At 49.1% G+C, this 576,716-nt stretch overlaps 2 protein-coding genes, 3 long non-coding RNA genes and 1 pseudogene across 16 annotated transcripts; 2 read left to right on the plus strand and 4 right to left on the minus strand.

The window, feature by feature from the left end:
• Positions 1-26,816: 26,816 nt before the first annotated feature.
• LOC117976793 (uncharacterized) lies at positions 26,817-105,659 on the minus strand. Its single transcript, XR_004667560.3, has 4 exons — positions 105,613-105,659; positions 82,593-82,654; positions 48,117-48,223; positions 26,817-27,925 (listed from the first exon to the last, which is right to left on the minus strand). It is a non-coding gene; the product is annotated as an uncharacterized LOC117976793 (long non-coding RNA).
• LOC100981709 (DNA-directed RNA polymerase III subunit RPC7-like) lies at positions 43,575-44,577 on the plus strand (annotated as a pseudogene).
• Positions 105,660-105,808: 149 nt separating the features above from the next.
• Positions 105,809-434,399, plus strand: CTIF (cap binding complex dependent translation initiation factor). Of its 9 annotated transcripts, none has more exons than XM_008952543.6 (14): positions 105,809-105,970; positions 106,416-106,489; positions 186,201-186,408; positions 191,825-191,872; positions 203,233-203,304; positions 230,226-230,299; positions 230,919-231,023; positions 236,776-236,851; positions 281,762-281,838; positions 329,206-329,698; positions 332,673-332,972; positions 388,552-388,707; positions 428,770-428,823; positions 430,540-434,399. In XM_008952543.6, exons 3-14 carry the CDS (start codon positions 186,229-186,231, stop codon positions 430,753-430,755), a joined length of 1,851 nt encoding a protein of 616 aa, XP_008950791.3. In that variant the 5' UTR covers positions 105,809-105,970; positions 106,416-106,489; positions 186,201-186,228; the 3' UTR covers positions 430,756-434,399. The 9 variants fall into 9 exon arrangements, with proteins under 9 accessions (XP_008950791.3, XP_034799537.2, XP_034799539.2 ...); XM_034943646.3 differs by having other exon boundaries at positions 329,206-329,692; XM_003827202.5 differs by lacking the exon at positions 191,825-191,872 and having other exon boundaries at positions 105,812-105,970.
• Positions 434,400-486,670: 52,271 nt separating this feature from the next.
• On the minus strand, positions 486,671-488,581 carry LOC134729234 (uncharacterized). Its single transcript, XR_010110121.1, has 2 exons — positions 487,009-488,581; positions 486,671-486,862 (listed from the first exon to the last, which is right to left on the minus strand). It is a non-coding gene; the product is annotated as an uncharacterized LOC134729234 (long non-coding RNA).
• Positions 488,582-489,389: 808 nt separating this feature from the next.
• SMAD7 (SMAD family member 7) lies at positions 489,390-520,603 on the minus strand. Of its 2 annotated transcripts, none has more exons than XM_008952552.4 (4): positions 519,405-520,603; positions 517,973-518,026; positions 512,078-512,149; positions 489,390-491,447 (listed from the first exon to the last, which is right to left on the minus strand). In XM_008952552.4, the coding sequence occupies exons 1-4, from the start codon at positions 520,015-520,017 to the stop codon at positions 490,909-490,911; spliced, it is 1,278 nt and encodes a 425-aa protein (XP_008950800.2). In that variant the 5' UTR covers positions 520,018-520,603; the 3' UTR covers positions 489,390-490,908. The 2 variants fall into 2 exon arrangements, with proteins under 2 accessions (XP_008950800.2, XP_008950799.2); XM_008952551.4 differs by having other exon boundaries at positions 512,078-512,152.
• A 9,947-nt stretch (positions 520,604-530,550) lies between these two features.
• On the minus strand, positions 530,551-548,609 carry LOC117976794 (uncharacterized). Of its 3 annotated transcripts, XR_008621948.2 has the most exons (6): positions 546,037-548,609; positions 538,281-538,417; positions 533,425-535,124; positions 532,621-532,785; positions 531,823-531,931; positions 530,551-531,635 (listed from the first exon to the last, which is right to left on the minus strand). It is a non-coding gene; the product is annotated as an uncharacterized LOC117976794 (long non-coding RNA). The 3 variants fall into 3 exon arrangements; XR_008621946.2 differs by having other exon boundaries at positions 530,551-531,931; XR_008621947.2 differs by lacking the exon at positions 538,281-538,417 and having other exon boundaries at positions 530,551-531,931.
• Positions 548,610-576,716: the final 28,107 nt, after the last annotated feature.

A 576,716-nucleotide genomic window follows, 5' to 3' on the forward strand; every position in this document is an offset into this window, starting at 1 on the left:
TTGAACAATGAGAACACATGGACACAGGGAGGCGAACATCACACACGGGGGCCTGTTAGGGGGTGGGGGGCTAGGGGAGGGACAGCATTAGGAGAAGTACCTAATGTAGATGATGGGTTGATGAGTACAGCAAACCATCATGGCATGTGTACACCTACGTAACAAACCTGCACGTTCTGCACATGTATCCAAGAACTTAAAGTATAAAAAACAAAGCAAACAAAAAAACTTCCCAGACCTGCACAGCCAAATGACTTCCCATTATGAAAGAAGACTGCAATTTTCTTCTCTGGAGAGGATGAAACAGGAGGTTTCATGATTGGAGACTACCAGGAAGAGTTGGGGGCAGGGTCTCCCACTGAAAACCAGAGCATTAGTGAGTGTGTGTGCACTGGAAGCTGAAACCTTCAGCTCTCCAGAACCCAGGAGGATGGGAAGGAAACAATTTGATCAGCCCAAGAAGGAAAAACCTAAAGGTGCCGATATTGAAAATGTCCAAGATGACCTAGCCAGATCATCTCAGGACAGTCGCCACTCACATACTCAGATCTTCCAATCAGCTACTTAGGCCCCTTTAAGGACACAAATCAAAGATGTTCAGACAGGGAAGGAAAGCCACCAATATGAAAAATAGAGGCCCAGTTGAACTTAGAGAAAACTGAGATGATTCAGGAAGAAGAAAACTCTAAAAGTGCTACAATTAATATCCTCAGAGACATAAGAGAAGATGTTGCAACGATAGGGTGAGGAGAGGTTATTACGAAAAAGAACATCCAGAGAAAAAACAAGGACTCTTGAGAATTGAAAATAATCATAATAGAAATGATTTAGTAGAATCGAAGACAAAGTTGATAAAAGACAGCAAAGAAAAAGAAATGGAAAATAGAAAAGGCAAGATAAGAAAATTAGAGGACTAGCTCAGGAGTTGCAATATACAAACTAGAGGAGTTCCAGGAAGAAACAGAAGTGAAAATAGAGGAGAAGAATTGCAGGAAGGAAGGAAGAAAAGAAGGAAAGAAGACAAGGAAGCCCTCCAAAATGGAAGGAGTTGAGTTAACAGGTTTAAGGACCTATCAACTGCCCAGCACAATGGATGAAATAACATGATAAAGTTTTAGAATATTTAAATTTAAAAACATTGTTTTTAGAATGCTTTTACAATTTTAAGTGTTTTGCAAAGAAAAAAATAATCTACAAGCTTTCAAAGTTCAGAAAGGCCTTGGACTTTTCAATCACACTATTGGAAGCTTGAAGATGTTGGTCAAAACCTTCAAAATTCTGAAGCTTAAATCCTTCCAGTCTGGGACTCCACAATCCTCTAAAGTTGCAATCAATCAAGAAAAGGGAAGAAAGATATTTTTAGACATAGAAGGTCTCAAAATATTTCCCTCCCATGCACCCCTTTCCTGGAAGCTCCTTGAGGACAAGTGTCCCCAAAACCGGAAGGTAACACGATCATGACACAGAGATCCAACATGAAAGAGCTTTGCTGGTGGAAGAAAGGCCCAGGGTGACAGCTGTGCACCCAGCACAGAGACTTCCAGTCCATGTTGGAGTACATCAGAAATCTCCAGGGGAGATATCCTAGAAGAAGAAATTGTCACCAGATAATTGCAAAGGGAAGAATTAGACAATTGATGAAGGCTTCGAGATTGAATTAGATATGTGTAAGCTAAACAGGAACCAAGCAAACAAAAAAAGCAAGGTAATCATTACTTCCAGGAGAAACAAAAAATTGTGTGGAAAAAAAAGTCATTGTGGTTCACTACATGGTTTGGCTGTAAACAGGGCTTTTATGCAGTCATGTTCATGTTAACCCCAAAGCTTGATCTAACCAAAATTATGACATAACCAGATTGCCAGGATGGAGAAAGGGAAGGGTGCACATGAGACGGAGGGGCAGAGAAATCCACAGTAGACTAATATTTAAAGCTCAAAGCTAGCCAGGCTGGGTGGCTCACACCTGTAATCCCAGCATTTTGGAAGGCCAAGGCGGGTGGATCACTTGAGGTCAGGAGTTCGAGACCAGCCTAGCCAACATGGTAAGCCCTATCTCAACTAAAAATACAAAAATTAGTTGGATGTGGTGGTACGCATCTGTAGTCCCAGCTACTCAGGAGGCTGAGGCATGAGAATCGCTTGAGCCTGGGAGGTGGAGGTTGCAGTGAACCAAGTTCGCACCACTGCACTCCAGCCTGGGTGACAGAGAGAGATTCCATAAAAAAAAATTAATTAAGAAAAATAAAGCTTAAAGCTTACAATTGAAAAATTAACAGGCAGCAAGGCAAGTTTCAACATATTATTCAGAGACATGGAAATACTGTCAAGGGTTGCTTAACAATAGGAATACATTCTGAGAAATGCGTGGTTAGATGATTTTGTTACTTGTGAATATTATAGAGTGTACTTACACAAACCTAGGTGGCACAGCCTACTACACTGAGGCTACGTGTTGCAGCCTATTGCTCCCAGGCTACAAACCTGTACAGCAAGTCACTGTACTGAATACTGTGGGCAAATGTAATACAATGGTAAGTCTTCGTGTATCTAAACATAGAAAAGGCACAACAAAATATAGTTTTATAATCTTATGGGACCACCATCACATATGTGGCTTGTCGTTGACCAAAAAAACATCATTACATGGTGTGTGACTGTAATTACCAAAATAATCAGAGCTGAAATGGTTGCCCCTGGGAAGGAAGAAATGGAGGGAAAGGTAGGGGGCTGCTGTTTTTCATATCAAAGCTTGTAAACGGATCGGACTTTTTAATCTGTGCTTTGATTAAAATATAAAACTTTTAACATAAAATTAAGAAATAATTAAATGGTGGCAATAATGCTGCCTCTTACCACTCTACTGGGTCTGAGAAATTATAAATTGCCACATAAGTAAAAGGTATTTTTTGGCTAATGAAGCACAGCAGCAATGTGCAGGTCAGAATTTATCATCTGGTTGATATTTTGAAATGTCACCGCTCTGTCATGTACGCTCCATCTTCCAAGTTGTGCATAACTTGCTCCAAAATTGAGGAAACATTCACGCTCCACACTCATACACACACACACACACTCTCTCACACACACACAGAGACAAGAATAGCCAAGGCAGTTGTATAATAAAATAGCAGAGGGCTTGCTTCACCAGATATTAAGACTTTGTAGAAAACAAAATGTTAATGAAGTATGGTGTTGGCACAGAAGAAAGCAGCACACCAATAAAATCAAATAGAGGGGCCAAACATACCCCAACACACAAATGGAGCCCCGAAAGTTCGCAAACACCGGGGAAAGCACACGCTGTAAACAAATGGGATTGGGGTGACTGGTTATCTAAATGGAAAAATTAATGTTATCTCTAATGTTCTATTTTGTTTTTTAAGGGAGAAGTGAAAACAAATAGTAAATACTAAGATTTCAGATTTTAGAAGCTGAGTAAGAGTTAGGTTGCAATGGTCTGAATATTTGTGTCTTCCTCCAAATTCCTGTGTTGAAGTCTTCACCCCCCAAGTGATGGTATTAGGAGGTGTGGCCTTTGGGAGGTGATTAGACCACAAGGGGTCATGATTGGGATCAGTGCCCTTACAACAGAGGCCCCCAAGAGCTGGTTACTCCCTTCCACCATGTAAGGACACAGCAAGAAGGCAAGGAGCCAGGAAGTGGGACTTCACCAGACACCAAATCTGCTAGTGTCTTGATCTTAGACCGCCCGTCCTCCAAAACTGAGAAATAAATCCAATAATGCTTCTACCTGTTAATATTGGCACATCCTCTCTGCTGTTTATGAGCCACCTGGTTTATAGTATTTTGGTATAGCAGCCTGGACAGACTAAGACATAAGTAAAAACAGAAAAGCAAAATTTGATATTGTGATATAATAAGAAATATACATTTATTCTCTGCCCCTGATTCCTGGCACACAGCTCCTAAAACCCTTGTAGATGGGGCACTAGAAAAATATTTGTTCTAATAATTGGTCTTTGACCATGATTTCTGACATAGAACTCCTAAGACCTTTGTAATTTCCTGAGTGACAGGAGTATCGACATAGAGCTCCTAAATCCTTTGAAATTTCTTGGGTGATAGGAGCATCTTTTGTTCTAATGAGGCAACTCTTGAAGGGCTCTTGGATGGCCTCAGGATGGGGGCTGGTTGCCAGGGGAAACAACCATGTGATTGGAGGGTTGGAACCTTCAGTCCCACCCCCTAAACCTCCAGAGAGGGTAGTGGGGCTGAAGGTTGAGTTGATCACTAACTAATGGGCAATGATTTAATCAACCATGCCTGTGTAATGAAGCCTCCATAAAAACACAAAAGAACAGGGTTCAGAGAGCTCTGGGTAGCTGAGCACGTGGAGGTGTCTGGAGGGTGGCACCCCCGGAAAGGGCATGGAAGCTCGGTGCCCCTTCCCACATATCTTGCTCCATACATCTTTTCCATCTGGCTGTTCTTCTGTATCCTTTGTAAAATCATTTATAATAAATGGGTTAATGTAAGTAAAGTGTTTCCTTGAGTTCTGTGAGTCATCCTAGCAAATTAATTGAACCCAAGGAGGGGGTAGTGAGATTTATAACCAGTCGGCCAGAAGCACAGATCACAATCTGGGGCTTGTGTCTGGCCCCTTAAGGTAAGGGGCAGTCTTGTGGGACCAAGCCCTAACCTGTGGGATCTGACACTGTCTCCAGGAATGTCAGAGTTGAGTTAAATTATAGGACACCTAGCTGGTGTGGCTACAGAATTGATTAGTTGATGGGAAAAACCCCACACACATTTTGGTGACTGCAGGGGAAGCATCCTGTGTTCTGAGAGTATATAGTAAGAGGAAAAAGAGTTTGTTTCTTTTTTTTCCCCCAGAAAAATTAAGCTTCACTGCGGGTGCTGTGTTGTTGATAGACTGAGAAGTGGGAGGTGAGAATCCAGCTAAGGGGAACAACTGGAGACTATTGCAACACCAAGGAGAAGAGACAACGTGTGTTTGAACCAGAAATGGTGGTGGGGATGTAGGGGAAGACTGGGTCCTGCAGACATCACTGAGGGCAACTTGACAAGACCTAACAACTCATTGGATTTCGATGATCAGAGAAAAGAGATGTCAATGGACTCCCAGGTATCCAGTCTTGGATCCTGGAAGGATGTGCCAATGTTAATAGCTGTAAGTAATACAGGCTTAACAGCTCTAGGTGGGTAACAATTGTTTCCATTGTGGATATTTTAGATCTAACACTGCTGCAGAACTGGTAGATGGAGATGTCCAATAAGTACAGTGACAAATGCAGGTCAAAAGAGAATTGGAGCTGGAAACATACTTGGGGAGTCCTTGGTGGATGGAATTAAGTTCCCTGATATGTGCTCTCGAGACCCTCTCCCCACTTCCCATCATGGAGCTTGTCATGATGGATTGAAACCACCTGTTTTCTCTTTAGGCTGTGAATCCTATGACGATGGAGGCAGTCTTGTTCTCCACTGTATTCTTTGTGTCTGGACTGAGGACCTGGATTATTGAGGACCTAATAAAGCAAAGATGATTAAGAACAGGATCTTAGGGAACATCAAAACTAAAGGGCTAGATAGCAAGAAAAGACCATCAAAGGAGCTGTCAAAGTAATCACCAGAGAAAGAGAAGCGTTATGGGATATGGAGTCCCTGGACCCAAAGAGAGAGAGAATTTCTAGAGTAGAGGGTGGTGCGGTGGTCAAGATGTTCTTGTCCTAGATAGCTTTTGCACCTGCCCCTTCCCAGCCCAGCCCTCTCTAGAGAAACCGCCCAGTGCACAGGTACCACACCTCTCCCCTTCTCCACAGAGGCTGATTAGACCAAGGATGGACACCTGACCCAAGGCTGTGTTCACTAGTGGTGAGGTTTTAAGGGAAAGTAGAGGGAGGGAGAAGTCAGCATCATGACAAGCCAAAGCCTTGTGACATTTACGAGTGACAGGGACTCTGGATAAACAAAGGAAACTCATAATGGACAGAAAGAGAGAATGAAGCAGACAGGCCATCTCCATTCCAGATAACTTTCCAGCTTCCAGCTTCAGCCCCTGCAAGACCCAGCCTCATCTTAGGTTTCATAGGATCCTATAAACTCCCTTTTTCTTAAGCTCATTTGAATGAATTTCAGTTCTTCCTACCCACCTGACTCCAACTAGAACTGTCTTTACATCTGCTATTTACATAATAATTTAAGGAAAATCAAAAGTCTATGGATTTAGAAAACTCTTTCCTTTAACTGGAGATCATCAGGAACCCTCCACTCATATTAAAAATATAATCTTCGCTTATAGTTGGAACACCCCCATTTCGAATTTTCAAGCTGGAGGAATCTCAGAATCGGACAGCGAGGAGGTTGACTGCCTGCAGTCATGTGCTAGTTAGTATCCTAGGAAGGACTCAATTACAGAATGCCTGACTCCAGTCCAGGAACCTTGCCACAACCTTACCCCATCCCGCCACCCCTGGGCTCAGGGAAACAAATCCCAATTCATTGCTTAATCGGGCTGAGGACTCAGCCCCACCAGTCCTCCACCGAATCTAACTACAGGAGGAAATGCTCCAAGTCCTTGGCTGAGTTCTCCGCAGTCAGACCCCTCTGTCAGGAAGGTGGCTTAAATGAATTTAAACCCACCCAGGTTGGCCTGTGAGGGCTGTTCCATTAAAGCTGAAGGCCAGGCAGGATTCCGTTTGTTGAAATCTGTGTTCCTTTTGTACACTTTTAAAGTCACATCTGGTGCTGACCTTAGAAACAGCACTTGTGTGCTGAATGAATGCAGTGTGACTGTGTGTGCTCAGGGTTTTGGGACTTCTCTGAAAGGCGCTCCCAACCCTCCCAAACTGGCACAGGATGTCCGGCCGTGGTCGGCTTCCTCCACCGCGGCAGAGGATGCCAACTGAAACACGACCTCCTGCCAAGACTCTGGGACCACGCTCAGATCCAGGTCCCTGGGGGCAAAAGGCAGCTCTGTGCCAAGTTCTCCAAAGCCTGGCTCCTCCCGGGCTCTCATCCTGAAAGTGCTCTGGCCTCCTCTTTGGAAAAGGCCCATCAATCTTCTGAGGATTTCTGACACCGGTCGGAGCGCTGGAAACTGCAAGCCCTTCTCGGTCTGTCAGCTGCCTCACACTCTCCAGCCCGGCAAAGCTGTTTGCAGCGTCTGGAAAAGCAGTTACTGGTTTGGTTGTGGTCTGCCTTTGTAGCTGAGCTGATTCCAAGTGCCACGTCCTCCACCGGCTGCTCTGGCCCAGGACACTCAGGAAAGGTGACAAGGCGGCCCCCTTGCACACTTGCCTGGAGCTATGCTCCCTCCATTTCTTGGAATCCAAGTATATTTTCTTTTGTGGAATGAATGAATACAAAGGGTGCCACCCCTTTGCCCAGCCCCCCATCTGAAATTCTTCCTCCAGCTGTCTTGATAGCGATGCTTGACAGACTGGAGGAGAATAGTTTGAATGAAGCTTCCCAGTGCAATATTTCCCTGGGCTTGAGTTGAATTGATCTAGCCTGTGATGCCATTTATCTTCACAACCTTCTTAGAGAGGAGCAGGAGAACAAATCTCTTTCGTTCGCATGTGGGGAAACTGAGACTAAGGGAAGCTACAGAGACAACTGTAGGGAAAAAGCCAGCAGAGCAGGGCCAATCTGAGAAAATGCATGCTGATGAGATAGTCTTTTCCTGAGGGATTTACACAATCACTGGGCATAGAGGACAACATGGGAGGGGACTTAGGAAGAACTGGAGATGGGCCCCCTTACAAAATTCGTTTGGGTGAACTCAAATTTAAACGTGCACCCCCACCTCCAAGTCTGGTACTCTTGTGCTGGTGCCCCAAAACCTAGGACAGGAGATGGCAGCTCCAGCGAGGTTTCCCTGATCACTCCTGTCCCCATCCAGCCCTCCCCTCTAAGCTATTCTCTCAATCACAGCCTGAACCACCCTTCCTTCTTTATGGTTTTTTACTGTTTTCAAATTCATGTTGGTCTTCTCTCACTCAGCTAGATTACTTGCTGCTTCTCAAGGGATGGACTGTGCCCTAGATTTTAGAAACCCCAACCCTTCTGGGTTTTCTCTTTGTTTTCTCACTGTTTGCCAAATGATGGTGTCACACACACAGCCCCAGGGGCAGGATCAAAGAAGGCAGTCACTTGGGACTTGGGGGAAAGCGGTCTTGTTTTCCATGAGAAACAACCAGGGGGAGAAAAAAATCAATGTCTGAAATAACTGTTGAGAAAGAAGTGTGGCTTTCTCTTGGAGTCATAGAAAGTGGTTCTGATGTCAGCTTCACACGTAAGAGAATGGATCCAGGGTGAATCCCTAGTAGCTGGCCGAGGCTGGCTCAACCCACAGGGAGCTGCCCAGCACATCAAGTATGTGGATTCTCCAGCAGCTACTCCTGCCAGAAACTTCTACCTGTGCCTATGCCCACGGCCCCATGATCTCCTGGAACAGCAACCCGAGGGGCCTACCTACCATGTTTCAGCCTCACAGCCTGCCAATTTCACCTCCCTGGCACTACCCATAGTAAATGCCGTGAAGGAGACTCAGACTCAGGGGACCACAAATCTGCCCCATCTTGAGCAAATGATTTCCATTCTCTGGCTCTTGGTGTTAGTATCTTTGTAAAACAAAAAAATCAGACTAGCTGATCTGTGAGGGACCCTCTACCTCCAAAACTGCATTGTCTAGACTGGCAGGGAGTGTGTGGGTTTGGTTCTCATTTGGTTGGTTATCTTGTGTATGTCTTGGCCCATGCATGGCCACTTTGGCCCAGGGTGGAGAGCATCATTATCTACATCAAGTACTCTGTAACTAGAGAGTGACTATGTTGCTCCCCTCCAGGGAGGCCAGGGGTGGGCCTAAGGCATCCCAAAAGATGTGTGAAATGTCTTTGAAGTCAATAATTTCCCTTAGAAATTCATGTATATTTTGCATTCTTTTCTATATTATTACTGAGTTGCTTAATATAGGAATTTTTGTCCCCAAATCTTAGGATAAAGTGACCCTCCAGGAGGATGCTTCTTGCTAAAAGAAGCTTGTTTGAGCTTCCTGTAATGAACTGCTACATACTCCTGAAACTGGTTTAAGAAGCACTAATCTGGCCAGGCATGGTGGCTCATGCCTGTAATCCCAGCACTTCGGGAGGCCGAGGCAGGCAGATCATGAAGTCAGGAGATTGAGACCATCCTGGCTAACACGATGAAACCCTATCTCTACTAAAAACACAAAAAAATTAGCCAGGCGTGGTGGTGGGCACCTGTAGTCCCAGCTACTTGGGATGCTGAGGCAGGAGAATGGCATGAACCCAGGAGGTGGAGGTTGCAGTGAGCCAAGGTCACGCCACTGCACTCCAGCCTGGGTGACAGAGCAAGACTCCGTCTCAAAACAAAAACAAAAACAAAAACAAAAACAAAAAACAAAAAAGAAGCACTAATAAGCACTAATCTGTGGGTGTTTGCAGGAACACCCAGGGCTGAAAATTCATCTTTTGATCCATCCAGGAATCCCTTCTCAGATATTCATCCTTTTCTGTTAAAATGCAAATTCCCTTGGGAAGGGGCTAAAAGTTAGAAAAAAACTGAGACAAATATAAAATTCTTTACTTGTGTCTGAGAGTCAATTACAGCAGGACAGTCCGTGGCTCTTTGGATCAGCAGTAGCTGGTGGCTGAGGATTTTGGTAAACTTCAGTTGAGTCAACACTGTGATTTGACTGTGCCCTTCAGAGCAAGAAGGACTTAGTCTCAGCACTAAGCAGGCCTCCTGGAGAACTGCATTCAGAGCTGGAACCATATGTCAGAGGGATTTGGACTAAACAGCAATGATCTGGACAGAGATCACGGACGTATGTCACAGGGGGAATGAATGGAGAGATCAGGATGGGAGTGGGCTGGGAGATGCTCCCAATAGTCATCATGGGAATGGGTTTTTGATCTGTGTAGCTCCAAAGGGCAGAACCTAGACTAGCACTCCTGCATTTTAGGAGTGCAGATTTTAGCTCAGCAGAGGGAAGCCCAGCACCTTGTGAAATGGGGATGGGCTGACTCTGTAGAAAGAGGGTGCCCTGGTCCTGGGAGAGTCCTCCTATCAGTGGGGGGCTGGAGGGTCACTGGGTTATGGGATCCTTTAAAAGGGTGAGGTGCACATGGAAACACAGCTTCTAGATCCCCTTCAGGGAAGTGCTCGCAATCCAGCTGTGGGGAGTGTGGTCCGCAGAAAGCCTCCAGGGTCAGCTCTTCAGGGTTGGCCTCCCCTGCAGGGAGCCTCCTCTCCTGGGGCACTTGCATTTGGTGACTGAGAGAGGTCTGGACAAGCACAGAAGCCTGGACATCTAGGCAAGAGCTAGGCTGGCTAAGGCTTTGTTTGGTCTGCCTCCCTGTTTGATGTCTTCTTCTGTACCCCAAACTCCATCCCAGTGTGTACTTAGGAAAAACTCTACCTGAGACAAAAGCATACAACATGGGATGGGTCATCCTGAGATTCTAGGGATCCTACTATTATTTGTCACTTACACCTGATTGTGAATAAATTCACTGAAATCTTTGCAGGGAACAAGTTTATACAGATGTAGCTTAAGGAAATGAAAGGGAAAAGAGTCACAAGACAAGTAGGTTAAGAGATAAGGGACTGAAGTTTACGCTTTAAATGTGTGGATTATATCTCAATAAAGTGTTCTTTTTTTAATGTTTAAAGAGAGAGAGAGAGAGAATGAAGCTGATCTAAGATGTCCAGACCCTCCCAGGCTGTGCTAGGGTACAGGTACTCTAGCACTGCAGCTGGGTATCAAGAACTGGAAGGACTTGTGCAGGACCCTTGGCTTCTCAGCAAGGCTGTCCCCACGAAGCAGATTTCACATACCCATAGCACACCCAAGGCATGGCTAGCAGCCCTTGGAGGCCCTGCTGGCCCCACCATCACTACAGTGAAGCAGGGAGGAGCTCTCCTGCCAGCCACATCCCAAGGCTGCTATTGTGTTCTCCTCCAGCAGGGGTCAGCAGACTGTTTCTGTAAAGGGCCAGAGAGCAAACATTCAGTGTAGGTGGGCAATATGGTCTCTGTTGCAACTGCTTAACCCTGCTGCTGTAGCACAAAAGCAGACATAGATAGTAAGTAAATGAATGTGCATAGCTGTGTTCCAATAAAACTTTACTTACAAAAACAGGCAACGGACCAGATTTGGCTTAGGTATATAGTTTGCTGACCGCCGTCCTAAAATCATGGACCTGCCTAGTTGGAAATAATCCCAGGCCACAGAACAGGAAGGTTTTCTCTACTTGGAATCCACAAAGGCATCATGTTTCTTGTCTTCCAGGCTTTGCTGGAGAAATGGAACCAAATGTTCTATATATATTTGACATACATTAAAGTTCAACTGGGAACAGAGATTCACAGGATATGGTTCCTGCTCTTCAGGTCCCCATGTAAATAAGGAGGTAATTCTCATTCAGTGTGATAAACACATGGGAGATGTGGGTACATATGTGTATGTTTGGGCTAAAACCACCACTAGCCAATGTCGCCAGGGTTTGGATAATTAACTTTGGGGGCCTGGGTCAGTTGACTCTCATGGTGGTTAATAAAGTAGTATCTGTAGTCACTTCTAGCTGTGGTCTTTACACATCTACAGAGGACTTGCCTTTTTCTTTTTTCTTTTTAAATTATTTTTTCAAAATTAAAAAAAAAAACTTTAAATAGAGACAGGATCTCCCTATGTTGCCCAGGCTGGTCTTGAACTCCTGGGCTCAAGGGATCCTCCTGCCTCAGCCTCCCAAAGTGCTAGCATTACAGGCATGAGCCACCATGCCCAGTCACCTTTTTCAAATTAATCTTGGAAACAAAAACATAATCCCAGTTTGACACTGAGACAGAGCCCACAGGTATTGTTTTGGTGCATAGGCCACAGAACCGGAGAGTTGTCACAGCCATTGCATGGGAAGGCCACGGGCTGGGTGTGGCTCCAGATCCACGTTCTCGCGTCCTGGGCCTGCTCAGTGTGTTTCGGCTCCTGTGTATGCTTTTCTCTCTGCAGTGCCACGACATCCGACCCCGGCCTTCTCAGAGGACGCTAACCCGCCTGCCCGCCCGAGACTGCCAGCCCTGTCTGTGGGTGCCCTCTGGTGGCCTGTCGGCTGGAGAGCCTCGGCGCCTGTTAAGGCAATCAGTCAGGGAGAAGGAGGAAGCGTGAGACTGAGTTGCAGACATTTCCACCAGCTCCTCCTTTGCCAACACAAACCCAAGCCTCCCCCTAGGGATTTTGGAGTGCATTCAGAGCTTGGGGAAAGAATCATTTTCATTCCTAATTCGATACCCTTCATTTTTTCAACGGGATGGTTCACATGATCAAACCGCACAAGAGGCCGTCGCTCTGTGTTCTGCTTATGGCCGAGAGGGCACGGCGGCTCCCCAGGGCACTCAAGATCTGAGGGATATGGGGGCCCAACAAGTTAAGCAGCAGCTTTGAATCTCTTCCTGGGGAGGCAATTCTTGCGTCTAATTTTCCGCTGCTCTTCTTGTTCCTTCAATGTCTACTGCAGTGGGGGTCTCAGTGGGAATGGACTAAGGATGCAGGAAAAGTATGGGTGTCTGAGTACAGGCAGGTACAGAGCTGACTCGGCTCCGCAAACACCGTAGAAACTAGTCCCGGTTCTCCCACCCATCTACTCACATGGCTGGAGGACTTAGCAAGGCCCTGGAGCACACTGGTTGACTCCACGGACTCCTGATCCAGGCTGCCTGGGTTCCAATCCCGGCTCTACCACTTTCTAGCCATGTAACCTCAGACAAGTTCCTTAACCCCTTTGTGCCTTGGGGTCCTTGTCTGTAAGATGAGAGTCATAATATTGCCTACCTCCAGGGTTGTTTTGAAAGATAAGTGGGTTGGTACCTGAGAAAATGCTCAGTAAATGTTTCCTGTTGTTATTCAGGAGAAAGCTCATAGTAATGAGGATAGGAATCTGAAGACCTCAGTTTCCATCCCAGAGCCACCTTATCCAGTTATGTGTGTTCCGGGAAGGGTGACCTCACTTCTCCGTGCTTAGAGCCTTCTATTCCAAGATAAGGATGAGGACTAACTCCTTCCTCTAAACTCCTCCATGGCTCTCCATTGACCTCATGATGAAGGCCCAGCTCCCTCACCTGGCCTCTAACGCTCTTCATGCTCCAGCCCCTGACCTTCTCTCAAGTCTCATTTCATGCAACACCCAAGGTGATGATGGCTGATGAGTGATATTGTAAAGCACCCATCAGATCATGTCTCTCCTCTGCTCAGAGCCTTCCAATGGCTTCCCATGCCACTGAGAGTAAAATCCAAGGTGTTTTGCACAGGTTGCCAGGTCCTACAGCCTGACCTCAGCTCCCACCACCCCCACCCCCCACGCCACACCACCCACCCCCACACACACACCTCTGTGGCTGCTCCCAGCTCCCTCTTCCAGGATGCCAGCCCTCTCTTGCCTTGGGGCCTGATATGGTTTGGCTCTGTGTCCCCACCCAAACCTCACCTCGAACTGTAATCCCCACATGTCAGGGGAGGGGCCTGGTGAGAGGTGATTGGATTATAGAGGCCGACTTCCCCCTTGCCAATCTGGTGATAGTGAGGGAGTTCTCAGAAGAAGTGGTTGTTTGAAAGTGTGGCACTTCCCTCTTCGCTCTCTCTCCTGCATTGCCATCGTAAGACATACTTGCTTCCCCTCCTCCTTCCACCATGACTGTAAGTTTCCTGAGGCCTCCCAGTCATGCTTCCTGTACAGCCTGTAGAACTATGTGTCAATTAAACCTCTTCCTAAACTACCTAGTCTCAGGTGGTTCTTTACAGCAGTGTGAGAACGGACTAATATAGGGCCTTTGCCTTTGCTGTTCCCTTGGCCGGGAGCACTTCCCTCAGAGCTGCCTGGTCAGCCTTGCCTCCTTCAGGCTTCTGCCCAAGGGTCTCATAATGAGAGGGGCCTTCCCTGACTTCCCCGCAGGTGACAGAACACTGCCCCATCACTCTCTATCCCCTGGTCTGCTTTATGTTTCTCAGTGGCCTTGCCATCACTAACCCGTACGTGCAGATTTGACTTGGCTAACTGTCTGCCTCCCTGACGTGCGGTGTGAACAGGTGTTTTGTTTTGCTCCCTGCTGTGTCTCCAGCTCCTAGAACTCTGTTGGTCACGAAATAGGTGCTCAAAATCAGTGTGGATCTGTGAAGGATGCTGGCTTGCCTAACAGAGGAAATAGCTTCGGCAAGGAACATCCAGGAAAGACGTCTCTTAACCTAAAAACTGGAGGCACCATCTAAAAGACCTCCAGTAAGGGAGACAGCACTCCAGGCTCCCTACACCACCACTGCCCACCTTTCTACCTCCAGGCACCTGGGAATTGGCCCCAGGCAGGATGAAGTCACAACAGGCTGGGTGGCCAGCCTGAGTTCTCTCCCGCTGCAGGCAGGAGCACCTCTTTTCACTTTTTATTTCTACACCGCATTACTTGAACACTTGGTGGCTTCCAAAATGAAGCCATATGGTTTGATGGCAGCTTTCTGGAGGGAAATGCCGCCCTTTAATTGTCCTGAGGACTATTCTGAAAATAGAGTCCTTTTTATTCAAAGCTTAATTCCGTTAATGTTCCCAATATAAATGAATAATAGAAAGCGTAAGCGAATTCTCTCCTGACAGTGTTCCTCTGCTCTATTTAAAGATCCTTCTGGGGCAGAGCCTGGACTCTGCTTTTACCAAACCCACTTAAAAATCCCTCCCCCAAGAAACTGCACTGATTTTCCTTGGGCACAGTGTGTCCTGGAGAGGGACATAAAAGGGTGTTGAGGAATATCTGCTCGTGGACCCAACCTCCCAGGCTGTGCACTTTGTCCACTCCCCACCACCAAGCTGATCCAAGGGGATACAGGAAGCCTCAGTCCCCAGAGGCTTCAAGAGGGTTATGATGCTAAGGGGCACAAGGGACACAGGCAACAGTACAGAGCAGAATGGAGCACAATGATGTAGTCACAGCATAAACAACTGAGTTAACTTGATGAGACTGCTGGGAGTGCCTTTTCAGTTCCAGACATGGGTAGATTACAGTCATTCAGGAAGCTTGAATGCTCAACTCAGTGCCTACTTCTTCCAGGAAGCCTTCTGCGCAGCTGGAGAGGATCTCCCCTTCGCAGTTCCTATTGCACTAATCGCACCCCTGGGTGGTACTGAGCTGTCGCCACCTTTGAGTGTATATTTGGGCACAGATGGAATCACTCCCTCGGGGACACCTGCTCTGGCCAGGGTGTGGAAGCTTTTCTGTGTGCTCTATCACCCCCTGCACTCCATCCCTCCATGATGCCACAATGGTCACAACCAGTGGGGCTAGCTGCAACATGTTTGTGTCCCTCACCAGGTCTAACGCACCGAGAGGGAGGACCCCTGTTGGTCTGGGTCATTGCCATATGCCCTGTGTCTAGCACAATGCCTAGACCACGGTGGGCCCTCAATCAATCTGTGGAGAATAAAGGAATCTCCCCTACTAGAAAGCAATATCCTAGATGTACACAGCCGTGTTCCACACTCCTTTGTCCTTTTACCAATACCTATCAGTTTTAGCATTCTCTAACTACTTGCTGGCTAAAGGAATGAATGGGAGGAAGGTGTTACAGCAAAGATGGTATTTGAGTTGGGTTCTCAAAATTGAACCAATTCAGAAAGTCTCAGAAGGAGTGACTGATTAAGATCCCACTAGCCCTTTACTGTGCTCTAGCACCCTGGTGGAGTTCTCATGGTTAATCCTCTCATTGTTAATTACAGGAAAGGCCACCCAGGGGCATAACAGAGAGGGTATGCTTGCCGCCTGGCTTCTGGGTCTGCCCCAGCCATATTTCTATGCAGGGACCACCTTTGCATCCTCAGATCCCAGTACAGTGGCAGACTCCTCATAAATATATGTTGGATAGAAATGAATATCTCACATCCACTAGTTAGTATTCCGTAGCCCGCAAGACTGGGACATCCAAGACCCTAAGTGTAGAGGAAATGTATGCAGAAGGGGCCCTAAGCAAAAATGGCCCCATCTGCTCAGCTAGATTCTGCAGCCTAAGATTCTGCATAAGTGAAAGGATTCTAAGTCTCAGACAGCCACCAAGCCCTGTCAAGTTCATTCTGAAGGCCTGTCACACCCAAGATGTATAGTGAGAGTCACCTCCATGCAGCAGAGCTGGGAGGAGTCCAGCACAGCCCCTCATGGCTGACACATGACTCATGTGAGGATGGATGGGTAGAGTGGCATCTGGGAAGGAGGCAGGGTCTTCAGGAAAGGAGGCGCCTAATTCAGAGCATGGGCTGGGCTGTGTGGAGGCCCCACAAGGCTCATCTATCTTGGTGGGCAGTGGGTTCCCAGAGTTGTAAAATTTCATTTCTCCTGGAGCTTCTGATCCATAGGTAGTTTGAACTGGTGAAACAGGAAAAGTTCCCTTGTTCCCCTCTCAGGGCGTGCGATGGAGGTGTGGCTCGCTTCTTCAGTGCCCCACTGCTCACACCTCTAGGGGTAGCATGCAGACAGGAAGGCTGTGGGGCTCCAACCTCATGGCAGCGTCTAGGGGTAAATGTTTGCTGCTGAAGCCCAGTGGGCATGTGTTACAGGGTGCTCTTTCAGTTTAGCCATCTGTAGGCAGCTTGTGTTAATCCGCTCAATTAGACCCCCTGCCTTATCTCAAGGACAGAGGACTTTCTGCATCCTGGGGCTTCTTGCCTTGGTGTATCGGAAGAATCAGATCACATGTGGGCTTGGAGAATGAGTGCAAGGTTTTATTGAGTGGCAGTAGCTCTCAGCAGATGGGGGAGCCAGAAGGGAGATGGGGTGGGCAGGTGGTTTTCCCCTGGAGTCAGGCTGCTCGGTGGCCAGGCTCTCTTCCAACTACCCTTGGGCTAACTGTGCCTTGTTCCGCTGGTCGTTGGCCTGCTGGTGTCTGCTGGTGCTTGTCAGTGTGTTCTTCCACTCCTCTCGAAGTCCAGCTGCTTGTGTCTCTACCGGCTAGGGTCTCTGGGATTTTTTTTTTTTCTTTTTTTTGAGACGGAGTCTCGCTCTGTTGCCCAGGCTGGAGTGCAGTGGCGCGATCTTGGCTCACTGCAAGCTCCGCCTCCCAGGTTCACGCCATTCTCCTGCCTCAGCCTCCCAAAATAGCTGAGACTACAGGCGCCCGCCACCACGCCTGGCTAATTTTTTTTGTATATTTAGTAGAGACAGGGTTTCACTATGTTACAGGATGGTCTCGATCTCCTGACCTCGTGATCCACCTGCCTCGGCCTCCCAAAGTGCTAGGATTACAGGTGTGAGCCACCGCACCCAGCCAGGTCTCTGGGTTTTATAGGCACAGGATGGGGGCATGGCGGGCCAGGGTGGTCTTGGGAAATACAACATTTGGGCATGAAAACAGAAATGCCTGTCCTCACCTAGGTCCGTTGGCACAGGCCTGGGGGTGGAGCCCTTGCCAGGGACCATGTCCTTCCCTTCCCAGCATTTCCCTGGCCCCGTCCTGTATCACTGGGAATATTCCAAATGCAGGGCTGCAACAGCAGAGAGAAGCATAACAGTACCCCTTCATCCTGTCTATACCTCTCCTACCCCTTTCTTCTGGCCACACCCCTCCCCCCAACAAAATGAGAAAAGAGACACAGAACAGGAAAGTCAAGGCAGCAGCTCAGATGTCTGTCTTCAGTCTGCACTCTACAGGAATGTGCCTTTAGGTTTACTAGATGATATAGGTGCTGCTGGCAAGAGACCCCTCTAGGAACTGGCTGCCAAGCTCATCCAGCCCAGACAGCAGCTGTGAGCTGGTCTGGGGCAGAGCTGGGGGAGCCATTTACCTCCCATGCCTCGTACGTAATAGGGGGTCCCTGGGTAGGATCTGGGGCAGGTGATCAGGCAGGGATACCTTCATCCCAGCCCTGTAGCTTTTGTCCCTGCCACCCCTTCCTCTTCCAGGAGTGCTCTGGTGCCTGCCAAGATAGGCTGCAAAGCCCCACACTGCCAGCCTGGGGACAAGACACTCCTAGCTCTCAGCACAGGCAAGCTCTCCCCACCCCAAGGTCCCTGTCTCTGGTGGATGCTCCAGGCTGTCTCTGTGCCTCTGTCTTTACCTAGTTTAAGCCTCAGCTCCTTTGGGCGTACAATGAGAACAATAATAATAACCTTCATTTTCTATTTGGGACTGTTAGCATAATCCAGGGAGACCTTGGGTGTGAGGTCCAGGAGGACCCATCAGGGGCTCCAGGTTAATTATTGTTATTACCTCTGCTTGACTGACAAAGAAAGGGGAAGAAGAGAGGTCACATGCTCGGACAGGCCTGCTGTGATCAGGCTGAGGACTGGCTGGACTCTGTTCATTCTATTTCAGCAGGTCTGTAAGCAGGAATGCAGGAAGCAGTATCAGGCCCATAGCACAGAAGAGTGGGTGGCACTGGCTGAGAGAGGGCAGATAGGGGGATGGCCAGTGGCCAGGATCATGCCCAAGGGGCTGTCTGGGGCCTCAGCTCCTTAGGGCCCAGGGAGGTGGAACGCGCCGGAGGCTGTGGAACCATGAGGCAATTTGGGAGCCTCCCTGCCTGTTCCTAGATCTTCTCAGGGAGTGGAACAGCCCTAGAGAGGGCAGCTTCCAGTGTTGCCCAGGCTAGAACAGAACAGCCTGAGCTCCCCTGGAGACCTCTGGGGTTGTCTGAGGCCTGTCAGCCTCTTCCTTGGAGGGCCTCAGTGCCTTCTTCTGGGACAAATAATATATCAAATAACTGAAATACCCAGAGAGCCCCCTGGGGGCTGGCACCGAGCCTGGCACTGCTGGGAATGCAAAGGGGACTTAGACCCGTTGCTCACTCTCCAGGCAATTCCAATCCAGTGTGAGCAGTTGGGGAGAAAGGGCGGCAGAAGGGTGAGGCAGCAAACACCCAGGTGGCTGCCCCCAGGGCAGAACGTCAGGTCCGAGAAGACCAGGAGAGCACCAGAAACCAGAGAGACGGGACATTCCTGTCTGTCTAGGAGAGGTGGGGAAGGTCAGGAAGACTTTTTTGGAGTTAGGGTTTCCTTAGAGACATTTCTGAGCATTGGTTTGGCCCTGAGGCTGGGTTTTGGGTCTTGACTCTGCTATTCCTATGAACAAGTAGTTTTGAATTCTCCAAGCCTGTATTTTCTCATCTATAAAAGAAGGAAAATAATATATCTGGCCATGCCGTGGCCGTGGTGATGGAATGAGATCATGTTCACAGCACTGAACAGGGTGTCTGTAAAGCAAGTCTCAACAATACTCACTGTGCTTGAGGGTGGATGGGATTGAATTTAGAGAGGTGGTGGGGAAAGGAAGGAGCCAGCGACAGGACAGGGCAATTCAGCCCATCAGCTTAGGTTTGAGCTACTCAAAAATTCATTTTGGGTAATTAAGGAAGTTTCTACTTAAGGGCTTCAGTGAGGAAACGTTTTATAAAATGAACATTTCTTTTTAAAAAGTGAAAATTCTGTCCCTGTTTTTCTGCTTTCAAGTCTAGATTTCATAGAATGATTCCAGCATGCATTAAGCACATTGTTTATCCAAGGTGCTGTGCTCAGAGCTGTGGCGATCCAGAGAGACCAGGTCGCTTCCACCTTCAAGGAGTTTGCAAGTTCATGTGCACAGCCCTGTGGGAGAAGGCGATTTCAGGAAGCCTAGCCCAACCCCTCTCTCAAACGCCTCCAAGGCACTGCCACGGATGGGTTCCCCACCCCCAGACGCCATGATGTTGGGCAGATCTGCTTCTTTTGCTAAGATCAAGGGCAAATGGGCCACTGCTAACTAAGGTGGGCAAAGTGGGAGCAGCTGGAAGTGAACACTAGAGATCTGGTGAGAAATTCCAAGACTCCAGGGCAAAACTTCCCCAATGAGCCCTCCTTGCTGAATTTAAAATGAACAGCCCAGCTGCAAAGAGAGTATTTGTTCTGTGTTCACAGGGAAATGGCCTGTGAAGGTCTGACCTTGGCTCTGACTTCCACACCCCCTCTTGCCACAGACCAGAGCCACAGAAGCATTAACCCTCAGTCCACTGAACCATTGCTATTCAGCAAAAGGCATCCAGCTCCTTGTGTGGGGTTAGGGGAAGTGGGTGCAGCACATCACAGCGGTCATTTATTAAGCTTCACCTACTATGTGAGGTGCCTCATTATGCTAAAAGATAGACTCCCCATTTTACAGAGGAGGAAACTGAAACTTAGCAAGGTTTAATAATGTGTTCAATACTCATACAGCTAAAATGAAGCCAATGAGAAATGCTTATCAGAGCTGGACATCAAAGGCTGTGTTTTTAACCACAGCTCTACCAGCACCCAAGCCAGTGCTGTGTTTTAAGCCCTTAAGGGACTCTGACAGTTTTCTTTATGAACCTTTATTCTACAGTTCTAAATAGCAGAACTGTGGATTGTAGGGAAGAGGGCTGGAAACTCACAGCCATGAGGCTGCATCTGATCAAAAATACATTTTATTTAGCTAAAAGAATGTTTTGTGTGTGTGTGTGTGTGTGTGTGTGTGTGTGTGTGTGTGTGTTTTGTAGAGGTGGGGTCTTGCTATGCTGCCCAGGCTGGTCACGAACTACTGGCCTCCAGTCATCTTCCCACCTCGGCCTCCCGAAGTGCTGTGCCCAGCCCTAAAATAATGTTTTTAAATTAAAACATTTTAATTTAAGTGTCTCTCTTAACATGTACTGCATAACCTGTTTGGCCTTTTCCATGTTGAATTACCTGCCTGGCCTGGAAAGCATCGGAATCTGTGACCCTGTAAGAGCCCATCTCTCATCCTCACTGTGATGGCAGGGCTGGTGCCTTGGGACACTTGTGTTTTGAAGGTGCTTCATCTCCTTTCTCTTGGAAGGTACTTTGGGGCTGCCTCATCTGCACTGAGAAATCAGACCGAGGGCCCAGAAAAACTGATAGAACCCTCACCCTTCCCTCACTTCACCAACTTTGCCTTCCCCTTCCCACTCTGCCAAGGACTCCATAGTCCCAGACAGGGGAGCTTGTGTTCCCAGGGCCAGAAGTCCACTGTGTGTGGGCAGCTCAAAGGGGCCAGGCTGCCAGCATTGACCTCATGATCTTCAGTGGACCCAGAAGTCCACAAGGCCTGGCATTGACCGAGACCACTGGGCTCAAGGCTGGGCTACTGCCACCTGGTCCAGAGAGCCTACAAACGCAAGGCAGCTCCCGTCCCAGGTCTGCTGCGCTTCAAGACAGCACCAACAGCAGCTGAGGTGAGGGCTCCAGGCCCAAGAGAGGGGGCTGGCTGGTCCCCTGAGTGTCGTAAGGGCTATGGGTACGCCTGTGTTCACACGTTCCCAAAACAAGTCCTGGACAGCCTGTCTCATGACACCAGGAAACAGTTGCTTGATGGGAAAACTGCTGTGTGTGTGTGTCTGTGTGTGTGGGCGCGTGTGTGTGTGTGTGCTGGAGGGAAGAAGAAAGGAAGGGAAAAAAAACAAGAGAGCACTGAGCAATTCCAAAGGCGTGTGGTTTTCTTCTTGTGGTTTGATGCAAGGGCTTGGTGGTTTAAGTAAAGCCCTGAGCCCAGATTGTGGGACAGTTAAAGACTAGGTGGAGCAGGGGTGAGTCCTGAGAACAAAGAGCCTATTGAGGGTGCCCTGCCCAGGGGGAAGAGGCAGGCAACAGAGGGTGGGGCAGCCCCACTCACCTGTGGGAGCCCTCCTTGGGCACAGGCTTCTGGTCTACCCAAAAGCTGTCACAAGTATGACTCACCTAGGAGCTCTTCTAGCAACTGTCGGGGGCAGTGCTGTGTGAGGGGAGCCTCAGACAGAATGCAGTCCCCTATGTGAGCCATACTTGGGGTTCAGTAGATGAAGTCACCACAGAGAAAGACCAGAGATGATAGTTTGGATTTTCATGCTGGAACAGTTGCTAACACAGCACCAGGCCTCAGAGCTTGGACAGGGTCACCTGCAGCTCTGACTTTCTAAGATTCTAGAGCTCTTTTTAGGGGGTGTGGCTTTTCTTTCTACTTAGTCTCAGCACCCTGAAGGAGCCTAAGGTATGGCATAATAATAGCTAAATGTATACAGCCCTGCTCACTTGACAGACACTAAATATTCTAAATCTTCTCTGCTAGCTCAGCTCATTTAATCCTCACCATTCTAAGAAGTCGGTCCTGTGGCGATTTCTGTTTTACAGATAAGGAAACTGAGGCACAGAGAAGCTGAGTGAGTTACTGGTTTGTGAGTCCAGGGAGTGGGCTCTGCATCTATATTACTGATGATACGCTGGCTCATTAGGGGAAAGGGAGAATGTCCAGGACAAGGGCAAATATCAGATCCCACGGCACAGGCCCCTGCAGCCCAGACCCTTCCTTCAGCCTCCTCCCCACAATAAACACAAACCAACGCAGAAGATCATGGTCACCCCCCAGGGAGGCTGACGCCCTGGCTCCTGACCCAGAGGAAAGCGAAAGGAGTTGGGCCCACCTGGCCCCTGCGCTGTCTGATAGGCAAGGACGGGCACTGGTTAGCGGGGCGAGCTTGATGAGTCAGACGCCCACTGCGCTGAGTAGCCTTTGAATACACCTCTACTGTGAAGAATATGCCCAGGGATTGGGATTTTCTGGTAAATTGTAATTTCTGGGTGTTACACACCCTGTTAGCTTTGAGTACTGTTGCTGGAAACCTCCTTAAAATGACTGTGTAGGGATAATCCCAGCAGGGCAGCTCCCTGTCACCCCAAAACAGAGTCCCTGGGCTGAACACTGACACATATTTTGTGGGTTTCCTTTCGGCTGACCCCCAGGCTGTGGGAACTGAGTTGCAGGCAATCTCCACACCTGGCCCATCACCCCGGTGCCCCTCCAGTAGCGTCTCACCTCCCCTCTTCTCAGATCACAGGGCATGCTAAAGCCGACAGTGAGTCGGGAGACCCTCTAAGATCCAACAAAGCAGCGCAGTGGGTGGAAAGAGAACATTGGAATCCCAGAGACCAGACTTAGAGCCTGTTACTCGCGCTCTCTGATAGATAAATAAAAATGCTCAGCTCGTGGTTACTATGAGGATTCAAAGGGGCTTAACTCCTATAGCACTGAGCACGGTGCCTGGCACAGAGGAAGTGCTTAGTGGGTGTTAGCTGTTACTACCTGGACCAGCACCTGAGTCTACTGAGAGTGAAACTGATGCTGGAGAAGTGATATTGAATAATAATCTGTACCAGGACCAAGCATGGTAGTGCAGGCCTGTAATTCCAGCTACTCAAAAGGCAGAGGCGGGAGGATTGCTTGAGCCCAGGAGTTCTAGACCAGGCTGGGCAACACAGCAAGACCATCGTCTCCAAAAAAAAAAAAAAAAAAAAAGGAAACAAAATGCGGGGTGTGGTGGCTCATGCCTGTAATCCCAACGACTTGGGAGGCTGAGGAGGGAACTTTCACTGGAGTCCAGGAGTGAAGGTTGCAGTGAGTTATGATCGTGCCTCTGCACTCCAGCCTGAGTGACAGAGCAAGACTCTATCTCAATAACGACAAAATAATAATATGTACCTGGCATTTTTGATTAGAATTTTCCATATATTTCCTTATTTGTTCCATGAAATAAAATGAAGAGTCACTTGGGAGCCAGAGAGGTTAAGAAACTTGCTGTTGCTTTCCTGGCCTGAGGATCTCCACAAAACCCGGTCTAGAGCTGCAAGCCAGGAATCATCTCGTGCGAAAAGTCCATGCCCGTCAACTTTGCTTGAGAATGTGCTATATCTGGAAGCCATTAGCTTTATCCCTAGTGAGTAACAATTTAATCTGGCCAAGGCAAATAATAAATTAGACTATTTATTTATTTATTTATTTGATTTATTTATTGATTTATTTATTTTGAGATGGAGTCTCCCTCTGTCATCCAGGCTGGAGTGCAGTGGCGCGATCTCAGCTCACTGCAACCTCCGCCTCCCGGGTTCAAGTGATTCTCCTGCCTCAGCCTCCTGAGTAGCTGGGATTACAGGTGTCCAACACCATTCCCAGCTAATTTTTGTATTTTTAGTAGAGATGGGGTTTCACCATGTTGGCCAGGCTGGTCTCGAACTCCTGATCTCAAGTGATCCACCTGCCTCAGCCTCCCAAAGTGCTGGGATTACAGGCATGAGCTACCGTGCCTGGCTAAAATTAGACTTTTTAGAACAGTATACAACATTGGGTTGTGTGAAACTTCAAATTTATTGTGTTGAAACTAAACTCCTCTTATTGCCAAATTAGAACATTATTGTTCACATTGGCAAAGAAATCCACACTTTCACAAAACGGTTTTCTACCAGGCTTCTTGAAACATGAGCTCCTCCATATTTTTCAGGACCAGAGCTATTACATAAAACTGGGCACACATGAGTGCTTGCATGGACAATGTTAGCACACTTAAGTTCCAATTTATAATGTGTAAAGCCCCAAATTGGAGCTGGCTAGATAGTCTGTGAGGCAAGTCTTAATGGGTAACATGAACCTGCTTTTTCCATGTTATCCTGTGTCTGACACAGCATCATGTGTCTGACACAGACTTTGGCTTTCTGGGGTCACCATCCCTGGCTTCCTTCCCACATTTCTGCCTGAACCATGCTGCTGCCACTGCTTGTAACAACTTCCCCATGCTGGCAAGAATCTAGATTAGGCACAAGCCTACATGACCAACACATACCATTTGCCACACCAAGTTGTCCTCTGTTCCTAGACTTGGCTAAATTGCTACACCTAGATCATGGCCTCTAGCTTTCTGAGTACCTGCTATGGAGCAAAATAATGTAAGATAAGAGTGTTAGCACCCGCTAAGAAGTGGAAGACAAAATAGAGCTACAAAATAAATGTCTCTTCATTTCTCCCTTCTGTGGATAACTCTGAGAACTGGCTTCTCCTTGAAATTCTAGAGAAAATCCACCATGCAGCATGAACACACATGCCAATTGAATCACATGCCTCCTCATGGTTAATCATGAAGCAGTGGCCAGCACAGTAACACATTGCATTGTTTTACATGTATCTTTGCCTCACTTCCCTTTTTTTTCCACCCTTATTTCCCTGTTCTTATGCCTTGCAAATACAGTGTCAGCACTTTAATCCTTGCTTAAAGCTCTGCATCCAAGAGTGATTCTAGAAAACAATTATCAGGATGGAATTATGAGTTGAATGTCTCATTTGTCTTAAAGTAATAGGTATTCCATTGCTGGTAGTACATGGCCAGTAACAACTCCTTGGCATTTGGTAGACTTGTGATTTTTTCAATTTTCACTGTAGTTAATTGGGTAAAGTGCAGGTCAGGCATAAGACAAGGCATTGGAAGATTAAGTGGCCACGGCCTTCAACCAGTATAGAAGCTGACATGGTTTGGGTGTGTCCCCACCCAAATCTCATCTTGAATTCCAACATGTTGTAGGAGGGGCCTGGTGGGAGGAATTGAATCATAGGGGCAGGTCTTTCCCATGCTGTTCTCATGATAGTGAACAACTGTCACAAGATCTGATGGTTTTAAAAAGTGGGGTTTCTCTGCGCAAGCCCTCTTCGCTTGTCTGCCACCATGTGAGATATGCCTTTCACCTTCCGCCATGATTGTGAGGCTTCACCAGGCACCTGGAACTGTAAGTTGATTAAACTTCTTTTTTTTGTAAACTGCCCAATCTCGGGTATGTCTTTATCAGCAGTATGAAAATGGACTAATACAGAAGCAATGTCACCTATGAGGCTTTTGGACTAGGATGGCTACTAATGGCAGCACTAAAGACATTTAAATAAATGATAGGGTCAGGGAAGTTGATTAATGGCTCTAAAAGCCAGGTGACTTCTATGGCAATATTAAAGGAGGTCTTTGTTTCCTGCAACATCAGGGAAAACTGTGTGAAAATCAGGTCAGAATCTGATTCTAAGGGTTTTGGAGCTGCCATGAAGATGAAATGCATAGCCTTGGCAAGTATGCTATGTCAAGTTAGGGTCCTGATAGGGAAAATGTAGAAATCTCAGACTTGGGATGGAGACAATTAGGTGGATGAAGCTGAGCATCTAGAAACTCCAAATTCCTGTAAGCCCTCCTTCCCCAAAGATGTGACACCTTCACCTTTGCCAGAGAAGACTAGACTCTACTTGCTGGATGTACAGTATAATAATCTCACCTGAAGCAGTGGCTTCCCAAGGTGATGCCCGTCCTCCTCAAGAAAAGCTAACCTTCACCACCTCTCATTCTCTCCAGACTGAGAGCCAGAGGCAGGTCTCAGCAAGCTCAAGTGCAGATGTAAAATCCTGTTTCAGGGTGAAATTGTCTAGATAAGAAAAGAGTTACAAACCCTAGCAAGAACTGCTGAACATAAAGTGAATATTGAGGGTAGTAGCCCAAAGAGGGGGGCGAATACAGAGCTGGATAGTAGGGTATTTGTTGACATGGGATAACTCATTTATGACTCATAATTTAGTTTTGTATCAAGAACACATGGATAGTTTGCCAGGATGGATATCTGAGGCCTTGACTCCACAAGGAACTACAGAAAAAAAAGTGGAGACCACAGAAATACTTTGGCATAGTGTTGAGGAAGAGAATAGAAGGCTCAGGGAACTGGGAATATTATACAGGGACTTCTTATGTTTAGACCAAGAACCTACCACCCAGAGGGCATACTTTTCACTCAGACAGTAGAAAGCGCATTGGTGAGCAAGATACCAGCATCTTGGAGAAGCTCAGTGGTGGCTTTCAAAGGCACACACTGCAAACATAATTACTTGATAGGCAGCAAGCCAGAGTGGTAGGTTCAGTCAGAGTGCTTTGGTTCACAGGGCTATGACAGTAATTAATAGATTACAGAGTCCAAGGAGTGAGTTGCGTAGACAACCAATTAGGGTGCTACTGGGTTTATACAAACAAGAAAATATCTCAATCTGGCAAATGAAGACTGACATTAACCACTGCAAAGGAAAATTGTGGCCTATGCCTCAAAGTCAGTTCACAGACCCAGAGCCCATTATGAATGGAATTCTAGAACCCTAAGTGCTGACAAAAGTCATTCTCACAGAAGATCCAGTGCATCTGCAAACCCACCCTGTGGTTATTTCCCCAGTGCCCAAATATATAGTTAGGATAGATATAATTAGCATATACTTACCAGCTGGTAGATCCCTTACAGTAGTGGCCTGATTTGTGGAGTGAGAACCATTATGAGAAGAAATGGAAGCCCTTGAAAGGCCAAATGGAAGCTCTTGACATTTTCCTATCCCCAATACTAGCCTCCAAGAAAAATTAGAAGCAATGCCACATTTCTGGAGGAATTTTAGAGATTAGCATTACCATTCAAGATATGAGAGATGAAGGTATTTGTCCCTATTGTATTCCCAATCAGCTCACCTCTGGCAGTGGATACTGCAAGCTTAATACTCCATTTCAGCTGCTGGTCAAAATATAAATTTTTTATTTCTTTTTTTTTTTTAGAGATAAGGTCTAACTGTTACCTGGGCTGAACCCTTGGACTTCTAGGCTCAAGTGATTCTCTCACTTTCCAAGTAGCTGGGACTACAGGCACATGCCACTGGATATGGAGCTTTACTGGGGCAGATCAACACGGCCTCAGGCAATCCATCAGTAGAGTGAGACCAAAGAAGTTTACCTTTACTTATCATATCTATATAGCAAACCTGCACATGTATCCCTGAACCCAGAATAAAAATTAAAAAATAAAATAAAATAAATGTAAAAGAGAGATCATATTCTTTTATTTGAGAAATACTAATCCATAATACTATCTTATATATTATCTGAACAATAAAACTATCATATAAATGTTTTTTTAAAGAGAGACATCATGCTGCAGTTTCTTTAGATTTTGAAGACAACATAGTATAAACTTCTCTCCCAGTTCCCTGATGCCTCAGAAAGCCACCAGTGTTGAGTGTGGGCAGCAAATCCAAGCTGTGGTTCCAGGTATTCTGTTTCTCGGGCCATGTGACCAACAGATCCAGTGGTGCTAGGGGCATCTGCAATGGATAAGGATGTGGCAGCCTTAAATAGAAGAGTCACAGCACAGAGCCCTCAGATTCTGGAATAAGGCCATGCACTACTGGAGAGAACCATCTTGTTTGGCAAGTAGCTCCTGGCATACTACTGGACCCTAGTGGAGACAGAGCAGCTGACTATGCGGCACCCTGTTACTATGCAGTCTGGTTTCCATTATGAGTTGGTGTTATCTAACCTATAGAGTCCTACTTTTGGACACATGTAACAGTAATTTATCATGCAACAGAAGTGATACATTTGGATCTAACCTGTAGCTGGTCCAGAAAGATTAAGTAAATTATTTAAACAGATGGTCCAGACTCCCATTTCACCCCTCTCTGCTGCACTGCTGACTCCCAATCGATCCACACTTATAGCCTCCTGGGAGTACCCGACATCTCACTGAACTCAGTGTTGATTTAATGGGATTGTTGCTGCATTGTTGCCCCAAACAAAAGTGACCCTGAAGGATAATGGTAAGAGGTGGTTCTTCCAATGGGACAAGCTGGAACCAGTATACTTGATCATATGCTGTACGTGGAGGAAGGATGTGGCCTGAGGCATAGATGTGTACTCCTTCATGGTAGGATTAGATGGCTCAGCCAGCTGGCTAATGGCCTGGAAGGAACAGACTGGAAGATGAGAGTTGAGGAAATCTGGGAAAGCAGAATGCAGATAGACCTATGGAACTGGGCACCAAGTGCATGTATAGATCTTTGGGTCACACATTAATGATGACTGAAGGCCATATACACATTTGAGGTTCTCAGTCACCATCTAGACAGGGTGGCCCATGCTGTGTGTTTGTCATCCAATCTCTCCCCTCAGATATCTCAGTATTTGTTCAATGTGTCTTTGAAGAGAGTGGTCAAGGTAAAAAGGACACAGTTTACACAAAAGTCCTAAAACAGGGATTCTGATTTATTTACTGTGATTGCTGAGTACCCAACCTACTAGCAAAAAAGACCATTGCTGAGTCCTTGAAATGGCATCCTTCATCATGTACACCAGCTAGCAAACTGGTGACAAGTCAATGACATTGGAATGCTTCTGTGTTAGAGCAGACAGCAATGCATCTTTCCTAGAATTGACACCAGCTCCAGAGGGAGATTTTCTTTAGCGTGAGGCATTACCCACACACATACACACATACACACACACCAGCACATGGCATAATGCCCAGGATATTGTAACAATTTGTTGGAGAATAAATGAGTGAATAAATGAATGAATACTAGAAATAAGAGTGTGAGCCAAAGAGTGAAAGGCTTACATAAATTTGGGGAGATGAGTGACGCTTCTCTAGTCTCTTTTTCCTTATTCCTCAACCCAGGACATAGAACAAGCTCTTTACTGGGCCATGATAATCGCTGTTCATGTATATCCCCATCTGCAATCTCTCTCTGACAGCTCCTTCCCTCCAGGCTTAAACTACCACACCTCTCTTGTTGGTAAAGTACTCTGACAGATACTATTTTATTTTATCTTTACCACAATCTCATGAGATAGGGATGTGGAGAGGGATAGGTTCATCGATATCCATTTTCTCTTCTTCTTCCTGGACACAGGGCTCAACGTTATTTCCCAATCTATTTGCCATTAGGTTAGGACTGGATTACCTAGTTCAGACAAATGGAAAGTGATGTGTGCCACTTCCAGGCCTGGCACATACAAATCTCTCATATGACTCTCCTTTCTGATCCATGGAGACCCTGAAAGCCACATTCTGAAGACGGCAGCTCCAAAAGATGGAAGGAAACTGGGTGCCTGAATGACTGTTTGGAGCAAAGGCCCCTGTCTGACTTGCATTGGACTTATGCATAAACAAGAAAGGTTTTTATCTTATTCAACCCCTGAGAGTTTGAGATTGTGACAACAGTTAGCCAAGCCTGAATAAGCAGAAAGACAGGAGTGAATTTTATTACAAAGAATGTACAGAAACTGAAACATCAAAAAGTGGAAAAAGTGTAAGTAATGAAAAATCACCTGGTTTATGGCCAAACACACCTAGAAATGGTTTCATGGTTCCATCACTTGCTGGCTGTGTGTCTTTAAGCACATCATTTAATATTTCTGAGCATCAGTTTTTGTATTTGTTAAATAAAGGGGAAAATATCTGTCTCGCAGTTTTATCATAAGAATGGTGATAATATTTATAAGGTGCCCGGCTGGCACACAGTAGGTGGCATACAGTAGGTTCTCAATGAACATCCACTCTCACTGTTGTTACATCATAGATTCACAGGGTTAATCACATCAGAGCTGGAGTCAGAGTCCCATTTTCTGAAGGCCAACCCAGAACAGCCTCTACTGTACACCTTATTTTTCCCCAGCCCTGCTTTATAGTTGAAACTCTTAATTATAAAGGAGTCCTCCTTAGCATTCATGTTTGTGAGAACAAGGCTGGAAACTTCTTGTGAACACTCTGCCTGCACATCTATGAAAGGCTGGGATTAGGTCCCCAGGGCACAACTGCAGTGGTGTGGCATGAGTCTAATTATAAGAGAATTCTACTGAATTTGGAATAAAGGCAATGAAGAAGTCACGAATAATGACCAAAGCTACAGTATTTCACTCTGCAGTTTTTAGATTCAAACTTTGCCTGTTTCTAAGACTATGTGAACCAGCTATGAACAGAAAAATAAATAAATAAATAAATAAATAAATAAATAAATAAATAAATAAATAAATGTATTTCAAGAGTAAGTTTTTGCAGTCTCTATTCAACATCCTTTACTCCTGCATGAGTCTCACTGTGCCCTCTGGTGGTGGCTGTGAATTTAATTGGGTTTGTTTATTCCTAGACTCTAAAGGAGTGTTGGAAATTCTCATGCTGGAGCGTTGGAACTTCATCCTTGCAAAAGATTCTGGTAATCACATTTACATACACCAACTGTCCAGGGAAGATAAGGGTGACGGACCTTAGAGTGCTCTGCCTGGAGGTCACTGGAGAACGATGAGAGCCTCAGAAAGGTGTTGGCAGGAATGGAGAGGAGCAAGCATTTGAAGGGAGGATTTGGAAGTAGGCATGCATTAGAGAAAGGAGGCAAAACAATGAAAGAATAGGCTAGGAAATCTCTCCCAGACCACTGGCCACATCCAGGCTCTTGAAGGCTACTCTTCTCCCAAAAGGTACAAGAAGTACAAAACTCCAAGGGGCAATTTAAAGACAGCACCATTCATTTCTACCACACTGCAATTCCTCGCTCATCTGCCTCCATCCTTGCACCTGCCAGAGATGCTGGCCAGCAATTCCCAGGCAAAGGAAATGGTGCAGGTCATGATACCTGAAATCTCACAGCCACTGTTAGCATGACTGAGTTGCTCCCTGTAGAGATTCACTCCTTAAGAGAAGACTCTTCTGGGCTCCAAAGCAGAGTGCAAGCAGTCCTAGGAAAATGTAACACCTTTTTGTTTTTGTTTTTTAAGACTTTTGGAAAAACTGGAATAAGCAAAGATAAGTGGCTTTCTATGCTGCAGGACATCTTTGAGCCTTAAGTACACTAATATGCTATGAGAGTTAGCTATGGAGAATTATAGAACAGCTTTTCCAGAATTTATTTGGGAATCATACTTACTTACAAGATGCTGTCCAGAACTCACTTGAGAAATACTTTCTTTTTTTTTTTTTTGAGATGGAGTCTCGCTCTGTCGCCCAGGCTGGAGTGCAGTGGCACCATCTCAGCTCACTGCAAGCTCCGCCTCCCGGGTTCACGCCATTCTCCTGCCTCAGCCTCCTGAGTAGCTGGGACTACAGGCGCCCGCCACTGCACCTGGCTAATTTTTTGTATTTTTAGTAGAGACAGGGTTTCACCATGTTAGCCAGGATGGTCTAGATCTCCTGACCTCATGATCCGCCCGCCTTGGCCTCCCAAAGTGCTGGGATTACAGGCATGAGCCACCGCGCCTGGCCGAGAAATACTTTCTAAAACAATGGTAAACTCATTCTTTTTAAGGTCCTGACTGCCAGAGGCAGGCCCTTGTGATAGTACTAGTCTAGGTTTCAAGATACCAGAGTTCCCCATTGGATCTTCCACTCTATAGTGCTTTTGGCTCGTTCTTTTCATTTCTTTGGGTTCCATTTCCTTTCCTGCAAACCAAGGAGTTTGGAGAGATCTGCAGTTTTCTCTGAGACAGAGAAACTCGGGGCTCCATGGAAGTACTCCATTGGTTCCACAACAGTCATGCAACATCCACAAATTACAAAAATGGGAACTCCTAGTCCATTCATTTCTTTTTACCTGTTTTACATTGAGGATTTACCAAATAGTTCATTTGAATAAAAGAGATTATTTGAACTGGGCATGGTGGCTCATGCCTATAATCCCAAAATTTTGGGAGGCCAAAGCAGGATAATCACTTGAGGCCAGGAGTTCAAGACCAGACTAAGCAGCATAGCAAGATCCTGCCTCTCCAAAAAATAAAGAAAATTAGCCAGGCATGGTGGTGTGCATCTGAAGTCTCAGCTGTCTCAGCTATCCCAGCTACTCAGGAGGCCGAGGTGGGAGGATTGCTTGAGACCAGGAGTTCAAAGCTGCAGTGAGCCATGATGGCATCACTGCACTACAGCCTGGGAGAGAGACTGAGACCCTGTCTCTAAAAACAGTGTATTTGTGAAAACTGGTTGAACACCTCTAGGATATTTAGTCTCTAAGGGCAATTCCAGGTATACATAGTCATACAAGTGTATGAACTAGGATTCAGATAAAACAGTCTGGAATGACAAATTTCCCCAGGGTGGGCGGGTGCTGCCGTTGCTGGCTGTGTTGCGTGACCAGGTCACAAGACTTCAGGGGAATTTTTGGACCACCCAGGTCACTCAGCTATTGGGCATAACAAAAAAAAGAATGATGTGACTACACTGGAAATGGTTACAGGACACATTTTGGCAGCATAAGAGAGGAGAAAGCATCAACTGAGAGCTGCTTGTGGAGAGCAGAAAGTCAATCAGGAAGACCCAGTCAGAACTCCTAGGGAGGGAACGCAGCCATTTTGTGTTGGTGATTTGTAGGTACTAACAAAGAAATAAAGAGACCTGGCTTTGTCAACTCTTATGAGTTAAACTCTGTCCTGCTCAAATTCATATGTTGAATTCTGAACTCCCACTACCTCAGAATGTGACTTATTTGGAGACATGATTTTTACAAAAGGAATCAAGTTAAAATAAAGTCATTAGGATGGGCCCTAATCCAATAGGACTGGTGTCCCTATAAAAAGGGGAAATCTGGGCCAGGCACGGTGGCTCAAGCCTGTAATCCAGCACTTTGGGAGGCCAGGGCAGGCAGATCACTTGAGGTCAGGAGTTCAAGGCCAGCCTGGCCAACATGGTGAAACCCCCTCTCTGCCAAAAAATACAAAAATTAGGTGAGCGTGGTGGTGTGTGTCTCTAATCCCAGCTACATGGGAGGCTGAGGCAGGAGAATCGCTTGAACCTGGGAGGCGGAGGTTGTAGTGAGCTGAGATCATGCCATTGCTCTGCAGCCTGGGCGACAGAGCAAGACTCCATATCAAAAAAAAAGATTGTAAAAAAAGTGTGTGTGTGGGAGTATCTGGAAAAAAACATGCAGAAAGGAAAATGATGTGAAGAGACCCAGAGAAGATGGCCCCTGACAAACCAAAGGGAGAGGCCTGGAACAGAGCCTTCCCTCACAGCCCTCAGGAGGAACCCAAATCCAGCCGACACAGTGATTTCAGACTTCTAGCTCTAGAGCTGTGAGACAATACATTACTATGTTGACGCCACCCAGTTTGTGGTGCTTTGTTACAACAGCCCCAGCCACTGCTATCCCAGCCCTGAGAATAGCATGAAGGGGAGCCACTCTAGGTTGCAGAAGGGGAGAAAATCTAACCCAGGGGGCCTGTGGCTGAAGCTGCCTCTCCCTGGGCTACTGCAGCAAGCTTCTTCCTGTCCCATCTGCTACTCAGCGCTCCTGCCCAGCCCACAGTGTTATCAAACAATCTTTGCCAAGTAGCCTCCTTTCCTGCCACTTGGTTTCCCATGTACCTACAGGAATGCATTGCCACTTTTTCGGATGCTCCATGGGTAGGGCGCAGTGCTGTACCAGGCAGCTGCCATCTCCACCGCTAGATCTTTGAAAAAAACTGCAAAATGGATACACTTAAGTCTAAGCTGTTCTACTTTCTTCCGTCCTCTGAATTATTAGTGCCCAGGCCCCACCTGAAATCAATTAAATTACAATCTCTTAGGTGTATTTTAGAAACCACCACTCCCCTCCAAAGAATTCTAAGATGTAGTCAGGATTAGGAAACATTTCTAGATACTCCTGCTCCTCAAGTCAGCCCTCTCCAGCTTTGAACCACGCTTCAAAAATATTTCTTCTTCATCAGCATCCAAACTCTCATTCCCTCAGTGATGTTACATTCAGCTATAAGGAAGGCAATTTGATTAATAAATGCTGATCCTTCAAAGATGTATTGTCCCTGCCGGGCTGGCTGGCTCTAATCCCAGCACTTCGGGAGGCTGAGTTGGGCAGATTTGAGTCAGGAGTTCGAGACCAGCCCAGCCAACATGATGAAAGCCTGTCTCTACCAAAAAAAATATAAAAATTAGCTGGGTGTGGTGGTGGGCACCTGTAATCCCAGCTACATGGGAGGCTGAGGCAGGAGAATTGCCTGAACCCGGGAGGCAGAGGTTGCAGTGAGCTGAGATGGCACCACTGCACTCCAGCCTGGGTGACAGAGTGAAACCCTGTGTTAAAAAAGAAAGAAAGAAAGAGAGAGAAAGAAGAAAGAAAGACAGAAAGAAAGACAAGAAAAGAAAAGAAAAGGAAAGAAAGGAAAGAAAGGAAGGAAAGAAAGAGACGTATTATTCCAATCAATATTCCTGGGGGAGAGTTACCACCACAAAAAGATAATACTTAGGCAAATTAACCCTAAATTGGAAGTATCACAACATATTTTGATCCAAGAACCCCAGATGTACTATGTTAAATACTCCTTCTTTCCTGCTGTGTCTCGTTTGTATGCTGGACCAGATAGAGAACAGGAATGTGTAACACTATTTTCATTCCATTCCAACAACAAAAAATATCAAGCATTTCCTACAGCTCTGACACTAAATAATTACAAAAGACACAACCATGTACAGAGATGTCGTCTCTACCTCCAAGGAAAACACAATCTAGAAAATAGGTATCATGGGTCTAAAAGGAAACCAAAACCGAAATGAACCAATCTTTCAAAATAAAGCAACATAAGAGCCTTATCTACCAAAATCTGTGGACTTCAGCCAAAACGGAATTTAAAGATAAATTCACAGCCTTAAAATCTATATATTAGGGCCTTAGAAAGAAAATCAACTAAGAATCCAACTCAAGGGCAATGTGGTCATGGTGGCAGTAGGTTCCCCAATCTCCCTATAACCTCTCCTGACAACCAAGTAGAGCAGATAGGATGCAGCCCCCCAAAAACCCACCACCTCAGCCAACAACAACAAAAATCCCACCTCTAACCTCTAACCTCTTCAACCAAATTAGGTGACAGGAGACCTATCAAACCTGAGGACATGGACAAATATGCCAAACCAGCAACAACAGGACTTGGTCACAAAAATTAAAAAGTCACCCACAAATTCTCACCCCCAAAAGATGAAGACAACACCCTGATCAGAGCTGAGCGCATCCTGAGCAGGGAAGAGGAGTCCCAGGGGCTCACAGTGAAGATAACTGGGCCTGGCTCTGGGTGGAGCAGAGAGGGTGGAACACTTTAAATTCCTGAGAGTCTCAGAAATATCCGGCAAACAATTCATTCCAGAAGGAAAGAGCTGCAGTCTGAGGGAAAATTACTGGAAACAGAAACCACATTGAGCGGGGCTCAATTTGAGTAAGTGAAAGAGGAAGCATAGATCATAGGGGAGGAGGGTCCTGGGGAAGAAGGTCTCTGTGAATACTGCAGCATCAATATTCACCATGTGAAGCAGCATGGCGCGGAAGGCCAAACCTAGGGTGCCCAAGGGCCGGGGCTGGGGCTGGAGGCAGGAAATCCCGAACCCGGCTCATGTCAAAGAGACAAAGAAATGGCTACAGAGACAGGCCTAATTTTGAGTCATTCACGGTGTCAACAGAGTAGGTGGCATCAAGTCATGAGCTAAGGATGCTGCCCTTGCCCATCCCTCCCCAAACTCTCCTGTTCCCCAGAGAATCTTCTCAGTTCCAGATATAACTCTCCTTGCCCCATTGTGTAGCTGCAAACCAGTTTCCCCCGGTAACTGGAATTAATCGCTCCTGTCAGTAGAAAAAAACGAAAGCTAAAATCCTTGTTCTTCTAATTGGTACCACAGTATAAATAGCCCAAAATAGCTGGAGGGCATTCTCATCTTCCAATCAATGATCCTACCGATGTGTCCCCTGATATAAGCATTCTCCCATTCAGACCTAAGACTTCCAAACCAACAAAGCTCCAAGTTGCCAGGATGGGAAGCAAAAATTCTGTAAGTGGGTGACTAGGTGTAAGGGAGAGAGGAACCACTTCTACTTCTACCCTTTGATTTCCAGACTCGTGAGTTCTTGCCACGGAGAAGGCAATGCCATGTAATGATTTCTGATTCAAAGGACATACTGCACCTTGTGACACAGAACCCCATGGTTTCAGGACACTGCCTTCCAACTGGTGCTGCAACTGGGTCTTCAAGAAGCTATTCCACCTTTCAATAAGACCATTTATTTCCAGGCGATAGGGTATGTGGAAGTACCAATGAATCCCAAGAGCATTAACCCACTGCTGTACTTCCTTGGCTGAGAAACACATTCCTTAATCAGAATGCCCTTGAGAATGCTCTGAACATGGATGGGGCATTCTTCCGTGAGCCTACTGGTGGTGAAGGGCAAGCATGGGCATCACAGGCAGGGAAACCAGATCCTTGTCCAGAATGTGTGCCTATCCCAGCAAGAACAATTGCTGTCCGATTCCAGGAGAGAAGAGGTCCAGTGTAATCAACCTGCCACGGGGTGGTTGACAGGTCCCCTCAGGGAGTGGTATATTGGGGGTTGGTGCTTATCTCTGCAGTTGGCAAGTTAAGCATTCACTTAGCTATAGCCAGGTCAGCCTTGGTAAGGGAACATCCACATTGTTGGGCTTATGCACAGCTCCATCTCCACTGCCATGACCAGTTTATCCCTGAGTCCATTGAGCAAGCCCTGGGGTGGCTGGGAAAAGATGTTGACTGACATTGATAGAGTGTATCATTTGGTCCTCCTGACTATTGAAAGTCTCCTCTGATCCGCAAAGGATGTCTTTTGATGAGCAATCCCATGGGACAGAAAGATCTTCACAGTCTGCCCATGCTGAGTTCCATCCACATAACTTTCCCAGACTTCCTTGTCTCTAATCCTCCAGTCGTGTTCTTTCCAAGTACCTGACCATCCGATCAAACCATTTGCAATTACTCTTGAATCAGTATAAATCCATGTTATAATGTGAATATCTGTGTTTCCTCAAATTCATATGTTGAAGACCTAACCTTCAGTGTGGCTGCATTTGGAGACAGGGCCTCTAAGGAAGTAATTAAGGTTAAATGAAGTCAAAAGGGTGGGGCCCTGATCTGATAGGATTAGTGTCCTTATAAGAGGAGACACTAGACGTTTTCTCTCTGTCTGTCTGTCTCTCTCTCCACACACACGCACGCGTGCACACACACACACACGCACGCGTGCACACGCACACACACACACACACACACACACAGAGCAAGGAAAGTCCATGTGAGGACATAGTGAGAAGGTGGCCATCTGTAGGGCAGGAAGAGGCCCCTGACCAGAAACTGAATCATCTGGAACTCGAAATTTCAGCTTCTAGAACTGTGAGAAAATTAATTTCTGTTGCTTAAGCCACTTCATCTATGGTATTTCATTATGACATCCCAAGATGACTAAGACAGATTTTTGTGTTGAGAAGCAGGGAGTTGCCATAACAAATGCTAAAACTGTAGAAGTGGCTTTGGAACTGGCTCATGTGTAGAGGTTGGAGGAGTTTTGAGGTGCATGCTAGGAAAAGCCTAGATTGCCTTAAAAGGACTGTCGGTAGAAATACAGCTGCCAAAGGTAATACTGGTGAGGTTTCAGCTGAAAATGAGAAAGAGTTTATTGGAAATTGGAGGAAAGGTGATTCTTGTTACAAAGTGGCAAAGAACCTGGCTGAATTTTGTTCTAGTGTTTTGTTGAAGGTAGAACTTACAAGCAATGAAACTGGATGTTTAGCTGAGGGCATTGCTAAGCAAAATGTTAAAGGAGTCGTTTGGTTTCTCTTTATTGCTTATAGTAAAATGAGAGAGAAGAGAGAAATTGAAAAAAATTGTTAATCAAAAAGGACCCAGAGCTTGGGCCCGGCGCAGTGGCTCATGCCTGTAATCCCAGCACTTTGGGAGGCCGAGGCAGGCGGATCACGAGGTCAGGAGATTGAGACCATTCTGGTTAACACGGTGAAACCCTGTCTTTACTAAAAATACAAAAAAAAAAAAAAATTAGCCACGCGTGGTGGCAGGCGCCTGTAGTCCCAGCTACTCGGGAGGCTGAGGCAGGAGAATGGTGTGAACCCAGGAGGCGGAGCTTGCAGTGAGCCAAGATTGCACCACTGCACTCCAGCCTGGGTGACAGAGCAAGACTCTGTCTCAAAAGACTAAAAAACAAAAAAAAAAAAAACAAAAAAAAAAGGACCCAGAGCTTGAAGATTTGGAAAATTCTCAGCCTATGCATATTGGAAAAACAAAAAATGAAGAAGCATTTTCACCTCTAAAGAGCACACTAAGGTTGTGGCTGGCCAAACATTTGATAAAGAGATCATGGGTGCAACACATGGATTTTGCTAGCCAGCTCATAAGAGCCAGGGATAGAAGTTAGGCACTGCCAGTTTGAACTAAAGGGGACAGAGAAAGTGAGACAGGTTGAAAAAAGGCTGTTGGATATTGCGATTCTACAGAGCAGGATGGTAGAACTATTCAGTTGAGAAATATGCTTTGTCCTTCAAGAAAAGGCAACAATGACCCTGAAGGCAGTTCAGAGATTGTCAGGGCTCCTATCACAGAACCAAGGGGTAAGGTTGGTTTCTTCTCAGTTTCAGTAGACCAGATGGCCACCACAGAGAGCTGTGCAGGTGAGGTTGCCACAGAGAGTGGTGAGGTGATGCTGCCACTCCAGTGGGCTGGGATGGGGGGTGGACAGAGCACTGAACCAAAGAGGATTATTCTCAACCCCTAAGATCTAATGGAATTTGCCTTGCTAGGTATTGAACTTGCTTGGGACCTGTCACCCCTTTCTTCTGATTTCTCCCTTCTGGAATGGGAATGTTCATCCTATGCCTTTCCACCGTTATATTTTGGAAACACATAATAGTCGGGTTTCACAGGTTCATAGCTGGTGAGTAGTTTTGCTCACAATGAATTGTAGCTCGATTTTCATCCATACCTGATTTTGATGATATTTAGTTGAGATTTTGGTCTTTAGAACTAGAGTTGATGCTGGAATGAATTAAGACTTTTGGGACTGTTGGAATGGAATGAATGCATCTGCATGTAAGAAGGGCATGAACTTTGTGGGAGGCAGAAGTGGAATGAAATGAGCAGAATATCTGTATCCCCCCAAAATTAACATATTGAAACTCTACCCCAAATGTGATCGTATTTGGAGATGGGGTCTTTAGGAGATCATTAGCGTTAGTTGGGGTCCTGAGGATGGGGCTGTCATGAGGAAACATCAAAGAGCTTGCTGTCTCTCTTTCTCTCCCTGTACAAGCACAAGGAAGAGGTCACATGAGCACCCAGAGAAACAGTAGCTACCTGCAAGACTAGAGAACAGTCTGCAGAATGAAACCTCCCTGGCTGGCACCTTGAGCTTGGACTTCCTGGCCTCTAGAACTTCAAGAAAATACATTTCTGTGGTTTAAGCCACCAAATCTATGGTATTTTGTTATGCAGCCCAAACAGACAAATACAGACACATACTCTATGACATATTTATAAAAAGGTTTAAAACATGCAATTCTACCATATGTTGTTTAGGAACACACACATATGTAATAATAACATAAATGCATCCATGGGAAGTATAAACACCAAATTTAGGAGAGTGGTTCTCTTTGCAGGGTAGGGGAAGGGGAAATGCAATTGAAGGAGGGCCAGGAAGCCTCAACTATATTTGCTATTTTATTTCCTAAGGTGAATGCTATGTCATTTTCTAAATCTTTTTGTGTGTTTTTTATGTCACAAGAATATTTTTAAAAGAAAAGATTGGGTCCTCGTGACATCATCAAGGCACTGGATCAAATCTTACCAAGTTATATGAGCCAACACACCCCATAATTGTTTCAGCCAGTAGGAGTATAATTTGTTTGTTGTTGCAGTCAGAGGCTCATCAGAGATCTGGTCTCCTCCATGAGGCCTCACCTAACTACTGCAGATCTGGAATAGCCCAGTCTCTCACCTGCTATAAACTACGATGGCTTTCACTTGGTTCAATATTGTGTGGATTTATTCCCTATTTATTTCATGTGCAGTTATCCACCATAAAATCATAACAATAACAACAATAGCTACCATTTATTGGGTGCTTCCTGTGTGTCAACAACACAGTGCTTAACTTTGTCACATCCAAGTACTAACCAGGCCTGACCCTGTTTAGCTTCTGAGATCAGACAAGTTCGGGTGCATTCAAGGGGGTATGGGCATAGACTCAGCGCTTTGCTTTCTACATCCATCATTTTAAACCATCCTCACTATTACTAACTCTGTTTTTGCACACAAGGAAACTGGAGCTCAGAGATGCTAAATGATTCATCCAAGGTCACACAGCAAAAAAAGTGCCAAGTCCAATCGTTTTCTGCCAGCTCCTCAAAGCAGGAACCTGTCTGCTTTCCTACATCCCCCACCACGACCTGAGGCTAGGTCCACCAGTGTGAGCTGATACAGCAACAGACTCTTTGTCCCCAGAGGTTGTTCAGAACAGAGACTTGGTGACAAGGACCAGCTGCAGGGTGGATGAGCAGGGCTTCCCATTGGTGAAGGCTGCACTGGCATGGCTCGAGAGAGCCTGTTGGCCTCATTGTGCACTCATGGGCCACAGTGGTACCATCCTCCGGGTCTCCACCTGATCCCAGACACAGGCACTCAGACTTGCTGGAGCACTTGCTACCAGCTCCCACTAGGTGTCTCTGTTACTTTATTTTTTGTGTGCCAGAAGGCAAATCAAAGCCACTTACTTAAAACTATTCAAATCCAGATAAACGGGCTGCCTGGAACTCTGGTGGCCTCAGAGAAACCAGACTTCTATAGCCAGAACCTGTGGGCTTGAGAAGGAGAAGATAAAATAGCTTACATTTACTGGAGGCCTTTTGCACATCAGCAAGTTTACATACCTTAATATTAACAGTAGTTAACACTAAGTAATGTTTTGTATGCATAAGGCACTCTCATGTGCTTTTTGCAAATATTAATGCACTCATACCTCATAACAACCCATAAGTACAGAGGTATGAAGGGTTAAGTAACTTGCCTAAGGTCACACAGCTAGTACACGGCATGGTCATTTGGATCATTCAGGTCTCATAACTACCCTGCAAAATACATGTTGTCATCCCTATTTTACATATGTGGAAACCAGGCTCAGAAAAAGTAAGAGGCACAACGTTATACAGCTAGACAGTGGCTGAAGCAGAATTCAAACTTAGATCTATTTGACTCAGGTCAAAATATGAGTTGGCCCCATTCCCTGAGAAGGAATGAAGACCAGATCATAGGTAGGATCCTGTGTCCTTAACCCCATGTGGGTCACACACACAGCCCTGCAGACTCCACAAAGGACTGTGCAGACCCACTTCTCTGTAGACAGGGCTGAGATGTTCTGAATTCTACCAGGAATTGCTTTGAAAGTAAGGGAGGGGCGACAAAATGTCATCTTTGCATGTAAAACGGATGTGTAGAGAGAAGCAACTCCCCTCTCCAATTCAGGAGGATGAGGGAGAATTGCCTTAGAGGGGGTAGGTTTTGGTTAAAGCCAGCAGAGGTTGCCATAGGTGGGATCTGAAGGTATCTGTGGAAGGCCTCAAAATTGCTCCCTTTAGACTGGTTGGCTTCACTGCTGAATTCTACGACTTTTAAAGAACTAATACTATTTTTTCTGCAACTATTCCAGAAAATTGAAGGCAAAGGAATTCTTCCAAACTCATTCTACAAGACCAGCATTACCCTGATGCCAAAAGCAGACCAGGACACAACTAAAAAAGAAAACTATAGGCCAAAATTCCTGATGAACATAGTTGCAAAATTTCTCAGCAAAATACTAGCAAACTGAATCTAACAGCATATCAAAAAGATTACATACCATGATCAAGTTGCAAGGATATTTCAGCATATGAAGATCACTAAATGTGATACATCATCAGAATGAAGGACAAAACCATAAGATCATTCTAATAGATGGAGAAAAAGTGCTTGATAAAATACAACATTAGTTCATGATAAAAACTCTCAACAAACTAGGTATAAAATGAACATACCTCAAAACAATAAAGGTCACATATGACAAACCCACAGCTAACATATTAGTACTAATTTTATACCGAATGGGGAAATGTTGAAAGCCTTTCCTCTAAGATCTGGAACAAGATAAGGATGCTCATTTTCACCACTGTTATTCAACATAGTACTTCAAGTCCTAGCGAGAGCAATTAAGCAAGAGAAGGAAATAAAAGGCATCCAAATTGGAAAGAAGGAATTCAAACTGTCCCCGTTTACAGGCAATATGATTTAGAAAAACCTAAAAACTCCACCAAAAAACTGTTAGAACTAATAAAGAAATTCAATAAAGTTGCAGGATACTAACTCATCATACAAAAAGCAGCAGCATTTCTATTTGCCCATAATGAACAATCTGAAAAAGAAACCAAGAAAGCAATCCCATTTACAATAGCTAGGAAAAAAAATACCCAGGAGTAAATTTAACCAGAGGTGAAAAATCTCCATAATGAAAACTATAAGATACTGATGAAAGAAAATTGAAGAGGATACAAAAAATGAAAAGATATTACATGTTCATAGATTAGAAGAATTAATATTGTTAAAATGTCCATACTGCCAAAAGTGATATACAGATTCAATGCAATCCCTATCAAAATACCAATAACATTCTTCCCAGAAACAGAAAGAACAACCCTAAAATTTATATAGAACCACAGAAGACCCTGAATAGTCAAAGCAATCCTGAGCCAAAAGAACAAAGCTGGGGATATCACACTACCTGACTTCAAAATATACTACAAAGCTATGGTAACCAAAACAGCATGGTGCTGGCTTAAATACAGACACATAGACCAATGGAAAAGAATAAATTAAGAACCCAGAAATAACTCTTTGGCCCTGAGGTCCTACAAGAGGCCAGAGGAGTACAGGTACTCAGGGAGGCTGTGCAGCCCCAGGCCTGTATCAATCACCACGTCCTGCTTGGAACCATGCACCAGCCAAATGTTGGCATGGTTGCCCGACTCATAGAAGTGTTCTTGAATCCAAAAGATACTACCACCTGGAGACTTGTGGGTGTACCACTTGAGCGCCAACATGCTGGGCATGGGTGCAGCCAGGCAGATGCCTTTCAGAATTTGCCCACATGTCTAGTATAACTAGATCTGATGGCTGGGAATAAAGGAAGAGGAGGATGTGCTGCTCATACCTTTAATACTGAGGCTGTTGGATTTAGCAAAGGTGAAAAGTTACCTTATGTAGTGTTGAAACCACCCCCACTATTTCCTGATGCAGATTATAAATCAGTGCCACTGAAAACAGAAGATGAAGAATACATGCTGGCTTTGAAACAGGAGTTGAGAGAAACAATGAAAAGAATGCCTTATTTTATTGAAACACCTGAAGAAAGACAAGATATTGAAAGGTATAGTAAAAGATACATGAAGGTATATAAAGGAGAATGGATACCAGATTGGAGAAGACTTCCAAGAGAGATGACGCCAAGAAATAAATGTAAAAACACAGGCCCAAAACCCGAAAAGGCAAAAGACACAGGCAAAGTCACCTCACTAATACTTCAGATGTGTTGAAAAAAATTGGGGAATTGGGAAAGAAAGGTGATGGTGAAAATTCAGAAGAGGAAAATGAAAAGGAAGAAGGAAGCAAAGAGGAAAGTAAAGAAGGTGATGATGACGATGACGATGATGCTGCAGAACAGGAGGGATATGATGAAGAAGAGCAAGAAGAGGAAAATGACTACATTAATTCATAATTCGAAGATGGAAATGATTTTGGCCCAGACAGTGATGACAACATGGATGAAGCAACCTATTAGGCATGAAATTTTTCAAAAAGTATTTTTATGATGCAGCTTCTGAACATTTGGACAGATTTGTTTTGTATTTTTTTCTGATAAGGAATAAGTATTTTTGTTTGTTTGTTTGTTTTTTTGGACAGATATTTGTTACCAAAATATTCAAAACCACTTTGAGTTTACATACTAATTACCTTACAAATTAGTCCCTGACACTCTGACCTTCCTTCTAAACACCTCTGCCATCTCTCTTATGTACTCTTGTGGGTTTTCTTGTATTATTTGAATCGGAATGTGCCTAAAGAATTTTTGCTCTCTTAATCTCTGTATACATACTTGAAGAAATCATGCTTGCTTAACTGCTGATTTTTTGTAAAACTATTACCAGTCATAGTGGATTTCTATAACCTGAAAGTTGATATAATACAGCACATGGAGCACTTTAAAAACAAACTTGAAAATAATTTTATTTCTTACTTTTACATGGTATGTTCTAGACTACTGCATTATGACTACATAAACCAACCTGGGCTTTTATAAGTACAGAATTGTGAAATAGAGGTTTTGTGATGGAAAACATACACACAAGGAAAAATACCAAACTGAGCAATATAAATTTCACGGCTCACATCTTAGCCAGTACAAAGAAATTTTCACATGGGGTGAATATTATAAATACTTGAACTGGGGACTAACTTAATACTGTATGATATATGAATTAATTATTCCACTGTAATAACTGTGACATCTTCAAATAGTTGGGCTTATGAAAAATTTGACTAAGACATTTTAATTTTAAACTTTATGTAAATGTGAAATAAGTTCTGGTCATATAAATATCACTGTAGAATGCATGTGTGTGAACTCTATGAAGTGTGGTGGCCTTTTATGTTTCAGAGTACTCAAGCTGTACAACTGATTTATATAAAAATGCAAAATGAACTCAGGTCATTTTGAAATTAAGATTAATTTTTTTGTTGTTTAAAGCTAGCTCCCCTAACTTTATATATTTTTTGGGAAAAAAAATACCTAAAAACCTCAACCTAAAAAGACTCACAAATGCCAAACATTTTCAAGGAATTTTATATTATATATTTCAAAAATGATTTATCAGTGTTATCTACCAAAATAAATAATTTTATTTTTCCCCTTTGGGAAGATATCATTATCCTCTAATGTGAGAATCAGATCCCTAGATTCTATTTCTACCTGTACTATTAAACTCAACCTTGAGCCTGGAAAAAAAAAAGAACCCAGAAATAAATTAATGTATTTACAGCTAATGGATTTTTGACAAAGACACCAAAAACATACATTGGGGAAAAGACAGTCTCTACAATACGTGTTGCTAAGAAAGTTAGATATTTGTATGCAGGAGAATGAAACTAGAACCCTATCTCTCACTGTATACAAACATCAACTGAAAATGGATTAAAGACTTAAATCTGAAGACATGAAACTACGAAACTACTAGAAAGAAACATGGGGAAATGCTTCCTGACGTTAGTCTGGCCAAAAATTTTTTTTTAACAAGATCTCAAAAACACAAGCAACAAAAGCAAAATAGATAAATGGGATTCTATCAAACTAAAAAGCTTCTGCACAGCAAAGGAAACAATCAATAGAGTAAAGTGACAACCTGTAGAAGAGTAGAAAATATTTGAAACTGTGCATCCAACAAGGGATTAATAAGCAGGACACATGGAACTCAAACAACTCAACAGCAAAAAAGCAAATAACCAGATTTTAAAATGAGCACCTGAGCTGGTGATTGTGTGCCTGCAGTCCCAGCTACTTGGGAGGCTGAGGTAGACAGTTGTTCGAGCCCAGGAGTTCAAGTCCAGCCTGGGCAACAAAGCAAGACTCTCATATTCAAAAAAAATAAAAGGGCAAATGATCTAATAGACATTTCTCAAAAGAAGAAAACCAAATGGCCAACAGGTATATGAAAAATGCTCAACATTGCTAATCATTAGGAAAATGCAAATCAAAACCACAATGAGATATCCTGATCAAAAAGACAAAAAAATAACAAACGTTGGCAAGCATGCAGAGAAAGGGGAACTCTTATACACTGTCAGTGGGAAATTACATTAATATGGCCATTATGGAAAACAGTGTGGAGGTTCCTCAAAAAACTAAAAACAGAAATACCGCAGGATCCACTAATCCCCCCACAAGTGAAAGAAAACCAGTATATGAAAGAGATGTCTGCATTTCATGTGTATTTCTGCACTCTTCCCAATAGCTAAGACACAGAATCAAGCTAAGTGACCATCAACAAATGAACAGATAAAGAAAATGTGTGTGTGTGTGTACATATACGTACATACATATATATATGTATTCCATCGTGTATATATATGTGTGTGTATATATATATGTATGTATGTGTATGTATATATACGATGGAATACTTTTGGCAAGAAAAAGAATGAAATCCTGTCATTTGTAACAGCATGGATGAGCCTGGAAGACATTATATTAAGTAAAATAAGCCAAACACAGAAAGACTAATATTGCATGTTCTCACTCATACGAAGAAGCTAAAAGAGCTGATCTTACCGATCTTATGGAAGTGCAGAGTAGAGTAGTGGTTTCTAGAGGCTGGGAAGGGCAGAGAGAGAGGTCTGCTAATGGATACAAGATTGCAACTAGATATGAGGAATACATGTTAGTGTTCTATAACAGCGGCCCCCAACGTTTTTGGCGCCAGAGACCAGTTACGCGGAAGACAATTTTTTCACAGACAGAAGGTGGGGGTTGGGTGCGATGGTTTCAGGATGGTTCAAGCGCATTACATTTACTGTGCACTTTATTTATACTATTATTACATTGTAATATATAATTAAGTAATTATACAACTCACCATGATGTAGAATCAGTGGGACCCCTGAGCTTGTTTTCCTGCAACTAGGTAGTCCCATCTAGGGATGATGGGAGACAGTGACAGATCATCAGGCATTGGATTCTCATAGGGAGTGCACAACCTAGATACCTCACACACAGTTCACAATAGGGTTTGCACTCCTATGAGAATCTAATGTCACTGCTGATCTGACAAGAGGTGGAGCTCAGGTGGTAATGTGAGCGATGGAAAGTGGCTGTAAATACGAATGAAGCTTTGCTGGCTTGCCCTGCCACTCGCCTCCTGCTGTGCAGTCACAGACTGCTACCAGTCCATGGCCCAGGGGTTGGGGACTGTTTTATAACACAGTAGGGTGACATCCTTAAGAATAATTTATTGTATATTTCAAAATACTTACATGAGAGGATTTTGAACGTTCCTCAAACAAGAAGTGATAAAAATTTGAGTTGATGAATATGCCAATTACCCGAATTTGATTATAACAAATTATATACATATATCAAAAAATCACATATACACCATAAGTATGTACAATTACACCAATTAAAAATACACTTTTTTAAAAAAAGGCTTAGAAACAAGGACCAACTCAATAGTACTCAATAGTAATAAGCACTCCTAGTGTTCAGATTCTAAATACCAATTTCCATTGAAAGGAACCAGGATTGCTTGAAGAAACAACTGATTCTAGGTCAGGGAGACAGAAAAATGTACAAGATGAGGTTGGGCTAACTTCAAAAGGCTCCCACTAGACAATGGGACAATTTGAGGTTGTATTAGAGTAATAACTGCAATGGATTTAAATACATAAAATGTGTTTAAATTTATTGGACTATAATAATATTATAAAACATTAAACTTTGGAAGATATCAGGAAATCAACTCATTCATATGAAAATTGGTAAGTAACGGAAAATAAGTTTAAAAAAAGTTGCTCCCTTTACCCAATTTACAGCTGGTGACTGAAATGCCACCTTTTATGAATATTTATTTAGTTTTAGCATTAGCAGCTATTCAGGTACCCACCTGTGGTAGTCTCAGTGCTGCTCACCACATCTTTCTAGTTGGCCATCCAGGCCATGGTAGGTTGGCACATCCCATCCCCATGGTTAGGTGTGGCCACGTGGCTCTCTCTGGATAATGAAACATGAGTGGGAGTGATGAGAGTCATGTCCAGCTGAAACATTGAGAGCCAGTCCACAATTCTTCAAACTCTTACCCTCCTTCTGCCACAGGGGCCAGCAATGTTCCAGATTGGGTCAGATTTATCAGCCTGGGAGCCAAGGTAAACATGTCAAAGCCCCATGATCATGTAGTGTGAGTGAGAAATAATTGTGGTATTTAGCCCCCAAGATTTTGGTGTTGTTTGTAATGATCATATAATCTAGTCCATCCTGACTGATACACCACCAAGGAACATCAATCTAGTAATTAGCCAATAACATCATAGTGTGAATTTTCATAAAGCCAAGACTAGAGAAACCGGAGCTTTACTGGTGGAAAAAAAGAAAAAAAAATCTGTTATGGTTAACCTCCAAAGTTGGTCTAAGCCCTTCTACTCCTTCTGTATGTACACATTGTTCCTCACATCAAAAGGTGGAGTCTAATTTCCTCTACCTTGAATCTGATTATAGTAATTTGTTTGGCAAATAGAGTGAGATGGAAATGACACTCTGGGACTTCCAAGACCAGGTCCTATGAAGCCTGGGTCTCTTGGAACAATCCTCTGGGGACGTTCCCTCTCAGAAAACAGCATCAGGTATAAGAAGCGCAGCCCATCAGAGGCCATGTGTGGACAGGCTCTGGTGGACAGCCCCAGCTGAGCTCCCAACCATGTGAGGGCACCATCTTTAACATCTGGTACAGTCAAGCCTTCAGCCCCAGGCACCATTTGAACACAACCACGTGAAAACTGCCCAGCCAAGACAGTCAACACAGAAAGTCACGTGAGATAATATTAAATTGTTGTTTCAACCACTAAATTTTAGGATGGTTTGCTATTCAGCAATACATAAGCTGAACAGAAATTGGCACCTGGAAGTGGGTTGCTATTGTAGTATTTTAATCGAAAATACGTGGCATTGGCTTTGGGACCAGGCAACAGGCAGAAGCTGGAAGGTTCAGAGGCTGCTGTTAGTGAAGATTTGAAGACAAAAACCAAAGAAAATATGACTGCTCCTACATAGTGGTGGAAGTTCAGTGACATGAAATAAAAAATATTTATTTTTATTCAGTCATCCTGACTGAATGTTTTAAGTGCTAACATGTTTCTTTCAGTTATTTATGACAAGATATCCAGTCATAAAGATGAACTAAAAAGGCAATTTTCTAATTTTAGGCAAAATTTAGAGAAAGTATGGAAGACTCATGACAGTCTTTTCAGCTAATTAAAGGTTCTCAAAGTAAGAATGGACTAAGGTAACAACCCTTTGTTGAAATTTCAGAAAGATTTAAGGATATCCCATTACATGCTAACCATGCTACCCTCTTAGACAGACAATCAGGTTCCTATGAATCTTAATAGGGTGCATCTTAGACCCTCTTCTAGATAAAAAGACTTCCGAGAGTATTAAGGGTATTGTCTCGTCTCACAGAACCCTGACTCTCAATGCAAGGTAGAGAAGGGTTTGCCTGAAAGATATTTATGGGTATGGCATTTATATATTGGCACAAACGCCAATAAGATTAATGAGAAACCCGCAAAGTTTTTAAGAGAATTGTCTAAAGAAAGCAGCACCACCTTGGAATGAAAAAGACAGAAGCAATCCAAAATAAAAAGAGCCCCTGGGGCCTTTTTCCTACCACAGTGATGGTGGACCACTTCCTAGGAGCAGAATTAAACTCTTATTTTTAAAAACTGGTAATGTGTGTGGCTGTATTTCAGCATCGCTATGAACAAGACACTGCTTTGTTCTGCCCATTCTTTGCCTCTCTGAAGAGAAGGGTTCATTGCAGTTATCCTATCCCTGTATTGCCATCATATGTTGGGTGTGTGGGGTGAAAATAACTCATGTTTATTTCACCGGTCTTTAGATTGAAAAAAATGATACCCAAGGAGCTACACCAAAAAAGAAAACCCCAAACTCCCACACATTTAAGGAGCTTCAGTCACACTTGGATTTGATTTAATGAAGATATGGAGCAAGTGCTGAAATGGAAGAAGACTTTTGGTGATTATGGGAGGGTAAGTGTATTACGCATATGGAAGTTCATAAATTGTCAGAGCCAAAGGTCAGACTTCCATGGTGGCCTCAAACAATTCTGGACTCCCTGTACTACAGTAGTATGTCTTACATTAAGAAGTAGAGGTCAGGCGTGGTGGCTCACACCTGTAATCCCAGCACTTTGGGAAGCTGAGGTGGGTGGATCACAGGGTCAAGAGATCGAGACCATCCTGGGTGACATGGTGAAACCCCATTTCTACTAAAAATACAAAAATTAGCTGGGTGTGGTGGCATGTGCCTGTAGTCCCAGCTACTCGGGAGGCTGAGGCAGGAGAAACACTTGAACCTGGGAAGTGGAGATTGCAGTGAGCCGAGACTGCGCCACTGCACTCCAGCCTGGAGACAGAGCAAGAGTCTGTCTAAAAAAAAAAAGAAGAAGAAGAAGAAGAAGAAGAAGAGTCTTGCTCCTCTCCACATGAATATGGGCCATCTTCCTTGACACTTGAATGCAGCAGAAATAATGTGCTTAAGCTTCTGAGCTAAGTCATGAGGCCTTGCTGCTTCTTCCTTGGACTCTTAGAATCCTTGCTTTTGGGACACTTTCCCTAGGAAGCCCATTACCATGCTGTGAGAAGTCCAAGTCACATGGAGAGCCACACGCAGGCTTTCCAGTCAACAGCTCCATCTCCCAGCCAACGGCATCATCTGCCATGTAAGTGAGCCATTTCAGGTGTCAGCTCATTCAAGCCTTCAGATGACTCTAGGACCAGCTGCCATTTGACTGAAAATACGTATGAGATCCTAAGTAAGAATCACCCAGCTGAGCCCAACCAGCCAACAAAATCATAAGTGATAATACTGTCTGTTTTAAGTCACTAAGTCTGGGAGTGGTGTGTTACACCAGTAGATAACAAGACAACTTCTCAGGTATGAGTCCTGGACCAGAGATCCAGATAATGGGTGTTACCAGCTTTGAGACATCAAAGGAATGCATCAGGGTACCATGGGCTAAAGAGGGTTGACAGGGGCCTCTCACAATAGATATTCAGTAAATATTTGTTGAATGAACAAGCAAATGAATGAATGAAAGTGAGGATGGCAAGAACAGATTTCTCATCCTTCCTAGCCTCAGGAAGGCCTGGCTCTCTTCAGCTACCAGCACACTGTTGTTTCCAAAGCTGTGTCCCCAGCCAGCCCTGGCCATGATGGAGGGGTGTGTCTGGGGACCTTCCTTAGCCTCTCACCCTGGGAAACTAAAAGGGCTTCCTTCTCAGGGTTCAGGCAGCTTCCCTTCTCATCCTGCTCTTCCTCTAATCCATAGCTCTCCAATACTTTTTAGTTCACAAGAGTTTTCCTTTCCAAGACAACCACATGTTTCTACCCTATTATAATGGCCACTTCTAGAAGCCAGCCCCAAAGAGGCTGACTGTCTCCATTTTTTTAATCTCTAGCAGCTCTCCACACCCCTACAATGACTCCAGTAACCCCATAATAATGGTCATGAGAGTACAAGTCTGTTTTCTACTGGCATAGTGGATGTGCCAGGATCCACAAAAAGGAAGCTCAGAGCAGGAAAAGCTTTTGCTCTTCTCTGAGTCTTGAAGTCTGGATTTATTCCTTCCTCAATCACTTATTGTAAAACTTTAAGCAAATACTTAGATGTAGAGCCTTATTGTCCCCCACATCACAAGGTTATTATGAGGAGTAAGTGGGAGGGTGTTTATGTAACCTAGCACAGATCTGGGACCCGTGAGACATTCTGTAAATATCCATTTGACCATTTATTTTTTTCCACCATTGCAGGAGATAAGGTTGCAACATTCCTACCCAAGGAGCTCTGACTTTGGAGTTTCTCTCTAGTTTATAAGTACCACACCAAACGGTCTCCTAAAAGAGTACTAAAACGGTGTCTTTTCTTACATTATAAGACATCATTAGTAAGGAAATGATTTAAACGGGGTTTCCACTCTCCTTGTTGTCTCTCCTTGTCTCTCTCCTCTTTTAGGAAAACTGTGCCCCAGCTAAATCAGAGATCACAGAGGGGATTCTTCCCTGTCACCCTAAAGTCTTCCCCTCTGAGTTTTTCTGGCCTCTCTCCCCTGAGAAGTAGGCAGCTATCTTTCATGCCTCTATCCCTTGGGGTTCCTCAAAAGAACTGAGCATCAGCCTGGTAGAATGGAGAGAATACTGGAAAAAGATGCAGGAGTTTTGGTGTCCAGTTCCAGCTCTTTAACTCACTTTTTAAATAACCAAAGTTGTCTGAATATGTGATGAGCAGGTAGTAAGATCTCTGCCACTGGAGGTTTTCAAGCACGATTGAGAAAACTACGTGGCCAGGACACTGTGAAAAGGACTCAAGCATTGGATAAATTATTATTATTATTATTATTATTTTTTGAGATGGAGTCTCGCTCTTGTTGCCCAAGTCTGGAGTGCAATGGCGCCATCTTGGCTCACTGCAACTTCTGCCTCCCAGGTTCAAGCGATTTTCCTACCTCAGCCTCCCAAGTAGCTGGGATTACAAGCACCTACCATCATGACTGGCCAATGTTTGTATTTTTAATAGAGAAGGGGTTTCACCATGTTGACGAGGCTGGTCTCAAACTCCTAATCTCAGGTAATCTGCCTGCCTCGGCCTCCCAAAATGCTGGGATTATAAGCATGAGCCATCATGCTCAGCCGAGCATTGGATGAATTGTTGAATGACATGACTTCCTCCCAAGAATTTTAAGTGTCTAACTCTTGAGATTAAATGAATTTATATTGTGACTCGTGGAAATTAATTAAAACTGAGCACTAGTTTCCTCATCTGTAAGACAAGAGGGTTGAACTAAATGTTATCTAAGGCCTCTTACATCACCATCACCCACCACCTCCTCCACAACAATTCAGCTTACCCAGGTTGGCCTACCCTGCTTGACTCTATTCTACTCTAACCAGGTTGCTCCCCTGGGTCAGGGAAAACATTTCCCCAGATAGGACCAAGGCAAGAACGCAGGGGTACTGGGGGCATGTGGTCACCGAGAAGCCAGCCAGTTTGTATTGCCCGTGTCCTGTGAAATCAAAGACTTAGATCTATGACAAAGAACTACATACTGAGAAGGTTAAGAGGTACTCAATGAAGACATAAAAAGTCGACAGTCAGGAAGGAGCTGGGGACTTCAGCAGCAACTCAGAGTCCACTGCCAGGTCAGGACCACCTGTGCCGGCTGCTGCCTAATCTGATATATATACAACAGCATGGTCTACATTCATTGTCAGCCATCCTCACACAAACGTCATCCACAGGAAAGGGTCTTGGCCAGAGCAGAAATCAACAAGACTATGACTTGGAAATTCTAGGGGGAGGGGAGGCCTCTAGCCTCAGGAATTTTGTCACCCAGGTCGGGGTCTGTATAATAGCCTTCTTAAGAGACATAAAGGGCACTCACAGAGATTTGGACCAGGGCTGGCCTCCATCCAGCTTCCTACATTATCTTGAGCTCACTTGGTGAGATAACATAGCTAGCAGCTTCTGCATTCCTTCCTGGAATGCCTGTGATGTTTGGAGCCCTGCCACATGGCTCAGGCATTAATCATCAACCAGCGGATAAATGTTGACTGAGCATACTCTGTTAGGTCCCTGGTGTGCCTAAGAAGAGGGGTACCCTTTCCCTTTGGAAGGTTGCAGAAGATATATACCCATTAAAAGACTATTTAAAATCTTGACTAGTTAGTGATAACTTCCTTAAGAGTATAGGTGCTAATGAATTTCAGAAGAGAATGATATCCCTGTGGGGTGGAATGGTTCAGGGAGACCTCTTGAGAAATACAATATGGGCATTAAGGGGTCAGTGGGATTGTAAATGTCCTAGGGGAAGATGTGTTAAGACTGGGAGGTCACTAAGGACCTGAATGAGCAAGCTGTGCTGGGGACAGAACTAAGACCTGCTGGCTGAAGAGGGTCCTGAGCAAGGGGGAAAAAGAGACAGAAACTTAACTAATAACTATTTATGCATGTTTACACTTTTCACCCCAAGCAGAGAGCTGGCTCCTGAAGGTCAGCTTTGTACCAGGAAGTACTCCTTTCTTGCACAGAATTTTGAAATTGCTAGTTATCTTTTTTTTCCCTTGCATTGTTCATCTTAATTCCATTGTTAAGATGTCTTAATTACCACAAATAATATCAGATATCTTTCTCAGACATCTCTTTCTTGGAGCCTTCCACTCCTGCTCTATTCTGACCCACTGAGTTCTGGATGTGTTGCCTGAGGTTTGCTTTCTTGACTCTCCTAGGTTGGATATGCAACAATGCAATACACACTTTTCTCCAGGCAAGCTCCGTTGGACAACTTCCCCAGAAAAGAGGCTTGGCCAAAGCCAAAATCAGCCAGATTGTGACATGGAAATTCCAGGAGAGGGCAGGAGGCTAACCTGGGGGATTTTATTGCCCAGGGAAGAATGATATGACACTAAGTGGTGAAATGGCATGGCTTCTCTCTCTGTTGGTTTATCCCTGATTTGGGTGGAGCCTGTCTTGGAATGGCCTTCTCAGAAAAGAAATGCTCACTTCCAGCATTATCTCTCACAAGCAGGCTTTGTCTGCTGCATGCTGCATATACCCTTATATGCATATACCCTTATAATGTTATACTCCTTTTTTCCATATGTTTCTAGATCAGTGGCTGTCTATCTCTACATTGGGCACTCAATAATAAAAGAAGGTATTTGATTGTGTGTCCTCACAGCCCCCAGGCTGAGAATTTCTGCCCAAGGCTTAGTGGTGATCTTTCCTCAGGAGACCTTCAGTTCAGTGAATAAATGAATGACATAATAAACTTTATCCTATGTACCAATAAATAGATACACCTGCTATGGACCCATAAAAATTAGAAATTAAAAATCTAAGAAATACATATTGCTTATTAAAACAAAAAATAAAAATAAATAAACTTTGTCCTGAGGGCACTGGAGAGCCATGAAGGAATGTTAAAGTACTTTAGACCTGGGCATGACACAAGCAAATTTTCAGTTTAGAAAGATTACAGTGGCAGTCAAGTGGAGAATGGATTAGTTTGGAAGAGTGCTAGAGGGCAGGAGACAATTGGGAAAATATTGTGGGTCACCCAAGGAGACGTTAAGAAACCTAATGGAGGCACTGCCCCCTTTTGGTACTTAGCATATTCATTCATTCATTCAACAAATATTTATCAAGTCCCTAACATGGGTCGGGCAATATTGTAAGCATTAGGAATTATTACTGAGAACAAGAGGGGTATGTACCAGATTGTTTTGTTATTTAACTGTTCCAATTAACTTATACCTTGGCCAAATTAGAGTTTTCCTTTACATTTTGCTCAATAAACAGGAATTGAATTGAATGGAAACAATACAACAATTCTGATAAAACCCACAGCTTGAAAGATAGATGATTAAACCTTGGATGGAAGAGATGAGATGTTACAAGGGCAACATGAAAAATTCCCATATCTGGGTTTCTAAATTACCCACAAGTGCCAGCATACCATGACTGGGGGAAACACTGTAACTTGGTCTATGTGTTCTCTTTTGAAAGTTCTCAGGCACATACCCAGTCTGGCTGAGGACTGAGTCAGTGGAATCTTCTGGTTCCCCACACTTTCAGACCATCACTCTGCACTCCCTGCTGAAGCTCCCATATGCATTTGGGTGGAGATTGAAACTAACACTTTCCAGAGAATGTGAAGGAGGGAAAAGGGGGAGAGAGGAAGGCTAGTTTAACAACAAACTGGGAAAAAGGAGGGGAAAGCATTCTTATTATTGTTTCTAAAAACAGCTCCAGTCAAGACACTTCATTCAAAGTTGTTCAAATATGAAAATGGAATAGTAAGCTTGTGCTGTCACTGTTCCAAGAGCCTCCTGGAAGGCAGAACACATCACCCTGATTTGTATAGTAGCACACCCAGGATATGATCTCTTCCTAAGTGTGCACAAAAAAAAAAAAAAAAAAAAAAAAAAAAAAAAAGCTGTTCAGGACAGCAAGGCCTATCTTTGGTGTGTGGGCAAGTCAGTTTAGGGATTGGTGTTGATCTACAAGAGGGGACAAAAACGATCAATAAAATGAAAATGGCAGTACATTTCTCAACTGCTTTTCATCAATAAGCTCTGGCTCTTCACCTCCACTTCAGCGGAACATGGGAGCTAGTCTCAGCTTTCCATTGACAGGTTCTAGGACCTTGGACACTCAGCCTGTCTGGGTCTTGATGCTATAAAAACACATGATATTTTGATTCTCCACTTATCATCCATTCCTCCCCACCCCACCCTGACACATACACACATATGATTCATTCATTCACTCACTCAATTCAACAAAGATTTATTTAGTACCCACTATGTGCTAGGCACTGTTCTAGGCATTGGGGCTACATCAGAAACAAAATATCCCTCCTGGATATTCTGTTTATATTTTAGTTGAAGAAGACAAATAAATAGGAAATATAACGGGCAGTGATAAATAATATTGCAAAAAATTAAGTATACAATGAAAACCCAAAGTCTAAATACTACTGTGGTAAGATAAATAGTGTGTGCAAGTGTGTGTGTGTGTTTGTGTGTATGCATAAGTGTGTGTGTGTAGACATAGAGCACGCAGAGGGAGAAACAGTGGGAGGGAGGGGGAGCAGGGAACTGGGGGTGAGTGTACCACAAATGTATATGTGTGCAATTTTGGTAGTAAGAAAGTGGATGGGATTGTTCTGACTTTTGGAAGAACATGGAGTCCAAGACCAAGTTATCCTATGATTCATTATTCTGGCTTTGTCTGGACTGGGGTGGGAGAGAGTCTAGACAACATGCCCTGTGGGGCTCAGTAGCAGATGACCCAACTGTGGGAAGCAGAATGAGAAAGTGACTAGGGAATTGCACCTGTCAGACCCCCTTCCCTCTCGGCTTTTGGTAAAAGCTGAAATGAGGAGGAAGTAGCACCTTCCTATGGCATTCCTTACTCTCCTGCTCTCAGGCTCAGCTCCTCTCTGAGAGAACACTGATCTGGAAAGTCTGCAGGTCCAGTCATCACTGTTCTCCCCAAGAGGTGAGGGAGTGGGCTCTTCTCCCCACCCGGGCCCTAGCCTGGTCTCAGCTCACCTGGGCTCACCTAGGTTGTGCTGCACCTTCAGGTCCTATGGCCCCAGTACTGGAAGATGCAGCTTATTACAATTTCAGGATATCGTGGGCCCTCTGTGTATGGCAGCTATCATCAACAAGTCAGCCTTCTGACTTTCACTCTCCTCTCCTATAAAACAGGTGTAACAGCTGCAACTTTGTAAGATGGACCATGAGTATTGTTCGTGGTAATAATAATGCACTCCGTACAGGAAGACTTATTGTATGCCAGGCACTGTGCTAGTTACTTTGCATGTATAATCTCATTTATCTTAGCGAAATTCCATAAGTACTACTATTGTATCCATTTTATAGATGAGAAATCTGAACAGAGACAGTTTTTAAAAACTGTCCCAGGTCACACAGTTAGTAAGTTGTGGAGCTAGGACTCAAAATCAGATCTATCTTCAAAGCTAGTATGCTTAGTATTTATAAAGTACTTCAGTCATAATAGGAGTATCAGTTATCTAACTGCTAGGAAACAGATCATCCCAAAACTTAGTGGCTTAAGACAACCACCATTTATTTAGTCCACAATTCTGTAGGCTAACAACTTAAGCTAGGCTCAGTTGGGTGGCTCTTCCAGTCTTTGCTGGGGTCCTTCATGATTCTGTGGTCAGCGGCAGGTTGACTAGGTGGCTCTGCTTGTGTGAGTTAGTGGGATGTGGTCTAGGGTGCCTCGCCTCTCCTCCACATGGTGTCTCTCATCCTCCAGCAGGCCAGCCCAGGCTTTTTCCCCATGGCAGTGACCTAGGCTTAGAACTGGCACACTGTCACATTCTTTTGTTCAAAGTAAGTCATAAGCCAGCCCTGATTCAAGAAGTGGGGAAACAGGATCCACCTCTTGTTAGGAGGTGCTGCAAAGACATGCTCAGAGGATGAGATACTGGGAGGTTAGTAATGGAGCTGTCACTGCGATCAGTCTATGACAATAGGCATTCAATAAATAAAGGATAGGGTTACTCTTAGATATTTTTGGACAATATCCATCAGACAAGCCCACTGTCACTAAGTTACCTAGAGAATTCCTTGTAGTAATCAGGACTCTTTCAGCTACAGGGAATAGAAACATAACTCATCAGAAGTCTTCCTCCATCTTTGGCTCTCATTTGTCTGTTCTTTTCCCACATCCCAGGAGGGGGCAAAGATGACCACCAGCAGCTCCAGGCTTCCATTTTCCCCATCAGTCTCCCCTGGCTGAAAGAGAATATCTCTATGCCAACATATCAAGGGAAGCCCTGGAACATCTCACCAGTTCAGGCGATGTCACCAGACCCATCCCATAAGTCCTCACAGTCACTGATTGGCCAGGTCCAACAAAGCAGGGAGCTTTTCCCCAGAGGAAGCTCACCATGCTGTTGTCAAGAGAAAGAGAAGAGGGCACTGAGAGAGCTGCTCAATGTCTATGCAGCTGCATGCCTTTCCTCACTGCCCAAGAGGAACCCCTCCCTATTTCCCTAAAGCCCCTGTATTGATTTGAAGTTTCTAGGCTAAAATGCACTTCTCAGATCTTAAGTATCTTTTGTATGTGATAAGGTCTAGTTGTACTTCTTTGAACTGAAGCAATACTGCCTTTAAAAGCTAATCATGAAATCCTCCATGAGGATATTGTGAAAGGATTAAAATGAGAACTATTCGGATTAGAAGGTGAAAGGAATAAAAAACAAACAAAACAAAACAGGACAGACAGGAAGTTGATAAGAAGAGAAGGAGTCCTTCTGCATACAGAACATACTGGATCCTTTATTCCTGGTCTGGAGAGCATCCTGGAATGAAGCCTGTACAGAGGGCTAAACAGAAGAGAGAATCCTTGGCTTCTGCCAAGAGGTTGCTCTTACTTTTAACTTTGTGTTTTCCATAGTTCTGACTCAGAGTGACCTGTATTCAAAGCCGTGTTGCACCAACTTACTAACTGTGATCTTGTCAAGGTGATATATGAGGACACTTCTGAAAATGAAAGGGGATGCTATTAGCTATTTCAACTGGGGAACAGACAATGAGATTCTAGAATCTCATTACTTTATGGTCATTGTTTTCATAAGAAAAATGAAAAATACTTGTATTTTTAGTGGTACTTAACAACGATAGTGGCATTGAACAGTGTTCAGTACTTATTGTAAGACTGTGTTCAGTTCTTTATATGTTCACTGTAATTCTATGGTGCAGGGACTATTATTATCCTCATTTTTACAGATGAGGAAACTGAGACTTGGAGAAGTTAATTAATTTTATCAACATCTAGGGGATGATATGTTTTTATTTTCCTGTAACGATATAGTAATGAACCTATAAAGAACCATTAGAAACTGAACATGCAGATGAGTATCCTTGTGGGGGCATACATCTTGAGAACCTATATCAAGGGTTGAGCTCCACCTGAGCCCTGCCTTTTGTCAGATCAGTGGAGGCATAAGATTCTCATAGGAGTGTGAACCCTTTGGTGAATCTGCACATGCGAGGGATCTAGCTTGCACACTCCTTATGAGAATCTAATGCTTGATGACCTGTCATTGTCTCCCATCACCCCCAGACAGGACCACCTAGTTGCAGGAAAACAAGCTCAGGGCTCTTGCTGATTCTACATTATGGTGAGTTGTATAATTATTTCATTATCTATTATAATCTAATAATAATGTAAGTAAAGTACAAATAAATGTAATGCGCTTGAATCCTCCCGAAACCATTCCCTCCCAGGTCCATGAAAAAAATTGTCTTCCACGAAACTGGTCCCTGGTGCCAAAAGGTTAGGGACCGCTGCCCTAGAGCAAAATTTGATATCAAATTATCAAATGACGCTCATTACTAAAAACTTTTTTGGAATTGTGCTTTTGGAATGTCCCATGAATCTTGAGGCACATATTCCTCAGAATCATTTTTATGGTAGAAAGTTTTTAATCCATTCAGGATAAACATGATTTTTGAAAAGAGCCCAAAGTGATTCAGGATAAAAGTGAATCATCTAAAAATATATTTTTACTTCTGGCTTCCAGCTACAATGTAGAAAGCTGAAGAGTGTCACTCCTGACTTAACAATAAGAAAAAGCCAGAAAACCTACAAAGCATAACTTTTCTCGAGCCCACAAAAAACTGATGTCACAGGGTGTATGACGTCACCAACTAGCATGAAATCTAAGGAAAGACAGCCTCTCCCAAAGATAGACAGGGTGTGAGCACTGGTTCACCTGTAACAGAGCAAAGGAGGAAGACAGGGCCAACATACAACCCAGTAAGCAGCATCCAGCTAAAATGCCTGAAGAATCGCAAAGGCTGACTGGGCTAGTGTGAGACCACAAAACACTTGCAGACACAAGGTTGCTGAGACACCTCAGCAGTTCTTCCACATAAGCCTCCATCAGGAACTCATGAAACAGGTTTGGAGCAGGGTAAGGACAGAGAGACAGAGAGAGGCTTTCCTTATGGTTCGGAGGTGAAGAAGGGAGAGGATATAGCTGTGGGAAAAGCATGAAACCCCACACATATCCTTCCACCCCAGAAAAGACATTAAGCCACTGGGGGAAGGGCAACAAATCGACAGCCCCTAGAGCAGGGGACCCCAACCCCTGGGCCACAGACTGGTACCAGTCTGTGGCCTGTTAAAAACCAGGCTGCGCAGCAGGAGGTGAGCTGTGGGCAAGCGAGCAAAGCTCCATCTGTATTTACAGCCACTCCCCATCACTCACATTATCACCTGAGTTCTGCTTCCTGTCAGATCAGTGGAGGCACTAGATTCTCAAAGGAGTGCAAACCCTATTGTGAACTGCACACGTGAGGGATCTAAGTTGCACACTCCTTATGAGAATCTAATGCCTGATGATCTGTCACTGGTCCCAGACAGGACCACCTAGTTGCAGGAAAACAAGCTCAGGGCTCCCACTGATTCAACATGGTGAGTTATATGATTATTTCATTATATATTACAATATAATAATAGAAATTAAGTGCACAATAAATGTAATGTGCTTGAACCATCCCGAAACATTCCTCTCCCCTAGTTCGTGGAACTAGTTTGTCTTTCCATGAAACGAGTCCCTGGTGCCAAAAAGGTTGTCAACTGCTGCCTTAGAGCCTAAGTGAAGATTCAGTACAACTGGAGGAAGGGAAAAGAAAAAAGTCACCACTCCTATAGAAGGGGCAGGACCCTATCCTGGGCCCACATGGTTAGGTTTCTTATGACTGAAGAAAGGTCAGGATCATTGAGAAAACCCCACTCCCAACACACAGACACCCAGTGCCTACCTAAGGCAGAGGCTGAATCAGAACAACAGACAACGCCACTTCCATCCCTCCACCAGCCTAGCAAACACCAAGTAACAAAGAACAGCCTGCTGTCACTGGGGGAGGAACCAGAGCATGGGAAGAGTTGCTGTTGTGAGCAGGCACCCAGGGAAGGCTTCTCTAGAGCTGAGGGAGGAGAAGAAACATTAAGAAAAACCTTTCTGTGATTCCAGCCCCATCCTAGACACATGGCGATGCTAAAGGAATTTAAAGATGGTGTTGCACAGCAGGTAATCATAGCGACAACAAAACCCAAGACCAACTCAACTCTTCATTAGATTGATTTAATGCCCCACACTAAACGTCTGGAAGAAGAGCATTGTTCATTTTCAAGCATAAATACTATTAACTTCAATCTCTATTGTACCAGACAGTTTGTCCCCAATTTATTACAAGATACACAGAAAGGCAAGAAAAAACAAGCCACTGTAAAGAAACAAAGCAATCAACAGAACCATATTCAGAGAGGACCCAGATACTGGAACTATCAGGGAATTTAAAATAACTGGGATTAATAATTTAAAGTTTCAGTAGAAAATTAATAGGGCATATTATCAGGAGATATGGAAATGAAAAGAATCACATGGAAATGCTAGAAATAAAAAACGTGGGTTTAGACCAGCCTGGCCAACATGGTGAAATCGCGTCTCTACTAAAAATACAAAAATTAGCCAGGCGTGGTAGTGCATGCCTGTAATCTCAGCTACTTCAGAGGCTGAGGCAGGAGAATCGCTTGAACCTAGGAGGCAGAGGTTGCAGTGAGCTGAGATCACACCACTGCACTCCAGCCTGGGTGACAGAGTGAGACTCTGTCTCAAAAAAAAAAAAAAAAAAAAAAAAAAACCAACATAGGTTTGCTGAAGAGGTAGAAAGTTGGAAAGAGATCATTGTCACCCTAACAATAAAAAAAGACTGGATAATCTACAAAATCATAACTTTTTGTGAACACTTCAGAGATCTGATGTTACAAGAGAATCAACTAGCATGAAATCTAAGGAAAGACAATCTAAGAAGAGATAAGATGTGAGTACTAAATTACCTGGGCAGAGCATGGGAGAAAGGTATGGCTTTCATAAAATTGGGTTTAAAAAAATCAGCTCCATTTTTAAAAAAATTTCTAAAGGCCAAATGTGGGATAGCACAAAATAGAAAACCCCTGAGAATCACAGACATGGGTAATTTGCACACAAAGAAGAAAGAAATAACACTCTATTGCATAGAGACAAAACAATCAACAGAACCAAACTTATTGATGGCCTAGGTGTTGGAACTATCATATAGAAAACGTAAAATAACTAGAATTAGTATGTTAAAGGATCTAGTGGAAAAATTAGAAAACATGTGTGAATAGATGAGCAATTTCAGTAGAGGGCTGGAAAATATGAGAAAGGATACTGTGAAAATGCTAGAAATGAAAAGCATACTAAAGGAGAATAAGAATACCTTTGATGGGCTTACCAATACATTAAACACAGCTGAGGAGGAAATTAGTGGATGTAAAGATAGGTCAAAAGAAATTACCCAAACTGAAAGCAAAAGAGAAGAAAGAGTAAAAAGGTGTTTTTTTTTCAACAACAACAACAACAACAACAAAACAGTATATCCAAGACCTATTGACTTTACATATGTAATGGTATGGTACATATGTAATGGTACATTACCCATTAGTCCAACATAATGGCTGAAAACTTTTCAAAAACAATAAGACACCAAGCCACAGATCCAAGAAACTCAGAGATAAATACCACCAACTCTGCTCCCCAAAGAAGCCTAGACACATAATATTCAAATTTTTGAAAATCCACTTAAAGAGAAAATCTTGAAGGCAGTAAAAAAAAAAAAAAAAAAAAAAAAAGACACATATAGAGAGAGGAAGATAAGAAAAATGCAAACTTCTCATCAGAAACTATCAAACCATACAATATCTTTAATAGGCCAAAGCAGTGGGGGGAGAAGTCAAACAATAAACTTATATCCAGCAAAAATGTCATGCAAAAATGAAGGAAAGATAAATATTTTTCAGACAAAAACTGAAAGGATTCATTACTAGCAGATCATTAAAAATGTAAAAAGAAGTTCTACAGAAAGTAGGAATACAATAGCAAATTAGAAATGTGAGTCTACACAAAAAAGATATATAGAAAGGCTTAAACTAAAGACAATGTAATATTCACAGTTTTCTATTTTAAAAGTCACTCTAAAAGGTAGAGAACAGTTTAAAGCAAATATAGTAGCAATGCATTGTATGTTTATAACATATGTAAATGTAACATATGACAATAAAAGTACAAAAAATAGGAGAGAGGAATTGAGATTATATTTCTGTAAGCTTCTTATACTACATATGAAGTGATATAATGTATCTGAAGGCAGACTGATGATCCAAAGGTATATAGATAAATTAAATTGCTTAATTAAAGATGTGTATTTTAAACCCTAGGCCAACCACTAAAACAAGAGGATTTTTAGAAGATGAATAAATAATAAGCTAATGAAGATAAATTGAATAATAAAAAATAATTCTTAAAAAGACAAAGATGGAGTAAAATGACAACAAGGAACAGATGGAATAAATAGAAAACAAGTAGCAGAATGTTAGATTCTAATTCAATCACATATATAATTAAATATAACCCATCTAACCTCATCATTAACGGAAACATTATCTTAATATGATATAGTAAGAAGAGTATATTACAGTTGTGGTATTCTTGCCCAAAATACATGTCCACAATCTAATCATAAGAAAATATCAGGTAAACTCAAATTACGGAACAGTCTACAAAATAACTGACCATCACTCTCCAAAAGTGTCAAGGTTATGAGAGCCAAGGAAGAACTTAGGAACTGTCAAAGACTGGAAGAGACTATGGCACAAGACAGGGATGCCCTCTCTCACCACTCCTATTCAACATAGTGTTGGAAGTTCTGGCCAGGGCAATTAGGCAGGAGAAGGAAATAAAGGGTATTCAATTAGGAAAAGAGGAAGTCAAATTGTCCCTGTTTGCAGATGACATGATTGTATATCTAGAAAACCCCATTGTCTCAGCCCAAAATCTCCTTAAGCTGATAAGCAACTTCAGCAAAGTCTCAGGATACAAAATCAATGTACAAAAATCACAAGCATTCTTATACACCAACAACAGACAAACAGAGAGCCAAATCATGAGTGAACTCCCATTCACAATTGCTTCAAAGAGAATAAAATACCTAGGAATCCAACTTACAAGGGATGTGAAGGACCTCTTCAAGGAGAACTACAAACCACTGCTCAAGGAAATAAAAGAGGATACAAACAAATGGAAGAACATTCCATGCTCATGGGTAGGAAGAATCAATATCGTGAAAATGGCCATACTGCCCAAGGTAATTTACAGATTCAATGCCATCCCCATCAAGCTACCAATGACTTTCTTCACAGAATTAGAAAAAACTACTTTAAAGTTCATATGGAACCAAAAAAGAGCCCGGATTGCCAAGTCAATCCTAAGCCAAAAGAACAAAGCAGGAGGCATCACACTACCTGACTTCAAACTATACTACAAGGCTACAGTAACCAAAACAGCATGGTACTGGTACCAAAACAGAGATATAGATCAATGGAACAGAACAGAGCCCTCAGAAATAATGCCGCATACCTACAACTGTCTGATCTTTGACAAACCTGAGAAAAACAAGCAATGGGGAAAGGATTCCCTATTTAATAAATGGTGCTGGGAAAACTGGCTAGCCATATGTAGGAAGCTGAAACTGGATCCCTTCCTTACACCTTATACAAAAATCAATTCAAGATGGATTAAAGATTTAAACGTTAGACCTAAAACCATAAAAACCCTAGAAGAAAATCTAGGCATTACCATTCAGGACATAGGCATGGGCAAGGACTTCATGTCCAAAACACCAAAAGCAATGGCAACAAAAGACAAAATTGACAAATGGGATCTAATTAAACTAAAGAGCTTCTGCACAGCAAAAGAAACTACCATCAGAGTGAACAGGCAACCTACAAAATGGGAGAAAATTTTCACAACCTACTCATCTGACAAAGGGCTAATATCCAGAATCTACAATGAACTCAAACAAATTTACAAGAAAAAAACAAACAACCCCATCAAAAAGTGGGCAAAGGACATGAACAGACACTTCTCAAAAGAAGACATTTATGCAGCCAAAAAACACATGAAAAAATGCTCATCATCACTGGCCATCAGAGAAATGCAAATCAAAACCACTATGAGATACCATCTCACACCAGTTAGAATGGCAATCATTAAAAAGTCAGGAAACAACAGGTGCTAGAGAGGATGTGGAGAAATAGGAACACTTTTACACTGTTGGTGGGACTGTAAACTAGTTCAACCGTTGTGGAAGTCAGTGTGGCGATTCCTCAGGGATCTAGAACTAGAAATACCATTTGACCCAGCCATCCCATTACTGGGTATATACCCAAATGACTATAAATCATGCTGCTATAAAGACACATGCACACGTATGTTTATTGCGGCTCTATTCACAATAGCAAAGACTTGGAACCAACCCAAATGTCCAACAATGATAGACTGGATTAAGAAAATGTGGCACATATACACCATGGAATACTATGCAGCCATAAAAAATGATGAGTTCATGTCCTTTGTAGGGACATGGATGAAATTGGAAATCATCATTCTCAGTAAACTATCGCAAGAACAAAATACCAAACACCGCATATTCTCACTCATAGGTGGGAATTGAACAATGAGATCACATGGACACAGGAAGGGGAATATCACACTCTGGGGACTGTGGTGGGGTGGGGGGAGGGGGGAGGGATAGCATTGGGAGATATACCTAATGCTAGATGATGAGTTAGTGGGTACAGCGCACCAGCATGGCACATGTATACATATGTAACTAACCTGCACAATGTGTACATGTACCCTAAAACTTAAAAAAAAAAAAAAAAAAAGAAACAATAATAAATTTGGACAATGGTGATGAAGGATACACTTCAAAAAATTTAACACTTCACAATATTTTATGTGAAGTAATTATGAGAAATGGACTATGGCATTTTTATAATGACCAATCATGTGTTGACCTAATTTTATTCAAAGTATGTAATTTTTTTCTTTTTTGTGACACTTACACTAAAGTGACCTTTTATTTATTTATTTATTTTTTTTTTTTACAGAGTCTTGCTCTGTTGCCCAGGCTAGAGTGCAGTGGTGCAATCTTGGCTCACTGCAACCTCCGCTTCCCAGGTTCCAGCAATTCTCCTGCCTCAGCCTCCCAAGTAGCTGGGACCACAGGCGTGCGCCACCACACCCAGCTAATTTTTGTATTTTTTAGTAGAGACAGGGTTTCACTATATTGCCAGGCTGGTCTCGAACTCTTGACCTCGTGATCCACCCGCCTCAGCCTCCCCTACTGGGATTACAGGCATGAGCCACCATGCCCAACCCAAAGTTACTTCATTTCTTTGAGAAATTGAATGTGACTATTTTATGTCTGTAGAGGACTCAAACTATGTGACACTTAAATACATTTGCTATTTAAAATACGTATTGACTTGATTATAAAATCACAGAACTTCATAAGGCTCTAAAAAACATGCAATAGCTTAACTTTCAAAATATGTACAGCAGCTTCATAACAAAAAGGGAAAGAAATTCATAGATGAGGAATTAAGTTTGAATGTTGATTTTCTTATGAAATACTGAAACCTTCCTAGCCAGAAATGCTGTTGTTTTGCAAATGCTGACAGTTAATAGAAATTCATGGGGATGGTTTTGATGTGTAAACATTTTGAAACTGTAGTACAACCACTGTGATTCATTGTGCTGTATATAAAACATTTGGATTTTTCAATCTCATAGGGAAGTAAAAAGATTTATAAAGGCCTATAAAATGTTTTGAATGTTCTATAGGCACAAAGTAGTATTATTCAACTTCACCAGAAATAGTACAGAGTGGACATTGAATTGAAACTGAAATTTTGAAGAAATCATATTCCCTGGTTGCTTCCTTTGTTTAGGAAAATTGTTTAACATGTTTTGTGCTTACCTTTCTGATCAATAAAATAAGAATAGAAAAAAAAAAGACTGGAAGAGACTAAGCAGACATTGCAACTAAATGCAATGTGAAATCCTGGACTGGATTCTGGAACAGAAAAGGAATATTAGTGAAAAAAATTGGTGAAATCTGAATAAAGTCTGTAGTTGAGTTCATCTCTTGGTTTTGATCGTTGAACTATCAACTGTGCAAGATGTTAATATGAGAGGAATCTAGGTGAAAGATACATGGGAACTTTCTGCACTATTTTTGCAATTGTTCTGTAAATCTAAATGTGTTTCAAAATGAAAATATTTAAAAAGAAGACTGTCAAATTAGATTTAAAAAGTAGATCTGACTATATTAAAAACTCACTTTAATAGAAAGACATGGATAAGTGAAAAGGATAGAAAATATATACCATGCAGACATTTATTAAACAAAAGATGGAGTATCTATGATAATATCTGACAAAATAGACTCCAGAACAAAGAATATTACTGAAAATAAAGAGAAACATTACATAGTGATAAAGATGTTAATTCAACATTCCTAAATGTGTATGTCCCTAACAATAGCTTCAAAATACTGAAACAAAAACTGACCAAACTGAAGGGAAAAATAGATAAAGCCACAACATGGAGAGAAGTTTCAAAACTCCTCTCTCTCTAAACAACAGAACAAATAGAAAGAAAATGAGTAAAAATGTATTAGACCTGAGCAACATTATCAAACAGCTTCACCTGATTGAATTTATGAAATCTTCCACACAACAACCTAATACACATTCTTTACGAGTACACATGGAAGGCCGGCATGGTGGCTCACACCTGTAATCCCAGCACTTTCGGAGTCTGAAGCAGGTGGATCACTTGAGGCCAGGAGTTCAAGACCAGTCTGGCCAACATAGCAAAACCCCATCTCTACTAAAAATACCAAAAAAAAAAAAAAAAAAAGCCAGGAGTGATGGTGCACACCTGTAGTCCCAGCTACTTGAGAGGCAGAGGCAGGAGAATCCCTTGAACCCAAGAGGTAGAGGTTGCAGTGAGCTGAGATTGTGCTACTACACTTCCACCTGGGCAACAGAGGGAGACTCTGTCTCAAACAAGACAAAATACACAAAAAAAACCATACATGGAACTTACATAAAACAAACTTCCAACTATTTTAAAGTAAGTGAAATTATAGAAAGAATGATCTGAGACCACATTAGAATTGTACTAGAAATAGATAACAGAAAAAATATCTGAACAATTTCATATATCTGAAAATAATGTACCATACTTCCAATTAACCTGTAAGTCAAAGAGGAAGTCACATGAGAATTACACAATATTTTGAATGGAATGAAAATTAAAACAAAGCAACTCAAATTTGTGGAATGCAGCAAAAGTAGCACTTGGAAATTATAGAATTAAATGATTATAATAGAAAATAAAGTCTCAAATAAATGATCTAAGATTCCATGTTGGTAAACTAAAAAGTGAGAGAGAAAATTAAATCCAAAGGGAACAGAAGGAAGAAAATAAAATCAAAGCAGAAATCAATGAAATTTAAAACACAAGACAATAGAGAAAATAAATGAAATTAATGGTGGAGCTTTTTGACAAGACCACTGATCTTGATAAATTTTTAGCCAGCCTGACCAAGAAAGAAAGAGAGAAAACACAAACTACCAGTATCTGGAATAAGAGACATCATTACTGAATCTACAGATATTAAAAGGATCATGGCTATATGTCAATAAGTGTAACAACTTAGATGACAGGGGCAAAGTCCTTAAAGAACATAAACTATCAAAGTTCACTAAAAGAAAAAAAAATGATGATGTAGATAGTTCTATATCTATTAAAGAAGTTGAATTCATAGTTAAAAAATTTTAAGCCAAAAACTCTTTAGCCAAATGGCTTCTTACAGTGAATTCCACCAAACATTAAAGAAAAAATAATGCCAATTCTACACAAACTTTTCAAGAATATAGAATAGAATAGAATACTCCCCAATTTATTTTATGAATTTAGCATTACTCTGATATCAAAATCAGAAAAAAACTACAAGAAAAGACCAATATCCTTTATGAACATGGATGCAAAATCCTCAACAAAATAGTAGCGAATCAAACCCAACAATATATAAAAAGGGTAATGCATCCTAAAAACGCACAGTTAATTCAATGTTCAAAGTGAATCAACGTAATTCCCCATAACAGCAGATTAAGGAAGAAAATCCATGTGATCATCTCAATAGGTGCAGAAAAAGCCTCTTACAAAATTCAATATCCATTGAATACTTTAAAAAAACAAAAGACCACTTAGCAAACTAGGAATAGAAGGGAATTTCCTTATCTGATGAAGTATGTCTACAAAAAAAGACCCCACAGCTCACATTATACTTAATGGAGAAAGACTTAATGTCCCCTTAATATTAGCAGCAAGGCAAGGATGTCCACTCTCACACTCTCCACTCCTATTCAACATCATAAGGAAGGTACAGCTGGTACAGTAAGTCAAGAAAAAGAAATAAAAGGTCTACAGCTTGGAAAGGAAGAAATAACACTTTATTCTCAGATGATTTGGACTATACAGAAAAGGTGAATGTATTTAAAAAGCTACTAGAACTAATAAGTGAGTTTAGCAAGGTTTCACAATATGTGATCAATATACAAAAATCAATTGTATTTGTATACACTAGCAATGAACAACTGAATTTTTTACTTAAAGAAAAATTTTCCCTTTAGAGACAGGGTCTTGCTGTGTTGCCTAGGCTGGTCTCAAACTCCTGGCCTCAAGTGATCCTTCCACTTTGGCCCCCCAAAATGCTGGGATTACTGGCATGAGCCACTGTGCCTGACCTTCAAAAATATTTTTATGCCATTTAAAATAGCACCAAAATTTAAAAAAGTATTTAAGTATACAGCTCACAAAACCTATGCAGGATTCATATGCTGGAAACTACAAAACACTGATAAAGAAACTAAAGAAGTCCCAATAAATGGAGAAATATGCCATATTTGCACACTCAATATTGTTAAAATGTAATTTTCTCTAAACTGATCTCTATATTAAATGCAACTCCAATCAAAATTTCACCATAGTTTATTGTAGATGCAGACAAAATCATTCTAAAATGTATCTGGAAAGGCAATCTATAATAGTAATAACAATTATGAAAAAGAACAAAGGTAGAAGACTTACATTACCTGATTTCAAGACTTATTATAAGGCTCTTATAATTGAGATAATGTGGTGTTTAGAAACTATAGACATATAAATCAGTGGAACAGAATAAAGAGTTCAGTAAAAAACCCACACGTATGTGGTGAGTTGAGTATAAACAAAGATGAAGAGACAACTCAGTGAAGAAAGAACAGTCTTTTAACAAATGGTCTGAAACATTTGGATATACATATGTTAAAACAAAACAAAAAACAACTAATCTTGATTCATAGCTTGTACTGTATACAAAAAGTAACTCAAAACGGATAATAGACTTAAACATAAGACCTATGATTATATGTCCAGAAGAAAACAGGAAAAAATATTCGTGACAGTTCTTGTATATGACATAAAAAGTATGATTCATAAAAGAAAAAAATGACAAATTAGACTTCAGCAAAACTGGGAACTGTTCTTAAAAAGATAATGGTAAGAAAATGTAAAGACAAGCCACAAACTAGGAGAAAGTACAGTCACGTGTTGCTTAACAATAGGGATACATTCTGAGAAATGTGTCAGGCAATGTCATCATTGTACACAAACCTAGATAATGGCTAATGAGGTGGCTGATTGCTTCCAGACTATTAACCTGTATAGCATGTTACTGTACTGAATACCGTAGACTATTTTAACACAATGATAAATATTTGTATAACTAAACATATCTAAACATAGCCAGAATATTAAAATATTATGGGATTATCATCATATATGTGGTCCATAATTGACCAAAACATCATTATGTTCTACATAACTATATTTGCAAACCATATATCACAAACCCAGTTTTGGCTATTATGAATAAAGTTGCTATGAACATTTGATTACAGATATTGGTGTGGACATATACCTTCATTTCTTTTGAACACTACTTGAATGGGTAGGTCATAGGGTAGTGTATTAGTCAGGATTCTCCAGAGAAACAGAACCAATAAACAGATATAGATGTATACATGAGGAGATTTACTATAGGAATTTGTTCACACAATTATCACACAGAAGTCTTACAATCTGCCATCTGCAAGCTGGAGAGCCAGGAAAGGTGGTGGTGTAATTCAGTCCAAGTCTGAAGGCCTGAGAACCAGGAGCTTCAGTGTCTGAGGAAAATATGAACAGCACAGCTCAAACAGAAAACGAATTTACCCTTCCTCTGCCTTTTTGTTTTATTCTGGCCTTCAACAGATTGGATGATAACAACCAACATTGGTGAGGGCAATCTTTACTCAGTCTACTGAGTGAGCTGTTAATCTCTTCAGGAAATTCCCTCATAGGCACTCCCAGAAATAATGTTTTTCCAGCTCTCTGGACATTCTTTAGCCCACTCAAATTGACCCCTAAAATTAACTACCACAGGCTGGCATATGTTTAACTTTTGATAAACTTCCAAACTGTTTTTCGAATGGTTTTACCATTTCACCCTCCTATCAGCAATGTATGGGAGTTCTATTTACTCCATATCTTCACCAAAAAAAATGTTAAGTCTTTTAAATTTTAGCCATTCTAGTGGATGAGTACATAATTGTACTCATTATAATTTTATTTTGCATTTCTCTGAAGTCTAATGAACACTTTTCATGTGCATATTGACCATTCATATATTTTCTTTTGTGAAATATCTGTTAAAGCCATTATGTCTTCTTAATTTGGTTGTTTGCATTTTTATTATTGAGTTATAGTAGTTCTTTAAATCTTCTGAATACAAATCCTTTGTTCTTTGTTTTGAGATATATCCTCCCTTTTTGTGGCTTGTCCATCAATTTTCTTAATGGTATCTTTTTCTTTTGATGGGTGCTGGTTTTCAATTTTGATAAAGTCTAATATAACAATATTTTAATGTCTTTCTGTATCCCACTTAAGAAATCCTTGTCTACAAATAGTAAAAATATTCTCCCATGTTTTCTTATAGAAGCTTTATGGATTTAGCTATTATGTTTAGGTCTGTGATCCACCTTGAGTCAATTATTGTATATGGTGTGAGGTAGGGGTTAAAGTTCAATTTTTTTTCATATGAATATCCTGTTGTCCCATCACCATTTATTGAAAAGATTTTCCTTTTTCCCACTGAATTGCCTGGTGACTTAGTTGAGAATCAATGGACCATATAGGCGTAGGTACATTTTTGGAATCTATGTTCCATTCCATTGATCTTATTTGACTATCTTTATGCCAACATCACACTGTCCTTCAGTATTGCAGCTTTATAAGTAACCCTTGAAATCAGGTGGTTTAAGTTTTCTAACATAATTCTTTTTCAAGATTATTTAGGTTATTCTAGGTCCCTTTTGTGCTTCCATATAATTTTGGAATAAACTTGTCAATTTCTACCAAAAATTCCATTGGGATTTTGATAGTGGTGGTGTTGAATGTACAAATAAATTTGGGAAAATTACTATCTTAACAATATTGAGCAACTTAATATATTTAGTTAGGTCTTCTTTACTATGTCTTAGCAATGTTTTGTAATATTTAGAATAGAGGTCTTGCATATCTTTCACCATAAAGTTTTGATTTTTAAAAAATGACATTTGACCATATAATATGGCTTTTATACTTACTGGGGGTAGATTCCAAATCAAATAAAGAAATAAAGCTTCACTCATCCATTTTACCAATAAATATTCAAATAACCACTAAAAGAAAGGCAATAATAATTATTACTTATCCAATAGGCAGATCAAACTATTAGCTTCATGAAGGTAAGAGTGTCTTATTGGCTGGATTTGAACAACCCTTAACAGATTTTCATACCCACATAGGACTCTCATAGCAGCATTTTAAAAGACTCATTATGAGAGGACCCACAGATCCTCTGAAGGAAGTGGACTGCTCCTGTAGGACCCGGGAGACACCCCAAATACTGTGAGTGTCCCAACTTTGGAAGTGGGAAAGGGAGACCCTCATTTCCCAAACACACACCCCCACTGGAGAAGCTGAAGCCACAGCAAGACCTGCTCAAGGAGAGTCTGAGCTCAGACACACCTAGCCCTGCCCCCACCGGATGGTCTTTCCCTATCCACCCTGGTAGCTGAAGACAAAGAGCATATAATCTTGGAAGTTCTAGGGCCCTGCCCACCACCTGTCCCTCTCCATAATACTACAGCTGATGCTTTCTGGAAAGTGCCACTTCCTGGCAGGAGGCCAATTGGCACAAAAATAGAGCATTAAACCACCAAAGCTAAGGACTCTCATGGAGTCCATTCCAACCCCCTTCCCCACCCTCCCACCACCTCCACTGGAACAGGTGCTGGTATCCACAGCTGAGATGGTTCACATCACAGGACTCTGTGCAGACTACCTCCCAGTACCAGCCCAGAGCTGGGTAGACTCACTAGGTGGCTAGACCCAGAAGACAGACAACAATCACTGAAGTTTGGCTCACAGGAAGCCACATCCATAGGAAAAAGGGGAGAGTACTATATCAAGGGAACACCCCATGGACCAAAAGATTCTAAACAACAGCCTTCAGCTCTAGACCTTCCCTCTGACAGAGCCTACCCAAATCACAAGGAAACAGAAAACCAACCCTGGTAATATGACAAAACAAGGCTCTTCAACACCCCCCAAAAATCACATAAGTTTACCAGCAATGGATCCAAACCAAGAAGAAATTCCTGATTTACCTGAAAAAGAATTCAGGTTAGTTATTAAGTTAATCAGGGAGGGACCAGAGAAAGGCAAAGCCCAATGCAAGGAAATCCAAAAAATTATACGAGAAGTGAAGGGAGAAATATTCAAGGAAATGGATAGCTTAGAGAAAAAACAGTAAAACATTCAGGGAACTTTGAACACACTTTTAGAAATGCAAAATGCTCTGGAAAGTCTCAGCAATAGAATTGAACAAGTAGAAGAAAGAAATTCAGAGCTCAAAGACAAGGTTTCAAATTAACCCAATCCAACAGAGACAAAGAAAAAAGAATAAGAAAATGTGAACAAAGCCTTCAAGAAGTCTGGGATTATCTGAAACAACCAAACCTAAGAATAATTGGTGTTCCTGAGGAAGAAGGGAATTCTAAAAGCTTAGAAAACATATTTGGGGGAATAATCAAGGAAAACTTCCCTAGCCTTGCTAGAGACCTAGACATCCAAATACAAGAAGCATAAAGAACACCTGGGAAATTAATTGCAAAAAAGATCTTTGCCTAGGCACATTGTCATTGGGTTATCCAAAGTTAAGATGAAGGAAAGAATCTTAAAAGCTGTGAGACAGAAGCACCAGGTAACCTATAAAGGAAAGTCTATCAGATTAACAGCAGATTTCTCAGCAGTGAAACTAAGCATCATACATGAAGGAAAGATACAGTCATTTTCAGACAAACAAATGCTAAGAGAATTTGTCATTACCAAGCCACCACTACAAGAACTGCTAAAAGGAGCTCTAAATCTTGAAACAAATCCTGGAAACACATCAAAACAGAACTTCTTTAAAGCATACATCACACAAGACCTATAAAACAAAAATATGAGTTAAAAAGCAAAAACAAAAACAAAAACAAAACAAAAAACCAAAGTACACAGGCAACAAATAGCATGATGAATGCAACAGTGCCTCACATTTCAATACTAACAATAAATGTAAATGGCCTAAATTCTCCACTTAAAAGATACAGAACTGCAGAATGGATAAGAACTCACCAACCAAATATCTGCTGCCTTCGGGAGACTCACCTAACACATAAAGACTCACATAAACTTAAACTAAAGGGGTGGAAAAAGGCATTTCATGCAAATGGACACCAAAAGTGATCAGGGATAGCTATTCTTATATCAGACAAAACAAGCTTTAAAGCAACAGTAGTTAAAACAGACAAAGAAGGACGTTATACAATGGTAAAAGGCCTTGTTCAACAGGAAAATATCACAATCCTAAACATATATGCACCTCAAACTGGAACTCCCAAACTTACAAAACAATTACTAATAGACCTAAGAAATGAGATAGACAGCAACACAATAATAGTGGCGGACTCCAGTACTCCACACAGCACTAGACAGGTCATCAAGACAGAAAGTCAACAAAGAAACAATGGATTTAAACTATACCTTGGAACAAATGGACTTAACAGATATATACAGAACATTTCATCCACCAACCGCAGAATATACATGCTATTTAATAGCACATGGAACTTTCTCGTAGATAGACCATATGATAGGCCATAAAATGAGCCTCAATAAATTTAAGAGAATTGAAATTATATCAACCACTCTCTCAGACCAGAGTGGAATAAAACTGGAAATTAACTCTAAAAGGAACTTCAAAACCATGCAAATACATGGAAATTAAATAACTTGCTCCTGACTGAGCACTGAGTCAAAAACAAAATCAAGATGGAAGTTTAAAAATTCTTCTAACTGAACGACGATAATGACACAACCTATCAAAACCTCTGGGATACAGCAAAGGCAGTGCTAAGAGGAAAGTTCATAGCCCCAAATGCCTACATCAAAAAGACTGAAGGAGCACAAACTGACATTCTAAGGTCACACTTCAAGGAACTAGAGAAACAGGAACAAACCAAACCCAAACCCAGCAGAAGAAAGGAAATAACAAAGTTCAGAGCAGAACTAAATGAAATTGAAACAAATAAAAAATACAAAAGATAAATGGAACAAAAAGCTGGTTCTTTGAAAAGATAAATACAATTGATAGACCATTAGCAAGATTAACCAAGAAAAAAGAGAGAAAATCCAAATAACATCACTAAGAAATGAAACAGGAGATATTACAACTGACACCACTGAAATACAAAAGATCATTCAAGGCTACTATGAACCCCTCTATGCACATAAACTAGACCTAGAAGTGGTGGATAAATTCCTGGAAAAATACAACCCTCCTAGCTTAAATCAGGAAGAATTAGATACCCTGAACACACCAATAACAAGCAGTGAGATTTAAACAGTAATTTAAGAATTACCAACAAAAAAAGTCCAGGACCAGACGGATTCACAGCAGAATTCTACCAGACGTTCAAAGAATTGGTGCCAATCCTTTTGACACTATTCCACAAGGTAGTGAAAGAAGGAACCCTCCCTAATTCATTCCATGAAGCCAGCATCACCTAATGCCAAAATCAGGAAAGGACATAACTTAAAAAGAAAACTACAGGCTGGTATACTTGATGAACATAGATGCTAAAATCCTTAACAAAATACTAGCTAATTGAATCCAACAACATATCAGAAGATAATCCACAATGGTCAAGTGGGTTTCATACCAGGGATGCAGGGCTGGTTTAACATACACATGTCAATAAATGTGATACACCACATAAACAGAATTTAAAACAAAATCGCATGGTCATCTCAATAGATGCAGAAAAAGCATTCGACAAAAATCCAGCATCCCTTTATGATTAAAACTCTCAGCAAAATCGGCATAGAAGGGACATACCTTAATGTAATAAAAGCCATTTATGACAAACCCACAGCCAGCATAATACTGAATGGGAAAAAGTTGAAAGCATTCCCTCTGAGAACTGGAACAAGACAAGGATGCCCACTCTTACCACTCCTCTTCAACACAGTACTGGAAGTCCTAGCCAGGGCAATCAGACAGGAGAAAGAAATAAAGGGCATCCAAATCAGTAAAGAGGAAGTCAAACTGTCACTATTTGCTGACAATATGATCATTTACCTTGAAAACACTAAGTACTCCTCCAGGAAGCTCCTAGAACTGATAAAAGAATTCAGCAAAGTTTCTGATACAAGATTAATGTACACAAATCAGTAGCTCTTCTATACACCAATAGCGACCAAGCAGAGAATCAAATCAAAAACTCAGGAACTCAACCCCTTTTACAAAAGCTGCAAAAAATAAAATAAAATAAATAAATAAATAAATAAATAAAATAAAATACTTAGGAATACACCTAACTAAGGAGTCAAAAGACCTCTCCAAGGAAAACTACAAAACACTGCTGAAAGAAATCATAGATGACACAAACAAATGGAAACACATCCCATGCTCATAGATGGGTAGAATAAATATTGCAAAAATGACTATACTGCCAAAAGCAATCTACAAATTCAATGCAATCCCCATCAAAATACCACCATCATTCTTCACAGAATTAGAAAAAAAAATTCTAAAATTCATATGGAACCAAAAAAGAGCCCGCATAGCCAAAGCAAGACTAAGCAAAAAGAATAAATCTGGAGGCATCATACTACTTGATTTCAAACTAAACTATAAGGCCATAGTCACCAAAACAGCATGGTACTGGTATAAAAATAGGCTCATAGACCAATGGAACGGAGTAGAGAACCCAGAAATAAACCCAAATGCTTACAGCCAACAGATCTTCAACAAAGCAAACGAAAACATACAGTGGGGAAATGACACCCTTTTCTACAAATGGTGCTGGGATAATTGGCTAGCTACATGGAGGAGACTGAAACCAGATCCTCATCTCTCACCTTATATAAAAATCAACTCAAGATGGATTAAAGACTTAAGGCTAAGACCTGAAACTATACAAATTCTAGAAGATAACATTGTAAAACCCCTTCTAGACTTTGGCTTAGGCAAGGATTTCATGACCAAGAACCCGAAAGCAAATGCCGTAAAAGCAAAGATAAATAGCTGGGACCTAAGTAAGCCAAAGAGCTTTTGCACAGCAAAAGGAACAATCAGCAGAGTGAACAGGCAACCCACGGAGTGATATATATATCACAGAATATGATATATATGATATATATATATCATATATATCAGAATATATATATCTCATATATATCACAGAATATATATATCATATGTATATCACAGAATATGATATATATATATATATAATGGACATAGAAACCCCATGCTGTCAACAGACATTATAGAGTCCAATTCCCTTTGGTCTGCAACACTTCCATAATAAAATTTTCTCATCTGTCCTCCTTTTTAAAAGAAATATGAGGCTGGGTGTGGTTGCTCATGACTGTAATCCCAACACTTTGGGAAGCCAAGGCAGGAGGATCCCTTGAACCCAGTAGTTCAAGACCAGCCTGGGCAACATAACATAGCAAGACTCTCTGTATAAAAAATTAAAAATAGCCAGGCATGGTGATGCACACCTGTAGTCCCAGCTCCTCGAGAGGCTGAGGTGGGAGGATTGCTTGAGCCCAGGAGGTCCGGGCTGCAGTGAGCTGTGATCACAGAATATGATTGACATATATATATATATCACAGAATTAGAGAAAACAATTCTGAAATTCACATGGAACCAAAAAAGAGCCTGCATAGCCAAAGCAAGACTAAGCAAAAATCACATGGTCATCTCAATAGATACAGAAAAAGCATATATATATATATGATGGAATACTACCAGCCATAAAAAGGAATGAATTAACAGCATTTGCAGTGACCTGAATGAGATTGGAGACTATTATTCTAAGTGAAGTAACTCAGGAATGGAAAACCAAACATCGCATGTTCTCACTGATATGTCAGAGCTAAGCTATGAGTACACAAAGGCATAAGAACAATACAATGGACTTTGGGGACTTGGAGGGAAGAGTGGGAGGGAATGAGAAATAAAAGACTACAAATAGGGTGCAGTGTAGGCTGCTTGGGTGATGGGTGCACCAAAATCTCACAAATCACCACTAAAGAACTTACTCATGTAACCAAATACCACCTGTACTCCAATAACTTATGGGAAAAAAAAAAAAGACTCATTATGGCCGGATGTGGTGGCTCATGCCTGTAATCCCAGCACTTTGGTAGGCTGAGGTGGGTGGATCACTTGAGGTCAGGAGTTCAAGAACAGCCTGGCCAACATGGTGAAACCCCTTCTCTACCAAAAATATACAAATTAGCTGGGCGTGGTGGCACGTGCCTGTAGTCCCAGCTACTCAGGAGGCAAAGGCACAAGAATTGCTTGAACCCAGAGGCAGAGGTTGCAGTGAGCTGAGATCACACCACTATGCTCCAGCCTGGGCAACAGAGTGAGACTCTGTCTCAAAAAAAATTGACTCATTATATCTCTTAGCTAAATTTTACTTGTCCTTCAAGACTCAGCTCAAGTGGCACCTTGTCTAAGAAATTGTTTTGATGATAACCTGTTGCCCACTCAGAGCTGGTGCCTTACTATGTCTCTCATGGAACCCTACCCTGTGTTTACCTTTATCTTAACGTGTGATTACTTACACTGTGAGTAATAGAACGCTGAAGCATAGTGACTTCAATGCACACAAGTATACTCATTCATATAAAAAACTGTCTGGAAGGAGACAGACTGAAGCTGCCATGGCAGTTCCACAAGGTCATTAGGGACTCATCCTCTTCTCTTTCTTCTCCAGCATCTTTGCTGCATGATTTTCATCCTCAAGGTCACCTTTTGATTCAAAATGTCAGCTGGAAATGCTGCACTCTGGTCCACATTTCAGACACCAGAAGGGGCAAAAGGTAACAAAGGTGGCCTTCATTTTAAGCAGCCTTCCCTGATGTCCTTCGGAGCACTTCCACTCACATCTTATTGGCCAGGAACTAATCAAGGGACCACACCTTGGTAAAGAAGCTTGGGAGATGTCATTTTTATCCTGGGTAGCAACATTCCCAGCTAAATGCCATGCTTCTGCTACTACCGAAGGAGAAAATGGAGACAGACTAGCAACCAGCAGTTCCTGTTGACCTGCCCTTAATATGCCATACTATACTTGCCTGGTTTTCTGTCTTTGCTAAAAGAATGTGTGCTCCAAGTGCCTAGTGCAGTGCCCAGCACACAGTAGGGAGTCCAAAAACTTTAAAATTTACATGGAAGTTTATCACACATACATGAGTGCACTCAACTGTATATCTTGATAAATTTCCACATATGACTACACATATATAACCGCCACCCAGATCAAGCTGTAGACAATTTCCAGAAGGTTCCTTCATGCCCCTTCCCAGTCAACTCTCTTATTGATAGCACACTTTTCTGACCTCTCTCACCCCAAGTACTTTTGTCTGTTCATGAACTCCACATGAAGAAAAGCATATGGCACCTGGCATTTTAGCCAAACCAATGAATGATTTCTGGAAAAAGTGACCATCCATTCCAGATGTTCTGGGTTAGTCTTCACTTCAAATAAGTTGTTGTTATAAAAACTTACTTTTATAGTATTGGGTTTCTAATGGACATAGAAACCCAATGCTGTCAACAGATATTATAGAGTCCAATTCCTTTTGGTCTGCAACACTTCCATAATAAAATTTTCTCATCTGTCCTCCTTTTTAAAAGAAATATGAGGCTGGGTGTGGTTGCTCATGACTGTAATCCCAACACTTTGGGAAGCCAAGGCAGGAGGATCCCTTGAACCCAGTAGTTCAAGACCAGCCTGGGCAACATAACATAGCGAGACTCTCTGTATAAAAAATTAAAAATAGCCAGGCATGGTGATGCACACCTGTAGTCCCAGCTCCTTGGGAGGCTGAGGTGGGAGGATTGCTTGAGCCCAGGAGGTCCAGGCTGCAGTGAGCTGTGATCATACCACTGCACTCCAGGCTGGGTGACAGAGTGAGACCCTGTCTCAAAAAATAAATAAGTAAACAAATAAATAATAAATAAAAGAAATATGCCTTGAAATATCAGCTCCATCAAGAAGCCTTCTGCTGTAGTTCTAGGTGTGGCAGGGCAATCGATGTGCATTTGATGGGGATGGTGAGGACAGTAGGCCATAAACAAAGGCTGGCTGTGGAGCTGAGCAGGCTCCAGGCTGGCCATCTGGAACACCTGCAGCTGGCCCAGCGTGGGGCCGTGCGCCAGTCCAAATGGCCCAGCTGGAGAATTCTCTGCCTCTGACACCGCCGCCATTGGCAAGAAAGCATCAACGTCCTCGCTGGCTGTCAGCGCTTTCTCTATTGGTCAGAAACCGAAAAGTGGGCCCCAGGTTTGTTAATCAGGCTCAGCAGGATGTGGGGAAAGCTTGGCAGAAATGAAAGCAGCAGACAAAAGGCTGTCAGAGCTGGGTCTGATGGGAAGGCAGCGCTGCTTGGTAGCAGAAGCAGAGCATCTCCCTGACGTATGAAAATGACCCCATTCTTCCAGGAAGCCTCCCCAGAAAGTTTGACCTGTTGCAAGTCAGACTTTGGCTACAACCAGGAAGTTGATGGGGTGACACTGGGGAGGGAGGAGAGGGTATTGGGAAGGGAGGAGGGAGTTCACCAGGATGAGGAAGCAATGGTTCCATTCATGGGGGAGAAATGTGGACATGTGGGAATTAGGGGTGCTGTCTTCCCTCTTCCCTTCAGGACCGTGTGCATCAGCATGCCCCGATAGGTCCCCAGAGAACAGAGCTCAAGCCTCGTCCTCTAACACCAGAGGTGCCAGATGATCATTATGGGGCAGCTCAACCTATGACCCATAGTGGAGTGGTCAGTGCTGGGCTGGATCTTCTGTTCCAGGTGCTTCTCTTGACCTAGTCCTGAGACCTCTTCCCATTCTTCTTTCCTCCTTTTACCAAGTTAGCACCACAGGACCACCATTCAATTCAGCCTTGTAGGGTCAGGGTGGGATGACTCCCCTGAAGCCACTGCTCCCCAAAGGACCTGGCTGGGTTGTCTTCTGGGGGCCGCGCTACTCACCTGGCACCTTCTCCTTTGGACTCTTAAGCACAACAGCCTAGTTAATCCACACTGGAGGAACAGCGTGTAATGCCCCAAAGGGGACCCAGAGGGTCACAGCTCAGGGATATAGTTGGGGATAATGGGCACTTACCTTGTCTCAGAGGGGATTAGTACTCCTGTGGTCAACCACGGTGATTCTCTGCCCTTTTCTCACTGAAAAAGAGAAAAAACAATATTGAATCTCCATAAGAGCAACTGAATACACCACAGTGAGGATGCTGGAGGGAAAGGCTCCTTTGCCCTTTGTCTTTTGCCCTGCCCCAATGTATCTGGTGTCTCAAGGCCCCTCAAGCCCTGTTGTCGGCTGAAATATATCCTCCCAAATTCATACGTTGAAGTTCTAACCCCCAGCACCTCTCAATGTGACTGTATTTGGAGAAAGGACCTCTAAAGAGGTAACTTGGTTAAAATCAAGTCCTGTGGGAAGGCCCTTACCCAGTAGGACTGGTGTCCATGTAAACAGAGCTTGAAGAGACACTAGGGATGCACATGTGCAGAGAAAGGCCATGTAAGGATGCAGCGAGAAGGCAGCCGTCTGCAAGCCAAGGAGGGAGGCCTCAGAAGGACCCAGTCCTGCCAACTTCCAGCCCCCAGAACAGTGGGGAAATAAAGTTCTGTTGTCTAAGACACCCAATCCCGATAGTTTGTTATGGCAGCCCTAGCAAACTAATACAAACGCTATTTCCTCTATGAAAGTTTTCTTTATATCTTAATGAATTTGGTTACTATTATGACAGATCTCTAATGTTTTCTTAAAAAAAATCAAACAAATCCTTATAGCAGCAGTCCCTGGAAACCCACACAGAAAATTCTGTCCCACATTATCCCATTCAAATAGCAGTTCCTGATAAGAAATGATTCCCAACTGTGAGGAATCAGATCTAGGAGGAAGGACAAGTATGCTTTGACAAAACTCCCTACCCAACTTTGATTTACTACCTCCAAGTTGAAAGTCACAGCTACACAGTTTAACACAAACAGTGAAGCACTTGTGACATACTTCTTTATCTTCTGGTTTATTTATTTAGTTCTATCTGTTCAATTTGTCTCCCTGCTTTAGCCTGGGTTCCCAGAAAGCAGAACCTGCAAGAAGGGTTTGGGTGTGAGAATCTTATTGGAGAAAGTGATCCCTTACAGGGAGTAAAAGTGAAAGACGGGAGAAAAGCTGAGCTAGAGGGAGAGCCAATACAAGGATGCAGGGTGGACGTGGTCCTTTTTATGGGTGATTGCTTGCCTGTCCCCACAGGTCCATTTGGGAACTCATATGAAACACATTCAGGATCTTCCCCTGGGGAAAAAGGAGAAAAGCACTTATTTACTGGCTCCTAGCCACCATTGGTCAGTTTTGCTCTGTGGGGTGGGTGTTCACTTGTCTGCACTTCCTGACTGTGTATGCAGGGGCACTGAATGTGTTCCCATGAGTCCCACATGGCAGTGCCAGAACAACCTCTGGGCAGGAAGTGAGCAGTACAAGCGGGGCTGTCCTCAGGGAATACAGGGCCTTGGGCAAATATTCTTTATATATAAACAATCTGATTTAAAAATATATTACAAATTTCGGCTGGGTGTGGTGGCTCACGCCTGTAATCCCAGCCCTTTGGGAGGCCGAGGCGGGCAGATCACCTGAGGTCAGGAGTTCGAGACCAGCCTGGCCAACATGGTGAAACCTTGTCTCTACTAAAAATACAAAAATTAGACAGGCATGGTGGCGGGCACCTGTAATCCCAGCTACTCAGGAGGCTGAGGCAGGAGAATCACTTGAACCCAGGAGGCGGAGGTTGCAGTGAGCCGAGATGGCACCATTGCACTCCAGCCAGGGCAACAAGAGTAAGACTCCATCTCAAAACAAACAAACAAATATATATATAACAAATTCCATAGGCCTACATGAGATAGAGTGATTTGTCAATGAAGTTTTAGAGTCATGGGTAGGCAATAGATACTGACTTTGTTGTCCCATCAATACACATGAAGAGTTTTTGTAGTGTCCAGGCACCATCTCTTCCTATCCAGGACCATGAAGTATTCCCTTCCTGCTCATTACTGTTAAATGCACCATTCCTGACTAATCAGATCTTCCACTGAGAAAAAGGTAGCAATGACTGTCATTACTCACAATGCTGTGGTTCTTTAGAACCTATTTGTATTGAAATAATATGGCTCTTGCCTCTGCAGGTCCCTAATACCATAGATTTAATGATGTTTACATCATTACCCATAATGCTGCATCATCTTTTAAGCCACCTGTGGATAGGATACTGGTTTCCAATGGTTCTCTCAAAGGTTGTTAATGTGCTTCACTGATGATGACTATAAATGCAAGTCTTACTCAGAGTATGCAGGGGAATGTGAATAAGAATTCTTTTCTGAACATACATGGTAAATTTTCCCTTCTGAATTTTGTAATGTAAATATTGAACAGCATGTCTTCCAACCATGTCTTCCCTTCAACATGTCTTCCCTTTGACAGTAATCACTGCATCCTAGAATGTGATCTATTTCAATGCTGATTTCACTCCAGCTTTCCACACACCACCATCAAAATGGAGGACAGGTGAAAGGCCTGTCGGGGAGAGCTAGAAGAGCAGAACAGCTTCCACAGGGAACATTTGTCCTTCACTCAGCAGGGCTGCAGACTGACCAGGAGAGCATGAAATCACCACATCAATCAGAAGGGCCCACTGGCTAGGGGAACCAGAGTTCTAAAAGCCTTTAGAGGAGACAGAAAGGGCCATTCCTAGATAATTGCCTTCTTGGAACCAGCCACAATTGGGCTCCATATGTCCAAGTCCTGGAGCTCTTTGGGATGTCTGATTGACTTCTTGTATGGTGCATGAACCTGTGTGTGTGTGTGTGTGTGTGTGTGTGTGCACGCACACACATACCATGGGAGAAATTGGAACCTAGGTCCACGCAGGTCTCAGTCCATGTTCAATAGTACTTAGAAAATTTTAAGGAAGGAGTTGGGAGGGGTAGGCAGGTCCTGAGGCTCAGGTCGATGCCTGGGTCCTGCTTGCCTGGATCTAAGGGTGGTACCAGGTATAGGGCATGAGTTGGAGGCACCACAGTTAGGTTGGTCCCATAGGAAGCTGGCTGAGGCCCTTTAGAACAGCTCACTATAGCAATGGCTATAATAAGAGGCAGCGAGGCGTAGAGGATTTACAGTGATGCATAAGAAGGTCTGACAAACTCCCCCATGTGATTTTAAACTCCTTAAGGACTTCCATGTCTATTCTTTTTTTTATATGCCTCACAGCATATAGCATAGGCTGTGAGGATTTAATAAGTGCTAAATAAACGCATTTATTCTGTCAGTCATTTAAAAACTTTTACTGAGGTTCTGCCTCATATATGCAAAGAAACACTAGGCTTTGTGAAGAATACAAGGAAATACACAATCCAATCCCTGACTATGAGAACATTCAGTTGAAGAAAGGGGTTGTCAAACCTGAAATTATGACAAGAATCCATCCCTTCCCTAAGTGTTATATAGTGTCTAGTCCCTGGGACTCAATAAATATTTGTTGAATGAATTAATGTTCATATTAGGAGCTTTGGATTATCATGTCCAGAATATAGGCTCCCATTTGGGGGCTACAACGAAGTAAATAAATAAGCATTTATCAAACATCCTGGGCTGGGCACTGATTAGCACCTGAGAAGCAATAGAGAAGATTCGTGCCTGCTCAAAGCTGATAATCCCACTGGGGAAAGGAGGAAATCTACAGAAAACAATCAAAGAACCAGCAAAGGTATTATGGATCTGAGTCAAAGCAGGTGACTCAGACCTTAGGGTACACACCTGTGTGCCCCTCATAGCTCATCACACAAGTTGCATAAACACAAGTTTAGTTAATCAGGAAACAAAGATATAAAATCATAGATTACCTTATAGGAGCTTACACCCAGAGCCAGACCTTAGGGAAACAAATAGAATGTCTCTTTGGTGCTATCCTAACATCCCTCTAGGACCCTCTGAATTTTGCTATTCTAAGGTACTAAGACCCTCTTTCCAGCTGCTCAGAGCCTCTATACCAGTGTATCCCTTGGCTAACTCGGCCTGGGCAATGAATCATATCCTGAACCTATTTCCTACTTCTCCACACTCACCATCACATCTACCCACTAGAGCAAATATTCAGGGCATAAATCTATGTCCCCAGGTTGATGTCCTCAAACTTGGCCCAAATAAACTCTCCATATATATATTTAAAATTACCTACTTCCAACTCTTTCTTGTCGATCGGTGTGAGAATCTCTTGCTGATTAGTATCAAGTGACTGATGATACTTGCGTGAGTGCCTCTATTGCCTGCAGGTAAGACCTCCTCTTTCCATGCCTAGAGAATGCTGGGGAATATGCTGAATGCCTTTCACCTTACCCCGCAAGGCAACTGGGAGTTTTGAAACTAATGAGGCTGATTGTAGTCAGAGCCACTCTGAAAGGGCCACTCTGTGAATGTCACAGTTCTTAGATGTCTAGAAAGACGCTTCACAAAAATGATACCACCTTTTGCTTACAAAAGAAATCAGTACAGTTAACCCTTGAACAACATGGGTTTCAACTATGCAGGTCCACTTATGCACAGATTTTCTTCCACCTCTGCCACCCGAGACAGCAAGACCAACCCCTTCTCTTTTTCCCTGTCTTTAGCCACTCAATGTGAAAACGATGAGGATAAAGACCTCTTTGATGATCCACTTTCACTTAACGAATAGTGAATATATTTTCTCTCTTCCTTATGATTTTCTTAATAACATTTTCTTTTCTCTAGCTTACTTTATTGTAAGAATACAGTATATAATACCTATAACATACAAAATATGTGTTAATTGCTAGTTTATGTTATCAGTAGGTTTCTACTCACCAGTAGGCTATTAGTACTTAGGTGTTTGAGGAGCCAAAAGTTACTAGCCAGGCATGGTGGCACGCACCTGTGGTCCCAGCTACTTGGGAGGCTGAGGTGGAAGAATCACTTAAGCTCAGTGGTTGAAGCTGCAGTGAACGCTGATTGTGCCACTGTACTACAGCTTAATGACAGAGCAAGACTCCGTCTCAAAAAAACAAAAAGCCCCCCAAAACACAAAAGTTATATGCAGATTTTCAACTGCATAAGGCTGTTGGCACGCCGAACCCCACATGGTTAAAGAGTCAATTGTACTTAAATTCCACCATTAGAAATAATATATAAAGTGCTGATATCATTGGTAAGGCTAATCCAGGGATTTGTAATCTAAAAGTCATCTATAATCACGATCCTAGAAATCATCACATCTGGGGTTCTCAAGCCTGGCTTCACATCAGAACCTCCTGGGAGACTTTTAAAATACATTGATGCCTTAGCTCTGCCCCCAGATATTCTTATTTAACTGGCTGTTATGGATCCTGGATATTGGTAGTTTTAAAGCTTCCCATATTGTTCCAGTGTACAACCAAGACTGAGAATCACTGACCTAATCCCTCCTTGCCCCCACTCCTTGACATTATTCACGAGGAAATGAGAATTAGAGAAGAGTGACAGGAACATGCTCAAGTTTATAAAGCCAGGTAGTGCCAAAGCCAGCACTAGACCCTCAGCCCCTTGGTTCCTGCTCAGAATACCACCTTCTACTGCACAGCTGTAATGATGGATGAGAACGCTCTTCCTGAGTGCAGCTTCTCATAGAGAAGGGATGGGGAGAAGGTCCAAGGGTGCTGACACCTGGGAAAAGGAGAGGAGGAAGAAGGTACCCAAGGTGGAGAAACCACGGTCAGGTGTGCCCCACTTTACAAGAGCAGAGTGCAATGCTGGCAGGCAAGCATGTTCACATTCATTTGCACAGCCTCTACTGGGGGAAGAAGAAATTAGTTTAGTCCTAAGATTACACTCTGTGGTCATTGTTGCAGCCTCCACTGTTACCAGCTTTGTATCACTGTCAATGTTACCGCAGTCCCCAAGCCCAGGTACAATTCCCAGCTCTGAAAAGGCCGCACAGGGCCTGATCTGCTCCCTTCCCTTGTCCAGGGAAAATTGCAGTCGACACAAATACAGCCAATCCCAGGAGACAGTCATGCTGAAAGGGCCCTGTGTCCTAGAGGCTGCATATAATCCCCAATTATCCCCCAGTTTCCCCAGGGAGAGAATGGAGAGGTGAGGGCTTTCAAAAGCCAGCATCCCTTCAGTCTCCATTATGGGGAGATTCACACAGCCTCCTTTCTCCAAACAGCACAGAAGGTCACAGGGACACGGGGCAACAGAGGCAGCTCTTTCAGGCTGGGAAAACAGCCTTCCTCCCTGTCTCAACCCAACCAGAGAACCCCAGCTTTCTTTTTTAGCCATAGAAATGAAGATGGGAGCACTGCTGCAGAAATCCAGCATCACACGAGTTGCCTTCCAGCCAACTCCGTGGAGCATTGGTTAAGACCTACAGAGAAGTCCAAGCCAGGAGGTCTTGGTGTCATCAAAGACCGTTCTATGCTCTGTGCTCTGTGAACTCCTTTCTGACCACCACCCCTCACCCAGAGCCACTCAAGTCCTCTCTCAGCAGCACTGACTGTCCTCCCTGGTCATCAGACTCCACCTCAAGCTGTTCTCTGTCCTTGCCCTTGTGTCACTGCATGTGTCCGCCACACTGGCAAGTCCTCAAGGCAGGAAACACACCATCTTCTTGTCTAGCTTTGCTTCCCCACGTGGATTAACACAGTACTGAGCTCACAGGAAACCCAAGGCTGTAAATATTCATAGAATTCACTAATATATTGGGAGATAAGCTATTTCCTGGCCTCCAAATGTGAATCTCTGGGCTTTATTTCACCCTCTTTTTCACCCCTAGAAACACTTAAGTTTTAGCAATGCACATACAGCTCACGAAAAGCACTTATCCCTACATTCTACACGTATTTAGAGGAGGGTGTATCCTGCAGTATTTAAGAGTATGGTGTCCTAATGCTTGGATTTTGAATCCTAACTACCTGAGTTACTTTGGGCAAGTAATTTAATCTTTTCAAGTCTTGGGTTTCTCATCTGTAAAATGAAGATAATATTGGTGCCTAGCTCCTTGCGTTGCAGTGAAGATTAAAATAGGTACCGCAGGCCAGGTGGGGTGGCTGACACCCGTAATCCCAGAACTGTGGGAGGCTGAGGCAGGAGCATTACTCGAGCTCAGGAGTTCAAGACCAGCCTGGGCAAGACTCTGTCTCTACAAAAAATTAAAAAATTAGCTGGGCATAGTGGCAACGACCTGTGGTCCCAGCTACTTGGAAAGCTGAGGTGGGAAGATCACTTGAGCCCAGGAGATTGAGGCTGCTGTTAGCCATTATCGTATCAACGCTCTCCAGCTGGGCAACAGAGCGATCCACTGTCTCAGAACAAACAACAACAACAAAAAGACATACTGCAGGTAATATTCTTAGCATGCTCCCTGGTACATGGTAATTGCTAGATAAAAGTGAGGCACAGTCATTAGAGAAATGCAAATCAAAACCACAATGAGATACCATCTCACGCCAGTTAGAATGGCCATCATAAAAAGTCAGGAAATAACAGATACTGGAGAGGATGTGGAGAAATAGGAATGCTTTCACACTGTTGCTGGGAGTGTAAATTAGTTCAACCATTGTGGAAGACAGTGTGGCGATTCCTCAAGGATCTAGAACCAGAAAAACCATTTGACCCAGCAACGCCATTACTGGGTATATACCCAAAGGATTATAAATCATTCTACTATAAAGACACATGCACATGTATGTTTATTGCAGCACTATTCACAATAGCAAAGACTTGGAACCAACCCAAATGCCCATCAATGACAGAGTGGATAAAGAAAATGTGGCACATATACACCATGGAATACTATGCAGCCATAAAAAAGGATGAGTTCACGTCCTTTGCAGGACATGGTTGAAGCTGGAAACCATCATTCTCAGCAAACTAACACAGGAATAGAAAACCAAACACTGCATGTTCTCACTCATAAGTGGGAATTGAACAATGAGAACACATGGACACAGGGAGGGGAACATCACACATCGGGTCCTGTTGGGGGTTGGGGGGCAAGGGGAGGGAGAGCATTAGGACAAATACCGAATGCATGTGGGGCTTAAAATCTAGATGACGGGTTGATAAGTGCAGCAAACCACGATGGCACATGTATACCTATGTAACAAACCTGCACGTTCTGCACATGTATCCCAGAACTTAAAGTATAATAAATAATAAAAAATAAAAATTAAAAAGTGAGGCATAATTATTGATATTTATTGAATACCTACATATCTTTTGGCTGGCATGGCGCTGTGCATATGAAGGGCGAAAAAGCAAATGTGTGGTGTTAAGATTCATAATCTATTGGGAGGAAGACCTTTAAAAAACCCCTACATAGTATTCTTACCACTGCAATGTAGAGATACAGACAGGGTATTTTGGGGAGTACAGAGCAAGAAACCCAAGAAGACTTCCTGAAGGAAGTGACAACTGAGTGTGAGATGAACAGAGGGCTAGAGATGGGGTGGGGATCGCATTTTAGCCAAAGGAAACTAGGTGAACCAGGGTTTACGACAACCAGGGGCAAGAACCATCCCATTAAGTGTGTGTAAGGCAGTAGGAGAACTGATTTTTTGATATTGCTGGAACATTAAACTGAAGACAGGACGTAGTAAGACCATGAGATCCTGCAGCTACCTCTTCCTTTCCCCCATCACCAGTGTTGGTCAACAGAGGCGCCTCAGAGTGAGAGAAGCGGAAGAGAGTACCTCCTTGGTGTCTGCCATCCATTTCCTTTAGGAAGCATGTGCCAGAGGATGACAAGGACCTGACGATAGAATCTGCCTTACATCTGAGCCCTGCACTGAAGCACTGCCATCCATGTGAGCCCTGCACCAGGGCGAACTTGCAGGATTGAATGGCAAAACCCACGGCTCAGAGAGCCCCTCATCTGGGATCACCACCTCCAACCAGGAGGCAAGCTGGGCAAAGGTGTGGAAGAGAGTCTGTGCCCCATGTGAGCCTCCTGCCTCCTTGCCTCCTCACAGGCCTGTCCCTGGAGTGCAGTGGTCACTGATCCTGGTCGCCACAGACCTCGCCACGCACCACACGGAGGGATGAATTCAACAAGTGGAAGGACCTGCTTGGTGTGGCAGGAATTGCCCTTTTATGCTCTTACTCAGGGGGCGGGGCCACATCTGCATGCCAGGATCTGCTCCCATGACCATCTAAGGAAATTCTCCCTCACCAAGGTCATATACTTCCTGGGTCTATTGTGCTGCCTTATGGGGCCTGCTGCTGCCAAGGGGAGTGATGGGTACTTGCGGTTGGTGCAGGAAGGAGGTTGGAATCCACGACACACCTCTTACAAAACCCACACATTAATGATCTCTCCGAGCCTTGGTTTTCTCTTTTGTGAAATGGAAATGATAATACACATCACACAGGGGTTTCCTGAGGATCCAATAAAATAATGCATGCATGAAACTTGGCACATATTAAATGTGAGGAAAGGCTAGTGACTATTGATGTTGATGTTGTTCTTCCAAGGATAAGTGCTGTAATCCAGTTCATGAGTTTCACTTTGTGCTGTGTCTCAGGTACTCTGACAGGTATGGGGTGTTCTGAGGCACAGATGACCTAGCACTTGTCCTCAGGGATTTTTAGTTTGGTGGTGGAAGGAAATAAGTAAAAGGATGTCACACTTTGAGGTATAAGTACTGTTGCAGGGGCAAACACAGGAGATGTGGGAGCCCAGGAGGGAGTTTAACACCATGTGGGGCTGGGGAGGAGGCAGGCAGTTTTTGGAGGATGCAGCTTGTGAGTGGAGTCCTAAAAAAACAGGGGGTGTAAAGCCCAGTGAAGGAGTGGGAGAGAGGGAAGAAATGCATCCTGGCTCAGGGGGAACATTCCAGGTAGTAGGAATGAGGGCAGGATTAAGTATTCTGGCAAGCCATAGGCTGTCCTGGCAATAATGAGGAAAATATGGTTTGGTGAGCAGGGTCCATCTGATATGAAGGCTATGTCAGAACAGCAGTTTTTGATGGCTTATCTTTAGTGAGTGTGGCAGGCATGCTGGCTGCCTGCTAAATATCCATGCTCCTTCTTCCTCACCAACAGGACTCCACATTCTTGAATATGACAAATGCCCAGGTAAAAATCCATTTCCCAGCCTCTCCCCAGCAAACAGGGATGGACAGTGAAGCGTGTGTAGATTTTTTTAAAAACTTTTTTGGTTTTGAGACAGGATCTCACTCTGCTGCCCAGGCTGAAATGCAGTGAAGTGATCACGGCTCACTGCAGTCTCAACCTCCCAGGCTCAAGTGATCCTCCCGCCTCAGCCTCCAGAGAAGCTAGGACCACAGGCATGTATAACTATGCCTGGCTAATTGTTTATTTTTATTTTTGTAGAGATGAGGTCTCACTATGTTGCCCGGGCGGGTCTCAAACTCCTAGCCTCAAGCAATCCTCCCACCTCAGCCTCCCAAAGCACTAGGATTGCAGGCGTGAACCATTACACCTAATCTTTTTTTTTTTTTTTTTACTTTTTATAATAAAAAAAGCCCAAACATATACAAAAGTACAGAAAATAGTGCAAGAACCTCTATGTATTCTTCACATAGTTTTATAGCTATCAACTGTCAACTTGGTGTGGCAGGAATCAACATTTGCCATTCTTGTTTCATCGGTCCTTCCACTTGTCTTTTTTTTTTCTAGATTATTTTAAAGCACAGACCAGACATTATATTATCTCCACCCATATATATTTCAGTGTGTCTCTCTAAGAGATACTTTCTTTTTTAACGTAACCACAATGCTAATATCATACCTAACAAAATTAACAATAATTCCTTAATATCATCTAATATGCAGTCTGTATTCAATTGAGAAATCTCTTTAAGGGGACTGACTTGGTAGAAAACTAGGTGGCCCTTTGACCTTCTCCCTCTCCTTCTGCTGTTACAGGATATTCAGATGGCCCAAGCCCAAGTCCCCACTTTCACAAACTCACCACTTTGTGACCATGAGTAAACTTTGACAGCGGAAACCACACACTGGGGAAGGTGAAATGGAAAGATGGGAGGAGCTGGGACCCTGATGGCCATGCAGCCATCACACCAACAAGAGACTGCCTAACTCTGGTCATTTTTCTTCCTCAGTCTTGCTTTTTGTATTTTTTAATTAATAGATTTTTTAAAACTTATGAGCAGTTTCAGGTTTACAAAAAAATTGAGCAGAGAGTACAGACTTCCCAAATCCCCGACACCACCCCCACCGTTTCCCCTAGTATTGACATCATGAATGAGTGTGGTGCATTTATTACAGTTGATGAGCAAATATTGTTATGTTATTGTGAACTAAAATCCACAGTTTCCCTTAGGGTTCACTCTTGCGTAGATTCTATGGGTTTTGATGAAGGCATGATGACTTTTATCCACGATTATAGTATTGTACAGAGTAGTGTCACTGCCTAACAATCCTCTGCCTATTCATCCCTCTCTCCCTGCTAATCCCTGGCAACCACTGATCTTTTTACTGTCCCTGCCTTTTCCATAGTGTAATATAGTTGGAATCGTACAGTATGTAGCCTTTTCAGACTAGCTTCTTTTGCTTAGCAACATGCATTTCAGATTCTTCCATGTCTTTTTGTAGCTTGATAACTCATTTCTTTTCATCGCTAAATAATTTTCCATTGTCTGAATGTCCCACAGTTTGTTTATCCACTCACCTATTGAAAGACATCTTGGTTGTTTCCAAGCTTTGGCAATTATGAATAAAGCTGCTATAAACATTTATGTGTAGGTTTTTGTGTGGACATAAGTTTTCAACTCATTTGGGTGAGTACCAAGGAGAGCTACTGCTAGATTGTATGATAAGAGTGTGTTTAGTTCTGTAAGAAGCTGCCAAACTGTCTTCCGAAGTGGCCGTACCATTTTTCTTAATGTGGAGAGAAATCTTCCTTAAGCCGCTGTAATTTGGATCTCTGTTATTAGCAGCTGAATGCAATTCCTAATTGATAGGGTGGGAATGTGTTACTGAGTGCTGATTCGCTGGACAGAAATCTTCCACCAACACACTAAAAAGTCAGAAGTAACTGCTGGTCTAGTCATGCGTTCTTACCCATCAGCATTACTTTTTTTCATGAGGTCAGACAAGATTGTCAGATATATAACAAAGATATGACTGTGTTCTAATTTTCTATTAACATTACGATGATAAGAAAAGATTGGCTTGTCTTTTTATTTAGGTCCTGTTAAGGAGTCTCCACATGATTACTTCTTCGTAAGTGCTTGCAAACTTTTTGTTTAATGATCTGTTCCCGCTGTCTTTTGGCATTTTTCTGGTCTTCATAATTCCACCAAGATTAAGGATAGTGGTTTGACAGTTGGGTCTACAAATCCTGTCCTAGTTGGAATCCTCAAATGCTGAAGTGAGCAAATATTCCCCATTATCATTATCCAGTAATCAAAATCATTTTAGCGACTTGATTTGGCTTCATGCTGAGCAGTAGATGTGTTCTGGGGGAAAACTATATATACATCACATTGTTATAAATTAATTCCTATTTTAAATGAACTGGGAAAGCTTGTCACAGCAGAGGATAATGCAGTGAATCCTTCTATAAGGCAAATAATTCCATTATATGAATAATCACCCTCTAATTTAGTTCTCTGTGAATATGTAATATTCAAATAATGGGGATTTCAGGGTTTTTTTTACATATGGAGATTAGAGCTGAATGTTTGCTTATATTCAATTCCTTTTTTTTTTTTTTAACATCATCATCATCATTGTCTTCAATGTTGTTTGTTGTCATCACCAGGAAAGGCACCAAATTTTAGAAATACATGAAAAGAGCTGCCTTACTAGAGGTTGTCTTATCCACCAATAAGCAGGTCTTGTTCTGTGCTGAGGAATCCTATAGCTTCCTCAGTGTCTACATTCAATGGTACAGAATGATTACCTGGTTATGTGACCTTGGACAAATCACAAATTATATAAACTCTCTGGGTCTCAGTTTATTCATCTGTAAAATGAGAATGATGATGGCACATTACTCATGGGGTTGACTTGAGGATCAAATGTGGCAACATAGAGTGTCTATGTTATGTGTTCAATTAATGTCAGCTATTATAATTGCTTTTCGAAGTCGTATTATCATTAAACGTTCAGGTTAGACAAGCCCTCCCCTTAAAAAAATAACTATGACTGCATCACACCCATTAGAATGGCCACCATCCAAAACAAGCAAACAAATAAATGGAAAATAACAAGTATTGGCAAGGAAGCAGAGCAATTGGAACACTCGTGCACTGTTGTGGGAATGTAAGATGGTGTAGCCACTATGGAAAACAGTATGGTAGTTCCTCAAAAAACTAAAAGTAGAATTACCATATAATCCAGCAATTTCCCTTTTGGGTATATATTCAAAAGAAATGAAAGCGAGGACTCAAAGGGGTATTTGTACACCCACGTTTGTAACAGCATGATTCACAACAGTCAAAAAGTGGAAGTGACCCAAGTGTCCATCCATGCACAAGTGGGTAATCAAAACGTGGTATATACATGCAATGGAATATTATTCAGCCTTAAAAAGAAATGAAATTCTGACACGTGCTACAACAGGGAATAACCTTGAGGGCATTATGCTAAGTGATGTAAGCCAGTCACAAAAGGACCAATACTGTATGATTCCACTTACATGAGGCACTTAGATTAGCCAAATTCATATTAACAAAATGTAGACTAGTGGTTTCTAGGAGCTGGCGACAGAAGAGGATGGAGAATTGTGTTTTAGTGAGCACATAGTTTTAGTTTTGCAAGATGAAGAGTTTTGTTGATTAATGCTAGTGATGGAAGCATAACAGTGTGAATTTACTAATGCCAATTTTAAGTGTGCAGTAAGCATACAATTAAATGTTTAAGATGGTACATTTTATGTCACGTGTATTTTACCATTTTTTTTAAATAAAAAGATTTTTACTATTTTAAAATTATAAAATAACCACCATGATTAGGAGTTTTCTATACCTAGGAAATGGGAACACATCCAGTGGTAGAAGATTGTAGGGAATGGAGAAGTGACAGTGTGGCCAACCCAGAATACTCTTTAGCAGAACTGAATGCCTGTCATAGCTGACAGATGAGCCACTCAGAACATGCTTGCATTTGTCAATGATCCCTCCAGCTGACTCCACAGTCGACTGGTTTCACAAAGCATAACACTGGTTGTGATTTGTGTCTGGGTAACCACAGCTTCCAGAGATGGGCCCTGTCCAAGAAGCTGGTATTCAAAAATTACAACTCAATTGATAGGAGAAGAGTTCACTGGTACTGGCTTAGTAATTAAATTGCGAGGTGATTATTAGTCTGCTCAGGCAAAAAGATCACATGTGAGTACTTTAAGTAGCCTAAGACTAAAAAACTCCTCCCAGAAAAAAAAAAAAACCTGTAACTAAATTCATACCATTTTCTGCCAATTATAGATGCCCTCCAGTGACTTTAAGGTTGCCACAGCAACATGCCCACTGAAAGGTTGTCTTAGTCCATTTTGTGCTTCTATAACAGAATACCTGAGACTGGGTAATTTATAAAGAAGAGAAGATATGTATTTCTTACCTTTCTGGAGGCTGAAAGTCTAAGGTATAGGGGCCCACATCTTGCAAGGACCTTCTTGCTGTGTCTTCCCATAGTGGAAGATGGAAGGACAAGACAGCACACATGAGCCAGAGATCAAACTCACAGACTTAAGCCTTTTCATAATCAGCATTAATCCATTACGGGGTGGAGCCATCATGACCTAAACACCTCCTAGTAGGCCCTACCCCCCAACGCTGTTGCATTAGGGATTAAGTTCCCAACACATGCTTTTTGTTAAAAAAAAATGTGTTAAATAATACATTGGGACATATTCACTATAGCATAGGGCATGATTGCTAAGTCCTGAAATATATGGATATAGCAAAGAGAGAATGTTTCACATCTTATCTCTGTGTCAAGCCAAAATTGTCTTCTAGGGGTAGGACAGGTGAACTGTCACCAGGCAGCTCTCCTCTCTTCTGTGGCGCAATCTGAGGTCCCAAGCTGGCTTGCCACCTCTGCCACTGCCCCACAGGGAGCACAGCAGCCCGGCATTTCCCCTACACTGCTCCCTTCCCCTGGGTGGTCTCCCAGTCCACATCAGCTAATAGGCATCCTCCCTTGTTTTTCTGAAAACCTCCTCTGCCACCTCTCCCAAGCAGGGTTCCCTGACCGAGTGGCAGCTTGGTGCTTTCTAGAGCAGATCCCATTCAATCACCTAGCTCTGCACAAAATAAATTCAAAGGCTTCACACACCCTTTGCCTTTGTTCAAGTCCCAGACTTGATGAAAATCAGCTGACTCCTGTGAAGGTGATAATGGGGAGTAATACTGTGAACCACACTGATACTGAAGACACATTCCAGAAAGCTGCTGATGAGGCAAAATTTGGTCTATCAGGTCTGACAATGCATGTACCAGACGTGCTGCTACTTAAAGAAATGATGGCTACTTCTTTTGTAAAAGGGATAACCATCTTACAAAGTGTCTTTTGTGTAAATTTCTATTTTTATATATTAGTAGGTACATTTTAGAATTTAAAAAGCTGTCTTGAGTCATTTCTGGAAAGAGTGGAGTATAAACAAATCTGATAATTTTGCCAAAACGGAAAAAGAGGTGGGGTGAGGGTAGTGGATCTGCATGTGAGAAAGGGACAGAATGACAGCTCATGAAGAACCATGAGAACAGATCCTGATTCTGCAAGCTCTACTGAACCCTCAGAGGCCCTGCTGAAGATGAGGATGAGGATTACTGGGATTAGGGCACAAGCCAGTGTTGGATCTCACAGTCTGGGTCAGGCTGGGAGTGGCTCCCACAGTCTGGGCCATACTCTACTGTCTACCCGAATTATAACTGAAAAACAAAATCTAATCTCACCCTCTTGAGTCATAGAATAAAGTCCTAATTGGTCAAAACTTTTGTTCCTGGTCCCACACAGCCTATCACTTGGGTAACAGCAAAAATAACAACAATAATAACCAAAAAATAAAACCTGGCGTTACTATAAGCCCTTACTATGTGTGAAATGCCTTGTATACATCATCTCCTTTAAGCCTTATAACGACTTACTGAGATATGTTCTATTATTTCTCTCTTTTGTAGAGGAAATGGAAGCTTAGAGTTGCCCAAGGTCAAGTGGTGATAAAAGGGGAAGGCAGGATGCAAATCCTGGTGTCTGCCTCCTGAGTCCAGTCTTGAACCAATGACACACAACTAACTTTCTGGACTTCGTGCCTCCTCCTCCCCATTGCTCAGCCCCTCCCCGATGTGAGTTCCCACTTCTAAGCTCCTGCCTGCCTATCACCGAGAAAGCCCCCTTTCCAGCCCTGGTCCCATCCTATCACACTCAGGCCTGGCTCGGGTCCACTTCTCCCTTGAATGTCTCTCTGCTGCTCTAGCTTACAAGGGTTGCCTTTTCCCTGAACAATCACTCTGTCTATATTACACATATGGCACACCTTGGATTTTAATCTTTTACTGCCATTTCTGTTTAAAATGTGTATGTCATCTGAACTAAACTGTGAGGTTCTGTAAGCCTAAATTAATGCCCACTTTTGTGTGTGCTGGTCATTCATATTCAACTTTGAACAAATGCGCTATATATAATAAATACTAGGGTATAAAGGATCATTTAAATAATTTTTTAATGTTATCTATAAAGAGTTTTTAATAACACAGAAAATATGTGTTTAATTTTATTACATGAGAAAAGCAACATGCAAACATGCATAAGCAATGCCATCTCAGCTATTATAATTCCACATGATAAATCACATGTAGAAAATTTAAAACATAAAATATACAGGGTAATAAATAGGGCAAGAAAGGCATGGAACCTCATTCAGATTTAGTGATGCATCTTCATTATTTCCTGCAATCATTTTCTTATTAACAAATTAGAGAATGTGACAAACACTCAAAATCCAGAATGTAGTATGTGGACCCCCTACTATGTATGTCTCAAAATGAGCCACCAGCATGTCTGAAGAAAATATTGTGATATTTACTGAAATTTATTTTTATGTCAAAAATAGGCAAAAAGAGTAAACTTCCCTAAGCGCAAAGGATCTTTTGAATCATTAACATAAATGAACACATACACATCTCTGAAGTCTCAATTTAAAAGAAAAAACACTTTATTATAAATGCACCATTGAGGAAGAATGATGTTTCCAAAATTTCCTGCAGCTGGAGTACAGGTGCTCACCAGGGACTCAGAGAAGGTAGATCCTAATGTCTTGAGATGAGGGGCGTAGTTAACTCACTGGCTCTGAGGCCCACAGCTCTGGGTAGACCACCACCTACCCACTGGCTGCGTGCCCCTTGGTAAGCTACTTCACCCCTTCCGGTCTCAGTTTGTTCCACTGTAAAAGTTGCTTTGCCAACTAAGTGAGACAAAGCACACAAAAAAAGTTTCGCTTGTTGCTCTGTAAATAGTAATAGCTCAATTAATACAGTAGCTATTGTTCTTTGAAAGGGGACTTAGAGATCCTGGAAGGCTCAAGGGCAATTATTTTGCAGATATTTCAGAATAAGACTTGAGCAGACAGGATTTATAAACTGACTGAAGAGGGAGACACCTGGGATAGAAAACGGAAGGGCATCTTCAGCAGGGGGACCGTCCCAGCTAGAGGGATCATATTGGCCTAACTCCTCTCTCTGCACTTCCTGTCTTTCAGGCTGTTCTAGATGTGGCTCTTCAAACTACAAAGATCGGAAGTCACTCAACCTAGCGCAAATTAAAGGGGATTACTACAAGAATATGGAGTGTATTAGGCTGTTCTTGCATTGCTATAAAGAAATATCTAAGGCTAAGTGATTTATAAGAAAAGAGGTTTAATTGGCTTATGATTCTGCAGGATGTACAGGAAGCATAACACTGACATCTGCTTCTGGGGAGGCCTCAGGAAGTTTTACTCATGGTGCAAGGTGAAATGAGAGCTTTCAAGTAACATGGTGAAAGGAGAAGCGAGAGAGAGAGAGAGAGACAGAGGTGGGGAGGTGCCACATACTTTTAAATGACCAGATCTCACATGAACTCACTCACTATTGTGAAGATAGCACCAACGGAATGGTGCTAAACCATTCATGAGAAATCCACCTCCATGATCCAACCACGTCCCACCAGGCCCCACCTCCAACATTGAGGATTACCATTCCACATGAGATTCAGAGGGAACACAGATCCAAATGATATCACAGAGGTATCGGGAGTCCAAGAGAGGCATAGTAGAGCACCCAGTGAGGGAGAACTGAAAAGGTAAGGAACTGAGGCTACTCTAAACATGTCTCTTTCCCTCTCCCTCCTCTTTCCCCCCTCTACTCACTTCTTCTGCTTACTTATCTTGCACTCGACCCACCTAAAACACAAGCCTTGACCTGAGCAGCCATCACCAATGAGCAGAGAGAGGTTTCTCAGCCTCTTACTTCAGATTCTTACAAGAGGAATTCTGATTGGCTCAGTTCCTCTGATGGAGCCACATCCACTCAAGTCCAGCCTAGCCCAAGATCCCATAGATCGGGTGTATACCTCTGGTGTGATTAGCACTGCCTGCCCCTCCCATTTTTTTAGAGTGTAGACTGGCAAACAAGGAAACTTGTCTCTTGCAGAGATGTGGGGTGTATCTTTGTCCAGGCCTTCACCATGAACAAGGCTGTGGTGCTCACGCCACTAACTTAGGAGGTCTGACCTTGAACTCTGGGAGACTTGAGGAATGTCTGATGACTCACAGGCTGACATTGAATCAGTCCATGTCCTTAAATCTTGCAAAAGGAAATCTGCTTATTTTATATTCCCTCATGGACTTCAGGGCTTTGTTTAACAAATATTACAAACCTTTCCTGCTCTGCTGGAATTAAACAGCTTAAAATTCTTCCTTTTGGCTACTTAATTTTCTTGCTTCTTTTGCCAGTGAGATTATAACATTCTTGAAGGGAGAATTTCAGGTGTGGTGAAGATCTTAGAGATCATTGAGGCCAACCTTCTCATTTTACAGGTGTGGAAACTGAGGCCCAGAGACAGGAAACGTCACACAGCAGGAGAGGGGCAGGTGGGACCCGGGATCCCGTTTCACACACTGTGTTCCCCAGAGTACCTTGCCATGTCTTAGGCACAGCATTGTCCCAACAAATATTCAATTGCTTTATTTCATATTCTGCTTTTGCTTTTCTCAAGCTCATTGTTCTCTATTCACATCCCTTCTCCACCACCGACTTCAATCTTAGGGGATCACTTTGCATGTGCCTTTCAGGTGTTGGTCTTTGGGGTTGTGTAGTGGAAGGTGAGATGAGGCATGGGTGAAATTTCACCTGGTTCTATCAAGCTGTTATCTCTCCAGGCCAACACCACGGTAACAGAGCGTAGACACTAGACTACCAACTTCCTTCCTTCTGCACTGTCAGTGGCCTCCAAACTGCATGATGAAGCCACTCTAGCTCCCACAGTAAGTCACTAGTTCTGCAATGCCTCCTGGGCCAACACCGCATAACAGGAATTTTGGCCACTGCTGACCTTCTCCCAGTGGGAAGTAACAAGTGGATGTAGCCCCACCTTCCTCCCAGAAGCCTTCTCTGATCCTTGTAGCCGACTGGGAACTCTTAGTTCATTTGACATCACTCTCACACAGTGGAGCGCTTCATTCATTTTCCTGTTATCTGCTGGGCATCAGCCTGGTCTCAGCTCCTGAAGGTAGGTAGCTTCTCTCCCCCAGCACCTACCTAGGCTCCCACCAGGCCTTCAGTCAATGTGTGGACTGACCAGTAACTTTTCCCTGGAACAGCTATGGCTACGGAGGTGGGTGGAGAGAAGTCATGGCAAGAAAGGAGAACTAGTACTTTTTGCTATTAGGCAAGTGTGAATGAGGAGAAGCAACTCCTTAAAACAAACAGAAACATTCTGACTTTTCATTTCTAGGCAGACAGGGCAACTCCTGGCCACTCAAAATCGGTCACAATTAAACCAATGCTAGCGTCATTTGCTTCAGGAATCTCCAGTTCCTTCACTCTGCACCCAGCAGCTCTTCCGACCCAAGCCTGCAGGTTGGGCATGAAATCAATCCCAGAGCAGAGAAAGAACAACAGACGACGGGCCACATAAGCCCCAGGCCTCCCACCTGGGGGAACTCTGGTCTGAGGCATCTACAAGGCCTTCCCCTCAAAGATCCCCATTCCAGCCTGAAATGCCCATCATCAGAGGCCACTGAAGAGAGCGCTCAATAAGAAGACAAAAGTGTCAGAGTTAGAGGAGAGAATCAGAAGAATATCTTATATGTTAACGACAGTTTATTAGACTGGAGGTAGAGCAGAGAGCCAGGCACTGAGGATGTGGAAAACAGGAGGGAAGTTTGGGTGGGCAGGCAGCAGCAGTGCAAAGCCCCAGGCACTGCCCAGAGGAGGCAGCATTAGGTGGGGCAGCAGGGTAGGGAGCAGAGGAGCATGAAGAACTTTGGCTGATGTGGGTTAAGAGAGCTAGGCCAGGAGCAGGGGAAGGTTAGAATTGGGTCCAGGTTCCTTGAAGACAAACCTAACTGATTTCACATATTAAGATGTGTCACCCTCAGGAATCCTTCCTGCACTACTAGCTCTGCTGGTGTGAGTCTGCAGAAAGAAAAATTCAGGGATCATTTTTGAGGGCCAGAAAGACTCAGGACAAGAAAGGGCATCAGCCATCTTTGAGCACTTTCCATGTGACACAGTCAGCATAAACCCATGATCACCACTGGTTCTCACAAGGCCAAGAAAAGTTGTTGAGTAAGTGGCCCAAGGTCATCCCTTATGAATGTTAAGTAAGCTGCCCAAGGTCACAGAGCCAGGATGTATCATGCCTGGGATTCAAACCCAGGGGTCACACTGACACCAGAGCCTGTGGTTCCCACTGCCCCCTCACCCTAGGTGCATACCCCAAACGGAGGTGTGTGCTCTCCGTGGAAGCTTCACGTTCCACATGTTGCTCAACCTCTAGCCTCTCCTCACCTCTGAGGGTGCGATTTAAGCAAAAGCAAAGCCAAAACCCCGACAATTTTATTCTTATTTCCTTTGCAGGTGGCATGCCTGTCACACAATATGTAAAAACCAACAATGACAACAGGGTAAGTAAATGGGAATTTGCTGAATGTGTATATTCCAGTATTATTACATAATATTTTGTAAACCCAGGAAATTGTCCAGATGTTAAAGCATACAAATAACTCACTGCTGAGCCAATGAGGCATAAATGCTAAGAAGGACAAACCAACGGGAAGAGTCAGGTGTGCTTAAACCTGTTCCTTTGGAGTGGACGACGGTTGCCTGCCGCCCAGACAACTGGCCTCTAGTACCCACTCTGTACCAAATCATGGCTGGGCATGAGTTGCTTAACTCTCTGGGCCTGTTGCCTCCCTCCTGAAGGGAGGGAATGACAGCCACCATGGCCTTTGGTACAAGAATCAAATGAGTTGTTCTATAGGATGTGAATGTCTATGCTGTTTTGTGTCTCAAGCCCGGGAGACAAGTTCTCCACACAAAACAAAATCCCACCCATCCTTCAAGGCCCATGCCACTCTCCATGGCTAATTTTTTAAATTTTTTGTAGAGAAGGAATCATGCTATGTTGCCCAGGCTGGTCTTGAGCTCCTCAGGCTCCAAAACTGCTGGGATTGTAGGCCTGGGACCTTTCGAATTAGCTCTCTTCTCTCACCTGAAGCCTTTGTACCCTTTAACCTTAATCAGGTGCTTATCCTTTCCTCTCTCTTTGTTAAAAATCTTAGAAATTCTTGCCGGGCACGGTGGCTCAATTACAGCAATTAAAGTGTAATCACAGCACTTTAGGAAGCTCAGGTGGTGGATCACGAGGTCAGGAAATGGAGACCATCCTGGCTAACACAGTGAAACCCCATCTCTACTAAAAATACAAAAAAAAAAAAAAAAAAAATTGGCCAGGTGTGGTGGCGGGCACCTGAAGTCCCAGCTACTTGGGAGGCTGAGGCAGGAGAATGGCATGAACCAGGGAGGCAGAGCTTGCAGTGAGCCAAGATCACGCCACTGCACTCCAGCCAGGGCAACAAAGAGAGACTCAGTCTCGAAAAAAAAAAAAAAGAAAAAAAAAACTTAGAAATTCTTTGCTCAAGTATCACTTCCTCCAGGAAGTCTTCCTGACCCTCTCCCAGACCCCACCCACCCTCCATCCAGTTGGCTGCTCCAGGTTGTGTAGTGGGGGGAATTTCACAGCACTTTGTGTTAAGCGCTGACTTATCCCTTGTATAATACTTTCAATGACTGTAGTCCCTAATACTGGACTGAGCTCCTTGAGCGCAGAGACTGTGAGTCTTACCTGTCTTGGCATTCCTAGACACACCTGGTCTGTGGAAAGTGCTCACTAAATGTGAATATAAACTAATGAATAAATGGGTTTCTACAGCAGTTTATACTGCATCACACAGTTCCTCTAATGAATTTCTAGCCCCCTTCCCTGTTGGGGCATACAGTATTTTATTCAGTATTTCTCCTGAAGGCCTCTCTGTGCCAAGCTCAGTTTTAACCAAAACATTGGTGATCTGGTTAAGTCATTACTGAATTATCCACTACGTTGAATTCTCCCAACTACCCCGTCCCAGCCCTTAGCTTGGCCGAAGGAAAATTAATTGGTTGCAAAGTGCGTATCTAATTACAACAGCCAGCCCCTGACACAGAGATGCTCAAATGTTAATTATAACATATGCATCTCAATAACCGACGGTGGCATTTAGTGCAGCATTAATCACGCCACTTGGGCCCCCCAGTGCATACACAAAGCTCCTTTTTATCTGCCATTAGCACAGACTTTGCACTTTCGGCACGGACGTTCTCATCCTTAAAGCCTTTCGGACTCTAAAACCAACGTTTCCCTGTAAGCCTGGACTGCGCCTAAGCCCCCAGTTCTCCCACCGCAGGGGCCCCCACCCAGGGCTGCGCCAGCGCCGTGGGGTCGCTGGGCGGCGGGTTTTGGCGTCGCTAGACTGGGCTGTCTTGGCAGCTAAGGCGACATCCTGAGCGTCCCGGGGCCACCCCGCTCTCCAGGGCCCGCCATCCTGGAAAAGAAAGGCGAACTACATTACCCAGCAGGCCTCCAGCCGCCCTCTTTCCTTTCAAGTCTTTGCACGTGGCCTGAGGGGAGGGCGGGGCCTGAACGTCACTCTCCTACATTCTCTTTCCCTGTGTCAGATCAGGGATCATTTTTTTTCCTTCCTCTACTCCCTCCCCCCTACCCGCCCCTCCCTCCCTGTTTCCCTTCCCTCCCTCCCTCCCCTCTCTGCTGGGTCTGTGCGCTGGGGCGCCCGATCCCCTCCGCAGCTGAGACGCTCCGAACTCGAGGCAGGAGTCGGCTCTCCGGAGCCTCGTCCCTCCCTTCCCCTTCCCTGCCCCCTTCCCCCACCCCCGACTCGGGCTTGGCGCGGCGGCCAGAGGAACCCCGAGGTGAGCATCTCCTCGCCCGTCCTCCTCTTATAGTCATCTCAGCTTGCTGATCGATTCGGGGACCCGGGAGGAGGGCTGCGTGACGTGGGCGTGCTTATAGATAAATCCGGGAAAACCGCCCCAAACAATCAGCCCCCTTCCCCCCCTCCCTGCTCCTGGGCCAGCGGGGTGTCCGCACCCATCTACCATCCCCTCCTCCCCCTCGGTGGGGAACTGCACTCCACAGTGTCGCCCCCTCCCTGGGTTTGTCCCATTCCCTGCCGGGTTCCCCGCCCCGCGGGGTGTCATGGCCCTGGAGCTCCGGCGCCAAGGGGGGCTCTTGGGGGACGCACGGCTGGAGCCCGGCTCGCTTTGGAGCTGCGCGGTGTAGCCGCTGTCATGTGCCGGGTTCCGACCTGGGAGGAGGAAAAGAGCGAGCGCGATTCCTCTTCCTTTTGTTTTGAAGCCCGCATTTGCTGCATCGAGCAGTTGGTTTAGTATCAGCCAAACTTGCAGCTGTTCAGACCGCGCTCCGCCGAGGTAGGGAGCCCGTCTCGGGGTGGCGTTTGGGGGCCGGGGGCTGCGGCACTCGGGGCTGCGGGAGGGACCCCGAGAGTGTGTCGCCACGCCGCCCCTCCCTTCCCCGGTGACTGATTGTGTCTGTGGCAGCGGGCGTGTGTGAGTGTGCGCGCCCGTCCCCGCGGGCTCGGGGATGTCTGTGGATGGCTGTCGTCTAGACAGGGCGCAGCCCCCTCCCTGCGTCCCCGGTGAGCCCGCGGGCCGCGGGGAGAGCGGGGGATGGGAGCAGAGGAAGAAACCAAATCGGTGGACCCGTTGCGGTCTCCCCTTTGCTTATTCCCAACGGTTGTGGTTCTGTTGGCTTTTTTTATTATTCCTGTCGCTGCGGTGCAATCGGGCCTGGGGAATAGATACGCCCGGCGGAGAGAGGTTCACTTGACAGGCTCTGAAAAGCCACCTCTGGGTGGCGAGTGACCCGAGAGGCCGTGGGGTGGGCTCCGGCTCGGGTTCATCAGGACGACGAGCAGGTAACTGTCCCGGGCGCCGGTCATGGGGGAGGGCGGGCGGGGGGGCGATGGCTTGGGCTGCGGCGAAGGTCTGGGGCCTCGGAGGGCCGCGTGCCGGTGCCTGGATGTGGCCGGAGGGGGCGTCCGGGACACCGCGCGCCTGAGCCGAGTGTTTCTCTATTGATGGTAAAAGACAATCGGGAGGGGGGTGGTCCGAGCCCGTTATCTGGGCGGCGTTGGCTCTGTTTGGTTCCGCGGAGTTTTCAGGGTTGGGGCTGGGGGGTGTGAGCACCGCGGGCTGTGCGGCGTGTAGAGGGGAGGGCTGACTGGCGGCGCCGCGTGCGTCTCCACCCCGAGGAGTGAGGCGTCGCCTCCCCCGCCCGGCTGTTTGTGTGTACACACGGCTCCGGTGTGTGTGGGGGGCGGGGACCGCAGACCGCGGCGTAGTGGGGACAAGCGTGGGCCCCGATCCTCCGCGCGACCGGTCCCGCCAGCCCCCTCCTTGTCTAAGTCGGGGTCGTGTGTCCCCGCGCGCGCGCGCCCGAGTTACTTGGAGAGGGGACCGTGCGGCTGTGGGCCGGGGAAGACCGTAGGGTCGCGTGTGCTGGTCTTCGGTGCAGGAGTCCCAGGTCCGCTGTGCGGCCGGAGTCACACAGCCCCTCCCTCCGCGTCCGCGACGCCCCGTGACCCGGCAGACTGGGGGTCCACCCGGCGGCGCGGGGGGTTGGTTTGGCTGCGCCGCCCCCAGTCCACGCTGGGGTGACCCCGCACCGAGGCGTTCTATGGGTGTGCGTGCCCGCGCTCGCCGCCGCTGCCTTCGCAGACCGGGGAGAGAGTCAGCGACTGCCAACCGCAGCCCCGGCTCTTCAGTCTGGGGACAGTGGGAGCCCAAGCCCAGCGCGCCCCAGCCCGGCCCAGGCCGCCGCCCGCCCGGCGCTGTGTCTCTGCGGCCCGAGGATTATCCCCCAGTCCAGGGGCCCGCGCGACCAAGGAGGAAGCCGCTGGAGCCGCCGGCTCGGCCGCGGCTAGAGCCTCCGTAGGGCGAAAGTGACACAGCGCGAGCGAGCGCCGCCGCTGCTGGAGCCGGGGCCGAGAGGAAGGAGCCGCCCAGAGCGCAGGGAGGGGCCGCCGGCTGTCCGTTCCCAGTTCCTCCTGCCCAGGGCCCGGTCTGGGCTGAAAACCTCAGGAATCCAGGCTCCTAGCAGGCTCGGGCTGCGCGAGGAAATGGCCTGGCTTTCAAGAAAACCCAATTATACGTGAACAGAATGCACCGAACAGACGCTAGAAGATGGCCAGGACACGCTCAGGTTGTCTGGGGAAACTCCTTCTGAGTGTTTGACACAGGATTCGATTTACACACAGATCACCTCATCTGTGTCAAGTATCTGTCCTGGATAATGGATGCTCAGAGGCAGCAATTTTGTAACACATTCTAGGGCACAGTGTCATCAGTGATTAACAGGTTGCTAGAATAATAATATATTTGTATGACCTTACAGGGCAGGTTTTCTTCCCCCAGAACCTCCCCCCGCCCCCGCCAGATATCATAGCGTTAAGAGGGTCCTGTGAGGTAGGAGAGTATTAGCCCCATTTTACGGATGAACACACTGAGGCTCAAAAATGTGGCTTGCATAAGGCCTCTGGGTGGGGGAAGGGCCACATTCCCCCTTTTCTCAGCTTATGGCATTTAATTAATAGTGGCCACTTTTTTTCTGAGTATGGATTCTTGACACCTCAGGAAATACTGAAGCTAAAAAATAGAGTATATTATGCTGACACATATTCTTTCTCAAAACACTCTTGATTTGTTAACCATTCCTAATGAGAGCAGCCACTAAAGAACGGAAGTCTGCATTGCTGTTATTACCACGCATTTAATAATTTGCTGTTGGTGAATGGATAGCAGCTGTGATACATCCAGTTTCTACCAGAATCATATGTGCATATAATAAATGTATATGGTATGCCTGTTCATGTAACACTTATCTATGTTTGTATGGCTGTGTTCATTGAGTCTTTATTGAATTCAAGGAGCAAAGAACTTATACATGTCTGCATGGATTTCTCAGAATTCATGCATGTGAAGGCTGTCAGACAGCCTGGAGGGTTATTAAGTTTAGCCAACTAATCAATTAATTAACCATTCACTCAATATGTACTGGGCACCTACATGTTTGTGTATCTAGAAGTGCGTACAAAGAAAACTTCACAAATGTTAATTAAGTCCAGCAAATGTTTATGAAGCACCAGCCTCACTTAGGCCAGATACTCTGCTTCTCTACAAAGATAGTAGAGCAGAGATAGTTAAGTTGCAATGCAATAACACAGCCTACAGGAGGGAACAAATCATAAATATTTTAGAGCAGTCACCCTGGAACTTAGTTTCACATATGTTGGTTTCAAGGGGCCCAAAATGCCAGTTCTTATTCTAGAGCAAATGCAGAAGGAAGCGATGGGGAAAAAACACCTTGATAGCCTTGTTACCCTGAACTTCAGGCTGTTTGCAACCTCCCGGGAGGGCCCAGAGGTATGTTCTTCTGTGGAAGTTAGGCAGCTGATGGAAATTACCCTGAAGCCAACCAACAGGTTTCTGGCGACACGGAGCTAAGGAGATGTTCTCCGTGGTCCCGCCCCAGCTCAGATGTGCTGTGACTCAGGGACAGGCTGTGGCTTTGGTCAAGGTCTCGCTCAGGCCCTGCCTGGGTGTAGGAGTTTCTGCCTCACAGGTCTGTGTAGGTGTGTTAATACAAGTCTGCTTTTTATCTAATCCCAAACTCACCGTCTGGTCCCAGATATTGTCCTCTAATTTCATTTCTGTTTTGGGCTCCATTGCCCTTGTTTTAAGGTTATGTTGTTTGCAGCTCAGGTCATGAAGGAGGAGGCAGGAGATGGGTGGTTAGGTTGGAGAGAGAATCCTGAGCCCAGATAGAGAACAGGAGGTACAAACATGCAGGCAAATTGCAGTTTCTGAGAATTCTCCACACGTGGTGGCATTTCTGCATAACTTACCTGATAACACAGCCCCATTTGATGTCCTTGGCTTGGCAGGGGGAGGGGGCGTCTACCTCTGGGCCTCACTGCTGACTCACCGGCACCCTGAGCTCAGCTGCTTCCTTTCAGGTTTGGGTTTTCTTTTGCCCCTGCCTCCCGCTGTGTGCGGTTTAATTTAGAACCTTGCTATAATGGTGGCCTTCTCCCTGTGTTAGCACCGTGCTCTCAGCATGCCTCTGACTTTGGAATTAAGGCCAGAGCTGTGGTTCACAACGGGGTGAGAACAGACACATCCTTGGATCTCCGGCACCCAGAGCTGGGGAGGACTTTGAAGATGATCTGATCTTCACGTGAAGACCTGAAGCCTAGGGAAGTGGAATGACTTGCCTAAGGTCATGGTGAGCCCTTAGCAGAGTGGGTAAAAAATCCTGGAATTTGAGATTTCATCCAATCTTCTCTCTATATACCGTAATGCTTTCTGGAAAAAAGTTAGGTTCTTACTTCCCAAAGAGTGAGAACTCTTTATCTTCTCTCCTGTCTTCTGGTTCTGGGAAGAGCTCTGAAATTCATTTGACTTCTCTTTCCTTCACAACTGGCCCTTCCTGCCTTATCTTCATCTTTGGCATTCATGAGCAAATGAAGGTCTGTATTTGGGAAATATAGGGTGTCTTGGTGTCCTACAGTGCTCTTAAGCTTGGTCTGTGGCTTTCTGGCCCTGAGGCAGGGTCCTCAGGAACCTTTTGGAAGTGTTTGCAAAGCTGGGATGTGTGTGTACTTTTCTAGGAAGAGAATCTACAGATTTCATTTGATTCTCAACTGACTCAAGTAAGGACAAAACTACTGGTAGGGAGAAGGACAGAAAGGTTGAATAGTGGTTGGTTGACACTGGGGCTACTTTAATACGCTGCACTTGATTTGGCTTTACAGTTTGCAAACTATTTCACACAAATTATCCCATCTGCCTTTTATAATAGGTGGTTATCGTTATCAGCCTGTGAGGCAGTTGTTGTTATACCCATTTTGCAGAGCAGGAAGCTGAGCCTTCATGGTTAGTGGCATGCCCAAGTCACGAGTAAGCAGTAGAGCAGGGATATGAACCCTGACTTCAGACTTCAGGTCCAGTGCTCAGGGCTGAGGTGGCTTGCTATCTGACATCATTATGATGAACAGAAAGCCTTGAACTTCTCAGAGCTTCTTAATGCCTACTGTTCACTCATATTCGGCCACAGAGCCAGACCCAAATGCTCACTTACCCAAGGGGTAGGGGAGATAAAGTATGGGAGGCAGTTACCATAGCAACGATCTGTAGAGTGGAGCCAGTTTGGGATGGTTTCATGGATGAGGTGAATTTGGGAGTAGGCCTGGGTAATGGTGGAGGAGGTTTTAGGCTGGGGCAATGGCCCAGAAATGGTTAGGGGGCAACTAGGTGCTTGGGGTGGGTAGAACAGACCTAAGAGGTTTACTTGATCATCCTGCAGTCGGTGCGAGCTTCACAGTAGTTGTCGGGCTGCTTTTCTATGCCTGTCTTTGTGCTAGGCCCTGGGGCTATGACAGTGAACAGGTACAGCCCCCTGCCTTCAAGCAGCCAGCTTTCTAGTGGGAGAGACAGATGCATAAACAGTTCCATTCAATGTCATGTGGGAAGTCTAGGTAGAGAGAAGCCCAAGGCCCTTACAGCGGCACAGACAAGGGGCAGCCACCTGCTCCGGCCTCAGATGTCAGGGAGGGTTTCCTAAAGGAGACGGCTCAGGAGCTGAATCTTAATGGATGAAAAGGAACTGGCCAGGAGAGGAGATGGGAGAAGGGCATTCAGGGAGAAGGCATGGCATGCGCAGGGTGTGGAGGCATGAGGCTGCCTGGGTGTAGGAAGGAATCGCAAGCAGTGAGGTCAAATGCAAAGGCAGAGATGCAGACAGCGCTCAGAGTGGAGGAGCTTTGTAAGCCTGGTTTCAGACCTTGGCTTTTAGCCTGCAGGTAAGGCATAGAGGAAGGACTTTAATCAGAGAGGTGTACAGCCTTGCTTGGATCGGAAGGGAACAGGACTGGGAGCCAGGCGGCCATGGGACTGGTGAGGCAGTAACAGGCTCTCCACGGCATCCAGGTCATAGGGGGTGAGACCTGGAACAAGGGCCATGCATCTAAGGATGGACCAAAGGTCATACATTAAAATTAGTTGGGAGTAAAGTCCGCAGTGATTACTTAGACTTGGGGGATAAGGGAATCATCTCAGTGGCTCCCAGGTTTGTGGCCTCACTGACTAGATGGACGGCAGCTCTTAACTCAGGTGCGAACTTCTGGTTGCTGGAGCAGGGTCTGCTGGGGTTGAGATGGGAGGGAAGATCATGGTGAGTTCAGTGCTCCGGTATTGAATTGGAATTGCTGGTAGGATAGTGGGGTGGTGCTGCCTTACAGACAATGCACTGTGCAAGCTAGAGGCCGCAGAAGTGTGTGCCCAAGCTGAGCCCTGGGAGCGGGGAAGCATTGGCCACTGAGCGTAACCACGGTGAGGGCTGCCGTAGACAATGAGAGCAGACCTCTTCCTCCCATTGTCAGAGAATCCTTTGTCATGCCGGCCGCTGTCGTCAGGGAAGCCAGGCGGGGATGCTGTGTCATGCTGGAGGCCCAGCTGGCAGAATCCGGCGACAGCCAAGAGCGTTTTTCAGCTGGAAGCATTAGAGTGAGTTAGGGGAGAGGCATTTCGCTTTTTAACATCCACAGTGAGCAGAGCCCTGTCCCAGCCCCTTGGAGTGTACAGAGTGGGGAAGCCCTGGAACCTGCTTCCAGGAGCAGGTAGTTTTGTTGGGGAGAGAAGATATGAACATATGAAGCCACTAAAAAGCTGTAACAACCCCAGGGAAGAGTGGAATGCAAATTAAATAGAGTGTTGCAGATCCCTCTGTTCCTGCCATACTTCATTTTTATAGAGCTGATGTGTTTTAGGCAAACGTCCAGTCTTTGCATGTTTAAATTCTCAGAACTGACAATAGTGCCTGGCACATTGTAAGTGTGTGTTCAGTCTATGTTTGTGGATCTGCAGGGATGTACCCAGAGTTAGTCGTCTGGGGTGGGAGGTCAGTCAGGGAAGGTTTCCATAAGCACGTCCAAAAGGGGCATCCCAAGACTGATTTAGAATACTTTTAGTACCACAGTGGAGTAAAAATCTTGAAAACCTTCCAATGACAGAGCACCTAGAAAGGCTGTGTAAGCTGTAGCTAGCGTCCTTTCAAAGAAGAGCTAAGCTCATGGAATGTAAGGGAAATCCCCAGGGATCTCAGGCAGTGGGGAGGGTGAGCTCCAGCTGAGGCTCGTCTAGGCCTGGGGGTTGGGAGGGGTGTTGAGGGGTGGTTCCTGGCCTCAAAGCCCAAGGGGTTGAGTCGTGACTGCATCTCCTCTGAGACTAGAGATGATACCAGGAATCAAGAGCCCTGCCTAAAACAGGACCTGGTAAAAGTTTGCATGCTGGGAGAAAGGATGGACTAGACAGCAGCCCGTCCGCATGGGGCATGGAAAGTGGGTGTGCTGCTTTTTGTCTTGACCTGGATGTGAGGTGGAGAAAAATCTTCCCTAGAAATGTGAGACCTCAGGCCTGTTAGAGCTTTGAATGTCCACTACACATGTGGTCCAGGAGGCCCTCAAGAGAGAAATTAGCATGTAAAGACTTGGGGGCCAGTGTCTTCCTGACTGTGAGCTCTAGGGCATCAGGGGCCTGGGGAGAGTCTGGGGCTCTTTGCCCTTTGCTGACTTAAATCTCCACCTTGGGAGATGCTTTGCGATCAGGGCAGGGTAAGTGAGGGAGGAGTGAGAAAAGAAAGGGCAGAGGTGCCCCTTGGTAGGAACCTTTTAAAAGGGCCTTGGAGACAGCTGCACAACTCGGGGAGGCATGTGCAGGATGGCAGAGAAGGACAGTTCCATCCAAGGCTTCATCTCTTAGGAAAAAACTTCAGATGAGCCCCGTCTAGGAAGCCCAGAATATTCTCCCTACTGCATACTCAGGTCAGGTTCTTACAGATAAGGTTTCTTTCCAGGGTCCCCTTAAGGGTGCCCTGTGCAGATTGCGGTTGCTACTGGTCCTCTAGACTGGGCACTACATTGTCTTCCCATGCTCAGAGTCTTTAGTTCCTACAGTTTCAAACTCAGGAGACATCTTAGAGGTCATCTGGTCAACCCTCCACCTGGTGTGGGAATCCTGACTGCAGCAGCGCTTGGTTCCAATGTGCTGCTTGTGGCCGGGAGTTTATTGCCTTGGAGGCAGCGCCTTCCCTTATGTTATAGCTGGAAAGGCCTTGTACTGAGCTCTGGCCACCCTCCTGGCTGGCCATTTTCACCCATGGCCCCTGCAGCTGTTGTGAGAGATGGTTTCTAGACCTTTCACCATCCTGCTTGCTTCTGCTGGAAGGGCCTCCATTTGTCAAGCTGAGATTCTGTGAGAATCCAGCCAACTTCTGTCCTAACTTACTTCACACAGAGGCAGCTTTTGAAGATAGATGTGAGGGTAGCTGAGCCGGCTGCATAGGCGCAGTCTGTGATGGGGGAGTTCTGAGAAGCTTTGGCTCGGTGCTTTTCGGATGATCATGAGAGAGGCAGCAGCACCTGCTGCAAGTTCCTTCCTCCAACGCCCAGAATACATTTCAGCTTATAAGTAAGTAACTTGGGAATCCCATGCAGGGAGCTGTGTGGAATTTATTGAGTGCAGGGAGTTTATTGAGTGCCTGTTAAATGCCAGGCACAATGCTGGGCGCTCTCTGTGTGCCTCGCTAAATGAAAGTAACCTCTCTGAGGGAGACAGAGAGGCAGAGATACGGTAATGCCTAACTGTAGTTATGACAATTGAGCCCTGAAGGGATTCAGAAAGAATGTGTGTGGTTCCATCCAGAGTGGGTGGAGCTGACACATTCCCCATGCTGTTCCCTTATAGGGCCTTCCCCTGGGGTAGGCAGTATCATGATCTCACCAGTAGCTGGGAACCCACAGGCCTGTCCCACACTCTTGGGGCATTTGCTGAGATACTTAGACGTTTGAACCATGAGATCAAGAAAGTGACCTGCTAGAGAATTCACATCTTGGTATGTCACCAAACAGGCTGGTGTTTACAAGCAAAGTATTTTTTACAGCATGCGGTTTATCTGTCTCCGGTATCTACCTACAGTACCCTGGGCACTCTCAGGAAGCAAAATGTCTTTCTGTTCCTCCATCTCCTTGGTGCTTGGCATCTGTGTGGGTCACATATTCAGCAGATTGGGTAATAAAGAGCATGTGTTGCCTTTGCAGCAAGGTTGCATCAGATGGCTGGACGTGCCTGGATGTGCTCTGCCACTGGCATGAAGGACCCTGTGCAGACAAGGCCAATAGTGAGGGTCAGGGATTCCGAGAAAGCACCCAGTTTCTCCTCTTCTCCCTCTAAAAATGGTTTCTTCTGCCCACATTCTATTGATTTGCCTTAATCCTTTTAGCTGTTAACCTTTGCCTCAGTTTAGTGGACACACATGGTATCTGCAGTGGGTCTGGCTCTAGGAGTGAGGTGAGATGAATTGAGGTAAGCCTGGCAGGGTCCCTGCTGCCCATCTGCCCATCTTGCTGGGGAAGACAGAATAGCCTTGCGCTAGTGTAAGGTGGTAAGTATGGGGTCAGGAGAATGAAAAGGGTGCCAAGGCAGCCAGAAGTCAGATGACTGTGAATTTTTTTTTTTCCAATGGATAATCATGCTGGGACACAGATATAAACTGAGGTTGTCCTGGGTAGGTAAGGGCTTATGGACACATGGGCCAGGGAGGGCGTATGCATGTGGGTCATACCTGACACTATTATCAGACACTGTTATCAGTCATTTATACTGCAGGGTGCACATAGGGGTGATGGGGGAGGTGCTCGTGCATAAGAGGAATTGGCAGCTGTTTCCTTCCTTTGCTTAGAGGATGTAGGGGAAAGCATTATCTGTGGGGACTGGACTCAGAATTCAGATGGGGCTCAGTTTACAGCCACAGGGTTCTATCTTATATCTCACCATGATCACAGTTTGGGGATTGGGGTGGAAATATGGACAGATGAAAACCATCGGGCTTGTGGGATGTTATTGGCTACAGGTAAAAGAACAGTGTACTAAGGATGGCTTTAAAAACAAGGTGTTTCAACTCAGCCAGAAGTCTAAAGGTAGGAGCTCTAAGGTTGGTTCATTCAGGGAGTCAGCGATCATTTCAAGGACTCTGTCTAACCTAGGCTGCCATCTTCAGCACATTGGCCTTTGTTCTCAGGCCAGTCCCCTTATGGTCATAGCATGGCTGCCACTGCTCCGGGCATCATGTTCTCACATAACTGCGCCCAAAGGCAGGCAGGAAGGTTAGATTCTCCTCGTCTGTCTTAATTTGTCAGGGAGGGAAGCCTTTCCCAGAATTCCCCTGCTGGAGATTCTATCAAGTCTCCTTGAAGAGAAACGAGTCTGTACCCATGCCTCCGCTCCAGTGGAGGAGGAGAAAGCAAGTCCCTGGTGCTTTCGCCTCATCTAGAGCAAGAGGCAAGCTGTGTTTGCAAGGAAGTGGGGAAGGGAGCAATGGTTGGCTAAGCAAAGAGGAACATTTACTTCACCAAGTTTCAAGATGTTTTTATTTATTGGGGGGGAGTTAGTGAATTAGCTTTACTTTTTTTTATATCTCAATATTGTTGAGGTTTTTGTTTGTTTGTTTGTTTTTTTAAAATCTCACCCCCTAGTTCTGGCAACCACCAACCTGGTTTATATCACTATAGGTTTGCCATTTCTGGTAATTATTACTTCTTAAGCCACAGGTAATGCTGGTGCATAGGATCCCAGGTGTTCCATGGATGCCTTTTGTGTGGTCCCAGGACATGGGTTCTGTGGTCTGTTCTCCCAGCAGCTCCTCCACTTTCCCGACACTGGGGCCAGGTGGAGAACCCCAGTAGGCAGAATTGTCCAGAGGGAGGGAGCATATGTCACTGGTGGCCTAGGCAGCAGGACTGGAAAGGCCTGAGGGCCTGAGGCTCCAGTGGGTTGGTAGAGGATGGCAGTCACCTTTGCAGGCAGCTGTGGGTTGGGGAGAGGAATTGGTGCTCAGCTGTGGCCTGCACATTCTGCAGAATGAGTTATGTTGTCCCTGCTGATTGGGAAGCCTGGCCCCAGGGAATGCAGGGTGTGAGAAGATGGTGGCGGATGCCACCTTCCCCTCCCCAAACCACTATCCCCTCTATACATACACATGCAAACAGCCCAGGCCGTGGGGCTGACCATGCAAGCTAAGAGACAAATCTGTCCCCTCTGGGCTCCTCTCCACTCTGCTCAGGGTGTCACTGTGTCCTCCTCCCCCTCTTCCCACAGCACAGTCTGTGGGTTGCTAGAGCACTTAGCACTTCCCATCACTCCCTGCCTCCTTATCATTCCTTGGATACTTGCCTATCTGTCCCCTGGGATCATGAGCACCTTGCTACTGTCCTGGGAGTCATCAGGGCATTTCCTATAGGGCTAGGGTGGTGCCGGCCACAGGGTCCATGCTTCATGGAAAAAAAAGTATTTTTAAGGCAAGATACATATTTCTAGAAAGGGACTTGTTCATTTGGTTATCTGTCCAGATTCCAAACCAGTTCCGTGTGGCACTGCACAGTGCCCTGGACGAGAACTTTCGGATCTCTCCATGTTTTCCTCCCTAAGAGGAAGAAAGGTAATCAACTATCCTGTTCTGGGCTGAATTGTGTCCTCTCAAAATTCATATGCTGAAGTCCTAACTCCAGCGCCTCAGAACTGGATTGGTGGCCGGGCCTTTAAAGAGGTAATTAAGGTAAAATAAGATCATGAGAGTGGGCCCTAATCTAGTATGACTGGTGTCCTTAAAAGAAGAAGAGGACACAGATAAGACACAGATGGGGTCAACAGTGTGAGGATGCAACGAGAAGGCAGCCATCTGCAAGTCAAGACGGAGGCCTTGGAAGAAGCCAGCCCTGCCAACACCTTGATCTTGGACTTCCAGTCTCCAGAATAAATACATTTCTGCTGATGAAGCCACCCAGTCTATGGTGGCCTGCTATGGCAGCCCTAGCAAATGAATATGGAAGGATTCTCCCCTGCAGCTTGTGGAGGGAGTGTGGCCCTGCTCACACCTTGGTTTTGGACTTCTAGCCTACAGAATTATGAGATCATACATTTCTGTTGCTTTCAGCCACCTGATTTGTGGTCCTCTGTTACGGCAGCCATGGATACTAATACACATGCATTGTGTGTTATGCTTGTGTTTAGGACTTCACCCCCTAAGTGTATTTCATCTTTCAGCTCTGAGTGTAGTTGTTGTTATTCTCTTTTGCAGATACACCTGAAAAGTTAGCATTCCTCCTGAGGTCACACAGGGAAGCCAGGCTAGAAACCCAGGCCTGTGTGGACTCTGGCCTGCAAGCTGTTGCATTTGGGCAGCGGGGAGATGTCTGTAAATGCAGGGATTGAACAGGTGGTCTTTCTCCTGAAACCTGGGTGATCCAATAATAACTTTCTTTTTCTTTTTCTTTTTTTTTTTGGAGACGGAGTCTTACTCTGTCACCCAGGCTGGAGTGCAGTGGTGCGATCTCGGCTCACTGCAAGCTCCGCCTCCTGGGTTCATGCCATTCTCCTGCCTCAGCCTCCCGAGTAGCTGGGACTACAGGCGCCCGCCACCACGCCCGGCTAATTATTTTTTTTGTATTTTTAGTAGAGACGGGGTTTCACTGTGTCAGCCAGGATGGTCTCTATCTCCTGACCCCGTGATCCGCCCGCCTAGGCCTCCCAAAGTGCTGGGATTACAGGCGTGAGCCACCGTGCCCGGCCTAATAATAACTTTCAAAGCCTAACAGTTGCTAAGTATTGTGGTGTCATAGTAAGCACTTTGCATGTGCTGTCTTCATTAGCCATTACAGCTTCTGTTTCATAGATGAGAAAATGAGGGCACTTCTTCCAACGGGGACATTTAAGCAAGAAAAGCCAGTGACTTGGCCAAAGTTGCATACCAGGCTTGCCAGTGAGAAGACAAACTGAGGACTGGTTCTCTGAACTGTGCCCTCTTGGCTCTCTAGAAAGAACTGTGTGGAAATTTCTGGATTCCTATGTCTTAGTCCATTTGGGCTGCTATAGCAAAATACCATAGACTGAGTAGCTTATGAACAGGAGAAACTTATTTCTTGGGCTAGGAAGTTCAAGATCAAGGTGCCAGCAGATTCAGTGTCTGGTGAAGGCTCAATTTTTCATAGATTGCACCTTCTCACTGCTTCTTTTCATGACGGAATGGGTGAGGACGTTCTCTGGGGTGTCCTTTATGAGGGCACTAACCTCATTCATGAGGCTCCGCCCTCATGACCTAATTGCCTCCTGAAGGCCCCACCTCCTAATACCATCAAGTCAGTGGTTAGACTTCTAACTTGTGAATTTTGCGGGGATACATTCAGACAGTAGCGGAGGTTGAGTGTTTTACCCCAGGCCACACAGCTAAGAAGTGGCATAACCAGTTTTACTCAAGCTTTGCCTGTCACACACAGGGATTGGCAGGTTCCCCTGTAGTCCCCTGATGTTCTGAAAAGGTCACTGGTCTTAGATTGGCCACCTGTGATCTGGCTGCTCTCAGGGAAGTCACTTCACATCTGGGTGCTTTGTCCTCGGTGACCTCAGGGCTTGGACGATATAATACTAAAGTTTCTGATCCTCTCATTCTGAGGTTCCCAGTGCCCATCCTTCTATAATACAGGGATTAGGAGGGAGAATCCCTGAGATGTTTTTGACATTTGCCTACACCTGAGGGAATAGTCGCACATCTTCCTGATACGGCCAGTTGGAAGTGTGGTTTGGCCATTCATTCCTTCCCTACAAAATTAACTCTTTGCACACGGTAGAAATGATCCCCACCTTGTGCCAGGTTTGTTCTAGGCTTTTGATGGTGTGGGCTTTGAGTGACGTCCACAAAAGCGTGTGGGGAGAGGGTTGCTGGTGAAGTGATGTCACTGTGATTTCCTCCTCTAGGTGAAACAAAAACGTGGTTGCCTGCAGCCTCATTCGCACCAGAGAGAAGCCAGCCACGGGCGTGGCAAGCCTTGGAGGCCCAAGTTGAGCCAAAGACCTCTGTGTCTTTCCCTCCAACCTGTTTCCGTTTGCCTTTAGGCCCAGGTGGCTGGCAGATGACGGTGAGGAGCGGGTGATGGGGTAATTCCCGGAATGCAGACTGTAACCAGGGCAGTCAGAACAAGGATTGTAAACCTGCAGCCGCCCAGCTCCTGGCTCATCCCACGAGGCGTTCGTGATTTTACTCACCTCATTAGAAAAGTTTACTTAATGTATCTGTCGTAGATTTTAGAACTGGAAAAGAGGTTGAGTGACTTTCTTTTTCTTTTTCCTTTTTTTTTTTGAGACAAGTCTCGCTCTGCCGCCCAGGCTGGAGTGCAGTGGCGTGATCTCAGCTCACTGCAAGCTCCGCCTCCCGGGTTCATGCTATTCTTCTGCCTCAGCCTCCCGAGTAGCTGGGGCTACAGGTGCCCGCCACCACGCCCGGCTAATTTTTTGTATTTTTTTTTTTAGTAGAGTCGGGGTTTCCCTGTGTTAGCCAGGACGGTCTTAATCTCCTGACCTCGTGATCTGCCTGCCTCGGCCTCCCAAAGTGCTGGGATTACAGGCATGAGCCACAAAGTTCCTGGTTCTCCGCGGCCTACTCATGACCTCAGAGCTCCAGACTCCCAAGCTCCCTGACACCAGTATTTGGGTGGATGGGAAGAGGCCTGCAGATTGCAGTGGGTGAAGAGGCTGTGCACGCTCAGCTGCTGTGGTGGAGTGGCTGTCCGCCAGTGTGACCAGCTAAGTTGTCTTCTCATTTCTTGCTGTTGTTGGTGCCACCAGGGGTCCTTACCCCTGGCATTGTTGTGAGGTCCCTAGGGAGCTGGCAGGGCTAGTGCACTTCTTCCAACGGGAACATTTAAGCAAGAGAAACCAGTGACTTGGCCAAGTTCGCATACCAGGCTTGCCAGTGAGAAGACAAACTGAGGACTGGTTCTCTGAACTGTGCCCTCTTGCCTCTCTAGAATGAACTGTGTGGAAATTTCTGGGTTCCTCTGTCTCCCTCAGGAACTGGCTCCAGGCTGCCATTGTACCCAGCGGCCCTTGTCTGTCTCCTCCCAGGCCGAGGCAGGCACTGTGATGGAGGCACCCTCTTCACTGTGTTTGCCAGTGCACTGCAGTGGAGAGGTTATGCCTTTGTAGGGTTGTGGGGATAGGGCTGAAAGCCCCCTGAAGGCAGGATCCACGATGGAGGAGCATTATCGTACTCTGGTGGGCTGGGAACATGGCCCCTTTCCCAGGTTCTCCTCTCTGTCAGCCTAACACCAGCCTTTCGGAGAGAAAGAATCTTCCAGGTTTCCTGAGATTTGCCTGAGGTCCCTGGGGCTCTCCTTCCCACTTCAATCTAGAAGATGGGAGAGGCTCTAAATGACTTAATCACAGATCTGAAAGCCCAGAAGGACCTGAGAGAGGCTTGGCCTCCTGCAGGCATCTGCCTTGTAGCCTCCCGGGAATTGGAAGCTTACAGCTTTGCAGCCCAGGCCATTACTTGGCAGCCCGGGCCTAAAGACATTATCTTAGACCAAGGTGTGCCTCCCAGTAGCCCTGGCTGTGATCTCAGAGCCACACAGAATGCATATCCCATTCTCCTTCCAGGGTGACCAAGTATTCAGAGTGCCAAATCTTCTTTTGGAAGTAAGCTCTCTTCCCTTAAGATTTCTCTGGATAAGGTGTCCAAACCTCTCCTGGCTTCCCTTCTCTGTGCATCTCTTTTATCAATGCTTCTCCTAAAATGGGGACACGGAATGGAATACAGTGTTCGAGGTGTGACCTGAGTGGTGCAGGAATCATGCTGCTGTCACCTCCCTCCATCTGGACACTATATTTCTGTTAATGTAGCCCATGACTGTGTAATTTTTCTTCATGGGCAGCTTCTAGATATGGGGATTCCCATTCCTTCACAGCTCCTGCCAAAATAATCTGTGGCAAAGATCGGTTTCCCCAGCCTGGACTCTTCACAACCCTGATGAGTAGCCCAGGCCACCTCATCTGAGTCTCCTTTGAGTGGCCCAGGGAGCTAAGGTCAAGGGTGTTCAGAAGCTGGTGAGATTATTGAGGCCTGACCCACTTTGCAGAGGAAGGCTGGAGCTTTCTGCCCAAAGTGACTGTGATGGGGATTGGGGTGGATGGGCTTCCAGGCCTGGAGAAGGTGGGGATGTTTCATGCAGGCTCCTACCCCTGAAAATCTGGCCACCCACTCACCACTGGGAACCAGCTCCTGTGTCTTAGCACCGCCACCTCCCCCTGGGCCTGCCAGCCTCTGGCTTCATTTCTTTTTTGCTCAGGAAGCAGAGATAAGGTTTGGTGCTCACCTTTGCCCAGTTGCATAGAGACCCTGTGACATGGACGTATTGGATGACTTCCCTGGCTGAGCCATGGAGGAAACTGTGTTTCAACTGAAGACATTCTTGTGGTGTCTGCCCCCAGGGAAGTCTCTTGGTATGTGTGTGTGACACAGGGCTCAGTTTGGGGCACTGGGCATGGGGAATAGGGGGCAAAGGAAAGGAAGACTCAACTGTGCTTTCAGGGAGCCTTCAGCCAGCAGGAGAGAGAAACCCTGAGCATGCCAGCTGATGGGAAATGTGTATCAAAAGTTTCCTTTTGCCAGGAGGAGGCAGGCAGGACTTTCAGCTCCCCAAGTCTGGGACCTTTCTGGAAGCATGAGGGTTTGGAGCTTGTCTTTTTATTCTAAACATTGAGCCTGCAGTTTTAACTCCTGGGCTGCCCGTTGGTCTTGTCTGTCCTGAGCTGCCTGCACATCCATCTGATCGTGAAGGGTGGGTGGTGAGTGCTCTGGATTGTTTCAGCAGCATCTCTGCCTTAGATGGATTCTCAGCTGCCCATCTGGAAGGTCAGGATGCCAATAGGTGGGGGCATCACTGTGGAGTGGTAGCGAAGAATTCCAGTTTTGAGGCTCACGAGCTTCCAGGCTCCCAGGCTTCCAGGCTTGGCTCTGCATAAAGCTCACTACAGAATCTTAAACTCTTTGTGCCTTGGTTTCCTCACCTTGCCTTTGATAGTGGAGTTGGAAAGCCCCAATGCAAGGGGAGGTGATGGTCTGCTCAGGCACCCCGCCTCAAGAATAGAGATGTCAGTGATTCACAGGTGCACAGAGAACAAGCTGGGACATCCTCAAAGTACACACTCTGGAGTGCTGAGAACTGGCTTGTTACCCACTCAGCTGCTCACTGGCATTGTGTTTGTTTGTTTTTTTGAGATGGAGTCTCACCCTGTTGCCCAGGCTGGAGTGCAGTGGCGCAGTCTCAGCTCACTGCAACCTCTTCGTCCCAGGTTCAAGCAATTCTTGTGCTTCAGCCTCCTGAGTAGCTGAGATTACAGGCACGCACCACCACACCTGGCTAATTTTTGTATTTTTGGTAGAGATGGGGTTTCACCATGTTGGCCAGGCTGGTCTCGAAGTCTTGACCTCAGGTGATCCACCTGCCTTGGCCTCCCAAAGTGCTGAGATTACAGGCATGAACCACCACGTCCAGCCTGCTCACTGGCATTGTGACCTTAGGAGAGTTAATTTTCTAAAGCTCTGCTTCTCCAGCTATGAGATTGGCATAACAGTGTCTACTTCATAAGGCTGCTGTTAGAATGAGAACTAATATATGTTTTACACTTAGCCCAGTGCTTGGCATGGAGCTGAGTCTCTGGAAAGGATGGCTGTTCTTATGATCATAGGCAAATACAGTGTGGTCAAAAGAGTCCAGCAGGGACTGAAGGAGGGGCGGGGCTGTAAAAGCAGGTGGGATTGCAGAGGAGGGGAGAGTGTGGCCTGGGGGTAGGGACAGGAGGATGGTGGGGAAGAGATAGAGAACTGGAGAAACAGTACCTTGAAGGCCCCCTGCAAAACTTGTTTGGAGACCTGGAAATTCACAGGTGTCAGTCACCCTTGGGCTACAGAGGGGGCTGGAACTCAGGCTGGTCATGAACCATTTTGTGCCCCCATTGTCCCAGCCAGAGCTTTTGGATGAGAGATAGGCACGTGACCAGAGCCAGGCCAACCAGGAACCTTCCCTGGAGTTTTCTGAATGGAAGCTGGGAGAGAAAGTCCTTTTCTTGTTGAGGGCATGGCATGAAAGAAGCCTGGCAGCTTTGGCCACATCCACTGCTGTGGAGAGACCCATCCTGGGGAGACAGCACAGCGCTAGCAGCTGAAGAGAAGCAGAGCTGGAAACTTAAGAGAACCAATACCTCTGCTCGATTTGTCTTCCTCTGGCTTGGTGCTGAATTTGTTAGTTTCTATAGTCTCTGTATTAGTCCGTACAGGCTGCCATAATGAAACTCCACAGACTGGGTGGCTTAAACAACAGACATTTTATTTCTTCACAGTTCTGGAGGCTGGAAGTCCAAGATCACAGTGCTGGTAAATTCAGTTTCTGGTGAGGGCTCTCTTCCTGCCTTGCAGACAGCTGCCCTCTTGCTGGGTCCCACACAGTTTCTCCTCTGTGTTTGTGCACATGGGAAGAGACAGCTGTCTGGTGTCTGTTCTTATAAGGACACCACTTCTATCCTAATCAGACCCCACCCTTAGGACCACACTTACCCTTTATGACCTCCTTAAAGGCCCTGTCTCCAAACATAATTACGCTGGGGATTAGGGATTCAATATGTAAATTTTGAGAGGACATAATTCAGTCTGTAACACTTCTCTATTCAGTAGATTCCCTTTCTTTTTCTTTTCTTTTCTTTTCTTCTCTTTTCTTTTCTTTTGAGATGGAGTTTCACTCTTGTTGCCCAGGCTGGAGTATATTCCCTTTCTGTGCCTTAAGGAATGGCATTCATACCACTGGTAGAACACACAATGATTTTCAGTTAGATACTTATGGACTGGTACAAAATATAAGCCATGTATTCATCTATGTGTGCATCAAAGAATGACAAACACAACTAGTACATAGAATTTGTGATGTTCACAAGTGAAGGGAGTATTCAGTATTGCTCTGCAGGAGGCTGAGTTTAATAAAAAGTCAGTACAAGGTCAATAGTAATGTTACAGTTGGTACACGGGTATGACAGAAAACTCCAAGGTAGTGAATTCTGTGTAATGTTGCATGAACTAGTTTGGGTTGGGTTTGTGTCACTTGGCACTGGTAGAGTTTTGAATAATACATGTTCAATTTCAGCCTAAGGCTACCTCTTTTCATGTAACAAATGTGGGTTCCTAAATGTTTATTTACATAAAACCTTTATACATATAATTGTAATTTTGAGTCAAAAAAAGTGGTCAGCACCTAAAGACAACTGTAGTAAATATTTTTGTAAAGAATCCTTTTTTATAGTATCTGGTTTGTTTCAAATGTATCCATTCTGCAAATTTAGATTCTTAAACAGCAACTTGTTATCTAGGATTTTGGTCATCAGAAACTTCTCAGTTGGCACCTGGAAAACATCAGCACAGTGACAGTTGATATATTTAATTGTTCAAATGATCATCTTAGCATCAAACATGCTGCAATAAAAAGTGTTCTCTTTGACATCCATTCTCCAACCAATAATAAATACACTTATTCAAAAGTTAAGTAAGGGGTGTATTTGAGAGCTAACCCATCCTGGTAAACTCATACTGGAAAACCTGATCAGCGTTTGCAGATCTTTTTCAGAATCTGTAAGAGTTATGTTGTAGGAGAGATAATCACCTGTAGCACTGGACTCAGCATTTTTAGACTAGAATATCCTCTCCCGTCTTGTTGAGTGATGGTGATCATATTTTCTGAATCAAAAATCAGGATGAGTATTTGGATATTTGAAATCAGAACTTCTCCTAACTATCATCTTTTATCTAGATGGGGACTCTGGAGTCTCATTGTCAAATTTGTTTATGTGCTCATACAAATTTTAAAAAAGTTTGTTGTTTTTTTTTTTTTTTACTTAAAAAATTGGCCCTACCTTCAGACCATCCTGAGACTTATTTCCTCATCCTAGTTTTCCTCGAATATCTTAGCTCGTTTATTAATATGATAGAATGTTAAATGAGGTCTGTAATCCTACCACCCCTCCCAATCCTAACAAACAAAAGAATATTTTCTAATGTTACCTGTGGAAGCAGATAGCTTGGTGGGCTGAATAAATGATTAGAATTTAAGAGCCTAGTTATAGGTATTCTAGTTACTGTAGGCTGTGTGAAAAACCACCCCAAAACTTAGTGGCTTAAACAGCAATAATCCTTTGTCCTGCTCATGAGTCTGTAATTTGGGCAGGGCTCAAGAGCTACAGTTTGCATCTATTCCACATGGCATCAGCTGGGCTGCAATCAGAGCTGGAAGATCCACTTCCAAGATGGCACATTCTCATGGCTGGCAAGTTGTGCCGGCTATTGGTTCTTCTCCATGCAGGTTTCTCCACAAGGCTGCTTGGGCTTCCTCAAAGCATGGTGGCTGGGTTTGAAAAGTTAATCCCAATGTAGAGTGGAGTAATAAACATTGGAGACTGTGAAAAGTGGGAAGGTGAGAGGCGGGTGAAGATCAAAAAAAGACCTGTTGGGTACAGTGTTCACTATTCAGGCATGAGTACACTAAAAGCCCAGACTTAACCACTATGCAATATATGCATGTAGGAAACCTGCACATGTACCCCCTAAATAAATACAAATAAACCAAACAAAATAATTATATATTATGACCAAGTGGAGTTTATCCCAAGAATATGAAAAAAACCAAACCACAAAAGTGAATGGCCCAAGAAACAGGAAGGAGAGACGGCTAATTTCTTAAGGGCTGGCATAGAAATGCCAGTTATCTAACAGTCTCTGGAGTGTCACCTCCATATACTACTGGTCAAGCAGTCACAGAGTCCAGATTCAAGACGATGGGGACACAGACCCTACTTCTTGTTAGGAGGAATTTCATAGAATTTGGAGGCTATTTTTTTTTTTTTTTTTTTTTTTTTGAGACAGTCTCGCTCTGTTGCCCAGGCCGGAGTGAAGTGGTGTGATCTTGGCTCACTGCAAGCTCCGCCTCCCAGGTTCACGCCATTCTCCTGCCTCAGCCTCTGGAGTAGCTGGGACTACAGGCACCCACCACCACACCCAGCTAATTTTTTGTATTTTTAGTAGAGATGGGGTTTCACCGTGTTAGCCAGGATGGTCTCGATCTCCTGACCTTGTGATCTGCCCACCTCAGCCTCCCAAAGTGCTAGGATTACAGGTGTGAGCCACCACGCCCGGCTTGGAGGCTGTTTTAACCATAACAACTGGTCTCATAAAAAGGAATAGCCTTCCTTCTTTTTCTTTGAGACAGAATCTTGCTCTGATGCCCAGGCTGGAGTACAGTGGTGTGACCTCAGCTCACTGCAACCTCCGCCTCTTGGCCTCAAGCCATCCTCCCTCCTCAGCCTCCTGAGGAGCTGGGTCTTCAGGCTCACACCACTGTACCCCACAAAATTTGTTGTATTTTTTGTAGAGACAGGGTTCCACCACGTTGCCCAGGCTGGTCACGATCTCCTAGGCTCCAGTGATCCTCCCGCCTTGGCCTCCCAAAGTGCTGGGATTCTAGGGATGAACCACTGCCCGGCCTATCCTTCCTTATTACAGACCTTCCCTGAGGTTTAGATTCATCTTCTACTTGCAGTCTTTTGTGGAGGAGTGAAAAAGAAATGTTTGGCTGGGTGCAGTGGCTCATGCCTGTAATCCTAGCACTTTGGGAAGCTAAGGCAGGCAGATCACTTGAGGTCAGGAGTTCGAGACCAGCCTGGCCAACATGGCCAAACCCCATCTCTACTAAAAATACAAAAATTAGCCGGGTGTGGTAGCGCATGCTAGTAATCCCAGCTACATGGGAGGCTGAGGCAGGAAATCACTTGAACCTGGCGTGTGGAGGTTGCAGTGAGCCAAGATTGTGCCACTGCATTTCAGCTTGGGCGACAGTGAGACTCTGTCTCAAAAAAAAAAAAAAAAAAGTGTTTATAAAAACTTACTTGTATCATTTGAGCTCAGTTATAGTTAGTAAATGTTTTGCTTGAAGCCCCTTTTATATGCTAATTCTTTAAAAGTGGCTAATAATTTAAAAGTGGCTCCCCCTTGTCCTGGGCATATAGTGGAGCTTTATTTCTTCAGCCATTCCCAGAAATTGCTGAGACTGGGAACTGCAGGCTCTTGGCTTTGCAGCAACGGAGTCTTTCGCAGCAAGACCATCCACAGTTAAGACCCTTCTCAGAGAAACTCCACTGTGGCAAGACCCTGTGCTGGCTGCTGGGGGCTGCAGAGATGGATCAGGGGACACTCCATCCCTGTGCCCCACTTTCAGGAAGCCCAAAGTATCACTGATGGAAAGCAATGGCCTCAGTGTCACTTTTTCTCAGGGTGTCCTTGTCCCCTGGCAGAACACAGTGGAAGTGTGTCTATATTCTGAGTGAACTGTTGACTACTTCTCTTTTCCTTCCTGGGGCACTTGATTTTAGAAAGTGCCCTGGTCTAGGAGGGCCAAGACCTGGCTTCCAGCTGTGTCAGATAATTACCCCACTCTATTTTTCTCATCTGTAAAATAGGGAATTTGGTCTAGGCTGGGGGTTGGCAAACTACAACTTGCAGACTAACTCCAGCCCAATGCCTGTTTTTCTAAATGAAAGTTTTACTGGAACACAGTCATGCCTGTTTCTTCACGTACATCTACGGTTGCTTTTGGCTGGTTACAAAAAAAAGAACATATGGCTCACAAGGCCTAACATATTTACTGTCTGGCCATTTACAGAAAACACTTGCTCACCCCTGATCTAAAACAATGGTTTTCAACTTCATTTTAGCCATACTGTTTTTTTTCTGGAAACAACTCTTCTTTATTTTTAACAATAAAAGCAATTCTCACAGCACTTGGCATGTGCCTGGCACTGTACCAAGTGCTTTAAAACTGTTAACTTACTACTTAATCCTTATGAAAACATTATGAGATGAGCAGTAGTATCATCACCCACATTTTAGAGAGGAGAAAACTGAGGCAGAGTTAACAGAGAGGTTAAGTAACTTGCCTCAGGCACACAGCTACTAAGTGGCAAAGGCAAAATTTGAATTCAGGAGTCCTGCTCTAGAGTTTGCCTTCTTATCCACTGGGCCATGCTGCCTCTCACTGGTGGCCTTATATAAAAACTGGGTGGAGCAGGCCCCACTAACTAGAACTGATGTGGCATGGTCAGCATCTCCCCCTTGCCCGTTGACTCTTCTCTCTGCAGCCCCCCGGCATCTCAGGGCCATCTCTGGCAACCTCTGGAGGCTATAACATCTGGCAAGTTAGGCTTCTAAGCTTGGAGAGGGGACATCAGTTTGTTTTGGTTGCTACAAGAGGAATTGATCCTGGTTATTGGGAACTTATGCAGGCCAAGAACTGTAGAAAGCACTGTTCTCTGGGACTGAGGACTCCAGACAAATAGACTCATTTTTATCGAGCATGATCATAATTATGCCTGATAAAAATGAGTGCTAGAGACTTAGGTCCACATTTCAAAACAGTAACTGAAAGGGAGACATATTTCAATAGTTGCCATGCCCCAAACAAATATGAAAACCAGTAATCTATTGGAACCAGTTCCCTGGGCCAGAGTGATTTGCCTTAGACTCTTGTCATAAAAATCAGCAAAGGAGACTGCACACTGAAATGACACTTCACACTGAAAAGATATTGACGTTGAAAGGAGATTCACGCTGAATGTCACCTTCCCTGCTTCCTCCTACAAATGACCCCACATAACCTGGGGGGCATTTAGGAGCTTTAGCTTAGCACCCGCCTCTTGGGCAGGTGGGAGCCTGGGGCTGTAGACCGGCCCTTTCTTAGGATGCTCCCTGTTTGCAGATTAGTGACTTGATTGGCCCCTCCTCCACCCCCACCATTCCCATAAGGGACTGGTTAGTCTGCAGGGATGAAACCCAGCCTCCTCCACCCTTGGGGATGTAAACTGTACTAGGAGCAGGAAAGGCTGGGGTGACTCACTTTCCTGCCAGTGAAAAGCTGACCTCAATCTTGGTAGTGGTTTGAAGGTGACTTTTGTATTCATCTCTCTGGGATCTTGGGAGACAGTTTCAACTATGGTATCTACTCAGTTTCCCTATGGGACCCCACTCTGGCCTGCAGCTCCTCTGCCCTGTACAGAAGGGTCTCCTGTTCTAAGGTTTTTTTTGTTTGTTTTTGTTTTTTTTTGTTTGTTTGTTTTTTGGACAGATTCTTACTCTGTCACCCAGGCTGGAGTGCAGTGGTGCGATCTCGACTCACTGCAACCTCCGCCTCCCGGGTTCAAGCGATTCGCCTGCCTCAGTCTCCTGAATAGCTGGGATTATAGGTGCACACCACCACACCTGGCTAATTTTTGTATTTTCAGTAGAGACAGGGTTTGGCCATGTTGGCCAGGCTGGTCTTGAACTCCTAACTTCAGGTGATCTGCCTGCCTCAGCCTTCCAAAGTGCTGGGATTACAGGTGTGAGCCACCGTGCCTGGCCCTGTTCTAAGGTTTTTGCTGTCTCTGTTTTCTCCTTGGTTGGCCTGTGCCTGACACAGTAAGATTTGGGACCCCTGAGATTGAGTGGGGTGGGGTCTTCCCAGGTGCTTCCCTCTTGCTTGGGGTCTCTGGCCCTGTTCCCCGCCCCAGCCATCAGCACCAGTCCCCTACCCCCTCAAAAGGCTCAAAGACTTCCTGAGAACCCGGAATCTCAGTTTCATCTCTGCTGGAGATTTTTGATCTGGGGGAAAGGCTTTCTATATGAAAGCCTTTGGGGGAAAGGCTGCTCTCTATATGGCTGCTTTCAGACCACACTTGGCTCTCCCTTGGTTTAGCCAAATTGGGGTTTTCCTCATTTTCAGGAGCCAGCTTTTCTGAAGTGTTCCTTCTTGGCAGCTGCATTCCCCATGGTCCTGTCTATCTTAGGGGCAAGGACTTAGGCATCGGGAGTCCTAGAGGCTAGAAGATTGTTCTACAGAGAAAAGTGGTTTTGTGGCCGTAGGTGGTACCCAGACGTGTTGCCTGCCACCTGGGTGCAAGCAGGACCTCTGTGGGTGGTGGAGGGAGCTTCCCATGTGTGGATGGAGGCCTTGCTGGGGAAGGGTAGATGAGTACAGCTCCGTGTCACAGCCCGGGGACAGCCCCACCTGCTGCAGGCGGCCTTCGCTAGGCCTCTGTGAAGGTCCCCAAAGCCTGGCTCTCCTGTGGCTTATCCTGGGAGAATATTTGCCCTCTTTCATCTAATAGTTAACTATTGACAGAACATTAGGTACTTGAATAAAATGAAGCTGTTTGGTTTGGGGAGATATTTTAGAAAACAGAAGCTTAGTTCTCATTGAGGTTACCTTCTTGGTGTAGGTGGTTGTGTAGGTTTTTGTTTTGTTTTGTTTTGAGACAGGGTCTTGTTCTGTCACCCAGGCAGGAGTGCAGTGGTGCGAACACAGCTTACTGCAGCCTCGACTTCCGGGGGTCAAGTAATACTTCCACCTCAGCCTCCCGAGGAGCTGGGACCACAGGCGCACACCACCATACCCAGCTAATTTTATTTTTTTGTAGAGATGGGGGGGTCTCACCTTGTTCCCTAGGCTGGTCTTGAACCCCTGGGCCCAAGCAATCCTCCTGCCTCAGCCTCCCAAAGTGGTGGGATTACAGATGTGAGCCACCAAGCCTGGTCGGCTTGTTTTAAACAACTTAATGTTATTGAAAATATGATGCCACCCTGATATTGAGATAAATTTTAAGGGAAGAATCACCTCTTTCTCATTACTTGAATACTGTGTTAATTTTTGCATATTACGTCAATTTCCTCCTTTAATGGCAATTGGTTGATCCATGGTCATGTTAAATAATTTTGCATATTTAATTAACTCGGGTCTTGATTTGTCTCCGGTCCTGTTTATTACTGATGTCACCGTCTGTGTGTGTCTTGTGATGTGGAGACTTTGCAAGCTGTTTTCCACGGAGTCCAAGCCCCACAGCCCTGCTGTGGCACTGCCTTCATCAGTGACGCGTTCTTGGCGGAGAGGATCTAGTTGTAGTTTGTGCTTCCTGGCTGTCAAGGGCCTTGCCTTCCCTTCTGCAGGAAACAGCTGAGAAATCGCTGGTGTGCTGTAGCCTTAAATAACACCACCTGCCACTCAGTTGTGTTGTCTTTCATGAGTTTTCCAAGTGCTCTCCTGCCTTGGGGCATGTGGGAAGGAAGGTATTATCATTTCCGTTTTACAAAGATCCCCCGAGAGACTGCAAGTCTCTTGGATTTTGCTGCTGACACCAGGACAGGAGGTCACATCCTCTGACCCTCCATCTTATGTTCTTTCCAGCAGCCCCAGAACCAGCCATGGAAACCAGGGGCAGGGCCTCTGTGCTTTAGTTCCCTTATCTGTAAAATAAGGGATCATAATAGTACCTATTTTGTAGGGTCACTATGAAGTTTAGATGAGCTGCCACATGCCTGGGACAGTGCCTGGCACACAACCATGCAAGCTCTCAGGAGGGTAGTGCCCCGTACCTCCAATCTTGTTATGTGGGGGACAGACAGATCATCTGGCTTGGGCGCCCCACCCTGCCATGCAGATAAATCCATGCCCAGATAACGGTCATGTGGGATGGGAAGGTGGGGCTCCAGCATGTGCCTTCTTGCTGTCCTGTGCTAGGCATCTTGGGGTCCGGCCTCCTGAACTTGTGCCCTTTCCTTTGCCGGAGTGAGTTGCCCAAGAGGCTGAGGGTGGGCATGAGGCTGCTTACAAAGCTGAGCTAATGATAGTTTGCAGGGCACAGCGCCCTTCACTCAGGGATGCTGGCATACTCTGTGGGCTTTTTAACAGGCAACAAGTTCTGCCAGCCCATTGTACAGTACCCGGCTGGCTGCAGTGTCTGGGCATTCTGCTTCTCAGCCTTGCCCCACTCACTACTTTCTCAGTGAGTGTCAGTGAGTAAACACTCACACAAAAGAATAAAACCATCAACAAGAGAAAGTGTGGTGTGTAAGGGAAAGGGAGTCATTCATTCATTCATTCATTCAGCCAGTGTTGACTACAGTGTGCCAAGTCCTGTTCTAGCTGCTGGGGTGCAGTGGCGATCAGGGCAGGCCCTGCCCTCATGGAGCTTACAGACAAGACCATGACACAGGTGCATGCTATGAAGATGAGTGAGTGGGACATACGGGGCCTCCCCAAAGTTGGTGGGGAAGAGAGAGAAGGTAAAACCCAAAATAGGTTCTGTGACTGGCCAGCACCTCAGGGGAGGCCTTTCGAGGGGCAAGGGTGGAGATTTTCATGGCTAAGGCTTGTTGTCTAGGGGGGATTGCCCTTACAGGGGGTCTGCATGATGTTAGTCATGAATCCAAGGTCCTGTGGTGGCATCAGGGCTGGCACCAACCACAGCTTGGTGCCGATGTCCCTCCCATGCTCTGGGTAGCTGTCATATTTGACACCTCTGTTGCAGAGGTGACAGCTAGGAAAGCATCCACTGCCTTTGGGGTGGGGGTTCCCATTTGTTGTCTCATGGGAAGGAAGGGATAGCTTTGGAAAGGCTGTGGAAACCCCTTTGGGCTCTGGGTGGATAACATGAGTGGGGCCATTGGAAGTGGTAAAGAATGCTGAGTCATGTCTAAATGACAGTACTTCCCGGGCACTCCTACATGACTTGCAATACCCCACAGGCAGGGCCCTTCATCTCAGCCTGTCTAACAGACTATGGATTTGGATTTTCATTCAACCATTAAATTTTAAAAAAATTCTGTGAAGCTAATAGTCAAAGGGTTAATAGTCTCATTTATTCACCAGATATTTTTCAGCAACAACTTATGTACCTGGCTTTTTTCTAGGAGTTGGGGATATAGCAGGTGAACAGAAGAGACAATAAATCTTGCCCTCATAGTCTAGCCTTATGATAGCAGAAGTCTTTCTTTAAAGAAAGATCCCTGGAATCTTTAAATATTAACTCCTGGAGTTCACGTAGGCATCGTGACAGAGGCGCAGGGACAGTGGGGTTAGCTGGGATGTCCAGGGACAGAAGGAAACAGAAGCAGTGTCACTGGTGACCAGTCAGATGGGTGGACGTCCAGCACCCTCATGATGTGGCAGAAGTCAGGGAAGAACGATATTCTGTTTAAAAAGTTGAGCTTATAAATAGCCATATTGGAACATGTTTATTATGTTGAGGAGGTAACTTATACTTGACTGGTCTTCTAATAGAGCAGCAAATGTCATTGAGTATTTTCTTTGTGCCTGGGTACATGGTGCCCATGGAAAGATGTGTTCTTTGCTCCAGGGACTACGATAGTTGAGTAATTAGCAAATAAAACAAGGGCAAGTCTATTGAGAGCCACTTTCTATGGCAGGGCCTGAGATCACTATGGAAATAACTCAGTAAGAGCAGTCAGAGAAGGCTTCCTGGAGGAGGTGTCTCCATGCTAGTCAGAAAGAAGTGGGGAATGTGTTCTCAGGGAGTTAGTAACAGGGGAGCATGGCTTGTGCTCATGGGACAGAGTGACTGCTCTGTCACAGTGGGGTTGGCAATGAGGGGCTAGAGGTTAGAGGGCAGGGGACAGTGGAGACCAGTGGGGGCTTGACACACTCTGCAGCTGTGAGCCATTGAAGGTTTTGCAGCAGAGCAGTACCCTGGTGCTGGTTGTACTTAGGGTGTCAGTGAGGTGGAGCGAGCTGGGAGGGCAGGTGTAGCAAGTGATGCTGGAGAGAACAGCTGAATGTGGCTCTAGAGAAACAGGCTCCTGCCTGGCAAGCCACAGGGTTGTGAATAAATCACTCATGCTTTCTGAGCCTCAGTTCACCTCATCTACAAAATGAAAATAAGATTTCAAATCCTATTTCATAGATTCTTTGTGAGTCTTAACTTTAAGAATATATGTGACAATGCTTTAGGAAAAAAAAAAAGTAAAGTGTAAATTCAAGAAAAATCTCAGCTGTTGGTGTCAGGATCCCCTTCTCACATTGGCTTCCTGTACCTATGAGACAGCAAGAAGTAGGGGAGAAATCTCGTGTTCCTGTGAGTACGTGACATTATCGAAACACCAGAGGACCAGGGAGGATGGTCAGTGAGCTCATAAGCATTGATGTCTGCCATTTGCATTTAATCCTCCCAGCAGCCCCATGAGGTGGGGAAACATTGGGAATCGGAGATGAACAGCTGTGGCCCCCACCCAAGGTCACTTAGCTAGTTGGTGAGACAGGGCCCTGACAGGCACTCCTTCTGTAGTAGTGTGCCTGGGCTGCCATGACAAAATCCCACAAACTGGGTGGCTTAAACAATGAACATTTATTTTCTCATAATTCTGGAAGTTGGATGTCCAAGATCAAGGTGTCAGCAGGGTTGGTGTAATAGTCCATTTTTATATTGCTATAAAGAAATACCTGAGACTGGGTAATTTGTAAAAAAAAAAAAAAAAAAAAGAGGTTTAATGGACTCACAGTTCCACATGTCTGGGGAGGCCTCACAATCGTGGCAGAAGGCAAAGGACGAGCAAAGGCACATCTTACATGGCGGCAGGCAAAAGAGTGTGTGCAGAGGAACTGCCCTTTATAAAACCATCAGATCTCGTGAGACTTATTCACTGTCACAAGAACAGCACAGGAAAAACCCACCCCCACGATTCAATTATCTCCCACCAGGAGGGTCCCTCCCATGACAAGTGGGGATTGTGGGAGCTTCAATTGAAGATGAGATTTGGGTGGGGACATAGCCAACCCAGATCAGTTGCTCTCTTCCGAGGCCTCTCTCCTTGGCCTGCTGATGGTCACCTTCTTGCAGTGCCCTCATGTGATTTTTCCTCTGGCTGTGTCTGTGTCCCAGCCTCCTCCTCTCATAAGGACACCATTCAAACTGGATTAGGGTCCACTGACATGACCTCATTTTACCTTAATTACCACTCTAAAGTCTTTTCTTCAGATGCAGTCATGTTCTGAAGTACTGAGGGTTAGGGCTTCAACTTATGAATTTGGTGAGTTCACAGTTCAGCCTGTAACACATTTCTTCAGGATTTCCAGAGTGTGCACAGTTTTGAGCAGAAAAACGCACTGCTGGAGGAAAAGGAGAGAACTGGAAAATTCCAGCAAGCTGTCATAGACTTGATCTGGGGGAGGTGGGGCCCCACTGAGAAAAATGACAAGGTGAATGAAGATCAGTGAGTGATTCGGTGCACCCAGCAAACTTAGAATAGATTTACTTCAAGAAATTCATAAATGAAAAAAACCCAAAAAAACAAAAAAAACTTGGGTTTCAAAAAATTTCTATTAACTTGCTTTATAAAAAGATTTCATAACAGGGTTCCTTTAAATACCCAGCTGCACCAGTATACTTAACAAGTGATTTGATTTAATACCATCTGATTAAAGTACTACGTTTGCAGAGCCTAGCCATTAAAAGCAGGACAGACAACCTGTAATTAAAATTTTGCTGAACGCTCCTCCTCCAAAGACCAGTTCAGTTCCCAGAGGTTGATGGTGAAAGCAGCCGAGGCACCTCAACTTTGCTCCCCAGTGTCTTTGCTCTAGGTGAGTGTGCACAGGGATGAGACCAGTCTTGGGGGTATCAGCACCAGCCCCTGGCCCCCTGCCTGGGGCTGGCACACCCCTCCTGCTGTCCTGGGACACAGCATTGGCTTCGATCTATTCCAGCAGCAATCTTACCTTGTCCTTCTTTATCTCTGTTTCTAGGGCCAGTGACATTGGTCTCCTCAGTTAGGGGCAGGCAGACATAGACAAATGAATAGTGACTTTTGTCCGAACTTCATGTTAGCAATTTCAACCTACAAACATTTTACCTCCCTCACCAGAGCTGCAAACACGTGGCCACGTTGATTGGTTTACTTCCAGTCCTCCCTGTGAGTGGAAGAGCAGAGATCCAAACCCCTTGCAAAACGAGGTAGACAATAACCACTCCCAGAGCTGTGGAGAGGCTGAATGGGGAGAATGTGTATAATCAGAAAAGCACACATGAGGCTGGTTCATTTGCAGAGAAGCAGGTCATGATTCTCAGCGGGTAAAAGCCAACAGTGATTAGGAGGAAGAACTCTTGTCATCTGGGACCGAGGAAATGGGGCTTTAATAAAGCCAGTTGCTGTTTGGGTGTCAGAGTCTGAGTCCTGTCCTTCCATCATCAGTACTTATTAAGAACCTACTGCATGCCAGGAACTGTGCTATATATTGAGGGCACTAACAGTCCCTCTGGTCAGAGAGAGCCTTCTAGCGTGGAAGCCTTAGTCCCTGCCCTGGCGTGGTGCACAGGCTAACGGAGGAGACAGACATCCATGCACACACTGGGGCTGCCAGAAAAAGAGAATCACAGGGCACTGGGGAGTCCCTGGGGGGTGGGGGGAGCAGTGGTGCCTGGGGAATCAGGAAAGGTTTCTTAGGGAAGTGATGATTGAGTAAGTTGAGAACAAAATCAAAAGTCGAAGGGGAGTTACTGTGGCCAAGAGGTGGGAGAGGTGTGCTTAAGGCAGACGGAACTTTATATGCAGAGGCCTGGAGGTGAGAGAGTGAGTGCAGGGGGTAGGGGTGACTCAGGTTATAGGGACCCAGAGTTTGAGGAGGGTGGAGGGAGGTGAGGGACAGGGCTGGAGAGTGGAGCGGGGACCAGAGTGAGAAGGCCACATGTGTGGAGATGAGGGATCCAGACCTTGTCCCAGGATTTTCTTTTGGTGTGTTGAAAATGTTCTGGAGCTAGATAGAGGTGCTGGCTGCACAACAGTGTGAACGTACTAAATGCCAGTGGATTGTATACTTTAAGATGCCTAAAGTAGTTAAGTTCATGTTACATGAATTTCACTTTAATAATTAAAAAGAAAGATATGATCTGCAAAGTATGGAAGTATTGTTTTCACCCTGTCCCCACCTACCCCCTTCCGTCTTGCCTTATGCCCTCCTGGATGTAACAGTTTGGGTTTGTTTTTGTTTGTTTGTTTGTTTGCCCAGGCTGGAGTGCAGTGGTACGATATTGGCTCACTGCAACCTCTGCCTCCCAGGTTCAAGCAATTCTCCTGCCTCAGCCTCCTGAGTAGCTGGGATTACAGGCAGGCGCCACCACGCCCAGCTAATTTTTGTATTTTTGGTAGAGATGGGGGTTTCACCGTGTTGGTCAGGCTGGTCTCAAACCCCTGACCTCGTGATCCACCTGCCTCGGCCTCCCAAAATGTTGGGATTACAGGCGTGAGCCACCGCACTCGGCCAGGTAGCACTTTTAAAAATATTTTGTTTCCCCTTTCAGTGTTTCTTCATGCATGACAAGGAATATATTCTTATTCTTTCTTACATCAAAGGTGCCATTCTGAAAATGCTATTTTGTACCTTGCTTTTTTCATCTAAGGGAATATTCCACCAGTGTCTTCCATGCCAGCACACAGTGATCCTCCTTATTTTTTTTCCTGGGTATATAATATTCTATAGTATGGCTATACCATGCTTTATTCATCCATCCCCTATTTCTGGATGTTTGGGTGGTTCCCAGTCTTTTGCTTGGACACCGTATACTGTGTAGTCAAAGGCAAATCACTCTTGGCTCCTGGCCTCAGGGAGCCTGGATTAGTCAGGGTCTCCAGAGAAACAGAACCATGAGAGAGAGAGAGAAAGAGATTTGGAGAAATTGGCTCATGTGATTGTGAGAGCTGGCAAGTCTGAGATCTGTAGGGCAGGCTGGCAGCCTGGGAATTCAAGTAAAAGTTGATATTGCAGTCTTAAATCCAAAATCTGCAAGGCAGCAGACTGGAAACTCAGGCAGAATTTTTATGTTGTAGTCTTAAGCCAGAATTATTTCTTTCTTCTCCTTCTCCTTCCCCTTCACCATTCCTCCTCCTCCTCCTCCTTCTCCTCCTTCCCCTCCCTCCTTTCTCCTTCCTCTTTCTTCCTTCCTCCTTCCTTCCTTTCTTCTTGAAACCTCAGTCTTTGCTCGTGGGGCCTTCAACTGATTGGAGGAGGCCCACCAACATTACAGATGGTACTCTGTTTTCCTCAAAATCAATTGATTATAAATGTTAATCACATCTGAAAAATACCTTCAAAGCAACATCTAGATGAGTGTTTGAGCAAGCAGCTGGGCACCATAGCCTCCCCAAGTCAATACGTAGAATTAACCATCACAGATCCAAGAAGGATGAGGGTAAAAAGACCCTGGGAATGCAGAGGAGAGGAGCCTGGGTTGCCTGTGTGGCTATCAGAGGTAAAGACGAGTCCTCTCGTTTTATAACTGAGGAAACTCCGGCTCAGAGAGGTAAATTAAATTGCCCAAGATTACACAGCTAGTAGGAGCTAGAAGCAGAATCTGGCCTGGGCTAGTCCAGTACAAAACTCACATCCTAACCCCATGGGAGTTACTGCTGCTTCATACGTGGGGTGTGTGTCATCCTGGAGGAGAAATTTGATCTGGCCCCAGAAAAAGAAGGTGTTGATGAGGTAGATAAAGAAGAGTGATTGGAAGCTGGATGCAGTGGCTCACACCTGTAATCCCAGCACTTTGGGAGGGTGAGGCGGGTGGATTGCTTGACCCCAGGAGTTCGAGACCAGCTTGGGCAACATGAAGAAACCCCAACTCTTCAAAAAATACAAAACCTAGCCAGGCCACTACCATTAGTGTGTGCCTGTAGTCCTAGCTACTCAGGAGGCTGAGGTGGGAGGATTAATTGAGCCCAGGAGGTTGAGGCTGCAGTGAGCCACGATCATACCACTGTACTCCAGCCTGGGCAAAAGAGCAAGACCCTGTCTTAAAAAAACAAACAAAAAGAAGGGCAATTGGCATTTTCAGCTCGGAGAACTGGCTGTGCAAAGGCCAGTGCGGGAAGTGAGCCATCTCGGAGGTAGCCAGCATGTGGCTGAAGCAGTCTTTAAGGACAACAGCCCTTGCGTCTGGATCAGGAAGGCTGCCCTGGACTGCACTAAGAGGCATTTGGGCTTCATTTCAGGGCCTAAAGTCACAAAATGGCAGCCTCCAGCCAGGTCTGGCTCAGCCCACAGAGCTGCTGGGGTCAGAGCAGCTTTAAAACATTGCGTGCAGGGCTTGGAAGGCCAGCAGAGCACAGGACATCCCTGTGTTTCATGACCTCCCCCTCCCCATTTATTCCAGTCACCTGCCTGGCCCTGTGTCCTCCATGTGACCCAGGCCAGGGGTCTCCAAAATGGCTTACTTTGCAGGAAAAGACAAATGTGTACACTTGGCTCATTGTCTGTTTATTTTTGTACATGTGTAATGTTGCACTGATGTACAGTGTGTACATTTTAAAAACATACCAACAAAGAAATTTAACAAGATAAGTTTCAAAAAGTAAGCATTCTAATATTTTCTTTCTATGACCCAGTGATCACTCAGGCACCCCACTTTTGAATCCCTCTAATTAGATGATGGGGAGTTAATGAAGGCAGGTTTCTGTGACAAAAGCTCCAGGTTGACACATGGTGACAGGGCGGAGCTTGAGAGGGGTGTGGTTAGGTCAGGTCAGCGGACAAGGGCCATATCCAGCCACCCACGCTGGCCATTCGCAGTGTGCCATCACTGTGTGGGGACGGGAAGGCAGCACACTGCACTGTGAATGTGCAAGTATATCTGAGGACATCCTGCTCACCATGCCTCTGGCCGCCTCTGTATCAGGTGCTGTCCTGGGCCCTCTGACACCCCTGGTGGCTGGTGTCATTACCCAGGGGGAAGGCAGTTGCATCCCCAGCAGTGCTTGGCCATACAGGTCACCTTCCACGGAGTGGAGTGTGGTGTCACCGGGCACCCTCAGGTCTGATTTGCAGTCATCTCACCAGGTCTCACCTCCTCTCAGCAAGACCTCCCCTCACCTCTTCTTTCCCGAAACTGTCTTCCAGCTCCTCCTTCCTGCCAGGGCGCCTTCCTGCTGTCACTCTGAAGAGGGAGGGTCTGTTCCTGCCACACTTCAGTTCAGACAGATGCCAGCTGCCCAGAGTTGCACCCGTTTGGGGATAAATTTATTTTTCTTTCCAAGTGGCTTTGGGGCGAATGGGCTTAAATAATTCCCTGACTACCCTGTTTAAATTTGCTCCCTCTCCCCCAGTTCTTTGCCTCCTCTGTTTTATTTTTCTCCATAGCCTGCATTATCTTGTGCATAAAAACTAGTGCATAATATTGCATTAAAAAAGGAAACAAAATTAATGTCTTAAAACAACCATCCTTTTATTATTTGCTCAGAGTTCTGCACTTTGGGCAGGAGTTTTAGGGGGTAGAGAGTGGGCTGGGAAAAGGTCAGGGCATCTCTGTTCCTTGTGGTTCAGCCCAGGGCCGCTTGGGACCCTCCATTCTTCTCTGCGTGGTGTCTGTGTGTGGTTAGCTTGGGCCTCCCTTCAGCATGGTGTTGTTGGCTTTATTGAAAGGTGACTGGCTTCCCTCAGAACAGAAAAGCAAAAGCTGCTAGACCCGGAGTCACTTGCGCTATGTTTCCGAGCATCCAGCCACACACTGGGAAGTGTGGCGACTATCTCGTCCCCTAGGAGTGTGGTGTGAAATGCTGGGATACTCGATCAATGTTAGCTCTTTCATTAGACACAGCCCTGGACTGTCAGAGACCCAGCTCTTGAGGTAGGTGACTTCCTGTGTGACCTGGCCCAAGACTCACTCCCTCTCTGAATCTTTAAAATGGGGAGAATAGAAATATGGGCTAGCCACATGTCTACCTCAAGGGGCTGCTTGGAGGGCCAAATGAGATAAAGAGTAATAGTGATGACAGGTGTTGGGAACTGGGTATGACCAGGTTTTCAGAACTTCGCTCCTTGGAGCTCCCAGTTCCAGACACAGGGAGCCCCGCCTCTGCCAGGACTCCTGGGGGCAGGGTCCAGGGTGCAGGGGAAAGGTCCCAGCTTCCCCTTTTGAGGTGGCCAAGCAGGCCACCGTCAGGTCAGCACATAGGCCTTGAGTCCAGCCACTTTTGTTGAGTGTTTAAAATTTACCAGGGACTTTACATCTTTTACATCTTTTCTCATGTACCCTCAAAACAGTTCTGTAATGCAGGTGATGCTTTGCCCCCCGACAGCTGTTCTATGGCAACACAGCCGAGTAACAGAACCAGAACTCCATCTTCAACCCACTGGGATCCAGACCCCGTGCCTTTTTCCCACAAAGCTGGCCAGTGACGAGACTCTTGGCGAAATACCAGAATTTTCCTTACTGTGAACACTGCCGACTTTAATTAGATTAATTTTCGATTTTCTTTTGCCTTCAGGGGTTTAAAGCTGACCCAGCTGGATTACAGCAGTGCACTGTGAGTGGAACAGAGTTGCGGTGTCAGGACCTCCAAGCCCTTCAACCCCCAGCACAGGCTTTATTTATCCATGCACCCCCATTGAGAGGCTCCCTCACCCTCTGAGGGGATGGAAGGTCCGTGGAGATGCAGCTTTGCTCTCCCGGGAGGGTCTCTGCCCTCAGACTCAGACCGGGGCCGTCCTAAAGCCTCCCTGCCCCGGATGCCTTTTGATGAAGGCTGCTTTGTGCACACACATGTGCTGGGCTGTGGCCGCAACCCCAAGCCCTAGTTATCCACAGTAAACACAGAACAGCAACCACCCCGTGCAGCCTTCTCTCTCCAAGGTAAACTGTTGGAGTAAGGGCTTTTGCCTGGACGAAGGCCTAGTCAATGAGAGTGCTTTGCTGACTCTAACTCTTGCTTTTCACCCTGGGGAGCCAACCACAAACATTTGTGGAGACCCACACATGCCAGGCAGGGCCTGTGCTGCAGAAACGTGCACTGTGGAACAATCGGCCTCAGAGAGCCGCCGAAGAACAATGCAGGCTTGTGGATTGTCCCTCCCGGTCCTCGGGCAGCGGCGCCTGTGTACAGAGCACCCAGGTGTGCCCCCTTGCCCTGGCCCGAGAGGCGCCGAGGATGGGGCCTGTGTTTTGGGGGTGTATGGTCACTTGCACTGAGGCTGCCCGGGGCAGGGTTGACCTTTGGAAGATCAAATATGTGGCCTTCTGGGCTTTGCCCAGGCCAGCTGCTGACCCAAGGGAGGAATGCTCAGTGTCGCGTGATGTGTTCCCCTGTCCTCTGTCCTGGCCATTGTCATTGCAAAGCTGAAGAGATAGAAGCATTTGCGGTAGCTGGGGAAGGGAGGCGGGGCACTGGTGCCAGTGAAGTCCCTTCTTGAGATGGCCTTTTAGTTCATCTGCGGACCTTGCTGTCTGCCCATTTAGGCGCTGCCCTCACCCTGGGTCCCACTTGCCACTCTGCTCACGTTGAGAGTCCTCTTTCTATGCGGTTCTCTGCTTCAGCCAACACAAACAGCAGAAATAAGCCGGGAGAAGCCACCTCTGAATGGAGGTTCTTTTTCCAGATTCGCTGTGCCAGCCGGGGCGTAACCGTTTAATTGCTGACACTAAGTCTCTCCGTAATACCAAATGAAACAAGGTTCCATGGTGCCCCGAGTACAGGATTTGAGTATGACACTAAGAAAGCAGAGAATAAAAGGACGCAGGGAGGATTCGGTCTGCTCAAATGCACTTATAAAATTCTCCTATTTACACCGTAATTCCCTATTCTCCTCCATTAACTTGTTTTGGTGCTTTAGGGCTTGTCTTTTGTGTGGTTTTGGTTTTCTGGGCTTTGCCACTGAGGAGAGAACATTCTAGAAGGGTGAAATTGTTAATTATTCTTAAAACTTTGAGAGCTGCTTATGTGGAATATGTCCTACGAGAGCACTTTGATATTGCAAGTCGTGGCCTCCATTCCCCTGGGATGATCTGCGGGGACAGGGTCTGCCCAGAGCCCTGGTGTCAGGGTGTGATACTGACTGAGTTTCACAGGCTGGCCTGGGGGAGCCAGGACTTGAGGTTGGAGACGTGAGGAGAAAATCACAAACAGAAATTGTGGCTCTAGACAAATGCTGCCTCATCCACCTGAGGCGGGGAGTTTGGGTAGATTGGAATCTGACCTGTGTTTCCGCCTCAGGACCAGGTGGTAGCAACGGTATTTAGGTTTTTAAGGTGGGTGATGTCAAAAGCCATGTCCAGAAGAAAATAGTCTTGTTGGCCCTATTCTTTCACCCTAAGAGATTTAATCCAGAGATGGTGTGTAGGATCCTGCTGCTGAGATGCGCCGTTCCTTCCCCGGCTTCTCTCACACCTGGACTTCCCTTCTGCCATATTTTGTTTGTCTTTGGCCAGGACACTGAAGGATAGTGCCATAGCCCCTGCGTGGCCCTCATCTTCAGCTCTTTCTCTAGTACCTATTTTAGATAAAAGCTTTTTTGGATAAAAAATTCATATAACATAACATTCACCCTTTTGAAGTGGATTTTTTTTTGTTTTCTTGTTTCTTTTGTTTGTTTGTTTGTTTAAGATAGTCTCGCTTTGTCACCCAGGCTGGAGTGCAGTAGTGCAATCATGGCTTACTGCAGCCTCTATCTCCCGGGATGAAGCAATCCTCCTGCCTCAGCCTCCCAAGTAGCTGGGACCACAGGTACACACCACCATGCCTGGCTAATTTTTTTGTAGTTTTTGTAGAGAAGGCATTTCACCATGTTGCCCAGTCTGGCCTCAAACTCCTGGGCTCAAGTGATCCGCCCATCTGGGCCTCCCAGAGTGCTGGGATTACAGGTATGAGCCACTATGTCCAGCCTAAAGTGGATGGTTTTTAATATATTGACGATGTTGTGCAACCCTCAACACTATCTAACCCCAGGACATTTCCTCACCTTTTACGCCCATTACCATAACTCTCATTTTTCCCCAGCTTCCTCAGCCCTAGGCAACCACTTATGTGCTTTCTCTATAGATTTGTCTATTCTGGACATTTTATATACATGGAGTTATACAATATGTTCTCTTTTGTAACTGGCTTCTTTCACTTAGTGTAATAGTTTCAAGGTTCATCCATGTTGTGGCATATCTCAGCTCTTCATTTTTTTTTTTATCGCTGAGTAATGTTCCATTAGGTGGTTACTCTACATTTTATTTATTCCTTTGTCAATGGATGGAGCTTTGCGGGTTGTTTCCATATTTTGGCTATTATGAATAATGCTGCTCTGAACGTTCAAGTACAGGTCTTTGTGTGGATGTATGTTTCTAATTCTCTTGGGTATATACCTAGGATTGGAATTGCTGGGTGGTATAGTGACTCTATATTAACCTTTTGAAGAACGCCAGGTTGTATTTCAAAATGGCTGCACCACTTTACAATCTCTTTAGCAATGCTTGAGGGTTCCAGTTTCTCTACATCCTCACCAACACTTGTTATTATGTCTTTTTGATTATAGTCATCCTAGTGGGTGTAAAGTGGTATCTCATTGTGGTTTTGATTTGCATTACCCTGATGACTAATGACGTTGAACATCTTTTCATGTGCTTTTTAGTGTTAAAAGCTCAGGTTTAGATGTTTATCCAAGTGTATATCTTTGGGAAAATATCTATCAATTGTTTGCCCAACTTTTAGTTTGGTTATTTGTCTTTTTATTGTTGAATTGTAAGAGTTCTTCATATACTCTAAATACTAGAACCTTACCAGAATTTGCAAATATTTTCTCCCATTCCGTGCATTGTCTTTTTACTTGATGATTTGCTTTGAAGCATACATATTTTTAATTTTGGTGAAGTGCAATTTGTCTCTTTTACTTACTGTTTCATTGGTGTGCTTTTGGTGTCATATCCAAGAAATTGTTGGCTATTCCAAGGTCACAACAATTTACTTTTGTTTTCTTCTAAGAGGTTCATGGTTGTACAACGCTCTGACAGTTAGGTCTGTGGTGCAGTTTGAGTTAATTTTTGTATATGTTGTGAGCTAGAGGTTCAGCTTCATTGTTTTGTTTCATTTTGTTAGAGACAGTGTCTCACTCTGTCACCCAGGCAGGAGTGCAGTGGTATACTCATAGCTTATTATTATTATTATTATTTTGAGATGGGGTCTTGCTCTCTTGCCCAGGCTGGAGTGCAGTGGTGCAGCCTTGGCTCACTGCAACCTCCGCCTCCCAGGTTCAAGTGATTCTCCCAAATTCAAGTGATTCTCCTGCCTGAGCCTCCTGAGTAGCTGGGACTACAGTGCATGCTACCATGCCTGGCTAATTTTTGTATTTTTAGTAGAGAAGGGGTTTCTCCATGTTGGCCAGGCTGGTCTCGTACTCCTGACCTCAAGTGACCTGCCTGCCTCGGCTTCCCAAAGTGCTGGGATGACAGGTGTGAGCCACTGTGCCTGGCCATCTTTACTGTTTTACATGTAGATACCCAGTTGTCTCAGCAATATTTGTTGAAAATGTTTTTTCCATTGAATTGTCTTTTGTTTTTCTTATATGCCTCTTTCCTACTAAAAAGTAACTTAGTTCTCTCCTTTTCTTCCCCCCAAGCCCACACACACACATCTGCTAGCCTGCCTCAAAGTACCAGGCATCCCTGCTGCTCTAGGAAGGCCTGCATTGCCAGCCCAGAACCTTGACCCTAACTCCCAGGTCCCTTTCTCAGATGGATCTTGGTGTACTCAGGTCTCTTTGTGTCTTTATTAGTCTCTCTGGATGCTAGCATTCATCTGCTTCAGGGAAAGGGAATGAAGGAGGAGCTGCATGGGATCAAAAAACCCCACATTAGTGTGTGTGTATATTTTTTCATGCCTATATTTCTGACTCCCAAATCAGGTGTAAACTTTCCTAGTCATGACCCTCTTGGAGACCCTCATCCATTCGTACAAAAAATGTTCACAAGTTAGATAATTAAATGAAGGAACTACGATGTCTCTGATGGATAAGTGATTCACTCAAGTGGTACTCCATCCATCCATCCGTCCGTTCATCTGTCCATCAATCAGTCTGTCCACCCATTCATCTACTGAGAAATAAAAGAGCTGGTTGCTTGGTCCCTGTCTGCCGGCTGGGTCAGAGTTCTGCTACAGGTTTGTATGTTGTTAGAGGCTCAGGTTAGCTGCCCATCCAAGTGGAAGCCAATTTACCAGAAAGCCAGAGTCTGTGGTTACTGTGGCTGTCGTCACGGGTAGAGTGCTTGGTGTGGGTCACTGGCACTGGGGCCTTTTTAGTGAGTGGGTCTCCTCAGGAGGTCAATGACACATCTCCAATCAGCAAACAAGAGTTAGAGCAGAGGGATAGTGTAGCCTCAGGGCCCCTTCCTCCATTCCAAGATCTCTCTGTCTAGATACTGCTCATTAGAATTTAGTACTGAAGAATGAAGGTGGAGGCTGGGGAGACATTCTAACTCTCAGGGGCCCTGTGCCAACCACCCGCCTTCAGTGGTAACATCCTTGTCACCTTTGTTTCCATCACACCTCACCTGTGTTGCTTTCTACACATCCTGAAGTTTAACTTAACCTGGACACCTTTGGGCCCCATGACCCATTGGTGGGAGCATCACACTACTACTTAGAAAGTGGGGTTTTTGACTGTGGACCACTGTTCGGGACCCTCTCTGACTGGGACTGTCATTCCCCTGTTTACCGGACCGTCGTCTTTCTGGGTACTCTGTCCTGCCTGTCCCAGTGTGCAGGGCTCCTCCTCCCATCCTGAGGAGTTCCTTCTTGGAATTTTGGCTCCCCCGCCCTGCAGCCTGGTTTCCACTCCCACCTCAAGGATTAGAGTTCTGACCTGAACCTCAGAGGAGGACAAGTCCCCTGCCTGGCAGGATGTGGATTCACCAGGGCAGGGGGCACGGGATTGGATATCAACTATTCCACTAGCTGCAGGCATCGCGGCCCCGCCCAGCTGACACCGCTTTCGCATGTATTGCTTTCCAGAGATGAGAGCATTCTGCAGTACTGCCCGGGGGCTGTCTTCTCTCCATTTAGCAATGCGATGCCACAATTTTGCTGTGCCATTACACATTTTTCCTTCAGCGTCATTCCAGCATCAGCTCTCTAATATCCCTTTTTATAGATTTTCCATTTCACAGTGAGAGAAGGTGAGACAGCAAATACTGTTTTCGCAAATGCAGGGGCTGATGACTGAGTTTGATGTTTTTTTTTGTTTTTGTTTTTTTTGGGTTTTTTGTTGTTGTTGTTAGATTCCTGAGACGTACCACGTCCCAGCATGAATTGTGTAACTTATCTGCCCTGTGTCGAAAATTAGACTTTGCTCCTGTATTTTCAGAAATAATTCTTGACACCCTCTTAGGTTTTCAGGCTGTGTTTTGGCTCTGCCCTCATCTTATCTCTGGGTTCCAAGAGCTTTTTTCCCATTTCTCTTTTTTTCCATGGCCCATGCCTGAGTTGGGTTGGCAGGTTCTCCTCTTCTTGCTGTGTCCCTGCAGAGTCTCTTTCTGGCACTGCCTTAACCACTGCACTTCATCTGAGGGGAAAGAGAGGAAGAGCCACTTGGCTAGGGAAGCGAGTGCTTTCTCTGCTGGTAAAGATGTCCGGGAGAAGGGTCCTCCCACCCCTGTCCAGTGTGCCCCAGGGGTCGGGCAGCCAGTGACCCCTTCCACCTCATTTCTTTCTTTTTGTTGCCTGCACAGGACTGGAGAGCTAGCATGAGTATCTGTCCTGCAAGAGCTTATTAAGCCCTGCTTATACACGTGGCACCAGGGAGGTGTTATTATCGGTCATAGCAAGGCAGGGAGGGACAACAGACGGGAAGGAGTTAAAGGTCTCCACAAGGAAAAGTGTGATTAAGTGGCAAAGGGAATGGTTTGGAAATAAGTGCTGGGGGCTTTCAGGGGAAGGGGAGGTCATATGGGCCAAAGCGGGGCAGACCTTCTGTCTGAGGAGAGTGAGTAGACCCAGAAGGATGATGGGTTTGGAGTTGGGTGGAGAGGGACCCTTATTGGACAGGGAGGATGTCACTGTATTCTCCCTGAGGGACCTCCTGTGCTATTTGGTGTCTGAGGGGCCGTGAGTTTCAAGAAGTGGGAGGCGGGGTGGGGTGCGGGGGCTGGGTACCCTGAGAGTGTGGTGCTGTAATCACCCTCTGGCCAGCAAGGAAGCATGGCAAGACTTGGCCGAGACAGCTGGCAGTGTCAGAGGAAGGGTCCTGGGCCGGAGAGTAGAGGCTTGGCAAGGCGGCAGGGGGCAGGAGGCATGAGAAGCTGGCTTCCATGGGGCAGGGCAGGGAGGTCATGGACCACGCATGGTGTGGACACACCCGTGGGAACAGAGAAGAAGGGGAGAGGGAGACATTTTCATAAAAGGTCCCTCAGGGCCTAAAGACGGGCTTCTGGGGATAAAGGAGGTGCCTGGGAATGGGGTTGATTCTGTCTGGCTTTCTGGGGGCCTCATGCACATGAGGGCATCTTTGTTGCCTGCATAGGACCACGTCATGCCCTCCTGCCTCAGGGTCCCCTCTGTGTTTCACGTGGGCTCCTGAGGCACATTGCGCTGCACTGACCTTCCCCCTATGTGCTGTGGTGCCTGGGCCCAGGGACGGCTGTGACCTTCCTGGCTTCCCTGCTAGCATAGGTTAGTGGTGGTGCAGAGGTGGTGGTGGGAGTGCTTGCGGTAGTAGTAGTGGTGGTGGTAGTAACGGGGTTAGAGCTGCTGCTCTGTGCTAATAAACGTTTTATTACCTCTAGTTCGTTTAGTCCTTAGAACAACCCTGTGGGGTTAGCCGGTCGTACAGATAAGGAAACTGAGGCATAGAGACTTCAGCAATTGCCTGAAGTGCCACATCTAGTGAGGGGCAGAGCCTGGACTGAACCCCCAGCTCATGGCTCCAGACTCCATGCTCCTGGGCACTCTTCCTCTTCAGCAGAGCAGGCCAGCGCTGCAGAATCGCTTTCATCATGCCATTTAGAAATGGGCAGCTGAGGGTCAGCACCTCTGGTATGCCCAGGGTGTGCCCCACCTCTCTGCCCCATGTCTGCTGCGGTGGAGGGGAGGGAGGAGGATGATGGGGGAGTGCCCAGATGGGAACTGCTGGCCTTTAGGGGGCCAGCTGGGCCATTGGACTGGACAAAGCCTGAGCACAGCCCCAGTTGCACCTGGTGTGACCCCCACACATGACCTGGCCATGGGGAAATCTGGCCCTGTCTGGGTGGGGCCAACAGTGCTTTGGCCCGAAGAGTCTTAGGCTTCCCAAAGAGTGAGGAAGGACAAGGAGGCAGAGCAGGGGAAAGGAATTCACAGTTCGTGAAATTAGATGCTGCAGAAAATGTTAATGAATGCCCTGTTATCTTAATTTTCTCAGAGTGTGAAGTGTTTAGGCATCATGAGGATGAGAGTGTTACCAAACCCAGGAGAGCTTTGAGTTCAGGTCGCATTATTCTTAGATTTGTTGTTTGGTGGGGAAAGGAGTCGGACTATTTTTAGAGGGCGCCGATCTCGGTTTGTAATTAACAGACAGTGTGCCCTCCTGCTATGCACTCTCCTCACTCACGCTTTGCTGTAATTAGTGTTTTAATCATCTTCTACAAGATCCTCAGGTCCGCAAGGGCCTGCAACATGCCTGTCTTCTTCACTACCCCGTCCTCCATGCTGGGCATATGAGCAGGGAGGGAGGATCGATTCCACCATGAGGGCTTGTAGGAGGTGCCAACAACTGGGCAGTCGACCAGTGGGAAGTTGAGCAGGTGGCAGGGGCAGCCTGAACTGAGCATGGATGGACAGAAGGTATGTCATGTCTGGGGAAAGCAAGTGCCAAGGATCCTGGGATGAAGTTGGGGAATGATGGGAAGAAGCAGGACAGGAAGTGCCTTGAATATTAAGTCACTCACTTCTCTTGTGTTTAGGGAGACAGGGCTGAAAACACATGCTTTGTAGAAAGAACAGGAATGGTTTCATGATTCTTGTCTTTTTTCAGACAGGGCCTCTATAACCCTTACAGCACCTTTGTGAGAATCGGAAATAGACATCTCTTATCTTGGTGGATGAATTTTGAAGAAAGCGGCCCCTGCCTCCCCTCTTCCCACCCAGCTGGCTGCAGCCTTGTACCAGGGCACAAGGCTTAACAAATAGGGTTTGAGCTGGCTCTTGGCCCTCACTTGCTCTCTAGGATGGATATTTTTGAGCAGTACACAAGCTGCGCGACTGTATATGATCACCCTTTGAGATTTATGGTCTAGATTTAGGCTTCTGATTGGAGATAGTATAAGATGGGAAGCCTTTCTGTGTCACCCAACTCTGATTGTCTTATTTACTTACACAATTCTGTTAGCCATATGTTGCTGTTCTTTGCACAAGAAACCAGGGACTGTTACTACTGGAGGTCAGGACCTTTATAAGCACATTGTCCACAGTTCCCAAATGTCCTGGGCCCTGAACATTGCCATCACCCAGGAGCTTATCAAAACGCTGATTTCTGTACCCCAAACTCCCATTGTGTGTGATGTAGGAGCTAGGACAGAGTCCAAGAACCTGCATTTTCATAAGCTCTCCAGTTGCACACCACAGATCTAACCCACTTCTAGACAAGGAAACAGAAGCCCAGAGAGGTTTGGTGACTTGCCCAGGCCATCCCAAACTGGAGAGGAGACCTGAGTTTGGCGATGTTCAGTGCAGGCCTCCTCTGACTGTCTGCCTACCATGTTGAACCCAGTCCTCTCCAAGCTCTCCCATCTCTGACGATCTCCAAGGCCAGGAACCTGGCTCTGTGCCATTTTGTTTACAAACTGTGCTTCCTTTAGCCATCAATGTTTTGTCCCCTCTTAGTGTATTATCAGTACTTTACTGAAGCATAATTCCCATACAGTAAAATGCATTAATCTTAAGTGCACAGCCTGAGGGATTTTGACAAATGTTTATACCCCTATAATCATTGCCCCAGATCCAAGTAAAGGTGGTTTCCATTGCCCCAGAAGGCCATCAGTTGTTCTGAAAGGACAGAGGCACCTATTGGGGGACAGAGATCACTTCTGTTTGTTCCATGCGTGTGTCTTTGGGTTTTCTGTAATCTTCCTTGGAAGGGTGAGGCCTGCGGATGGGGCAGAGGTGGAGGAGCAGTGGGAACAATGTGTAGCCACATTTCTCAAACCCAGAGCATTGTCATGTGCCAGGGCAGACCAAGCTGCCGGGTAAAAGTGCTGCATCTTCTTGGGGTGTTAACACCATTTGAAGATCGTGCAAGAAAATCTATCTTTATGTTGAAATATAGGGATGGATAGAGAGCAGAATGTAAAACTCATTTGGATCTTGATGACAAAACATTCACCTTTTAGAAAGTGGGGAAAGTGGGTTTCTCTTAACCCTACCTCTGGATCCCCAAGGGTAGCAGTCTTGCTCCTGCCCTGTCCTAGCCTTAAGGAGAGTTTGAGAAGTGCCAGTGTGTGGCATTCATTGCTGAAGCCATTCAGAGGATCCCATGGCGTTCTGTGTGATTGAGATAGGGTCTGGGAATACAGCCTGGACACCCACACCATCCACAGACTGGGGGTGACCTGCTGGGAAGGATGACAGTACTGTTTCCCCTGGAGACTTGGCAGGTGGCCCATCCTCCAAAACTCTTTGAAGAATCTACATTTTTAAGACATGAAGCTGTGGACAGGGACGCTTGGCATTTTCATCCCATCGCTAGGAGGGGCTAGAGCATCCAAGCACTGCAATCTACTCCAGCCTGAAGAGGCTCTCTGGGACTTTGTTAAGGGGCATTGACCACTGTTCCCACCTCCCAGGGACAGAATCGGCTCAGAGCGTTTCAGCCGTCGACCCAGCCACTGAGCACGCCTGCTACTCACAGATGTGCCTCCCATTCTGTTTCATATAGATTCTTTTCTAATGCTTTGTTTTCCTGCCTCAATTTCATAAATCTTTATAGTTGAGTTTTAAAAAATAACTTGCAAATGTTTTCCCTTTGGGTGAACTCTTGCTTCTGTGTGTTGTGATGGTGGCGATGCTGATTCCAAGAGCTAAATATGCGATGAGGATGCCTGTCGCAGGGGTGGTGGCCTCTGCTCTCACTTTTGCTAGAGACATATTTGTAAGTGAAATGTCAAAGGCATCTTTGGTTATTTCTAGGTTCTACATATATTTAACGAGTTTTAAAATACTCGTGCCAAATTGCCCAGCAGAAGATAGGTTGCACATGTTTTCACTACCGTTAGCGGACAGAGAGCACTTGTTTCCCCAACAATGGCGATCAGCATTCCTTTCCACACTTTTACTTTTTTTTTTTTTTTTTGAGACAGAGACTCGCTCTGTTGCCCAGGCTGGAGTGCAGTGGCTCGATCTTAGCTCACCACAACCTCCTTGATTCAAGCGATTCTCCTGTCTCAGCCTCCCAAGTAACTGGGATTACAGGCGTATGCCACCATACCCAGCTAATTTTTATATCTTTAGTAGAGACAGGATTTCACCATGTTGGCCAGGCTGGTCTCAAACTCCTGACCTCAAGTGATCTGCCCACCTCGGCCTCCCAAAGTGCTGGGATTATAGGCGTGAGCCACCACGCCCGGCCTTAAATTTGATAGATGTAAAATTGTACCAAAGTTTCCTTTGCATTTCTTTGGTTAGTCACTGCGAAGATTTTTCAGGAATTTATAACCTGTTTCTGTTGCTTCCTTTATAAATTTGCTTTTTATGCTCTGCTCATTTTGCTATTTTTGATGTATTTATGTCTTTCTTTTATTTTAGTTAGAGTCTTAATTTATAGGGTACCTCCTTAGTTTCCAGTTTTCAAAAAATATTATCTCTACCCAGACTCAGAGGCTTGGAACAGATTCACTCCAAAGCGGTATCAGGCCACCACTCCTACACAGTGTCTTTGGGAACATTAGAAAAACTGCTTCTTCCCTGTCTGATACAGCACCATCCTAAGTTTAGGGCTTAGTGAGTGGCACCCAGGTAAGTTCGACCTGTCCTGGGTCCCTTAGCCAGGCTCCCCTGTTCAGAACACAGCTGTACAACCTACACAGCCCACTGTGGCCACACTAGTGTTGTAAAAAGTGAACTAAGCCACATCCTTTTTTTTTTTTTTTTTTTTTTTTTTTTAATTGAGACGGAGTCTCGCTGTGTTGCTCAGACTGGAATGCCATGGCATGATCTCAGCTCACCACAACCTCCGCCTCTCAGGTTCAGGCGATTCTCCTGCCTCAGCCTCCTGAGTAGCTGGAACTACAGGTGCGCACCACCATGCCCGGCTAATTTTTGTATTTTTAGTAGAGATGGGGTTTCACTATGTTGGCCAGGCTGGTCTCGAACTCCTGACCTCATGATCCATCCACCTCGGCCTCCCAGAGTGCTGGGATTACAGGCATGAGCCACCGCGCCTGGCTGCCACTTTAAAAAATAATAACGAAAACTCCAAGCCATTGAGGGTACAATTTTTAATACAATTAAACCTCCCAGCTACCAATGTGGGCATCATGGTGTTCTGCATGGAATCTGATTTTGCTTGGCATTGGTCTGGTCTGTGCTGTGGCATGCCGGATAGCAGAGGCCTGGGAGGGAGTTCAGAGGCCTGGGTTCTAGTCCTGGCTGTGTTACTAATGCATGGCATGACGGTGGGCAAGCCAGCTTTTTGGGGCCTCACTTTTCTCATCTGTAAAAGGAGAGGCTGTGACTAAGTAAACTTCCAGGTCATTCTCAGCTCTAAATATCTGCAAGTTCGAGTTTTAGCTGTATTTTTCTTTTTTCCCCCAAAAGATTATGACACCTGTAAGACAGGTTAGTTTTAGATTTTTTCTTTAGCGTCTGGGTTATGAAAAACAAAATCCATTTAGACGTTTTTGCATTCCATCAAGTTTCTACCTGATTTATGCTGTTTCACGTGTGTCTGAAAAGAGGGTTACTTCCACACAGCCAGTCGCCTCTCTCCATTTTACCAAAGGCATCTTGGGGTCTGTGGAGTCACTGAGAGAAGGCACGGATGTGCTTGACAGTGGGAAAATGTGGTTAAATTACTCTCTTGGCTCATCCCACCTCTTCCTTCTCTCCTTTCTCAGTAACTGTTTATGGGGCATTTCCCCGGGGAGGCTCAGAACTGAGCAACCCTTCGAGGACCTCTGTGCCTTGTGGGGAGCCGGGAACTACTGGGACCCTCCTAAGTGGCAGCTCCATGGGCATTCTTCCTTGCTCGCATCCTCATGGCCTCTCCCACAGAGGACACCCCCCAGCCCACTCTCCCTGATTCCACTTCCTCTACCACCCCAGGCCTTTCATGCTTTCCAGCCTTCCCCAGAACCCATTCTCTGTGGCCTGTCAAAGGTGGGGTTTCATCCCAGCCACTTCTCCACTTGCTCTCTTCCTAGACCCTCTGGCCCTCTCAGGTGGCCCTGCCTGGCACCTGTGTGCTCCACACCAGGCCTGTCTTCTGAGCCCAATCCAGCTCCCACTTGGCTGCCTTAGGGACCTCTGGACCTCAGATGTCTCAGACCATGTGGTCCCAAATCTAGCTCGCGATCCTCATCCACAGTCCCTGTCTGGCTTTCCTGTCACCTAGCTGGTCCCCCAAACACATGGCATCCTGCCTCTCCTGACCCCTGCCCCCACCCTCCCTGACCTGTCTGTCCTGTCCCTGCCCGGCTCGCTCCACATCCATCCTTCCTTCTCCCGGCTGCATCTTCTGAGGTCTGGCCTCCTACAGGATTCTCTCCACCACTGATGCTTCTGCCTCCAGTCTCTCCCGCTCCCAGTCTTCCTTTATTGCTTTGATCCAAATTTAAAACAAAGAACACCGCTGTCCTGTGGCGGGCTCCCTGCGGGAGTCACTGCTGTCTCTTTACCCTTCCCCATCTCAGGAGGGGCCCAATGCAGGCTTGCACAGCTGAACTGGACTTATCCTTGATCAAGGTCAGACTTTTCCCTCTGATTGTTCTGTCACCTCCTCAGCCACACAGTGGCTGAGGGCACCGGCCTTTTCCCTCTCCCCTCCCTCTTTGCATGTACCTGGCACCCCGGTCTCCCATAATCCTCCAGAGGTTAAGTAGATCCAAGACCCTTGGGCTGCATGTCAGAGCAAATCCAGCCCAACTTTTTAAGAAAACCAGGGCTCCGGGAAGGGGCAAATGCTGGGTCACGTCGTTGGAGGTTTGTGGCAGGGACTCTCATGCCTGCGTGTATGAGTTTCCCAGGACTATTGTCACGAATTATCACAACCTGGGGGGCTTAAGACAGCAGAAACTCATTCTTTTAGTCCCGGAGGCTGGAAGTCCAGAATGAAGGTATCTGTAGGGCTGTTTCCTTCTGAGGGCCGTCAGGGGGAGACTGTTCCAGCTTTTCTCCTGGCTCGAGGCAGCTCCCAACAGTCCTTGGCATGTTAGGGCTGGCAGATCCAGGGCTACGCCGGTCCCCGGCCTGCCTCCATCTTCACATGTACTCTCCTCTTGTGTGTCTGTGTCCAAATTTCCCTCTTCTTATAAGGACCCCAGTCCCTGGATTAGGGTTCTAGTATGACCCCATCCTAACTTGTTTACATCTATAAAGACCCTATTTCCAAATAAGGCCACATTCACAGGTCCTAGGGATTAGGGGTCCAACATGCCTTTTAGGAGGGAGGACACAGCTGAGCTAATGCCGTGTGGTCCATGTCACTTGTTTTTGTGGTGCTAGAGAGGGACCGTGAGGTGTGGGTCACACTGGTTCACCTTGGGGGTGGATTTAGCTGGCCTTTGAGGTTGAAAGGTCTCAGCATTGTATTTGTAAGACCTGTATCATTAATAAACATTTTGCTAGTCTTGGATGCTTCTTTGTGTTGGGGGGAGCTGGGAGATGGAGGACAGAGGTCACCTGGGCCATCTTTCCAGGTGAGATTATACATTTCAGCCTAGGGTGGGGCAGAGCCACCTCATGGAAGCATCACTTTTATTCTTTCACTTTTTGTCATTTTCCCCTTTGGAAACTAAGCTTGTTCGTGCTCTGGGACGTGCGGTCATGCGTCCCTCACTGCTGGGTTGAGCTGGTAGGCCTGCCCCTGCTTTCCTTTACAGGCGAGTGCCTTGTGCTGCTGTTTTTCTGATTGCTCTGGAAGTTCATTGTTGCTCTGGCCCTCCTGACCTGTGTCTGGCCTTTGCCCATGTGCAGAGTTTGTGGATCAGCATTTCAGGGGTGCGGGGGCGTGGTGGTATGCGAGTCCATAGCCGTGGAAGTTTGAGACCCAAGCCTCATGAGGCAGAAGCCTGGCTCTGGGGCTCCATATTTAGTCTGGAATCCAGCCTCAGCTGCTGCTCTGAGGCCACACTGGATGCCAGAAAGGGCAGAACACTGGCCCAGAGCCAGAGCCAGGACAGCAGGGCCTGCTGTGCAGCGCAGCTGGTGCCCAAGGGGCATGGACCTTGCTGGGCCTGCCCGGAACTGGCCTGCCCCTGCCTTTGTGTCAACCAGGAGGCCTGTGGGAAAGGGGGCAGGGAAGAAAGTGAACAAACACCTCAGAATTGGAAGGATCAGAACTGGACAGGGCCTCGGAGTGACATAGTCCAATGCACCCTTTCTGCAGTGAAGGAAGACTGGGGTGGCCCAGGGCGGTGACTTGCCGAAGGTCACACAGTTAATGGCAGAGCCACTAGATTTGGGCTTCTGGACATCAAATCCTTTGCCCTTCCCTGGAACCATGCTGCCCAGGAGGCCAGGCCGTTATCAGGGTGGGACTCCCTCCAGGCACCACCTTCGCCAGAGACCAGAAGAGGATGGCCACACCCTCGGGAGCGCGCAAATTGGGAAAAGGCAGACATCCATTTCGGATGACTTCCTGCCCCTCTTTCTGTGCTACTTCCCAGGCTCCACTGGCTTCTGCCACTCCTCACCCTCCACCACTGAGACCTGCTTATTATGTTAGTCATTTACCCCATAGTTGAATATCAGTCCTCTCCCAGAGGAACTTGGACAACAGCCATGGAGTGAGAGTTGGAGTCAGCCAGACACAGCCAGGCACAGCATTACGGGACATGTTGTAAGGTGCATATGGACTGAAACAGGCAGATCTCAGAAATGGAGGAAGCCCCTGGGACCCTCTCTCTCAGGAAGGGAAGGCCAGGGAGAGCTATTTCCAAACCAACCTGGGAAGTGTGGGAAGATGCTCCTAGCATGTCTCAGCTCCTGTCTAGTGACTGATCCATCTCCCTTGTCCATGGAGACTGGCTGACCCATCTCATGTTCTATAGCTCAGATCTACTCAGGAGGCAGTCCAATGGCCTCACTCATTATAATTACCCTGACTCTTCTAAGGCAGTCTTCCCATCACCCCACCTTGTGGGTCCCAGGCTGGCTGTGGATGGGCCACCCTCTGATGTGGTACCCCACCGCTCCAGGCAATGGCTGCCCACAAGGACAGAACAGGCTGGCCTGGAGCTCTGAGCAGGACACATGGGAGAAGACAGACTCAGCATCAAGAAAAGGTCAACATCAGCCTGGCAGGTCCCTGGTGCCATGTCCAGTATGTGCCCTTACCTGCTGTGTGACCTTGGTGTCTGAACCTTTCTGGGCCTCAGTTTCCTCATTTCTAGGGATCCATTCTTCAGATTAGAGGCAGAACTGAAGAGAGTGCAGCTAAAGGCTTAGCTCCCAGTAGCCACTCACATAGCTATCATTGTGGTGCCCATTTCCTCATTTAACCCTCGCTGCAACCCTGGCAGGTAGGCAGGGCCAGTACTTGTAACGCCATTTTACAGACTTGAAAATTGATAGAGTAAGTAATGGACCTACCCAGCCCTTTGCATTTCTGGTGCTGCACTTTTTCTTTTCTTTTCTTTTTTCTTAGAGACAGGGTCTCGCTCTGTGGCCCAGGCTGGGGTGCAGTAGCACAATCATAGCTCATTGTAGCCTCCAACTCCTGGGCTCAAGCAATCCTCCCACCTCAGCCTCCTAAGCAGCTGGTACTGCAGGCATGCACCACCATGCCCAGCTAGTTTAAAAAAATTTTTTTTGTAGAGATGGGATCTCACTTTGCTGCCCCAGCTGGTCTCAAGTTCCTGGCTGCAAGTGATCCTCCTGCCTCTGCTTCCAAAAGCACTGGGATTACAGGTGTGAGCCACTATGCCTGGTCAGTGCTGTGCTTTTTCTACTGAAACACCCTGGTATTATCTGTGGGTTTTAGGAGCAGTTCTCACCCTTGACCCAATTAACCTAGATACCAGTGAATACATTATTGTAAAGCTCTCTAGCTGCCAAGAGACCCCAGCTTCCCGGGTTGGTTTGAAAATAGCTCTTCTGGCTGGGTGCAGTGGCTCACACCTGTAATCCCAGCACTTTGGGAGGCTAAGGTGGGCGGATCAACTGAGGTTGGGAGTTTGAGACCAGCCTGACCAACATGGAGAAACCTACTAAAAAATACAAAATTAGCTGGGTGTGGTGGCGCATGCCTGTAATCCCAGCTACTCGGGAGGCTGAGGCAAGAGAATCGCTTGAACCCAGGAGGCAGAGGTTGTGGTGAGCCGAGATTGTGCCATTGCACTCCAGCTTGGGGAACAAGAGTGAAACCCTGTCTCAAAAAAAAAAAAAAAAAAGAAAAGAAAAGAAAAAGAAAACAGCTCTCCCTGGCCTTCCATTCCCATGTGAGCAAGGAGTGGATGCTGGGGCTTGGCCTCATGGGAGAAGCTGTGCGTGGGCAACCACTCAAGTGCAGTGAGTGGATTAATAACCAGCGCGAGCCTGCCCAGGCCACTGTCATTCCCATGACACGCAACTTTTGTCATTGTTAACAGTTGGAGACTGTGTGCAGGCCTCTGCCTGGCAGTGCTGAGGATAGCGATTAGCAGGGAGTGTCGGGGACTAATCGCTCTCATCAGCCGGGAAGAATCCAAGCCTGCCTGCCATTCACAGGTGGCCTTTAGCTCCTTGGGCCCCAGGGAAAGAGGAACAAAGGGAATCGCTGCAAAACATCTGGGGGCTTCCTCTTGTTCCGGAGGGGCAGGCTGCCGCGGATCAGGGAATGGAGGCAGCGGGGATCTGGAAGGCCCAGAAGCAGGGGAACCACAGCTGGGCTGGTGTCTATACAGCCCATGTCCTGCCTTCAGATGAGCAGGAACATTTTTAGAGGATGCCTATGAAGTTTTCTCCTGTTCCTCTCACCCTGGGCATCCTCAGGGGGCTCTGTATCTGGTGGGAGCATGGCAGCATTCAAGGTGCAGGAGGAAGCTCAGGCGGAGATTCCCTCTGGTCAGTGTACAGTTGGCAGAAATGCCCGGGAGACCCTCAGCTGGGGAATGCACCCAAGATGGAGAGCAGGGGCGTCAGCACCTCCGCTGGGATTCTTAAGACTTCGCAGAAAAGGGCAAGTTTGTAGTGCATTTGAAGGACTTGGTTGAATTAAAGCAAAATTGTCCTCATTATTGTCATCATTATTGATATTAATAATATGTAACTAGAAATCTTTTTTTTTTTTTTTTTTTTTTGAGACGGAGTCTCGCTCTGTCACCCAGGCTGGTGTGCAGTGGCGCGATCTCAGCTCACTGCAAGCTCCGCCTCCCGGGTTCATGCCATTCTCCTGCCTCAGCCTCCCGAGTAGCTGGGACTACAGGCGCCTGCCACAATGCCTGGCTAATTTTTTTGTATTTTTAGTAGAGACGGGGTTTCACCATGTTAGCCAGGATGGTCTCGATCTCCTGACCTTGTGATCCGCCCGCCTCGGCCTCCCAAAGTGCTGGGATTACAGGTGTGAGGCACCACGCCCGGCCAGTTCGAATTCTTTTGTATTTTAAAGCTGACTTTTATGTTCTTAAACTCTGGGAGGTTTTTTTTTTTTTTTAAGATATTATTCTTATGTATAGATATAGGAATGAGGCCTATAGATGAAGGTGACTGGCTCAGGTGAGCAGGCCAAGGTGAGGATATACCTTTGCCTCAGGTGGGGTTAGGGCCAGGCCCAGTGATACTGGGAACCCATTCAGATCCTTTTCTTTCAGAATATCTGGCATTTAGTTATGCACTGTGTGATAGAGGCTCCTGAACAATTTCTTAGAGGACTGTTTCCTATCAACCAGATGACATGGACCAAAGAGGTGAATTTTTTACCTCTCCTGTGCCACAGGTCCCTCCTATGAACACAAGCCCCCCCCCATCTGCCCCCTTCCCCCACTCCTGCAATGTGCAGCGGACAGTTTCTTTGGTGTCGTGAACTGTGGCTGCAGTCTGGCCTACCCTCTTCCGGCGGGTCCTGGGGGATGCCTTGCTCACCGGCTGGCTTCCTGGGCCTGCACCCCATGCGGATGCACGGGGTCCCACACTCAGAAGGGTTCATGTTTGGTTAATACTCCATAGTCACTGTTTTGAAATTTTTATTTTGAGCAAGAAGCCCTTCATTCTTCCCCGCCCCCACCCCACCCCACCCCAACTGGGCCTCGAAAATTATATAGCCAGTCCTGCTTGCTCCGGGCCCCACAGTTGTTGAAGCATGGATCTGTGCTCCCGACTGCCACGTGGCAGGTCTGTGAGCTGGCCTAATGGCTATGGAGTAGCCGGCAGAGGCCCAGGGGCTGAGGCCTGAGCTGTTTGTGGGGCCTGGCATTTAGGGCAGCTTGGGGATTTCTGGAATGAGTCCTCACACATTCTCCAGCTACCACTTTCCTACCCTCCCTCCATCCCAGCCTCTGCCCCTTCCCTCCTCACTTGGAAACACCAGGTGCACGCTGTGACCTTGTTGGCAAAAAGCAAGGTGCCGGAAATCCATGCACCCACAGCAGATAACTGTCCCCCTCCTGTGCCCATCCTGAAGCTGGCCCAATCTGAGCTCCCCACAGGAGTTTATTTTTGATAGATCGAGAAGACTAGAACTATCCAAGGAATGAGGACTGCCCTGCTTGGGCCTCCTCCTCACCTGGTGCGCTCAGTCAGGCTGCAGCATGCCCTGAGGATGTGCTGCAAGTCCCTGGGGCCAGGCTGAGAGAGCTGAGGCCCTTGTCTTGATGAACTGCAAGAGTTGCTGTCAGGGCTTGCTGGGCCCTGAAGGCCTCCAGTCTGCCAAGAGGGAGGTGGCCGTGGGCTGAGTGGTGCCGAGTCTCCGGTGCCAGGCATTGGAAAGGTCATCTTGACATCCCTCTTCCCTTCCCTGTCTCGAAGCATCAAGTCACAATGAACAAAAGAATCAGCACTAAGCAGGCATGAGGAAATGGACCCCCGAGCCTGGCCACCCAAGGGAGGGGGTCAGGGGACCTGGCACCTGGGCTTCTTGTGGCCTGTCCTTGGGTAAGTCATAGGATTCTAGGATTTTAAAGGTGGCAGGCACCTTAGAGCTCACCCAGCCCAGCCTCTTATCCAGACGAGGGGACTGAGAGCAAAGGGGAGAGTGGGAGCGGCTCCCTTCCAGGTCTCGGTTAGGATTAGGACTGTTGGTTGTGCTGTCTATTGCTGTGTAATAAATTACCCCTCAAATTACCCCAAAACTTAGCTGAAACTACATACATTTATTTTTTAATTAATTAATTTTTTTTAGAGAGACAGGGTCTCAGTCTGTCACCCAGGCTGGAGTGCTGTGGTGTGATCACAGCTCACTGCAGCTTCAACCTCCCAGTCTCAAGTAATCCTCCTGCCTCAGCCTCCCAAATGGCTGGGACCAGCGGTGCACACCACCACACTAGGCTAATATTTTATTTTTTTGTAGGGTTGGGGTCTCTGTATGTTGCCCATGCTGGTCTCGAACTCCTGGACTCAAGCGATCCTCCCACATTGGTCTCCCAAAGTGCTGTGCCCAGCCTTAAACTACATACATTTGTTATTTCATGGTTTATGCTGGTAAAGAATTGGAGCTCTGCTTAGCTGAATCCCTTGCTCTGGGATCTCTCCGAGGCTGCGATCAAGGTTTCAGCTGAGGCAATATTCAACTGTGGGAAGAGCCACTTCCAAGCTCATGTGTGTGGGTGGTGACAGGATTCAGTTCCTTGCAGCCTGTTGGACTGAGTTGTCCACAGTTCCTCTCCAGCATGGCAGCTGGTTCATCAAATCGTGCAAGCTGAGGAGGCAATAGAGTCAACAAGGTGGCAGTCATGGTCTTTTGTAACTGAATCACAGAAGTGACATCCTATCACCTTTGTCATATTCTATTTGTTAGAAGCAAGTCACCAGGTTCAGCCTACAGTCAAGGGAGGAGATTACACAGATCATGAATGGGAGGAGGCAAGGATTATTCAACACCATCTTAGAAAGCTGCTTACCACGGTGACATAGAACAGAAAATCCAAAGAACAGAGGTTTAAACAACATACTCCTTTATTTCTTTCTTACGTCTACAGGCAGGCAGCTCAGGCCTCGTGTGAGGGCTCTGTGATCATAGGGGCCCAAGCTCTTTCTATCTTTCTGCTTTGCCCTGTGTAATAGTTGACTGCTATCTTCAAAGTTGTCTCATGGCCCAAGAGAGTTGCTGGAACTCCATTCATCACATCCACAATCCAGACAAGAAAGAGAAAGTGGGAAGAGCAAAAGGCATGTGCCAATGGAATCAGTCCCTTTTCCTTTTCTTTTCTTTTCTTTCTTTTTTTTTTTTCTTTTTGGGAGACAGAGTCTTGCTCTGTCACCCAGGCTGGAATGCAGTGGCGGGACCTTGGCTCACTACCTCTGCCTCCCGGGTTCAAACGATTCTCCTGCCTCAGCCTCCCGAGTAGCTGGGACAACAGGTGTGTGCTAACACACCTGGCTAATTTTTTGTATTTTAGTAGAGATTGGGTTTCACTGTGTTAGCCAGGATGGTCTCCATCTTCTGATCTTGTGATCCGCCCACCTCGGCCTCCCAAAGTGCTGGGATTACAGGCGTGAGCCACCGCACCCGTCTGGAATCAGTTCCTTTAAAGGGTTCAGTAACTTCCCTTTACACCTCGTTGCTCACTCCTATCTGTGAGGGAGGCTGCAAAATGTAGTTTTTCTCTAGGTACATTTTCTCCCCCAGTGTTATAAGGATTCTGTTAATAAGGAAGGAGAGAATGGATTGTCCAGATTCAACTAGCAGTGACCACTGTTTTTAATGGCTCCTCAACCTGAAGGTGTAAAGCCATATCTTCCACCTCCACTGCATCATGTGGGCCCTGCCCCAAATTCCTGGTCTCCTGGGGATGCTGAGTGGGTGGAATAAGGGGCAAATGTTGGAGGATAAAGTTCTAGTGCAACATAGGATAGAACAGTGAACGAAGAAGTGTAACATCAACTGGCCTCTTCGTTCACTGCCTCATTCATTTATCATCGATTTGCTGACTGCCTACCTTGCATGAGGCAGCAGGAAAAGGAGGAAGACATAGAGTTAAGGGAACCACAGCCTCCAGTGGGAGACAGACCTGTGACTGGATAGATGACCAGTCAGCTGACAGTCACCAGAAAGCCAGCCCTGGGAAGGAAGGCATGCAGGCTGGGACTTGAAGGGTAGTGATATGTGTTGAATATGTGTCCCCTCTCAATCTCATGTTGAAATATGATCTCCAGTGTTGGAGGTGGGGCCCGGTGGGAGGTGTTTGGATCGTGGAGATGGATCCTTCATGAATGGCTTGGTCCCATCCCCTTGGTGATAAGCGAACTCTCTCCCTGAGTTCACGTGAGACCTGGTTTAAAAGTGTGTGGTACCCTCCCCCCGCCCCACCCCTGCCTTGCTCCTGCCCTGGCCATGTGACGGGCCTGCTTTCACTTTGCCTTCTGCCATGAGTGAAAGCTCCCTGAAGCCTCCCCAGCAGCCAAGCAGATGCTGGTGCAATGCTTGTACAGCCTGCAGAACCATGAACCAATGAAGCCTTTTTTCTTTATAAATTACCCAGCCTCAGGTATTCCTTTATAGCAATGTGAGAATGGCCTAACACAGGTGGATAGCAGTTGTCTGGGCAGAATGGGCTGAGGAAGCAGCCTGTGTGCTGGCATACAGCTCCAGCCCTCTTGTCTGGAGGAGGGCCAACGCTGGGTGTTCTCTTTTCCAGCCTGAGAACTTGGCTGTTTCAGATGAGGAGACCCAGTGGCCAGTGCAGGGGATGGATCTCTGCCTGCAGCAGGGCCTAGGATGGAGCCTCTATCGCCCTCTATTCCAATGCCCTTTCAGCCTTTCCAGCTCATCTTCTGGCTGCGGCACCCTGAAGCCAAACCCTTAGACTTCCAGTGTGCCTGCAGTAAGCTCCAGACTCTGAAACAGTGGGTAGGTGGCCTGGGTGGGCAGAGAAACCCCAGCTGAGGGTATTGGGGAGTGGGCGGAGGCTCTGATGGTCTTACCAGGGCTCCAGATTTTTCCTACTTGGCAACCTAGGGAACATCACAGGCATCCCCTGAACCATAGTTGCTTTATAAGTCACAAGCGAACAATCAAAACCACCTAACTTAGCCTGTGAACTTCTGCTCATTCATATTTAAGTTTTCAGAGGCTCAGCCTGAAGGAAGTTGGAAGTGTGCTGTCATTAGCAAGGAGAGAAGGTGTGGCAGGCACCTCTCCACTCTGAGGCCAAGGTAGCACCTTCCAAGGATGCTCAGGAGTGCATGAAGCCTGTCCTGCCTCCAGCAATACACAGACTCAGAATATATGCAGCAGGGCCTACTGAGGTTGAAGGGAGCCAGCAATAAGCTCATGGCAGGTGTCATCTCTGTGCATTTAAAATTTAAGGTCAGAACTTGGGAACCCTTTGGTATTTGCCAGCCAGAAGGATCTGCTGCTCAGAGGGCCATGAAATGGTGAAACGGCATGGTGGTGTGGGAGGGCAGGCTCCTGTACTTACCATTGTGGTCAACAGAGAGGGTTCTATAACAACACGCAGGGCAAGAATGAGCATGATAGCACCGATAAGGACATCAGCATTTCTTGAATGTAGTGAAGTGTTCAGTATGAGCCAAAAGTACTTTATGGGGACTATCTTCCTTGCAAGAGCCCCAGAACGGAGACACTGTGATTAGTCTCCACCTCCAACCCCAGCGTTTTTCCTGGGGAAAGGGCAGGGGACAATCCCAGCAAGACTCTTTCTCACCCCTGCCCCTATACGAGTGGAGCAGATTCCAGATTCAATAGTGGTGCATGGAGTGATCAATGGACAGGATGCCGCCACCTCTGACCTGAAGACTTTAAGCCTCTCTGCATGGGAAGACTGCCCACCCCACGGGGGCCTGAGAGCTTTAACAGAGCAGAAAATCTCCTCTCTGCCGATCAGCTCATGGTTGTTGGAAAGGCCTGGCGAACTGTAAAGCAGTGTTGCTGGAGGAGTCTGAGCAGATGGTTCTATTGGCCCAGGGTGTGGCCGGGGCCTCACACTGATAGGCATGCCCTCCGTATGTCCAGCATGTGACCGGATCTGAAAGGACACAGACTCCTCAGAACCAGTGTTCTAGCCAGGGGGGTCAACAGCCAACCTTTACATTTTTCCTCTTAAAGGTTTTTTTTTTCTTGTTCATAAAAATGCCAAAATCTCATTTTGGGGAGATAAAAAGAAAATACAGAAACAGCAAAAGGAGAAAAGTTAGTCCTAATACCACCTCTGAAAGATGTCTTTGGATATTTGTAATTTACAGTCCTATTTCTATGTATTTTCATGTAGTTGAGATTTCAGGGTCTATTAAAAATTGTGTTTTCTTTCCTACATATCATGGTGCCATGAGCAATCCCGGGTTATTACAGCCCTTCGTAAACAATTCCTGAGGGCTGAATAAGCTGGCAAGCCATGTCTGTAGCTGAGTGTGGGCACGTCTTAGTGCCCACCAGACTGTCCCCCTCATGCCAGCACCTTCCTGCTCAGCTGGCGTCTGCACTGCCCATGTCCACAGGCACCTGGCTGTGCTCACAGGATCCAGAGGATTAGAAGGAGATCTCCTCTAGCGACAGGGTGGGTACCATGTGCTGGAGTTAGGAGGCGAAAGGGTGACCCCTGTGTCTTGCGTAGATGGACAAGGCCCCCAGTGTGATGTGATGAGCCCTAACAGAGGGTGCCGTGACCCAGCCTTACTTGGCCTGTCACGGGGCTTCCCTGAGCCAGCCCAGTGACCTCAAAGCTTTCCTACCTGTGACACCCTCCAAGTGGCCAATCCACTTTGAGGGTGTGAGGTGAGAAGGGACAACTCACCTAGCTGCCAACCAATGTGTCTAATAATCTCCATGCCTCTGATTCCTCACTGTCAATTGGAGAGACTAATAGCATGCACCCCATGGGGTTGAGAGCACTAAAAGCAATCAAACCTGAGTGTGTGCAGAGTCTGCCCCCAACCCCCGAGGCATGCAATAGATGTGCCCCATCATTGCTTGCTTCTAGGGAGCTCCCAGGGTGGGGAGCTGGGGCTGACACAGGAAGTAACAAGAGTGACTTGGCGCTGGGGAGACTGAGGCCTCAAGAGTTCAGGAACTTCCTGAAGGTCATGTGGCGGTGGTGATGAGCTCCGAAGCCTGTGTCTGTATGTGCTTCATTTGTGTGTCACTCCCCATGGGCACCTTTGTAACTGTTGTGTTTTTAATTTTCTGTCAGTTGGAGCAAGCAATGTGGCTCTGGGCAGGATTTCCTATGCTGTCCTTGTCACTTCATACTCTGTCTTCTCCTTGCCACTCTGGGGATGTCCTTGAGCAGAGCCCATCTCTCATTCGCCTTGGTATCCCAAGGTCTAGCACAGTGCCTGGCAGACACTGAGGAAGTGACAGGTGTTTGTTGCGCTTTGAGTCAAGGACAGAGCCAGAGCAAAGGCTACTGGGTTAGCTGAAGGGATATTTCTTCTGAGCTCTGATATCTCGGTGTCCCCAGCTCTGTTCTTGGCTTGTCACTATAAATCAGACTGGAATGCTGGGGTTTTTCCTGGCAGTCTCTCCATCCCCTCTCCTGAATAGTGCTGGATGAGATAGACAAATTCTTCATTATCTTTTGCAGCCAAACCAGTTCTTCCCTTTCCCTGCAATATTCCCAGCCAGCCCTGAGTAGCCTCCTGCTACATCAATCCCAGTGCAGCCTGTCTCATACTGGTGACATTTTACATTGGCATGTCCCTGGTGAGAATGTTAAGCTCTTTGAAATCTGAGGGGCGCCTCCTTGCTCTCTCAGCCACGTAGACACTGTGTTTCCTTAGGCCACTGCTCTCCTACGTGTTGGGTAGACACATTTCCAATTTGGATGATGGTCCTTTCAGGCTTTGGTCTGGCCTACGGAGAAGGGTATCTCAGCTCAGCTGAACTGAGATCTGCCCTCACCACTAAGGTGTTAGGCCCGTTCTTTATCCAGCTATAGGAAAAGTAGAAAGAGCTTTTGTAGAAGCAAAGAGGACCTGATCATGTTAATCTGTGTTAATTTCAAGGGTCCAGCCCAGCGATTCCAGGCTCCCAAAAGAAAAATGTGTTTTCCCCCACCTTGATCTACTGCTCTGTGAGGTAGATGTACTGACTGCATGTTTAGACACTGAGAATCAATTTAGAAGCCTTCTGATCTCTATATATTCTGTGCGTGCACAACAGGAATAATGATTTTTAACACTGGGTTTGGCAAGGGCGTTGCCAGACTTTCTCATAGGCGATCTGATGGGAAAGCTGTCTCCCCGAGGGTCCTTCCTGTAGGGAGAGTTATATGAGTCTGAGAAAACATCTGGCCAGCCTCATCTGTAAACATGGCACAATATTATTGAATGACAGCCTGGGGACCAGCCTGTGGGGAGTGGAAATGCAGTCTCAGGACAGCTATAAACTAATGGTCTTTCTTTGCTTACTCACACATTGAAGCAGGGTTCTGAGATGGCATTGAGACAAGGGCCCCCATCACCCACCCTCACTGGCTTCTTGGACCAAGACTGCATATACTGATATGTTCAACTCACTGTCTTGTATGCTCTAAAACACTTTTGTTTTGAAGCAAGAAAATGGAAGACAAGCTTAGGGATGGCAGTCTCCTGGAGGCAGCCTGAGGGATGAGAAATAAAAGACATTGGCACAAATCTCAGGAAGCAAGAATTTTAGTCCAGGCTCTGGGATTTAGGGTGTGTCATATCATAGCTCTGTGGGTGTGTTTCCTCACCTATAATATGAAGAATTGGCTTGCTCGTTTCATTGATGCTAGGAGGCATGTTCATTTCACATCTTAATGTTTCTTAAATCAGGGTGCATCTTACTATCGCTGGCATAGCAAGCACCCTTGCTGTTGCCAGATGACAGGCAGGACATAGTCGTCATGGCCTGAGCCTGTGTGAACATGGGCCTACTGTTCATAGTGTCACATCCTCCATTAAAAGAGGTTTGTTGTTGATTAGCCATGTATTGAGTATGAATGTCATTAAAGGTGTCTACAAAAGGGTCTCATCATGATTTATTAGCAGAAGGGCCAGAAGACAGAGCAGTGGGGCACCAATTTAATATTAGAGAAGCAAATATTGTTGGAGGAAAGACTGCAATCTCATAAAACAGTAAGAATTGTCAGTCTCATGCATGATAAACAATGCCACCAAAGGTGGAAGAAATTGCCAGAAGTTGACTCAGAAGAGATGAAACAGTCTCAGAGCCAGGTGAGGCCTGCGTGAGCAATTTGTCTACATGTAAGACTATCATGAAGGCATTATGGCATAGCTTAATTGACAGCATATTTTCTCTGTGGTTCATAAAATAATGGTGAGCCTTACAGTTGATGACTTTGCTTTCTAAGGTCTCTTCTAGTTCTAATGTCTAATAGTTGTGTTTTCATTTTTCTGTCAAGTGGAGCAAGCAGATCAAAAATAACATTTTTGGTGTTTCTCTCCTATGTTGGTGCTGCTTCTCTGGGCCCCTGTAGCACTTGACCCTTGATGTCATAACTGTGTGATCGCTTCTCTGCCCTTCGTATTGTGTCCGTAACATTCAATACCAAGCTTGAGTTAGTGTTTTTTAAATGGACATATGGGTGGATGGATGGGTGGATGAATGGGTGGATGGGTGGGTGAACGAATGGATGAATGGGTGGATGGGTGGGTGAACGAATGGATGAATGGGTGGATGAATAGATGGATGGATGGATGGATGGATGGATGGATAAGAATGGGTGGACGGATGGGTGGATGGCTAGACAGGTAGGTGGGTGAATGGACAGATGAGTGGATGGATGGATGGATGAATGGGTAGATGAATGGATGGGTGGATGAATGAATGGGTAGATGAATAGATGGGTGGATGGATGGATAGATGGATGTATGGATGGATAAGAATGGGTGGATGGATGGATGGATGGATGGCTAGATGGGTGGGTGGGTGAATGGATGGATGAATGGATGGCTAGATAAGTGGATGGATGGATGGATGGTTGGATGGATAGATGGGTGGGTGGATAGGTGGGTGGATGGACAGATGGATGAATGGGTGGGTGGGTAGATTGATGGATGGATGAATGGATGGATGGATGCAGGGCAGGTGGGTGGACCGATGGGTGGGTGGATGGACGGGTAGATGGATGGTTGGATGGATACGTGAATGGGTGGATTGGGATGGACGGCTAGATAGGTGGGTAGATGGATGGATGGATGGATGGATGGATGGATGGATGGATATGTGAATGAGTGGATTGATGGATGGATGGCTAGATGGGTGGATGAATGGATGGATAGGTGAGTGAATGGATGGCTAGATGGGTGGGTGGGTGGGTGGATGGATGGATGGGTGGATGGATGGATAGATGGATGAATGTGTGGATGGATGGATGGATAAATGGGGGGGTGGATGGCTGGCTGGGTAGATAGATGGATGAATGGGTGGGTGGGTGGATGGATGGAAGGATGGATGGATGGATGGATGGATGGATGGATGGATGGATGAATGGTGGGTAGGTGGGTGGATTACTGGGTGGATGGGTGGATGAATAGATACAGATGGGTGGCTGGCTTGCTGGCTGGCTGGAGCTGCACCATGAGATGCATCCTCATCTTTGGTGAGGCAACAGATACCCTTCCAGGAAGCTTCAAACAAGTTCTCCAGATTCAGTGGGAGCCTAGACTCAGTGAAATTTTTTTTTTTTTTTTTTTTTTGAGATGGAGTCTCACTGTTGCCCAGGCTGGAGAGCAGAGGCACAATCTTGGCTCACTGCAACCTCCGCCTCCCAGATTCAAGCAATTCTCCTGCCTCAGCCTCTCGAGTAGCTGGGACTACAGGCACATGCCGCCATGCCTGGCTAATTTTTGTATTTTAGTAGAGATGGGGTTTCACCATGTTGCCCATGAGCTGAACTCCTGAGCTCAGGCAATCTGCCCACCTCGGCCTCCCAAAGTGCTGGGATTACAGGTGTGAACCACCACACCCCGCTGACTCAGTGATTTTTTTTTTTTAAGGGTTTTTTTTTTTTTTTGAGACGAGTCTCGCTCTGTTCCCCAGGGCTGGAGTGCAGTGGTGTGATCTTGGCTCACTGCAAGCTCCGCCTTCTGGATTCAGGCCATTCTCCTGCCTCAGCCTCCCAATTAACTGGGACTACAGGCGCCTGCCACCATGCCTGCCTAATTTTTTGTATATTTTTAGTAGAGACTGGGTTTCACAGTGTTAGCCAGGATGGTCTCGATCTCCTGACCTTGTGATCTGCCCACCTCAGCCTCCCAAAGTGCTGGGATTACAGGCGTGAGCCACTGCGCCCGGCCTTTTAAGGCTTGTCATTGATGTTCTTTTATTCATTTGGTCCTAGATGATTCTAACAACTATGGTTTTTTTGGAGAGGCCTCCAAGCTACTAAGCCAGAGATTCCAACCCAAGTCAATAATCATGGGGCCAATCCATGTACATTACTTTTTTAACAGCTTTATTCAGATTCGATTTATATATTTTATAATTTACACATTTAAAATATACAATTAAATGGTTTTCAGTCTAATTATAGATATGTGTGACCTTTACCACCTTCATCACCTCTAAAAGAAACCCTTTAGCTATCACCCCCTTGTCTCCCTGCCTCCTTCCTGCCTCAGTTGTAAGCAAACACCATTCTACTTTTTGTCTCTCTAGATGTGTCTATTCTGGACATTTCATATTAATGAAATCTTATAATATGTGATCTTCTGTGACTGGCTTCTTTCATTTAGCTTTGTATTTTCAAGGTTCATCCATGTGGTAGCGTGGATCAGTACTTTATTCCTTCTAATGGCTGAGTAATATTCCATTGCATGCATAGTTCATATTTTGTTATCCAGTCATCAGTTGATGGATGTTTGTATAGATTTTACCTTTTGGCTATTATTAATAATGGTACTAAAAACATTTGTGTGCAAGTTTTTATGTAGACATGTGTTTTCATTTTTCTCAGGTATATACCTGGAGTGGAATTGTTGGGTCATAAGGTTTATGTTTAATGGTTCAAGAAATTGCAAACCATTCCATATGGTTTTCCACAGCAGCTGCACCATCTGACATTCCCATGAGCAGTGTTTGAGGGCTCCAGTTGCTCCACGTCCTCTCCAACACTTGACTCGATACTTTGTAAGGTCTTTTTACTTCTAAGCTTCTAGGATTCTGGGTGAAATCCAGTGACAGTTGAGGCTATGGGAGGCTCCTTTCTGGCCTTATATCCCCTCCTTCTCCATGTCTCAGTGGAGTTTGCAGATGGCTGTGGGGGATTTCTCAGTTAATTATCTGCCAGTTAATCACTCAGCCTGCTCCCTGCGGTTGTATCTGGCTACAGACTTCTCCTGCTGTGTGTGTGAAGAGGTTATCTGCTGCTACCATGCTCTAGTGGGTGAAATTAACCACAGAAATAATGGGAAGTAGAGACCAAGGACTCTGATGGACTAATTAGAACAGCCATCAGGAGCTGCCCCCTGTGGGCTCTCTGCTGCAAGGCATCTGGCTGCACCTGGGAGTCCTTCCTCACTGCAGCTGTCCCAGACTAGCCTGTGGGAGGAGCTCTTAGGTCACAGAGGCCCACCATGGGCCTCTCGGAGGGAGCCCACAGTCCTCCCTTCCGGCTTCTGTTGATTGCCCACTTCATACCAGGTCCTGGAAATACAATGATGGGAAAAACGAAAAGGTCCCTGTTCTCAAGCACGCACACTAGAGTGGGTTCCTGATGGAATTAACTGGAACTTAGATTTTTCTGGCTGCCTGTTTTCCCAATTACTTAATCATGTTCCAGAGAGAAGTAACTGGGGAAACCAACCCTAGGAAACCATACCTGAACCTTCTATGTGGCCTTGGCCAAGAGCTCTTGTCTCTGGCTTGGCAATCTGTTGTGGGAGGCCTCTGTAATCGGGCTTTATGTTCTACAAGGTAGTGGATATGGCTTGCAAATATGTGTGGCCTGCAGAGCTTGGCTTTCTCATACCCTCTAACCAGAAGAAGCCTTTGCAGCTCAAAAGGACTGCACCTGTCTCATCCGTCCCTTTCCCCCTTCCTCAGAGCTCCTACCCTATCTCAGCTCAACCTGGGGGCAACGTTCAGTGACTCATTGGTTCATGCCACAAGGAGTGGGAATCTGAGATATTGCTAGTCCAGGGCAAATGCTCAGGATTGGAGTCAGATGCCTGGGTCATCATCCTGCCCTGTCACTGGGCCACTGGCATACTGTTCCAGGGTCCCCATATGGGAGGGTAACGGGGTGGTGATGCATGCTCTGCCTAACTGCAGCCGCAGGGTTATTAAGAGCTGACTGGCAGGAAGGACAATGCTGAGCTGTGCAGACTCCAGGGGCATGAGGCCCAGTGCCACCCTCCAGACCTCCCTAAATGACTTCGGACTCCCTGGAGAGTACATAACTGCTGGCACCCTGGACAGGACACAAAGGCTTGATCTGGAGCAGTTTCCAATGCCCACTCCAGGAGGGACGACAGGGTCTAGCAGCTTCTGGGGGATGTTGGGCAAGGGCTGGCACATTGAGGGAGTGGAGCTCTGGGACCCTCACTCTCTTTGGTCAGAGTATCCATGTCTTGGAGCCATTCTGTCCAGGTTTCAGTTCTGAGCCAGCCTCTTCCTAGCCAGGTGACCTTGAGCAACCCTTCGTGTCCTCAGTTTCCTAATTTGTACAAGGGGGACAAAAATAGTGCCTACATTATAGGATGATCTTGAGGATTAAATTAATATATGACAAGCATTTAGCACAGGGGCCGGCACATACTAAATTCTCAATAAACACAAGTATTTATTTTCTTTTATATATTTGGGGGGAGTCGTTTATAATTTCATTTGAAAAACAAGTATGGTATTAGAGGAAAATAGTTTGGAAACCAACAATCTGTGGGGAATACAATATTGATGATTTGCTTTCCTGCTTTATGAAAGGTCAAAGGGCAGCTGCCTTTGAGCAGGAGTTTCCCTCCCTCGGGTCCTCCAAGCAAAGGCAGAGGCAGCTGTGCTGTGTTGTCTCTGGGCCTGGAGGCCACTCCAGGAATCAGGGGCCCTGGGCTTTTGCTGCCGATTTCTTTGCCTCCCTGTGGTTCGCAGAGAATTCAGGGAGAGCTGTAAGAGCGCTGGGCACCGGATCAAGTCTGAGATTCCTGTGGTTGCTGTCCAGCATGCTTCAGGCATTGTGTGGGATACATGAGGGCTCCCTGGCAGAAGAGGAGCCTGCCCTCTGACACCCTAGCTGTGTCTGCTGGGTCCACTTGTAATGTGCCACCCATCTCTGCCCATCAGCAGCCAGCCGCTGTCCGTCTGCTAATACCAAGGTGGGCAGAGCATTTGTTACCTGCTGCTGACCATTTTTCTACTTTCTGGGAATCCATCATGAAACTGTCAGAAAGAGGAACTGAATGTCTATGGTGAGGTCAGCTCAGGCTCCCAGGGTCCAAGGAAAGGAGCAGACAGGTCTTCAGCCTCCAGGAGCTCATAGTTTAGCTGGGGAAGGAGGCAGCCACTCAGCTCACATTAAGGCTGAGCTGGAGGGTGGTGGGGGCATTACAGGAGCAGTGGGACATCCCTGGGCTGTCCTTTCCTCCCTTGAGACACTGAGCAGGGGCACCCTGTCCCTAGGAGGAGCTTGGGTATGCACAGCCCAGTTTCTGCTGAGTGACACCATCTTCCTATAATAGCTGTGGCTATCTTCAGCCAGGTTATGGTTGAGTACTGCTGGTCTGGAGCCTTTTTTTCTTTCTCCTTGCAATGACCTTGCATATTTCTGTTTTGGACCTGGACTATCGTGTATTATTTCACAGTGTAACTCCCAAGGGCAATCCTTCGTCCTGATTTATTTCCAAGTTCTCAGGGGGAGCCCTCATTTTTGTAGGCATAGACCACTTCCAGTTAGTTGCTCTTTCGCAGGGGACTTTCAAACTCGGATGCCTTACAGGGGCCAGGCAGGTAACATGTGTGAGTGAGGGAGCCAGGTGAGAGTGAGGCTGTGAGCAGCGGGGAGGCATTAGAGAGTGTAGGGGTCTGCAGAGAACTGGGGTTGATTGCCTGGTCTGAAGGGGACAGCACTTCTTAGCTCTAGCTGATGGTTACAGCGCAAGAAGGTGGGCCAGTGTTGCTTGATCATCCAGTTTTTTCAAGAAAAGTCAGAAATTGTGGCTTTTTATGTGAAATATTTTGATTTATAAATGTTAGCTCAAATATTTTTAAAATATCTAACTGGCTAACCAGAACACACCATGGTCCAGACGTGGCCCCAGCACAGGCGGTAGCAATCTCTGCTTTGTGGCTGTGCTCCTTGCAGGACAAGGCGGTCATCGAAAGTGGTGGGGGAGTGGGGGCAGGCAGAAGCCCAAGGGCCCAGTGAGTGGCTGCTATGAGCATTCTGAGGGGTCTCTGTGACCTGGGCCGGTCAAGGTGGCATCTAAGAGGTGGGCTTGAGCTGTTCTTGAGGATGAGTAGAGAGAAAGGGTTGCTGTTCTCGAACGTGAGCCAGTTCTGCCTTGCAGCCATACCACAAGACCACCTGGACAGGCCTGCAAGGCCACAGCCTGCTGAGATCTAGCCTGTGCACAGCCTGTTCTGGGCTGTGGACACTCCCACCAGGCTCTGGAAACAGCTGGGTACTCTCTCTGCTCCAGCTGGGCTATAGTTCAGGGAGCTGTTGCCAAGAGGGAGAAAGCTGACTGGGGACCCTGGAAACCCCAAGACAGATGCCAGAGAGAACGTTGCCTGAGAAGGAAGGCCTGGAGCGCTGCTGCCACCACGCTTGGATGCCCTTTCTAGCCTTAACCCCAGGTGCTTGTGGACACATTGCTGGGTTCAGAGCAGGGCACTATTGGTCTCCCTTCCTAGCATGCTCCAAGTTACTTTTCACTCTTGGCCAATAAACCCAGAAGCTTTTGACAGCTGGTGGTGGGGCTCACCCATCTACCTTCAGAGTCCACAGAAGAGAGAATGGATCTCTGTGAGTTCCTGCAGGTTGGCAAAACAGGTCAACCCAGGGATTGGAATACAGGAGAGAGCCAGACTGAGGCCTAAGGAGGACTCAGGGTGTTCAGAGTTGGGAGGCATTAGGGAGTGGTGAGATCTGCAGAGATCTGGGGTTCAGAGATAGCAGTGGTCATTGATATCCAGAGTAGTCAAGGAGGGCTTCTGGGAGGAGGTGTGCCCAGAGGTGGGCCTTGAGGGAAAAGGGGAGATTGGAGAGGCAGAGGTAGGAGAGAATGCAGAAGACAGAGTGAGGTATAGCAGTTGTGAAGTCGAGTGACAATTGCAACTGATAATTGAGTGCTTGATGTATGCCTAGCGGTGTTGAGCACTTTTCTCATTCATTCTTTCACATGATTCTCACAGCACCTCATGAGGTGGCACTTTCACCATCAGCCTACTTTAAACATGAGGAAGCAGGCCCCGAGTCCGCCCAACAGCACGCAGAGAAAAGGTGATTTAGCCAGCACTGGAACCCAGACTCGGGACCCATAAGCATGATGTCACCCTATTTTACGAGTGGGGGCAGTGAGGAAGCCACCTGACTCCAGCCAGGGATATGGCTGTCCTGCTGTCCGGTGGCCCTGCACAGTTTTGGTTTGTTTCAGCTATGACTTCCCTGTCCCTGGTGCCTCTAGGGTGTATACAGCAGATGCTCAGTATGTCTTAGTTGGGAAGAGTTGTCTCGAGGAGGCTCTTGAATGTCATGGGAAGAGGTTTGGAGTCTTGGTTCTGGGACTGGGTGACCTTGAGGGTGTGAGGGGCTGGAGCAAGTCAACTCCCAGCATCCATTGGCTTTAACATTCTAGGAGCTGGGAGTGGGGCTGGAGGAAAGCCCGGGCCCATTGGCAGTGGGCGGAAGAGCTGAGGAGGCCCACTCTGAGGGAAGGACGGTGCTGGAGAGGGCATGGGAGGGCTCGGGGAGCCACAGGCCCGTCTACCCATTCTGGGCCTGCAATGGAAGCAGGTGTAGGATGGAGCAGGGCCCTCAAGGATTACGCAGTCTTATCAATACCAGGCAAAAACCTATAAAAAAATTCAAGAGCAGGGCAAGAGTTGGGTAGCAGTGCAGAGGCGGAGGAGAAGGTGTCACCAGGCAGCCTGGGTTTGGTGCCAAGGGAGCAGGTGGGTGGTCCGTGCTGGAGCCCAGTGGAGGCTTCTGTGGGCTTTGGGGGCAGACCTGGAAACAGGGGCACCCAGGGATAAAGCAGGACCTGCACCTCACAGAGCCCACCTGGATGCCCTCCTGCCTATTGGGCTGGGCCTACCTGCCCAGGTGGGTTGCTGTTTCAGTGTTCTTCCTCCGAGAGGAAGTGCTCATCAGGAGCCAGGAATCTAATGAGGCAGCCCCCGGGGACTGAGGCCTTTACCTCCCACACTCCTGCGGGCTGCTCTCTCTTCCTCCCTCCCCAGGGCCTCCGATCTCAGCCCCCATTCTGGGTGCCAGCCCTGCAGGCCTGCTGAGCAGGAAAGAATCCATGGCATCTCCCTTGCCTTCCGGCCAGCCATGCCCTGCCCGCCCCATGAAAACTGGTCCAGCTCCTCAGTGACTCATGGAGGCTACTCTTGGGGACAGAGGAGTAAGTGCCAAGCCCCAGCTCTGTTTCCATGAAGTTCTGATGAGACCACAGGGCTTGGTCCAGGGCTTTGCACAGGGTGGGGGCTCAGGAGGGTATGAGGACAATGGGATGATTTTGGTGTCATCTGTTATTTAGGAATATCTGTCATGTCACTAACTGCCTGATGTTGATGATTGTAACCCAGAACTGCGCTTGGGGTCCACAGAGCTTAGGAGTCACTAAGGGAAGGAAGGTGACTCTCAGCAGGGGTCCCTGGAGAAGGCAGGCTGTTGAGGGATGTAAGGGCTTGGATCCTGCATTGCAGCCTGGCTCTACCCATAGATACCTGAGTGGCTCCCAGTACGTCATTCCCCCTTCAGCCCCCAAGGTCCCAGTGTCCTCACCTGCATGGCAGCAGCTGAAGAGCTGTTGAGGGCAGGCAGCATAGATATCAGGAACTACCTCCAACTTGTTCAGACCTGGCAGATGTGCCTGAGCTCCATGCTGGGTGTTGCAGGACTGTAAGCAGGTGCTGTCATGTCATGCGCCTGGCCCTGAGAGTCCAGTGTGCAGGTGGTGGCCCCAATGTCCACTGATCATAATAACCTGTGGAGGTCATGCCTGGTTCTGAGCTCTGCCCTGGGCCCTGCATGGGCCATAAGAGGAGCCGCCCCTTCACCAGATAGCTGACCAGCTGGCCAGAAGTTTGGCCTGGGGAGTCCACCCATTTCTAGCCCTCTGGCCAGAGCAAGAGTATCTGAATAATGGATAAAGGAGACGTGCAAGATTTTCTAGATCTTGTCTATTTCAAGTGTAGTTGTCTGACTGGCAGCAGCAGCCTCACCTGGGAACGTGTTAGGAATGCTGAGTCTCAGGCCCCAACTCCCATCCTTGAACCAGAATCTGCATTGTAACAAGGTGCCCTGTGACTGTCGTACTCATTAAAGTTTGGGAAGCAGTGCTCCCGGCCAATACGTTTTTCATGGGTAGGTGAAACAAAAGTCCCACAAATTGATAGTTACAATGTGTGCTACGTGCTGATATTTTCAATTTAGTTATACATTTTTTAATGCTGAGATCGTGACCCAGGAAATTTGTTTTGCAGCTCATGAAATTGCTGAGACCTGCAGTTTGAACAACACCATGCTAGCTAACAGCCTGTTGGATGTTTGAGTGACAAAAGGGTTAATTTGGTGGGGTGACAGGGGATCAGATGTTTAGAGGACGTCAGATGTCCTTGACTCCTGTGACAGAAAATGTTGCCAATTTCCAAGGTCACCTGCCTTCGACTTCATGCATTTCTGAACTTTCCCATTTCCCAGGGGTTGGGGACCTGGGGCTCCTGCACATGGAGGCCTCTGCTTCCTCCTGCTTTTCTTTGGCAAACACCAACATGGTTGAATTATCAGGCCAGAGTTTGAGGGCTGCAGACTGTCGGGGAAGTACATTCTCGCTGGAGTCTTGAAGGGGAGTGTGGGCTGGACTGGGGCTGGAGGGGCACGGTTGGCAGTGAGCAGGCTCCCATGGCTTCCTCGGGGAGAGCCTGGGCAGCCTGGCCTCTCTCCTCCCCACTCCAGCAGGCAGCATGGCCTCTGGACTGGCCCTGCCCTGGGGGCCACCTGACAGCCTACAAGGGAGAATTCTAGCCCCAATTGTGCATTCTGGGTGAAGGTGTTGCTCCCACTCTGTGGGGATGGGAAGGAGAGAGGGGATGGAGGGGACCAGGGCCCGAAAGACAGCAGCCAGCTCTGCCTATAATGGTCACCAGGAGCTGCTTGCTGGAGAGCAACCTGGGAGCACAGTGCTTTGCAGCACCAGGTGACATGGGAAGCGGCCACAGGAAGGTGGGGTGAAGACGCCAGTGGCTGTGATGGGTGGATTTAGCAGCAGGAGAGCAGGGACAACACTCTGGGCCCCATTGCCCACCACAGCTCCGATGCCACCTCCACCGCAGACTTGCTGTTCTGCTGGGACAAGTGGACAGACCTGTGAGCCCTAAGGCTGCTGATCTTACGGTCACCAAGCAAGCCCCCTGCAGCCCCACCTGGGCGCCCTGCAGCGGGCCTGGGATCCACAGGAGGCTGGACCCCTTGCTGCAGCCACAAGCCAAAAGATGAGCCAGGAAGCAGAAATTGGGGTCTTCCTGGGTTTCCTCAGTGGGGTGTCAGAAGAGTGTGCTGCTGGAGTGAGTTGGGTGCTGGGGGTGGAGAGGAAAGAGCCTGAAGAAGTGTGGGGTGCAGTGCTGCCTCTGTGCGGGCCTCGAATGGTGGATTCCCTGAGAAGTGCTGGTAGGCCCTGGAGCAGATGCATCTCATCTGGTTTGCAGGTCACTGAACTCATCCCTGAGGATTGGAGGAGGAGGTAATGCCCCTAATGCCTGGCTGTTCTTAAAAGGATTGGCTAAATTGATAGCTCCTAATGCCATTTGTCACTGGGTGGGCAGGAAAGGATACTGAGAAGGCTGGGATGGCTCCGCTGATTGTCTCTAGCCTGTGGGTGCTCTCCAATGTCAGCCTTACCTTTTCCTCCAGACCTCCTGCCTCTGAAGGTCAGACTCAAAGTCAGACTTGGCCAGGGGTTAGAGGGAGAGACTGGCAACCGACCATCTCAGGCTGCCCCACGGTGTTCACAGAAACCCCTTCCAGAACACTAGTTTCCTAAGGAAGCTACAGAGTGCTGGGCTGAGAGCAGCAAGGGATGGGGAGGAAGGGGAGGAAGGCGAAGGGGAGTTTGTTTGGGTCTAGGGTGGGGAGGGGACGCTAGTGTGGAGAGAGGCACCTTTTTGTCAAAGAACATGGGTGATTTTCATTTTTGTCCTTAAAAGTAGCCAGGCTAACTGGGCCGTCGTGACAAGCACGGACTGTGATTGGCTGCAGCAGGAGGTGGGGAGTCCCTGGGCTGGCGGCCGAGTCTGGATGAGGTTGTTTAACAGAGATGCAGACCCAGGAAGAGAGCCTGCATGCATCCCTTTCCCCAGACAGACACAGATGTGGCCAAGCTTGGCAGCCCTGTGTCCTCTCTGGGAAGCACAGGCGAAGGAGCTCTGGGGCAGGTCCTGCTGCAGCCCGGGCCCTCTGTGTCCTCCAGAAAGCCGTGCCCACACCGGCCCTCCCCGCCAGCTGTAGGCTCAGGGCTGCCCGCCCCTGTGGTGCCCTTTACAGCAAAGTGCAACCTCAGCATTTTTCCTACTCCTGCTGCTTGCCTTTTAGTTCCTCCTCATCCATCACCTGGCAGGGAATCGGAGCAGAGCCAGGAGAGGAGGGGAGAGGCGTGTCTTTTGTGTTCTTCTACCTTCCCTCTTTTCCTTTTCCTTCTGCCTCTGGTTCCATCCTTTCTTGACTTTCACTGATCATTAAAACATAAATTCCTGGCTGGCTCTCTCAGCTTAGCCAGCAGCCCAGCTGTTTGGGGACTTCCCATCAGGATCCTACTGGGAATGAGACACTGAGCCAGGCTGAAACCCCCAAAGCTCAGGCAGGAAGGCAGCAAAACAAGCCTGGAGGAGACCCTCCCTTGCCCTGTGTCTCCACCAGCCAGAGAAAGCTCTACCCTTTTCCTCCACACTCTTCTTGCCTTAAAAATGTGTTGGAACTTTTCTAGGTGGATACCCCAAAGAATAAACAGGGACTCAGAGGGATCGTTGTACACTCATATTCAAAGCAGCATTATTCACAACAGCAAAAGGTGCAAACAACCCAAATGCCCATCAGTGGATGAATGGATAAATAAAATATGGTCTAGATATGCAGTGTACTATTGTGATATGATGTCTTATTCAGCCATAAAGAGGCATGAAATTCTGATACATGTTACAATGTAGATAAACCTTGAAAGCATTATGCTAAGTGAAATAAATCGGTCATAAAAGGACAAATATTGCATGATTCCTCTTATAGGAGGTACCTGGAATAGGCAAATTCATAGAGAGAAGGGTGAGGAAGAGTTCATTGTTTAGTGGGCACAGCGTTTCTGTTTGGGTTGATTAAAAAGTTCTGGAAATAGATAGTGATGATGGCTCAAAACACTATGAATGTACTTAAAGCCACTGAATTATGTACTCAAAAATGGTTAAGATTATAAGGTTTTGATTTGTTTGTTTTGTTTGGTTTGGTTGGTTGGTTGGTTTTTTTGTTGTTGTTGTTTTGTTTTGTTTTGTTTTTGCTTTCAGACAGAAACTCACTGTCACCCAGACTGGAGTGCAGCAACACGATCATAGCTCACTGTAACCTCAAACTCCTGGGCTCAAGCAATCCTCCCGCCTCAGCCTCCTGAGTAGCTGGGCATGTGCGACCATGCTCAGCTAATTTTTAAAAAATTTTTTGGAAAGACGAGGTCTTGCTATGTTGCCTAGGCTGGTATCAAATTCCTGGCTTCAAGTGATCCTCCTGCCTCAGCCTCCCAAAGGGCTGGGATTACAGGCATGAGCCACTGCACCCAGCTGAATGCTGTTTTATGTTGTGTATATTTGACCATAATAAAAAACTGGGGGCCTAAGTGCCGGGCTGTACTTCCAGGCTGAGAGCTGTGGAGGTGGACAGGCAGAGGAGGGCCATGCTCTCTCCCTCTCTCTGCTCCTTCTTCTCTTGTGACTGAGGTGAAGCTTGGGGCTTTTCTGCTTTGCATGTTCCCCGCTTTTCTGAAGCTGGGGCCTCCCCACTCCCTCTCTGGGCCCCAGTGCGGAACAGGGAAGTGATGTATTCTCCTGTTCCCCCTGGAAAACGAGAGTTCCTGAAGGAGCTGAAATCCCTGGGAGAGAGTGAAAAGGATGGGAGGACCGACAAGTGAGGGGGGCTAGGGATCTGGCGGCCACTGTGGGCCACGGGGCTCACCCCACTCAGAGTTGCTGAGGGACCACGTGGAGCATGCCTGGAATTGTCTGAGACACTGAAAAGGGGAGTATTTGTCCCATTGAGGGCAGCCGCATGGGGCGCTAGCTCCTCATACTCCGGGTTGCTGGTGCCAGGGGCCGGGGGCTTCCTGCAGGCATCTCCTGACTGCAGAGGAAGCCTGGACAGGAGACCCCGGGGCAGCTGAGGTGAGGCACCGCTGGTCTACCCCATGTGAATCTGGCTGGGCAGCAAACACTAGAGTAGAAGGAATGGCCGAGAGGACGTGAGGACACAAGAGGCACCCACAGAGCGAGTCCTCTTCCTTCCTCGGGGCACCAAAAGGCTGTAGGTTTGGGATGGGTCTCAATCTTGTCCCCTTTCTCAGCAACTATTATGGGTTTGGGGTGATGACCATGCCCAGGCTCCCTCATGGGACCCTGACACAGCCCTGAGACACTCAGGCATGTTTGGGAGAGCCCCGCAGAGCCGGCCAGAGGCTGCTGCTGCAGGCAGAGCCTGGCACTCAATCCTCCTGGAAACGGCTCCGTGTAGAGTTCCTGCAAAACCCGGTTCTCCGACTGCACCTGTTAGGTGTGCCAGGGAGCCCTTGATAAGATCTGACGTCTTCCAGGAATAATGGGCGTGGCCTTGTGTATTGACTTCTCCTGCAGGCGGCTCCTTTTCAGCCCTCTCTGGACATCGGCGGTTTTATTCCCATCCAGCGGAGGCCAGCTGCCCGGGGCCAGGCACGGAGCCTGCATGGGGCCAGCTCTCCAGAACCTGTGCCCAGCTGGGGAATAAGCACATGCTCAGCACTTGAAGAATTCACTGCTCACTGGCGAGTCAGTATGGAATTGGGGAACTTGGTGGCCTGAGGGACTGAGCAGGCCACCAGGAGGGGGGATGGAGAGAAGGCAGTTGGGGTATAGGCATAGTCGTGCAGACCTGGAACTCTCCTGTGTGAACTTGGGCAAGTTACTTAAACTCTCTGAACCTCCGTTTTCTCTTCTAAGTAGCATAATTATGCCGATTCCATAGGGTTGCTGCGAAGGTGAAGTGAGTGGAGGCAGATCAAGTGCTGACGTGTCTGGGACATGACAAAGGCACAGCAGACACTCATCATTCCTACTATTAGCAGAAATTGCAGTATTCATACCCATAGCCAACCCTGGGTGAATCTTTTGCTTAGTAGCCTGCCATGAAACCAAGGCAATGCTCTGGCCTTCTGTGCATATAAGGACCTCTAGATTTGGCAGGTGGAGGGAAGGAGAAAATGCTTCCAGGTGACAGGTTCAGTGTGAGCAAAAGCACAGAGGCGGGAAAGAGCATCCTGTGTTCATTTTCTATTGCTTCCTAAAAGTTTACTACAAACAGCAGCATAAAACAATACCATTCATTATCTCACAGTTCTGTAAGTCAGAAGTCTGGCACAGCGTCTCATGAGACTGAAGTCAAGTTGTTAGCCAAGTTGAATTCTTGGCTGGAGGCTCTGGGGGAAAAGTCTGCTTCCAAGCTCATTGGTTCTCGGATGAATTTACTTCATTGCAGATGTAGGATGAGGTGCCCACTTTCTTGCCAGTTGTTGACCAGGGATTGCTCTCAACTACTAGAGGCTGCCCACATGCCTTACCATGTGTCTCTTTTCCTTCAAGCCAGCAACAGTGCATTGAGTCTTTCTCATGCTTTGGATCTCTGGCTTCTTCTGCTGTGCTGAGCTCTAGTCCCAGATTTAATGGGCTCAAGTGCTTGGGCCAGGCCCTCCTGAATAGTCTCTCTATCTTAAAGTCGACTAATTTGGGATTTAATTTTGTCTGCAAAATCCCTTCCCAAGGGTATCTAGACTCCTGGAGAGTAACTGGGAGAGGGTGTATACCCAAGACTGTCTTAGAATTCTGTCTACCACACCTAGCATGTGCCCAGGATGAGGAGCAGAGTAGCCAGGGGCTGGAGCAGGGGATGACTTAGGTGTGGGCAGCTGTGGAGCAGGAGGAGTAAGGTGGGTGCTGGTGTTGTGGGGAGGTATAAGGTCCTGTAGGCTTTGAGTGGCAGGTGCAGGAAGAGGCAATGGACAGTACCTCCCATGCCCCTGCCTGTGGCCCTTGCCACCAGATGTGCATAGCCCAATCCCAGCTGACTCCCTGAGGACCTGCTGCCACCCCTGCCTCCACATCTGGTTCCCTCATTCTGAAAAGGGCACTGCCTTGGCCTGAAACCTCCAGTCCTCTGATTCCTCCCTCTAGGATGGGTGAACAGACCCACAGCTCCAAGGTTGCTGAGCTCAGGGGCCCAGAGCGAGGCCCTGCAGCACCTCAGAGCTCCCTGCAGCAGGCCTGGGGTCCGAGGGAGGCTGGGCCCCTTGCAGCGGCCAAAAGCCTAAAAATGAGCTGGGAAAGCAGCGGAAGATGTGTGCGCAGCGGGGCAGTTCTCCTTTCCCCGGGCAGTTCTTCCTCTCCGTTCCCTCACCCTCGGAGAAGGCAGTGAGGGTGTGGGAGAGTCAACATTCATGCTCTCAGCAGCATTTCTGGAACCCAGCACACTATTCCTTGCCCTACTTTGGACTCGCTGCAGTGAAAACACTCAACAAACCCTAGATTATTGGCAAATAACTGTGTTCCAAAGAAGTTCTCAGGGTTAAGGTTCTGAGGTTCAAAGTTTTGAAATTCAAATGCTCCATTAAACCTGCTAGGACCTCGCCTTTATTACTGGCAGCAGCATTCACGCTGCTCTATATGGCTTCAGAGCCCTGTGTGTGCAGGATTCATGTCTTCTCTGCGCTTTCTTGTGGTAGTGGTTTGGTAGAAGTCTTTTCTACTAGTTGTGATACTAAAAGCATGTGCAGACTCTGTTTTCTCTGGCAGATCAGGATCTTTCATGGAAATCACAGGTCTCCAGATAATAAAAGAGGCACAAGGCAAGCTTTAAAGCCCCTTCCCATCGAGCCTGGAGCCCATCAGAGGAAGGGGAGGGTCCCTGGCCTGGAGGTGAGAAAGGTTCTAGCTTTCCTCACTCCCGGGTGGGTCAGGTGGGAGCTTTGGGGGATAAGCAAGGGAGGGGGGAGCAGAGAGGGCGGTGGCGGTGAGTTTCCAGCAGACCTGGGCCCCTGCAGGGCTGGGTTGAGCACGTCAGCTCCAGAGATTGCAGTTCTGTTGGTGGACTTTAGCTAGTGTTCCAGCCATAGCTGGTCATCTATGCCGCACTGCCCCAGAGAGAGGGCGCGAGGGCTAATGGGTTAGTCATGCCCCTGTAAAGGTGACCAGGCAGTGTCTGTGGCTAGGCCATATCAGCATAGACAATGCAGCAAGGCTTTCTCGTTCTGCCAGTGAAATCCAGTCACGTTCCTGCAGACTCATCATAGGTGTGTTCCAGTAGCTGCACCAGAGCAAGGCTGCAAAATCCTGCTTATAAGTTACGGCCCATAGGCTTCAACTAATTTAGGGGACAGTCTGGTGACCGAAAAGAAAAAGTCTCCTCTTAAGTAGTCATTTTCTTGGAGGACCTGAGCCCCTCAGAGTTTTGCGTCTCGGGCCCCATTGTGCACCCTCAATCTTGGTTCTGTGGTTTATTTCATCCTGCTTTGTGGTAGATTCTGTTAAATCTGAGTCAGGAAGTGAGGCTTGGCCTGTAGGCTGAGCTCATCTTCTGCCTTTCCCAGGGATTAAGGCCTAGGTAGACACTAACTCTGACACTGCACAGTGCCTGTGCTGGCCAATCAGACAAGTGGCCTGCATTCCCTGGGCCTCAGTCTCCTGCCCTACACAGTGGGAATTACAGCACATAGTTTATGCTGAGGGCAAGCCAGCCCCTCACTGACTTCTCAGGGTTGTTGGAAGAACAGAACGCCATGATGGATAAGAAGATGCTTCCAGGAACAGAGGGTGTTTCCCAGGTGTGGGCATCGTCGTCTCCTCCAGCAGCGTCTCACGGAGTTCTCTGTCCTCTTTCCCACCAGTCCCGGCCCAGGCCCCTGAGCTGGAGGGATGGAAAACTCCTCTGCAGCATCAGCCTCCTCGGAGGCAGGGAGCAGCCGCTCCCAGGAGATCGAGGAGCTGGAGCGCTTCATCGACAGCTACGTGCTGGAGTACCAGGTGCAGGGGCTGCTGGCTGACAAGACGGAGGGTGATGGCGAGAGCGAGAGGACCCAGTCCCACATCTCCCAGGTGAGCGCTGGCCCGGGGTTGGGGGAGCTTGGGAAATTCAGAGGGGGTGATGCAGGGGCTCCTAATTCTGGGCAGCATCCAGTTGCCTGACACTAGACTGCCAAGGCATGAATGGTCCCACCCAGCAGAGCACCCAGAATCTGGCAGGTGGGCTTTGGGATCCAGGCAGGAAGTGCCCTGGCTGTGCACCCAGTCCCTCTAACCCACCTCCACTCCTCCCTATCCAATGAGGCTTTGAGGCCCAGCCAGGCCCACAAGTCTTTGAACATACGTCTCTTGAGTACTGACTATGTGCTGAACGCTGTTCCCTGTCCTCAATAAGCTTATGTTCTAGGAGAGATCTGGAGGTTTCGCTTCTCCATAATGCATACCATCAAAGAACTATAACTTGTGAATATTTTCTGTGATTTCAAATACAAGTAGTTGTTGGTAGCCAAAGGAATGATTGTTAGTAGCCAAAGTCTCGTGGGATTCTCACCCAGGGCTGTGTATGTCAGACATACTTAGACATATGAGGCAGTCCAACCAGCGTCGTGGTTGGTCCTGCCCCCTCCTGCCTCAGTCTGTGGCATCCCTGACCTTGGAGGGAAGATGGACTCATCTGAAAGATTGTGAACTGAGATTTGAAAGTCTTGGCTTCTCCCTAATAAAGTATGAATGCATTAAGGATAGGGACCCTATCAAGCATATCTTTGCCTAACACCACAAATCCTCAGCAGATTTTTGTTCAAGAGCTGCTTCCAGATTGGCTTCTAGCTGCCAGTGTGACCTTGGGCAGAACCTTCAATGTCTGTGGGGCTGTGTTTTCTTATCTGGCAAATGGGAATTATGCTGTTGCCTCGGGAATGTTGGAAGGTCAAAGACAGTAAGAAGTACAAAAGCTGCAGAGAATCAGTGCTGCCTGCACAAGCATGTACAGGAGAGTCCCCTGTCTTATCTGGAGTCAGGGTTCTGGGGATCCACCTCTCGTGCGTGTTATCCCATCTCCAAGCCTGGGACTCCTGGGACAATCAGAAGGTGAGCTACCTGGGTGCACCCTGCTTTGGGAAAAGGCTGAGTCCAACCACCTGGCTCACTTTTTGGGTGGGACCCCTAGCTTTTTAGAAGCCAGAACAAACTTTTGGCTTTGCTGGAACTCAGACCAGGAGTCACTCTGGGAAATGCTGAAGCCACAGTAATCCCATGCCCTGTCCCCACTGGGAAGCAGGGGACAGAAAATAGCCCTGAGGGAGAAAAAAAAAATAGATGTGATGCTTTCTTTAGTGTCCTTGAGGTTCTAAAATCACAAGTAATGCAAGCTTATAATTTGTTTGTTATTCAATCCATGAGTGTTTAACAAGCTTCTATTCTGTGCCAGGCACTATTCTGGGACTCGTATCTAGGATTAAGCAAAAAAGCCCTGCCCTCATGAACTGTGTATTCTACAATGGATGATCATTGTGATGGAGAAAAGTAAAGTGGAAAATGGAATGGGGAGTGAGGAGGAGCAGGAGGGGCTTGCAGTTTTAAGTAGCGTAGTCAGGGAAGCTGGCATGGAGGGGAGGGAGGGGTGGGTAGTGGAGATATCCGGATAGGAACATCTGGGCAGAAGGACCAGCCTGTGCCAGGGCTGGGCTGGAAGAAGAGTCCGGGCCCAGCCAGGAGGCCAGGGTGCTGGAGCAGAGGATGAGGGAGGGAGAGCTGCGGAGATGAGTCAGAGGGATGATGAGGACTGTGTCGTCAGGAGGTACAAGTCCTGAGCCCTGGAGTGGCCCCACATGAGGAAGAAAGAATGTGAGGAGAAGTGAGCCTAGAGACCAGTGAGGCAGGAGGGAACCAGGCTGCGCGGAGGGCTGGAGCCCAGGAGGGGAGTCGAGGGAGTGGGATGGGGAGACTGCCTTGCGGGCCACTGCCAGGCCAGGTAAGAGGGGCTGAGAATGGCTGGCTGACCGGGAAGTTTCCACTGAGCGGTGAAGGCAGAAGCCTGCCTGTGGCCAGCTCAAGGAACAGAAGGAGATGGCCTGGAGACTAGGAGAATAGTACAACTGTTTTGATGAGTTTAGCTGTAAAGGGGAGAGACATGTGGTGGTATTTGGGGGAAATAAGGTCAAAATAGGAGCATTGACCTGTGTGTTCAATCCAGGGGCAAGTCAGGGGTTGCTGGAGCCCTGGCCTATCCCCAGCCCCCAGCGGTTCATCCACAGTGACAGGAGGGAGTGGCAGGTGTGGGGCCGAGCATCTAGAATGGCTCCTGCAGCACAGCTGTGGTTTCTCTCCAGCTACTTGCGGCCACGAAGGTGCAGAGGCAGAGTTACAAAGATGACTTTAACCAGGATGGAGGTTTCTCCAGGGAATACAGTGGAGGAGAGAGGGGTGAGGGAGGCACAGGAGTGATGGTGAGTCACCTGGATGCTGAGCCAGGCCAGGACGGGAGTGGGTACCTGAGGTGGTTGTAGAGGCTGACAGGTGGTAGGGTCGGTGGATTGGAGGCCACCCAAAGAATTGTAATCCTGGTAGCAAAGAGACTGAGCTAGAAAGATGGTGGGGGTGTGGCGTGTGTCCAGGAGTGGGGTGTTTGAAATCAGAGGTGGAGGAATGCAGTCATGGGTCAGGAGAGTGCTGGGTGTGAGCATGGGAGTGTGTGGGGGAGAGGGAGAGGCCAGGAGGACAGCGGGTCGTGAAACTCAGATCCGTCTTCTTGGATCTTGAAATCACCAAGAAAGGACAAAAGGATGTGGGAAAGGGTGGCTGTGATACAGGAGAAAAGTCCTTGAGGAATGTGGGAGCAAGGTGGTGGCTGGGTGGCCTGGCGGTCTACAGCTGATTGCATGGAGGGTCTTGTCTGGTGGTGCATTAACTTATTTGCATAATCCTTTTTTTAATATACAAACTATGCTTATTGCACAGCTAATAGTACCATGATCTGAAGTGGAAGGAGGAGGAGGATTAGGATAGATTGGAAAATTGTAAGGGAAATTAACCTCTTCAGATTGTCTAGGGCAAGAACTAAGTGAACCAACTTTTGCAGTCCCCTGCAAGCCCCTAGAGCTGACTTCCCCAGGAGCAGCGCCTGTGGATGGGCATATGGGCTGGCTGGGTACCCCCTGTTGTGGGCTGCCTGCCTTTTCAGCTGTGTGGCATCCAGGCCTGCAGCAGGGCATCCTCCAAAGGTTCCTCCAGCTGAAATTTGCTCTACCTGGAGGAGCCAAGGAAGCCTCAAAGCTTCACCCCAGAGGTATGCGTGGCTGATGGTAGAATTTCTGTGCCCGGAGCAGCCAGCGGGGACATAGTTTTGAAAGGAGGTGCCCTCCCAGCGCTTTCAGTCTGGGCCCTGTGCTTCTGGCACCAGCTCCAGGGATCAGTGGGGCCTGACTCACGCTTGGATGCCCCCATCTGTGTGGCGGGCAAGGCAAGGCTGTGGAGGGGCTTTCAGACTGACGTCTGCTGCGAAGTGTGGTGTGGAGAACACCTGTGTGGTGTGACATTTGGATGCATTCTCTAAACTTTCTTCATGCTCTGGAATTCCCTCGAAGAATGCAGACACCTGGCAGGATGCTGGGGCCTGCAGGCCTGCCTGCTGCTGCCGGAAAGGGAGGATGTTTCAATCCTGCCCCCACCGCACCCCTGCCTCCCTGATCCCCACAGTCACACACACACCTGGGGTACCGACTCTGGAAGAGGGACGGCTGTGGCCCACTCTCAGGAAGGCCAGGGTTAGCTGTGTCTACATAAGATACTTTTTAAAAAAATTCTCTATTAACACAGCTTTATGGGAAATATTTCTGCTAAAGCACTTTGGCTTGTTTTTTTTTTTTAATCTGATGACTAGTTTAAATGGAAGCCAAAAAGAAAAAAAAAACAGCAAACACTCAGGGAATGTTCCTGTCTGCCTGTGTGGTATTTTGATGTTTCTGGGGAGGAAATTTGTTAAGAAGCTTGGAAACCTTGAGAAGACCTGAGGGAGTGGAGAGGAATGTTGCTCTTCAGCTGGTGAGGTCATTTTTTAGGATCTGAGAAGTGACAGTTGACACTCAGAGAGAAAATATCTCATGATGTTTGTACACTTGTGTTCCTCTCGTCCTTCCCAGTAACAACTAGAAAGAAATGAAGGATGGATGGATGGATGGATGGATGGATGGATGGATGGATAGACAGACAGATAGATGATACATAGATAATAGATAGATAACATAGACAGATAGATCAGTTTTCCAGTCTCTTAGATGAATAACCAAGACAATGTGTGTTTTAAGTTTGCCAACATTTTCTGGATGCCATGTTTAACACCACACCCCTCCCCATGTTTGACATCACACCCCTCCCCATGCTTGACACCACACCCCTCCCCATGCTTGACACACACCCCTCCCCCATATTTTATATCACACCTCTCCTCATGTTTACATCATACCCCTCCCCCGTATTTTACATCGTACCCCTCCCCCATGTTTCAGGAGCACCTGCTGTCCAATAGATTGGAAGTCCCCACAGTCACTCTATCCTTGGGAGGAGGAGGGATTTAGCCCTATTCTAAAGGAGGGAAACTGAGGCACAGAGATGGAGCATGGCCAAACCCCACTGCTGGGTGGTGGCTGAGCTGGGCCCTGGAGCCCCATCCCCACCCCACCTACTTCTGGTTTCCTGCTCCGTACAGGCCATGACTGATTGGGTGTTGGGTGGTTAATATAGATTTCTTTCCTGTAGAAAGAAAATTAGGTCTCCAAATCTCATTGACCACTAATCTTTTGGGGAAGAGATTAGGATGTTGTAAGTGGGGAAAATTTTGGCACATGTGATGTTCGTGGCTGATCTAGTGGATCACCAGAAAGCTTGGAAGCCGTATGTAACTCTGAGCGAGCATGAACTCACTTAGGGAGCTGTGAGAAATATTGATGTACAGGCCCCACTGCTAGAGATGCAGGCAAAGGTGAGGGGCCTGGGCCTGAAGTATTCATAAGCCTGTGCATGACTCTGATTGCCACAGTGGGAGCAGGGCTGTCTCCTTTCTCCCCCTCCATGGCCTGCTGCCCCGATCCAGTCTCTTGGAAAGATAACATGTAGGAACCCTATGAAGATACATTTAATGACGGCATAGTTTCCAGTAAATTCTTGTTAAGGGGTCAAATTAAGAGCCAGTGAGAGTGAAGATCACTTCCTATAGCCCTATTTTGATGCTTTCCGGCACTTGGAAATCCTGGGTTTCATCTAAAATGCAGTGATCTTTACAAAGGGGTGCAGCAGTGGCAATGAATAGGATAGGGTGAGAGTGTTCAGATCAGCTCAATGGCTTTTCCTAACAAGTTTCTCCTCTTTCTCTTTACGTCTCTCCTTTCATTCTGCCTTCCCTGTTCACTGTTCCCTCGCCCTTTTTCTAAAATCCCATCTCTTCATTTCCTTCTGCCCTTAAATTCATTTTTCCTGATGTCTTTGCTCACAGGAGGAAGTACTCAATGGTGGACCACCCATGAAAGGCTTAACAGAAGAAGTGAGTTTATAGGAGGACTGCGGGGTGGTTCAGCATGGGGGATTTATTATATATTTTCCCCTTACTTAAAAAATGTATTCTAAATTATACAAGTACTTTATGCATACATTCCCGTAGTGCACAAGAATTCAGATATTAATAATTAAATTCTCCCGAGCTAAAATTATTTTAAATTATACAAGTCCTTTATGCATACATTATCATGGTACATAAGAATTCAAATATTAACAATAAAATCTTCTGTGCTACCACCTTATTCTGCTCCCTTACTCCTACCTCCCATCAGATGAGTGAGTTCATTTCCTTGCCTTTTTTAATGCCTTTCCTGACATATGTATGACTTGAAGAAATACAATATTGTCAAATCATATATCATAGCCAGTGGATATATTGTTCAGTAACTTGCATTTTTCACCTGCCCACATGCCCCAGAGATTCTTCTGGGCTTGCACATCTGCTGTGTTCTGTTTAGTGGCTGCCCAGTTGTCCATAGCATGGATTTATTTAACCATTTGCTTAATTGTAGGCACTCAGGTTACTTCTAAATTTTCCCCTGGAAATATGTGATACTTCAACACATACTGTTGAACATGCCTCCTTCTGTACAAATAATGGTGTTTCTTTAGTTAGATGCTGAGAAGTAAAATTAATTTTAATAGCTGTTGTTAAATTGCTCTCCAAAGATCTTCCATTATACATACTGCCACCAGTGTATTGGGACATCTTGTCATTTTAATTCACATTGTCTTATTTCTTTTTCTTTCTTTTTTCTTTTTTCTTTTTTTGAGATGGAGTCGCACTCTGTCACCAAGGCTGTAGTGTAGTGGCGCGATCTCAGCTCACTGCAACCTCCCCCCGCCGGGTTCAAGCAACTCTCCTGTCTCAGCCTCCCGAGTAGCTAGGACTACAGGCACATGTCACCACACCTGTCTAATTTTTGTATTTTTAGTAAAGACGGGGTTTCACCATATTGATCAGGTTGGTCTTGAACTCCTGACCCAGGTGATCCACCTGCCTCGGGCTCTTAAAGTGCTGGGATTACAGGCGTGATCCACCGCGCCTGGCCACATTGTCTTTATTTCTAATGAAATTGAATTACCAATCTTTTTTTTTTCTTTTTTCTTTTTTTTTGAGATAAGTCTCGCACTATCGCCCGGGCTAGATTGCCATGGCGTGCTCTCGGCTCACTGCAACCTCTGCCTCCCAGGTTCAAGCGATTCTCCTGCCTCAGCCTCCCAAATAGCTGGGATTACAGGCGTGTGCCACCATGCCTGGCTAATTTTTTGTATTTTTAGTAGAGACGGAGTTTCACTATGTTGGCCAGGCTGGTGTCGAATGCCTGACTTGTGATCCACTCGCCTTGGCCTCCCAAAGTGCTGGGATTACAGTCATGAGCCACCGCACCTGGCCGTTTTTTTTTTTTTTTTTTTTTTTTTGAGACAAAGTTTTGCTCTTGTTGCCGAGGCTGGAGTGCAATGGTGTGATCTTAACTCACTGCAACCTCTGCCTCCTGGGTTCAAGCGATTCTCCTGCCTCAGCCTCCCGAGTAGCTGTGATTACAGGTGCCCGCCACCATGCCTGGCTAATTTTTTGTATTTTTAGTAAAGACAGGGTTTCACCATTTTGGCCAGACTTGTCTTGAACTCCTGACCTCAGGTGATCCACCCTGCTCGGCCTCCCAAAGTGTTGGGATTACAGGCGTGAGCCACTGTGCCTGGCCACCAATTATTTTTTAATAGGATAAAATTTTATTTTCTCAAAGTAACAATTGGAAAAACAGAGGCAAGTGAAAAATGGAAAAAAAAAATCATTTTATGGCAACTAATATAATTTTTGTGCATCATTTTTTTAAACATCTTTTACAAAGTTGTACTTCTAGCATACATGTAAGTTTCATGATCTGTAGGTTTTAATGATCTCCTAGACATTGTTTGGTGGTGGTTTTTAGCATAAAGTGTAACTATTTAAATTTGCTCTTTTTCTGCTAGGTGGTAAAATATAATAGAATGAAAGCTAACATTTATTCATTCAGGTTCTCTTGTAGGCTCAGGGGGCAAAGTCAAGAACAGAACAACCATGATCTCTGTCTCAGTTTCTCACAGGGAAAGACAGACAATAGAGGGAGAAGGAAATGGGATGTTAGAAGGTGATGAATGCATGAGGGAGGCAGGAAGTGAGTGGGGAAGGCTCACTTAGGAGTAAGGATTTGGGCACGGTGGCTCATGCCTGTAATCCCAGCACTTTAGAAATCTGAGACAGGTGGATCACTTGAGCCCAGGAGTTCGAGGCCAGCCTGGGCAACATGGTGAAACTCAGTCTCTACTATAAATACAAAAATTAGCTGGGCATGATGGTGCATGCCTGTGGTCCCAGCTACTGGGGAGGCTGAGGTGGGAGGATCACCTGAGCCCGGGACCCAGAGGTTGCAGTGAGCTGAGATCACACCACTTCACTCCAGCCTGGGCAAGAGAGTGAGACCCTGTCTCAAAACAAACAAACAAACAAACAAAAAACAGAAAGAAAGAAAAAGAAAGAAGACAGGGTGAGGGGGAGGGTGGGGAGGAAGGAAGGGAGGGAGGGAGGGAGGGAGTGAGGATTTGAAGGAGGTGAGAGTGAGGCCACCTGGGAAAGGGTATCCAGGCAGAGGGAATGGCCAGGGCAAAGCTCTGGTGTGGGGCATACCACACAGTCAAATGGGATCCCTCTGAATGCTATGTAGAGAATAGGCTATGGTAGGGGGTCAGCAAGAGAGGAAGCAGAGACCAGGAAGCCGTCTCCTTGCTGCAGGGGAGAGGCAATGGAGACTGGGGCCATGTGGTCACTGGAGGTGATGAGATGCCTTCAGAGTCTAGGTATGCTTGGAAAGTGCTGACACTGTGATTGACCCTGAAGATTTTAGCCTGAGCAAATAGGATAGACTTTGCAGAAATGAGCTATGCAAGACCCTGGAAGAGCAGCTCTGGGGGGCAAAGGTCAAGAGTCCCGTTTGGGCATGAAAGGTTTAAGATAGTATTAGTCACCTTACAGGAGATGTTGGTCCACCAGTTCGACGCACATTGGTGGTGTTCAGAGGAGGATAATGAGCTGGGTGCTGCTTTAAGCGCAGGGGGTGAGGAAGTTTACAGGAGAGGATCAAAGATTGAGCCTTGACTTAAGAAGTTGGGGAGATGAGGAGGAAGTAACAAAGGAGACTGTTTGCATTGTTTCTCACATGTTAACTCATTTAGTCTTGAAGATGTTGTTATTATTACCATCTTACAAGGGAGGAAATTGAAGCACAGAGAGGTTGACTTAAGCTTCCCGAGGCCACACAGCAAGTACATGGCAAGACTGGGGTTTGAAACAGGCAGCCTGTCTCCACGTGCCATCCACTTACCCTCTCTGCTATTGGTAGACCTATTATTATTACAGATGGGGGAAACTTCGTCCTGGGGATGAAGCGATTTGCCCAAGGTCATATAGAGTAAGTGGCAGAGCTGAGATCTGAACTCAGGACTCTCTGCTTCAAGAACTCAAGCTCCTAATCACGCAAGCATTCTCTACAACAGGAAAGTTGTTTGTTCCTGAAAAGATGGGAGCAAAAGCCTCTCTCTCTCTCTCTCTCTCAAATCTCAGCCATCAGCAGCATCCTGTCCCTCTTAGCACAGGTCTTTTCTAGAATATCACTGGATAGAGAATGAGCTGCCAGCCAGCCTTGGGTCCCACATCAGGGTCTTGGTTCTCCTCCGCATGTCAGTAAGCCCGTGTGCCCAGGATAAAGGAAGATGTCGTACACACTCCTGTCTTTGAGAAGTTGGGTCTTCAGGCAGGCAGGATTCTGACTGGGGTCTGTGAGACTGGGAGGAAGCCATTTCCCTTCAGCCTCAAGTCCCCTTTCAGGGAAATGAAGGCATTGGTGAGAGCCCTGGTTGCATTGTGCAGCCCCCACCTGGTGCAGGTTTTACACACAGAGGTCACATTCCACCACCACCTATGCATTCAGACACTGGGGAAGACCTGGCCTGTGGACCCCCAAAATCCCCCCTGGGTGTCTGACGCCACCCTCAGTTAAGAAGCCCTGGGTAAGATGACCTTTAAAATAACCATGCATTTTGAAATAATTTCAAATATACATAGAAATTACAATAATAGTGCAAACAATTCTTGCATATCCGATTAACATCTTACTACATTTGTACCCACACTCTCTCTCTAAATATATCTTATGATATATATAATTTATACATATAATTGTATGTAAAACTTCTTTCTAAATCATTTGAGAGTTAGTTCCAGACATGATGCCCCTGTATCCCTTGACACTTCAGTGTGTATTTCCTCAGAACAAGGACATGATACAGTATAGGAAATGAACATTGATAGAATGCTGTGATTAAACCTACAGCTCTTTCAGCAATTTTCCCAGTAATATTGTTTAGAGCAAAAAAAAAAAAAAAAAATTGGCTGTGATCTTTGTCTAATCCAAGATGACATATTGTGTTTAATATCAGTCATTTTTCCTGGCTCTTTGAATGATCCCTATTTCTGTCCTTTGCTCATTCTGCCACTTTTTGGCTGTGTATTCCTGGGTGAGTTACTTAACCACACTGTGCTTCAGTCTCCATGTTTGCTAATTAGAGAAGGTAAGAGTGCCTCAGTAGCCATGAAGAGTAAATGTTAGTAAGTGCAATGGACTTAGAACAGTGCCTAGATTTAAGAGAAGTCTTCATATAGTCTGGTGATTAATTCTTTGCTACACAGCAGGCTCCCCTTATCCACTGTTTTGCTTTCCATGGTTTTAGTTACCCACGGTCAACTGCAGTCCAAAAATGTCAAATGAAAAATTCCAGAAATAAACAATTTATACATTTTAAATTGTATGGCATTCCAAGCAGTATGATGAAATCTCATGCTGTCTCTCCCGGGACATGAATCATCCCTTTGTCCAGCGTTTCCAGGCTGTATCCTCTACCTGCGCGTCACTGCCCAGCCCAGAGTCACTGAGCAGACATCTCTGTTACAGGATCACAAACAGATGTAGGGCTTTTTACCACCCACGGTTTCAGGCATCCACTAGGGAATCTTGGAATGGATCCCTCAAGGGGGGGGGGGGGGGGGGGGTGGGCGACTGTGCATGTTGCAAGTAGCTTCTCACTTGTCTTTATTTGTTCATGATTTCTTTTGTCGCTTAGAAGTTTGAAATTTTGACGTAGTTTAAAATTTGCATCTCAGATTTTAATCACCTTGGAATGTGTTTTCCAAGAATAGTGCAAGGCAGATATCTAAGGTCAATTTTTCAATGGCTGGGTGGTTGTCTCAATACCATGTATTTATTGATGAGTCTCTCCCTCAATTCAAAACACAATCCTTACCTATACGAGGTTCCCATTTGTACATTAATTTGCTTGTGGGTGCAGTTTTATCAGTTGATCTGCTCTTTTATTCCTGTACTGGTTCAACAGCTTGTTTGTCTCTAGCTTTTTTTTTTTTTTTAATTTATTTATTTATTTTGAGTCGGAGTCTTGCTCTGTTGCCCAGGCTGGAGTGCAGTGGCATGATCTCTGCTTACTGCAAGCTCTGCCTCACGGGTTCATGCCATTCTCCTGCCTCAGCCTCCCGAGTAGCTGGGACTACAGGTGCCTGCAACCACGCCCGGCTAATTTTTTTGTATTTTTTAGTAGAGATGGGGTTTCACCATGTTAGCCAGGATGGTCTCGATCTCCTGACCTCGTGATCCACCCTCCTCAGCCTCCCAAAGTGCTGGGATTACAGGCATGAGCCACCGCACCCAGCCCTGGCTCTAGCTTTATGAGATACTTTGATATCTGGTAGGGCTGGTCTCTTGGAGGAGTTTTAGGCACCACTGAAATGGGGGCCTGGTCTAGCTTTAGCACCTCCAGCCTCCCACACTCTGAGCTTCTTGCTTCTCTCTCCTCCTCCTCCAATGCTCAGTACCCTGGGGTCTCCCCAATCTTTCCCAATCTCTGCTCATAAAACACTGGCCGGGTGTGGTGGCTCCCACCTGTAATCCTAGCACTTGGGAGGCCAAGGCAGGTGGATCACCTGAGCTCAGGAGTTTGAGACCATCCAGGGCAACATGGTGAAACCCTGTCTCTACTAAAAATACAAAAAAATTAACCGGGTGTGGTGGTGAACGCCTGTAGTCTCAGCTACTTGGGAGGCTGAGGCAGGAGAATTGCTTGAGCCCCAGAGGCAAAGGTTGCAGTGAGCCAAGATTGTGCCACTGCACTCCAGCTTGGGCCAGAGTGAGACTCCGTCTCAAAAACAAGACAAACAAACAATAAAACACTCTTCATCCTGGGATGTAAAGACAAATAGCTTATTTTCATTGTTTTTTATTGTGAAATACTTAAGATGGACTGATAACAGAGAATAATAAAATACACATCTATTTTGAGTGGAGAACAAACATCTGTACTCTCATGTTTATTAAGTCTTAACCCTGTGTCATGTTTGTTCCAGGTTTTTAAATTAAGACACAAATTTTAATAGCTGTGGTTGAGGCCTTTAAACCACTCTTGTGAATTTGATGCTCATCGTTCCCATATCTAACAAACTTCCCACGTTTCCCGCCTTTCTGTTTGATGACCTTTTCAAGTAAGACACCACCTTTACCCCCAAGAGAACTTAAAGGTTCAGGAGGCTCAAAGCTGTAAGCCTGTTTGCCTTGAAAGGGAAATGTGTGGGATTTCAAGCCCTGGCCCGGACTGAGGAGCGGGTCTGGAGAGGTGGACCCTTCTTCATTCTTGACTCATCTCTTATAGATCAGGACAGGTTCTGGGGAGGTCCATTTCTGGAGATTTTCTAGGCGGTGTCTCAGAGAAGGCAAACGGGAGGTAGGAGGTGGTGGTGCCTGTGCCACAAGAAGCCGGTGTTGAGAGCAGAATCCCAGCAGGGATGGGGAGGAACTTTGGAATAGGGAAGGGAGGGCTACCAGAGGGCCTTTAGGGCCAGGGAAGAAGCGTGTCTCTGATGGAGGGGATTCAGGCAGTAGCCCTGGACAGGTTGCCCCTGGGGCTACTGCTGGGCTGGGGTTTGAGATGGAGCCCCACAAGCCCAGTGGGTAGAGCTTTCTGTGCTAAGTGTGATCATTCACACATCACTCCTCCCCATTTACACAGTCACACGCGGGGCCACAGTCCCTCCTCCTGCTGGGGGTTGTGCCCGCCTCTGGCTTTGCTGGGTCTCTGGAATGAGGCTCTGTGGACTCCACCATCTTGCTGGCTTTCTTGTGCACAGATCATCCACTTTGCTTGCTGCTCATCTGTTCCACACTCTGAGATCCACTGCTTCATTTCCATCTCTACCACCACTGCTAATGAACCCCAATGTGGGACCCTCCTTCCCCACTTCCCCCCTGGGCCAGTTCAGCCTCCCCTAACAGAAGCCTTCAACCCCTGCATATGGAGGAAGTGTCTCTGAGTTCTTTAGCCTGACAGCCGCCATCTGCCCTAGGCTGGCCACGTTCTACTGAGCCTGTTGCCCCTCTTGGGCACCTCACTCTTCTCTGGGAACCCTGGGTTGCCTGCTTTTCCTCCCTTACAGCCCCTGCCGAGAGCACACTCTTCTTCATCTCAGCCGTGCCGTCCCCACCCCCTTCTCATTGCTGTTATTTGACATGTCATCTGACCTCTCCTGTGTGGGGACACTCTTTGTTGAGGGCCCCACACAGAAGGCACTCAGGAAGTGACTTTTGGTTTGCAAATGTACAGTTATGGATGGCCTTGGACAAGGCAGAGCAGTCTCGTTGGAGCTTGGAAAGCTCACCAAGGAGGGTGGGGTTGCATACGGATGTGCACGAAGCCTCAGGGTCTGCTCTGTGCGTGCCCATCAGGAGGCCCCATCCTGCCAAGGCCCGTGCTGACCCTGGAGAAGGTGTGTCCCCCGTGAGTCACCGTGCTGTGGAATATCACACCAGCACTACGCAGCTGGGGTTAAAATGTTCAGGATGCCTGGAAGGGGGGAAGGCTTTTTCTGAGAGGTCACCTAGGATGGGATGAGGAGTGCAAGCATGGCCTCATGTTCCCTCCAGCCAGTGGGCACTGTGTGCCTTGGATGTCTCCCACCTGTCAGCCGGGCTCCAACCAGGGAAGCAGAAACTACTCCAATATATAAAGCAGAGGGATTATAGTTACAGTACTTTAAACATTATACATACATATGTATATACATATACATATGTTTATGTGTATCTGTATACATTATTCTAAAAATGTGGACTGGACATGGTGGCTCATGCCTGTAATCCCAGCACTGTGGGAGGCCAAGGTGGGTGGATCACCTGAGGTCAGGAGTTTGAAACCAGCCTGGCCAACATGGTGAAACCCCATCTCTACTAAAAATACAATTAGTTAGGCGTGGTGGCGGGCACCTGTAATCCCAGCTACTCAGGAGGCTGAGGCAAGAGAATCGCTTGAACCTGGGAGGTGGAGGTTGCAGGGAACCAAGATTGCGCCACTGCACTCCAGCCTGGGTGACAGAATGAGCCTCCATCTCAATAAATAAATAAATAAATGTACATATATACTTATAGTTATGTATGCATGTATTTTACGTATGTATGAATACATACATATTAGTTTTTGTTTTGGAATTATTTTAGACTTATAGCCAAGGTGCAGAATGGAACAGGGTGTTCCCAAACACTTGTCACTCACCTTGCCGTAATATGAACACCTTACGTAACTATAGAACCATTATCAGAAGCAGGAAATTAACATTGGTACAATGCTCTTAACTAGAGGCTTTATTCAGATTTCACCAGTTGTTCCACGAACGTCCTTTTCGTGTTCCAGGATCCAAATTTGCATGTAATTGCCACATCTCCTCTTTCCCTTCCAATCTGATATTTTGTCTTCTCTTTTCTTTTACAACCTTGACACTTTTGAAGAGTTCTGGTCAATGCTTCTGTAGAAAGCTCATTAATTTGGGTGGTGTGATGTTTTCTCATGATTATGTCGAGTGGGTGCATTTTGTCAAGAATACCCCAGAAGTGATGTGCCCATCTCGATGCACCACACTGGGGAGTCCATGATGCAGATATGTTTTGTTACTGGTGATATTAACCTTGATCACTTGGCTAAAGTGGCATCTGATGGTTTCTCATTTTTCTCTCCCCACTGCCAGCCATAATTAATAAATATCTTGGGGGAAATATTTTGAGACTGCAATGATCCAAGCAGAGGGAATTTAATACAAAGAATTGATTACTCCTACCTGAGAAGCTCCACAGCCCAGAAAATGGCAACCTCAGGTAGCTAGTACCAACTCTTGACCTGAGGCTCAAAGAAAGAAGGTGTTGCCAGAGTCCAGGGTTCCCGGTCATGCATAGAAGCCTGTCTGGTGAGGTTGGAGCCAAGAAGGAGACCTAGGCACTGCTGGTAATGCTGCCTGAGGCATAGAGAGATGGGAGAAATGCCCTCTTCCTGTCTCCCATTGGCCAAGCCCAGCCAGAAGCCAGCTGACGTGGGAGCCTGGGAATTGTGGTCCGCAGGGGTCAGCCCCTCTGCAGTATAGTGGGGATGGGCAAGGAGCGCCTCTGACACCGTTGCCACTTCTCTAGGGCTGCACTGACCCTTATGGTAGCCACAGGCCACGCGTGGCTCTTGAAATGTGACTCATCCAAACTGAGGTGTGCTCTAAGTGGATTTCTAACACGGAATGGAAAGAAGAATGTAAAATATCTCATTAACAACTTTTCTATTGATTACCTGTTAAAGTGATAATATTTTGATGTATTAGATTAAATACAATATATTATTTCATTTAATTTTACCTGTTTCTTTTAAAAATTTGGCTACTACAAAATTTAAAATTCCGCCTGTGGTTTCTACATGTGGCTCTCATTTTGTTTCAGTTGGATAGTGCTGCTCTAGGGTACACTTCTACCCAGCCTATGTCAACAACATTGTAAGAATAACATCCATCCTGGACAAAGGTCATACCCTTGAGCCATGCTCAGGAGGGCATGTCCAGCCAAGGTTTTAGAATGCTAGGACTGCACTGGCACACACTCACAGCTCTGACCATGTCATCAAACATACAGAGACTGGGCTTCCCTCTGCTCTTTTTTTTTTTCTTTTTCTTTTTTTTTGAGGCTCACTCTGTCACCCAAGAGCATTGTGCATTGGCATGATCACAGCTCACTGCAACCTTAAATTCCTGGGCTTAAGCAATCCTCCAGCCTCAGCCTCCCAAGTAGCTAGGACAGCAGGTGCATGCCACCATAGCTGGCTAGTTTTTGTTTTTGTTTTAGTAGGGACAAGGTGTCTCTATGTTGCCCAGGCTGGTCTCAAACTCCTGGGTTCAAGTGATCTCCTGTCTTGGCCTCCCAAAGTGCTGGATTACAGGCGTGAGCTGCCTGGCCCTCCTCTGCTCTTTATGTATCATGCAGGGTGTAGGTTAAAGTCAATATTCAACAACTTCAGCTCCAGAGGCTACCTAATGTTTAATACAATAGTAAAAACACTATCATATACCTGGATAGCATTTGACAGAAAGGGCTATATGACTGCTACTGCATTGTATCTATACAGTGTTTTTATAGCTCACAAAGGTCTTTCATCCCAGCCTCCCAGCCAGTCACCCAGCATGGCTCTCCTCATTTTATAGATGACAGAATGAAGCCTGAGAGATCACATGGATTTCTGTGGCTCCCAGACTCCCAATGCATCCCTTGGGGAGCTCGTCAAAATGCTGATCCTCTGGCCCTGGCCTTACAGAGTCTAATTCAGTGGGTAAAGGCTGGGGCCCAGGGACCTCCATGTTGCAGACTCTGGGGACTCTCATGCAGATGGTTGTCAGACCACACTTTGGGACACAGCAGCCCTCTGAGTTCTCAGGGGATGTGAGTGGCAGGGCTTGTCTGAGCCATGCTTCTAATAGCCAGGTTGGGCTCTTTCCTGGTGCCAAACCCATCATCTTTTGGAGCTAGGCTTCTAGGAAGACCAATACATACCTGCCTCACTGCCATCTCCGGCCACACCCTTGATGTAATAGAGGGTTAGTGTGGCTGAAGCCAGGTCAGGCAGTCAAACATGGTGCTGGTTGTACCAAACTCAGAATAAGTTTTGTCATATCTGGCTGACTTTGGGATATAGCCAGTCTTTGTCACTGTGCTGGGCTCAGGTGAAGGGAAGTGAGTTTGCCTCCCCCAAGCAGACACCAAAGCTTCATCTTGATGTGGAGCTTGATGATGCCAAATTGGGTCTGGTGGTTGAGAAAGATTTGCATTGAAATGGCCAAATAGGATTCCACAGTCATGCTAATGGGGAAGGCCAGGGCACAACTCCTGCAGCCTGGCAGAGTGAGCATGGGCCTGGCTGTCCTGCCGTCACTGATCGCTCCTTTCTGCTCTGCAGTGGACAGCGGACTGCAGCGAACCGCTGGACAGCAGCTGTTCCTTCTCCCGAGGGCGAGCTCCCCCACAGCAGGTAGGGAACCAGCTCTGCGCTCTGTCTGGGGGTGTCCTATGTCTTGTCTGCCTGGGTTCCTGGGCCGGCCCACAGTGGCTCCTGAGGGGTGGTGACATGGAGAGTGCAGAGAGGTGGGAGAGGGGAGGGGGCATCTGTCCCCTGGAAAGCCCTCCCCAACTCCCTGCCCACAGGGAAGCTCCCACTCCCCCAAACTCATCGATTGATGAGATTTCTTTTTAGTGGCTGCGTTCTATATATTAACACATAACTGGAAGCAGCCCAGATGTTCACTGAGGGGAATGGAGAGGTGCCTTGGGATCCATCCTTACAGTGGAATATTACACGGCTCTCAAATGACTGCACTGAGGGTTCAGCTACCGACATTGTAGCCCCACAAACAATGGGACTCGGCATTTTGATGCTGGTGGGTGCTTTGGATATCACTTCTGCTCCAGATCTGCAGAAGGCCTGGGAGGGGCAGCCTGTGGGGGAGCTGTCAGAGACCTGTCCATCCCCCCAGCCAACCAACAGTCCTGGGACCCCGCCAGAGCCTGCCACCTTTCTCCCTGCTGCTTGCCGTGAGGTCCTGAGAGGCCTGTGGGTGGGTTGCATGGCTGGGAGGGAAGGGAGGCAGCTGCTGCTCTTTGAGAGCTGCCCTGGTGACCCCCTGGCCCTCCACCACACCCTATGGTGGTCCAGCTGTTCTCACTGATACCTCATCCCTGCCTGCAGGAGCCTGAGGGATTAGAGGCTGAAAAAAACATGTGTCCCCATCCCGAGTCCAGCCTCAGACTATGCCTGTCTGGAAAGCGGAGGGAGCCCCTGCAGGCTCCTGGAGGGGCCATGCCTGGTTTCAGAGCCGCTGCAGTCATGGGTTGCCCTGGGCCTACTTGCTCATGTTCAGCTTCAGTCCACTTAATCATGTTCAGCTTCGGTCTCCTGGCAGATTCACCCAGCTCCTCTATTCTGTCCCGAGAGAAGCTGGTCAGTGGCCTTGGTTCTAGATCTTTCTTAGGCTGTAGGGCGTGGCTGCCCCATGGTGTGGAGGGACGGCTGCCCAGGATGGTTCTTTCACGTGACAAGATGTGCTTGTACGTCCAATTGTTTCTTAAGAAGGAAGCCATAATAAGAGCCCCGGGGGTGGGGGGTGATGGGAGACCTGGAGTCTCGTTTTTGTTCTGCCGCAAACTTGGTGGCAAACTCTTCCTTCTCGGGTCTCAGCTTCCTCCCATAAAACCCAGAAGGAGCCTCGACGGCCTCTGAGGGTCCTTGTAACATCTCCGTGCCATTTGCAGATGAGGAAACTGAGTCCCACGGAGGTGCCACTTGTCTGCCCTCCTTCCCATACGGCACTGCTACCTTGCCCAACTGCAGGAGGTGGCCTTCTAGGGGGTGCCTCTGTCTCTTCTGCCTCCCTGCCTGGGACCCCATGTTATGCTCCCTGACCCCCTAGCCTTTGGTCTAGGCCCTGCTCCTCAGGGGCACTGTCTCTAGCTCCTGCCAGTTATTCTGGGGTCTCCTAAAAGGAGATTCCCCTCACTCTTCAGCAGCAATGGTGAACTTGGATTTGGGGACTCAAGCACCAGAGACAGGCTTTCAGGAAGTGCTTGAAGCTCTTGGATGGGAAATAAGAGGTTTGTCACTGAGAGCTCTCTGCTATTTGGTCAGCAGGTGTCTGGTTCTGGAATGTTCCAGTGAAGAGTCCTTTTTCCTCTCCCCTTTACCATCTTTTTGGGTGCTTGTCTGCTGCCTTTCCCCAATGGTCCCCTTCACCACATCACTCCTGATAGGGTCTCCAGGGGGCCAGGAAGTGTTCTGCCCCCTTTCTCCCCTCATCTGCCTCACCTCCCACACCCAGCTGTCCTCTCGGGTCTGCCTTCCCCACCTGCAGGAGGTCATGTAGGGGTTCGCCAGATAATATGGGCCCATGGAGCAGGGCTGGGGGCTTGTGGAGTGGGGTTAGGTATGGGCTTGTCCCTGCTCCAGGCACCCTGACACCGCAAGGAGCAGCTCACCCCAATCCCACCTTCAAGAAGCAGCTGAGCAGTTGACTTGGGGTACGCAGTGTTTGACAAAATGAAATATAACTCAACTTGAAAGTGAAGTTGTGAAAAGCTCATATTAAATCCTTTCTTGACAGGTGGAACTGAGACATAGGTTCATTATGGGGGAGGAACCCAAGGAGGGTGGAGGACAGGGTCTCTGCATAGAACCCCACTAATCACCTGACATGCCCAGAGGCAAGATTTTGTGGGAGGGACCTCCTACAGGCCTTAGGGGCACTGGCATTCCCATCACCCCTGACCTGCGGTGGCCGACTGACCATCTCAGAGGGAAGAGGGAGAGACGTCTACTTCCGAGAAGTGGAAGGGGGGCTGGGCCACTGAGGGACACCCCCTGCCACAGCCATGTGTGCCTGGTGCTGTGTTGGTCTTGGGTGCAGAGTCTGCGATGTCCATGCCTGGAGAGCCGGCTGGGACAGAAGGGAAGGCTCAGTCAGAATGCTGGGTTTGCCTGAGTCTGGCGTGGGATGCACCACCTGTGCTGTGTGAAGTTGCTTACAGCCACGGAAACCTCTGAAGGTTGGAGAGGGTCTTTCAGGAGCGATTTCTTAGAGATTTGTCAACCAGGAGTGTTTGCAGGGGCCTGGTGCTAAGCTCCCAGTGGGCTTGAAGCCAGGGACCTGCCTTCAAGGGCATCACTGCTAAGTGGGAAGGACAAGACACAGGTGTAAAAAAATGCACCTGCATGGCATGAGATGGGGCCCAGGGGGCAGCCTTGAGTTCAGAAACCTGGGCAGGTGCACAGAGGAGGTGAGGGGGAGTTGCACCTCCTGGATGGATGGCCAAGGTTCAGACCTGGGTGCTGCAGGGGGAGGCAGGAGCATCTGTGGGCCTGAATTTACACAAGGTCTCCTGTGGTTGGCAGCACCTTGGTTCAGTGATGACAGGCTTTATTTTTAGACATCAGGGACTGAATTTATTAGGTACAAACAACAGGGTGGCATAAACAAGAGGAACCTTTATTTTTCTCTTGCCACCATCCTGGATGGGCGTTTGGGGCTGGTGTGGTAGCCCAACAGTGTGGGGGCCGGCTCCTTGCTTCTCACTGCTCTACCCTCTCTAGAGTGTTGCCCTTGGCCACGTGGCCCATGGTGGCTCATACCCACGTCCATGCATCTGCCCGTGGGGACACCCACCTGGGTTTCCTTCCCGGGAACCTCTGATTTCTGACCACGAGGCAGCCATCTCCTGTTGCCCCCTACTGGAGGGATCAAAGCTGGGCGGCTTCCTTTGAGTGACGGCACCCCAAGGAAAGCCCCATGTAGCTGGCCTGTGGCAGTGTCCTTGTCACCCCTGTCATGCAGGGGCTCTCTGATGGAGGAGGACCCAGGCAGCTGCCCACTGAAGGGTACCTTTGCTGAGTGCCACTCTGATGGGATGCTGCTGTTCCCTTCATCCTTCAAGGCTCCCTTCAGCCTGGCCCACCAGAGGCAAGAGCACAGGACCAGCTCTCGGGGACACCACCCATGAGCACCCCGGCTGGCTCCTTGCTGCACCCACGCACCCAGGCAGACACCCTCACACCGACTCATGCTGTTGCCAAGCTGTTCCACGCACACCTGCCTGTGTCTCAGCCAGCTGGTCAACCCTAAGACGGGAGTCAGGGCGGGCTCTACTTCCTCAACCACTTCTGGCCTAGGGCCTTGTACTCAGTAGGCACTCAATAGTGATGCCTGAGACTGCACTGAGTTGGCCCAGGCTCAGTCCGTGCAGTCATTCCCTAATGGGCCCTTTTCCTCCTGCCACACCGACTTTGATGAGCTTTCTGGGGCCATGAGGATGATGGGAGAACACTGCTAACCCATTTTTACCCGTGGGGACAATTAGTTTCAGGGAGAAACTGAGGCGACATGGAGATGCGGTGGCTGGCTGCTCTGGTGCTCCTCTTGACTGCCCACGTTGGCTGCACATGTCCAGGAAAGTAGAGTTGGCAGGAAGATGCAGAGGTCCTGCATTCTGCCAAGCAACCTCTGGGTGGTGGGTCACGGAACATGCCCTGCACCAGGGCCCAGGGCCCAGATGTGGCCCCATTTGCAGATTAGTCATACACTGGGATGATTGATTCATCCCCAGCAGGCTTCCAGCGTCATCCTGTTTGTTATTTTAGCTAATGTCAAAAAGAAAACCTTGCTTTTTCTGAACCCTTTCAGAGGCAGAAAGTGGGGGCAACCTAGAAGAGATTGGGTCCCACGAGAGAGGAGGAAGAGAGCCCAGAGAGTGTAGAGCATAAAAAGGGCTACAGATAGTTCAGAAGAGGCCGACCAGCTGCCGGCAACTGGGATACAGCTGTATTTGGGATTGCCTGACATCCTGGCATCCTCTTCCCAAAAGACTCACCCATCACCTAGTCATTTAGTTAGGACGTCAGACGTTTCCAGCTTTTCATTGTAATGGGGGAAATGTATAGGGATTGTTGAAATTAGAGACTGCAGTAGCAGTACATTCAGAAAGCTTTTCAAGGTGTTGGCATGGGATTTAGAATTCAGGAAAGAAACCAAATGCATGGGAAATGTTGTATGGGGTCAGGAGTGAGCAGCTGTTTTCCATCTGCACAGGTGTGCCAAGAACAGGAAATTAATATGCACCACAACAGCACAGCCTCTGATTAGACTTGGGAAGGACTTCCCTTGACGGAAGGACTTGTTGGCCCACTGTGTTGGCTGTTAAGCAAGGTGATGAAATCTTTGCTAGGAACCTGATGAGCACGACTGCCTATCAGGCAGGTTCACATGAAGCCCTGGGAAAGATGGGGGTGTGTCACAAATGATGACTTTGAGTTTTGACTGAGGGCCTATGATCCCAACATTCCCTGGAATAAGTGAAGGGCACTCTCTTGTTTCATCCTGATGCCCTGTAGCAAACAGAAGCATAAAGAGAGTCAAAGAGCCTTGTCCCAAGGGCCAGGAGAACCAGATGTTGACCCAGGAGTGACACTGGCTCCAAGCACCTATTCAGAAAAACAACTACACAGACTCCTTAGAGTCTCTCCAGAAATCTCTGTTTGCATTCTGTAACTCCATGAAACACCCAACTGGATCCAAATCACTGCCACAGCAGGTCTGGGTCTTCCTAATTTCTCTACTGTTCCCCATCCCCTGATACCTTTGCCAACCTTCAGGCCAGCTATATGGGCACCAACATTGACTCCGACCCAGGGGATAACAGATGGTAGGTGGAGGAGACCCTCAAATACACTAATTACCTCTGGCCCCAGAAAAAGATGGAAGGAGTTTTCTGCAAGTCAACTTGCTACCCTTCAGTAATTATAGGATTTGGTTCTGTGCTAATTTAAAAAATAATTAGTGCAAATGATATCTTAGTAAAAGTGCCTACATTTTTTAGCACTTCCTTGGATACGTAAGAAATACCAGGTATATGTTCATAGTGCTGCTCTCTGTTTAGTTCGTATTTATTGAGCCCCTGCTGTGAGCCCAGCAGATGCGTCTGAGTGGGAGCTTCTGGATCACTGCCAGTTTGTAGGGTAAAAACTAGTTTACAGAGAACAAGATGACAACATACACGTAAGATCCCCAAAGAGATGTCATCCTGGCCACAAGAACTGTGGTGATTCCAAAGAGTGGTTCAGTTGGTCTCTGTGGGTAGGGAGGTGTCTTGCAGGACATGAGGCCTGACCTATGCCTTTGGGAATGGGTAGGATGTTTGACTAGATGGAAGGGAAGAGAGAAGAAGATGAAGAGAGAAGACATGATGTTAGTAAAGGTTGAGTAGGGCACAGTGTTGGGATGTTAGAGTAATAGTTAGGAGGCAGCACAGCTAGAGGAGATGGATCATATTGGGTGTTACTCAAGTGGGGGGCTGAGAATGGTGAATGCAGAGGGGTCTGTGTGTGGGCTCAGATGTTGGAACCTCTGTCCAACCCAGCCCCTGTTGTGTGCCTTGAACTTTTTTCTTGTATCTTTCTCTGGTGTTCCATACAGGCAAAGTCTGTTCCCCTGTATCAGTCAGGATAGCCTAGGTAATGCTGCAGTAACAAACAACCCCAAATCTCAGTAACATTAACATTAAACAACCAACAACCAAACAATCCAAATCTTAGTAACGTTAAACAACCAGGGCACAGCTTGGTAGAGCAGTTCCATTTTAACCAGTTGACATGACAGAGTAAAAGGAGCTCTGGAGGATCATGCATTGGCAGTTCAGTGCTCCAGCCTAGATACAACACTTGTCACTTCCACTCTGAGCTTGTTACCCAGAACGGGTCATGTGGCCTCATCCAACCATAAGCACATTAAGAAGTACAACACTACTCTGTGCCTGGAATGAGGGGAACCAGAACTATTTGGTGACTGGCTAGAATGACTGTCACATGCCCTATCTCTAGTAGAAGCTTCCCGGAGGCTGGGGCTGAACTTTTCTTTCCCTCTTCTTCTTCACCACCTCAAATCCTTGATGGAACTCAAGGATTAAACTTGTGGGGGCCTAGGGTAACCCTTAGCTCTCTGAAGATTTGCTGAAAAATCAACTTGTAAAAGGCAGATTAATAAGAGAAAAGGCATACACATTTATTTAACATGTATACATGGGAGGCTGCAGAATGAAGACCCAAAGATACAGGGAAAATTATCTATTTTTATGGTTAAGTTCAACAAAGTATGGACAGTTGTAGAAATGGGATTGGACCAAAAGGGCATGATCTAATAATGCTAATAGACAAAATGGGGAAACACAGCAAGGCCTGTCTGTCTAGACTCTCCCTGGCCTCTCTGTGCAGCATTCCTTCCTTCTGAGTTGGGGCAGGACCCTTTCTGGAATGGGGGTGTCATGACCTATAATCAAACAAAGCAGATCAGATAATTTATTTATGGCCAGTTTTTAAAAAGAAAGGCAGAGGGAGAATTAGAGCTCTATCTTTAGGTTTCATGGCTGGCTTTGGGAGAAAGAGGCTGTGGTTTCTCGTGGTGGGGAAGAGGGAGTCTAACTTCTATGGCTAGCTTCAGGGGAGAGAGAGACTGACAGGCAGGGGGGCAGAAAGTCAGAGAAAGACTTTTGCTTCTGAGGCTGCTGCTGAGGCCTTCATTTTGGGATATTGTTTTCTGAGCCCCAACAAACTCCCATGCACTGGAGTTTAAGGCCTCCAGTGAATTCTGAAACATCATGGGCTCTCAGATGGCAGGAAGCTCAGAGGTCACCTGATCCAACTCCCCACCATGTTAGCAAAGGTTGATTTCCAGTAGCAGGGAGCATTTCCAGCAACAGGGAGCTCACTGCTTCAGAAGGCATCTCAGCATATTGTTAGGCAGCTCCATTAATAAAAAAGTTCTTCCTTTGATTCAGCCGCAAGCCCCCTTCTCATTGCTCCAGCTGACGGTTTTTATTTAACTCTTTTGGTTGTGTCTTTTGCCTACTTACTTTCCTCAGCAGCCGAGCATGGCAAGTCTTTTTAAGCTAAATATCCTCTTTCCTGCATGAGGAATTGCCTTTGCTGTGGTTGGGTCATTCCTTTGTTTATTTATTTGTTCTTTCACCTATTGATCGGCTCCAATCAGCCAGTCATCACTGAGGGCTGCTGTTCTCCAGGTTGGGCACTGGGCACTGGGATGGTGAGGAACATAGCCATGGTGGCTGTTTGCATGGAGGGTAGAGTGGAGAGAACAGATGCTCAAGCTGCAGTGAGAAGATGTCTGGGACATGACACAGTGGTCCTTCGGGCCTGGATCACATGCCCAGGAGCACTAGAAGTGTGCGCTGTGATTCCCCTTAACATTCCTCCCAGAAACAAACATGGCACAACCTCTGTGCTCACCAGCGTGTATGTCTATCTTTCAGAAAATGCCATCTGTCCTTATCCTCAAAGTGCCTTCTGGCTCCAGCTCACTTGGAGGAACAGGATGCCACACTTACTAAACAATGCTGACAACTAGCTCCTATAGGGAGAACCATCAGCAGCCATGCATTGGGTGCTTGCTGTATACATTCTGAGCCACATGGCCTGGTCTCTGCACTCAGGGAAGCTGGAATCTGCTTAGGGAAATAAGCTATTCTGGAGGAGATGGCAGCATGTGAATATGGGGAGGAGTAGGCTGGTGTCTGCATAGGGCCTTGCATTGTAGCAGGAGAGGTGAGACATACAGGCAAAGTGGGAGCCGCCATGATGCTGTGGAAGCAGCATTGCACCTGGGTTTAGGAGATGTGCTTTCAGCCTGGGCTGTGCTTCCAACTTACTATTGGATCCAAACTTACTATTGGATCGTGGATAAGATACATTATCTCACTGCAGCCTCAGTTTCTGCTCTATAAAATGAGGACGTGAACTAGATGTAAGGCCATCAAAATGTCTTGTTGAAAATATAGACCTAAACTTCTGCTTCTGGAAAATGCAATAGATGTTCTTATCTATATTTCTCCTGCTAAATACAACTAAAACCCCAAGACATTCTGTATAAAATGAACATAAGAAGACTCGGAGAGGTGGAGGGAAGAAGGCAGACCTGCTAGGGTGCCCAGGACCTGAGGAATGACACAGTGAGGAGCTTGTTTTCTTTTTGCCTCATGTGTCCCATACTTGGCACTAGGAAATGCTAATGGACACAGGCAAAAAAAAAAAAAAAAATCCCAATAAAAAGCTGCTCTCTACAGGAAACGGACTAAGAAAAGAGAAAAAGATAAGATAGAGAAGAAGGAAAATGATAGGAAAAGATCTAGCAAGACAAAAAACTTTTCAACAGTCACTGCTGTACCCCAGCCAAACACCACAGAACACATCCCCACCCCCATCCATCCCAGCCAAGACCGAGTGGGAGCTCAGATCCCACCCCTGCTGGGCTATCAGAGGGGCTCCAACCCCCTACCAGAGTAGTGTCAGAGAAGGCCAGTGGGGAGCTGCGACTTTCGTCCCCGCCAACTGGTGAGAAGGCTCCTACCCACGCCCCATGGTGTCACTGGAGACAGCAGGAACCTGACTTGCACCCCCACTGGGCAGTATCGAGGTGTCCCTCTCCTTCCTGCTGGGTTGGTGTTAGAAATAGTGAGTCAGACTTCATAGACTCCCAGGGATGATGAGGCCAGCCCCACTGCATGTCAGAGGGGACCACATGGGGATCCGGAACTCCCACCTCCACCCAGCAGTGACAGCAAGCACCCCTGGGGCGTCAGAGGAGGTTGAGTGGGCAACCTGGACTTCCACTTCCACCTGGCAATAATGAGGCTGTCCCCTGCCCTTTTCCCCTGCCAGAGTGGTACCACGAAACACGAGTTAAAGCAGGAGGTTTAAATATGACTCTCTCATGAGCTAACATGAAAATGTCCTGGTTTCAATTAAAAATTGTTTGTCATACCACAAACAGACTGACTGAAATAATCAGTGGATGTTAACACTGAGATGCTAAATTGGACTTTATCATCATTAAATTTTTGCTCTGGGAAGGACCCTATTAAGAGGATGAAGAGACAGTTTACAGAGAGGGAGAAAATATTTGCAAAACATATCTGACAAAGGGCTTGTATTTAGAATATATAAAGAACTCTCAAAACTCATCATTAAAAAACAATCCAATTAGATAATGGACAAAATAAAGTGACATTTTTCACTGAAGACGTTTTTCCCTGAAGGTGATGTACAGATGGCAGATAAGCACACAAAAAATATGCAACATCATTAGCCATGACGGAGACACAAATTAAAACCCCAACAAGACATCTACACTCCAATCAGAATGGTTAAAATAATTTTTTTTAAAGTGACAATGTCCACTTCAACTTGGCAGCATAAAAAAAAAAAAAGTGACGGCCAAGAGCAGTGGCTCATGCCTGTAATCTCAACACTCTGGGAGGCCGAGGCGGGTGGATTGCCTAAGGCCAGGAGTTCGAGACCAGCCTGGGCAACATGGTGAAACACCGTCTCAACAAAAAATACAAGCATTAGCTGGGCATAGTGGCACACACCTGTGGTTCCAGCTGCTCGGAAGGCTGAGGTAGGAGGATCACTTCAGCCTGGGAGGTGGAGGTTGCGGTGAGCTGTGATCAAACCACTGTACTCCAGCCTGGGTAACAGCGAGACCCTGTCTCAAAAAAAGAAAAGAAAAGAAAAGAAAAACAAAAAGAAAAGAAAAACCAAATGACAGCGTCCAATGCGGGTGAGAATGCAGAGAAACTGGATCACTCCTACAGTAGTAGTGGGGATGTAGAATGGTATAGCCATTCTGGAAAACAGTTTGGCAGTTTCAAAAAAAAAAAAAAAAAACCAAAACCTGCAAGTACCATATGATTTGATTGAGCAATTGCACTCCTGGGTGTTTATCCCAGAGAAATGAAAACTTATGTTCACACAAAAATTTGTACTCAACTGTTTGTAGCAGCTTTGTTCACAATACACAGAAACCTGGAAGCAGCTCAGGTGATCTTCAGCAGATGAATGGTTAAACACTCAGCAATGAGAAGGAATGAATGCCTGATGATGCAGCAGCCTGGAGGAGTCTCTGGAAATCATGCTGAGTGATTTTCAAAAAGCCAGTCCTCCAAAGTCGCATACTCTGCAGTTCCATTTATGTAACATTCTTGAGAGGGCAAAGTAATAGAAACGGGGAAGAGGTTTGTGGTTGCCAGGATGAGGGAAGGGGTAGGGGCAGGAGGAAAGTGGATGTGGCTATAAGGGGCGGCCTTGTGATGGTGGGAGTGTTCTGTGTCTCCACTGTATCAATGTTGATACCGGGAGATGCTAAGTTGGACTTCATCATAATTAAACTTTTGCTCTGGGAAGGATCGTATTAAGAGGATGAAGAGACAAGTTACACTGTGACGTTGAACTATACTTTCCCCATGGAGGGAAACTGCATATAGGGCACAAGGGGTCTCTTTGTATTATTTTTTACAAGTATGTATGAATCTACAACCATCTAAAAATAAAAAGTGTAATTTGTAAAAAGTATAAGAAGTGTAATTTACAAAATACAAAAAGTAATTTGTAAAAAGCATTTCTATTTCCTCAGAACCTTACATGGAGATTCCACATAGAAACAGGAAAGGGATAGAACTGTTTTTAGGGGGCAAGGGGAGGAGCCCTGCCTGCTTTCTCCCCCACCCGCCCAACTCATGGCTCTTAGAACATCTCTGCAGGACTCCTAGGTCACCACCCAGACCAGATGAGCTCTCAGCTTCTCCTGTCATGACCTTCTGTAGTTCTGAGTCTGGTACTGGCAGAAAGGGACAGAACTTTGGGGCCTGGGGAGTTCAAAGAAGGCCTCCCTGTGAGGCAACCTTGGAGGATGGGATGGTGTTGGAAGGGGGAGTGTTGATTTTCCCCATCTCCTGGAAGCCTTTCCCTGGCAGGAGCTGGGGACAGTTGAGGAGGATCCCATTATTTCAGCAGGTTTTGGATAGGCAGCCAGACAGAAATGGCCTCTGGTGTGGCCCTGTCCAGGACAGGCTCAAATAGCATGGTCCATTTAAAACCTAAATCACAACCTTAATTAGCTGAGAGTGGGCAGAGGGTTGGCCTAGGAGAAATATACTTGGCCACAGGCATTATCATTGTCTCCTATCTCTCTATGGCCTTTGGGTCTTAATTCAAAGACAAAGGGAGCATGGGGGAAAAGACAGGATGGACAGACAGACACAGATGTCCCAGCATGAAAGGAATGGCCTTTCCCTCTCCCAGACTCAGCTTTAGTGCCACCCAGAAAGCTGTCTCTGCTGGGCTCTGCCCTGCTGTTCTCCTGCCTCAAAGGCCCCTTGGGGGGTCTATTTCCCCCTTTCCCAGCTGCGTCTGGGGTGCTGTCCTTCGTTCTGAACACACACACACACACACACACACACACACACACACACAAACACACACATGGTGTTGCCATGATAGGCCTGTTTCTCTTTGGGTTCTGCCCCCTGCCACCTCCCCCTGTGCTTTCCCCCTTAGTTGCTCTCTGAGAAGATCCAACCATTCTCAAAGTCTGCTTTAGTTTGGGCCTGAGAGGAGTTTCAGATCTGGCCCATAGGAAGCCTCTGTTTTGGCCCAGGAGATGAGTTTGGGGTCCTCTGGTCCAGAACATTTCATGTAATGTAAAAGCCCTCATGGTATCTCTCATATATTCCAATATAGAGTCACCAATGTAGTCCATGTAGTCGTGGGACCAGTGAGGAAACACAGGTCCAAAAAACCAGAGTGAGGCTGGGCGTGATGGCTCACGCCTGTGATCCCAGCACTTTGGGAGGCTGAGGCGGGTGGATCACCTGAGGTCAGGAGTTCAAGACCAGCCTGGCCAACATGGTGAAACCCTGTCTCTACTAAAAATACAAAAATTGCTCATGGACCCATTCCAAGATGGCCAAATAGGAACAGCTCTGGTCTGCAGCTCCCAGCATGATTGATGCAGAAGACAGGTGACTTCTGCATTTCCAACTGAGGTACCTGGTTCATCTCACTGGGACTGGTTGGACAGTGGATGCAGCCCACAGAAAGCAAGCTGAAGCTGGGCGGGGCATTGCGTCACCTGAGAAGCACAAGGGGTCAGGGGATTTCCCTTTCCTAGCCAAGGGAAGCCATGACAGATGGTACCTGGAAAAATGGGACACTCCCACCCAAATACTGCACTTTTCCAACAGTCTTAGCAAATGGCACACCAGATTATATCCTGCAGCTGGCTCAGCGGGTCCCATGCCCATAGAGCCTTACTCACCGCTAGCGCAGCAGTCTAACATTGACCTGTGAGGCAGCAGCCTGGAGAGGGAGGGGCGTCTGCCATTGCTGAGGCTTGAGTAGGTAAACAGAGCAGCTGGGGAAGCTCGAACTGGGCAGAGCCAACCATAGCTCAGCAAGGCCTGTTGCCTCTGTAGACTCCACCTCTGGGGGCAGGACATAGCTGAACAAAAGGCAGCAGAAACTTCTGCAGACTTAAACATCCCTGTCTGACAGCTCTGAAGAGAGCAGTGGTTCTCCCAGCATGGTGTTTGAGCTCGGAGAATGGACAGACTGCCTCCTCAAGTGGGTCCCTGACCCTTGTGTAGCCTAACTGGGAGACATCTCCCAGTAGGGGCCGACTGACACCTCATACAGGCAGGTACACCTCTGGGACGAAGCTTCCAGAGGAATGATCAGGCAGCAGTATTTGCTGTTCTGCAATATTTGCTGTTCTGCAGTGTCCACTAGTGATACCCAGGCAAACAGGGTCTGGAGTGGACGTCCAGCAAACTCCAACAGACCTGCACCTGAGGGACCTGACTGTTAGAAGGAAAACTAACACACAGAAAGGAATAGCATCAACATCAACAAAAAGGACATCCACACCAAAACCCCATCTGTAGGTCACCAACGTCAAAGACCAAAGTTAGATAAAACCACAAAGATAGGGAGAAACCAGAGCAGAAAAGCTGAAAATTCTAAAAACAAGAGCGCCTCTTCTCCTCCAAAGGATTGCAGCTCCTCGCCAGCAATGGAACGAAGCTGGATGGAGAATGACTTTGATGAGCTGACAGAAGTAGGCTTCAGAAGGTCGGTAATAACAAACTTCTCCTAGCTAAAGGAGGATGTTTGAACCCATCATAAGGAAGCTAAAACCCTTGAAAAAAGATTAGACAAATGGCTAACTAGAATAAAGAGTGTGGAGAAGACCTTAAATGACCTGATGGATCTGAAAACCATGGCATGAGAACTCGTGACGCATGCACAAGCTTTAATAGTCAATTTGATCAAGTGTAAGAAAGGATATCAGTGATTGAAGATCAAATCAATGAAATAAAGTGAGAAGAGAAGTTTAGAGAAAAAAGAATAAAAAGAAACAAACAAAGCCTCCAAGAAATATAGGACTATGTGAAAAGACCAAATCTACGTTTGATTGGTGTACCTGAAAGCAAAAGGGAGAACCAAGTTCGAAAACACTCTTCAGGATATTATCCAGGAGAACTTCCCCAACCTAGCAAGGCAGGCCAACATTCAAATTCAGGAAATACAGAGAACACCATAAAGATACTCCTTGAGAAGAGCAACCCTAAGACACAAAATTGTCAGATTCACCAAGGTTGAAACGAAGGAAAAAATGTTAAGGGCAGCCATGGAGAAAGGTCGGGTTACCCACAAAAGAAAGCCCATCAGACTAACAGCAGATCTCTTGGCAGAAACTCTACAAGCCAGAAGAGAGTGGAGGCCAATATTCAACATTCTTAAAGAAAAGAATTTTCAAAAAAAAAAAAAAGAATTTTCGACCAAGAATTTCATATCCAGCCAAACTAAGCTTCACAAGAGAAGGAGAAATAAAACCCTTTACAGACAAGCAAATGCTGAGAGATTTTGTCACCACCAGGCCTGCCTTACAGGAGGAGCTCCTGAAGGAAGCACTAAACATGGAAAGGAACACCCGGTACCAGCCACTGCAAAAACATGCCAAATTCTAAAGACCATCGAGGCTAGGAAGAAACTGCATCAATTAACGGGCAAAATAACCAGCTAACATCATAATGACAGGATCAAATTCACACATAACAATATTAACCTTGAATGTAAATGAGCTAAATGCCCCAATTAAAAGACACAGACTGGCAAATTGGATAAAGAGTCAAGACCCATCAGTGTGCTGTATTCAGGAGACCCATCTCACGTGCAGAGACACACATATGCTCAAAATAAAGGGATGGAGGAAGATCTATCAAGCAAATTGAAAACAAAAAAAAAGCAAGGGTTGCAATTCTAGTCTCTGAAAAAACAGACTTTAAACCAACAAAGATCAAAAGAGACAAAGAAGGCCATTACATAATGGTAAAGAGATCAATTCAAGAAGAGCTAACTATCCTAAATATGTATGGCCCTAATACAGGAGCACACAGTAGACTCCCACTTAGACTCCCACACAATAATAACGGGAGACTTTAACACCGCACTGTCAATATTAGACAGATCAATGAGACAGAAGGTTAACAAGGATATCCAGGACTTGAGCTTAGCTCTGCACCAAGCAGACCTAATAGACATCTACAGAACCCGCCACCCCAAATCAACAGAATATACATTCTTCTCAGCACCACATCACACTTATTCCAAAATTGACCACTTAGTTGGAAGTAAAGCACTCCTCAGCAAATGTAAAAGAACAGAAATCACAACAAACTGCCTCTCAGACCACAGTGCAATCAAATTAGCACTCAGGATTAAGAAACTCACTCAAAACCACACAACTACACGGAAACTGAACAACCTGCTCCTGAATGACTACTGGGTAAATAACAAAATGAAGGCAGAAATAAAGATGTTCTTTGAAACCAACGAGAACAAAGACACAACATACCAGAATCCCTCGGACACATTTAAAGCAGTGTGTAGAGGGAAATTTATAGCACTAAATGCCCACAAGAGAAAGCAGGAAAGATCTAAAATCGACACCCTAACATCACAATTCAAAGAACTAGAGAAGCAAGAGAAAACACATTCAAAAGCTAGCAGAAGGCAAGAAATAACTAAGATCAGAGCAGAACTGAAGGAAATAGAGACACAAAAAACCCTTCAAAAAATCAATGAATCCAGGAGCTGGTTTTTTGAAAAGATCAGCAAAATTGATAGACTGCTAGCAAGACTAACAAAGAAGAAAAGAGAGAAGAATCAAATAGACACAATAAAAAATGATAAAGGGGATATCACCACTGATCCCACAGAAATACAAACTACCATCAGAGAATACTATAAACACCTCTACACAAATAAACTAGAAAATCTAGAAGAAATGGATAAATTCCTGGACACATACACCCTCCCAAGACTAAACCAGGAAGAAGCTGAATCTCTGAATAGACCAATAACAGGCTCTCAAATTGAGGCAATAATTAATAGCCTACCAACCAAAAAAAGTCCAGGGCCAGACAGATTCACAGCTGAATTCTACCAGAGGTACAAAGAGGAGCTGGTACCATTCCTTCTGAAACTATTCCAATCAATTGAAAAACAGGGAATCCTCTCTAACTCATTTTATAAGGCCAGCATTATCCTGATACCAAAGCCTGGCAGAGACACAACAAAAAAGAATTTTAGACCAACATCCCTGATGAACATCGATGTGAAAATCCTCAATAAAATACTGGCAAACCGAATCCAGCAACATATCAAAAAGCTTATCCACCATGATCAAGTGGGCTTCATCCCTGGGATGCAAGGCTGGTTCAACATATGCAAATCAATAAATGTAATCCATCACATAAACAAAACCAATGACAAAAACCACATGATTATCTCAATAGATGCAGAAAAGGCCTTCGACAAAATTCAACAGCCCTTCATGCTAAAAATTCTCAATAAACTAGGTATTGATGGGACGTATCTCAAAATAATAAGAGCTATCTATGACAAACCCACAGCCAATATCATACTGAATGGGCAAAAACTGGAAGCATTCCCTTTGAAAACTGGCACAAGACAGGGATGCCCTCTCTCACCACTCCTATTCAACATAGTGTTGGAAGTTCTGGCCAGGGCAATCAGGCAAGAGAAAGAAATAAAGGGTATTCAATGAGGAAAAAAGGAAATCAAATTATCCCTGTTTGCAGATGACATGATTGTATATTTAGAAAACCCCATTGTCTCAGCCCAAAATCTCCTTAAGCTGATAAGGAACTTCAGCAAAGTCTCAGGATACAAAATCAATGTGCAAAAATCACAAGCATTCCTATACACCAATAACAAACAGAGAGCCAAATCGTGAGTGAACTCCCATTCACAATTGCTACAAAGAAAATAAAATACCTAGGAATCCAACTTATAAGGAATGTGAAGGACCTCTTCAAGGAGAACTACAAACCACTACTCAATGAAATAAAAGAGGACACAAACAAATGGAAGAACATTCCATGCTCATGGATAGGAAGAATCAATATCATGAAAATGACCATACTGCCCAAGGTAATTTATAGATTCAATGCCATCCCCATCAAGCTACGAATGACTTTCTTCACAGAATTGGAAAAAACTACTTTAAAGTTCATATGGAACCAAAAAAGAGCCCGCATTGCCAAGACAATCCTAAGCAAAAAGAACAAAGCTGGAGGCATCACACTACCTGATTTCAAACTATACCTCAAGGCTACAGTAACCAAAACAGCATGGTACTGGTACCAAAACAGAGAGCTAGACCAATGGAACATAACAGAGGCCTCAGAAATAACTCCACACATCCACAACCATCTGATCTTTCACAAACCTGACAAAAACAGGAAATGGGGAAAGGATTCCCTATTTAATAAATGGTGCTGGGAAAACTGGCTAGCCATATGGAGAAAGCTGAAACTGGATCCCTTCCTTACACCTTATACAAAAATTAATTCAAGATGGATTAAAGACTTAAATGTTAGACCTAAAACCATAAAAACCCTAGAAGAAAACCTAGGCAATACCATTCAGGACATAGGCATGGGCAAGGACTTCATGACTAAAACACAAAAAGTGATGGCAACAAAAGCCAAAATAGACAAATGGGATCTAACTAAACTAAAGAGCTGCTGCACAGCAAAAGAAACTACCATAAGAGTGAATAGGCAACCTACAGAATGGGAGAAAATTTTTACAATCTACCCATCTGACAAAGGGCTAATATTCAGAATCTACAAAGAACTTAAACAAATTTACAAGAAAAAAAACAACCCCATCAAAAAATGGGCAAAGGATATGAATAGACACGTCTCAAAAGAAGATACTTATGCAGCCAAAAGACACATGAAAAAATGCTCATCATCACTGGTCATCAGAGAAATGCAGATCAAAACCACAATGAGATACCATCTCATACCAGTTAGAATGACAATCATTAAAAAGTCAGGAAACAACAGATGCTGGAGAGGATGTGGAGAAATAGGAACGCTTTTACACTGTTGGTGGGAGCGTAAACTAGTTCAACCATTGTGGAAGACAGTGTGGTGATTCCTCAAGGATCTAGAACTAGAAATACCATTTGACCCAGCCATCCCATTACTGGGTATATACCCAGAGGATTATAAATCATGCTACTACAAAGACACATGCACACGTATGCTTATTGCGGCACTATTCACAATAGCAAAGACTTGGAACCAACCCAAATGTCCATCAGTGATAGACTGGATTAAGAAAATGTGGCACATATACACCATGGAATACTATGCAACCATAAAAAAGGAAGAGTTCATGTCCTTTGCAGGGACATGGATTCAGCTGGAAACCATCATTCTGAGCAAACTATCACAAGGACAGAAAACCAAACACCACATGTTCTCACTCATAGGTGGGAACTGAACAATGAGAACACTTGGACACAGGGCGGGGAACATCACACCCAGGGCCTGTTGTGGGGTGGGGGGCAGGAGGAGAGATAGCATTAGGATAAACACCTAACGTAAATGACGAGTTAATGGGTACAGCAAACCAACATGGCACATGTATACCTATATAACAAACCTGCGCATTGTGCACATGTACCCTAGAACTTAAAGTATAATATAAAAATAATAATAAAAATACAAAAATTTGCTGGGTATGGTGGCTTGCACCTGTAGTCCCAGCAACCCGGGAGGTTGAGGCAAGAGAATCGCTTGAACCTGGGAGGCCAAGGTTGCAGTAAGCTGAGATCACACCACTGCACTCCAACCTGGGCCATAGAGCAAGACTAAAAAAAAAAAAAAAAAAAGAAAAAAAAAAGCCAGAGTGAGTGAATGAGGCCGCAGGAACCAGAAAGCAGGTTGCAGGCCGAGAATCCTGTTTTCTCTACTCTCAGCTCAAACCAGACCCCCTGTCCCACAGCTAGCTCCCCGGGGAACCCCGTGTCCGTGAAGTGAGAGAACTGTATTAGGGTCTGGCTTGCCTCTTGCCCTCATGGAATCTGGAAGGACATCCTGCACTGAGAAGGGTGTGGACTGGGACTGGGAGTCCTTTGGGGAGCGGAGACTGCACCACCTTTATCTCTCTCATGCCCAGAGCTGGGTCCTGCACAGCCCAGCTACTCAGTGACTGAGGGTGCACTGTATCTGGGGGTTTCCATTCAGGAGGCCAGGGCTGAGGGCTGGCCACCTCTACCCCAGTGTCACCTGATGTAGCAGGCCTGCTAGGGAAATCCACACCAGCCTGCCCTAGAATTCTCTAGGGGAAACTTCCCCCATGACTGTCCCAACAATAGAGAGCATCCTCCCGCTGTCCTATCCCATTCAGCCTAGTTTCTAAACACTCACAGCCTGGAATTGTCATTACACACATGCCCCCACATATGCACTTGCACAGCAAAAATCACTGCACAGTTGTGTATTCATAAAGAAAAGCCAGCAGCTAGAAGATTTGTTGTTTTCACTGCATCTGACTTTGTATGTTTTTCTACCATACAGCAACTCACTCTCACCTTGTTGCATTCATGCATGCATGGAGACCGCAGCCTCATCGCATACCCACTCACATTCCACAATCTCTCTCTCTTCACTGCAGATGATGCACTTCCTCCACCAGCACTGCCTTCCCAATCATTAACAAAGATAGGTGTGGAGAATACAGATGCTTGCAGGGGAGGGATACGTTCCTGCTTTATGGAAATCTCTGCAGTGGGTTCAGTTTACCTGACTGAATAGAATAACTGCATGCATAGTGTACAGTGGTTAGAGCATGGCCTTTGGGCCACACTGTCTGTGCTCCCATCCTGGTAACTGGCTCCATGAACATGGGCAGGTGCTCTGTGCCTCAGTCTCCCCATCAGTAAAATGGGGATGGTGATCATACCATCTGCTTCTTAGGGTTGTAGTAACAGTGCCACGCTTGGGCAGTGCTGGCACATACTGCATGCTGGGTCAATATCTCCTATTGTCATCATCTTTATTCTTGGCCCTTTCAGGAGTCTGACCTCCCCTGAGCTGGGGATGTCTCTGAGGCCTTCCCAGAGACAACTTCAGTTTCCCTTCCCACAAGCAAGCTGTTTCCATTTTATTTTCCACATGGCTTAAAGTGCTCATTATCCCTCTGTGATCTGTTCTGCCAGCAGTATGGTGCACCCTGGTATGGGGCCCCCTAATTGCCAGTAAAAGGGGCTGTCGCGAAGGATTCAGCAGTGTTTAAGTGCTAAGAACAACCCACTGAAAAGGATGATTGTTTTTGATAAGGCTTCTGATGAACCTTGGCATTTCAGCAACCGGGGGGGCAGGGCCTGGCTGCTCTCAGGGCTGGAGAGGATGCTTTGCTCAGAGGGAAGCTGTGGTTACCAGGGCCAACCATGGAATTGCCAACTGGAGAATGTTCTTTAAGAGGCCACTGAGGTTTTGATGGATAGCTGACAGTGCCTGGCCACTGAGTCTGTGCGAAGAAATATTTGATGAATGACTCTGGGTCCCAAGGCTAGGACGAGGGGTGAATGGGCAGGAAGATACAACAAGGAAGTGGAGCCATGGTTCCCACCATCGAAAGGGGAGAGAGTTAACAAAAAGTGTGTTAGCTGAGTATTTCCCAAAGGGGGTTCCATGGAACCCTAGTCCTGCAAAATTCTCTGTGGAATGAAAAGGAAGAGTGAGGTAGATTTCTAGCCAAAAACCTTGGGAAAGAAATATTGCATACTCCACTTCCACATATGTGAAGAGTTAACATCCACTGAAGAAGTTCTGCAATAAAAATTTCAACATCGTAACAATTTTCTACATTTTAATAATGTATTAGCAGTCTTATCATTCAGTATATACCAAACATTTGACTATATAATCTTTTTGAATTTTTTCCCTGTTAAAACTTGAACATTTTGAGGAATGAGGACCATTTAGAGGAATGAGGCTTTCTGAAAGCATCGTCTGTGAACCATCCCAGCTACACTAAATTTAAACCACCAACCCTCCCTTCTCTCAGTGATTCTGATGCACACTGACATTTAGAGCCAGGGGATTGGTGCTTCCAGAGCACCCCGGGGAGCTCTGCAGTACAACAATGACGGGAGGAATCAGCTCTGCACGGGAGTGTGCAGGGTACGTGCTGTGAATGGCATGTGCTATGAGGTTCACAGGGTGTGGGCTGCTGAGGAGGCTGCAGAGCTGCAGAGAGGAAGAGTCCTCAACTAGATCCTAGCAGGAAGGAAGACTCATGGGAGTGGGAGGGTGTGGAGAGAACATTCTTTTGTTTTCACTGAGTCCAGGAAGAGTATAGTAGCCTAAAGTGAAATATAACTCCATACATGCTGCAGCTTCGTGTGCCCTTGAGAGGCAAGTCCAACGCTTGCCTGGGATGAGCCGAGCTTGGGTCCCCTTCCTCTCTGTCCTCAGCTTGACAGCCACCTCTCTGTATGGGTCCTCAGTGTGAGCCAGAGGTGAGGGTGGTGGGAGAGAGAGGTGGGTCTGTTTCCTGGTGAGAAGTTCCAGAACTCAGGTACAGTCTGCCTGTGAGGGGTCTGCCTGCAGGCACCTGCCTTCCTGCTTCTCTGACTTCTCTGGCTTCTTTGGTTGGACATTCGAGGGTTTGTAGAACAGGTGACACATGTATGTGTGTGTGGTACCTGTATGTTTGTGTGTGATGTGTGTGTATGTGTGAGGTGTATATGTGTGTGCATGTGTGCATGGTGTGTATGTGGGTGTGGATATGTGTGTGTGTGTGTATATGCCTGTGTGCATGGTGTGTATATGTGTCTTGTAGTATGTATATGTGTGTGGTCTACATGCATGTTGTGTGTGGCATGTGCCTGTATGTGTGGTGTATATAATATGCATGTAGGATGTGATGTGCACATATAGTTGTAGTATACATGTATACCACATGTATATATGTGGTGTGTGCACGTATGTGTGTTTGGTGTGTGGTGTGTATATGGGTGTGGTGTGGATGTGTGTGGATGGATGTGTATATTGTATAAGTGTGGTATATATATGCATGTATGCGTGTAGTATATACATGTATGTGTGTGGTGTGTACGTGTGTATATGTACGTGTGGCACACATTGTGTGGATGTGTGTATGCATACCATGCATGTGTGTGTATGTATGTGTGTCTGGTATGTATATGCATGTATGGTGTGTATTATGTGGATGTGTGTATGCATACCATGCATGTGTGTGTATGTATGTGTGTCTGGTATGTATATGCATGTATGGTGTGTATTATGTGGATGTGTGTGGATGTGTCTGTCTAGTATATGCATGTGTGTAGTATTGTGTATATATGTGTCTGTGGCATATGTACATGTATGCATATGCGGCCCTGTGGCATGTGTACATGTATGCATATGTGGCACTTGTATGGCTGTAAGCATTTGTCTGGCTCCGGAGCCACGTGGCAGGGCTGGGTGACAGAGTGGCCACTTGGGTGCTCAGCCCAGGGCAAGTGGGCCCTGGGGATGGACATGTGAAACCGTTGGGCTCCTGGTTGTCCAGTTTAGCTTGGCAGTTAATAACTCTGTTGCATGAGGCCTGGCCCCCTGGGCACTGCCTGGGCCACCACCTCAGCATCAAGGGACAGCAAAGGAAAGCTCTGCAGGTGAGACTCTTCCTGCTCTGGGCTAAGGCTGGAAGGAGATGGATGTCTTCTCCACGTGCTAGGCTATTTCTCCAGCCCCTGTTGATGAAAGTTTGCCTTTAGTGGTTATATGCCTGTCTTGTGCCATTGAAACAAACCCCAAGGAGGTGTCCAGATTCTTGATATGCACTGCAGTTCTTATATCAAGTAGAGTGGCAATAAGGAGTGCGGCCCCTGTGTCCAAGGTGTTAGTTACCCTATACCTACTTCTCCAGAGACTCAGCTTCTCGTCTGCCAGGCCCCAAGTCTTCATGGTGATCTCCTTCCTGATATTCAGACAGAGAGGCCCGATGCCTTGCCCACTGCTCTCCTCCATGTGTCCAGCTCAGCGGCTGGGGTCCTCATTCTTCTCAGTGCTGTCACCTCCACCTGCTGCCTCCTCCAGGGCTGCTGAGCTTCACAGCTCCGGGGGTGCTGTCCATATGATATTCGTTCCTGGAGCTGCACCCCCAGGACTCCCTGGAGCTGTGCAAAGATGGGGTCCGGCTCCTTGGTTTGTAAAGGGCTCACCTTGCTGGCACTTTTGTTCCTCAGCTCTGAGAATCAGAGTTGCAGTCATCACGGGGGAGGAGGCAGGAGGAGGCAGGAGGCCGGTCAGTGTGAGAGTTAACAAGACTCAAGCCTTGTGGCAAAGGAGAGGTGAGACCCGGCCCAAAGGCCCAAGGTGGGCTGTGGGGCAGAGACCTGTGGGGCAGAGCGAGAGAGGAAGGAGAAGCAGCCTGGTGCCGAGTTTTCCAGCCTGGGGAGGGAGACACAGGAGTCAGGAGGCTGAGCCACAGGGCGGGGGTGGCTCAAGAAATACGGTGTGTACTGGGAATGGCAGGGATATCGCTGGGTTTCTTGTCATTTAAATATGGATGTAGGCTCTTGATGTCGTTCAGGGATATGTTCCCTGAGTTGTTGTAAGGAGTTGTGGGGATTCAATGAGGAAAATGTGTGAGTCTGTCACCTGTGATGTGTGTTGGTTGCGTGACTGCCATGGCTCTTGGAGGAGCACTGGTTGCCACTGTGACTCCACCACCTGCTCCCCAGCTGGGCCATGGCCCCTCTCCCCAGGCTCCTGTTTTTCACCCCCAACATGGAGATGGCAGCAGCTGATCACAGGGCTGTTCTGCAGATGCACGGAAGGGTGGGCTTCCTCTGTAAAGAATAAACACACACATGCAGGCACAGCTTCTGCCCTGGCTCTTTCCCTCCCATCAGCTGGGAGCACATTTCCCTGACCCCAAGAATCTGGAAGTCCAGAGATTGGTGGGTCCCCCGCCAGGGATACTGCTTTGGAAATGCCCAAGTTTGCCCTGCCCAGTCACCTCCCTTAGCCCAAGGGTAGTGCCCCCTCCTCCAGGCAGAGAGGTTCCACCAGCTCTCTGCACAGGGGCACTGGCCCCCTCACAGCTGCTGCCAGTGACTGTTACTGTGACCTGTCCTCCCTCCCTGCCAGTTGAGGAGTAATAGCCAAGATGCCAACCTGCAGGCCAGGAGGGAGATTTACGTGCCCATCTGCACTGCCCTTCAACTGCCTTCAAGGTGAATCACCATTTTCCTGGAAGATGCTTTGCACTTCTAGGTTTGGCCATGACCTTCTCTACATAGTTGCTCTCTCTCTCTATCTCTCCATCCATGTTTCTTACTCTCTAAGGGCCTTATGGGCCTCGGATCCTAGGACGGTAAATCATTCTTGACATCCTAATCTCGATTCAGTCTTTCAGCCACAGAGGCAGTAGGGTCGTGCTTCCTCCTGTTACAAAGTGGCATCTCCTCAATCAGTTGGCAGGAATCCAAGCTGGCCCTCCTGTGTGCCTGGCTTGGCCACTGTGGGGGCACAAAGAGAAAGAGGCAGTCCAGTGGAGAAGATTACAGTCTACTTGGGGAAGGTCTAACATTCATGTAAAAGAGCACTGACCAAGAGGTGATCCACTGAAGCTGAATTTATAGGCGCCAGAGAACATTGGGTATTTAACAGATCAGGGATTAGGGAAGACACGTGTGGAGAAGGAGAGGCTTCAGGTCACTGGGCTGAAGGAGGAAAATGAACTGCATGCTGAGTGAGGTCTGCAATAGGTGCTTTGGAAGCAAGAGTTTTGTTTGCATGTATGATTTTTTTTTATCTTTGCTTTCGATATTATTTTTGGCTGCTATCCCCAATGATAATTACATTCGAGGCCCAGGAGTGGGTGGTGAACAAGCCGGTCAACATCTCGGGAGGCAGAGGCTGTCCCCTTGGGGGTTGTATGATAGAAGGTGAGTCTCTCTAGCTGACCTGGAGTTTCAGAGTTGCACTTGGAGCAAGCAGGGCCCCAGGAGTTGGAATGGGGAGGATGTGAGGCAACTCGAAGAAAAGGGAGAGAGGATGATCCTAGAACATTAGGGGCCACCTGCTTGGAGGACTGGCAACCATGCTGTAATTGATTAGTGATATCTACCACTGGCAGGAGAGGGGATGGTAGCAGCACGCATGACAGTCAGAAGGAGCCCATCTACAGGGCATGGTATTTCATTCTGGGATCTCTTTATTTAAATATGAAGAATCTGAAGTCCAGACTGGTGAAGTGACTTTGCCGAGGTCACACAGTTTATTGAGGCAAAAAGAAAACGCATGTTTAAAGAAGATGGTGAAAATCTCTTGCAGTATGTGTCAGGAGCACTGAGCTTCCAGCTCTGGGGGACCCAGGGGGTCCCTGCCATCAAGGGCCCGCTATCTTCTGTGGGAGAGAGGTCACTACAGGAAATAGAAGTGAGAACTGCAAGAGGCCGGCTCTGCTACTGTAAGTCACCCACACAGATAGCAAGTTCAGGGCAGAGCGAGGTGACTGCAGTTTGGGAGGCCAGAGGTGCTTCCTGGCTGAGCCAATCTTTGACAGATGGGGCACATTTGGAGAGGGCAAGAGGGGAGCAAGGTCCAGTTGACAGGCCATGGTCAGGAGCAAAGGGGATTACGGGGATGGGACAGGAAAGGCATGGGGAGAAGCACCCAGGGCCATGACGGCCCTGAATAAATGTGGCTGATCTGCTAGGAAGGATTGTGCAAGCTCTCAGGGCATCCTGGAATGAGGAAGTTTCAAGTTACTTAGACCTGCAGGCTGCAGGCTGTTGGTGCCCAGAGAGAGGGACCAGTCTTCATGTTATCAATGAGACCCAGGAAGGCTGAGGGACTTGCCCAGAGTCAGACAGCCCAGGTGGTTCTCCCCAGACAGTCCTCTTGTCCCTTCGACTCCATAAGCCCTCCACCTGTCCTCCAGGCTCTCATTACCTCCTGCCTCCTGTCTGTGGTGGCTGGAGTGCCTGGCCCCTTCTGCTTGGAGGCTGGACTGTCCAGCCTTTCCGGTTTTTGTGCCCTCTCCTTCTAGTTAATCAAAGCTGCTCGGTCTCTGTCTGTCTCTCTCTGGAAAGTAGATTGGTTTCCTCTTTCAGTTACTATCTGAGTTCTTTCACTATACATTCGTTAGTTTGCCTGTTCCTGAACATAATTGGTTCTCTTTTGCATCTGGGTTCTTTTGTTCCCTGTATGCTTGTGATATTTATTCATATTGTTGCATGTTATTTTACTTTGTGCTCACTGCGGTGTGATACTCCAATATGTGAACATACCACGGTTTATTTATCGAATCAGCTGATGACAGGCATGTGGGTGGTCTCCAGTTTGGAGCTGTAATGGCGGATGCTGCTGTATACGCTTTCTGTACATGTCTTTTGGTGAGCATCGGGCACAGTTCTGTGTGTTTATACCCGGGAGTGAATTTCTGGGTCATACGGCGTGCACACGTTCAGCTCAGGTGGATGTGGAAGTATTGTTTTAAAGAGTGTGACGATGGAAACCAGATTGCAGGGGTAAGAAGGGCTGGAGGGCATCAGGTGCGGTCAGGGGTTGGAGAATTTGCCAGGGAGCTCACCGGCCAGAGAGCAGAGAAACCAAATCATAGAAGCTGCATTGAGTAAAGAGGTTTCTGTCTCTGGGGTGGGTCACATAGGGAACACTGGAGGATCGGCTCGACTCAGAGAAATCCAGTCGCTGGTGTAGCCTTGGTTGGTGGGGGCTTCTGGGGAGTACGACTGAACTGTGAAGGAAGGCAGCCTCCATGGGCTCCCCAGTGGGCCTGGCTCTGCAGAGCCCCTCCCTGGGGAGAAGCCTCAGCCATCAGGCTGGCAGTGGTGATGGTGGCTCTGGGTAGTACAGAGCCCTTGCTGGGTGTGGAGGCTTTGAGGAGAGAGCCATGGGCCTGGGGCAGCAGGGGCTTGGACCCTTCTGTATACATCTATAAAACCTCAGTGAAACGAGGGCCCATGCCTGGGGGGAGGCCAGGAGACCCCCAGGCAGTCCCCTGACTCTGACTGGGTGCACCAGCCACCATACTCACTTGGGGGCTCACTCCAGCCCCCCAGCCCCTCAGGCCCTGGCCCCGTGTTCTCAGCATCCTGGCCAAGCAATTAATGTCAGCCCTTTCACCTCCATCTCTTCCAGAATGGCAGCAAAGACAACTCTCTGGACATGCTGGGCACGGACATCTGGGCGGCCAACACCTTCGATTCCTTCAGGTAACCTCCTCCTCCTCCTTCCCTGTGGTGTGAGGTCCAGCCGGGAAACTGGCTTCCTTGGGGGCCGAATGAATGCTGATGGTTCATGAGCAAGAGGCAGAGAGAAGCAGAGTAGGGGATGTAGGAAGGATGGGGTGGAAAGAAGGCCGGAGAGAGGAGGCGGTGAGTGTCAACGGGAGACAGTGGAGGCATGGGGAGGGCCCCCGGGATGGGGCTGCAGAGGCTGGGCCCCGCTTCCCACTAGCCTGCCTCATCTACCTCAGGGTGGCCGGGTCGTCACTTTGAGCTGCTTGTCAGAGGCTGGAGACTGGCATTTGGCCCCTTGCTCACCCTGGCCTTCCTCAAATGTGGGCACGAAAACAAACTCAGGTGTTGCAGTGGCCGCTGTGCAGTGGGCATCAGGCCCACACTTGTTTCATAAGCATGCACTTTCCCACGGCAGGGTGAGGAAGGTGAGGGGTGGCACCTGGGGCTCCATTCTGAGTGGGGCTCCCCTCCTGGCCCCTGGTGGCCCCTTTCTGCGGATCTGCTCTGCCAGGTTCAGCCTGGCCCCCTGGTTCCGTCAGTAACTGGGCTGTTGCCCTCTTGCCTCCGTTTCTCACCCTCCCTCGCCCTCTAGTGGTGCCACCTGGGACCTGCAGCCGGAAAAGCTGGACTTCACCCAGTTCCACCGCAAAGTCCGACACACGCCCAAGCAGCCCCTGCCACACATCGACCGCGAAGGGTAAGGGGTGCCGGGGCTCTTACCCAGGGTGGGGTGGGGCAGGGGACGGGAGTGGCCTTTGCCTCCACAGGGAGGCTGCTCTGCTGCAAGGGGACTCAGGTGGCTGATGCCCCGGGATGCTCTTCTTATGCGGCCCAGAGCTGCAGGCTCACTGGCTTCTCCTGGAATCCCTCCATTTCCCTCTGCCCAGCCCCCTCTAGCCATGCCATCCCCACCTGCTCCTGATGACCCACAGTGGCCCTGCTTGTCAGTAATCCAGGCCAGCGCAGCAGAATCACCTGGGCGGTGGCACAGAGGACAGGCCCACCCCAGAGTCTGTGATTCCGTAGGTGTGGACTGAGGCTGTGTGTTTCTAACAAGTTCCCCAGTGGGTGCTGATGCTGGTCCAGGGACCACACTTGGGGAGCAGCTGGTGTCATGCCTGATTTTACACTGGCTTTTCTCACCCTCTATGACTTTGTGTGGCAGGGTTGCCTTCCCTTTTCAAAAGTGGTGTCACAGCCTGGGCCGACCTCAGGACAGGAATGTGACTCCAGTGAGACACAGAGGTGTGGGACAAATGGCTGCTCCTTCTTTTGTAGTTTTATATAATTTTTAATGAGGCAGAATTCCCATACTATAAAATTAACCATTATAAAGTGTTCAATCCACTGGCATTTAGTATGCTAGCCCTGTTGTGCAACTACCATGTCTATCTAGTTCTGAAACATTCTCATCATCCCAATATAAAACCCCATACCCACTAGGCAATCATTCCCCATCCCATCACCACCCCCAGCCCCTGGCAACCACCAATCTGCTTTCTGTTTCTATTAATTAATCTATTTTACATACTTACAGAAACAGTCATATGTGACCTCTTGGGCCTGGCTTCTTTCCCTTGGCATAATGTTTTTGAGGTTCATTCATTATAGCATGTATCAGAACTTTATTCCTTTTCATGGCTGAATACTATTCCATTGTATGGATATACCACAATTTGTTTACCCATGCATCTATCAATCCTTACTTGAGTCATCTCCACCTTTTGGCTATTGTCAAAAATACTGCTGTATCTGTTTGAGTCCTTGCTTGTAATTACTTGGGTGTATACCTGGGGTGGAATTGCTGGGTTGTATGGTAATTCTGTTGAACTCTTTGAGGAGCTGTCAAACTGTGTTCCATAGCAGCTGAATATTCTGCATTCATACCAGCAATGTGTGAGATTCCAATTTCTCCACATCCCCACCAGCACTTGCGCTTTTTCTTCTTTCTTGGTTTTTGTTTGTTTGTGTTTTATTATGATACTGATGACCCTTACTTTTCCTTCCAGCCCTCCCCTGCTCACTCTTGTCTCCCTTTCACTTCAGATCTAAGTATTAGTGACTTTACTGGACACTATCCTACATCTCACATGTCTTCCTGCTGCTATATTTGTCCCACCCAACCTCTCCTCTTGGCAACATTGGTCCCATCATAGTGTAATGAGCAACAACCCGCGGAAAGAAATGGGGTCATTCCTACTTTAGAGATGAGGAAAATAACACTCAGAGAAGCAAAGTAACTTGCCTGAATAACAGAGCCATCATTTAAGGCCAGGCCTTCTGACACCATCCAACCCCTAGTTCACCACATCAGGGTATTCTTAACCTCCTTAAAATTTTCTGCAAATTTGTATGTGTGCATGCACACGTGTGTGTTGCTGGGGAGAGGCCCATCACTTGCATCCGACTCTCCCAGGAGACACCAGCCTCTCACACGCCTCTTTTTCATTGCTCTCCCTGTTGTGGGTTCCATTTCTCTTTGGGCGAAGAGGGAGAGACGGCTTTGCGCATGGAGGCACTGGTTAAGATGGAGCATAGGAGAGACACAGCTGCAAGGCTCCCGACCCTACCTTACCCCATCCACCCTGCTCACTGCCTGCTCAGCACACTCATTCAGTTGCAGGGAGGCCATGCTCCTTCCAGGCTGCTGAGCTGCACAGGGCTGGGCCTCCACACTTCTGTGCTTAGGAAGGATGGCCTTACCTACCTTTCTCAGCGGGTCAGCTTCAGGAAGGGGTCGTGAGCAAAGGTGATGCTTGCCCGGTGTCCTGTTGCAACAGTGTAGTGGAGCTTGGGTATGCCACAGGAATAGGAGCAGGATTTTGCTTTTTTCAAGTTCAGTGTAGCCAGTCTGTCACTAGACCTGCTGGGTCCCTGCATGGTGCTGGGTACCAGGAAAGTAGACACACACACACACACACACACACACACGAGTATACAATACAGTCCCTACCCAGAAGGACTGTTTATTCTACTGGGAAAAGGAAATATGAACCTGTTCATGATGGAGACTGTGTAGGGGAAGAAAGACTAGACTATGCGGTGTAGACATACAGACTAGACTATGCAGTGTAGATATATAGACACCATAAAGACATATATAGACAGGTATAAAGTGTGATGCCTGGTGCAGGGTTAAATAAAGTCAATGCAAAAGGGGTTAGAAAGGAGAGCACTTTACAGGTTGAACCATCTGGGAAAGGCTTCAGGAGGGAGACTTCCCTGGGCAGCTCCAGTCTCTCCTGTGTGCCCCGGGAGCACATAGCTGGTGAAGTCAGTGGGGACACCGAGGCCTGGGGAGATCGAAGTGATGGTGCTGCCTTATTGACTACAGGTGCCCAAAGGGGCCTGCATGTTGAAGGCAAGCTTGCCAAAGTGTCTCACCAGTCCCCAGAGATGAACTAAACTCCTAGCAAAAAAGCGATGAATAACTATGAAGGAGAGGAATTCCCCTTATGCTGAGGGACTTTGTCCTTCTGAAGCCAGAGTAACCAGCCACACCTGTGTCACCAGCTGTGGGCCTGAATTCCTCGGCCAGTCTCACTTTCTTACCAGGAGCCTCCAGATTTGCTGAGAGTCACCTGGGGTCTCCCATGGATATCTGGCTCACTAGCCAAAGCCTGTCACTCCCAGGTTCCCAGGGAGTCTGAGTGCAGTGTCTGTGGCCACCTCATGGCCAGACCAGGAACTGTGTCCCCCTTAGAGTCCTGCTGTAGTGGAGACACACTCCATGCGCCAGCCACTGCAGCCTTCCTGGGATGCAGGTACCACTCAGTTGCCAAGGCTCCCTGCAGCCTGTGTTTCCATGGAGGGACAGAAATCAGAGAAGGCTGTTGCCTTGGAAACCCTGTTGGCAGCAGTGACTCAGCTGGTCTGTAGCCACCTTCAGCCCTCCAAACCTGCAGGCCTCTGGGGAGATCTGAGCCCTGACGAGGGCAGGCCTCGTGGGACAGCAGCCCTCCCTGCAGGCCTCCACCTGCCCACCCCCAGGGGCGCTGAGGCGAGAACAGAAAGCTGTGTTTGGAGTGTGCTAGGCTGGTGCCCAGCGTGTGCTTGGAGTTCAGCGCATGCAAGAGAGTCCTGAGGTGTGTTTTACCCACAGGAGACACTGGGGAGGTGGTATCAGCCATTCTAGTCAAGCCAAGTCCCCAGTGCCCTCCTCCCCTATGGCCCAGGCGGGTGCAGAACACAGAAGACTACACGCAGTTGGTGCTTTCACAGGCCAGCCTGTCTGCACCAGGCAGATTGATGAGTTAAGAGATGTTTGGATGTTCCGGGCCTTTCTCCACCTGCTCACCTGTAGCCCCAGCACATCACAGTTGTGGGGACAGCCGGGGGCCGGGGGAAACTTTTTCTTTTCCTTCATGCCTGTTATACCTTGCACACCATTCCCCACCCCAGCTCCACCATGCCCCTTGCCTACCCCTTGCACCCTGACCCCTAACATGCTCTAGCCACAGCAAACTGGCACCACACATGCTCCTAACTCTAGGCCTTTGCCTGCGCCTTGTCCGCCTGGGACATCCTCCCAAATTCCCTGTGCTTGGCCAGCTCACCTCTCACCTTCCTCCCGCCCCTCGCCCAAGACAGTTCTAGACGCTGCTCCTTGGGGTTCCTGCAACGATCCCTTGTCCCCGACGGGGCACTTGCTGCTGTACTGTGGGGGGTGATTATCCCGCCAGACACCGAGAGGGCCAGTTGTGTGCACTGTTTACACCTGGGTCCCAGACCCTGTCCAGAGCCGGGCACAGAAGTGTTTGGTGAATGGAGAAATGAGCCATCAAATGGGGCTTGGGTTAGCCCCCTGTTCTCTTCCACCCAGGCCTTTGCTGGTGTTTGCAGCTAGTTTCTCCACCTCTGGGTTCCAGGGCGCCTCTGGCCATAGGACTTTTATGACACTGATCTCGTGCTGCCCCCTAATGGTGCTCAGGCACCCAGCCCTGTTAGAGGAGTTTAGGATTTGTTCTAAGAGCCATCCACTGTCTGAGGGCAGGAACCAAAACTGATTTTTTTTTGTTCACAAGGCCCAAAACAGAAGAGATACTTGGTAAATGTTTAAACAATGAACTAGTTACTCTGAAATGTGAGATTCGCATGAACTCTGCAGCTGGAAAATGACCCAACTCATGGGACATCTCTCACCATTCCTCAGTCAATACCAGTAATAATAGTAACTGACAATACTTACTATGCACCGGCCATGCTCCAGCCCCTGTTCTAAGTGTTTGCCTCATTTATTTAAAACTCGCCACCACCCAGAGAGGGAGGAACTGTTATCATCTTCACTTCAATAGATGAAGCAACTAGGAGACCCAGAAATTGAGTAATTTGCATGAGGCTGGGTTGGCTCCAGAATCTGTGTCGTTAATTAATCACCCTCCTGCCTCTTTGCCCAAACAACAGCAACAATATTAGTGGTAATGAAAGTAGTCATAGTAGTAGCAATATATTTACTTCATTATTTATTTTATTATAATCTTGTTATTATTACCAGTATTTACCATTAAACATATGTGTGTATGTTTAAGATATATTTAATGGTAAATACAGATAATAATACATACACAAGAAATATACACACACACATTTATAAACAAGCTAAACATTTATATATATATATATATAAGCTAGACTATATATGTGTGTATTTATGTACCGTTTACTGTGTGCTGTCACAGTTCTAAACATCTAAGCACTCCAGATACATTCATTAATTTAATCCTCCAGCCACCTTAAGATGTTAGACACTATTATCCTCATTTAACAAATGAGGAAACTCATTTGATGAAATGAGTACAGAGAGGTTAAACAACTTGTACAGGGTCCCCAGTTGGTAAGGGATGCAGCGGGGATTCAAACCCTGGGAGTCTGGTTTCGGAATCTGCACCCTTAAATATGCCAAAGATTCAGAGTTGGCCAGGGAGTTGGGGCCAGCCTCTCTGGCCCGAGGGCACGCCCACTCACAGAGGACATGAAGACAAAGCATAGACTATCTGAGTGGGCTTGCTGGACTGACCCAGAGTCAAGCCAAAAAGGAAGGAAGCCCTATTGGGTTTTCTCCTAGCCCCTGCCAGCCTATGTGACCTTGAGAAAGTTGCTTGGTGTCTCTGTCCACTGATCTTCTGTTCAGTGTAATGGGGCAAGGTGGATGGGCTTTGACAGGAGTTGTGATGAGTAAGGAGCTTAGCTTCTCTGCCTGGAAGGAGCAAGGGGAACTCTGGTTCCGCTCCCACCTCCCTCCAGGTTGGCTGTTGCATTACGGGAGGACCCCCCCACACACACACACAGCGTCTCTAGGGCTGTTTCCTGTAGGTGGGACAGCCCCTGCAGGGCTTGAGGGTGGGCAGCACCAGGTATCTGCTGACTGTCCCTCCTCTCCTGCTGGCCGGATGGGACAGGAGGCATGAATGAGCCATCTTTCCAATGCCTTTCTGTCTTTTCTGGTCCAGGTGTGGCAAAGGGAAGCTGGAAGATGGGGATGGCATCAACCTGAATGACATCGAGAAGGTCCTTCCAGCCTGGCAGGTAGGTGCAGGGGCAGGCTCTCTAACAGCCCACCCCCACCCCTGGAGTCCTGATCCTCTTCCTGGACAGGACCTAACCGAAGCACTCCTTCTGGCCCCTTGTTCCAGCAAGGAGTGTAATCGCCTGTATGGTAATAATAGGCAGGGCTGGCTACCTGCCATTCTCCAGGGTGTCCCATTGTGATCGTGTGTGTGACAGCCTACTCGGTGATGCTGCAGGCCCTGCTGGCAGGCCTGATGTGCCCTAGAGATGAAATAGACCATGCCCTGTTAACTCAGTGAACTTGGAAGTTTTTGTCCCTTGGCCTGAAACCTCTCTGCAGGTGAAGTGTCCTGTGGTGTGTTCAGGTGGGACTGGCAGGCCTGGAAGAGATTCTAATGTGGCTGGGGCTGTCTTTAGGCTTTTGAACAGTGGACTTGCCCTGCTGGCCTCCAGGTGTCTGCTATGCTTGCTCTTTTTTTTATTGATTGGGCCTCTTTCCTGGAATCAGGCCAGGTTCCAGGACAAAGAGGATTCACTCAGTGAATCCAGGTCTCTAGATACTTATAGTGCTGGACTTTTGGTGGAAACAGCAGGAGTCTAGCTGCTCTCAGGAGTGCGACTGGGCCTGCTGCAGGGGTGTAAAAGCAGTGGACCTTCCACAGTGACTGAGTCTGCCACTGCCAGTGACCATGACCTACCACCACACTCCACTGTGCCACCCTTCCCTTCTCTCCTGATTCTTCTCCTGCTATTTTACCTATATCCATTCATCTCTTCCTGGTGCCTTTGCCATTTTGTTTCTTCTCTGTTCATGCCTTGGGCCTATCAATGAGAGACAATAGAGCATACAGTTAAGACCTCATCTATTTGATTATGATGTGCCTTGGTGTGGTGGTTTTCTTCATGTTTCTCCCACTTGGGATTTATTGAGTTTCTTGGATCTGTAGGTTTATAGTTTCATCAAATTTGGAAAATTTTCAGCCACTATTCCTCCTACTTTCCCTCAACCCTGGGGTTCCAATTGTATGTATTCTATGCTTCTTCATCTTTTCCCATGGCTCACCAAAGCTCTGCCTGATTTTTTAAAGTCTTTCTTTACTCTCTGTGTTTCATTTTGGATAGTTTTTATTGCTATTTCTTCAAGTTCACTAATATTTTATTCCAGTGTCAAATCTACTGTTAATCCCATTCAGTATATTTTTCATTTCAGATATTGTAGTTTTTATCTCTCGAAGGTCATTGTGGGCTTTTTTAATAAATATATATATATATATATCTTCTCTTCCTCATGCTTTCTTTTCTGCAGCATATAGAACCTATTCCCAATAGCTGTTTTAAGTCCTTCTCTACTAATTCTGTCATCCATATAATCTCTGAGTCTATTTCTATTCATTGATTTTTCTCTTGGTTATGGGGCATACCTTTCTTTACATGCTTGGTAATTTGATGTTAAATGTCATATGTTAGAACCTTTACATTATTGGGTGCTATTTTTTTTGTATCACTTTAAATATTTTGGGTTTTGTTCTGGATCACAGTTAAGTTACATAAAAACAGTTTGATCCTTTCAAGACTTGCTTTTAGGCTTTGTTAGGGTGGGAAGACTTTAGTGTAGGGCAAATTTTGCTCCACTGCTGAATCAATACCCTTCTGAGATTGCCACCCAATGCTCTGTGTATTAGGAGGTGTTCCCCCCTGGCTGGAGAAACACAAACTATTTTCAGCCCTATGTGATCTCAGTGGATTGTTCTATCTATTCCTTGCCTCAGAAGTTTCCTTACACATGGACAAATTAATACTCAGCCAAAGACTTGAGAGGCTAAGATTTCTGGATTTATCTCTGTATGTTGGTCTCTCCTCTTTAGTACTCTGCCTTGCAAATCAAATTGTCTTGGACTCCGTGGATTTTGAACCCTGTCATCTTAGCTCATTGAGACCACTGGGCCCTGGACTGCCCTCCCTGTGTTGCAGACTGGAAACTTTCCAGGCAATGAACCAGAGCACACATAGAGGTCACCTCATTACAAAGAGAAATATGATGACTTTATTGTGGAGAAACCTGGAAGGCCCCAACGTGACCAGGTGATCAAGGAAACATCATTAGTGATGGGATGGGTGGACACTATGTCCCCCTGATGTGCCACACAGAAAACCCAACATCATTTCTTGGGTTTTCCTTCCAAGAAAGCATAGCCTGAGTCTGGTTTTTGGAAATCAGTATAAGGACCACTCTCTATAACTGCTTGGACACAAAAGACAGGGAAAGACTGAGGAAGTCTTCCAGATTGTAGAAGACTGAAGAGGCAAATGACTAAATACAACTTGTGTTCCTTGCTGAAATCCTGAACCAGAAGGAAATGCTGACCTTGCTGGGACAGTTGGAGAATGTGATTAGGTCTGTGGGTGGGACAGTAGTGTTGCTTCGATGTCAGTTTCCTGACTTGGAGGCGGTGTTGGTCATGTGGGCGAGTGTGCTTGACTTTGAGAAATACACACTATGATGTTTGAGGGATATGGGCCTGGTGTCTGCAGCGTCTCCTCAAATGGTTTAGAAAGAGATTGATGATAATGGTTTGTAGACACAGAGGAAGAGAAAGGGCAAACATGCGGAGGTGTTAACAGTTGGGGAATCTGAGTGAGGAGGACGTGGATGTTCTTTGTACAGTTCTTGCACTTTCCTATAAATTTGACAGGAAAAGGAATCAATCAGTAGGGCCGAGGCTGTGATGTATAAGTCACAGGCAGAGTATCAGCTCATGAAACACCCTTTGGGCTGGATCTATATTAAATTATCACTGCTAATGGAAAGCCAGCCTTGACGCAAGAGAAAAAAGGGTAAGGTACTCGAAGTGACCACCTTATCACTCCATTTCTAAATGCCAAGAGCATTCATCATTGATAGAAGAAGTACATTTGAGAGACCCCGATCTAGGTGAGAAACCAGATGCCCCCTGCACTAGGCGGGGTGTTGACCACTCGGTACCCTTTGAGCCAGAAGCTTGGGAGTCATGGCTGGAAAAGTAACAGATCTGACACTTTGTGTTGTTTGGTGACTGTTTCTTCACTCCTCTAGGGTACAAAATGGAGGACCTTTGGTTCCTGCTCAGACGAGAAAGGAGAGCTGGGCTGCTGGCTGGGTGGGAGGTTGGCGGTCAAGGGCTTGGTGTCTGGACCCAGGCATAGTCCCCATGGAATCCCAGCCCTGCCATTGACTAGCCCAGGAGTCTTGGGCTAGCTACTTACTCGCACTCTGCCTCAGTTTCCTCCTCTGTAAGATGAGGGAAATAACCATATCTACTTTATGGGGCGTTTGGGAAGATCAAGCACATTCCTTCACTTGAGGTGCTGAGGATGATGCCCAGCGCACAGTGGGTGCTGTGTTGGTCTCGGCTGTAATTATTCCCGGGACTCAACACTGCCAGTGAAGCCCCACCTTCTGAGGGTGGACCAGGCTATGGGGGCCCCCTCTGTTAAGAAGAGGGAGGAGGGGGTGATTTCTTGCTCCTACCCCCAGGTGAGTTGTTTCTTGGTGAAGAGGGCATTTCTGCTGGGCAAAAGCTCAGATGATGAACCTTGGCTCATAGGTTACCAAGGCCCTGGTTGATTCTTCTCCTATGCAGCCTGACAGGCAGTGGAGACAGATTGGACTAGAGGTCAGAAGAATCCACTTCTGGATGTCTGCCAGAGCCATGTGTGTGACCTCTCCTCTGTGGGCCTCAGTTTACTCATCAGCATAATGACACAGTTGTATTAGATCAGAGATTTGCAAACTGTGAAGCAGATTCTCCTGGGTTGCCCCTGGGTGCTACTAGGGGGAACAGGGAGGCGGAAGCAGCCAGTTCTAGGGGCCCCCACTTGGGCCCGCCCAGAACTGTTTGGCTGGTGCCTCTAAATCAGGATTCTAACGTGGTTTCATGTAAAGAAACAATTCTACTACTAAACAAACTTTGAACATCATCAGACCAAGGTCCTCTGAGGTTTCACATTCTAGAGTTTTCTTTTTTTTCTCAAGGGACGGTAAATCAGTGAGAATTCTGGGCTCTCCAGGGCCCACAGGTGATGCTAAGCTCTTAGGGGCGGCTGGTAGTGGAGGCTTTCACCCACCGTCTCCACCGTCAGGCTGGAGCAGAAGGGCTTGGATATTCGTGTGTACGCACACACACTCTTACACACCATCTATCACACACATGTACACACACCACACACATCAAACATACACATATCATACACCTACACATACACACTGCACATACCACACACCACACATGTACATACACACATATACACATCACACACATCCCTTCACACCCTACACACACACATACACTACACATGCACGCACATACATCACACACATATACACCCATATATACACAGCACACACGCACACACACACACCACATGTTTCCATGACACACACTTTGGATGTGCTTTGCCCTCAGTGAACTATCAGCAGATGAATCTGAGGCCACGGTGCTGGAGCTCAGCTGCATGTCGGAACTGCCTGGGAAGTGCTGAAATCTACACTCTCTGCCCACTGTGTTCCTCATTTACTGTTGTGTAACAAATTGCTCAAAACTTAGTGGCTTAAAACAACAAAGAGTTATGATCCACACACTTTCTGGGAGCAGCTTAGCTGGTGGTTCAGACTCAAGGTCTCTCATGAGTTTGCAGTCAAGCTGATGACCAGGGATGCCACCATCAGAAGGCACACCTGGGCTGGAAGACCCCCTCCTGTGTCTGAAGGCAGGAGGCTTCAGTTCCTCCCTGGCTGGGGGCAGGAGGCCTGGGTTCCTCCCTGGCTTCCTTGCCATGATATCTGCATAAGCTGCTTGAGTGCCCTCAGAATATGGCAGCTGTCTTTCCCCAAAGCAAGTGGTGACGGGGGGAGAGAGAGAGAAGACTCCATCGCAGAAGTCACACTCGTTTATAGCCTGATCTCAGAAGTGACAGAGCTTCACACTGCCATTTGCTGTATGTCATTTGCACAGACCAACCCTGGTACAATATGGGAAGGGCCTACACAGAGGTGCGGATCCCCAAAGGCAGGAATCATGGGGGGCTCCTGGAGGCTGGAGAACACCCTCACTGAATCACACCCAGGAATCCATTTCTTTCTTTTTTCTTTTCTTTTCTTCCTTCCTTCCTTCCTTTCTTCCTTCCTTTCTTCCTTCCTTCCTTTTTTTTTTTGGAGTCTCTCTCTGGCACCCAGGCTGGAGTGCAGTGGCACAATCTTGGATCATTGCAACCTCCACCTCCCAGGTACAAGCAATTCTCGTGCCTCAGCCTCCCAAGTAACTGGGCCACAGGTGCCCACCACCATGCCCAGGTAATTTTTGTATTTTTAGTAGAGATGGGGTTTCACCATCTTGGCCAGGCTGGTCTCGAACTCCTGACCTCAAGTGATCTGCCCACCTCAGCCTCCCAAAGTGTTGGGATTACAGGCATGAGCCACTGTGTCCAGCTAGAATCTGCATTTTTAAAGCATTGTAGGAAATTCTGATTATCAGCAAGAGTTGAAAACTTAAAGTCCTGGCTGATAATGCTCCTGGCTTGACTGCTCCTTGGAGTATCTGCAATTCACATGGGTACCCTTAGGACAAGGTAGACAGGCTTCTTGATCCCCAAACGCAGACTTTTGGTGTTTGAGGAATTTGCGGTCCTGTGAGAGCACAATGGGGTGACTTATCTGAGTTTTCCTAGTGTTCTTCAAAGCCCCTCACAAATAGGGCTGGCTGGTTCACTCGTCTGGCCTTGGGTACTGAGGGTCAGCTGGCCTAGCTATTAGCATATGTGGTGGGGACAACTCTTAATAGTACGGACATGTCCAGTGCAATGTGGGATATTTAGGACTCCTGGCCTCTGCCACTGAATGGCAGTCACTGGAGAGGGGCAGGCATAGTGACCACCAAAAACATCCTCCTACTTCCAGATTCACCTAGGAGATATTGTGCATCCAGCTGAAGACCCCCAAATGGGAGGGAAAGCCCACCTCTAGCCTGAGGACCTCCAGCCCTCCTATGGGAGTCTTGAGCCTGTACAGAGATAGGCGGGCTTCCTAGAGACTTTCTTAGACAAAAATCAGGGCTGGCCTCCCCTCCCTACCTGGAGGCAAGAAGGAAAGAGGGTGACAAAGGGAGGTTGGCCTGAAGCCCATTGCCTACCTGCCCTCCACTTCTGCACCCCAGAAGAAGAGGGGCATAAAGATCCTACCAGCTGTGTCCCCAGCATCTTCTCAACCCACAGAGGCCCAGACCCCCATCTCCGGCCCCTTCTGTCCCTGTTCGGACTCCTTAGCAGGCAGGAGGCTTTGTGATGTTCTCAGCACCCTTGCCCAGCCTCTGTCCTGGGCTCCCCCTGCCATCCTGTGGCCCTGTCAGTCCCTCCCCCGATCTGTTCTGATCTTCCATCTCTCCTTGCTTTCTCACCGGCAGGCGGTTCCCTCTGCCTAAAATCTCACTCAGCCCTTCTCTGCCTGTCCTTTTTCTGGCTCAGGATACCTCCCCTGATGCCCTCTCAGATGCACAGGATGGAGTCCAGCATCTATCTGCCATTTCCCCAGAGCCCCTGCCCCCATCTCTGTGGCATGGCTCCCACCACGTCGCACCTGCTTACATAACTGCCAGACTCCCTTCCTGGACTCTGGGCTGCCTGAGGGCTGGGCCATTTCCTTCAGCCTCATAACCCCAGCACCAGGTGCTCTAGAGTGAGTGCTGCTGAAGAACCTCCTTTCTAGTTGTGCTGTTGTGTTGTCTAGAGTGTACAAGAAAGGCAGGATTTGTGTCTTTCTTGACACTCAGTCGTCCCTCTGTCTCTGAGTTTCTCCCACCACTTCCCAGCAGAAATTCAGCATGAACCTGGTTATGCTCTTCTTGGTGTGATTTCTGAGACATATTTTTTTGTTGTTGTTGTTAAAGAAAACAGGATTTTTCCATCGTCTCCTGTATTAGGACACTATAGGCCATGGCATAATACTAAACAAACCCCACATCTCAGTGGCATCACACACAGAATTTTATTTCTAACTTTCTGAAATTCTGCTAAGGGTCCAGCTGGTCTCCAGGGCAGCTCCTTGGGGACTCCAGGGTCCAGGTGGATTGCATTCTGTGGCCCTGCCGTCTCAATCCATGGTATCCAAGTGGCCCTGGCAGGGGCAAAGAGAGCTGGAGGGTCGTGTTCTAGGTCAAGCTTGGCCAACCTGTGGCCCAGGATGGCTTTGAATATGGCCAAAAACAAATTTTTAAACTTTCTTAAAACATTATGAGGTATTTTACAATTTTTTGTTTTAGCTCATCAGCTATCATTAGTGTATTTTATGTGTGGCCCAAGACAATTGTTTCGGTGTGGCCCAGGGAAGCCAAAAGATTGGACACCCCTGCTCTAGGTCTTAAATGCTTTGGCCCAGAAATATCAGCTCCACTCAGAGCCCATTGGACAGAACTAGTCACATGCCCCCGCCCCAACTGCAAGGGCTGACACTTCTGCAGGGGAGCGGGAAGAAGGGGAGCACATGGCTGTTCTGTAAGCCGCAAGTGCCTCTGCCAAATCTTCCTCTTTCCTTCACTTGCTCACTTAACTCATCTTCATGGATAAGTGCTCTGCCCTAGCCTTTTAGAGAGAGAGAATTGATCACATAAGTTACAGTTACCCACGAGAGGCACAGCCTAGTAGAGGAAATGAGACATGCACAGATTACCACATGCATTCAAAGCTGCAAATGCCCGAGCAAGTGCTGGTGCCTTGCCCAGGTCACAGTTCCTGAAGGGCAAAGTCTGGGTCCTCTCCCAGTACACCCCACCTTCCTCCCCTGTGCTGCTGCAGCTCCTGCAGTCTGGGGCGTGAATGTGTGGCTGAGTACAAAGCAGAGGGCGCCATGGGCCCCCACCCTGAATGCCTGTTGATATCCTGGGAGCCCTAGCTTATCTCTCAGTGGGTTACACACAGAGCACATGCCACAATGAGTGGTCTTAGGAGGTGATGCCTCCACTGGGGGTCAGATGCTGACACCTAGGTGTCTGGCCAAGCTCCTCTCCAGCCAGAGCCAAGGCCCCTATTCCTGGTGACCCCATCTGGCTGTGTTTCCACAACTGGCAATGAATCCAGGGGTTAGTCTCACTGCAGTGCTGACCTCAGGGAACTCCATCTCTGGGGCTGCTGGACTCAGGCTCTTGGAGCCCCCATAAGGATGTGGGGCAACAGGGTAGACAGTAGGTGTCTGTGTCCAGGGCTCACCCTATACCTCTGTGAACCCCTGCTGCCAGGAATAGTTCTGCACTCTGAAAAGGCATTTAGTGAGCTAGTTAAGTAAAGGGTCTATTGGTGGTGTTAACTGTCCCCAAGGTCTTCCTTCCCACACTGGTGGCTGGAGGGAAAGGAGCAGGTACGCTGGGATAGGAGCTAGCCAATAGCCAGGTTTTATGGCATCCACACCGAGGCATGACATGCCATACAATGGCAGCCTCAGACCAGTTGAGACTGACATTGCTCTCTAAGAACACTGATGGGGTGGTGGGGGGTCGGCGGGGGTGGAGGGGGTGGGAGATGGGGGGCAGCAGAAGGCTCTGAGTACAGGGCCATGGATTCAGGGTTCAATCATGGTTCTCAGTGTTGAAGCCATAGGGCAGGGCAGACACTGAGACACACACTTGGGCTCAGACTGCAGTTCTAGGGGACCCCCAAATTCCATCCACAAGGCTGGTGTCCTGGTAGCATTTTTGGCGTCTCTATCACAGGAGTGGAGGGGTTGGCCAGGCTACCACTCTCTCAGTGATGTGGGCAGCCCAGGCCCATCATTAACAGTCCTGCTCTGAGTGTGGCCCCAGTGTTGAGGACTGCTGGGGTGGAGGCCTCGCCAGGATCGGTGGCTGTATGGTGGTGTGCTCCCACTAGAGGGCACCAGCGCACCGCTCTGCAGGCTCCAGCCTGGTGCTTGCCGTGGGAAGTCCCCTGGTCCCAGCGCCAGCAGCCAAAGGCGTCTTCACCGGCCATGCCTCCTGGTCAGCGCTGCACATGCACACTGTCCTGAAAATGACCCCACTCAGTGCCCAGGCCCTTCCTCCCTGCAGCGAGGGGGAGGATGGGGAGGTGCAAGAGGCAGCCACACTAAGGTGTAGGGAAGCTCCTGTTGGGCCATGTGTCCCCTGCTAGGCCAAGGCATGACATTCCTCCAGAGGGCCCGCCCCTCCCTGGGACCCCTGGGAACACACTGCTTCCAGGAGGGCAGCAGCATGGGGCTGCAGGGGGACACCCACTGGGGTGGGGCTGGGGGAGTTACAAAGTGTTGGCTTCCGCCCCTGGAAGGATGGGGGCTGGCTAAGTGGGGAGATGGAGCTGCATAATCTGTAATCCATAGTCTAAGCCGAGTTAACTTACTAAGTTCTGAATTAACTTGACTAAGTTCCAAGTTAACTTGACCAAGTTCCATGTGAAGGCAAGGGATGAAATCCGAATTGCATATCCTTCACCTCATCTCTGGTCTGAGACCACCCCCCGGCACCCCGTCCCCCAGGACCCCTTTACTCTGAGGTGTGACTTGGGGAGCAATTTCTCCATGTGTGTGAAGTCGGCGCGACCAGTGTGAGAAAGACGGTCTAACGGGCATGTTGTCCCTGTGCCCTAGATGGACCCTAGGTGAGCATTAGATTTCCTCAGGTTCCCGGGCACAGGGCCCTCGGTGCCCTGCGGAAATGCCACCTCCTTATATCACACGCTGGCCTGGTGCTTTTGTGTCATATACAATACCCCATTGAAAGACGTTGTTTGTTGAATTATCCAGTGTCCTGCCCAGGGCTTTCTATCAGGACGTATTTTGGTCATTATCCTTGAATTCTCCCAGACAAACATTATGTCTGCTGTCTTTGGTCTGACAGTAGGAACTACATAACCCACTGACTTCTCGTTTTGCCTTTCTCTTAGGAAATTTTGAAACCAAATTCTGTGTCTGTTGGCCGTTAATCATTAGATGGCTTAGACCTAGCAGGGCCGGCTCCCCTGCCCCCACATTGCTGGCCTTGTCCAGAGCGTGTGACTCAGGAGCCCTTTGCTGTGAAAGGGGCTTAGTGCCACCACAACAGTGGACGCCACCCGGTCAAGTGGGATTTCTGGCCTTAGGGATGTGCCCAAAGCATTCCCCATTGAGGGTCCCCAGAAGGCTCAGGGGACGGAAAGTGGCTTTCTGGCCTCCTGAACCTGTGTCCAAGTCCAGCCTTCACACGGGAGATGGCTAAAGGAAGGGACAGTTCCTTCCTCGTTCTTCTGCTTGGCCCTAGATGATAACAGAGAGATCCTCCCCCCAACCTCTCTAAAGAATCCGAGGGACAAATGAGCTTTCAAAATGAAAATCACGGCTCCATGAAATGACACCCAGGTGTCCCTCACTCCTGGAGGAGTGAAAATGGTGGCTGATAAGGAATGGCCTGGCAGCCCCAGCAGGTGGCGCTGCTGCTATTTAGTAACGGGGGGGTCCTGGGCGGGAGGCTGGGGCCACGGCTGGGGCTGCCCCACACTGGGGTTGAAGCCTCTGTAGCCGGGTTCCCACACCTCCAGATGAGAAGGAGTAACTTTATTGTTCCCTAGGGCTGTGTTAGCTGTTGCCAAGTCTTCTGGAAACTTCTAGGACATGCTAACTCACAGGCGTGAGGATTAGTAAAGTGCCCCGAGACACCCAGGAACAGAGTCCTGAAAACCATGCCCCACCTCGCCTCCCCAGGCCCTGTGCACCGGCGACTGTTGCTCCATGTCACCTGTGGTCCCACGGAGGTGAGGTCTGACCTTATTCACCCAGGCCAACATTACAGATCAGGCATCTCTCTGTGTCCCAGGCATTGTCTTATAGCCATTATGGACTGAGTTTAAATGCAGGGGCTGGTACCTGTCCCATAGATGGGGACATGGTATTCTCCTAATGTCCCCTTAGTGAGAATTCAACAAGGAGCGTAATGCACCAACAGTAACACTAGCGAACATTCACAGAGTGCTTTCCATGTTCCAGGAACTGAGAAGGTCCTTGCTTTTTCTAATCTTACCGTCATGTTGTCCCATGGAGCACGTACTGTTATTGACCTCACTTTACAGACCGATGTCTTTGGTCGGATGTAACCTTCTCAGTAAGGGCTTGTGAACATTCCATATGCCCCCTCATCACTCAAGAATCGTCACTCGATTCTTCCCTGCAGTGCCTGTCACATGTTCGCTTCATTTCTTTTGCGTCTGTATTCTCCCAGTGGAGTGTACGTTCCCCTGGGGCACATCTAGGGGCTCATTAAATATGGGTTGAGTGACTTGCTCCTGCCCCAGAGGGACTCCCACCCAGCACCTTAGTCCAGAACTTGTGCCTCCACCACAGAGGCTACCATGACTTGAGTGCTGTCTGAGCTGCGGGCTGCATATACTATCTCTGAAGTCTCACGAGTACCCTGGGAAATGTTTATTCTATTATTATTTCACAGATTGGAGAACTGAGCTCAAATACCTTGCCTCAAATCACACAGCTGGGAGCACGGGGATTGGAATCCAGGCAGCCTGACTCCTCTGGTACCTCTTTCTAAGGAGGCACGATGAGGAGGAAGAGGTGCTGGAAAAACATTTTCTAATTCCAGGAGACGGTAGTCACGTACAGCAAGTTAGGGGTGAATGTCATTTCCTTAATAAGCAAGAACAAGAAAGTGGATATCTCTGTTTTTCTCTCTACTGCTGAAGGCAATAAAAATGGAAAGAAAAAAAGAGAAAAGCCTCTACTGACAGCTTTGAAAGAGAAATATTTTTTCTTCTTTTTTAATCAGACAGGTTTGTAGTGGCCTTCCCCATCCCTGCTGGCCCAAGACGCTGTAGCAGCCATCAAGGAGGGGGTCTTACAAACGAGAGCCCCTTTCCCTCCCCAGCCACCTCCCCACCCCCAAGTGCTTCCTCCCTCAGGACAAAAATAGGCGCCCATACAATAAATGGGGCCAGAAGTTCTCCAATCCGTGGTTTCCTGTCTGAGGCCTCCAGGTAGCAGGTCCACTGGGAAGGGGCAGCGTGCTCTGTGAGGCCAGCCTATTTTCATTTTTTGTTATTTGTGAGTCTTTTTTTTTTTTTTTTAAAGAACTGATTATCCTGGAGGTGAAGACTTTTGTTGGTGACAACTGGGAAAGTTCCTCGGGAAGAGGCCACTGGCTGCGTCTAGATGGGGTTTCCACACGGGCCTCCTCCTGCTCACTCCATGCGGGGCGGAAGGCAGGGAGCTGGGACTGTGGGCAGCGAGTACTTTCAGGGCTGTGTGGGGCAGGCTTCAAGGGGCCTGGGCAAGTCTGCCCACCCTATAGGACCACCTCAGTGATCCAGGCCACGGCTAGGATTTTAGGGATTGGCAAACTGGTCCACAGACCAAGTCCAGCTCTCCAGCCTGTTTTTGCAAATAAAGTTTTATCAAAACGCAGCCACACCCATTCACCGGCTTCCTGTCTGTGACTGCATTTGTGCCGCAGCCACTTGCTGTGTGGACCCTATCGCCGGCAAAGCCTAAAATATTGACTATCTGGCTTTTTACAGAAAAAGTTGCCAAACACTGATCTAGAATATAAACAGAACAAAAAAGGAAACCTCTGAGAGTTAAAACAGGTGGCAGAAATCCTAAAGCTCACTCACTAGTCATCCAAGAGCCCTTCTGCTTTGCACACAGAACATTGTGTAATTCACCCAAAATAATTTTCTTCCAGCTTCCATTTCTTCCGCTGTAAAGTTGGGGGTCATATACCTGTTCAACTTACGTTGCAAAGCTGTGCTAAGAGTCAAAATACAATAAACCAGTTCATATAATGACAGGGATTTTTGAACTTGAAAAACACTCTGCAGATGTGATGTGGCCTCATGAAGTGGTAGTCACATCTGGAAGCAGGCAGAGAACTGGCAAGCTTGGCAGATAAGAACTGCGCTTGGAGATGGTCCAACAGCTTCCTTCTGTGGGTTTCTTGGCGGGTGGGAGATGGAGGGCAGGGACTGTTGGCTTTCCCCAACTCCTCCTGAGACAGACCTAAAGGGTGACTGTCTTCCTGCCCTTGACCTTAGACAGAAAAGACTGTTGGGGGAGTCTTCTGCTCACCCATTTCTCTTTCCTCTTATGTCCTTCCCTCTTTCTTGCTCAAATCTTCCCCCTCTTTCATGGCCCTGTTCCAATTTCACCTCCTGCATGAAACTATTCTGGATAAATCAGACCACATCAGCCCACAGAGGTTTCTTGGTTTTTTAGGGGTCTTGATTCTAGGCCAGTTTTGAGGTTTTCCCCTTTTTTATGCCCCTCCATGCATTTGTGCCTCCTGGAGGAGGTAGACCTGGAACTGGGCCTTGGGGGGTGGCCTGGGAGGGGAGGGGGCCTATGGGGAGAAAGAGAATTATGGTCAGGAGAAAAGGAGGCTGTTGAGAGTGGGGGAGTCCAGAAGTCCTCGAGAGGGGAGACTGTATGTAGGGAGAGCAGTTGGGGGTGGCCCTGGACGTCTTGGGACCTGACCAAATAGGGACTCAGCCGAATGCTCTCCAGCAAGGAAATGCAGGATGGAAGGAGGATTCAGAAGCCGCGGGACAGGGCCTGACTGAGCCTTTGCCCTCCTCCTGGAGACCAAGAGGGAGTTCCCAGGATCTCCCTCCAGGGACCGGGGAAGAAGTTTTGTTATTTGTTAGGGACAAAGGCTAGAGCACTTTAAAAGTAGGACTTGTCCCCAGTGGAGAGGTCATCTGTCCATGCCCTACTTTGGGCCAGACCATATCCAGAATCCCTTGATGAGTATCAGAGGGCTTAATCCTTCAGGGAGTAGGGCCTTGAGGCCAGCATGGGACAAGGAGCTGGGACAGTAGGCTCAAAGAAGGCCAGATTGAGGACAGCCTTCCTCAAGGTCTCAGCTAGGCCAAGGCCATCACACAGACAAAGAGCTGCTGGCCTAGCTCTGCTGGAGGAATGAGCTCAGGGTTGAGAAGAGGCCAGCAGGGGTGCCCGGTACACGGTAAGCAGGTCCCAGGCTGGCCTGAGTGGCCCTGTCGACGGATGCCCAGAGGCAGACCCACCCTGCACACGTCCACCCGCTTTGATGAATGGGGCCACACGGCCGGCAGCCTTGCCGTCCCTGTCCTTCAGCAGTTTCCAGGGGCTGGTTTAATCCTCCCACTCCCTGAGCCAATTTGGCGATGCCCTTGATGACTTGGGCCAGGCCTGGTTGATTGAGATTGCTTGCCGGTCCAGCATCTTCCCTCCTCTGTCCTTTGTGGAAGGAGCCGCCGGGGCTTGGGGGAAGAGGAAGGTGTCGCCAAGGGTGTGAAGCATCCATTATTCCTTTATTAGCCAATGTGCCATTTCTGGTCTCATTCTCCTTCCTGGCAGCGGTGAGTTTAGGGGCGGAGAAGCCCAGTTATTTTAGTTTACCCCTGCTTCTGTCACTGGGAGCAGTGGTGGTGGAGGGGGCGGGGACGGACAGGGCTACGTGCTCTCCAGCAGGCATTTGTGAATGGGCCTCAGCTCCCAGGCTGACCCGCCGGCAGGCGGCCCCCCCAGGACACACTGACTCTTACTGGCTGGACGGCGTTTTTCCAGCATTGCAGCGGCCAGGCAGGAGGAAGCTTTCTTCTGGCCCAAGAACAATACCAGGGTCAGCCCAGGGACCTCCCTCCTACACCCTCTTCCTTCCATTGTGAGCTGCTGCACAATCCCAGGCCCCTCTGTTCTACACAGCCAGGGGGGCTGGGGGGTCAGGCCCAGGAGAGATTCACAGTGTGTGTGACACCGTCAGTTGCTTGCCTCCACTTCCCAGGCTGGGCCAGGGATCTGGAGGCAGCCGATGGCCAAACAAACCAAGTGAGTGAGTGGCCATTGGGTCCCTGTCCTTTGCAAGGGGCTACCTCCAGAGTGGGGCCCCCAGCTGGATGCTACCACTCTTTCTCTCCTTTCCCCATTGACTCGTAGCCTGCCAGGGCTAGAAAAGACCCAGAACTTCCACGACAACCCCATTACAGACGAGGAAACTGAGAGACCCAGAAAGGCAAAAGATTTACCAAACTTCTCATTGCCCTGCTTAAAAATCCTTCACTGATTCTCAGGGCCTATGGAAAACCCTGGACTTTCCTTTAGCCCAGGGCCTGCTGGCACCCCTGGCTTCTTTCCTGTGACTCCGAGTCTGTCTGTGCTCTCAACTTGGTGACTGATTGCCAAGCCCCTGATCCAGCAGCACCAGTTGCCTTCAGTGTCCTTCCCACCTCATCCACCTGCCTGCCTGCCCCACACCTGGTTTTTGTTTGTTTGTTTGTTTGTTTGTTTTTTGAGATGGTGTTTCACTCTTGTCACCCAGGCTGGAGTACAATGGCTCGATCTCGGCTCACTGTAACCTCCGCCTCCCAGGTTCAAGCTATTCTCCTACCTCAGCCTCCCAAGTAGCTAGGATTACAGGCGCGTGTCACCACACCCGGCTAATTTTTGTGTCTTTAGTAGAGATGAGGTTTCACCATGTTGGCCAGGCTGGTCTTGAACTCCTGAGCTCAGGTGATCCACCTGCCTCGGCCTCCCAAAGTGCTGGGATTACAGGTGTGAGCCACCGTGCCCAGCCCCACACCTGTTCTTCAAAGACTCTGCTTAGAGGTCACCTCCTCTGTGAAGACCTCCCTGATAAGGGACTTTTCCAGTGCGTTAGTTTGTTGATTCACCTGGCTCCTCCAGCACTTAATATATTCCTAGAGCACAGCTGCCCCTCCACATCACTGGTACACATGCATGCCTCTCCCACACATGCATCTCTCCCTGAAACACACATGATCCCGGGAGCCGAAAGCGTATCTTATTCACCTCTGCAGCTCTTTGCACAGGTCCTCAAAGTGTGGCCCCTGATCAGCAGCAGTAATATCACCTGGGGACTTGCTAGAACTGCAAAGTCTTGTGATCTGTCTTCACCCCAGTGAACCAGAAACTCTGGGAGAGGGGCCCAGTGGTCTGCATTTTAACAAGCCCTCTGTGATACTGATGCATGCAACAATTTGAGAGCCACTGCCTTATGACCTATTTGCAGGCCACTGGCTTTTCACTACTTCTGGATAGTTCAGGGACTCACTGACATCACCTTCCCCTATCCCCTTCTATCTGCTGCTGAGATTTTTGGTTGGTTGTTTTTTACCATTATTTTGCTCAAATGAAGGACAAAGAATTGTGCCCTGTTTGACAACCCAGGACATGGATTTGCAAATGGTTTGGTGATTCAAGGACAACATGGTCCCCCAGACTCCAGCAACTGCTGCTGTCACTGGTCATGCCTCAGAGGACCCCTGGGTCCTGACAGCCCTGGGCGAGCCAGTGGGGATTAGGGTTTCTGGAAGGCTCATTCCCTTTGCACCAAAGATAGAAACCTCAGCAGAGTCCTCAGTGATGCTGCATATTTCCAGGTGGTCAAAGGCAACACCTGGGGTGGAGATGTGGGGGCAACCCACCTGGATGGGGCGAAGCCCTGGGCTCAGTGTTCCAGATCTTTCCTGCCAGCGCACTGCTTTGTGTGTGTGGCAGATGAACCATCCACAGCGTGCTGGGCAGAGGCCGACAGGGAGAGGAGTTTGTTCCCTGCGTGCAGAACCTCTGCAGCGGCGGGCGCTGACACCGAAGCACACTGGGTGGCAGGAGGAAGCCTCCCTGGGAATAAAGCAACAAACACAAACTTCTGTCTACAAAGAGAATAATCCAAAGTTGATGTTACATCGACCATAAGTAAGAACAACAAGGGAGTAGCAGGCCTAGCTAAACACGCCCTGGAAAGGCTACATACTGTGGTTGTGTCCAGAAAACAATTTTGGACTCCAGGAACCCCACAGAAAATGACGGCCTGTCCCTTGGACCCCTGCTTGCAGTGAGACCACTGTCCCTCCGAGCATCAGTGGTCTCACTTCGAGCAGGGGGCACAAGGGACAGGCCATCATTTCCTGCCCCCGAGCCTCACCCTCCTCCTGTGAAATAGGAGTGCTGGCCTTGCCCTCCTTCTGGATCCAAGTCTTCACCCCCCTTGCCCACTTTTGGGGTGCTCCTGGAGGAAAGAGCTCTGATTATTAAAGCATTAGATGTAGTCTTGTGTTCTCCAAAGACCCTCTTTGTTCCTTTTGGCACCCCACCCCCAAAGGGTTCAGGAGGAAGTTCTGTCTCTAGCGGTCTAGGCCCTGCTCTCTCTCCAGAGTGAAAACCTCAAGGAGTGTTTTCATTACTCCTGGGGACTTTGGGGTTGCTTTTCGCTGTGGGTTTCCTGGAGTGTGTCTCTTTTGAATCCCAGAGGTCTGCCAGCCTGGCCGGGATCCAGGGAGGGTAAATGGTGGCTCCTTGTCTGCTGAGACAAGCGTGGCACCACTGTGGCCACCAGCCCTGAAAATTTGGGGCCCAGGCTCCCAAGCTCTCATGGGGGCCCAGTTGCACCATGAGGCCCAGGGCTGTTGGCCACTAGTTCTATGTTGAGTGGCCAACATGGCCTGGGCTGGGGTTCCCCTACCTGTGAGGTGCTAAAGTGTCAGGTGGGATGGACACTGCTGTGGCGTGGTGTCCTCATTGCTAAGGTGACTATTGGAGCAAATGACCTCAGTAGCCACTTGCACCTCGCATGCTTTGTGGCTCTGATTAGATCATTCATCTCCAACGTAGTATATGTGGGGCCACAGGTGCAGGTGGGATTCAGAAAAGGGAAAAGGTAGGCTGGGGCGACCTCATGCCTTCATGGGGAGGTGGGCCCCAAACACTTGAACCATCTACTCATTTTTTATCAAAATAGTACCTGTCTGTAACTTACAAAAATTAAATGATACTGAAAGGCCTGTGACAGAAAATAGCAGCTTTCCACCCCCTGCGTCCTCAATGACCCGTTCCATTCCTCAAAGCAACTACATACCTTCACTGTTTTTACTATTTTTTTTCTAGTGGTACCACCCTATTTCGAATACAGATATCTAATCTCTAATATTTCTAATATCTAGTATACTATTATTATACTGTTCTTTTTAAGTATATCAATTCTAGCGATTTCCTGCTGATTTTCTTATTATGATAGAGAAGAATTTTGTTCTCCTATACTCTGTCCTCTCAATATAGGTATACCGAATTTTACTTAAATGTTTAATCAGATGATTACTTCATTAACGAATCCTGCTTTCCTTTTCTTTATTTTGCAAAAATTCAGATTCACAGGAAAGTTGCAAAAATAACACAAAGAATTCCTGTATAGCCTTCACCCAGATTCCCCAAGTGTTCACTTTTTACCATACTCGCTTTATCATTCTCCCTATGTAGTTTTATTATTTTCCTAATTCCTTGAAGAGTAAGTTGCAGACACAGTGCCACTTTACACCTAGATACTTCAGCATGTTTTCCTAAAAGCACGGACATTCTTTTCCATAAATGCAATCTAATTGTCATATCAGGAAATTAGCATTGACAGAATACTGTTACATAACCTGTAGACATTTACATTTTGTTAATTGTCCCACTAATGTTCTTGATAGCTAAAGAAAAAGTTTTTGTTTTTTTGTTTGTTTGTATTTTTTTTTTTTTGGTTTAGAACCTATACAAGATCAGACTTTGCTTTTAGTTGTCATATCTCTTTATCTCCTCAATCTTTCTTTGTCTTTTATGACCTTGACATTTTGAATAGTACAAGCAGGCCAGTTATTGTGTAGAATGTCTGTCAATTTGATTTTGTTTGATGTTTCTTCATAATTGAGTTTGTGTACTTTTTTTTTTTCTTGAGATGGAGTTTTGCTCTTGTCACCCAGGCTGGAGTGCAATGGTGCGACCTCGGCTCACTGCAACCTCCGCCTCCCGGGTTCAAGTGATTCTCATGCCTCAGCCTCCTGAGTAGCTGGGATTACAGGCACATGCCACCACGCCCGGCTAATTTTTCTATTTTTGGTAGAGACTGGGTTTCACCATGTTAGCCAGGCTGGTCTAGAATTCCTGACATCAGATGATCCGCCTGCCTCGACCTCCCAAAGTGCTGGCATTACAGGCATGAGCCACCACTCTCGGCTGAGTATGTGCACTTTTTAAGGGAATACCACAGAAATGGCGCTGTGTCCCTCTTCGTGCAGCTCATGGAGAGGCACAGGGATTTTGTGATGTTGACATTGACCAACTGGTTAAGATAGTAGCTTCCAGGCCTCACTGCTATGAAGTTACTATTTTTCTTTTTTTAATTTTTTTGAGACAGAGTCATGCTCTGTTGCCCAGGCTGAAGTGGAGTGGTGCGATCTCAAGTCACTGCAACCTCTGCCTCCTGGGTTCAAGTGATTCTCCTGCCTCAGCCTCCCAAGTAGCTGGGATTACAGGTGCCTGCCACCACGCCTGGCTAATTTTTGTATTTTTAGTAGAAATGGGGTTTCACTGTGTTGGCCGGGCTGATCTCAAGCTCCTGACCTCAGGTGATACACCCACCTCGGCCTCCCAAAGTGCTAGAATTACAGGCATGAGCCACTGTGCCCCGGCCCCAAGTTACTATTTTTCTCTTTGTAATTAATAAGTATCTTGCAAGGAGATAGTTGAGACTATGTAAATATACTGTTTCTGCTAATACTTTCACTCACAAATTTTAGCATTCCTTAATGATTCGTGCCTGAAATGTCATCATGCTGATCAGCAAATTGTGGTTTTAAAAAATTCCATCTACATTTATTAGTTGGCTTTCTGCTATAAAGATCTTTCCTTCTCTATTTTTCTTTTATCTGTTTATTTACATATGTTTTGGCTCATAGATTTTTATTTTATTCTAAGGGTTATAATCCATTACTATTATTTATTTTGATGCTCAAATCATCCCAGTGGGAGCCCTTGCAAACTGGCTTCTGTGTGTTTCTAAAATGTCCCCATTATTCTTTGAGCACTTCTTGGCTTTCTGGCATGAGAACTCGTTCTGGGCTTATCTGGTATTTTCTCTGCCCCAGCCCTGGAATCTAGTGTTATCTAAGGAGCCCTGGTACCTTTTAATGAATGGTTCTTAGAAGCCAAGATCGGGACCTAGGTGTGCTCATTGCTGCTCAGTTCTCACGTTTTTTACTGTCTCCTCCCTCATTCCTTGAGTGCCTGGGTTCTCAGGTCACAGCTTCTGTTATTCTGCTTCTCCAGAAATAAACTTTGAATCTTTTGCCTGGTGGTGGGGACCAAAGTGTAGTTTCCTGGCTATGTGGAAAGGGAAGGGGACTTGGGGAGTCTCATATTTAGACTTCGATCTGGTTCTGCTGTTTCCTGCCAACACCTGAGCCTTGCCTCTCCTGGTACCTGGGGCCTGCAAGCTTTGAGTCCTCGGAGATTTGCAGCCTCCATCCATGCATTTCTCATCAGTATTCCTCTCTGCACATAACTTAGGTTGCACCTGTCCCCACACTGCCAAGTTGCCCACTCCTCCTTCGTTTACTTTCTGTCTTTGCAAAGTTTGTTGAAATCTCTTTTCTTGATCTCTGTGCTTATGGGGGTTTACAAGTTTTTGTATTCATGCGAGAGCAGGAGTTGAATTAAATGCATGTGGTCAATCCTGTCGAGTCAGAAGTCTAATTTGTTTGGATTTAAATAGTTAGGGAAACAGGAAGAAGGTCGGAAGACTGAGCTCTGTGTGCTTGTCAAGAGGAGCAACGGGAGCAGATGGTGTCGTGTGGGAGTCGGGGATAAAGCGATCTGTCTTCAGAGTTCAGGCAGGAGAACTGGCTTGTGGCTGAGCCCTGGACAGGTTGTATAGAGAGGATAAAGGGGGTGCAGGATGTACCTGAATGCCAGTACATAGATTTTTTTCTTTGCTGTTGTTCAAAGAACTCTAGGAGGGGACACACACACACAAACACACACACACACACACACACACACACACACACACCAAGCTTACCAACCAGGAGTTGGGCAGAGTGAGCAGAGTATAAGCCCCAGTCGTCTGAGGGGCCTGGGAAAATCTCTGCTTGGATTCAGACCTTACAAAGATTCAGACCCTACACAAGAGCCACCAGGGCAAAAGTGCTCTGGGACTCAAGGATAAGGCTCTATTGTCCTCCCCTGCTTAGGATTCCAGCCACACCCTGCCTAGCTTTGTATTTGCCCCTTCCTGGTGGGAAAGACTCTTCCTCAGCAAGCCTCCAGGGCCCTGGGAGCAGGGCTCTTGTCCGACACCACCTCTGAGACAGCACTGGTACGCTGTTGGAGCTCCATCAATCACAGAACCAGAGAATCGTTGCTGAAATTGCCAGAGCAAATGTGAAGCCGACTGTGTGCAAAGGTGAGCCTGAAAGCAGCCTCTTCAAATTGCCCTTAAGAACTTGTAAGGCACCAGGTAGTTGCTGGCACCTCTGTCTCTGCAGCCGCCTGAGTCCCGCTGTCCTTTGCCGTTACTAAGAAATGTGGCCCCCACCCCCAGTGGTAGCCCAGTCCCAGAAGGTCTCATATAAAGTACAAGCTGTCCTTGCCTTTTGCCAATTCACATTTCAACAATCCACGCATTCTGCAGTTCCTGAAAACCGCTTGTGTAGAACTTCTGGTAGCTTTAATCTCCTTACTTGGGAGTTCCTGCTCATTTCTGGAAATGTTTAAATAAGCAAGTCTACCCTTAAGGAAAGTCAAGACAGCTTTTCCAGTATAATACATTGCATCTTAGTGATAAAGAGGTAGAAACCTCAGAGCTTAGACTGGTTGAGGCAAGGCCAGTCTGTGCACGGTTTTGTCAGCTGCTCCTCCTCTCAAGAACACTAAGGCCTGGAGGGCAAGGGCTCTGGGTGCATCCTTATTACCTGGAAGTGCTCCTTTTCCAGCAGATCACCTGCAAGGATTCCTCCTACCGACATGTTGTCACCTCAGCCCCTGATGTGGAGGATAAAGCTGGGTATACTTGCGATGGGGCTGGTGAAGAAGAGAGGGTCAGATGAGGGCAGGCTCAGGTATAGGGGTGCCAAGGATGGGTACCTAGACCAGCCAGAGAGAACACAGAAGACTTAGCTGTCTCACCATGGTGCCCAGGGTAAGGAACAGCCAGCATTGGATGGAGGAACAAAGAGATGAAATGTCCTCTGTGCATGTATCTTGAAAAGCACCTAGTCACCATTCTAAACCATCCTAAACACGTCCTTCTAAACAAGGAAGGCAAGGCTTCCAGTGGGGAAGTGCTGGGCCAGAGGCCACACAGCTCACTCAGCCACTGACTTGGGGCCCAGGGTCCCTTGGTCGCTGGTCTTCCCACGCATCCTGTAGTTTCTTTTATAATGAATCCGAATGATTGGTCCTTGTACAAGGCTCACAGGACATCTGTTTAATAATGTATTCTAGAATTTCCTAGAGATCAGCATCAAGTAGGTGTCTTTGAAAAGGCTTCATCACTAAAGCATCTGCACAGAAAATGTTCTGTAGAGAGGAAAGAGGGGGAGAAAAAGAAAGGAATGACAATCAGAGCTGCCTCTCTGTCTCTGCACACACTCCCCTCTCTCATCCAAGTGAGAACTGCAAGACCACATAAACTGCTAATGGCCGAGGTTCCCGGGGCCCCACTCCTCAGCCCCGCCATGCCGGGGCACAGAGAGGTGAGGGCTCTTCCGAAAGATGCGGTGGTGTTTGGGGGCCTTCAGACACACCCTGGAGGAGGAGGACTGCCACAGCATCTGGGCACCCCGCACTGGCAGTTGTACCCTGTCCTCATTGGTCTCTGTTCTGCATACTGGGCTGTGTGTCAGGCCTGTGGCTTCCTTTTTCATCCCTGAAGGAGGCCACTAGCCACATGGTGACTTTTTGCAAATTAGAAAGAGGTGCCCCTTCCTCAGCACAGCCTCTGTCTGATATTGTCATAAAAATAACTCAAATCTATGAGGACAGAGTGGCCGAGTCACCTCCTGGGGTTGTTCAAAGCATGCAGAAGCAGCAGCCCGCTCTCATTTTAAGTGGATTTCACATGCTGCAGCTTGAATTGAATGCTTGGGTCACTAAGTCATTTTCTAGAAGGCCAAACTTTGAATTGAGAACCTTTCAGCTACAGAGAACCCTCCGCTGAAGGGTAATGTCTAACAGCCAAGAAGGCAAGTTTCCTCCATTCTATTTCTTCAGGAGGATGGAGTCACAAGGTCATAGGAGGGCCAACCTGAAAGGAGCCTTCATGGTTGTCCATATAACACAGCCCCTTTCAGTCTGCACTGAGCCAAACTCAAGCCCCAGGCCAGCGCAGATGAGCTGAATTCTCAAGATTGTTGTGAGTCAGAGGTCACTGTACACAGGAGAGAGATTCCTGCTGTCCAGGAGGGGCTAAGTGCAAAGATGACTTTCAGGGAAGAAAAGGTCACTACCTTCCCCTGCCGCAGTTAACTCTCTGGGCAATGGGTCCTGGGCATGAGGCACTTTTAAAGCTCTCCGAGTGAATCTGGCTTGCAGTCATGGCTGAGCCCCTCTGCCCTAAGGTATTAAAGACTTATCCCATTTCCCCAGTCTGTGAGATACTTACATCATAGAAAAATAAGCAGTTAGCCAGGACTTGATCCTAACTTATAAAACATTAGTTCAGTAGCTTCTGTCATCTTGAAATTAGTCATGCCCAGCCTTATTTTCTCCCTGTCCTATAAGAAGGTAGGATTCCTCAGAGCAGGGTTCATGTCTTCTTTGCCATTGTGTTTCTTATAGGTGATGCTCTATCCCCCATCTCCACCCCACCCCATCCTTCACCAAAACTCATCAATTTCATTCTAAATTTTATTTTATTTGGGAGTTTACAGACTCTCCTTCCATCCCCTATGGCTTCCCTAACTCCTCCGCTAGTCCTCCTTGCCCCTTGGCTGTTGTGACAGCCCCTTACCAGTCTGCCCTGGGTTTGGTTTAAATCCCCTAAATCCAGTCACCTCTAGCATGACCTACAAAGTGCACACATCTAGCTAGTTTCCTGATTTGCTCCAGCCTGTCCTTGCCTTCCATCACATGGAAGACAAGCTCCTCTCATGCACGGTCATCCCGATCCAGCCCCTGCATTTCCTTCCAACCCTGCATCCCACATTTTCCCTATCTTGCACCCCATGTAACAGCACACTGGACTAGCTGTGGAGCCCTGAGTACAGAAGGGCCAGGTCTGTCTTCTCCTGGCTGATCCATCATGACCTGGCTCGGGGATTGGCTGTGGAAAGTAGTCCACAGACACTTAAGGAACACTCTCACAGCAGCCCTGGCGCACCCTGCAACACGCACAGGACCCAGAAGTCATCCTCTGGTGACCAAGCACCTTTACTTCCCCATTTCCTCCTATCTAGGATGGAGATAATAAAACCTCCTCCCTGCAAACCACCATCTCAGAAGGCTGTAGTGAGAATCAAGCAAGACAATAATGGAGAAACTTCTTTGAAAACAGTGAAGTGCCAGTCAAATCTAAGGGCTTCTGAGAGGGCAGCAGTAAATAGGTATTGCACACGGCAGCTCCTGGGGCCCACTGGGAGCCACTCACCACGAGCATGGTGCACGTGCCTGTGAGCAGGGCAGACAGAGTGGCTGCAACACAGGCTTCTTCCTTCGGTATTTTTATAAAGGGAATCGGGTGAAGGAAATGTCTTGGAATAGACAATCTTCCTAAACTCCCCCAAAATAACTTCAGTGGAAACAATTGTAACGTCCACTCTGCCGGCATTGTTTCAGTCCACTGTAGTATGGGAAAAGTCTCCCGGCATTTCCAACTCAACTGGGAATCCACTTGACTTCCAGACGTCTAGAAACAAAGGGATTGTGCCCAAGGGCCACTCTGGGTGTTCGTGGCCCTCTGGTGCCGAAGACAATTCCAGGGCCTGTGTATAGCTTACTCTTCCTCTCTCCCTCCCTTTGGGAGACATATTTGCTGAAGGGCTTTGTATTTTCCCATACATAACTTTGTAGGGGTCGTTACCAAAATAGTTTGTTAGAATACGCTTGAGATTCTAGATTTCCCTCCAGTCAGTCACACAGCCCAGTGTTCCAGATTCGAGGCCTCCCAATGCTCAGTGACTCTTTGCCACCTGCACCAGATAGAATCAGTCCTCTCCTGAAAGGTCTCTCCTTCTTCCTTTCTCTAGCTGGGAACAGGTGCTCATGTCCCCAATCCTTGTCTGGTCTTCCTGTCTCCCCACTGCTTCTCTTGTGAGTCTGTCCTCCTCAAAGAAATTGTCCAAGCATCTTTGCTCACTCCTGTCTCCCCTTTCCCTCTCCCTCCCAGACCCAAGTGGTGACACCAGCTCTCCCCTGGCCTGAGACAGATCTGAAGCCCTGGAATGTTTCTTCACTCCCTCATCTATTCTTATCCTCCACCACCCCTCACTTGCTGCCCCAGGTATTCCAGGACAATCCTATTTACCTGCCATTTTATCCTTTTCTTCTTGTTGAGACAGAGTCTCACTCTGTCACCCAGGCTAGAGCACAGTGGTGTGATTTCGGCTCACAGCAACATCTGTCTCCCGGGTTCAAGCAATTCTTGTGCTTCAGCCTCCCGAGTAGCTGGATTACAGGCGTGTGCCACCACGCCCAGCTAATTTGTATATCTTTTAGTAGAGATGGGGTTTTGCCATGTTGGCCAGGTTGGTCTCAAACTCCTGACCTCAGATTTTATCCTTTTCAAAAACCTGAGCTTGTTAATTGTCTCACTAAATGAGACTTAAGTTTTTATCTTTGTAAACAAAACAAAAAACCCTTGCTCGACTCAACTGGGAATCCACTTGACTTCTAGAGGTCTGGAAACAAAGGGATTGTGCCCAAGGGCCACTCTGGGTGTTCATGGCCCACAAAAAACAAAAACAAAAACAAAAAAAGCAAAAAAAGCAAAAAAAACCACCCTTACTCCTATTTCTGGCTCACCATACATGAAGATCAGTTTCCTTCTTGCCTGGATCTTGTCCTCTCCACCTCTCTGCCTCTAATTCTGCCATCCCTCAAAATCTCTCTCACTTCCCCCTCTTTGTAAGAAGTGTTTCCTAACCATTCTGCTGGGACATTCTAGAATCTTTGCTTTCTCAGAACATGGTACCCTGCCTCATTACTTCTCAAACTTTAGCGTGCATATGAATAGCATGCGGATCTGGTGAACATGCAGCTTCTGATTCAGGAGGACTAGGGTAGGCCTGAACTTCTGCATCTCCAGCCAGCTCCCAGGTGATACCAACGCTGCTGGTCCTCAGACCACACTTTGAGTAGCGGAACCCTACAACAATGGTTCCCACATTTTGCTGCACAATGGGCTCCTGTGGGGGGGTGGGTTGAAAGAGACTGGTGCTAGTCTTCCATCCCTAGACACTCTGATGTTTTTAGCATGGAGCTTGACCCAGGCATTGGGATTTTAAAATCTCCCCAGGTCATTATACTGTGCAGTGTGGGAACCACTGCCTTATTGAATAAAGTGAATATGGCTAAGCCTATTATTATTTCATCTGTGCTTACCTTGTCTCGACCTTGATAGACTACAGCCCTCTCTAAGGCAGGACTTGGTCAACATTTTGTTTTGAGCATTGATAGATGAACCAACTGATTGGATATTAGGCCCTTACGTGCTTTTCTGATGATGAATCGGTGTTAATGAGCATATATGTGTTGCCACAGAGAAATGTACTAGATATCAAGAGGGAAATAAAGATGGATCTTGGCAGACCATGGTGAAATCTACCCGGTGCCAGCATCAGCGGAGGGTGGCCCAGGCTGTCCTGTGTGGCAGGCTCCAAGGGCTCTGGGCATGTTTTTGGCCCTTTCCCACCCACAAGAGGAAAAAGAAATTCTACCTCTCTGGCCTGCTTGTTCTAAAAATACTCACTTTTTCTCCTTTTGGTCTGAGGCAGTGGTTCTCGACCACGTTGTAGACTCGCCTGGGGAGCTTTTAACATCTTTGATGCCCAGGCTGCACCCAGACCAAATGCATGAGAGTCTCTGGAGTGGGACCTGGGCATCGAGATGTTTTAAATGTCCCCAGGGGCTGTCACTGAGCAGCCAGGGCTGAGAGCCACCAACCTCAGGTAAATGTAACCCCTTTATCCTCATCTCAGGTGGACTGAATTTGTCAGGTCCTTCTATGAAGGAGTGGGGAGAGAGTGTGAGGAGGCTGGGTACCTATCCAAGGCAGAAAACCAGCACCGAGTAGAGAGAAGGGCCCAGAGAGGGAAGACACTGCTGCCAAATGCGCCAGGTCTCCAACATGTCTCCAGTGCAAGGGTCTATCGGCCATGATCCACGCGCCAAGTCCAGCCCTCCATTGGTTTTTATAAATAAAGCTTTATTGGAACACAGCCACACTTCTATAGCTGTTTTTGCCATACAGCTGCAGAGCTGAGTCATTGTGACAAAGACCTTATGGCCTGCAAAGCCTAAAATATTTAGTATTTGACTCTTTACAGGAAATCTGCTGATCCCTGCTCTAGAGGGTTGACCCTGCATAGACTCCCTAACTGCAGTTTATGCGTTGGTGCCTATGCGGGGAATTTTTAAAACCACATTTTGGACTTTGTGTAAATTTTTAGTTGCTCTTAAAACAGAGCAGTGTCCTGGTGGCTGTGCTGACAATAAGTCCTGGTTGGCTTCCCTCACTCAGCTGTTGGGGTGGCAGGTGCTGCTGCTCCCACCCTCTGGTCCCAAAGACTCTCTTTGGTTGCCCTAGGGTGCCCGGCAGATGTTACTGTTTTCTCTGCGGGCTGTGAGTCGGGGACTTGGGAAGCCCCATATCAAAACCTAATAGATGTAAGAAGTTAGACACTCTGGCTAGGAATGGACGCTATTCCTGCCCAAGGACAATGGATTCAGGTGAGGAGGGCTGCAGGAGGCAGAGGCTCTGGAGACAGAGAGCAGGGAGGGGATGAGAGCTGCCCTCAGTCAGAGCCACAGGAACCCTGGCAGTGGAGGATGGCCAGGAAGCACCTAAAGACTGAGCTTCAATATCCTGAGTCCAGGTTCTCAAATTCTCCGCCATTCCTTCTTGAGCCACCGCTGTGCCCCTGAAAGTAGGTCAGATCACTGTCTGCTACAGAGCCATGGTGGGAATGAGATACCAACTACGTCAGCAGGGCCACTATTGCTTAGTGAGCCTGCTGGCCAGAACCAATGGCTGCCCAATTTAAGACAACCCGTAAAGACCTTTTTATGTGGTGCAGACTCTTTAATGCCATGCATCCACACAACAAAAGCTTAGCACTGCTTTCTGGGAATGGAACAAGTAATTGAATTTCTGAAATGATAAATTTCACTATAGTCAGAGAGAATGGTACAACCAGTATCCTTAAAGTATCTGGATTCTCTTGTAAAATTAACAAGTTGGAGTCGATTGTCTAATTTACTAAAGATATTTGGAACAGGACTTACAATTTCCTAGTATGCTTAAAATACAGTTCCACACAGAGATTTTTCTGCATGCAAGCAGCTTTTTAGGAACTCATCTTTGTCCATCTAATCTTTCTTCCTAATTGGAAACCTCTGTAAGACCTTATCCTTTGTCATTTCTGCAAGTTCCTCATGCTTTTTAAATTTTTGACCACACACTTGTCAGGGAGATCTATTATCTTCTTCTGGTACTGATCAGATTCACATGAAGCAGCACAGCTATTAGTGTCTGAATTTGGAAGAAGGGAGAGGGAAGAAGTGAGGTGCTCCGGCACAACCCAGTTACAGCAACCTTGTAAATGTATGCATTCAATGCTGGAATTGTTTACAGAGCGAGTGCCCACCACAAGTGGGGCTAACCCTTTCTGTAGCTTGTTTAAAGCCACATTCATTATTCATTCATTCATTTGTTCACTCCATCAATCAGCATTTGTTGAGTACCTGCTATGTGACATTGCTGTGCAGAGTCATTATAATGGGATCTGGGGGTCTATTGCCAGAGAAAGGGAACCCACGCACACACTTCTGGATGGGCACTCGCTGCCGTCAGTACTGGGTCTCATGACTGATGCTCTTATGAGCATTCCGCTATGGTTCAATCCTGAGCCTCATGGGAATAGGCTTTGATGTTAGAGAACTGAGGTGCCACCCTAGTTCCATTGCTTACTTGCTGCATTTCTTTAGACATGCTGTTTAGTCTATACAACCCTCCTTTTCCTCATTTGTAGAGAATGGATAATTGTAGTACCTATATCTCAGGGCTATTGTGAGGTTTAAATTAGTTACTGTATCAGAAACTTTTCACTCAGTGCCTGCCTCCATACATTACAGCCCGTTGCTATCATTATGATAGCTCATAATCCATGTAGACATCATTTGGCTCCTTCTATGGCGAGGAGACTTTCGGAACACCTTCCAGGAAACTGGCATTGCTCAGTCAGGAGAAGAGAGCGTATTTATCGGGCAGGACTGGAGGGGAAGGAAAGAGTTCGCAGGGAACTTCCTGCCATTGTTGGGCTGTCTCCTCCGCATGTGACTCGGCTCAAAGATGCCCAAGCCTGGTCTTGCTGTCTCCTTTTTCTTTATCTTCTTGCCACTCTGAGGTATCCTAGGAGGAGCTAGTAGAACCTTTTGAAAACAGCCAAGGAGTGTCACAGATCTGGCAGGTTTCGTGCAAAGGCCCAAGCCACCTCCCACAGATATTCCCCCTCTCCACTTCTTCCCCAGCTGTCAGTCTCATCAGCATCTGCAACGTGTAAGATGCAATTCTGGAGGTGAAGCTTAGGGCTCTGGCATGGGGTGGGGGTCTTAGGAGTCCCTGGAGTCCCCTAGTCTTTGCCTAGGCTATGGGCCCAGCTGTGATCCAGAATTTACTTTCACCTCCAGCCCTTTCACATCAGTAGACAGCACAAATCTAGGGCAGCGAGCCTGTGTCTTCTATAACCCAGTAGAGGCCATTGGATGGGACCCCCCTGTTGGTGCTGACTGGGGTCACAGTTTGGGCTGGCCTACCTCCTTGGACCCTGCTGCCCATCCATCGCAGGGTGGAACTCCTGGTCTCACCGTCCCGGCCTGTGTTACTTTGTGTGACCCCCGCCAGACATATTGCTCTCTTTATGGGTACCGACACCCCTCTTAGTCTGTCTGGCTTGAGCTCTCGGGACCTAGGGTCCACTTGGACCCTTCTCTTTGCAAGCTGATCTGGCTTGAGCATTTCCCATTTGGGTTCAGCAAACATGTAATCCAGAACTGGCCAGGTGTGTTTCTATCTGTCATCTCCTTTGGTTTTCAGCATCTCATTTAATTCCTACAACGAAAGGTAGGTATTAGTCTCTCCATTTTCAGGCAGAGGAAACTGAAGCTTAGAGAGGATAAATGAACAGTATGGGTGCCTGGCCAATGTACCTGCTGCCTTGCTGTCTCAGAAGTGAGACACTTGTTACACACAGGGGGCCTGTGGAGCTAGGTAGTGGGCCTAAGCATCTGTGGTGTGTTGTCACCATGCAGCCAGTGAATGGCCACCTTTGTCCTCGGAGAGCTTACAGTTTCACTGAGTCCTGGGGGACCCAGGTCTTTGTTACCTTTTCCCTTTAACTGAAGGAGAGCTAGCAATCCCTAAGCACTGAGCCTTATGGTTAGAGGACATCAAGATCCTGGCCTCTTGCAGAGCAAGAGATATTGCCTAGTTAAAGGCCACAGACCCCTGGGCCTCTGGGCCACCCATGAATGCTCTTGGTCCACAGTGGATCCAGTAAGAATGGCCCAACTCTGGCCTGTCAGACAGTGATCATCTTAACTTTTTATACAACAAACAATTATGGAGGCTCATGGTATCTAAGGCACTGTGCCAGACACTGTGGGGCCTACAGAAGTGAAGGAAGCATGGCTCCTGAGCTCCTGAAAGTTTGTAGCTTGTTTGGGGAGGCAAGCATTTAAGTAACTATCTAGACCATTCAGACAGCAGGATGGAGTACTAGGAAGTTTGTCCAGAGTGCTGTGTGACCAGATGGATTCCTTCTCATGGGAACTGGGATCAGCTTTGCATGGCAGGGGCATTTGTGCTAATGGTAAAAGCTGACAGAATTTTAGGGGTAAACAGAAGTGGGAAGATGTTCCAGGCTGGAGACAAAGCCTGGAAGGAGGAGTGTGTGTTCAGGGATGGCATGGCAGGTGCACAGGGAAAGGGAGGCCCAGATGGTCCTTAAAGATCAGCGGCTGACCATTCTCCAGTCTAACTCCAAATGCCAGGGCAGGAACCCGGGTATCCTGGCCCCCAGCCCAGTGCTCCTTCTGCTGCATTGCTGTAAATAGAAGTTTAAAGTGGTTCTCAAGGCCAGAGGGGATTGGGGAGCAGTGGCTGAAGCTTTTCCTCTGGATCGGCTTCTCCTGAGAGATGACATGTGAGGGGGTAGTGAGAGTCTAAGGGATCACCTCCTCCTGATAAGCCAGAAAGCACCTCCACTGTTGGGAGGCTGTGATGCAGCCAGAAATAGTGATCCTGCCATTGCATCCTAGCCCTTGAGTCCATCACCCCAGCCCTGCAGTCCTGCAGTCCTGAAGCACAGGATCTGATCGCCTGAGCCTGGCTCATGCACTCTGGCCTTCCAGGTCAAGCGTGGGGTATGACCAGAGCCAGGAACCATGTGGCACTGCAGGGCAACTCTCTACTCCTCCCTCCTGAAAGTCGACTCAGTGGAAAATGTAGCCATCATTAAAAAAAAAAAAAAAAAGCAAACTCCCCTCTGAAAACCCTATGGATGAAGGGAGCACTTGAAGGGAACACCAAGTACACAAGGGGAAAATGACAAAATGCTGCTTTCCTGGCCTCTGCTGCTGGGCAGCTGGGTGATTCAGCTGCAGGGGCTGCCCTTCTGGAACCTGTCACAGGAGATGCCCCGGCTGCATGCCAAGCTAGGAGGGCCCAGCAGCTGGCATGGGACTCGCTTCCATCCTGGGGAGGCAACTATGTATTTATCTTATTTTTAGAGACTGAGTCTCCTTGTGTTGCCCCGGCTGGTCTCGAACTCCTGGGTTCCAGTGATTCTCCTACCTCGGCCTCCCAAAGTGCTGGGATTACAGGCATGAGCCACTGTGTACAGCCCAATTCTCCATTTTTAAATTTACTGGTTTATGAAATTTGAAATGTTGGGCACCACTAATTTAGGTCTACGACTTTATTTAAAGAAACTCTAAGCTTCACATATTAAAGACTAAACAGAATAGGAATACCCTATTTGTTTTCTCTCAGCCTTGAATCTTTCCCGATCTTTTCAACCTGGTCATTCTGGTCTGGCTCACATGTCCCTTTCTTAGGGAGGACTCTTCTCATGCCCTAATCTAAAGCGTTATCCCCTTCCTATGGTTTGGTTTGGTTTCGAGCACACTTGTTTCTGTTTGAATGACCTTGGTGTTTTTAGCTGCAGGCTGGGGACTATCATTTCCCCTTGGTAGAGTGGAAGTTCTTCTCTGTGGCCTAGGTCACTGTGGCATCCCCAGCACCTAGTACAGCCGCTGGCACCACATAAGCCTCAGCAGAAATGTGTTGCCTGAATGAATGAAACCACGGATTGGCTTCCTGGACGAGGACCCACGTTTCAACCCTCTGTCCCTCCAGCACCAAGGCTGAGCTGCCCCTGCTGGTTCTCGGTCAGACCTGAGGAGAGAGGTCCTCTCTTCCCCACTCTTCTTATCTGTGCTGTGGCTAGCTTCTTAGATACCCCCGAGCCTCCTGGTGCCCGACGGCCCCAGCAGGCTAGTCAGACCCAGTGTCTCAGTCGAGTTTCTTGGCTGCCGAGGCCTGAAATCTTCAGGGCCTTTGAGTAACATTCTGCCCTTGAGCAGGTTCACAGACTGGCTGGTCCTCTGGGAGACAGGCCCCTCCCTGGCTCTTCAGAGCCTCCTTGCAGCTTCCCCTCTTCTAGCTCTCTGCCTTGCCCAGAGTCCTGTGATGAGACGAGGGGAGGGATTGGGAAGTGCCAGCATGGGGCTGGGGCTGGGGCTGGAGCCGGGTGGTGCAGGTCTGTGTGGAGGAAGCTGAGGTTGCAGGGACTGCTTTGGCCCAAGAGTGTCCTGGACACGGCCTGGGAGCTCAGCAGGTGGTTAGTTGATTGACACAGGTATGACCACATTCTAGGATGGTTTTGGGGTTTGGGCGGCTGCTTCCCAGCAGGTGCACAAAGACCACAGATGCAAGTGCTTACAAAGCCTCAGGTTGGAGGCCTTCCTAGCCCAGGGGGCTCCACATGCAGCGGGGCATTCTTGAGCTGGGCTGTCGACGTGCCATACATGCCCAGTCATCTCATTTAACCCTCGTAACGGTCCTCTGATGTGCGTATGCTTCTTTATTACCGCCATTTTTTAGGTGAGAAAACTAGAAGCATAAATAAGGTAGGCATTGCTGCCAGCTCCTGCGGTAAGTGGCAGTGACAGCATCTAGCCAAAACGTTTGATGCCTGATCTCTGCTCAGGGCACCTGGATCTGCATTGCTGCAATCCCCCAGCTCTCCAATTCCACGTGAGCACACTCCACACTGGCTTGGCAGATACTGAGAGGCAGGTCCTGCTGCTCTCGCCTTCACTGTGGCCTCCTTATCCATGCTGATATGGCTTGGCTGTGTCCCCACCCAGATTTCACTTTGAATTATAATAATTGCCACGTGTCAAGGGCTGGGCCAGGTGGGGATAATTGAAGGGAGATGGTTTCCTCCATGCTGTTCTCATGGTAGTGAGTAAGTTTCATGAGATGTGATGGTTTTATAAAGGGGAGTTCCCCTGTACATGCTCTCTTTCTGCTACCATGTAAGATGTGACTTTGTTCGTCCTTTGCCTTCTGCCATAATTGTGAGGCCTCCCCAGCCATGTGGAACTGTGAGTCCATTAAACCTCTTTCCTTTGTAAATTACCCAGTCTCAAGTATGTCCCTATTAGCAGTGTGAGAACAGGCTAATACACATGCCTGTGGCCTCTCCAGCCAGCTGTGACCTACCAGGGCAGACAGCAGGACAGTGATGAACCTGTTCATTCATGTGAGGCCTTGGAGGCTTCCCCCAGGCACAGCGGGGTACACCTCAGAATCTTAGCATGGCTCCGCGGGTGGTTTAGGCAGGGGCTCCCTCCCTGCTACCCACAGATGCCCCTGCCCTGTGCAAATGTGACTACTGCTAGTTTGTATAATGAGCTGCAGCAGAGTGTACTCAGAAGAAGCAGAGCAGAGCCCCTCAAGCGTGGGCCGTGCCTCTCTCACTCTAACCTCAGAGCCTCTGTTCACTTCGCAGGGTGACTCGGGCATCCCTTCCTCCACAGCTCCTTGGACCTTGGATGTTCTTCCATTGTGACTCCACTCAATTTGCGTGTCCATCTTCCCCAGGGGCCCATGCCCCTCTTGGAGACAGAGGTGGAGTCTTGTTTTCCTGTGTCTGTGCACACAGCATGCTCACGGGGCACCGTGGGCATCCTCTGAGGGTTTGTTGAGCATCACTCCTCTTCTAGAGTTGGTTGATGCTTCAGTTCTATGATGGTCTTTGAACCTCCTCAAGTACATAAAACTCTTCACAATGTTGCCCACTTCTCAACAGTTGTCATTTCCCCCTTAGAGGCCAGAACGCAAACATTGCTTTGCCTTCTCTTGAGCTTGCTCTCTAGAGTTCTTGAGGCTCTGGGTCTTATCTGTGCCATAGACACACCACTTCATGAGGGGCCAGGACACAGGCCATATGTGTCTCATCATGCCCAGGTGGTTTTTTCAGGGGCTGCAGAATGGAAACTCTCATTCCTCATGGCCCTTTGTACCTCTCACATTTCTTGGGCCTCTTTCTGCCCCTGGTCTGCAGCAGCTTGAAGGCATTGCCATTTTCAGTTCAGAAGTGTGTCCAGGACCCTTAATAGATATCCATTATCCAGGGAGTGGAGCATGTCAGTCCACTCCAGTTCCATTCTCTTGTGAGTGTCCCGTGTCAATAAGCAGCATGAACACCGTGAGCCTAAGTGGCCTGTGTTCAAGTCTTTCCTGGGTTCATGACCTGGAGAAGGCCTGTAGCCTTTTGGTCCCATTTGGTCTTCGACACAGAGAGTCACAGTCATCCTCCAGTGCCTCCGTCCCCCAACCACACATGGAGACACGGCCTCCCTTCAGTGCACTGTGCTGGCTGTAGAATGGAAGCCTGACAATGGTAGTTGAAGAAGTGGCATTTTACTAATTGTTTCCTGTACATTTTACCCTCTATAATGTAGAAACAATCTTCTAACACTTCCCTGTTGGTCCCTAGTCCCTGTTCTTTGCATCAGTGTCCTCACCTATTTTATCTGTTTATTCAGAAATTAATAAGTAAATGTCATTTGTATTTGACATTGCCTGGTAGATTCCTCCTGACATGGCTACCTGTGGAGGGCAATAAGGGAGGGGCCATGTCTGCTTTCCATGACTTCCTGGATATAATAAGATCAGCCCCACTGACTCCTAAAGTTGTATCATGTTAAATTATTTAGGACTTTTTTGGTTGTAAGCGACAGAAACCCAACTCAAAGTATTTTAAACGTAAAAAGAATTTGTTGGCTCATGAAATCAAAGAAAGTCTTAATAGTGTGGCAAAGGAGGTAGGAAGAGCAAATATTTTCATCCTCATTTTACACAAGAGAGAGGAGAGGGCAGAATGGGATATTAAAAGAATGGTCCATGGTGATCCAGGCTTAGCGACAGCTAGGATCCGGGTCACCCAAAGGGTGTGTGCAGTTTATTATTCAGGACTCTTTAGACTGTTACAATAAGAAACCCTGTTGGAAGGAAAAGGGAGAGAGGGGTGGTTATTCCCTTGGAGCATCCAAGGAAGTCTTGCCCATTCCAGCGACCCAGCCTCTGGAACCGCAGTGCTGTGCAGATGAAAACCACCTGGATATAGGGTGCATGTCATAGGCTCTCACCCACAAGGCTACCCTGCGCAAAATATTCACGTGCACTTTTAAGGGGGTCGTGGAATCCACTGAAACCTGTCTGGGGTTCCTGAGTGAAGCCCTTCTTCTAGAAAAATGTCTAGCTCATTGTGTAGCTAGCCTCTGGGATAGTACTGAGAGCAGAGCTTTTCAGAATGGGTAGAGTTTTAGGTTCACGCCTCAGGGCACCAATGTGTGGCAGGTGGAGGCAGGATGTGTGGGGTGCCAGGGCTCAGCGGCAGCTTCCAGAAATTCCATGTTTACTTTTATTGTCTATGATTTTATATTAGAACTTCAGCTAAGGTATTGTTTTTAAAAGGATCTCTGCTGATTAAAAAATAATAAATTAAAAGTTAGAAAACCACAAATTTAAGCATGGGTGAGCCTGCCCACCCCCGACTTTCCTTTCTGAATCAGGTCAACTTCTCTGAATAGCTGTGCAGCCTAGAGATTCCAGGAATTTTAGAAACATTACCTATTTATTTCTGCTTGGACGTGACCCACACATCCTGCCCACGTGGAGAGAGACCTTGGTAGGATAACTTCTTAGAAAAAAAAAAAAAACATGAAAAACCATGACCCCCAGCAGGAGGAAGCCTCTGCTGTTAAGACAAGCTTATTGTCAGAGGAGGTGTGCTTGGGATTTTTATGGTCCTTTAATCAAGTGCTGTGGTTCCTTTGTATTGTTCACCCCTTGGGATGTCTACCCAGGTTGGGGCTAGAGATGATGGGAGTCTGCAAGTCCTGAGCTAGCAGGGTCTGGACTTGGCCTGAGGATCTGCCCTACCTCCATGGGGCTCATGCTCTCTGGGTATGCCCAGGGAGTGACAGAAACCTGATGTAATCAACATAGAAACTTGTGAAGAAGAGGGGGACTGTAGCTTCCAAGAGGCCAGGGCAGAGTGGGTATCCAGGCACTGTGGGGGCAGACAGGTGATCAGCTGGGAGGGAGCAGGGTTGGAGCTGCAAGGTGTGCCTGGTGAGGAGCCTGGTGTGGCCACCTCCTGCCTGGGACCTCCCACCCCTTCCCTGGCCTGGGCTAGGATCCCCACCACTGCACAGCTGCACCACTTCCTTGCAAAGACAAGCGTTTAGTGTCGTTGTTTTTAACAAAGCAGGAGGAAGACTTTCTTGTGTCTGTGTAATGCTTTCTTCCTTTTCAAAAAGCTGCTGTATGGGAGAGAGAAAGATAATAGACCTAGAGATAGTTAGGCTTGTATGATTTCTATCAGACCTAGGTTCGTGGTCAGAGGTCAAAGATCATGAGACTGTCAGGAAGATTTTCCTTGAAGGTTAAGTGGGCATTGGATTCTATGAAAGTGCAGGCCATGGAATTGAGCTCTGCGGGGCACTTCAAAACCTCATTGGGGCAGGGGCAGCAGCCAGGGGACTCCCCCTCCACCACCACCACCACCACTCCAGCCTGTGGAGTGAAGGGCAGGGTGGGCTTGGTGGCCAGGAATACCCCTTTCTGGAGAGGAGAAGGGAGGCGAGCAGGTGAGCCTGCCAAAAGGGCTGTGGCCAGGGTCATCTCTGGGGTTACAGCAAGGATATGCCAGGCAGACACAGGAGGCTGTCTGAACCAGTGCCTGCCAGACACCAGCTCTCCCACTTCTGGGCCTGGGGGGAAGCGTAGTGGTCACTGGGAGGGACTGCCTGTCTCTGAGTACAGAAATGAGGGAGGGACTTGCTCTTGTCCACTCCCTCTTGCTTCTAGAGGCCTGGGGAGCATGGCGGAGCACCACGGGGTCTATGGTAGGGTGGGAGAGAGCTCTCTGATGCTCCTGGGGGGTTGGCCTCCCATCTCTGCCCTGGTACCATAGGCCATGTCACATCACCATTGGGACCATGTGCCTCAGAGATGGAAGACACAGGCTTCCTGCTAACGGGTTGGGCCTCTGTGGGCAACTTCTTTGACCTCACTAAGCCTTCTCTTCCTCTTCCATAAAAATGGGCTGGATATACAGTGGAATTACCTGGTGAGCATTCAACATATACAAATTCAAATCTCAAATTCAAATTCAAAATTTGGCAAAGGAAATATACTCAGAAAAATATCCCTCCCAGCCTGGGTGATTTTGCCCACCACTCCACCTGGGTTAGTTTCCCGGGGCCGCCATAACAAAGGACCGCAAACTGGGTGACTTAGAACGGAAACTTCTTGGCTCACTGTTCTGAAAGCAGAATTCCCACATCAAGGTGTCGGCAGGGCCACACCCGCCCTAAGATGCTAAGGAAGGACCATCGCTCCCTTCCAGCTTCTAGTAGCCCCTCAGCTTCTTGCAGTGTCCCCCCAGTCCTCACACGGCCTTGTTTTTACAAGGACATCAGTCATATCGGACCGGGGCCCCACACATGCACATTCCAATGTGTCCTCATCCTAACTTAATTACACCTGCAGTAGCCCTCTTTCCCAATCAGGCCATTCAGAGGAACCAGGGGTTAAGACTTCAGCATAAGAATTTGGAGATCACACTTCAACCCATGACATCATCCAGAGGACCCTTGGCTGGGGAAGGAGGAAGCATGGGAGAGAGGCACAGGCCCCTCAGGGTGGGCACATCTCGGCCCCATGTGAGGACTGGGTAGAGACAACAACTTTTACACCAGAGGCCCCTAAGTGCATGCTGACCACCTCGCCTGGCAGGCAGTGGTGGAGACAAGAGCCTTTTCCAGCCTCTGAAGGAATTGGTCTATGCTGGACAACTGGTAACTCCACTGTGGTCTCCAGGGAAGCAGGTTCATCCTTCAGGGAGGGTGGGTTAATGGGTGTCCACGGGCACAGCCTGACCCATTGCTGACGGCAACAGCAGTGCATCATCTCACAGTCTAGAGGTGTTGGCCGGGCTGCGCTCCTTCTTCCAAGGCTCTAGGGGAGGAGCCTTCTGCACTTCTTCCCAGCTTCCCGTGGCTGCCAGCAATCCTTGGCACTCCTGGGCTTGTGTCTGCCTCACTCCAAACACTGCCTCCGTCTTCACATGGCCTTCGTCCCTCTGTGTCTCCTCCATCTCTCTGTGTTCAAGTTTACTTCTCCTATAAGGACACCCATCATTGGATTTAGGGCCCAACCAAATCCCACAGGACTTACTTCATCATAACTTGATTATATCTTCAAAGATCCTATTTTCAAATAAAGTCACATTCACAGGTACACGGGGTTAGGACTCCAACCAGTCTTTCTGGGGAACACAATTCTACCTCCTGCGGAGGGTGAGGAGGACTTTACAGATGGGATCACACCAGGACTTTACAGATGGGGTCACACTGTGGTCAGGAGCACCAGCAACGGTCCTCGGAATGCCAGGGCTTCACCTCTGCCCAGGGGCCCAGCCCAACTCCCAGCACTCAGCCCATGATGCTGCTGCCATTGGCCTGCCGGGTTGAGGTTGTGGCATGCCCTCTTTTCCTCTCTTGTGCCTTGTCAAATGCCTTAGAGCTCCACTCAACTATCACCCACCTGGCAGAACCTTCCCTGACTCTTCTCCCAAGAAGTCCTCGGTCCTTCCTATGGGCTGCCAGAGGCGCCCGTTCAACTTCAACTATCGCACATGGCACATATCAGCTTCTTTGTTTGTGTTCCCTTGAGTTCCCCTAGGCCTGGGACAGAGTCTTATTCTCCTGATATTCTCCATCCGGTGCACTGTTGCATGGCGGGCCTCCTACATTTGTCGAGTGAGAGAGAGACAAGGGTGGATGGATGGGGGCATGGGTAGGTAGATGGATGTCAAGTGTTACCTGAACAGAGAGGTCTTCCCTGACCCCTCCACCCCTCCCTCTCTCATCCCCTTGCCCTGTTGTGTTTTGCTCCATAGCAAAACATAGTCCTTTATCATATGATATACTTTGTTGCCTCTCTCCTTTCATTAGAATATGTGCTCTGTAAGAACAAGCATATTGCCTTTCTATTTCAGTATTGTATCCACAGTGCCCGAAACAACAATATTTATGAGATTGCAGGTGCATGGAGGGATGGGGGGATGGAGGCATAGACGGGTGGGTGGCTGGGAGCCTGTTGCCTAGAGGAGGCGTGCCACTCCTATCACAGTGTCAGCTGGTCACAGAGCCACCCGGCACAATGCTTTCTGCTCACTGTTTGTTTTGCCCTCCCTCCCCATCCCCTCACCCCCAGATTCAAGAATTATTATTTTTTTATGGCTGTCATCACAGGGCAAGGCCTTGCACTCCCTGCCTAGGATTATTAACTATCTGGGGCTCATGTTCTGGGGCCAGAGTTCTGCTGGGCCTGCCCTTAATCCCTCGGAAATACCCACCACACTGGGTTGTGAGATACCAGCCTCAGCCTGCCCTGGAATGGGCTGATTTTACATAACATGTTTTTGCAACCAAAGCAATAACATGCCGCCCCTCGGTGTCATGTCTTCCACAAGCACTGACCTCAGGACAGGAGTGTATGTGCACGTGTGTGTTCCACGTGTACGCTGCCGGCGCTGCGTGTGGAAGGAGTATTAGCTTCCCTCCATCCCTGGAGAGGCTTGGTTTATATAATCTACTTGTCTCTCAGGCCCATTTAGTTACCGGAAGTGGTCAGATGTTAGACAGACAGGGAACTGCAGCCAGGTCTCAGAGCTCAGGGGAGAATGGTTCTCATGCAGAGAGGTAGGGGAAAAGCAGGCAGGGCCTGGTGGGTAGTCCCAGTGTGCTACAGAGGCACATCTGACTCAGGTAGACCAGACAGCCAAAAAGCCAGCTGGGAAACCCAGCAAGGGCTGGTTCTCTCATGTGGGGAGTGCAGGAGGTGGAGGGGATACTTATACCTGGACTGATGTCTACATGGGGCCCTTTCAAAGCACATAGTAGAAGGATTTGCTGAGCAAAGAATTAAAGCAAAGTCCACTGTATGTGCTTTTAAAGGATACATTTCCCATTTACCATTCAAGGGATCTATCCTTTTTAAAAAGCAAGGAGGGGTCTTTGGTCTAAAGCCAGAATACTATCTCCCCTGGCCAGGCCACCAGAAGCAACAACTTATACTTTTTCCAGATTTCAGGAACGTGTTGGTCCTTCCTGTCATTGGGTGCCACTTGTCTTGGACATGCCACCTTTTCCAGCCGCATCTTAACAGATAATGTTTTAGGGCAGCTGTTTCCTTGAGATTAACTGGTGGGGGGCACTTTTCATTTTGATTGATCTTCTCTTCTCCTCCTCCTCCTTCTTTTCCTTGTCCTCCTCTTCTTCTTTCCCTTCTCCTCCTCTTCCTTCTCCTTTCTTCCTTCTCCTCCTTCTCCTCTTCCTCATTCTCCTTTTTTTCTTCCTCTGAACACATGCCATTCCCTCTACCTGGAATACACCACCCCCAGATATTTTTTACCTTTTTAATTGAGATATAATTTACATACCATGATATTCACCCTCTCATAGTATACAACTTAGTGGTTTTTAGGGTATTCACAAGGTTGTGCAACCATCACTACTATCTAATTCTGGAACGTTGTTATCACCACAGAAGGAACGCAGCATCCCTTAGCAGTCATTCTTCATTCTTCCCCTTCCCAGCCCCTGGCAACCACGAATCCACTTTCCATCTCTGCAGATATGCCTATTATGGACGTTTCTTAAAAACTGAAATCATACACTCTGTGGTCCTTTGTAACTAGCTTCTTTCCCTGAACATGATGTTTTCAAGGTTCATTCATGTTGTAGTGTGGCTCAGAACTTCCTTCCTCTTTATGGCCATATAATATTCCACTGTATATATGTACCATAATTTATCCAGTCATCAGTGGACGGGCACTAGGTTGTTGCCATGTTTTGGCTCTTATGAACAATGCTGCCCAGATCACTCACATATTACCTTACCTCTCACCAATGACTTTAAAGAAGCTCTGCCAACCTGCATGAGCTGCACATCTGGTGACAGGTTTGTGACTCAGTACAGACTTTCTCCTTTCTTCTGCTGGCCTCACACTTGCCCCCTGTTAACACCCAAGTGTTCTTGTTTTGGGAGGAGTGTAGGCAGCACCCTGAGTTGTATGTGTCTCTTGGTACCAGCTACCATCTTGAGTTTGAAGAACAAGATGGCTGATTTTGAGGGGTTCTCAGTGGAGCTTGTGTCAACACAGCGCCCCCCATTGCATGCAGGAGGAGGTTCCCGGTGCTGGAAGTTCTATGTAAAAGGCCCCAGGGAAGGCAGTAAGGTCCATTCATTTATTCACCTAGATGCCACATTGAGGCTGAGGCCCCAGGTGGCCTTATACGTAGGACCAGCCCTCTATAGCCCTGGCCTGGATTGTTCCTGGAGAGGGAGGACCTCAGAGGGTGCAAGGCTTTGTTCTGTCACCTCTGTCGCTTTGTTCCACTCATTTTTCGCCTCACTATAGTCTTCCAGCCCCAGGCCAAAAACAGCATAAAATAGAGCTTCTCCATCCTCCCCCAGCACACCACCCTGGACCACCAGGCACTGTGCAGATTCTCTCTTCCTTCCATGGCCTGAACTTCCCATGCCCTCCCTCCCTGCAAATCACTTCCTGCTGCACTCTTTTCCAAGGCTGGGGGCTCCATGAGGACAGGTGCCTGTGCTGCCTTGTTTGTCCTGGCACACTCAGCCCTGAGCAGAGTGTCAGGATCACAGGAAAGATAACGATGATGATGATGATGATGATGATGATGGCATCAATGACAGTGATGATGACAATGAGGCTTACTATGTACCAAGCATTATCCTATGTTCTTTACATGTTTCTGAACTCATTTAATCCTCACAAGGATTCTAGCAGCCAGATGCTATTATCTCCATTTTACAGATATGGAAACTGAGGCACATAGAGGTTAGGTCATCTGCTCAAAGTCACACAGCCATCAAGAGGAAGAGCCAGGATCTGACATTCACAGTCTAACTCTAGAGCACAGGCCTCTAACCACCGTCATGGTTTATACACATACACTACATAGATGTGAGTTGTTCTGGGATGGATGGATGGGTGGACACAGGGGACCTGACAGTGGCTTCATGAGAAGCCCCAAGTGGCCCGGTGTGCCCCATTGAGCCACACTGAGTCTTGGGACAGGGTTAGCTCCCCATGGCTGCTGCCTGTGTGCAGGTAAGGAGGCCAGGAGGTAGGTTAGAGCCCAGGGCTGGAGGCCCACACCGAGGAGGCTGGCACCCCCGGGCTCGTGTTACACTAGGGGCTATGGCCAGTTCCCTCTGCCCGGCCTCAGAGCCGAGATCCTAGTCCCTGCCGCCGCCGGTAGGGAGCCTCGGCTTCCTGTCCATTGTCTCCTTGGGGCACACCCAGTGTGTTCCTGAAGTGACCTGGAGATGCAGGGAGGGAGGGAAAGAGGGAAGGGGGCCAGCCCAGAGCCTAGTCAGGGTGGGAGAGGGGAAACGAGAGGGGAAGACTTGGTGTTTTTCCTTATTTGTGTTTTGTATTAAAGAAAACAAATAATATCCTTTGAGAAAACCATTAAACAAAGCACATCCTAAGGCCCCAGAGGCCTATTGTGGCTGCCTGGAGCCCGGAATTCATTCATGCTTTCTTGGCTAGATTGTTGGAGGCAAGAGAGACAGGGGGTGAGAGGAAAGGATTGTTATTAAAATGTATTTTGAAATATGTTGCTCCCTCCCTGCACTCAATCCAGTCCAGGCCAAGTGGCCATAACTCCAAGGTCCCTGTGTCCTCCTGAGTCTGTTGTTCTCCCATTACCTCTCTGGGAAGCTCCCCAAAACTGGCCAGTCCCAGCACAGCCAGAGTGGTCAGTTTCCCCCATGAGCTTGGGGGCTTAGCCCTGTGAAGGCAAAACAGTGGGACCCTCCTTTATGGAACCTGAATCTGGAGGGCTGCACGTGCCCCACTGCAGGGTGTAACCCACAGGACTATGATCTCTAACTCACTGTGTGGCCACTCTGGGCCTTGGGCTCCCTGCCTGTAAGGTGGGGAGTGGGCCAAAATAGATCCCCTCTGACTGCTCTCCAGCAGCCTGGACCCTGTGGCTCCCCCTCATCCAGCGCATGCTCAGGTCCCTGCAGGGGGGTGGGAGTCACACTCAGGCTATGGCCTCTGCATCCAGGCCTATACCCAGGTGTCCCAAGTCCAAGCCAGACCACTCCCTCCCACTTGACTCCAAGCCTTGGTACCCCCTACTCCACCCCAGGCCGCTCATAATGGAATGGTAGTGCATGGTGGTGCTCTCTGCCATGTCCACACCAGAACACACTTTTCTGTTGGAGGAGGGATGGGAAGAGGTGGTAAGAGCAGAGCTGGCCATCAGCCCAGCTTGTGCAAATAGCTCTGCCTGTGATCCTGCATTTGCAGGATCTGCCCTGGGTTGCAAATAGAGGGTCTCTCTCCAACCTTGATGTAGATGTATAAATAGTTGCTGTCGTGATGACAATACGCAAAAGACTATCCTTAAAATTTTCCCCAGTTCCTCCTTTAAAGTTGAAAAAGGAGCCTGGGCAACAAAGTGAGACCCCGTCTCTGCAAAAAATCAAAAAACGAGCCAGGCGTGGTGATGTGTGCTTATGATACTGGCTACACGGGAGGCTGAGGAAGGAGGATTGCTTGAGCTCAGGAGGTCAAGGCTGCAGTGAGCCGTGTTTGTACCACAGCTCTTCAGCCTGGATGACAAAGCAAGACCCTGTCTCAAATAATAATAATAATAATGATAGTAATGTTGAAAAAGTAATTTAGCTAATTCCCTAGGCAACATAGGGAAAGAAGATCTTGGGTAAAAATTTCACTGGGGGTGCCTGGACTAGGTTTAGGAGACAAATTTCCTCTTCACAGGGCTTAGGGTTTTCAGGCTTCACCTCCTTGGTCCTCTAGCAGCCCAGAGAAGAAGGGTAACATTCCCATTGTGTTATGGAACTTAGAGAAGTAACTTGTCCTGGGATGCACAGCCAGTGAGCTGCAGAACCTGGCCCCAGCTCTGTTGCTCATTTTCTGCAAAACCTTGAACCAGCTTGTTCATCTTTCCAGATTTGAATGTCTCATCTGTAATTCAAAGACTTGGACATAATGGATTCTAAGGTCCTCATTGTCCCTACTGTTCTTTGATTCTGTAATTCCAGCATCACTGCCTGGTGGGAAGTTCATTGACTCTACTGTTTTTCCTTTTTCAGTCCGGATTTGGTGGTTAGAGTCTAGTCTCTCCAAACTCTTGATGTCTTTCTGTCTTAGATGCTGGTGTACTTAGTGCAGTCCCAGAGGTGCTTTGCTCTCTTTCAGGAGTTACTAATGATCCCCCTTCCTCCCCCCATGACACAGGGCTACCACCCGATGCCCCATGAAGTGGAGATCGCACACACCAAGAAGCTGTTCCGCAGGAGGAGAAATGATCGAAGGTAGGAGAGACTTCGTCGTGAGCTTTGGGTTTTCTTTTCCTGCTTCTGCCATCTGTAGCGACGTCAGCTTTGGCCTGCATTTCGCTTTTCCCAGTCACCAGCTGATCCTGATGAGATGGGGTTGGTGGCATCGTGGGTTGGTTACTGGCTGGGGATTCCCCATGGGCAGAGTGGCGGCTCCACTTCTCTTGTTGGCCTAGGGATTGGCTCCCTTCAGGCGTTTGGCTGAGAGCCCACCATCACCACTGCCTCTTCCTGGGGGTCAGGCAGTGACCAGGCTTTGCAGTTCAGGAGGAAAAATGCTGTTTCCGCTGACCTCAAAGCAACAATAGTGGACCTCAAAAAATAGGACTGGCTGGCTGTGTGTTTTGAGACATGGCCTCCAGGAGGCTCCTGGAGCTCACAAGTGCGAGAGTATCTGTTTTCCTCCTCCCTGGTCATTGGGAGTTGTCCCTCATGCGTGCTGGCTCTGCTGTCACAGGCAACACACAGATCAGCAATGGCACATGCTACTGCTCCCAAATTCCTGGGGGAACCCACTTAAACTAAGGTAGAAACCGAGATCTCCTGTGGAGCTCAGACTCCTGGGTGACAGTGGGGCCAGGAAAGGGGCAATGAGGTAGCCCTGGATAAGAACATGCAGCTGAAATTGAGCATCCTGGGAATGTGTGCATTTATTTTCAAAAAGGCTTTCTTATAAGGGGAGATCTTCAAGATATATTTTAAGTGGAAAAAATTCAGGTGCAGAGCAATGTTTCTTATGTGTGGTCATTTATGCAAAAGGGGGAGTTAGAGTATATTTTTTGCTTGAACATGCATAAATTATTTCTGGATGGAAATACCAAAAAAAGAAAGAACAAAAAGGCTTATGCCTCAGGAATTCAAATGAGGTGTTCCTCTATAGGGAATGTATTCTTAGATAAAGATGACGGCTTTTGGTTCTACCTTTAATGAACAGAGAATGTTCTCTGAGGGCCAAGAAACAGCCGGTGGACATGCCTTGCTCAGAACCCTAGCGGCGCCTGTGCTCAGGCTGGCTGGCCACCTCCTTAGGCTGAGACTGGGGTCTCTGATCCTTCCCTATGCATGCACACCCTGAGTAGGGATTATTAGGTGGTGACTGCAACTCTCAGGGTGGATGTAGGCCTGGGTGCCCAGACTGCTTTGTCATCCACTGGTGGATTAAGTGGATCTGAACACATTCACAGAGGATGGGCAAATGTATAAGTAGCTTGGGAAGAAGGCAGTGTCCTGGCTTAGAAATCAGAACCACCAGACACTTTCTGTAGAAGCACCAGGCATCAAATAGGAACACTGAGCAGGAAGAGGTGGACCCAGGCCTGTTCCTGCCTTGACCAGAGTACAGTTTATTGCATCGTGTGTGCTGCCTTTTTGCTGTGCGGCATCACAGAGGCAAATTCCTGGTTTCTGGGTTCCTGGTAGAGGGAAGAAGGAGGAAGCACCCCTCGAGGAGGAATAGGGTTCACAGGGGCCTGGGAGGTGTCAGAGAGAGCAAAGGCTTTATGTCTTCTGCCTCTGGCCCTGTAGTCTCTGATGGCAGGGAAGACCCAGAGTGTGTGTCTGGGAGGTGTGGAGAGTCCCCGAGCTTCCTGATGAGAAGTCACCCTCTGCCCCACCTCTCTGCGCCCAGGCAATGGCAGGCTGCCACCCAGCATCCAGGTCAGCCTGCATGTCCATTTCTGGGCCAGGTCACCTCACTCAGCAGGAAGACCCTGGACAGTGGCAGGCCTCCGGAAAGCAGCAGCGTGACCCAGGGATGTAGGAAGAGGAGCGTGGCATGCAACGGCTGGGAAGCCGAGCTTCCGCTGAGCTGCGCTCACATTCACCAATGTCCGGGTTAGGTCAGCACACCTCCCAAAGGATGTGGACGGGCAAGGGTCCAAAGTGAGGCAATAAAGATGATTAAAGGGGTGGAAAGTATGTCCTGTGAGGAGTGCTGGAGGGCTGGGGCCAGGGAAGAGGAGGCCGGAGGGAAGGAACATCGTGGCGTGAAACTCATGAAAGATTTATACGGAGAGATGAGGGGCCGCTGCCTCCATGTCCACAGGGACCCAGACTAGAGGAAGTCAGCTTGGATGGAAGAACAGAGTTTTCAGCTAGACCGAAGACAGACTTATGGAGCAAACATCTTGACCATTTGGGGCAACACTGTGCAAGTCAGAGCAGCAGCCATGCCTGAACACAGAGCATGTGCTCGTCGGGGCGCCCCGCTCTAATTCCTCTTCTAGGTGCGGTAGAATCCGTTACTCACTCACAGCCTGGAGCTGTTGTGGAGTCCCCAGGTGATGGGGACTTTCAGGAGGAAAGCAGGCAGCCATATAGTTTAAGGACCTTTTTGTCTAAAAGCAGGGGTCTCCTGAGTCTGTTTTGGGAAATCGTGGGATTCTGACACCCAAAGAGCCGCTGCAGAATATTATCAGGTGACCCCTAACCTTCCCAGCTAATGACCCATAGTAGTAGCCTTGCTAAGTGTCAAACCTGCATATTTGACCTTGGAAGTCCATACTTGAGTGCAGCAGGTTCACCTTCCTAATATTCTGGGCTTAAACTACACTGGGAGGGGCTTGCATTTCCTGGGCACGCATGGTGGCAAAGGGAGAAGTGACCAGAATCAGATTTGGTGGCCAAAGGGCACAGCCAGCATCTGTGCCATGCCTCTGATCTCCCCCCACCATATGAAGGGAAGGGGCCAGCTGTATCCCTCTGGTGGCTTGGTGGCTCTCCTTGGAATGGAGAGGAGTCTGTGGCTTTCCATCTTCCTGCAAAGTGGCTGGAGTTGGTGTCCGATAGCTGCAAACTCCGGGCAGCATGAGCATGTTGCTGAAGCTAGGAGCATGCAATTTCCCACAGCCTGGAGCAGGGATTTTCGGACTGGGACCTAGAGTCCTAGGCTTCATCAAAGTCTGTGTCCCATCCCAGTTCCAGCTGCACTCTCGGGGGTTTTTGTGTGCCTTACTGCTTTTATTTTCCACTTGTTAAAGTCTCAGGCTGTTAGCAAGCTGAATTATATAGCAGTTTAGGGACATGCCCTGGAATTAGGAGCTGGATGGGAATCCCACCTCCTCTCCTCACTCACACTATGATCTTGCCAATTACATCACTTTTGAAAGCCCTGTCCCTTCTTCTACAAAATGGGTTCACTAGTCAGGGAGCTGAAAGGAGCTGATTCTAATAAAGCACCTAGAAACACGGTCTTAGTGTTGGCCCACTCTGCAGGTCAGAGGGGGTCCTAGGTGCTCAGGAAGGCTTTCAAGGTAAGTGTGGAGCACAGGTGTCTGCAGTGAGCGGGGAGCTTTTGTCCTGTGATTGTGGCGGCAAACCCGGAAAGCCTTGCCCTGCATTCCCTCCAGGGGCGGGCCGCTAGGATCAATTGTTCCTTCCCCTGGATCCACTTTTAAAGCCCTACCCACACTGTCAGAGGGGGCAGAGCCTGGGCTAGCAGGGAAGGAGGCCCCTTCAGAGTGGTCACCTGCAGACTCTGCTCCTGATGCCATGGGCTGCGTCTAGTGAATTGTGGATGTCTTTTTTCCATTTTGAAAAAAAAAAAAAAATTAAGCTCATGGACAGTTCAAAGGTTTCCTCAAGAATGTTCTTGACATTTGAACAACTAGTAACCACTTGTTTGTTTTTGGAAGCTAAGAAAAGACATTTGCTGATTTCAGACAAAATTATGCATTTTGTGACATAAATGTGCTAAATGAGTGTTCCACGCGTTCCTCAAAGAGCAGCATGCCTTCTGATGCTCTGGCCCCATGCAAGTTGGAGACCTGTTGCTTGGAACGGGGGCTGCTAAGGCTCGTTCCCCCCCTTTTCTCAAAGCTTTCTGCCCAGAGCACATAGACCAGAAGAGCAAGCTCACTAGAGGGCTGGAGACCTGGCGCACTCCCCAAGTTGACCCTGAGTGAGGTCCCTCACCGCTGGGGAGGATATTTTCTCTCCCCACCGCACCCTGGCTGCATTTAAGAGATGAACACATTAAGGCAATGAATGGATGTTGTCGCCTGAGCTCCCTGGGAAGCAGGCTCTGGGACAGTGATTATCAGCAGCTGCTTTTAAAGGCATGCCTTTGGTGTTGATACTGGTAGAAGATCAAAAGAGGAAGTGGTATCAGCAGAGAGAAGTTGGGCTGCAGTGCAGTCTTAGAGAGATCTGAGCCTGTAGGGGAGGTTCTGAAGTTGGGCTGACTCTTTAAGAGCTGTCCCAAGATGGGGTAAAGGGGCAGGCCTTGATACCTCCATGTCTGTTGGTCATCAGGCAGGGACTGCCCAAGGAAGGGAGCGTTACCTTGGGCGGGGCTGCGCTCTTTGCCCAGAGCAGTTGTCCTAGGGGTTGGCAGCTGAGGGCTGTCTGCACAGCACTTCCAGCAGCCGGGAGGCAGTGCCCCACTCCTGAATGTGTATCACAGCAGACACTGCAGTGAAGCACTGTTCAGTTCTCCTACTGGGATTGGTTGGGCTGTACCCTGTGCCATAAGCTGTGCCCGAGAATACGGGAAGTATAGGGTGTGGCCCCTGCTCTCGAGGGCCTGAGCTGTAGCTTGCACAATGGTGCCTTGACTCCAGAAGCAATCAGAACGCTGTGCATGACTGTCAGGCATCCACGTGTTAACAGGGAGGAGGCTTAGAGAAAGCAGCCATCCTGGGAGATGCTCCAGAATGCTTCCTGGAGGAGGTGGGGCTTGAACTACTAGTGAGACTTCCAGGAGGATTTGGGAGATGGGAGGGTGTTGGGATGAGAGGAGTGGTGCTTGCTGCCTCTGTCCTGTGATTGACCGTGACTGTGGCTTGGTGTCCTCTAAATGCTCCTCTGCATCTAAGCAGGCTCTGGAGCCAGGGATTCCCCACATCCCCAGAAGTCGTCCCCACATGGCTCCCTAGAAACAGAGCCAGGTGGGTGGTGCTCACAGCGGCCACCACCCCCAATTGAACTACATAGAAGGGAAAAGCCACTGGAGCCTGCCAGCTCCAGATGATCCCGCCCGACTGTCAGCAATGTCAGAAGACCCTGCAGGCTCCAAAGCCCGGCCTCTTAACCATCAGAAGAGGTGGCTAATGTAGGCATTAGTGGTCCATCGCACCGTGCCTGTGCGGCCAGGGAGACAAGAGAGCCGTTCTCCAAATTAATTTGTTTCATTAAGTGAGGTCTCAGAATGGTTAATTTACTCCATGTGCAAAGCAGATTGAAAGGAAGAAGAAAAAAAGACCCTAGCCAGCCCAGCTAGTGTCAGATGGCTCCGCAGGACTAGAGGCAGGGGAGCGAGCCATCCATCTGGCGTGCGGAGTGGGCCACATGCTGGACGTTGCAGGGTGGCCACAGCCTACAGCAGCGCTTGCTGCCTCTGTCCTGCGATTGACCGTGACTGTGACTTGGTGTCTTCTAAATGTAGAACCAATTAAGAATTTTGGGGCCGGGCGTGGTGGCTCATGCCTATAATCCCAGCACTTTGGGAGGCTGAGACGGACAGATCACCTGAGGTCAGGGGTTTGAGACTAGCCTGATCAACATGGAGAAACCCCGTCTCTACTAAAAATACAAAATTAGCCGAGCGTGGTGGTGCAGCCTATAATCCCAGTTACTCGGGAGGCTGAGGCAGGAGAATTGCCTGAACCTGGGAAGCGGAGGTTGCAGTGAGCCGAGATCACGCCATTGCACTCCAGCCTGGGCAACAAGAGCGAAAATCTGTCTTAAATAAATAAATAAATAAATAAATAAATAAATAAATAAATAAATAAGAATTTTGTCCCTCCCTCTCTTCCTCTGCCAACGTGAACCCAGACCCTAAGTGTCAGTCATCAGATTGGATTTTTCAAGCTCTCTGTAACATCATCTAAGTCACTGATAAAAACAAACAGGACATATGGAACTTTGTGAATAGACTAAAAAGCACTCAATTATATACTTTAAAGGAGTGAATTTTGTACTGTGTGAATTATATCTCAATTAAAAAAAATTTAAAGAATAAGGCAGGTCCCAGGATGAGGTGATGTGGCAAGCCTCTTGAAACACCCCTTCAAAATTTTTTTTAGCAACAGGGTCTTGCTCTGTCACCCAGGCTGGAGTGCAGTAGTGCAATAATAGTTCATTGCAGCCTTGAACTCCTGGCCTCAAGCAATCCTCCTGCCTCAGCCTCTTGAGTAGTTCTAGGGACTATAGGCACCCGCCACCACACCTGACTAATTTTATTTTTATTGCTTGATTGATTGGTAGCGATGGAGTCTTGCTATGTTGCCCAGACTGGTCTCAAACTCCTGGCCTCAAGTGCTCCTCTCCCGTCAACCTCCCAAGTAGCTGGGATTATAGACACAAGCCACCATACCCAGCTACCTCTTCAACCTTGATATTTTCAGGGTTCCCTAAATGTGTCGGGCTAGTAACTGTTTCAAAAAAGGACATAGATTTGGTCTGGCCATGACTTGGTCTGTGTGAACCTGTGCTAGCTATTAGTGGTCACCTTTTTTCTTCCAAACCATCTGTTTGGCAATCTCTTTTGGAGAAATGATATCCATATTTTTCCAATTTTTGAAAATTAGACTGTGTATACCTAGCTACAGTCTCTAACACTTTTGTTGCATTAGTCAGAGTTTTCCAGAGAAACAGAACTGATAGGATATATTGAGAGGAAGAGAGAGAGATTTATCATGGGAATTGGCTCATGAGATTATGGAGGCCAAGAAGTCCCACAGTCTGCCATCTGCTGCAAGCTAGAGAACCACGAAAGCCAGTGGTGTAATCAACCCAAGTCCGAAGGCCAAGAAGCAGGAGCATGTATGAGGTTCGCAGCGTGACCGTAAGCATACCATGTGTTACAGCATGGGATGTCCAAGGGCAGGAGAAGATGGATGTCGCCACTCAAGAAGAGGGAGTGAAGTCACCCCTCCTCTGCCTTTTGTTCTGTTTGGGCCCTTGGCGGATTGGATGGTGCCCATCCACACTGGGAGAGAGATCTTTACTCAGTCTACTGACTCAAAATGTCCTCATAGACACACCTAGAAATAATGTCTTACCAGCTAACTGGGCACCCCCTAGCCCAGTCAGGTTGACATGAAATTAACCCTTATATCGGTTCTCCAGGATTCCTCAGACATGGTCAGGGGCCATTTATGACCTCATGTAAAGATTTCTTTTACTCCAATCAATATCAATATCGCCCCATTCCCGAGGCATGAAGGTGAGCACTCAGAGCACCCATTGCTCTCCGTGGAGTCTTCCAGGCCCTCAGCGTCTGACAGATGCGGCAACTGCAGCTGCCTTTTCTGGGCTGGTACCTGCTCTCTTGCAGAAGGCAAACTTGGAGTGGGAGAGGTCTACTTTCTTTTTGCCACCTCTTAATTCTACGCTGTCTGCCCCATCAGTAGCCTCATGTGTCCCTCTGACTTCTCACTCTCAATACGAAAATATGCTTCTAGAATTGTCTGTAATATTTTTAAGCCCCATTCCTTGACACTGCTGTGGCTTCTGTATCCCAGGCTTTGATGGTCATCCGTGACTACAGGAGGCCCCACATTCCTTTTCACATGTGGGCTCATGGGCAAGGACTCTGGGGGATACCAAGTGCCTCTCGACATCCCTCTCTTTAAGTCACAGCTGCTATCTGGAACTTGCTGCTCCTTTTAGCACCTCAGAACACTCTACCAGTCATAGAGTCCCACATCCTACAAAAATGACCAGGTCCCCCAGATCTTGCCCACCGGGAACTGATGAGGAATTAACCTAGTCGGAGTCCTATATCTATACATCAGCTCATTCACATGAGTTGTTAAGATAGCTCTTTTGGAAGTGCAGTCCATCCTTATTACTCATTGATTCATATTTGCACATTTGCCTACTTGTAAAACTTACTTGTAACACCGCACTCAATACTCATGGTGTTTTTGCAGTCAGTCATTGACACACAAACAGTGAAAAATTTGAGTTGCCTGACCTGCAAGATCCCAGTCCAGGCCAAAGTAACACTCTGCCTCCTTGTTTCAGCTCTCATAGTATAAGCAAGCACCCTTCTCATGGTTCTGTTTACTGCCATGTTTTTCACATTTTTGTGCTTTTCCTTGGTGAATTTGCTATTTTAAATGGCTCCTAAACATAGTACTGAAGTGCCGTCTACTGTTCTTAAGCGCAAGGAGGCTGTGATGTGCCTTCCGGAGAAAGTGTGTGTGTTAGATAAGCATCACTCAGGCATGAGTTATAGTGCTGTTGGCCGTGAGTTCAATGTTAATAAATCAACAATATGTATTAAATAAGGTTTCTTTAAACAGAAACACATACAAAACGAGGTTATGTATTGATCCAGTGGTGAAAATGTTGTGACCAGAGGCTTGCAGGAACCAAACCCCGCATTTCCCCTAGGAGTAATAGTTCAGTATTCACTAATTCAGTATTTGCAGCAACTTTATGGAATGCAACTACCATAAATAATGAGAAGTGACCGTACTTGCTCTTTAAAACAGAGTAGAGAGATGCTGAAGATAAAGAAGTATGTTGTAGGCAACAGGATCTTAGGTCTGAGTGATTTATCTTGTTCGTGTGTGGTGGTAGCTTCGCTAGGGGATGAGATGGGGACAGGGGGAATGCTTCTTCCAGTGGTCATTGTCCTGCATGGTTTGACTGAGCCTATCACTGCTTCATTTGCACCATGCTGGGATGCCACTGTTGCTGAGGCCCTCGCAGACAGCTCAGCCCTGCAGTGACTGTCATTGCCATCCTGTCATCCGGAGCCCAGGGACCGCGAGACAGATCTATGCTCACTTTGCCCACGGTTTGTCTTTCCATCCCAGCAAGGAAATTGCCCTCATTAGGTCCCTGCTAAAGATAGATAAGAAAATGGGACAGGCAAACCCCCACCTGGCAGGCAGCCCTGTCAGATTCTAAGCAAAATGAGTCAGATAAGAATTATATTTAGGATCCTTCTCCTCCTCCCTCACGCCCACCCCCAAGCAGGCTCTCTCTTGAAAAGAAGAGCAGCTCATTTCTTCAAGCCAGATGTCCAGGTCCATGTTTGATTGAAATGGAGCCCCTGATACACCCAGAGAAAGCCCCACGCTTTGTACAAATCATGATGGTCCCAATAATCCTTTGCACAGTGCAGCTGCCTCAGGCCGCACTCCTGGGCAGAACAAGCTGCAGAGAGTGGCCCTGTTGAGGCTGGCCCACAACTCACCCATGAGGGATATACCTTCCCCCGATCCCCATGCTCAGGACTTCCTCCCAGCATCACACTTCATGGGAATACAAGGCTCTGGGGGTTCTCTCCCATCGGGACCCACATCCACGCGGGGGACAAATGGGTAAGAAAAGAGGTTGCCTACAGCTCATTTTGGCAGAGCCCTGGAACCCCCTGTGCCCACCAGGCAGTGGGCATCCCCTAGTTCTGTGCCCACAGTTGGAGAGCAGAGTACTACTCTTTCTCGATCACAATAATCCCCTTTTCCCCAGCAATTAGAATTCCTTCAGACCCCTTAAGCCCTAAATAGCAAAGGGAGACCCAATGACAAGAAAGGTGACTGAAGAGGACGTAGGGGCACATGTCTAGTTACCTGCAGGACAGGAGGGCTGCTCCCTGAGAAACTGGCTCTGGAGAGATAAATGCCATTTCCCCAGGGTCTGCGTCTAGGATGGGACGTAGAATGGACGCCTTGGGAACCAGCCACCCAAGCTGGTTTCATTACTCCTCCTCAGAGGTCTAGTCTCTTCTGAAATGCTAGGCATTTGAGGATTGGCTGACAAACACTAACACCCAACCCTTCATTCCTCTCTGGAGCCCCAAGCAACCTGGCCTCTGGCACCAAGCCAGCCCAGCCCTCCCCGGGGACAGTGTGTCTGGTGGGCAGCCCAGGCCCAGGGCGAGGCTCACTGGCTTCAAGACGAGCTCATCTCTCACCAGCCAGGGGATCTTGGGCCCTGGACAAACCATTCTTCTTATGTCCCCAAGGACACCATGGTGCAGACTACAGGGATGCCATTAGATGCCATGTGATGGCAGATACGAGGGAAGTCCTGACCCTGTGTGCGGCTCTGAGTCTAACCTCAGAGAACGTGCATCCCCCCCTCTCTGTCCTGACACTCACTCCTGTGCAGGAAGAAAAGAACACTGGACCAGAAGTCATGGAATCTGGATTTTCATACTTGTGGTGTGGTTCAGAGCAATTCTCTTACACTTTAAGGGCACACAGTTTCTCAACTATAAAATAGGGCTCTGATTTCAACTCTACAATGTATTAGAGAGAGTGCGAGGTGAAGATGAAAAGGGACACTTCTCAGGGATATTCCATTCCTTAACCATGGGATGGGAAAGACAGTTCTGAAAGACATGTTGGAGGCTGGCCAGGGCTTTCAGTGCAAATAACCAGTGTCTCGTGTATCTTCAGCTCAGCCCATGTGCCCTGTCCAGAAGGTTCTAGAAAGGCAGCCATGCCTGCTGCCCCTGTGGATATTTTTCCTTCCCCAGATCTGGCACGCAGTCATACTAGGCTAAGCCTCATACTCCTGGCCCTGTGCCTTTTTTTGTGTGTGTGAGACAGGATCTCACTCTGTTGTCCAGGCTGGAGTTGCAGTGGCACAATTATAGCTCACAACAGCCTCAACCTGCTGGGCTCAAGTGATCCTCCCACCTCAGCCTCCCAAGTAACTGGGACCACAGGCACATGCCACCACACTTGGCTAAATTTTTTATTTTTTATTTTATAGAGACAGGGTTTTGCCATGTTGCCTAAGCTGGTCTTGAACCCCTGGCCTCAAGCAGTCCTCTCACCTCAGCCTCCCACAGTGCTAGGATTAAGGGCATGAGCCACTGCACCCAGCCTCTCTGTCCTCTTGAGATCGTATGCTGCCCAGGACAGCAAGATTCACAGGTGTAAGTACCCAGCCATACCTGTTGGTGCTCACAGGTGTAAGCACCTGGCCATACTCATCGGCACTCACAGGTGTAAGCACCCGGCCATACCCATCAGCGCTCACAGGTGTAAGCACCCGGCCATACCCATCAGCACTCACAGGTGTAAGCACCCGGCCGTACCCATCAGCGCTCACAGGTGTAAGCACCCGGCCGTACCCATCAGCGCTCACAGGTGTAAGCACCCGGCCGTACCCATCAGCGCTCACAGGTGTAAGCACCCGGCCGTACCCATCAGCGCTCACAGGTGTAAGCACCCGGCCGTACCCATCAGCGCTCACAGGTGTAAGCACCCGGCCGTACTCATTGGCATTCACAGGTGCAAGCACCCGGCCATACCCATCGGCACTCACAGGTGTAAGCATGTGGCTGTGCCCATCGGCGCTCACAGGTGTAAGCACCTGGCCATACCCATCGGCGCTCATAGGTGTAAGCACTTGGCTGTACTCATTGATGTAGCAGGCTGTGCATGCCACTGGTTCTGAGGGTCTTTTTCGCTAGACTCCCAGGCAAGCCTGGCCCACCCTCTGCCAAGCCTGGATGTCACTCAGCAATTCACAAGCACTTCCAGAGCACTCACTGTGTTCAGGGCACCCTTTAGCTCATATAGTCTTCCCAATGACCTTAGGAAGGAGATGCTATTTTTATTTCCAATTTACAGATGAGGAAAGTCACTTGTCCAGAAAAGTGAAGCGACACAAGCAGCCTGGCTTCCAGGCATGTGCTGCTAACAACCCGCTGCTCTGGGACCCCCTCCTTCCCCATCTGCAGACTCAGCTTCCCTCTGCTGGGCCCCTCCCTGGCTGCCTCCTACATACTCCCCCTGTTAACCACCTGATCAACTCACATGCATGGGGAGCTAAAGACAGCATGGTCCTCTTTGGGGTGAGGGGGCTGTCATGTCAAATGGACTAGGGGAGGGCTGCTGCCTAATTCAAAGGGATGAATGAATGAATGAATGAATGAATGATGAGATTTCAGATGAGACCCTCAGACAGGGCCACCCACCCTCCCACCTTCTCCCCACCTGCACTAGGTCAGTCCTGCCCGTAGATTACTTTCCTTGTCTGGATGATTCATGAATAGACATATTTAGGAAGCCCTCGAAACTGACCAGGGATTTCCCAGATTGTGGGGACCCCACTCGATGAGCACCCAGAGAGAAAGTTCGGTAAGTTCTGGAGTGGTGGGCAGCTCAGGGGGTGGGGAGGCAGCCCGGCCAGAGGAGAGCTTCCTCCAGCTGTTGGCTCCCCTGACTCCCAAGAGGACAAACCCAGAGCATGAGGGTGCCTTTCACTCCTCAGGGCTCCCCAGGAGAGACAGGGGCACAGGTTTTAAAAATACCAAGGAGCTTTCCTCCTGGGTCAGCATTTACCCTGAACTCCAAGAGTTATTTCTGAGTCTTCCCAGTAATTTAATTATAGCCATTTATTCCAATGCATGTGTTTTGGGGAAGCCAAGGTGGCCTCTATTACAGTTTGGAATATTTTGGGAGGCCTTGGTTTCCAAAAGTGATGCAGGGACTCAATTAGGCAAGACACCAGCAAACAGAAATAAAATAGCTCAAGAAGATAGGCCCTCAAGTTCCCAGAGGCGATGCCTGTACTTAGCACCCACGGGGGAAATTAAGATGAAGTTGTCCCCTGGGTGCTTGGTGTAGTCATCTCTGTAGCAGCAGCATATACCACCTGCTCCATGTCTCTAAGCACCTGCAGGGATTTCAGTGCCCTTCAAATTATGGGCTGGATGGGGTTGCACATTCTTTCCAAGTAGGCCTGGACAGATGAACAGCCTGGGCACCAGGATTTAGGTCCCCCTTGTAGGTGGACACAGACTCACCAACAACTTGTGGGATGGCATTATCAAACAGCTTCTAACCTTTCAAATAGGCCTTTGGAATCCTCAACTGGTTCGCGCTCCCTGACCCCCTGCTCCTTGTAGATGGCCTGCTCCACCTGCCCTCAGCTCTGTCCCCACCTCCCCTCCCACCCACTGTCTTCACTCGCTGTGCTCTCCAGACCCCAGTCTTCTCGCTGTTCTTTGAACAGGCCTGTCTCTGTCCTGCCCCCAACACTGACCAGCCCCTGTACCTCAGTCCCTCTCCCTTGCCTCTTGTTCCTGCTGGCCTCCTCTGATTCTGCAGGTTCTGCTGACTCCTTCCTACTCCTCCACCCCTTACTATTCAAGGCCTCATTCATCCTCCCTTGATCCTCTTCCCTGACCTTCCCTACAGCTGCTGGGCGGGGTCCAGCCTGACACAGACTGAGAGCTTTCCCTGCTCTGTGTGAGCTCCTGGGCTCACCTGAAACAGGTGCGGCCACTGAGGGACTTAGGGAAGGGCAGAGGGCCGGAGAGCATCCAGCACACACATTCATTCATGTCTGGAGGGCAAGCCCCGGGATCCTGAGTCACCTCACCAGGTGGATAGAGGAGCCCAAAACAGAAGCTGCTGCCTGGAGCCCACATTATCTGCATTGACACCCGCCTGCAGGAATACGACTGCCCTTGTGTTGGCTTTGAACTCTGTCTTTCAGCTTCAAGGGGAGGATTTGGTGGACGAAAGATCTAATTTCAGGCTTATTACTTGTCAGGACTGACATTGAACTCAAGAAAAGACGTGTGAACTTGAAACAAAGATGAGAAATGTTTTTAGAAAGAGAAAATGTGTTATGGGGTGGTGTGCATGTTTGGTCTGGTGGCCTGTGTGGCCACAGCAAACACGTGTTCCAGACTGGCTCTGCATGTCAGGGAGCAGATGGCTTGGCCTGGTCACCCTGAGCAGGAAGCTTGCTGCCTTTGAGCTGTGAGCTGCAGCCACGGTGCAAAGAGGCTGGGGTAAGACACTTAGAGGGCAGGATTCTGACTGTGCCCTGATATTCAGGAGGGCTGGCGGTGCTCAGTCAGGGGTAGGGTAGGAACAGTGATCATCAGGGCCTCTTTAGGCAGAGCACACAAAGGCCAGTTCCCTCCCAAGGCTCCACCATCCCAACTCCTGTCCCAACGCCCCTCCTAGGATGGCAGGGGAGCCTCGGCGCCCTTTCCGGGAGACAGCCCCGGTGTATTTTGACTGTGCTTCCTTACTCTACAAGCAGTCAAGGACAGCCACCTTCTGCCTTCCCACCACCCCCTTAGGGTGAGAATGAGGAGGAGCTCCCACCTTCCTCTACTCTCATGCGGCCCCTTTTGACCCCAGATTTACTGCTCCTGCATCCCGTTTTGTGAACTGGGGTGTCAGTGGTTGATCTACCCTTAATGGTAACCCAGGGCAGGTTACTTTGCATTTTCACTTGAGCCTTCAGTGATTACCCAGAGTTAAGAGAATGATTTAGTTTCTGGCACACTGAGAAGCTCCCACGTGTGGGAGGTAGGTGAGGGTGGGTATATGTCATGTTATTTCAAGGCAGATTTTTTTGCTCCTAAGAGCCTAAAACCATCCCACTTGAGGCAAACCCACATTTTGCCTCTGACTTTGTTGCCTGGAGGTCATATCACAGGAGCCACACCAGGGCCCTTATTCCAGCCTAATGTGTAGGTGGTCCTTTGAGAATGCTGAGTTGCCTAGACTTCATTCGAGTCCTGTCACTAGATATGTAGCCTCAAGACATCCCTTCACCTCTTTGAGGCATGTTGCTCAACTATAAAATACGATATCCACCTTGTAAGAGTGTTCTGCAGTTCAAATGAGGTGATGCTCAGAAAGGAGGTAAAATGCCAAGGGCAACACAAACCTGAGGACTTATTGCCTATATTTGTGTTTGAATCACACATATTCGGTTTATGTTTATAGTTGTGGATATGTACGTGTGCATGTGATTGCTTTAGGACTCTGCTAATCATCATTTCCAATGATAATTTGCTGGAAATGGAGCTTGGCTTGGACGTTTGTATTGGGGTTATCTATTGCTGTGTAACAAATTTCTCCAAAATGTAGAGTTTAAAACAACAAATATTTATTATGTCACCCAGTTTCCAAGGGTCAGGAATCCAGGAGCAGTTTAACAGGGTTATCCTAGCTCAAAGTCACCCTTGAGAATGTAGTCAAACTGTCAGCCAGGGGTGTGGGCATCTGAAGGCATGACTGGGGCTGGAGAAAGCCCAAGCAGTTGGAGAACAGCCTCCTTCACAAGGTGGTTGGAAGTTCTCAGTTTCTCATTAGCTGTTGGTCACAAGGTGGACCTCTTCATAGGGCTGTTCATGACATAGCAGCTGACTTGTCCCAGAGTATGATCCAAGAGAGACAGACAGGAAGACAAGCAGACAGACAGACACCAAGATCGAAGCTGCGGTATGCTTTGTAACCTAATCTTGGAAGTGACATGCCATATTCTACCATATTCTGTTGGTCACATAGACTAACCTTGGTACAGTGTGGGAGGGGACTTTACAGGGATATAAATTCCATAAAGTGGGGATCACTGGGGACAATCTTAGAGGCTGACTACCACAACCCACCCTCTCATTCCCAGTGACTCACATGCAAAATAGTCTCACCCCTCCCAACATCTCATTTGATTATAGCATCAGTTCCAAGTCCAAAGTCTCATCATCTAGATCATGTTCAGATGCAGATGACGCTCTTTGGGTGTATCTCCTTCAGTACAGCACCTCAAGTACAGTTCACTCTTGATCTGTAGGCCTGAGATTTAAGGAGGCAAGTTAGCTGCACACACACACACACACACGTAGCCAACATAAAATTGTGGGACAGGCATAGGGTAACAGCCTTAGATACACTTATTCAAGAAGAGGGGAAACAAGAAGCACATAGACATTGTTGGTCCATAGCAGTTCTGAAATCCAGCCAGGCAGATATTGGAAGTTTCTTGATTAGAACTCAGTTCTGTTCCTGCCCAGGAATTATTCTACAAGGCTGTCTCCACCCTCTGCATTCAGGGTCTTTCATGAGATTGCAGCAAGTCATCAGCCCAGTGAATACTCTGGGCTCTTGGTTCTGCCTCTGAGTCATCCTTCCTTTTCTATGAAAGGTAGCATGTCTTTGCAGCTGATTTGTTGCTCAGATAGCTTCCTACTGGTAGAATTTGGGAGGTCCAAGAGCTTCTTTATATTTTGTACTGTCTCTCTCCCTTCCAGCCCAAGTTGTTGTGTTTCCACTGAAATAATCCTTTGAAAAACTTTATGGGTCTTCTGTGATCCTATTGAGTCTATTCCACCAAATAAAAGCCCACCCACACATCTCTTCAAGACCATCCCTTCTCTCCGCTGGGCTTCTGCTGAGGGACAATGCCCTTAAGCTTCTTAGAAGCTCTGTTGTTTGACTGAGAAGATCTTTAACATCTCTTAAAATCTTTACAGAGCTTTTGGTCTGACTGAATAGTACTCTGAGGCAGCACCTCTGAACTTTCTAAGATCTTGACAAAGACTTCATAACCACACCCTCCACCTCATCTTTGGACTATGCTTTCCTGAGAGTGCCTGGATTTGATCTTTACGCAGAAGTCATTTCCTAATTTTAGCATCATTTGCCATCTGGACAGTCTGGGACTCTTCAAAACTAGCAAGTCCTGGATTTTTTTTTATTGTGACAGCCCTTCTTTTAACTTGTCTCTCTCTTCTCACATTTTACCTAGCAAGAAGAAACCAGGCAGCCCCTGCAGGACCCTGGCTAAAAACTTCTTCCTTAGATAATGCAAGTCATTAAGTACATTTTCTGCTTTTCACATATGTGTAGGAGACAATGTTGCTAAACATTTTGGGGCTACATAATAAAAATCCTCCTTCCTCTAATTCCCAATAATATATTTTTCACCTCCCTTAAAGCCCCCATCACCAGTCTCCTCAAAGTCCATATTTCTACCAGTGGTCTCTTCATGGCATTTGAAGTTTTCACTAAGAATCACCCCAGAATTCTTCTGGCTCCGGCCCACTGCCCAGTACCAAAGCCACTCTCACATTGCAGAGTTTCACTATGGCAGCACCCCACTTCCAAGTACCCAAAGCTGTATTAGTTATCTCTTGCTGTGTAACAAATTACTCCCCAAATTTAGCAGCTTAAAATAAGCACTTATGATCTCACACAGTTTATGACGGTCAAGCATCCAGAAGCTATATAGCTGGGGAGTTCTGGCTCAGGGTCTCTCGTGAGATTGTTGTCAGGCTGTTGGCCAGGATTGCAGTCATCTGAGACTTGACTCAGATGGGACTGGAAGAGCCACTTCCCAGCTCACGGATGTGGTTGCTGGCAGGCCTTGGCTCCTCACTGGCTGTTGGCTGGAGGCTTCATTTCCTTGCAATGTGGGCCTCTCTGTAGGGTGCTCATGACAGAGTGACTGGCCTGTGAAGGAGGGAGAGGGAGAGTGAGAGAGAGAGAGAGAGAGAGAGAGAAGGAAAGAGAGAGATAAGCTGTTGGATCTTTTGTACCTGGTCTCAAAGCAACATACCATCCCTTCTGCCATATTCCATTGGTCACAGACTAACCGTGATGTGGCAAGGGAATAAAAAAGAGTTTGAGTGTCAGGAGGTGGGGACCACTGGGAGCCACCTTTATCTGTTTTGAGTTCCTTCCTGTACCATTGCTTTTTCCCCCTACTTTAAATGATCTAGTGAAACTCACCGGTAGCTTTGAATGGGTTGAGGGTTTTTGTGTGTTCTGATTCAACTTCAAACCTCTCTACAAATGCCCTCCTCATCCTGTCCTCCCCTCTGCGCTTCCATCCTTCCTGCCTATGGCCCCTCTCCATGGTGGGGCATCAGTGAAGACGCTTCCTGCCTGGGGAAGATTTGAAGCCAGGGGATGCTGTTGCCAGAACTTTGGAACACCCCTCTTACCCAGGGGGTCCAGCAGATAGTTCTGGGAAAAGGAAACTTTCCAAGATACACACCCACCTTCCCCCCACCACCACTACCACACACACAGACACACACTCACACATGTAATTATTTTCCCTTAAACTCTGTAATCTCAATGATTATAAAAAGTATGGGCTTTAATTGGAAGCATATTGAAATACTTGGATCTGTCAGACACTGACAGAGAAGGCTTCCTTGCTTAGGTGGGAAAATAATCCAAATATTAACAACACAAATAAAGATGGCTCCCCCAGCCTTTCTCACAGCAGCCCCCAGTGGTCTGGGAGGCAGTAGGATGAGTGCTGGTGTCCCCATGAGAAGAGTGAGGTCAGCGAGACTCAGAAAGGTGATGCGATTTACTCCAGGCCTTGCAGAGCTGAGGCTGGTCCCAGACATCCAGACGTCTGGATTCTTTTCCACAGGGTTCTGGAACGTTGGTCCTGTGGTGGAAAACACGTGCTCCTTTTTCACCCACTTGGGGATCCGTGGTGATCTGGAGTTGTCTTCCTGTCTGGGGAGGGTGGTCCTGCCTTGGGTAGAGGACCAGATATGGTGGGGGTTCAGAATGCTGGGGAGAGAAGTCCCTCAGAAACGGAAATATTTTGGCAGGCATGAGGAAAGATTGTGAGGGAGCACCCAGTGGTGGGACAGTGGCGATGGACAGAAGAGGACTCCTGTTAATCCGCTCTTTCCAATCCACCCAGATGCCCTTCCCTGCATTTTGAGGCATCCCTGGGAGGACTGCCTCAGGAGGCTTCACCTCCAGGTGGAGTCTCAGGTGAAGTAATAGTAGCCGGCTTTGTCCACAGCTGTGCTGCCCAGCGCAGTCACCAAGAGCTGCCTGTGGTGATTTACACCCATTACAATTAAATAAAGCCACAATTTCAGTTCTGCAGTCATATTGGCCACATTCAGGGCTAGCCACATGTGGTGAAGGGCCTCCACAGTGTGAGGGGCCCCCGAGGTGTGAGGGGCTCCTGTGCTGTGAGGAGCCCCCGAAGTGTGAGGGGCCTCTGCGGTGTGAGGGGCCCCCACAGTGTGAGGGGCCCCTGTGGTGTGAGGGGCCTCCGAGGTGTGAGGGGCTTCCGCAGTGTGAGGGGCCCCTGCGGTGTGAGGGGTCTCCGTGGTGTGAGGGGCTTCCGCGGTGTGAGGGGCTCCTGCGGTGTGAGGGGCTCCTGCTGTGTGAGGGGCCCCTGTGGTGTGAGGGGCTCCTGCTGTGTGAGGGGCCTCTGCGGTGTGAGGGGCTCCTGCTGTGTGAGGGGCTTCCGCGGTGTGAGGGGCTCCTGCGGTGTGAGGGGCCCCTGTGGTGTGAGGGGCTTCTGCGGTGTGAGGGGCCCCTGAGGTGTGAGGGGCTTCTGCGGTGTGAGGGGCTTCTGCGGTGTGAGGAGCCCCGAGGTGTGAGGGGCTTCCGCGGTGTGAGGGGCTCCTGCGGTGTGAGGGGCCCCTGCGGTGTGAGGGGCTCCTGCGGTGTGAGGGGCTCCTGCGGTGTGAGGGGCTCCTGCGGTGTGAGGGGCCCCTGCGGTGTGAGGGGCTTCTGCGGTGTGAGGGGCCTCTGCGGTGTGAGGGGCCCCTGCGGTGTGAGGGGCCCCTGCGGTGTGAGGGGCCTCCGCGGTGTGAGGGGCTCCTGTGGTGTGAGGGGCTCCTGCGGTGTGAGGGGACCCTGCGGTGTGAGGGGCCTCCGCGGTGTGAGGGGCTCCTGTGGTGTGAGGGGCTTCTGAGGTATGAGGGGCTCCTGCGGTGTGAGGGGCTCCTGCAGTGTGAGGGGCCTCCACGGTATGAGGGGCTTCTGCGGTGTGAGGGGCCCCTGCGGTGTGAGGGGCTCCTGTGGTGTGAGGGGCTCCTGCGGTGTGAGGGGCCTCCACGGTATGAGGGGCTTCCGTGGTGTGAGGGGCCCCTGCGGTGTGAGGGGCTCCTGCTGTGTGAGGGGCCCCTGTGGTGTGAGGGGCTCCTGCGGTGTGAGGGGCTCCTGCTGTGTGAGGGGCTTCCGCGGTGTGAGGGGCTCCTGCGGTGTGAGGGGCCCCTGTGGTGTGAGGGGCTTCTGCGGTGTGAGGGGCTTCTGTGGTGTGAGGAGCCCCTGAGGTGTGAGGGGCTTCCGCGGTGTGAGGGGCTCCTGCGGTGTGAGGGGCCCCTGTGGTGTGAGGGGCTTCTGCAGTGTGAGGGGCTTCTGTGGTGTGAGGAGCCCCTGAGGTGTGAGGGGCTTCCGCGGTGTGAGGGGCTCCTGCGGTGTGAGGGGCCCCTGTGGTGTGAGGGGCTTCTGAGGTATGAGGGGCTTCTGCGGTGTGAGGAGCCCCTGAGGTGTGAGGGGCTTCCACGGTGTGAGGGGCTCCTGCTGTGTGAGGGGCTCCTGCGGTGTGAGGGGCCCCTGTGGTGTGAGGGGCTTCTGCGGTGTGAGGGGCTTCTGCGGTGTGAGGAGCCCCTGAAGTGTGAGGGGCTTCCGCGGTGTGAGGGGCCCCTGCGGTGTGAGGGGCTTCCGTGGTGTGAGGAGCCCCCGCAGCTTGAGGGGCCCCCACGATGTACGCAGTGTGAAGGGCCCCCTGTGGTATGAGGGGCCTCTGGCAGTGTGAGGGGTTTCCGCGGTGTGAGGGACCCCCGCAGCATGAGGGGCCTCCCGCAGTGTGAGGGGCTTCCACAGTGGACCATGCTGCTCTAGGACGTTTTCATCATGGCAAAAATTCTGTCAGATGACCCTGCTCTGGGGAAACTCTCCCAGCCCAGAGAGGCAGGCATGGGGCAGTTGGGGGAGAAGAGAAAAGTGGAGAACCATTTGGAAGGGTCTGGGGGCCAGGGAAAAGGCATGAGGATGAGAAAGAGGAAGCTGAGAAAGAGAAGGGGTCCTCATGGAGCAGTGTGTGGCCCCTTTGGGTGCTCAGGAAATGGTCATTCCTCTTTGATCTGGGGCTCAGAGAGGCAGACAGTGCCTACCCTGTTGGGGTTTAAAACCCACAAGGGTGGACCACCTCCTGCAGCACCTTCTCTCAAAAGCTCCAAGCCCACTCTGCAGACCACCAGGACCCCCGAGAGCTGTGCAGCCTCACCAGCAGCTGATGGGCATCACTGGGAGGGGGTAGAGAATGCTCATTATGATGGTCAATTCAGGACAAATCCTTTGGAATAGGGAGAGATGCCTGGAAGCTTCTGGAGAATGGAGAGGTCCCCATTTCCTAACCCACCATTGGTCCTTTGTCACCATATTCCCCACCCTCTATGCCTGAGTGGAACTCCATTAACCCTCTCATTCCTGGAGAACTGCACAAACCACATCTCAACAATGTCTTCCCAGTGGCCACCTAACTCAGCTTAGGGATCTAGTAAGGGCTTGGTTTGTCTGTGATAAGTGAAAGGTGTGTGGATGGATGGGATTTCTTCAAAGTCTTATATGGAAATTATCCATATAAAGCACTGAATAAAGAAGACCTCTTTAGTTTTTATCGGGTTGGTACCAGAAACCCAATGGTCCCTACCACTGCAGTGACTTCATTCCCGCTTATTATAACAGCAATTATTGAAGCTGCTTTTTATGGGACACCTCCTAGGCTGTGCATTCTATCTGGATTAGGGGTCAGCAAAGTTTTCTACAAAGGACCAGAGAATAAATCTTTCAGGTTTTACAGGCCATAGGGTCTCTATCATAACTCCTCAGCTCTGCCATTGTAGCACAGAAGCAGTTATAGAAATATATAAATGAATGAAAGTGACTGCTTGCCAATAAAACTCTATTTCCATAACCAGATAGCGGCTCCATTCGGCCCACAGGCCACCATTGGCCAATTCTTGTTGTAGGTTATCATGAATCTTCCAACACCCCAAAGAGAATGAAGTTTCCCTTCCTACCTTACAGCCGAGGAGACCATGCTGCAGCAGTGCATTCACCTGGCTGCCGGGCTCACATGCCTTTTGAGGCAGACCCAGGCCTGTCCAAACAGGACTCCCATTCCCTGGGGTACGTTTTGATGTGGAACTGCAGAAGGCCTTGCCAGAGGCTGCCACGGGAGACCTCAGGATTCGGGGTACCCAGGAGTAGCCAGTGATGCCTCAGGGGTAACAGAAGAACCTGGAAGGCTGTAGGAAAAATAGAAGCCTGTTTCCCCTGCTTCACTGAGGTTGTAAGGCAACCCCGAGAAGGCAGAAGGGGACCAGCAGGGCAGTGCACACCCAGGAGACAGGTCTTACCTTGATGACGGGGCTGACCAGCCGGACACTGCCCTGCTTGGACCTTTTTTATGCCCACCACAGGGCAACCACTGCCTCCAGCATCCCCCCTGGAGAAGCTGCTGCAAAGCCGTCCCCTTCTATGGGAGCCACAGCTTGAAGCTAAAACAAGAGCCCAAAGCATCTTCAGGTGTAAGAAGAGGTCTCTTTCTTTCTTGTTCTCGGCAGCCCATCCTTCCCCAGCTCCTTCTGGACATGAGGTTTCTTGTTACCCTCTTCAAGTTCCTTTGGCTCGCAGCATTGCCTCTCCTCCAGACAATATGGCCTGGCCAGTGTGACCTGCTCCTGTATGCCCTCCAGCCCTCCCCAGCCATGCCACGGAGGGACAGAGCTGTCCAGATCCCAGCCAGGGTCTCCAATTTGTGCAAGGCAGGAGGAGGCGCATGTCACTGATGTGAGAGCTGTCTAAGGGTTTCATTCATTCGCGTTTTCAATAGAGGCCGTGGTGTGCCTTGCAGATATTTGATCTACATCACCATAATCAGACAAGATTGGGCATGTTCAGGGTGGTATGGCTGTAGACAACATCACCATCATCAGAAAAAGAAGGAGGAGGAGGAGCGTTATTTTGAGAGGCATCGGGGGCCTGGTTGCCTGGACTTTCATCATTAGTGCATGCTTATTTGGGTTAAAAATTCATAATCCCTGTGGTCCCTTCCAAAGCGTAGCTGCCCTGGGGAGGCAGTATCCCAAGGCACTCGGACACCTCTGTCACTAACTTTTTCAAGTTTGTGGATTATAGATAAGGGAGGAGGTGAGGAGGGGCCGAGAGGGAAGTGGGAAACTGTGTGGGAGGGGGTGGGTGCTCAGAGTGGAAGTGAAGATCAAGCTGAGTCCTCTAATGATGGTGCTGGGCCCCTGCCTGTCTCTTCTGGGAGTCACTGCCTCCATGTGCATTAACCCTGCAGATCCAGCCGCAGCCTGAGTGTTGAATAGGGCTAGCTGAGCTCTTTGCTGACCACTGTCTCCAGTGGAAACCACTGAGTGCAGAGTCAGGAGTGGGGTGCTCTCAGACACTGATGGAGCCATGCCCAAGACCCGGGGAACATCCTGTGGCTGGGGAGGAGTTACAGGGAAACAGATTGTCGGGCAAGGGTCTCTGGCCCCCCTCCCTGGCAGTCGAGGGCACACCAGTGTCTGGAGACAGTGTGGGTGCTGAGCTGGCACATCCACCACAGAGCAACTAGGATTATTGAGGAGAAGGAGGAAAATTATCTGAGCCCACCTAGGGTTTTCATTTGCAGCCCGTGATGAAGTCAACTGGCCAAGAGGTCAGCTTCAGGCCACGCCTGTGGGGACCCTCCTGGCTCTTCACACTCAGCTCCCACCAGCCCACCCCAGAGTGCTTGCTCCCAACTCACCCTCGCAGCCCTTCCCCCTGGAAATCATAACTAAGCCCTCCCTTCCCCCAGTCTCTCAGGGCTGTCTCAGAACTAAGCTTTCCAGCCCGAGAATGCTCGGAGCATTTCAGCAGGGGTCTTCATTCTCAAGGAGGCGGGTACAATTTGGGGCTTAATAAAAGGGGTATTTGAAAATAAAGCTGAGCATCCACCCAGCAAAGCCAGTTGGCAACGCCATGAGGGACGCTGTGTTCTTCTAACTCTGCTAAGCCTGCCCTGTGAGCCGTGGCTCAAACCCAGCATGGGAACTTCCTGTAGGGGAAGACGCCAGGCTGTTTGGAAGAGACCTCGAGTCCCCACCCACTTCCCCTGGGACAAGGAGTGGGGAGACCCTCGGCTGCACCTTCTGTCCCCCACCCCCAGCATTGCTGTGGTCAGAGATAATACCAGGTTAGCTACATTAAAATTATTTGGGCTGGGCTCAGTGGCTCACGCCTGTAATCCTAGCACTTTGGGATGCCGAGGCAGGTGGATCACTGGAGGCCAGGAGTTCACGACAGGCCTGGCCAACATGGTGAAACCCCGTCTCTACTAAAAATACAAAAATTAGCCAGGTTTGGTGGCACAGGCATGTAGTCCCCGCTACTCGGGAGGCTGAGGCAGGAGAATCGCTAGAACGTGGGAGGCAGAGGTTGCAGTGAGCCAAGATTGCACCACTGCACTCTAGCCTGGGTGACAGAGTGAGTGAGACTCTGTCTCAAAAAATAAAATAAAATTATTTGAATCCCAGGATTCATTGGGGTTCATTTGCATCCTGTTCATCATCACGGCAACATTCTGGGAGAGAAAGGGAAGACTTCCAAGAGGCTGAATCACTTTGCAGTGCTGACCTCACCCACCTCATGACCCCAGGGTGGTGGGAGCAATGCCCTTCACCAGCCCCTGTATGGATAGGAAGCAGGGGCTGGAGAGGAGGTTTTGGTCAGGAAGGGAGGCTCTGTGAATGCTTCTCGCAAGCCTAGACTGAGCCAGGCATTAGAGGAGCATCCCGTCTAGTTGGAGTGAGGTGATTAAGATATACTGAACAATTTACACTTAATATCATATTGCTGTGTGTGTACTCCTGTGTACATATACATATATGGTATATATGCACATGTGTGTTTATATGCATTTATATGCACACATGTATGCATGCATATGCATGTGTGCAATATGTGTACAAGTATGTATATGCATGTGTTACGTGCCTATGCATATGTGCATGTACGTCCAGTTTGTGTGCGTGTGTGTGTGTGTGTGTGATGGCACAGTGCAGCCCATAAGGCCCTGTAACTTCAGAGAAAGGAAAGGCTTTGCAGTTTAGAGTAGCCAAGAAGCCTTCCTGGAGGAGGTGGAACCTGATCCGTCTCTGCAATGGGGCCAGCAGAGGGCAAGGGGAGAGCATTCCTGATAAGTGACTGAGCAGAGACAAAGGCCCAGAGGTAGGAGCACAGAACACTGTTAGGAAAGAGGCCAAGCCAGGGAGGAAGGTGTGAGAAGCCAGTGAAGAATTAGAGCCAGTGCGCCAACTCTTCACTGCATCTGTGGCTGCATCTGTGGATGTCTTGCATGCAGATGTATAGGCAGCAAGTCCAAGAGAGCGTGTTGCTGGAGGGACAGCCGGCGCACAGGCACGTGGCGGGAAGCACGTGGCAGGTGGAGGATGTGGAGGAAGCAAGTGCATGCTTGAGAGAAGGGGACTGGAAGACTGGAAGCTAAAAGGGGAAAGAGGGAAGGAGGTGAGGACAGGGTGTTTGAACAGATTCTGTATCTCCAAGTGTCCAGTGGAGCCTTGGATTTTGTCTTGAGTCCCAGAGCCCAGTTCCTACCCATTTAGTTGGAGTCTTGAGGATTCTTGCCAGTGATTAAGTTTCCCCCATCAAAATAGGCTATGATGGAGACTTGAGATTCCCTTACCCAAAGGTGCCTGGGTCTGGTGAGAAGGAGGAGGCGCTCCCATTCCATCTCCAGTCCTCCCTGTGAGCTGCGGCCATCAATCTGGGACAGAGATAGTAAACACTCCGTAAATGTTTGTGGATGGCCTCTTGGGGAGGGCTGGGCTGGTTGTGATCCTGTATGTCATGGGAAGCGGAGGAGTTGGAAAGGGCACACCCGGGTGGTCTGGTGGTTAGGATGGCCCCGTTCCTGGGAATGGTTGCCACGAAGCATTTTCCCTGGCTTCTCCATAGCAGCGACTGTTCCTTCCCGGAGTGTTATGAAAACCTGCAATTACCAAGCCGCCTCTGGGTGCGAGCATTCAGACCTCCTCTTCTTTCTTCCAAGATACACTGAGTCAAGACCCGGTCAGTGCAGAAAGCGGGTTCCTCTCCCACATTCCGTCCCGCATAGCCCCATGGGGCTGTGGTTAATGAGCTTAGTGATTATGTATTTCGTGTCTGGGATGAGGAAGGTGAAGGGCTTGAGTGAATGCCTGTGCCTCTCCAAGTTCTGGAGCAAGCTGCCTTCTGCACTCGGCATGCTCTGGGACCACTCAGCAGATACCACCATGTCTCTGGGGTTTGGGGTCCCCTTCTTCCTCCAGCTGCACTGAGTGGAAGCCAGAGCTGTGCATAGAAGCTGGGAGAGGACTCAAGCAGGAATGTGCAATGCAGGGCTTCATGGAACACTCCACCCAGACTGCCGCCTTGGGATGCCCAGAGTTTAGCTCTATCCTGTTCCTCCGATGATTTTCCTTCTGGGCATATATATTTCCTGGCCTCTTGCCTTTGCATGTGTGAGTCGTGATGGGGGTTGGGGGGAGAAGGAAAAACATGTAGAATGGGTGGCTCCAGACTTGAAATTTTCACAGTGGAAGAGAGAATAAAAGCAACTCTTGTGGGTCAGGAAGTTTCTGGACCTGCTGCGCCATGGCCAGTGAGCCCCTAGGCCCCAGATGGCCCTCCTGGGGAAGCTGACATTGGCCCGGCCTCAGGCGGGCAAAACATAAGGAGCCTCCTGTCAGGGCAGGCCAGGCACGGGGGCATGGCCTCTTTTTTCCTGGGAGAGCAGTCACCCCTCTCTCACCTGACCAGCTGCCCAGTCACTTGCTGCTGCACTCACGTTCACGCAGCCGTGAACTCCCTAGAACTGCATCTGCTCAAACTGCTGCTTGACCCCTGCTTTGCATGCTTTCTTCTGCCTCCTGCTCACAGTCCTGTCTCCCTGATTCTCCACATGGCTCCATGTCACCCAGCAGCCCTGTGCCCCACCGCTGTGCAGAGAAGCCAGTGATGGCCCCTGCATGATGAGAGACTCCTGTGTCTACATCCTTCCTCCAAGGAGAAGTTGGCTAGTTCTGTGGCTTGGCCAGGAGTGGGTTTGGGTCAGCTTCTGCACAGGGTCCACAGTGTCCATTTTAAGGCCAATGGTCAACATCTTGTCCAAGGTCCTCATTTTGCAGCAAGAGCTGGGCTCCCCAAGGTGGGACCCTTGCCATTAGTAGAGCCTGACTCCTAAGTCTCCAGCTCCTGCCCTGGTGCTGCTCCCAGCATCTCACAAGACCCCACTCTGTCACGAAGAAGCAGTGAGGTCTTGATGTTCAGAAGAGGAAGAAACCACAAAATAGCCTATTCTCTTGCAAGCTGCTGCACATGGAATTCTAGGGGCTCTTTGCCCCTTACCCAGAGTGGTAGGCCTTGCTGGAAAGCAGAATTGAACCACCTTGGAACAGGCAATTTTTAGAAATCAATCAGATGGATCAATTCATTAAAAAAGGTCATTCCTAAAAATCAAAAGCAAAAGGAAATACATGAACCTTACTAATGTTAACTGAAAAAAAAAAGCAAAGTAAGAAAAAGTATATGTAGTATGCTACTGTTTCTCTCTGAAAAGACAGATAGAAATATATATTCCTGCTTGCTTATATTAACGATAATGAATGGATGGATAAACATAAAACCAGTAAAGTGGTTATTTATGGGACACAGGGGAGTTAGTAGCACTAGATATCTCTGAACACCCTGTTTTGCAGATCCGACCTTACAACCATGTTAAATGTTTCACATAATTGTAAGTAGAAGTTAGATTGATATAAAAACAAACCTTTTGCTATGCCTGAGAGGGCAGGCACCTGCATGAGCTAAGGCATCCAGACCGGCTCCTTGGGTAGCAGAGGGTCCCCCAGCCTTCTCAACATCCCACAGTGGGGTGTCTAATACACTTCTCAAAGTTGCATTTCCAAAACCAAGCTTCCATCTGCCCCAAGCCTGCCTCACTCCCTCTGTCTTCCCTATCTCAGACAACACAGCTCCATCCTTCTTGCAGTCGCTGAGGCCAGACACCTTGCAGACATTCTTGACTCCAGCCCTTCTCTCCACCCGCAGTGGACCATCAGCAGTTCCTGCGGGTCCCATCTTCAAAGCAGATCCAGGATCTCCACCTCTTACTCCCTCTACTCCTGCCCGCTGGGCCAAGGCAGTGTGGGCTCTCACCAGGATTACTCCTATAACATTACTGTCTTTGATCTCACCTTTTTCAATGTCATTTCTTAGCTCAGAACCCTCCAATGTTTCCCAATTTCATCCAGATAAGGGCCAAAGTCCTTTCAATGGTCTGCAAGGCCCCAGATGATCTAGCTCTCACCACCTCTCTGACCTCACCATCTGCCCTCCCCCTTCACACTCTGCACTCCCGCCACCCTGCCTTCCTGGGTGCCAGAAGTTCCACCTCGGGGACTTTGCAGTGGCTGTTCCCCCTCCCCGGATTGCTCTTCTCTTGGGTATTTGCATGGCTTCTCCCTCCCCTCCCTCAAGTCTTGGCTGCTCCATGTCACCTTCTCAGGGAGGCCTGTCTTAACCATTCCACCTAAAAAGGCAGTCTCCACCAGGGGTGCCCCCACCATACACCAGCATTCCCAGTTCTTCCAGCTTCCCACTTCCGTAGGCCTTCCCACGCTCTGGCATTCTCCATGGTGCATTTGTTCTGTTTATCTTCTGCATCTCCCCACTGGGTGATGAGCTGAGCCTGGCATGAGTAAATGCTCACTAAACCACTGTCGAGTAAGTGAATGAATGGTCAAGAAGGTAGCCAGCCCTGCTCAAAGGCACTTACTTTATCCTCTCAGGGCCTTTCAGCACCTCGCTTAGGGACCTGCCCAGCTCCTTGGGCTACCTCCCATCCTGCAGTTCCCCTCCTGAGACCAGACATGAGACACCCCAGGAAGTCCTAGCCTCAGAGTCCAGATTTGAAGCAGAAGGAAAGGTCAGCTCCCACTGTCCACCCTGGACAGCTGGTCCCCCTGTCTTTAAGTCTTCTCCCACCTCCCAGGGCCTGTGACATTGCAGAGATGTGAGTGTCCTCATCTGGGTGGGAGTCATTACTCTTCATACTCCCCATCACCAGTGGGACAGCCAAGATTCCTCCTGGCGTAGGAGCCTTCAGGACAGAGCAGAGGGAGTTGTGGGGCAGAGTTAGCACAGGCCACAGTGGGTTATTGAGGGAAACTGGGGTGTCGGAAGGACAGACCTAACCCCCAAGCTGGATGTCAGGCAAATGCACTCCCGTGTCGTGGCCCATGACGCCTTTGTGAAGGACAGAACCCCTGCCTGATGGGCCACTGCGGGGAGGTTTTCAGTTGGACTTGATGGCCCTTCACTCACCTGGTGGGGTGTGGTGGGACGGGCCACAGTACAAACCCTGCTGTGGCCCTGGCTCTGCCCTTGCTCACTCTCTGGCCTATGGACGAACCTCTCTGCCTCTTCCCAGTCACTTCATCTTTAAAGAGACTGTCATCACCACCACTCACAGGGCGGCAGTGGAGACTGAGTGAGCCTGTGCTGAGGGTGCTGCACCCATACCGGGTGGTTAGCATTTCAAAATGGCGGCCCGGCAGATTGGCCCTTGGTGGGGCCCTTCCCAGGGGCCACTGGAAGCTGAGAGGCCTGTGGGGCACAGCTCTGTCATACATTGTGGTTTCAAAGCTCACAAATTCCTTTAGTAATTCCTCTGCTCTGGAATCATAGGAGGGAGTTGTGCTGGTAGTTGGAATATTTACCCGTCGGCTCCTCTCCCTCCCATCTTTCTCCCTTTCCCCGGATGCTGCCTGGCCATTTGCAGTGGCCCAGGTGACCTTCTGCTGATGTGCTGTGGGGTCTACCAGGCTATTGCATTTAATAAACTCATAGAGCATGTGTCCTGTGTTTGAAGGACTCTACAAATATCAATGCACATTGTCAGTACAACCACCCTTTAAGGTAGGTGCTATTATGTTCGCATCTTACAGGTGAGAGAACTGAGGCAGAGAGCAGTTCTGTAACTTGCCCGGGGTTATACAGCAAGTCAGAGGCAAAGCCAGGGCCTGGATGCAGGCAGGCTGCTGTAGAGTCCAGGCTCGGGCAGTTCCCCTTCTTTCTCTCTCTGCTCAGCCCCTTGGGACCTCTCTTGGCAGCCTGTGACCCAGCCGTAGCCCTGCCCCTGAAGCCCAGTTCTGACCATCCAGCTTCCAAACTAAGAGATGGCCCCCTGTAGCCAGGTTCCTGCCCTTCCCCCTACCATCGACCTCCAGAGTCCTCCAAAACCTGGCCCAACCTAACTTTCCAGAACCTCTTCCTGCAACCCCACCCTCACTGGCCATGCACCTGGTGTCTCCATCGGCTGGGCCTCCGTACTCTCTGACCATGCCTGGGCCTTCCCTGCTGGACTGTCCTTTCTCCAGAAACCTCACCCAGGCTGCAAGTCCCAGATCTGCTCTTAGCAGAATGGTCAGGGTGAGACTGGTGTTCCTCAGTTTACTCTGGCACTTTTATGCCTGAGGACCAGGAGCAAGAAGTATTTTATATCCATCAGTCAGGACGTCCTGGGCTACTCAGGCCTTGCCCTTGGCCTGCCTTGACTGTCACCTCTTCCCCCACCACGCACCTTGTTCTTTTGTGTCCCCAGGGAGCAGAGATGCTCTGGCTTTGGAAGGAGTGGACTCCAGCTCCTGGGACCTCTGCCTACCCGTGGTCAACTCATTAAAACCATTAAAAAAATTCCTCATGGGTTCTAGAAATATTACAGTGTTTTATTTGTAATATTTATCTAGCCCCGCATGCCCCGACCCCGCCAAGTCCAGAAATATAGCATCGTGGTTAAGAGTGTGGGCTCTCCTCAGCTTCCAACTTTCTAGCTGTGTGACCTGGGGCAAGTTACTTCACTTCTTTATGCCTGTTTCATCAGCTATAAAATGAGGACAATAATGCCACTGTCTACCCCTTAGAATTGTGGTGATGATTGAATAAGCACATTTGTGTTCTTAGAATAGTGCCTTGGACAGAGAAAGCACCATGCACATCATTCATTATCATGGTGGTTGTTGTTATTATTGTTAGAGAAGAGAACTGGGGCCCAGAGAGGTGTTTCCTCTAAGCCAGTGTCACACAGCTAACAGCCACAGGTTGGAGTGGAGCCAGCAGCCTGCCTCTCCAGCCAGGGTCTGCTCTTTACTCTGCCCCTCCCTCTCCTTGGTACATGTTGCCAGGCAGTGGGTACTCCGTGAGCTTAAAATACCCAGGTGCTACCCTACCCCACCCTGTGTCCTGCCAACTCTGCCAGCACTGACCTGGCCCATCAGCCAAGTGACCAGGGCTATCTTTTTTTTTTTTTTTTTTTGAGACGGAGTCTTGTTCTGTCATCCAGGCTTGGAGTACAGTGATGCAATCTCGGCTCACTGCAACCTCCGCCCCCCAGGTTCAAGTATTCTTCTGCCTCAGCCTCCCGAAGAGCTGGGATTACAGGCATATACCACCATGCCTGGCTAATTTTTTTGTATTTTTAGTAGGGATGAGATTTTGCCATGTTGGCCAGGCTGGTCTCAAACTCCTGACCTCAGGTGATCCTCCTGCCTTGGCCTCCCAACCTGCTGGGATTACAGGCATGAACCACCATGCCCGGCTGACCAAGGCCATCTTTAAGAGGCCTGGCTCAGTTTCCCACCCAAAAGAAGTGGACTCATGGGGCTGAGAGCCTCCCACTCTGCTGTCCTCTCCTCATCTTCATCTTCCCTTGGGCCACACTCAGCACAAGAAGGGAGCACAGGGCATCTCCCGGGGAACAGAAAGCCAGCGAGTGCCACTGGGACCAAGGGCTTGACACCTGCCTCCTTGTCCCCCAGCTCAGAAACCACTTACCAGGGCTCCTGACCCACAGCAAAAATCTAAACATTCATTTCCAGTGGAGCTCAATACCATCTGCAGAAAGCCAGGCAGGGGCAGAAGAACAGGATGTGGTCCCTGCCTGCCTCCAGGGATGAGCTGTGGACATAGGCCATAAACAAGGAGACATTTACTCTCAACACTAGGAAAAAGTCCTGGGACAGACAGGGCTTTTCTCATGGGCCAGGGTGACCAGGACCGTTTCCCGAAGGAGACAACACACGAGCTCCTCAAGAACCAAGAGAAGATGTGTTGAGGCAAAGATGAGTGGGGTGGGAGTTCCTGCAGGGGAATCGCGTGGGTGCTCATAGGGAAAAAGAAAGGAGCAGGGCAGGTTACAGCACAGTGTGCAGGGTGCCCTGGGATTCTTCTCAAGTCTTGAGGCTCCCCAGAGGGCAAGCAGAGGAATCCAAACCCTTGTGGATGCTCCCCAAAGGGGCTGCAGACCCGAGGTTGCCTGTAAGAGGCTGAACCTGCCACAGGAACCATAGCAATGCCAGAGGAGGCACCTTCTGCATTCGGGCCTCCTTGGTTCACACGCAGACAGCGAGAGCACCATGCCCGGAGTCCTGACTTGTCACTGCTGCCATTTCCCGAGTGAGTGATGACAGCAGCAGCAGGATCAACTTATTGAGCCTTGCTCTGTGTCAGAGCCAAGGCGCAGCTCATTTAACCCTCAGAAGCCAGTGCAATAGCCTTTATCGTCATTATTTCACAAATGGAGAAACTGAGGCATGGACAGTAAGCGCCTTGCCCAGGGGCCCATGCTAGAAAGTAACTGGGTCCAGAGTCTGTCTGGGTCCAGTGTCTGGCTCTCCCTGCTTCTGCCAGGGGTATTGGGGTGTTTTTTCATCTTTAAACAGTGCAGTGTGAGTCCTTGCCTGTGGGCATGGGGTGAGCATCGGGGCTTCACGGAGATGGGAGCAGCACACCCAGGACTTGACCCCTCCACCAGGCTATCACTCAGCAGCCCAGAGAGCCACTCTGGTGGTTTTGCCCATTACACATTTTAAATTATTTTTATTCTTAGTCAAATATTTAATTTTTTACCCATAATGGACAGTTGGTTAAAGGCAGGAAGCATTAAAGAACACTGATATTAAAAGGCTGGTTCATGAGGAACACGTAAGTGGTAATAATTCTGCACATATGCCTCAGGGTGCTCTGGCCGGATCTGCAAGCCTCATTCATCTGGTCAGAGTTCTCGTGTGGCAGCTCCTGCAGCTTGCAGAGCTTCACAACCCCGGGCTGGAGGCAGACAGAGCCCAACACCCATCTGACTCTGTGTCCACCCGGAGCCAAGGCCCTCCTCACTCACGTCATGCAATTTGGACAGAAGCACTTCCTAAAAACTCTCGGGTCTCAGCAGTTAGAAACAAAGCAAGAATGTTACAAAATCAAACCGGTTGACTTTCATTTTTTTAGAAAAACATAAAATTCAAGAATTCCAAACAGCGGGCCATGAAATCAGTTTTTGCTTTTTGTTTCTTTTTATGCCTTATATAGTCAAACTTTAGCCTGCAGTTTAGTGTGTACTGATGCCAAAGCCACAATGTAATGGTAATATGTCATTTTGAAATTTCTTTGTAGAAAAATCATGCTTTTGCTTTTACAACTCATTTACAATAAATGAAGAAGAATGCATCACTTGATAATTGGCAGAAGGCTAAATTTTGCCTGTATTCATAAATGTTATTAAAGATCGGGTTAAACACGAACCTTGTAATTCACTTCCAATAACATATCAATCTAAAAACTGTATTTGACATAAAATAACTTCTTTATCTGGTAGTACCAAAAATAACAATTTTTTTTTAACACTTAAGAGTGTTTCCAAGAGAAAATATTATGGTGAGAGGAATTGTCAAATCCCAAAAAGTCAAGCAAGATTCAGCTGTGACAGCCTTCTAAACTGCCCCAGTTTTCACGAAGGTAAAAATAAGAATAATGAGAATTCATCCTTTTCCCTCCCTTTGAGGGGCTAAGTCTCCTGATAAGTGCCTTATAGGCCTACCCCTGAGAGGAGGGGCGTACTTTGAGAAATTTGACCACAAGTGCTTTCCAGAAGGTCAAACTGACTTGCTTATGGTGAGTGCTGGTACACAGGCCCTCCCAAGTTCCCCAAGATGTGGGAGGGTTTGGCCGCCCTTCAGACTGTGCCCAGACACTCAAGTTCCATTAGGGATTCTATTGGTTCCAAGTACACAGATGCACAATGAGCTCTGTGTTCAACCCTGGTAGTGCCGTCCTACGGTGAGGGGTCTCTGCAGTTTCACCTCCTGCTAGGTGCAGCAGGACCCCCTTGTGTCAATTTTATTGTATTTCATTTGGTTTGCCTGGTGCGTAAGAAATTGACTTAAGAAAAATTGCCACCAAGCCTTTGTTGAGATTGGCATTTCTTCTAGAATGGCCTCTTCCCTCCTCCCTTTTAACTAAATCCTGCTTATTTTTAAAAACTTTTGATTCTGACAAAATTTCAGACTCTCAGAAAAGTTGCAGGAATAGTACAAAGAATTCTTATATATCCATCACCCAGTTTCCTGTGATGTTAACATTTTATCCTTCTCTCTCTCGTATACATTTTTTTCTGACCCGTCTGAAAGTAAGTTGCCAAAATGATGCCCTTTTACTGCTAAATATTTCACAGAGTGTTTCTTTAAAACAAAGACTTTTTTTCATAACCACAATACAATTCTCAAAATCAGGAAACTGATATAGATACGATACTGTAATTGAGTCTATAGACCTTATTCATATTTCTCCAGCGATCGATCTTAGACTGTGGGCTGCATTCAATTGTCATGACTTGTTAGTATCTTTTATCCTGGGGCAGTTCTTTCTTCTTTTTTTTTTTTTTCTTTTGAGGTGGAGTCTCACGCTGTTGCCCAGGCTGGAGTGCAGTGGCGCAATCTTGGCTCACTGCAAGCTCCGCCTCCCGGGTTCACGCCATTCTCCTGCCTCAGCCTTCCCAGCAGCTGGGACTATAGGTGCACACCACCACACCCGGCTAATTTTTTGTATTTTTAGTAGAGACAGGGTTTCACCGTGTTAGCTAGGATGGTCTCGATCTCCTGACCATGTGATCTGCCTGCCTCGGCCTCCCAAAGTGCTGGGATTACAGGCATGAGCCACTGTGCCCAGCCAACCTGGGGCAGTTCTTAAGTCTCTGTATTTCATGACATTGGCCTTTTTTTAAAGAGTGACCAGTTATTTTTGTAGAAGGTCCCTCAGCATCGGTTTCTCTGGCATTTCTTCATGATTGGACTTGGGTTATAGGCACTGTAGTGATGTGACCTTCCCAGTGCACCATGTCAGGAGGTACGTGCTGTTCTTTAATCCCCTGCCTGGTGATGTTAACTATGATTACCTGGCAAAGGTGGTGACTGCCAAGTTTCTCCACTGTAAAGTTACAAGTTTTCCCTTTGTAATTAAGAAATATCTTTGGGGAGATATTTAGAGGCTACGCCAATGTTCTGTTTTTCTTCAAAACTTTCATCCACTGACTTCCATTGATGATTCTTGCTTGAAACAAGTATTCTTATGGTGGTTGCCAAATGCTTTTCTAATTCCATCATTCCTTCTAAATGTACTAGTTGTCTTTTATCATAAGGGAAAGCCTTTCATTGACTTTTAACTCACTGCTCTAAGCCTCAGGACCTCAGCATTTGGGAACTAGGAGAGCAGGTCCTTGTCCCAGAATACACGGGCTGTCTCCTAGCTGAGTGGTGTTTAATGTGAAGGTTATCAGCGTCCTGCTACAAGTCCCTTGTATTTTGGAAGGTTCTAGACAAAGAAACTATCTGCTGGGAAGCCATGTCCCAAGATGGCTGGGCTGAGGGTTCCACTATGCATGAAGCCTTGAGGAGTCCTCTCTGTGATAACGTCTCACCATGGCCCCATCAGTTCCACCAGCCCTGGCTGAAAAACGTGGCCCAGGGAGGCCCTACTCCAGCTAACTCCATTTCACATTTCCTCTCCTTCCCAGGATGGAAAAACAGCCCTTCCCAGGGACAAGCGAACCTGTCAGTAATGAAGTCATGAGTGGAGGAGGCAGTCCCAGAAGGGTGGCTGGGCTGTGAGGCCTAATGGAGTGAGGCGGCTGGCGGCATTCTCCGCCAAGAGCCTGGAGGCTCCACAGCCCAGGAAGCCCAACCAGCTCCTCTGTGTCCCATCTGTGGGGCCATCTTTGTTTCACGTAGGGGCCTTTCCCCAAGAAGGGCTGGACAAGGTTTATCATCACCCTGTGGTCAGCACTTTTAGCTTGGGCTGTTACCTGTTTTCCAGCCCCCAGGCACACCCATGACACCTGCCTGCTCTCAGAGGTGCCCCAGGCTCCACACTTTCCCTCTTGAAAAGTGTCTCTCTTGTGCTGCCCTCCTCTGAGATGCTTATGTTTGGGACACCAGGGTCACAGCTTGCTGGCCTGATGAAGTACTCCGTGCATACTGATTGAAGTGAGAACGTGTGGGGAGGGTCTTGATGGGTGGGGAAGATCAGGCGCAGGGACAAGCAGATGCGGCACTATGATGGTGGCACCACCTCTCTAGCTCTTGCCTGGTAGACAGGAGGTCCAGGCTGGCCAGGAGGAGTCAGGAATTAGGTGAGAGGGAGCACTGTCACCAAAGGTTTCAGGTCAGAGCGTGGCAAGATGATAGTCACGGCCACATAGCAGGATGGAGGAGAGAGGCCTCAGTGTGGCATGGTCTCTTCATCCAGAAACAGAGACTTTGAAGCTCTGGGTCAAAAATGCCAAGTCCAGCCCCCTGGCCCCTGACCCAGGAGGGAGCTGAGTTCCCCTGCAGTCTTAGGGGGATCCTCCCATCCCCACTACTTCTCTGTCTCCATCCCACCCGCAATGACTGCTGGTGTCTCTACTCTTCTCCTTTTTAAGGATATTCCTCTCAGTTATGTGGGTCCTTCCGCTACCTCACGTCCTCCAGGAAGCCCTCCCTAACCTCACCCCGAGAACTCACCAGACCCCATGTCTCGCCACACGCTGTCGTAGATGGTTCTTTGAGTAGACACAGCAATTTTGCCGCTAGATTTTAAGATCCCCAAGGGCAGGAACCATATGTTATGTTGCTTTGTTGCTACCTGAGCCCTGACACGTAACAAATACACCAGAGTTTGATCAGATTTTAGGATTGCAAAGGAAGACTCCAAAGCTGGTATGTGGCTCTACCCAGATCTCAGGGGAGAGGCCAGCCTGAGAAGCAATATTCTTCATTCGTTAGCTCAAATGTGGTTTCAATGAATCAAGAATAAACTATGATGGATGAGGAAGCCACCATCGGCCAGCTTGCCAACTGGTGCTGAGCCTCCAGCGCCCCATCTTCTGCCCCAGCAAGCTCCCCAGTAGGTTCCTGGCTAAGAAACTTGGGAAACCCCAGTAGGCAGGCTTGCATGGAGGGCCTGTAGCCAGAAGTAGAGAGGTACGCTGGGCAGGGGAAGGGCCTGCACTGGAGCCAACAGGGTGGTGGCCCACATGCAGCTCAGGCCACTGAGACATGTTCATTGTCCTAGGGAAGCTCCCGACAACTTGGAGTCTTGGGGTCACTACTCAGTTTCATGCCCAGGCCTTGAAGTGAAACACTTCATTCAGAAAGTTTAGGAGAAGAGAAATTGGCTTGTTCAAGAGGATTTTGCTACCAGGGGCTGCGGCTCACGCTTGTAATCCCAGCACTCTGAGAGGCCAAGGTAGAAGGATTGCTTCAGCCCAGGAGTTCAAGACCAGCATGGGCAACATAGCAAAACTCCTGTCTCTACAAAAATTAAAAAAAAAAAAAAAAAAATTAGCCAGTCATGATGTCACGAGCCTGTAGTCCTGGCTACTTGGGACGCTGAGGTAGGAGGATCACCTGAGCCCTGGAGGTCAAGGTTGCATGAACTGTGATCATGCCACTGCACTCCAGCCTGGGTAACAGAGCAAAAACCAAAACCCTGACTCTAAGAAATAATAATAATAATAATTATTATTATTATTATTTAACAAAAAAAGGAGGTTTTTGTCATCAGCTGCAAGTCACCCCCATTGACGGCCAAAGTAATGGAGAAAGCAGCCCTTTCCACCAGTCCCAAGATGGACTTTGACGAATTAAAATGCCCAATCCTTTGCATTTTCTCAGTTATTCCTACTAGATTATTTTAAATAGCAGTGAGGAAGTTTTTCTAGAAGAGCGCAGATGGGTCAGTCTCTTGGAGTGAAGAGCACAGGGGCGAGACGGGGGTTCGGGCCCTGGTCCTGGATGGGCTTGCTGCTCAACCTCTCCCAAGGGGGAAAGGCTCCCCTAGGGTTGCTGTGAGGATCAAGGGTGAGCATGTGTGCCCCCAGCAGGTGGGGGCCACTCAGTGTTTGTTAAATCTGAGTACCATGGTGACTTGGGATGAAGGGAGGGAGGGAAGGAGGGAGGGATAATGATGGTGCTAAATTGAGTATCACTATACCTTTACTCCACCTTCACTCCAGCCCTGAGAGTGGAAGGAAAGCCAGAAGCCTAGAGGTGTGGGACAGCATGGGATAATGGAGGCAGGCCCATTCCCTGGGAAGGCACCTCCCGAAGATCAGCGCACCCCATCCTCACAGCTACCATGTGCATAGCTGTTGTGAGGTCCATTTGATTGATAAGATAACAGAGGGGCAGAGAAGTTAAGTGACTTGTCCAAGACCACCCAGCTAGACCAAGGCAAAACCAGCATATGAACCCAAGGGTGTCCAGCTTTCAAGTTTTCACCACATCAGGCTTTCTCTCCAGATGAGAACTTCTTAGAGGGCTGCTGAGGTCCAGGAGGGCTTCCTGGATGAGGTGCTGGTTGCAGAATGGGCAACAGCTAACTAGTGAGGTATAGGGCACTGCAGTTTCTAACTGTTGGTCAGTGATCAGACACCTCCCATGACAGGAAGCTCACCATGTCCCCAGACAGACCCCTCTGTTGCGGGGCAGCCCTCCCCATGAGAAAGTTCCTTCATTAAGTGAGCCCAGGCTGCATCTCTGCATCTCTGAGCCTTCCCTCCACTGGCCCCTTCTCCCCAGCCCTCTTTTATTAGACAGGCTCCATGATTGGTCGCACCTGGGATTTTAAATAACTTTTAGGCGACTTTCTGTCCATGTGCCTTCCTCTTGGTCCTAGCTTTTCTAGTTTAAGGGCTGTTCCACCACACCAAGGTGGTAAGATTAAAACAGGCAAGGAAAGGGTGACTTCCGGGAGAGCAACTTCCAGGTCAATCAACTCGTAGGGTGAGTGAGACAGCAGAGGGCCAGCTAAGGCCCATCAGCCAGGGTGCCGAGGCCAGCTGTGGTGGATTCGAATGGCCAGGCTTTGGGCTGGGGATAAAGGAAGTCACTGAAGGTGGACCCCAAGCTGCGAGGACCCCATCACAGTATTTCCCTCGGGATGATGGTAGTGAATGTTGGGTGATGAAGACTTTCATGGTGGGAAACTATGCCCAAAGCTCAGCCCTTAGAGCCCAAAATCAGAACAGAAGCCAGGCATCCTGGGGTCTCTTCCTTGACCTAACATTTGAAACAGCCCCTGTCTTCCCATCTGTACTATGGGTGCACAGTGTGATCCCTCCCTCTGCATAGCTGGAGGATTCATGCTCTATTGCTTGGAAAACCCATGGCATAATAATATTACAAACAAACACTAATATAGCACTTGTATCAAGTCCTTTAAAACTCACAAGAACCCTATGAGATGGGTGTTCTATTTGTTCCCATTTTATAGGGGAAGAAGCTAAGGCACAGAGCAGTTAAGGAACTTGCCCAAAGTTGCACAGCTAAAAGTGCAGTGTCAGGATTTGAACTCTGGGGATCTGGCTCCAAAGTCCACACTTCAAACTACCACGAACTACTGTGAAGCTCGGGGGATGCCCAGAGCCACCAGCAGGCTGTAATGAGGGTCCACGGGCCGGATCTGGGAGACTGCAGGGCTTGGCAGGCCGAGCGGAAGGGCGAGGGCCTTCCCCTGGAAACACTCCACCAGGTTCACGCGGAGCCTGGCGACTCCCCAGGGCAGCCGCGTGCTCTTCCCATGACATCACATTGCCTCAGAACTTTTGAGGCTGAGGATTCTTGGAATGCTGGATTCACCCTGGAACAAAAATAATACCTCGTATTTATAACGTGCTTTTGTTCCCCACAGGCTTTCCTGGGCTTCATTTCATTGTAGCCTCAGACTAGCCTTGTGATCCAGGCAGGAGTCCTGTAGGTGGGAGGCCACCCTAAGAACCTGAGTCAGGGTTGGTCTCCCCATTCTGCAGGTGGGAATACTGAGCCACGGGGAGTTGAGTGGTTGGCCAAAGCTGCACAGCAAACTGGTTCTGGGCAATGTGGGCCAAGAGCCCTGGATTTCCAGTGGGGTTGAGGGGAGGCCTCAGAAATGGGTCCGCAGTTGAGTGAAGCTCAGAACCCCATAGAGTATCCCCAAGAAAGCCTTTTTCCCTTGGCCTTCTGTGCTGCCGCAAGATGGAGGAAGGTGGCAGGAGTCTGCACGCTTTCCTCCCTTCCCCACGAGGCAGCAATGAAGCCAGAGGGGCCACCCGAAAAACAATCCCCGAGCCCTGCCCCACAGGCCCCAGCCACAGGAACCAGCAGACTGTGGTGGGAAAGGGCTGTTCCCAGCACAGATGGAAACCAAGGGCTGCAGTGGCTTCCGTGGTTTTCCCCAGACGCAGTGGAGCCAAGGCTGGCTGGCCGGATCTCCAACCCTCCCATCCAGAGCCCTCCCAGGCTCTCCCCTCACCAGCCCCGGCCTCCGCATTCCCAGCGGGCCCTGGCTCAGCCCTCCGCCTTTGCTTCTGCACCACATACTGCCATAGGACAGCCCACAGCTCCCTCCTTGCTGACTTTGGCTGAGGCCTGTGGTCCTCTGAATTTGGGTTTAGTGGCTCAGCAATGGTGTGCAAGCTGCCCTACACTCTCAGAACACTCAGTGTGGTGGCTGAGGGCACACATTCGGGGCCAAACTATATAAGTTCAAACCCAGGCTCTGCTTGGTGCAAGCTGTGTGTCCTTGGGCAAGTTTCTTACCCTTTCTGTGCCTTGAAGACCTCTCTGGAAAATGGAGTGAACAATAGTGCCTCTCTTGGGGTTGAACGAAAGCCATGCCTGGCTTACTGTAACTGCTTCCTACATGCTAGCTATGAACCATTCTTCTGCATCCCTGTGATGTGAGTTTGAGTCCTGTGGCCTCAGGACCACCCTCAGAGTGTGTGAACTGCCCGAGTCCAGGGCCTGCGTTTGGTTTATGCTCCAATATGGCTGTCTTGACTTTCTCAATAGCTTTTGAACCAGGGGCCCACATTTTCATCTTGCACTGGGTTCCGCTCATTATGTGGCCAGTCCTGCCTCCAGGCCAGAGTAGAACATAGGCCTGTGCTGCTCTCTGCTTCCTTTCCTTCGTGATTCTTGTCCTGGGATAAAGCTAGAGACCTGTTTCTGTAACTAATAGATTCACATCTGTCTCTCCAAATGGACCCTCAGCTTCATGAAGGCAGCAGCCCTGTGCGCTGGAGTCATCGCTACCTTCCCTCCCCAGACCACAAGGAAGATAGAGAGAAGGTTCTGCCTCATCTGAAGGAAGTGGATGCTTTGGGAGCAGTTCAGAGGCACAGACAAGACACTCTGGTGGCAGAGACGTGGGTGTGATGTAGGGCATTCCAGACTGTAATCATATCAGGAGTCTGGAGGGCTCGGGCAGGACCCAGGGAGCTGGGGAAGGCTCCTGCTCAGGTCTGGACCTTAAGACCTGGATAGGATTAGGGGAGTGCTGAAGGACTCCGTAGGGACAGCTGAACAGCTTTGTCACACAAACACCCTGCCGCCACCCCAACTTCTCTCAGAGGGCTGCAGGAGCTATGTGGCCTCAGGCAAACCCACTGACATCTCTGATTAACCTATGGGCAGAACAGAGTCTCAGCATGTGTTTAATTAATGAAACAATAATGAACCAGCCTTTCTCTGCATCATTTATTATTCATTCATTCATTCATTCATTCTACAGTTAGTGAGAAAAGTCTTTGCCTGTAGGGTGCAGAGGTACCAATCAGACCTTTCGTCTATTCCAGAGCATCGTTTGGCGAGGTAAACATCTGATTTCTAAAGCTTTTAGTCCATGCAGTGAGCTACCACACTTCTTACATGAACTTTTGCCTAGGCTGGCAAAGACCTCAATCTTGAATTGTTTTCTACCCAACTCTGAGCAAAGAGAGCCACAAAATCTATTGGAGTGGGAGAGTCTGCAGCTTGGCTGGCCGCCCACGGTGGCAGGAGTGTTTCTGATGCATGCTGGCCCTCTCCTCTCAGCGTTGTTAGGAGGGAGTGCTCAGGAAGTAGCTGGCCCAGTGCTGCTGTTGCCGCCATCATGATAATGATGGCTCTGGCAATTACAGGGCCCGTGCGTTGCCTAAGCTTTGTAGCGATGCCCCCAGTTCTCCAAAGAGCACTGAGATCTCCAATAAGTAATTGTTAAATCCAGTCATATGGCGTGTTACAGCAAAAACACAAATCTGAGTTCCAGTGAGGGCTTTGCCACTAACTAGCGGGGCGACCCTAGAAGGACAAAGCAACCTCTCTGGACCTTGGTTTTCTCATCCGTCATGCTGTGACTCATGTAATCCTCACAACTGCCCCTCAGGTGGGGACTGGCACATCTGGAAACAGAGATACAGAGAGGTGAGATCACCCAGCCCATGCAACTGTGAGTGGCACAGTGCCAGGCTCTGTGCAGGCTGCCATCCCCCAGACAGACCTGGCAAGGAGTGTCCTGCGGGGGACACCCATCATCCGAATCAGCCCTGCGCGCACCATGGGTGCTCCATTAGTACAGGTCACTGTGATCCTTGTCTCTGAGTGTTCATCAGCCAATACCATGATGTCCCTTGGTTGACTCCCTCATGAGGGAAGAAAACCTCCCCTCCCTTATACTTTTCCTTTTTAAGCTTCCCCATCATTCTGCAAACTGGGGTGGGTGTGTGTGGCAACTTTTGTTCCTGGGTCCTATATGCCATCGCTCGACTAAGCAGCCCCTGAGCTGCAGAGAAATTGCTGGTGCCTGTGCCTCCGAGCCTCACCGCAACCCTTGCGTTGTCCCAGGTGACTGGGCCAGGGCAGGCAGAGCTCACTCAGGGCATGTGTAGGTGGGCAGGAGTGGAGGTGCCTACGCTGGTAATAAGCAGTCATCACTTTTCCTGAAGGCAAGAAATATGAGCCCATGCATAGTTTTAAAACCACTTGCCCTAGGAATTTTGCTTTCAGAAATTTTTAAGCAGACCTATAAATTATGTGGTAAAATGTCCGACATGGAGAGAACCATAATAAGTCAGTGGCACTCAGAATATCTAGTTGGGAACGATTATGAAATAAAAAACGAACAGAGGGACATTTGTCTCCATTTGGACTGCTGTTAAAACCATTTTTTTAAAACAAAATTTGAAGTTATTCTCCCTACACCCACCTCCCAAAATGCAGCTGTGGTGTTCCGAGAACATTTTTGTTTTTTTGTATAAAAGAGAGCAGTCTTAGAGTAAAACAAGACATCTGATTTCAGAACCCAAAGAATAAAGAATAAACTAAATGAACGATGGAAAAAGCATAAACCGACAATTTCCATTCTCCAAAAAAAAAAAAAGCATTATTTTCCTAACAGCAGGTGTTGCCAGTAGCACAAATGGAATATTAATCTTATCTCCTGTGCTGTTCTTCCTCACCCGAAGAAGACTTCCCCAGAAATAAAGAGGCGGAGAGTTGGGTTTTTGCCCTTCTTACTTGCAGGGCTGCAAAACTGGGTGTCCAGTATGTTTCCCAACCCAGGACCCACATGTCCATGTGTCTGAGACCAAGTGCAGCCTCCTTGCCGGGTTGCTGGGAGCAAAAGCGGCTCATCCCTGGCCCAGCCAAACCCCAAACCCGCAGGTTTCGTGGGGAGCAGCCAGCTGGCCCCTGAATGAAGGTATCAACGAAACCCAGCGCCAGCAAATACAGAAGAGAGAGGAGCTGGTTTTGGCTGGCCCAGCCAACGACCGCTGACAAATATTTGTGAATGGCCAGAGCAGGGAAGCCTAGGTCTCCATTGTTGGGGAACGAGGCCTAACTCCAAGTCTGTTCCAGTGCCCTTAGCAGCCCTCTTGGCTCCTTCTCAGGCAAAGAATTTGGACCTCATGCAGTTATCACCACCGAGGTCTCAGTGGCCATTCAGCCCTTTCTCTCCATTACTACAGGTCACTGCGGTCCTTGTCCCTGAGTGTTCATCAGCCAAGGAGGCTGTGTCTAAAGGCGAATGGGAAACAGATGGGAGGTGGCTGCAAGGTGCTGTGATTAGTTGACAGGCTTAGCTCACTCCTGGAGCCCCTGGCAGGCCCTCTGCTGTAGGAGTGCACCTCACGGAGCCTCAGTTGTCTTATCTGTCAAATGGAAAGAAAGGTTCTTGGCCTGCCTGCACACAGAGGCCAGTGCCAGCAATCACTCACCCTGAGAACTAAGCAAGGCCTTGTGCAGGAAGAAGGAAAAGGGAGGACAGAGGGACAGTCTTAGTGCCTCTTCCTCCAGTGGCATCTGGGTTCTTCCCTGCCCTCCCAGGGCTCACCCAGCTGATTCCATCTGCCATTTAGCTCCATATCAAGACCTCCTTATTTTGAACCTGTTAGTCTTTCCTACCCAATTAGAAGGGAACACTTGAGGTGGACTCCCTGGCTTCCCTCCCACCTACGGATGACTTTCCACATGTGCAAAGGAGCCGCCGCCCAGCAAGGGTGAGCCTGAGAACGCCCACTAATGCCAAGTGGCCTGGGGCATTCTTGGCCATTGCTATATTGTCACGGCTGGCTGGCTCCAAGCTCTTTCGAACCAGGAAGACATGGAATTCCAGGTCCCTCCAGATTTCCAAGAATGAACAGCAGAAGCCCTGCAGGAGCCAGCTGATTTCTTTCTGGAGCCCCTGACCACTAGCCATATAGCAATTACTTCCTTCCCCCTTCAGGTAGATAGAAGTTGTTTTCTTTTCTGGGGGTGGAGGAGTGCACTGAGTAGAGAGAGGGAAATCCCTGATACGACAAGTGGGAAACCAGGCAGTTTCAAGACGGATGTTGGGAAGGGCTTGGTCAACCATCCTTTGGGGACATTTCTTGGGCCATAGCTGCAGGCGCCACAAAAATTCTAAATAAGGATGACGAAAGTTGTGAGAATCAATTATTATCTGCCAGGGAATTTCCAAGGTTCCTCTCTGGGCTTAAAAATAACTCACATTGAAAGAACAAAGAGAATGGAAGGAGCAATTAGTTGAAAGTAACTGAGAAGTTAAAGGAGGGAGAATTCACAAAAAGTCACAGGCACGAGGCACCCTGGAGAGTGGTCTGTGGGCCACAGTTTCTTCTGGGCTTTCCAATGGGGGTTGCCTTACACGCTGCAGAATGAGGGCTGCAGCTCTCCCCGCTGACTCAGGCATTTGGGGCTGGGCTGGGCTGGGTAATCGGAAGGCCAGTTGGTGGTAGAATCACTGGGAGGAACCTGACTCAAGGGCCGCACTTTTCTCATGGGGCCCAACTCTTCTCCAGGTGCTGGTGCTGATAGCTCCTACCTGCCATGGGGAGTGAAACTGAATATTTCAGCAATGCCAGTGAGGAGGGGGGTGTGTTTGGGAATGGAGGGGCTGCGTCTCCCACCCAAGTGTCAAGGCAACAGTGCTTTTGCCCAGGAATGTATATCAGAAACCAACAAGATTGAACTTGGACACCAAGGATGAAAAATGTCACGCAGGCCTCCTGAGAAGGGCCCAGGGTATGCCTAGTCAGCAGGATTCAGTTCAGGGTACCAGATTTTTACAGATATTTTAATAATGACTCTTAAATTATTGAAATAAATATAGACAACCCCAAACCTTGGACACTGTATATAAAAAGAAACCTAAGAAGACTCTGAAAGGTAGAAAGAAGACAGACAGGCCAGGGACCTTGGGAACTGAAGAATGACACACTGGTGAGTTCCTGGGGTTTTCCTCTTGGCTCAGATATCCCAGACTTGGAGCTAAAGAAACTGGAGACCCAGAAACACCATGAGGCCTGAGCAGACAAACGGAGCCCCAACAAAAGTCCACTCTTTCTAGCCAGAGGACCAGGGAAGGGGCAGCCTAGCAAGACAGAAAACTCGAGACAGTAGCTACTTTCCTCCAGCCAAACACCTCTGCAGGAACTGTAGCCACACCCCCACCCACCACTCCAGCGGAGGCCCAATGAGGGGCCTAGACAGTGACAAGGTACCCAGCACCCCAACAGGGTGGTGTCAAAGGGACTGTCATCCCCATTGGGGATAATGAGCTACTAAGCTTTTCAATGGCGGCTTTTCAGTGAAAAAAAAAAATTTTATTCATTTTAGTGGGAAAAAATAATGCATTTAACCCCAACTCAGGATACCCTCAATTTTTCACAGATAAAAATGTATCAAGTAAATATTAAAATTGAATTTATATAAGTAATAAGCAATAAGTTGTAAGTAAATAAATACAATTTGTTCATAACATGCAATGCAATGAAGGTCTGTGGTACCCAAGATAGGTCACGGAGGAGGTGCAGAGCTTATTCTTTAGAAGCTAACATTATCTTTCTGCAAAATCTTTCCACTATTTTACAACCTTTGCGGAATTCATGCTTATCTTGTGCTCCAATTGCACTTCCAGTAAAGTTGTGGCATGGAAAACACCCTGAGGGTAAGATGGAGTTTGAACATAGTAGTGCTTTGAGTGGCAGGAAGCAGCCTTTGAGCCAGCCAGAAGGGTCATGAGAATGTCCCTCACCACCCCTTCACTTGCCTTTTGGCCACAACTCAAAAGTTTGGGGTTTGTTCCTGCTGCACAACTCACACCTGTTCCCTGTGCTTAGAAAGTGTTGTCAGATGAGCCTGTCTTGACCTACACCCATCATGTTAAATATTCCTTCTGTATCTGTTTGCTAGGTTGCTGTAACAGAGTACCACTGACTGGGCTGCATAAACAAGAGGCATTTTATTTTCTGACACTTCTGGAGGCTGGAAGTCCAAGATGAAGGTGTCGGTGGGGTTGGTTTCTTCTGAGGCCTGTCTCCTTGGTTTGCAGATGGTCACCTTCTTGCTGTGTCTCCATGTGGTCTTTCTTCTGGGCATGCAGCCTCCCTGGTGTCTCTGTGTGTCAAAGGTTCCTCTTGTTATAAGGCCATTAGTCAGTTCAGATTAGGGCCCATCCTAACAGCCTCGTTTAATTTAATCACCTCTTTAAAGGTGATCCGTCATATCTTATCTCCAAATACAGTCACATTCTGAAGTATTGGGGGTTAAGGCTTCAACATATGAAGTTTTGCGGGGTGGATGGGGGACACAATTTAGCCCATGAAAACTTCTTATAGCATATGTAGTTTGTGGGTTTGGGGGTGAAAATGACAATGTTCCAAAAAAAAAAGTTGTTTGAAAGGGATATAACTTTTCAAAAAACATTATGGTGAACAGTCATTCATAGGAAGGTGCTTGTAAGAAGCAGGTCTGTGTATGCATCTTTGCTGGTACATGCATAGAATATGTCTGGAAGATTCACACACGTGGAACGGCTGCTTCCAAAGGCCATATGTGATGACAGAGTCAGAGGCAGGAGGGTTCACTGTTATCTGCTACTGGATCTTTTTAATTTTGTTCCACATGCTTGCATTCACACATATTCTAGTAAGTGAATAAAGCACTGATTTTAAGGAAAGAATTGGCTTTGGTCCTCTGCAGTAGCAAGGACCTGTCTGCCTGTTCTCAGCTGTATCCCCAGGGGCTGTCACAGACTCTGGCACGTAGAAGGTGCTCAGGAAGTGTTTGTTGGAAGAATGAATATATGGACAAGGCAATGACTTCCTGTTCTGGCGGCTGGGCACAGGGACTCTGACCAGCCCGCCCAGTGTTCGCCTTCTCTGTCTTTCCTCTTCTGTTTGCAGGCGGCAGCAGAGACCTCCGGGGGGCAACAAGCCCCAACAGCATGGTGACCACCAGCCAGGCAGTGCCAAACACAACAGGGACCACCAGAAATCCTACCAGGGGGGCTCAGCACCCCACCCCTCAGGGAGGCCCACTCACCATGGCTACAGCCAGAACCGGCGCTGGCACCATGGCAACATGAAGCACCCACCAGGCGACAAGGGGGAGGCAGGCGCACACCGCAATGCCAAAGAGACCATGACCATCGAGAACCCAAAACTGGAGGACACTGCAGGGGACACCGGGCACAGCAGCCTCGAGGCACCCCGCAGCCCTGACACCTTGGCCCCGGTGGCTTCTGAGCGGCTGCCCCCACAGCAGTCAGGGGGGCCAGAGGTTGAGACAAAACGTAAAGACAGTATTCTTCCCGAGCGCATCGGGGAGCGGCCCAAAATTACCCTGCTCCAGTCTTCCAAAGACAGACTGCGGCGAAGGCTAAAGGAAAAGGTACCGGTAATTGAATTTTTGTTCTTCTCTTGCACCAGGGAGGACAGCAAGAGGTAGGCACTTTGGTAGGTGGGCACAGTGCAGAGCCTTGTGGGTTTGAGGGTCTAGGGAGCCATGTACAGGGAAGCAGGGGCTTCGGTCACTGTGGGGACCCACCACACTGGTCCACCACTGCCAGCAGGTAGGGCCATCATGAACCCCTCCAGCACACTTGGGCTTTTCACCTTCCAAACTCCAAGAGGCCGAGGGTGGGCACTTGGAACCAGCCCCCAGCCCAAGGGAGTAGGGGGAAGAGATGCATGCCTGGGAGTGATGGGGGAGGTGCAGGGAGCATATTCTAGGGTTAGATATTGTTTGTGCTGAAGAGCGCTTGGGGAAACATGGAGCTTATGAAATAAGAACTGAAGCTTTTCTACAGGTGAGTACCATCCAGGCAGTGGTCTCTGCCAGAATGGGGAGCAGAGGTGAGTTGTTCAGAGTGGGGGCAGGCTGATTCCAGCCTTCCTGTTTCCCGCCTTCATCACCCAGAGGCCAGGGAGTGCTCTACAGTGCACACCGTAAGGTGGCTCCATTCTCAGCATCACGCAGGTGCCTACCTGTGCCAGCATGAACCTGAGAGTGAGGCCTCCTTACTTTTGCTCCCAGGAGCCTCTTTCTGCACCCTGGTTCTGGCCTGGCCTGTAGCTTCAGGAGATGACCCTAAACCTCCAGAAGAGGGATGGGGATTTGTACTTGCAGCAGTAAGTCCATTGTGCTCACCCCAGTGCCACCACCCCCGACCCCACTGCCCAGCAGGGGCACAGGAAAGGTCACCCTGGAGAGGAACTGTCCCAAGAAAGGCCAACTTGCCCACAGCCATTCCCACACAGCAGCAGGGCCTACAGAGGCTTCCTCCTGGGGCTTCCGCAGAGCTCCATGTTCTGGGCTTCTCCTCCATCTTCCCCTACTGCCGACTCTCCTCAAGCTCTTGCCCCAGAGGCCAGGCCCAGGGTCCACCCTCAGGCAGGATAAGGCAGGTCAGACCTCTTCTTGGATCCACTCTTGAAGATGAGATGCTGCTCCCAGTATCCTCCCCACCAAGTCCTCTAGAGTTCTGCTAAATGTAACTGCAGGGCAGCAGAGTGGAAACAGCACGGGCTTTAGAGCGCAGCTGAGCAGGCTCAGACCTCACTTTGCCTTTGACTGGATGGGTGGTCTTGGGCAAGTCACCTAATCTCCCTGAGCCCCAGTTACTTATCTGTAAAATGGGTGTTAATACTACACACCTTGCTGAGAGACTGTGAAGTTTAAATGAAATAACGTGTACAGATATGTTCTTGTGGGTATTCCTATTCTATATGCAGACCACTGTTCCTGCCCTGGGGCCCAGATGGTCTGAAGAGAGGGGTACATGGGGGAATGGAACAGAGAAGGTAGACCTATAGCACCTATAGATCAGTTTCAAGGACTCCACTCAGGTGAGGCCTCCTGAACTCCTGGACCAAGAAGACATGGGCTCAGGCTCAGGCTGGGTCACTCCCCACTCTGCTAGTTGCTCACTCTAAAAAAGGGTAAATCCTAGGTGGCCAACCAGCCACATCCTAAACATTTTCATCAGGGAGAGCAACACTTTCCTTCTCTCTTTCAAGAGACAGGTAAAGCGTGAGATGTTTCTTGGGGTGGGGATTTGTGTCCTGTTAACTTTACCCAGGGACTCAGAGTAGCCTTCCCTGAAGAGGTGGTTGGGTTTGAGGAGAACTAGGCCACCCTATTCCTTCACCCAGGATTCAGACCTTTCTTTTTTTTTTTTTTTTTTTTTGAGATGGAGTCTCACTCTGTCGCCCAGGCTGGAGTGCAGTGGCCCAATCTCGGCTCACTGCAAGCTCCGCCTTCCGGGTTCATGCCATTCTCCTGCCTCAGCCTCCTGAGTGTTTGGTTCTCAAGCCAGAGACTAGCTGCCCTTGGAACTTGATCCCACCATGGAAGGGCTCAAGGAAAGCTATAGATTTTATCGTCTAACCTCACTGTGTTACCTATGAGGAAACTGAGGCCCAGAGAGTGAAATCACTTACCCAAAGCCACACAGCTAGAGGCAGAGAGTGGGATCTAGAGCCTTGATCTGTGCCTTCTAGCCCAGAGCTTCTATTGTCAGGGACAGAAGACCAAGCTTGGATCTCATTTCGTGACCCTGACCCTGCCCTTCCAGCCAGATCTCACTTCCTTGCAGTTAAGTTGTTCCCATTCTTGGCCACCAAGAATGAGTCAATACAATAAGATGACATTTTTTTCTTCTTCAAGCCCCTGGTCTGGTCCTAGTTGCAGTGAAATCTCATAAGGCTGTAGGGCTTTTTACTTGTAATATCCCTCCTAGAAGCCCAACTGTTTTAGTGGCACATGGGAGGATTCCTTGGTGTGTGGCATGTCTACAGAAGACCAGCACAGTCTCCACAGGACAAAAAGCCAGGGCTGTGCCCACAGGGGGCCCTATGCCCAGAGAACAAGTCATCGTTGGGCATTTGGAGCTGAGGGTGTAGGGGACAAGGTGGCCACTGCCTGGGCCGCTTTTAACCACCACTGCAGGCATTTTGGATCTGACCTGCCTTCCTGACCAAGTCTTCCTACCCTCATTTTCTCTTTGGCCCGATTTCATATTTGTTATCTTATTTCCTCTTTCATAATTTCCATTAAATCATTTCTAGATTAAGATATTTGATGGACAAATAAACAAAAAAAGCCAATGTATATGAGAATCCTGGGTAGGAGCTAGAACCCAAAAACAGTATCAGCCCTGGATGTCATAGGGGCCAAGAAAAAAGGCAACAAGGAGCTTTTGGCGCATGAGGGGTCTTTGGTGGAGGTTCCCAGAGGGACCAGCCCTCAGATCCAGGAAAGTAGTCCTGGTCCTGCTTTCTGGGGGTGGCCACCCTCTTTCCACCAGGCCACCCCTGCACAGAGACCTCGGCTTCACTCAGGCACATTCATTTGTCTCCAACACCCCCAGGATGAAGTGGCCGTGGAGACGACCACTCCCCAGCAGAACAAGATGGACAAGCTGATCGAGATCCTGAACAGCATGCGGAACAACAGCAGCGACGTGGACACCAAGCTCACCACCTTCATGGAGGAGGCCCAGAACTCCACCAACTCCGAGGAGATGCTGGGCGAGATCGTGCGCACAATCTACCAGAAGGCTGTGTCCGACCGCAGCTTCGCCTTCACCGCTGCCAAGCTCTGCGACAAGATGGCGCTCTTTATGGTGGAGGGGACCAAGTTCCGGAGCCTGCTCCTCAACATGCTGCAGGTAACTGGACGCCGGCCACCACCGCCCCACACCCCCTGCCCCTCTGCGTTCGGTGAGTTATTCCTAGCGAGAAGGCTGCGAGTTCTGGCCACAGTTGGACTTTTCCCAAGTTCCGCCCTTGCCCGATTAATTATAGAAAACACAAAGGCAGTTAAGGGGCCAGGAATGAGCGGCTGGATTTGTGTGTGTTTATGTGTGAGCTCCCTGGTTACAATGGACCAATATAATTTTATAGGTGCTTTATGTTTAACCAGCCTTTCCCACTTTCTATTTTCATAAGAGGCTGGCTCTTCGTCTCAACCTGGCTATGTGCTTTGACCTCTCCACATCCAAGCAGACATGAACTTGCTGTGGACTTCTCTTTTCCTCCTCCTTCCACCCAGGGCTAGGTCCTTAGACCTTTGCAGATATGCAGTTGATCATCGCTGGTAGTGAGATGGGTTTGAGTAAAGCCACACATGAGCAGAAAAAGGATAGTCTGTTTACCAACACACTATGGCTCCTGGGCAGAGGGAAGTCGTGGTGATGCAAGACTGTCTTCATCCTTGCTCTTTCCCTCTTAATATCCCTTCACCTCTGACAGTGTAACCCCACCCCTGATCATTGCTTCCTCCATGGAGGCCCACGTCCAGTGGTTCTATCAGCATGAGTGTGTCGTGGGAGTAGGTGCGTGCACTTGGACGGAGCTTAGCAATGTTTCATCTCACAAGTACCTGCTTGCCTGTATGGGCAGTAGCAGATGAGCTGGTGGCCCCAAAACTGGTGATATCAGGGAGAGATAGCAGGGTCATGGGATGGTGGCCACATCAGGTCCTGGGACTGTCCTTGGAGACTCTTGGCTGGGGGAGAGCCATGTCTCCTTTCCTCCTATTTTGTATTTTAGAGACTAGTTAAGATACAAAGTGAGTTTCTGGTCCAGATGAGATAAAATGGTAGTTTCCAAGTAATGAAGTAGAATGGCAGGCTATAGGGCCATCTTAACTAGGGTGACCATACAATAGATCATCCAAACTGCAACACTTGTGAAAGTCAAAGGGGGTTCAGTTCATAATTATGCCTAGACAACAGGTGTAAACAAGGGCATATGGCCACCCTCACCTTAACCATGTGGTTCGCAGTCTGCCGTCTTCCCTAAAAGCTGGGAGGAAGTTGCCGCCAAGGCCACCTCCACATGCAGCCGGCAGGGCTCCATCCCCACCCACCCTCTCCTCTGCATGTGAGTTGCACTCACTGCAACATGAGCCCTCCCTGGCCAGCCTGGGCTGCTTCTCTCCTGCTCCAGGCCCTGATCAGGTTCCCATTCCTGGATCGCCCACACTCCCCTGGTGACGAATTCCCACATTACCTGAGGGATTTGCACATGGGGCATGTTCCTCGCGGGCCGGAATGTCCTGGGAGCGTGTGGAGAGTGGCGGGCAGAGAAGCCTGTCTGCCACAGAGCACCCGGCACAGGGGAGTCAGGGACAGCATCAGCCTATGGTCTCGGCTTTGGGTTTTGTTTTTCAAAAAAGGGCCAGGATGGGGCAAGAGTTCTAGACAGTGGTTGCCAGCTCCAAGTAACCCAGCCAGACCCGGTGGCAGACAGGCACCCAGGGCATGGGGCACTTGGGGAGGGCAGCTGGCTGCAGGGGCCATCTCAGATCGGGTATTTCTTCCAACCTGCCGTGGTAAGGGTGGCCTCACCCACAAGTGTCCAGCGGACCATCAATCCTCGGGAACAGTCAGCCACAAAGGGGGCCCTATGGCCCCTGCACTCACCTCTCAATCAACCACAAAGTGCACTGGCTTAGGACAGGCTCCAGATGCCCCAGCAGGAAGGGAACCTGTTTGGCTCCGTTTAACTCAACAAAGTCCTCTGCATTCCCCAGTTAAGAACTTCTTGTGGGATTAGTGTGCTGAGAGACAGTTTGGCAAACACTACAGCAGGGAAGAAAACACAAAATTGAAAGCTGGGAAGCAAGGATTCCAGACCTGATTCGTTTGTCATCCGTTGGAGCTTGGCCTCTATAGTTCCCTGGGAAAGTGCAAGCAACAGCCTTCGTCAGTGTACCCTCGATTTTGCACTGCTGGAGATGAGCCGGGGTCTCGGGCAGGGGCACGAGGGACCCCGTTTGAGCCTTTCCCTTTCTCATGCTCCTGAGGCCTTGCCACTAGTAGGAAACTGTCCTAGGTCCCCCTGAGTCCTCACAAACCCACTCACCCCATATAGTGGCTCCATGGTAGGTCTGTCATGAGTGATGCAGGCTTTGGGACCAGCCCAAGAGACCTAGTTCTGCAGGTGCCACCTTGTCTCTGGGGCAGAGAACTGGCACTCCACATCCTGCTCCCCACCCCCCATCAGCCAGGCTGAACCTCCCACTACACCCTGCATGGATGGACTCTCCCCCAGAATTCACTTCTCTGTCCCACTCTGAGCATGCACCTCCCCCTGAAGCATCTCACACTCCTACTTCAGGTGGTGCTGGGGCCCCACTTTCCAGGAAACACTGGCCCTTCCTCCTGTCCCAGCACCTCTCATCCTGAAGCCACAATGTTCAGTCACCCTCTTAGTATTCACTGAGTATTTCTAGTGTGCCAGGCACCAGCCTGGGGACTGAGGATACAGCAGTCAGTCACTGGGCACAGCTTTGTCCTTAAAAGGTTTGCAGTGAAGGAGTTGAACTTAAACCAATGGCTACATGAATCCACAGTGACAAACTGGGGTGCGTGCTGTTACTGCCCCCCATCTTGGGCTCTGGGAGGTGGGAACCCCTCTACTTTCTGCACCTCTGTATCCCAGGGGCTGCACAGTGCCTGGTGCTGGAGGGCCCTCGGTCGTCAAGGAGAAATGGATGTCTGAAAAGGAAGGCGCTGGAAGCCTCCCTTCTCCTGGGCTAGGGGCCTGCAGGGACAGCTGAAGTCCAGGGCAAGAAGGGAACCCCCTACCCAAGGCAGTCACGGCTCACATTCTGAGGTTTCAGAGCAGCTCCTCCTCTCCTCCCCCACAGTGGAGGAAGCCAGCCATTTGCCTGGGTGGAGTATCTGCGGGTCAGGTCTTTAGAAATCTAAATGTCCACATAGGCCACCACTCACCCCTGTTTACCACCTGCAGTCCCAGCTTTCATGTGAGCCGAGGAGGGAGTCCCTTGAGAGTATAACCAGAGGCTTGATCTGCATTCTCAGACCTCCTGGGTGGCTAGACAAGGCCCTTTCAGCTGCCATGGGAAGGCGGGTGGACTGTGCTGGTGCGGGGCTGCCCTGATCCCACAATGGCCCCCTGACTCCAAGGCCCAGAGGACACCTTAACCACATCTGGCTGAGCCTCCTCAGGCCCTGTGCCTTCTCTCTGCAGCCAAGGAGACAGAGGTGGAGTGGGCCTTTCTGGACAGCATAATTCATGCCCCCTCACCACCCAAACCCGAGAGGTGCAAGAAAAGAAAGCGATGGGCTGGGCTCAGCAAAACCTGCTTTCCCTCTTAACACCTCCAGGGATGTCTTTTTTCACCTGACTTCATTTTCTGGCAAACTATGTTTGCATCCCTTCCTGGCAGGCAGTTCTAGACCCGGCCTGCACAGCCCTCCCCCCTGCTTCCTCCCTGAGGTTTGCACTCAGCTCCATCCACTCAAGGCCCATCTGGCTCTCAGTCCCCAACCAGCACCTGGTTGGGTTTGGCAGCCTCCAAGATGCCCCCATAGGATCAGGTTCAGCTACCACTTCCACACACAAGTTCTGGGACCCGGCTTAGCAATGCAGGCTACGAAGGGGCCAGGGTGTGAAGCGCCTCCTTAGCACAGCTCCCAGCAGCGGTCTTTACACTTGGTTCTCCCTGGCTGACTTCTCTTGCTGCCAGGGCTTCAATGATGGGAGCCGGCAGCATGGAGGGAGAGGGGCAACCGCAGATGTGGTAAACATTCTGCAGCAGAGGTCTGAGGGCTCTTGCCAAGCTGGGGTACAGCCCCCATGGAGTGGGAAGTGCAGGGTGGGAGAAGGGAGAAGGTTTAAGGTCCTTTAACCCTTCCCAGCCAGACTCAACACTGCTATCTCAAGGAACCCTGAAGCACCATTCTCATGAGCCATGACAGTGCTGGAGACCTTGGGGTCTCAGAGGACCCCGTCACCAATCCCACAGCTCCAAAATGGTCTTCAGTTTTTACATCCAAGCCAATTCCTTTTTACCTGAAATGTGGCCCTTTTATTAGTAGTGTCCTTGTAAGTAAAATTCTATTTATTAAACAGACATTTCTTTTTTTTTTACTTTTTATTTTACTTTATTTTATTTTTTAATCATTTTTTCTTTTTTTATATACTTTAAGTTTTAGGGTACATGTGCACAACGTGCAGGTTAGTTACATATGTATACATGTGCCATGTTGGTGTGCTGCACCCATTAACTCGTCATTTAACATTAGGTATATCTCCTAATGCTATCCCTCCCCCCTCCCCCCACCCCACAACAAAACAGACATTTCTTAATGTGCCAGGCATGTTGTCTTTATTAGGTCAGGGGTTCTCAAACCGGAATGTGCATATGAATCACGTGGGATTTTGTTTAAATGCAGATTCTGATGCAAGAGGCCTGGGATGGGCTTGAGATTCTGCGTTTCAAACATGCTCCTGGTAGACGCTAGTGCTCTAGTCCAGGGACCACAGTGGGAAGTCACAAGGCATTGAATGACTGATGGTTTGTAGGTGGTGGCTCTGTTTCATAGATGGGCAAACTAAGGCACAGTCTGTCATCAGTGTGATGGTCAGAGTGGAGGTCTGGCCTGGGAATGTTGCATTTCAGATACTGGCTCTTCTTTAGGTCAGTGGTTCTCAGCCTCGCTGTGCATGAGAATCATGAGAGCACAGCAGGCAGGGGGCCTACCCCTAATCAGTTGAATTAGATTCTCCAAGGACGCAACCTGGGCATTCGTTAGCCAGGGTGGAACACCACCGTTGAGGAGACACCCCAGAGACACCGAACTGGTTCATCGCGGCCACTTATGAATCAGCTGGCTCTGCCTGTCATGCCGCGAACCAGTCAAGAAATACCTGCCAGGTGTTGGGCTCTCTGCTGAGCCATGGGGGAAAACTCCGAGTCTGAGCTGGCAGGAGAACCCCGTTACACAGGAGGCCTCAGCTGCTGAGAACATGCCTTCCACTCCCCCAGCCTCAGGCTCTTCTTGTCGTCACCCTGAACCTCCTCCTTGATGAGATGAAAGCCACCTCTTCTCTCCCGCTGCCTCCATTTCTCTCTGTCCTCAGCTCCTTTTCCCATTTTCCTTTTCCTTGGCCTGGGATGTGTGTCAGAACAGCTATCACATGTTTTAGGAAAAGGGCCTCATTCTCACCCACGGTGCCAGGCTGTACCAGAGGCTGGGCCACACTTCGCAGTTCAGCCTGTCTCCCCATACCCCTTCCCACCAAGGTTCCCAACTTCTCTGGCTTTGCAGGGTCCTGACTGCAGACTAGACTGACTAACTAGATGATGTGCATTGATTGTTTCCGACTTCCAGGAGAATGTGGGCTGCCCAGGGTGCCTGGGTTAGAGAAGGAACCAAAAGTTTCCTTGGATCCTCATCAGGGAATTGTGGTGTGATACAGGGCGGTGAAGGGGCTCCAGTTTCACAGAGAAGTGAAGAACGAGTGTGCCTCTTTTTATGGGACCTTTGGAATGACAGGAATGGAAGCCTGAGCCCCCTCCACCCAGCACTGCCCTGTCACTGCCCTGGGACGTCCACGTGGGCTCTGGGAATGCTCCTTTGCTGAGACAGGCTTGGGTAGTACAAGTTCAAGCCCTCCTCTGTTGAAATGTGTGTGCTCTGTTTAGCCAAGAGGTGTCTGCATCCGAGCTATGCAGAGCAAAGTATTATTAGAGCCGGCATCAGTGTGTCTGTAACTGAACCCAGCTCTCCCTAGCAACCGTTGCCAACAACACATCTAACAGAAGGATGCGATACCTTTTTTTGAAAAAAAAAAGTTTGTCTCAACCAAGTCATAAACACAGCAGGCCTGTTGTGAAAAGACAACACAAAATCAGAATCTGGTGTGTGACCAGATTTCAAAATAAATTGCTCTTCTCTAGCACCTTCTAGAAGACAGCCTGTTAAAAAGCTGACCTTGAGCTAAAGAGCGGAGAAACTCTTCAGAGTTTCTGGCTGGGTCATCATCAAGCATTGTGTTTTGGGCTTTTCATACATAGACGCTCAGTTGAGTGGTGACTCTGTGGGATCTCTGGGAATGACTTTAGCCCAGAAGGGGCACTCAAGATTTTCTGGCTTGGCTTTCCTTATCAGTGAATCTCTCAAGTGTGAGACAAGCCTGAAGATGTGTCTTACCCATACCTCATCCTGGATGTGTGTGTTGCCCCCACTTCTACCCGTTTCTCCCATCCTCCTGCCCTTCTCCTTGTCCCGTGTTTTCAGGCTTGAGAAGAAAACTGGGCCATTCCTCTAACTCTCTTCCTAAGGGGAAAACCTCGTTCTCTTGTGATTCTCTCAAGGTCTCTGGAAAATCAAGTCATTCCCCTTTGTCAGAAGTTTGAAGTTCCTAACTCTTATCTTTTACATAGGAAGGGAGGAGGGAGACTGATATCGATTCCTGGAGTCTAAGTTTTAAACTCCTAGATGACCAGAATCCTGGCTGAGTTATCGGCTGTCCCCAGCTCCTGGTTTCATGGTTCATAGTAGATGCTCAGGAAATGGCTGTGGAAGGGAGGCGTGGAGCCATCAGTCATGGGTACCAATGCTCTCTGGGGCATGAGGGGCTTTGAAACTCTTCTGAGCACTTTCCTGTGTGTGAATCGGAGGTAGGTTCCAGGGCAGGGATCCCTCCCCAGGCTTATACATGGGGAAAGTGGCTCCGTGAGGCTGCAAGGTTCACCCAGCATCACGAGGCTAGCTGGAGCTTCTGGCTGCCATGCCACATCCTAAATAGGGTGTAAGGCTCAAAAACTTGGGAAAATCAAGAATCCATATCATGGTTGGGAGCAATGGCTCATGCCTGTAATCCCAGCACTTTGCAAGGCCAAGGCAGGAGGATTGCTTGAGGCCAGGAGTTTGAGACCAGCCTGGGCAACATAAAAAGACCCCATCTTTGAAAAAAAAAAAACAGGCAGGTGTGGCAGCATTGCTACTGAAGCCCCAGCTACTCCAGAGGCTGAGGCAGGAGGATCCATTCAGGCCAGGAGTCAAGGCTGCAGAGAGCGAGGACCCTGCTGTTGCGCTCCAGTGTGAGCGACAGAGTGAGACTCTAAAAAACAAAAAAGAATCCATCTCAGGAAGTCATCAATCGGGATTTCAAAATCCACCCTGTGGAATAATCCCACTGTGTTTCCAGGGGTCGCTGAGTCTCTGAGCTTTCTGGGCCTCTGGAGGTCAAGGGTACCTGAAGAAACCCCTGCACTCTCCATTCGCCCTAGTCCCTGTGAAACCACACAGGCTGCTGGCCCCAGTTCCCATCTCCTCCTTGCATCCTCTCCCTCTTCTCAGACCCCCTCCCTCATTTCTGCACACCCACCGCTGAGCCGATGTGCACTCCAGGCATGTAAACTAATTTTAATGTTGGCCCAAGCCAGGCACACCCAGGGATAGAAGCACATTGTTCTGTGCATTCCAAAGCTTGAGCAAAAGCCCTGGCCATACCCACATCGAGCTCCCCTCCACCAGTTGCTAGAAATCAGAAAGGCTGAAGCAAAGGGCCAGAGGCAGTGCAAGCCGCTTTCCCCGTGGGCAGGCTGCGCGGAAGCTTGCAAAAGCCCAGAAAAGGGCTGTTTTTCTAAAAATGGCTGGCATCTGAGCTCCCGCCCTGCCCCCTGTGTGTCATCTGTCCCCATGCTGAAGCCCGTGCCCTGCAAGGGACATGCAGAGTTGGCACACACATTTCCCTGAAGGTGGGCACCAACAGGCCTCGGCAGGCTGGCCTGGCATCACAGGAGGCCAGCAGTCACAGGAGCTTGACCCCTGCCCAGGATTCTGTGGCAGCCCTGGGCTCCCCCAATAGGAAGAGCCAATGCCTGACTCCTATCCATGTTCTTTGCCCTTGCGGCCAGAGCCACAGTGGATAGGAGCCGTGTGCCTCGTTGCCAAACTTGTTGTCTGCACTTGCTTTGGGATGAGTAAATACGAACTGTTTTTCTCCAATCTTTATTTCTTCTCAACGCTTATTGAGCACCTGCTATATACCATGCACTGTGGCAGGTCCTGTATGTCTCTGTTCATTTGCCCTCCACTGTGGTCTTTCAATCTGTTTGTGCAAATCTTAAGCATTGCATTCAAGGATCCAGGTGGGATACCTCAACGTCAGTGCTTAGACCAGATCGCCCTGACTGTTCAGTTTGGGTGGGGCGGGGGAACATGTGGCTTCCAGGAGTGCTAAGCCTGTGGTTCTCTCTGGAGCTTTGAAGTGCTCAGTGAGACAGAGCAGCCGATGACCGGATCATAAACAAGCATTTTGATTTTTGAATCTGAAAATAAGCGAGGAAAGAAAATGACCACTGATCCTCAGCCAGTCCTGGAAAGTGCCCAGAACAGCAGCATGCCAGGTGTCCAGTCATCATATCATCAGGGGGGCCTGGGTGCTGCTGCTGTGCCAACTACTGCCCCAGGCCCCCAGGGAGCAGTGAGCTTCCTGCAAAACCAAGTGCCCAGCTTCCTGCCTCTTCGCCACTGCGCCACTGTGCCACTGCGCCACTACTGTGTTCTTCAAAATCACAGAGAGCCCCGCTCCTGAGAAAGCCCAAAGTGCCTTTCTGTGCACGGCATGGGCTTTTACAAGTCTCATGGGCAGTCTACTGCAGGCCTTGTCAGAGACTCTAGATGTGCAGAGGCTGAGGGAGCCTTGGACAAAAGTCACTCCTTTCCCGTGAAAAGTGGCCATTGCCCTGTGTTGTTAGGAGCGTGGGTGGCTCAGGAGGGGAGAGCAAGACCAGCCTGCAGCTTCATGAATCAGGTCAGCTGGGCCATCTGGAGCAGACAGGTGTGGGTCGTGCCCCCGAATCTCATTTCTCTAGACAGGATTTCTTGCCCTGAGGCAGCAACGCTGAGGCCTGAGGAGTAGCAAACCCGTGCAGTAGCATCGATTGCTGCCTCGATGCTGATCTTGAGCATTTAAAACATGTCTCTGCACCCACGTTTCTGTCCTGGAAGGGATGATTGGGTTGTGGTAGAGCTTAAATGAGGTAATGCATGCACGGACCCCAGCTCTGAGCCACACCACTCAGATGGCTCCATCAGTGTGGGTGCCCTGCCCTGGTGGGATGAACTGGGAGGCCCTTCTAACTTTATCCCATCCTAGATTCCCAAAGACCACCCCATGCCTCAGTCTTGGGCAGCATTTCCATTTCCCCCTCCTACGCTGATTAAGTGTGGAACAATGAGGGCAGGCAATGAGTGCTTTTAGACTATTGTCTTCCTGGGCGGTGGGCCCAGGATTGACAGGTGTACTCTTCCTCCTAGTCAAATCTGCCTCCTCCAGGAAACCTTCCCTGATCTCCCAGCCCAGGGACCTCACCTTCCTCTGACTCTTGAACATTTACCATGTGTCCCTTTCATGAAGTCTTCTGGGCTCCCCTGTTTAAGCTTTTCTTATCTGAGACTTGTATCCGTGGATGTCTTGGGGCAAAGAATGCATCTGGGTCATCTTTGTGTCCCACCACCATACTGGTACACACAAGGTGTTCATCAGGCATCAGCTGGCTGGCTCCAGGAGCTTCCTTCACTGGGGAGGAAGGAGCATGGATAGGCAGGCATGGGAATAGCACAGGCCACAGCCACAAAAGGAAATGGCCTGGGGTTTTCTCCCTCTCGCTTCTGGGCCAGGAGAGCTTTACCCAGGTCAGGAATTATTTCACCATCACCCGTGTCCCTTGCCAGACCGTGTCCTCTTCCCTGCATGCCCTCACCCCCCACCCAGGGTTCATTTTCCCTGCTAAATCCCCTGATAGAACTTGGCCGGGCACTGCCCTGTCTGAGGCTGCCACACCGAAGCAGGCCCTGCAGATAAGTGGGTTACCGGAGAAGGCCAGCTCGGGTGTCCCAGGCCCCAGAGGGTCACCCCTGGCTGGCTGGCAGCTCACCCCCAGCACCTCCTCCTCCTCATTCCCCGGAGCCAGGCAGGCAGGAGACAGCAGATCCTTCCCCCCAGCTCTGTGAGCGGCCGGCCCCCAGCCGCCGCGGGGAATCTGAGCTATGCTAAGCGGCTCCAGATCGCAGCATCTCTGCCCTGCCCGGGCACGGCCGGCCCAGACAGGGCGCCTCTACCTGCCGTGGCTGCCGCTGGAAAGCTGGCACCGCCTGGGCTGATGGAAAAAATCTCCCTGCGGGTTATGTAACTGCTCACCGCCCTGTCCCTGGCTCCCCAGGGAGGCTCCCAGCCACTACCAAGAGAGAGCAGTGGCCCCTGGGCAGGAAGGAGACCACAGAGGGTCACTCTTTCAAAAGGAAGAAAATAGTGTTGCGTTATCTGAGGTCCTCCTCTGGAACCAGCCTGTGCATGGCGCCAAGGTGTTTCCTGAAAATGCTTAAGGAGCTCAGAGGCCTGCCCCAGTATTATAGCAAGGAGAGAGCTAAACCTAGCGGGAGGGAGTGGCCACAGAGGAGGAAGAGGGCAGGACAGCTTTGTTACTGTTTTTCTTTTCTTTTCTTTTTGGCAAATTGTTATTGCAGTAAAATATACCATAAAATTCACCATCTTAACTAGTTTTAAGTGCACAGTTCAGCAGTACCCCGCATACCTACAATGTTGGACAATGCCCATGACCATCCCCCGGCACCCCACCAGACCCTTTCATCACCCCAAACAAAAGCCATATACCCACCATAACTCCCCTACAGCAATAACTCCCCTACAGCAATAACTCCCCTACAGCAATGCCTCCCCTACAGCAATGCCTCCCCTACAGCAATGCCTCCCCTCCATCTTCCATCTCCATGAATTCACCCACTCTACAAATAGCACACATGGGATATCATACAATATTTTTCTTTTTGTGCCTGGCTTATTTCACTTCACATCATGGTTTCCAGGTTTATTCATGTGTCAGAATTCCCTTCTTTTTCATGGCTGACTAATATTCCATTTTATGTCTATACCACATTTTGTTTATCCATTTATCTGTCAATGGGCACTTGATTTTCTTCCACCTTTTGACTATTGTGATTCATGCTGATAGGAGCATGCATGCACAAATATCTGTTTGAGTCCCCGCTTTTGATTCTTTGGGGTATATACCTAGAAGTGGAATTGCTGGATCATATGGAAATTTTATCTTTAGCTTTTTGAGTATCTGCCAAACTGTTTCCAGGAAGGGTGTTTTTGATGGGGGAAATATCATGAACCAAGAGCCAAAGAAATGACACAACTGAGGGACAATAAGGACACTGCCTTACTGAAATTCATCTGAGAGCTGGAGGAAGTCTATAAGGGGGACCGACTAAGAGGCAGAAGGATCTGGACTTTATAAAGTGGGACTCAGGGAGTCATTGTGGGTTCTTGAGATGTAGAGTTCCAGGATCAATTAAAAATCATAGACCAGTGTAGACTTGCAGGAAGGATCTATAGATCATCTAGTCCAACCCCCTCATATTACAGATGAGAGACTTGAGGCCTGGAGAGGTTGAAAGAGGCCATGAAGACATGTTGATAGGTCATAGGATGTTGGACTTAAAGATGTTTTACATCAGAGAACCAGAGGTTCTAGGTAGCCGCGTGGTCTCTTGTGGAGAGGGAGCATACCCAGGCTTAAGCCTGCCCCTCAAAGACCTGAGCTGTGATGGCAGCCTCATTTCCCCGCCCTACTCTCAGGATCCTGCTCTCTGGCCCCTGGCACATGGAACTGTAGCATTTCCACCACCATCCCCACCAGCCAGAGCCAGGAGCTGGGGTTGCCTGCCATGGGGAACTGTGCTCCCCTAGCTCTGGTCCCCTTCCTTCAGTAAGTGCCATGGTGGGCTCCAAGAGCTTCTGGGACAAGTCAGTGGGCATCTTCGAACCAGAGCCCCTGGGTGAGCAGGCTTCCCCAGGGGTACATAGCCTGCATTCCAGAGAGGGCCCCTAACATTGGCCTGTGGGCCGCTGATAGGAAGAATGGATAGAGACTCCGCACAGGGTGCCCCACCCCCGGCCCTGGTGCCCCTCACCATGCTGCTGTGGGCTTATCTCCTTGTTGCCCTTCGCCCATACCAACCTGCCTGAGCTGCGTTTCTGATGCCTATAATGAACCAGAAGGGAGTTGAGGGGACAGGGGGAGAGGAACAGGAAGAGGAGATGACAGGACAACTCTTTCAACAGCCAGCAGGAATGCCACACTTGCCTTCAACCCCCTGCTCTAAGAGTATTTATACCCACAGTGTTCAGGGTGGCCAGGTTCCACCTTGTCTAGATAAAGAGCAGGCCCCCTTACGGAGACAGAGGTCTCCCCAGCTCCCCTCCAGACAGCCACCAAGGGGTCAGGAACACACAGAGTGCACGGCGCAGTGCATGGAAGGGAGGCGCTGTTGCAGGGGCAGCCATCAGTGCCTGGGTTACTCTGAGGCCAATCGGCATCATGTGAGCAATTTAAACCCATGTTGTGCCCAAAGGCCAGCTTTTCCTACTTCTAGGTCTTCCCTGTCTGGGCCCCTCTGTCCAGGAGAGGCGGATACACTCGACCAGAAGCAGAACCATGGGCACAGGGAGTCTGCGTCATGCTGGCTCAGCATGGCTCTGCCCTTGAAACCCAGAGCCTAGAATAAGGGGTCCCTGCACACCACCAGAGTGCCTCACTGCCTCCCACCTAGAGCTCAGGTTTAAAGGCCTTCACTCGGTATCAGGGTACAGAGCTCTGAGTCTTCAGGGAAAAACAGCGTCCTCTTTGGGGGGAACAGGGAGGAACCTGCAGGGAACGACCCTCCCTTAACCCTCTGCTGGCCCTTCCAGGACAGATCCCAGGTCCCAGAGTGAGAGAAGCTTCAGGCCACTTTGAAGTATGAGTACAGGCATGGTCAAAATCGTCCCCCCGCCAGCCCCCCCTTGACGGTGCCGAGCCTGAGACCAAGTGTATTCCAGAGAAGTCTGTATGCACCCAGGTCATTCACACCCAGACCCATTAAGCAGAGAGGGCTTGGGAGCCAGCACGTCACCATGTCATGCCCCTGCCTCCCAGTTTTCTGTAGAGCAAAGGCCATACGAAAGAAGGGGGTAGCTTAGGAGGTATTTGGGGAAAGCCAGACTCCAGCTAAAGCTGGTGAATAGCTATAATCGGAATAAATGCATTCTTGAGCAGCTGCGTATTGGAGCACCACATATTGGACCCATACTTAGCATGGACCCCATTAGGCAACCATCATTGCATTATTCTGAGTATTAAAAAAAAAATGTGGCAAGTGGAGTAATAGCTCTAAAGTGGGGTTCAAAGCACAGTCACCTGGAATCAGCCTTCCCTGCCATAGACCCTTCCTTTAATGCCTTACCACCTGTGGCATAAGAAATAACTCAAGCGGCCAAGAGCCAGCCACCTCCCTCTGGCTCTAGTTGTGGCGCCATGCAACTGGTTGACTCTGGGTGGATCTCAAGCGTGGCAGCCCTCCACTTACTCTTCTGTTAAAGGGGGTCATAATACCCATCTCCTCCCCCTGCCTACTGCACTGACATTATCATTGTTAAAATACACTGAAATGCCTGACTTTTTCCTGTGTTCCCTTAAGACTCCTCCTCCAGGAGAAACTTGTGAATTTCATAGCAGCATGTTTTTCCTTTTCCTTTTGATGATTCCATTCATTCAAGGTTCTTAGGGGAGGTCCCAGGCAGGGAAAGCGCCCTGAGATGCCCACGCAGAGATTCTTCCACAAGTCCAGGCGCCCCCGGCACAGTAGGACTTGAGGTTTGGGTGCAGCACTGTAGACAGCCCAGGATCCAGCCACAAGGAAAGCTCTCCAAGGGGCCCTGGGACTGGCCTGGAGGCCCCACAGGGTGCCCTGAGCTCAGTACTGTGAAACTCCAGTGAAACAGGCACTGGCCTCTGCCTGACACATAAAGGGGGGCAGGGCCAGCTCAGCCAGAGGGCAGTTTAGGAACGTCAGAGGAAAGGGCAAGCCCTGTAAGTGGAGTAGGTTGAGGAAGGCTTCCTGGAGGAGGAAGCATGAAGGAAGAGGCAGGATCTGGGTGGAAGGAAGACAACAAGAGGATCTGTAAGTGGCAGGACCCTTTGAGGGACTGGGGGTTGCAGAGGAGGATTGGGGGAGGAGGTACCGCCAGCCTGGCGGAGGGTGTCAATCAGCAAGCCCAGGGCTGAGCTGCCCAGCCGGGCCGTGACCCCAGGTCACTGTGACCACACTGGCCCGTTCATTTTGCTGGCGCCTGCTTCTTGCCATTTCAGGCCAAGACCATATTTTCATCCAAAACTAAAACTTCTACCTCAAGAGGCGTGAGTTTCCTGCCAGCCTTGGGCCGTCTTTTGCAGGTGGCAGAGTGGGCTGCTGAATCTGCGACCCTGGCCAGGCTCCAGGGCCTCTGAACCCTGGGGTTTTGCTGAGGCAGGTGGTGTGGCACCAAGGGCCTGGCATCTGAGGCCAGAAGATACCCGCCACCGCTCCCTGGTGAGGTTACTGCCTTGTAGGAGAGGGTAGGGATGCCCACCTCCATATGCCCCCATGTGCCCCGACCAGCCCCTCTTTGTGCACCAGCTGCTTCCAAGAGCTATATGGAGATGGGCGCCCACAGCCCAACCAGGCACAGAGGTGCAGTGCTCGCTGTGGGGGAGGGGGAGCATGATGCCGCCCCCAGGAGCCCTGCAGGAGCCAGAGCAGGGTTGTGCAGGAGGCTGCCATGGGGCGGGTCTGCACAGCAACGCTTGCTGCTTTCACCTCACTCCCCTCTGCAGAAGCCCCTTTTCCTCCCCTCCCTCAAGTGGTGGAGCAGGAGGCAGAAAGTCTGAAGCCAGCCCCTCAACTAATGTCACCGTCTGAACCTCAGCATCCCCATAGGGGAAGCGAGGGCACTGGGTGGGGTGTGGTCTGCGGGTCAGGTCTCCCCAGCCGGGCACCAGGCCCTCTCCAGCAGAGCCTGCGGCACCTCTGTCTGCCTCGCACAGCCCCTCGAGTGCCTTGAGCCTGTGAAGGTTGCAAGGAGGTCTAGGACTAGGGAGAGCCTGGAACCCACTGCGGGTGGGAAGAGAAGATGGGAGCTGCTCTGTCTGCAATCTGGCAGATGTTTATCCCAAACAAGGAACCAGAAGCTGAGGATTTAAAGGCTCGGCGTGGGAGGAGGTGCTCTGGCCTGCAGGAGATCCGGTGGGGAGCCCCAGCCCTGCCTTTCCCTGGCTGGGCGACCTCAGGCCAGGCCTTCTACCCTGATGGTGGCTTCCTCACCCATAAAACATGGAGAGGTTAGAAGTCATTTCAGACATTCCTTCCAGCTTTGTTATCCCAAAGCAGATGCGCTAGGCAAACAGAGGGTGCCTGCTAAAATGCCTGTTGCTGACATTGGTTAGCGGGTTGACCAGTGCAGAGCAGGACCCATCCCCAACTCTCCCCACCCGGCGGGTCTGCGGTCCTGGCCGGCTCCTTCCCACCTGCCTGGCCCCATCTACACAGTCTGGGGCCTGCTTGGCTTGTGTGTGCTGGCGGCAGCACCTGCTGAGTGGGCAGGGCGGCCTGCAGGGGGCACCAGTGTGCAAGGCCAGCCCTCCCTGCCTGCGGCCACCTCCCAGCATCTTGGCATCCTGGGGGCTGTCCCACAGGGAAGATTTAAACTATATGATGGTGACCGCCACCAAGCCACCCTCCTATGTGCAATTTTCAGACCCCTTGGGGTCCCAGCCCTGAGTCCAGAAACCTCAGGCTGAGAGTTGGACTAGAACCCACAGCAAGGGTCCCCTCCAGACCTCCAAAACGGGCCAGTGTAGTACTCATTCCCATTTTATACCCAAGACAACCAGGGCTCTTAGAGGCCACAGGAGGGCCACCGAGGTCTCAGGTAGCTTAGAAGGAGGATAGAGCATGGGTCCTGGATTCCCTGGGAACAGTGCCTGCCCAGAGACCCAGCTGCCCTTAGGAACGAATGAGTATCAACCAGCTGAGGCTGCATTTTCTTAAAATGCATTGGTTTGTCTAGTGTTGTTTATGTTCTTTCTCAAACAGCAGGAAGAGGTTGTGGGAAGAGCCCTGGCTGTCAACAGGCTTCTCCCATGCAGTAGGGGTGGACAGAGGGACTGCAGCCAGGGTCAAGGGCAGGCCATGGGGCGGTGGGACAGAGAGCAGGCCGCAGCCTCATCTGGCCTCAGTAGCCTTGTACAGAGGCAAAGGGGCTTCCGTGTGGGGTGTCAGCTCCTTCCACACCTACCTGGACCCGGAAACAGGCATGCCTTGAGTCACCAGCAGTGGGCAGCCGTAGAGTCACTGTTTCAACACCGCCAATTTGTTGGTCCCACGCCTGGGGCCCCTGTGGTCATTGCAGTATGTTTTATGGAACATTCTGCGAGGATTCCTCTTGGGGTTTTTTAGCAGCCACCCCTGTTAGGATGTTCCTAAAGTAGAAGGCAAACAGCCCACAGGGCCTCAGAATTCTAGAAAAAAATGTCTGTGCACAGCATGGGAGCCTGAGCCAGGAGGGCATTCTCAGCCATCTTCTAAGGAGCCAGGTAGAAAAATGGGGTCGATTCTATTGTAGTTACTTCCTTATTTTAGCTATTCATTCAGAAATGTTAGCTGTTCAAAGGGTATGTCATTTATCAATCAGGAGGAGGGAGCCCCAGGTCTGCAGGAGTGCAGGGGAGGATGTGAGCAGGTCGGTCACAAGCTAACTTAGAACAAGCATTCAATCCCCCAGAAAATGCACCGGGGAAAGCCACAGGCATTCCCTTTTGGTAGAAAAGGTCCCTGGTCTATCTTCATCGATGGGACTCTCATCCGGGGTTTGTACCAGGGGAACCTGGCCAGGGGATGGCCGTTCAGCCTCTGGGCATGTTGGGAGAAGGGATAGTTCATGATGCGCCCTGGGCACCCCATTTCTGATTTCTACCACTGAGCCAGGAAGGCTTCTCCCATCAACCACCGTGGGACTGTGAAGCAGGTAACAGGCAGAGGTGGGGGTGTCCAGGGGCCTGAGGTGGTGGTGAGGATGGGCATGGAGTACTACACTTCACTGAAATGCCAGCAGCCAGGAGGTGAGCACCTGGGGTTGGGAGTGCTCCCTGAACCCCAGAACTGGAGGCATTCTGGGGGCATTCTCACTAGCACCGCATCGGGACACATCAGTCCAGCAGGTCGCGCTGGTCCCTGGGGAGCCCAGAATGACAGTCTGTTTCTTTCTGCTCTGGCTGACAATGATGCCACAAAGCTGTTTCGGCCCTGACTGAGAGTACAGGATCTGGACAGCCCCGATTTGAATCCTTAGTTTAATACTTCGTAGCTGTGTGGCCTGGGCAAGTGGTTTTCCCTCTCAGGGCCCCAGTTTTCCATTTATAAACTGGGGTAATAGATAATACCTGCCTCCTTTGGGTGGATGAGGCTTGAATGGTGGGGACGATGGTGTTAGTATAAACACAACATTGACTGGTGTCGCTCATGTCTGGGGGTTCCTGTCAGGGGTCCGACAGGAACACCAGTTACTCCTCCTTTGCCATTGGGCCAGCTCTCTGCAGTCACTGGCTGGATACCAGCTGTATGCAGACACTGTGGGCCATAAGTATCCCTTAGACCTTTGTGGGTGGGGGTTAACAGCCCCATTTTATACATGGGGAAAGAAAGTTCCAGAGAGCTTAGGAGGTATACGTCAAGTCACGCAGCTGGTCAGTGACAGACACAACTGGAGCCAAGTCCCTGGTACCCCACACTCTGTCTCCTCAGAACACGCTGCCACCTGCATGCCCTGATTGGTCAGGAGTGCATCTGGAGGGGGTCAGTTATAAGGCTGAGGAGAGGTGACGGGGAAACGAGATAAGAAACATGCCATTTAGATGGCCATGCTTTCAGAGCCTCCTCCCCACAGGCCAGGCCTTGGGCTCTCCCCACTGCCATCTTATGACCAAAAGAATTGAGAGACAGCTTCCCGGCCAGCGCTTAGCAGCGGGCGTGGGTCTGCTGCCTCCTTTCCTGTCTTGCCGGGGGTGGGGGAGAGTTTCCACCAAGCTGCAGACAGACAGAAGAATGGTTCCTTGTCCTCCCAAGGGGGACAAGACTTCTCCATGTCCTTCCTTCCCACTGGGCTGGTTTCCAACCCACCACCTTCATGATTCGTGAATGCAAAGAGAAGACCACTTAGATCGGTATGTTTTGCTTCCACTTGGCAGCCCTAGGTGCTGGAGGCTGCAACTCTGGGTGAAGGTGGGTCCTGGTCTGTGGGGTATGGGCATCTGTGAGCACCATCTGCATGCAGCCCCGGAGGTCAGGTGGCAGAGTCTCCTGTGACAGGTTCCAGCAGCAGAAGTCCTAAGGAAGCAGCTTGTGCCTCGGATGAGGCTGTGTACCTCCGTTGCCTGTCTAGGCTGGAGGAAGGGTGATGGCACCTTTAACTGGTCCCTTCCTTACAGATCACTAAGTGTAAGAGGCCAAGCCTGCAAAGAAAAAAGGGGAGAGAGAGAGAGGAAAAAAAATGAGAGCCTGTGTGCTATGTCATTTCTAATACTAAATGATTAAGAAGTGAGGACCCTGGGGTGTGAGCCAAGGCAGCCTGGGTTGCTCAGTCGTCTAGAAACCCTTCTAAGCTTTCCTCAGCACACAGCCCAGAGTGCTACCCGGAGAAAGAGCCACCTCATAAATCGCTTTCTTCACTGTGCTGCTATGCCTTTTAAAACAAAAGCTAAAAACTCCTCCCACCCCCATACAACTTGATTTATCATGACCCCGTCATCTCGGTGTCCCGGTGTCAGTTCAAAATCAGGCTCAAAACTGCAAAGGCTGGAGGGAGACTGTGGGAGGGTGAGGGACACTTTATCCAGCACGTGGCACACGCACCTCTGCCGCGTCGGTTCATGCGTGTCCCTCCCTGCGAGCTTGGCGGGGCACTGTGGACACTGGGTTCTCTGCCTGATAAAGGGGGATCCTTTCATGTAGCACGCATCAAGATGCATGCATGGTGTGCTGGGCTGTCTCAGCCACTCTCCCAGGCTTCCCTCCTGCCGGTAGAGGCAGCGTGCTTGGGAGCCAGTGGAATAAGGGCCCCACAGGGGCAAGATGGCCAGAGGCCATTTCAGCATGACCAGCATTTATGGATCTCCTTCTGTGTACCTAGCAGGGCAGAGTGCAGGGGTAGGGCTTGAGGAGGGGGGCGTGCTGATAGCCTCAGGAGGCCCATCTGTCCCTCCCTCTCTCCCTGGACTCCTCTGTCATCCCATCCGCTCCTAGCTGGCATGATTTTTCCTGTACTCAGATCGCAAAAGACTAGCCAGCCAATATATTTGCTGGGGGAGTCACAGAAGGCGAAGACCCCCCCATCCCTGCCTTCACGGAGCTTCTGGCTTTGTGAGCCCCCCTCTTCTTGTTGTCAGGCTCCCAAATGACCCCAAAGGGTTTGCTTGCAAAAGTTTGTCCTCTGGACTTTGTGTTTTTCCCCATCTGCTCTACCCTCCTAGTGCCTCCTGGCTCCGGCCCCAGCGCCAGCCCCTGTCTGTCCCTGCAAACACAAGTCAGCTGTGTGTGCAGACAAAGCCGTGCGCCGCAGCGGGGGCCGGGCCTGCAGAAGGGACATTTCCAGGGAACTCTGGGGGCGGCGGCTGGGAGGGCAGAGGCGACTGTCTGATTAGCAGAGACTCGGCGTCACAGTCTAGGGCAAAGAGGGTGCGGGGGATTTGGCCGGGCCCCAGGGGCCAGTGGCTGTGGGTGGTGACCAGGGGAGGCAGCCAGGCTGGAAGAAATCTGCTGTTTGAGAAGTGGAGGAAACGGGCTGGAGAGGAGAGATAACAGCCCGTTCTCTGTGTATCTGCATGCGTCTGCCGGCGAGGGTGGCTGGAGCCGGGCGGTCTGAGGCCATATCTAGTGAGATTTTTGTTCTGGGTTGTGAAAGTGACCTATGGAGCCAGCAGCAGGGTTCAGGGCCTGGGAGAGAAGATACGTGGCCCTCCCCTCTCCTCCCCTTGTCTTGTGTTAGTCTCCCCTCCTCTCCCCCTTGTCAAACAGTAGAAAAGGGAGGGGGCATGGGGGCAGGAGAGGAAGCATTCTTAGTGCGGTAAAAGGCCTGGGTTTCGGTCTGGATTGTACCACTAATTTGACATATGAACTTGGATACTTCCCCTAATATTTCTGGCTGTCTCCGTCTCATTGGCTGTAAAATGGGGATTATTTATAACTGCTCTGCATAGCACGCATGGGGGTTGGAAAGATCTTATGAAATAAGGACGTGAAAATAGTTTGTAAACTGTAAAGTGCCACGTAAATGTTAAAGAGTTGTACTGATTCAAACTGCTTTGAAGCAGGGGCTGGGGCTGCTGATTAAAGACCTGCCTTAGATGAACTAGGTGCTGAGTGGTGGGCAGGAGGGTGGGGTGGGTAGGATCAAGACTTAGGGACCCAGAAGTTTCCATGGAGGCAGGGGTGGGTCACGGGCCCAGCCAAGTGAGCCCTGCCAGAACCAGGACCCAGGGCAGGCGTGGAGGGTGAAGTCCAAGAGCTCTCTGGGTGGGGGTGTTTGGTCATCGGCTTGCAGATTCAAGTAGAAGGTGGCCTGGGTTGGGCATGGACTTCTCCAGGGAGACAGGGGAAGCCGTATGAAGCCCCTTGCCCATCGAGCTCCAGGGCCCCTGCCTGGCCTGGAGAATAAAGTCCCACTGATTGCAGAGGGATGGGGGCAGCACTCTGTTTTCCTCTCCTGAGCCTCTGCCACCCAAGGAAGCCAGGTCCCCCTGTCCCCCCACCCACTCCCCATCCTGACCTGGAAATCAGCCCTCTCTGATGTGGAAACTCAGGCAGGAGCTGGCAGGGGTGACAAGACTGTGAGCGGGAGAGAAGCTGAGCTATTTAAAGCGTGCAGCGCCCAGGGGACATGAATGCCACCCACCCACAAGGCCTTCTCAGCATTCGCTTTCCCCTCCTTGGCCCAGATCCCAGGTCCTCAGTGCACCCAGAGGGCCACAGGTCAGGTGCCTGAGGCTCTGGGAAGCTGCAGGCGGACAGGTCCTGGGGCTGGCATGAGATGTGGTTCAGTCCAACCTTGGCTTGGGTTCCCTCCTCTGGGCCTCCGGGCTGAGTTGGCGGGGCCACACAGACTCCTTGGCTCCTGTGCCTTATAAACAGGGCTGAGTATGAGTGTGGAGCTTAGAAGAGGAATGCCCACGCCTGTGGCCCGGGGCAGCTGCCACCACCCACCCACACTCCACTGGCTACCAAGCCACCAGACTCAGAGAGCCCATGGGGCAGGAGTGGGAAGTGGGGAGCTTCGCCTGTAGACCCTTCTCCCCTGCCCAGGCCTGGCTTCCCAGAACACCCCAGATTACAGATGTTTTTCTCCTTCATCTCCAATTAACATTTACCTGTCCTGGGTCCTAACCTTTAGTGAATGACAGGGTGTACTGTCCCTCCCTTCCTATCTGGGAAAGGCTGATGTCTTAGCTGGGAAGAGCAACTGGGATCCAGGCCTGTTAGACACAGGGTCCCATGTAGGCCACCACAGGTCTGGACCACCTGGGAGGCCTAGCTGGGGGGCTCCCAGGGGCCAGTCCACCAACCACAGCTGGTCTACATTGCACCAGCACGGCTTATGTATGGAACGACTTGAACAATCGTCGACTGCCCTTTCTGGGAAGGACTGGCTACTACTCTGAGATTGCATCCTTCCTACCATATTGGCATTAAGTTGTCCTTTCTTTTATGATATGATGGTTGAAGCTTTAAAAAAAAAATGCTTAGCAAAATAAAATGTTGGCAACCCTCAAATTTTACCAGTCCCATAAATCTTGGAGCTCAGGACTCTGGTTCCAGAACAGCACGGTTCACCTGGATACCCAGCTCTCCTGGCACTGAGGAGCCCGGGGATAAGAGGAACTGTTGAGTGTGTGGGGTACAGCCTGGGGAGGCCTCCGACCCTGGAGCTGCATGCCTCACCCTGACAGTAACTTGCAGCTTGAACTGCCAGTTCATCTTTACACCTGGGATTTCCACCCCACCCCACCTCCTCTATCCTCTCGGCTGGAGACACTTCCTCCCACGTGGCTGGGAATTCAGTGTTTTGCTGTCTGCCGCAGGCTGCCACCATCCCGTAGGCCGGGGGAAACCTGCGGAGGCTGCCTCCAGGCAAGCGCTGCCTGCCGACCACCGCCCTCTGACCCCAGTCCACCGAGCCCCAGAGGCACCCAGTCAGCACTCACTCCCTCCAGCCTTACGTAGCGTCCACACGTATGCTGTTACCCACACAGGCCACCAAACCCCCAGTCCCCTGCCCTATCTCACACACATCTTTACATTGCTCCATGTGCACTCTAGTGGGGATGGCCTTTTCCACACCAAGATTCATTCATTTATCAGCTGAGCATGTGCTGTGTTCCAGGCAGTGAAATGGTGGAAAAACGGAAAAAGAGGTCCCCTCTCCCGCCATTGGGCATCTCCTAATCTGGTGGACAATGCAGACAGTACCCAGTAAGTCCAGACCAGCATGCTAGGTGCTGTCATCGCGGCACACCCAGACGGCCCCGAGCATCGAGAGGAGAGAGAACTCACATGAGGGTGTCTCACAGAGAGAGGAACACAGGCCTGAGTCCCAGCACCTGGGCTGGGGGTGCCAAACAAAGAAACGTGCAGAAGGGCATTGTCTAGGCGAATACAGGAGCATGAGCAGAGGCAAGAAGCAGGCAAGAATCATGTACAGCAAAAGAAGGGGTTGTTCCCAAGTATAGTGTGCACTGGGGGCTGAGGTGGGAGGAGAGAGTGTGGGCCAGAACCAGCTTGGGAGAGGCACTGTTTGCCCTACCTGGTCGGAGGGACCATACCCTTTGGTCTCTAGGGCACCACCAAAGGTTTATAAGGATGGAGGTGATGTCTCCTGGTTGGCATCTTTGGCTCTCTCTCTGCAGCAGGATGGAGGAGGGCAGGATAAGGATCCTGGGAGGAGCAAAGCACCCCACTGGGGGTGTCCTATTGGAGCCTCCTGGGAGAGCCAAGAGAGGTGTGGGCAGCCTCAACTCTGTGGCAGTGGGGCCTAAGGGTCAGGGGATGATCCATGAGTGGTCAGCAAAAAGAGAGAGACAGAGAGAGAGGTGGGGGGACTACCTGTAGAGCAGTTAACATGCATCAGCACCATAAGCAGGAGGACCCCTGGGCAGAGAAACATGTATGCACATTCATGCACGTGTACATGTGAATAACTCCTCTCATACATGCTGGAGGAAACCCTCGCTGTCATCCACACTCCCAGGAATGGCCACATTAGACATCTTCCCCCTAGTTCCTGAGAAGCAAACCCGGGAGAGCCCAGCCCTCAGCCTTGCTGCATGCGTGAGCATGGAGTTTTGCACTCTGGCCAGTTTTGCCTCTAGTTCTTCGTTTCTGGAAAAAACAGGCACTAGGGTGAACTTCTTTTCTCTTTTGCTACCATCCCATCTTCCTTCTTCCTTCTCTTTTGTCCTTCCTTCCTTCCTTCTTTCCTTCTTTCCTTCCTTCCTTCCTTCTTTCCTTCCTTCCTTCCTCTCTTCTTTCCCTCCTTCCTTCCCTCTCTTTCTTTCATGAAGAAAAGCTCACAGAAAGGCAGAAGGAACCACAGTCTATTGACATTTCTGACTCTTAGAGGCTCCAAACCGAAACTCAGCTGTGGTTGCTCTAAGTGGCTACAAAATTAGAAAAATAATTTGCAGAAATGAAACCTGACTTGGGATGCCGTTTCACAAAATAGGCTAGATGGCCTTGATGTGTCATGAGGCCCCCACCACTGCGGCCTGCACTGCTGGAGAAACTCCTCACATCTCAGGCTGGGGAGCATTTCCACTCCTGCAGTCAGGCATCCTACAGAAACCTGCCCCCTGCCTACCTGAAGACAGTTCACAGTTTCCTCTGAAATGGGTGGAAGAGCTGGACCCAGCCACAAGACCATCAAGGAAAGCAAAAGGCTTTCAAAAGTGAGACTCCCCAGAGACCAAACCCAGGGGAAGGGATCTGGGGATTCTTAAGAGACTCCCTGGGAGTCCAAACCAGGCTGTGAGCTTGGCTTTGCCATGAACTAGCTCTGACCTCCATGCCTTTGGTAAACAGTATCAACAGCTGCCATTTACCAAATTTCTATGGGGTACCTTGCTTGGCTGCACCTGGGGAGATTTGGAAAATGCCAATGCCCAGGCTATGCCCCAAGCAAATTGTGTCACCATCTTATGGGTAGGACCCCCGCATCAACATTGTTTAAAGCTTCCCGAGTGAGCCCAACGTGCAGCCACAGCTGAGAACCACTGCCCCCACCCATTTGGCTGGAGACTTACATAGGTTCATCCTCACAGCAACCCCGCCAGGGTTTATGAATAAGGAAGCTGAGGCTAGGCGAGTTTGAATCACTCATCCAAGATCCTTGAGGTTCTCCCTCATCCCAAAGCCCATCATTCTTCCTCCTTTGCAGGGCTGGATATACCTGTACAGACCCCGCCCAGCATCAGTGAGTGATCCAACCAGCCAGCTGAAGGAGCTCAGAGAGCGCTGCAGGGAGACAGGGGAGGTGCCGGCGGAGCAGTCTGCCTGTTCCTGGCGTTTGGGAGGGGGTGCAAGCCTCAGGCCTGTTTTTCAGCCTCCCTCCCAAGGCACGATTGGTCCCTAGTCCTGGGGATCCAGGCTGTCTGGGTCAGTTTGAACCTGAGCCTCACTCAGCAGATGCTCTTAGTGTCTGAGCCCAGCGGTGGGCACTGTCAAGAGCCTGGACTCAGGAGCCGCATTCCTGCCTAGGTTCAAATCCCAGCTCCACCACTTATAAGCTGTGTGACTTTGCAAAGTGAGTGATCTTTCTGTATGTCAGTTTCTTCATCTGCATGATGGGGTGATGATAGAGTTGTTAGGAATACTAAATGAGACAGTGCATATCAGGATTGAAAGCAGTTCCTGGAACATAGAAAACAAGAAAATCCCAGGCACTCTAAGGATTACGACTGTGAACGTGCAGTTCATTGCTGAGCAGAAACTCGATGGAACATGGGCCTGAATCAGTCAAGGTGATAAGTTTAAGTCAATGTTTGCCCTTTGGCCTTGCCTGTTCTTAGCTAGATCAGAACCCCTGGGGTACAGAGTCCACACCTGGAACTTCGAAGGGAAAGGAGGAACCTGTTTTCCCTCTTTGGCCTCACCCCAGCCCAGGGGTCCTTCCTCCTCTCCCACCATGGTCATTACCACCCTTCCCCCCACCCACCCCCAGTCAAATACTGACTCTGGAAGCACCTTCTCCATGGGGCAGGGGGTGGCCTGGATGACCTCTGGAGCTCCTCACCCCACCATGGCAGTAAATCTCCCTTCCCCTAACCCACCACTCAGCCTGTGCCCTGCTGGAGCCCACAGCCCATCCGTATGGTTCATCAGCAGCCTGGGAGGGGCCCTGTGGCTGGGAGTTTGTTTGAAGCCTCCAAACCATTGAGGCAGGGGCGGGGCTGTGGTCAGGACAACAGCAGTGCCTTTCACTGGCTCTCTGGGAGCAGCTGTGTGGGGGCACCGGCCCAGAAGGATGACCGACATCCACCCGCAGTCCTTACTATTTGAGAGAGATAGGGCAGAGGAGGGGTCCAGCCCAGGATGGCTGTGACCACATTGGTTCACATGTTAAGTATGAAAGGAAAAGAAAGAAGGGAAGGGGAGGTGGGGAAAGGGAAGGAAGAAAGGAAGACAGAAAGAGAGGGAGGGAAATAGGGAGAAAGGAAGGAAGGAGGGCAGGAGGAAGGGAGAGAAGGAGGAAGGGATGGAGAGAGGAGACTCACATCTCAAAAGAGAAAAAGCACCAGGAGCTTTCCTTAGGCAATCATCTGCCTGCAGGTTGCTTTACACTCAGGGCTGTGCAGCCCAACTCTAGGCCTCAGCCGCCTCCATTCTGAGGGCCTTGGATGCAATTGCCCCCAAACCAGGCATTCCAACCAGGGACCGTGATGGGCCCCAGCTCCAGGCCTCCTGGGTATCCTCTCATGGTTGAGTCTGCCCCCTCCTGAGAAGGAAGAAGAGGCAGGGTGTGTGTCAGCCTCATCACGCATTCCATCTCCCAGACGGCTGCCTCTGTCTGCCTGTGCAGTCTGCTTCTCTTCCAAAGGGTGGTTTGCAGTGCAGATTCATGGCTCCCAGCTAGAAACAGTATTCCCTCTGCCCCTGCGCCAACTCCTGCCCAATTCTCCTGCTCCTCACCCAGTTCCCCAGCACCCTGAGGGGACTGGCGACACAGAAAGGCATGAGAAAGCCTGCTGGCTGTGTCCACAGTGCCAAGGGTTGGAGGTCTGGCAGTCCTCTGCGTTTGGTGTCTGTCCTGATTGTCTCTCCTGGGGGTGACATGGGCAGGATCTCAGCGGGAGGTGAGGCTGGGGCCATGCTCTTCTCCTCCCTGTAAAACACTGCTCAGGGAGAGCAGCTTTGCTGACCTTGAGCTGGGACCCCCCCTTTCAGAGTCTCCCAGTGATAACCCCCATGGGGACAATTGGATGGCCGACCCTCTCTAGCCTTTAGGCTGGGGAGAGAAGAAACCTGAATTTTGGGTTTTTGTCTCTTTCCCAGAAGAGGGGTAGGAAAGAATCAGTAACAGCAATAGCCTGAGCTGGAAACATGGTCAGGGGCCAGCGCGTCCCAGCTTTGAGTATAGAGCTTCATTCTGAGCACTTCCCATATAAAACACAATTGGGGTGCCCCAAGGAGGGGCAGACACCAGCATTTCCGGCCAGAATTCCAGACACTTGACTCCTAGGAGAGCTTTGGGTAAGCTGTCTCTTCCTCCCTAGCCTTGGTTTCCTCACCTGTAAATAAGTGGCCTGAAGCCACTGAGGGCCTTTTAGTGCCAGCAGTGAATCCTGTGACTATGTTCCTCCTATCTCCCTGTATCCCAGGGCCACACCTGGAGCATTTTTCCCCTGCCTGGCCACATACCTGCCCCCGGAGGCCTTGTTACTAAGAAGGGCTCATGGAGCTGGAGGAGGTCAGGGGAGCAGTGGGAACAGCCAGAGGCACAGTGGCAGCCTTTGAAGATAAGATTCCTAAGTCTGGGAAATACAGAGGTGTGGCTGTAATAGGAACAGGACACAGACCCTCTCACCATCACAGGGAAACTCAAGGGTCTCCCTTGGGGAGGTCACTACAGAAAAAATGAAAAGAAGCACTTGTACTTCTGTACAGGGTGGGTGTGAACTCATCACCGGCCTAGAGGTGTAGGTAGGCCAACAGTGGACACGGATGCTAGAAAGGCACTATGACATCAGAGTGAGCATGACTGAGTCTGGTTAACGATGGCCAAAACTGTCCCAGTCCCACCATCCAATAGCACACCTCTTAGGCCTGGGAGACCCTGGGCAGACTCAGGAGGACATGTGCTGTGCTGAGCCTGAAGAAGGTGGCAAAGAGCAGGTGTGTGCAGGTAGGTCCCTCAGCACCCATGGGACATGTTCCTGCACTGCAAGCCTCATCTTCCTTTAGTACAGTCACTCTAAGCCTCTGAACCATTGCTTCCTTGGCAGGAAGTACCAAATCACAGAGAAGCCTCAAATCATTTTCTTCGGGTTTAGGGAAAGTCACTGATTTTCATTTTCCTGTAACATGATGACAATAAGGGCTGGATTCACATCCCAGCTTTATCACAGACTAGTTGTGTAACCTTGAATGAGTTTCTTACTCTCTCCAAGCCTCAGTTTCCTCACTGGTAAGATGAGGATGGTAATAATGATTGGGTTGGATTGCTGTGGATTAAATGAGATAATGTAGTAAAGGGCATAATACAACCGTGGCCCTCAGTAAGTGCTCATAATGTTGGCTATGGTTCAATTGGACTTTGCTTGGGATAATAGTGAAAGGAATTTTAATTTCAGTTTGATTCATCAGGTGTGCACTAATATTATAGGGCTAGCCTGTCTGAAACTCTAGGGAGATACAGTCAAGTGTAGATCAGTGACATACCATGTTCATGGACTAGAATACTCAATATTGGTATGATGTCACTTCCTCCTAAATTGGTCTCTAGAGTCAACAGTCTCAAATCAAGATGCCATTAAGCCTTTTGGGCAGAAATTGGCAAGCTGATTCTAAAATATATATGGAAACTCAAACCTACAATATCCAAAGGAATCTTGAAAAAAGAACAAAATTAGAAGTATAAATTAAGGGCTTTGTTTTTTTGCTCTCAGGAACCTTAAGACTAGTTGGGAAGACTAATAAGAGACCCCGTGCTGCTTCCTAGGAATGTAGGGTACTGGTGAAGAGTATAGATGCTAGAGCCTGGCCACTGGCTTTGAATGCTGGCTTTGCCACCTGCTACCTCATGACCTTGGGCAGGGTACTTTTCCCCCATCTATGTCCCAGGTGTCTCATCTATAAAATGGGATGATCACAGCATCATTGCCATGGGGCCATTGTGAAGATGAAAGGAGCTAACCCATGTTAGCCTAAGGCTGCCTACTAGGTGTTGGGGAAGGGATGGAAGTAGAATGAGGACAGAGGTTCCACCCCCAGTACTGTATGTCCTTTGGAGAAGGAAAGCCTAGAAGCTGAACCACCTTTCCAAAAAGGGAAATTCTGGAATAAGGATCTCAGGCTCTGTGAGTACAGCCACCTCCTTTTCTAAGACCCAGACTGGGGAAGTAGCTCATCCAGGGTCACTTGGCTGAAGGTTAAATACAGAGGAAGTGTCCAACAGGCAGGGAGTGTGAGCAAAGGTCCATGGCAAGGAGTTACAGCGGTGCTTCTTGGGCCATGGGAGAAGGCTGTTTCTGGAGTGCCGAGTTCGAGGGGGCATGGGGCTAAGGGACAACCAGCAGGCATGAGTCACCAAGGGGCAGGCTGCCAAATCCAACAGGACGCCCCACGGAGCCCTTTGGCCTGGGCCCAGCTCAGCAGCCCCCTCCCCATCCCCCGGACACACGTACCCCACCAGGCCTGGAGACATTTCCTGAAAGACTAAGAAAGCACTGGGAGCTGGAGGGGCGGCCTCAACGGCCAGAGGCTTGAGGCCAGGTCTCTCATGGAGGAGCAGACGAAGGGAGGACGTGACCGGCAGCCTTCATTCTCACAGGCCAGGGATTTCAGAGGAACGCGGCCAAGTCTAGCTCTGAAGTTCCCACTTCAGACCCCGCCCGGCTGGAGCCACGGGCGCCTGCAGTCGCCACCCTGGAAATCAGAGAGGCACGTCATAGGCCACCTCGTGCTGGGGAACACGTCCTCCTGGGGCCTCTGTCAGTTGGCCCACCTGCTGGGGTTCCCAGATAGCCCTTCTCCTTCTGCTGGGCCGTGGACCCTCCTCTAGCCAGCTTCCCCCAATCCCTGCTCTCCCTCAGCCCCCAAACCTGTCCACCTTCTCACTCCATCTTCTCAGGAGAGTCCTGGCACCCAGAACAGACCTCCTAGGAATGTCATGTCTCTGTCTTTGAGGTCATGAGCAGACCTGGGGCAGGAAGGGGAGGCCCTGTACAAGCCCTACACTGTGGCTCAGGCCCAGAGAGGGGTTGACACCAGGCCAAAGGAGGGACACATGTCCACAGATAGCTCCCAGGCCTCCTGCATGCTGGCTGGTCAGACCATGAGAGCCACACTGGACAGGTGAGGAAACTGAGGCCCAAGAGGAAATGTGATTTGCCCAAGGCCCTATAGTAAGATAGAGGCAGAGCAGAATGGAAGACCTAAGGCTCCCAAGCCCTGAGCCCCAAGCTCTTTTAAGTCATTTTCATGGTTTCACTTCATTTTCTTTTTTCATTTCCTTCCTTCTTTAAGAGAAAGGCAGGCTCTGGATGGACAGGCAGGGACACAGGCAGGGCTACCAGAAACTCAGAGGAAAGAAGAGAGTGGCCCAGGGTTGGGCAGCCTCTACCCCCAGCCCCCAAGCTGAGTGGAAGCCCCTCCCTCCCACCCAGCCTCAGCCTGGCCCTGGGGGCTCCCCTTAGTGGGAGCTACCAGTTTGTGGACACAGGAATGTGCCTGTGGCTTGCCCAGAGACCCTGAGGGCCAGCACCTCAATCACAGCATCTCCTTGCCCCAAGCAGCCTGCCCCATCTCAACCATAGCTTTTATCACCTTCCTCCATGCCTCTCTAGTGAGTGTCTTCCCTGAGTCAGCAGAACCTGTTCATAGTCATCCCTTCTCCCAGATTAATCTCTCTCTCTCTGTAGCCTTCCCTGATCACCCAGGCTGCTGGAGTCTATCTGTGCCCTCACTGGGCACTCAGCTTTTGCCACCTGGTGTTCTTAGTGTCATCTCTTGGGTCTGTTCCTGTCTCTCTAACCAAACTTGAGGCAACTTTGTTCATTCAACACTCCATGAATTAAAGGCCTACCACGTGCCAGGCCCTGGGCTATGGTGGGATTCAGCAGCAAACAGACAGACTCAGCAACCTGCCCTCATGGAGCTTACATTCTAGCGAGGAGGGGATGATAAGCATCAAAGCAACAGATCTGCAAATAAGTAAATTTCCAAAAGGCTGTGGAGAAGGAAGAAGGGCATGTTGGGGGACAATTTTAAATAGGGTGATTGGAAAAGAGCTCACCCAGGTGACCCTTGGATAGGCTTGAAGGAGTGAGCCATGCAGACCTGGGGAGCATCCTGGTCAAAGAGAAGGAGCAGTGAAAGGCCCAGAGGCAGGAGTGTGCCTGCCCCATGGGAGAACTGCAAGAAGTCCAGGTCAGGGGGGTGGGTGGGAGCCATGGGAAGGCATCAGGTCAGCGCGATGCTGGGATCTATAGGCTCACAAGGATGAGATTAGCTCTGAGAGGGGTGGGATGCATCAGAGGGTTTCCAGCAGGGAAGGCAAGGTCTGACCTGAGTTTTAATAGCGTCACTCAGGCTGCTGGGTTGAGAGGAGTCTGAAAGGGTGGAGTAGATGCAGGGATACCAGCCTGGAGCCTTTAGGGGGACAATGAGCATAAAAGCAATGGATCCACAAATCTGTTGAGTAAATGTGGGAGAGTAAATAAGGGAGAGTCTAAGTAAGGGGTGGTGGTGAAGTGATTAGGGTGAAGGGACAGGTCAGAGTCTGGGTCTACTTTCAAGGAAGAGCTGAGAGGATCCTCTGAAGGACTGGACGTAGGTGCAAAAGAATGTTGGGGTCAAGGATAACCTAAGATCTGGGGCCTGGACAACTGGAAGAGGGGCTTACCACTAACTGAGGTGGGGAAGATGCTTCAGGAGGAGTAGCCTTTGGAGGGTGGACCAGGAGCTCACTGTTGGACATGTCATGTTGGAATTGTGCAATAGGAAGTGGCCAGGTTGAGTGGACAGTTGAAGCCCGGCATTCAGAGGGGTGATCTGGATAGAAATAAGCCTCAGGGAGCTAATTTCTATCCAGGTGGTATTTAGGTGGTGCTATTAGGTGGTATTTAAAACCATGAGACAGGATGCCATCTCCAGAGGATGAGGATCTATGGTACAAAGGCCACTTGCTGTAGAGCAGAAGCTGTGTCTCCAGTTGTCTAGAGTTATGAATGGGTGGCTGATGATGGGGCTCTGACTCCACCCCTGTCACAACAGGCCAACTGCAGGAGAGAGGCTTCAGCCTCTGCCCCCTCCCTGGGATCCCCTTGCAGGCTAGCACAAGGGAGGGCTCAGGAGAGACAAGTAATTATCCTTATAAATCAGGAGGCTCCTGCCAGGGAGAAGCAGGGAGGGGCAGGCTGCAACCCCACCCCCTCTAAGTCTCTTGACATTTCCTGGGAAAATGGTGTCATTTTATCATTTTATTCCTTGGTAAGGCTTAAATTTCAACTTTGGGAAACTGACAGAGAGGATAGGATAGGTGCCTGGGGCCAGCTTTGCTCCCTGTGGCTTTATATAACTCAGGCCTTTCCCCACAGCCATTTACAACTCTGGCTTCTGTAATGTGGTGCCAGCAGGATTAAGTTTTTAGCGCCCACTATATTTTGTGCTCTGTATTTCTGACAAAATGTTTCCTCCCTCATGATGATAGCTCAGTAAACAGAATCCCTTGGCGCAAGTGACATGCTGGGTGGCCACAGGCTCCAGGGGGCTTCTTGTGTGCCCCCTTCTCCTCCTCTCTTTTCTTAGCAATTGGCCCAGCTCAAGTTTATCTTCATTTATTGACTTTTCCCTAAAATTGCTCCCAAATACTTCTTTGAGACTGCCATACCAATGCCCAAGCAGGAAAATAGATGAGTTCAAAATGGCAGCTCACCCCAGTTTTATCCGACTTGAGTGCCATTTCCCCAGGAAAGTGGGAAGGTTTTGGGGGAAGAGCCTGATTTCCAGACAGCCAATACACAGACCACAGGACTGTATCACATAGCCCAGCCTTGCAGATGAGATCCTGAGTCTCCCAGCCACCCATGCCCGCACAGTGCTGGCAGTGGAATACTAAAAATTAAGCACCTGTTACCTTCTCTTCTGCTCTGCAGATTTCATCCCCATCCCCATCTCCCCAGGGGAGGCGAGGTAATCTGTACCACCTTGGGATCCTTTGGGTTTTCTGACTAGTAGCCCAAAGCGTGGCTCTCAGCCCCCCAAAGCAATGCCCCAGGGCCATTCTACCTCACTTTCCCCATTCTAGCCCCCAGCTTGGTTCCTGCTCTCTGCCCATTCCTCCTAGAGATATGCAGTCAGTACCACTCACATCTTTTGCTGCTCCTTTGACAGATGTATTCCTCCCAGCTCAGTTCCAAGCTGAAGGCATGGGTGAGCCTTTGAACAGTGTTAAGTCACATTAGGCACAGAATCAGTGAGGGTTCGGCACAGCAGTGCTGGAAAGACAGGGTCGGGGAAAGCCAGATCTAAGGGCCATCTGCAACTCGAGAGCTAAGGGCCTCAGCTAAACTCCCAAACAGCAAACCTGGCCTCCCCAGGGTGGGCGAAGGGTCTTGGGGCCGGGGGAGGGGTTGCTGGGCTACGGCTGGTTCTCCCACAGATGGGGTGGCTCTGGCTGAGTAGTGGGGATTGACATTTCAGTAGCCAACTGCCTGAGGTGGGGGGTTGAAGGGAAACTTGGAATCAGAGGGAAGTTTGGGAACATTCTTCCCAGAATAGCTTTAAAAATAGGACAGCTTTACAAACCACCCAGGATGATTGAAGGCAGGTGGGATCGAAGCAGATGCCCTCTGGAGATGCCCTCTGGAGATGCCTGTCAGACTGGAACATGTGGGAACTCTGGAGGTTTTCCTGATTGTTCAGCAGATTTCAGAAGGCAGCCTCGGATCTTCCTTCCCCCAGGCCCTTTGTGTGTACTGCATTCGAGTCAGCACCTGGCAGAGAGGAGGCCCACAAGCATCTGTGGAGGGAGGGATGTGTGTGTGGATGCATGGGTGATCGGTAGGGGGTTGCATGGATAGATGGGTCAGGGTGGGTGAGTAGATGGATAGATGGATGACTATAGACTCCAAATTAGCTGGCGAGAGTCCTGTGTGAGGATTCATGCAGAAAATGGTAATCCTAAGTGGTTAGTTTTGCCGTAGCTTCCTGTTAAATAGATGTCACCTTCACCTTAGGAAGAAGCTATATTTTGGAAGCAGGTGGCATTACTCCTGGCTTTTTTTGATCCTTGGCTGGCAAGCTTACCTTTTACTTGAAGGATACTGTGTCAAACCATGGACTCAGTTGCCAGAGAGAGGCTCATCAGAGCATGGAGGCTGTCATTTCAAGAGCCCCCATAACTGCCATTCTCCTCTCACTCCCTAGACCCCTTCAGAGTGCCCTACACCCTGCAGGTGGGCCTTAGCCTCTCCCCCAACCTGATTTCTCCAAGGTCACAATTTCTTGGGATTCTGATAATGCAGTTTTTGAAAAATGGGCCATCTCATGGGCTACCACAGATGCAAGCCTGTACTTCACCTTCTCATCTAACCAGGAGTATTTTAAGGGAGTCCCAGATAAAAGGAAGCCTGCAGTGAGCTCTTCCATTTAATGAAGATGCCCATTGGGGAAAAAAGTCACTTCTTAGTTTTATCTTATTTGGGTTTCTTCAAATGGCTTGCAAAGAGGCACCTGCATCCCCAGGCTCTTTCAGATGGGTAGTCCTATTTTCCCAGGAGCTTTTTAACCTGGAAAATAGAACTAGTCCTCCTTCCTCTGGTTCCCCAGAATCAAGTTCAACACTTGGGTATACTTTCTCTGTTGTCATGAGCCTGATTACTAAGAATTCTGTGTTGGGAAGAATTTCAGACTATCAGGGGAGGCCATCTCTCTTGAGGGAGGGTTTAGTGTAAGAATTTAATGTTTATAGAAAACGGCTTTTTTTCCCCCAACACAAGTCTTCGCCATCCACACCCTGGGAAAGCCGAGCCACCTGGCACCCACAGCTCTCAGCCAGGTACCATCTTTCCTGTGCTGGAAGTCACTAGAACTACAGGTCAGGACAGGGAAGAGAAGCAATCCCCAAATGCCCAGGTGTTGGTTTGTTTGTTTGTTTTTTGAGATGGAGTCTTGTCTGCCACCCAGGCTGGAGTGCAATGGCATGATCTCGGCTCACTGCAACTTCCGCTTCCCGGGTTCAAGTGATTTTCCTGCCTCAGCCTCCCAAGTAGCTGGGACTACAGGCATGTGCCACCATGCCCGGCTAATTTTTTAATTATTTTATTTTATTTTATTTGAGATGCAGTCTCACTCTGTCGCCCAGGCTGGAGTGCAGTGGTGTGATCTCGGCTCACCGCAAGCTCCACCTCCTGGGTTCATGCCATTTTCCTGCCTCAGCCTCCTGAGTAGCTGGGACTACAGGCGACCGTCACCATGTCCAGCTAATTTTTTTTTGTATTTTTAGTAGAAACAGGGTTTCACCATGTTAGCCAGGCTGGTCTCCATATCCTGACCTCGCAATCTGCCCGCCTTGGCCTCCCAAAGTGCTGGGATTACAGGTGTGAGCCACCACACCTGGCCTGAATGCCCAGTTTTGAAGTTGGCTAACATGTCCATCATTCTGCATGTTTATGGATCAGTGAGGGCCTGTGTGCCGACAAAGGGAGCAAGCTGGAGATGGTGAGAACAGAAAGCAGCTTATCAACATGGACATGATGACAAGGAAGTGGCCATCCGAACCTCTGCCATCCGATCACACCTGCCCCCACACTCAACCCCACAGCCACCCAAGGGCAGAAGGACTTAGAACAGGCAAAGCCAGCCCACAGCTGCCCAGGGGAGAAGGACTTAGAACGCTCTTGCCTCTTTTACATACTCATAGCTTCTGGAATATTTGTAAGTGCACTCCTACTGAAATCGCTTGGGTAGCTGATCTGAGGGACTTGAGTGACGAGAATTGTTTCCCCTATCCACACTGCTTAGTGAGTCTGGGCTGGAGATCTACAGTTTCCTTAAGACCATCCTTTATAGAGCTCAGGTCTTTTTTCTGACAGCTGGAATCACAGGTGCCCACCCCAGAGCAAAAAGGCCATGTCAGCCATCTGCAGCAGTGGCCTCCCTCTGCCCAGGTCTCCAATGTACTTGTCAGAGTCCCCTGTGGACTCCAAGGCCTCCTGTGATCAGCCACCCGGTGGATGATTTCCCAGAGCACCACCCTATAGGGAATATCTAAACTATCCCTAATTTTTCTCCCTTCAAATCCAACTTGTCTCAGTCCTGTTTTTCTCATAAAAGGGCAACTTTCTGGCTGGGCACGATGGCTCACACCTGTGATCCTAACACTTTGGGAGGCCGAGGTGGGCAGATCACTTGAGGCCAGGAGTTCAAGACCAGCCTGACCAACATGGTGAAACCCTGTCTCTACTAAAAATACAAAAATTAGCTGGGGGTGGTGGTGCGTGCCTGTAATGCCAGCTCCTTGGGAGGCTGAGGCACGAGAATCACTTGAACCCAGTGGGCGGAGGTTGCAGTGAGCCAAGATCGCACCACTGCATTCCAGCCTGGGTGATAGAGCAAGACTCCATCCAAAAAAAAAAAGGGGGGGCAAGTGTCTGAGTTCTGATCCCTTGAACTGTGCTGGCATGAATTGTAGCTGATATTTTACCTTGTGAGTTGACTGGGGATTTGCTGGGGAGACAGAGCCTTATCCTGATGGTGTGGTGTTAATGGGCTGACCTCAGGCACTGTGGTACTCTGGGGTGGGGGGATGCTCTGAGGCAGAAAGTGCCCTTCCACGTGTTCCTCAGATTCATCCAATGAGGCCTGCGCTTTTAGTCCTCCCTGGGTTTCTCCCCTGTAAAACAGGAATCAGGCAGTTAGATCTCACGGTACCTGTGTGAGGTAACAGGGAGCATCTTACTAACCCATTCTCCAGATGCAGCTCAGCAAGGCCGAGTGACTTGCCCAAGCTCTCCTGGTACTCTGCACTCTCCTTGGATGTTTGCCCAGGAAGCAGAGCCCTCGGTGGTGGGCAAAGCCAGTAGCAGGTGGAGAGAGACCCTGCCAGGCCTCTCTGCTCCTCTGACCACAGTCAGAGTGTCTCTTATCACCTGGGTAGCACTTCCTCTGCCCGCGGCAGAGCCAGCGCCACCAGGGGCAAGCAGACGGGCGAGGAGGTGCCAGACAGGATTGATAGTTCCAGCTTCCTGTCCTTTCCTTCTGCAGACCTGTGAGGGAGCTGGTGTTATTTTTATCTGGGGACACTGGCGTGGGAGGTATTTGTTAACGTCATCTGGTAAACGCAGTTGAATTATCTGTTGTCCAAGGAACCCTCAAATAAGTAGTGTTAAGCACGCTAAGCCGCTCACATTTAAAGATACAGTTAGACTCCTGGGAGAGAATTTGCTTATGCTGCTGCCATCACAACTGAAGCCCAGAGCTGTCAGTTCCAGAGCCCGGGCTTTACTTAACCCTGTTCGGTTTGGGGTTCATCACACATAAGGGCTCATGCTTTTTTGAAAACCATGCTTCCCTATCTGTTCTCTACAAGTGGGAAAGTGCTTGCAGTCTGTGGTTTCAGTGCAGGGACAGGTTGTCTGCACTTGCTACTGAGTGTGTGTTAAGTTAGCACAGTACTGAGTTCCGAGTCCCATGAAGTAACTGTGTGGCATACCGGTGTGTGTCCTGTGCAGCCTGCAGCTTTCTAAAGGCAGTTTCGGGGTGCACCCCCACCTGCAGGCCTTACGTTATAGCCCCCTCTCTTAATGCGCTTCCCAGTATTTCTCAAGTGCCTCTGGATCTTGCTGTGTCCTGAGAAGTTGTCCCATGGGTGGGAGCAGTGGGCACCATTGTCACTCTCAGCAATGGTTCTCAACCAGGAGTGATTTTGCCTCCGGCAGACACTTGGCAACGTCTGGAGATATTTTATTTGGAGCTTTCACAACTGGGGGTGAGGATAGGGGCTTCTAGTGGCATTGAGTGGGCAGATGCCTACGGTGCACAGGACAGCACCCCCCAAGAACCAATGAGCCGACCGAAAATGTCAGTAGTGCCAAGAATGAGGCAAGGCTGCTCTAATCTTGAGGCAGATGGAGCCTCCTCTCGCTGCCGCCAGCGCGTGACTTGACAGGAGGTGGCTGGGTCAGCAGGGCTGTGAGTGGAGAAGGTGAATGGTGCCAGCCAGCAGCCTCGGGTCACGCGGAGCAGTTCAGAAAGTCTTACTGAGCTCTGCAAGGCCAGGATCAAGCCAGATTTTAAGGGGATGATAAGCAAGGTGTGGTCTCTGGCCATAAAGACAAACCATGCAGTTTTGTAGAATACTTTCAGTTCACAAGGAGGTTGTATATCTCTTGCCTCATTCAATCTTCACAACAACTTATGGGCTTGATGGGACAAGTAGAATCAGCCCTATTTTGTGGATGACCAAACTGAGGCCCAGTGGGGTAAATAACTTGCCCAAGGTCAAAAAGCAGCCCCAGATGATGGATTTCTGGTCCTTCACTAGAGCATTTGGATCTCTGTGCTCCTCTTCCCTCTTGGGTCCTACTGGATCCCATGTTGGTGAGGAATCAGTCCTTTCTTGTATTTTTATCTGGGGACACTGGCATGGGACGTATTTGTTAACATCGTGAGTGGACACCTGAATAAGGACAGAATGAACTTCCCATCCTAGATGCCACCCTTTCTCCTGGGGAACTTCTATAATAGCCCAAAGCCAGAGTAATTTCATTTTCATGCCTTCTCTGGCCAAGCTCAGATCTAGCCAGGGACTTCCCCATTAATATAGGGGCCAGAAGCCCACCTCTCTCTGTGCACCCAAATTATTTCCTCCCTGGGGTTGCCACTGCCTTGGAGCCCCCCATCCATTTATTCAGTTAACAGATACACACTGAGGGCCTCCAGTGGCCTAGACGCAGCAGGTACATTGCCGAATAAAGCAGACAGAGTTTCTCTGCCCTTGCAGAACTTGCAATCCGAGTGGGAGAGGCAATCACTGAACGCATAAGCTTACAGGTGTGTCATTTCCAGTTATGATGGGGCCACACAGAAGAGCCAACACAACACAGTGAGGGATGTCACAAGAGTGGAGGGCCTACTTAGAGAAGGCAGGGGGGCTCTGGGAGGAGAAAACAAGTAGACCGAGACTTGAAGGAGGTGCATGTGCACCAGCTTTTCAGCAGCCGGAGGAAGAGGGTCCCCAGCTCTGGTTAGAGAAGCACCGTGGGGTGAAGGTGGGGCACCTTGGTATGCATGGTGACAGGATGGATTTTTCTTCCCCACTCTACCAGTATTTCCCAGTCAGCATGCCCATCATCAGAAATATCTTGATGGCCTCCATTCACACATCAAGTCAACGTGAGTCCCCAAACTGCTGTTTTATACCTGGCAGTTTTGTACTGTTTTGTACTCTCTGCCAGATACTCAAGAGAGGAAAAGAGGAATAAGATACCCAAGAGGCTTACAGTCTAGCCAAGGAAATAAAACATGCAGGCAAAACTAGGGCCAGCCGAACATCTGCCCCCATCTCCAGCCAGCCCATCACTTTCCCCACCCTCAGTCCCCTGATGTCAGTAGCCACCTACTGTTCTCCCTCCTGTCTGCAGAGATACCTTCCCTCTTGCTGGCTCCAACACCCACCATACACTGGCCAAGGTGTGGGAGGTCAGCCAGGCTACCCCATAACACCTGGCATGGATAACCCCCCACATACCCATGTCCTTGGTAAGACCAAAGAAGCAGGAGGAGCAGGCATCTGCGGAGGTGCTCCCCTGGCCAGGCGTTTTCATCATCACAGTGTTTAGCCGTGTTTCCCTTTTCTGGGTGGGGAACGTGAGACGGTAGAAGACCTGGGGCTTGCCCAGGTCCAAGGGCTGAGTGGGAGTCGGACCAGAGTGCCTCACCCAGGCCTGTCTGGCATTCAAACCCATTGTGCATATCTTGACACACTAGTGATTTTCATGTATTTTTAGCAGAAGAGTTGTTTTTCCAAACTCAATCTCAGGCGTGTCCTCAACCACATGAAACAGACCTGGCAGAGGGCCTCTGCCTGGGATCCAGAAGCTTTGAGTCTGCCCACTCAACTGCCCTTCACCCATCCCCACAGGTGGCCCAAGCCTCCTTGGGAACAACACAAGGGGCCCATCTAGTCTTCAGACCGGATCTCAGAACGCATGGAGAAGGTCTGAGCACTTCCTTCAGGGCCACCCCCACCCCCGGCACTGCTCAGAACAGACCTCACTGAGTCCAGTGGGGCAGAACCACACAGAATGGCACACTGTGAGAGAGGGGCCCATTCAGACAGAGCCCGGTGCAAACAGCTGCCATCCACGTCTGCAGAAATGGCAGGCACAACAGTCACTTCCTGGTCTATATCCCCATATGGTCTCCAGAGGCAGGCACAGGCCAGGATCACCATTTCACAGATGCAAACGCTGGTCTCCCCCAAGCTCCCTAGACTTTGTGTCCTTCTCTATCCTGGCTCCCTCCGCCTCCGGCTGTTCCTCAACTGTTGTCCAGTAGACATTTTGGGATACGGCTTGATAAAGGATGTGTGCACTCCCATTGCAGCTTCCTTGAGGGATAATGCCACATAAATGTTAACATGACTTTTAAAGACCATCTGTGGCAAAGTTCAAAGTTGTGGGTGGATGTGAGCTTCAGGCCGAGTCATTCTGGAATCCCCATTATAGGTCAAATCTTTTTGTGAGCATTTCAAGGGGTTTTCTCAAATTCTATAAATAGCTTAGTAACGCCTGTGTATTCATCTATTTTTAAAGCCAGTCTTCCGGACAATTTCAGAAGTAATTGGGCCACTCATTGAAAGTAGGGTTTCAAAAGTCATTTCTTCAGCTTCCAACTGCTTCCAGAGCAGAGGGATCCCAGATGCCATTTCTGCCTAGGGTTGGGGACCCAACCTTCTTAGTAGAACCTGGTCCAGGCAGAAACCTTGGAGAAGACTCTAGGAATCTCCAAAAAGCTGGATAAGCTGAATTCTGGCCCCAGCTCCCAGTTCCTCCCACTGGAAACCTTGGATACAACATTCATCCAACTTATGCTTCAGTTTCTCACATAGCAGAATATGGGCACAGTCACCCTTTGCTGATTAGTAAGGGTTATTACACCTGTTTGCGTCACTCTGTCACCTGGGTGCAGGTCAAAGGTCTCTTTCATTTTATAGATAAGGATGCAGAGGCACAGTGACTGGCCTGACAGTCACATGGTGACTTTCCATTTTATAGATGGGGACACAAAGTCACAGCAGTTGGCCAGTCTTGCTGTCCTTTTATTTTGCGGTTGGCCTGCTCCTCAGGCTGAGGCCTCAGTGAACACAGCCCCACTCTGTTTCCACAGAGAGCTTCATGTCATGGATAAGACCTACCACCTGTGCCCGGGCCTAGGCCTGGCAAACACCTGTCTCCAAGCCCTCGGCCTCTCTCCTGGGCAGGATGGCAGCCAGGCAGGGAATATCCGAATTCTGCAGAGACAACAACTCAGCCCTCTCCTCTGAGGACCTGGAGGGAAGTGTAAGGCAGGGGTGGGTGGCTGTCATGTCTGCATGATGACCTTTTCAAACTTGATGCCTTGGGGGGTCCAAAGAGCACCAGGCCCAGGATCAGAGACCTGGGTTCCAGCTCTGTCAACCTCAGAAGGTAGGCAGATCAAGGAGCCTCATCCTCCAGTGAGCTGCTGTGTGGGGCAGAGCCAGGAAAGCTGCAGGAAGTGCCTAGAAAGGCAGAGTGCTGTGTAGAGGTATGGCGAGACAGTGACATGAACATCAGGCAGGCGGCAGAGAAGATCAGGGCGCCAGCACGGGCACCAGCTACTAAGTGTGTAATCACTGAGGGCTGCCCTTGAGCCTGGGAACTTCAGCCCCCTCACTCCCCTTGACCTGACAAGTGGTACTAACGTCCTCCCTGAGGCTGAGTCCAGTGACACCTTGCTTTGAGGAATTCCTGCTTGTCCCACTGGTATTCTTCATCTGTCAGACAATCCAGCCTTCTCTCTCTGCTCAGGCTGAAAGGAAAACTTCCAGCCTCTTCTGAGGGCTTTTCAAGGCCACAGCCACAGCAGGTGCTGGCTCCCTTGCCTGAGAATAAGGCTTCGCGCCTGCATAAGTGTGAGACAGAATTCCTGCTGGATCAGCCTGACTTCTCAGCTTCTCTCTGCTGCAACCCAGCGCCATCCCCCCGCCTCCCTGTCCCCTCCTACGGATCAGCAGAGCTGAGCCTACCTGACCTGATTTTGCCAATAGAAATATGCTGGGTGCTCACAGCCTGGGAAACTTGGAAATGTCTCCAGAGTGATCCAGATTTAGCTGGAAGTGGCTGATGGCTGTTCCCAGCCATAGTGTGTGCCCTTTGTCTAGAGCCAACTGCTGGGGAGAAAGCATTTCCAGCCACAGTGTCATGAACCATCAGTCACAGAGAATGTGTCTGGTAATTTTTTATTAATAATAGTTACAGGATCAGCATTTGGGGCTTGATTTTCATGTCCATTGATTAGAGCAGATTCAAGATAATCCTCATCATATCACTCTCTCTTCATTCTTTTGGATGGGACAGAAAGGGCAGCAATCACCCAGTACATCGGGAATTTGACATGATGCTCAGGAGAGTGTCAGGCACCTGTGACAGCCACCCGACGGTCCTAGGTAAGGCCTGTGATTGCAGGGGGCAGCTGTTATTTCTGCGTGTGGTCCAGGGATCTGTCACTGAGCCCACCTGCCCCAGCTGCAGAATGACCACATGACCTGGTTCTGTCCAATCAGGGAACCCCATCACCACAGCCACAGTGATTGGGCTGAGAGATAGTCATGTGATGAGCAGGGCCAGTCAGAATCCTTCCCTGAGATTTGAGGGTTTGACATTTGGGGAGGGGGGGGTTCTGTCTTCCTTTTGGCTCAAGAACCATTATGAGAGAGACCAGGTGCTGCTGACCGCCATCTTAGCCGTGGCAAAGGGAGAACCTGTCTGTGGCAGCAGAAAAAGCAGTCAGCATGCAAGTCAAAGCCCAGACAAGGGAGAGAGGGGAGAGAAGGGAGGACCAGCCCTGGGGTTGCTGTTTGAGCCCTGGGGACAGGCTGTGTCCTAGGGCCCACCTCCCATGTAAGACAGCCCAGGTCTGTGTGCCTCTTCAGCTAGTCTGAGATGGTTTCTGTCACTGGCATCCAAGAATCCTCAGTGTCTAGGGGCAGAGCAGAGTGAAGCGGTGGAATGGTCAGGGGTCATTGGCCAGGGAGATCAGGGATACTTGGGGAAAGGTTCAAGTCCACCTAAAAAGGGACACACCCAAACCCAAGGAGTAGTTCAGGGCCCAGCTGGCATCAGGACTCAAGCAAACTTGTCCCAGGGCGGAGGCTGCAGCCCAGTGCCCACATGGTCCCCGTCTCCCTCCAGACAAGATGTGCAGCCACCACAGACTGTTGCCAGAGTGCAGAGTGACATGCAGGTCAGATTCTGACTGCTCCAGAGTCTAGGTGTGGCTGAGTCCCCAGGGCCAGGCCTCAGGGCTCAGCAGGACTGAGCCAAGACTGGCAGCTGTGGCCAGGACGTGGCATGATGGCCAGCTGTGAGTACAGCCCAGCAGACATGCCCCTTGGCTGGGCTGCATGTGCAGACTGCCAGGGGTCGGGGGCGGCCAGGTCCGAGGCAGGCTTTGGTGGATGGAGTAATTCAGGATACAGCTACCAGGTCTCTCTGCCGCTTATTCAGCACCTACTTTGCACCAGATACGTTGCACATGTTACTCATTTAAGCCAAGGAGGTTTGCCTGACCCAATCAGACTGATGCCAAGACCTTCCACGATGCTGCCCTAGGTGGGTGTGTGAGAGGCAGGGCCCATGGGCTGCCACCCAGGACCCAGGCAATAACCAGATCACCCCTTCCCTGCTTCTCCTCCTATCCTGACTCCAGCTCTGCTAGAAGCACTGCCCACCCAGCCTCAGTGCCCGCTTCTCTGACTCTGCCCCTCACCGTCCAGTCCCCAGCATCCAGGCCCCAGTCTCATCCTCATCCCCAGGGCCTGGGAATCCATTATTTTGTCACCTAGGAGAAGCCTGTTGTACTGATGAGTTCTTTTTGTCCCAAGTCACAGGAACCAACTTGAGGTGGCTTAACATTGCTAAATCCTTTTCTGTAAGGATTCTGAGGTTTCATGGAGCCCAGAAGTCCCAGGGAAGGACAGAAGGGAACATTCAGGGTCGTCTCTCAGGCTGGGGGTAACCTGATGTGTCACAGTGTCTGTGGGTTCCATGCTGCAGGCCAGCCCTACGCTTGGGAATTCCCAGCCCTCTGCTTCACTGTTGATAGGAACAGGTGCCAAGGAAGGACTGCACTGTCTCTCTGAGCTGGAGGCTCCTGTCCTGGGCTCCTCCCAAATGATGATGACTGGGGTGAGAAAAGAGCCTTCCAGGAACTACCCAAGGCCAGGTCTAGCCATGGGGGCCAGGCCGCAGGCCCTGGGCTGTGTGATAGGAACAGAGGAGTGAGGGGGCTTCACTGGTGGGGGGGACCAAGGAGGAAAGCCTGCCGGGGGGATTGCAACTAACCTCAGCAAAGCCCTGAGGGGAGAGTCTGACACAGGGGAGACTCGGGGCTGGGGTGGAGCTACATTGACGTCAACTGTGACCCCACCACACCACCAAAGGGCGGCTCTGTGGAATGTCGTGGCCTTACTTGAAGCAACCCTGGGAAGGGGGAAAAAAATCCAATAAGCCAAGAAACATCACTGTATGGCAAAAATGTTACCCACAAAAGTGAAACAAATGTCATGAGACAGCGGCCTTGGAGCAGGGACTGGCCCAGAGAAGGTGGGAAGAAAATATCAGGAGTGAACTGTCAGCCACAAATGAAAGAAAAGATGAGACAGGCATACATGCTGACTCTGTACTCTTATGTCTTAGATTAACAGCCCCCTACCCTTTGGACAGGTTGTCCTCTTAGAGAAGAGCTGTCTGACCACGTACCGTGGGATATTTATGCATCCAGTCCACACACGTTCATTGAACACCTACAACGAGCCAAGTCGCATTCCAGGGGACATGAAGATGGCTCAGAAAACAGGATTCCTGCCTTCAGGAAACCCTGCTAGCAAAAAGTCAGGTCATCAACACACATCGGACCTAGTGGAGGTGATCAGGGCTGGGAAGGAAGCATAGCAGAGTCGGAATGAGGAATCCCGGGGTCTGTGGTGGAGGGGACAGCCAGGGAAGCCTCCCTAAAGAGGGAATGTGGGAGCAGGAACGTGAAAGAAGGAAAGTTGGGGCCAAATAAAAAATAAAGCACCTTTTATTTGAAAATTAGTTTCCTCTTTTCAGTATAAAGAATTCTGTGAAATATGTTTTTTAAGCCGTGCAACCAATTGCCCGGGAGAAGAATGCCTGGGATTGACTCCTGGCTGCTGGGCTCCCACAGCTCCCCATGGTCTGTCCCTCCCACATGTATCCAGCTTCTCAAGGAAAAGAAACTTCCTGCTAGCAGTAAATAAAAGTGCACTTTCTCCTCCCCACTGGAGAGATGGCAACAGCAGCCACCTCTCTGGACAGAAACAAACCAGGGTCACTGGGGACATAGCATTTGAATGGGCAAATTTCCCCAGGCCATTCATTTTCCAAGAGGGAGCCCGAAATGAGGGTGAGTTTGCAGGGATTGGTAGGGGCTGCCCATCTCCCTCAAGAAGTGTAAAAAATATATGCATCATAGTCCTTGTGCCTCGACTACCCCCAACCCCACCCTCCAGCAGCATCTCCCTGTGGTGGTTTGCGCTGCTGGGTGGGGTGGGGGTGTTTTTTCCCCTTTGCCTGTATACAGCTGTTTTTGGCTTGGCCATTGCGCTCCACCATGCCAGAGCTCATGTGGTTATCCCGAGTGGGAAGAATTTCCCAGAATGCCTTGAGAAACCTGAGACACTGAATGGCTTTCAGGGCTTATTGATGTGGCCGGTGCAGGAAATAGCAGTACGTCAATAAATAGTTTTAGGCAGGAAACGGGGCTTAAATGGTAGCCTTAAAGTTTGGGGAAAGGCACTAGGGGTTGCTGGGAGGTAGCCTGCCAATCAGATGAGAACCTAGAGCCAAATACCAGGCTTTGAAATGGCTGCCACCAATCTGAGGCCCCTTGCTGCTTTTGGATACAAGAGGCTGAGGTTAGGGGCAGAGCTAGAGGAATGGCTTGTTTCGGTTGGCAGAAAGGACTCCTTGTTCCAGAGGAAAAGCTGGCAACCTATAACATGTGTCAAGAGGAGACACACAGGCTGGGTTTTGGTGGCCTCTGGGCGGGGCATGTTCACACCCCAGTTCCCCACCCTTCTCGTGAGAATCACTGCTGACTGGCAGATTACCAGAAGAATTCCACTGTCCTAATGCAAAAAATCAAGGAAAAGGGTCACAACCTGCCAGTTTCTTTTAAAATAGCTGTTTTTCTGATTATAAAGAGAAAATTCACAGAAAATCAGAAATTCAGAAAGTAATGTAGAGAATAAAGGTCATCCATAATTCCGCTATTGAGAGACAACTCCTGTGAAACACTATTTCTCCTTTCTTTTTAAAAAAAACTGTATTCATGGATGAGATTATATGGTAAATGCAATTTCAGTTTTGCTTTTTTCATTTAACATTATATAAACATTTTCCCCATGCTATTATAAACTTTTCAGAAACTTTTTGTTGTTTTTTTTTTTTTTTTTTGAGACGGAGTCTCGCTCTGTTGCCCAGGCTGGAGTGCAGTGGCGCGATCTCGGCTCACTGCAACTTCCACCTCCAGGTTCAAGTGATTCTCCTACCTCAGCCTCCTGAGTAGCTGGGATTATAGGTATGTGCTGCTATGCCCAGCTAATTTTTTTGTATTTTTAGTAGAGATGGGGTTTCACCATGTTGGCCAGGTTGGTCATGAGCTCCTGGCCTCAGATGATCTGCCCATCTCAGCCTCCCAAAGTGGTGGGATTACAGACGTGAGCTACTGCACCTGGCCACATAAACATAATTTTTAATGGATGCATGAATCATCATTTACTTAATTGTTCCCCTGTTGTTGGGTGCTTAGGTTTTTAGATTTTTATGTGCATTAAGCTTATTTTTTCTAATATTTTAAATTGTTTCCTTATGATAATTACCAGAAATGCAACTACCAGAGCAAACAATAAGAACTCTTAAGACTTATTTTAAGGATTTTCAGAAAAGTCATACCAATGCCCATATGTAAGTGCCTGTCTCACTGCATCCTTACCAGCATTGACAATTACCATTTTAAGTTGTCCTAATATAGATGGGAAAAAGACGTTTTCATTCATTCAATTACTACTGATACTGAATTAAGTTGTTTTCATATATGTATTAGTAATTTACATTTTGACATAGGATTTACCTCTTAATGCCCTTTCCCCATTTGTTCATGAGGGATTTCATACTTTTATTACAAATTTGAACACACTATTTATATATTAAGACCATTGCCCTTTGTCACATTTATTGCGTGTATTTTCCTGAGCATATCAATTGTCTTTTAATATTTTGATGCATTCTTCTATTGTCTTAGTGAAGAAAGCCCCCCTCCTTCCAGAAATGTGAGAAATACTCTTTCATTTTCTTCAAATTTTTGGTCCTTTTTTTTTTTTTTAACATTTGCCTCTTTATTCCATCTGGAATTTATTTTAGAGCCCAGTGTGAAGTAAGATTCTAAATTATTTTCCTCCTGATACTTAGACAGCTGTCCCTGCACTGTTGCTTGAGTGAATAATGCTTCCTTTGCCACTGATTTGTGGTCCTCAAGGGATCATGTGATAAACCTTTGTGGATGCCAAATTTGTTTCTAGGCTATCTGATCTAGCTCTCCATTCAGATGTCAGCTCTACAGCCTCTTAATGAATAAAGCTTTATTAAGGATAAGTTAAGAGTAGTGTAACTCTTTCCAATGTTGTTTTGTTTTTAGTTATTTCCCTTGCTATTCTTTCAAATTACTTTTAGGATTATTTTTTCAAGTCTTCATTTCCTTTTCTCCCAAAAAAGTTCACATTGGGATATGGAGTACAGATTGATATTAAACCTGTGAATTATTTCAAAGAGAATTACCATCTTCACAATGCTGTCTTCTCAATAAGGAATTGTGTATGTTTCTCTTCGCTAGTTGAAGACGTTCTCTTAAATCTTTCAGTTTTGTTAGGTAATTTTCTTTATAGAATTCTTGCATATTTCTTAATAATGTCACTTAAGTATTTTATTGCTTTATTAAATGAGCTTTGTACATTAAAATCTCACTAGTTAATTCTGTCATAAAAGAAAGCTGTTGATTTTGTGTATTAATTTTGTATCTAAATATTCTTATTAATTAGTCACTAAACTCTCTTGTTAATGATACTCTTTATTAAAGGCTTCTCTCAGATTTTCCATATATTTAATCAAATCATTTTATCTCTTCCATTCTAAGGGTCATAGGTGTTGCTGCCGTTTTTTAATCAAGCCTATTGAAGTAATACATTACATTTATAGATTTCCTGATACTAAGTCATCCGTGCCTTCCTGGTAAAAATCTACTTGGTTATAATGGATCTGTTTGTTAGTATTTCACTTGGGACTTTTATATCTATTCACATTAGCAAGATTAACTTGTAGACTTCCTTATTTGTAACTTACTATCATGAGATTTTGTTTATAGGGAACTGGTTGGAAAGCGTCTCTTTTTCTATGTTCTGAGTCAGTTTGCAAAGGAAAGCAGTTACCTAATTTTTTGGAAGTTTGAATGAACTTACCTATAAAAATTGTAAGTTTAGAGATTTCCTTATAAAGGTAATTCTTTCATAACTTTCATTTTAGCTTATGAATTTTTAGTTTATTCTGGCTCATTTCTTTTTTAGCAAATGTTGATTTTTTTTATGAATCACCTATTTCACCATTTTTTCAAAATTATCAACATAGAGTTATAAATAATTTTATTATACTTTTTATCTACCTCATATCTGTTTTCATATCTAATTTTATTTCTGTTTCTTCTTTCTTGATTTTATATGTGATTTCCTTTCTCTATTTCCTAAGTAATTAATTTGGGGGTTTTATCTGTATTATGTCCTTATATTTCCTTAGCTATTGTTGGTTTTCTAATTGTTTTAGTTAAATGTTTAGATCAACATTGTCTGGTAGAAGTATAATGTGATCTACATATGTAATTTTAAATTTAATAATATGTGTTATAAAATTTCATAGGTAGGTAATATTTTTAAAATATAAGACATTTTACATTCTAGTTTTTATACTAAGCCTTTGAAAAGTAATATCTGTTTTATGCTTACAGCCCATATCAGTCGGGATAGCCACACTTCAAGGGCTCAATATATTGTCACATGTGGATAGTGGCTACCATATTGGATAACATTGGTTTAGATGATATATTTTCTTCCATTATTTAATGGCCAAAATAGTTAAGACTATAAATTGACCTTTCATTATAGTTTTGACCACATCCCACAAGTTTTTATAGTTATTTCCTAGATAATCTAATACAGGTATTGTATATTTGATTATGTCTTTATTTCATTTTTCTTTAGAAGAATACCTTTTAAGTATTCAAGCAATTGGCTATTTTTTAATTGTTGTTAATTCATAGTCCCAGTATGTAACCTGTACAATTTCTATGTTTTGAAATTTATACTGAGATCACAGCTTACTATGAAGCTTGTTTCAATTTAATCTTACTAACTATATTATTTAAATCACCTAAGTCATTTGTTTTTTATTCATTTAATCGGCCATAGAATGTTAGTGGTTTTATTTCCTGATATAATTCTTCCTTTCTGGTTTTTTTCCTATGTTTCTTTTTTTTTCTTATGTTTCAATAGCTTCAGGTATATTCAAATCTATACTATAAAGTCTATAACATTTTGTGTTATCTCTTTATTATGGATTGTATTTTTATATATAAAACCTTATAATTTTATTTAATAATTATCTTAAAAATACTTCCCTTTTACTACTACTTTATTTTCATTTGCTCACTCTTATTTTTACCCATCCATTTATTTTTTTATATCCTGTTTTCAGTTCTGCTAGTGGTTACTAGTGTTTACTTTTAGCATTTTAAAAGCATACTTTCATTTTTTTTCTCTGATTCCCAAGCTTAAGAAAGATGCAATAACCTGTGAATCCTTATGGCCTAAATTAGGAAATGTTGTGTGCTTTACAGACTTCTATCCCCTTCCCACCAGTATTTACTAATCTCTAGTAATTTAATCTTGGATTATTAAGTCACTACTACTATAAAATTCTTATTTAAATTACATTTTAAAATTAAATATCTTCTCTTCCAAGGATTATTTCTGGCTTTTGATTCCATTGTATAACCAAAATTATAATGACTTATTTTAACTTAACTTAATAAGTCTACCTGGTTGTAGTTTCAGTTTTCCCTTCTGTCTCTTCTATACCATGGTTTCCTCAGAGTTAAATCATAAATTTTGTTGGCCATAACATGCATTCGGAAAGTTCTTTTTATTTTTTATTATTTTTAATTGTAGTTTTAAAATAACATAAAATATACTATTTCAAGCATTTCTAAGTGTACAGTTCAATAGTGTAGAGTCACATTCTCATGCAACCAGTCTCTAAAACTTCTTCATCTTGCAGGACTGAAACTCTCTACCTATTAACCCCCCATGTCTCCTGCTCCCCAGCCCCTTGCAACCACCATTCTACTGTCGTTTCTATTTATGGGTTTGGCTACTTTAGATACCTGCATAAGTGAAATCATGCAGTATTGTCTTTTTGTGACTGGCTTATTTCACTTTGCATAATGTGCTGAGGGTTCATTCATGTTGCAGCATGTGTCAGAATTTGTTTCTGTTTTTAAGGCTGAATAGTATTCCACTGTATGTATATATCACGTATTGTTGATCCATTCATCTGTGGGTGGATGCCTGGGTTGCTCCCACCTCTTGTCAATAATGCTACATACTGACATCTCTTTGAAATCCTGATTTCATTTCCTTTGGATATATACCCAGAAGTGGAATTGCTGGATCATATAGTAATTCTGTTTTTGATTTTTCGAAGAATCACCATACTATTTTGTTTTTTGAGATGGAGTCTCACTCTGTCCCCCAGGCTGGGGTGCAGTGGCGTGATCTCAGCTCACTGCCACCTCCGCCTCCCGGGATCAAGCAGTTCTCCTGCCTCAGCCTCCCGAGTAGCTTGGATTACAGGCACCCACCACCACACCTGGCTAATTTTTTATATTTTTAGTAGAGGCGGGGTTTCACCATGTTGCTCGGGCTGGTCTCGAACTCCTGACCTCAAGTGATCGACCTGCCTTGGCCTCCCAAAGTGCTGGGATTATAGGTGTGAGCCACCGCGCCCGGCTGGCCATACTATTTTTCATAGCAACTGCAGCATTGAATTTTTTAAGATAAACATGTAGGAGTGATTTGTTTTAGAACTTACTTATGTAAGATCTTTCTCTTGCTTTCACTCATAGGCAGGTTTGTTCTTTTCCCTTCAAACTCATGAAGACGTTGCCTTCATGTCTCTGAATTTTTAACCTCAAATAAAGAAGTATAAGGCCAACCAGATTTTTCTTCCTTTGTAAGAAGACTGTCTTTTGTTCCTTCGTAGCTGTTTTTAAATTTTTCTTTTTCTGCGAAACTAAAAAAGAAAATTCAGCGGGGGCAACATAGACCTTGTCTCTACAAAAAAATTTAAAAGTTAGCCAGGCATAGTGTTATATGCCTGTAGTCCCAGCTACTCAGGAAGCTGAGGTGGAAGGATCACTTGAGCCTAAGAGGTCGAGGCTGCAGTGAGCCTTAATCGCGCCACTGCACTGCAGCCTGGGCAACAAAGTGAGACCCTGTCTCAAAAAAAAAAAAAATGAAAAAAGAAAAGAAAATTATTCCGCTAAGTAAAACTGGGGCAGGGCAAGGGACTTCCGGAACACTGTGAACACTTTTTACCCAAAGAGTCAACTCATTTTTAGTATTATTTATTTTCAGTGAGAAAGTTTATTTCTCTGCTCTCTTTGTTCTGTGTATTCTGGTATGCTTTTTGAAAACTTCTCTAATTCACAGACTAGATGTCCACTCTCTATCTTCTCTATCGTTTTTCTTTTTGTTTCTAGTCTATTTATCTTTGTATTCAGCTTTCTGGTCTATTTATCTATTCTGCTCTCTAGGTGGTTTCCAAGTTTATCTTCTGCATTACTTTTTCTGCATTATCCATTCTATCCTTTACTGCCTCCAATTCATTATGATTTTGCTGTTGGATTTCTAGTTTCCATTGGCTCTCTCCTAATCCCAGTTCCTGTCTCACACTTCATTTCAGCCTGAGAGTTGCTTAGCTAATCACAATCCCTTCCTTCGAATGCCTATTCACATGTCATAGAATCTATATTGTCATTCTCCTTACATACAAGCCCACATGTTTTGCACTTGAGTTTTTCATTTTATTTATATCTGGTTGATTGTCATTAATATGTTCAGAGTTACACATTTCCATTAAGTTTTCACGACACTGCTCCTTTATTCTGCCAGGCAGGATTTTTGTGTAGATGCCATATTGCTCTGCACCTCCCTCAATCCTGAATGAGATCACCCCTGTCTGGTCTTTTGTGTTTGCTGTGTGCATCAGCCTTGGACTAGCTTGGTGTCTGCTTAGGCAGAGTCTCCCTCTCAGACCTAAAGCTGGAGGGTGGCTTCATGAGCTCATCTCAAATCCAATTTCCAATATTTAGCAGGCATTCAATCTCCTAGTAACCTTTGCTAGCCCAAAACAGAATGCTCTCCTGATGCCATGGATGATCAGGAAGAAACTGAGTCAAGAGCTAGTTCTTTGATCAGATGCAATCTATTTTTTAAAACTTCAGTTCCTTATACACACTGCCTCCAAGTTTTTTCCTGCCCCAGAGGGCTTTGCCTGAGAGCACCATCCCTTAAAGGACACAGCATTTCACCCAGTCTCCTCCTGCCCCTGCACTGCTCTGAATCTCCAAGGCCTGGAATAAGGGTGGTGCAGATGGGAGCTGCCTTAATACACAGGCACAGGGCTTTGCTAGTACTGACAGATACTGTCTACCAGCCAGAGACAGATAGAGGAAGGGGCTGAAGCCTCAAGCTACCCCCTGTCTTTGGTCTTCTGGGTCCCCTGGGCAACCAGAATTTGTTGGTGACAGCACTTTAGTTAATGATGTCACCTCCTGAGTCTGGGAGGAGTCTGCTGGGGAACTGTTATCTTCCTTCTCAGTGTTGCTGTGGGACTTTGTTCTTTGATGTGTGTCTTCATGGGTATTTTTAGGGAATATAAGGAAATGACAAGCTGGGGGTTGATAGAGGGGCACGATTTTAACACCCGAGTTAGCACTTGATAAAGGCCTAGAGTTGTGGTTCAGAGCCATGGTTGCACGTTAGAATCAGCTGGGGAGCTGTCAAAAATTACCAGTGTCTGAGCCCCACCCTGACCAGTTACACAAGACTTTCCGGGGTGGGGTCCCAACATCAGCAGCCTCAGAGTTCCTCCAGGTGACTCCAATGTACAACCAGGGCAAGAGCGTTTAACCCAGAGCAGAGAAGGGGCTTAAGTTTTCATTCAAGTTCTAGTACTGTGTGGCCTTAATCATGTCTTTTAATATCTTTGTGCCTTAGTTGTCCCCATTTTAAAATGAGAATGGTAATGCCCACTCTTGCTCAGATCACATAAGAATATTGTGGGATAAACAAAGGTTCATGAGAATGAAACCACCAAAAGATGTATGACTTCAAGCCCAGTAGTGCAGGGTCCTTGGCAGGCCCTGGGGTGGCAGGCAATGTAATTCATTCATTCACAAAGACCCTGAACAGCTAGGACCCCCTGTGAACACTGCCTGCTCCAGGCTCTGGACTAGGGAGAAGAGACAAAGCTGTCAAAGATGCTGGGCACGCACTACTTGCGGGGTCCCTGGAGTCTCTTGTGGTCCCTTTTCACCCTGGGTGAAAGATAAACAGCAGAACTCTACAATCATACCCAGGTGGACAATTCAGTGAGAAAGGAGTGGGGAGGCAGGAGGCCTGAGGGGTCAATATGAGGCCCATGAGGTCTGCAGGCATGGCTGCACTTATAAGGGACCGTGTGGACAAATGGCTTCGTGGAAAGTACAGACTTGGAGAGTGACTAAGCGTGGGCTCTGATGCACTACTTTCCAATTTAAAAACACCATAAGAGCTGCTCTTGCCACAAAAACATACAAAACAAAAATGGGTAACTGTGAGATGATGGATATGTTGTTTGCTTCACTATAGTAACCTTTTTACTGCCTATATGTATCCCATTGCATCATGTTGTATACCTTAAATATACACAAAAACATTTTTTGAAAAATAAAAAACACCATAAGGAGAAAAAATGTTTGGTCTCCAGAGCAGGCTGACGTCAGTTTGAATCCCAGCCCTGCCATTGGCTCATAGTCATGGGCAAGTTACACAACTTCTCTATCCTCAGATTCTCCATCTATAAAATGGGGCAGTAATAGGACCTGCCTTATAGGACCATTGTGATAACTATGTAAAATACCACAATTAATATCCTTGGCTCAGTGTCTGGCTCACAAATAGCAGCTGCTGCTGTTACTGTTTTACATATAAATATAGATATCAAAATAGTTATAGATACACACACAAGTATATACTTTTTTGTAACTGATGAAACTCAGGTCATTATAAGCTGTGGCCTAGGCTCATCCAAAATTGGCACTGCAGGGCTTCTCAGCCAGCCCCTGACCTGCCACCTGAGGAGACCAAGGCCCACCCTCTAGATTGCACCTTCATCACTCACAAGGGACAGATGTTAACCAAGTCATCTCTGAGGGCCTTCCATCTCTGGAGATGCTGAGATTCTGGTGCCAAGGATGCTTGGCTGAAGTCAGCAGTGGTGTGGGGGACTGGGCTGTGGGAATGCTCTGAGTCACATTCTACAACCTGTCTTCCCATGTTCTATTTTGGTGGTGACACAGTCACCCAGACCAAGAATCTTGGCGTCATCTTGGAGTCTCCCCTTTCCATCAACCCTTACAACCCACCACTTAGCAAGTACTATTGACCTTCACAATGTCTCTTGTGTCACTCCTGTATTGGTCAGCTATTGAGGCTGAACAAACAACCATAAAAATCTCAGTGGCACGCAGCAGTAAACGTGCATTTAGATGACGTGTGTGCAGGTTGGTTGGGGGTCACCTGACCTAGGCTAGACTTAGGTGAGGCCCTGTCACATATGTTGCCCATCTTCTCCCTGGGACCATCAGGCTAGCCCAGAGAGAGTCTTCTTAGGATGACAGAAGAAACATGAAAGTCAACATAAATATTTAACGCCTCACATCAGAATTGGCACACCATCACTCCTGCCTCATTCTATTGGCCAAAGCAAGACATATGGCCAAAACCAAAGACAAGAGGTAGGGGAAATATCTTTCTGAATATTATTTAAGCTACCCCAGATTCTTATCTTTCAGCTCTCAGAGCATTGAGGTTTTAATTTCATCCTGCCTGGATGCTTGCAGTGGCCTCCTGTGTGGTCTCCACACCTTAGCTATATTAACCTTTCTGTTGAGCACTGGTATGACTGTGGTATTTCATGGCCCCATCCCCAAAACCTTCCCTAGCGACCATCCCATGGAACCCAGCTCCTTGGTTTTTTATACTTTCTTCTCTTGTATCACAGTGATGAATGAATATGTCTTATCTTAGCTCCTAGTGCAGAGCCTGTCACACAATGGGGCAATAATATTTTTAAGGAGGATGAATGAATGAATGAATGAATGAATGCCTAGGCCCCTCGAGGGACGGGCTGTAGCTGTGTAGCCCAGTGCTGGGGCGCTAGCCCACATGGTCCTCTGTTGCCACTGCTGATGATGTGTGGGTGGGCAGTGTTCTGGTTACCCCCAGTCCACCACGCAGAGGGCATGACTTGGGGGTTAGCAAAGGGAGATGGTTTAGCCACAGGGAGTGAAGTGGGAAAGTGCTGAGTCTGGGGAGGGTGTCACCTCCCGTTCTACCTTATCCTCCCACATCAGCATTGCTGTCAGTGAAGGAGGATGACCAGCTGGTCTGGGCAATGCCTAGAGGCAAGGAAGCTGTGTCCCCAACCTGGGGACACCTGAAGAACAGGTGTTATGGCCCCAGGTCAGGGTGGTCCCAGCCACAGAGAGTGCAATCACGCACCCCCATCCTCATTGAAAACACGGGGTTTGCCTGCTGCCCAGGAGCAGCCCCAAGACAACAGATGCTCTGCACAGCAGGGTGGCACCCAGGCCCCTCCCCAGCCCCGGGAGGCTGACGCGGTCTCTCATGCCTCCACAGAAGGACTTCACGGTGCGCGAGGAGCTGCAGCAGCAGGACGTGGAGCGCTGGCTGGGCTTCATCACCTTCCTGTGCGAGGTCTTCGGCACCATGCGCAGCAGCACAGGCGAGCCCTTCCGTGTGCTCGTGTGCCCCATCTACACCTGCCTCAGGGAGGTAAGAGACCTGCCGCCTGTGCCCCCTGCACAGCCAGACAGCACCAGGTCTGGAATGCATCTCAGATAACCGGGACAAAGCTGTGAGGGTAGGCTCACTTAGAAAGGGACCCATCCAGGCCAGGCACGGTGGCTCACACCTGTAATCCCAGCACTTTGGGAGGCCGAGGCAGGTGGATCACCTGAGGTAAGGAGATCGAGACCATCCTGGCTAACACGATGAAACCCCATCTCTACTAAAAATGCAAAAATTAACCAGGCGTGGTGGTGGGTGCCTGTAATCCCAGCTACTTGGGAGGCTGAGGCAGGAGAATTGCTTGAACCTGGGAGGCGGAGACTGCAGTGAGCCGAGATCGCACCACTGCACTCCAGCCTGGGCAACAGAGCGAGACTTGGTCTCCAAAAAAAAAAAAAAGAAAGGGGCCCATCCTTCAGCAAAGAGATGTGCAACAGCAGTCACTTCTGCTCCCCAAAGCCAGGTCTTTCTTCGTTGGGTTTATATAAAGGGAACCAGCACCCCCTTCCCCCGTGGGGTGTTGTGAACTGAGGCTTCAGTCATTCCCAATCGGGAGCACTGGCTGCAGAGGGGAGGCCTATGGTAAGTGTTGTCTCAATGAGCAGTCTTGGAATTGGATTGGACTGGTTTGCCACTGGATTATTTATTCTATGAAAACATATTTTCTTCTAAATTTCATCTGAAAAAGAAAGAAACAAGAATGACCAAGGAACTTTTGAGAAGCAGGAATTCAGCAGGTGCTTGCACTGCCAGATATTATAACTCACTTTCTACACCCCTCTGGCTGCTGTCAGGGGAGAGAATTGAAAGGGGGCAAAAGTGGAAGCTGGAAGCCGAGTGGGGCTGCTTAGGCTGCGCAGCAAGAGGTTGGTGGCTTGGAAGACAGCCTCGGAGTGAGGGCGAAGAGCACGTTTAGGCTCTAGTTGTATTTCTGAGTTAGAGCGAGCAGGACTCGGTAATGTGAGTTGGAGGGAAGGGAGGAGGGGACATGGGTTCCCAGTTTACCAGCCTGGTGGCCCCATTTTCTGAGATGGAGGATACTGGATGAGAAATAGAATGGGGATGAAAAGCAAGAGTCAGTTATGTTTGAGTCGCCTGTTAGCTGTCCCTAGGGAACTGCCCGGAGGTTGGCCGGGTGGAAGGGTCTAGAGATTCTGAAGAGGTCACGCATGGAGGTAGGGGATAGAGGGTTCTGTGAAGTATCGATATGCACCTGGTGCTCAAAGCTGGGGACCAAATGGAACCACGCAGGAAGAGAGTATAGATGGAGAGGGAGAGGAAGGGGGCGTGTAAGAACCCTCACAGCAGCCCTTCACTGGGACCTGGACGCCTCCCCCATGTTGTACCCTCCCACCACCGGCAGGCCTCTGCAGGGGCTACCAGGACACAAGGAGGAACAGCCTCCTGAGAATCAAAGGACCAGGACAGAAAAGTGTCCTGGGTTTGGCAACAAGTAGGTCACGGGCCTGGGTGTCAGTGGAGGTGAGGACAGGAGTGTGGACACGTCTTTCGAGAAGTTTTTCTGTGAATGGCAGCAGGGAAGGAGAGCTGTGGGGTCAAGGGGCATCTTTGTGTTTTTGAAAGAAAGACAATAATAGAGCAACTTAAGAGAAGGGAGGGAGTGTATTTATGAGTGTTTTTGAAGCATCCGTTTATAGAACAATAGCATGCTCATTCCAGACTAGCACAGAGCACACAGTTCTCTCTCGGGTGTTTTGTAAACCCGTGAGCCTCTGCCACTCCATGTACCCAAACCACATTTCTTAACAAATGCACTTGAAATCAGATTTGTTTCACAGATTCAGACAATGGCCTCTCCTGACTTTGTTTCACTCTCAAAGTGCCTTGAGCTCAGAATGCAGCTCCAGGAGGGCAGGCAGCTCTGCTTTTTGCACGCTTTGGAATGACATGGAGGCTAGGAGCGGGCCTGCATGGCCTCTTGGGTCCTCCCATCCTTGCCTGCATTGCCCTGTGCCCTGGACAACCCACCTCGAGACAGGGAGCAGCACTGTTCTAGGGCGGTGACCTGAATTGCCCCAACACGTTCCCTCTGCGTGATCTGGACACCTCCTGGTGTTGTCGTCACCTGCTCCTCCGAGAGGGAGGCAAGGCTGTAGCCGAGCGCCGGCCCTGGCTGCTGGGACAATTTTAACACCGCCTGAGGTAGTGCAAATATTCCGGTGTGAGATCCGGAGGTGCCAGGAGATGTGTGCAGACAAGAACAAAGAGCCACGCCTAACGCACACTTGTTGGATGCATTCAAATTTTCGGGCCAGTTTGACAAACACAGACCCATCCAATGCTCATGGTAAACTTGAAGAATAAATAAATCACCTATGGCCTTCTCCAATTTGTAAAAGAAGAGGGCAGAGCCCCAGGTACCAAGCTAGCTAGGGCCGGGCTGCAGCAGGGTTCACATCCTGGCTCTGTTGTTCATCAACTGCACCACGTTGGGAAGCATTTACCTGCTTTGAGCTTTGGCTTCCTCATCTGTAAATGGTGCTCATGCTGCTTTCTCTGCAAGGTGCAGGGAGGGTGGCAAGGCATGGAGAGACAGCTAAGTGCACTAGGGACAACGAGGCCAGAGGATGGAAGGAAGTGCCCGGGGTATGGCATCTGGCAGAGAGCTAGTTGTCATCTAGGCTGATGGGGCCTAGGGGCTGAGCACATGCCTAATCTTAAAGGGCTACTTGGGCTGAGTGTCCTGCCCAGGGACAAACAGCTGGTCCATGCCAGAGCTGGTCTGGAGCTCCTGAACTCCAGGTAGGGCTCTTTCCAGGAGAAATCTTGGCTTCCCTAAAACTGGGCCATAAGAAAAGATGGGGACTTAAAGGGGTGCCCTACGGATCTTATCAATCCTTGTGAACAGCCTGTTGCCTTTCGCAGCTCCGTAGGGACCCCTGAATTCTTCAAGCCATTTGCTGCCTCATAACCAGGCTTGACCTACATCCCTAAAGCAGGTTGAGCCGGCTTATGGAAGTTTCCAGAGCCAAAGGCACAGCTGCAGCCCCCTCCATGCTGGAAAAGCTTAGGCTTTCCCCCTGGGGCCATGTAGATGTCTGACCCCAAATCCATAGCACCCACTTTGCCCTGAGATCCCCCCAACTCCCAGAACCACCCGCAGGCCCACATTTCCAGCTGCCCACTACACCTGTCCCAGGTCATACCTCAGGACCCTCCAAAAGGATGTGGTCAGAACTGCACCCCAAGACCCCCTGCTCAGTGCAGCTCTCATGCAGGCCCCCACCCATGCTGCCTGCCTCCCTGCAGCCAGGTAGCAGCCCCAGAACCCACGCCATGGCCTTTCCGCAGTCAAGTCACTCACTCCATCCCCTGCGTCTGTACCCCCGGGGCTCCCCTGCAGTGCTTTCCTTGCTGCTTCTGAGTAAAACACAAACCCACAGGCCATCTCTGAGTGAAGGGTCTTGCTGAGGGTGAGGACAAACCTAAGGGATAGATGCAAAGTCCTCACCATCCAGCCCGTCTGGGGGTCCTTGTGCTCACAGAGGCCCCCTTCATTCTGAGGTCCAAGCTTACTCGGTCCCCACGCTCCTTTAGATCAAGCATGTGCTTAGTCCCCAGGCGCCTCAGCCTGGAGGACACCCAGCTCTCTGGGAGTCCCTGGGGACATCCTTTCACACTCTGACCTCATCAAATTAACCATTCTTTAAGTTACTCAAGCTTGAAACTTTGGAGTCATCTCTGCCTCTCTGTCTTCCTGTCCCTGACACTTCTTCCTAGGCCCAGTTTAAAGTCACCTTTTCTGTGTAGCACCCCCTCAGCACACCAACAGCTTCCTCCTAAGGGACCTGGAAGTGTCCTCTGTCCTTACTGCTCCATCCTCACCCCAGCCTCTTCACGTTGCCTTGTAGTAGTGTTCAGTAACGGTAGCAGCACATCTCACTGCATGGACGCCTCCATCTCATTCGAGTGCCTCGTGTGTTCTTTTCTCTTTTAACTCAGACAGCACTTTGAAGATTATCATCCCCATTTTTCAGAGGAGAGCAGAGAGGTCAGGCAACTTGCTCAGGGCCACACAGCCACCAAGTGGTAGAATCAGTCCTGGAATCCAGATCTGACCACCCCATTTCACTGCCTTGCAGGCAGAGCAGGGGCTACTCTGTTTGTTTTCTTGGTGCATAACTCAGCACCTATACGGTAGGATCCCGGTAGATCTTGGTGGAATTGATTCCATTTTTGCCCCAACTAACATGCCAATCAGAGATCCTTCTTCCAGAGATGAAAAAGAATAATTTTCAATGTGTGCTTTTCTTGTTTAAGAACAAATAGTTTCTGCCAAGGTGGTTTTCAAAGTGATTGAAGAAGATTATTGGTCATCTGTAGCTGCAGGAGTCTCCTTGCTCTGCTATTTACAACTCATATTTGCTTAGCAAGCTCTTTTTTATTTTTTAAATATTTTTGAATTTCTATTTTTAGTTTTACTGTGGTAAGGATACTGAATATGGATCTACCCTCTTCACAGGTTTCTAAGGATAAAGTACAGTATTGTATCCATAGCCATAATGTTGTGCAGATCTCCAGAACATATGCATCTTGCATAACTGAAACTTTCACCCATTGATTAGCGACTCCCCATCTGCACTTCCCCCTAGCCTCTGGCAACCACTATTCGTTGCTTCTTTGAATTTGACTATTTTAGATACCTCATGTAAATGGAATTATGCAGTATTTGTTCTTCTGTGACTGGCTTATTTCATTTAGTAATGTCATCAGAGTTCATCCATGTTGTTGTATATTGCAGTTTCCTTCTTTGTAAAGGCTGAACAGTATTCCATCGTATGTATATACCACTTTAAAATTTTTTTCTTGGAGGTTAATATTTGTACATATTTATGGGGTACATGTGATATTTTGTTACATGCATAGCATGTGTAATGATCAGGTCAGGGAATTTAGGATATCCATCACCTCGAGTATTTATCATTTCTATGTCTTAGGGACATTTCAAGTCCTCTCTTCTAGCTATTTTGAAATATATAATGCATTGTTGTTAACCATAGTCACCCTACTGTGCTATCAAACATTAGAGCTGATTCCATCTAACTGTATGTTTGTACCCATTACCCAACCACTCTTCATCTCCCCACCCCCACCCCCAGCACACACACACACACATTGTTTTATCCATTTATCTGCTGATGGACATTTGGGTTGTTTCCATGTCTTGGCTTATTGTGAATAGAGCTGCAATGAACATGAGAGTGCTAATATCTCTTCAAAATCCTGATTTCAGCTCTTTTGGATAAATACTCAGAAGCGGGATTGCTGGATCATATGGCAGCTCTATTTTTAAGTTTTTGAGGACCCTCCATTTTGTTTTCCACAGCAGATGCACCATTTTGCATTTCTACCAACAGTGTACAAGGGTTCTAATTTCTCTCCATCCTTACCAGTTTGTCTTTTGTTTTTTTGCTCACAGCCATTCTAACAGGTATGAGGTGATATCTCATTGTGGCTTTAATTAATTTGCATTTCCCTGATGATTAATGACATTGAGCATCTTTTCATCTACCTGCTGGCCATTTTCCATGTCTTCTTTGGAGAAAGGTCTATTCCAATTCTTAGACTAGTTTTAAATTGAGTTATTAGGTTTTTTGCCATTGAGTTTTAGGAGTTCCTTACATATTTTGGACATTAACTCTTTATCAGATGTATGGTTTGCAAATATTTTCTCCTGTTCCATACTTTGTCTTTCTCTCTGCTGATTATTTCCTTTGCTGTGCAGAAGCATTTTAGTTTGATGCAATCCTACTTGTCTATTTTTGCTTTTGTTGCCTGTGCTTTTGGAGTCATATCCAAAAAAAAAAAAAGTGTCCAGACCAACATCAAGATGCTTTTTCTTTATGTTTTCTTCTAGTAGTTTTACAGTTTCAGGTCTTATATTTAAGTCTTCAATCCATTTTGAGTTGATTTTTGTATATGGTATGAAATAAGAGTATAATTTCTTCTTCGTGTGGATATCCAGTCTTCCCAAGACCGTTTATTGAAGAGACTGTCTTTTCCCCATTGTGTGTTCTTGGCACCTTTGTTGAAGATCAGTCGACTGTAAAGGTGTGGATTTATTTTTCGACTCTCTATTTTGTTTCATTGGTCTATATGCCTGTTTTCATACCAGTACCATACTGTTTTGATTGCTGTAGCTTTGGGATACATTTTGAAATTAGGAAGTGTGATTGCCTCAAGCTTTGTTCTTCTTCACTCAAGATTGCTTTGGCTATTTGGGCTCTTTTATATTTCCAAGTGAATCTTAGAATTATTTTCTATATTTCTGTTTTTAAAATGCCCCTGGGATTTTGATAGGGATTGCATTGAATCTGCAGATTGCTTTGAATAGTGTGAACATTTTCACAATATTAAATCTTCTAATCAAAGATCAGGAATAACACAAGGATCCCCACTCTTACCACTCCTATTCAACATAGTACTGGAAATCCTAGCCAGAACAATTAGACAAGAAAAGGAAATAAAAAGCATCCAAATCTGAAAGGAAGACATAAAATTGTCTCTGTTTGTAGATGACATGATCTTATATATAGAAAATCCTAAAGACTCCACACACACACACACACACACACACACACAAACTGCTAGAACTAATAAATGAATTCAGTAAATTTGCAAAAAACGTAATCAACATACAAAAATCCTTTCTATTTCTGTGCACTATCTGAAGAGGAAATTAGGAAAACAATCTTACAATTGCATCCAAAAGAAATACTTAGGAATAGAGTCAACCAAAGAAGTAAAAAACTTGTACACTGAAAACTATAACATATTATTTTAAGACATGAAAAAAGACACAAACAAATGGAAAAACATCCCATGAGCATTTTATAATAGCATTCTAAGGACCTCTTTCTCCTGCCCCGGTCCTCAGCCTAACTGTGACTATGAGGGCTGCACACACAGGAGGGGTGCAATTATTGTTTATGGCCTGAGCAAAGGGTGTCATCTCCCCATCAGCTGGTATCTCTGAGCCAACCTGCCAGGTTGTGTGTCTGGCTTGTCTAGAGCCTTCATTCCCTGACCCTACAATGCTCTCCACCTCCTCCGCCTCTCCGTGCCTCTGTGATCCCATGGTGTTGTTGTGAGGCTCTTCTGGGTTATCATTGAATGCCTCTCTCTGAGCCCCTTACTTAAAGTCCTTTGTTGAAAATTTCTCTGGCAGGGGAATTTTCTTTTCTCTCCTTTTTTTTTTTTTTTTTTGTTTTGTTTTTTGTTTTTTTCTGAGACAAGAGTTTCACTCTTGTCGCCCAGGCTGGAGTGCAGTGGTGCAATCTCTGCCCACTGCAATCTTCACCTCCCGGGTTCAAGCGATTCTTCTGCCTCAGCCTCTCAAAGAGCTGGGATTACAGACGTCCACCACCACGCCCAGCTAATTTTTTGTATTTTTGGTAGAGACGGGGTTTCGCCATGTTGGCCAGGCTGGTCTCAAACTCCTGACCTCAGGTGATCCGGCCACCTCGGCCTCCCAAAGTACTGAGATTACAGGTGTGAGCCACTGCACCCAGCCAAGCAGGGGAATTTTCAACAAAGTTCCATGTTCCTGTTTTCCTCCACTTCCTCTCATCCTCTCTCTCCCCTGAACATCCCACCTTTCTTCTCTCCATCCAATCCCCCCAGCTCATCCCTACCCGTAATTCCAACCCTCCTGTCTCTTTGGAGTCCAGCAGCCATAGCCAGAGGTCAGGAGTGGAGTAAAGGAGGAAGGCAGGGTGCTTTCTGCCAGGAAGCTCCCATCTCTCTGTACCCACCTCCTGATCCCCACCAACCTCTCCCTCTGGTTGCCCCCTGGCTCTCCTCCCCTCCAGGCCCCAGAAATCCCATCTGCCCCTCCCTGCCCTTTCCAAAGGAAGGGCAGGGAGAGGGCAGATGCCTCTGAGGGGTGTCTCTGAGGGGGTGCCCCCAAGGGACACAACTGGCTGGGCTCCTAGAGGAGGTGGGCAGGCACAGGCCAGGGAGGAGAACACAGAGGCCAGCAAGTCAGGCTTCTCAGGAAATGAAATTGCTCTGTGCAACAATGAGAGAGCCACTTTTTAAACTTTTTGCGTGAGTGTGCATTCAATTGCTCACATTGTTTTGGCTCCAGGGGAAATCTGACCTCGGAAAAGGCTGAGATGAAGCGGGTGTGGGTGGAGAGCCTCTGCTATTTCACAGAGTCAAGCAACACATTCTTCAGAGGCACCTTTCCAGGCGGACCATTCCTCCTTTCCCAAGAGCAGGGCATTCGGCTACCCAGCAGAGGCCAGGGCAGGACCCACTTTGGCCAGAAGTGACCAAGATAGTCTGTTCCCCAGGGGTAACAATGAACTCTGATGGGGAGCAGAGATTTGCTGGCTGGATCCATGGGGAATTATCTTCAGCCCTGCAACTTGAGAAGCTTTTACTACATTACAAACTCTCAGACCCCTTCTACAACCAATTAAACCAACCTTCCTGAAAATGGGGTTTGCTCGGCAGGGATATGTAAGCTTTCCAAATGATTCTAATGTCCGGCCAAGGTTAAGGAACATAGTCTCAGCATCGTAGGTGCATTCAGTGAGCATCCACTGACCAGCCAAAAACCCTTGGGTGAGGGGCACAGCCTTAGGAGCCAGAGAGACCTGAGTTTGAATCCCAGCTGTGCCACTTACTAGCTGTGGGACTTTAACCTCATTCTTCCGTCTTTTGAAACCTCAATTTTCTTATCTGTAGCATAGGAATGAGAATACTCCTCACCCTGTGGCTTTGTTTTCAGGCTTAAAATAAGCGAGGTGTTTCTGTAAAGCAAGTGGCATATGACAGCCTTGCAGCGAACTGTCAGTTTGTGTGTTGCTGTTGAATACAAACCGTGTTCCAGGCATGGCTCAAGAGAAAAAAATCGCAACACAGTTAGCCCCAGAAAGTGAGGTCCATTCTCCCAACGGGGCATCCGAGGCCTCCATAAGCAAACACAACCCCTTTCTCCAGCCAAACTGCTCCACTTGTATTTCCATAGGTGGCCTTGCATTCCTCCCACCATGAGAACAATCTTTCTCCTCTTCTTGACTGGCTCTTGCCCACCTTCAGGGCCGGGCTCACTTCCCACCGCCTCCTCACCCTGCCTGGATTCATTCCTCTTACAACATCCTATAGAACTAATGTCCACACGGGGCTGTCAACATCTGTCTCCAGATATGCTCTTTGCCAGGTGGCTGTATTAATGCCTTGTGACCCTTTCTTGGTTGCTTTTAAATCATTTCAGTCTTTCGTTGCTACCTGGGGACAGGCTAGGTCTCATCTGTCATGGAACCCCAGCTGCATGTTGCCCGGAGTCTGTGCTCATTCAACAAGCAATGATTTAGTTTGAGACAATGCTTCTTATTGAACTGCGAAGTTTCCTAGTAGTACCAGAAGGAGGGATATAAGTTGTGATCCTTCAGCAAAGAGCTTGCAATCCTCCTGAAATTAAGCAGCCATGAACACTTATGATGGATTGTGAGCTGGATGGATGAATGTGGGGAAATGGAATGGGGAAGGAGGTGGGGAGCCGCCGGGGACAAAGGGCAGGGGAGCTGGGGCTTAAGAGAAAGTGGATTGTGGACAGGCATGGCTGAAATGGGGAAAGCCTCCAGGAAGGAGCCTTTGAGCCAAGGCGTGGGGGCCAGAATAAGCATGGCCCATCTGGGTGGTAAAGAGAGGGCCTGATGAGCGAGCCATGGCCAGCTCCAGCTCTCACCAGAGGTGTTCTAGTGAATGCAAGATGACTCCAAGAACCTTTGAAAGGTTTTAAGCCACAAAGCAACACCATGGAAGGAACAAAGGAGCATTTCTTTATTCATTCAACAAACAATGAGAAAAATGCTACTTCCTTATTAAACTGGAAAGTCTCCTGGACACATTGCTTGCTAGAAATGTGCTGAGATAACAAAGTCAACTAAATCTGGAGCAGTCTCTAGCCAGAGGAGCCCATGGGTAACTCAGTGCCCGGAGGAGTGCAGTGCTCCAAATAAAGCGTGGGCAGGAGAGGGAAGGTGGGAGCCCAGATGGAGGAAGAGGCGAGGAGGCAGGAGAGCCACCTCAAAGGGCATCCCGGCAGAGAGCAACTCCCCAGGTCCTGATTGCCTTTAAATTTGTTCTGACTGTAACGGTCAAACAAAAAGACTTAGCAGGAAGTGAAGGGCTAGAATGCAGCTTGAAAAATCAGGAGAACCTTTCTCCATGAACAGTTTATTCCAGCCCTAATCTTAGGCACAGACCCCGCCTGGAATGTTCCTCTGAGAATGTAGCCTTCCTAGGGCAGGTACCCAGCCCCTGGGCACTGGCTTAGCATCGGAGTCCCTGCAGGGCCAGCAGCTGCTGCTATGAATACCCCAGCTTAAGCGACCATTCCTGTAACCTCCGCCGAAATAACTTCCCACCCACTTTGTCCCCTCCAGAGCTTTCGTTCCCCTCTTCTGCTCAGCACACACAGTGAAGTTAACTCAGCGGGGTGACGCCGACCTACCCAGACCCCCACGCCCCAAACATACACACATAAACACACGGAAGCGGCCCCATCTGAAGCTGCCTGGATCCTTGACCTCCTCAAGATAGAACTGGAGTCTCCCACCCACCCCACCTCCACTCCCGACCCTCTCCCCAGCCCCCACCCTTTGACTGTTCTGCTTCCTTAGCCAGACTCTGCAAACTGAAATGTGAAATTTGAAGCCAGTGTTCCCCTTAGCAACCATGGTAACACAGGATCTGATAGAGAGCCTAGAGTTATAAAAATACCAGCTTCCACCAGACACTGGTTTCCAAAGGGAAACCAGTCTCCAAGCCAGAACCGTTTTTAAACAGTCTTAAAACTCAAGAGATTTCTAAACCAATCTCAACATGGCTCAGGAGGACATCTCTTTAATCCTGTTTTGGAAGGTGGTGTGGGTGCAAGCTTTGGGTATTTTCTCTAAAATACAGAGATTCAGAATGCATGTGCTCACGGGGGAATTAACTAGCCTTATGAAGGGTATATAGCAGGGAGCAGTTTTTCCTAATAAACATCAACTATTTGGCATTTTTTCATAGATTGAGCTGCCCTGCTGACCCCCAGTGAAATCTTCCTTCCAGTTCCCTCCTGGGGAGTCCTCAGCTCCATCCATCCTCCTAATTAGGGAGAGAGAATGATTTCGCCTATCTCCCCTTGCTTGAAAACAATTTAAATTCACAAAACCATTTTCCAGCCGGAATTCTACTTTAAGGCTTAGGTAGGGAGGTAAGAGATGGTGATGTCAAAACTTTTCTGCTCAGGAACAACAAGAAAAATCCTACATCCCTGTCCCCAGCCCTTTCTCTCCCCACGGACACACCCTCGGGCATGGGCCCAGCACGAGCTATAAATCCCTGTTCTCTGCGTTCCCTGCAGAGGGCACAAGCCTGGCGAGTGGGGGCAGTGAGGGCAGTAGGGGGACTCTCCCCAGGGGAGGGGCACCTTCCCAGCCCCCAGCCCCGCCTTCGCAGCCCTGGACGGCTTGCCCTCCCATCTCCTTCCCCCGCCTGCTCCTCCTCCTCCCTCTTATCTCCTGGGGCCATGCCTTGTAATTTTGAAAAATCTTCTGACTGGGTAATTAATGTCTGAACTTCAAGAGGCCCCTGCTATCTGCAGAGCTGAGCTGAAGGTGGGAGGGGACCGGCAGCTGCTGAAGGCTTGGAGGAGGGAGGGGGTGCAGATTACTTTTTCTAAGCTGTTTAATGGACGGGACTGGGGAGGATAGAATCGTACCTTGCCAGAGTTGTGGGTACAAGATATATATGTACACAGGCACAAGCATCCGTCTAGATTTTTACATCCTTTGGGGTAATCCTTTGGGGTTAAAATCACACAGTAGGATGCCCTCCTGCTCACACACCCTCACCCTCCCTTAGCAGTTTCCCAGCAGGCGGATGGCAGCAAACACTAGGGGAGCCAGGCTGGGGGACTTTCTGAGTGCAGGTCTGGTTGGGAGGACTGGTTGGGAGGGAGGGACAGTGACTTACACATTTCAGAGATCATAAACCGGGCACTGGGGGTGCAAAAAATGGCCATGAGTTACTCCAGGTAACTCAGAAGTCAAAATATAAGCCTGCCTGTTTCCCACCTTAAGGGAGGATCCAGGCAACTCTGCAGACGTCTGCAGTGCCCCCCACCTCCGTGCCTCCCAGAGTGGGCCCCCACCTTGCCCAGCCTCCGTGCTCCAGCACAGGTGCCCTCCATCTAGCAGTTGGGGTGCCGAGTGCTGGACCCACTGCTAGGCCCTGGGCATAAGCACGCTGGGGTCCCTGTCCTCACAGTGCTGCTGTCTCCTGGGGAGAGGAGGAGCAAACAGTGCCCTGCACTAAGAACCGAGGGTGAATAAAGCACACACAGCTCTCCAGGACCCGTGTGGATCTTTCTCCAACCCACTCCAGCTCTCAGGACCTGTAGCTCAAATTAGCATTGATGATATCCACCTGCTGCCATTCTTGCCTTCAGATGTGAATGATGTTTAGGGAACTAACTTTTCTCCTCCCTTCTGTCCACCTCAAGACCAAGCCAGGCTCCAGTTCCTTCTTGATGGCTCTGCTCTCATTGCCGCCAGCACTGAACTGTAGGTCAGAGTGTGGGCTGGGCCAGGCCTTTTGAGAAAGAACCTCCAGGATCAGCCTTCTCTTGTAGTCAGGAAGAGGAGGGGAATGCTGGGGGAAGAAGGTGGGTTTCGGAGGCAGACAGTCTCCTACAGCTTACCCTCTCTGGCCCTTGGGTAGATGTGTTAATTATTTTTGTTTGTTTGTTTGTTTGTGTTTTGAGACAGTGTCTCGCTCTGTCACCCAGGCTGGAGTGCAGTGATGTGATCTTGGCTCACTACAACCTCCGCCTGCCAGAGTCGAGGATTCCCCTGCCTCAGCCTCCTGAGTAGCTGGGATTACAGGCGTGTGCCACCACGCCCAGCTAATTTTAGTATTTTTAGTAGAGACGGGGTTTCACTATGTTGGCCAGGCTGATCTCGAACTCCTGACCTCAGGTGATCCGCCCACCTTGGCCTCCCAAGGTGCTGGGATTACAGGCGTGAGCCACCGCGCCGGGCCAGATTTGTTTATTATAAATTGACTTCCTCCCTTCCCTGTAGCTCACTGTCTGAGAGGCACACCACCCCCGAAAAACAAAGACATGAAATAAAAGGATGAGTTCACAGCATATTTTATATTGTATAAACTGAAGTGCTGCTTACTGGGAAAAAATGTGGAAGAACACAGTAGAATAAGGCTCAGGACCTTGGTTCACTCTCTGGGAGAAGGCCCTTCTTCTAGGTGCCTGTCCAGGGCTCTGCTCAGACGTCAGTTTCTCAGACCCCCCCCGACCACGCCCCAGCCTGTCCCCCCACCACTGTCCCCAGCCTGACTGCCTTCTCTTCATTGCCCTACTAGTGCCTGGCTTGGAGTTTTCTTTGTTAATCGCTTATTTTCTGTCTCTCAACTAGCATGGAAACTCTCTCAAGGCAGGGAACGTGTCTATTCACAGCTGTATCCCTGTGCCTAGAATAGTGCCTGGTATATAGCAGGTCCTCAGTAGATACTTATTGGCTGAATTAAGGAAATAGAGTGCCTAGACTGAGCAAAGCCAGAGACAATAGTCAGCCCTTCTAGAATTCATCTGGAATGATTTCTCAGTGGAGATAAATCCAGAACCCTTGAAGGGGCAATGTGAGTGAGCAGAGTGGGGCTGGCTGGTAGTGGTCCCTGGAGATGAGATCAGAACGGGAAAGGGAAGAGAAACACCCCCCATCACCCCAGCAAGCAAGCCCAAAAGGGGCATTTGTGCCCACACTGTGAGTGAACCAGTGCAAACAGTGCTCTCAGCCTGCGAAGCTGCCTCTGTTCTGTCCCTGCCTTTGGTTAAGTGGCCTTTTCTCAACAACCCTCCACTGAGCTTCATATGAGATTCAGTCTGTCCAAAGTCAGAATCCCACAAATCACAATCTTTAGGAGAAGTCAGGAGGAGCTTCTAGCAAAGCTCCCTGGACCAAGAGCCCATGGGGAAGGGATTGTTGTGGGGGGCTGGGCACCTGCTGTGCACTGTGACAGCACTCAGCAGGGCCCTCCTCACTGCCCCTCCCATGAGGAACAGAGGAAGTTAGGAGTATGTGCAGGGGGCACGAAGGGTGGGAGAATGGAGTGGGTGGGAAAGGACACCCACAGTCACAGACCTTGAAGATGACGGAAACCTTGACAATTACAGCACAATTCACCTATGGAGCAACATGTCCAGTAACAATATAACGTGAGCCATGTGTAATTTTACATGGTCTAGTAGCCACATTTTAAAAAACTGAAAAGGGAACAGGTGAAATTAATTTTATGCTGTCTAATATATCCAAATCACCATTTTAACGTGTAATCAGTATTAAAAAGTACCAATGAGATATTTTTTATGTTCTTCTCTTTTGGTACGAAGTCTTTGAAATCCAGTCTGTAGTTTACACTGAAAGCAGCTCTCAATTTGGACTCAGGCACATTTGAAGTGCCCAAGACCACATGTGGCCTGTGGCTATTACGCTGGACCAGGCGGTCTGGAGGCAGCTTCTGGAATCCTCAGGCTTTTGGAGCAGTTCTGGATCCCTAAAGTAACTGGATTCCCAAAGTCTCAAAAGTACTTTTCATAGCCTCTCATAGCACCAGGCAGCAAAGGGGCACCATGAATACTAAAACCTCAAGCTCACAGCCAGTGTGCGTGTGGGGGCTGCCTGGCTGGAGAGCTCCCTGCAGGGTCTGGAAAACGTGGTCCTTCTTTTTTTTTTTTTTTTTGAGACAGGGTCTCCCTTTGTCACCTAGGCTGGAATGCAGTGGCACAATCAGGACTCACTGCAGCCTCAACCTCCCAGGCTCAAACAATCATCCCACCTCAGCCCCCCAAGTAGTTGGGACTCCAGGTGTGCACCACCACCCCCGGCTAATTTTTTGTATTTTTAGTAGAGACGGGGTTTGCCATGTGGCCCAGGCTGGTCTCAAACTCCTGGGCTCAAGCAATCCCACCTCAGCCTCCCAAAGTGCTAAAGAGGGGGAAAAGGTAGGAAAGAAGAAACACATAGAAAGGGAAGAGAAGGGCTGTGGCAGGGGTGGCCAGTTGCATGAGAGGGATAAGAAGAGAATCCACAGATAGAGAGACAGTGCTGGGCAGGGCTGGGCAGCTGCCACCCTCTCCTCACAGCAGCTCGACAGAAATCGTGGCCGACTGTGTGGAAGGCACAATTAGCTCATTCTTGCATTGCCCTTTGATTGCACACGACTACCATTTCTGTAACTAAGACCTTCTCCCTTACTCAGAAGTATTGAAACATGAAAGTATTTGCTGAATCTGGTTTCCCAGGGTTAAAAGCCAGACTTAGGAAACGCAAACACACTTGTGGAAATGCAAACACACATTCAGTAATTAATTATCCTTTAATTAAGGCCAAAACCCTGCTGAAAACAATTAGCTCTAGAAATTGAACAGTAGGTACAGCTCCGCTTTTTGCTAATTGTTCTTCCCTGATAGCCAGGAAGTGATGAGTCTGGGGGGCGGGGGTGGTAGGGAATGAATTAGTCTGCTGCTTTTGGTCTGGACTGGACCAAGCTCTACTTTTTTTGGAAATGTTAGTCAGAGGAGAGTTTGAGGTGTGGGGAAGGGCAAAGAGGATGTGGTTTGGGCAAGGGGAGGCGAGAGGCTGCCCCAGGCTTGGATGCATGCCATGGGAAGTCTCAGAAGCTCCTGCTGGCCACACAGAGGTGGCTTGCCTGGCTGGAGTGGAGGGCGTGGGCCAGGGATTAGCTGACTGGAAAGCAATTAGATGAGGTGTGGCTGGCTGGGAAAATACCTGGAATCCCGGGGCCAGAGTTGAGACTTGCTTGGCTAACACTGCAGGCGGGAGGCCTCGTGGGGCCTGGGGAGTGGAAGTGCCCACCAGTGAGGGTGGGAGGGTAGCCGTGTGGGCTGCGAGTCTTGGATGCCTCTTGCTGATGCGGAGAAGTGGATGAGTACAGATTGTGTGGGCTCGGGGGTCCTGCAGCCCTCTGGGAAAGAGGCCCTCTTTCCCATTTCCTCTCTCTAAATGCCCCCCTGCCCCCGCCGCCCTCCACCTCTCCTCAGACTCCTTGGACGTTCCTAAAGCCTGCCTAGTCCCATCAGATCACCTCACCCCTTTCCTAGGTAGGAAGATGTATGTGCACAGTGCCCCCCTTCCGGGGACTTTCACATTTTGAAAGGAGGGGTGGGGAGAGAAAAATGTGTGCCCCAAAGGAACAAAAAGGGTGCTTGGGATTTGGGAGGGGTAGGGAAGGTCACTGGCGCCACCAAACTCTCCCCAGAAAACACCTGCATGCTTAAAAGCTTACCTAGAACCCCCGAAGCCTGGCCTCTGGATGGGGGGCTTCCCAGGTAAGAGCCCCTGCTCTAGAAGTGGAATGTTAGGTTTTCATACAGGCAAGAGGGAAGGTCTTTATTGGTCAGAGGGGCCTTCCAGATCACCCTCAAAGCAACTGTGCAAAAGATTCCAAATGTTGGCCCAGCGCAGAGCAGGACTCTCTCAGATTCCAAAAGCCCCTGACAGCTCATTTTTTCCCCAGAAGGGACCCCAGCTCTTGCACAAACCCCTTCTCTCCCCTTCCCCCTCCTTTCCCCTCCCCTCCCCTCCCGTTCTCTTCCTTTCCCTTCTCTCTGTAGATGAGGGTCGGCAAATGTCTTGTATGAAGGGCCAGATAGTAAATATTTTAGGCTCTGCAGGCCAAGAGGCAAAGCCGAGTTTAACCACATCCCTGCGAGGTGTAGGGCGTGAGCAGCAGCATGAAACCAGGAGAGCAAGCGCCTCCACTCTGTCTTCATAGCGGAAAAAGCAGCCGTAGACGATATGCAAATGACTGAGAGTGACTGTGTGCCAACGAAACCTTATTTATGGACACTGAGATTTGAATTTCATATACTTTGTATATGTCACAAAATATTCTTTGATTTTTTTCCCCAACTACTGAAAAATGGAAAAAACTATTCTTAGCTCATGGGCCATAAAAAGCAGGCCGTGGCCAGATTTGGCCGGTGGACAATAGTTCGCCCATCCCTGATCCCGCTGTGTGGTTCTCAAGTGGGAAACGCTCCTCTCCTCCAGATGGTTTCAATGCATATTAAAGTTTGAGAGCCACTGTCATAAAGGAGAATTTGCAGTTTCCCAGGTGATGCTGATGCTGTCATTAGGGGGATCCCACACTGAATATGCCCAATCTAGTCTGACCTTCACCCTATTTTACAGATGGCAAAACTGAGGCCCAGAGGCAACGTACCTCTATCATATGAGCCCAGGGAAAGGCTTCTTTGTCTCAGGATGCAGAGCTGGGTGGTTTTCTATCTCTAGCCGCCTTCAGCGATCTGCCCTGCCAGCTCACACTGCCCAAGGCTCTAGCCGAGACACAGGAAATGTGGATGTGTCCCCCGGAGCCCGAGAGCAGCAGGGCTGCAGTGAGTCATTTCCCGTGAGTGGAGCTGGCATGCGCTGAGCCTTCCTCGTGCTGTCAGTTCGCTCCCTTCTGACCACTCCAATCTGCGCTTTAGAGGAACTCCCTGCCAGCTTCCGGGAAGCGAAAAGCCCCCTCTGTGAGAAGGGAAAAATGGAAAGAACCAAGGTTTGCATGTCAGACTTGCATGATTTCAAATCCCATGTTCATGGTACTGTCTGGAACTTGAAACAAATTCCTTCACTTCCTTGAGCCTCAGTTTCCATCAGTAAAATGAGAAAACAGCCCCTGCCTCTGCGGGGTTCCCAGAAGACCTGGAGATTAAATCTGTCCAGTGTCAGGCACACGGTAGGGAATTTTTATGGTGTCTTTATTGGCCATCCTGGCATTATGCATTAGCCACAAGGGTACCCAGCCTCAACCTCAAAAGCCACAGAAAAAGGCCACCTGATCCTCCAGACAACATGTGTGGCCATGGCTGTGCTGATGGTCTTACAGAGGCAGTCACTGTCCTACACTCCTGAGACATTGCCATTGACGATTTAGGTTGTGCTGTGTAAGGCTCATGTACTTGGGTCCCTTGGTGGCCTTCAGGGTTCGAGAACCCTGAAATTGTATGCAGACATCTGTGAACCTGTGTAGAGGTGCATTTTTCTGGGAGAGGTGCAGATTTTTCGTCGAGATCCTCAAAGGAATCCATGCTCCCAAGAAAGCTAAGGATCCCACATCTATAAGCACAGTGCAGAAGGGAGCCCCAGACTTTCAAGGCATATTCCTGGATTTGAGAATCAGCTCCCTGACCCCCATGAGTGGCCTTGGGCACACTGGAGATCATCTGATCTCCACCCTCCGGCGTGGTCCATAAAGCAGTGATGGGACTATGTGAGGATCAAGTAGGACATGTCAGGCCAGGTGTGGAGAGGGGACTGTGTGGGAGCTGTTGGTCATGGTCCCTTCCCACCAAGCCCCCCACCTGCCCTCACCCCTGACTTGGCTGCCCCCCACTCAACCTTTGGGTTTCCTCCGCAGAGAAGCCTGCCCTGATCACCTCATCCATCCAAAGGGGGCTCCCTCCCAGCTCCCTGTTTGCATTTGTCATTCTACCCCTCTGCCCCCCACTGTAGGTGGCCTGGGGACAGGCACCGGGCTGTTTGGTCCCCATGGCCCCAGGCCCTCTAGCCCATGAACATTTGCTGCAGGAAGGCACAAATGCATACCCCCGCCCTAGGAGCCACTGCCTTGGAGCCCACCCACCTCCAGGCCCCACCTCCCTCCTCCCCCAGCAGCCACTTCTCTAAAGAGGCAGCTCCCACTGTGCTCTGGAGCATTCAAGATCCCAGCAACAAAGTCAGAGTTAAAAAGTATATTCTGTGCTTCTCCTGGAGCTGACGTGGTCCCATCAGGTGCCCCCTCTTGAGCACAGCCAGCAGCCCCCAGAGAGGCCCTGGGCTGCCCTTCAGGGTCCCCATGCTCAGCCTGGTCTTTTTCAAGGCCTGATTCTAAGTGCTGTGTGGGCCCTGCTTGCTCTGCCTGGAGGACAGTGGGGTCACCACTGGCATCTAGGGGACCCCTCCACCACCCTGCTGCCCCCTAAGATGTGTATGGGGCAGGCCCTCCAGCTTCTCACACCTCAACTCCAAAGGCCTGGGCGATTATGAGGCACCAGTGAGTGAGATCCCCAACCAAACCCATCACTTCAGCCCTCCAGGTCCCAACATCCCACCAGGTCCCCCTGGACTGCCAGCACCTGCCATTCCCCTAGAGGGGCAAGGAAGCAGGGTGGGAAGCCCCAGGAGACTGCCGTTAGTCATGCCCAGGTAAGGATTAGCCAGGCCTTCCTCCTCCACTCCTCTTCTCTTTGCCTGGTGCAGGAACAACCAGCTAGGAGTCAGGAAATCTGAGTTCTGGTGCTGGCTCTGCTGCCACCCAAGCTGTGCCTCTGGTTTCCTCCTGGGCACCGCACATAGATGCCATCTGTGAGTGTCTCCCCTGCTTAGTCCACATCACCTGCCATCAGCCTGCTGAGAGAGCGCCGGGGCCCAGTGGGACACCCTGGGAAATTGTCAGCTACTAGTCCTGCATCCCTGCCCACATATGGGCTGTTTGTCCCTTCCCATCGCATAAGGAGAGGAGAAGGGCAGGAAACTGAGGCAGCCAGGGTTTGACAGTGAAGCCTGCACTGCCTGGCCTGGGGGCAAAGGAGTGAGGTCCAGAGGTTACGAGCTGCCAAGGACTGGGGACCTCATCTTTCTCCTCCTGGCTCCCATCCAATGCCCAGGGGCTGGGGGGTCTCCTTTCCCGGGGCCTCCCATACACACATTGGTAAAGGGAGGAAGAACAGCCTCATGGTCTCGGATCCAAATCCTCATCCCTGTGCTCACAAGAGCCCCTCCCTAGAGCAAGGGAGCACTGGTGCCTGCCTCACAGGGTGGGGGCGAGAAGGGGGCTGTCTAAGGCCCATCAAGCATTTAGCAGGGGCCTGGCACACATCCCCACTCAGAGGACACCGAGACCACTGTTCATGTCACATCCGGGGTTCAAATTCTCAGTGCTGCAGGAACTCAGAGGAGGAGGAGTGGCCTGGGAGCTGGGGAGGGCTGAGGTCTGGGCTGGGGGAAGCACCTGAAGGCAGGGCTGGAAGCTATGGACCTAGGGGCACCTGAGCCTGGGTGAGCGCAGCCCAAACTGAACAAAGGCGATTAGAGCTAAGAAGAGGGTCTCAGTCATTTATGGAGCCTCTGCCACTCCCATCCACCTGAAGAGACATTTTTCTCAGTGGTGCCCACTCTGACTGCACCAGAAACACCCAGAGATCTTACTATACAGATTCCTAGGCCCCCACAGCCCTACATAGCCCTAAAATCAAAGAGTGAGGGCTGGATCTGTTTCTCTCCTAGGTGGATCCAGTACAAACACAGGGCTGGGAACTACCCACTGGATGCATCCCTCTCCCTGCTCCCAAATGCCCTGAGCCCCTGCCCCCCACCAACCTGTCCCAGCAGCCCTGGGCAACTGGGTGACTGCGAGGCTAAGAATCCCCCACACCCACACCCTCCCTGGTGGGAAGGGAGTGGGGCTGTCTCTGGAACTCTGATTTGGTTTTGCTGTCCAATGCCAGAAAGGGGGCACACTGAGGAAGAGAGACTTTTAAAAACAAAGTCCGTCTTCCCTGGGGTTTTATTTTACCTTGGAAAATAGAAGAACTGATTTTTTTTCTACTTTCCCCCAAACTTGCTCCCTATCAGTGTCCCTAAAGTAGGAAGAGTTCTCACTTCTCCAAGTATGTAGTCTTGGCATTACTTAAAATCCAGAAATGACAGCAACAAAGCACCTGCTTTTCTCCCAACACCCCGGCACATCAACAGCCCATTGGCTTGTGGGTAGACTCACATAGGAGCTGGAGCCTACACTGAACTTTCATCCCAGGCGAAATGCCTATCAGAAGGCAGGTGCGCTGCCTTCCCAAGCCAGTGCCCTCCTAGAGTTGAGCGTGCTGGGCTGCCCACGCCTCACGTGAGCCTCTCGCTGCAGTGGCCGCCTGGAAGATATCTCACCTGGGTCCTTGCACAGGCAGATACTGGAGAAAATCTGAGGAAATATATAGATTGATTTTTGTCTGCCCCCCCTGAAACAAGTCCTCTTTATAGTCACACTTCATAGAGAGCACAACACAGACAGCATGTCTGTGCTTGAGGCTGTGGCAATGCACACTTGGGTGGGCTCAAAGTATATGCATTACTGCACAACCTTTGTCTCCCTCGGGGCCAACACAGAGTTTAGTGTAGGAGCCTTCACTTAGGCACTGTGTTCACCTTTACAGCCTTCTCCAACACTTCATTTATTTGGTGGCCCCTTAACCAGAAGCATATGGAGAAGTTGAGGGATTTGCCAAGGGACAGGCAGCAATAGTGATTTGCCAGGGCAGGCCCTGAAGCCTGTGTTGGTCACAGGCAGATTCAAGGGCAGCAGCAGCCCCCAAACTCTAGATCTGCATCTCAGGCCCAGGCACATCTCCCTGACACCTCCCCGGGCCTGCCTACTGGCCCCTCAATCTCTAAGTGTCCTAGTGGGACCTGTCTTCTGCTCCCCAAGCCTGCACCTCCTCCCGGAGAAGGACCTCCAGGCTGTGCGGCTACAGCCCCGAGGCCATCCCTGACTCACCACCAACCCCCACCCTGCTGCCAGTTCCCAGGGTCTGTGAGCAGCAGCTCTTGCAGATTTTCTTGAATCTGGCCACCACTTTTCTGCCTCTCCACGGCTCGGCTAGGCCACTGTTTCCTTTCCCCTGAATTACCCCACCAGCCCTCTCACTGGCTCACCCCTCCTGTTCTCAGTCTCACCCTGCCACCCTCTCTCTGAGCACTCCTGACTCACTTTTCTCCCTGCCTGTGGTGTCCTTCCCTCTCTTCCTCTCCTCATCCCACTCTCCTGGCTGTAGCTTCAAAGGTTTCTTCCCAGGAAGCTGTCCCTGAGCCTCCTCTCCTGACCCAGGTGAGAACAGTTCTTCCCGTCACTGACCCCACAGCACACTCTACACTGTGCCACTTGCAGCCCACTCAGTTCTAAGAGCCACCACTGACTGAGCTCACTGTGTGCCAGATACTATCCTAAACACTCCACATCCTCTTCTTTAATCCTTGCAACTACCCTTGGCGGGAGGTAATATTAGTATCACCACTTTACAGGTAAGGAAACTGAGACACAGAGGGGTTGCCTGTATTGCACAACATGACTAGTGGGGCGGCTGAATCAGGATTAGAATCCAGGCAGTCTCACTTTACAGCCTTAGTTCCAAATGCTGATCTGCTTATGCAACATCTGTCTTTCCCTCCTAGACTCATAAATCTATAAGGCCAGGATCTGTGCCTCCTTGTTGAATGAGTGAATGAATGAAAAGTTTTTACTACCCCCTTCAGACACCCTGGGGAAGTTGGACTTGCTGTGCTCCAAGGCTTTATGTCACTGGGGGGCTGCATCCCAGGGAACAGAGGCCCTTCCGAATGGCCTCACCCCAGCCAGCAGAAAGCCATGCTTTCTTTCAAATCCAATCTTCAGGTCTTCCGAGAGGCCCAGGTGGACTCAAGTGCCTGTGTGAGCAGTGTGAAGAAAAGCTAGTCTAGGTAGATGCTAGACTAGACCTAGAACTAGGTAGAAGCAACAGTTGCTCCCAGGCTGGGAGTGGTGAGTCTTCTGGCTACGGAGGTCAGAGAAGATCAGGGAAGGCTTCCTGGATGAGGCTGTTACCATTGTTCTTAAGGGATCTGGTCAATGGAGCCAAGATCAGAAAAGGCATGCTCAGCCAAGAGAATTGTCAGCAAAACCCAGAGGCAGATAAGGGCAGGATGCATCCTTAGACCTGTGAACAGACGAGTTTGGGTGGATTGGAGGTCTGTGAAGGGGGCAAGGTGGGAAGACTGTAGGGCCCAGAGCAGAAGTGGCCCAGCGAGCCGCCTGAATGCCAGGCTAAGCCCTCATCCCCATGCAGCCTGGTCAGTTGAACACAGTGAGAATGCACGGGTGATAACAAAATATTGACTCACATGCTCATTCATCCAAAAAGATCATCTCGACTTAGAAAAAGAGTTGCCCCATTATTAAAATTTATATTCTGCTAAGGGTAAGGCTCTAAAGCCAAACAAACTTCCAGGTGCCAATTAACTTCTCTTATCTCTGAGTCTCTTAGACTTGGCAAAGAGTACTTACCAAATGCCTACTGACACCCTGGGCAGCCCCAGGCCCTTTTCTCAGCCCAGGCCTGTCTGCTCCTCCAATGGGTGGCTGCTCCTCTGAGCACAATGCTAATTATGCCCTTAGCACAGCCCGATTCTTCTCTGAACAGTAACAGAGCTTAATTGTCTCCGGCCCAGCTGTCCCTACCCAGTTGGTCCTTGGTTACTGCATTCTGCCCAAACCCACTGCAGAACCAGCTGCACTTCCTCACCCAAAGGATAGCCCTCCAACCCAGCTCCTGCCACACGGCTTCACTCCACCCCCACCCCCACCCCAGAAGATGGGCACCTCTGTCTGGGAACCAGGCTACTACAAGTGTTGATCCTTCTTCAATACAGCATGCCAAGATTATCATGCAAAAAAGAACATGGTTTAAGCAAAGGTTTCTTCAAAATTCCGTGCTTGGTGGCAGAGGAGTGGGCCAGTGTGTCCCTTTTCTAAGTCCTCCAATGACCCTTGCTCGTTATTTATGCCCTCCCCGACTCATGCTCTGTAAAGTCTGAGGTTGGCAAAAGCCCCCTACATTTAAGAGGGCACCTGGTTAATGTAGGCATCCCATAAACAATCCTCTAAGAAGTTTCTTCCCAGTCTCAGGGAACTGTAGGTTGGCATAGCCTTGCAGATAATCTTGTGCCCAGTTGGTGAGCAAGCAGGGGCCCGTGGCTGGAGCGGCCCCTGGGCTCTGGGCATGGGGAGGCCCTCCTTCTGAGCTGATGGGTGGCTTCTGCAGCCGGGCCCTCCCTGAGCTTCCCTCTGGGACAGCAGAGAACTCAACCTCTCTGCCTAGGGCAGCGCCCTCGTGGCCCCGGCTCAGCCCAGCTCCTCTAGGGAATTGAGTGGCTGGACTGCGGTTTAGTCGCCCCCAGGGAAGCTTACCCAGAGGAGGAAAGGACTGTTTCGCAAGCCAGGCCAGGCGTTCTGAGCTGGCCTGTCCGCCCCTGGCATGTGGCTGGGCCTGTTAGGAAATCAAGGAGACGCTCTGTCTCTTTCCAGCAGGCGCCACTTCTGTCTTGCCACTGCTTTGCTCGATTCAAGACGCTGGCTCGGGGGCCAGGCTGGTGGGCAGGCAGGCGGGCAGGCCCCTCTCCCACCAGCCCGGTGCCTGGGAAGCACTCACTGTCTCCTCAGCCGGTGTTATCCCAGGGGTCCCGCACCTGGCTGATAAGGCCAGGCGGCTATCAGTGGCCATCTCGGGTGGGAGGGCAGGGTGGCTCTCAGGGAAGGATTCCAGACTGTTTCCTTCTGGGGCTGAGCTCCAACGCCCTTATCTCCTTTCCTGCCAGGCAGGGACTCCTCAGCGCTCACACACAAAAGAGAACTCCACCCAAGACGCACAGCCCCTACCTACTGGAAGGTGGAGGAGGCTTTGCCTCCGGTTTCATTAAATCTACCTGGTTCTCAGTCGGGGGCAGTTAAGTGTGCACTAAGCTAATATCAATGTATTTGGTCCTGCCAGGGGGTGGGAGGGTTGGAGAGACGAGGACGTTCAAGTAATGGAGCTGCCTTGGTGGCTGTTTTCGAAGCTCCTGGACTTGTCAGTCAACTGAAATGTCTCTTGGAAGAGAAACAACCAGGGGATGGGCCAATGCCAATTACAAGATTCAGGGGCTGCGGGGATGGGGAGGTCAGGCCTCATGGGACTGAGTAGAACGAGGGTGGTGGGGCCTGAGTGTGAAAAACCAGGCCTCGCTCAGCCCCGCTCTTGGCTGCCTTGAAGCCTGTGAGGCAGGAGGCCTGGTGAGTATTATTCCCATTTCATAGAATGCAGGCCTGTGGGTGGGAGTGCTAGAGGGAATACGGGAATATATTATAGAAGATGGGTCAACGGAATCCTTGAGAGGTCAGCCGAGCGCCCATTCCTGTTAGCGCGGAAGGGAGAGCCCTGGCCTCGCAGTGTTCCCAGGATTAATGTTCCGCCTCAGAAGAGCAGCCTACCCCAAGACTCTCAGACTTACTGCTGGGCAATGCTTTCCAGAGGCCAGGGCTGGCCTAGGTGACCCCACAGGGCCTTGTTCCAGCCCAGCAGTCGCTGATTCTACAGGCAAGTTACTATGGGAACTATAACTTTGAATTTCCTGGCTCTGGGGCTGTGAAAATCACAACCTGAACCTTCCGTTGATGTGGGTTTCTCGATTAATTTCCTGTTTGATTGTTTACTTTAGAGAGCGGAAAATGCCTTTGCAGGCAGCTAGCTCCCTCCACGGAGACACTTATCACACCCTGCCCCCACAGCCAGCAAGGTCAAGTCCAGGCCTCAGGTGGGTGGAGGTAGGGGCCAGAAGCAGGGGCAGGGACTGGGGGAAGGGGCTGGAGCTGGGGGCAGGGAGGAGGCTCAGCCAGAAGCAGATGGCAGCCTGAGCCCCCTGCCCTACCCTTCTGCTTGCCCAGGGTCCCAGCCTGGTGGATGTCGGGGCTGTGGAGGGACCTGTGATTTCAGAGACCTGTGAGCCTTTGAGGGGAGCCTCCCACCCACCCCAAGCCCCAGGACTGGCCCCTGGCTGCCCAAACTATCCCCTGTCTCAAGGAGCTCTGTTGTGCAGAGTCAGACATACAGTGCAGTCCTTCCTGGAGAGGGTGGCCTCAGTGGGGAGGGTCAGAGATTTCCCCCTAGGCCGGGCACTGCTGACTGGGCTGCCCAGTGCGGGGCTGGGCGTAACTGCTCTTCTACCCTTCTCTCCTCCATCTGCCCTCCCCAGGGCCCTGCGCTCCAGCAGGGAGCTGTGCCCAGTGTTCCCAGTGACCATAACTCCATCCTGTTCCCTGGGGAGTGGGGAGGGCTTGCAGGCTCAGGTGCTGCCTGCGAGCCAGGAGTTCTGATCTCCTGTGATGATAACCACCCATCTCTAGGCCATGGGACACTTGGTAGCCTCTCGAGCCCTCCTCCCCACCCCAGCTACCCAGCCCCTAGATGGCCCTGAGGCCCCATTTATAATGGGGGCCCTGAGGCACGGGGAAGGGAAATGGAATAGGCCAGAGGGCTATGGACTACCCAGGGGATCTGGGAGGCCTGGGAAAAACTCCCAACCTCCCAGCACCCCTCCCTTATCTAGGTGACTGTATATTATCCACATCAGGGCAGTTTGGAGAGTGGAAAGGATGCTTTTACTAATGACTTTGAGATGACAGGTGAAAACTGGAACTATTCCAGGCAAACGAGATGTGCCATCACCTCACCTTTGGCCGGCCTCTCCCCATCAGCCTATTTATGTGGGCACTCACTGGGGAGCAGGAGTGAAGCTATTTTTCTACCTACTTGTGTGCTCTTGGAGGAATCATTTCCTTCCCTGTGCCTCAGTTTCTGTAGCTGTGACATGAAGAGCGTTGCAGTGGTGCCTAACTCAGATCATCTGGTAGAAAGATCAAATGGATCTTTAAAAACACACAGAGCACATAGAACAACCACTCAAAATATGTAAGCCAGGTGAGCATGAGGATTCCGGAGGTGCTGTTCACCCTCAGAGGCCCCCTCTCAAAAGGGGAACCTCAGAGCTGCCTTAGGCATTTCCTGTTCACTCCTCAGGAGGGATCTTGGACTGGGGGCAGTGAGCACAGAAGAAGCTTCCAGAAGGGATGGGGAGGGCCTAAAGGGGAAGCTGGGAGGCACTGGCTGCAGGCACAGCTGCTTCCCTGGAGTCTCAAACCCACCCCAGGGTCCTGGGGATTCCTGGCTGCAGGGACTGTGAACAGAACTAGCCCCTGTCTAGGCCACTAGCTGGGGCTTGGTCCACAGGAGAAGCCGCTGGAGTTGTGGCCCTGCCTTCTGGATCCAATGTCTCCAGAAGAATTTGGTGTCTACCCTGAGCCCCAAATTATATTTCCAGCCCCCGGGCCAGCTGTGGGATGAAGCATCCCCCATGTGACATCCACTGTCGCTACTTTGTACGGGGTGGTTTGCAAGCCCGGCAGGAAGGAGGCTAATTATTCCCTCTGGGGCGCCTGGTCTGCGCTAGGGTGCCCGCCCGCCTTAGTTAGGAGGGCTGGCAGCCAGACCACAGGGCACAAGCTTGGACTGAAGGCCAGGTCAGAACCACACATTTCCTGACATCTGACCATAACCACCATACCAAGGCTCCATGTTAGACTGGTGGAAAAGTGGCATGGGGACCCATTCCCCTCTGCTGAAGGTGTCTGCACTGTGGGCAGGCAAGAGCGATTAACATAAAACAGCACTAATTTTGTACCTTTGGTGCCAGGCTAGGCAACATTAGCATCTACACAAGCACCTATATCCATGGCCACACCAGCCCTTCCTCCCACTTCAGAGGGCGACACTACTCTTCTTTAAGGCAGATCTATGTACTTGATCCTTTCCTCCTTTCTGATTATCCTCTTCTCCTGCACTCTGGCACCTCACCTCTACCTTTAAACTGGCTCAAGACTCTCCTACTTTAACCACACCAGATTCCCAGACCATTCTAGGTGACCCTGTGCCAGTGTCTTTCCCCTAGCATCCTCCCCTTTTCTTCTTCCATAGGCAAGTTCCAAAAACAAAGAAAAGAAGGAAAGGAAGGAAGAGAAGAAGGGGGTTGGGGTTGGGGGTGGGGGAGAGAGAGAGAGAAGAAAGTACAGAAATTCATTCCAAAGAAAAAGAAAGAAATGGTGTGCTCTTTCTGTCTGCACTTCTGGACCTCCTTCACACTCTCCAACCCTGCGGGGCCCAGCCCAGGCTTCCACTGCCCCAGTAGCAGCCCTGAAGTCATCATGGCAAAGGTCACCCATGCTCTTCTAATCACCAAATCCAGGGGACCTTGGTCATTGTTCGTTTTACTTGACCTCTCTGAGCTTTGACACTGGTGACCTTGTACTTCTTGGAACTCTTGGCCCTCATGACGCCATTTCCTCCTGTTCTGCTTAACTCTCTGACCACCCTTTTCTTCCTTCTTTGGGGATTCCTCTTCCTCTCTCACCCTTTAGGCATTGCTGTGTTCAGGTTGGGAGCCCCTGCTGTCTTCTCTTCTCATTCCATGTGTTCTCCAGGTCACCTCACTCACACCAATGGCTTGACTAATCCCTGGGTGCTGATGATCCCAGATTACCATTCTCCCATTAGTCATCTTCCCTGGTCATCCCCAAGGACCCTGGACTCAGTATTTCTAACATTGAACTCATTCACTTTCCCTAAAACCACCTCCACCTGCCTTCCCAATATTGTTGATGGCATCATCACTTATGCAGTTGACCAAACCCCAAACCTGGGGCTGGCCATCTTCTACCTCATCCTTTTCCTCACTCTCACTTCTGCCTCTTAACATATTCTGCCTCTTAAATATCCTCCTCCCTTCCTGCCAGCCTTAATTCAAGCCACCCCAATTTTGCACAGCAACCTTCTAACGGTCCCCCTGCCTCCAGTCCAAACACCACCCTACCTACATCTCCATGCTATGCAAGATAGGATCTTTCTAAACTACAGGTATTACTATGCTACCCTCCAGTTTAAAATCTTTCAGTGGCTCTCCAGTCCCTTGGGATAAAATCCAAACTCAGTACCATGGCATCTAGAGCCCTTTAATATGTGGCCTTTGCCTTCTTTATCAGCACATTCCACCCCCAGCACCATATATTTTAGGCATCTTGAAATACTTATTCATCATTGTACTCTGCTAGTGCACATTTTTTGCTTTTTTACATCTTTCTCATGCCATATGCCTGGAGTTCTCCACCACCGCTATTCCTTCTTATGCTGCAATGCCATATACCTAGCAAGTCTCTTGCTTTCCCCCTACTAGACTATAAATTATAAGTCTTATTGTTCCTCTTGTTATCCCTGTACTTACGTAGCATTTAACACACCATAGATATTTCATAAATGTTGCCGAGTGGATGGATGGATAGATGAGTAGATGGGTAGATAGATGGATGAAAGGATGGATGGATGGATGGGTGGATGGATGGATGGATGGATAGGTGAATAGACAGATGAATGAAAGGATGGATGGGTAGGTGGGTGGGTGGATGGATGGATGGATGGATGGATGGATGAGTAGGTGAGTAGATGGATGAAAGGATGAATGGATCGATGGATGGATAGATACATGGATGAAAGGATGGATGGATGGATAGATAGATGAATGAAAGAATGGATGGGTGGATGGATGGATAGATGGATGAGTAGGTGAGTAGGTAGATGGATGAAAGGATGGATGAGTGGATGTATGGATGGATGGATGAGTAGGCAAGTAGACAGATGGATAAAAGGGTGGATGAGTGGATGGAGGGATAGGTAGTGGCCAATACAAAGAATAGGTAAAATCAGTTCAATTTTGTGAAGGCTCAGGTTGACTTGTCACCAGTCAACACAATTAAAAATTACGAGCTCCAGCCAGACATGGTGGCTCACACCTGTAATACCAGCACTTTGGGAGGCTGAGGCAGGCAAATCACGAGGTCAAGAGATGGAGACCATCCCGGCCAACATGGTGAAACCCCATCTCTACTAAAAATACAAAAATTAGCTGGTCGTGGTGGTGCGCGCCTGTAGTCCCAGCTCCTCAGGAGGCTGAGGCAGGAGAATCGCTTGAACCCGGGAAGCAGAGGTTGCAGTGAGCCGAGATCACGCTACTGCATTCCAGCCTGGTGACAGAGCAAGACTCCGTCTCAAAAAAAAAAAAAAAAAAATTATGAGCTCCAACCAGCAAAATAAGAATTAGCTAATGTGGGAAATTAATATCATTCCGTAAAGGAGAGAGCACAGATCCAGGACTCTCCAGCACCTTCCATTTCCACTTAGACCTGCTGTCTGTCTGGGTTGTGCAAGCCACTTAACTACTGAGCCTCAGTTTCTCTACCAATTAAGCAGATATGATAATACCTGTGGCCTTTCCCTGTCTCCACAGGAGTGTCATGAGGGTAAAAGGAATGGTGCATACAAAGCATGTTGAGATCTTCAGGGAAGATATATGTTTATAAAGATATAAACATAATAACAATAATAACACCTTACATTTGAATCAAGCTTTGCACTTATCAAAGCTCTTTCACATACATTATTTCAATTGACTCTCCAAACAATCCTAGGCAGATACTATCCTTGTTCTCAGGTGAGGAAGCTGAGATGCAGAGTGATTAAGTGGCATGCCAGGGGGCTAGTCTTAGTGTGTAGCAGGTCTTCTGACTCCAAGCCTGATGCACATTTTTGATGATAGCCTTTCTTGGATAGATTATCTACTTCCCTGCCTCCCTGAACAGAGACCTAGACATAATTGGCCCTTTTCTTGATGACTCGTCATTACCATAGGCACAGTCCCTGGGCTGTCCTCCAGGTTTGGCTGTAGGTACAGGTCCAGGTCCCGCAGAGGCACAGGGTGGATGGGCCAGCTGTCCCGGAGGGTACTCCTGACATGTAGGTGGCAACCATCCTAGACCCCTGCAGGTGTGGTTCTTCTGACTCTGCCTCATTCTTCCCCCTGTCCCCTTTCTCTCCACTGTCAGCATGTGTGCCCATTTCTGTGGCTTCCTCCGCCACCACGGCCTTTACCTGTCACTATCTTTTCTTCTTTGTTTCCCTCTCTCCTGCCCTACAATTCTTTCCACACCTTCACCTTGTCCTCCCACAGCCCTGGCTCATCCACTGGCCCAGCCAGCCAACCTCAGCTCCCAGGCTGGCTTTGTTCTCCAGCCAATCACAGCCCTCTGCAAACCTCCCACTTTGGCTCCCTCATGGCTGCCCCTGTGGCCACCTCCAGTCGCTACCAAAGGAAGGAGGCTCCTCCAGGCAGGGGCTGGGCTGAGCTTTTTCTGCAGCTGCCTTAGGTGGCTTGGGTTTGCTCTCCCACAGTAGAAGGCTGTGCTGTGGGTGAGCTGAGGTGGTCAAGGTGGGCTGGCCAGCCCGCCTCGGATGGACACTGCACCCCTCACTAGCAAGGCAAGATGTTGGGATTGCCAGTGCTCATCCCTCCCTGCACAGCGAGGCTGCCCCATGAGTTCTCAGCACCCCCTTTCCCTCCCTGCAGGGTGGCATCCCAAGCTACCAGCCTGGTTACATCCTGGGCATGCCTTGGGCAGCCTGCCTGTGCCCATGGCCCTTCCCCCAGGGACTCCAGGAGACTCCCACCAGGCTGCCTTTCTCCCTGGCTGCTGTGGGGCCTCCCACAGCCACAGCCTGACTGGAGCACCTTGGTTTCTCCCTGAGGGAGGATATGATGGGTGTGCCCACAACAAGTCTCCGGCAGAGACAATAGGACAGGAATGCATTCGCTTCCGAACAAACACTGTGTGGGCTCGCACAATTGCCTTGGATTCTTGTCCAAGAAACACATTTCGCCGTTCGAGGGCACGGGAGGCTTGCCTGCCCCAGCCCGCCCACATCCCCGTCAGTGCCAGAGACTCTGATGAGTGGGCTGCTCCTCCCCCCACCCCAGGGCCTCTGATCCCCAGGTAGAGCAGGCTGGTCTCCTTCATGGATGCAGCTCGTCTTCCAGAGGTGACAGCAGAGGAGAGGGACAGTCCTGCCCACACAGAGGATGCCTGCTCCTACCAATGCCTTTTTTTTTTTTTTTTTTTTTTTTTTTTTTGGAGACAGAGTCTTACTCTGTCGGTCAGGCAGGAGTGCAGTAGTGAGATCTCGGCTCACTGCAACCTCTGTGTCCTGGGTTCAAGCGATTCTCCTGCCTCAGCATCCCAAGTAGCTAGAATTACAGGCGTCTGCGACCATGCCTGGCAAATTTTTGTATTTTTAGTAGAGATGGGGTTTTGCCATGTTGTCCAGGCTGGTCTTAAACTCCTGGCCTCAAGTGATCCACCCACCTTGGCCTCCCAAAGTGCTAGGATTATAGGCATGAGCCACCCCGCTCAGCCTGCCATTTTTTTAAAAACCATTTTTTATTGGTTAATAAATACATACATATATATATAACATTATGTAAAGCTTACCATTTTAAACTTTTTTTTTTTTTGAGACAGAGTTTCACTCTGTCGCCAGGCTGGAGTGCAGTGGCACGATCTCAGCTCACTGCAACCTCTGCCTCCTGGGTTCAAGCAATTCTCCTGCCTCAGCCTCCCGAGTAGCTGGGACTACAGGCCCGCACCACCACACCCAGCTAATTTTTGTATTTTTAATAGAGATGGGGTTTCACCATGTTGGCCAGGTTGATCTTGATCTCTTGACATCGTGATCCACCTGTCTCGACCTCCCAAAGTGCTGGGATTACAGGCGTGAGCCACCATGCCCGGCCCATTTTAACCATTTTTAAGTGTGCACTTCTTTGGCATTAAGCATATTCACACTGTTGGGCAACCATCCCCACCGTCCATCTCCAGAACTGTTTCACCTTCCCCAGCTGAAACTCTGTCCCCGTGAAACACTCCCCATCCTCCCTCTTCCCAGTTCCTGGCACCCACCATTCTGCTCCCTGTCTGTATGAATTTGACTACTCTAGGGACCTCATAGAAGTGGAATCATACAGTGTTTGTTCTTCTGTGCCTGACTTATTTCACTTAGCATAATGTCTTCGGGGCTCGTCCGTGTTGTGGCATGTGTCTCAATGGCCTTCCTTTTTAAGGCTGGGTGATATTCCCCTTGTATGGATTTAGCACTTGTTTATTTATTCATCTTTCAGTGAACACTTGGGTTGTTCCGCCTCTTGCTATTGTCAATAATGTTGCTGGGAACATGAGTGTACAAGTCACTGTTCAAGATGCCACTAATTTTTGAGATCTGTGTTTGAGCTAAGTGAAGCTGTTGTCTCCTGGCGATCCCAAATAGAACATACATAAATGAGAGAGCTAGTCAGCCCTCTCCATACTGGCAGGGATTCGTTTATCCCCAAAATGAGCTGTCTGTTAGGAAATCAGAGCCCTGAAGAAATGGGACATAGGACAGGTCATTTAGGCCAAGATAGAAAAGACTGGAAAGGTTCTTCCCTTGGGATGATACCCACTAAAGGCAAGTTCAGTAGGGATTTCTGGGCAGCCATTGGTCACCCTGAAGCATGGAGAGCCCGGGAGGGCAATGGCACTGACGGGGCCCCAGGGAGGAAGCCTGTGGAGTTGTGCCAAGGGCCCCCTGGAAGAGGCAGGCCAGACCCTTGTTCTGACACAGAGCAGCAGGTGGGGCCTTCAGCTGTGTGCCCCATCCAAGGGAGGCTGAGGGAGCATCCTCCACCATCCCTTCACCCCGAAGGGTCTGAGAATCCACTCTCAAAAGCCAGCAACCAAGCAGGTGTGTGTGGGGAGGACAGGACATGGTCTGCAGCCACCAAGGCCCTTCCTGTGCTCTCTGCGTTCCAGCAACTGGGAGGGACAAGTAAGATGAGAAACTCCTTCCCTGACTTCCTTGAGAAAACCCAGCAGGCCGTTTGCAAGAGGGCCTCTCGCACAATGTGGTTTTTGGCTTCATGCAGACTTTCCCAAACAACCCAGAGAAAGATAAGGTTGGAAGGGGGGGCTCTAGGGTTGAGAACCCGCCCCCAGCTCTGCCTTAGGGCCCTGGGCAGTCTGTCCTCTGCCCTGACAGGAGTTGGGGGAGTAGGGGGAGCAGGGGCAGCGGCCCCAGGAGCCTGCCTGCGGGGAGTTTAGGCGTGCCCAGGGAAGAAGGCATGGGAAGGGGAAGTCACAAAGATACGAGAAGGGAAGAAAAAGAGCAGGGAGACTGTGGAACCGCTCTGCAGGCCCAAGCAGCCCCATCACAGAAAGTGGAAGGCACGCAGGCTGTGGGCTGCAGAAGAGATGAGGAGGAGACCCTTGATTGTCAGGGCAAAGCGCTCACTGTCAACACCCCTGGGACTCCGGGAGGCTTCCACGCAGCCCTGTCAGCGTCTCCCTCTCTCCTCGGAGGGAGATGCAGCCACATTGAGAGCCTCTAGTGCCTGGCAGGCCCTGGCTCTTCTCGAAATTTCTCATATTATTACTTCACTTGTCCCTAAACCTCAGAACCTGGCAGGCACAGGCAAGGGACCAGAGCCCCCTGAGAAGCTAGTCTCAGGACACACCAGGGCCCCAGGCGCACTTCCCTCCCCGGGAGAAGCATTGACTGAGCAGCCCCACTGTGTCAGCCAGCGACATCCGCCTGCGGCTGCGTCCCCAGCTGCCCTCCCTTCCTTCGCATCAGCTCCCGGGTTCTGCCTCTTCCCCACCCAGGGCCACCACCCACTCTGTCTGGAGTTTCATTCCCACCAGATACTTACCTTCCCCCTTTCCTGTGATTTCTACCAGCAATTTTTATTTTAAGGATTTTTTTTCCTGCTAAGCACCCTAGGGAAGCATATGAGGGAAATTTACTATAAGAAAGAAGTTCCAGACTAGGTGGGGTGGTTCATGCCTATAATTTATCTAGCACTTTGGAAGGCCAAGGTGGGAGGATCACTTGAGCTCAGGAGTTCAAAACCAGCCTGGGCAACATAGTGAGATCTCGTCTCTAGTAAAAAATTTTTTAAAAATTAGCCAGACATGGTGGTGCACCCCTGCTCCCAGTTACTTGGGAGGCTGAGGCTGGAAGATTGCTTAAGCCCAGCAGGTTGAGGCTATAGTGAGCTATGATTGTATCATTGCACTCTGCCCTGGGGGACAGAGTGAGACCCTGTCTTAAAAAAAAAAAAAAAAAAAAAGAGTTCCAGCAAGACCACACAGAATTCTCCTGATGTTAATCCCCATTTTCCCTGCTGAGTAAGTGTGGCTAGGCCCACCTTTCCCTCCGATCCCGGTCCCAGACAGTCACAGGACCCTCCCAGGCCCTGAACCAGCCCCTCGCAGTTGGATGTTGGACCCCATGACTCAGGTAGGCTTGCTGCAGGATAAGTCACACCCCCCACCTCCAACTTTTTCTAGAACCTGCTTACTAATCTTTATCCCAGCCTCTTGGGTCCTCTAGATGAGGGAGACCGTTGCCTGTGGCCCAAGAAAGTCCCCCAGGCACTGACTGGTGGAAGCCTCCCTTGGCTCTCCTTGGGCATCCGCAGACCCCAGTGCGGGAGAGGGGTCACTGCCCCAGAGTAGCCCACATGGGCATACTGTAACTACTTCACCAGTCCCCTTGTTGGGAGAGGTCCAGGTTACTTTCAATCTTTTGCTCTAAAAATAGTATAGCAACTAGTGTACACGTGTTGTATGGCATGTGTGTGGTTATATGTGTGGGATAAATTCCTAGAAGTAATATTGCTGGGTCAGAGGGTGTGGACACTTCTATTGTTGATGATTATCACCAAATTGCCATCTATAGAGTGATACCAGCTTGTATTTCTACAAGCACTCTATGTTTGCAGACACATCGATAATAATTCTGTGCCATGTCCCTTCTGGTGACAGGGGTATGGGGAGGGGTAGGTAACCACATCCCCCTCACTCTCATCTTTTCAAAGGTACGTGCATCAGAGGGCCTTGCAAGCAGTCTCTCTGGGTGAGCATTTTCCTTTCCTGTCACAGACTCTCAGCTGGGCGAGTTTTCTCCCTGCCTCCCAAAGCATGTTTCTGAGCAAATATTTTCCAATGTGTGCCAGATGTTGGGGAGAGCAGTGGACCGACATCGCCCTACCCTCATGGAGCTTGCCTTCTAGAGCGGGGAGACGGGCAATAGGCAAACAAGTATATAATATGTCAGGGGCCGCAGAAAGGGGTGAGCTGGGAGGTAGGTGGGGGATGGTGGCTGCTCAGGGAAGGCCTGTCTGCCCTGGGGATGTTTGGGCAGAGCCCTGCATAGGATGAGGGAGTGAGGTCTGTGGATCTGCGGTGGCCAAGAATTTCCAGCGACAAGTATGCAGAGGCCCAGAGTTGGAAATATGTGGGTGGGATGCGAGACCCCGAGGGTCCTCAGTGCCTGTCACGTGTGCAGCCCATACTGTTCCCTCCCCTGGGTTGACCGTTGCTCTCCACCTGCTCATCATTTGAGCAGTTTAAGGCCCACCTCTGCTCACTCATCCCAAAATGATTTCTTTTCTATGTATCTGCTGCAAACCCAGTTCTCAGGCCAGTTCTGACCAAGTTACCAAGGAGAATGAGGTCTGGTCCCTGAAAGTGGCTCTGGCCAATCAAGCACTCCTGCGGCCCTGGAGCCTGCACCCTAGTTTGGCCTGCAGCCAAGCCTGCCGTGGGTCCTCAGCTCCTGTGGTGAATGCTGTAGCTCCTGCTGCGGGGCCCCTAGGCTGGGTGGATGGATGCAACATGACAGGAGACAGGAAGAATTAAGGATGTGCAGAATGCAGATTTTGAGCCAGCAACATGACCAGTCCCCAGGGTTGGCTGGGCATGATTTTGCCTCTCCTTCTTGACTATATCATGCCCAGATTAAAACTTTGGCTCCAGCTCTCAGTGAGTAAATGAGGATGTGCCCTCAGAATGCCATCTTTTACCCTCTTCTCACCTTCTACCCTTCCTTTTAAAAATGCAAAAAAGAAATGCATAAATCATGTTGACCAACAGTTCATGAATCCCCACTGTTGCCAGGGGCTTTGCTTGGGGTTAAAGGGCAGCAGAGATGAATTTGGCACTGTCCCTGACTTCAAGAAGCCGACAGTTCACCCTGGAAAATGTCTTAACTTGTGTGGAATGTGCATGGAGGGGAAAGCAGGAGTGCCTGGGAGTGAGAAGCAGAGAGGGCAGGGACTGGGGTGGTCAGGAAGGGTCCGAGGAACAGCTGGGAAGTGACCCAGCCTTAAAGGATGGAGAGAGGATGGAGAGCCCCAAAGATACAAAGTCATTTGGAGTCTAAACACCAGCTATGGAGTGCAGCCCTTTAACCTGCATGGGAAGAAGTCATGGAAACCCATGGCTTTAACCAAAGAGGGGCCTGAAGTAGAAATGATTTCTCCCTGGCCCCAAGCTCTCACCTTCCCCATCCACTCTAGAGGCAAATGTGTGCAGGCCTGACCCGTCTTGCTCTCTGCCCCTGCTGCTGCCCTAGGCCACACTGCCACCATGCCTGGCCAGGTCCCTCAATGTCCACCCTTCCCTCCTACAGCAGGCAGAATGGTCCCCTTAAGACATAAACCAGGCCAAGCATGGTGGCTCACACCTATAATCTCAGTGCTTTGGGAGGCCAAGGCAGGAGGATCACTTGAGGCCAGGAGTTCAAGATCAGCCTGGGTCTCAAGAGAGACCCTGTCTCTACAAAAAATAAAAAAAATTAGCAGGGCATGATGGCCTGCACCTGTGGTCCCATCTACACAGGAGGCTGAGGACAGAGGATTGCTTGAGCCTAAGAGTTTGAGGTTACAGTCAGCTGTGATCAAGATGTATACAATGTGGAGTGATTCAACCACACTCATTGACATATTCATCACCTCACAAGTGCTGCTTTGCATCACAGTGCTTACCGCCATCTGATAGAGATGTTTATTGGTTTGTTTTCTGCATTTCCACCGCCCCGGAGCTGCATTTCCACCGCCCTGGAGCAGGGCCTGGTCTGTCTTGTTCTCTGCAGTGAACTGTGCTGGCCTGGCGCAGGCGCTCGGCAGATACTTGTGACTTTGTCTCTTTTGTTTTGGTAGATCTGTGCTGCTTTCAAAGTGCCACCTCGGCATCTCTCTACAGTGTGATCAAGGAGACCTGGCATCTGGAACAGGACTGTGTTGAGATTAGAGAGACCCAGTCTGTAGTCTGATTGATCTCTACTGACTTTGAGGTTATGGAAGTTGTAGGAAGGTTGTTGTTATGGTTTATACAGCATGTAGTATATTTTCATTCATTCCACATTCCACTCAATATTTGAGTACCTACTAGACATAGTTCAAGGATTTCTGTACATGAAATGTGCCAAAATGCTTCTCCATAAAAGCAGTGAATCACCTTTGCATGAATTGAGTTAGATGTTGGTTACTGGGCTCCCTTGAGTTGTGGGTTAGGAGTTAACTGTGGCCTGACCTGGATCCCTGTGACTAGGTGATGCTCTCGAGTTTGCCAGCAACAGAACCGTCTCTGCATCCAACATTTCCTAAGCGGGACAGTAGCGTGGGCTGTGGCATGCTAGGAAGATCACTCTGGCCAGTTGTGTACAGATAAATTGCAGGGGAAGGAAGTGGGGACCAGGATGACGCATCAGAAAGCGGGACAGTCCTCCATGAGGGAAGCAACAAAACCTCACCTTTGAGTAAGGCCAGGGACCTGGAAAAGTGGGACTAAAATGTCTCCAGGATGTTTTACCAGGAAAACTGCCAGAACCTGGTACCTTCTTGGTTATGGATGGTAAGGGGAGAGCAAAATGACTGAGGTTTTGAGCTGGAGGTAACATGGAGCTGCTTTGAGGCAAAGATGATAAAGCCATAGTGTCATCCAGAAAGTGAAGCCCAATGAGTGTGGGAAGGTTCGTGCAGATGAGCTAGATGTGGGGTCCCTGAGAGTCATGGTGATCAACATGGCAGGAGGGGACGGCATTGAGAAGAGCAGAAGCTTGACAATAACTATTTGGGGAGGAAAATATTGGAGGAATGCCTGTTTTAGGAACTGAGAGAAAAAGCATTAGCCAGCAAAGAGGGCTGTGGTAGGAGTGGTCCGTGGGGCTTGGTGAGCTTCTCGGAAGCCATGCCCAGAGAGGGTTTCAAGCACTCGGTGTCAGCACACCAGTGCTGCTGGGGGTTCAAGAGAGAGTGAATCAGAAAACTGGGACATAGCAAGCATTGGTGAGGCTGTAGAGAAACCAGAACCCTCATGCATTGCTAGTGAGAGTGTACAATGATGGAGCCATTGTGGGAAAACAGTCTTGCAGCTACTCAAAAAGCTGAACATAGAGTTACCACATGACCCAGAAATTCTATTCCTATGTAATATCCAGGAGAATTGAAAACATGCATCCAGGAAAAGCCTGGTACACGAAGGTTCATAGCAGCACTATTCCTAATAGCTAAAAGGTGGAAACAACGCAAAAGTCCATTAACAGATGAATGGATAAACAAAATGTGACATATCCTTACAATGGAATATTAGTCAGCCACAAAAAGGAATGAGATTCTGGTATATGCTACAACATGAATGAACCCTGAAAACATTAAGTGAAAGAAGTCAATCACAAAAGGCCACATATTGTGTGATTCCATTTCTATAAAATGTCCAGCACGGGCAACTCCATAGAGACATAGAGTCGGGGGGAGTTGCCAGAGGCTGGAGTGAGGAGGAACAGGGAATGGCTGCTAATGGGTATGGGTTTGTATGGGGAGTGATGAAAATGTTCAGAACTTAAATAGTGGTGATGGTTGCACAATTCTGGGGATATCCTAAAAAGCACTGCATTATATACTTTAAAATGGTGGATTTTGTGTTATGTGAATGATATCTCAATTTAAAAGAGACAGAGAGATTGAGAGAATGAGCCAGGCAAGTCGGGGGAAGCATGGACTGTAGCACGGCAGGACTGAGCGCTGAGCAGCCCAGCCATGGCCCTAGTTAGGAAACAGTTCCAGCCCCTGAGTAAGTCCACAGGTTTGTGGGTTTGAAAGTCTACAGCACTGGGCCAGTGGAGAAGAGGGCTTTGACTCCTGGACTTCCTCCTGTGGCCAGGGCCCAGGGGTGCCTGAGTCAATGGCTGAACCTCCTCACCCATAGAGGAGTTACCAATTATACGTCTCTAAGCTAATTTCATTTCCCTGAGGACTTCTGCTGACCAGTTGTTAACACTGGATGATCCCAGCGCACTCACTGCTGCAGGCTTTCTCTTCAGTGGCCTCTTGAATCACGGTGTTCAGACCTGGCCCAGGGGCTCCACATCGCACCATCACACTGACCTCCAGCTGCTCAAACCCTGTCGGAGAAATCACGGCCACCCGGCGCAACTGACTTTCTGCTCTCTGACTTTTGTGGGCTCTCACTCTAGCCTGAACCTTGGAGATGTTTGTTACAGGCCGCATCAGGGCTGGGGCTGCAGGTCGGCGGGGGCTGCAGGGAGCTACAGGGACCAGTAGCCGGCATGTCTCCTTCAGTGGTGCTCTCTGCTCCTCTCTTCCACAGCTCTTGCAATCTCAGGATGTGAAGGAAGATGCTGTCCTTTGCTGCTCTATGGAGGTAAGCTTTGGGGCTTCGACATCCCCAACCTCAAAGCCGGTGCATCTCTCATGCCTTAACAGTTCTAGGGGCACAAGTGTTGTTGGAGGCATTTACAAGTCCAGGGGAAGGTAGGCGGATGGCTTCAGGAGTGGGCATGGACTTCTGCATCCAGAATTATCCACCCCAAGCCAGAGTGAACACTGATGGTGAGAGCAGCTCACCCCTGACTGAAGGGAGAGAGAAGTGATTCCCTAGACAGAGCAGTGGCATTGCCTACTTCCCTGTCCCCCCAAGGCCCCCTGCGCCCCAGCTCAGGCATGCCACACAAATGACTTAAGAAGCTCCTGATTACCTCTGCCCTCAAATATTTCCCTTTGCTTTGCTAATGCTTGGCAATCCAGTGCTGGCACAGCCCACCCGAAAGCACCCCTCTTGGGAGGTGCCACTCCTGTCCCTAAGCTGTGGCCCCTGCTAATGGAGACTCTTCCTCTGGGCTCTCCCTTTAGTGCCTAGCTTTGGCCCAGTCCCTGGGCAGATCTTTGCCCTCTGCAGATGGTCCAGAGTCACTCAGAGTGGGATGCAGGCAGGAGAGGGGCTTCCAGATGAGGACCTGGACCTGGCAGCTGTCATAAGCATACTCAGGTGGCTTCCACCTGGCTGCAAAGGCCTCACTGAGGAGCTCAGAGGCCAGAAGCACTGGGAACCAGATGGCAGTCTTGGGTCTGTGGGACTCAGTTTGTTTGTTGGCCTCCAGCTGGGCACCCTACAGGGGGCTTGGGATTAGGGGGGAATTAGGGAGAAGGAGAAAGCTTGGTCCTTGCCCTCAGGCAGCTTCCAGTCTGGTTAGGAATAGCTCTCACACAGAGAGTAGATAGAATAAGTGTAAGTACAGAGACATCCCTGAAGAGTCAGGGGAGAGAGGTCAGGAAGGGCTCAGGGGGTCAAGGGAGGCTTTGTGAAGAAGGCAGAGACTAGAAAAATGGATGGGACAAGGCTGGGGACAGAGACGGGGACTGAGATTCTATAGAGAGGGCCTGGGGGGCACTGGCCAGGGGTGTGCTGGTCCAGGAATAGGGGCTCCTTCCCAGTGGGCTTTTCAAGATTATCTAGGGCTCTCCTGACGGCCTCTGGCTGGCCTTCTTCCCCAGTTTGTATTTCTCTCCCCCACTTCCTGTCACAAGCGTGAGCAGAGGTCACTTCTGGGGGCTGGGAGATGGGATCAGGATCAGGAGAAAAGGAGAGCGAGAGAAACAGGAGGCATCACCCCTGCTCTCAAGTTCCAATGGACACATGTAATAATGACTAAGCTCATTGCCAGAGAGACGCCCCAGCAAGTGAAAATGACCACAGGGCCCCCTGATCACCAAGGGGCACAGATCATGGAGCCATTTGAGGGTGCGGATGTAGTCAGGGAAGGCTTCCTGGAAGAGGGAGGCTCTTGGGTAAAAGGGACAAGAGGCATGTTCCTGGTGACAGCTCTTTCAGCCCTGGGCAGTAGGCAATATTCGGATCCCTCTGGATCCTGCTGGCAGATTGGTTGGTAAATGTGAGCTCTCACTCTTGGCTACTCCACCTTCCACTCTCCCTGTCCTCATTCCAGCTGTGGCACAGGGGCCTGGGCCTGTGTGTCCTTAAGACAACCCAGCTATTTCCTATCCCTGCCCACCTAATCAGGATGGCCAGTGGGCCATTGCGGGGCCCGAGTCCATCCTAACCCCACATCTCTGTCTGCAGCTGCAGAGTACAGGCCGGCTGCTGGAGGAACAGCTGCCTGAGATGATGACAGAGCTCCTGGCCAGCGCACGGGACAAGATGCTGTGCCCCTCGGAGTCCATGCTGACCCGGTCACTGCTCCTAGAGGTCATCGAGCTCCATGCTAACAGCTGGAACCCTCTGACGCCCCCCATCACGCAGTACTACAACAGAACCATCCAGAAACTGACAGCCTGACAGCCAGGGGGCCTGGCGGGCGGCCCACGGGCAGCTGGGGCCCTGGTGCACAGGGCCAGATGGACAGGCGGGAGGACAGGGGTGGCCCTGGCGGGAGAAAGAAATGGGGAGGAGGGCAGGCAGAGTCGGTGGCCAGTCTGGAGCCAGACGGGGAAGGGAGCAAATCCCTGAGAGGAGTGCCCCCGCACAAGCCCCCCAGCCCGAGCATGCAAGCTCACACCAATAAGGGAAGCATGTTTCTTTTTCCTGGTGGCCCTGGCCCTCCCCTTCCTCACTCCTGCCTCTCCCCTCCCCATCAGACCCATCCCCCACGGAGCTTTGTGTGAGGGATCTCATCGCTGTGACTCCTCGGAGACCTTGGCAGCCTCGCACGCCGGGGCACCGCTTGGGTCAGAAAGGACCTCGGAAGGCTGAAAAAGTGGGTCGGAGACGGGCTCGCATTGTTCCCGCATGCTGTCAGCCGCAGTCGCCAACTGGCAGCAGGCGACGTGTAGCAGATGTCCGGGAGGACAAAGGCAGGCACGGTCCCCACCAGCCGCCCGTAATTGACGGCCTTTGTCAGCCATGGCAGAGCTGACGCTCCACCTCCCACCTCCAAGTCCTCCTCACTGCAGCCCCCCAGCCTCAGGCCTAGGGGGTCAGGCGCAGCGGGGGAGATGGAGTTTGCAGTTCCACTTGCACTCTTTTGTTTATTGTGTTTTATTTTTCAAAAGTCGGTTGCTTTGAAGTCTCTTTGGTCAATGAAAATGCCCGTGATGTGATCACACAGTCAGCACTGTTGAGGACCCCCGGATTAGTGGGAGATCAAACCCAGCCCCCCTCTAGAAGAAGGATTCTAGCCACAGACAGCTTGCCAGTAGCCAATTAGGGTAATTGGAAACTTCTGCCCCGGCGGGGGTCCCCGCTGGAATCCTGTGTTCCTCGCCACTGGCTTCCAGCGCCTCTGTTTTCTCAAAGGGCTGATACTGTCACCACTGGGACCAAGTTAAACCTGGTCCTGGCCCCAGGGGCCTTGTGGCAAACAGGGCACAGAACGAGACTGGCAAATTAAAACCAAAATTCTAGATGGTGTCTTGCGCTCCACACGCAGGTCTTACTGGGGAAAAGGATGGGAGTGGGGGCTCCCCAGGACTCGATTTTAGCTAATGCGCTGTGTCACTGCCCCAGCTCGGACCTAGAGGCCCAGCCCTCCGTGAGCTCTTGGGAAAGGGGTGAATTCACTGGGTCATGGAAGGGACAGTGGGGTCGCCAGATGAAGCTTCCCAGCCGGGAAACAAGATGGGGGTTTCTTGGCAGGCCCTCGTCCTGGGGAGCAGGCCCTGTTGTTGGCTGGAGAGGAAAGTGTGGGGTGGAACAGGTGTCCACATAGCTCCATCTCTGGGGGCTGGAGCACACACTTTGATGAGCCCCCCAGAAATGATGTCAGAGCCTAGCCACTTCCTTATTTGCTCTTTTATTGAGGCCGGGCAGGCCCTGGGTCACTTTGGAGGCCCCTCTTGGTCCACACTGGACTGGCCGGGAGGTGATGGGTGGGGAAGGTTCTCGTGATTGATTGATTGATTCTGAGTCTGAGAGTGGTGAGTGGGGAGAGGCTTCCCCAGTTCTCTCCAGCTTTCCCTGGAGCTGCAACCTGCCCTCTGGTCCCAGGTGTGGAGCCTTTGCCTGTCTCTAAAAAGAGCCTGTTGGCGACAAGGTGTAGGGGGCACAAGTTTACCTGAAACAGGTCAGTGGTCTCTCCCAAGAAGCGCACGCCACCTCTGGTCCCTGGCCCTGAACCCTGCCTTCTTCCTCCCTCCACGGTTTCTTCCCAGACTTTCTCAAGCTCCTCCTCACTGCCCTTCCTCCCCAGCCCAGCCTGGGGACACAGATGCCCTGCGGGTAGGAGGCCTTGAGGGAGGAGCCGGGCTGATGCGGGGCTGCTCAGGGCAGGCCCCAGGGCGAGCTTGCCGTCGTGGCCAGGCAGCCTCCACCTGTGCTTCAGTGGCCCCTGCCCCCCTGAAGCATGTGGGGTTTGTCCGCTAGGAGGAGGCAAGGCCCCCGAAGAGAGGAGAGACCTGGGAGTGGGAGCTCAGGTCAGGGAGGAGGCAGGGGAGTGGGGTCTCCTAGACCCAACGGTGAGCTCAGAGCAAGCTTCATGCAGGACGCTCCGAAACACTGTGTGGAGGGGGCTGTGTTGTGGGCACCTTGGGGCCTGATTCTCCTTCCTCCGAACGGGCTCCTTGATGGTCTGGCCACAGGGGCAGCTCCCCATTGGCTGTTTGTTAGGACCAGAGTGTGAAGAAGTGAAATATAAATATGTATACATATATAAATATATTTTTAATTACATGTCGTGTCACGGTGGCTCCAGACATACTGTTTGCCTAGTTTATTCCACTGCTTGAAAGCGCTTCCTAGCCAATCTGAACAACACTTTAAGCTGTTTTTCTAAATGCAGGTTGCTGCTCCTTTTTCAGATATGGAAGGAAAACGTTAAGACTTTTTTTTTTTTTTAAAGAAACAACAGTCAAGCCTAAAATTTGAGACCCCCGAGGCAGCTTCCCGAGGGAGACTGCTCAGACAGGAACTACAGGACAGAAGTGGATGCCCCACAGACCCTGGCCCCCAAGTCCATCCCCTCTCTGTGGCATGAGGAAGGCCGCGTCCGAGTTGACCTCTGAATGTATGTGATGAGAGGCAGAGCTGGATATTGCATTTCTAAGGCTTGCATTGCTTTCCCCTCGCCCGCGGTTCTTGGCGCATGGAAGAGGCGGTCCAGCCATCTGATGTTGATCCTGTCTCAGTCTCCCCACTGCCTGTCAGGATGAGTTAGTCATTGTTTTTCTCCAAGGCGGCCTGCTTGCCACAGCCCTGCTCCCCAAGGCCTGGTGGCTTTGCCGAAGCTCTGGGACCGCAGCCCCAGCGAGGCTCCCAACCTCACCCAGACGAGGCCAGGAGCCCTGCCACCCTCCACGGGAGTGTGCACCCTCAGACCCCATTCTCTCTGTTCGTCCTTCCTTGACCAGTCTGTAAACCTTCACTGTTTGGGGATCGTCCTGTCCATCCATGTAAATGTAAATGTTGGCCGAGTCGGTATTTATTCTGATTTTTATTTTATTCTATTTTATTTTCTCCGAGGGATGAGGGTGGGGGGTGTGGGAAGGGTACCACAGATCAGGCTGGGGCAGCTGTAGGGGCGGGGGCCCAGACAGCCAGGCCGCCACCAGAGCAGCCCCATGGGGTGCCCCAGACACGGGCCTCCAAGAAGCCAAGTCCCAGTCTGTTTTCTGGCATCAGACACCGGCCCATGTTCCTTGTCAGACAGACTCACTCTCAGGCCTGCCTGGGGAGTCGTGTCCCTCAGCTGCAGGGCACTGTGTTGGGAAACCATTGGCTGGGCCTCTGAGGACACAGATCAGGAGAAAGACAACTTTCCTCTGCTCGGAACACTCACTCACACAGAAGGGCTGGCCGCCTCCCTGAGCCGGCTGGGAGTGGACGACAGGACCTACCTCCCCAGAGCAGGGGCCTGGGGCTTCCCGCCAAAGCTGCCGCGGAACCCCGCTAGTGCGACCACCCTCCCTCCGTCAGTATGTCCTGCTTTCCAACTGAACCCAAACTACAAGTGGGTTTAAAAAAATAAACAAACACCACCAAAAACAAAATGCCCAGAGTCTGTGCTCTTTGTGTGTTCAGCAAAAGAAACCTTTTCCCCAAGCTCATGTGCCTCAGCTATACTAGCAGGGCCTCCAGGAGCTGGCCCAGGAGATGAGCTGAGGGGAAGATTCTTGCAAGAAGTTGGTCCAGGAGACCATGGGTGAAGGAGACTTACGTCCCCCAAAACTGGGAACTATGACCTATCCAAAGTGACCTGGACCTGTCCAGGAACAAGCCAGTCCTGGACAAAATGGCTTTTGCACTAAAGGTTTGGTTTAACCACCCCCCAAACCTACCCCTTCCCTGGAAATGTCACTGTGGCATTTGGCAATGAGTCATTTCAAGAGGGCTGAGATTTGGGCCCAGTGGCTTTCAAAAGTCAACAGCGAGTGGCTGTCCAGTCCCAGTTGGTCAAATGAGTCTTTCATCAAAGAGTCCCCGAAGGGCCCAGTGATTTCTTTTCCTGTGATGACATGTCTCTTGTTTTGCACAATCCTGTCTATGGCAAGGCACTGGGGACACTGTTTCCTGGTAACGCTCCCCTCTCCTTGGGGATTCTTTCTGGCTAGAACTTGCTGGTCCTTCAGCTCCTTGCAGGGGTCGCACCAGAGCACCAACTCCCTTCCTCCTTCCCTGGCCTGGGTACAATGGCGGCCAGGGCCTCCCAGGAGCCGGGTGAAGGCATGTTGAGATTCGGGCCTTGCCCTTCACTGAGTCACACACCCACCATGACACTGACAGGGACAGCCAGAAGTCCACAGACTGGGTAGAGAGAGAGAACATTTTAATTAAACAATTGAGGTATGTGGCGGGCCAATTTTTTTTTTTTTTTTTTTTGAGATGATTGATGGACTCTCACTCTGTCACCCAGCCTGGAGTGCAATGGCACGATCTCAGCTCATTGCAACCTCTGCTTCCCAGGTTCAAGCAATTTTCCTGCCTCAGCCTCCCAAGTAGCTGGGATTACAGGCACACACCACCACGCCTGGCTAATTTTTTTGTATTTTAGTAGAGGTGGGGTTTCACCATGTTGCTCAGGCCGGTCTTTTGAACTCCTGACCTCAGGCAATCTGCCTGCCTTGGCCTCTGAAAGTGCTGGGATTACAGGCATGAACCACCGCTTCCAGTCCTAATTTTTGTATTTTTAGTAGAGACAAGTTTTCGCCATGTTGGCCAGGCTAGTCTCAAACTCCTGACCTCAAGTGATCCACCCACCTCGGCCTCCCAGGGTGTTGGGATTACAGGCGTGAGCCACCGTGCCAGGCCCAAATTTATTTTTATAAAAATGCAAAGCAGTAGAAGCAGACATTGGAGGTCAAGATGAAAGGTAGGGCGACGATGAGGAACAGAGAGCCTTATCACACCCTGCAAAAGAGAAAGGAGATTTTCCTGGATGGTTTAGTCCTGCTTCCAGAAGGCCCTAAGTTAGTTACTGAATACTACGAGACACAGCATCGAAATAATACATGTTTCAATCCTGATTTCACCACCATCTTTCTGCTGGTAGGCATTCTCTTGTCATTTTAGAGTGTTTACATTTGTACTGGGATGCTCACAGCATAACTTATAAGGGCCTTTTAAGGACCAAGGCAAAGATAGCAGAAAAATAAAGGGTTGAGCAGTTGAAATGGGAAAGAAGTGGTCCTGCCTTACTGTTACTGATCTCCCTCATTCCTACAGTTCCGCAGCGGCTTCCTTACACGGTCTCAGCTGGTCCCGTGAAGTAGGCTGATGAGTGTTTTCGATTCCCATTTTATAGATGCGCCAAAGGCTGATCACCAGAAGAGCCAAGGCAAGGGTGAGCCCAGAAAGTGAGCGGGTCCTTCAGACTCCTCATCCCTGCAGCGCCCCAGGGAGCCAGCCAGTCCCACCAGCCAGACAAAAGGAGCAGCCAGCTGCCCCTGGGACTCGGCAGGCTGCGGGCAGGCCACATGGGCTTCCCGCTTCATCGGTGGAAACTAGGACCATGATGAAATACCTCAGATCAGGAGATTTCAGTGGAGTGGGCAGAAGGAGCGATGGTGCAGAATTTGGTGCTGTTCTATAAAAGGACCCATTATCATATGTGCAGTGTGTGTTGTTGGATCCCAGTTTCCCCCAGGCCAGTGAGGGGGACCCTGATAGGGGGACATATCAAGCATCAGGGTCAATACCCGAATTGCCTGGGAACATTTTCAAACTACATACTAAAACAGCACACACATACACACCAATATTTTCAGAATTTGGGCCTTAGGGAGCCCCTCTTCTTACTGGTACATGTGTGCTATGCCTTGGATGGGTGCAAGAGAAAAGATGGTTGAGAGCCACCATCCATCACTCCTGGAACACAGTACGATAATGGCCATGGAGAGCTGTCATAAGTAGTGCAAAATTATTGTCTGGGGACAGCAGGCCATGCTGCTGTGCTCTTTTGCAATCTCGGGGTCTGCCATCTTGGCTGAAACAACGCTGGCTGGCACATCTGCAACATGGGGCAGGGGCTCTGGCAAGTTGCTTGAATGTGGAACAGAATCCATACCATGGACTCGGGCTGCATTCTCACTCCTATGGGCCTTAGGTACTTTTGCCTTCATAGGCCCCTTCTTCCATTTAAAAAAAAATGGAAATATTATGACTACATTGGTAATAGAGACAAATATATTATTTTTATTAAAACATTTTCTCCCACCTAGAAGTTCATTTTTTTACCCCTGATTTTAAAAAAAATTAAAACACTTTGTTGGCCCCTAAAAAACATTTTGTGGGCTCCTGTCTTAGTCCATTCAGGCATCTGTAACCAAGTACCATAGACTTGGTGGCTTATGAACAACAGACATTTATTTCTTAAAATACTAGAAGTTGGATGTCCCAAATCAGGGTGCCAGCATAGTCATGGTCTAGTGAGGGCCTACTTCCCGTGGCAGACTGCTAATTTATTGGATCTTCATGGCAGAAAGAGAGTAAGAGACTTTGCTGGGGTCTCCCTTATAAGGGCACTAACCCCATTGATAAGGGCTCCATCCCTCTGACCTCCTCACCTCCCAAAGGCACCTCCTAATACCATCATATTGGGGATTAGGATTTCAATATATGCATTTAGGGGGACACAAAAACATTCCGTCCATAGCAGCACCCTTTGTATATGCCTAACAGGTGTATTGGCCCTACCTGAGTGTCATCTGAGCTGGGAGTCCCACCTTTCTCTGCTGCCCACCTGATCTCTGGGTGACTCAGGGCTGGGGAGGGGGAGTGGTTCAAAAGCAGTCTTCCAAGGAAGCAGTTGGCCCGTGCTGGAAGCAGATGCAGTAGCTGCCTCTGCCCTGGACTGGCTGCCAGCCAGACAGCTCCAAGCGCCAGCCAGAGCAGCTGTGTTTGCCGCGCTAAGGAGGCTGGCCCCTGAGAGCCCGATTCATCACACAGCACTTTCTCCCCTCTGCAGCCCTTTAGCACACATTATCTGGTTACGGTCTCACCAGAGCCCCGTGAAAGAAGTAAATACAATGCTTATATCCATTTCAAATCTGGAGAAACTGAGGCTTACAGAGCCATCCCATAGGTTTGAATGGGGCTTTATAGTCTTTAAATATATGACTATGTTTGATCCTTACGACAGCGCTACCAGGTGACATGTTTTTGACACCATTGTAAAGAAGGGAGACAGGCTCACAGAAGCAGAGTAACAATCCCATGTCATGGGACCTGTAGGCACAAAGACCAGGCCTCGAATTGCTGCCTTCTTAGTCCTAAGATGGGACTGGTGGGTGGGTATGGGGACCAGGCTGAGGACCCAGGCCACCTTTGTGCCTGAGTCCCCTGATCCAGGCCTGTGGAGTGCAGGTCTGTGCTTCCTGCTCAGTGTCCCATAATTCTAACTGGTCTCCATCTTCAGCCTCCCCATTCACTGGGCATCCCCTGGCTCCCAGGCAGAGTCCTGAGTCTCCTGCAACCCATGGGGGCATCCATTCCATGGGTGGAATCAGTCCCAGGTGACAGATGAAGTCTTACAATATGGCCAGGCCAGGCACGGTGGCTCAAGCCTGTAATCCTAGCACGTCGTGAAGCTGAGGCAGGAGGATCACTTGAGCCCAGGAGTTTGAGACCAGCCTGAGCAACATGACAAGACCCCATCTCTACAAAAAAATATATATTTTTTAACTAGCTGGTCGTGATGGCACGCACCTGTAGTCCCAGCTACTCAGGGGGCTGAGGCAGGAGGATCACTCGAGCCCAGGAAATCAAGGCTGCAGTGAGCTGTGGTCACACCACTGCACTCCAGTCTGGGTGACAGAGCAAGACCTGTCTCTAAAAAAAATAATAAATAATATGGCCAGGAGGCCAGGCATGGTGGCTCACGCCTGTAATCCCAACACTTTGGGAGGCCAAGGTGGGTGGAACACTTGAGGTCAGGAGTTCAAGACCAGCCTAGCCAACATGGTGAAACCCCATCTCTACAAAAATACAAAAAAATTAGCCAGGCATGGTGGCGCAGCCTGTAATCCCAGCTACTCGAGAGGCTGAGACAGGAGAATCGCTTAAACCCAGGAGGCAGAGATTGCAGTGAGCCAAGACCGTGCCATTGCACTCCACCCTGGGTGACAGAGCAAGACTTAATCTCAAATAATAATAATAATAATAATAATATGGCCAGGATCCCATAGCTGACCTGAAGCAGAGATGGTTCAAGGGTGATGCTCTGTCTCCTAGTCTCATCACCTGTGCCCAGGTCTTTCAAGTGAACCCCTACTTGGGTCCCACCTTGTGCTGGGGGTGCTATAAGGAAATAAGCAAAGGAGACAATGCCTTAACCACCTTGGCATGGTCAGTCTCCTGGGAGCTGGAATTCCCAGACAACAGACAACCTCTCATAGGCCTAGCCCAACTCTGGGTAGGTCCTGGTGCAGGGTCCCTGCCTGTGGCATCTGCTGTGCTACAGAGAGCCAACACCTGGCCCAGGCCTTCCAATGGGGACCATTCAGGGCTTGACGAAGCTTCACTTTCCAGCCCCAGAGAGGAAGGACCACCATTCCCCTCCCTTCCCAGAACAAATCAGGTGAAACCCAAATACCCACCTAGGCCTAAAGAGGAAAACTTCCAGTGGGAACCAAGACAGGCTAGCAAGGTGAAAAGAGACTTATTCTATAGCATTTCCCCCAAATAACAAAAGTGTGATTAAAGCAGGTGAGAAGACAATTTTAAAAATACTTGTATGCATACACAGACCCTTGCAATTCTGCACACTCTAAAATCTTACTTTTTGTGGCTTAGAATGTTTCAGCACTCAGTGGAGAGTTCTGCAGCCAGCAGTCACACCTACAGAGTTTCAAATCCGTGTAAACGCTGTGTCAGCCTAATCACCAGTGTGATTCTGTGTCATTCGGGGGCAAATGTTGATGTTTCTTGGGTAAGTGAAAGATTGTGCAGAGAGCTTCCGGAAGACCATCCTTAGGAGCTAAACTGAAAGAAGGCCTCTCAGAGGGGCCACAGCCTCCTTCTCCCTGTGCTAGAGACAAGTCCCTAATAGCCATCTATGCTCAATGGGACTCAATGTGTCTCAGGAGCCTGGAAGCCTTTTTCTGCCCCATTCCTGACATCATGCCACCTACACATCAGACACAAGGCACCCGGCCTACTCCATCACCTCCAGTTCCCAGAAATGTGCAGGGAGCTCAGGTCAGGGCTCTTGAATCTCCTGCTGACCCAGCAGAACATACAATGACACAAAGGCATCTCAAAGGCAAACAAAAAGGGTGGGAGGGAGGCTCATGGCCCAGGCGCGTCATCAGTGCAGTCCTGTTCAGCCAGGGCCAGGCTCAGCCGGGTGCAGCTTAGAGGAAAAGGAGAAGTGCTGAGGCTGAGCAGGTGGGGAGGGACTGTAACTCATGAGGTGTGTCACCAGATTGGAAAGGGGGCTCAGGGTCCGTGTTGCCTAGCTACTGCCATGTCACTGTGTGACTAACAAGCCCCAAATCTCAGGAACTGCAACACAGAGGTTCACTGTTCCTGATCACAGGTCTGCAGATGGGCTGTCTCTGATCCACACCACGGCCTCCCTTTCTGGTGAGAAGGGGCAGAGCTCAGCATGCAGTGAGTCACAGAAGTTAGAAAGCACGTGCCTTTGTCTACTGCCACCTCTTTCAGGAAGTTCTCCCTGGCTGCTCCCTAGTCAGGGTTACAGATCTCCCCTCTGGGCTCCTACAGCTGCCAGGGATGTTCTGCCACAGTCCTGCTCCCTGGGCATGGCCATTGGTGTGTAGACGGCAGATGCCTGCTGAGGATGAGCGTGACTTCGTCCCCTCTGTCTCCCCAGCACTGAGCCAGGGTCTGGCCCCAGCAGGTGCCCCATAAGCATGTGGGGAATGAAGGGAATGGTCCAGGTACTAAGGGACTGAGGGGCTTGGGGAGGGAAGAGCCAGCTGTGCCTGGAGCCACATACTCGAGGCAGGGCACTCAGGGCCAGGGAGGAATAGGGGGTGGGGCACGGGCAGGGCCTTCCAGTGGGGAGGGCTGGGGTTCCTCAGGGGCCTGATGTCTCACTGTCTAGAGAGGCCTGGAGGTGGGTGGGGAGTGCTCTGTGGTCATGGGTGCCAGAGTCTTAGCCAGTGCGGAGGTCACCTTCATGCCAGTTAGGAGGTGCCCTTCCTCCCTCCAGGTGCCCAGCCCTGCCCCAGAACCCTGGGAGCTGCCTCGGACCCACAGCTGGGCACCCTTGTGTAGGACACAACCTGGGCGCTGCGTGTGAGACTCTCTGGGTGTGGAGTGTGACTGCGTTGTGTGGGGGTGTGGGATGTGGTGTTTACGCACACATGCAGGGAGCAGGGTATGTGTGGTTGGAGAGGGTTGTGTTGTGTGTTGTGTGGGGGTGTGGGATGTGGTATATACGCACACATGCAGGGAGCAGGGTATGTGTGGTTGGAGAGGGTTGTGTTGTGTGTTGTGTGGGGGTGTGGGATGTGGTATATATGCACACACGCAGGGAGCAAGGTATGTGTGGTTGGAGAGGGTTGTGTTGTGTGTACATGGTGTGAGAATGGAGAATTAGTGTATGCGTGTGGTGTATGTGTGTGTGCTGTGTGTGGGTGTGTGTGATGTGGGGTGTGTGAATTTGTGCTGCACTTTGCAAGCCTCCCAGGCTGGGTGGCCTCTGTGCAGGGAGAGCTGGGAGGCCTAGCTATGAGGGTGCCATGTCCTAGAGCCAGAAACTCAGGTGTCTCAGTGGCCAAGCCTTCGCCTGCCCCTGGGAGTGGGGCCGACACAGGGTCTGCAATGGCAGAGAACGGACTGAAGGTCCTCAGTGGGCAGGCAGAGCTGGCCTCCCCTCACGAAGGCCCTTCGTTCCAGAACTCTGGACTATCCCTTAGTTAGGGAGGGAATGGTCTGGACAGACTGAGCCGAGGAAAATATTCCTGGTCAAGGGATGCCCTCAGCTTGAGGTGCCTGGTCGGAGGCTCAGAAGAAGAGATCTGGGGGACAGGCCGGGTCCACACAAGGACGATGTTCTGGAAACCGGAACTGCCCAACGGCGGAGGAGGTCGCTTCCTAAGGGAGCAAAGCCCCACACCCTATGCCCTTGATGAGTTCCAGCAACGCTGCGGCCCCCTCAGCCATGGTGTTGGAGGAATCTCCCCTTCATGGTGCAGGGCGTGGGTCAGAACACGACCCCACAGACCCCTCACCCTCCTGGATTCCACAGAAGCAATGGGGATGCCGGGGCCACCTCCTTCCATCAATTGCACCTGCTGCCCCTCCCCAGAAGTTCCTCCATCGCTTTTCCCCAGTGGCCCCTCCAAATACTCCAGGATACCAGGATGTGGAAGGCAGTTTAAAGCCACCCTCTCATTTTACAGATGAGGACACTGAGGCCCTTACAGGGAAGGGACTCGCCCAAGGTCACAGAGGTACAGCTAACACCACGGGCACGCCTCGAACCAGGCACCCACCTAAGCGCCCTCGTCTCCTCACACCACGCCCGAAGTGGGACCTTCTCCATCTTACACAGGGGAGGACTTGGCCTGGGGTTGAGAGAGGCCAACATGGCCCAGGTCACAGCACTAGAAAGAGGGCAGGATTCTCACAGGGTCCCCTCTGCTGCCAAGGCCCTGCTGCTGACCCTGACACACACACTCGGTGTCCCCCACACAGCGATGAATCAGATACGTCCACAGAGAGAGGTAGGAATAGGTTTAGTGAGGCCAGGCAGCTCACTCGGCTTCTTTGAGTCTCGGTTCATCTGCTAAAAATGGGAATGCACAATCCCATCTTGCTAGACTGTTTGGAGAAACAGTGCATGAGCTTTGAGTCCTCCACAAATTACGGCTCTCTTCCCTCTTAAACACGATACTCGCCCGCCTTGCTGGGTCTGTCTGCTGCTGATTCTCTCGGGCAGTGGGTGTGCAGTAAAGCCTATCTGCTCTCCCGCTAGGACCCGCTGGGACTGGGGTCAGTGGGCAGGTGTTGGTGTGGGGTTTGGCTGAACTTCTAAGCACTTTTGAAGCTGAGACTTAGGTTGCTGGCCTCACCATCCTCAGTGAAGCACTAATAAATGAGCCAAAGAGTCACCCACGAAATGCCCCACCAAGCACCCATCAGCTGACCCTGAACACCTGCTGGGTGCAAGACAGAGCTGAGCCCTGCCCTGGGAGATACAGTAGGAAGACACACCTGCCCTACCCTCAAGCCGAGTGTTGCCACTCTAATTGAAGATTTAAGGCCAGTCGCTGTCCAGGTCAGTGCCACAGTCCCTTCCTGTGTTCCCAGTGGGGAACCTGGCAGACAGCGGGGAGAGCAGCATGTAAAGAAAAGCCCACAATGAGGTATTCTGCTGACCACACACAGCTGCACCTTCTGGCGATGGAGTCGTTAATACCTGGAGAGGGGGCCACCCAGCGAGGCAGTGGCATAGGGACCCAGTCTCCTGGTGGGGAGCTGACCCAGCACATGAGGTCGGCTTCAGAGTGGGCTGCCAGTGTGCAAACAAGGGCTGCCTGGGGTCAGGCAGACGACGGTCAAAGTCAGAGTCTCTTTATCAGAAGAAGACAGGAAGAATTAAGGGAGACATCTTCCTGCAGCATGCAGAATGGATTAAAGGGGAGAGGAACGGTGAGGAACAGCAGGAAAACCAGTTAATTGGCCAGGTGGGAGGCACCTCCATGGGGGAGGAAAACTAAAGAGGGTTCTGTGGGCTCTGATGTTCAGCCAAGGCCAGCTGTCTCCATCGCGGGCGCCTGGCATGGTGCAGAATGAGGCGTGACACAGACCTTCATTTTCTGTAGCTGTAATCTACCTCTTTAAATAGCAAAACTTTTTATTTTCATTTTTGGGTAGCAATTTTTCCACGGGGGATCCTCCACATCCCAAATTTCTCAGAAGTCAGCGTGTGTTGACTTCCTTGGTGACTCAGGTCCTTCTGACAAGGCTAATGAGTAGACTAGACTGCAACACAGGGTTAGCCTCAGGATTGTCAAGGTAGACCCCGTCTGCCTTGCTTTTTTAATTACTGGATCTGCATTTTACAATTGTTCTCCCTTCTCGGTCATCATAAAATTCTTCTTACTACTATCAGTATACCTGTTGTGGCCTGAGAAACTAGACCACCAAACTTACCCAAACTATTTGCCGAGTAAGAGGAAATAGGCCCTGAGTGAGGGCCTGAGGGGCATTTTCATACCAAAAAGCATGAGCTTTCCTGCATGAATGGGGGTTCGAAGCCACCCATTGATCTGCTCAGAAACCATCTTTGCCTGCTTTCTCATCCCCAGTGACTTTCAAAAGTATGGGACCTGCCAGATAAGAAATGTTTTGCTGACCTAGAATTAAAGTTGTGCTAGTCCCTGGGGTCCTCCTGAGGGGCCCCTGAGGTTGGCTGGGGTTGGGGATGGGACTTATTCTAGTTTTCCAGGGAGGAAGGCTGAGCCTCAGAGGACCAGAATGGGCCAAGATCAGACAGTGAGTCAGGGTGAGTCGCGCGGCCTCGAGGCCACACCACACGTCCCAGCATCAGAGCTGGGCAGAAGGGAACTGGAGGCCCCTGCTCTCAGGGAAAGGGCACTGGATTGAGAGTCGGCAGAGAATTCTAGTCCTGCTTCCACCCCAACCAGCTAGGTGCTCATGAAAGTGTTCTTTGGGCCTCAGTTCCCCCATCTGTAAAAGAAGGATGGGTATGTTAGATTTTAAGGTGGGTTCTCTGTGATTGATTGATTGATTGATTGATTTTGAGACGGAGTTTCGCTCTTGTTGCCCAGGCTGGAGTACAATGGCGAGGTCTCAGCTCACTGCAACCTCTACCTCCCAGGTTCAAGCGATTCTCCTGCCTCAGCCTCCCAAGTAGCTGGGATTACAGGCACGTGCCACCACACTCAGGTAATTTTTGTATTTTCAGTACAGACGGGGTTTCACCATGTTGGCCAGGCTGGTCTCAAACTCTTGACCTCATGTGATCCGCCTGCCTCGGCCTCCCAAAGTGCTGGGATTATAGGTGTGAGCCACCACGCCTGGCCTTCTCTGTAATTCTTGAGTTGTCTTTGTTAATTAGCAGGAGAGGGAGGAAGGAAGGGAGGGAGCAGTGGGAGAGACAGATTTTAACAGCTGTTCTGTGTGAGCCCATTTTGGCCCCCAGATTCCCTCCATTCCCTAGTCTGTTCTCCTTTATGGAGTTCACTCCCCTCTAATCCAGTTTCTACCTAGGCTAACCCACCCAGGAGAGCTTTGAAATTTCAGTGGAGTCAACCACAATTCTACAGCCTTTGAGGAAAAGGCCTAATAATGACGACAGCCTACAGATGCAAAGCTCCTCCTGGGAGCACAAGGTCTTGCACCTCTTCGTGTCCCTTGAGTTCCCATTCACAGGGACCGGCTGCAGGCCCAGGAGTGATTTGCCCGAGGGACTGGGCTGGGAGTCAAACCAACATGTGTGGACTCCAGAACTTTTGACTCTTCAGCTAGCTTTGTCTTTGGCACCTTCCATCTGTGTCCTGGGCCACATCTTCCTGGCTTCAGCTGTTTCTTTCTCTATCTGGCACTCAGGGCTCCCAGGCTGAAGGTCCTGATGCTTCAGCATGAGCCAAAGCATTCCCACCTGAGAGAGACCAGGAAGGAAGGACAAAACGAGGACCCATGGAGGACACCAGGCAGTGTGGCCCCTGCACCCACCCCACTAGCTGGACAGGCTACTCAGCATTGGTGACCCCTGCCTGCCTCCAGGTCCCTTTCCATTCCTGGTGACCCCAGGCAGAGCCCCTGAAGCCAGTATGCTCGCCAAAGCCCCATGCAGTTGGCCAGAGCCCAAGCCCTCCTTTTCTGCAGCGACTCCACTGGGCTGGGCTGGGGCTCGAGCTTGGCCACTTTCCTGGGCCGCTGCTGTATCGATTATTTTGGCTCCCTTTTTGCTGGGGATATCAATTTCATGGGTTCCCGGGATGGCTGTGTTTTAACCTCTCACCCTGGTCTAGACTCTGTCGGCTCCCGCTGTCCCTGGGCCAGGAGGAGATGGAGGGCCCCGGGTCTCTCGGGCAAGCTCTGGAGCCGGAGGATTTCCAGGAACAGAGGCTGGGATCGCCTGGCGGCTCCACAGCCCCGCCAACCTGCCTCCCTTCAAACCGGCCGGTGAATTATTAAAGATGCAATTTCCTTTCATCTTTCCAGTAAAATCGCTCCCTGTGCCATGATCCACTGCTTTCCTGTCACTGGCCAGGCAGGGGCCTTGGCAGGACCCTCATCCACTCTATTCCCTCCCCGTGCCTGAGCCCTCCTAGGAGTCTGGACAGGACTGGCCCCTTCCTAAAAGGGTCCAGGAGTCTTAAGGTATCTGGGTGGGGCAGAGGAGACTTGGAATTGTAGAATATCGGAGCCCACCATTTCATAGCTGAAGGAAAACGAGCCCAGAGTGGGCGAACAACCAGCTCAGAGTAGCACAGCAAGCAGTTGGCAGAGCTGGACTGGAACCCAGGCCCGGTCTCCCGGGGTGGGGATACCCCTACTCCTGCACCAGAGCAAACTGGGAGTCCCAGCGCCGTCCCCTATAATGGCCCCCGAGACCCAGGCACCGGGGCCAGGAAGTTGGGTCAATCTGCTGCTGGATCGATCAGTTTTCGGGGTGATTTACAGTCTTTGCCCGTTATTTACCATCTAGTCTCCATCTCTGCAGCAGCGAGTTAGCCGAACATAAAATCACAGTGATTACTGCCCTCTTGTCAGTATTCATTGTTTCAGGTTTATCAGTTACTACTGGTGATCATCACAGAGAGGCTAGCGAGAGGGAGCCCGGTGTCATCCTGGCCAAATCACTGGTCATGGTGCCTGAAGTTCTCCCTCTCAAAGCCTTGCTCCAAACCGGCCTTCTCCAGAAACCCCTTCCTTGAGTGGCCCCTAGAGAAGTTCAGATGCTCCACTTCCTCTTTTGCTCATCCAAGCTCTGCTGTGGCAGGGGCATTTGGAAAGCATCTGGGGTCTTCTGCAGGTGTTTTGGCAGCCTTGGAGACATCGTGCCCTGTGCCCAGCCCTGGCCAGCTGCTCTGGAGGCACCACATGACCACGGTGTCTCGGTCCAGGGCTCGAGGTCTGCCCAGGGTTCCCAGCCAGAGGGAACCCAGAGGGATCCTCAGACTGCAGCTCCTTCCCAGTTTGGCTGCAGCCCCCAGGCCAGGCTGCAGGGGAAGAACCGGCCATCAGTGCTTTTCTCCATAACAGGACAGAAAGCCGCTGCAGACCAAAGGTACCTCCAGGGACAGACAGGGAAAAGCCTGCGGGAGACAGCCACCCTCACTGGCCCCTCCTGTGGCGGGAACAAGCTCCACAGGCCTGCTAAGATCACCAGACCCTGACTCGAGCTGTGAGCCAGTTCATTGCCTACTGCCCACAGCTCACCGCAGCCAAGCCCAGCCTGGCCGTGACCCCTAACGCTACCCACACCAGCTTCACATCCTGAGGTTTTCTGACCCCTCTCCCAAAAACCTCCTTGCTTCCCTCTGGCCTCTGAAACAGAGAACCTCCTTGCTTCTCTCTGGCCTCTGAAACAGGGGACCTCCTTGCTTCCCTCTGGCCTCTGAAACAGGAGACCTCCTTGCTTCTCTCTGGCCTCTGACACCCTCCTGTGCTCGGGTCCTTCCACCCGAGTGAGGGGCAGTACGGTATTGTGGTCAGTAGGCCAGGCTCCAAAGCCACACACCTGGCCTCCACCCCTCCCAGGCCATGTGGTGTGATTGCAGACAAGTCATTTAACCTCCCTGTGCCTCTATTTTCTCATCTGTAAAATGGGGATGATGGCAAGAAAAGTAGTAGCCACTTCAGAGGGTCGTTGTAAATATTAAATGAGCTACTTCTGTAAACAGTTATAGAAAACGAAAACTACTCTATAACATCAGAAAGCAGGTCAGTGGTTGCCTGAGGACAAAAGGAAGGGTCCGGATGGAGAAATTACCAAGGGTTCCGAGAAAACGTTGAGGGCAATGGGTTTGTTCGTTATCTTAATTGTAGTGATGATTTCATGGGTACATACATGTATCAAAACATAGCACATTGTACACTTTGGCTTTAAATATATCTCAACAGCACTGTTTATTTATTTATTTATTTTGAGATGGAGTCTTGCTCTGTTGCCTAGACTGGAGTGCAATGGCGCGATCTCTGCTCATTGCAACCTCCACCCCCTGGGTTCAAGTGATTCTCCTGCCTCAGCCTCCCGAGCAGCTGGGACTACAGGCGTCTGCCACCACGCCCAGCTAATTTTTGTATTTTTAGTAGAGACGCCATGTTGACCAGGCTGGTCTCGAACTCCTCCTGATCTCAAATGATCCACCCACCTCAGCCTCCCAAAGTGCTAGGCCAACAGCACTGTTTAAATTATCGTGTGAGGTAATATGCGGAAGTCACTCAGTAGGCATCAGGCACACAGTGAGAACTACATCACTATTAAATGCTGGTGTTACTCTCTCACGTCCCCTGCCACCAACCCCCACCCCTGCTCTCTTCATCATTAGCCCCTCAGGGTTTCAAAAGCTCATATGGGCTCAAGGCAGCCCACTCTGTGTCTTGCTAACCATGTGTGTACATGTTATCAACATCTGGAAACTGCCGAAATTATACCCCTGATGGCAGGAACTCAGCTAGAATCTCAACATATGTCCCCACAGCTGCTTCTTCAGGAGCAACTGCTGAATAGCCACTGTCCCATCCCTGCCCCTCTTACCCCCCAGGACCAACCTCACCACAACTGCCCACATCTAGGAACTACAGGGTTAAAGGCAGGCACAGCTTGGCAGGGGTGGCCTCTGGGGTCCTGTTTCAGCTCAGTTCTCATAGTTGGTGCTGAGTGCTAATTTTTTGTTTGTTTGTTGGAGAGGCGAGGGCTCCCTATGTTGCCCAGGCTTGTCTTGGACTCCTGGCCTCAAGCAATCCTCTCACCTCAGCCTCCCAAAGTGCTGGCATTATGGGTTTGAGCCACTGTGCCCAGACCTAAATATTTTAAATATCATCCTGTCTTAGGCCACCTTTGCCCATGACCCAGCTACATTGATGGGGCAACCATGGCAGCGTCATGTCAGGACCTTCTCCAAGTCCAGACACCCGGCAATGTGGCTTTCCCTGAGCCCAGCCACAGCAGGGAACACTCAGCCCCAGAGGACATTAGAGTCTTTCAGGGACTACCCTGGCCAAGGACCTTCCAGAAACACAATCCCTCCCACTCCTGTCACCCCTACCTCCCGCGGGAGCCATGGTGGGCTCAGGGGAGGCTTCTGGTCTGGGGGTTGGAGGATGTGCACTAAGTGAGTCATGTCACAGCTGGACATAAAATTACAATTTGGTTTTCTTGACTTTTCTTAAACATTTTCTCCTTCTTAAACTCCTCTAAGTTCTGAGACAGAATTATTGAACTGAACTGGGGTTGGGTGACAAGGAGGGTCTGGCCCCTGACTCCCTGTCAAAGGCTGTGCCCAGGGCCAGGCTAGGCCAGAGGGCCTGTGGGATGAAGGGGCAGGACGGTGGCTCACAGCGCAGCGGGGTGGGCAAGGCCAGCAAGGTCTGCCACACTCTGTGTAGGAAGTGACCTTGTCAGGGCTGACCAGTGGGGAACAATACTGAGAAAGGCGGAGCCAGGAAGCCACCCGGTCACCTCAGGAACCCTGAGGTGGACGCAGAGGCCAAGGTCAGACTCCAGGTCTGCAGGAGCCCCCCCGAACCTGGTCATGAACGGGTGTGAGCCTGTGTGTGAGAGAAAGAGAAAACAAATGTGCACACGAGAGGGAATTTGGTGTGTGAGAGAAGAGAGTGCTCGTGTTTTTGAGAGTGTGCGTCTAAGAAAAAATAATTGTAAGGATTTTGTGTGCGGGGTAGAATATGTACAAGGAGAGACCTTTCTGATTCTGAGAGGATGTTCTTGTAGCTGGACTTGCTGATTCCGAAACTAAACAAGAATCTCCTCATCCTCAGGCCGGGGGCACCCAGGGCAGCCTGAGCAGGGAGAAGTTGCCCCGGCAGCCTCCTGTCTCCTTTCGAGGGACTGGTGGCGCCTTCCTTTCCCTCCAACATGGACTCAGGGTCTTCGCTTCAAAGTGCTGAGCTGGGGCCTGGGAATTCCCACACACGCACCCCCGCCACCCCTGCCTCACCTGGCGGTTGCCTCAGAACCAGAAGCCACACAAATATGCCGCCGAGCCGGTGGGGCGGCTTTCCTGTCAGCGGCTGCCCTGAGAGGGCCAGATCTCCATTATTCATGGTCCTTCGGTGAGTGACACCCACCCCCTAACCTTGAGGGATTTTCGAGAATGCTGGCTGGAGGGCTCTGGGTACCCTGCTCAGGCTGGAAAAGGCTTCCCCTTCACACACTGGCTGGTTTCTCCAGTCGGCCCCCAACACGCTGTGGGTGGCTTCAGGAAGCCCCTCCCTGGCCAGGCGAGGTAATGTTGGGAGACCGACAAGGCAACCAAACCCTATGCCCAAGATTCTTGACCTTTTGGGGAGGTCCCAGACCTCTCTGAGAGTCTGAGAAATTGAATAGATCCTTTCTCTAGAAAAATTCTCTACAAATTTTTACTGTAATGTCAGAAGCTTTTGAGTCCATTCCTCAGTTCCATATGGGTCCTCAGACCTTGGTTAAGGGCAATGGAACCCCCAACACCAAAGCGCTGAAATTGCCAAAATTATACCCCTGGTAGCAGGAAACTCCACTAGAATCTCAACACATAGAAGATACTGGGAACATTCTGGTGAATGAACATATTCCCCACCAGCTGTGATGTGAGTTGTGAGCAGGCAGGACTCCCTGGAGTCTGGCCTCCACCACAGACAGCTTTGGGACTTGAAGCTTTATTTATTCACTCAATGCTTCTTTTTGGTTTTGATTTTGGTTGGGTTGTTTTTGTTTTTGTTTTTTGTTTTTCTGGGATGGGGATCTCACGATGTTGCCCAGGCTGGAGTGCAGTGGCTATTCTCAGATGTGACCACAGCACACTACAGCCTCGAACTCCTGGGCTTCAGCCATCCTCCTGGCTCAGCCTCCTGAGTGGCTGGGATTACAGGCTGCACTACCACACCTGGCTTCAGTGGTTGTTACTGCCTACAGACTTTGTGCCAGGCATGGGCATATGATGAGGATATAAAATAGATGTATAGACACATTTTCTGCCTTCATGTTGCTTATAGTCTAGGGTGAACGAGAAAATTAATTGAACACCTAAGTACATATGTAATTCTATGAAGTGAGCAGGGATTATGACTAAACCCCTAGGGCTTCAGTTTCCTCATCTGTAAAATGAAGATAACTATAGTTACTTGCTAGTCTTTCTATGAGGATGAAATGAGACCACTTATGCTAAGCACTGAGCATGGAGCCTGCACAAGAGGGAGCTACAGAAGGCATGGTGTGTGAGTGAGGCTGGTCAGCAGACAGAAGTGAGCCTGGCCACTCTGTGATGGCAGAGCCTTGGCAAAAACCAGGCCACTACCATCTTGACCAGCCTGGATGCTGGGGCTGGAAGGGTAGCCATTTTAGAGGCAGCCTCCAGGCCATGAACATCACTAGGCAGCAGCCAAGCCCTGTATGAATGGGGAGCAGGTGCTCAGAGTAGGAGGAGGCCAAAGCTGACCCTTTGAATGGCCAAATTGAAGCAGGGGACTGGAATGACCTCTCAGCAGGGGTGGGTTTTAAGATCTGTGCCAATTTCTACTTCTGGCTACAGTAGACTAGCTTATATATCACACCAACTTTGCCACCAACCGAAAAAAGAGATAAAATACATTTTTAAAATTTGAATCTAGAAAGATGAGCTTAACATTTGGCCCTACTTTTCCCCTAAGCAGTAGCATGAAGTTCAGAATGTGAGCAGGAAGTGGAGACTGAGGTTTTTGCAACCTCCTGGAGTTAGAGAAAGAGGAAAGGGGAGAACTCAAGCATCTCCAAGTGGAGAGATGGCTTGTTTAGAAAAAAAAATCTGTCAGTTAGGACCCTTGAAGCGCAAATCAGAAATAGGTCAGCCCTCACAAAGGTTGAAGCGCAGCTTCAAACAAACTTAATCCCACATGGGATTAAAGTGCGCTGCCTCTACTCTATCTCCCTTCCAGAGTCAAGAGTAAATCCTCTCTGGATTATTCGGAGCCTCAAATTATCTCTACAATCCTTCCATATACCATGTCTGGAAGTCAATAACATTTACCAGGCATGACAGGAGATAAGATCATATGACTGAAACTAAGAGGTGGAAAAAAAACACAGCTAATAGGAATAAACCTGAAGGAGATCCAGATATTATTATTTAAAATAGCAGACTTTAAAATAATTGTGATTGATATGTTCAAAAAAATTGGAAAGATAAATAATTTAAGGAGAACTGGAAACTCCTAAAGGTTATCAAATGGAAATTCTAGGCAAATACAAAATACTACAAAAAATAATCATCATCATAATTAACAAGCAATGAATGGGTTTAACAGCAGATTAGATGTCACTAATAGAAGATTAATGAACTGGAAAACAGGTCAGTATAAAATATTGAGCAATGAAGCACAATGAGAAAATCTGATAAAAAATAAAATCAGGGGCCAGGCACGGTGGCTCACACGTGTGGTCCCAATATTTTGGGAGGCCGAGGTGGGTGAATCACCTGAGGTCAGGAGTTCGAGACCAGCCTGGCCAACATAGTGAAACCCCATCTCTACTAAAAATACAAAAATTAGCCAGGTGTGGAGGCAGGTGCCTGTAATCCCAACTACTCAGCAGGCTGAGGCAGGAGAATCACTTGAACCTGGGAGGTGGAGGTTACAGTGAGCCAAGATCGTGCCATTGCACTCCAGCCTAGGTGACACAGCAAAATTCTGTGTTAATAAATAAATAAATTAATTAATTAATTTAATCAGGGCACAAAAAGAGAATAACATTTTTAAATCCCTTAATTTACCCCCATAAAACACAGTATAAATGGTTTTGTATGGGGTGGGTGCGATGGCTTACACCTGTAATCCCAGCATTTTGGGAGGCTGAGGCAGGCTGATCACTTGAGCCCAGGGGTTCAAGACTAGTCTGGGCTCACTTGTCTCTACAAAAAACATAAAAATTAGCCAAGCATGGTGGTGTATGCCTGTAGGCCAGCTACTTGGAAGGCTAAGGTGGAAGGATCACCTAAGCCTAGGAGGTCAAGGCTGCAGTGAGCATGACTGTGCCACTGCACTCTAGCCTGGGCAACAGAGTAAGACCCTATCCAAAAATAAAATAAAGTAAAGTAAAAGGTTTCATATGTACAATATAGTATAGTGTTTGTATGTGAGCATAACATGGGATAATGGACAGTATGTAATAAAGACTACATATGCAAATTTACTTATGGCATTATTACATTAAAAATAAGGAGTTGGAAGTTTCATGCATTAAATGTAAATTTGATGAGACTCCATGGTGTATGAGACTCAGGGAGAGAATGGGCTTTGGAGGTCACTGCCCTGATCTGAATCGTGAGTAGGAGCTCTGAGTAGGGGATTCTTCCTCATGCTCCTTGATCCACAGCACATGGGTGATCTCCCATTCCCCGCTGTGGCTCTCACCCCACTGACTGCTATGATCAGGCCCTGGCCTTCTTTCCATTCCTTAACCTGCTAATCTCTTTCCTACTTCAAGGCCTTTTTACACACTGTTCCATGTGCCTGGATGCACTTGTCCATGCCCTTCTCACACCTACTTCTGCTCAGCCCTCAGGTCTCAGTTTATGTATCGCACCCTGTGTTTAGTGTATCTCCCCTTCACAACAATGACTACATTAAGCAGTAATTTTATTTGTTTGTTTCCTTATCTCTCTTCTATGAATTGCCTCTGCTACTTAAAACAGCTCCTATAGAGCCCCGAATATTATCATCACCATTAGTTTGAGACTAGAAGTGCCAACACTCAGTCATTCACTCGCAAAATGCTTGTTGAGCATGTACTCTGTGCCAGGCGAGGTGAAGACACTGGGGCTACAGGAGGAACAAAACAGACAAACATTCTACTCTCATAGATCTGGAAGAGACAGACATAAACAAACATTAGACTTGTCAGGGGGTGCTGAGTGCAGCTAGGCAACTGCAAAAAGGATGTAGAGGATGAAAAAGAAGGAGAGGCCAGGTGTGATGGCTCACGCCTGTAATCCCAGCACTCTGGGAGGCCAAGGTGGGTGGATCACCTGAAGTCAGGAGTTCGAGACCAGCCTGGCCAACATGGTGAAACCCCATATCTACTAAAAATGCAAAAAATTAGCCAGGTGTGGTGGCGGGCGCCTATAGTCCCAGCTACTCAGGAGGCCGACACAGGAGAATCGCTTGAACCCAGGAGGCGGAGGTTGCAAGTGAGCCGAGATCATGCCACTGCACTCCAGCCTGGGTGACAGAGCAAAACTCCATCTCAAAAAAAAAAAAAAAAAAAAAAAAAAGGAGAGGTGCCACTTTATATGGAAGAGCCATCAAGACCTTTGCCTATAAGGGGGCATTTAAGCAAAATGTTGATGGAAAGGATAATCCTAGCCACGAGGATTTCTGAGGGAGGAGCCTTCTGGAGCTTCAGAAGGGGATTTGTTATGCTTGGAAAAGTAGGAGATTGTGTTTGTGTTGATTTGGTTTCCAAAACAAATTGTCTCTTGTGATTTAATAATATAAATCAAAAGCCTTAAAATATGTGTACTCTTTGACCTACAAGTCCACTTAGGAATTCAGCCACAGGGAAAACAATGTATACATATATTTATGTATAAGGATATTGACTAAATAGGGAAGATAAAAAATATGGAAAGAATACAGATGTCCAACATTAAGGAAGTGGTTAAGTAAATTAAGGTCATCCATACAATGGAACACTGTGCAATTATTAAAAAGATTTAGAAGAATATCTGAAGATGTAGGAAAATGTTCATCACCAATTGTTAGATAGTGATCTGTATCTATCCAAGTATCATTTCGAGAAGAAAAAATATATGTGTAGGAAACTTCGAATGCATACACATCAAAAGTTGACAGCAGTTATTAACAAGTGATAGAATTATGGTTAATTTCTGCCTTTTCTTTCTTTATGCTTTTCCATTGTCAGAAGTTTTTGTATTGAGTGCATACCTTGTTAACGTTGTAATTTTAAAATATTACTTAATAAAGCTAACTGTCCCTAATATATATTCATTTATGCACGAAGAGGTATGTATTGAGTGCCTACTTGGTGCCAGGTGCCAGGATAATAATTTTCTAGTGATAATGAACAAGTAAATAAACCCACTAAGCCACTCTCATCCTTTGATAAGTGCCAGGAATGGGCCTGGGGGAAGGGGTGAAGGTCTGCAGGCTTCCACTTGGATGGTGGAAAGACAGAGGCTCCAGGGAGGTGTGAGGGTATTCTGGAGGCCAGAGAAGGAAGCTGTGCTTCCCTTTCCTGGGTGAAGTCAGAGGCCTGGCCAACAGTGAGTGGCAGGGGGTGAGAGGTTTCAGGAAAGTGTGAAGCCTTGAGGGACAGCAGATCCCTGCCACGCACACCAGCCTTGCCAGGCAGCAAGGACCCCACTTCGAGGTTGTGATCATGCACAGAAGGGGACCCGATCAGCCCGGCCACAGGGGTTTCTCCAGCAAAGTTCAGCTGTTGGGGGAAATAGCTGAGTTCAACTAAGGTTGAGATTCCCCAAATAGACACAGGAGAAGGAGGAAAGAGGAGCCAAAAATGGTGAGGTTGGAAAACTGTCACGACTGAAAGTCAATGTCTAGAGTTAGAGACCTGGGAAGGAAGGAGGGGTGGTCAGAGAAAGAGAAGCTTGACATCAGGGTTCAGAGGTGGTGCAGTTTCTGGTGGTGATGAGGGTACGGTATGACCCTGGGACTGTGTGACAGGATGAGGTGGCCAGAAGTGAGGTTGCCAAGGGACTGAGACATGGACAGTAGTCCCCTATGTGGAAAGTCCCAAGATGCTAGTGACAGAGCCAGCCTCCCAAGAGATGGAGGAGAGTGGCCAGGAAGTTAGGAAGTAACAGCAAGGAGGGGACAGAGAGAGTGTGTGGCCTGGGGCAGGGTGGTGGGTGAGCTTCGGAAAGAGCTGGGGGTTCCAAAAAAAGAGGGAGGAGAGATGCTGGAAGTACCAGTGGGAGCAGAAATGGCACCCAACCACGTGTTGGTTCTGAGATAGATGCAGAGTAGAGAAAACCAACCTCCACTGGGAAGGTTTCAGGGAAAGCACTGTCCTCGAGGGAGCGCCTCGGGTGAACACCCAGCACCATGGAGGCGAGCCACAGGGCCTTGGGGGCCACCGAGACCAAAGAAGAACTTAAGTTCTGCAACAGACTCAGAGAGATCTGCCCCAGGGCACAGCACCCAGGCCTCCTGCCTTCCAGTAGGGGCTCTCAGCCCTGCCTCCCAGGAGGAGAAGAGGCATGGCGGAGGTGGGGGGCCTTCTGCCTGACTCCAGAGGCACTGCTGGACCCCCAGAGGCTGAGCATGGCCTCCTGACTCACTGGCCCTAGATGACAGAACATTCCCTTTCCCAAACATTCCATTGTGTTTTAATGCAGTGCTGGACTTGTTAAAAGAGTAAATTTAGCTTTTATGGGAAGAGGCAGCCGGGCTTGGTCAGGGAGGCTAAGGCGGGCCAGGGGTGCCATGGCAACCCCCAGCCTCCCAAGATGGGCCTGAGAAGACACCTCCTGGCCCCGGCACCTCCCCACTTTCCGTACCTGCCACCACCTTCCCTTGCCACCTCTCATCGTCCCTGTGAGAGGTGAAGGCAGGATAGGGTGAGGGAGAGGGGCTGGCAGGGAGAACAGGAACCCCAGGTCCCACCAGCAGTGAGACTGCATGAGGACAGCCCACTGCTCCTCCCTGGGCCTCATCTGTGAAGCGGGTAAAATTCAGGGAAGAATACTTTGCTCAGAGGGTGTTGTGAGGCCTTCAAGAAATGCTCACCCCCTTCACATACCCTAAAGGGCAGACCAGACAAAAGCAGGGCTGAGACTCCCAACAGAGCAGGGAGAAGAGGACCCGATGAAGTCCCAGGCCCCGGGCAGCCGCGGGGGAGCGTGGGTAGGTAGGATGCTCTTTTGTCCATGGTGAGTGTCCTCCTGACTCCAGCACTCCTTGGTTTGCTCAGTCCTGATTCTAGGGCCAGTCAGGGCTCAGCATGAAGGGCCCAAGAGTCCTAGGATTCCAGAGCCTCAGAGGGAGCTCAGAGGAGTGTTACGTGTTAGCCAGGGTGCCCAGATGCCCCCACAAGATGGGATCATGCATGCAAGGATTTTGTTAGGGGAAACTAGGTAAAAGAATATGGGGAAGGAGATGGCAAAGTCTGGGTGAGCCCTTACAGCTGGGGGCACATGGGGCCTGAAAGTTAAAGACTGGGCCAGGCACGGTGGCTCACACCTGTAATCTCAGAACTTTGGGAGGCTGAGGTGGGCAGATCACTTGAGGTCAGGAGTTTGAGACCGGCCTGGCCAACATGGTGAAACCTCATCTCTACTAAAATACAAAAAATTAGCAGGTGTGGTGGCACGCGCCTATAATCCCAGCTGCTCCAGAGGCTGAGGCAGGAGAATTGGTTGAACCCAGGAGGTGGAGGAGGCAGTGAGTCGAGACTGTGCCACTGCACTCCAGCCAGGGTAACAGAGCAAGACTCTGTCTCAAAAAAAAAAAAAAAAAAGAAAGAAAGAAAGAAGAAAAGAAAGAAAGTGAAAGACCAAGGAGGAAAGGCCAGGTGAAAGTATCCTAGACCGCTGAGATCTAAGGAAGGTGGGCAAGTCCACCTAGAGTCATTGAGCCAAAGCCAGCCCCTGGGAGTCTGGTGTTTTCCAGCAACCAGCCTGCCTCAGTGTCCCTGCCAGGCTGGACAGCAGCCTGTGGGCTGGGATCAGCCTGCAGGACACACAGCCAGGGGGCCCCTCAATCAGTTCTGTTCCCGTGCTTAGTCAGAAGATGCCCATCCAACATCTCCTCCTTTTCCTGCAGGGCCACAGGCAGCAAGATCAGCCTCTCTGTGCCTCCCTTTCCTTGGCAACAAGGCACCCGCCTCAGAGGGAAGGAGTGAGGAGTCTGTCACTACTAGCGGAGAGCAACTCACAGGGCCTAGTTAGTAGGTTTGCACGTGGGGGGTCCCCCTTACTCCTGAGGTTGACACACACAGGAGTTCTCAACTAGGGAAAGAAACGAGCCCCTGCATCTGCTGCTGCTGGCAGGGGGACACACAGACCTCTCCCCTTCTCCCATCTCTTCTCCTCCTTTCTTACTACCCCTCTTCACCATTTCCTATCAGAGCATCTCCCAGACTGGCAGCCACCTCCTCTGGGAAGCCTTCCTGGCCTTCAGCCACACAGCCCTCTCCCTCCTTGGAATCCCACCACCCAGGAAGGTACCTCAGTGGTTTCAATGCCTCATCCCTGCTCAGCGTTGAGCTCCTGAGAGGCCTGTCCTGCCTTCTACCTCCCTGAGCACTGGCAGAGCACACAGAAGTCCCTGGATTGATGGCAAGTCCTCGGAATGCCAAGCCAGCCATTGGGCACAGCCTGCTGCGGTGGGGGCAGGGAGAGATTATTTATAGGCCCTGATTCTATTAATTAAGTTCATTGCCTGCCTCGTCTGCTTCCTGAGCCTGTGTAAGTGTTCCAGTCTGCCCTTTGTACGCACATGACCTCAGAGCAGGTGAGCAGGACTGGAAGGTGAACTGAGGGCCAGGCGCTTAACCCAACTAGCGGCATCTCCAGGCCGGGACATCAGGTGTAGGGACTCGACTCTCCCACCTGAGGTCATGAGGCCTGGGGAGACAGGCCCCACCTCTCTAAAACACCTGCCCTTGCCGGAATGAGATGAGGGTTAGGCTTCTGGACAGTGGGCCCTACTTTCAGGATGAGGTGAGAACCCCACCTCTCCCATCCTCTTCCTGTGGGAATAGGGCCAGGGCACACGCATGGTGCTCCTGGAGCAGAGGGCCCCAGGGGAACCCTTCCTCCACCACAAGAAGCCGCAGGCCTGGGCTACAGGGACAGCACCTCATGCTTTGTGGTTCCTTTTCACATCTGTCACCATGCAGGCCCTGAGACACTCCTGGGAGAAGGAGACAATACTATTGTTCCCACAGTGCAGAAAAGGAAGCCGGAGCGCAGAGAGGGGAAGTGTTTAATCCAAAGGCACAGTTACTAGGAGATTTGCACCAAGCTTGGAATCCTAGGCTCCTTCTGCTGCCCGCCACCTGCCGGGAGAGGCAGGACGGGGCTGCTCGCCGGCACCCCTTTCCCTCCCGGCAGCCCCGCACACACGGCTTTCCTCTGGGCCTGTTTCCTCAGCTGTGAAATGCTGGTGGCAGCACCTACCTTACAGGCATGCTGTGAGGCTGGCACAGAGGGGGCTGTCGTAGAGAGGGACATCCGCACCTTCCCAGTAAGAAGACCTCTCTCCGCCCCCCTTCTCCTGAGAAGCTCTGTCCTCCCCTCAGCCTGTCCAGCCCCCCAGCAAGGGGTCAAGTCCTGGGCTGCAGGGTGGAAGTAGAGCTGTTCTTCCAGCAACCCCATCACCCAGCTAGGAACCCCCAGCACACACACAGGCGTGTTTGAGCACACTAGCTGCATTCAGGGCTGCTGAACAGGTGTGGCCCACAATTGAACGTGTGCTGAGCCCTTTGTTCCATGTTCTGGGGAGAATCAGGTTCACAACTGTCTTAGCCCCTTGTGTGCTGCTGTCACAGAACACCTGGGAGTAGGGGATTTATAAGGAACAGAAACGTGTCCTCACAGTTCTGGAGACTGGGAAGTCCAAGATCAAGGTGCTGGCGGGTTAGGGCCTGGTTTCTCTGCTCCCAAAACGGTGCCTCGAACACTGCATCATCTGGAGGGGAGGAATGCCGTGTCCTCACATGGCAGAAGAGCAGAAGAGAGGGGGAGCCCACTCCCACAAGCCCTTTTTATAGCGGCATTAATAACACATGAGTTTTGGAGGCGGCAAAAACATTCAAACCATGGCAACAACCAACCCATTGACCTGCTGTGCCCTCAAGCAGGGCCTCTGCTCCACTCCCAAGGCCCCCAGCATCCCTGCCATGCCCCCTCACCTTTCCCCACAATCTGGGTTCTCTGACCTAGCCAGGTACAAATGGCTTGGTCTTTTCCCAAGGCCACAGCCATCGGATAAATGCACCTCTATGGAAACAGAAGTATGTTTTTCAGGGAGGCCTGACCTGAAGACAAACTCTTTTCCTCCTTTCTTCTCCAGGGAGAGTCTGCCTCTCCCTGGCTGTGTGACCTTGGGCAAATCACTTCCCCTCTCTGGGCACAAGGAGTGCTGTCCACAAGCTCCCTGCCCCTGTAAAGAAAAGCTGGGGGCTTGGTTTGGGAGTCCTGGAGGGGGTTGGGAGGGCCTTTCCAGGTCTCTGAAAGCCAATTTCTTCCTTCTGTCAAGGGAGGGGGTGTGAGCCCTCTCCAAGGCCCTAGGGGCCCCTGCATTCCAAGCCATCTCAGCCCTAAGATCCATGTGGACCAGAGGCAGTGGGAGAGGGGAGGATGGGCGGCCTGGCCTGAGAACGGCATGGCTTGCCAGCTCCCTCCTGCTTTAGCAGGGCCGGCCTCCCGGGGGAGGGGCTGCCATCTGACCCGCTGGCTCTCTCCAGCTGGCGGGAGGCGTCTCGGGCGTTGGTTCCCAGGCAAGGTCAGCAGGGCCCATCCATCACCGTGGCCTCCCTGCTCCCCATCGACCCACCTGCCGCGCACTCTGCACCCTGCTCCTGCTGCCTTCCTGGGGCCCGACCTCCCCAACTCCATCCGAGCCTCCCCACTTGAGGCCCAGCCTGGGAACAGTCCCAGAGGGCCCCCCGAACTGTGACATCTACAGGTTGGGTCACCCCTCGTGCCTATTTCCTGGACCACCTGGACCACTGCCACCCACTCCACCCAGAGAATGTGGGCCTCAAACAGCCACAGTGGTTTGGCTCTCCCGGACCCTCCTTGGCTCTCCCTGTAGTAACAAAGTCCCCAAAGAGGACTTTGTTTGCCTCAAAGCATCCACCCAGCCTGGCTGGGTCCTTCTGCCATGCACTGAGCTGCTCCAGCGGCATTAACATAGAATCAATGAAGCCCAATTATGCCTGGTTTCAGCGCAGCCGCCCCTCCTGCTTGCCCCTTTTTCCTGGCCACTTCTTATTCCTGCAGGGTCTCAGGCACCCTAACTGCCGGCCTCCCCGTCTCTGTCCTGCCAGCAGCTCCAGATCCCAGAAAGCCCTGCTGGGGCCCTGCTGTGTCTCAGTTTCCCCAGTGTCTGCCACTCATTGCTTGTTGAATGAATGTGTGAGTGAGTGCATGAATAAGTAAACCAATGAAGGGGGACATTTGCATCTCAACAGTTTTGGCACAAGGCCTAGGCCCTAATAGAAAGAGACTGCAGTAAGCCTCAAGTCAAAGTAATGAAACACCAGGGAACTGAGTGGACCAGGACTGGCAGGGCACTGAGACATTTGTGGAGCATGGGGTGGTGAACAGTGGCCTTGGGTCTGGGTGGGGGGCACGCCACAGAGTTGAGACACTTAGTTTCCAGACCCAAAACTACTTGTAGTTAGGCATCGGGTATGTGCCGCAGAAGTTCCGAGTCTGCGTAGAATGTAGCCTTGGGAACCATCGGGGCAGCGTGCCTCTCCTCACAGGGGGCTAGGAACCATGTTTTCATTTTTTCCCACCAGTAACCCTGTAAGGCAGACCTCCCTATCTCCATTTTACAAATGAAAGAATTGAGGCTCAGAAAAGTTACTCTACCCAGGAGCACTCGGTGAGAATGTGGTCGAGCCAGGATTTGAACCCCAGGTCGCACCTCACTCCAAAGCCATTCCTCTTTCTCCTGAGCCTCATTGCCTTCTGCCTCAAATACAGTCCTCCTACTTCTGGCTTCTCCCAGTGACCCTGAGGGCAGTGAGAAGTGGCTGAATGTGGCCACTGAGTCTGTGGTCACCCTCCAGAGGAGATCTGAAAGGGCCAAGCTCTCTGACCAGCCCCCTGAAGCTGTCTCTACCTTGGCCAGCCCAGGGCCCTGTGGTCTTCCCAGTCAGATGCATAGAAGATCCCCAGCTGGCAGTCAGGAGGCCCAGGTCCTCATCTCAGCTTGGCTGCCTGCTAGCTCTGAGCCCTTCCAGCTCTGCTGTCTCTTGAAACCATGACAACACATTTGCAGGTACAGACAGAAGACAGACAGACAAGGCCAGGCGTAGTGGCTCATGCCTATAATCCCAGCACTTTGGGAGGCTGAGGTGGGCTGATCACTTGAGGTCAGGAGTTCGAGGCCAGCCTGGCCAATATGGTGAAACCCTATCTCTACTAAAAATATAAAAATTAGCTGGGCGTGGCGGCAGGTGCCTGTAATCCCAGCTACTTGGGAGGCTGAGGCAGGAAAATTGCTTGAACCTAGGAGGCAGAGGTTGCAGTGAGCCGAGATCACACCACTGCACTCCAGCCTGGGGGACAAGAGCAAACTATCTCAAAAAAATAAAATAAAATAAAATAAGACAGACACACACACACACACATACACACTTTCCTTCTGGGCCAGTTAGGGTTGCCATTTTCTTAGCTACCCAAACTCAGCCCAATTATGTGGCAAAAAAAAGTGGTCTCTGGGCACCAAAGGACACCTTCCCAACCCAGAAGTCTCAGCCTGGCACACCCTCAGGTAGTGACCCCAGGTCACCATGAATTCTGGAAAGCTCATGTCTCTCAAGCCCATTCTAAACTTTTGAATTTCACCTCATTCCTTCATTCATTGACTATCTCCTGAGCATCTTCTATACCCAAGACTCCAGGCAGGGAGGCAGAGGACCTAAAGCCAGGACTCTGCCTTCCCAAGCTCCCCGCATGGGAGGAGGGCGCAGGAGGCCGGCAGTCTGGAGTCAGATCGCCTGGCTTCAAACCCCGGCTCTGTGAGACCTGGGGAGTCCACCTAACCTCACTGGGCTACAGCATCCTCATTTGCAGAGCTAACACTTATATTTTACTTCATTTCAATATAAATGGTTTTAAAATTTTTAATGAGATCATGAACATAAAGTATCTTCCCCCAGACCTAGCGTGTCATGAGTGGTCAATACAGGTTGGTCATCAGCAGGTGAACACGGCAGGGGAATGGGCCCCAGGGCGGCCACCCATCAGGGCCCAGCAGAGCAGGGACAGGGCTGGAAGGACCCTGGCACTGTGTCTATGAAGGGTGCTGAAGAAGGCCCCATCGTGGAGGGCAGGCTGGGACAATGACCACTCAGAAAGGCACAGCTGGGAGCATCCTGCACCTGGGCCCTGACTCCCTCGTGCACACTCTGACGTTCAATCCCCGCTGGATCCACTGACTGAGGCTCTGGAGCTCCCTGGGGCTCTCTGAGGGCTGCTCTCCCATCAGGAACATGCATTGACCTCACCTCCTCCAGCCAGACTCTCACGGGTAAGAGAGGCACAAAGCCATGTGCACGCACACAGGGCTGGGCGCCCGTGAGGAGGTGGGCCCTGATTTGGCAGGTGTGCATGAGGCCCCCTCCACACATGCATGCTGGTGCGGGTGCCAGCACGGCCACAGTGGAGGGTAAGAACACACTTCCAGGTGGCACTGCCAGCCCTCGCCATGTTCCAGCTTGTTGACACGGTGATGGCATAATTACAGTTTCAATCGCAGATTAATAATAAGTCATTTTTGCAAACGAGGAGGCAGGTCTGCACTGGAAAGGGCCCCAAAGGGCCTGTCGCCTCTGCTATCTGAGGCTGCTGGCCGCCGTTTGATGTTTTCTGCCGAGTAGAGACTTTTCTAAGGACTATCATAATAACAACAACCACCCAGGTAATAATATCCTTTCATATCCCTGCCTGCCCCTTTCCTATCCATGGCCTTCTGATGGACGGAGGTGATGATGGAGTTTGCTTCAGAGATGGTATCTGGGGTGTGTGTATGTGTGTGTGTGTGTAAGAGGTGCCTGTGTTAAGATCTAAGTGCAAATGCTCAGTCACGCTGATGTGTGTCTGAGATGTCTGGGTGTGAGCATTGTGTATGTTTGGAAGTATGTGTGTGTTTTTCCACGTGTCTTTAGCAGTGCCAGGAGGGTCCCATCCCCGACAGAGACTGAAGCCCCTCGCCTCTCCCTTCTTCACCCTTAGGGGGACTGTGCTGGAAGATGGGGGTGGGGGACAGAGGTGCTCCCAAAGAGAGCTTTGGGGTGCAGCAGGGATCCTGGCAGGGACCAGGACAGCCCGGCTCCCTCTGGGGCTCCCAGGTAGGGCTGAGAACCTGCCCTCATGGCTCTGTTCCGAGAGGGGTTGGCGAGGAGCTAATAATAACAACAGTGACAATAACAACCACGTCCGTGTGTTCTGAGCTTTCTTTTCTTCTATTCTCTTTTATCTTTGTGATCTCTTTTGATCCCCAGTACCTCCCTGAAGGGAGGGCGGGCAGGCCTCTTGACTCCCACTGGCCCCAGTGGAAACCGGGGCTCAAGAGGAGGGGACCTGCTCAAGGGGACACACAGTGGGTGAGAGACGTCTCCTTGGTCAGAGCCCAGACGCCCTGTGTGCTGGCCTGGAGTTCTAGCCCTCCTCCAGCCTCCTACAGGGCTCCACCTGACCCTTCACGCTCTCCATAGCTGCCTGGGCCCCAGGCCAAGGGGCAGGCAGGGTTCAAAAGACCAATTCATGTTTTCCAAATTCCCTTTGAAGCCGAAAGGATGCCTGCGCCCATGGGATTACAGTGTGGCTCTGCAGGCTGGACTCCGGAGAGCTGCACAACCTCGGGCCAACCTCGGGCTAACCTCGGGCCAGCCTCTCTAGGCCTGGCCCCGCACCCCTGCTTCAAGGCAGACCAGTCATGCTCATGCAGCTGGGACCTGGCTCCCTCATAGGACGGCGACTCAGTGAGCTCATTCCCCATGGCCAAGCCTGCTGCAGGTGGTTTTAACAGCCCTGTGGGTGTGGTCCTGCCCAGGCCGGCTGCCCGCCTGGCACCCTGGGCAAGAGCAAAGGGCCCCAGAGGAGACGAGTGGCCAAGATGAAGGCCAGGAGAAGGTGCTCACACACACCTGGCCTCCTGCTGTCCAGCCCCGCCCCATCCCCGTTGAGCCCCTGGCTCTGTCTTGGGTCCCAGTTACCTTGCATCTGACAGTCAGGCCTGGTGTTTGCTTCACTAGCAAAGGGGCCGCCATGCTTTCCTCCTGTTGAGCTGCCTGACTGCCACAGGCAGTTAAAGCAATTGGAGGCAGCGTCTAATTACGCCCAGGTGGAGGGCCCTGGGAGGCAGGTGGGAACCATCGCTGATAGAACAAATAGAACAGGCCCACTTCTCAGCTAGGGAGACTGAGGCGGAGCATCCCTCAGTGATGGAGGATGAGTCAGGACCAGTGCTTGCCCTGAGCAGCCCCTCTGCTTGGCCCCTGCCCTGGGGCTGGGAGGCGGGAGTAGGAACCCAAGCCCAAGCCCTGCTTAAAGGGCCCACCAGGCTGGGCGTGGTGGCTCACACCTGTAATCCCAGCATTTTGGGAGACCGAGGCAGGCAAATCACCTGAGGTCAGGAGTTCAAGACCAGCCTGGCCAACATGGTAAAACTCCGTCACTACTAAAAATACAAAAATTAGCCAGGCATGGTGGCGCCCGCCTGTAATCCCAGCTACTCGGGGGGCTGAGACAGGAGACGTACTTGAACCTGGAAGACAGAGGTTGCAGTGAACCAAGATCATGCCATTGTACTCCAGACTGGGCGACAGAGCAAGACTCCATCTCAAAAAAATAAAATAAAATAATAAATAAAGGGCCACCCCAGAGCCCCTTCCTGGGGAGGCCTGCAAGGCCCTGGCATTGTGTCTCTAAGCCAATACTCAAGGCCTTCCCCAAGCTGACCCCAATCTACCCCTCCAATCACACCACACTTCTTAGGGCCTTGGCCTGATCAGTTTCGCCTCCTCCCACCTCCTGCCAACCCCCAGCTCCCACCCTCAATGCCATTATTTCTCCTCCTCTCCATCTAGCTGAAGCTTGGCCAGCCATTAAATCACTGCTCAAATTCCGTCTTTTTATGATGCAACCAGCACTGCGTCTGGCACATAGCAGACTCTCAATGAGCAAGGCACGAATGAATGAGTGGCTGAGTGCCTGGCCAATTGGCCCTGGCTTTAGCTGGTCACTCTGTCCCCTGACCTTTTGAGAAGTAATGTAAAGTGTATAAGCTTTTCTTTGAGTCAAGATTAATACCCTGGAAGCCAGGGGTGGCTGGGTCTCCCCTTCCTTTGTGTCTTTGGGGGCCCCAGCACATCCCAGTGCAGCACTGACTGTGAGCCCCAGTTCACATTGTGGTTAACAGACCCAATCATGGGGAGGGAGGAACTGGGCAAGCCAATGATGGAATTTTTTTTTTTTTTTTTTAGACAGGGTCTAGCTCTGACACCCAGGCTGGAGTGCAGTGGCACAATCAGGGCTCACTGCTGCCTTGACCTTCTGGGGTCAAGCGATCACCCTGCCTCAGCCTCCCATGTAGCTAGGACCACAGGTGTGCACCACCATGCCCAGCTAATTTTTTTAATTTTTGTAGCGACAGGGTCTCACCATCTTTCCCAGGCTGGTCTTGAACTCTTGGACTCAAGTGATCCTCCCATCCCAGCCACCTGAAGTGCTGAGATTACAGACATGAGCCACTGTGCTCACCCTCAAAAATGGAATTTTTCTTTTTTCTTTTTCTTTTTTTTTTTTGAGATGGAGTTTTGCTCTTATCGCCCAGGCTGGAGTGCAATGGCATGGTCTCGGCTCACTGCAACTTCCGCCTCCTGGGTTCGCCTGGCTAATTTTTGTATTTTTAGTAGAGACAGGGTTTCACCACATTGGCCAGGCTGGTCTCAAACTCCTGACCTCAGGTGATTTGCCCACCTCAGCCTCCCAAAGTGCCAGGATTACAGGAGTGAGCCACCGCACCTGGCCCCAGCGATGGAATTTTTAAAAACACAGTCTTTTCTCCTCTTCATCCCGGACCCTACTCTCTAGTAACCAAGAACATTAGACATGTTCTTCTGTCTTTGTCTCATGTTTTTGTTTTGTTTTTGCCTCTGTCACCTGCTTGTAACAATAACACTAAGAACTATTGAGTGTTTCCTCTGAATCAGGTACTGTTCTAAGTGCATTGAATATAGTAACTCAGTTAAGTACTACACAATCCCAGTAGTTCTCAATTCAGGCTCAATTTTGCCCCCAGGGGACACTTGGCAATGTCTGGAGACATTTTGGTTGTCACAGCTGGGGACAGGGAGTTGCTACTGGGATCTAATGAGTAGAGTCCAGAGATGCTGCTTAACACTCTACAATGCATCAGACAGGCCCCATAACAAAGAATCATCAGCCCCAAATGTCAATAATGTCTAGGCTGAAAACCCCTGCGTTAAGCCTTAGAGTCTAAGGTAAGGTCATCATCCCATTTTACTGCTGAGAAAACTGAGGCCCAGGGAAGCAAAGTCACTTTCTCGAGGTCACACAGGCAGCAGGTTGTTGTAGCCCAAGAATTCTGGGCCACAGTCCATGCTCTGGCCACTCCACTCTTCAGCCTCACCTTGTAGCAGTCTTACCTCATCTTGTTGGCCAGGACCCCCCTCCTTGGGGGAGCTGTTGGCCTACCCACAGCTTCCAGGCAGAGGGAGGACTGTCTCCCTCATGGCCTTGATGAGGATCCCTGAGTGCCTAGCTACACTGCTTGACCTCGAGGACCCAGACGTCCTGCCCCGAACCTACCACAGCCCGGCTTCCCACGCTCACCTCCCTTCTCTGACCTGGGTCACACCCCATGTGTGGTGCCGGGCCCTGTATGGAGAACAGAAAAGGGCCAGAACAAGGGCCACACCTCCTCCTGTGTCCCCACCCCTCCAGACCCAGGGTGCTGAACACACAGTTGAGCCTTAGTCAGCCCTCTGTGGTTTGGCCTATGACATGAGGGCAGTGGGCATGGTGTTTTTGGTGTAGACAAAGATGGAGGTGGCTTGTGGACAGATGTGAGGCTTGGGGCCATCAGGCTGCCCCCAGGCGCCACAGGGCCTGGGCTAGAGAGGAAGCCACTATTGAAATGAGGAACCTGTTGGGGCCTTCCAGACAGTGGGGAGGAGGAAGAGGCCCTGTGTAGAGGGAGGGAGATGCCCGGACTGGCGCTGGCCGTCTCAGACCCCAGGCCCCTGCTTGGCCAGGCCAACAGACACTCTCCCCCTTGTGGCCAGGGTAAGGGGTCCAGGCTGGAGCCAGACGTAGGAAAGAGCCAGCTGCTGTGGTGAGAAATCTCCCCACCTGCTGGCCCAGTGTTTCTAGGGGGGTGGTAGCAAGGAGGAGGCACCGCTCCCTCTCCCAACTTAATCCGATGGGCAGGGTCTTGCACAATCCAGGATCCCAAGACGTCCTGCTGCCCAGCTCCTGGGTGCTAGAGAGGCATGCGGGGAAGGAGAGAAGGATGGCAGGAGGAGATCCTCAAAGGGATGTGAAATTGAGAAGAAGCCACAGATGAAAGATGAAAGCCTGTGGAGGAGGTAGCCAAGCCTGGGCCTAGGGAGCAATGCTGCTCCCTCCAGGAACCTCTTAGCAGGAGGCACAGGGCCTCCACTAGGCCCTTCCTTCAGCTTTGCCTTCCCAGGCTTCTGAAGGATGCCCATTTCCCGGGAGCAGCTCCCTCAGCCTTCCTGCAATCTTGTCCTCACAGTCATACAAAGCAGGCAAGTATGCTTCCCTGGTAAACAGTCAGCTCCTCCCGCTGCTTCAGGAACCATCGCCAACTGGCAAGTCTTCTCTTCCTGAAGGAAAAGAGCTCCCTCCTGCCTCTGCAGGATGCCTTCTTAGGACCTGCTTAAAGAAAAGGGGAGGCCAGGCGCGGTGGCTCACACCTGTAATCCCAGCACTTTGGGAGGCCGAGGCAGGCAGATCATGAGATCAGGAGTTTGAGACCAGCCTGGCCAACATTGTGAAACGCCATCTCTACTAAAAATACAAAAATTAGCAGGGCACGGTGGCAGGTGCCTGTAATCTCAGCTATTCGGGAGGCTGAGGCAAGAGAATTGCTTGAACCTGGGAGGCAGAGGTTGCAGTGAGCTGAGATCGCACCACTGTAGTCCAGCCTGGGTGACAGAGCAAGACTCTATCTCAGAAAAAAAAAAAAAAAAAAAAGATGAAAAGGGGAAAGACAGGAAGAACAATAATACAAAATACATTATCACCCTTTGCAGAGATTATCTCATTCATCCTCACAACATACTCACTGCGATATCCCTGGCACCTCTAATGGTGCTGAGCACAATAAGCATTTGTGGAGAATTAAATGGGATTAGAGAACAATTCCATTACAACAGCATCAAAAAGAATGAATAACTTAGAAATAAATACAACAAAAAAGGGTAAAACTGATACTCTGAAAACTAAAAAGCCTTGAAAGTAATTAAAGAAGGTCTAAATAACTGGAAAAACAGTCCTTTATTCATAGATAGGAAGACTTTACATCACCGAGATGTCAGTACTCCCCAAGTTCACCTGCAGATTCAATGCAATCCCTGTCAGAATCCCAGCTGACTTCTTTGTAGAAAATGACGAGCTGATTCTAAAATTTGGATGAAATTGCAAGGGACCCAAAATAAGCAAAACAATCCTGAAAAAGAAGAACAAAGTAGGAGGACTCACACTTCCCAATTTCAAAACTTACCAGAAAGCAACAGTAGTAAAGGCAATGTGGTAACAGCACAAGGAGAGACATACAGATCAATGGAATAGAATTGAGAGTTCAGACATAAATCCATGCATCTACTGATTTTTAACAAGGGTGTCAAGACCATCCAATGGGGAAAGAATAGTCTTTTCAACAGATGGTGTTGGGATGACTGGATTTCTGCATACAAAAGAACAAAGTTGGATCCCCATCACGTACTATATATAAAAATTAACTTCAATCAAATACTTAAATGTAAGAGTTAAAAACTATAAACCTGTTAGAAGAAATATAGGAATAAACCTTCATGACCTTGGATTTGACAAAGGATTCTTAGATATAATGCCAAAAACATAAGCAACACAAGAAAAAAATAGAACATCAGGTTTCATGAAAATTTAAAACTTTTGTGCTTCAAATGACACAAAAAAAATGAAAAGATAACCCACAGAGTGGGAGAAAAAAATTGCAATTGTATTCATAATACATAAGAACTCTTAGGCCAGGTGCGGTGGCTCACTCCTGTAATCCCAGCACTTTGGGAAGCCTAGGCGGGTGGATCACAAGGCCAAGAGATCGAGACCAGCCTGGCCAACATGGTGAAACCCTGTCTCTACTAAAAATACAAAAATTAGCTGGGCGTGGTGGCACGCACCTGTAGTCCCAGCTACTCGGGAGGCTGAGGCAGGAGAATCGCTTGAACCTGGCGGGGCGGAGGTTGCAATGGGCGGAGGTTGCAATGAGCCGAGATCACACCACTGCCCTCCAACCTGGTGACAGAGCAAATCTCAAAAAAAAAAAAGACCTCTTACAACTCAATAACTAAAAGACAAATAGATCAATTTTTAAATGGGCAAAGGCTATGAATAGACATTTCCACAAGGAAGATATACAAATGGCCAATAGGCACATGCACATGAAGAGAAACTTAACACCATTAGTCATCAGTAAAATGCAAATCAAAGCTACAATGAATGAGATAACCACTTTACATCTACTCGGATGGCTAAACTCAAAAAGTCAGATAATAGCAAGTGTTGACAAGGATGTGGAGAAATCAGAACTTTTATACACTGCTGGTGGGGATGTAAAATGGTGCAGCCACATTGGAAAATAGTCTGGCAGTTCTTCAAAAGATTAAACATAGAGTTACCCTATGACCCAGCAATTCCACTCCTAGTTATATGCCCAAGAGAAATGAAAACACATGGTCATATAGAAACTTGTACACAAATGTTTATATCAGCATTATTCATAATAGACAAAAGATGGAGACAACCCAAATGCCTATCAACTGATGAATAGGTAAACACAATGTTGTACATCCATATGCAATGGAATATTTACTCAACCAAAATGAGTGAACCCTAATGTAAACTATGAACTTGGATTGACAATTATGGGTCTGTGTTGGTTCATTGATTGTAATAAGTGTACCACATTGATATGGGATTGTTGGTGGCTGGAAAGGCTGAGAGGGAGAGGAAGTGGTATATGCAAACCCTTTGTACTTTCCACTCAATTTTGCTACAAACCTAAAATTGTTCTAAAAATCTTAAAACTTTTTTTAAAGTAAAAAAAAAAAGGAATGAAGTATTTATACATTCTATAACACAAGTGAACCTTGAGAACATTATTTTCAGCCAGTAACAAAATACCACATATTGTAGGATTTCATGTATATAAAATATCCAGAACAGGGCAATCTATAGAGATGAGAAGCATATTAGTGGCTTTCTAGGGCTGGTGCAGGGGAGAGGGTGGAGAGAAGAAAGTGGGTGGTAGCTAAAGCATGCAGGATTTCTTTTTGGAGTGGTGAAAATATTCTAAAGTTGACAGTGGTGAGTGGTAATGGTTGCCCATACCTATGGTTGTACTAAAAAACCCTTGAATTGTATACTTTAAGTGAGCAAATTGTATGGTATGTGAACTATATCTCAATAAAGCTAGTAAGAAAAAGACATTATTGGGACAACTGAAACTAAATGTGCATGGTGGACTAGAAAGTTGTGTTAATATTAAAACTTTCTGATTTTGATAATTGCAAAAAACTTAATGGACGTCCCTATAAGGTACTATCATTATTCCCATTATATAGATGCAGAAAGTGAGGAACAACAAGGTCAAGTTACTTGTCCAGGATCACACAGCAGCCTAAGAGCCCTTAGTTTTTACCTCCTCCTTGCTTCTCTTAGCACCCTGGTCTTTCCCTTCATAGCACTTATCACAATTGATAATTTTACATGTTTTGTTCTGCAAGATGATAAGTTCACTGACGATAGTGACAGGTCACCTCTGATCATCACTTCTCCATATATTTAAACAAATATTTATTGAGCCTACTGTGAGCCAGGCCTGCATGCACAAAGGTCGGTAAGAATATTCTAGTACAGGGCTTGGCTCATAAGTGGATGCTCAACAGATATTTGTAGCTAGGATGGAAGGGTAGATGAGTGTATGGACAGGTAAATGGATGAATGGATGGGCAGATGGCTGTGTGGATAGGTAGATAATTGGATGAGTGGATGGATGGATGAATGGATGGATGGATGAGTGGATAGATGGATGGATGGATGGATGGATGGATGGATGGATGGATGGATGGATGATGTGGGGATGGGTAGATGGATGGATAGGTGGATGTGTATGTGGATGGACAGATGAACAGATGGGTGGGTTGAATGGGTAGGTGCATAAGTGGAAAGGGAGCTTCTGGGAAAAGGCTGATTGGGCTTGCCTAGGCACAGTACCTGGTGTCATCCTCCTTACCTAGATATCTTCCCCTTCCTACCTCAGCCTCTACCCAGGACCCCATCTTCAGACCCATCACATCCTGAGAAACACACCCACTGTACAGACCCTCCTGTCTTCCTCCACCAAGGCTGTCTTAATCATCCTTCAAGGCCTTGCCAGGCCCCACTCCTCCAGGAAGCCTTCCTAGCTCATGTGGTCTGCTTCTCTTCTGCACTCCTAATTCACAATATTAATGGACAACCCATATCATCACATCGGTCATCCTGAATAGATGCTCCTGAGATGCAGACCTGGAGCCTGGGAAGGGCCGGGCTCCCTCCTCCTCTGCTGTCCTAGGGGCTGGTTAGTGACAGGCAGGGGGTGAAGCCACTGCATTGGCTACAAGGCAGGAGTCACAATCTCTCCCTTGATGGAGAAGGAGGACCCGGGTGAAGCCCTTGCTAGGGGCACAGGCAGGAGGAAGATCTCAGCCATGCCAGCTTCAGAGGAACTGCCAGGCCAACCCTGGGGGAGGCTGGGCCCAAGCCCGACCCTCAACCAGGCTGGGGCTGGGCTGAGCTGGCAGGAGGACGCAGGCAGGCAGGAGGCTGTGCGGGTGCCTCCCTCCCCTACTCAGCCCAGCCCGACCAGCCCCCAGGCAGGCTGGAGGCCTGTTTGCCTTGGCCCCGGGCCAGGGCCGCCCCGCCAGTGAGTAATGCGTGAGGACCGCCTGGCTCCAGTTCAAGGGAAACGGGCTGGAGACGAGACGGGGCCTTCTAGGCCTTCATGGGGCTAGGTTCCGGGGGCGGCTTCCCAGAAAGTGCCTGCCGAGGCTGCGTTGGGGCCACTGCCAGGCCAGCCGCCCTCCTTCCCCTTTCTCCAGCCCCTTTTCTCCCCTTCTTCCTCTGTAGAGACCCAGGAAAGGCAGATCTTGAGCTCCCAGAAAAAGATCATTAGGCATGGCCCAGGACCCAAGGAGAAGGAGCTTGTCAGGACCCCAGCCACCTACCCCACACACCTAACAGAGCCAGCCAGTCCCTGGTCCATTAACCCACACTTTCTGAGCACCCAGTCTCTGAAAGGCAAGGACTTGCTGTCAGGGAGAGCACGCGAGTTCAGGGCATGGGGCATGGGCAGCTCAGAAGCTCTCAGTGCTGGTCCTGGAAGCTGTGGCGCCGGACAAAGCCTCCCTATTTATCTGCCCACATTCCAGGGCTCCTGATGAGGACGCTGCAGCCCAGAGAAAAGGATGGACTTGCCCACGCTGCCCAGCGAGTTAATTGCAGCAAGGTAAGAGCCCATGCCTCCTGCCCATGGGACTCTAGGCCCTGCTGCTCTGAACAGTGGCCTTCTCCTTCAGCTTGCGTGGCTGTCATGATGAAGGGCCACTGCCTAGGATGGTTCTATTTTTCAGTTGCATCCTCCTGGAGCATTTCCGGGGCTTCTGTAACTTTGCGGCTCTGCCCTTGGTGAGTGGTATCTTTCTGCTTAGGACCTAAGTGACCACCTGGGTGGAGAAGACACCATGGTCATCAACACCTTTTGGAGGCACAGAGATTCCCAACCCTCTGGGAGATTTTGCAGCCAACCATGTCCCTATGCCTCTCCAGGCCTCTATCCATGGTCAGTCTTCCTAGTTGCAAAATACAGAACATTATTCTGGCTGAGTTAAGCACAAAAGAAAAGTCATGAGGGGATCCTGGGTAGGTCACAGAATCAACAACATGCCAGAGAACTTCTCCACAGCAGGGGTGGCTGCCAAACCACACCACAGTGCTGGCCTCCTGAGACCCGCACTGGCCCTGCCACAGAGCCCCAGAAGGCTCCTCTCTTTCCACTGACATCAGCACTAGACACCAAACGCTGGACGCTGCTGTTGGCCTAGCCGTCCCTGCTGCCCCCTAGAAACAGGATGTGACCACTGTCCACCTCCGGAATGATTCTCCTACATCCCTGCTTCTCTATTCCCAGACCCTGATCCCAAGACCAGGATGGGGGCATCTGATTGGCCAATCCCAGGTCACATGACTGTACTTGGTCACTAGGGAAGCTGGGAAAGCAAGTATCTTGCTCATTATCCTCTCAATAAGACTCAAGTAAGGGCCGGGCATAGTGGCTCATGCCTGTAATCCCAGCACTGTGGGAAGCCGAGGCAGTGGACCACCTGAGGTCCGGAGTTCGAGACCAGCCAGATCAACATGGTGAAACCCTGTCTCTACTAAAACTACAAAAATTAGCTGGGCATGGTGGCGCATGCCTGAAATCCCAGTTACTCAGGAGGCAGAGGCAGGAGAATGGCTTGAAGCCAGGAGGCAGAGGTTGCAGTGAGCCCGAGATTGCACCACCGCACTCCAGCCTGGGTGACAGAGTGAGACGCTGTCTCAAATTTAAAAAATAAAAATAAAAAACAAACAAAAACAAAACAAAAAAAGATTCAAGTAAGAATTCCCCTAAACCAGATAGAGAGCCAGATGACAGTAGGCTAATCTACAAAAACAAATGTCCTCTCCGTTTCATTCCCCCACCTCCAATTCTTTGTCTATCTCATTATCTGCCCAGACTCTCAAAGTGGACATATGCAGAGAAGTTTGTTGCTGAAAGAGCTTTGGGGTTCAGCATGTAATTGCACTATGTCAGTGAAATTCTTAGCCTAGGACATGGCACTTAATAGGTATTGAACAAAGTCAAGCTCTCCTCCCTGAGAAGTACGCAGATGGGCCAGCTGAGGTGGCCTGTGGCTCTGCTAGTTGGCCACAGGATGTGTCCTGGGTTACTTGACTCCTCTCTCTGCTTTCCCATGGCAGACAAGGACAGGGATTAGAAGAAAGTGTCATATAAAGTGCTGCAGGATGTGATTCATTCCGACAGAAGAGACTGGAAGCCTTCTTGAAGGAGTAGATGTTTGAGCTGGACATTGAAAGAAGAGATGGGTTTCATCAGCTAGAGAGCAGGGAAATGCATTTCAGGCCAAGGGGCCTGTGTGGAGATGTGGAGATGTGGTTTTTTACAAACAAAATAACTCAATGTTGGATGTTACAACATACTCTCTGCCCTAACTAGAAGTATGGATTAGCAGGGGGCAGCATGCGAATCGAGACAGTGCCCAGGAGGCCCCTGAATTGTTCAAGCCAGAAGCCAGGAGAGCCTAAGCTGAGGCAGTGCCAGCAAAACAAAAACAACTTGACATCCAAAAATTTCCAGTCCAGGGAGAGAGGAAAAACACATGGGGAAGAGCAGAGGGGAATGGAAAGAATGCGACTACCTTTTTAGGCAGGTGGCTTTTGAGGTGCTGGATTCAGTCCTCAGGGTCCCTTTACACAATGGAACCAAAAGTAATCAAGAAAGCAACAGGATAGAGTATTCCCCTGCAGGGGGTTCTCCATATAGTTTGAGGCATGAATGGGCAGGGAGTGAATCCCTAACAGGCAAGCTCTGGTAACACCTGATGGCCCCTAAAAAACCCTCACCTTGTGAACAGGGTGGGTGTAGTCATTTGCAGGGCTTTAGTTTTGCTAAGTGCAAGTCCAGGGCCAGAGTGGAATTGCTGAGACAACAGAGCAGAGGCTGAAGCTGCCAGTGGGTCCTTCTTCCCTTGTCTCTTGCTGTGAAGCCCTTGGTTATGCTTAGAAGAAGAAGAAAGAGAAGGAGGAGAAAGGGAGATGGAAAGAAGGAAGGAAGGAGGGAAGGAAAGAAGGCAGCAAGGAAGGAGGGAAGGAGAGAGGGAGGAAGGGAAGGAAGGAAGGAAGGAAGGAATGCAGGCAGGCAGGCAGGCAGGCAGGCTACTTAAAGACAATTGGCACCAAAATGAGGGACTAAACCAAGAAAGGTAAAGTCATGGGATGCCGGTAACGAGGGATCCCACCCAATAGAAGGTGGAGGGATGCTTCAGGGTGACTGCTGTGCATCAGGCCTATGAGGCAACCTGTCCAGACTAGGGCAGACGGCTGGAGACTCCAGAAGGGGAAAAAATTGAACTGACAAACTATCTGGTAGGTTTAACCTTGAGAAAAACTATACTGAGAAGTAATTGAAGAGTGTGGAAACCAATGGCAAAAAATACAATGGACTTGAAGCAAATGAAAAGAACCTAGACAACTCAACTTCAGAAATACCAACACATTGTGTAAAAATAATAGATGCAATCATAGTATACTATATGACTCAGGGTGTACAATATGGGCATAGTCATAATAATGTAAGTGTTGGCCACTGGAAAGGGAAGCAATGTGATGCTGCAAGAGAGCTAATCCCCAGCTAGGAGGTTATTAGATGATATCTAAAATTGATGTATCAAGAAACATAAGAATAAGAATATTATTTTGGAATATGGTGATATACAGTAGTACCCCACTACCCTTGAGGGATATGTTCCAAGACGCCCAGGAAGCCTGAAACTACAGATAGTACAGAACCCTACATATTTTTTCCTGTGCATATATACCTATGATGAAGTTTAATTTATAAATTAGATGTAGTAAAAGATTAACAACAATAATAAAATAGAACACCTAAGACAACGTGTCAGCATCACTACTCTTGGGCTTCGAGGCCATCATTAAGTAAAATAAGGGTTACTTGAACACAAGCTCTGCAATATGATGACAGTTGCTCTGCTAACAGACACTACTAAGTGACCAATGGGTGGGAAGTGCCTACAGCATGGACACACTGGACAAAGAGATGATTCACGTCCCGGATAAGACAGAGCAGAACAACACGAGATTTTTATCTGCTACTCAGAATGGCACACAATTTAAAACTTATATATAAATTGCTTCTTTCTGGAATTTTCCACTTAATATTTTCAGACCATGGCTGGGCACACTGGCTCACACATGTAATCCCAGCACTTTGGGAGGCCAAGGTGGGCAGATGGCTTGAGCCCAGGAGTTTGCGACCAGCCTGGGCAACGTGGCAAAACCTCATCTCTAGGCTGGGCGCAGTGGCTCACGCCTGTAATCCCAGCACTGTGGGAGGCCAGGGTGGGTGGATCACTTGAGGTCAGGAGTTCAACATGGTGAAATCCAATCCCTACTAAAAATACAAAAAAATTAGCAGGAAATGGTGGCACATGCCTGTAATCCCAGCTACTTGGGAGGCTGAGGTGGGAGAATCATTTCAACCTAGGAGGCAGAGGTTGCAGTGAGCCAAGATTGCGCCACTGCACTCCAGCTTGGAAGACAGAACAAGACTCTGTGTCAAAAAACAAAAAACAAAAAATAAAAACAAAAACATCTCTACAAAAGATACAAAAATTAGTTGGGTGTGGTGGCACACATCTGTAGTTCTAGCTACTCAAGAGGCTAAGGTGGGAAGATGCATTGAGCCCAGGAGGTCGAGGCAGCAGTGAGCCAAGATCACACCACTGCTCTCCAACCTGGGTGACAGAGCAAGATGCTGTCTCGAAAAAAAAAAATACATATATATATATATCTCACACATATATCTATCATATATGATATATATCACATATATATAAAAAATGATATATATATATATCACAGGTAACTGAAACAGTGGAAAACAAAACTACAGATAAGGAGGGACTATTGTAATCCATTCTAATGAAATTTACCCCTGAAAAGTAGCATTGGAGAAATTAAGAAGGGCTTTAACATTTTATTTAATGCATTATTGTGTCTTTTGAATATTTGATGATGAATATATACTATTTTTACATTTTTAATGAATAAAATATTTTATATATCCCTAAAAAGTTATAGTGATAAATACTGAAAGAAACAGCTTGAAAAGTTGAAAGGGTTACTTCTGGGGAATAAACCTAGGGTGGGAGAGAAACAACAGTGGACTGCAATTTTTTATTATAAGCCTTTCAATAGTACTCGACTTTTAAAATTTTGTGTATGAATTACTTCGAAAAAAATTTTTAAGACAAATGACCACAAAGAGTAACAAACCCAGAGAAAAAAATAGGCAGAGGACATAAACAAGAAATCCACAAAAGAAACAGAAATATCTCCCAAACACATGGAAAAAAAAAATCATCCCTACTAATGATGAACGAAAGCATCAGAAGTAGCTGTGTGTTCACGAACCTGGAAATATGTTCTCATTACAGCATTAAGTGTGTTTGTGTCAGGGAATGAGCAGTTTACAAAATCATACATAGTGTCATTTTGTAACAATTTAAGCATTCATTCAGCAAATTTTCTGTGAGCACCTATTATATAGTGAGCACATAAAAATGTATTTTTTTAAAGTCTGAAATGAGTTGTGTTCAGATGTCAAGAAGTTCTCTGTAAAAAACACAAGAGGTGATTTTCACAAAATTCTTCTCCCTTCGTATTTGGTGGTTTTTGTTTTGTTTTGTTTTGTTTTGTTTTTTGAGACAGAGTTTTGCTCTTGTTGCCCAGGCTGGAATGCAATGGCGCTATCTCGGCTCACCACAACCTCTGCCTCCTGGTTTCAAGCGATTCTCCTGCCTCAGCCTCCCGAGTAGCTGGGATTACAGGCATGCACCACCATGCCCGGCTAATTTTGTATTTTTTAGTAGAAATGGGGTTTCTCCATGTTGGTCAGGCTGGTCTCGAACTCCCGACCTCAGGTGATCCACCCGCCTTGGCCTCCCAAAGTGCTGGGATTACAGGCGTGAGCCACTGAGCCCAGCCCTCCCTTTGTATTTGTTAATTTAGTCTCTAATATTTAAAGAGAGAACATATCTTGCTAAGGAGATAAAAGTAAATAGCAAAAGAAATGAATCACCTATTTTGAGCACTCCCAAAATAAGAAATAAAGTACTGACAATTGGTTTGGATAAGCACCCAATTATTAACCTGCTCAGACACTATAGAGACTGTATCACATACTTTTTTTTTTTTTTTTTTTTTTTTGAGATGAAGTCCCACTCTGTTGCCCAGGCTGTGCAGTGGTGTGATCTTGGCTTACTGCAACCTCCGCCTCCTGGGTTCAAGTGATCCTCTTGCCTCAGCCTCCTGAGGAGCTGGGACTACAGGCACACACCACCATGCCCAGCTAAATTTTTTTGTATTTTTAGTAGAGATGGGGTTTCACCATCTATATATATATATATAGACTTTAACTGATGTATAACACATGTAGAAAAGTGCACAATTTTCACAAACTGTACATCCCGTGTAACCAGCCCTAAGATCAAGAAACAGGACATCATCAGCCCCTAGAAGTTCTTCTCGTGCCCACTTCCTGACATCTAACACCACAAATTGGTTTCGCCTGATTTTGAACTTTATATAAAGGGAATCATACAGTGTAGACTTTTCTGTGTGTGCCTTCTTTGGCCCAGCGTTATAACTGTGCACATCATCCTGCTGCCGTGTAGAGTTGGAGTTCTTTCATGCCCATTGTTGCATGATGTGCACTGTGTAAATAACCATCGACTTTTGACAGATATTTGAGTTGTTTCAGTTTAGAGCTATTATCAATAGTGCTGCTATTAATATACTTTATTTTTTTATTTTGAGACAGAGTCTCACTGTGTCACCCAGGCTGGAGTGCAGTGGTGTCATCTCACCTCACTGCAACTTTCGCCTCCCAGGTTCAAGCGATTCTCCTGCCTCAGTCTCCCAAATAGCTGGGATTGCAGGCATGTGCCAACATGCCAGACTAATGTTTGCATTTTCTTTAGTAGAGGTGGGGTTTCACCATATTGGCCAGGCTGGTCTCAAACTCCCGAACTCAAGTGATCTGCCTGCCTAGGCCTCCCAAAGTGCTGCGATTACAGGTGTGAGCCACTGTACCCGGCCTGCTGTGAGTATTCTTGTACATGTTCAAGAATATATTCTCTAAAAGACACATATATTTTAGTGAATATATGTGTGCATTTCTGATGCAGGTATGATTCTCTTTAGCTTTGGTAGATACTGCCAAAAAGTTAACCAGTTTATACCCCCAGCATCATCACACAAGAGTTCCTGTTGCACCACGCCCTCACTCCCATTCAGTACTAAGTAGCATATCTTTAAATGAACACTAGTATCTTTTAAATTCTGCTCCACTACTAGACAACCATGAAAATGAATAATCTCCAAAAATGTCTGTTATGTATCATTAAGTGATATAAGCAGGGCGCAGGCCGATATGTAGAATGTGACTCCATTGGTGAGAATTGTATATGTGCATATGTAGAGGCAGAAGCCAATTCAGAAAGGGGACATATCTGAGTCTCCAGCATGCTCACCTCTGGGGAGTGAAGTTGGAGGGCATAATTTAAATGATGAGGTTAGCGCTAATTTTTACTTTTGATACCATTTTTCAATATTTTTAAAATTCAAGAAAAAGATTTGTATAAGTAAAATAAAATCTTCTACCCTCCACCCCCATTACCATCACTCACCATTCCATTATCGAAGGCTGGCAGCCAGACTCTGTCATTCTTGTTATTTCCCAGCATGCGCTCCTGCTCTGGAATTACCTCGGGCAGGGCCTCTGGGACAAGTCTCCCGGGCACTGTAATTTCCCTGGCTGCAGTGTGTCATTAGAAGATTTGGTGCTGATGACACGACGCCCATACACAGTGAACATTACAGCCCCGGTTGGGACAGGACAGCTTGGCCAAGGAGCAAGCCCTTCCTGCAGAGAGACCCCCAGAGTCTCGAGCTGCCTCAGTGGGATCAGGCCTTAGCGTGTTTCTGTCTCGACCTTAAGGAACAGAAGCTGGGAAAACTACTCTTTCAAGGCTGCTGGTGTCTCTAGGCTCCCCTGGAGACCCAGGGCTCAGAGCAAGGGCTGTGGAGTTAGGCAGACCTGGGCTTCGGTTCTACCACGCTTTTGCTGTGAGTCTCTCGCTGGGCCTGCAAGTGTTCACCTGTAAAATGAGCTAATGAGAGCACTTACCTTAAAGACAACACAACGTAGGCCAGGCGCGGTGGCTCACGCCTGTAATCCCAGCTACTCGGGAGGCTGAGGCACGAGAATTGCTTGAGTCTGGGAGGCGGAGGTTGCAGTGAGCAGAGATCATGCCATCATGCCACTGTACTTCAGCCTGGGCGACAAGAGTGAAACTGTCTCAAAAAAAAAAACAAACAAAAAAAAGTACCTTGCAGAGAGTGCCTGGCACATACTTAGCCCTAAGTAAACGCAGGTTTTTGTTATTATTATTGTGGGTGTAGTTGTCGCTATTACCACCACCCTAAGAGGTAAAGTTTTGCATTCACCTTTTGGGAGAAAAGAATATAATAATGTGCTTTTTATTTTCACTAGTGTTATAAAGTAAGTACATACCCACTTCTTTTCTTTTCTTTTTTTTTTTTTTTTGGAGATGGAGTCTCGCTCTGTCCCCTAAGCTGGAGTGCAGTGGTGCAATCTCGCTTACTGAAGCCTCCACCTCCCAGGTTCAAGCAATTCTCCTGTCTCAGCTTCCCGAGTATTTGGGACTACAGGTGCACACTGGCTAATTTTTAATAGAGGCCGGGTTTCACCATGTTGCCTAGGCTGGTTTCGAACTCCTGAGCTCAGGCAAGCCGCCCACCTCGGCTTCCCAAAGTGCTAGGATTACAGGCGTGAGCCACTGCACCTGGCCCCATACCCACTTTTCTTGGGGAAAAGGGAATTTGGCTGAGCACAGTGGCTCATTCCTATAATCCCAGCAAGGCAGGAGGATCACTAGAGACCAGCAGTTGGAAACCAGCCTGGGCAACATAGCGAGTCTCCGTCTCAACAAAAAAATTAAAAAATTAGCCAGGCAGGGTGGTGCTCACCTTTAGTTCCAGCTATTTGGGAGGCTGAGGGCAGGAAGATCATTTGAGCCCAGGAGTTCAAGGCTATGATCATGCCACTGCACTACAGCCTGAGCAACAGAGACCCTGTCTCTAAAAAAAAAGAAAAAAGATTAAAAAAAGGAATTCACCTGGAACTTAAATTCATATATTTTAGTTGAAAAGTTAAATAGTCATTCAACATTGATCCATCCAATATCGGTTGAGTGCCTTCTATCCCTTCTATGTGCCGGGCATTGTTCTAGATTCTGGGGTTGTGGCAGTGACCAGAGCAAAGTCCCTGCTGTCACAGAGCTCACACTCTACTAGGGGCCTCTGATAATAGTCAAGCCAACAAACAGATATATAATAAAATGTCAAACATAGGCCAGGCACGGTGGCTCACATCTGTAATCCCAGCACTTTGGGAGGCCAAGGCAGGCTGATCATGAGGTCAAGAGATCGAGACCAGCCTGGCCAACCTGGTGAAACCCCCATCTCTACTAAAAATACAAAATTAGCCAGGCATGGTGGTGTGTGCCTGTAGTCCCAGCTACTCCGGAGGCTGAGACAGGAGAATCACTTGAACCTGGGAGGCGGAGGTTGCGGTAAGCTGAGATCGTGCCATTGCACTCCAGCCTGGGCAACAAGAGCAAAACTCTGTCTCAAAAAAAAAAAAAGGCAAATGTGTATATAATACAGTAAGTATAATGTCAACCACCAATACGAAGAAAAATCAAGCAGGATAGGCAAGAGGAGCTGGGAACGTGGTCTGATGACTCTAATCAATGTGTTCACTGGAGCCGGAGCTCTGCTCTGAGCCTCTCTCTCCTTGCCCAGAGGGTACTGGCTTTGGCCAGGTTAAAGTGGCCCCTGGCCTGGCTGGAGCTGTACCCTGCGGAGATGAGGTTGAGGAGAAGGTGAAGAGCCGTTTCAAAGACTACGTAGCTGAGGAGCAGGCAAGGGCAGGGTTTCATCAGAGAGGAGCCCTGGACCAGGTGGGAGACTGTGCCCTTGGAGGACACCTGGTGGCAGTCCCTCATGGGGCACCACTGGAGAGGCACTTCATGCCAATTACAGCAGGTATTTACTCATCACCTACTATGAGCCCAGCGCTGGGCTTTGTACTGTGAAAGGATTCAAGTAAGCATGAGGGCTGGGCTCGTGCCTGACCTCAAGGAGCTCCCAGATGCTGGAGATACAAGACCCACCTCCATAAAAGAAAGAAGCAAGCCAGATTCTGCAAGGGACTGATTGTGGGGCACAGGTCACATAATCATCTGGATAGGCAAACCTCCAAATCTCAGCCACAAAGAAAAATTTCCACATTCAAACAAAGTCTGCAGCAGGCCCAGGGGCTCTCCAGAGCAGCCATTCAGGATCCGAACGCTTTTCCATCTTCTGTCTCCATCATCCTAAAACATACCTTCCAGGTCCCTGTGGCAGAGAGAGAGAGAGAGAGAGCTGGGTCACCCTGCACCAATTTTTCAATGCTTTAGCTTGGAAGTGACCCATGGCACTTCTCACAGCCCATTGGCCGGAACTGGTCACATGGTCCCAAACAAACTGCAAGGGAGGCTGGGAAATGAGGGAAGTGCATAAGTATTCCCTGGGAATGAAATGTCTCGACCCCAGGTCACTCATTACTGCTGGGATCTGGGCAGGCAGAGTGCAAGACCTGGAGTTTGAAATGGGCAGAGTGGTGAGCACCAGGCTTTGGATAAAAGAGCCCTGGGTTAGGCTTAAGGAAAACTGCTTGGCCACCTCTTGGCTGGGTGACTTGTGTAAGTCGCTCATCTCTTTTAGCCTCAGTTTCTTCTAAAATGGGGGTAGTCAGAGCTCCCATCCAGAATCATTAGAGGAACGTGTATGAAAGGGCAGTCTACACTGCGGAGAATGGATTCAATACAGTTGTCTATGACACATCTCTATTTTCTTTAAGGTTCAAAGCAGTCCTAATATACACACTCTATTTCTGTCCCCAGGGCTTCTGTGTCCCACTGATCTTACACTTTTCCACTAAAATGCCCACGGCAGAAGAGAAACTGCCAGGGCCTGGGGCCACCACTTAAAAACATCAAGGGCAACCACGTGTCCTTGAAGTGTCTTGTTTTTTCTCAACAATTCAGGTCAAGTTTGCATTCTACTACATAAGATATAAGGGCTTATGGTAGAAACAATTGTATTCCTTCTCCCCCTAAGCTTCCACTAAAATGGCAGCTCCAGGCTTAGCAAGAGCTTCCCCTGGCACCTGGGCACATGTCCATGGCAGACTCTGCCTCTAAAATCCCCAGGAAGGCGGGCACAGGCTCCCTAGGAAGAGGCTCCCAGCTCTCCCAGGTCTCCGTGGCTCTCATAGCTGTTTAAATGGACCCTGCAGTGGGCCACCCCCTACCCAGGCAGCGTGTCCCTGCCCGGCCTCTCACCCCCAGCCCAGCCAGGAAATTGTCCCTGAATTAATCAAAGCACTTGCACTAGTCCCAACTCACCAGAGTCCTCCTCCAGCGGCCACTTTGTGTTGGGTAGATTAATTGCAGCTGGGGGAGGGGAGGGAATCCATTTTTAGAAAATCATTGCTTTCAGAAAGAGAGCAGGGTTCTTCTGGCTGAGGGAAAACTGCTGAGCTAGCAGCTTGGGCCTCCTGCTTGAGAGCCGCCAGGAAACCAGGGACTGTGCAGGCTGCTCCTGGCTCCAAGGGTGGCAGCCTGGGCCCACGCACCCCTCCTCCTGAGGCCAGGACACCCCAACCCTGCAGCCCTGGCTGCTGGTGGTCTTTGCTTCCTGCCCTGGCCTGGACTCAGCTGTTGGATGACATTTTGAGCAGGAAGGAATCGCCTCAATATTGGCCACCCCCCTACTATCCATGGACTGGCTTTCCGACTGTCTTCTCTCACTTGCTGCAAAATCCACCACCCAGAGGGCACCACCAGCCTCTGACTGCAGCTGCGGGATGAAAAGAAGGGTGGGGACCCCTGATTACGGCTGGCTGCCTTGGATTAAGTATCTAATAAAGTATCTGAAATTGCCATTATTGTGGGTCAACATGATCAGATATTAGCAATCCCACGTGGTTCAACCTAATTAGCATATGGTCAGCTCTTCACATGAATTTTCTCCCCAGTCCCCATTTTAGCCTCATGAAAGTATAATACACACTTTTTGCTTTGGAAATTGAGGTTCAGAGAGGTTGTGACTTGCCCAAGTGAGTGCTCAAACCCAGATCTGTCTGATCCCCAAACCGGTGACTGTGAACCACATCCTATTTCACATCAGGCCCCCACCTTGCCTGCCCCCAGCACACCCTCAGGGACAATCAAGAGTTGCTCATTGAGGGCACACCGGCTGAGCTGACAAACAGGTCCTTTGCAGGCTGCTGAGTGTTGGGAGCTTAATAGACCCAGCGAGAAGTCATCGCTTGCTATAGGTTTGGGTGCAAATCCAGCTTCCATCACAGGCTGTGCATAGGTGGTCCTGGGCAAATCACTCACCCATTGGAGGGTCAGGCCCTTCCTGAATCAGGGAAGGCCTGCCCACGTCCTCTGCGGCGTGGGGGCACAGGCAGCATGACCCTTGGTATGCACTGACAAGTACAAATGGCAGGTGTTGTTTCTGTTGCTCAGCAGTCAGATCAGCTTGGTCCTTCCAAACCAGAACTTGTTTTAGAAAAAACATATACCCAACTCCTTGAGCCAGGCCTGCCCAGAGAGATTAGATAACACAGAAGTGATGAAATCTGATGCTATCACTTAACAGCTGGGAGACTGTGGGCAATTCTTTGAACCTATTTATCTGTAGAATGGGAGTGATGATCATGGTATCCACTCGCAGAGTGGCTGTGAGGATCATATGGGACAATCCCAGTGTAAAGTGCTTAGAACACTACCTAGCACAGAGTCAGGACATATTCAGTGTTGCCTCTTGATGATGAAGATGATGACAATTATTCCCAGCCCAAGCTAAGCCCACAAATATGCCTCGTTCATGAGACAAGTCCTGTCTGAGCACCACACCAGGAGTTGTCAGGGCAGTGAATCCTAACTGAGACTCCAGTTGAGACCCCAGGGTGCCAAGAGCTTATAGTTCAGCAGAAGAGAGAATCTTACACTATTGATGATTCTTCAGGACAAATTTTTTTTTTTTTTTTGAGACAAAGTTTCACTCTTGTCGCCCAGGCTGGAGTGCAATTGCGTAATCTTGGCTCACCACAACCTCCGCCTCCCAGGTTCAAGTGATTCTCCTGCCTCAGCCTCCCAAGTAGCTGGGATTACAGGCGCCAACCACCACACCAGGCTAATTTTGTATTTTTAGTAGACACGGGGGTTTCACCATGTTGGCCAGGATGGTCTCGAACTCCTGACCTCAGGTGATCCGCCCGCCTCAGCCACCCAAAGTGCTGGGATTACAGACGTGAGGCACCGTGCCTGCCCAGACAGAAATTTTTTAAAGGGAGGAGGCTTCTTGGAGGAAGTATTGCCTGCATCACATCCCAAAGGATAAGGAGGAGATAGCTAATTGAAGTGGCTGCAAAGCACTTGCTGCAGAAGCGCATGAGCACGGGGGGCCTGCAGCACAGTGCATCCCCCTGCTTGCCTGGAACAAAAGGTTTCCGTGCGTGGAGGGCTGGGGACTCAGGGGAGAGGTTGGCAGAGGTGGATGCTGAGGGGCTACTTTCACCAGAGGTAAGGGAGACCCAGGGAAAACTTACAGGCCCTGAATTAAGTCATGCTAGTGGGGGTAGAAAAAACAGAACTCTGAGAGAGATATTTGCATTTTATAATTATTGATCGAGTGAAACAGGATGGAGGGAATTTGTTTTTTTTTCATTATGCGGGACAGGGGCAAGGATGGGGAATCCAGGTTTCTGGTTGGGACAGCTGAGGCATCTACAGGTCTGAGGGAGACGGACCACCAGAGTGATGCTGTCGTCCAGGGAGAGGGTGTAGCCTGAGCAGAGCCTGAGATCGAATTATATAAGATACCCTGAAATTTAAGGGGCGAACTGAAAGGAAGGAGTACCAAGAGGCAGGAAAACTTCCTTCCAATGGGGTACCTTCTCCCCCTACTCTGCTAATCTCAATGCCATCTGAGCTGAAAGTCCCACCTCCTCTGCAAGCACCTGTGGCCCCAAGACCAGGCCTCCTCCTGGGTCCTCGCCTTTTCTTCTGCCTGCTCTGTTGCTGATCATCTCAGGTGTGGCGTCTTGTCCCCCAGCATCACTCACAGGCACCGTCCAGGTCCACGTTACCTCCGTGCCTGCCGCGGCACATTGAAGGTGCTCAGGAGATGACTGTGGGTGACGGGCTTGCCGGCAAAAAGAGGGAAGTGTCAGAAACCAGCAAATGCCAGACTCCTCCTAAGCACTCCTCTTTCCCCACCACCCGGAATCAGCCACGCTGCCAGAACCCACACACCTCCAACCCTGTTCCAGCCTCTCCTTCCTCCAGAAGCCACAGCTTCTGCCTCCCAAATCCAGAGGCCTTGCGCAAGTGGCCAGGAGGAAACGTGGCGGACCACCCTCCCACCTTCTCTCCATTTCAGGGAGTTGCGGGACTGGAGCCACACAGGATCCTACCAAATAAACATCTCAACAGGGCGTGGACCAAGCAGGAAGAACCACTCAGCCTGGAGTCAGATCCTGATCTCCCTAACCACTTACTATCTCACTGTGTGACCTTGAGCCAGTCATTTCACCTCTCAAAGCCTCCATTTTTGCAGCGTGTCCTAATGAAGATGAAATGAGAATTCCCTCAAACGCCTAAACATTATGCCTGGCACCTAGTGAAGCATTCAGTAAATGGTAGCTACGATTATTAAAGAACTTCCGGGCATGCCGACGCAATTTAGAGCAAACTAAAATAACTTTGACAGCCCCCAGTGAAACACCTTCCCTCCCTACCCCTCCTCCGCCGCTACCACCCTGGAGTTAATTAGAACCCTCCTTGGGTGTTTTCTAGAGATGAGATTTTGCACTTATTCTGGGTTACAGAACTACAGTGTAAGCAAGTTTCAGTTCAATGATAAAAAGCAAAAAGCGACCAGGCGTGGTGGCTCACACCTGTAATCCCAACACTTTGGGAAAGGCCGAGGCGGGTGGATCACCTAAGGTCAGGAGTTCAAGACCAGCCTGGCCAATGTGATGAAACCCCATCTCTGTTAAAAATACAAAAAAGTAGCCGGGTGTGGTAGTGTGTTCCTGTAATCCCAGTTACTCAGGAGGCTGAGGCAGCAAAATTGCCTGAACCCGGGAGGCAGAGGCTGCAGTGAGCCGAGATCACTGCACTCTAGCCTGGGTGACAAAGCGAGATTCCATCTCAAAAAAAACAAAAAAAAGCAAAAGCTACTTTTAGAGGTAGTAAGCTCCCCTATCACATGTAAACAAGTTGGCCAGGATGACCACTTGGCATTAATGCCCTGGAGCATAAAACAGCAAATCAACATGTATTAATATTTCTTGCTAACCAATTGTATTGTCATTCTCTTTAATGAAGTGGTGGCGCCAGTAGGCTGTAGCGCTTTTGGTCATTTTTTGGCAAAATAGAAAGTTGGCTGTCCTACATTGGCCTTCCAAAAAGCTTTCATGAAATTGTACAGGCTTATGATATTCAAATCTTAACCCCCACTTCAAAAGGACCTCCTTCCTGGATATAAGGTTCAAAACCCCTTACACAGACACCTGCACAGCCGTTTGTTTGGTATCCAATTTAGACCATCTCTTGTGCAAGATTTCCCAAATCTAAAACATGGCTCAGATCACGGTTCAGCAGCGAACCAAGGCAGGCTGATGCAAAGACAGCACTGAAGAGGCATTTTGACTGCAAGTGCCACCAGAGCTAGGCTGGGGAAGGGGACTAGTGAACTGTCACTTAAGTCCCAGCAGAAAAGGGAGGATATTGCAGGGTGGAACTTGTACTCTGTGACTTCTGTGGCCCAGGACAGTATTTGGGAGGGAGCCAGGAGGTGGCCTAGTCCCTCTGAACAGCACTGACATTCAACCCTCACCTTCATCACCCTTCCAGGGTCTCAGCCCCCAGGAAACTTCTCCCGGAATCCAGTCTAGCAGGGGTACAGTGGGCTTAGGATTTAATACCAAGTGAGGAGTTGGCAAGAACCAGATGGACCCAGGTTCTTGGGGCTAAACTTCTCCATCCATCCATCCTCTAATCCTGTCTCCTTCCCATTACCCTAGATGTAATTCCCTGTCCTCAATTCTACAAGCTTTGAATTATCACCCACAGAGCTCCTGTAGGTTGTCTCCCATTACAAATTCAAGACACAAGAAGGAGGGATGTCTGGGTGGCTGCAGGTCTTTCCAGCACTCTTGAAGACCAGGGCTGTTCTAGATGTCTCTTTTGTGGCCCACGTCTCCCATCCTCCAAGCACTGGGCTGGGAAGACGCCAACTCAACTGAATTTGGATGAATACTCACTCCTCCCCACTCCCTCCAAGCAGCAGAAGAAAAAGGAGTTGGAGGACAACATGAAATCAAGTGTACATTTTAAAAATCGTTTAATGGAACATAAACTCCTTTAGAAAAACATTCAGCTAGGTGATAACACCCATAGAAAAAAACACCAATCTTGTGTTTATCTTTTTTAATTTGGCATTTGTTATTTGCATTTATATTAAAGCAAAGTGCATCTTTTCTTTATTTTTCTTGTTTATACACATTGCACAATACATAAATAATGATGCTTATAAAACGTCTTTATATTTACAAGTAATAATATATTTATATATAACATAAAATACATTTTTTTCTTTAATAAATCTCAGGTTTTTATTCAGGAGTCCTTTCTCTCTCAAAGCACTACAATGCTAAATTTCCAATGAGAATGCTTCTCTTGTTCATTTAAACCTTTGTAGTTAGAAAAATAGCTTATGTTAAAGTCTAAACATGCTCATTGAGCTAAGAACAGTGTCAAAGTATCATACGAGTGTATGAGTTGTAGAAGAAATGAAAGAAGAGTTAGGTGTCAGCCTAGGATGGTACCTTGGGTTATGACAGACCAAATCCTTCTTGGAGGGAAGGGGACTGCTAAGCATGTCCCTCCCAGGGACATCCCTGCTTGCTGGCCTAATAGCAGAGCTTAACACACAGGCTGGGAGCAGGCAGTGCTGAGCTGGTTTTCTAAGTCCGGGAAAAACCTGATGTCACCAGGGCAGGCAGGGGAGAGGCTGAGGGGAGAGGGCACTGGGTGAGCAATACTGTGAGGGGGCTGCCCCGGCAGCCCTTGGGAAGCCCATCTCAGGGAGATCCAGGAGCAGATGGCCAAAAAAGAAAGACGCTACAATGGCAGGGGCTGGCAGGAAGGGAATAAGACAAGGATGAAAATAATTGGTTCTGGTTCGGCCACTAGCAGGCTCGCTGCTCAGAAGCCTGTGGACAGGCCCGTGTCCTTGATGAGGGAGAGGAGGGGCGGGGGCTTTCCCAGGCTGGGGACAGAGCCGTGCTCCTGGCAGCTGCTGGGACCCCAGCCGCCAGCTTGCCCAGGTACTGCCTCTGCCCCACTGAGCATGTCCAAGGGGCAGGAGAGACACCGCTTGGGACTGCAAACCTCTCTGCTGGGGACATCCATAAGAGACACAAAACAAAGAGCACGTTGTCTCCCCATCTGCCGCTCCTGCACACGCGTGCACACACAGCCGCACACTCACACTCACACACACTCCTGACAAGTGAAATGATGACCGCCCCCCTTCATACACTGTGTTTGGTGGTGCTTGGATTTCTGCTTCCCCTCTTCCTATCAGGGTGTCCTGCCGATCATACCTGCCCCTTCTTCCAAAAAAACCCCCAGCAATTCTTTTCATAAGCTATTTCTCAAAGAGCGAAACAAAACAGAACACAAACGAGGACGAGAAGAAGAAAACCAACCAACAAACAAAAAAAAAACGACCAAAGAGTTTGCATGAAAAGCAAGCACTCAGGAGGAAAATATTAGCAGCAAAGTAGTTTGAAGTGTGGCCTGCTCAGCTCACGCTCTGTCCCCTCCGCACGTGGCTACCGGCTGTTGAAGATGACCTCTAGCCAGCACGGGCAGCTGCTGATGAACTGGCGGGTGTAGCACTGGCCCCAGCCCTTCACAAAGCTGATCTGCACGGTAAAGCCCGTCCACGGCTGCTGCATAAACTCGTGGTCATTGGGCCGCTGCAGGCTGTACGCCTTCTCGTAGTCGAAAGCCTTGATGGAGAAACCGGGGAACACCTTGTGTACCAACAGCGTCCTGGAGTCCGGGTTGTCCAGTGTGGCGGACTTGATGAAGATGGGGTAACTGCTGCGGTTGTACACCCACACACCATCCACCTCCCGCGTCAGCTGGATGCCGCAGCCGATTTTGCTCCGCACCTTCTGCACCAGCTGACTCTTGTTGTCCGAATTGAGCTGTCCGAGGCAAAAGCCATTCCCCTGAGGTAGATCATAGAAGATATCCAGAGAGGGCTCCTGGACACAGTAGAGCCTCCCCACTCGCGTCTTCTCCTCCCAGTATGCCACCACGCACCAGTGTGACCGATCCCCAGGCTCCAGAAGAAGTTGGGAATCTAGAAAACACATTGGCAGAGAGGGTTAGTGGGGACAGGCATTGGTGACTCCTAGAATGAAGACACCCGCCCCCCCACCGCACCCAGTCAGCAGCTCATCTCTCAGGACGAGACAGAAAGAAGGAGGCGGTGAGGCTAGTCCTGGACTTGCCCAGGCTCTTACAGCCCTTTGACCAGGACCCTGCCTTTCTTTAAGCATAGGAAGCGCTGGGTGCTGCTTCTCTCCAGGCCCCTGCCCATCAGGAGTCCAGTACACCAGCATCTGTGCCCACCTGGCCAACAAAGCCTCTTCTCTGCAGAGCACAGATGCAAAGGGACCCTTAGTAGCTTGGGTAGTCTGGTTTTAGGGCCTCAAAAAGCCTCAGCAACGTCCTGGAGTTACAGATCTTTCAACTGGATGGAACCTTGAAGGCCAGCTCCTCCCAGCCCCTTGTCATCCTGATGAGAAAACCAGGACCCAGAAAGCCTGCTGCTGGAGTACCAGGGGATGACACAGCCAGAGCTAGAACCCAGGTGTCTAGACTCTGGGACCACCTATGCGATGGTCTCTGGGTGCCTGTCACCCAGCTCTCAAATCAGTGCCGTGGTCATGAGGGACCTATCTGGTAAAAATAAAAATGAGGGTGGCTTGGGACAAAAACATCTATATTCCTAATAGGAAAACAAGTCTCAGTGTGTCAGCAGCAGCCCTGTACACAAAGGGTGAATTCATGTCAAAATGCCAAATCACAACATGCAGACCGGTATTAACCCGGGCTACCTTAACAAAGCTTCCTCCAGCCCAGACAGAAGATTATGTGTCTCAAATAGATGCGTCCCCCTTCTCCCCTTCTCTGCCGGCACCCCCATCCCCAGGGGTGCCCCCTCTCTCCCCTCCTTCCACAGAAGCATCTGGAGCCTGCAGGGCGCCCTGCTCTGCCCTCATCCCTCCCCTGCAGGCCCCGCCCCGCTTCCCTACACAGTCTTCCCACAGGCAGCCTGGGGGCCGGGGTGATTCTGGTAAGGTAATTTTCCTCAACAGGCACTTGGAGGACTTTAAAAGGGGGGTCACACGGAGGGAAAGGGAGCCCCGGTGGCGGGCATTCTGACTCCTCCTTAAGTAGGAGCCAGCGGGCAGGCCTCAGACTTGGGACCATAAATCTCCCCAGCCCAGCCAGACTGCAGGAACGCTGTGGTTTGTGGCAGCAGGGTGGAGACCGGAAGTCTTGTATTTGTTAACAAAAATGGGGACAGCAGAGGGGGAAAAGCAGAGGGGAAGGGCCCCACGTCGGTCAGGGCCTTGCCCTCGCTCCCTGCAGCCCCAGCTCCTCCTCTTGGGGACCTGGGGGGCACAAAGCAGGGGTTGAGTGTGAGATGTGTTTTGGTGTGGCCTTTGTGTTTCTGGAGTAACTGGGTTCAGAGTCAATGATGATGGGTTGCACCCTGCAGGGGGTCCATGGCGGAAGATGGGGCCGCATCCTGCTGCCCCAGCAGGCTGGGTAACTGGGGCAGCCCAGGACACTAACTGGCTCCAACTTTTACAGGCGTGTTAGGACCTGGGAACCCACTGGCTCCACTCAGTTGTTGTTGTTGTTGTTGTTGTTTTAAGTAGCAGCCAGTGTTGGATGGACGTGCCCGTCAGTAAGGCCATACAAATGTGCACACTGCGGCCTGCTGGGGCAGCCACAGACACACACACCCTGAGTAGCGGTTCCCTACAGACACCCCAAGCTGGCCTTCCCAAATGCCTGCCCCAAAAGCTCCACAAAAAGGGGACACTGAGGTCTCATTCCTTTCCCTCGACCCCCAACCCCCACTAAAAATCAACACCAGAAAACTGGCCGGTCACCGCCCCCCATGTAGCTTGGAAGTCCAGTGCTTGTGCATGTGCGTGTGCAAGACTGTGTCCATGATGTCAGTGTGTACGTGTGTGTTATGTGTGTTTCTGTGTGCACATACGTACTGGAACATATGGAAAACAAGACAGGGACAGGGAGAAGGTGACTCATCAGGCATTCACTTGTTTCTGCAAAGTATCCATCAACTGCTAATAAACTTGTGAGCGCTGGCAATCTTTGAACTTTCTTGCTGAGGGAACTCAGCTCTGAAGGCTACACCAAAGACCTGAACGCCCATGGAAGGAAGGACACATTGGCATCAAGTGTGAAGCGGGGGAGAAAGCCCTCTTCCAGGAGGCACAGCACATCCACCCGTTTGGTGTGGAGGAGGGTGTTCTGAAACACAAGAAGCTTTTGCTTATTTTCCCAATTCGGGACAACAAACCTGGCCTGGAAAGGAAGACTCGGGGAGCTACTGGGAAGGAGGCGGGAGGGAGGGAGGGAGGGAGGGAGACCCTCAGCAGAGCCTCACAATGCTTTGTTTCATGCAGCCAGGACCCACTGAAACCTGGCACCGGCCAACAGGAGGAGGAGGAGGAGCAAGGGAGTGAGTGGAGTATGGACCTGAGATCGAGGTGCCCCCATGCCAGGCCTGTCAGCCACCTAGGCAAGGGGTGGAAGCCTTGTCTGCCAAGGGTGGGGGCCTCTGGGGGCAGAGGAAGCTGGGTGGGGACTGGAGCCTGAGATCTGTAGCAGGACGGGGAAGTGTCAGGTGGGTTTCTGTTTCATCTGTGCAGCCCGCCAGCAATGTGCTGCCAGACACCCCCTGGAAAAAGCATTTTTCTGCTGAGGTTAATGGCCCAGCCCAGAAAAACTGCAGTGCATGGATGTCGTGAACAAGGATGCTGCTGTGTGTGAACAAGGGCCCTGAAGTCCATTTGGTGCCCTAACCCACCGCAGGGAGACTCCTGCCTGCTCCTCCCTCGCTGTCCCCTCCAGCTCCCCCACCAGCAGCCTCTGTCCTCCCGTTAGGACAGCTCCACTCTCCTCCTGCCGGGACTATCTCTAAGCACACACAAACAACAAGCTTTCCAGCAAAACCATTCGGCAACAGCAAAGGCCCCTCGAACACACACCCTTGTGTGAACATCACACCTTCTGGGGACCCCGCACGACATCCCCCATTGCCACTACAGAGATTCCCCTTTGCCCTGAATTCCCCGCCATTTGGGCTCATTTCTGGGAAATGCTCAGCTTCATCTTCACAGAAACACAGTTCCCTGAATCGGGCCCACAGCCCACACGAGTCTCCCCACAAAGGTCTGTGTGGACGCTTTGCTCCCAGGGACTTCCCGGGCCACGTGTCGAGGGGCTGGGAAGTTCAATCAGTACAAGGACTAAGGAAGAGCCTTGGCCTCTCGCTGATAGTTAACCTCTGAAGGCAAAACTCACAGTCCTTTGTTAATTTCCCTCAGCTTTATAACCTTTTCCGGTATTTTCCACAAACTTCTCCCCCTCCCCAGAAAACTGTACAGGGGCTTGTTTTAAAACAGTATGTGTTCATTTTAAAGCATCCAAAAGAAAAGCTGTGTTGTAAAAAGCTCACTAATCAGATGCCTGCTCACAATTTTTTCTTTTTATTACAGTGTGGGGAATTTTTGGAGCAACACCAGAAAAATGCTGAATCTGCCTAAAATTCCTTTAAGGTGTTGCCCCCCCACCACCTTCCCCATTTCCCTTAAAGCATAAAATCCTCCCTTTAAAGGGAAGGGGGAGGTGGGCGTTGAGAAGGGAGAGGACTTCAGCCTGTGTTTGCGCTCCAACTGGGGAAGACCACTTAGCAAGGAGCTCCCTGACTCTTACAAAGAGTTATTTAATTACCCTGCTCATGAATGAACAGACCAGACCCTTCCAGGAGACCAGAGGCTCATGAATGAACCTCACACCCCAGGTCTCAATGGCACAGGGTGACCAGGCCTCAAGGCCACATTTTAGGTTAAGCAAGGAATTTTCCCCTTCTTAAATGTTTTTCTTTTTTTTTTTTTTTGAGATGGAGTCTCGCTCTGTGGCCCAGGCGGGAGTGCAGTGGCACAATCTCGGCTCACTGCAAGCTCCGCCTCCCAGGTTCACGCCATTCTCCTGCCTCAGCCTCCCGAGTAGCTGGGACTACAGGCACCCGCCACCACGCCTGGCTAATTTTTTGTATTTTTAGTAGAGACAGGGTTTCACCGTGTTAGCCAGGATGGTCTCGATCTCCTGACCTCGTGATCCGCCAGCCTCAGCCTCCCAAAGTGCTGGGATTATAGGCGTGAGCCGCCGCACCCAGACCCCTTCTTAAATTTTTAATTTGAAGGTGTCAGGAGATGAGAAAGAAGAAAAATGGGAGGAGGGGGGAAAGGCCTTGCTCAGTGCCTCAACAATACCATTCTCCACCTGAAGGCAGAGGGCAGAGAGGCAGAGCAGCTCCAAGAACAGCCATGGGGTTATGAGAACACGGGCACGCGTGGAAGAGAAGCTATCTGGGCCTGACTGGGCCCAGACACACAAAGGACGTACTTGTGGGGAGGGGGTCCCCCAAGATTCCATTTAGGAACAAGGGCAAGCTTGGGGAAAAAAGCCAGTAAAGACATGAGCTCCATCAGCTGACGCCCCACGGTTAAATGTGCCCAATTGCTAGGGTACCGGGAGCTAGGGTCAAAGGCGAGTGAGGAGGGGTCTCCACCGGCTCTCATCTCTGTGAGGCACTTGGATAATGAAGTGATATTCCTCTGCCAAAGTCCAACAGGGCCACGGGACTATCAGCCCCCTCCTCCATGGTCCAGCAGAGCAGAAGGCTGAGGACGGAGAAGTTGGGGAGGAAGGGCGCCTGGGCAGGCACGGCCGCCTCCTGCAGGCTCCCTGTGCCAATCAGGGGCAAACGAAGGGCAGAAATGTGGACAGAGACAGCTTGCACCTGGCAACCTGGGAGCGCAAACATCACCACGCCTCGCCAACGCCAGGTCCAGGGTCCTCCCTCCTCAGGACCCAGGCGCCACCAACGGTTGCCTCATCCTGTCTCTCCCTCCACATCAGACATCTCAAAGGTTAACAGCACCCATCCCCTGCTCCCAACCCTGTCAGGAAATTGGCTGTTCTGATATCAACAAGCCCTCTTCAGGGACAAGCCTAAGATAAAAGGGGACTCCAGTGCCAATCCATCCCATCTATTCTCACGCCAAACCATCATAATTCACAAGGACCCTTGCTGGTCTCTTGTTTTCAATAGGCGAATCCCTCCCCCAAATAGAGACGCGTAAAACTTGCTGAGATATCTGGGCTCACTTTAAGGGGCTGCCTCTAATCCACCATGCTCACAGCCTCATCCAAAAGAGGAAATAGGACCCCAGAGCTCCCTCAGACTCCTCAGGAAACACAGACAATGCTGGGGTTTAGAGTGAGTTCCTCATGGAGGAAACAAACCAAAATGTTTCAGGTAAACTGCGAGTTAATCAGAAAACACTGGGGCCCAACCCATCTCCACCACCCCATGCTCTCTCCCCAAACAGATCAGACGATGAATCCTGGCTGGTGGAAGGCTGACCTGAGAACACTGGATTTTTTTTTTTTTCATGCTTTGCAGCATCTCTAGTGAAGTGAGATGGCTGGACTTGGGGGTGGGCAGGGGGTGCCACAGGGTCTCCTTCAAAGGCCAGGCTGCTTTCTAGTGAAGTGAGATGGCTGGACTTGGGGGTGGGCAGGGGGTGCCACAGGGTCTCCTTCAAAGGCCAGGCTGCTCTCTGGTTCCCGGGCCCAGCAGGCTTCGTTTCCACCCCTTAGCGCGTTCTAGCCATGGCAGAACCCCCGCCCCTGTGCCAACCCCAGAGGTGAGCCGACCAGCTACAAAGCCAGATATGCATTTCACACCAACCTCGCATGCAGCCTCCGGGTAACTTCAGCTCATCCCTAAAACAGGGTTCCCCCAAGGCCAGCCTCATAAGGTTGCTGTACCAATTTGATGCAAAAGTGATTGGGGCCAGCTTGTGGAGAGTGCTGCACACGCGTTGGTCTCATCTCTGAGGCTCCTGGGTTCTCCAGCCGCTCAGAAAATGCCCACCAGTCTTCCTGATTGTCTCCACATCCCCACACCCCATGGTAGAACAGTTCTGGGCCAATGCCTACACTTAATAAGCATTTACTTTGCATAGGCTGTGTTCTCTAAGTGGCTCATGACAACCCTCTGAGGCTGCATACTATCACCAGCCTATCTTAAAAAGGGGAGTAGTGGGGGTGAGGCACAAGTCACTGGCCGAAGTGCAGAGCTGCAATTCAAGCCCAGAATATTGCCTGGTGTGAGCTGTGGACACAGGCCTCTAAAGCCACCAAGCCCACTGTTCCTCTCCAAAGTGTCCTTCAGAACACACTTTGGAAATGCTGCACCAGCTTTTAGAGCTGCGCATGGGGTGCAACTCCCCTGCAGCAAGAAGTGGGGGGTGATACGGCTTTTTTGCCAGCAAGCTGCTCTGTGACCTTGGCCAAGTGGCTTGCCCTCTCAGGGTCTCAGTTTGACCTGTCCATAAATAATGTAAAGGGGACAAGGGAAGATGGCCCCATGGGCCCCCTTCTGCCTTCATGGTCTCTGGCTGGACTCTGATTCTCAGTATTAAACAACACTGGTTCCATTTATTTTTACTACCTTCCAGAGAGTAAGAAAACCACTTTGAGGAGCAGGGTACATTTTTGCATTTAATTTGCAACAATAAAACAAAATAAAATCAAAAGGGAAAGGAGGTTTGAGTCAGGTTTTGCTGTGTCCATCTCTAAACCAACTTTTTTTTTTTTTAATTTCAGAGTCAGAAATGACTTTTTACTCTGTCTTACTATTCATCACCCTCAAGAGACAGTGAGCCCCCAAGAGAGGATCTCTTTTATCACTGTCATCTGTCCACTGTCTGCCCAGGCTTGGTTCCCTGAAGTTTCTCCTCCCATCACCGCCCTCCTTGCCACCTCTCCCAAGCCTACATATTTCGCAGATCCTGCTGGTCTAGAACACTAATTAGTGACTGCGTCCTTACAAATTATGTTAAATAATCAATTCCTAGAACTAAAATGTACTCCCTGGCTCCCCAAACTGGTCCCACACCACCTCCCAAAACCCCCCAAGCATCTGAGTCTGAAGCCCCCAACCTGGGGATGAATGCTCCTAAGAGCATTTATCTCGCCATGGAGAATGTAATTGAGGGTGGCACGGGGCAGGGGAGGAGAGCCACACAAATCAAAAGCTCTTGTCTGTCTCGCCAGTCAGGCTGACGCGGCTTCCTGTGCCCCAGCATTCAGCCATGCAAATTACAGCGTGTACCCAGCTGCCTGCAGCCACTGCTGTCTGAGGAGGCCCGCTCTGCCCAGGCTCCTCTGAGAGAGGCCTCAGAGGAAGGGTGGGGACTCCCGACCCAGCCAACTCCATTCATAATATTGACAGTAAAGGGCCTCTCTGGCTGCTGTTTAGTGTGCATGCAGCCGAATCATTTCTCGAGTTCAAATTTCCAGATACTTCCCCTCCATGGTACACCAACCAGGTTCCCACTGTTACCCCCCAAGTAACTCAGAGCAGCTCTCTTCAGAAAGGGGGTTCACATATTAGCAGGCACAGAAGCCCTCAGCCCTGCATGGCATTGTCTGCTCAGCTGCCTTCCCTCTGGGCATGACCCTGGCACCCCCAGGAAGACACAAGGGCTGGGACAAGCATGGAACAGAAAGTCTGTCGTGTCCAAGAGAAACTACCAAGTCAAGTCTCTTACCTCACCCACCTACCCACCTGCCACCCTGAGAGTGTAGGAGATTCCCCAAATTCCCTATCTGGATTTCCAACTGGGCAGCTGGCACTGAATGCTGATTCATTCTCTCTCTCTCTCTCTCAATCTCTTTCACACACACACACACACACACACACACACACACACAGTTAAAGCATCATGAAAATCTTAATACAAACCACTGCATCATTAAGCCAATTTTCCAAAAGGACAAAACCCCTAGAAGGACAGGACAGTTTTCCCCTGGTTTTGCAGGTGGTGGGGGGGCTCTGTGTGTGCAAGAAACCAAGCTACTTTTGCTGTGGGCCTCGTTTTAATAAAGCCCCAGGCTACCAGGACCCCTAGTCCTTGGAAGGCATCACAGGACCCAAAGGCAGACCCTTCTCCCACCCTATCCCCCACAGGTCCAACTCCACTGCAGTTTCTAGAGGGTAGGAAAACTGTCCGAAGACATGGAAAAATACAGTGAGAAACAAAAGTCCTTTTCATTCCTCCCCTCCCCCGGCTCCCCTTGTTCCATAACAATTATGAAAACTGTTGGATGGGATGGCATTTTGAACATTTACTGCATTCCGGCCAATAAATTCCAATGCAGGATCCGATGGAAAAGCTCCTTCTTCTCCTGCGAGCTCCCTCCCTGGCCCCCCTCCCCGTGCACTCCCAGCCCTCATTCCATCTCTCACTTTACAACCCAATACCAGGGCCTGGCCAGGCCAGGGCCGCACTGTACTTAGAGGGAAAAACAACAGTACGACAGCCTGGAGACAGCGTGCAGACTGGAAAAGTTAATCATTACTTCTGTCTGCCTCCGTAATCTAATCTCTCCCGCTTGGACACACTCACTGTTCAGCCATCCCAGCCCTTTCACCCCTAAAGCACCCAGGACCTCCCAGACCCAAGCCCCCACTCCCTCTGGCGGGTCCTCCCACTCCTAACCTCCAGTTAGGAGGTCAAGGGAATAAAAGAAGAATGAAAGGGTCCCCCACCCAGAAGCTGCTGTCACAAGGCCCTGGAGTCCAACATACACGGCCAGCTGCTCTGTGCTGGGTGCCCCACCTTTCAGAGCCTCCAGGCCTCCCATAAACATGGGCTCCCATAAATGTGAGCTCCAATCTGGCTGGTGACTGCAGCAGCCCAGCACTGCCCCTCCCCCACCGCACAGGGACAGACTGTCCCCTCCCCCCTTTCTCACTCCCTCTGCCCCAGGATTCACCCTCAAGCCCACCCCGGTGGGTAGGGCTCCCCCACCCCATGCGATCAGTGTGTGCCGACACACGACGCACAAGTCAAGGAGGCCCTACCGTTGGTGATGCCTTAAAAAATTAAACACAGAATGACAGTGTAATTTAGCAATTCCACCTCTGGGTATATACCCAGAAGAACTGAAAGCGGCGACTCCAATGGTATTTGCACATCCATGTTCACAGCAGCATTATTCACAATAGCCAAAAGGTAGAAGCAAGCCAAGTGTCCATCAAGCAATAAATCAACCAGACATGGAATATTCATACAATAAAATATTATTCAGCCTTAAAAAAGAAGGAAATTCTGACATACGCTAGAGTATGGATGAACCCTGAGGGCATTATGTTAAGTGAAATAAGCCGATCACAAAAGGACAAACAGTGTCTGATTCCACTATTCTATGAAGTACCTAGAGGAGGAGGCAAATTCACAGACAGAAAGAATGGTGGGTGCCAAGTGCTGGGGGAGGGGAGAAGGGAAGTTAGTGTTTCATGGGAACAAAGTTTCAGCTAGGGAAGATGAAAAAGTTCTGGATGTGGACGGTGGGGATAATAGCACAATATGAATGTACTTAATGCCACAGAACTATACACTTAAAAATTGTTAATATGGTATATTTTATGTATATTTTACCACAATAAAAGAAAAAGGCCTCAGCTCTCTTAAGGCTCTCCTTTGCACCCCCATAACTAGTCCTCATAAGCATAGATTTCCTGAACTGGGGATTCCACGGGTGGGACTGGGCTTCAGCAAAGATATCGGCCCCCTGCAGATGTATACAAATTGTGGTATAGCATGCATTTTTCTGAACAGAGTCCTCAGCTTTCACCCATACTTGGAAGAGTTTGCGAGCCAAGAGACAGAAAGAACTACAACCTTTTTATTTTAAAATGGAAGCAGTCTTTGGCTTCCATAGGGATATCTCATCAATAGGGGGATCATTCCCACACCCCTCAAATCCAAGAGACAAAGATCACAGATCACCGAAGGGACTTGGCAGCCAAGCCCAAGCCCTTATTTTGCAGATGAGAAAACTGAGGCCCAGAACACAGAAATGGCTCCTGCAAGGCCATGTGGCCAGCCAGGGGCTGAGACACTCGGCCTCAACCCAGGAGAGCAGGCCAGCCTCTAGTGACAGGAAAGTGGAGGATGCTGGCCCCGCCATTGTAATTCTCTCCCAGCCCCCTCCTGGGACTAGGGCATCCTGGACACCCTGCGGGGAAGGTGGGGGTGCTTCTGAGTTTTTGCAGGCCCCACGATCCTGGGCTCTTCCCCAGGAAACAGCCCCCCAGCAGGGTTTTGATTGTGCCCCCACTGAGCAGGAGATGGGGCCCATCTATTTGTAAGAACGGTATGGTGCACTCAGATCACACTGAGAACTAACTTTTTAATTTTCCCTCTTGGTTACTGATTCATGAGGGGGTGGGGCAGGGCTGGCTCTGAGGCTGCAGTGAGGCTGACAAGGTCCCCAGGCCCAGCTCTTGATGATCCTCACTTAGCCTGCAGGGGAAGGAGACACTTAACAGCTTCATGAGGTGACTGGAAGGTGGGACAGGGGACAGGGACAATCATTTAACCTCCGAGTGAGCCACCCCAGAAAATGCAGACAGCTAATCTGCTAACGGCACAGTCATATCTTGGCGTCTTATTGTTTTTGTTCCTGTTGAGTGACAGTCGCAGATCAAAACGTAAGAAAGCAATACTGAAATGAGCACACAGTCGCTGGCCTGGTTATCTGAGTTGTCTTCTGGCTGAAAGAAAGTCCCAACTTTGCAAGATGAAATTGGAGTTGAGACCAGATCTTCCCTTTCTGCTCTGATCAAACCCCCCAGCAAAAGCAGCTCTCCCTGCCTTTTCTTCCTGGTGGGGCTTCACGGAGGAGCAAGAAGAGTAATTCAATTAGTGAACTCCACAGAGCTTGGAAGCCATCGGTTGGCCCCGGGGGAAAAGACAGGGAAGGATGAACGTGAAAAGGAAACACCCTGGTAACTGCATCTTAGATTATTTCATCCAAACCCAACCCCAGACAGGCCAGGGCCTCACACACAGGGCTGACACCTCAGAAACGGGCTTAACCCTCAGATTTAAAATTAAAAAGCAAGAATTTCTTTCATCCCCCAGATGGTCTTCGTGAGAATCAAGTCCTCTGGAGTTACAAAGGGAAAGTCACTCCTGGGCTTTGAAAACATCCCACTTCTCTGGCTGTCAAGACATTAGATACTGTCTTTCCAGATGTTTCCCCACCCCTTGGCTGTGGTTCACTGAGGAGCCTGGCGCTAGGCTGGTCACTTCCACTCTGTGCTGTGCCACAGGTACTACCAGGGTCTGGAGGGTGGATTATAACCACAGCTCCTGTTTTTCCTGCTGTCATCTTACAATCAGCAAGAAGCGGGGTGGGGAGGCGGGCTGGAACCAAAACCCGGGAGACCTACCTCTGTTTATCCACAAGCTCTGCTTTATCTCAATTCTCAACAGACCACACAACCAAAGCAGAAGTAGAAGTAGATGACTCAAGAGCTCCGCCCATCCCAGGGGGCCCACCCTGCACCTCCCCCACCTATGGCCTGGCTTCATGGAGGGACCAGGCTCCTCTGTCCTACAGAAGCTGCCCCTGCCTGCCTCCAGGTAGAGGCAACTCCTAGTCAATCCCCCCTCCCGCCGGCTCCATCCCCATGGATTCAACATCACCTTCGGACAAGCCATTCCATCTGCCAATTCTTAATTCTAACCCAGCCCAGGAACTGGTCCTTTGCACAGCACACAGCCTGGCACATAATAGGTGTCAATACATATCTGCTCCATAAACAAACCACAGGGACACACTGGCTTCTTCCAAAGCAGCGGGCCCACCTAGCTTCACACCCGGCAGAGGGAGGCACATGTGAACCCACCTGAGAGGGGAGCACACCTTCCAAGCAGGGAGTCAGCCAGAAGGACCAAGTCCCTCTCCCGGACTCCCCACGGAGGACACAAGAGAGAAGCCCTGTTCTGCACTAGGTCACACTCAGCCGCCGCGGCATATGCCACTGAGAGGTGTTTCCAAGGCAGGCGCCGGCCCGCCAACCTCTGTGGGCACACCACCTGCCCACAGCATTCTGCTTTGGCGTCCTGCTCTGTTTGGACAAGTTACCCTCACCAAGTGTTCAACAATGCTTTTACACACCCCAGGGCCCTTGTTGTGTTATGAAAACAAAACAAAGCACGCTAAGGAAAAAGCTGGGAGGGTGGGGGTGAGCGTGAGTGGAGAGCGGGCCAGCCACACACACAGGTCTCTTTCTTTCTGGTCTCTATCCTAAAGATGGCTCCTTGGCAGCACGGGCCGGGGCACTGTCCCATGCCCTGTGTCATTAGAACAATGACATCAACAAAGAGGGGATTTAGAAACCCAGAGACAAAAAATGGAACTGGACCTTATCTACACCACTGTAGGGCTGTGATAAGCCCCCTCTCTGGGAGATGCTTCTAGGTGAACCATATCACTCCTTCCTCCAAAGCACAGCACCGTTACTGGACACAGCTGTACCGGGGCAGCTCCAAGACCCATTTCCCCTCCACTCCTCACTAGCACCCTAGAAATAGTCTCAGGAAAGTTACAGAACTCCTGCAGGATGAGGGGGACACGGTGGCTTGAAAATACGAAGGCAGCCCTGAGTTCCCAGCGGCTAAGTGCCAGGTGCCTCTGTTAGGGGAAGGCAGTACCGGGGGTGGGTAAAAAGGCTAAAGGCGTGAGTAAATTCTTACGTACCCCCCATCAAAAAAAAATACAATCTTTTTTTTGCAAGTTAAAACTGAGCTAATGACACTGGGTGGGGCTCAGTGTTGAGGACTCCGCAGCCAAACCAAAATTAGCTTCCAGCCAAGAGCTGCTTGGCCTTACCATTTGGGGAAGGAAGCTGAAAAAGTCATGAAAGATTCTTTAGTAAAATGGGAAATAAGGCGGCAGTTAACATTTCAACTGAAGGTGACCCTTCTGGTAAAATATTTTTTTAAATAATAAAAATAACATAAAGTTCTCAAACAGCCTCTTTCTTAAAGAAAATGGCCTGCACGTTCTCGTGGGAGTGGAAGGGAAGAAAAAAAAACACAAAACAGAAAACAGGCTAGCCGTTTCTCAGCCACTACCTTTCACGAACCACTTTTTTCTGGAGTTATTCTCAAAAAAAAGATGATGCAATTTCCTGTCTTGTCCCAATATTTCCTGTTAACTTACAAGGTGAAAGTTATCACCCTGTTTTAAATAACTGTCCTCAACACCGCTGAAAGTCCCTTTTCCCAGCCAGTGCCCACCCCTATCAAAAAATGTCCCCATCTTAGAGTATAAATACGATCATTTTCTACACCTTTTAAGAGTTGGCTTCATAAGAAGCCTGGTTCTCTCTCTAGCAGATACTGAATCCACAGGGGCACCTTCCATGGGAGTGGAAGCCCACATCTCCCAGGTGAACCCACAGAGAGAAACAGAGAGGCTGGGGGGCAGCCGAGTCCCCCAAGTGAGCCAACAGGTTTAGGTAGAGTGGCCGGGATCAGGTGAGTGTTGCTTTCTTGGTGTGTTAACCACTAAATTGAGAACTGTGCCTCAGCAGTTAATAATATCTTCCCGCTGAAAATAGCCTGGAGAGGAAGCCTCTGTGTGACAGTAGGCAGGCAGCCAGCCTTGGGGCTAGCCATTCAATACCGAGCGAGAGGTGGTAGGGCCAGTGGTGACCTCCCTGCGGCTGTGCTTACAGTATCCTTTCACGAGGCTCCCGCAAAGGGAGGGTGCCCGGGCCAGTCACCTGCGGCCACTGCAGCCCTAGAACTTGGGCAAGGACATCACAGGGACTGGGGTCTCCAGCGGCCCAGGAAGGGTCTGGATCACCAGCTTTTGGAGCCAACCCTGGCACCACCCTGGTTCACAGTCACTGGGATGGGCAGGCCAGGGGGACCCCGCAGAGTGAGAACAAGCATATTCACTTCCCCCAGCAGAAAAGTCAGGCTGGGAATCAAACCAGAGGGAACTTTCCTGTCTCTCATTTCTGGAACCCACGAAGAAAAAAGGAAGGTCGAAGGATCAGCACAGATGTGTCTGCTTGCTCAGGTAACACACAGCAGAAGGCCAGGCGTGGTGGCGCACGCCTATAATGCCAGCACTTTGGGAGGCTAAGTCGGGAGGATCACTTGAGGTTAGGAGTTCGAGACCAGTCTGGCCAACATGGTGAAACGCCCTTTCTACTAGAAAAAAATTAGCCAGGCATGGTGTGGCACGCCTGTAATCCCAGCTGCTAGGGATACTGAGGCATGAGAATGGCTTGAACCCAGGAGGTGGAGGTTGTAGTGAACCGAGATCATGCCACTGCCCTCCAGCCAGGGTGACAGAGTGAGACTCCATCTCAAAACACACACACACACACACACACACACACACACACACACACACACACACACACACGAGATCCCAGGCAGGCTACCAGCCTTGCTCCCTGGTCCATCAATGTATTTCCCATGTGACCTCAGGGCTGCCACCAAAACAAGTGTCTACCATCATCAGGTCCCAGGCAACTAACAGAAGTCTCTCCAATTTTACTCTCCACAATCACTGTTCCTTATAGATTATCCAAGTATCTACATGTATTTAAAACCTACCGCTGGCCATTTTTTGGTCAAACTTGTGGTAAAATACACATAACTTAAAATGTGCCACCAATGGCATTGAATACATTCGGTGAACTGTGCAACCATCACCACTCTACAGTTCCAGAACATTTTCATCGTCCCAAAAGGAAACCCGGTCCCATGGGTCCCTTTTACAATCCCATTCATGACAGCAAAGCAAAACAGTGGACCATGTATAGTTAATAATAGTTTTCTCTCAAACGTCTCTACAAAGAAGCAAAAAAGCTATCTGGGAAGCTGAATCCCGAGGGATTTTAGTGTGCGAGCAAGTCCAGGAACCAGCACTTTACACCTTTTTTTTCTTCTGCCAGGTGAAGACAACTGCTTTGAGGGTGCTGCTCCGAGTTCAAGGCCTGGACCGAAGGGAGTAAAGACCAGCCTGGCCATCATAATTCTGCAAGGAATTATGGCACAGTAACAACAATAATAAAGGAGCAAAGAGGCCGGGCGCAGTGGCTCATGCCTGGAATCCCGGCACTTTGGGAGGCCAAGGCGGGCAGATCACCTGAGGTCAGGAGTTCGAGACCAGCCTGACCAACATGGCAAAACCCTCTCTCTACAAAAAAGTACACAAATTAGCCGGGCGTGGTGGTGCACGCCTGCAATCCAACTACTCAGAGGCTGAGGCAGGAGAGTCCCTTGAATCCAGGAGGCAGAGGTTGCAGTGACTCGAGATCCTGCCATTGCACTCCAGCCTGGGCGACAGAGCAAAACTCCATCTCGAATTAAAAAAAAAAAAATTAAAAAATTAAAAAATTTTAAAAAGAAGCAAAGGAAGCCAAACTTGATCATGAATTCTTCGGCATTTCCTCCCTTTTCACTGCTCCACCGGCTCTGAGCTTGCCACGGAGGTCCCATAGGTGTACAAGTCTACGCAGCTACAGTCAGGCTTTGCTAAGTAAAGGCGTGTGTGTGTGTGTGTGTGTGTGTGTATGTGTGTGTGTGTGTAGGAAGTGAGGGGCAATCAGCATGCTACAGTGTCACCAAAAGTGACACCACCCAAAGCCTGGCCTTCACCTGGCCCTCCCCCTTTGCTGGCCCAGTTCAGCCTGGGGACAGGATGCGTGAGGCGGCAGCAGACCATCTTGTCTGGCCGGCAGAGCAGCCCAAATTTGCTCCAGAGATTTTAAATGCTGTCACCCTGTATTTAACCCCTGCCGGACTGCCTCATTCTTTCCAGGACAAAAGGGGTTTTATCAGTAAGCCCTTCTCCAGGGGGAAGTGCATGACCTGGGGCACTGCAGAAGAGGCGGGGTCCAGGACTGGTCTTCACCAGGGTGTGGGTGTGCACCAGGTGAGCCCGCCCTAGCCCTGACTCATCCTGTTGGCAGGTGTTTAAGGAGAGGCAGAAGGTGTCCCCTGAGTTCTAGACTGTCATTTCTCACAGTGGCCTGCAGGGTACTAAGGGGATGGGAAGGAAGGAGCTTGCTCATGGTCACAAGCACCTGTCCACCTGAGTCCCCCAAAGTCCACGCTCATGAGCACTTGGGTGAAAGGCCCACATGCCTGTGAGCTCAACCTGTGCCCCCTGCCCTCACTCCACAATGGCATTAGAGACCTCAGTGAAACCATGAGCTGTTTTGTAGCCAGGCAGGGGGAGGTGACTTAATTTAAAAGCAGAGCAACAGGCGCCCAGGCCCAGGTTCCCAGTTCATGATCACAATTCCAAGCCAGACAATGAATAATTGTTCACGTGCAGCTGATTAACTTTCCTTAAAACAGGATGGAGCAATGTTTCCTAAGCTACTTGGTTTGAGCCCAAGTCAACTGTGGACTGAGCCAGGGGTGCATTTTCAGATTATATAGGTATTTTTGAAGGCTCTCCTCTGAGACTATGACAGATGCCAGCAAGGATCAAAGAGAAGGAGACAGAAACATCCTTGGATGCTGAATGGATACTGACTCAAGGACGCTCCCATCCCCCAGACTTGGGAACTAGTAGCCACATATGAATCTCAAGACCTTAGCAAAAGAGTTGGCCACCCTTGGGTTGGAGGCATGGTGCCGGGTCTCTCCAACAAGCATGACTTTGCACAGCCAAGAGATGGAGTTTCCCAGGACACGTGAGCACTTCTGTCTCCACTGCCTCCTACCTCCCTCCTTGAGATCCATGGGAGCACTTCTTTTGAAGTTTAAATAACTACAAGTGGTTGCTGGCTTCCAATCCCTACCCTAACTGGGCAGGTCCATATGGCTGAGGCCCAGCCAGCTCCAGACATTCATATATAAAGGAGGAGGCTAGAAGATGAGTCTGCAGCTGAATAACCTACAACTCACAAGGGAGATGCTGCTCCCTCAACCCACTCAAACCAGGACAGCAGACAGGCAAAATGAAAGCCCCCAGACAGAAACTCCAGATGGAGGCTGCAAAGATGATAGCTTCCAACACATGCTCTGCATTCCCAGTGATCCCCGGAAAGCTCTGGGAGCAAATCCTTTCCATTTCCACGACGGAGCTGAGCCTAGAGGCTTCCCAGCTACATCAGACCTCTCCCAGGTGATCTTCCTGAGCCATGACACATCCATGTCCAAGCAGCAGCAAGGACCTGTTCTGGAGTTGCATGCCTTTCAAAAGACATCCATCCCAGAGAGTCAGGCACAGACTGCCAAATCACAAAGCAGAATCAATCCACAAACTCCACCCCACAAGTCCACAACCTCTTGGAGAGGCCGCCCTGACATCAACCCACCCCAGCGACAGGGACCCACCCTATCCCAGAGCCTGCCTGTGGGCACCCGCACGCTCTCATGTGTTTGCGCACGGGATTGTCTATCTGTACGTCTGCGGCAACACCCACCCACCCACTCACCCACCCCCCCAACACACACACACACATACACACACAAGATTGCACCCAGCAATCCATCTGTCTCAGAGAGCCAGCTGTCAAAAATGAAAGTACAATCTCCTGGAAGCAAGTCACTGCCTTCTAAAAATGTCCCGTTTTCCCAGACCGAGGAAACTTGCAGGGGTGGGGTGTGTTTCACTGCAAGTCCCTAACGACCAGGCCTGTCGTCTACCCACCCCCCCACACCCCCCCAAAACAAAGCTGCAATGCTGGAATTCCAACCTGCAGCCAGCAGCCCCGCCCCCGGGCTCCTACCCGCCCACTCCCCTTCCTCCCGGGCAGTTTGCAAGGGCGCAGGAAAGGGAAGGGCCAGCCTTGGAGTCACCCCTGCATTTCAGGAGAGGACGGGCCTTTGAGCACACCCCACCCCCACCTCCGAGGCACCACATTTTCACATTCGGCTGTTTTTTCTTTCCCTTCTTCCCTTGCCAAGAGAATCAAGCCCTGGCTCCTGCTGCCGACCTTCCTCCCACCCTAAACTGAGCCCCATTCATTAAGCCCGCTCTCAGCCAGGGCAGGACAGGAAGCAAAACAGCACACAGGGCCTGTGAAAGAGGCTCAGAGAGGTTATTTCAAGGAGGAGGAGGGAGAAACTCCTCAGTTTTCACTGCTCCCCACCTTGCTGCCAGGCTCCCACCCCCCAACCTCAGTGTCTGCTATGCCCCTTCCCCCATCCAGCCCTGCCACATCCAGCCACTGGCCTCATCCACAGCAAGGCAGACACACCCAGGCCACCCCCCATGGAACGATCAACTTCTTGAAAAGGAGGAGATTTGGGCTTTCTCCATTTACAAAACTCTCTGCCCTGGACAGGGGCCAATAAAGTTCCCTTTTGGAAGGCATTCTCGCTACAAAGAGGACAGCCCTAGGTTTTCTCCGTGCCCATCACCTCCCCTCCAGACGCCCCCAAGCCAGTGACATCAAACCCCAAAACAGTGTACCCTCCCCACCGTGGCCCATTATGAATACACTGCACCAACTCTGAACGGAAAGAAGAAAGAGCTCAAACTTTGAAGCCTTTGGAATTAGTAAATCAAGAGCTGAAATTCAAAACAAATGCTCTTTCCATGTGGAAGGCCCCCTCTTTTCTCTCTGCAGTCTTCTGAAGCCACACTGCCCTTCAGAGAGTCACTGCTTCTTCCTGGCAGCTCCTTATTAATATCTGTGTCTACAATTACCTGGAGGGGTGAGGGGAAGGAGTTAATGATTGTTTTACCCCCAGTTTCTTTCTAGGACTGGAAGAGCTTTGGGGAAAAAAAGCCCACCCATCGGCCCGGCGCAGTGGCTCACACCTGTAATCTCAGCACTTGGGGAGGAAAGGGTGGGTGGATCATCCGAGGTCAGGAGTTCAAGACCAGCCTGGCCAACATGGCGAAACCCCATCTCTACTAAAAATACAAAAAATTAGCTGGGCACAGTGGTGGATGCCTGTAATCCCAGCTACTTGGGAGGCTGAGGCAGGAGAATTGCTTGAACCTGGGAGGTGGAGGTTGCAGTGAGCCGAAATCGCGCCACTGCACTCCAGCCTGGTGACAGAGCAAGACTCCGTCTGTGTGAGCCGAAATCGCGCCACTGCACTCCAGCCTGGGCGACAGAGCGAGACTTTGTCAAAAAAGAAAAAAAAAAAAAGCCCACCCATCTCCTGAGGGCTTCACAGGTCACATGGCACGGGCGAGTGACGAGGCACTCAGGCTGGTATCTCAGCCTGGTGTCGTCATTTCCTCTGGCAGGGGAGACAGACAAGATGTTATCAATAAGACAAACCTTCCGAAAGGACCCTTTCAAAAGCTGCCACTTCCCTTGCTTATTTCATGTGGTTTGGAGGGGCCGGGGCTCCTCCCTGCACATTCAGGGTTTAAAAAATAAAACCATCTAACAACATCCTGAGCGTGTTATTCTGCTGAGACCCTTTCCTCTCATTGGCCTTCTTTCTTTCAAGAACTCTCTCAGCCTTAGAAAGCAGAAAAGATGCAGTTCACACACTGCTGCCTTTTCTCCCTCAACTCCTCTGTCCACTCCCACCGTACTGCCTGAAGCCCCCTCCCTTCTCTAGGTCCCTCTTTTTCCTGCTCAATTCTCATTAGAAGCTTTGAGTAAACAATACCCTCAGTCTCGGATAACAGAGTATATATTGCATTGAAATGAAAACAAACAAGGGTCTCCCTAAAGACGTTCTCAGCAAGCTCAGTTCCTGAAGAGGAGAGCCGGGGAGGGAGCCGTCTGGGAATGAACTTTGCCTGAGCCAGCCATGGAGGACACACCACCAAGTAGTCAGAGCAGGCACCCCACAAAAAAGGGTGCCCCTCACACAAGAGGATACACCACAACAGGGCACAGCTTCTATTCGAGCTGCTACCACGTGATCCTACAGGCAAGGAAATGCCAAATGCCCAAAACTCTGCTGGAATTTCTGTTTTTAAGGTCGTTTTCCCTCTTGCTTCAGCCAGTTCTTAGAAAATCTAGTGATGACATGGTGGGGATGGAAAAACAGGTAGAAATAGGATTTCTTCAGAACAACATGAAATGCGTCCCATGTACATAACCAGTGAGTTTCTCTAAGTACTGCCCTCTTTTCGCATCCTCAGGAACAACAATGCTCTGGCTACCCCGTGCCTGTCAGCCAGCCCCGTGACCCCCCAGCACTGGCATTCCAGGCCTTCACGCATACCTGTGAGCCCTGAGGAAAACCTGCCCCGCTAGGGAAAAATTACAGCTCCTACTGTTGGCAGTGCTCCCACCCTGGTGCTCCCAGCCCCAGACATGTGCTGCAAAATCCTGCAGCAAGCTGGGCTGGGAATCAGAACTTGGGAGGGAAGCCTCAGATCTACTCTGAAATCCCATCGGACGCTTGAGATCTGTCTTCAACAAGTTCCCTAAAGGTGGGTCCATTCCCTTTACATCCCCCATGCGCAAAGAGCAAAAGCAAAAAAAGAGCTCAAATGCATGAGTTAATGACACCAAAGTCACCAAGCTGAAGCCCCCCAAGCCAGGAGCTGCTTAAAAATAACCGGGCAACACTTCACACACCAAAGCAGTCCCCAGCTCGCTCTTGTCTCCCCGTCCACGGAACGGATCCAGTGTCCAGAGCGTAAAGGACTGCAGGATGAGGAGCTGAAGGGCTCCACAATGTCACCACCGATGCATCCAACTTAAGGCATATAAAAATGAGAATGAAGTCCAGACCAGCTGGGGTGGCAGAAGGCCACCCCCATTCCTCCAGTCTTTAGCAATTTCAAAAAACGTTGGAATTGCCAGGAAAATAAGAGAAAGCATCTTACCTGAAAGCCCCCCAGGGGCCAGATAATTCGTTCCCCCTGTTTCAGCGGAGGAAGGCACAGCATCTGGACAGTCTGCTGTGGATTTGAAAAGGGGAGAGAAAGAAATAAATACACAAATAAAAACACCAAGATCCATCTTTAAGCACGCTCTAAACAGCATGAAAGACAAACCACACATTCCAAAAGGCTGACTCGCGGCCTTGATGCTGATTATTAATGGTCTGCTCAGGCTTCACTGCCCATCGTAAGACAGACCACAGCACCTTGTCACCCGTCTGGGCTCCGGGCGGCCAGTTAATCATTACTCGAGTCAGGCTCAATGAGACTGGCTGGAATTTCTCTTGCATTACCAGTCCCCCATTACGGATACCAGGTGATTCCCAAGGTCAAAGGAGGTTTGGGTTGGACTTTCTCAACCCTGGTTGCTCTGTCATCCCTCATCAAGGGCAGAAGCCTCTCTCCTTGGAGCCCATGTCCTCTCTGCCTTCATCCTTTTAAAGACAGGTTTCCCAGTTCTTGAAAACATTCTCAAGATTGATGTTGGGCTGCCAGGACTTCTTTCCCCCTTTTTAATTGAGGACTAACTTAAGTAGAGCAAAGTATACAAAATCCCAAGTAGACGCAATGAATGTTACTCATGTATACACCTGTGTAACCACCACCAGATCAAGACAGAGAACATTCTCAGCAAGGCTCCGAGCCGGAGGGGAAATGTTCTACCTCTCCCGGGCTAGTCCAAACCCCTCATCTCTGGAAACCTTCCCAGGCAACCCCAGACCTGCTAAGGCTCTCTGCCCTCAGTTCCTATAAAACGTTTGGCACCCAACACTCGGAGTTTCCTCACTGATTTTTACCTTTAGATTGCATCTGCCCTTAACTAGACTTCTCTTCAACTTCTGTCACCCTCAGGTACTCTGCACAGTGACCTCACCGTTAATGAGGATAATGACAATTCCAGCTGAGAAACAGAGTCTCCACAACCGCCCTCCAAGCAATTAAAGCAAAACCTAATGTCCATGAACCACAACTCATTAGTCCCATGAAACACAAATACACAAGACCCTGTAAGCTTGTCATGCACCACTGGCAGCGCCAAACTCCCTGAAGTCCTAGGAGAGAGCCCGGCTAAGGAAAGGTGCTGCCCAGGTCCGCAGCAAACACAACAGGTTGGATCGTGCAGACACCAGGCCTCCTACCCCAGGCCACCAGGACAATGTCCCTGTGGGTTTCCAGTTGGAACCACTTGGCCATGCTGGCAAATAGGAAAGGCAAAAAAAAAAGAGCAGACGGGCAAGTAGCCCATGGGAATCCTTTAGTGGCCTACACATAGCCCCAAACCATCTCTGGGTTTCTGCTGTCTGCCCCTCTTAATGCTAAGTTTCTCTCTCTAACTCAGGGTCACTCCCTCTCCCACATTCTCAAGGCTGGAAGGACAACTTTTCAAGAACTCTCCTAAGCGGGCGAGGGGCAGAAGTGGAGGCAGGCGTGGGGGTGAGGTGGCTGCGATGGGTACGGGGGAAAGAAGACTGTGTGTGTAATCTCATTTTATCAGGGTAAAGTCTAATTCCTAACAGGAATATACAGTTTTACAGGATACACTTAATCAAACAGAAAACAATAGAGGCAGGCAGGAAATGGAGTTACTTGTTAAATGGTGTATACCCTGCACTTTCTAAACCATTTTGATGGCCTTCATCATTTTCTAGAGATAGGCTTCTCAACCCTCTCCTCCACCCACTCCTCCCAGATGGAAGACACCCCCACATTAAACATGATGACTTATCCACAGCCACTCCCCGCCACCTTTGGCTGGCAGAATCCCAGGGGCAAGGTGTGTTTCAAAGGAAAAGCCGGGCATCTCAGAGCAGAGCTGAGACCACATTCAGGGTGTCAGCCCATCTCAGATCAAAGGTAAGCCAGCTCCACACAGGCAACCACAAGCATTTTTGTGAAATGGTGCTCTGCCCTTCTGCAGTGGCTTTGATCTCAAGAGGGATTTACAAACGTTAATTAAGCCTCCCTACCACCCCTGTGAAGAAGCAAAGTATACCTGTTCCATAGGCAGCCAGGTAAACTGAGGCGTCACTGACTAGCTCAAAGGGCCACCCAGTGAGCTGGGCTATTCCCAAGAGTCCAGCCCTATCCCATGGCTCTCACTCCCCAGGCAGGCTATGGAGTCCCTACCCTCTTTCCTGGAGGTGGCCACGCCATCCAGACTGGCCTCAAGGTTAAAGGAGCCATACCTCCATCTCTCACCCACAGAAAAGCTCCGCATAGACAGATCTCTGAAGTCAGGGTCTCACCTTAGGCCTGTGTCGCCTGTTCCCCAGAGCCCAGGCTGGCTGGCAGACAGAAGCTCTAGGCCACTCCTGACTCACGCAACACTAAGTGTTATCAAGCACTTGGTAAGCACTAGGTTCTGCGAGAGAAAAAGACTCATTCCTTTCTCCGAGCAGCTCCAACAGAGTCTTTGAAAACCCAACCCTGGGGAGCAGCCAAGGAGTGAACTATTGAGAATGAGTACAAGGTAAAGGAGCTGGGAGTCCCACGATAGTCTCAGCAACTGCGTTCTGAGCTTCCTAAGTACTGTTAAAGACAGAGGAGCCCCTACTCACCACTGTACCCCAAGGGTCCCAGCTCTGCCCCAGGTAGTTCAACCAACCCAGAACTCAAATGAACCCTGGTTATAAAAGAACACAGCACTGCCAGGTGCGGTGGCTCACGCCTGTAATCCCAGCACTTTGGGAGGCTGAGGTGGGCGGATCACACGAGGTCAGGAGATCCAGACCATCCTGGCTAACTCGGTGAAACCCCGTCTCTACTAAAAATACAAAAAATTAGCTGGGCATGGTGACGGGCACCTGTAGTCCCAGCTGCTCGGGAGGCTGAGGCAGGACAATGGTGTGAACCTGGGAGGTGGAGCTTGCAGTGAGCCGAGATCGGGCCACTGCACTCCAGCCTGGGCACAGAGTGAGACTGTCTCGGAAAAAAAAAGAACACAGCACTGCATCGGAATCCTCAAATTTCTAGGTAGGCACATCATCATGCCTGTAAAATGAATGACTGAACCAATGAATGAATAAATGAATGAATGACCTAATCTCTTTCATCATGCTGATTTTAAAAGAGGCCTAGAAAAGTTAAGAGGGACCTCGGTTAAGAGGGAAACACGGTGCCAGATCTCAGGTCAAGACGCCAGACTTCCGATCTGGATTTGCAGGCTGGATCTGCCAATGGATACTGGCCACCTGGGTCCCTCAAGAGCTCACCCAGCAACCCCCCAAGGCCAGCCATTCCTCAAACCTTTCAGACCATCAGATACAATGAAACACGGGAAGCAGAGCCCACACAGCTATCCCCGAGATCCAGCTTTAAACAGCAAATTCTGACTTCTTGTGGGATGCGGAAGTGGGGGTGTCTTTCTGACTTCTGACAGCCACAAGTCACAACTGGCCTCCCCTAGGTTCAGTCATGTGAACACTCTTTCAAAGAAGGCTCTGCTGGTTGGACCACACAGTACCTAGGTGTCTAAAGTCCAGGCCTCCCAGATGCTGAGTGGAGTGGCTTAAATTATAGCAAAATGGAGTTCCTAGCTTTGAGCCCTCTGTGTCTCCAAAGGCTGCAGGGTACCAGGCCCCAGCCCCATTCCCATCACCTTTTCCTAAGATGGAGACTTCACAGGATGTATTCCTTTAGTTGTGCAACTGGTTAAGATTTTAACAGTTGTCCACTGTAAAACTTTGTGCCTGTTTCATCTAGTAACCCAAGACCAAAAATTCAACCTAAGGGACATAGAAACTGAAGAATGTAAATGGTCCATGTAGATTCCCGGGCCAAACATTCTCCCATACGCAAAATGGGGATGAAGACCTGGGTCAGCGCCCATCTGTGGTCTGACCTCAATGCCCCCGGCCACAGCAGCTGGCAAAACCAGCCCCAGACCTGTGAGAGGGGGGTGTGCTCCAGCTCCAGACCTGGCTGTCCTCCAATGTGGCAGGACAATTCCCTTCATGGGGGCTTTGTCTATTACTGATGCTAAATTCTTACACAGCAGCGCCTTTTCTCATTTCTTTTTTTGTTCTATTTTCAACAAAACGTTTTGGGTGAGTAACCAGCTGTCTTAGTTTCCGATTGGCAGGTTAATCACTTCCTATTGGCTGATCTGGAGAACTTTTCTCCCCCTTGGAAATGGCACATTCCTGTCTTTGTGGCTTCTCTGTTTACACACATTTTGCTACCTAATGTCAACACTTGCTAATGAATAAATATATCACTCCACTCACCGAAAATGAGGCCCTGGCCTGGCAGAATGACTGCTTAAATCCTGAGAACAGATTTATCCCAGTGTCTCTGCAGGAAACCCAAGGGAACATGGCCTTCCTTTTCTATGGTTTTTGGAGGTTTCTGGGAACATTTACCCCTGCTGGTCTTTATCCCTGGGGCTAAGGTCACTGTTCTCTCTCTTTTAAGGAAAACCTCCAAATTTGAAGAATATGGAAGGACAAACAAAAACAGGTCAGAGGTGGCCCCTTGGAAAACGAACTTCATAAAAGAATTCTTGATTCTTTAAGCCAAAACCCAGTCAAGTTACAGTCTTTAGGAAAACAGAGCTTGGTAATTCCAGTTAACGTTTGTTACAAATACAGAGAGCTGGGTATCTCCTCATTAATAACCATTTATCTGGTGTTTTGTAAATCGAAAGCAAAATATCACATGCTTTGCGGGCCACTTATTAGACCGGCACCAGGCAAGCAGGAACGCCTTCCCAACTTGAGGGAGCTGGTAGAGTCCCAGGAGGACTGGCTGCAGAGTATGGGCTTCGGTTACACGTTCATTAAAGTATTTAATTTATGACAACGCCCCAGCAAAACTTTTAATTAGTGGGGGGAAAGGCCCAACAGCCAAAACGCAGGAGGCGGAAGGACTTGCAGAATTCCAGGAGCTAAATAGTGCCCAACCCTTCACTTTTCCTTCTCCCAGAACCTTGGCAAAATAAAAATGTCCCAAGTATTAATGTTTTTTCAGGCACCAGTATACAGGCACAAAAACCAAGGTTACATACAACCTGTACTTTTAGCAAACAGATCTATCTCCTACTGTAAGAGGGAGCTCCAGGAATTTGGGTTTGTCCTTGTTGTCACCCCCAAGTTCATTTTGCTGACCCTGTCCCCAGCACTGTGATGTCCAGAGGATGGACCCCTGTGCTGCTGCCGGCCAGAAGTTGAATGCAGACAACCACAACAGGGCTGGTGCCAGTCTCAAATGGGCTTCTGCCGTGGCTTCATGCCAGCCAGTGACAAAGCAGCAGACAGGCAGAGCTATGCTCCAAACTTTGATAGCCCCTATGGCGAATACTGAGAAAACCCCGGGAGAGGACTGACTTGCAGGTGACTGGAGCAGGAGGAACCTACCCCCCTTTTACTGGCTGTTGCCTATACTTCTGAAAAGTTCTAGTGTCTACCCCAGACCAAAGTCTTCTTTGCACCTTTTTAAACCTTCTTCCCATCTATCGAATCACCCTTTCCATTATTCCCACTGATGCTCCTGGCACTCACTAAGTCTCCGAGTTATCCCCATCAACCAGTCCTATTTGGTTTCCAAGACACTTCTCTCTGGACTAAAGCTTCCACGTGTTAAAGCTGAGCCCACCGGCTACACAGCACAAATACATGAAAAAGGAACAAAATGTAAAGCATATCAAGGGAACGTCTTTGCAAAAACAGCAAAAACCCCAGCCACAACAGAAAAATTCACCAAACTTCCAACAGAGGAAACCTAGAACCAACGTGAAGCCCAGCACCTCCCCAAGCCTTTGCCTACACACAAAAAGCCAGGTTCTAGAGGCTCTATTTCTAACTTAAGATAAGCAGGATATTTTAAAAATCATCTACTCACCAGTTGGTTTGAGAAAATCCATCGGGTATCTGGAGTAAGGAGGGGGGGGAGACTCTGAAATTAAAAAAGCAAGAGAAAATAAAGGCCCAGCCATGAGAAGAGAGATAGAAACTTATGATAACACAGGCATTCTTTTAGCCCAACTGTTTGTCTTAGCTGTGGGGGTTGGAGGCAGGGCCGCGAGGCGGTGATTGCCTTGATATTTAGCTGTCAGATAAACAAAAGAGGCCGCCTGGCGCCAGCCTCGGCGCTCCGCTCCTCCACGTCTGCGGCCGCAGCCGCCGCGCTCGGCTGGCCCGGCTGGAAACCACCGGCTCGGCCGGAGCCGCGCACTTCACAGTTCACAGGGCGGGGGGCGACCATGCCCCCTCCCCGTCCTCGGACTCCAGACCCAGCTCCCAGCAACCTCGGCTCCCCGCCCCGGCCCGCCCCCCAGGCGTGCAATTCACCTCTGCCCCCGCCGGTCCGCTCGGCACTCGCGCGGGGGACACGGGGCTGCCCATTCCTAGCGCACTGGGGAGATGCATCCCAAGCGTGCTGGGGAACGTGGGGGATCTGCGGGCGCCCGGGGTGAACCCTCACATCACACTCTGTGTACAGAGACGTAGAGTAAAGGAAGGAATGGAGAAAGCTGAGAGGATAAAAGGAAAGGAGTTTCAGGGTCTCAGCCGAGAAGCCCAGGCCCCAGCGCAGTAAGAGGCGACAACGTCACTGAGGCGCCGGGGCCCCACTAATCTACAGACTTATCTGTGCGGAAGGAAGGAAAAAGTAGGGGACACCCAACTTCTCCTGCCGGTTTGTTCCTCTGCACCCTGGGGCTGGCAGAGTTGAAAGGAGACAGATACCCAGTTCGGCCTTCCATCCAACTCTCTTTGCCCCAAAACTCCAAAGGTGCGCGGCCACGACAGTATCTGGGCCACTGGTGTTCGACGTGATTCTCCGTATTTACTAAAGGAGTAAATACGGAGACCTTCCAGCCTTTATAGCACGCTTCTCCCAGCCTTCCTTGGCGGGCCTGGACCAAATCCAACTCGGCCACACACCTCAACGTCTTTCCGGGTGCGGGGAGGCGTGACCCCCCCCCCACCTCCCTCTGCACCCCCTTGTTGATCCGGAAATGAAGGCGTCTAATTTTTAACCGCAGACTGCAGGAGCAGTGCCCGTAGACCCCTTCGGGGCAACACAGGAGAAAACCTGGAAGGGAACCCCCAGGGAATGCCCTTTGAGTTTCCCCTTGTCTCTTCTCTACTTTCAGCCCCCAGTCTCTTCCCAGGAGGGTATGCACACTCTCCCAGGAGGGTATGCACACTCTCCCAGGAGGGTATGCACACTCCCCCCCGGAGGGATGGCTGCACAAACGCACTGCCCTAGGGGCTTTTCTTCCAGCACTGGCGCTCCGGAAAATGTTGGGGGTAGGGGGACAACTTCTCACCTAGTTCGCAGAGTCGGCTAAGGTGATGGGGGTTGCAGCACACCAGCTCGGGGTTGATCTTCCCGTAAGATTCACAGCAACACAGCCTCTTGACTTCCGAGGAATGCCTGAGATCCGGCCACCTGAACACTTTGCACAGCAGGAGGGGGAGCGAGTAGGACGAGGGCGGCTGCGCAGGCTGCGCGCCGGCGGGCGCCCCCGGGCCCAGCCTGCAGTCCAGGCGGCCGGGCAGCAGGAGGCACGCGGTGCGCGTCCCGCCGCGGGACTCCACGGCCTGGAGCAGCAGCTCCAGCTGCCGCTCCTTCAGTTTCTTGAGCACCGAGTGCGTGAGCGCCTTCAGATCCGCCTCGGCGCCCCCGGCCGCGCCGGCGCCCGCGGCTGGCGGGTGGGGATGGTGGTGACCTTTGGCACCTCGCACCGCCTTGCCCAGGCAGCATCCAGCCCTGCCCGGGCCGCCGCCACCGGCCCCATGCGCTCGGCTGTCCGTCGCCCCTTCTCCCCGCAGCTCGCCTCCTCCTCCACCTCCCCCCGCGCCCTCCTCCTCGTCCTCGCCGCCGGGCGCACGGCTCCTCCAGAGACGCCGGACGAGCGCAGATCGTTTGGTCCTGAACATGCGGGGCGAGGAGGCGAGGAGAAAAGTCGTTTGCCTGCTAAGGAGCGAACATGACCTCCGCACACCATGAAGAAGTCGGGCGCCGAGTTGGGGCAGCAGGCGCAGGCGACAGCAGCAGCAGCAGGGGCCCGGGCAGGAGCGGCGGCGGCCCGAGGGGCGCTCCGTGGCATGCGCCAGTCTCCCGGAGACCGGGGCGCGCGCGGGGGCCCGGGGGCGCCCGCCGGGGATCGGGGGCCTGCGCTCCGGCTGCCCCACCCCGCGCGGCCCGCGCCCTGCGCGGCTCTCCGGCCCCGGCGCGCCCCGGAGGAACCCGGCCGCCGCTTCCCTGGGGACGGCCGAGCCTGCCCCCGTCGGCGCCTCCCCAAAAAGAGGCCCCCCCGCAGTGGCTCCCGAATGTCGGGCTCGCCAGCCTCGGCTTCCTACATGGAAGGTCCGCGGGGGCAAAAAACGAAAGGCGTTCGGCTGGGCTGTTGGAAGAAGGAAAAAGCCTCTTTCCCCCTTGCTAAGCAACTTAATTTGGGGGTGGGGAGAAGCAGGCAATTAAAAAAAAAAAAAAGCAAGCACGCGATTTATTTTTTTCCTCTATATCCTTAGTAACCGGATCTCCTCGAATTCCGTGCACACGAAGACTCAGGGGAGGGGGCCGAGTGGACTTCACCCCGCATGAGATGTCTGGCAAAATAAGAAGGCTCTCGCAAAACCTAACAACCAAATATGCAAAGCCCCAAATGAAAACCACCACCTCTTCGAACCTCAGAGGTCTGGGGGCGTCCGGCTGGAACTGGGGTTTAAAAAAAGAAAATGTTTACAAAGTATAACAAGATGTTTGATGGGTGGAAAAATGTATCCACGAGTTACATCCCCCCGTTTCCTTGCAAAGCCCCGCTGGTCTTCCTCTCCTTTTCTTCTGCCAAAAAAAAAAAAATCGTGTATTTTTTTAATCCACAGAAAGCTTTGGCTAGACCGCTTCAATCCTGCGCATCTGGGTGGTTTAGGGGAGTCTCTGGTCTTTCCTCCTGCGCTCCTGGGGGCCCAGGTCCTCGGCGGGGACTTCCTCGAGGCTGGCGGGGGCGCAGGGGCAGAAGATGCTGCTGCGGCGGCTGAGCCCGGCGGGGCTGACAGCGCGGGGGAGGGTGGCGCGGCGGCGGCGGAGGGCCCCAGACGGGTCGCGCGTTCTCGCCCCCCCGGGCACAAGCTGCTTGCTAGTGCAGGGGCCGCCGGTGTCCCTTCCCCTGGCCGCGGCTGGCCGCCGAGGCTCCCCGCATGGGCTGCTCGCCTCGACCCAGCTGCGGCGGCAGGAGGCCCCGGTGTCCTCTCGGCGCCTCCTCCTCCGAGACTCTCCTCGTCGCGCCCGGGAGCCTCCTTGTCCCCGGTCCGCCCTCTCCTGGCGCTCCGGTCCTTCTGCCGCCGCCAGGGGCTCGCCGCGCCGCACTCAGGGGCTCAGGGGCCGGGCGCTCGGCGGCTCGGCGCCGGCGGACTGGCTCTGTCTCGGGCAGCTCTCTCCCGCGCGGCGAGCGGACCGAGCACGGCGCCCGGCTGGCTCGGCTGGCGCGGCTCGGGGACAGGATCTTCCGTGCGCCGAGCAGCAAGCGAGTGTGCCCGGGGCTCACCGCCTCCCGCAAGGCCTCCCGCCCCCGCCCCCTTCCCTCCCCCTTCCTCCCCCTTCCCTCCCCCGCCCCCAGCCGCCGCAGCCGCCGCCGCCTCCTCCCCGCCCCCCCGCACCCCCCCTCCGGCCCTCTGCTCGGCTGGTTCCACTGCGCAGTGGCGCGCCCGGCTCCGGCCTCGTCACGTGGCCGTCTAGACACCCTGTCGCTTTAAAAAAAAAAAAAAAAGCGATTGTGTTTCGCAAACAACAGATCGGGTTTCTAAAAGCTATTTCTCCCCCCAACCCCCCGCCACCGCCACCCCCTCCCGGGTCTGTAGAGGGGGTACCGATGGAGGGGAGAGAGATAGGTGGGGGGCAGAGAAGCTCCCAGAATGGATTGAGCCCCGGCCGGAGCCATGGAGAAATTGGAAAAGCAGGGAGCACCGAGCGGGCTTCGCCGCGAGTTTTGGAGCTGAGCGAGCGGGTCGGTGGCCCGATTTCGACCCGGCTGGGTTTCGCGATGGCCATCTCGCGCGCGCTCGCCCTAGCGCTTCATTCATTGGTTTTGTTTTAAAGGCCCTGGCGGTGGATCCCTTGGCCGCGCCCGAGGGCAAGGGGAGGAGAGCGCTGTCTCGGTTTAAAAGACATTTATACCGGACTGGACCGAGGCCCTGGGAAGTGTGCGCTGAGGGGAACAGCCGCCGAGGGCGGGGAGGCGGCGTGAATATGACCTCAGCGGCGGCCGCGCGCTCCCTCCCGCCCTCTCAGCTCCGGGCTCCGGTTTCTAGGACTGCCTGGAGAAGTGTGTCTTGTGCACAGCTCTGGAATGCATTTGGCCGGCTGACGAGCTGCGAGGGGCAGCATCCCGGCGGGAGAAGGGGAGCGGGGGTGGGGGCTCGCTTGCGCGCCGCGGGCAGGTTTCCTCCCGGGCCCGGAAGACCTCCGCCACCCGCCACCCTGCCTCCCGGCGCGGGAAGGTTACCCAGCGAGCAGACCTGCCTAGGGCATTCATTTGCATGCAGGCCTTGTTTCTGGGCCTCGTAGCTTTCAAGGTGCTTAGAGTCAGAGAGTTTATTCCTTGACCCCAGGTCCCGAAGAAACATATACCCAAGCTGGCGGGTTACTGCATAGAAACGGGCATGGCATTGCTAGAGCATAAACGCATTTACAGCGTGAAAGCTGATGGCTCCGAGAAACGTAATGATTTAAATACACACACATCAGTATTGATGAGGCCACTAGTTGGCATGGTGATCTAACCTCACTTCATATTCAGTGAAATACGATTTTTTTAAAAAGCCATTGAGAATTGTGAGATCAGGCCAGCAGTGAAACTCATTGGGGGCTTTAAAGAATCTTTTTTTCTTTCTTTCTTTCTTTTTTTTTTTTTTAGAGTCTCACTCTTCACCCGGGCTAGAGTCCAGTGGCTCGATTTCGGCTCACTGCAGCCTCTGCCTCCCCAGATCAAACGATTCTCCCACCTCAGCCTCCGGAGTAGCTGGGACTACAGGCGCGCGCCACCACACCTGGCTAATTTTTGTATTTTTTGGTAGTGACGCGGTTTAACCATGTTGGCCAGGCTAATGTGGAACTCCTGACCTCAAGTGATCTACCTGCCTCGGCCTCTCAAAGTACTGGGAGTACAGGCGTGAGCCACTGCACCTGGCCTTAAAATAATCTTTAGAAAAGGTGAAATGTGCCCGGGTGCGGTGGCTCACGCTTGTAATCCCAGCACTTTGGGAGGCCGAGGCAGGTGGATCACCTGAGGTCAAGAGTTTGAGACCAGCCTGGCCAACATGGTGAAACCCGTCTCTACTAAAAATACAAAAATTAGCCAGGCGGGTGGCGCGCGCCAGTAATCCCAGCTGAGACAGGAGAATTGCTTGAACCCGGGAGACGGAGGTTGCAGTGAGCCGAGATCGCGCCACTGCACTCCATCCTGGGCAACAGAGTGAGACTCTGTCTCAAAAAAAAAAAAAAGAAAGAAAGAAAAGAAAAGAAAAGAAAAAAAGAAAAGTAAAGATGAAATGTACATCTTGCCGGCTAAATTATATGTTCTTAAAAGGAAAAGGCAGGAATGAATCTTAGCCGCCTTTAGAGCTCAAGTCCTCTCCCCCTCTAGCAATTAAAAAGATTTCTAACATATTAGTACAATAGTAGATGCTTAATAAATATTTAGAAATCAACACTTAGGGCTTAAGGGGCATTTGGACCCTTCCTCCACCCCACCAAAAGTACCTTTGGTAATATAAATTCAAGAGGAAATCAGCAACATTGCTTACATGATCATTTCCAGGCAAGGAGATCCTAACACTTATTGACTTGGAAGATAGTAGGATGCCAAGCAGTGCAGAACCCTACTGGACGGACAGAAGCTGCCATTCTGAACATTTACTGTGTAAGGCCACATAAGCTGCAGTTGTATAACATCATAATTTTGTTGTAAATTAAAATACGGCTTGTATAAAAGGGCATTGAAACCTTGTGTGTGTATTAAAAAAACATTCTAAGAAGCAACCTGTGAAGACAGCAGCTGAGAAAGCACAGGAGAGAATGGAGAAGGAGTGTAATCCCAGCACTTTGGGAGGCCTATCATGATAGGCAAGGGAAGACGAAAGAGACAGAAGTGGGATTTTTTTTTTTTTTTGAGATGGAGCCTTGCTTTGTCACCCAGCCTAGAGGGCAGTGGCATGATCTCAGCTCACTGCAACCTCCGCCTCCTGGGTTCAAGCAATTCTCCTGCCTCAGCCTCCCTAGTAGCCGGAACTACACATGCACTCCACACCTCGCTAATTTTTTTGTATTTTAGCAGAGACAAGGTTTCACCGTGTTGCCCAGGCTAGTCTCGAACTCCTGAGCTCAGGCAATCCACCCGCCTCAGCCTCCCAAAGTGTGGGATAACAGGCGTGAGCCACAGCGCCCGGCCCAGAAATGGGATTTTTAAGGTGTCTGGGAAATGTATCATATTTTCACCTTAGAAAGGCTTAGAAAGAGTACCAGACTAGAGGTCAGAAAACCTGATTCCAGGCTGGGGCGTTGCCACTCACTGGTTAAGCAACTTGGGCCAACAGCAATCCCCACGTTAGGCGAGCACTTGGCAGAGTTTATAAGATTTTCTGGGCAAGTTTCCGCTCTCTAGGGTCCCATTCCCTCTCTGTTCTGGATCTCCCTAAAAGATCTTCACTTATTGAGAGTGGTCAGACCAGGCTTCATAGCAACAGAAAGGACTTAAATAAGCAGAGAAAGTAGAGGTCATAATTCTAATTCAGTTTCTTGGCTAAATGGAGAATCTGAAGAATCTTTTGGAGATCTGGACAGTACTGCTAAGGCTCTGTAATGAGAGGCCGGAGCACACACAGGGCAGGTAGGTTTCATGGGTGTTTCAAGAGTGGAGTCTGACGTCACGGTTTGTCTGGGTGGAACATGCATGTACTTGCAGAGATATGTTCCCGTATAGTGTAATTGTAGGTGTATTAATTCAGGTGTCACCCCTCTCTACACGGCTTTCCTCTTCCATTTTGCTACCCTAGGTAGAAGCTGGGTGCGGTGCTGAGCAAGTAGCTACAATGATTGGTGCTGCTTTATAGCTCCCTGGCATCCCCTGAATCAGTTAACATCCCAGCCTTCCTGATAGCCCCACCCCATCACATTCTTATCCCTCTCCTCTCCAAGAAAGAAGCCAGAAGCCTGGCAGTAGAGGAATTCCCGGCAGGCTGGTGTGCCTAGAAAGGTAGTTTCTTTCTTTCCCTTCCACAGGCACAAAGGAGGCCAACAAACATGCAGTTTCAGACTATTCTGACCCTTAAGAAAAAAGTTTAAGAGTTCACCAAACTATTGTGAATGAGTTTGATTCTAATCATTTGCTGGCAGGGAATATGGAATAAAATAGCTCATTTGCAGTTGTTTATTTCCTGTTGTGGCTTCTATTTTCATCTTTTAGTCGCTTTGGTGATAGTAATCAAACCCTAATCATGGTGCCGCCACAAGTCACAGAGACCAAAATAACTTGCAGCAGAGTTATGACAAACAAGGATGGAATCAGCTAAAGACCTGGCTACTTAATCACCGGCCCCTGCCGCCCAGAGGACTGTGGGGCTGCCTCTTGACCGGCTGCTGGCTAGGAATCTAGAGGAGAGAGGAAGTCGAGGGAAGTTGCTCCAAGGCCCATGTTTTCTGAGCAGCCAGGGAAGGCAGTAGAGTGCACAGGAAGTGACCAAAAAAGCAGGTGAATTCTCCACACCTGCCAAGGGGAGAGGCAGGCTTCTGGAGGGGCCTGACTTAGAGAGAAAGAGGAGGGGAAAAAAATCTCCAAAACTCTTGACACCTCAAAACAATGATAAGTAAAAGCTGAAAAGTGCCTGTCTAGAGAAGACAGGATTCTGCCTTTCAGTTCTTTGCTCATTGTCAGTGGATTCCAGAAGAGAAGGGCAGAGAGAGGCCCCAAAGCATGTATGGATGTGTGTTGATGGGAGTGAGGACAGGGGTAAAGATTTTTTTCTTGCACAAGCCAAAAGAAGAAACCATTGAGGAGGCCAAAAAAGTATTGGAAAACATCAACATTTCTTGCACAATCATCCCCTGAAAAATGTGTGAGTGAGCCCTAAACCATGCACAACTGGCAACAATACAAATGGAAGTGATGGCTTATGAAAAGAAGACAGTACAAGGAAGGCTGATGGGACAATCAAAGCTTCTTGGCTTCTCTTGGAAGAACAGGAACATAAGTGAATGAAAATGCATCTAATTCACTATCAAACAAAGATACTATAAGCCCGGACTCCACAAATATTCTTGGATTACAGACAAGCTGTCAGCTGATCCCCAACATTTGCCAGGTGCCTATCCAGAGCATGCAACTAGGTATCAGGGATTGGAATGGGGGTAGGATGAAATGAATGTTGCTATGGAGGAGATGAGAAACATCCAGAAAAGGTAAAGAGTGAGGACAATAGAGACATTCAAATCTACAGTCACATTTAGATGCCGTTTCCTCCAAGGAGGGCCCCTGGACAGCTGAAGAACAGAACAGGGAGGGGAATTTTACTCTGTATAATTTTGTACCTTTTGAATTGTGAACCGTGTGAATGTGTTACTTATTCAAAAATAAACAGATTTAAATTGTTTTCAAATCTCTGCTTGCTTTTCTGATTTCCTGAAATTCGTTGTTCTGATGTCCTTGTAGAAAAGGACAAGTTGGCAAGGTCCCACGTGGAAATGATGCTATAGACAGCTTCTCTCTCTGTGAGGCAGTTGCTACAGGAAGAGGCTGGTAACAACAGAGGCCAATGTCTCATCCCAGACAGCAAGGGTGGAGGCTGCTTCGTCATGAGCCTGGCCAGAGTCAGCGAGGAAACATGCCCATCCTAATCAAAACTCATTCCAGATATCAGTCAGGTGCAAGTCCTAACCTGGGATGGACAGCCTAATAAATACTGCTGTCAGGGCCAGACGCAGTGGCTCACGCCTGTAATCCCAGGACTTTGGGAGGCCAAGGCGGGCAGATCACTTGAGGTCAGGAGTTTGAGACCAGCCTGGCCAACATGGTGAAACTCCATTTCTACTAAAAATACAAAAAAATTAGCCAGGCGTGGTGGCATGCTCCTGTAATCCCAGCTACTTGGGAGGCTGAGGCAGGAGAATCACTTGAACCCAGGAGGCCGAGGGTGCAGTGAGCTGAGATCACCCCACTGCACTCTAGCCTGGGCGACAGAGTGAGACTCCATCTCAAAAAAAAAAAAAGATAAATACGGCTGTCAGGATGACACAGGCACAGGAAGGAGCCTGCCCAATCTGAGAAAATGAGAGCTTTGCTTTTTGGAACAGAAACGTGTTCACATGATTTTCAATTCATTTAGCCAGCACTGATTCAGAGCTGATTGGAGTCAGGATCCAGGAGAGACCTCTGAGGGTTATAAATGTGAGGATTAATCAGCCTTTGCCCTCAAGAAGTCCACAGTCTAGGAGCGCCACAAACTCTCATGAAATGGGATCAGTGTTACCCCAGCAGCAAGAATGGAGGCACTGGCTCTAGGAACAGAAAGTCAAGGGACTCATTCTGTCTGGGAGAGGCCTAAAAAGGTTTCCCAAAGGAAGAAATATTTTAGACTAGATTAGCTGAGTTGACTAGCCAGGCAAGGGTGATCAGAGTCCTAATTGTCCTATCAAAAAGAAAAAAAAAAAAAGGATTACAAATATGAGCCACCACACCTGGAACAATGCCTGGTGTGATGGCTCATGCCTGTAATCCCAGCACTTTGGACAGCTGAGGTGGGAGGACTGCCTGAGCCCAGGAGTTGGAGACCAGCCTGGGCAACATAGTGGGAACTCGTCCCTACAAAAAATACAAAAATTATGGCCAAGCGTGGTGGCTCACGCCTGTAATCCCAGCACTTTGGGAGGCTGAGGCAGGTGGATCACCTGAGGTCAAGAGTTGGAGACCAGCCTGACCAACATGGTGAAACCCTGTCTCGACTAAATATACAAAAATTAGCTGGGCGTGGTGGCTGGCACCTGTAATTCCAGCTACTCAGGAGGCTGAGGCAGGAGAATCGCTTGAACCCGGGAGGCAGAGGTTGCAGTGAGCCCAGACTGCACCACTGCACTCCAGCCTGGGTGACAGAGAGAGACTCTATCTCAAAAATAATAATAATAATAATAATACAAAAATTAGCTGGGGGTGGTGGTGCGTGCCTGTAGTCCCAGCTACTCTGGAGGCTGAGGTGGGAGGATCACTTGAGACCCTGAGGTAGAGGCTGCAGTGAGCTAAGACTGCACCACTGCACTCCAGCCTAAGTGACAGAAAAAAAAGGAACGAAATTTTGTTTTCTTTGAGCTAACTTTTCAATACCCAAGCCACACTTATCACTTAAGTGTATAACTTTATAAACACTCCCAAGCCATAGGAAGTCAGTGATGAAAGTGAGGTCCCTGCAGTGGGTGGTCTGGAAGAGCATCTCCCTCAGAAGGCAGTTTTCTCTGTAGAAAACATTGGAGGAAAAACACTAGATCATCTACGGTTACAGAGAAGTTTCTCCTCAAATAACTATAGAGATCGCCACGATCTCCACCCCTCAGATCAAGAGCAGGCCTTACTTGAGTCAAACTGGTTCATGTTAGGAAGTTGTGCCAGTTTTAAGACAAGTGGAAGGGAAGTACCCTCAGCAGGGAAGTTGGCTGAGATGCCTCAGTAATGGGGGTACTTAAATAATGCTCTCAAATGCCAACAACAAAAAATTATTATTTGCCATTATCGTATAGACGGTGAGACATACAGTTGGCTGATCCCTACAGGTACTAAAAAATTGATTTTCAAGACAGCAAAGCAAGGAAATCAGTGTTGAGCCTAACCCAGATGGACCCTGATGGGTCCTGGTGTGATTTCTCACTGGCCATGTTGCAGACAAGTTCTTCATTCCAGCTTCCAGCCACTCAACTGGGCAGCTCCAAGTTCCTGGTCACATTAGGCTACCAAATTATCCTTTTCTGTTTTCTGATTTTTTTTCCTATTTTTATCTTTCCCATTCCTCTGCCAAAAGTCCTTAATGGGTCACTTAAGTGCTGAATTCTGCCTAGTAAGTGCTGGTTAGGATCTGAGCTATGAGACATGCTGGTAATCGTGATTCAGAACAGAAAGCCTGCGGAAGGGTGAATGATGTTTTATCTGTAGTAGGGAATTGGGACTAGAGCAAAGGGGTCATACAGGTGACCGCACATGCTGCCCCTGGCACGTGCTGGGACCCACCGAAGGAGTGAGGGCCAAGGCATCTTGCTCATTCTCCCAACGCAGACCTATGAGAATAGAAAGGCCCTCAGCTCGGCTTTAGGATTCAATAGACTTTTCTGCCATTGCTAGCTACAAGACCTTAGGGAAGTCTGTTTCTAGTCTGTCTACCTTCCTCATACAACAAACACTGAATTAACAATGTCTTGTGTCTTCTGTGTGCCAGACTCAGTGTGAGGCTCCAAGAACAAAGTCCTCACGGTGGGGTTGCTGGGAGGAGACGTTCACACCACAAGAGCCCCAGTGCTATGTAAACCAAGTGGTATACAGATGCTAATTATCATATTATCATGGATTCTGAGGTCCTAGCTGCCCAATAAGCACATTTTGCCTAATCTTCCGTGCCTAGGAAATGAATTTTTAGAGGAGATAATTGTCCAAGTGATAGGGTAATGAAGAAGGAAGCTACTTTTCTTAGTGGCTGGGATTTTGTTTGTGTGGGGGTTTTTTGTTTTCAGTTTTTTGAGACAGAGTCTCGCTCTGTCGCGCAGGCTGGAGTGCTGTGGCAGGATCGTGACTCACCGCAACCTCCGCCTCCCAGATTCAAGCGATTCTCCTGCCTCAGCCTCCTGAGTGGCTGGGATTACAGTGTGCACCACCACACTTGGCTAATTTTTGTATTTTTAGTAGAAACGGGGTTTCACCATGCTGGTCAAGTTGGTCTCGAACCTCAAGTGACCTCAAGTGATCCGCCCGCCTCGGTCTCCCAAAGTGATGGGATTACAGCCATGAGCCACCATGCCCGGCCCCTTGTGTGGGTTTTATAAGGACCAGTTAGAACTCTGTCAAAGAGGTAAGGCTAGCGTCTGAGTTTAAAAACAAACAAATAAACCTAGGGAAATCTTTTCCCTGTTGGAATAAGAGAGGGATAAGTGAGGAAACAATGTAAGTGTTTTTAGTTCTTTTCTAGTACTACTATGAGTCATACATATTTTCCTGTGTCCTGGAAATATCTCCCCTGGTAATTACGAGATACAAAGAGGAAGTGAAGAGGGATTCATTTTCATGGAGAGGAGTTACCCAGTGGGCAGGATTCTGCAGTGCCCAATTTAGTTTTGATCCCCCTCTATCCCATAAACATTTCTTCTGAAGGCTTTCAAAGTTGGGGGAAGATGATGTTATTTAGCATTGTTAGAGTCTGGTAGACCATAAAGGAAAAATCTGGAGAAATGCAGTAAAATGAGGTTCAAGCCAGAAGGGATTATAAACGTTACATAGCCCAGAGAGTCTCCATCTTCAGTCCATCTTATTTGGTACTTTTTCTTTGCTTTTTCTATTTTATTGATTTTTGAATAGGCAATGCATGCACAATGGTACACAATTCCAAGAATACAAAAGGGGAGGAAGAGAAAGATAAGGTTTCCTTCTACCTGGGCTGCCAGCCACCCATGCCTCTCATAGGCAGCCACCATTACAGCCAAAGAGGCAGAACATGAACAGGCCTCGGCTCGGCCCGATGGCTCACGCCTGTAATCCCAGCACTTTGGGAGGCCAAGGCGGGCGCATCACAAGGTCAGGAGATTGAGACCATCCTGGCCAACATGGTGAAACGCCATCTCTACTAAAAATACAACAAATTAGCTGGGTGTGGTAGCATGTGCATGTAGTCCCAGCTACTTGGGAGGCTGAGGCAGGAGAATCGCTTGAACCTGGGAGGCGGAGGTTGCAGTGAGCCGAGATCGCGCCACTGCACTCCAGCCTGGGTGACAGACTGAGACTCCATCTCAAAAAAAAAAAAAAAAAAAAAAAAAAAATTAGGTCTCTGCTTTGCTCTCCAGTCCCACTTGCCTGGTCAATATCTCAAAGGCACCCTGAGCTCATTAGGTCCCAGATAGGCCATCTTCCTCCTGTTACAGGAAAGTGGTCCCGAGCCAGACCACAAGAGAGAGTTCTTTGAATCTCGCATAAGAAAGAATTCAGGGCAAGTCCACAGTGCAAAGTGAAAGCAAGTTTATTAAGAAAGTAAAGAAATGGCAGGGCATGATGACTCATGTCTGTTATCCCAGCACTTTGGGAGGCGGAGGCGGGCAGATCACCAGGTCAGGAGATGGAGACCATCCTAGCTAACACAGTGACACCCTGTTTCTACTAAAAAGAAAATGAAAAACTAGGCGGGCATGGTGGCACACGCCTGCAGTCCCAGCTACTCGGGAGGCTGAGGCAGGAGAATCGCTTGAACCTGGGTGGCAGAGGTTGCAGTGAGCTGAGATCGCGCCACTGCACTCCAGCCTGGGTGACAGAGCAAGACTCCATCTCAAAAAAAAAAAAAAAAAAAAAGTAAGTAAAGGAATAAAAGAACAGCTACTCCATAGACAGAGCAGCCCCAAGGGCTGCTGGTTGCCCATTTTTATGGTTATTTCTTAATGACATGCTAAACAAGGCATGGATTATTCATGTGTCCCCTTTTTTTAGACCATATAGGGTAATTTCCTGACATTACCTGGAATCTGTAAACTGTCATGGCGCTGATGGGAGTGTAGCAGTGAGGATGACCAGAGGTCACTCTTGTCGCCATCTTGGTGGATTTTGGCCAGCTTCTCTACTGCAACCTGTTTTATCAGCAAGGTATTTTTGACCTGTATCTTGTGCCAACCTCCTATCTCATCCTGTGACTTAGAATGCCTTAACCCTCTGGGAATGCAGCCAGTAGGTCTCAGCCTCATTTTACCCAGCCCCTATTCAAGATGGAGTTGCTCTGGTTCAAACTCCTCTAACACTCCCAAACAGGCTTTTCCTCCAGAGCTCCACGCTCAGAAAGCTCACTCCTCACCATCCAGTGATCACAACCAGAAACCAAGGACAACAAACCTCTCCCTTACCCCTTATCCTACCAGCCCCAAAGCCTATCCATTTTACCTCCAAAATGCCTCTCCACTTATCTGCTTTTCTCCAGTCTCACCCACCACAACCACCCAGCATCTGTCCGGGACTGGTCCACACCTTAGCCTCTGCTGTCTTCCTCAGACCCACCCAGTCCCCCTCCCCTGCCAGGCGGTTGGGCTCAGTGCTGATTTGAGTCCTCAGACCCACCCAGTCCCCCTCCCCTGCCAGGCGGTCGGGCTCAGTGCTGATTTGAGTGCACAACCAAGGGCTTCTGCACGCCCTTGGATCAAAGACAAATTCCCTTCCTGGGCATACAAAACCCTGAGTGACCTGGAGCCCTCTCCCTCCCTCCCGCGTCCCCTCAGTACTCTTCCTTCCATCCCACTGAGCGCGTTCACTTACACAGGGTGCTTACCAGTCAGCTTTCCAGCTGTGGAATCTCTGCCGGCTGCATTTTTTGAGTAAATGGCTGTATGTACAAAAAGAGTTCACATTCATTCCTCTTTTTTTCTTGGAATGGGCAGAGCATGTTAAGTAGAATTTGATGATGGAGATGATGAAGAAATTCCTTGACGTTAATCTGAAATTGATCACTTGTTTAAAATTACACAAACACATCTTGCTTTTGAAAGAACCAAAGGGAAATACCATTCAATGCCAAAAGAGGCCTAGGAAAGCAGGGATGAGCTCATTTGAAAAAGCCCCAGGAGCCTGATCAATGTCTAGGTTCTGGCTTTCCCAGAGGAGCCTCACTTGCCTTGCTTATGCTTTCTGCATGCAACACCTCCCAATGCAAAGAGAGGGTAGTCACAGGCTCTGGGTGGAATGGGAGATCCCCATTTGCCCCCACATCCTTCCTCCTCCTGGCACATTGGTCTACTGGGTAGCAGCCCTCAGGCTGGGGGGGGCTCCCCAAGGGTTCCCTACCCAGGCCTCTGCCTCACTCTCCACTTCCGGCTTAGTTTTCCCCTCTTCCGAGTCCCTGGATTCCAGGGGACACCAGCTCTGTGAGCATGAACACTCAGACTAGGGGAGAGGCCCCGACAGTTGGCTGTGCGTGCCCAGAACTGCCTATCCAAGTAGACTTCTGCTGTCAAGCCAGAGACACTAAGGAACACCTACTCAATGAGCAGTAAATCCCTCATGACGCTAGGAGAGGGTGGGCACACCCATTCCATCTCCCGCCCACCCCACTCCACACCCCACCAATCGCACTCACCCTTGATCTCAGCCAGCTGTCCCCTGGTGTCCTCCACTGGCCTTGGAGATGCAGGAGTACGGGAGAAGCGGAATAAATCCCACCCCAGCAAGAAAAATACAGGTCCCAGAGGCACTCAACAGACATATGTTCCCTTCCTCCTTCTCTCCTGGTGACAGTGACAGATAGGGGCCCCCTGGGGCGGGTGGATATTTTCATCTTCCAAGAGAATGCACTCCATTACTCCAGGACTTTTCTGTCCTCTCCGCCTCCACACAGCCTTCCAGCCTAACACTCAGTCTCTCAAGGAATATTCTTGACACTTTAAAGGATCTGGCCAGCACATAAGCCAATGTGGCTGCATTCTTTAATTAATATTTATTGAGTGTCCCTATTAGGTGCCTGGCAAGCTCAGAGTGTTGTATGTGGCTAAAATATCTATTCCCCTTCCTCTCCAAGAATGTGCGTTCCTGGACAACCCAGGAATGTGGACATGCCAAGTAAAGGAGCAGCACACTCTAGCAACAGCAAGAGCTGGGAGTCCACAGACAGAGGCAGGACTCAGGGCCAGAGGGCAGGGGCTTGAGCCCTGGGGTCCCAGATGGGCTGTGTGACATCTAGCAGGTAATGTCACTTCTCTGAGCCTGTGTCTACAAAAATGTGATTGGCAATATCACTCTGCCTGCCTCCTGGGGCTGGGAATGTTGTAGAAACCAAGTAAGATCACATAAGTGATGTCTCTGGAAAAGTTTAAAAAGAATACCACATATTTCCTCCTAAATAAAATGTTTGGTGTCTGTCTTGATAGGCACAAAAATTGAATCAGGTTTAAAAGAATAGGATCCTAGGAAGTCAACATCTGAAAAACGCTATTCGTGGCATGAATTTAGATTTTGAGGCTCTGATCCAAACTGTGGATGAGCGCCTTTACCCTTTGATAAATATTAAATATACTCATCTTCAATTCTGTATCTTCAATTATATATATATCCTTCCCAATGTGTATGTATGTATATATAATACATATACATATAATTGAAGATTATATAAATGTATTATATACGTATACAATTATATATGTATATAATACAATTATACATGTATGTAATCTTCATTATATGTACATGTATTACATGTACATACACACATACACATTGGGAGGAAGGACAGTCCTTTCCAGAGGTCTCTTTGCAACAATTTGATGCTGCATAGTTGCAAATGCAATAAACTCTATACATGTGGCTATGAATTAATTAGACTGTGAGATACCGTAAGTGAAGAGTTAGGTATGCAAACTTCAGAATTTTAATTTCTTTTCTTTTCTTTTCTTTTCTTTTTTTTTGAGACCAAGTCTCGCTCTGTCACCCAGGCTGGAGTGCAGTGGCACAATCTCGGCTCACTGGAAGCTCTGCCTCCCGGGTTCATGCCATTCTCCTGCCTCAGCCTCCCAAGTAGCTGGGACTACAGGCGCCCGCCACCATGCCCATCTAATTTTTTGTATTTTTAGTAGAGAAGGGGTTTCACCGCATTAGCCAGGATGGTCTCGATCTCCTGACCTCGTGATCCGCCCGCCTCGGCCTCCCAAAGTGCTGGGATTACAGGCGTGAGCCACCGTGTCCGGCCCAGAATTTTAATTTCATCCATTCTTATCGGATGTGTAAGTTGGTGTCAACTTTCTGGACAGCAGCAGATGATTTGAATCAAGAGCCTTAAAAATGTTCCTGTGGATACACAAAATGTGGTAAATTACACATATATATAGTTTCCATCTATAATAGTCCACTATACACACACACACACACACACACACACACACACATATACACATATATATGATGGAATATTATTCAACCTTAAAAAAGAAAGAAATTCTGACACATGCTTCAGTATGGATAAACCTTGAAGACATACTAAGTGAAATAAGCCAGTCACAAAAGGACAAATACTGCATAATTCTACTTATATGAGGTAGTCAAATTCAGAGTATAGAAAGTAGAATCAGCCGGGCACGGTAGCTCATGCCTGTAATCCCAGCACTTTGGGAGGCCAAGGCGGGCGGATCACGAGGTCAGGAGATCAAGACCATCCTGGCCAACATGGCAAAACCCCGTCTCTACTAAAAATACAAAAAAATTAGCCGGGCATGGTGGCGGGCGCCTGTAGTCCTAGCTACTCGGGAGGCTGAGGCAGGAGAATGGCGTGAACCCGGGAGGCAGAGCTTGCAGTGAGCCGAGATCGCGCCACTGCACTCCAGCCTGGGCAACAGGGCAAGACTCCGTCTCAAAAAAAAAAAGTAGAATCAAGGTTACCAGGGGCCGGGCAGAGAGGACAGGGAATTATTGTTTAGTGGATATGGAGTTTCAATTACGGAAGATGAAAAAGTTCTAGAGATGGATAGTAGTGATGTTTGCACAGCAATGTGAATATACCTAATACCACTGAACTATATGCTTTAAGATGGCTAAAATGGTAAATTCTTTCTTTTTTTTTTCGAGGCAGAGTCTGGCTCTGTCACCCAGGCTGGAGTGCAATAGCGCGATATTGGCTGACTGCAACATTTGCCTCCCAGGTTCAAGCATAAAATGGTAAATTATATGCATTTTACCACAATTTTTAAAAACGTTCCAATTCTCTGACCCAGTATTCCATCTAGATATCTGCTCAAAGGACAAGAACAGAAGATTAGGTGGCTCACAACTGTAATACCAGCACTTTGGGTCACAGGTGATAAAAGTCTTTGATACTGACCACATTGGGTAGCCAGCAGATCAGGTTCCATCCACACCAAGTGTCATCACTCAACTAACCTTGTGACCTTGGACACATCACTAAACCTCACTGGGTACCACCAAAAGAGGCATCAAGAAAGGCAGTGGTTAGAAGCACAAACTCTAAACTCTAGAACTAGGTTACCCCAATTCAAACATTGGCTCTGCCCCTTACAGTCATTATGACTCAATATTCACATCTGTAAAATGGGGGGATAATAATAGCACTTTCGTTGTAGGGTTGTTCTGAGAATTAAATTAGTAATTGTATTAAAATACACAAAAGTTCTTAGAAAAGTACCTGACACATAGTAGTGTTCTATAAGTGTTAGCTGTAAAAATAACAACCATCAGCTGGGCGCTGTGGATTGCACCTGTAATCCCAGCCATTTGGGAGGCCGAGGCAGGTGGATGACCTGAAGTTAGGAGTTCAAAACCAGCCTGGCCAACATGGTGAAACCCCGTCTCTACTAAAAATACAAAAATTAGGCCAGGCGCGGTGGCTCACGCCTGTCATCCCAGCACTTTGGGAGGCCAAGGTGGGTGGATCACAAGGTCAGGAGATTGAGACCATCCTGGCTAACACAGTGAAACCCTGTCTCTACTAAAAATATATATATAAAAAATTAGCCAGGCTTGGTGGCAGGCACCTGTAATCCCAGCTACTCGGGAGGCTGAGGCAGGAGAATGGCATGAACCCGGAAGGCAGGGCTTGCAGTGAGCCGAGATTGTGCCACTGCACTCCAGCCTGGGCGACAGAGCAAGACTCTGTCTTAAAAAAAAAAAAAATTAGCTGGGCGTGGTGGTGGACGCCTGTAATCTCAGCTACTCGGGAGGCTGAGGCAGGAGAATCACTTGAACCCAGGAGGCGGAGGTTGCAGTGAGCCAAGATTGTGCCATTGCACTCCAGCCTGGGTGACAAGAGCAAAACTCTGTCTCAAAAAAAAATCAATATTATTATTAATAAAATTTAGCTGTACATGGAAAAAAACAACTCTTAGGCTAGAAGGTAGATGACCTCATTTAAAGATGAAATTTTACATCCTGAAATAAGAGATTCTGTAGAGTCTCTTTTCTTGGGAATTGTGGACTCAGAGTTGGGAATAACATTAGAAATAATCGATAAGAAAGGTCATTCAACCTGTCTGAAGACTTTCAGGAACTGTGAGTTCCCTGCTTTCAAGGAAACCCATTCTTCCTTGCTGAACTTTCTAGTTAAAAGGCTGACTCCAATCTGAGTTGAAATTTACCGCTTATAACTTCCAGCTATTTTTTTTTTCTTTGAGACAGGGTCTGGCTCTGTTGCCCAAGCTGGAGTGCAGTGATGACACTGCAGCCTCTTCCTCCAGGGCTCAAGCAATCCTACACACCTCAGCCTCCCAAGTAGCTAGGAGTACAAGTGTGCACCACCACACCTGGCTAATTTTCTAAAAATTTTTTGCAGGGACGGTGCCTCCCTATGCTGCTCAAGCTAGTTTTGAACTGGCCTCAAGTCATCCTCCTGTCTCCTGTTCCCAAAGTGCTGGGATTACAGGCATGAGCCACTGTGCCTGTCCTAATGTCTACCTATTGATCCTACTCTTACCTTCAGCAGCTGCATAACAAATGTAATCTAATTCCACCTGCCAGCCCTCCTTGAACACCTTTCCTGCATCCTCCTTCACCCTCTCTCCTATCAACTGAACATTCTCTCTTCTGTCAGGTGATCATCCCAGGACAGGACGTCCAGCTCATGGTCACCCTCCTTTGGGAACCTCAATTGGTCTACATTTCTGTTAAAAATTGCCACCCAGACTGCAGTGTTTGGGTCTGGAATGTTCTAGCTATGAATGAGGAAGGGAAGGGAAGGGAAGGGAAGGGAGAGGGAAGGGAAGGAGGGAGGGAGGAAATGAGGAAGGAAGGAACGAAGGAAGGGAAGGGAAGAGGGAGGGAGGGAGGAAAAAAGGAAGGAAGGAAGGAGGAAGGAAGGGAGGAAAGAAGGAAGAAAGGAAGGAAGGAGCGGGAAAGAAGGGACGGAGGGAGGAAGGAGTCTAATCAGCATCACAATATACAAGAACCATTCTCTCCCTTGTGTTTTTAATGACAGTCCCTTCCTTCCTTCTTTCCTACCTCAATAATTAGCTTTCCAGGAGGAGCTTCCGGAGCTCACTGGTTTGGGGATGGGGGCATGCCTCCCCAGATCTTCTCCCTCCCTGGGGAGATAGGGCCGCAAGCCCCACTGGCCAATGCCCATTCACTCTGGGAGCCTGCCAAAAAAAAAGGCAGCACAACAGAAAAGCCGAAATCAGAAAGAAGCCCTCTTATCATGCAAATAAAGAAGCTTGCCAGTGACTGACTCAAAGCATCCCATCTCTCCTGATAGATGTAGGATATCGGAATGTTCATTAGTGCTGCTTAACAGATATTTCTGTTTCCATTCCCAGGTGAAAGGTAGAACTGCATACCCCCGGCCCGGCCCCCCTTGGAGTGAGGGTAGCAATGCGTCTTGGTTTAGCCAGTGAAATGTGAGTGGCAGAGCCACACACTATTGCCCTGCTCTTCTAGCCTGCCACTGGCAATCGTGCCCACCTAGAGATGGGATGTCCCTCAGTGGAGATGACCAGAGCAGAGCCCTCCAGACAACCCAGGGTGGACACAGAGCATGAGTGGAAAATGGACCTTTGTTGCTGGACCACTGGAAAAAAAGGTTGTCGGGGGGTAGAATATGTCTATGTCTACTTGCCAACTTGACCTGACCTCAGGGATCCTGGGGAACAGAAAATGGAATCTCATATAGATGGAGCCACAGGGATCTAGAGAGAGGCCCAGACCCTGTCATTCCCAGGTGTGATCTTGAGAAAGTCACTTGGACAATGCAGGCCTTCATTTTATTTATATTTTATTTTATCTAATTTTTGAGACAGGGTCTCACTCTGTCAGACAGTCTAGAGTGCAGTGGCACTATCACGGCTTACTGCAGCCTCGACTTCCCAGGCTCAAGTGACCCAACCACCTCAGCCTGTACGTGGGATTACAGGCGCACACCACCATGCCCAGCTAATTGTTGTGTTTTTTTGTAGAGACAGGGGTCTTGCTATGCTGTTCAGGGTGGTCTCCAACTCCTAGGCTCAAGCAATCCACCCGCCTTGGCCTCCCAAAGTGTTGGTATTAAAGGCATGAGCCACCACAACTCTAACAAGAGTTTTCTTAACTCTACAAGAAGAGATTCTGGTTAGGTGATCTTCCCTCAGCTCACACAAAAGACAAGACAATCTTAGTGCAAGATTAACATCTTTGGGGGAATCTAGGTGAAAGTTACACAGGATATTTCCATAGTATTTCTTACAAATGCATGTGAATTTAAAATGCTCTAAAAAAAAAAACTTTTAAAAAATTGAAATAAAAAAAATACCCTTAGAGTTGAACCCAGTTCTCAAAGCACTGGTTTGTGGGTTTTATGGTAAAATTCTTCGGGACAGAAACTCCTCCAAAACCCTCCATGGGGTTTCCTGAGTGTGGGGAATTTGGCTGTGACCCTCATTCCTTCTCCCTCAGCTGGACTCAACCCCACCCATCCCCAGACCTCTGGAGAAGTTGCTGGCAACCTAGTCAACTCTCAACAATGGCAAACGAAGAGTTGCCATTTTCTTCCTTAGTTACAAAAATGAAATATTGAAAAAATGTTTATGTGTACTATCACAATAGGTGTTCTTTCACAATGTAAAAACTTTCAGGGCCGGGTGCGGTGGCTCACGCCTGTAATCCCAGCACTTTGGGAGGTAGGGGTGGGCGGATCACCTGAGGTCAGGAGATTGAGACCATCCTGGCTAACACGGTGAAACTCCATCTCTACTAAAAATACAAAAAATTAGCCAGGTGTGGCGGTGTGCGCCTGTAGTCCCAGCTGCTGGGGAAGCTGAGGCAGGAGAATGGCGTGAACCCGAGAGGCAGAGCTTGCCGTGAGCCGAGATCACGCCACTGCACTCCAGCCTGGGCGTCAGAGTGAGACTCTGTCTCAAAAAAAAAAAAGAAAAAGAAAGGGGTTTTACTGCTCCCTAGAGAGGCCCAGTGGGACAGCCCTTGTTTTAGACAGGGAGCAAGGACCCCAGGGCTCTGATGGCCTCGTGCCCCCAGGTAAACTGTTTGAACTCTCTAAATTTATTTGCCTGGGGGAGCGTTGGGGGAGGGAAGAGAGGAGTGTTGGTCTCTCCCAGCTCTAAAGTTTTAATGCTGGAAATCAACTTAATTAATTAATTTTTATTTTTATTTTTATTTTTTATTTTTGAGACAGAGTCTCATTCTGTCGCTTAGGCTGGAGTGCAGTGGTGCGATCTCGGCTCACTGCAACCTCCGCCTCCTGGGTTCAAGCAATTATCTGCCTCAGCACCCCAAGTAGCTGGGATTACAGGTGTCTACCACCACGCCTGGCAAATTTTTTTTGTATTTTTAGTTTTACCATCTTGGCCAGGCTGATCTTGAACTCCTGACCTAATGATCCACCCGCCTTGGCCTCCCAAAGTGCTGGGATTACAGGCGTCAGTGCCCGCGCCTGGTGAAATGAACCTATTTTATATAATTTCTTTTCTTTACTTTCTTTTTTTTTTTGAGACAGAGTCTCGCTCTGTCACCCAGGCTGGAGTGCAGTGGGCGATCTCGGCTCACTGCAACCTTCACCTCCTGGGTTCCAGCAATTCTCCTGCCTCAGCCTCCTGGGTAGCTGGGACTACAGGCGCACGCCACCATGCCCGGCTAATTTTGTATTTTTAGTAGAGACAGGGTTTCACCATGTTGGCCAGGCTGGTCTCTAACTCCTTACCTCAGGCGATCCGCCCACCTTGGCCTCCCAAAGTGCTGGGATTACAGGCGTGATCCACCTCACCCGGACTATTTTATATAATTTCTAAACTTTTTATTGATACAACTTATTAATACATATAGAAAAATGCATATGGATCTTAAGCATACACCTTGCTGAATTTTTCAAACTGAAAACACCTAGCTAGCCAGCTCCCAGCTCAAAAGGCAGAACATCACCAACCTAGACTCTCCTTCCCTTCACCCTCCCACTCACTCCCCAAGAGTAACTACTAGTCTGGCTCCTCACACCTGAGGTTACTTTTGCCTGCTTTGAACTGTATATGAACAAGATCACATTTTTTTTTTTTTGAAACGGCGTCTCGCTCTGTCACCCAGGCTGGAGTGCAGTGGCACTATCTCGGCTCACTGCAACCTGTGCCTCCCGGGTTCAAGCAATTCTCTGCCTCACCCTCCCAAGTAGCTGGTATTACAGGCGTCTGCCACTATGCCCTGCTCAATTTTTTTGTATTTTTAGTAGTGACAGAGTTTCGCCATCTTGGCCAAACTGGTCTTGAACTCCTGACCTCATGATCCACCCGCCTCGGCCTCCCAAAGTGCTGGGATTACAGGCGTGAACCACCCCACCCAGCCAAAGATCACATTTTTTTAAATGCACTTTTTTTAAAATTTCAGTTTACACATAGAGGAATTCAGGATGGAGTTCTTTTTGGTTTGGACAACTGCAAGCTACTTTAAAATCACAATACATGGGATAGGATGTGATTTAAAAACCAAATTATTTTACTCTGCCTGATCAACTCGCCAACCGGTCTTGGCAGTTTCTTTCTAAGGGTCCCCTGGGCGCCACTGCTAACCCTTCCCCTTCTTAGAATGCCTAAATCCTGTGAATCCTGTGATTCTAAGGCCCAATCTAGACCAGCTAAATTGGGTCTTTTTATTTTTTTTAACCTTTTCTTTTAGAATATTTTTAGGTTTACAGGAAGGTTGCAAAGAGAGTTCCAGTATTACCCCATATTCAATTTCCATCTTAAATTATTCTGTCAATATTCGTCACAACCCTGAAACTAGCATTGGTATATTACTATTAACGAAACTCCATACTTTACTCCAATTCATTTTTCCCTAACGTCCTTTTTCTCTTCCAGAACCCATCCAGGATTCCACACGGGTCAAGTATTTTGTAGAATGTCCTTCAACAGGATTTGTCTGATGTTTTTCTCATCGTTAGACTGGAATTATGGGTTAGGGGAAAGAAGTCCACAGAGGTGAAGGGCCACTCTCATCCCATCATATTGCGGTGCATGCTGTCAACATGACTTAGCACTGGTGATGCTGACCTTCAGCACTGGTCAGGTAGTGTTTGCAGGTTTCCCCACTGTAAAGTTCTTCTCTCCCACAACCTCCTTCCATACTGTGTGTAGCCTTTGGAAGCAAATCACTAAGGGCAGTGCACCCTCAACGGGAGAGGGAATTAGGCTCTACTTCCTTCAGGGGAGTTTACCTACATACACAGATACGTAGTGTTTTGTCTACATGAATTATTTGAAATTATCTGCATGCGAGATTATCTCTTCTTCTCCATGTACTTATCCAACCATGCCTTTGTATTAGCATGGGTTCATTCACAAGTATTTTATTTATTTATTTATTTATTTATTTGTTTATTTATTTATTTATTGAGACGGAGTTTCGCTCTTGTTGCCCAGGCTGGAGTGCAGTGGTGCAATCTTGGCTCACTGCAACCTCTGCTTTCAAGTGATTCTCCTGCCTCAGCCTCCTGAGTAGCTGGGGTTACAGGTGCCCGCCACCACGCCCAGCTAATGTTTGTATTTTTAGTAGAAATGGGGTTTCACCGTGTTGGCCAGGCTGGTCTCAAAACTGCTGACCTCAAGTGATCCGCCTGCCTCAGCCTCCCGAAGTGCTGGGATTACAGGCGTGAACCACCGCACCCGGCCCCTATTTTATATTTTATATTTGAATCTAATACTACATTATTGATTTTGTTGTTCCAGTTGTTCCAGGTTTGAGGCTGGGCCCTCTTTCAGGTTGGTCCCTGTGTCCTTCTGACATACCCACATCCCTTTCATCTTGAGCACTTTCTTACTTCCCAGAACCACAAGGTGCTCCGGACTCATCTTCAGCATTTCCAGCCCCAGTCCTAGGATCCGCCATTTTTGAACATTTTGAACAGAGCAGACTGGCCAGTTTTGACCCCTTTTTCCATTAAGATGTAGGTAGTTCTCTTGCGGGAAAGAACCCAGCCTTATTATCTGGTGCAAGCCAGTCAATTGCAAGTAACTTGAAAGGGAGTTCAGTGTTTTACAGGGTGTTTGTTTCCATGGCTGGCATAGCTAGGACCTCACCTTCAGGCCCATCGCCCTTTCTCTCAAAAGGTTTTCAGTTTGCTAGAAGCCACTTTCCTCCCTCACTTTACTTAGATTGCAGTGTAGACCCGCCCCAAGTGAGTCAGGCTAAGGAGTTGAGAGAATAATTTAGAGAGCCCCTCTTCTCCTCCTGCAAGTCCTTTGACCTGCCAGCCTGCAAATCTGCTATATAAAGATAGATAAGTAGCCAGCTAGCTACACACACACACAAACACACACACACACACACACACACCCATATACCAAAACCGAGAAGGCTACGGAGAGAGGGCAGTGGAGGCATTCACTCTGAGAATTACTGTTCAAAGGGGAAAAACAGGGAGGCACTTGGGCAATCCAGAAATGCAGGTCTGAGCTGGCCTGGGGTTTTAGCAAAGGAGGAGTGAGTTCTTCAGAACAGAACCAATTAAAACCTTTTAAAGTAATTGTTCCCCTGCCTTCTTTCAAAGTTGAGCTCTAATCGTGGCCTTTCATTCTTCCCACCACTCCATCATTTTAAATTAACCTTGCGATTCCCTGCAGCTGCCTCTCACCCATCACAGACATGCTAATGCACGTGTGTGCTGCTGGGGGGCGGTGGGAGGGGACCCTGACACTAGCTTTGTGAAACAGCCATCCCTGTGGGCTCTGTTCCACTCACCCCCCTACCCACCCTGGCAGAGCAGAGGGGAGGGAGGAAGGAAGCAGGCAGGTTAGCAGAGCGCAGGACCAGGCAGTAAAGTCTCCTAGCTGCGCTACCTCGGGGTGTCCACATTACTCAGCCCCTCGGAGCCATGGGGGTGGGGAGGGCAGGGCCTCCTGGGACAGGACCATAAACCGTTTATGGCTCCCCAAATGTGACACATCAAGTCGACATCACCTGTTCACCTTCATTCTTCTCTCCCTTTGTGAAAAGTCCCTCTTCGCATTCCCTCCGGGCCTCTCCCCTCCTGACCCTTTGGAGTAGGAGCCTTCAAAGCCCTGAAGGTTCCCAAGTGATGTGGGAAGTAAAGTTCTCAATGGAGGTCTCCTCCTAGTGAAAGGGCACTCTGTAATTAATGGAACTGGCCAGACCGTGAAGGTTACCTTGACCTTGTCTGCATGATAAATACAACTGGAGCGGGGCGGAAGGCACACCATTCAGAAAAGCAAACTGCTTGCATCTTCTTTATTTTTAATCTCACTCCATTTTGCTTCTCTGCAGGATCAGAGCAAGTTAAGGAGAGACAGCCTCTGTCTTTCAATCCTAGGGGCAGCTCGTGCAGTCGCCCCGCCGCGGCCACTCTCCTAACACGGGCAGAGGGGGCAGCGACGTGCCCCGGTCGCTCAGCCAGCTGGTGGCAGGGCTGTGACGGCAACCCAGGCCCCCAGACGCCTCTCCGCGTCTAGGCGCTTCCCATAATGGAAGGCTTCGCTCCATTAAAAGTTATTTTAGGGAATCCACAAGCCCACCGCCATCCCCCCCAAAGTGGAAATTTTATGTAAACGAGTCAAAATAAAGCAACAGTTTCTTAATAAGTATGTTTGGAGTTACACTCTGGGCTAAGACGAGCCGAATCGGGCGAGGGGATGCGGACTTAAAGGTTCCAGTGTTCTTCTCCATACGGCAAGACTATTTTTAAAAATTTAAGGACGTCTTCCAGTCCACAGTCCACACCGCCTACACCCCCGCAGGTCAGACAGGCGCGAGTTCAGCCCGGTGACCCCGCCATCCTCGCGGCCCCCACCCTGGGGCCAGGGAAGAGGGCGCGGCCGACCCCAGCCCCCTCACCGAAACCGCGCCCGTCCCCTCCCCCATCGCGGTCCCGCACGGCGGCGGGGGGGCCGAGGGGTGGCGGCACCGGGATCCCGCCGCCGCCCCGGCGCGCACGGAGGCAGGGTTAGGGGAAACACGATTCCTGGGGAGATCGGAGGAGGCGATGCCGCCGAGGCTGCGGGGGAGTTCTCCCGGAGAACTCGGGGGCCGGGTGGGAATGCGACCTCCAGGGGAGCTATCGCTGCTCCCCCGTAACTGCCGCAGGGACCCTCCCGGGGTGGGGGTGGGGACGCGGGGCTTCCGTCCCTTCCGGGCCGCGGAGGTGCAGGCCCGAGGGGCCCGTGCAGAGTCAGACGCCGGGTGTGCGCGGCCCGTGACTCAGCCGGGTGGCGACGCGAGGCCGGGGAGGCAGGGGGAAGGGGCGGGCGGGCCGGGCGCGCACCCGGGACCCCGCGGCCTCGGGAGAAGCGAGGTGCGCGCGCCCAGGAGTGGGGGGCGGGGCGGCGGGCGCGCGCGCAGCGGAGGCGCCGGGCGGCGGCGAGGGCCGGGCCGTATGCCGTCTTCCCGGCGCCGCGCTCCCAGAGCTCGCGCCGCCTCCTGGGGCGCCGCGCGGGTGGCGCAGGTAGAGGCCGGGCGGGGGTGGCAGCCACCCCGGGGCTCAGGTTCCAGCCGCCAGGCTTGGCCCTCAGCGGGCGCTGTCAGAGGGCGGGCGGGCCCGCGGGAGCGGGGCGGCGGCGGCAGAGGAGCGCAGGGCGGGCGGAGACCGTCGGGGTCACCTCTCCAGCCCCCCGCGGTGGCCGAGCCACCCGCAGTTGCGCTCGAGGCGCCGAGGCGGGGTGGCCGAGCGAGACCCGGGCCGGGCGCGGCGCGGGCCGCACAGCCGCGGCGGCGGCTGCAGACCTGTAAACCTTAATGACAGCAATCTTGCCCGTCTGCGCCTCTGACTCACGCGGTGACCCAGCCTCCAGTCACCCGGCGGCCGCCCTCCGGCCTCAGTTTCCCCCGCCGCCGAACAATGAAGCCACTGTGTCGCCGTTCATTCCTGAGCGCCGTTTCACACGCGGAGCGCCGCTGCCTCCCTGGGGAAGGGACCGAGGCGTCCGGCTTTTAATTATCCCCGGTGGGCGGGCGTTGGGAGGCCGCGCTCTGCTGGATAATTGAACCCTGGGACTATTCCCTTGTCAGCCCAAGCTCTTTATCTTAAGCCGTCCTTTCCCCTTCATCGTATTTAAATTTTACCCCTTCCTCTCCACGCTGGTGGGACTGCTTGAAAAACAATGAAATGGGCCGGTTAGGTGGCTCACGCCTGTAATCCCAGCACTTTGGGAGGCCCAGGCTGGGGGATCACCTGAGGTTAGGAGTTCAAGACCAGCCTGGCAAACATGGTGAAACCCTGTCTCTATTGAAAATACAAAAAAAAAAAAAAGAGGAAAAAGAAATTGGCCGTGCATGTGGCGCATGCCTGTAATCCCAGCTACTTGGGAGGCTGAGGCACGAGAATCAGTAGAACCCGCGAGAAGGAGGTTATAGTGAGCCGAGATGGCGCCATTGCACTCCAGCCTGGGCGACAAAGCGAGACTCCGTCTCAAAAAAAAAAAAAAAAAGAAAGAAAAGAAAAGCAATGAAATGACTCCCCGCCTAGTTTAGGCAATTTGTGTTTTCCCGAATATCAAGGGTTCAGTCAATTTGCTCGCAACGAACTTCAGCCCTTCCTGTGGGCCAGGCCCAGTGTGCCCAGCACTGAAGCCACCGCTGCTCAGAAGCCACAGCAGGTTCTGAGGAGGCACAGCGGCGGAGAGGCCACCTCTTCCTGGTTCTGTTCTGCAGGCATAAAAGGGATCAGACTACTGACGGGCGAAGCTGAGTAAACCCCACATACATTATTATGCTGAGTGAAGAAGCCAAACACAAAAGGATACATATGGTGTGGCCCCCATTTATGGAAAACCCTAGAAGAGACAAATGTAGTCCCTAGTCCACCAAAAGTATTGGTTGTTTTGCGGTGGGGGTGGGGGCAGTGACTGGGATGAGGACAAGGGAATTCTGGGGGTGATGGAACTGTCCCATATCTTGATTGAGTCTCTGGCACCTGCGACCGCAGAGCACTCCCCACCCACCTACCAGCCTCTCTGGACCCTGAGACTTCAGGTTACTGAGGAGTCAGTAGCCTTCCCCACTGGAAGGCCTTTCCCCCATGGCCCCTCACCCCCCATTCCTCCCTGGCTCTGGGTGCCCCATCTCCAGGAGCGGTTATGTGGATGGACGTATACAGTTGTCCCAACTCATCCAACACTGAATGCAAAATGGGTGCATCATACTGTATGTAGGTGGTACCCCAAGAAAGCTGGCCGAAGCCTTAAGGGTGTGGGAAGCCAGGAGGCTAGGAGGCTTGGTGAGGGTAGCACTTTGGTCATGGAAGGGGATGGAGAGGAGAAACGTTGCTTGTTGAGGTCTCCAAAGAGAAGGCGTCACATGTTTTATGGAAATCTTACAAGCCCCAAATGTTACTATTATTATCCCCGTTTGACTACTGGGGAAACAAACTTAGGCTGAGTGAGCTGCCCAGCCTCCCTAACCCTGTCCCTGGCAGATGGTACTGAGAGGATCTGTCTTCCTCTCTCAGTGGACATGTCAGATTCATCGCTGTGTGGGGGACACCGAGTGTGAGCATCAGGGTCAGCAGCAGGGCCTTGGAGGCAGAGGGGACCCTGTGAGAATACTGCCCTCTTTCTAGTGCTGTGATCTGGGCCATGTTGGCCTCTCTCAACCCCAGGCCAAGTCCTCCCCTGTGTAAGATGGAGAAGGTCCCACCTCGGGCGTGGTGTGAGGAGATGAGGGTGCTTAGGTGGGTGCCTGGTTCAAGGCATGCCCGTGGTGTTAGCTGTACCTCTGTGACCTTGGGCAAGTCCCTTCCCTGTAAGGGCCTCAGTGTCCTCATCTGTAAAATGAGAGGGTGGCTTTAAACCACCTTCCACATCCTGGTATCCTGGAGTATTTGGAGGGGCCACTGGGGAAAAGCGATGGAGGAACTTCTGGGGAGGGGCAGCAGGTGCAATTGATGGAAGGAGGTGGCCCCGGCATCCCCATTGCTTCTGTGGAACCCAGGAGGGTGAGGGGTCTGTGGGGTCGTGTTCTGACCCACGCCCTGCACCATGAAGGGGAGATTCCTCCAACACCATGGCTGAGGGGGCCGCAGCGTTGCTGGAACTCATCAAGGGCATAGGGTGTGGGGCTTTGCTCCCTTAGGAAGCGGCCTCCTCCGCCGTTGGGCAGTTCCGGTTTCCAGAACATCGTCCTTGTGTGGACCCGGCCTGTCCCCCAGATCTCTTCTTCTGAGCCTCCGACCAGGCACCTCAAGCTGAGGGCATCCCTTGACCCCCAGGAATATTTTCCTCGGCTCAGTCTGTCCAGACCTTTCCCTCCCTAACTAAGGGATAGTCCAGAGTTCTGGAAGGAAGGGCCTTCGTGAGCGGAGGCCAACTGTGCCTGCCCACTGGGGACCTCCAGCCCGTTCTCTGCCATAGCAGACCCCGTGTCAGTCCCCACTCCCAGGGGCAGGTGAAGGCTTGGCCACTGAGACACCTGAGTTTCTGGCTCTAGGACGTGGCACCCTCACAGCTAGGCCTCCCAGCTCTCCCTGCACAGAGGCCACCCAGCCTGGGAGGCTTGCAAAGTGCAGCACAAATTCACACACCCCACATCACACACACCCACACACAGCACACACACATACACCACACGCATACCACACTAATTCTCCATCCTCACACCATGTACACACAACACACCCCTCTCCAACCACACATACCTCGCTCCCTGCGTGTGCATATATACCACATCCCGCACCCCCACACAACACACAACACTACCCTCTCGAACCACACATACCCCACTCCCTCCATGTGTGCGTATATACCACATCCCACACCCCCACACAACACAGTCACACTCTATACCCAGAGAGTCTCACATGTAGCACCCAGGTTGTGTCCTACACAAGGGTGCCCAGCTGAGGGTCCGAGGCAGCTCCCAGGGTCCTGGGGCAGGGCTGGGCACCTGGAGGGAGGAAGGGTGCCTCCTAACTGGCATGAAGGTGCCCTGTGCACTGGCTGAGACTCTGGCACCCATGACCACAGAGCACTCCCCACCCACCTCCAGTCCTCTCTGGACGGTGAGACATCAGGCCCCTGAGGACCCCCAGCCCTCCCTACTGGAAGGGCCTGCCCCATGCCCCACTCCACCATTCCTCCCTGGCCCTGGGTGCCCCACTAGCGAGTACATGGCTCCAGGCACAACTGGCTCTTCCCTCTCCAAGCCCCTCAGTCTCTTAGTACCTGGACCACATCCTTCATCCTGCACATGCTTATGGGGCACCTGCTGGTGCCAGGCCCTGGCTCAGTGCTGGGGAGCCAGAGGGGGCAAAGTCACACTCATCCTCAGCAGGCAGAGGCAGAGCCATCTACACACCAATGGCCATGCCCAGGGAGCAGGACTGTGGCAGAACATCCCTGGCAGCTGTGGGAGCCCTCTGACTAGGGAGCAGTCAGGGAGAGCTTCCTGAAACAGGTGGCAGTAGACAAAGGCACACGCCTTCTAACTGCTGTGACTCACTGCACGCTGATCTCTGCCCCCTCTCACCACAAAGGGAGGCCGTGGTGTGGAATAGAGACTGGGCTTTAGTCGCAACCTTGGGAAAGTGTATCAGCCTCGGCCTTAATGTCCTTGTCTGTGGGATGAGAATTTCAACACTGCCCTTGCAGGAGAATAGTTGAGGTGGCATAAGGTGGGTGCTGAAGCCAGACAGACTACCTTCAGTCTCAGCGTCGTCACTATGAGCCATGCAACCTTGGGGAAGCTAGCTTCCCTTTCTGATGCAGTGTCTTGTCTGTAACATGGGAGTCCTAACAGGAAGTCTCTCATAGAGTTATTTTGAGTATTTAAAGCATTTTGATTTGGAAAGGGTTTAGAATAGTGTTTGGCCCACAGTGAGCACTATGTGTACAGAATATATGGACATGCTGAGCAGTCCTGTAGGTCATGGGGGCTCACCAGATACGCCATGAACATGACCTTGGATATGTTTCTTCCCTCTGGAATTTGAACTCTTTAACTGTCTCTGAAGGGAGAGATGGCAGGCTGGGGCGGAGACATGTTTGCTGTGCTCCATGGAGACTCACAGCCAGCCTGGGCCTTGGTTTGTGGAGGGGTGGGGCAGTGACAAGGAGGTGCCCTCGGTCCATAGGTGGGTGGCCAAGGGTGCTGGCCCTGTGCCCATCTCCTCCCAGCTGGCACTGTCCCTGGGAAGATGTAATGCCACCCATGGTGATTTCATTGAGGCCCTAACCTCTCCTTTCCCTGAACATAGGCTGCCCCTTGGCTTCAAGCAGATTTCCATTATTACTCCTGTCTTCTCATTCATTTCCTTCTTTTCTTTTTTTTCTTTTTCTTTTCTTTTTTTTTTTTTGAGAGACGGTCTCACTCTGTCGCCCAGGCTGGAGTGCAGTGGTGTGATCTCGGCTCACTGCAATCTCCTCCTCCTGGGTTCAAGCAATTCTCCTGCCTCAGCCTCCTGAGTAGCTGGAACTACAGGCACCCACCACCACACCCGGCTAATTTTTTGTATTTTTAGTAGAGACAGGGTTTCACCGTGTTAGCCAGGATGGTCTTGATCTCCTGACCTCGTGATCCACCTGCCTCGGCCTCCCAAAGTGCTGGGATTACAGACGTGAGCCACTGCACCCAGCATTTCCTTCTTTTCAAAGTAAATATGTAAATACAAAAGAGCCTGGCCATTCCTTGCAGAGTTGCAAATAGATTTCCCCTGTGACCCAACAGTTCCACTCCTCAGTGGAATGAAAACATGCACCCTCATCTGTGACATGGGAGTTATGACAGTAATGACTTACACAGAAACGCATCCGTGAATATTCACACAGCATTGTTCATGATAGCCGAGAGGTGGAAACAACCCAAACGTCCGTCCACAGATGAGTGGATAAATAAAATGTGGTCTATCCATACCATAAAATATTATTTGGTCATAAAAAGGGGTGACAGACCGATACGTGTTCCCACATAGATGGGCCTTAACATGGATGAAGACTTTATGCTATGTGAAAGAAGCCAGATGTTGAAAGCAACATATTGTAAGACTCAATTCATTTGTTTCTGTTTTTGTTTGAGATGGAGTCTCACTCTGTTGTCCAAGCTGGAGTGCAGTGGTGCGATCTCGGCTCACTGCAATCTCCGCCACCCAGGTTCAAGCGATTCTCCTGCCTCAGCCTCCTGAGTAGCTGGGATTACAGGCACCTGCCGCTGCACCTGGCTAATTTTTGTATTTTTAGTAGACAGGGTTTCACCATATTGGCCAGGCTGGTCTCAAACTCCTGACTTCAGGTGATCCGCCCTCCTCAGCCTCCCAAAGTGCTGGGATTACAGGCATGAGCACCATGCCCAGCCAACTCCGTTTATTTGTAATGTGCGGAATAGAAAAATCTATACAGACAGAAAGTAGATTCATGGTTGCTTCAGGCTGGGGAGGAGGTGAGGGTGATGGGGGCTGGGTGGGAGGAAGATAGCTAACAGATATGGGATTTCTTGCAGTGATGAAAATGTTCTAAAATTGACTGTGGTGATAGTGGCATGTATCTGTGACTGTCCTAAAAATCATTCAGTTATACACTTTGAATGAATGATTGTGTGATATATGAATTATATCTCAATAAAGCTACTAAAACAAATAAATACACAAGGAAATACAAATATGGTTCTTTCCGGCCAGGAAAAGTGGTCCTCTTTTTGGGGTGGGGACAGAGTAGCAAGTCCGGGGCAGAGCTTGGTGTCTTCATGATCTCCCGCAAGCACCTCTCCAAGCCCATGGGCCACCCACAGTCTAGACTATCCTTCCCCTTCTTCTGTGACTGCGTGCACAGTACAGCTTATCTCACCTTCCTGCTTCCCTTCCTCCCCACCGCTAATTGCCAGGGAAATCCCTCTCACTCACTGTTCGGCACCCAGCTCACACATCACCCCTCCTCTGTGTGTCTGCTGGCCACCCTCCCCCAGAACCTTTTGCTCCCTAGTGGGCGTCCCTAGGATTTTGCTTGTTTGGTCGTTAAGGGGATTATGATTCTTTAGTTGTCTCTTTCCACAGGTGAGCAGAAATTCCTTGCAACTGTCTCATACCTGGTTTATTCTTGGAACAAAACTAGGTGCTAAATAAATGCTTGTACAGTTAATTTGTAAACAGGTACTTGAACTGAACCAAAGAATCACAACTTTCCAACTGAAAAGTTCAACCCTGAACTCAGATATGATGATGATGATTTTTTTTTTTACCGATTCCTTATTTGTCAATTTTCTTTAACCCAAGAAGTACCCAATGAACCAGTTTGAATTGGAACCAGATCTATGCATGTTCTAAATGTATTCCAGTTGGACTGGAATAAAATTAGAACAATATTTTCCAAGCTGAAAACATCCCAAACTAAAGCCTTAAGGGTCTAAGTGCCCTTTGTTCAAGGGACTCTTGAAGGGCTGGGTCCCTCCTGGCCTTGAGATACCTGAGACCCTAAGGTTCTCAGCTTTCTGAAACTTGTCCTGATCTGCCTGTGATCCACTCTCATAATGAACTGTTGTGACATGGAAGCCAGAGACGATTATCTCTGTTTTGCAGATAGGGATCAGCCCTGTCAAGGTCACACAGGCAGGACCTGAGGCCAGATCTGCCCCTGCAGGCCTGGTTCCTAACCACTCTGCTATTTGACTCCATGGCAGGAAAAACATCTGCCAAAGACATTCCCTTAAGATGTCACCATAAAAAGGCTTAAGGTATTAGTTCTCTCTAGGGCATTTTCAGACAGTTCTTGGGGAATAGCTGTTTGTAAAAAGAGCTCACCATTTACTGGCCTGTCTTTTTTTTTTTTTGATCACACCTTCTAAAGTATAAGCTGTTGGTAGAAAAGCATCTGCCATTGGTTTAGTATTCCCTGTGGGAATAGATTCTCCTGTGGGAGGCTCTGATGCTGGGCCTGCCCTGGAGATTCTGGCTCAGTAGATCTAATGGGTGGGGGTGGGAAAGGGGGTTCTGCTTTTTTTTTTTTTTGAGACAGAGTCTTGCTCTGTCGCCAGGCTGGAGTACAGTGGCACAATCTCTGCTCACTGCAACCTCCACTTCCCTGGTTCAAGCAATTCTCCTGCCTCAGCCTCCCGAGTAGCTGGGATTACAGGCGCATGCCATCATGCCCAGCTAGTTTTTGTGTTTTTAGTACAGCCAGGGTTTCACCATGTTGGCCAAAATGGTCTCAATCTCCTAACCTCATGATCTGCCCGCCTCAGCCTCCGAAAGTGCTAGGATTACAGGTGTGAGCCACCGCACACTGCCAGTTCTGCATTTTTTAAACAGGTCCCTGAAGTGATCCTGAGGCTCACTGCAGTTCATGCACCATTGTCATACAGCACTGAGCGCTTGGCAGGCAGCCAGGATTTGCTGATGAAAGGAAGGAAAAACAGAGAAGGAAGGGACTGAGAGCTCACTGAAGTATTTCACAAGATAATCTTTTTCTGCTTGGTACACAGTAGGTGCTTAATAACAGTTGCATGTACAATAAATGAATGCCTGTGGTCATCCAGGCCAACAGGCCAGTGAGCAGCTTGAGGGGACCGATTGGAACTCCTCCAGGGTCACTGTGCTCTCCAGAAGCGGTAACTGCTAGCCACATGTAGCTATTTAAATGAAAATGAAGCTGGTCACAGTGGCTCACGTCTGCAATCCCAGCACTTTGGGAGGCAGGGGTGGGAGGATCACTTAAACCCAGAAGTTTGGAACCAGCCTGGGCAACACAGTGAGACCCCATCTCTACAAAAAATTTTCAAAAATTAGTTGGGTGGGTGGTGCACGCCTGTAGTCCCAGCTACTTGGAAGGCTGAGGCAGGAGGTTTGCTTGAGCCGAGAGGTTGAGGCTGTAGTGAGCTATGATCATGCCACTTCACTCCAGCCTGGGCAACAGAGAAAAACCCTGTCTCAAAAAATAAATAGGCCAGGTGCAGTGGCTCACACCTGTTATCCCAGCATTCTGGGAGGCCAAGGCGGGTGAATCACCTGAGGTCAGAAGTTCAAGATCAGCCCAGCCATGGTGAAACCCCGTCTCTACTAAAAATACAAAAAATCAGCCGGGTGTGGTGGTGCACACCTGTAATCCCAGCTACTTGGGAGGCTGAGGCAGGAGAATCGCTTGAACCCGAGAGGCGGAGGTTGCAGTGAGCCGAGACTGCGCCATTGCACTCCAGCCTGGGCAGCAAGAGCGAAACTCCGTCTCAAAATAAATAAAATAAATAAAATAAAATAAAATAATTAAATAATTAAAACAAATAAAAGTCAAAGATGAAGTTCCTCGGTTGCCCTAGCTACATTTCAGGTGCTCCATAGCCACATGGCTCATTACTACTGTATTGGGCAGCATAAATGCAGAACATCTCCATCATTGCACAAAGTCCTACAGGGTGGCAGTGGGTGGGTGGGTGGCTGTGGGTAGAATGGAGAGGAGAAATAGGAGAGGTGGAGAGAGAATGAGAAGGCAGAAAAGAGAGAAGGGGCACAGGTGCTGAGGTTGAACAGTGAAGGTACAAGGGCTCCCGGGGCTTGATGGGTCACTAGCCTGGACTGGTCACTGATGCAGGCTTCAGGTGAGGGCCCAATTCTCTTCTCTCCTCTAACAGTGCTTCAGGAGAGCTGAGGAACTTGTTGGATATGGAGCTGGGCACAGCAAAATCTCCACCCCCAGCTCAGATGGAGGAGAAACCTGGTGCTCCAATAAAGGAGTGTTTATCCCTTTAAGAGTCACAGCCCTGTTCAATTTTGACTATAAATTTTCCTTGAATCTATCACATATTGCCCTGAGCAGAGTTGAGTGCTTTCTTGGTGACTCGCGATCCCTTATATGAATCTTATCATTTCCTTGGGCTTTGAGAGCCCACGACTTCAGAGCACTATGGCAGCCAGCACCCACCACCCCATCCCTATACCAAATCCTCCAGACAGCCAAGTTGTGATCATTTTTTCCCATAACAGTTCTTTTCCCTCCTTGCACCTTTTTCTCCTGCATGGATTTGGATATCAGTTCACACAGGCAGTTGCAACTGTACGTAACATATGAATTCAAAGGTTTTGACTGAAGGCTCACGAATAAACAAAGAGCTTGTGTTTTAGAGCAGGGATTTTTAATGTCTATTTGGGCTGCTCAGAAGTCTTTTCTATTTTAATTCTGGTCCTATGGGGGTTTTAGATACATGGATTTGTGACTAGTTGACATGTCACCACTCATTGTAAATACAGTTTCTTTTTTTCTTTTCTTTTTTTTTTTTGAGACAGAGTTTTGCTCTTGTTGCCCAGGCTGGAGTGCAATGGCACAATCTCGGCTCACTGCAACCTCCACCTCCCGGGTTCAAGCGATTCTCCTGCCTCAGCCTCCTGAGTAGCTGAGATTACAGGCATGTGCCACCACACCCAGCTAATTTTGTATTTTTAGTAGAGATGGGGTTTTTCCATGTTGGTCAGGCTGGTCTCGAACTCCCGACCTCAGGTGATCCGCCAGCCTCAGCCTCCCAAAGTGCTGGGATTACAGGCATGAGCCACCGTGCCCAGCCTGTAAATACGGTTTCTAAAGAGATCAAGTCCTTGCCCCAAGATACTTCTTTTAAATTACTCATGACTATCCACCATGTCTTTGAAAGTGGGGATCAGAGCTAAGACTGTCAGCAGCACTTTCTCGTCCTCTTCTTCCATTCTTTCTCCCTCCCCAAAAATAGAGGCTTTGGGATTCTCCTTGCGTACCAGGAGCCATCAAGTCTGACTTTTTTTTTTTTTTTTGAGATGGAGTCTCACTCTGTGGCCCAGGCTGGAGTGCAGTGGTGCGATCTCAGCTCACTGAAACCTCTGCCTCCTGGGTTCCAGCGATTCTCCAGCCTCAGCCTCATGAGTAGCTGAGACTACAGGTGCCTGCTACCACGCCCGGCTCATTTTTGTATTTTTAGTAGAGACGGGATTTTGCCATGTTGGCCAGGCTGGTCTCGAACTCGCGACCTCAGGTGATCCACCCGCCTCAGCCTCCCTAAGTGCTGGGATTACACACGTGAGCCACCTCATCCAGCCCACCAAGGCTAACTTTTGAGGCCTTGGAGAGAGCTTTGGGGAACTGTTGGCTCTACCAGAGAGACCAACCCCCTATAAGATTTGGGCGATGATGACATTTCCATCCTCCAGTTCCCTGAGGAGGTCAGCCAGATAGACACCTGCTCAGAATCAGCCCTCTCAAGAGTGTCTTCATTTTAAAATAAGAACTTTTGGGGAAATAATCCTGAACTGAATAGCGTGGCTCTTGAGGGTGGAATGTCATGCCCAGGGACTGAGTGGGGACCACACAAGCCGAGCCTGTGGCCCTCAGCTGCCCAGTCAGGCCCTCCGAGGTGGCGGTGGCTAAAAGAGGGAGACACAGCTTCTCCAGGCTGCAGCCCTGCAGCCCTGTGCTCTGTCCGGACCTTGGAAGGCAAGAGCCAATCATTGTGTTTCCATCCTGGACATGCGGTGGGAGAAGGAAAGAAGCATTAGCTCACCCCCAGCCCTCCCACAGCCTCTGGAGGCTCCTGGACCCCCAGTGAGAGGGAGGGTCTGGACAATGAATAGGAAGGGAAAATGGGTCACATTCTTGTGGCCTACCCTTGGTGTTAGGACTTTCCACACCCCAAGATGGCTGTTCAAATGCTTTGACCTGTAACACTGTAAAAAGTGGGGGGGGGTTTCCAGTTCCTAGGCCCCAGTGGGGGTTCGCGTGCTCTCCTGCCGTCCTCCCATTTCTGTTTGGACCACCCACCCACTCATCCGGTGGTGCCTCACCCTTTCTTTCCTCCTGGGTTTCTAGAACCGCCCCCCCATCCCCCAGTATCAAATGCAATCCTTTCTCCTTCTGCTCCCAGATACAGATACCCGGTTTGTAAAGTCTGCTCTGCTCTGACTGGCGCGGTGGAGTGTGGCTCTCTGCTGCTTGCCTGTGACCCTGAGCGTTTTCCTACCCTGGTTTCCTGCACATTTTTTTCCAGTCATCCCCCAGCCAGGCCTGCAGAGCTGCCACTGTCCCTGCAGCCTGCACGTTCCCCAGCCCTGGCAGCAACCACTGGGGCAGGAGGTCCTGGGCTCCTCAGCCCCTGGAAGACCCTGCGCCAGCCCCGACTCTAGACATCTGAGCTTTCCTGCTGCAGGCCTGGAATTTAAGAAGACATGAGGTGAAAGTGTGAGAGCTAAGGGAAGGTCCTAACCCCTAAGATTATTTTCCACGAACAGGACAATCCAACAGCTCTGATTGAAAATAAATTGGCCTTTCTGCAATTCTTTTTTTCTTCCTTCGACCAAATATGCTGTCTTCTGTTTTTCCCCCTCCACACCGGAAACTCTACTTACGATTTTTAAATGGTCCTAACCGGGGAGAGGAAGTTGATTGGCTGGGGAGAGAATTCCACCCTCGGTCCGTATCCCACTGGGCCCAAAGTCAATAGAAGGGCCCTCCAGGCTCCAGGCGGCAGAAGACCGGACAAGCCACGAAGTATTTATTTTCAGTGGCTTTGCCCAGGCCCCAGCAGACAGAGTTTTTATTGAATCTTGCCCCAAAACTGCTGGGATTAGGACTTGCTTGGCTACTCAGAGAGAAATAAGTTTCTTAGGGAAAAAAAAAAAAAGTTGGCCTCTCCTGCCCTCCTCTTCTTTGCCCTGTTCACCCTCCCCATGTGGCTTCCTTGTTTAAAAGTTTTCCAGGCCTGACGCGGTGGCTCACGCCTGTAATCCCAGCACTTTGGGAGGCCAATGCAGGCGGATCACTTGAGGTCAGGAGTTTGAGAACAGCTTGGCCAACGTGGTAAAACCCCGTCTCTACTAAAAATACAAAAATTAGCTGGGCATGGTGGCAGGAGTCTATAGTCCCAGCTACTCAGGAGGCTGGGGCTGGAGAGTCACTTGAACCTGGGAGGTGGAGGTTGCAGCACGCCAAGATTGCACCATTGCACTCCAGCTTCGGTGACAGAGCTAGATTCCATCTCAAAAAAAAAAAAGTTTCCCCAAATTTTCTTGTACTGAGGAAGAGGCTCATGTTTTTCTGAAAAGCCCAACACGCCTATCTCGACCCCTCTGGTCCTGTGGTGGGCATCGGTCTTGGGAGATCTCTGCTAACCCAGCCTGAGCTGGGGGAGGAGGGCCAGCTTCATACAGGGTGCACCCCCAGGAAGGTCTGGCCTCCCTGCAGCCTGCCCAGCCTTCAGGCCCGGAGATCAGGCAGCAGGGTCAATGTCAGGCCTTCAGCTCAGGAGCTCAGAGCAGGCCCAAGGCTGGGGGCTCAGATGGAGTGAAGGTGGTCTCCTGGAGCCTGATAGGTGAGGGAGGCACTGGGGGCCTTCCCAGGGCACAGGTCTCGCCAGGCAAGGCCAAGGGCAAGGTCAGAATCAGGCAGAGCTGAGCTCCTCTGCTGGAGTTCTGAGTGTTCCTGTGGGACCCTAGGAAGCTGGCTACTTAGTGGCTTAGGGGGCTCCTGAGCTGACCCCAAAATCAGGTTCTCTGGCTGCACCCCACGCTCAGGCCTGACCCAGGTGGCAGTATCCGGAGGGAATGTCTCACAGCCCCTCTGGGGCTGCCCAGGGGCTGTGGGTTGGGGAGAGTCCCAGCCATAGAACACTGAGGAACATTTTGTCCTCTGTCAACCTGCAGCCAGCAGAGGATGCCAGACCCTGATCCCAGGTATCCTGGAGCCAGGGCAGGTGCCACCCTAGCTGCTGACTGTGCCCCAGCCCATTTCTCTCTGCTTTCACAAGCTTGTTGTTTGCTGTGTGATTGCTCTTATGACCCTATCTAAGCCAGATGTGGTGGCATGTGCCTGTAATCCCAGCTGTTCAGGAGAGTGAGGCAAGAGAATCATTGGAGCATAGGAATTTGAGGCTGCGATGAGCCATAATCACACCACTGCACTTCAGCCTGGGTGACAGGTGAGCCCCTGTCTCAAAAAAAAAAAAAAGACCTCCATCTAGGAACCTGGGCTTTTCCAAACTGGAGACAGGACGCACTCAGGGGAAGGAATTAGCCCACCACCCAACGGTGCACCTCTGACCCTGCTTTGGCAGAAAACTCAGACTGTAGGGCTATAGGGGAGGCCTTATTGGAACTGGCTGCCAGGCCTGGGTTAGCTTTCAGCTGGCAGGGAGAGGGACAGCTGAACAGAGGAGCCGAGGTGAGGTTGCATGGGCGCTTCTTCTGTACAGCAAAGAGAATCCCCTGGCAGGTCAGGCAGACCAAGATGTGAGACCTCTTTGGCCGTGCGCTGTGGCATCAACCCAGAGATTTGTTCTATGGACAAAACCCCTCCATGAAACCTGGCTGTTTGTTCTCTGTTTCTTTGTTCTGAACTGGAAGAACTATCTGCGTGGTGGGAAGAGGAGAGCCTTATCGCTGGGGTTTATTGTGGGGCTATTAATAATGAGCGCGCCCCCTGCTCCAGGGTGGGGGAGATAGGCTGGGGCGTCCAGCCCAGTCCCTGGAGCCCCTTCCTCCTGGCCCTGCCAAATTCCTCAGAGCCCAATGGATAAGATTGGCGGTTTCTACTTCCCAAAGGTCCTGGCCTGGAATTCTTATCCAACTCCAGGCTCGTTTAACTTGGATGAGGGAGGAGGTGGCCGGCGAGGGCTGGGAGCTTAAGACCCCAGTGAGGGGCCGGGGCCAGAGAGAAGCCACATTTCTCCCAGTGACTTGATTCCTGAATTCTTGACACTGCTGTGCAGAGCCTCCTGCCCCCATCCTTCCTACCAGGCCCTGATTTCTCTCCATTTCCACAACCCTAAAGACAACTCTAAAAGCGAATGCCTGGGTGCCCTCTCATACAGCAATGGGCAGGAAGGAGGGAGGGGTAGGGAGGGAGAAAACCCAGCCTGGACACAGCCTGAGAGACCCTCCACCGTCCTGGGCCCCTCCCTGTCCCTGCTCCATCCAGCCCCACAGCTGGAGAGAGAGAGTGAGCTTCCCTCCTGCACAGTGAGGCTCGGCCTCGTGACTGGGAGCCTCCCCGCCTGTCCACATATGTGTTCAGCTGGTCTCCTACTCACCCTCCTGCACCCTCTGCCTGCCACACTGCTCACCCAGACCCTACCTGTCCCCATCCCAGGTCCAGTCTGAGCCACGAGGCTTAGCAGAGACACTGCTGCCTTGAGGCTTTTGGGGTTTTTGTGTGTGCATGAGAAGGGGTGTCCACACCCATGCTGTGGGCTCCCTGGTAGCAAAGGGCTGCACACCCACACTCTCCCCTCAGTGAGCTTCCAAGAGGGGGCAGGGCACACAGGCCATGCTCGGTATGTGTCACCATTAGTGAGTCATGGCAGTGTTTGGAAAGTCCACAGGAGCAGGCCTCTGGAGTCCGGGATTCTAGAACTGACCAGACCACCAGGTGCTGCGCGACCCTGTGAAGGTTGCCTCACCTCTGGTCTGTGGCATCCTCAGTCCTACCCCAGGAGGAGATTAGGTCAGTCTGTCCCTGCAGAACCTGTTATGAAGGAGGCCAGGGAGAGCTCGGCATGTCACATCAGGGTCACGCCACTCCGGGAGTTCATCCCAGGAATGATGGGAGGGGTGCTGGGGCCACCCTGCCCTGAGGCTGGATGGGATTCTGACCTGGTCTCCAGACAGGACCTCTTCATTCCTAATTCCCAGAAGCAGAACTGTCGCCTGGCCTCCTAGAGCTCTCCTCCAGGAAGGAGGGACCACACTGACTCGGGCCCTCCCCCAATTCCTCCTGAGCCCCAACCCTGCCAAGCCTGGGACCCTCCCCAGCTGAGAGCAAAAGTCTGGGCTCTGAGGTCAGTGACCCTGGTGGGCTGCCCTCTCTCCATGCTCTGGGTCCAAGGACAGATGTAGGTTGAGGGGCCTCAGGCAGTCCTCCACCTCCCTGACACTGGAGAGGGGCCTCAGGTTGGGGCGTGGGCTGGCACTGGGCTGTGAGCTTCACCAATGCAGAGCGTCCGGGGATGACCACTCAGGAGCCTGCCCGGGGCAGTTTCCCAGAAACGGTGGGGTGGGGTGGCAGGGGAGGGAGGAGCTCCAGAGGATCTTGCTGGGTTAAGACGGGGGCTAAAGGTGGGGTGGGGATGACCCTTCCTGGAGGAAAACAACACCAGGGCCTCGAGGACCAGAGGGAGAAGGAAGGAGCCCCTTGGAAGGGAGGCTGACCTTGCTGCGCAGCCGGCCCTGCCCATCTGAGTTCAGCCTCTTCCTGGGTTCTGTTGCTTCAGTGCTGCTGCTTTGCTCCGATCTAAAGCACTCACAGAGCCCTACACCTGGGTTTTCTCTCCCTAGACTGGCGGTTTTCAGCCCTGGAGGGGTTGAATCACCTGGGGAGCTTTCACAAACACTGGGGCCGAGAGAGACTCGCAGCAGAGGCTCGGATTTAATTGGTCTGGGGTGTAGGCTGCTCAGGACTCTGCCTCAGGGCCTAACCTGTCTCCAGGGAAGGCACCTTCTCCAACGCCTTTTCCCCACACTGCTAACACCCAGCTCACCCAGGAAGATGACTCACAGCTGGTCTGTCCTGCAGGCGAGGGCCAGCCGCCTTACCCGGGCACCTCATGCTGGCCGCCCAGTGCAGACCCACAGTAAGGTGGCAGCTTCTGCTCCGGCAGGAATAGAGGCTCACCTCATACCTGCCTCACAGCCTCAAGCTCGGGTCAGACATGGAGGAGGGCATGGGTCTGGCTCCTCCCCTCTCCTTGTCCAGCACTGGCTGGACGGTGTCCCCCGCCTGGCACTATTGCGGCAACCATGTTCCTGGCAGGAGGAAGTGTGGCAATTGCTGGAAGGGCCAGTCTGCAGGCCAGGCCAGCTGGGGTGTCCCCTTCTTCACTGAACAGGCCTCTTCATGGCCTCCAGCCTCATTTGCTGTCATCCAGTGGCCGCTTTTCAGGCCCTCTCTGGGTGATGTTGATGCCATGGACCGTCCCCTCCTCTGCCTCCTGCCTCGTCTTCTAGAACACTCCCCACTCCCCCAACTGTCCTCTCAGTGGACTCCTCAGTCTCCCCTGCCACTTGCCCCAAATGTGGGTCCCCTGGGGACTGGCCTCAGTACTGTCCTCGCTCCACATTCTCCAAGGAGTGACTTCACCCAAACCACGGTTTCAAATGCTATCTGTGCCCAAGGCCTCTCCAGCCCGGACCTCCTTTCTGAATTCCGGACCCCTCACCCAGCTGCGTGTAGACCCTCTCTCCAGGCACAGCCCCAGCCTGGCCACACTCAGTCTGCTCCTGCTCTGGTTTTCCCAATGCACAAATGACAGCGTCATCCGACAGATTTCCTCAACCTTGTCCTTGACTCCTTCCTGCCCCCACCCCTACTAACTTCATGGCTGATTTCAGCACTTACTTCCCCATTCTGTCTACTGCTCTCCACCTCCCTCCACCAGCCTGGGCCAGGCATTGTCATTTGTCACCAAACCACTGCAGCCATCTGTTAACTTAATGTCACACTGCCACGCTCATCCACCTTCAAGCCTTCATACCCCGCCTTGGGAAGTCTGAAACAGGGGAGCCTGGGTGTGCCACATTCCTGCCTAACTCCTCCCATCGCTTCCCACTGCTCTAGGACAGAGTCCTCTGGAAGGAGGCTGACCTTCCTTCGTCCTCGCTCCCATCTGCCCTCATCTTTTCCCTCCTCCACCCACATTCCAGCCATTCCCTGTCTGCTCAGAGTTTCCCAACATGTTGGGATTGATCCCTCTGAGATGTCCACCTGCTCTAGAATGCCCTGCCTCCTTCCTCCAGCAAACTCCTATTCATTCGTCAAAACATCATTCGTGTGCTACCTCCCCTGGGAAGCCTTCCAGGACTTCTCAGTCTTTGTGTGGTAGGGACTTAGAACGGGTCTTGGTGTTTCACAGTGCAGAACACAGTTTCTGCTTGAGCTTTCAAGGCAACGACTTTTTCAGTTGCCGTGACCATGGGGAATTCACAGCCCTGCGGGGGACCAGAGAATGTTCAGACAAGGGGAGAGAGATCATTGCACAGCCCTCATGTTCACAGAATAGGGTGGGCAGCTCGCACTAGGTGGGGCTTCTCCATGGGGACTGGTCAGACTTGTGAGAGGCCTTCTGTCTCCCCAGACCAGGATAACAATCATCTTCCACTCATCCATTGCTCATTGGCCTTTCTGACTCGCCTAGCACCAACCGACAGTATCACGAACTAGTTACTACGCGTTACCAAGGGCTCCTCTCGGTTTGCAGTGATCTCCCGAGCTCTACCTGTTCCCCACACTCCATCCCTCCTCCAAGGCTCAGCACAGTGACCAATGGGACAGAGCCCTGGTGAGCTGGCGGACAAGAGTGAGTCTTCAGGGCCAGGGTTTCAGCCCAGGCCCAGAACAGAAGCCATTTTTGTAAATGAAGCATCCGAAATTGAAGCCTGCCAAGATGAAGGCAGAAACAACTTGGCACATTGCTTCCAGGCACGGAAGAGGGAGAAGCGTGTCTGTTTCATACCAGAAACCCTCCGGTTCTGGTTTCTCCAAGCTCGGCCTTTACCTTCTCCTTGACTTGGAAGGGTCGCCTGTTGCCCCGCTCCCCCATCTCTTCTGGAGCTGCCTTCTGTAAAGTGATCTTTCTATATTTACTTAAACTTCTATTTAAAGAGGAATTCCTCATAATTACTCAGCCGCAGAGAGCTGACACTGTTTGGCTCTGTTTATTTAGTTTCTCCTAGTGATTGGCAAAATGTCCTCAGTGGCTTTCAAGAGCAGATATAGACGAATGACCTCTTGGTCATAAAATAAAGTATGATGCTCTTTTCTGTCCTCATGGGAGACGGCATGTGGGGGGGATGTGCCTCACCATCCCACCCCATAAAAACGCTAAATCCAGTCATTTCTGAGGTTGGATTTGTGAAGCAGTTTCATAATTGGTGAAGGGTGCCGTGTCATCCGGGTGTGAGTACATGTGTGGATACAGCACGTGTCCAGCACACGCAGCCTTTCATGTGCACACACAGACGTTCACACCCACACACGGCCTCACAAATGGCAAAGAGCAGACCCGCCAACAAAAGGAGGAAGCAAGAATTAATACATCTGTTTTTTTCTTCAAAAAATATTAATTAATACTTGGCATTTAGTCCAGTAGGGAAACTAAAATAGCTAGTTATTTGTGTAGAAATAGTTCCCAGGGTGCTTCCCTCCCTTCCTCCCAGCAACCCCTTTACTCCTCCCCCACCCCTGCCCCCGACACAACGACCCTACAGAACATCCAGGGACAACCCTGCTCTGACAAACCCAGAGGGAAAAATGCTGAACATCATTTGTTAAAATGTGGCCAGTAGCAAGACGCAGAGATGGCGGGCAATTTAAAATGTGGCCAGTAGCAGGACGCAGAGATGGTGGGCGATTTGGGGGTTTTGAGGGGAGGGCCTTTGTGCCCTCCAGTTCGTGCCATTGAGTTTGAAGGCGTGCGGAAAGCAGAGACAACTGTCATGCCTCCCAAACAGTGACCCAACCCACCTAACCCACACCAGTCCCCTGCTTCCCAGGACCCCTTCTCTGCACCGTCCTGCCATAAGACCTGCAAGACCTGCCTTCCCAGGAGAACTCCCATCTCCACATCCTGCTCCCCAGGTCCCAGCGCCTCTCCCACCCATCAGCCCTTGAGTGGATGCCTCGGCACGGGCGTCACACTCAGAGCTCCCCATTGCCTTCCCACTCAATGCTTTTCAGTTGGCTTTGTGGAGTGTTTGCCCTCTGCAGTCAGACTCTGTCTTTTGAGGGGTACAGGGCCTGTAACTTGAGCCCCAGCAGTGTCCTCACACCTCCAGTACACAGAGGAGGGACCCACATGGAGCAGGTGGTGGTGATAGCCTGTGCCTGTGGCTGGATTCTACGGTCTGCCCTAACAAGGCACAGCTCAGGAACCCAAGAGCTGTCTGTGAAATTGACCAAGGGCCCTTCTTGGAAACCTCCTTGTGGCCAGGCCCAGAAATAGGATGGCAGGAGAAGCCGCCAGACCTCCTAGGCATGGGCTCCCTTTCAGAATCCTCCAAGCTGGTGAGGACGGCAGGAAGGCAGAGTACAGGGCAGACAGTGATGCCCGCCTGGAGCCAGGCCGGGGATCAGCCTAGGCACAAGCCACGCATCCACATGGGTTCCTCTGCATTGAGAACTGCCGACAGGACGTCCTCGGAGTCCCAAGCGATTGTCTGGTTTGTGATGGACCCGTCTTTCATTTCTTGATTATTCAGTAGCTTCGTGTCCTAGAAGCCAAGAGGACCATTTCTATAAAAGAGGCTGGTTGAATAAAGACAGTGTAAGAATAGAGGAGCTCCTATTCCCGAAGTCAGCTGCCTGTTCTGCTTTCAGGCCCAGCAAACACCCCAGCCAGAGGAACTGGGGCCCTTTGCCCCTTCATGGTGTTCGCAGCCCCTCATCACCCGCTCCCCTGGAAGGCCTGCTAAAATGCAGATGTCCATAAGGTCTCCCACACACCCATTTTCAGCAGCTCTAGGTTGGGTCTAGGATAGTCACTCAACAAACATGTATTGAGCAGCCACCATCTTCCAGGAGCCCTGCTGAAGTGGCAGCGGATAAGGCAGGTGGCTCCCTGCTTTCATAGAGCTTCTGTCTAGAGAACGGTGCCCAAGCTGTAGGTGCCTCAGAATCGCCTGAGGGGCTTGTTAACACAGAAGGCTGGTCACAGCCCCGGAGTTCCCAACCAGCAGGTGTCTGGGGCGGGACCTGAGAATTTGCTTGTTTCAGAAGTTTCCAGACAAGGCTGAGGCTGCTGGTCTAGGAGCCACATTTTGAAAACCACTGGCCCAGCCAATCCCCACAGGAACAGGACCTAGGGCAGTGATATTTCAGGATAAAAGACTGGTGATTCAGAAAAACACAAGGGTGGCCAGGCACGGTGGCTCACACCTGTAATCCCAGTACTTTGGGAGGCTGAGGCGGGCGGATCACCTGAGGTCAGGAGTTTGAGACCAGCCTGGCCAACGTGGTGAAACCCCGTCTCTACTAAAAGTACAAAAATTAGCCGGGCGCGGTGGCAGGCGCCTGTAATCCCAGCTACTCAGGAGGCTAAGGCAAGAGAATCACTTGAACCCAGAAGGCGGAGGTTGCAGTGAGCTGAGATCACACCACTGCACTCCAGCCTGGGTGACAGAGTGAGACCCTGACTCAGAAAAAAAAAAAAAAAAAAAACCAACAACAAAAACCCAAAAAACCCCCAAGCGTGCGTGAGAGGTCAGCAGCCCATGGTCCGCAGACCCCGAGCACATCAGAGCCTCAAGGCTCCACCTGAAAAGCTGCTACAATGGAATGACCTCTGCAATTCTTTCCAGGTCTCACTTCTGGAGGACGGGTGAATTGGGAGCAAAGGCAGGGAGGTTGGCAGAGGTTTCTGGAAGTCAGTGGGGCAGGGCCAGCACTAGAGAAGAGGAGGCTTTGAGGCTTGTCTTGGCTTAGGCCTTCTCCTCCTCCTGGGCACCACCCTGAACTGACCCCACCCCCCCAGACACTGCTGCGGCCTGGCTGCCCTGGGGAGGGCAGGCCAGGGCCAGCAAGACCTGGGAGCCTCTGCTGCCCACGACACCTACAGTTTTAGAATCTGGAGAGCAGATGCCTCTGGCTTGCTAAGCAACTCATGAAACAAACAGCTTGCTTCAGGGCTTTCTTTTTTGAAGCTGACTTTGTTGTTTGGGTGGGGAGATGTGTGTATAGATAAGCTTCTCAAAGTGATGACATCACAAGAATAATAAAAATGCCACATTGCACCCTGTGTCTTTCACCTCCCAGGCACGTTTTCAAAACTAATCATAGGTCAATTCCCCTTCTTGCCAGCTCCAGGGACCTGCAGAGATGGGAGGCGCTGCTGAAAACCCTCTAAGGGGGGCAGCGCCGCCTTACCTCTCAGAGCTGCATTTCCCTCTCTTAGAAAAGGGACGAGCTAGGCGGATTTTAAAGTTCCTGCCAGTTCCCAATTATTTACCCAGAACTGATTTTAACTGAGTGTTTGACCAAAGCTTTGGTCCATGAGCCTTCCATTGCCGGGGTGTTTATTTTACATAAAATCTATCTGGATACTCACACGTAGAAGTTTTTCTTTTGGTATGGAAAGGGGTCAGAAGATTCTCCAGGTTTTGAGGGGCCCTGAAGCTTACACAATTTGCAAGAGTGTCTCCTTCAGGAAAATAATACAGAATTACTGATCAAAATTCGGTGCTGGGTCCCGGTAGAGGCCCAGGCTGTAATGCGTCCAGAGGCACAAGGCTCAGCTCCACACTCTACCCTCTTTCGTTGTGATTAAAGGTCCACAGGCGTCCTGGGCAAATATCAGTTTCTTGAGTCTCAGAGACCCTTGAGACTGTCACAGGCTTGAGTTGGCACTTTGCAAACCTGAGTGTCTCCCGCGCCCATCCTGCCCTGGCCCATGTTTTGGCCTTGACACTGTGTTGCCAGGCAACCATCTATCCTATAGGAATTCACACTCATTCTTCCAGCAGACACATTTAATTTCAGGCCCAGAGTGCTTGGTGACGCGGGGTGACACCAGCCTGCGCCCTCACAGAAATAGCCTGAAGGACTGAGTCAAAAGTAGCTGGGGGAACTGATCCCCACATTTGATCTTCTTCCCCTAAAATAGCTTGGTCCTGTTTATGGGGCTGCTCTGAGAGGGGACGTGGGCGTGGGGCTGTGCTCACAGCTTCCTCCCTCCTGCTGGGTGCTTGCTTTTCTGTGGCCATCAGGAGAGACATCCGTAGTGACTCAGGGCCCTGGACATGATGTAACGCCCCTGGCTCCCAGGTGGGGGGTGGTGGGGAATGCGTGACTGCCTTGGAATTCCAGGCAGGACCCTTGGTGCCTGCCTGCCAGTTCTTGACTAAGGTCAGGTGCGGCTGAGAGCTGCGCTCACCAGCCTTGGGGTGGAGGCTGGGAGGGTGTCCTGGCCCCGAGCCAGACCTCCCACTGACAACAGGCCCAGTCCTGAGCCCCGTGGGGACACCCTTCCATCCCATTCTCTAGAGCAGTGGTTCTCAGCCTCGGCTCCATGCTGGAACCACCTAGGGTGCTTTAAAATATCCTGATTCTGATGTAACCGTGAGATTCTAATGTGCAGCCAAGGTTGAGAGCCAAGGGACTCCTGCCCAGCGTCCCCTCCCTGACCAGCTGCTGAGCTTTTCCCTTTTGGCAAGTGTCTCAGGGGCCCTGGGCACCCTCTGGGCTCTGACATTCCTCTCCTGGCTTGAGCAGAGCTGCCTGTCCTGCAGGAGCCAACAGTCCTCAGGCTCCAAGACCCTCGGCCAGGCATCAGGTCTTAGCCCTGTGCTCTGCCCAGGGCCCTTCCAGGGTGCTGGGGAAGACGTAAGATCTTGAGAGGCCGTGGGATGCTAGAACAGGGCTGCGGTGGGAGAAGGTGCTGGCCGACGAGAATGGAGGTGACCTGCTTGTTGGGTTTTGAAAATATAATGAAGGCAGTGTGTGTATCAGTAAAAATAGAGCTCTAAGCCCCTAAACAAGCAAACACAGGCTATCCACTAAAATAAGATTTTATAATTTGTTCATTGGTCAGTTTATATTTATTTTTATTTTTAATTGTGGTAAAAAGCACATAATATAAAATTTACCTTCATAACCATTTTTAAGTGTGCAGTTCAGTGGTGTTAACTTTGTTCACCTTGCCATGTGACAAATCTCCAGAACTTTCTCATCTCACCAAACTGAAACTCTGTTCCCATTAAACAACTCCTCTTCCCTACCCCCCGGTCCCTGGCAACCACCATTTGACTTTCTGGTTTCATGATTTTTTTTTTTTTGAGACAGAGTCTTGCTCTGTCGCCCTGGCTGGAGTGCAGTGGCTCGATCTCCGCTCACTGCAACCTCCACCTACCAGGTTCAAGCGATTCTTGTGCCTCAGCCTCCCGAGTAGTTGGGACTACAAGTGTGTGCCAGCCCACCCAGCTAATTTTTGTATTTTTCGTAGAGACAGGGTTTTACCATGTTGGCTAAGCCGGTCTCGAACTCCTGACCTCAAGTGATCCACCCGTCTGGGCCTCCCAAAGTGTTGGAATTACAGGCGTGAGCCACTGCGCCCGGCCTGTTTCCATGATTTTGACTTCTCTAGATACATCGTAAAAGTGGGATCATACAGTATTTATCTTTTTGTGACTGACTTATTTTACTCAGCATAATGTCCTCAAGGTTCATCCATGTTGTAGCTCATGAAAGGATTTCCTTCTCTTTTTTAAGGCTGAATAGTATTCCATTGTGTAGATAGGCCGCATTTTTTTTACCCGTTCATTTGCGGAGGGTCATTTGGTTGCTTCCACCCCTTGGCTGTGGTGGACAGTGCAGCTGTCAACACTGGTGTGCAGAAATGTCGTCAAGACCCTGCTTTCAGTCCTTTTGAGCATGTACCCACAAATGGGATTGCTGGATCATATGGTAATTCTATGTTGAGGTTTTTGAGGCACCACCGTACTATGTTCCACAGTGGCTGCACCATTTTACCTCCCCCCAGCAGTGCACAGGGGTTCCAATTTCTCTGTCCTCATCAACATTTGTTATGTTCTCTATTTTAAAAAAATAGTAGCCAGCCTAATAGGTGTGAGGTGCTAGCTCATTGTCGTTTCAATTTGCATTCCTTAATGATTAGTGACATCAAGCATCTCTGTTCTTTTTTTTTGAGACAGGGTATTACTCTGTTGCCCAAGCTGGAGTGCAGTGGCTCAATTTCAGCTCACTGCAGCCTCCGCCTCCTGGGTTCAAGCAATTCTACCGCCTCAGCCTCCTGAGTAGCTGAGACTACAGGCGCCCGCCACCACACCCAGCTAATTGTATTTTTAATAAAGACGGGGTTTTGCCACGTTGGCCAGGCTGGTCTCAAACTCCTGTCCTCACGTGACCTGCCTGGCTCAGCCTCCCACAGTGCTGGGATTATAGGAGTGAGCCACCATATCCTGCCTTTTTTCTTTTCTTTTCTTTTCTTTTTTTTTTTTTTTTTTAAGACAAGGTCTTGCTCTGTCACCCAGGCTGGAGTACAGTGGTGTGATGATGGCTCACTGCAGCCTTGACCTCTTGGGTTCAAGCGAACCTCCCACCCCAGCCTCCCAAATAGCTGGGACTACAAGCACATACCACCATGCCCGGCTAATTTTTGTATTTTTAGTAGAGACAGCGTTTTGCCATGTTGCCCAGGCTGGTCTTGAGCTCCTGGGCTCAAGCAATCTGCCATTCTCAGCCTCCCAAGGTGCTGGGATTATAGGCGTGAGCCACAGTGCCTAGCCTTAAATTTACTTTTTAGTTTTTAGAGATGAGGTCTCACTATGTTGCCCAGGCTAGACTCGAACTCCTGGACTCAACTGATACTCCCGCTTCAGCCTCCCAAGTAGCTGAGACTATAGGTCTGAGCCACCGTGCCAGGCTCATTAGTCTCTTTTTGATGGAAAAGTATCCTGGAAAAATGAGGTTCTCAAGAAGCACAAGAGGCCCTGGGATGGGAGAGCAGGGAAGGTGGAGGTGGCAGGGAGGAGATGGGGGAGCAGTTTGAGCCTTTCTGTGAAATCTTGTTAAGGCCGTTGATAGAAATAATCAGGTCTCTGTTCTCCTGAATCTGGTGGGTGAATTGGGCTGTGGGGTGGGGCGGAGGCAGCTGGGGTCTGGTGGAGCAAGGGGTGCCTTGTGGCTCCCTCCACAGCCTTCGGAGCCCCCAGATCCAGGACCCAGCCTGGAGTTTTCGCCCTCATACCCGCAGGCTCAACCCCTCTGATGAGGCCAGCTGGCATCGTGCCCTTTGCCTCAACCCGAGGCTCTAGGCAGACCTGGACTCCATGCCCTTCCTGGGCAGAGCACAGGACCTTCAGGGGAGTGGGGAGTAGAAGGAGGGAATGTGCTCAGGGCCGAGCTTGCTCAGGGCCGAGGCCCCAGGAGGAGACAGGCTCTGGGCTGCCTCTCCTCCAGGGCCTGCCACGTGTGTGTCTTCCTTGAATCTGAGCCTGCCTCCACTGAGGCCTCAGGCCTGCGCCACTACACTGGCCTCCAGAGCAGCTACTCTTGAGGGCTGGATGGCCTGAGAGGGAGGCAGGAAAGGAAGGAAGAGAAGGAAGGTGGGCAATTAGGGGAAGCTATCCCGTGTCCACACCCAGCACACTCCCAGCTTCAAATGCCCCAAAGGTCACATGTAGAAAGCATGAGACACCATTCCATCCTAGGGGCCCAGCTAATACACCTGCAGGGTGAGTGAGATCAAGGTGCTTCACCTCACTGGACCTTGGTGTTTCACCTGCAAAATGGGGCTGACAATTCCTATCTTGAGGGCTGGTGTGAGGACTGCATGAGTTAATGCTTGAAAAGGACCCAGAGCTGTGCCTGGACCTAGAAAGTGCTTGCCTGCGGCATGGTCCCCACAGGGAGTCCTAGAGGGGCCTCGAAGGGGTGACAGACAAGGGGGTGGAGGGACAACTTACAAAGGTGCGGGCAGGTTAGGAGAGACAAGGCACCACCTGCCCAGCTTGAAGGCTTAGGAGGAAGACAGTTCCCGTTGCAGGGCGGGTGACAGAGCAGGGAGAGAGCTGCTTTTTGAGCACTGACCTGTGGGACTTGGTGGGGGAAGAACACAGCCTTGACCAAGCCTCAGCCTCGGAGGGGAGCGGGCAGGAGTTCCTCACCGCCTCATTTTGCCTCTGACCTCCTGGCTGGGAGCCTCCCTGGCCCAGCTGAGCAGGGAGGTGGGGAGTCCCAAGGGGCTGGGGGCCGGGCAGCATTCAGGCCACCAGACTCTATGAAAATGGATTTTTGGTTCTGACAAGAAAGGGTCTTCAAGACACAGTGAGAACAAGAAGCAAATTGCAGGTGCACACCCACCATGAGACCCGCGTATATAATGGGAGAAGCCTCCCTGCTCCCTCTGTTTCTGCTGTCAGCATGGACCCTGGAGGGCACACAGCAAGCCTGGGACGGCTGTGACTCCGGAAGGTCAGGAGGGAGAAAGACACCCTCTCCACGCTGTATGTTTTGGTATCATCTAAATCATGCGCAGTTGACACAAATTCATGATTACTTATTTAATTAAAAAGTAGAAAACCCAAGAAAAACACAGGAACAGACTGCTCAAGTGTCCTCCAACTACCCAGAGGCTTTCTGCCAAGCAGCCTTGACACGTGGAAAGGCCTGAAAACTTAGATTCTCATCAAAACTTCAGCACCTAACCCCTTCAGAGCCACATTGGGCTACAGGGCCCTCAGATAACAATATTTCCCCTTCTTCCCACATGCCTTTGTGAAGAATGAGAATAAAGAATTTCTGCAGAAATTCCTTGCAATGGCTAAAGTGCTTTGTACCCACCAGGGTGCCCCTGAACCTGCCTCAAGGGTAGGAAGGGGCTGCTATTTCTCCATGGCCCTGACACTGCCTGGAACATAGCCTGGCCCGGAGCTGGTGCTCAGCAGATGCCCGAATGAATGCACGACTGGGTCAGTCACGAACCTGAAGGAATGACAGGAACCCAAATAACCCATGATACCGAGCCCAGCGGTGGGGTCTGAGTCCTCACCTGGCCTGATGTGTCTGATCTATCAGCAGCATTCGCAGGGATGTCCTCCTCCTTGACTCACTTTCTTCATTTCCAGGCACAACCCTCCTGCCTTTCCCTCCTCACACAGGCTCCTTCCCCTCCTCCCCCTCTTCCTCCCCTTCTACCTGTCCCCTTCCTTTTTCCCTTCCCCTCCTCCATTTTCCCTTCCCCCTCTTCCATTTTCCCTTCCACCTCCTCCCCTTCTTCCCTTCCCCTTCCTCCCTTCTTCCCTTCCCCCTCCTCCTTCCCTTCTCTCCATCCTCCTCCCCTTTTCCCCTCCCCCTTCCTCCCCCCTCCTCCCCCACCTCCTCTCCCTCCTCCCCTGCCTCCTCCTAGACTCCTTCCTCTCCTCCCTGCCCTCTTGGGTTAGATGCCCGGAACTTGGTCCTTGAACTCCACTCTGCTCCTTTGGCTCCCTGTCTCCTTTATGGTCTCATCCAATCTTACCTGTTGGCTGACAACATCCACATTCACTCTCCCGCCCAGACCTCTCTCCTGAACTCAACAAAGCCGACCTCCTGAGCTTCTCCTCCCCAAACTGTTCTTCCTGAAGGATTCCCCAGTTGGGCTCATGGCAGCTTCGTATTACTCAGGCCAAAAACTTTGCAGTCACCCTTGGCCTCTCTCTTTCTCCTACCGAGTGTCCAATCCATCAGGAAATACTATTGACTCTGCCTTCAAAATATGGCCAGAATCCACCACCTCTCCCCGCCGGCATTACCACGGCAATCTCATCTGGAAATTTCAATTCCTCACTCTCCTTCCTGTGCCCACCCTTGTTCCCCTGCAGCCTCACATCAACATGGCAACCAGAGAATCCTTTCAAAATGCAGGCCATATCACTGAGTCTCTGCTCAAAATGCTGACCCCTTCAAGGGCTGCCATTCACCCAGGGTAAAACCAAAGACCTGGCAGTGATCTTTACAGCGGTTCTCAAAGTAGGGCCCCCAGACCACCCATACCTGCACCTGGGAGCTTGTTAGAAATGCAGTCTCTCAGGCCCTGGCCTGGACCTACTGAACCAGAGACTCTGGGTGGGGCTGGGGGAGTAGCAAGCTGGGATTCCCAAATCCTCCAGGTGGTCCTGACAGTCCTGGCTCAAGTTTGAGGACTACTGGTCTGTAAGGACCTACCTGATGGGCCCTGCGCCCCTACACCCCAATCAATCACTTCATTCCAGCCACAGAGCCCTCCTTGCCGACCAGCAGACACCAAGCCACGCCCTGCCCTCAGCCTCTGTCCTGGCTGTGCTCTCTGTACCTGTATCACCCACTCTCTCACTTCCTTCAAGTCTCAGCTCAGTGTCCCCTTCTCTATTTAAAATTTCAACTCTTGGCCTAGGTGCGGTGGCTCACGCCTGTAATCTCAGCACTTTGGGAGGTTGAGGTGGGCGGATCACCTGAGGTCAGGAGTTTGAGACCAGCCTGGCCAACGTGACCAAATTCCATCTGTACTAAAAATACAAAAATATTAGCCAGGTGCGGTGGCTCACGCTTGTAATCCCAGCACTTTGGGAGGCTGAGGCAGTTGGATCACTTGAGACCAGGAGTTTGAGACCAGCCTGGCAAACATGATGAAACCCCGTCTCTACTAAAAATACAATAGTGTAGCTGGGCATGGTGGCAGGTGCCTGTAGTCCCAGCTACTCAGGAGGCTGAGGCAGGAGAATCACTTGAACCTGGGAGGTTGCAGTGAGCCAAGATAGCGCCACTGCATTCCAGCCTGGGTGACAGAGTGAGACTCTGTGTCAAAAAAAATAAAATAAAATTTCAACTCCATTTGTCACTATTTATTATCTTCTTCTATTTCATGTAATTTTCTTATGATGTTATTGCTTAGAGGCTAACTTCTCCCACTAGAATGTCAACTCCATTTGGACAGGAATCTTTGCCCCTTGTGTTCACTGAGGCATCCTGAGTGCCGATAAATCTGCCTGACTCTGGCTGGGGAAGCACAGAATAAGTCTTTGTTGAATGAATGAATGAAAAATCCACATAACCCCAAACAGCAATAACTACTATTTCTTTTTTTTTTTAATTATACTTTAAGTTTTAGGGTACATGTGCACAACGTGCAGGTTAGTTACATATGTATACATGTGCCATGTTTGTGTGCTGCACCCATTAACTCGTCATTTAACATTAGGTATATCTCCAAATGCTGTCCCTCCCCCTCCCCCCACACCACAACAGTCCCCGGTGTGTGATGTTCCCCTTCCTGTGTCCAAGTGTTCTCATTGTTCAATTCCCACCAACTACTATTTCTTGAACACGTTTTATTCTGACCTCTTTTCAAACATTAGCTCTAATTCTCTCAGAATTTCTACAAACTCAAGGCACCATCTCCATTTTTTCTCTTAAAAATAATTGCTTTTGCTTTTTATCTTTTTAATTAATGTATTTTTTACTGTTAGAGTACTTGACTTTATTTGGTATAAGTTTGGTTATTTGACTTTTTTTGATACATGATAATTGTACGTTATTTGGGGCTGCATGTGATATCTTTTGATACATGCATACAATGTGTAATGATCAAATCAGGGCAATGAGCATATCTAGTGCCTTGAACATTTGTCATTTCTTTGTGTTGGGAACGTTTCAAATCTTCTCTTCTAGCTATTTTAAAATATACAATAAATTATTGTTAACTGAAGTCACCATACTCTGCTATCAAACACTAGAGCTTATTCCTTCTATCTAACTACATGTTTGTACCCATGAACCAACCTTTCTTTCTGTTTTTTTTTTTGTTTGTTTGTTTTTTGTTTTCTTTTGAGACGGAGTCTCGCTCTGTTGTCCAGGCTGGAGTGCAGTGGTGTGATCTTGGCTCACTGCAACCTCTGCCTCCTGGGTTCAAGCGATTCTCCTGTCTCAGCCTCCGAAGTAGCTGGGATTACAGGCGTCCACCACCACGCCTGGCTAATTTTTTGTATTTTTAGTAGATACAAGGTTTCACCATGTTGGCCAGGCTGGTTTTGAATTCCTGGCCTCAAGCGATCTGCCCACCTCGGCCTCCCAAAGTGCTGGGATTACAGGCGTGAGCCACCGTGCCCGGCCGTTGTTTGTTTTGAGACAGAGTCTTGCTCTGTTGCCCAGGCTGGAGTGCAGTGGCATGATCTCAGCTCACTGCAACCTCCGCCTCCCAGGTTCAAGGAATTCTCCTGCCTCAGCCTCCTGAATAGCTGGGATTACAGGTGCCTGCCACCATGCCAGGCTAATTTTTGTATTTTTATAGAGATAGGGTTTCATCATGTTGGCCAGGCTGGTCTCAAGCTCCTGACCTCGTGATCTGCTTCCCTCAGCCTCCCAAAGTGCTGGGATTACAGGCCTGAGCCACCACGCCTGGCCCATTAACCAACCTTTCTACACCCACCCCTCCACCCTTACCATCTCCATTTTATGGACAGAGAACTGAACTCAGAGAGGATAAGCAATTTGTCAAAACTGGGCAAAAAGAGTTTGCCCAGATAAAGGAGCTGGTGTTTGGTGTTTCTACCAGTCCTCTCAAAAGGTCACTGAATCCCACCAGCAGGAGGTGACACACAGCCTCACGCTACTGCAGTGTGGACACAGCCACCGTTGGAGAAACATGCAGTACAAGGTAACCCGGGGCCTAGTGGCCTGGGACCAATCCATCCTGGAAAAAGGCACAAAGAAAGCTCCAGAATTTCTCATTCCCCCAGTGCTGGGCAGGGAATGCTTGGCTCCTGGGAGTCTGCTGTGGTGAGGAGGGGGCTGGGGAGCAGGGTGGGCTGATGTGGCGGCTGGGCCACCATCCAGCTTCCTCTAGATTCTCATGCACATTTAGAGAATGTGCCCCTTCACCCAGTCTCTCAGCAACCGCCTTCTGCAGCAGGCGGGAAACGATCCATTAATGATACGTTAGGAAACCCTTACTGAAAATAATTACACCCTCCTCGGAGCGAGACGTGTCAAAACACGCTGGGAGGATTCGTCAGCGCAGGCAGAGCCCAGGGCCTGCCCCCTCCTTCCACCCACTCCTCTCTCAGCCTGG

This window comes from Pan paniscus, chromosome 17 (assembly GCF_029289425.2).
Source record: "Pan paniscus chromosome 17, NHGRI_mPanPan1-v2.0_pri, whole genome shotgun sequence".
Lineage (NCBI taxonomy): Eukaryota > Metazoa > Chordata > Mammalia > Primates > Hominidae > Pan > Pan paniscus.

Bases quoted from the DNA above. Each gene is read 5' to 3' on its own strand.
- CTIF (XM_008952543.6), top strand. From the start codon at position 186,229: ATGGAAAACTCCTCTGCAGCATCAGCCTCCTCGGAGGCAGGGAGCAGC. The intron at 203,305-230,225 runs GTAGGGAACCAG...CATCTCTTCCAG, and splicing joins GGCGAGCTCCCCCACAGCAG to AATGGCAGCAAAGACAACTC. The intron at 388,708-428,769 runs GTAAGAGACCTG...TCTCTTCCACAG, and splicing joins TCTACACCTGCCTCAGGGAG to CTCTTGCAATCTCAGGATGT.
- SMAD7 (XM_008952551.4), bottom strand. From the start codon at position 520,017: ATGTTCAGGACCAAACGATCTGCGCTCGTCCGGCGTCTCTGGAGGAGC. The intron at 512,153-517,972 runs GTGAGTAGATGA...TCAAATCCACAG, and splicing joins GGATTTTCTCAAACCAACTG to CAGACTGTCCAGATGCTGTG. The intron at 491,448-512,077 runs GTAAGATGCTTT...TGTGTTTTCTAG, and splicing joins GGCCCCTGGGGGGCTTTCAG to ATTCCCAACTTCTTCTGGAG.